This window comes from Hesperophylax consimilis, chromosome 14 (assembly GCF_061612785.1).
Source record: "Hesperophylax consimilis isolate HC1 chromosome 14, BYU_Hcon_1.0, whole genome shotgun sequence".
NCBI classification, from domain to species: Eukaryota; Metazoa; Arthropoda; class Insecta; order Trichoptera; family Limnephilidae; genus Hesperophylax; species Hesperophylax consimilis.
Genome location: NC_142849.1, coordinates 36,118,218 through 36,684,978, shown reverse-complemented (window position 1 = coordinate 36,684,978; position 566,761 = coordinate 36,118,218). Strand labels below are relative to the sequence as shown.

Here is a 566,761-nt window from a genome sequence, read left to right as displayed (position 1 = left end):
AACAAAAAGCTGGCTGCCTGCCCGCATGGCAGCAGAGCATTCTGGTCCCTTGCGGGCTAAATAGGTCGGAATTTTTGCAAACCCAGTTTGCCACCTCTTACCAGACCTGACGGCTCATTAGCAAACACCGCCACCGAAAAGGCTAACTTATTAGGGAAAATGTTTGCGGAAAACTCGACCCTCGATGACGGAGGTGCTGTTCCGCCGTCGGTTCCTCACTGCGGCTTCTATATGAAAAAGCTGAGGATCCGGCATCGGGATGTACTCCACGTTATATGGGGGCTCGATGTTAACAAAGCTAGTGGACCTGATGGAATACCTGCCCTGGTATTGCAGAGGTGTGCTGCGGAAATAGTTACAGTTTTGACAAAGCTCTTCAAAATGTCCCTGAAGTGTGGCACTGTGCCCTCTGGTTGGAAAAAAGCGGTCATTCACCCTATTCCCAAGAAAGGTGACCGCTCCAACCCGGCCAACTACCGCCCCATAGCGATCACATCAGTTCTGTCCAAAGTGATGGATCGTGTGATCAACGACAAACTGCTCACATACCTCGAGAAGAACAAAATTATCAACGACCGTCAATACGTTCAACCAAAAAACTCCAGCCATATAAACGCCTCATCTACTACCAGAACGTCAGGGTCATCAGAACAAAATTAAAGGAGTTCAGAGTAAATGCTCCATCTTTCTCAAATGATGTCATCATACTCACTGAAACATGGCTAACATCATCAATCTTCTCAGCGGAGCTAGGACTACATAGGCACCATGTCCACCGAGCAGACCGGAGTCAGAATACCAGCTCCAATACAAGAGGAGGTGGTGTCCTGATAGCGGTCCGCAAAAATATTACTTCGAAAGCACTCAAAATCAAAAATACTGATGTGGAACAATTGTTCGTATTGTTAAGTGGTGATTTCAAGAAAACTATTATTGGAACTGTTTATATTCCTCCTAATGCCAACATATCAATCTATAAAAAACACTGTGAAGATGTTGAGTTAGTAAAAACAAAATATCCAAATCATCAAATAATTATTTGCGGTGATTATAATTTACCTAATTGCAATTTCAACGTTTTAGACAGTAATTTTAATTCAATACCAGCAATCGCCTGCGAACGAGTAATTCTAGATATGTCTTTACTTTTTAATTTAACCCAATATAACCATGTACGTAATATTAATAATCGTGTTCTTGATCTAGTTTTGTCAAATGAAAACAACGTTATTATAAATGAATCATTAGAGTCTATTCTTCCGATAGACAACCACCATCCCCCACTAGCAATACTTATCTCTTGTACTAAAGAAGGCAATCAAAATAATTCAATTCCTACGTATAACTTTAAAAATGCGAATTATCGGGACATAAATGATCGTCTCCACAAGGAAGATTGGTCATTTCTTAAGGAAGGCGATATTAATCAAAATATTGAATCTTTTTATTACTTGCTGGATAAAATTATTACAGATCTCATCCCACTCATTCATTTTAAAGAATCAAAATATCCGAGATGGTTCAACAAAGAACTTGTTCAATTAACTGCCCTTAAAAAAGTTTTACATAAGAAATATAAAGAAGACAGGTCTTTATCAAATTATATTGAATTTAAAAACGTTAGAAAAGATTGTAAAATCTTATCAAAAATGTGCTACAATTCTTTTATTAATAATGTTGAAACTTCAATAAATCATAATGTAAAGTATTTTTGGAACTATGCAAAATCAATGAAAAATAACAACTTTGGTATACCCGCCAACTTGGAATATGCAGGTAAAAAGGCCAAAGACTCTAAAAGTATCGCTGACCTTTTTGCTGATTTTTTTAAAAGCGTTTATGAATGTGAGACACCAGTTTCTGCTAGTACAGTATCAAATTTTACTACTGATCATAATCTTAATTTATCTTTTATCCACATAGAATATAATGATATATTGACTGAACTAAAATTACTAGATCAAAGCAAAAGTGGTGGACCAGATAAAATACCTCCTGTATTTTTGAATAATTGTGCTACCAATCTGGCGTATCCTTTATATTTGCTGTTTAATCAGTCTTTACGAACAGGATGTTTTCCTACTAAATGGAAATTCAGCTTTCTTACGCCTATTTTTAAAAAAGGCGATAAACACGAGGTGGTTAATTACAGACTGGTGTGCCTTTTATCAACAATTCCTAAAGTTTTTGAAAAAATTCTTCTTAAAAAAGTTATTTTCCGATTAAACCACGTCATTTCTCCTAAGCAACATGGTTTCTCTACTGGAAAATCTACCCTTACTAACTTGTTAACCTATCAAAACTATATATCTGATTCCATGTCTAGTAAATGTCAAGTTGACTCTATTTATACCGATTTTAGCAAGGCGTTCGATAAAGTCAATCATGAGTTATTGCTGAATAAACTCCATAAATTCGGTATAGGTGGTTCACTATATAAGTGGTTTAATAGTTACTTGACCGACAGATTACTGGCTGTTAAAATTGATGGCACATTTTCATACAAATTCACTGCTACGAGTGGTGTTCCCCAGGGATCACACTTAGGACCAATCCTGTTTTTATTATTTGTCAATGATGTATTGTATATTTTCAATGATGTTCAAGTGTTAATGTTTGCAGACGACCTGAAATTATTCAAAGCAATCAGAAACATTAACGATTGCCATATATTGTCAAATAACTTGTCAAGATTAATTATATGGTGTCGTGATAACCGCTTGAAACTTAACATAAGCAAATGTCAAATTATGAGGTTTCATCGAATAAAGTATCCAATATTTTTTGATTATTCCATTAACAACATGTCGTTAGTATCTGTCTCGGAAATTAATGACTTAGGTATTTGGTTTGACACGAAACTTAACTTTATCAAGCATATTGAAATAATAACCAATAAAGCTTTGAAAATGTTGGGATTTATTTTAAGGGTATCTAGTGATTTCAATAATGTAAATACTGTAAAAACATTATATATGTCACTAGTAAGGAGTCATGTAGAATACAATTCCACGGTTTGGTCCCCAAATTATGAGGTTCATTCACATGCGATTGAAAGAATCCAAAATAAATTTTTAAGATATGTAAATTTCAAAATGGGCATTCCTAGAGAAAACCTAAATTACGATAACTTACTTTGTTCATTAAATTTAATAAAATTATCTGATCGCAGAATTATTTCCGATTTAACCTGTTTGTATAAAATCATTAATTCAATGTTTGATACCCCTGATTTATTATATGTAATCTCTTTTCATACTCCAAGCAGGTCGGTTTCAAGACAGTACCTACCATATTATTGTAGCAATTCTATGTCAACGTCCCAATATCATACTCCTATGCGACGGATTCAACAGCTAGGAAACAAATACTCAGATGTTGTTGATATATTTAGTACATCAATTTCAATATATAAGCATACCCTATTGAAGTTTTTTTTTCATCGAGTAGTGGAATATTTGAATAAAGGTATTTAATTTGATTTGACTAACATATAATAATTTTGTCAACTGAAATAGAAAAAAATATTTTGGATTTTTTATATGTTGTGCCTGCATTCTGTGTAGATCAAATCAAGTTGAGTGATATTTTGACTTTATATTTATTTTTCTGCAATTGTTTTAATAGTCGTTTCCTGCACTATTTTCATGTATAATTTCGTAAATATTTTTTATATATATGTATGTAAAAGCCTTAATAGGCGTGAAATAAATAAATAAATACGGATTCCGGCGGAACCGCTCGTGCGGTGATCTTCTCGCGTATGTGTCGCATGTTTGGGGGCGGTGCCTGGAACGTCACGGTGAGACCCAAACGGTCGCACTAGACATATCCAAGGCCTTTGATCGCGTCTGGCACCGAGGTCAACAAATTGCCTTCTTACGGACTTCCCGCATCCCTGTGTACGTGGATTGCTGACTTTTTAAGGGATAGGTCGATTCAGGCAGTTGCTGACAGTTTCACCTCATCCTCACACTCTATAAATGCTGGCGTCCCACAGGGATCGGTTCTGTCTCCGACTTTGTTTTTGTTGCACATCAATGACCTTTTGACATGTGCACCGATTCATTGTTACGCGGATGACAGTACAGTTCATGATAGCTTTTTGTTTGACAAGCCCCCAAAGGGCACACAAACTCCTACGGCTCGGAGGGCTTTGAAGCAGAGAATGGACGGTTATCTCGAGAGTATTTCCTCCTGGGGTAAAAATAATCTCGTCGAATTTAATGTTTCAAAGACCCAATCCTGTCTGATTACGTCTAAAAGGGATCCAAATGATAATCTAGTCTCCTTCAACGGAAGCAATCTTCCGAACAGGCCTTCCATTGATATGCTTGGTGTAACTATAAGTGACCAGCTCAAGTATGGGGGTTCCATCGAAGCCAGAGTAAAACTGGCCTCTCAGAAGCTGGGCGTACTGTACAGGGCCCGCAGATACTTTAATAGTACACAACTGCTGACCCAGTACAAATCACAAGTGCGCCCTACTGTCGAATTTGGCAGCCATCTCTGGTCCGGAGCCCCTAAATACCTGAAAAAAACCCTTGACTCTGTGCAAAAACGGGCGGTCCGTTTGATAGATTCCCCAATCTTAACAAACGAACTGCAATCTTTAGAGCACAGGCGTTGGGTAGGTATGCTGTCCTTATTCTATCGGTGTTACAATGGAAGATGCTCTGAGGAACTAGCGTCATTGATCCCTTCCGCACCGGTGCGTAGTCGGATACACGCCAAACGCGCGCCCAACATTTGTACACGGTTGACATTTGTCACATGAGAACGGGTCGCTTCTACGATTCGTTCTTGAGTTCAACAGCTCGGCTGTGGAACGAACTGCCGGCCTCTGTGTTTCCTCCCTCCCACAACATGGGACTCTTCAAGACCCATGTTCACTCCTTCCTCTCCACAAAAAGACCCTCCACACAGCATCCCCAAAGATGACATAGGCCCTGAGGGATATTATTTTCTTCAGGGCCTCCTGTGTGGAGTTAATACAAAAAAATAAATAAAAAAAACTGGAGGTGTTCCGTCCTTTCGTGGTAATTCTTGAATTCCTCAATATTGTGTTTTAACGGGCTATTTATAATTTCTACTACAAGCGTTCTTGTGACGCCAATATCATCAAAACCGCTTGTTTACCGTTCCACACGCATTTGTTTGTATGATTTGTCGTCAGCTTTGCAAAACAACATCTTTTTGTATTGCGCGCCAATAATATTTCACCTAGTTACAGCCTTTGTATTATGATTTAATTTTTGAAAATAGGGTCATCGAACTGTTTCATGTTCGATCCAGTTGATTTGCCGCCTGGTAACAGATTGATGCATTTTTCAACTGGTAAATATTATGATTTGGAAACAGGGGTCATTAAACTTGCAGGTGTGCAACTTTAGCCGCAATTGATATAAAATGCAATAAAATTATTTTTCATGTTCGGCACAATCTTGTATAGCTGCTTACTCTATAAAAAACTCAAGTACGCCCAACAATTGTATTTAGGCGCTACCTCTGGGCTGGAGCCACACAACTTTTGAGACACCTACTTGATTCTGTGCAAATGAAGGCGATAAGTCTAATTGATATTGGAGACTCACCACTTTCCCGTCCCGGTATAGGTGATTTATTGTCACTAATTGACAATCCATTGTTAAAAGACCATGCTGAATCTGTTCCTCAGGTATTTTAATGGAAACTGCTTTAAGGATCTAGTAGCATTGCTCCCAGGGTCAAGTCGGCTTGTGTTTGGAACGAGAGTTACCGGTATCTGTTTTTTCTCCTTCAGATAATTCGGGCCTTTTAAAGACCCGCATTAATAAATCCCTTCATACTGCCCCTACCTTAACCCGCTACCCAACCAAGTGGCAATAAAGCTTCCCTGCCTTTACACTATACAGGCAACGACGCCTGGTGAGGAGTCATATAGCAAAAATGTCCACGAAAACAAAGTAATAATCGCAAACATTTTGAAGACCATGTAAATACAAAAATATAAAAAGCACTACAGACCGCCTCAGAACAGGAAACCCTAGTGAAGATGACTGGGAAATTAATTTTAGATATTATGCCATAGAAACTGTACCGTAGTTACTTCAAAAAGTATGGATGAACTTTAAATTTGTGCAAGAGAAAGAATGAAAATGGCTGCCATGGTTGGTGCCGACGTCTCCTTTGCTTAGTGCGGGAGTTGAAAACAAGCCCTGAAAATTATACTGAGGACCACGTTATCATCATCACGCTAACATGTACGCAGATGGCCGAGAAAAGGTGAAGGTCGGAAACAGATTGCATCTTGATTCCCAGGCACGAGGGATGGTCCTCGTTACCTTCTGTCCAGAAGAAATCCAAAAAACACGCCATTGAGAGAATGCTACCTTCAACCAGCAGGACACACGTTTGTAAATTTCGTTCCTTTTCTCTTTCCTAGATCCTATTTTTATACTTTCACTAATCGAGGAGATGAAATCCTTGCCCCTCTGACTGATAACAGTATCGACTTGATCCACAAATCCTAAGTTTAATATGATTCATACTCTTGTTATATGTATCACACGTAAAAAGGTGAGTCAATTTTCCCGTATAAAAAAACAAACAAAAAAACTTGTATTAATCGAATATTCCCTCATGAAACACAGGCTTGGTATTTATTTACTCCTCTGTACAGGAATGCACGACGTATACCCGTTTCTATATATGTGCTAAAGCCTATCATACGTTTCAATCTCGGCGCACAAATTGCAGAAAAATCCTAACGATACACCACCCGAGGTACGAGCGTCGAGCGTCGAGCATCGAGCGTCGAGCGTCGGGCGTCGAGCGTCGAGCTCCAGTGGGGCAGACGCACATACTAAGTCCCAAGGACATAGTATTACGAGGGCTATTCTACTGCCATTCTTTTCTCTTGAACTTTTAAAACTGTTACATTTGTGGAAAGGATTTAATGTTTTTAAGTTTATGAGGGGAGTATCATATAAAAAAGCCATTTTTCGAAAAAAATTGCTTTAAACTTTTTAGATTTTTATAAAACTTTATACACGGTGTGACAGCATGTACACATCGATGTCTGAACATATATGAAGTGAAAATGTAGATGCTATTTTCCTGTCGGAATTGAAATAATGTGAAACGAGAAAAAGGAGCAGCCATTGATGTATTATATTTAAATGAGACATGAAGCGAAGAAACATGTTCCGCTTTTTTACCGCTAACTCCCCCAACGCTATTACTAAAACTACTGAACTCGGCCGACGAGATATAAGTACGCAGTAGCTCTTCTAATTGTAGCTCTAAGAAAGACAAACAATCGACTTACGAATAACCTGACAATATTTTAAAATCAACTAGTAAACAGTAATAATAATTATTTCATTGAAATTAATAAAATACTTAGTTTTTACCACTTTCGGTAAAAGATAAGCATTTAATTAATTTCAATTAAAATGGTGCCACAAAATAAGTTTGCTGTGTTAGAAGAAATTATTTCATTAGTCAGAAGTCAATTGGAGTATAATTCACCTATTTGGTCCCCTTTATATAAAGTTCGCTCCAATAATATAGAAAGAGTTCAGTAAAAATTTCTTAAGTATGTAAATTTTAAGCTCAGAATTCCTATTGATTACATTAATTATGTCAGTTTGATGAATCGATTGCATCTAATAACACTGTTTGAGAATTATTTTAGAACTGGTTGCATCGTAGCGTTGGTAAATTAGATTAAATGTTTTGTCTTATATGTAGTGGTGTTTCATTTCTTTTTTACGTTATGTTACTATTACGTTTTACTAATATTGCTTCATATTTAGTTTTCTTAATATTTTCTCACTATACTTGTAATCACAATTTTACATTGTGTATTTTGTACCTACTTTACAATGGATTACATCTATTTACTGTCAGTATCTCCTGTATAATACAAATATTCTCCTATGTACACTGCACCATGTATCACTTTTATGTAAAAGCCTTTTTAGGCGTATATATATAAAAAAATAAATAAATAGAATGTTTCTTGTGTTGTGATGAAGGTCTTAGCCAGCCGAGGAATTGAACACACTACTCCTGGGTGGGACCCAAACGCAATGTCAACTCTATCAACCGCTGGCATTTAGTCGTGTTCGTCCACTTTTTAGACGACGACAAGACAGTCAAAGAGGATTTGTTGATTTCGCAAGATCTGGAAACGACATCATGAACATTATATTGGAATATTTTGAGAAACGTAACATTAGGGTTTTTTTCATTTGTGAGAAAATTTCGCCGGTTTCATTGGGACGCTATTGAATTGACGCGTTGAATTAGAAAAAGGTTGGGAACCAATGAATATACATATATTTTTTATTCAATTTCTTAATTAACTGGGCATGAAAATATATGTTTTTGTTTTCTCTAAGGTTTGTTAAAAAATAAAAAGTCGGCATGTCTTAGAAAACAATTTACACATAATAATTCAAAATCTCCTTTTTATTATTACCTGTATAAACAAAAATCAAACGGGCCTTCCCTTTGTACAATATCAGAATACCCCCTTCTGTATCAGGGTGGCTGTATAATCTATACGAAATTGATTTTGGTGCGATGCTTCAGGAATGCGGAATGAGGGAAGGGGTGGGGCTAATTAGGGTGGCTAAGCTACGGATATAACACTCCCCTCCCCAACCACCAACCGCCAACCGCCAACACGTCCAGGAACTTTTGTAATGTTCTCATATTAGCGATACAATCGCATTCAATGGGTTAAGTTTTTTATATCACATTCGCGAAGAAAAGAAAATAAGTATTAATTTTATGAGATTTAACCAATGCTTTTATGTTTCCAGGAGCGGTACTCTATATTATATCAGTATTGCCCTGTTGATCTTTCACCATTCGAATCAAAACTTGCAGTCGTTTGAAAAGGTTTTAGCGTTGTTTTGGTGATCATATCATGCCCGAGGTTGCGGATTCAAATACCGGCGAACGCAAGTAAATTTTATTTGAATCATTTGTATTATTTCTCAATTTATTCATTAAAAATAATATTAACGGCACGTTCCAGAGTGGAAGAGACTCTCAGTATCACCCTGGTGTAAGACAACCGTTCAGAATTGAAACGTTGCTTGAAATGGTTTTGGTCGTTTTTGGTGAACAGGTCTGAGCAGCTAGGTACTTCCCCACCTTTATCTCCCCCATCTCCATTCCTTCTCGCTTCCTTCCAGCCTCACAACATACCCCTTTTGTGCGGTATTCACGTTAAAAGAGAGAAATCTTTACTTTATGAGATACGGCGCCTCACTGCTTGAGAGATTTGCTGCTTCAGTAAACATATTTTCTGCTAACGGTTAAACTTATAATGTGTTTATTTTGATATTTCTATTAAATATTTAATATTGGCATGGAGAATTTGCTGATATAACGATATAACGACAAACTTCATGGTTGCTTTTATTAAAGTATGTGTGTTACCACTGGCAACAGTCTATTGTTTAATTCAAACACAGCGCTTTTCAATCCAGGCAAGCTTTATTCCTACTTCCTTATGTCCACAGTCAACTTCATTCATATGCCAAGCTGAATACTACTTTTTGCTAGCTTTAGGTGGCGGGTGTGGGTACCGCCATTCCGGGAACCATTAATCGGATAAGTAATACCTCAGCCATAGGTCACACTCAGTGGTTCACTACGTTTGGTGACTTAACAGGGGTAAAAGGGAGAAGTTTGTCCAGATCTTGGCGGCGGATGCGTCTGCCGACCAACTGCTTGTCGGGCCAGATTGTACGAAACGAAAATAATAATAAAAACTAAATCTAAATGTTTCATGCTTTCCATACCAAAACAAATAGATTTTAATTCATAAGACTATCGAATATCTATCGCAAATATTAAAATGATTGAAATAATAACGAATCACTAATCTGAATATTTTTAAATATGAAGATTTTTACGGCCAAAAGTATTTTTGTTATTTGTTTTTGGAGTGTATTGCGCTAAATCCTTCTTTAGCCAACGTTTCGGACAGCACTGCAGTGTCCATCATCAGGGAAAATGTGTTATGAGTTAGCGCAACACGGCATAACACCCCAAAAACAAATAACTGAATATTTTTGGTAAATAATTACTTTTACTAAATATTGTAAAGTTGACAAAATTACAAATTTAAAGGAAGATATGAAAACGAAAATTTATCACATGATCAGCAAGAACATACAAAAAACAAGAATAAATTAAATAATAAGTACCTTAGAATCTACTGTAATTCAAATAGCCTCCGGAAATTCAAGTAGACTCCAGTCATTTTTCAAGTAAACTCCAGTAGTTCAAGTAGACTTCATAGTTCAAGTAAACTGCAGTAATTTATGTAGACTCCGGTAATTTATATAGACTCCAGTAATTAAAGTAGACTCCATTAGTTCAAGTAAACTCCAGTAATTTATATAGACTCCAATAATTTATGAAGACTCCAGAAATTCAAGCAGACTTCAATAGTTCAAGTAGACTCCAGTAATTCAAGTATACTCTAGAAATTCAAGTAGACTCCAGTAGTTCATGTAGACTTCAGAAAACCTAGTGGACTCCAGTAATTTAAGTAGAATCCAGTAATTTAAGTAGAATCCAGACATTTAAGGAGACACCAGTAATAGAAGTATGTATAATAATTACAACGAAAAATACTCAGTGTTGTCGGCAAATGGAATGTCAGAAAAGTTTTGTTTTTTTCTGAAGCGACACTATTTATGGTATACTCTGTCATAGAGAATCCCCAGTAATAATGTTACCGGTGACAATGTTCCCTGTCAAAATGTTCCCAGTAAAAATATCTACTACTTGAAAGGTCCCCTACCAAAATATCGGCCAATACTCGTTAATAGTCGCACAGTCAGATAGGTTGGATTAGGTTATGACATGCCGAGTTTGCTGACTGACTGTGCAATATAGCGGAATTTTTACCTGTTTCTAATTGGGAACATTTTGGCAAGAAACATTATTAGTGGGGACATTTTTACCGGAAATATCTTAGCTGGGGACTAACATGGAACTATCATAGGGAAAACGATGCCATCTTATAGTAATGATTTTTTCGGGGTTTTAGGCGCAACATGGCGTTTCCTCCTCCTTTGGCCAACTTTTCATTGCCATCGTTTGCAAACACAAAAGTCTGTATTTGGCGAGTTATAAGTATTTATTTTTATTTTTATAGTGAATACCTCACAAGAGTCCTAACTGCTCCCGTCTGGAGCCAGTGAGACTATGGCACCCCCAATTGGGGGATGTTGTGAGACTGAAGGTAAGTGGGGAAGGGAAAGAGGAAGGTGGGGAAGACAACAAGTATAGAAGAATTAGATTGCTCAGTTATGGGTTGAAAGCCGATCACAACCTTTTCTGCAGTTAACACGTTTTACGCTATTGATCGGCCGTGGTCGAAAAGCGAACTCCTTCTAAATCTGAAAAGGTTCAGAGTATAAAAATACTGTTCTAGTTCAAACATCTTTCCAGCTTCCTGTAGTTAGTAGGCCAATGTAATGAATTTACATAGCATCCAATACATATCCGAAAATCCACGGAAATATTTTCAGACAAGCTTCTTGTTTTCTAACAAGACTTGATGTTCCATTAACGAAATGTCTAGGATGAAAATAACATTGAAAAATTATAATGATAACCAATGTATCAGTGAAATATGTCAAAGAATCCCGTATTTTAAATATCTGGCTGTACATGTCTAGTTAGCCAAATAATGATGATAACAATATAACGACTGTATATGTCTAGTTAGCCAAATAATTATGAATACAACAATACTTTTTTGACAGTACAAACATATTTTGATCTACTCCTGATTAAACATTTAAACTATTTACAGTGAATTATTACACATAAATATTATCGAATATTAACAAGCAGCACTTATTTACTAACAAAGCAGTATTAAACATTGGAAGTGCTTGTGTACTGTGTCAACAAAAGCAATAACAAATCATCGACTCCCAACAGTGATAAGCAGTGAATAGTGAATTTTTAAACGTTTCAATTGTGATTCATCAATTGGGATGTGCAAAATTTCATCTCCAAACCAGAAATAGCTGTCAATGCCTTAAATAAGGTACTTTTTGATCCGGCCAACAAATTTAATAAAGATCAAATCTCTAAAATTTCCCCAATTGCATGTGAAATTTTAAGTGCCATAAGTACCATGTCTTCAGCTGTAGCATCCAAAACTGCTAATTTAGAAGGTGAACTGCGTGCATACAAGGATATTAGAGCAAATCTTTCTCAAAATAACTTTAGTATTTGCGAGGTTATTTCGGAAATGAATGAACAACAAGTGTGATCTAGAAATATTAGTATTTGCAATGTGCCCGAAAGCATTAAGACGACAGAAGCTGGCAGGATCTTGGATGACCAGGCAGCTATCACCAGTATAATCGGTGTAATCGACAATTCAGCAAATGAAAATATTTCTAAATTTTATAGGGTTGTAAAATTATTAAATGACAAGCCTAGATCAATAAAAATTGAAATAAAAAATTCAATACAATCGAGAAGTATTCTAAGCAAACGAAGTCTTCTCAAGAACAATGTTAGAATTTACCCCGACTCAACACCGGCGCAACAAAAATTTCTAAGCGATCTGATGGTTCAGCTGGAGAAAAGGAAAGAAAATGGTGAAGATGTCACCATAAAATACATTAACCCCACCCCCCGAATCGTGCCAAATCGACCAAAAAACTAGGAAGTTACAAAAATATTCAAGCAATCCCACCTAACCGAACCTGAGTTATAAAAATATATTATCAAAACATCCGCGGACTGCGATCAAAACTCGATGACCTACTAGCTACTAGCTCTACCTTCTCATCATCATGACATCATTATTCTTACGGAAACCTGGCTAAACTCGGAAATTAAATCGACTGAACTCGGTCTTACTAACTATAAAGTATTTCGTTGCGACAGAAACGTCAGATCAATTTCCAAGTCAAGAGGTGGAGGAGTTTTAATTGCAATAAAACAGAAGTTGTCAGCAAGAAAATTAACCACGAAACACAATAACATCGAACGTCTTTTTGTGCAAATAACAACTCCTCTCGAGAAAATTATATTTGGAACCGCCTATCTACCATCACTTTCTGACCCTCAGTCATATAGAAACCACTGTGAAGACATCAAAACAATTTCATCAAAATATCCTCACTCGAAATTTGTTATTCTTGGGGATTTAAACTTTTTGTTATTTCAAAATATGTGTATTGCATTGCATTACAGCTGCATACATTCTAGAATAAACTGTTATTATTATCATTGTTAGGTATATATTATGCTTTATTTTTTAATCTCTTTCATTTATGTTTTACTGTTGTTTTCAATTGGATTTACAATCTTACTGTAAAAGTCCTATAGGGCGTCAATAAATTAATAAATTATTGAATAATAATAATATTAGACTAGCGCAGACCTGTGAAAAATCACGGGATATTGCAATTGTAGGATTTGTGATGCCGAAAATATTTATAAAAGATATGAAACATTATTAATTTGGGAGACGGTGTTGGGTACCAACACTCCGTGAAACATTTATTGGATAACCAACACCTCTGACATAGTTTACGCTGAATGGTTCGCTACGTTTGGTGATTAAACAGGGGTGCCCGGGTACGTCGGGCAGGTGTGCTTAAAATGCGCCTGCCCACCAGCTGCGTGGCGTGCCAGATCGAGACAAGATGGTTTGGGGAGACCCTTTGACCTCTCCAACTGGTCTCCCGAATCATTGCCTTGCACCACTGTGGTAGAGATATATTCATATGTCCCTCATTTCTGGATACACTTATCCCAAGGTTCCTACCCAACCCTAATACATTTTACCTTCCAAGATCTTCCCCTTTGTGGGGTTAGTGTAAAAAAGAAATAGTATGATTTGTCAAAAATTTATATATAATACCGCTCAACAGATGTTAAAGTATGTATTTTTTTTTGTATTAGGCAATTCACCCTAAAGAGAGTGCTATGTGCCGTTAAAGTTAAGGGAGATGGTTATAATTTTATGGGAAATCTATACGGGAATAGGAAATCTCAAATATTTAAGTCATTCAAGTCTATGAACTTGTATAGTACTGAGAAAATGCGAGAATTGTTAAGAGAAAGTAAAAAAGGAATACTAAGGGGAGATTGGTGGGTGATTTTTATAAGTAAACGATAAATGCCTTTGAAAGATGAATGATTTTTACAATTAAAGAAAACATGATCAAGAGTCTCATTTTCCATGCCGCACTAGCAGAGTGGACTATCTAGGACCCGGATTTTAAACAAATGGGATGCAATGGAGCAATGACCAATTCTCATTCTCGAGATACAGGATATAAATATTTTGGATTTTTTCTTGCCGTGGAACCAAGGTTTACTTGGAATATGATTTTGTATTCCAGCATAAAAAGCACCAGTTCGGGTTTTCGTATGAGTCCAATTTTCTTCCCAGGAGCGAATCATGTTGGATTTAAGAATTGGGATGACGTCAGAGATAGGAATTCTAAAATCTAAAGGATGAGAGCCAGAAATCGTTCCAAGTTTAGCTAGGGAATCGGCTTTCTCGTTACCCTCAATTCCTAAATGGCCAGGGACCCAAACCAATATTGTCTCGAAATTAAATTCATTTAAAGATTTAAGGGTGTTTCTGATATTATAAATAATATAGTCTTCTGGTTTATGGATATTTGAGGAAATTTTCAACACTGCGCTTAGTGAGTCAGTGCACAGTAAGGCTCGTCGAATATTGAAAAGCTGGATTTGACTCAAAGCTTGTTCAATTGCGAAGCATTCTGCAGTAAATATAGAAATTTCTTTAGGCAATTTATAAGACAAATCTAAATCGAATTCGGGGAATCTAAATGTGTACCGCAGCTCCACAATCTTTGTTATCAGACTTAGAACCATCTGTGTAATGAGTGAAAATTATAGAAACTTAGAAGATGTAATGTTTTTAAATTTTTCCTCAACATTTTGATTAGATGAGGTTAAAATATCAGTTCGGAAGTCTGAAGTTATAATTTTGGGGATATAATTGATAGAATCAAATGGGATGGTGAAAACAGGAAGGATAGGATCTTTTTGTTGATTTTGGAGGGAAGAAGACAGAGATTTGAATGAAAGAAAACTTTTTAGAAGGAGAGGAAGTTGATTTTTATCTGTCGATCTTTTTTCGTTGTTTAAGTTATTGAACAAATAATCAAGGCTTTGTTCTAAAGGGTGACGCGATATAGAAAAAGATTTAAAAATATATTTATCAGCCAGGAATTGTCTCCTTAAAATTAAGGGGGGATCAACACATTCTACCTGGAGAGAATTAATTGGAGAAGATATCATAAAATAAGACATCTGCCCTGATGATGGACACTGCAATGCTGTCCGAAACGTTGGCTAAAGAAGGAGTTAGCGCAACACGGCATAATACCCCAAAAACAAATAACAAAAATACTTTTGGCCGTGAAAATCTTAAATCAAGATATCATCGCTCCAATAATTATTCTGAGCGCTTTGGACTGAATTCTTTCAAGTTTTTTGTCCAAATATTTAGGAAGAGGATCAAAAAGAAATGTTCCATAATCCAAATGGCTTCGCACAAGAGCACCATACATTAATTTAAGAGTAGTAGGATGAGATCCCCACCACACTCTGGAAACAGCTCGCATAATATTTAGCCCCTTTTCACACTTAGCCGAAATGTTCTGAATATGCGGGAGCCAGGAAAGTTTATGATCCAAAAGTAGTCCAAGAAATTTAATTTGCTTAACGATTTGAAGAGGGATATTATCAAAGCAGACAGAAAAGGGGGTATTTTTCTTTTGCGCGTAAAAGCCACTACTTTGGTTTTAGACGTAGCTAAATTCATCCCATTTGTCAACAACCAAACTTTAATATTATGTAAAGCCAAATTCAATTCCTTCGCAGCGCGCGATAGATTTTTGTGTGATAAATATATAAGGACATCATCAGCAAAATAAAGTCGCTTGATAGATTAAGGAATTACACTGTCTAAATCACTTATATATATATTAAATAATAATGGACTGATTACGGACCCCTGAGGTAACCCCTTCCATAGTTTGCGATTTATCGTTTTTGAGGAAAAGTGGATAATAATGGATCTGTCTGTTAGTAAATTAATAATAAATTGAACTATTTTTAAGGGAATTTTTATTTTAATTAATTTTTCTTTCAAAATGTTAATTAAAACATCGTCGTAAGCTGACGAAAGATCAAGAAATGTAGCCAGAATGCAAGAATCAAGGGACTTCGATATACGGATGTCTGTTGTTAACACACTTAAATTATCTATGGTTGATTTCTTTTTCCGGAAAATGTAAATTCAAGTTATTGATATTTAGTTTTAAGATATCTTCATAGGTAGCAGTAGTAACGCCACATGACAGGGTCAACACGTCGGCCATACCCAAATGATTACTAGTTCAGACAATGCTAGCCGACCTTCAGGCGAACAGCTCAGTGGGAGTTCCCTCCCTTAACATAATAACTTATGGCTTCCTATTGAACGGCTCTCCATATTCATTGCAAATATCCCACAATAATAAACTAATAATAATAAATAATACCTGGATGACTTTTATAGCGCCGTTTTTGTGCAAAAACACCTCAAGGGCGCTGCAAACTAACTAACTAATGATCTCAGACGAACCGTGCAAAGTGTTATTATAAACTCACATCATCTCAATTGTGTTGCTATTATAAGAAGAGAATTAACAATTCATTACATAATATGGATATTATTAAAATGTATTATTTTAATATATTGGGTAAATGTTATACTAATAGCTTCTAACTTGCCCTTTTCTGGAAATACGTCAGTACCTTGTTGAAGCAATTAAATCAAAACCAGGCGGTAAGCAACAAAAAAAAATTAGAATTATTAAACATACGCCTTTGCTCCCACATTTTTATTGTATTAGCAATGTATCATCCATGATGTAAGTATTCGTTGTGGTATATGTTATTAAAAAATCACAATTAACTGCTCTAATGTCGTACGATTTCCGAGAAATGCGTATTTGTCCGCGTGTGTGTACATGATTGCCACCAAAAGTAGATAGAATGCATTGATATCGACAACGAGTCTATCTGTCGAGTTTCAGCTAGATCGGATTTTTCGGAAGTGGGTTATTTTCATTTTTCAAGATTTGCATTCATTCATTTCCGAAAACAAAGAGTGTAATTGAAATATACAACGGAATTTGGCAATGTGACTTTTTTAAACTTAACATAATATTTTTACAGACGATGTTAATAAAACGTATCCTTATTTATGTCGGTCTTATTTATCTTGGTACAATATCAAACATGCCACGGAATACCCAACTTTGCAAGTTTTACCAAGCAAATAGAAATCTCAGAAGAAACTTTCAAGTTTTCAAGGAGTGTACTTGCAACAATTGGAACCAACAAAGGGTGCACGTCTTTTTATTTAAGGAATCCACGTATTTGCGCAGTTGGTTGAAAGAAAAAAAATACTAAATGAATAATTTCTTGATTTCGTGATTCTTTTTCTTTTGCCTTTTCCTATCGGATGTTGGCCATCTTAAAGTCGATCTTAAATAACTGCCCTCACTAAGAGATTGTAGCATTTTACTTTTGCCCCACTACGGTTCAAGAATACTTCACGAAACTCTATTCAAAGACCGCCTTCATCTATGGCACTCTTGGTCTATGGTTGGTCGAGAAGGATCACGGCTGACGTTTTCCAGGGCGCCAGTACCAATCGGACAGCATTGGAGCGAGGACGAGTCAATAGGAGGGATTAGAGCAACTACTCCAGACGACAAAATTTACGGGAGATGCTGATGGCGGATTTAGCTAGTTTGAAGTAATCACTGGTCATCACTTCTATTTTAACAAATTTTACAGTCCTTTCCTAAGAGCTGTATGGTGCCCATTTCAGTGAATCAGGTCGGACATTAATCTATGTACACAATGTCACATATTTAAATGTTTATTTCTACCATTTAAATTCCTTCCGTGCGTGCAATCTTCGACTGCCGCTCACCCTTTGAGAATATATTAATCATGTCTATTTGAGAGTCTCTCGTTCTATTTGATTTGAATAAATGTTATTAATCATCGTCTTTATTTTTATTCAATGTTAAAGCAATCTTTTCTGTCACTAAACCTCTAGCGTTACAATGGCGCCCTAGCGTGGTTTGATTTGAATATGATTTTACCTGATTGTATTACAATTGGCGCCAAAGTAGTGGTTGGACATTTGTAAAATAATTTATGTTACAATGGCATGCATCCCTTCATAAAGAAAACAACCTCCGCTAAGTATCATAGTGAGTGAAAATTCATTTAAATTTATCATTAAAAACAATTTTTTCTAGTAAATGTGATTTGTTTCAATTCACAAAAATTCTCTACTGAATAAAATATATTTAGATTACTCTCTTTTTTTTTAAATAATTATATTTGTTTTTTTTTTCAGGGTGTTTTGCCGTGTTGTGCTAACTCCTTCTTTAGCCAACGTTTCGGAAAACGTTTAAGTGTCCATCATCAGGACAGATGTGTAATTGATATTGGTGAAATGTGTGTTTAAGTACGTCTGTGCGAAAGTGTTTTTTCAGAACACTTTCGAGCATGTAAACTAGGCCATACTGACAAATCGGCAATTGCCGAGCATTTGATTGAAACTGGCCATAGTGGCCATTACCTTGGATTTGTTCTTGAACTTCTGGGAAGACCCAAAACTCACAAAGCTCGCCTAGTTACGGAAGCAATCGAAATTCACAAAAATCCCAATAATATTAATAGAAACGACGGAGCTAAGCTCAATAGTTCTTGGTATCCGATAATTGACTGCTACACCAAAGCTAAACGAAGAAAACCATTTTAAATTCTACTGTAAAACCAGCTCGTAGAGTAGTGAGCTGGCAACACGGTATCCCACAAACGTACTTTAACAGACATTTCGCCATTATAAATTACACATCTGTCCTGATGATGGGCACTGTAATGTTTTCAGAAACGTTGGCTAAATAAGGAGTTCATTTAAACAAGGGCCTGCCGCTCGTAGAAGTGGCAGAGATCGCGGCGGGCCTGGAGTCGCAATAATTTCCGGCTGTCAAGGTGGTCAAGATGACCGCCTCCGTAGAATATCCCATATACTTGGTTCGCTTCAACGAGGAAATGAACATGGGAAAGCTGCGCGCGGCTGTATTCAGCAGCGACCCGACAGAAGGGTCCATCGTCCGCCGGCAGAATAGAACTCCAGCAGGCCACCTCCTACCTATGCCGAGGACGGATGGACGCTCATGAGCCGACGCAACCGGAGGTTCCGCCCCCGGCCAACAGCAGCCCGAGCCCGAGCCGCCCCTACAGCCCCGCCTACAGCAGGATCCCGTGCGCGCGTCTATCTCTACCGAGGACGACATCATGGCCCTGCTCCAAGGTCTTCTGAGGATGCGATCCCAGCTTGTCAGCTGCACATCAAAGGTTGAGAAGCTCGTCGTCCTGATGGAGCTTCTAACGACCACTCTCGATGTTTAATTCCGAGATGGTGAGAGTCCTCGTATGGAACGCCAACAGCGTCCGCTACAAGACAGACGAACTGCACGCCTTAACGCCAAACGGCAAATGGCAAATGACACAAACATCACCATTATACTCTTATCAGAATCCCACTAGAATCCAAGCGTACCGTTAAGGGTGCCAGGCTTCGAGATTCATCGAGACGACCAACAGGAAAGATTATGCGGAGGAACCACGATATTCGTTCGTCAATCTATCACATCCACAAGAATCCCCACTCCAAAGTTGAAGCACACCGAAGCCACAATTATCGAAGTCACCATAGAGGATAGAGCGCATACCATTATCGCCGTCTACTGCAATACCGGAAAACTAGTGAAATCGACGCAGCTACAAGCACTCTTACGATACTTCAAACAGCTCAAGACACACACATACCTCTCGAAGAAGTACATTCATACACGATCAAGCTTCCCGAATACGTCTTATCGCTCATCAACTCATGTACCACCGCACGCGCGACGAATATTTCAAGACAGCCTACAACTGCCTGCAAAGGGAAATCAAGACCGAAATCGTAGATCTCAAGCGCGAACTTTGGAACAAAAAGTCGCGTCGCTCACACCGAAGGACAATTCCCTGTGGAAAATGGCAAGCGCGCTGAGACACAAAGATTTCACGATCTCCCCTCTAGCGAAATTGAACGGCTCAAAGACGGCGCTGTCGCTACAAGAGAAAGCGGACACACTCGCTGACGGGTTTGAGAGAGCCTACGCCGCTACAGACGGCCTTTCCGACCCGGTTACGGACCGGATCTTAGCCGTTTCTCTACAAGACCTGAGCCAATCAGAGCAGACGACCGCTGTCAACATTCATTTTCCTACGCCGAGCGAGATTGCAGTCACAACCAAGCGATTGAGAACGAATAAAGTGCCGGAAAGCGATCAAATACACAATATTCTACTCAAACATCTCCCTCAAAAAGCCATCATTTACACAACAAAACTGTTCAATGCCTGCCTCATGACCGGGCATTTTCCCCAGATTTGGGAATCGGCGACCGTGCTGCCCTTCGCAAAGCCGAATAAAGACAGAACACAGCCGACAAGTTACCGGCCGATTAGCCTATTATATACGCTGAGCAAGGTATTTGAACAGATTATACTCAACAGGCTTGTCCCACACCACGACGATCCAATGAATCGAAGTCTTTGATATGTTTTATTAGAAATTTCGGTGTCCTCAAGCCTTTATTTGTTGTGTGTGATTTACAAAATTTAAATGGATGTCAATAACGCCAAGATTCCTAATTTCATTAACTTTTATGTAAATATATAAAAATAAAACTATCAATTTTGACTAATTTTTTTGGAATAACTTAATGAGTAAAACCTCAAATAGTAATATTTAAATAGCTGCCATTAAAAATGTGCGGTGAGAAAAAATGAAGACAATATTGGTAGTTCTTATTAGAAGTATGATACAGTTTAATATGACTGAAGGAGGGTCCCATTAGCTCAGTTGGTAGAGTGGTGCCCTGGCAGGGTAAGGGTCCTTGGTTCGAGTCCTACATGTGACCTTATCTTTTTCTGATTTTTCTGATTCAAATATTCGTTAAGGATATATTAGGAATATTGTCTTCAATTATCAATTTTACATTTAGTGTGCTGCGATAGTGCTGGATAGTGATTGGTGATTGGTGAAATTTTTAAAATAAAATTTATGCTAATTGAGCTATAAAACCCACGTATAAATTATTGTGCCGTTATTAAGATTGCCATGAATGATATTAATATGATTACATGAGAAAGGAACTATGATTAAGTCTTTGGTTACCCACGTACACATATATTGTGAAATATTTTGCCGTCTTGGAAGTTAATTAATTTTGTGCAAAGTTTGATGATGGTCGTATCAAAAAGGAATATTTAACAGTCTGAGTGAAATGAAGCCCCCTTCCTTAGAGATTCTAATTATCGCCCTCGCGTAAGGATAAGGTTTCATAGAAATTATTTTAGCTTAGAGCGAAAATAAAAAATATATATTTTGTCAGTAGCTTCATCCGGACTCATCACACAACGCACGTGATCGGTTCCCAACTAGCAAATTAATAATTAAATATTCAAACGGGTGTAAAATAAATAACCAAGCAGTCAAAGAAAGTGTATTAAATCATTTGTTGAAAAATAATATAATACTGTTAAATCTAAACAAAACATATGAAACGGAACAAGAAACAGAAAAATAAAAGGGTTACGGTCTCAACTGGGAATCCAGAATCCAATCCAAGCCCAGGATCTTTGTCTTAACGGGACAACGCCTCTAACCACTCGGCCATTGGGACCTAACGATCTATTTCAGAATTATCGACTTCATGACAAACGTAATGTGCCAGAAACCACTTCTGATTGCTCTTACCGAAACTTGGCTAACTTCAAGCACCTTTTCGTCGGAGCTATTCGAAAACCTATACCACGTCTACAGGAAAGATAGAGGCAGTCGCGGAGGAGGGACTCTCCTAGCCCTCCGAGCTGACAGCCACTCACACGCGGAAAGAATGGAGTGCATAGAAACCCAAGGTGAAGACTTGTGGGTGAAAGTATCGCATAGAAATGTCATCATTTATATATGTGTTGTATATTTTCCTCTAAATACAACATCTGAACAGTATCAATTATTTTACGACAAAACTATAAGTGAAAGTGTAAAGTTACAATCAAAAAATATTATTATTTTCGGTGATTTTAACTTTCCCTCAGGGAAAAACCCAATTGACGTTTTCGATTACTTTTGTTCTTTTTATAATTTAACACAATTCAACACTGTTTATAACATAAATGCACACATGTTAGACCTAGTATTAAGTAATGTAAATTCTAAAAATGCTGTTATCTGCCGCCATGACTCCCCATTAGTCAGAGAGGATATTCATCACCCTTCACTTTCATTCACATTCGATTACACAACTCAATCACATATACAAACAGACACATTGCCTCCAGACATAAACATGGGTTGGATTTTCCACGAAAGCTCAGATAACACACTTAAGAATGCCTTAGAACAACATCACTGGAATCATTACGATTGCCTTGACGTAAATCTAGCTGTCGAAATGTTTTATGAACAGCTCAATAATATTTTCAACATTTTTTTTAAGAAAAGATCTACACGTATGCTCAAAGATGTTAGACAATATCCGAAATGGTTTAGTGGGGAAATCATTCACCTCATTCGAGAAAAAAATAAAATGCACTATCTTTGGAAAAAAACAAAATCCGAACATGCCTTAGCTAACTTTAAAACTTTGCGAAAATCAATCAAACGGTTAATTGGTCAGGCCTACACTGACTTTACACGTGAGGCCGAGAACAGTATAATAACAGACCCAACTCGATTTTGGTCTTACACTAACGATAAACGCCGCGGCTGTGACAAACTTAACCACATGGACTACAAAGACAATAAATATGATGGATCGTCTGAGATCGCTGCAGGTTTCGCACACTATTTTCAATCAGTATTTAGCGACAATATCCCCAAACTTGACATATCCTCTATAGCTTCATCGTCATTTAACTCTTTACCTTTACAAATTCATGAAATTAACCATGACGATATTATTACAGCTTTCCATAAGCTAAAACCTAAATACTCCGTTGGCCCAGATTGTATTCCACCTATAATCCTCAAAAGATATGCAAGTTATTTTGTTCAACCTCTAAAACATATTTTTAACCTATCACTTCGCAAAAATATCTTTCCGGAAATGTGGAAACTAACGAAAGTAACGCCTATACATAAAAAAGGAAAAAAGTCAGAAATAGATAATTACAGACCTGTAGCTGTGTTGTCAGCACCCGCAAAACTTTTAGAAACCATAATTTATTCACAGATATTTAACCAAACAAAACACGCACTCACCGAAAATCAGCACGGATTTCGTCCCACACTGTCACCTTCAACGAATCTTATGAATCTCATTACCTATATTAATAATTCATTTGAAAATTTTGTACCTGTTGATGTGATTTATACAGACTTCGAGAAAGCATTTGATAAAGTCGACCATGATATTTTATTAAAAAAATTAAGTGACATCGGATTCTCTCAGAATTTCCTCGCTTTTGTGGCTAGCTACTTACGCAATCGTCGTCAGTATGTCAGTTACGGACACCATATCTCTCACGAATACAAAACTAATTCCGGGATTCCCCAGGGATCGAATCTAGGACCCCTTCTCTTTCTCTTATTCATCAATGACATTGGCAACACTATAAACCACTCAAAATATCTCCTTTTTGCTGACGATATAAAACTTTTCAAAGCAATCAAAAGTTACATCGATTCCATTCTTCTGCAGAACGATCTTGATTCTCTTGTCAAATGGTCGGAACTGAACAACTTACCCTTCAGTATTCAGAAATGCAGTGTCGTTACATTTACAAGGTCCACAGATACATTCCTGTTCCCCTACCACATTAATAAACATGAATTAACACGTAAAAATGAGATTCGAGACCTTGGCGTAATTTTTGAAGCAAATCTCTCATTCAAATCCCATATATCTGATATTGTCTCCCGTGCCAATAACATGCTTGGATTTGTTCTTCGTAATTCAAGATCATTTACCAACGGAATCGCAATCCGAAGAACGTATGAAGCACTTGTTCGCAGTATCTTGGAATATAGCTCCATTATTTGGGCCCCTTCTGAGCAAAACCATATTCTCGAAATAGAAAAAGTACAAAAGAGATTCATGCGTTACCTATATATGAGGGAATATATGTACTACCCTTTCCTGTATCCATCCTTATTCTTAGCAGGAATGCTCGATCTTAATACATTAGAAGCCCGCCGAAAAATATTTTTAGGAAAACATTTTTTTAAGATAATCTCTGGAACTATACATTTTTTTTTTTTATTTTTTTTTTTTATTGTTTAACTTATAACATTGTTACATTGTACATAAAATAAGTATACATAATCCACCTATTTTGAAAGAGATTAACTTATATGTCCCAGACAAGTATACTCGTGGAAGGTCCCATCCCCTTTTTTATGCTCCAAAAGCGAGGACTTCTGCCTATCAGAACGCCCCAGTCAACAGAGCGACTGAACTGCTCAACGAGTCTGCATTGACCATCGACATTTTTAACGTAACCTACAGGCAGTTTAACAATTATCTTTTGACGTATGTCACAAAGTAGTGAAACTGACCTTTTTATGTGTTTTGATATACTTTTTGTCTAATTTGTAATCTTCTCCATAATGTATTGGTGAATAACCGTTTTACGGAGAACATGAAAAAAAAAAAAAAAAAAAATAAATTACCAACATTTCTTTCAACTAATTTTTCCCATATTTTTGGCTGCCATCCTTTTGAAGTTCCAAAATTTTGAGACCGTTAGCTTTTTATTTTTCTGTACCTCGGTCTGTTTTATCTCTCATTTGGATTTATTAGTATTATTTATGTGTTCTATGATATATTATAGTGATAGGTATAACCTTCAAAAGTTATTAAAAAGAAAAGTAATACCAATAAACACTGAAAACATTTGTGACTGTAATGATGTATTTGGGCTATTAACTTACTACTAGTACTTATTAACTTACTTGCTAGTTGAAAACGGCTCACGTGCGTTGTGTGGAGTACGTTGGCAAAGCTATTCACATTTATCAAATAATTTATATAATTATAAGCCCATATACACAATAAAATTTTAATGCTCTTAAACTGCAATTAAAATTTCACCCCGAAAAATTTTTTGGAATCACTTTACTTACAAGGCGTCATATAAATTTCTGGAATCACTTACTTACAAGGCGTCATTTAATTTTCTAGAATCACTTACTTTCAAGGCGTCTTATAAATTCACAGTAGACGATGTATTTTTAGAATATGAACGACATCTCTAGAGGAAAATAGATCACAAATCATTTTAAATAAAAATACTATAAATCAGACATGATTTAAAAGTTTTTTTAAAAAAAAAAAGGAAGTAGATTGAATAACTACATGGTGGAATTTAAAAACTTATTTAAACCCTCAGGCCTCTGGCATATTCTGTAGTAAGGTCGGAGTATTTCCACTTTGCAATACAATCCAAATAATTTAATATTTCTGAAGGTTTCCGAAAACGAAAAAAATGTAGATTGAACACGCGTTCAAATTTTATTATTAGAAATAAATACATAATTTTTGACGTATAGAAAATTTTAATTGCAAACATAAAAAAGCTTAAAAAATGACTCACCTCACATTTTTGAAGTAAAACTTCTTTACGCGCGTTATGCATTTTCGAGGACCGGAGTAAAACCGACTCATGATCGTCACGAAAAACGGGGATCATTTCGCTATAGGAGCCTAGCCAATATTATAAACCTAGTTTAGGTCACTCTCCAAACTCAGCTTCGCGGTCTAGAGGCAGAGCGCCCGATTGTCGTCGTGAAGAACCGAGGTTCGATCCCCGCTTTAACTATTTTTTTTTCTTTTTGTGATTTTTTTAATACGAGGAAAAGTGATAAAATGCTCTCGTGCTGCGACTTTATCAGGCATACATATAAGAAAATATATACTTTTTTAAAAATAAAATTTTAAAAAATTACATAAATTTGTTAATTTTAACCGATAGTCTCCCGAAATGTCTAAATCCATTTAGTGAGACTCTAGACCGGCAGGTGTTTACTCGAGTATTTGGCTAAAATTAAAGGTCGGTACCTATATGATATTTTTGTCGAAATATAGCTTACAAATCGAGCCGGTAGAGTCGCTCGGTATTTTGATTAATTATTTTTAGTTTGAATCATTAAAATTACTAATCAAGGCCGATAACGCGACTAATTATTCTCGCAGACGTGCGTGACAAGTTTTTTTAGTAAAAAACACACCCATCATTAATTAATATACGGACAAATATACGGAAATATTTTTAAAAACGACAGATATGACTTCACACTGCCGATATATCTTCTATTCGACCCTATATAAAGCGTTAACGAGACGTTATGTGATTTTATTCATTTGCCGTGTTTGAAAACGAAAATTTGACAAGTCAATTGAGGAGTACACTTTGTATACGCGGTTCTCGTCGCGCGAGATACCTCTCCTCGTGGTCTAGAGGCAGAGCGTTCGACACTCGTTATGCAGCACCCGGGTTCGAATCCCATGTTTTTATAACTTTTAATTTTGTTTTATAAATTTATCTCGAATCGCGATCGGAACATTTGGTTTCATACGTTTGGTGTACATTTTCATTTTTCGTCGGCTAACTTCTAGATTTGAATATAAAGTTATGTTTTTAAAATAATATAATTTTTTTTTTGTGTTCACATATAATAATGAAAATAAGACAATTACTTTGTTTGTAATCACGAAATTTAATTTGATATCACTGACCGGTTTTGCTTATCATAAGCATCTTCAGGGTACAAAAAAGTTAACCCTGAAGATGCTTGTGCTAAGCGGAACCGGTCGGTCATAACAAATTTAATTAATAAATAAAATTTCGTGGTAACAAAAGAAGTAATTTTTATTTTTCTTAAATTGTGTGCTGTCTCTTTCTGTCACCGTTTAAATCATATTTCTAACCATGTCAGTGAGGGAGATACAACGATTTCCAAGATACAATATCAGCTGCTCCCAAAAACAAACAAAATTGTCTGAGGGGTTAACAATAAAAATAACACGTAGTAAAAAACACGAAATTACACAAATATGATGTTTTTAAACTCATAAAAAATCAATTACATAAAAACCACGAACAGACCCAAAATTTTGGTAAGAGCTTTTCGTGTTTGAAAATAATAATCGCACCCTTATCAAACTGCTGTAATATCTGAAAACCTTAACCGCATTAATTATACAAACCACTGGACATATATTACCTAGAAGTGTGATGCATATCGATAGAAAACCGATGTCACCAATTACATTAGATCAGGAGGTCTAGCACGGATCGATAAAGCCTTATGTCAATTCGATATTGACTAAATTCGTGATCTATGGTCAGTTAGCACCATTCCGTATCACGGTCAACGATTGATAAGAAATTCCGACAAAGAAAGCCCGCCAAATCTCCTTGGCCGTCAGTTCAATTTGGGTGACTGTTGATAGAGGCTACTTTTTTAGTAATATCGTTTTTTATGCAAAATTACTGGTTTATTAATGAATGAAGGCAAATTAACGAAGCTACTTGGAAAGAAAGATGTCATTTATGCGATCAATTAAATCCATTCGAACTTGGAGAGACTAAATTTATACTCCTGCTTTGTATATTTCGTATTATGGCTAAAGATTTCATTGACCAATTCTAAGTTGTGAATAAAGACTTTATAATTAACTAATAGATGTTTAGAACAATAAACTCTCTTTTTAATGCCAAATAAATACGGACTGCCAATGCAAATGTAGGTTAGTATTTCAATTAAAAATTCTCATTTTATTAATATTTTTACGTAAAGATATGAAGTTTGATGATTTGAAATGTCAAATTACTTTAGTGTTGCCAGTATATATCAATAACTTTATAATATCGGATCTATAGACGGAACTACCGATGAATTTGTAGCGATTTAATGCAAATCCATAAACGCTAGCAATACTGGTAGCTGGGAAATTAATTCACGTCAGACGGCTATGCAAACGTAAAAAATATATGTACTCTTTAACTCTAAAAAGGGAATTCATTATTTCATGAGGTCATTTCAAGATAGAATGGAATGAATTGATCGTGTCTTGGAATAATTAGGTCTATGGATAGTGTTTACGATTTCTTTCAATTCTAAGAGCTTAGTTAGTTCACCTCCATTCATTGATAAGCCAGATATTTTACATAAAAAAGCAGCAGCTCTTGTCTGCCGATTGTCGGAATCATATAAGCCTCCGTCGTCGAGAGGTAAGGCTCTCGACTAGCCAGTATTTTTTTGGATTAATTTCTGTATTTCACACTTTACTTACATGAAATAAAATGTATTAAAAATATATTTTTAAATTTATTAATAAAAGTATTTAATATTTAATCACTGGAAGATACTCTCATTATCGCCCTGTTGTGGGATCATCGTTTAGAATTGAAACGTTGCTTGAAATGACTGTGGCGGTGTTTGGGGACTAAATTTGAATAGCCAGGTACGTCCCCACCTTCCTCTTTCCACCTCTTTCCCTTCCCAACTGCTTTAAGCATCTCAATATACCCTAATTGGGGATGCCATAGTCTCACTGGCTCAAGACGGATGGGAGCAGTCCTTTTTTTTTTAAATTTTATGTGGAACCGCACAACAATGCCAACTGATCCTAACTGTCTGGAGCCAGTCAGACTATGGCATCCCCAATTGGGGTATGTTGTAAGGCTGAAGGTTGGGGAGGGGAAGGAGATGAGGGAGAGGAAGGAGGAGCAGTACTTGGCTATTCAGATCTGTCCATCAAACACGACAAAAGCCATTTCAAGCAAATTTTCAATTCTCAATGGTAATATATTGCAATATCGTATTGCTATTGGGTTACCGTGATACATACCCAGTCGAATCCATACAATCTTAAAAAAATAAATGCTTAATCAATTCAGTGGAATTAAGAGCGAGAGTGAGTAGTAAGGAAAATTTGTGCTTAATTCGGGCACAACACGCTTTAACGGTCTATCTGATCTCTTCGGTAGCATGAACAAACTTTGACCACCATGATATTCAATACGCTCCGCAGTTTGCGATATTGCTGGAAGCCGTACCAAAATCTGCTAATAATTTATCCTTTACTTTACTTTACATGCATCTCTCTTTAACATATATATTCCTGTATTCCTCCACCCAATTTCCTCTTACCCAATCACCTGTCCCTGTCTGATAGTGTAGAGTACTTAAACCAGTGACATTGCAACAATTTAAAATACATGATTAGTCTGTTAAGAAAACCGGTGCAGTGCACGTGTTACTTCAGTGCATTTAATTCGAATTTATTGCGGAAACTCGTGCAGTGGTAACTAGCAGTAGGCCATAATGTTGATCGAAAAGACTAAGGGTACATCACAATATATTTTCAATTCTAACTCTTAATCAAAGCTCCCCAATAGTTCTGTCAAATGTTGATTACACTCCACAATAAAACCATTGACTTATTCGCATACAATATTTGCGACTCCAATTGCTAAATAAGAAATAACTCATTACACGAGTTTGTGTAAGTTGTTGAAAAATAGGTTCATTGAACTTTTTGGCGGTACATACTAAAACATATTTTGGACAAAGACACTATTTGTATCAGGCTAGACTTATTTGCTTACGGTCCGTTTGTTAAAAACAAAGAGTTATGTCTGTTGTTTTTATGTTTACTTTGTTTCTTCTTGGGAATAATGATTCATTCATGGTTCAGATATTGTAACAATGCATTCTCAAAATACCCAACTGACTACTCATATAACATGTTTTTTTCTTTCTCCTTGTAATATTTAGTATTTAAGCATGTAGTTATTTTTTTATATGATAAGCTAATGTTTACAAGGCAAGGTTTTTTATGCATAGCACAAAGGATAACAAATTATTATAAGCAATAATTTGTTATACAAGTAGTGATTTCCTTTGTGTTCCTTCTCTCAAATGTATAAATTATTGACCTCGATACAGGCTTAGACCTCGGCAGGTTGATTATTAAATGAAAAATAATGCTTTGTGTTCTGTGAGAAGCAATAAATAAATAGATGCCTTGTGTGTGACTTTTCATTTCTAATAACTGGTGGTATAAAGATCACCAGTATCGATTTACAAGTATCAATAAAATAATTTACTCAGTGGGTTGAACCTTTTGGGAACGATGTAAGAGAATGGTCATTAGGCAAATGCTGTTTTCGTTGGAGGAATTATGCATTTATGCATGGTGTAATGACTTGATGAGTAGGTAATGGGCGTAAATGTTTTATTCAATACTCGACACTAGCACAAAACCGTGAAAAATTACCGGATATTATAGTTATTATTGACAGAATTAAAAGCGAAAAGTAAACCTGTTATAAGACTTCCCCTTATCAACATCAGAAAACCCATTACTGTATTGATCGATGAAAATCTTCCAACAAATACCCAGCAATACAAATAAGGAAAATGTACGAGTATTTAAATATAAAAAGTGCCGAAATACGTGATATTACTTGTGATGTTCCCACTGATTGTATCTATCTAAAATCTCTTAGCAACAAAATGCATTTTTTACCAATGGACTATTTGGTCATTCAGGTTGTGTGATCGGTCAGTGGCTGAGTTGGCATCGCGTTTGGGTCCCACTCAGCTGTCGTGAGTTCAATTTCTCTGCTGGCTAAGTCCTCCATCACAACAGAAGCATCATTTTCCGAAAACTATGTTTAAATGTAAATTAAAGTTTATTATTCCAAACCGTTTTTGAAGAAAATATTAACAATGAAGTGCCAATCTTTAATGAATTTGGAGATATTTATAAAAATAACATTATATTATTAACTATTTATGTTTAGATATTTAGAATTTTAAAATTGGTGTAGTTTTTATGGTTAAAGTTTATATTGTAATTGTCCTTTTACGTCATTTTAATAATAATAATTAGGATGATTTGTATGGCTCCGTTTTTGTGCAAAATCACCTCAAAGGCGCTGTACAAATATATAATACATTTCTATATATTTATGATTTTGTATTTTTTTATTTATTTATTTTTCTCTGTGTTTATGATTTTATTATGTCTGTGATTGTCCTTATCTGTATATATTATTTAAAAAGTATTTTGGTAAAAGATTATTTATTATTTTATTCATATATCATTGCGTTCAATGTCAGCATCTATTTCACTTTTTTCACCCAATTAGCTCCTTTAACATTTAAGTTAATTTTGAAAATCTATTAGCCAAACAAAAGTGTTATTTTCAGAGCTCTATTTTGTTAAAACGAAGAAATTTAGCTAATCATCTAAAAAACATATTACTTCAAATTAACTCAAATGGGCGTGGCTAGGTCAGTATTGTGAGTGTTTTATTTATGCCACATTTGCGGGAGCAGACTGTTTCTTTATAAACTATGAAATGTAGTATGAAATTTTATATAAACCATACAAAAAATAAAACTAAAGATGGAATTAATTTTCACTTGAAAGTATTCTCACTGTTGATTTTTATTATAAATCTCTCGTTTCCGCAACAAGTATCTGTTTCACGTTTTGTGGGAGCCAACTCCTTTGCAGTACATAGTGAAACAATGTTATTCATGTTAAATAAAATAAAATAAACATTAAAAAACCTTTCTGCAATCTGATGTATGTCGCCTGGCTTGAAAATTATTATTATTTATTTTTATTTTGGAATGACTTAATGAGTAAATCCTCAAACTGTAATATTTCATTATTGCAGACAATATTAACTTAATAACTAAACGAAAATTTGAAACAGAAAAAGATTCGGTCACATCCGGGACATGAACCCAAAACCCCTGCCTTGCCGGGGCACTGCTCTACCAACTGAACTAATGGGACCTCTCGCACATATTTAACTGATTATATTTGGAATAAGAGCTACCAACATTGTCTTCATTTTCTCACAGCATCTTTATGTATGATCGCAAGATTCAACCCGAACTAAATGCAATCTAGATAGTGTCTTAGGTAAATAATACATCTTATTGTGGACTTATTATGGACTTTTTCTAGATGTGACCGTATCTTTGTCTGTTTCAAATGTTCGTTAAAGAATCGCTAATATTGTCTTCAATAATTAAATGTTAACATTTAGATGAAATCGTGTTTATTTATTTTGTTGCATGTCACATAAAGGTTTATTCAAAAGTTGAGATTTTGTTTCTGCCATTTATTCATACGTCTATCCACCTATCTAATAGTTGGCTTAATGTTTCGACAGTGTGCCACTAAATGAATGGGCTTGTCAATTTTAAATACGTCCCAAAGGCCCCCGCACTTCATGAAAGTATTTTTACTGTAGATTTTCATAATAAATCGCTCGTTTCCGCAACGAGCTTCTGTTTCACGTTCTGTACTTTGGAGTACATGGTACAAGCTGGCGACAAGTTCCTAAAAGTCTTGTGGGAAATGTTCACTAGACCACCTTCTCTCCCTTGTTTCCTTCATGGTTTTGCTATACACATTTCAGAGGAATTGACTTACCTTACAGTTAAGGCTGCTTTTCTTAAGATTAGTGTATAGCATTCTCTAGAGTGGATCTCGGGTATAGGTGCCAGAGAACACCTCATACGTACTAATGGTCAACTAATCATACGTACCAATAACGGACTAACGCGAGGCCTCCAGTACAGACTCTTGATTCTTTCCAGGTGCAAGAACTAACTTATCAAGTGTGATTTCCCTGGTAAGACTCACTAGGTTATTTATCAACTCAGGAAATGTGGATATTTTCTACATGTCCTAAGCACTCAAACCCGAAGTATTATTTACTCTGTAACTGTGTGTATCCGGTTCCATGATAACTCAACACAGTGAAAATTCAACACAATTTTAAAAAGTGATATAAAGTCATTAGAAACGATGAAAAAAAAAAAAACCTAACCTAACCTACTTAACCCAGTTAATAATGTCTTTGTTTCATCACTTTTCTTTTTATATAACTTTTTAAAGATGTGATGAATTATCATTGTGATGATTTATCCGGTCAACGTGTATCCACGTGTAACCTATTTTCCCACATCTATTTTATATGTTTATTATGTATGATATTTATTTTTATAATTTACTTTATCGTTTTCTCAATGTATTGATTTGTATACTGTTAAATTTGAAAATATTAAATTATCCAGTAGCTTTACTAAATTAATTTGGATCATAATTTCATCTATCCTTTCTTCGATTTGTGTTATCAATAACAAATGGCACTAAATTACTGTGGATCATAATGTCATCTATCCTTTCTTTGATCTATGTTTTCAATAACTAATGGCACTAAATTACTTTGGATCATAATGTCATCTATCCTTTCTTTGATCTATGTTATCAATAACAAATGGCACTAAATTACTTTGGATCATAATGTCATCTATCCTTTCTTTGATCTATGTTATCAATAACAAATGGCACTAAATTAACATCATGAAATTCACCAATCAAATTCCGTGATTAATCTGCTGTTATTACCTCATGCTGAATTCACAATCAGACCTATGGATATCTTATCGGAATTTCCGACATCTGTACGTCCTGCTTGCAACAATAATACACACAGGATTGCTCCCCCCTCCTCATGTATCTCACAGCAAGGCCTGACTCGGAAGATTTATGACGTCGATAAATAGAAATTTAATGGCCTGGAAACGGAAACAAAGCATCAATATCCGACGTCTAGCAATACGAATATGTCAAGAAACGGAATGGTGCCTCCATTTTTTGCAGGGTCCACCGAATACCCATTTGTTAAAAAAAACGTTTGATTTGCTTTAGATGTTTTTCTTATTATAACTATTTATTAAGTTTTTAATAATGCCCATCTAATCATACACATTATAAAACAGATATCGTTAAAAAGGCTTCTAAGGTTGCTATGACAGCACTTCTTAATCATTCACACTTTAACCGAAATTCTTTCTCACGAAAAATCCACGAAGTAAAAATATCGAAAATAAATAATTTTCAATTGTATTTTTGATTTGGCGGTTGTTAATATGCCATCAATGTTGCCACATTTCGTTAAAATTAATAATTATTAACAATATCTTTGATAAAATATGAATATAAAAAAATTTAAATGTTTTATAAATTTTACACAAATGTTGGATAAATGGTTGTATCGGTTGTGTAAAATTTAAAACATGTTGACTAGTATGGGATTAGTGTACAGAGCACACCCTTGCGAACTATTAAATTTAATTTCCTAGAAATTTATTGCGTGGTAATGGGCACCTACCTATCCAGAGAAGTGATTTTTTAATGGATTTCAATAGATTTAAGAGAGAAAATATCACCTCTTTGTTAAAATTACGTTTTTAAACCTGCTCATGTATAAATATCCTCTTACGTAAAATTACGTTTTTTAACCCCCTCTTGTTTAAAACTTCTGTAACATAAAAATACGTTTTTAAACTCCCTCTTGTATTAACATTCTCTTAAATAATATTGCATTTTAAACCTCCTCTTGTGTAAACATCCTCTCACGTAAAATTACTCTTTTAAACCCTCTCTTGTACGAATATGCTATTTTATAAAATTTACCAATTTAAGCTCATACTAGGCTAATTACTTTTATTTTAGGGTCTTTTAGATCAGATTAGTATATCAACCGAATAGTGACCTCAAACAATTTAAGTTCTCCACTTTAATACTATAGACATATTTAATGTACATTACTTTATTGGCCTAAATGAGGTGTAGATAATTAAAAGGGTAAACACAAGTAGGGTAGTTTAAATAACCCAGAGAGTTAACATATTAACACCCTGCTAATAAATTCATCTCCTCCGGAATACTCATTAACCCTGGAGGATTCGTTTTCAGGAGGTTTTCAGTTATTTATTAATCCGACATCCGATGGGCCGTTGTTTAGCGGGTTGGACCCCGGACTCCAGAGACTAAAGCCCTGCTTAACTTCTAGCTTCAGAGACGAACTTAAAAAAATTAAATGTAATAAAAACAAGATGAGACCGCAAAGGTTAGACACAATGCGAGGTCAAACAACAAATAGCTATATTATTCTATTATCTATTATTCTTACCACAGCCAAGTTGTTTCGTACTGCATGTACAGCGAAAAGGGCAGAACGCCGAGTAAAGTAGTTTGGCTGAAATAGTGCCACGAATACCGTCCGTTGACCGACAACCTCGTAGCGCTGGACTGCCGCAACGGTCCTCGCAAGCAGCGCGTGGCACTACAGCTCTTCAGGCATTCAGCTACATATTACCTCTAGCAACCGACGTACACGATGCACAATTTCCATCCAGCACTAGTAACGTTTAATTTTTTGCTACAGCAGGTCTCAAAGACGAACTTCGATAGAATGGCAACCTCACTTTATTTTTCATGTTATTTTGTAATGAATAGTGAAATACGTATAATAACTAAACCAATAAAAGGTTTTCACTGATGTATTTTAATTTAGTGAATATTATAGAAACAATAGTTAAACTGGTCTAAGTTGGATGGTCGGAGGGAGGAGATGGGGATGGATCATTACTTTGGATTTGTTCCTGAAATTCTGGGAAGACCTAAAACGCATAGAGCACGCTTTATTACGGAGGCAATTGACATTAACACAAATCCCATAAATATCGATAAAGACGTCGGGGCTAAGCTCAATTATTCTTCATATCTAATACGGCTACACCAAAACTAAACGCAAAAAAACATCTTAAATATAATGTGTTACCAGCTCTAAGAGGATTGGAACTGGTGATACGGTATCACATGCGCATACATAAGCACACAAGTTTTACACATATGGCCTGATGATGAACACTGTAATGTTGTCCGAACTTTGGCTTAAGAGGGAGGAAGCGCAAAACGGTATAATACGATAAAATAAATCAGAATAATTTATCACATTAGTTCAAATAAATCAATTGTATATGGTGTTCCTCAGGGTAGTGTTCCAGGTCCAATTTTATTTTTATTATATATTAATCAACTTTGTAAACTGCCGATTTCTGGCAATTCATTTGAGTTTGCAGATCACACTTTTTTGTTTTTGCTAGTGATACATGGGATGAAAAATATGCTATGTGCTAGGTGGGATTAGCGGGAGTACTAAAAATTGGCTTGATCTAAACCTATTAACCTTAAACATGACCAAATCTCAATATATTTCCTCTAAATCAGACATCTTTGTGTGTAATTATTAACCTTTGGAAAGCGTAGATAATATCAAATTCTTGGCCAAATAATTGACAGAAATCTGAAATGGTACAATCATATTACACTATCAAAGAAAGTTAGCCTTCAAGACTGAAATATATTGGACATAGTTATACTAAAAACTGTATATTATGCGCTTGTTCAATCAAATCTTTCATGTAATGTTGTATGTTGGGGTTCTTGTCGTAAGCCTTTAAATGTTGAACAAAAAATTATTTAAGAAATAATGTAAAAGATTTTTTTTTGTATTCGCCACAGTTATTTTATAGTGAAAGTAAAATTGAGGCAGTTATACATGATAAAGGCTCTTTGTAAATCTTTCAAAAACAAAACTGCCAAAAGATCACTGTAACTGCGCAACACTAGAATGGGTTCTCCTTTAATGTTTCAGTCCGTGAATACTAGAACATCCTTTGGCCAAAGGAGTCTTTCTTATAAAGCTCCGTTGGTTTATAACATGCTTAGTGCATATATAAAAACTAAAGTTTCGTAATATCTATTCAAGAAAATTCTATATTAGCTGAAAGTGGTGATTTTGGATTACGCGTATCGTCGATTTTGTCATAAATCAGCGTAGAAACCACATATTCGATATTATCCATATCTATGTACGTATTATGTACTTAAATTATTTCATAGCGAGATGAGCGGCTGAGTATTCTTTTGTAATGTACCATTTTATTAATTTATAAATAAATAAATTATTTGAGGTTTCATGCAAGAGACGAGGGAGAAATGCCACTGGCCGAATATACCCTACTCGTCTACCCGAATTTGAGGTGATCGATAGCCATTTGGAAAGCGCTGCAGGCAGTCGAATGGATAGAATAATTAAATACGCCAGAGTATTTGAACTTTTGGTATATCTGGAATTGCGTTATTTTTAAAACAACCTTTATTCGGTCAGTAACTATTTTTTTGTCTTTTTTTTAAATACACAAATACTCGTATAATATATGTATTATGGGTCCGCGCTAGTTAAACATACTAATTTCAAATATGTTGAGAGGCTGAAGGTAGTGGGAAGGAGAAGAAGAAAGGAAAGAGGAAGGTGGGGAAGAACCTGGCTATTTAGATCTGGTCATCAAACACTTCCAAAGCAATTACCTGACACCTGACAGTATTACGTACGTACCGCAAATGTACGATATATTATTTTAAATTAATAATAATTAAAATTTGGGATTTGAACCCACGACCTCCGACTTGCTAGTCGACAGCATTACTCCTCGACCACGGAGGCTGTCACTGCGCCGACTATTCTAAAGCAGAGGTTCATACACTTGATTCAAATTATCAACATCAGCATAATATTTCCCAACATTTCAACTACCATAAAACCACTGAAACCGATCACATATGAAATCTGGTTTGCGTTAAAAATGGTTTAAAACCAATTTTTCATTTGATTTAGTATGTCAATGCGAAGTGTTCAATTTCCATTAAAATATATTCAGCCCAGCAATATTTTTTCTGTATTTATAAAATAGTGATTTTATATTTTCAAAGAGACCCTCGTAATTTCAGTTTCAGTCCTAATTTGACAGGTGTGTGGAATGTCTTTTTTCATTGAACCATATTTTTGGTGAACATTGTCAATCACAATACGTTGTCAATTTAAGTGTCAGAAAATAATGAATTATAAGCTAGACAGCGTATAAATAATAAAAATGTTTTGTTCGTTAAGAAATCCAGTATAAAAGAAACTTGTTAGGATGTTAAGTATTAAATTATTATACTCTTCATCGAGTATAATTTCTTAAATATACGTCAACTCCGTCTGTACGGTGACGCGTTAGCTCGCGCCACGTATCGGGTAAGATGAAAGGATCTAATCCTATCTCTGCCTAATGAAAACTTGTATACCAATATATACAAAGTACTGCACTTTTGTATTCGCCAGCTTTGCTTATCTCGATGATGTAGATTGAAGTCGGGCTCGCACTTCGATAATGTTAGACAGATCGATAGAAAGATAGATTGAATCTGAAGTCACGAAATCACTAGTCACGGTAAAACACTAATCACTGCACATGCACAGAGCTCATCACTTGCAATGATGTAACTTGTTACTCTTTGTGCAGGATTAGGCGAATGGAGTGGACAATTACATAATCCCTAGATTTAAATAAAACGTGTTACTTTATTTAACAGAATACATGTGAGTAATATTTATACTGTTCGTGAGAGTGCGATTCGTGACTGACTAATTCACATTGATGCACGAGCATCGCCGAGGATTGCCGAATTGCGCTCGACTTTTACACCTGTGCACTGTGCAGTAGCCCAAAGAACCGCGTACATAGTTATAATTACTGATATAGAACTTTTGATGTGTAAAAATGTAACACTTTACCTGCGATACTTCGTTGATTTCCGACGTTGTTAAAAAGCTGAAGCCCTTAACTGACTCATTGCCGCAAGCAGCGATTCGTACAATAAGGCATAGACCTAAGCTATAGGTTGGGTCTTAGCTCTGTAATCGGCGGGGAGCAGAACGAAGCTAGCGAAAACCGATGGCGTTACAAAACACCATATAAAATTTATTTCACAAAACACATTTATCGTACAAATATTACTAAAAAAACACTATTACAACATAAGCTTAATACCAGAACTACATATAACCAACCGACGCTACAATGTACCTAAAATTCAAACTATATCAGCATAAACACAATTCATCTACCTAGCTCCTAAAATCTTCAACCTTATATAACGAAACTATACATTTCAATCGTAGCACCCGTACATTCTTAACTCTAACCACCTAATCTCTCTTCACACATCTCTCACATTCTTTATCCAACTTTCTTAATTAAATTATCATATGAAATATTTTCCACTAAATCTGAATTGTATAATTTAATGACAATTATTAATAGCATATTATGAAAAATTCACCTGCCATAACCCAGAGGAATCCCTAGCATGGGAGGTGAAATAAAAACATTATGTACTGTACATTTTTTTTTGCATGAAATTAGTAAATATAAAAAATGTTAAATAATATTTTTGTTGAAACCGTTTCATTGTGTAATTAATAATTTCTTGGTTGCAGCGGTCATACACACTTGCGCTTAAATTCATGGAAAAGTAGTGCACAATTTATGATTCAACCAAAGATTAAGATAACATTGGAGGGGACCCACCCTTTCCCGACGGCTGTGTGAGGAAACTGATTGTTTAACCTCCTTAGCCGCACTCGTCAGGACTCTAATTTTTTTGTAAAAAGAAGCTAAATTTATTTTAAAACGATTCTAGACCCTCCAATGTCCCTGCATGCATGATTGTTAGTAACATAAAAATATACAAGCCGCGTATCGAGGGCAGTTTACCCCACTATCACGGGGCAGTCCCGGCAAGAATGAGCGTGGCAAGCGGCCTGGCCACAACGATCCCAAGCACCCGCGTCCCTTAGCCAGTTTTCCGATTGTACCCTCGAAGAAATGTAAATGGGGGGAGGGGGGGGGGGAGATACTCCCAAAGACCCTAGGGAATGAAGTGAGCCTCAGGTCACCGGAGGCAGGACGGAAGGGGACCGGGCTCGCGCAAACACTCCCCAGGCCCGCTCATGATGCCGGGGGAAGCACCCGTGGTTCGTGGGATAGCCGCACCGGATTAATGTCACCTTACTGGATGCAGGAACAGGGTTTATCCGCCCCCATGGTGGGGAAATGAACAACACAGTACGATAGAGTTCAGTTCGATAACCTATTCATAAACCAATTTGTTAGTAACAAATAAGAAGGCAAATAACAAACGTAGAAAATAAGTTGTGATGAACAACAAATTGACCGTTCATAATAGAAAAAAAAGAAGGGAAAAAAAGATTAACATAATATGAAAGAGCTAAAACATAAAAAGAAACAGTATTATCATTATCAACGCGTGTTACGTATATAATCGTAACAAAGTAAGAACTTCTCCTTCCCCACATAAAAAGAACTGTGTGGGATGCGCCTGGCAACACTTTTCTTCAAGGTGGCAAGATTGGAATCGGAAGGAAGGAAGCGGTCATTCTTTATCTTTTGGTTCAACGGCTTGGAGCACCGTGGAATCATAAAAACGACGGATCACAGCCTAATCGCCATTTTCAACTTACAAAAGGCAGATGGATTAAAATGGCAATCTAAATATCCCGGCAAGGATAACTCTAATAAGACCAATGGATTGGCAATACAAAGCCACACTTCAAATCCTCAAGTAAGATGTAAATTTGCCTACCCTCCGCTAATTCTGGAACCTCAGATAATATTCATAATTGCTACCTGCTTACCGATGAAATGGATTCACAAGGAGAATCCATTTGAAGCCATCGCTCGCCCGAGCGGTATAATTATGTTGACAAGATGACATCGTACCTGGAAGGCGCAGTTCGCAATAATTACAAGACTTGAAATGCCCGAGTAACGTATTAACTTCTTGCCCAAAGCTAGATTAGGATGTATAACACTTCTCTGTACTTTGTGCGACTCATATCTTTAAATTATATCTATCTAATTTACACTCATAAATTTATCTTCTTATTACAATAACCTAACCTATGAATGCCAGCACTCGTTGTCCACTTAAACCCTGAAATTCCATCAATGGTTTCCTGTTTCCCTTACTCAAACAAAAAAAACAGGTGGCGCTCAAGATAAATTCACGCCAAATGTTAACTTCGGCGTTAACAATGGCGCACCAACGTGTTCTGGTTCGGATCGGCATTCATGGATTGGGTTTATTTTGTCTTGTTGTGTTTGGCGATCTGCGATCTGTAGCAATCCATCGATCCATCAAACATTTATTAACATGTAATTTTGTTTGCGATAATTGCGGTAATTCTAAAATGTGCGAATAACATTCCTCATATGCTAAGTGTTAATTTTGCGATTATTGTGACATTCGTATTCGAAGGTAGAAGTTTGCTTTTATGTTGGTAACAATGTGATATGAAATCTTGAATCATACTGGTCTGTTGAAACGGATTATTAAGTTGACACTTTGGAACTTGCGAATAATATTTTGCAGTTTCTGTTCGATAGAGTGGCAACATTAGGAAGTGAAAGTGCAGTTTTCTATGGTGATTTAGTTTGACAGATGTAAAAGAACTAGTTTTGCTTGCGTAATTTGTTAAAGTAGAAAAAAAATGGAGTTTAAAACGATTAAAAAGATTAATACGCATACGAAAGTGCAATTAGCTGGAAAATTAACGGACCGAAACATTGTGCCTTTACTGACTTTATCTGGAATGCGTGAACAGGCAATAATGTTCAATAAATCGGTGAGGGAAAAACGTGATGCTAAACAATGTTACGATCAATCTTCAGAAGACCCTGCGTTGTCTGATAAATGTAGTGATCCAGGTACTTCTGCGACTAAAGTATTTCGTGTAAATTGTAACGCTTCACGTGAATTCTCAAAATGTAAAGGCCTGATTAATTGGGATCTAAAATTTGACGGGAAAACTGATGTGAAAGTGTTTATTGACAGAGTCGAAGAACTTAGTAGAATACGTTTGATATCAAATGAGGATCTGATACGATGTTTTCCGGATATTCTAGACGGAACAGCTTTGTTATGGTTTCGTACAATTTACACGGAAACTCTTTCGTGGCCAAAATTGAAGTGTGCATTAATTAGTAGATATCAACCTCGCGATGCATAGTTACAAACGCGTAAATTTATTTACTCCGTGAAGCAAAAAAATAATCAATTGGTCTCCGACTTCTTTTTAGATCTCAAAATAGCAAATTTGAAGTTATATAATCCTATACCGCAGGATGAATTGTTAGAGATTGCAAAGGAAGCTATTTTAACGGAATATGCTAAACTTTTAGTGACAGTTCATGTGGGTGATATTGATGAACTGGAACGTTTTTGTACTGACTTTGAGAGACTGTCAGTCAAGGATGAAAGTAACATACATAAATCGATCAAATCACGGGATATCAATGATTCAAGTTCATTATGTAAATCGACATTTGTACCGAAATGTAATAATTGTAACAAACCTGGTCATTATTATAAATTTTGTCCGGAAAGAGTTGTGCGTAGTAATGAGAAAAACTTATTTAACAAGAATTTTAATTCAAATAATAATAATAATCAAAACACCACAACCACAGTATCTTGTTCTGTTTGTAACAAACCAGGGCACAGTTCTGAGAGATGCTGGAAACGTAAATTTAATGAAAGAAATTCTTCTGCTTCATCGAATGAAGGTAATAAAAATAATTCCAATAATAAAAATAATTTTTTTATAAACTCGAACAAGTCAAAAAACTAAGAAGCAGTCGATCTGCGCAGCGTCTTCCGTCTGATCAGCGGAATGATGTCTGTTCTGGTTGGCTGCCCTTGGTGAATTCTTCTGAAGTTGTTCCTGACTTCGAAGGTAATGGCCTGCCTCGAAAGTTGGAACAACCAAAGGATAATCGTCCTTATGCCAGTTTTACTGTATTAAATAAGGAGTTTTGCGGTTTGTTAGACTCGGGTGCTTCCTTAAGTTGTATAGGTGATACTATGTATAAAAACTTTGTTAAGTTAGGTATTAAATTTAAAGAATCCAAAACATTCGTTACGATGGCTGACGGTAAGCGTCAGACGGTCCTGGGTACCATGTTGCTTCCCGTTGTGTATCAGGGAACATCAAAATTAGTTTTATTTTATATAATTCCAGCGTTTACGCAAAAGTTTATACTGGGAATTAATTTCTGGAAACAATTCAAAATTGCTCCAGAATTGTTTACATCAATTAATTCCGATACTTTGTCTAATACAGTAGTTTATAGTGAAATAGGTGATGTACGTTCTATAACGCCTGCTTCTAAGTTATCGTCAAAAGAAAATTCTAGATTAATTCATATTATTGATAAATTTCGTAGTATTTCGTTTGAAGAAAAAGGTTTAGGCCTAACGCATCTGGTCCAACATAAGATTGAGACCAATTGTAATCCAATTAAACAAAGATATTATCCTCTTTCACCGGCACGGCAAAGACAGCTTGAAGCTGAGTTGGATGAAATGTTAAAATTAGGAGTTGTCAGACCGTCCCGGTCGCCGTGGTCAAACCCGGTTGTAATTGTTACTAAAAAGGATGGTTCGGGGAGATTATGTTTAGACAGTCGCGCTTTAAATAAGAATACATTACCTTTCGCTTATCCCTTACCTTATATATCACGCATTCTGGATAAATTAAGGGGAGCAAGGTTCATCTCTTCAATTGACCTCTCACGCGCGTTTTGGCAGATACCTTTAGATAGGGATTCTTGTGAAAAGACGGCCTTCGTAGTCCCGGGTCGTGGTCTATTTGAGTTTGTACGTATGCCTTTTGGTATAAAAAACGCAGCTAGTGAAATGCAGCGCCTGGCAGATATTTTATTCGGTCCGGAATTTGACGAGAATGTGTTCTGTTACCTAGACGATCTAATCTTAATTTCTGAAGATTTAAACTCTCACTTTAACCTGTTAGAAAAGGTATTTCTTAGATTAAAAGAAGCTGGTTTAACAGTAAATCTAAAGAAATGCGAGTTTTGTAAGCATGAACTTAAGTACTTAGGTTATATTGTGGACTCGAAAGGCTTGAGAACTGATCCTTCAAAAATCGAGTGTATTAAGAATTATCCGGTGCCAAAAAATTCTAAACAACTCAAATCTTTTCTGGGTCTGAGTGGATACTACAGAAGATTTATAAAAGATTTTTCTACTATAGCAGCTCCGCTTACAAAACTTTCTGGATCAAAGAACGGTATAAGTAAATTTATTTGGTCGCCGGAAGCAGAGAATGCGTTTAACTTGCTAAAAAATGCGTTGATATCTGCTCCTGTTTTATCTTGTCCAGATTTTAAATTGCCATTTGCAATACATTGTGATGCCTCTGGGGTGGCAATTGGAAGTGTTTTAACGCAGGTGTTCGGCGAAGAGGAACATCCTATAGCATATTTTTCACGTAGTCTTAATGTACATGAACGTAATTATGGAATCACAGAAAGAGAACTGTTAGCGGTTTTAGATTCAGTTACGCATTTTCGTTCATATATTGAAGGTTCACATTTTAAAATAGTCACAGATCATTCAAGTCTACAATGGTTAACTACTCTGAGTAATCCGAGTGGGAGACTTGCGAGATGGTCGACACGGTTATCCCAATATTCATTTGACGTTGTCCATAAGAAGGGATCTTTAAATACGGTTCCCGATGTTCTATCACGTGTAGAGGTGGCTTTAGTTAATGATACGTTAGTACCCATTAGTAAAGATAAATGGTACATAGACTTATGGTCCGGTTGTAAAAAATTCCCTCAGCGCTATTTAAATTTTCAAATACGTGAAAATGAGTTGTACAGACATAGTAAAACACGTTATAGCTTATGTGAGGACACGGCGTGGAAACTTGTTGTTCCAGAGGAGAAACGTAAGGAAATTTTAGTAAATCAACATGAATCTGATTTAGCCTGTCATCCTGGTGTATTTAGAACGTACAAAAAAGTACAACTGCGTAATTATTGGCCAAATTTATATCAAAACGTTAAGTCCTTCGTAAATAACTGCTCCGTTTGCAAGGCACATAAAATTAGTACGTCTCCCCCATTAGGTTTATCAACTAATCATAAAGTGGTTACAAAACCAATGCAGATGCTATCGGTTGACTTGGTAGGTCCGTTACCTCGTTCATATTCTGGTCATAATTATATTTTGAGTTGCGTTGATGTGTTTTCTAAATACTGTTGGCTGTTTCCACTGAGGAACGGTACCGCTCCTAGTATTGTTAAAAATATTGAAGAAAACATTTTCTTGGTGCACGGAGTTCCGCATTCTTTAGTGTGCGATAACGGAAAAGTATTTGTTAGCAAAAACTTTAAAAACTTACTTGCTGAATACAATGTACCAGCTCCTTTTTATAACACTTTGTATACGCCACAAAATAATGTCGTGGAGCGTTACAACCAGACAATAGGTACCGCTCTCTCAATTCTGGTAGAAGATGATCATCGTAAATGGGCGAAAGTTTTACCACGGGTACAAACAGCTTTAAATAATTGCGTAAATTTTTCTACAAACTTTACGCCATATTTTCTCATGCATGGTAGAGAACAAATCATAGATGGTAACTTACACAAACTTATAGAGTCTTCTAATACTGCGGCGCAGGATACAAGACAAACGTATGGAAAAAAAATTAGAAGAACTAATCCCAATATATGAACAAGTTACTGATTCTCTATTTAAAGCATATAAAAAAGGTGCCAATCACTACAATCTGCGTAGGAAGTCTGTAGTTTATGCAGAGGGCGATATAGTTTGGAGACGAAATTTCGTACAGTCTAGCGCGATTAATTATTTTGCGCAGAAGCTCGCGCCTCGATTCGTATGTAACGTTGTTGTAAAGAAAATTTCTGATTTAGTATATAAACTAGCAGATTTGAACGGGAAAATCGTTGGTGATTTCCATGTAAAAGACATAGTTAAGTCAAATTAAATGGAAGACATCTAACCTAGCACGTAGAGAAGTAGCTATCCTCTATATGTGGGGTATAGATGACTCTCGGTTTATTTATTGTTTTGGTCGTGGGTTCTTTTATATCAATAATAATATAAGTATGTTAATTGTAATATAAGTATGTTAATTTGTTTATAAAAAAAAAAAAAAATTTTTTTTCAAGATGGTTTGCTGCAATACCATTTCGGGTATGTTTTGGGACTTCCGGAATCCTAGAGGATATCGAGATGGTGTTGGACAAATCTATCTTTCGCTGTGCGAGAAAATTTGTAAATATTACGGTTTGTTATATAAATTCTTTTCTAAATTTTCCTTAATCAAATAATTGCATGAATAATTTTTTTTGTCAATTAAGATGCAATACCAATTGTTAGCATAGTAATTATGATGTAAAAAAAAATAAAATAAAATAAAATAAAATAAAAAACAGAGTTTTGGTTAAAAATTTGGTTTGAGTCTTGGCTAATTTTGAGTAAATATTAGCATAAGTAGTTGCCTTTGAGACTATAAAAAGTTAATTAACAGTAGGGTTTGTATGGTTAATAAAAATAAAATAAAATGGTAATAATTTATACTGTTACTACAAGATTTATTGATATTTAAGAAATATTTGTTAGAAATAAAACAAGAAAATACATTGTAATAATTTATGTTTCTATATCAGCTTAGATTAGTTTTTTTCTCTGGGCAGAGTTTTCAAGTTGTCAAGAAAATTTGTGGGCAAATTTTCTTCAGCGGCGAGCGGGGAAATGTTACGTATATAATCGTAACAAAGTAAGAACTTCTCCTTCCCCACATAAAAGGAACTGTGTGGGATGCGCCTGGCAACACTTTTCTTCAAGGTGGCAAGATTGGAATCGGAAGGAAGGAAGCGGTCATTCTTTATCTTTTGGTTCAACGGCTTGGAGCACCGTGGAATCATAAAAACGACGGATCACAGCCTGATCGCCATTTTCAACTTACAAAAGGCAGATGGATTAAAATGGCAATCTAAATATCCCGGCGAGGATAACTCTAATAAGACCAATGGATTGGCAATACAAAGCCACACTTCAAATCCTCAAGTAAGATGTAAATTTGCCTACCCTCCGCTAATTCTGGAACCTCAGATAATATTCATAATTGCTACCTGCTTACCGATGAAATGGATTCACAAGGAGAATCCATTTGAAGCCATCGCTCGCCCGAGCGGTATAATTATTTTGACAAGATGACATCGTACCTGGAAGGCGCAGTTCGCAATAATTACAAGACTTGAAATGCCCGAGTAACGTATTAACTTCTTGCCCAAAGCTAGATTAGGATGTATGACACTTCTCTGTACTTTGTGCGACTCATATCTTTAAATTATATCTATCTAATTTACACTCATAAATTTATCTTCTTATTACAATAACCTAACCTATGAATGCCAGCACTCGTTGTCCACTTAAACCCTGAAATTCCATCAATGGTTTCCTGTTTCCCTTACTCAAACAAAAAAACAGGTGGCGCTCAAGATAAATTCACGCGAAATGTTAACTTCGGCGTTAACACGCGTTCCTAATAAATAAATAAGGCCCAAATTCAAAAGTAAAAGGAAGAATGAGCATAAAAAAACAGTGTAAAGAACGGGCAAAAACGGTGTAAAAATCCAATATACACAATAAATGAACAAGAAAAAATAAAACAAACAAATAAGATAATAAATGCATTGCGATCATGCCATAAAACATAGAAAGTATAACCAATGAGTATATAACAATAAAAATAAAACACAAAGCAATCACGCATAAACAATATTAAAGTTGTTATAGAGGAGTAACCGTAGAGTGACAGGAACAATACGCTTGGCACCTGAAACAAAGATGATTTTAATCTAAATCAGCAACTCTAAGCACAGGCCATCTCTCTACCCAGGACTTTACAAACTTTTTGAAGCATTCAAAATTCTCTCTGTTCAACACGAGATCGGCATTTCATGCCGGTATTGTAATCCCTCTCAAGCCATCCAACATTTCCTCTCGGGCATCCTTCATCAACTCGCAGTGCCACAGAATGTGCTCGGCTGTCTGGTTAGTGTCACCACATGAACAGTTCGGATGAGGAGACAAGGCGAGACTATGTAGCCGCCCCCTGAGCTCCCCATGACCGGACAACAATTGCGTCATATAGTGATCCAGTTTTATGTGCGCCCCTTTTATTCTGATTTTAACTGAAGGGAAGAAAGAGAAAGTCAATCTACCCTTCGTCGACCTATCCCATCGCTCTTGCCATACACTCAGCGTTCTCGCATCTCGCATGGCTTTCAATAAGCCAGGAAGGGACACCGATCCACCGGGTGTCAGTTCGACTCCCAGGTGGACAGCGGCCTTACCTCTTATCAATGCCTTTTTTGTCAAAACTTCCCTAATTTCCAAGTCAATCGGTAGTGTACCAGCCAGAACCGGTAATGCATCATTAGCCACAGTCCTATATGCGCCCGAAAGCGCCAACAGGGGAGTCCGTTGGCCCCGCTTGAGGGCCAAGTGGATCAATGCATTATCCAGCCGGTGCTCCCACACAGAAGCGGCATACGAGACATGCGTCACGTAAACACCCCTATATATGAGGCGAAGTGCCGGAGTCCGCAATTCCCACTCAGCCGTTGAGAGCCTTCTCAATTTCAAGAATAGGGCCTGGGCCCTGCTAGAAACGCTCTTGACGTGCGCTAGGAACGAAGAAGATCTATCTAAAGTGACGCCTAAATACCTGGTGCTTTCAACGAAACGGATAGTGGAGCCTCCCATTCTGATTTATTTTTATTTTTTTATTTATTTATTAAATTTAATATAATTACTTTTAATACAATATAAGATATGGGTAGTCCCACAAAGCTGTGACAATCAGCTTGTCTGTAGGTTCTACCATTTAATGTTATAACATAATACACATTAGCTTAAGTTTAAATATGGTAGGGTTTCTGGCACGACTGAGCATACCCTTCATCAAGAGTCCCACGGTCTTATGGGGAGCGAAGTTCAGTCTGTTTCTCTTACCCCATTCAAGAATTTCACGCAGACCCTCTTCTGCTTTACTCTCCACTTCCTTTCTGCTGACCCCTGAGACCAAAAGAAACTTATCATCTGCGTAGTCGACCGATATGCATCCTTCAGGCAAGGGTAACCTAGAGGAGTCGTCAAAAAGGATGTTCCACAGGTCAGGCCCGAGGACTGACCCTTGTGGACAGCCCATGTTAACGTCACGTATGATGACAAAATCACCATACATTACAATAACCTTTCTGTTACGTAAATAATCACTAATAATATTGAACAGTAAAGGCGGGCAATTACGACTTTTCAACTTAGTTAAAATCATCGGCCACCACGCATGATTGAAGGCACCCGAGATGTCCAAAAATATTCCAATTACATACTTCTTGGTACAAACCCTCACCCATTCAAGCGCATACTTAATGGCGTGCTCAGTGGACTTACCGGGGACGAACCCAAATTGGCGGTCGCAGGGCGGAGACAGGGTGAGACGGAGCCTATGTTTGATGATTTTTTCCAGTATTTTACCTAAGATTGGAAGTAAAGTGATGGGTCTGTAGGCTCCGATATCTGTTCTCGACTTGTTGTTCCCCTTTGGTATAATCCGGAGCACGCCTTTCTTCCATTCTGTAGGGAATACTCCTCTATGCAAGCACGTTTCCAACACTTGATAAAGCTCCACTTTAGCGTGGATCCAAACATTCTTCGCTATTATGCCGTTCAATCTGTCAAATCCCGGTGCCTTCTTCGGACCCAAACCCTTAATTATGATTTCAACCTCTGCTCGACTTAATGGTGGTACGCCGTCCCCCTGGGCGAGGTCTCTAGGTGGAAGCCGTGACAGGTTTCTTACCTGTTGATGGTGAACACTTTCCCCATTAACTGAGTCTAGAGGAACTAACTTGCCCAGAAGTGTCTCAAGATTGGAGACTATGTCAACACTCTCTGCGTTCCCTTCGCTATTACCGAGCACAACGCTCGATAAGTATCGTTTTGATCCTTTTCCCGAGTTTTCAACAGCGCTGTGGATTTCCCACGGGTTGGCGTTACCCACTTCATCTACCCAACTATGCCATGCAGCTCGTTTTGCTGAGAGGACGCCCGAACTATAGGCACCACGGGAAGCCCTAAAACGGGCCTGAAGTGCAGCCGCTTCTTCAGGCGAGCATAATTCAAGTTTCATCATTGCCCAGTTGTTTCGCACAACTGAAATGGAACCTTTACTGAAGTTTGATGTGAAACAACCCGTCCTTAATTTGTGGATTTATACGTGGTTTTCGGGGCTACTAATTTTATAAATTATTAAAATTTCAATGTTAAATTGAAGTTTTTAGGTTAAAAAGATGAACTGTTTGTACTGGAAAATAAATATTCTTCAATGGATAAATATGTTTGTACTTAAAATAAACATTGGAATTTTGATAAAAGTTATAAATCTTTTTTTTATTTCTACCATCATGTAGAATAACTTCCCGAAGTTAGCGCACTTTACCCCCGGACACCCTGCAGTTTAATTCTTTGATTGATAGCTTAATTCTTTTATTTGTGCTTAAATCATCGATGCATTGCTTGATTCTTCGATTTATAACTTATACTATCGATTAATTGCTCGATTCTTCGATGTACTCGTATATTGTAATTATAGCTTAATTCATCAATTTGTAATTTCATTCATAGATTTATTGGTCGATTCTTCGATTTTTTATTCGATTCTACGAGAAGTTGCATAGTTTATCGATTTGTTGCTTAATCTATCGATTTGTAATTTAATTCAAAGATCTATCTCAATTCTTCGATGTATTGCTGAATTCTTTGAAACCAATAGCTTAATTTTTCGAATTGTTAATACAATCTTCGATTTTATCATATAAAAGTTTTTACTTACTTAAGTTGAAGTAGTATGGACTGCGCTATATATATGCTATGTTATTATTATTTATTTGCAGAACTCCATTTTAATTTTAAATTTTTCTTTTATGTATTGAATAATAATATTACTCAATTAATTATCATTAAAAATATTAAATCATAAATAAACTGTTATTTAATAAAAGAAAAACTTGAAAAAAGCAATCAAATTATGCAGTTAAAATTGTATTTTAAACAAATCATAATGGCGACACGCGGGGAATAGTGAAATATGGGAATATCATAGTTCTTAATTCAATGATGTTCAGAAATACAGATCAGTTCGTCTCATAAAACTGGGTAACATTAGGGGAACAGAATGCTCGAGGCGCGGCCAAGTAATACTAGAGACGATCGTTTAGGAGAACATTTAAGATATGTGAAAATAAATGAAGGGGTGGAAATATCGGGATATTTTATTATCCGTCGACCCTATTAAATATCCCATACGTTGTGATGGATGAGAGAAATTTTTATTTTATTTATTCAAATATTAATTTCTATTTATTTATTCAAATATTTAAACAACTTAATAACCATCATGCTGTTTCTCCGCAGGGAACAGAACCCAAACAACTCGGTATTGGCACACACTCCTTGCCTCATTAACATTCATACACCTTTTCATACATGCTCTTCCGATATTCTGACTGTTTGCACGGCCCAACTCAAGTATTTAGTTCACATGATCGTGCCTTGTCATCCTCGGGCGTCCCCGACTTCCTACAGCAATCTTCTTTACGTTGCATTTTCTCCATACACTCCTTTCTTATACTCCTACAAGCCAAAACAATCTAAGCGTCCCCTTTTTAATCTTGCTCATTGCTCCCAAGTTTGCAACTCCAAACAAACTCCAGCTCCAAGTATTCATCATTCATAACTTTATTGCCGCCTTTTTTCGTTCTCTCTCTTTCAAACACTATGAATTTATACTGAAATTAATTATATTCATCTTTTGTTCATTCTTCATGCATATTTATTGAAATAAACACATAAATAAATGCTTTAAAAATGAAAACACACGTGAAAAATGATTACAAGGAATAATTTGTTGAAATTTTCAACAAAATTAAAAGAATTTGATTACAAATGTTTCTCATTGGGAACAATCATTTAGTGCCTTACCCCCTCCAGCGTTTTAGGGTCATATATGACCAGACGTCCATATTTTATAATATATTTTTTTCTTTTTTTCTACATGCGGAAATACATAATTTTTTAGAAAGAGAAATAATAATTCTTTCCAGTCTGTCTTTATAAACAAATATTTTTTACTAGATTCCATAAATAAAATCCTAAAAATAGCCAAAATAAATCTTTCATATTTTGTAACAATCTGTTTAATTTAATATATATATATATATTTTTTATATGAACGCGATAAAAGTTTTTTCATTTTTCTTACAAATTTCCCAAACAAAATGAATGTGTTTTCGAAATATCGAAATCTCTTAATTTTTCTATGATTTGAGTAAAAATATGGTTGGCGTTTTTAACAAAATTCTTCATCGTTGATATTTGGGTGATGTTTATTTTGAATGTATCCACCGGAAAGATAATTTAATCTAGTTTCTAAAACAGTATTTGTTATTATGGAAAATTAAAAAAAATAAGACGTATACAGCGCATTTGAAATACACAGAAAACATTGCAAACTGAACAAATGTGATGAAAGTGCTGAAGGGTTAATAAACAAGTTTATAGTTTTACGCAACTAATAAATAACCATTAATGTATCAAACCATTAATAACCACTGTGTAAAATTTGAAACACGTAAGGGTTGGTAAATATGTTTATCAAATACAAGCTAAAAGCAAGAAAATAGCCGAAAAGTCACGCCGCTTTCATCGCAATAATCTTGTCACAAATAATTTCCCCAAAAAGTAAAAATATAAGTAAGTATATTATGATAATACCACAAAAGGAAAGCAATCAATCTGCTTTTATACGCTTGCCAGGAACGTGACAATGGCGGGTATGCGCCTTCGGAAATAATAATAATAATTGAAGCAATTACGTGAGGTTATACGCGTATCTGGCTCCACATCAAAACAATGGGTAATTTTGCAGATAATTATAATTTCCGCCAATGGGTACCGGGCCTGAAGGGGTGGCTGCATAATTAAAAACCACTTAACGGTGTTGTTCTTTTCACCGACTGAAGGTTCTGGGGGTGTTAAAGTCTAACTAGTCTGACAGTGGTTTGGGATAGTGATAATAATTCAACCATTATTCAATTCCGTTTAATCGTCCCATCCCGACACAATAACTGATAAAATGTTGTCCTTCTGATAGTGCATGAAATTATTTTAGTTATCAATAAATCATTTAACTTCAATGGAAGAAAAATTATCTATCGATCCCAAACAGTTTTGGAAGTACATTAAGGATCTAAAAAAATCCAACAACTCATTTAAGTCTATGATTCTTGACGGAGAGGAATTGACTACTGATGATAAAATCGCAAATAGTTTTGCGACCTTTTTTTCATCTGTTTACAAAAATGTCCAACCAACTCTCAATATTGACTCTACCCTTCACACTGTACAGATTGGGCCCTCATTCGACCTGGTCAGTATTTCAGAAAAAGATGTTAAGGACGCACTCTCAAATTTAAAGAAACCTCACTCCATCGGTCCTGACAATATTCCAACATTTATACTAAAGGGTTGTTCCGACCTTTTAATACCACCATTATGTCATCTCTTCAATGTTTGCCTAAAAAACGGGATTCTCCCAGACATCTGGAGATTAACTAAAATAACCCCTATCTACAAGAAGGGAGATAAACGCGATATCCGGAATTATCGACCAGTTGCCGTTCTATGTTCCATCATGAAAATATTCGAGAAAATTCTACATAAATATATACTTAATCACGTTAATCCAATTCTTGATGACCGTCAATATGGTTTTAGACCCCAGATGTCAGTAACATCAAACCTCTTATGCATCTCAGATTTCTTATCACAAACTCTCGACAATCGGGGACAGGTGGATGTTGCTTATTTCGACCTGGAAAAAGCACTCGACAAGGTTGACATCGACATTCTTCTAAATAAGCTAGCTTCATTTGGTCTTTCCAAAAGACTACTCTGTTTTTTTGCTTCATATTTTCGAAATCGTAGACAGTTTGTTTATTATAAGGGTTCCAGTTCTTTGGAATTCACAGTTTTTTCTGGAGTTCCTCAGGGGTCTATCCTTGGACCACTTCTGTTTCTGATTTTTATCAACGATATTGGTTCAGTCATCACACATTCGCTGTATTTACTATTTGCAGATGACTTGAAACTATATCGTTCAATAAAAAACCATCTTGACTGTATTCTCCTTCAACGTGATATCGACTGCGTCTCAAACTGGGCCAAAATAAATGGCTTAAACTTCAGTACACCCAAGTGCAATATCGTCTCGTATACAAGATCAAAGAAACCGCATGTATTTGAATATACAATCAATGAAATTATTCTCCAACACCTAAATCAAATCAAAGATCTGGGAGTTATTTACGACAGCAAACTAACCTTTCACCAACACATCGATGATTTAATAAGCAGAGGATACAGGCTTCTCGGCTTCGTAATTAGAAACTCATATCCGTTTCGTAACACAAAAACACTGACGTTATTATATAACACACTAGTCCTAAGTGTACTTGAATCAAACTCGATCATCTGGGCTCCACATGAATTAACATACACTTTACGCATTGAAAGAGTCCATAAAATTTTTTTAAGGTTTTTATTCTCGCGGCTCTATGGACGTTACCCTTGGCTTTACCCATCGATTTATATATTAGGCATGACCAATTACCACTCCCTAGAGACACGTAGAGGTATTGCTTTGCTTAAATATTTTTTCCAACTAATAAACGGTCACTTATCTAATAATGAGATACTGGCCCAATTAAATTTTTTTGTACCAGAATCTCACTCTCGAGGACGTCATCACAATCTTCTATATAGTAGAGCAAGCCGCACTAATTTATTAATGAACTCACCTGTGGGAAGAGCTACGTGCTTTTTGAATGCGGTAGATAAGAAATTAGATTTATTTTTTGTGTCCTATAGCGCATTTGCGAGATTTTTGGCATTGCATATACACTGCATAAATGGTACAATTATAACGTCTTAGGATTTATTACCTGTAATTGTTATAAATAAATGTACAAATTATATATAAATAAAAAAAAAAAAATAAAAAAAAAAAAAAAAAATGAAATTGGGTATGTTTATCCGAGACTCTATCTAGGTTTCAAACCAATTCATCAGAAATTTGCGATCATTCAAAAAGGTAGCTGACAAAAATATGGGAAAAAATTAGTTGCAAGGTAATATTAATTCTGAATTTGAAATATGAGATCGAAAAATATGACTTATAGTGATTTATTTTTGGAGTGTTATGCCGTGCTGCGCTACCTCTTTCTTCAGTCAACGTTTCGGACTGCATTACAGTGTCCATCGTCAGGGCAGATATAGTAATATAATCTAATATAATGATATAATTAGGCAAAATAATCAATCTCAAATCATATCTGAGAAATATTAGGTTTAATAAATGATCAGGTCCCAATGGTCAAGTGGTTAAAGACGCTGTCCTGGTAAGACAGAGATCTTGGGTTCAATTGGAACGCTTGTATTAATAAAAAAATGAAAATAAAAATTTAAAACCACAAAGTGATTTCTATATTAGAAAACACAGACACTATCACACTGTTCTAACTAAAGAAATAAGAACATTTCAAACTAATTTTTGAACAATTAAGTAAAATTATACACATTTTTAAAGACTGCGTAGAATATGTCAATAAAATGAATTTGTTTTTATTTATTTAGAAAACGCAAGCAAATTATATTTAATTTAATCACAATTAAGAATCTGTTTCATTTCATTTATTCCAAAATTAGAATTTTCTCCATCGGTGTTAAAAAATATTTATCGAATATTATTATCTATAACTTTCAGAGTTTATCGGCAATACTACATGTTTTTGAGGCGATCAGTAGGGTGGAACACTTTTGTATGAAAAAATTATTTTTTTCGAAATTCCAATTGGAATACCAGGGAAAAGTTGCTTTACGTAATTCTAAATAACAGTTCTCAATTTGGAACTTCTAGCTCGACATCTTGAGGTCCCGCCAGAGACTTGAAATTTTATTTTTTAAGTTTTTATAGACGTTTTGTACTAAACACCCTATAAACAAAATAATAAGTAAATATAATATGTTATGCATGAAATTATAAAATGAAAGTAGATTTTAATTAATAAAAACATTTTTTTCAAAATTAAACTCAGATTAAGAAAGTTATGTTGGTATGAATAAAATCATTTTTTATAGCAAAAAACCATTTTTAGGTTCAAACTTTGGCATGAGTTTTCGAGATGCTAATTTAGATTTTATGAATCCCTCTCGTCTAATCTTGTCGAATGCACCTAGAACTGCTTCTGTCACAACTTTTACAAATCTTTCCACAGCCTGGGTATGGCAAGTCAGTCTCATAAACTTCAACAATGTATCTTCTCCATTTTCAATAAGATCTTGTAACTGACCATCGGAAATATTCATCAGTATTGAGGGTTCGTATATATTTTGTTGCCAGTCAATCATGTCTATGTAAGAACATGCATTTAAGTTCACTTTTGGCACCTCAAAAATGCACGAAACAGATTTTTTATTAACTTGACGAGCCTTTAAAATGCGTCTTGCAGCGAGTTCTCTAATGTGCTTACATGAATCTGTTATCATACTCAACAACAAGTTTTCTGGATGAGCGAAGTAACTGTTATAAATTATAACAGGGTCCACTATCACTAACAACTCGTTAAACAAATATCTAGTGCTGTTAATGAGCTTCCATAAATGATTTGAACCATCTTTGCAGGATGAATGTGTTTTGATAGTAAACCAGACAGGAGAGTATGATTATACGACAAACGTTGCTAAAGTCACAAGATTTTGTTGTGGATTTTCTGTAGAAATATACAAATGCATTATTCGATTAGCTCTTGTCAACCAGCGGGCATGGGGTAGTTTACCTGGGCTTCTCTTTAATAAATCCAGGAGACCAGGATCCATTTATGACAGCAGTAGTAATTTCTTGTAAATATTTCTGGTCTGTACTGAGATCTGTGGATATTTGTGGAGGTAGTTCACCTTCTATCTTCTCAAAGTTAGCCAACGGCAGCGTCTCGCATATCTCTAATGCTTTACCAATTTGACCTGCAAATGATTTAGGTCCTGCAGTAGGGCCATCCAAATAGGTAAACAAATGCCTCAATGGTAACTCATTGGAGTGTAAGAGACAAATTATCCATTGCAATGGTCGAGATAGTCTGTTTTCCCTGTATTTGTGTTTTTTCCATCACAGCCAACAGCCATTAAACCATCTAGTGATATCTTTTCAGTCGTTAAAAATCTGTGGATAGCTCTTTCAATATTTCTTGCACTGCCCGATGTTGGAACCCCGTACCCAACATAAACAGTACCTGGTTCTTTTATAATCGAAATATGTTCCTCTTGTACAATCAATCTAAGCCTTTTCGATCTTTTTAAAACAGTTTTAGCCGTCTTATCTTTCCTTCCATCGAAATATAATGAAGGAATTTCTGTTACTCTTTCTTCGGTTAAAATTTGCTCGCGTCTCATTCTGCCTTATTGTTTTTAGTTTCATCCTATCTATTATGCCTCATTTCTTGTTTGAGAGTACGTAATCTTCTATTCAGCATTTTTTTACTATGGATAAGATCAGTTCTTCCTAAAGCCATTAGTCAGTTAGTGCGTTGGTCTTCTTAAAACATTTGTTCCTCTTTTGGAACTTTTTTTTCTCTCAAACAAGTACAGCTTACAAATTCTTGACATTTACTTGCAGCTATGTCAAAAATCTTTCTACTTTGTACTCTGAACTCTTCTAACTTTTCTTCCTTAAGTTTCTTCAAAGAATTTTTCAAATTATAACACTTCGAGTGATAACTTTTTAGTAACTGTAAGATTATTTTGTGTGTGACAATTGGAATCGAAGATTTTATCCACAATTCTTCAATTTTCGTTCAAACTACTACGGCAATTTCCAAATACGTAGGTTTTTTTGTTGTGTTATTCCTTACTTATAAGTCTTGTCTAACCCATTCGTAGAATTTCATCACATTTTCATACGTAGGTAGGATATTCTCTTTCAACTCTGCACTTACACCAAATATCGGACATTTTAAATTTTGTCTTCTAGAAATCAGTTTAATTCACTTAAAAAACGTTTATCAATAAGTACTCGTGAATATAATTGACGCGCGACCTTTCACCTGAGACAATTATCGACAGTAGTTTAAACAAAACACTGCATTTCGTAGATTGTCAGGTGCCGCTCTCCGCTTCGTCCCGCACTTTGCACCTCTGTTACAGCGCCAAAGTATATTAAAATAAAGAAATATTTGATTGCAATAGCTAGTTAACTATATATGAATATGTTTTTAAATAAAATAAACCTATTTTAATAAATTCTGTACTATTTTCTAGGCCGCGCAAATATCCCCTAAACTGTCGTTTTTGTAAATGTTCGATGTCTTGGCGGGGGCTCTTACCGTTGTCTGATATTTTTTATATTTTTAATTGAGGTAATTGATGGCAATTGGCAACTTAATACAACTATTCCAAATCAGAATTAGAAAAAAAATAATTTCGTTCCGCCCTAGCGATCAGTACCATTTTCTGCCATATGTCAAAATGTCGAGCTTCTCAAAAAGATTTCAATTATATCAAAATAAAATAAAATATCTTCGAATAATGGAATCGACCCTGATGTCAGTTTTGTTCAAATCGACAAATAGCGGACATTGGTACTGGACGCCTCACGTACTTGACTACTTATTGTTGGATGGTTTGTGGGATTACTTCAACAGCCTACCCGAAAATATCAGAAAAATCCAAAAATAAAAATACCAAAATGATGAAACTATCTTTTTGATTAAATAAAATTTTTAATTTATTTGTTTACATATTTTTTTTAATATTCATATTTTGTTAAATCATAACTACAAACATTAAATATTCATCCTCTTGATGCTCACCACTCTTCTTGACACAAGCGCCAGCTTCTATAGAAGAGAAACATTAAAAAATCAAAAGCAGTGTAAATTAATGATTATACTCTAAATAAAAATAATTGATTAATTATTGAATAAAATTGAATTAAAAAATAGGAATGAAGGAGAGAGGAATTCGGTAAATATAGCAAAATTACAAGAAGAGGTTATGTGAATATTTCCCATAATAATAACATGGGTTCTAGGAACCTGCCTGAAACCAGTGAAACTATGGCATTCCTAATCGGAGGAATGCTGCGAGGCTAATAGAATAGGGTTGGAAAGGGGATGGATGAAGGTGGTCAAAAACCATGTACCAAGTACCTGGCTTTTCAGGCGAGGTTTTAAATGAAGCCATAGCTATTTCAATCATGTTTCTATTCCGAATAGTCGAACATTCTCGTTGAAGTATGTTCCTTTATAAATATGGTACAAGGTTCCAATACTGCTAATATTAGTACCACCTTGTAATTAATTTTATTTCTCTAAATATTAAGAAATAAACTTTAATGATTCTTTAATGATTTTGCCACTACGGCATGGAACCCAACTAAAACTGTCTGCACAGCGGATTAATTAACGGCACAAGTGCCATTTACACATATGATGGTTAGTGACAGTTACAGTTCAACGTAGAAAGAAGAAATAAATGAAACACAAGTTTATGTAAGTAAGCAAGACAAAAGAATGTACATTAATACAAGAAATATAACGAAAGAAATGAAGAAGGAACATAAATCTTTTCGTTTTTTTTTTGAACGAAGCAAATATTTTGTGGTGTGACATTATATACCTATAAATAAATGAAAAATGAGATAAATAATAAAAGTATAAATAGTGAAATAAATATTAAAAAAAATTGATTGAAAAGTCAAAATAGGAGGTAAAATAAACGAACTAAAGAACTAACTAGGGGATTTTGAAGGAGAGAGCTAGATATAATGCCAGTAGCCGAAATAACAAATGGTAATATTTTTATAGTATGAGAGAGCTATGTATAATGCCAGTAGCCGAAATAACAAATGGTAATATTTTTACAGTATGAGAATGCCAAATTCTTTTAATTTGCATTCTCATACCATAAAAAAATTTTGAATGAGAGAGCTAGGTATAATGCCAGTAGCCGAAATAACAAAAATAAGATAAATTTCCTCGGCCCTATGTCATCTTTGAGGATGCTGAGAATATTTCTTGATTTCCCATGATCACCGATAGCTACCTCCAAACAGGTTGCACAACGCACGTGACCCGCTCCCAACTAGCAAATAACTGGGAAAATTAAAGTGTATGAAATCAATTATTTTAATGTTAACTTCACGCAGGAGGCCCTGAGGAAAATTATTTCATTAGGTTCCTATGTTATCCTTGGAGATTTATTTATTTATTGGTAAAGGTAAGAGAGACATACAGCTTATACATAAAATATAAATATATACATGTTAAATACAGTCAAGCCAAAAAAGTCTCCTATATTAAAATTGATTGGAGATGGAGTTTTATTGCATAAAAAAAAATATGTATTTTAGGTGAGGAGGGGAGGAATAGGAATTTAGGATGAGGATAGGAGATGCTCTGGATACATTCCATACTATTGTATTAATTTTCGATCGTACGTGTTACTTCTAATCGATATTTGTGAAGTGTATTGCTAAAAATGTCTATGTTTTGAAATTTAGTATTATTATTATTTAATTTTTTTATTATTTTTTATTTTTAATAATATGTTTACATGGTACATAATTCATTTTACATCTTGGGTCTTTTTACTACTCTTCCATTGAAAGCATTTGCTTGTGTATGGAAGGGAAGTGTACATAAATGTTGTTGTTAGTTAGTACTTAAAATAATTCATTGTACATAAATGTATGTTTGCTGTAGTATTTTTTTTGATAGTAGTGAATGATAATATTTTAATATAATAAATTTAAAAAAAGAAAGGAAGTTATGGAAAACTAAGGATATTTGTGAGATTGATTAAGTGACAGTAGTTTTTTTTTTTTTTTTCAGAATATTTTTTAAGTGTCTCTTGACAGAGAGCAGTATCCGGGTTTTATCATTAATGCTTCTGATTTCTTCTGGTAGACGATTGAAAAAAGTTTTTCCCTGGTAAGTATAATGATGTTGTGCAAAAGAAGTATTTAGTTTTGGGCATAGAAAACATGTCTAAGTCGCGTTCTGTTTTCATTTAAAAATTGATATTTATCTTTTTCTTTTATAATTTGGATTAATGAGTTTTTAATATATAGGTCTTTAAATGTAGATACTTGAAATTCTTCAAACAGGCGTTCTGTTGGGTAGTCAAAGGATGTTTTTAATATAATTTTAATAATTGTTCTTTGTATAATTTCAATTGGAAGAAGGTTACATTTATACGCGGATCCCCAACTAATAATAGCGTATTGTAAAGTGGATTGAACTAAGGCATAGTAAATTAAATATAGATTTTTTATCGACAGAAAGTTTCGAATTCTTAAAAATATAAATATTAATTTTATAATTTTTTTTACTACTTGACATATTTTTTCCTTCCATTTCAGATTTTTATCAATAATTACTCCTAGATATTTAATTTTATTTGTTGTTTTTAGTACTGTACCGTTTGATTTGCAATAGTTTTGGCTGTGAATTTTAGTATTATTATGTATGACAATGTTAAATTTTTAGGAGTATCATTTGTATGGATTGCAAATGGAATTACAAATGTCTTTTCATTATTAAGTGACAGTAAATTAGTGTCGAAAAAATTCTTGAGCGTGTTGATGTCTTATATTGGGCACATATACGTGGAATCGGTGAATTTTTTCTAAAGTTAGTTCTATATGTAGGTAAATGAAACAAATGGGATTGCCGTGTTGATCTTGTTGTAATATGAATATTTATTACATTGGTTAGCTCTGGTGAGTCGAGGCCATTGTTAAGAATTTTAAATAATAAGATTTGGTCAAAAATCGAACGTCGTGTATGAAGGGAGTTGAAGTTGTGGTAATTAATAGAATCGGTGTAATTTTAGAAATGTAAGTTTTATTTATAATTTTTTTATTTTTATTTAATATTTGAAAAAAATATACTTTTTTTACATAGATAAATACAGGATATTAACAAGATATAAAACAATAGAATAATAATTAGTGTGTTTAAATTTTTTTTTTTGAATTCTTTCGATTCTTTCAATATGAGCTTGGTAAAAAGGAGTCCAGATCGGTGTGCAGTGTTCTAGGTGGGGACGGATGAACGCTGTGTAAAGGGAATATAGAGTCTTAAGGTTGCGGAAAGGTTTCGTTAAACGTATTATAAACCCTAGCATTTTGTTGGCTTTGTTGATGATTGCATCAGTGTGTTGATTGAAGTTTAATTTCACATCCAGTATTACCCCAAGGGCTCTGATAGATTCTACTTCTTTGATATGTGTCCCGTTTAATATATCATTCTGATGCTGTGCGGAGGATTTTTTAAAGCGAAAGAAAGAGAAAATTATTGTAGAAAGCAATCACTTTGTGGTTTGACATATTTAATAAAATAAAATACTTTTTTGTTTTAAAACCACGATATTTATTAATTTAAGAACCGACCGGTTTCGCTTTACTTAAGCATCATCAGGGTACAAATTAATACTAAACAAGAAGTACATAATGTGTGTATATATATAACAAAATATAGAGGGAGACAACATGATACAAATATAAGCAACACAAAGACGGTCATAAAATACATTAACATAAGTGCACAAGTAATGGAAAAACCGCTAGATAATTATGTAGACTAATGGGTTTTATCAATAAATCGGGAGAAACAAAGCATCAACTGGCATGGTGGTAAGGAGGTAAGGAGAACTGGGATTTTTTTATGGGTTTATTGGAAACAGACCTAATATTGGACTACTTGATATGTCTAATTGATTATTAAGTATCTGACTTTTGGTTTTTACAGCTTTTTTAATTTCTAGTGCCTCTAAGTTGTTTAGTCTGTTACCATGCCCGTTTTTATGTAAGATGTTAGCACCGGTGCTATGACAGAATGTATGATCTTTATCGATCAAATGATTTGCGAATTCGGAAAACCCGTTATTATTGAGGCAACGAAGATGCTCCTTTATCCTAATATTAACATTACGTGATGTCTTACCGATATAGAAAGCCGAACAATTATTGCAATTTAATTTATAAATCCCCGAATGACTTAATTTATCGTCCTTATCTTTAGAATTAATTAGAAATTTACCTATATTGTTATTAGTATAAAAGGCCGGTTTGACTTCAGAAGGAAGGTTTTTTACACTTAAGGTAGAAAAGTGATTAATAAATAAAATTCGCCGCCATTGATAATTAATATTATTATCATTGATTTGAGGACAAGGACTAGCAAAGAGGAAGCGATTAATGGCTATTTGTTTTAGCTTTTTATTTAAGATTAAATCTATAAAATTTGATTCATAGCCATTATTTACTGCTATGTTTTTAATTAGTTTTAGTTCACTATCAAAATTACTATCGGACATTGGAATTGTGACTAAACGATGGACCATTGAATGGAATGCGGAGTGCTTATGTGAAATAGGGTGATTGGAGGTGCTGTGTATGACAACGTCAGTATAGGAGGGTTTACGAAAAATGTTAAAATTAATTCTGTTATTAACGATCGATAAGGTAAGGTCTAAAAAATTTAAGGTTGAATTTATGCCTATTTCTAATGTGAATTTAATCTTATTATGAAAAGAGTTTATAAGTTTGAGGAAGGAATCCAGTTGACGCTTAGTCCCTGTCCATATACACAAAACATCATCAACGTATCTTTTCCAGTACAAGACATTTTTAATAAGATGTGAGGTACTAGATAAAATTTTATTTTCTAAGTTATCCATGAATATATCAGCAATCAGAGGACTGGTAGGGCTCCCCATAGCTAGGCCGTCACGTTGCTGATATATAACATTATTAAATTGAAAATAATTTTGATTCAGGCATATATTAAACAAGGAAGTTAAATCTTTTATAAAATCTATAGAGAGATCGGAACTATTTAATAAATCAGAAATTAAACATTTACTCTCTTCTATGGGAACATTGGGGAACAAATTTACAACGTCAAAAGAAATTAGTGTAGAATTACTAGGGAGAATCATATCTTTCAATTCTTCTACTAATGAAAAAGAGTTTATAAGGGTATGTTTAGGTGAAAAAACATTGGTATTTTGAAACACATTAGTAATAACGGATGATATTTTAAAATTTGGGGCGTTACAACATGAAACTACTGGCCTGACGGGGCAATTATTCTTGTGTATTTTAAGGAACCCATATAATTTAGGAGTTTTGGGATTTTTAGTTAAAAATTTAACTTTGTGATATGATTCATCTTTGAATATTTTAGTTTTACATGCTTGAAGTGTTTGTTTCACATTTTCTTGGAACTTATTGGTTGGGTCTTTCGCAAGTATTGCGAAATTGTCACTGTCAATGAAGTCAATGAATTTTGTTATATATATACACACATTATGTACTTCTTGTTTAGTATTAATTTGTACCCTGATGATGCTTAAGTAAAGCGAAACCGGTCGGTTCTTAAATTAATAAATATCGTGGTTTTAAAACAAAAAAATATTTTATTTTATTAAATATGTCAAACCACAAAGTGATTGCTTTCTACAATAATATTAAATTGGCGAGTACGGCCGAAAAAGCAAAAATGTATAAAAACTTTTCAATCAAGTATAAAGTGATGTGTATTAATATATACTTTTTCAAACAGTGCATAAAAATGAAAGTGTTTCCTAACTATTTAAATGCGCAGTTCAAAAGCGCCAAAAATCAATCATTAATTCCTCAATCTTCCATGTATAAAGCTAAATTGGCGTGGTTGAAAGAGGATCTAAAATGTGAATACAAACGACGTAATAATATCAAACTTAATTTAAAACTATTACATACTGAACTAGTGTATGAGTTGCACCCAGTCGAATGGGACTTATTTGACGACAAAGTGAGATACCTAGTGTCAGTTAAATCTTTTAATAAACTTAATACAGTAAATAAAAAACTCAAGAACTTGTGCCGTATAAATAATCCAGATATTAATATTAGTAACCCGGAGTCGGTCCATACATTTTTTGACCGTGTACAGAACCTGTCTTCTGTACATTTTCTTCCTGAGGAGATATCCCTATTGGCAAAGGGATTAAAATATAACCTTAAATACTCGAATAATAATTTTAATGCGGCAATAGAAGAGGTAGCAGTGGATATAGACACAGCTCTATGTGGTAAACCGAAAAAATTCTGTTACAAAAGTGCTGAAACTTTACAAAAAATAATACCTAAATTTAAACCTAACCCAAATCCTGAGTTGACTATAGTGAAGAATATTCGTGCCAAACTAACAGATGAAGATTTGATCCTCACGAAAGCGGACAAGGGGAATACAGTGATCATACTCCCTCGAAATGAATATAATTCTAAAGTGGCGGACTTCATTGACAGTGACAATTTCGCAATACTTGCGAAAGACCCAACCAATAAGTTCCAAGAAAATGTGAAACAAACACTTCAAGCATGTAAAACTAAAATATTCAAAGATGAATCATATCACAAAGTTAAATTTTTAACTAAAAATCCCAAAACTCCTAAATTATATGGGTTCCTTAAAATACACAAGAATAATTGCCCCGTCAGGCCAGTAGTTTCATGTTGTAACGCCCCAAATTTTAAAATATCATCCGTTATTACTAATGTGTTTCAAAATACCAATGTTTTTTCACCTAAACATACCCTTATAAACTCTTTTTCATTAGTAGAAGAATTGAAAGATATGATTCTCCCTAGTAATTCTACACTAATTTCTTTTGACGTTGTAAATTTGTTCCCCAATGTTCCCATAGAAGAGAGTAAATGTTTAATTTCTGATTTATTAAATAGTTCCGATCTCTCTATAGATTTTATAAAAGATTTAACTTCCTTGTTTAATATATGCCTGAATCAAAATTATTTTCAATTTAATAATGTTATATATCAGCAACGTGACGGCCTAGCTATGGGGAGCCCTACCAGTCCTCTGATTGCTGATATATTCATGGATAACTTAGAAAATAAAATTTTATCTAGTACCTCACATCTTATTAAAAATGTCTTGTACTGGAAAAGATACGTTGATGATGTTTTGTGTATATGGACAGGGACTAAGCGTCAACTGGATTCCTTCCTCAAACTTATAAACTCTTTTCATAATAAGATTAAATTCACATTAGAAATAGGCATAAATTCAACCTTAAATTTTTTAGACCTTACCTTATCGATCGTTAATAACAGAATTAATTTTAACATTTTTCGTAAACCCTCCTATACTGACGTTGTCATACACAGCACCTCCAATCACCCTATTTCACATAAGCACTCCGCATTCCATTCAATGGTCCATCGTTTAGTCACAATTCCAATGTCCGATAGTAATTTTGATAGTGAACTAAAACTAATTAAAAACATAGCAGTAAATAATGGCTATGAATCAAATTTTATAGATTTAATCTTAAATAAAAAGCTAAAACAAATAGCCATTAATCGCTTCCTCTTTGCTAGTCCTTGTCCTCAAATCAATGATAATAATATTAATTATCAATGGCGGCGAATTTTATTTATTAATCACTTTTCTACCTTAAGTGTAAAAAACCTTCCTTCTGAAGTCAAACCGGCCTTTTATACTAATAACAATATAGGTAAATTTCTAATTAATTCTAAAGATAAGGACGATAAATTAAGTCATTCGGGGATTTATAAATTAAATTGCAATAATTGTTCGGCTTTCTATATCGGTAAGACATCACGTAATGTTAATATTAGGATAAAGGAGCATCTTCGTTGCCTCAATAATAACGGGTTTTCCGAATTCGCAAATCATTTGATCGATAAAGATCATACATTCTGTCATAGCACCGGTGCTAACATCTTACATAAAAACGGGCATGGTAACAGACTAAACAACTTAGAGGCACTAGAAATTAAAAAAGCTGTAAAAACCAAAAGTCAGATACTTAATAATCAATTAGACATATCAAGTAGTCCAATATTAGGTCTGTTTCCAATAAACCCATAAAAAAATCCCAGTTCTCCTTACCTCCTTACCACCATGCCAGTTGATGCTTTGTTTCTCCCGATTTATTGATAAAACCCATTAGTCTACATAATTATCTAGCGGTTTTTCCATTACTTGTGCACTTATGTTAATGTATTTTATGACCGTCTTTGTGTTGCTTATATTTGTATCATGTTGTCTCCCTCTATATTTTGTTATATATATACACACATTATGTACTTCTTGTTTAGTATTAATTTGTACCCTGATGATGCTTAAGTAAAGCGAAACCGGTCGGTTCTTAAATTAATAAATATCGTGGTTTTAAAACAAAAAAGTATTTTATTTTATGAAAGAGAAAATGTTCTGGGAAGGAAAAGGTATGACGGGTGGGTAGGAATCTGGGGATAGTTTGTCCAGTCGAGATGTAGGAATCAATCTACCACTGCGACGCAAGGCGTTGTGATCGAGAATCCGGCTGGAGGGGTCAAGGGGTCACCTCAATGTGGCCTCTGATGCAGCACACCATGCAATTGGTGGGCAGACGCATCCGCCACCAAAACGTGGACAACCCTTACCCCATGAACCCGGGCACCCCTGCTAAGTCACCAGAAGTGACTATAATAGAGTACTCTTGCCTTCCCATCAATGTTTAAATATTTATTAACTTACTTGATAGTTGGGAGAAGCCCGCGTGCATTGTGCGGCCTTTTTGCAGGCAACTATTGACGTACTTCTGGAAAAGTAACAGAAAACACTGTCGAAATGAAATAATCTTCTTCAGAAGAAGTTAACTTAAGACGAAGAATTTTAAAGTGGGTCTCGAAGGTTCCATTAAAACCGGCGAGTAATTGGAAGTTTTTAATGATCAATTAAACATCCTCAAGTTTGGAAACAAATGAAGCAAGGGAAAAGAAAGTCGAAAGAAGCCACGGGGAGGACTCGAAAACACTAATTGAAAAATTAAAGAAAGTTATTTTGTAATAATTACACTCTATCGCCCTTCCGAATATTATTTTACGCAACTACGCAAATGTTTATTTGAATATTATTTTACGCAATGGGGAGTGAAATACGCAAATATTTATTTGAATATTATTTTAGGCAACGGGAAGCGAAATATGCAAATGATTATTTGAATATTATTCTAAAGCTTAACTATTACTTCTAATTAAAATAAATACTTCCCAATGGTTCATTCTTCATTCTTCCGTGCCCCGCTTCTTTAAGCCTAACAACATATACCCCAATAAGGGGGTTCCATAGTCCCACTGGCTCCGCACATTCAGAAGCAGTTGGGTCTCATAAAAAACAATTATATTTTTTTCATGTTTACCAGATTACTAGACGGAAAAACACTCGAATTTTATGTAAAATACACAATTTTCAGTAATATTCTTAGTTAGTGGGAGTTTTTTACTTAGTAGAAGTTAGTTTTCATTCGTCCAGTGAATTTAAAATTAACGGAGATATACGAAATACATATATTACGTATGCATTCATTCAAATGGTTTTTATTTGGATAGAAAAATGAAAAGGTGACCAATGTGATTAGTAAATTATTTCTCCTAATTATTTGCCCTAAGAAAGGGCCAAAATTCCACTCTCATGGAATTTTACTAAATAAGGAGGTAAGTAAAATTATTACTAAAATTCACCTGTGAGTCCTAGCTAGCAGTGTCAATTAATAATGTCAATCAGTGTAGTATAGTAAGTAATTGCACGGGCCGGGCGGGAGGAAAAAGGGAGGGGATCATTTAGATTTTCTACTCAGTAAGTGTATTTGAATTTGAAATGAATTATTGATTTTAAATCAGATATTTTCTCTATATTTTCTCCCAGGTCCTCAAGTCTGCCCCCAGGTAACTTTTTTTTTGCCAGAACAGCATCTCCAAAGATCACATAGGCCCTGAGGGCAAATATTTTCCTGAAGGCCTTTTGTATGGAGCTAACGTATTTTTATGTTTTATTTAATTACTAGTTGAAAAGACATATTATTAAATATTGTGTAAGTACTCCACTAACAATGTCAAACATATTGAAACTCGGTGCTTAAAACAACAAAATTGCTTTAATATATCATTCAACAAACTTTGTCCACAAATTTTCCCCAATTATTAAGACAAAAAATATAATAAATCAACAGACATGCAAATTATTCCACACATGCCACGGAATCGGTTAAAAATTCAGTGAAAATTCAAGGAACTAGCCAGTAACCAAGCAAGAAAACGCTGATAAATATCATATATTTATGTACAGTAGGTACTGTCATAAAATAAATAACGAACCAAAAATTAAATTTAAAGCATGTTTTAAGCAATGTAATTTCATAAACTGGCTAACAAAACAATGAAGGCACCCTTCAAGTTATTTTTCCCAAGAGAGCGATGCTTTAGAAAAATTCCATATATTTTTTATTACTGTTAAGAGTGTGCAAATAGTACACAGAAGTACGCAAGGATATTGACACACCAAATAATTATGTCTTAGTTTAAACTCCTTGCTGCAATAACGTTAACATTATATTGTCTTGTGGGTATTGCTCCGCTGTGGATGCTGCTGAAGTGAAGTTGGTAGAGAGATTAATAAACGGTATTAATGAATCGAACGAGTATTTATTCAATGTTACACAAGTTACAAAAGTTATACAAATTACTTAAGTTAAACAAATATCAGATCGTTTAATCACTGAGTTTGTACTTGTAAGAGGAGTCGCGCCGTACTGTCCACGATCTGTATTGCAGATTGCAGACGCAGGGTTTATATAGGCACTCCAGCGGTGTGGTGTTTTGGAGAATTTTCCCGAAAAGTCTTCAGGCTCTCAAATGTCTAGAGCATTCCAATCGGCGTAATCCGATGCTATCGTATTTTCTCGTAGGTAGTCGGCCGTATTAAAAATGTAATTAAATGACATTATGAGATTATTCTGTGTATTTGGTGACAACCTGTTAGGTACTTCAAGGGACTACAGATTGTATCCAAATTAATGATTGTTACACTGCTCGCTTACCGCCGTATAACCTGCACACGTATTGAACACCTGCGATCGAATATTAAATCGGTTATTACTTTTAAAATGTCATCATCTAAGGGGCCACAGATAGACATATCTTCCGGCACAAGAAAGTCTTCGAGTTCTACAGTTTCTATATGAACGGCACGCCCCAGCAATCTAAAAAGTTTTTAAATAATATCGATATATTTTCCAACTACCAGTAGCGAATATTTTTTTATAAAATGTCACATCCACCTTTATAAAAAATCGAAAATGAATATTCAAACACGTGAAAAGCGCTATCATTAATTTTTCACAAAATTGTGCATACCAAAAATATTTATTTAAAAAAACCTCCCAAAAATGGAACTAGAGTACACATCTTTAACTATTTTCTCTTTATATATTTTATTTGTTTTTGAAAGCATTATTTTTATTATAATGTACCATCCTTTTTATTTGTGTTTTCTTACATGTCGATTGATTTAGAGTTAAAACATTGTATCTCCATCAATCATTATATTGAGAAAACTGACATTCAAAGTTTTAAAACCTAAAAATGTTTGTTTAGTTCTATATTATCTCTTATGTATGTATCTGATCAAATACAATATTTTGGAATTTACTTTCGTTTGGCATAAAGATAAATCATTTCGTCAATGATTCACCACGCAGTTACAGGGTTGCCGCAAAACTGCGAGCCTGTAGCAGGGCTGCCCTAGTCTTAAGCATTTGTCTGCTGTTATATGTCTGTTGACATGATCCCACTAAAATATTTGATTCGCGTGGTTGTTGTTTGTTATCTTGGGGCATCCCCGACTTCTTCTTCGCCATTAACTTGCGCGTCATACATTTCGCCTGCCCACTAGCTGCGTGTGCCAGATCAGGTTGGGGAGACCCTTTGACCTCTCCACCCATCGCCTTGCGCTGCAGTGGGAGGGCTGTATTCACTGATCCCTAGATTCCTACCCAATACTCATACCTTTAACGTTCCCAGAACTTCCTCTCATTTCTTTCATATGGGTTGTGTTGCATTGCACTACTCCTGCATACATTCTCGAATAAACTCTTTTTTATTATTATTAATTACTGCGCAAAACTACGTTAGCCGTGTAATTTTTATATTCGCTAAATTTGTTTCATATTTACTCCACACTTACATAAGTGCCATCCACATCTAAGTGCGATTATATATGTGACCAAAAATACATTAACTTTATGAATAATTTATTTTAAAAGACTTAGATAAAAATATAATTAAAATAAATACAAGCCTATATGTTTCCTCCCTCCAATAACATGAGTCTCTTTAAGACCCACAGCTGATCTTTTATTTCTTAAAGTCCTCTCAAAAAGTCCCCCCGCACTGAATTATTAAATATGACATAGACCCATTTATTCTTTGCAGAGATTATATTTTAAAAAGGCATTTTTCTCATTAATTTAATCACAAAAACAGCATACATATTTGAAGTCATTTATCCAAGTAATTTAAACTAAAATGCAAATATTCCAAGTAATAAGTAACTCAAAGTAAGTCAGTAAAATTGACACTTAACATGATTAACCAAATAGTCCAGTTAATTAAGCAAATAGCGAATAACTAACTAACTAACTAAGTTAGTTAGTTATTCGCTATTTGCTTAATTAACTGGACTATTTGGTTAATCATGTTAAGTGTCAATTTTACTGACTTACTTTGAGTTACTTATTACTTGGAATATTTGCATGATTGATTAACCAAATAGTCCAGTTAATTAAGCAAATAGCGAATAAACCAACCGAAAATCCTGATAAGTACTATTTTGCTTATCAGCATTTTCGATATGCAGGCGCAGACCACCAAACAAATTTGCCGAAATCTAAAATCCAGAATCTGCCTTTCAAATACTCATCAGGGCGGCAGACTGCGGGCGGATTGAAGTTTTACCGTGTCATTAGCCGCCCAAGCGGAGACAAGGCCGAGAAGCAATGAACTCGTTACGACTGATAAATGAAACATTAACTGGTTTGCTCCAATCTACAGATGAACTCATTAAAGCGCTCGTTTCGGCCCATTATACATTCAAATGTTTTCTTACTTCCACGAACCATGGTGTTTTAGGATTGTGTCCTTTAAGCTTCGGTCACGCTCGGTCAGCGATTTCTTCGCTGCTATTTGAATCGACCAAATTAGCTTTGCGTGACATTTATTGTGATATTTAGAAAAAAACTGAAAACTAGAAGTGCTTTCAAAAATTTTTTCAATGAAAATAAATGTTCCATTTAGCTCAAAAGCCCTTTTTACATATGACGGGTCGTTTCGGAGGATTTGAATAATTCATCAAATTTCAACGTTCATTTTCAGGTTATGTGAGAGTCCTATTCAAGTTCTGTTATTATATCATTATAGGCTAGTTACTTGATAGTAATAAAAAAAAAGAAAAATCTTTCTTAGAACTTGAAAATTAACTCTGAATATTGAAGAATTGTTCTAATTCTCCGAAACAACCCGTCCTTAAACTAGCCTGACCGTAGATCTCCATCCCGTTTGAATTTCGTACAACACAAACAGAATTTTTTATTGGAAATTTAAGTCTCGATTAACAAAATAAAATATTTATGGTAAATATTTGAATCACGAATCACGCCCACAAGGCAATTCTTGACTTTTTATTAATTCCATGGCTGCTAGTAACATAACGGTTCAGCGATTTGACTAGAACATGTTCAATTTTGATCGATTGCATGTCACGGAACTCTCACTTACTGTCGCCTAGTCTGACGTCTCAAGTCATAAGTTGCTAGTTTTTGAAAATGTTGAATACATTTGATTTGTTTCACGTATTTTTCGACGTGTGTACCATTTCACTCACCACTATTTTCACAGTTTTAGTAGCGCTATGTGACTGTCCAATAGCGATGCAGTGAGTGGCTATCACTCGCCGCGGTTACGTAGTAGAGACGAAATCTGTTCGTGTGTGACCAAAGATAATATATTAGAAGAACGAGATATGCTATGTTGGCCGCCGGACCGTAGTCGGAGTACTACCTAATTAGGGTACTTTGAATACTATCGGGACGTGTACGCACAGAAATCTGTTCTATGTATTAGTGCGGATACCTTAGCGTAAGCGAAGGTGTGCAGTAGTATTGGTGAACAAAACCGGCGACACTGAGCAAAACAATTCCGCACAGTATGAACTGCTCATAGCACATCTCGTTCTTTTAATATCTTTGTGTGTGACTGAGTCCTTAGGGGTGGTAAAATTTTAATTTATTTTAATTAGGTTGATAAAATTAATAATGATAACGTGCACATCAGAATTTGTTATATTTTTACGCGCACTTTATATCATACTAATATATTTTGTTAATTTAAGCAAAACCAAAACAGTAGTTTTATTATTATTATATAAAAGGTAGAGCAAAAGTCATTACTCCATCGGAAAATTCAACATTTTTAAGTTAGTAGTTACCCGGCTTTATGACAAAGATGAACACAAATTAAAGTTTATTTATTTTTCGGAATAACTTTATTAAGTAAAACTCAAATTGTAATATTTAATTTTTTTATTGAAGACAAAGATAGTTGTATAATTGTATAATTATTGAAGATAAAGTTAGTTGCCAATAAAAATGTGCGGTGAAAAAATGAAGACAATGTTGGTAGTTCTTATTCGAAGTATGATACAGTTAAAAGTGACCGAGGGGGATAGGGTCCCATTAGCTCAGTGGTAGAGCGGTGTCCCGGAAAGACAAGGGTCCTGGGTTCGAGTCCTAGATGTGACCGTATCCTTTTCTGATTTTTCTGTTTCAGATTTTCGTTTAGAAATCGCTTATATTGTCTTCAATAATTACAAATTTAAGTGTTACTTTCAAAATTGAATCTGATTATTCAGACAAGTAATAAAATACAAGGTATCTAAATATAATTATTTTTATGAGCGGCACAGTAGGTACTAAAATAATATAATTAATGAACATGATTATTTATTTTCAATGTGTTATTCGTTAAAATGTTTAACAGATGTGTACAGTTATAGTAGTAAATCCTAAAGGTAATTTTTTTTGAAAGGTAATGGTTCTGAAGCAAATATATATTTTTGAAATACTTTCAACTTTACAAATTTTAAGCGGAATTGCGTGCTTCATTTAGCCATGACAATCAAAGATAAGTAACTGAGGATATTTTCATCCAAATTTCTATTGATTATAGCCGTTTACCGCAAAGATTTTATAAAACAACCCAATGGCACTTAACATACAGATCTGCTTTTGAATCAGGTACCTGTTGTGGTTTGTTTGATTTAAATCGTTTTCATGTAAATTTTGGTGTTTTATTTAAAATTTCATCATGTTTGAATAACATACACAAACATGGGACTGACAGAAAAAAGAGAAACAATTTTAAATGCGGCAAAATGCAATTTACGCCAGGAGCATTTTTGCGTTGTTTTTAATTAAAGATAATTTATTTCACAAATAGCGATTTAATATGTGGTGTGATTTTATATTTTGTTAGATTACTTCACTACTATAATGGTAGTAACCAATAATAATAATAATAAGCCTTTTATTCAGAACTTCTGTTAGGTATATTAATATTAGAAATGTTTCGTTTATTATAATATATCCCGAAGCTCAGTTTGCCTCTTGGCATAGGCCTCCTCTAACAATTTCCATTGGGACCTGTCACGCGCTACTCTTCTCCATTGATGTCAGTAATAATAATAATACCAGTAATAAGTGGTTATAAATTATTAACTTACAAAAGTAACAAGTATGTAATTAACTAGTAAGTAGAAACTAGTCACCATTAGTAACAGTAACTAGTACTAATTATTTAGTAGAGATTGATTAGAATTACTTAATCAAAACATAGAAAACTCCGACGGTAAGCACAAGCTTAAGACAAAAACACCACAAATACCTGGCAATAAACGCATTCAACAATCTTTCACTAGATACGAAAAATTAGGGAAACAAAACACATTTCAAATACAAAATTAAAAGATGGATTAAAAAACAAAAAAGGCAATATAAAAAAAAACATATCTTAAAAGAATGACTTTTTGCCGATTTCAAAAAATATATTATGTATATTACCGCCTTTATTATTGCATTTTATTTGATTTTTTCTCAGCTTTATTATTTTATATCAACTTTTTATTGAATTGAAAAATAGAAGAATTAGCACGGAAAGCACCCAGTGAGGCCCATATAATAATATTTTAAAATATGTAAATTTATTGCATCAAATACAAAAAAAATCACGTATTTATGAAATATAGCTTCAAGCGTAGCTGGTTCAAATAAACAAAACCATTTCACTTTTGAAAACAAACCTCGATAAATTTGTGGAATTCTGCTGCATACTGCAGACTTTAAAAAAACAACACTTGATTTGAAGTTGTGTATCTAATTTTTACAAGTATTTATGTCGGGGGTTTAAGTCGTACTAAATAGCTTTTTAGGGTTTAATTTGGGTTATTTCAATAATTTGTGCGTATTTCATAACCTTCAAATCTGATTGAGAACAAAATGGAACTTTAATGCATCTTTTACCATCTCCCACCGTATAAATAGTTATTTCTTGTAGTTTTTTTTTATTTTTTTTTTTATATTTACTCCACACAGGAGGCCCTGAAGAAAATAATTTCCCTCGGGGCCTATGTCATCATTGGGGATGCTGTGTGGAGGGTCTTTTTTTGGAGAGGAAGGAGTGAACATGGGTCTTGAAGAGTCCCATGTTGTAGGAGGGAGGAAACACAGAGGCCGGCAGTTCGTTCCACAGCCGAGCTGTTGAACTTAAGAACGAATCGTAGAAGCGACCCGTTCTCATGTGACAAGTGTCAACTGTGTACAAATGTTGGGCGCGCGTTTGGCGTGTATCCCGACTACGCACCGGTGCCGAAGGGATCAATGACGCTAGTTCCTCAGAGCATCTTCCATTGTAATACCGATAGAACAAGGACAGCATACCTACCTGACGCCTGTGCTCTAAAGATTGCAGTCCGTTTGTTAAGATTGGGGAATCTATCAAACGGACCGCCCGTTTCTGCACAGAGTCAAGGGTTTTTTTCAGGTATTTTGGGGCTCCAGACCAGAGATGGCTGCCAAATTCGACAGTAGGGCGCACTTGCGATTTGTACAGGGTGAGCAGTTGTGTACTATTAAAGTATCTGCGGGCCCTGTACAGTACGCCCAGCTTCTGAGAGGCCAACTTTACTCTGGCTTCGATGGAGCCCCCGTACCTGAGCTGGTCACTTATAGTTACACCAAGCATATCAATGGAAGGCCTGTTCGGAAGATTGCTTCCGTTGAAGGAGACTAGATTATCATTTGGATCCCTTTTAGACGTAATCAGACAGGATTGGGTCTTTGAAACATTAAATTCGACGAGATTATTTTTACCCCAGGAGGAAATACTCTCGAGATAACCGTCCATTCTCTGCTTCAAAGCCCTCCGAGCCGTTGGAGTTTGTGTGCCCTTTGGGGGCTTGTCAAACAAAAAGCTATCATGAACTGTACTGTCATCCGCGTAACAATGAATCGGTGCACATGTCAAAAGGTCATTGATGTGCAACAAAAACAAAGTCGGAGACAGAACCGATCCCTGTGGGACGCCAGCATTTATGGAGTGCGAGGAAGAGGTGAAACCGTCAGCAACCGCCTGAATCGACCTATCCCTTAAAAAGTCAGCAATCCACGTACACAGGGATGCGGGAAGTCCGTAAGAATGCAATTTGTTGACAAGTCCTCGGTGCCAGACCCGGTCAAAGGCCTTGGATATGTCTAGTGCGACCGTTTGGGTCTCACCGTGACGTTCCAGGCACCGCCCCCAAACATGCGTCACATACGCGAGAAGATCACCGCACGAGCGGTTCCGCCGGAATCCGTATTGACGGTCGTTGATAATTTTGTTCTTCTCGAGGTATGTGAGCAGTTTGTCGTTGATCACACGTTCCATCACTTTGGACAGAACTGATGTGATCGCTATGGGGCGGTAGTTGGCCGGGTTGGAGCGGTCACCTTTCTTGGGAATAGGGTGAATTACCGCTTTTTTCCAACCAGAGGGCACAGTGCCACACTTCAGGGACATTTTGAAGAGCTTTGTCAAAACTGGAACTATTTCCGCAGCACACCTCTGCAATACCAGGGCAGGTATTCCATCAGGTCCGCTAGCTTTGTTAACATCGAGCCCCCGTATGACGTGGAGTACATCCCGATGCCGGATCCTCAGCTTTTTCATATAGAAGCCGCAGTGAGGAACCGACGGCGGAACAGCACCCCCGTCGTCGAGGGTCGAGTTTTCCGCAAACATTTTCCCTAATAAGTTAGCCTTTTCGGTGGCGGTGTTTGCTAGTGAGCCGTCAGGTCTGGTAAGAGGTGGCAAACTGGGTTTGCAAAAATTTCGACCTATTGAGCCCGCAAGCGACCAGAATGCTCTGCTGCCATGCGGGCAGGCAGCCAGCTTTTTGCCGATCTGCAGGTCGTGTTCGAATTTTGACCTATTGATGATTCTCTTGCATTCCTTTGCCGATTTGTTGTATGCTGATCTGCTTTCGGGCGTTCGAGATGTGTTGTAGGCTCGGTAAGCCGCGTTTTTTCGTCGGACTGCTTTGGAGCATTGTCGACTGAACCACGGCTTTGAGCCCACACCAGTTTCTTTAGTAGTCGATTGTATGAAGCCATCCATCGCCGATTTTATGACTTCACCAATCTCCTGGGCACATCTTGAAGGGTCCGAAGTCCGAAAACAAACAGCTGACCACGGAAAAGCGTTGAAATGGGCCCGCATACCAAACCAATCTGCTGACCTATAGTGCCACACTTTTCTCCTCAGCCTCTCATTGGTTGGTCTGAGGCTAACGGGGACTGATGTCGTCACTAGGCAGTGGTCAGATGATCCCAGAGGCGCTGTGGCGTCAATCTTATAACCATGTGGCACAGTAGTTAAGAATAAGTCTAACAGATTGGAGCGGTGAGTCTGGACATCAGGAACCCTTGTAGGCTCCTGAACCAATTGCTCTAATCCGTAGCAAATGGCAAAGGATTCCGCCTGTCGGCCAGCCGAGTCCGTTGGGCCTGAGAACTTCAACCATGGTTCGTTATAAACGTTGAAGTCCCCCAGAACAACAAACTCGGCCGAAGGGTAGCGGGGCAAGAGATCATCAATAGTATCGCTCAAATGTTTGAAGAGCTCGGAAGTGTCTGATTCGCTATGGTTCGGTGAGCGGTATAGACATGCGTAGAATCTTGCCGTACTGGCAAGATTGACGCGCACCCACATTACGTCGAATCTGGAGTTTTCCAGACTCAATAGTCGCACACAGTTGACGTCAGCTCGACTATAGAGGCAGACTCCTCCTTTCGGTCGGAATTTGCTTGCGAGGGTAAAGCCCGGGCAGTCCAGATAGGAGGAGTCTGGCGGCTCGGCTATCTGAGTTTCGGATAGGAAAAGAAGGTTGGGACGTTGGGACAAAAGATGGTGATGGACGGAATTTAAATTTGTGTGCAGGCCGCGAATGTTGGCAAAATTTACCAACAGTTTTGGCCCGCACCGGGGACGCCTGCTACTCGCCGCTGTAACGATGTTAAAATTGTTGTGTTGTATGTTCATGAATTTTTTTTTTTTATATAATAAGGGTAGGAGGTGAAAGGAAAGGTCTGGAAAGGAAAGGTATGAGGGGTGGGTAGGAATCTGGGGTTCAGGCTGTCCAGGAGTGATGAGCGTTTGGTTCCACCCCACCCACTGCGGTGCTAGGCGATAAGCTGGGAGAGTCCGGCTGGAGAGGGCATCCAATGCGCCCCAAACGCCGCTGCTGGGTCCCCTCCGGTCACGAACCGGCACAACAGCAGTGGCGGTGTTTTTTCACTCGCTGATGGGGCAGCCCACCCTTAGTCGTGAGCCTGAGGGTCGGGCCCCTGTACTATCGAGCGGCCCGGACAGCGGTAACCGGTTGTAAAGGGTCTCCCTCAACCAGCATCTCCCAACCGGCCCGCCACGCAGAAGGTAATTAAGTTGAAACCAAGTGCGCATTTAGCGTACTAAAAATCTTTACTGAACCATTAAATCAAAAATTATACAGATTGAAGAAATACTATAACATAGCCGGTCTGGTCAATCCCGTCAAGATGGTAGTCGAGTTTGATAGCACCTTTTGAATTCTGCCTGAGCGCATAAGTATTGCTAGCTCAAGTCGGAATAATCAATGGTTTAATTTATTTTCATTGGAGTAGAAAATATTCTCAGAATCAAAGACATAAAAACGGCAATACTTCCATTTACTCTCATATTTGCTTTTTCTCCTGACCTCAACCTAGCAACATTTCCCCAATTGGGGATTCCATAGTTCCACTGGTTCTGGACAATTGAGACTGTTGTGCATTACCACATTTAACAAAACATCAAAGACGAGGAAAAAAATATATAAAAATATAAAAAATATATTTAAAAAATATCAAAGGGAGTCATAAAGATCAGAATGTACTATAATATTAATAAAATTTTTTGTTAAAAATTGACCCGAATTTTGTATAAAAGTTATGGTGTTTTTACTATAAATCATTTTCAGTTTGTCGTTATCAAAAAAAAATTGTTAAAGAACAATTTAAAAGTTCACGCTATAACTCATACGACAATATTCCATATTATAGGTCGATAACGATCTAATAACCATCGACCTGAAATTATTCAAAAAAAGTTAAAAGATTAATTTATTTATTTTTTAAATTTATTTATTAAGTTAAAAGAAATTTACATTTCACTTTCTTAACTTAAATATATAACATTGAAAAAATAGTATTCTAATATTGTTCTAATAACTTAAGATTAAAAAGTTTTTTTTTAAATACATTTATACTCTCCGTTTAAGTTTATCTGGAAGGAGATTGTATATTTGTACACCCTCGTGGCCAATGCCTCTTTTGCCACTTTCAGTCCTTACAGCATGTGTGCAAAATTTGTTATGTTGCCTAGTATAATGTTCGTGTACTTGTGACGTTTGTTTAAATGTTGTGTTTGTGTGTATAAGTCCATTTTGGATTTTGTAGATTAGGAGGCATATGTTGTATTCGTACAATTTTCTTATTTTCAAAAGTTTCATTTCCTGATACAGTTTTTTTGTGGGAGTGTCCGGGTTATAATTGAAGAGTTTTTTAATAACTTTGTTCTGTATTGTTTGTAAATCATTTAGGTATGTAATGTATGTGTTTCCCCATATTTCTATTAAATAATTTAGATGCGGCTGGATTAAACTAAAATATAAGCCCCTCTTTACCACCGTTGGTAGGAGATGGGCAATTCTACCAAATACACCAATTAATGGGATGATTTTTGCTTTTAATTTTTCTACGTGTTGTTTAAATGTCAGATGTTTATCAATATGTAAGCCAAGGTATTTTTCGCTGTCTAGAATAAGCAAGTCCCTTTCTTCTATTTGTAGAGGTTTATGCGACGGTATTATTATTTTAGGTGAGCTTAGGATCATGTAGCCGATTTTATTAATATTTATTGTTAATATATTTTTTATTAGCCAACTGTTTAGAATATTAAGATCCTCTTGAGATTGTTCTAATAGAGTTTCTAAGTTTTTTCCGAAGTAAAATATTGCAGTGTCATCTGCGTATAGAAATATTTCACCATGTAGTTTCAACTGGCAGATGTCATTTATATATATTTGGAATAGGAGGGGCCCCAGTATAGATCCTTGCGGAACTCCATAGTTTATACTCTCTAACTGACTGTTATTATCTTCTATGCTAACATATTGTTTTCTGTTTGATAGATATGATTTAATTAATTTGATAGCTGGACCAGTTGCTCCTGTTTTTTCTATTTTTTTAATCAGTATTTCATGACTTACGGTGTCAAAGGCTTTTTGAAGGTCTACAAGAATTGCTATGACATAGTTTCTATTATCTATGCTAGCTCTAAGTTTATTTATAAGATCATTAGTTGCAGAAAGCGTGTTAGACTTTTTTCTGAAACCGTATTGTTTGGCATATAGAAATGATTTTTTTTTCAGAAAGTTGTTTAGCCTATCGTATATTACTCTTTCGTATATTTTTGATAGAATTGGTAGGACAGAAATAGGCCTGTAGTTTGATGTTTGAGTTTTCGAGCTCCCTTTATATATTGGGATAACCCTTGCGATTTTACAACTGTTCGGAAATTGACCTTCTTTTAGGCTCAGGTTAATCAGTTTAGTTAGTATAGGTGTTAATAGCGGGGCAAGTTTTTGTACTGTTACACATTTTAATTGGTCATGACCAGCACTCGCATTTGATTTTAGGGATTTTATAATGGCTAGTATTTCGGGTTCAGTTGCGGGTTGTAGGTATATTGACTCCGTACTTTCATACTTTAGATTGCTTTTGGTGACAATTTTCTGAGACTCCAAAAGAGAGAAGTGTCCGAAGATAGAAAAATCTCTCATCTACTGAAACCTAAATTTCCAACACATCTCGAGTCAGTACATATATTTGAGTATACAGTATTGGATATTTTTATCTATGCCACACGCCACGAATTATTATGATAGAAGAAGTTGAAACCAAGATATTACTACGATTTTTTTTTGATTATTAATTAACTTTTATATAATGGCATTAAAAAACTTAAATGTCACAAACTTTTAACAATGTTATCTGATAGGAGTAAAAAATCTGTTACGTAAGTCTGTAATTTATGGTTTTGTTCTGAAACTTCACCAAACTTAGGGCGTTCATATTAAATTACTTTCTAATTTCAAAGTGGAATCTCAGCACAAATTTCAGTCAACAGTTTTAGGTTCCAATTTCAAAGAGTCCGTAGACTTCCCCAACACGCCGATAGGTGGTCGGTCGGCGGGGTATATTTGGGATCATTCTGCTACCCCAGTGGAGCTTTGAGCTTCGTACAGAGAGGTTGTATTCGCGTTCGGTGCTTTCAACATTTACTGTGGAAAAGCTCACGTGAATTTTACGCTGGAAATAATCTCGCTACGTAATATTGCCGTGCTAAATTTTGAAGTAACTATACCAGATTAAAGGATGTATTAAATTTTTATGTTGATTGTGACTTTAATGAAGTTCAAGATTTTTAGTGATTATGTTAGAAGGATTTTGAGAAGAGGAACATTTTGTGCTGGTGTGAAATTTTAGGTAAGTTTAAATACATTTATTTTACTAACAAGTTTATTGTTTAAGACTTTTCTCAACCTTTCTCTGGATATTTATAATATTTAATTTATTAACCTGTTGATGTAAGATATGTTGAAAATATTCAAATTATTTATAAATTTTGTTTACGAATTATGTCAAATTACAACCCATTATATTTTATACGAAGTCAATATAAGAATAAATTATACAACAGGTATATTTTTACAAAATACAGCTTTGACAAAAATAGGGCATAGAAAACTACGAAGATAATACCGAAACAAGTTTTGATAGATTTGAATTCTGTCACATTAATACAAATGATTACTTGAGGCAATGAGCAAAAAATTCATAGCCCTGACTTGAGTTGTCATGTCTGACCATTCTGGACATAGGTGAATTGAATTCATAATTTATGGAGTGTTGATTGAGGAAAAGCAATGGAATGTTTATATATAGGAAGATTTATGAGTTTTTTAAAGAAACTCTTCAACATAATAATAAAATAACGGCTTTCAAAGGAGTATAAAGAGCAAATAATATCTTTTTAGAAATGTGAAATTAATAAAGGTTACAAATATATAAATAAAAATATCTTCCCAGATGACTCCCTCTGATCTCTGGGGGATTTCTGGAAAAAGCACAAAGTATTATAGAATAAATTTATAAAATTATGCGACCCCCATAGCTGGATTTCAAGGAAAAAGATTGATTTCATAACCTTGCAAGGATTAAAACTCGTATAAACGAGAGTCAATTTTGTGTGGCTTACGTATTTCTGAAAATATTAGATAAAAATGGCTCAAGGATATAAGTATTTTTTATTATTGTAGAAAGAAGATTACTTTGTAGTTTGTCTTATTTAAGGCTCAGTAGTAAGCATTCAAAGATGGATTGAAAGGGAGATATGTAAATACGAATGTTAGAGAGGGAGCGTGCTAATATTAAAAAAAATATAATAATTAAGAGAAAATATTTAATAAAACACGACACGTTTGAAAAAGAGCAATAATCTCTCAAATATACATTGTGATTTTATTCATTTTCATAATATATTAAATAACTGAAGAAAACGCGTTTTAAATAATTTTCATAGCTTATTTTTTCGATTTTTTTCTATTGAGTGAATTTCATGTAATTAACGTTTCGGCATAACAAAAATTATAAATATTTAACTTAAAAACTTAAAGATTTAACGAGAAACTTGTTATAAATCGGTAGAAATTGAGTATGCGGGGACGTAATAAAAATGTAAGCATTTATTTGTACCCTGATTATTTTTAAGCAAAGCGAAACCGGTCGGTAAATAGATAATAATTTAAAATTCGTGGTTTTAATGTTATTAAAATAAGTACGATATTGACTTTGTTTACTAATTTTTTAATTAAAAAATGTGGTTCACACAAAGAAATAAAATGTGTTTCAATAAAGAAATAATTGTAATGGTAATAAATTAAATTAACTCAGTAATATTAGTTCAGTGTCTAGATGAAAAAACGTAAGTTGAGCTTTCATGATTGATTTAAAAATTTTATATTTAAAAAAATAATAATAAAATTAAAAGTCGTATTTCACCTTTCAATAACCGTTACTAGCATTCGGATACGTTCTGAAATATTCCAATTACACCCGAACATTACAATTATTCGAAATACACCCAAATTCTCCGTATTTCAGAGGGCAACTAAAGAAATATAACGGTTGATATGCCAGAGGCCTGAAGGGTTAGAAATGTGAAATCTCAAATTAAAACAAATATAATATGTTACCTAATAAAAATGTGTACTTTGTTATGTTTGAGCGTACAGTACAAGTACAGTATATCATTTAATAATAGACAAAAATTGATGGCGCAGCAAGATGGTTCATGGGAAAATGTATGCTGGTAAGTCTTAAAAATCACATTGGTCCAAGTGCATATTTTTTACTTGAATCAAACGTTCGACATTCTTTTTAGTATTATGATTCTAAATCAATTCAGCTTTCAAACTTAAAAAAAATATTTAACGCCTTGCAACGCAGATCATATCATGGAATAGGGATTTATTAGATGATATATTTTTTAAAATTAAATAATATCAACATTATAAATTTTAAAAAAACTTTACAAAAATGAGTTTTTTTGTTTTACATTATTTGTTTAAAACGAAATATCAGACTCGAAAGTGAAAAAAAAATCTAAGACAAATTGAATAACTTATATTTGCCAGAGTAATGAAAACTTTGAGAACCTACCTAATGAAAAAAAGTTTAATTTTTATGCCACGCAAAAATTATTTTGCGTTGGTTTTTAAATTCTTTTGTAGTCTTTTATAAAAATCGCAAAATTGCGCAATATAAATTATCCAAGTGTTTTCATTATTATTATTCAGTGAAATAACAATCGCCAGCACACTGGGTAGACGCTCTGGAGAGAGCCAACCATTTACGATTAAATCGTTGTATGAACTGGTTTTAGCTGTGTTTTGTGACTGAATCTGAACAGCCGCAGAGTTTTACAATTTTTCTTGACTATCTCTTTCCCCTCTTCTTTAAGCTTAAACACTTTGAGGATGTTTAGTCCCACTTGCTCCTGTCACTCTTGCGCAGAAATCACATAAAATAATATCCAAGAATTATCAGAATATTTTGGAATATCATTATTTATTAGAATATTATATTATATATTATTCCATCAGGGCCTATATCATCTTTAATGTTGCTTCGTGGAAGGTATTCTTAAGGAAAGGAAGGAGAAGAAGTTCTGAGAAGGAAAAGGGTGTGATGGGTGGGTAGAAAACTGGGGGTCAGTGTGTGCAGGAGTGACGGGCGTATGAATCCTTTCAACTGCGATGCAAGACGATGGGTCCGGCCCGCCACGCAGCAGGTAGGCAGCATCCGCCGCCCAGATTTAGACAAACCTTTCCCAATGAACCCGGATACCTCTGATAAGTCACCAAACTTGGCGAACCACTTGGTTTAACAAATTGTGAAAAAATATAAAATTAATATTTATAAATTATTACACTTTGCAATATAATAAAACATTTCTCAATTATAATTTAATATTTACATTTTTCTCTTCATATTTTCTTTTCCTTTATATTGTTTTGATTAATTATTAAAAAGATTTTTTTTTCTGTTATTTGACATGTTACGGGTATGAAAATCACAGTGCAATTTAAATTCAGCTTGGGCATATGTTGAGAGATTTTTGATTTATTTTCAGTCATTTTGAGTCATGTTTTATTAAATACTAGCTAAACACGCGTTGCTGCGGCTCTATATAAAACTTTCAAGAGTGTTATCGAACTTTTCGGAACCTTTTAGACCCACCGACATACTTAGCCACCCAGTTTGCAAATTTATAGTACCTTCATGAACCTTCTGAAACCTTCCAGATTAGCCAAAACAGTAGGCGGGCCCATTCTTAAACAATCTGAAGCATTCGAAGCCTTCCATAACAAAGCACATTTTCGTCACCCACTCCCACTCACGCTCAAACATCCCCACCAAACTCTCTTACTTTCGATGTGACACCAAGGGCTATCTACCAACATAGCCCCGGTGGGTCGAAGTGGCTGGTAGTGAATAAAATTAAGCGGGTAGGGAAAAACGGGGTTCTTTTTATAATACCCTTTCCTTCTTCTTTTTGAAAGCTTACTACGTAGCCTTAAAACGTTATGTACATCGGTACGTTCTCCGCTTTTTTAACACAAGCATTAGCTTTTAAAAAAGGTGTAACACGATTATTATTACGTAAAAAGTACGTTGTATATTTTATGTGTACCACAAATAAGTTTAAAAAATGTGTATGTAATGTATTGGTTCATTTTTATCTCTCAGATTTACAACCTTTCATACCTTTGCCTTCTCTTATATCAAGGAATAATGACAATACTTTTATATACATTTAATGTTACATAATAATATACCCACATTTAACGTATGTCGCATTATTAGACTAATATAATAATTATTGCGTATAATAACAAAATAACTTATATATTTTTTGGAATAACTTAGTGAGTAAAACCTCAAATTATAATATTTAATTATTGAAGACAGTATTTTCGATTCTTAACGGAAAATCTGAAACAGAAAAATCAGAAAAAGATACGGTCACATCTAGGAATCGAACCCAGGAACCTTGCCTTGTCGGGGCTTCGCTCTACCGGCAGCTCCACCACTCTACCGGTGCTCTAAAAAGCGGTGCTCCGGCAAGGAAAGGGTCCTGGGTTCAAGTCCTAGGTGTAACCGTATCTTTTTCTGATTTTTCTCTTTCAGATTTTCCTTTAGGAATCGCTAATATTTTCTTCAATAATTAAATAAAATATCTATTGATATGAGTCACAATTAATCCAAAACTTCTGGAGCCAGTGAAACTTTGTCATCCTCAGTTAACATACGTCACAAGACTGAAGTTAGTGGGAAGGGTGAGGATGTGGTCAATAAACATGAGTAAAGCCTTTTCAAGTAACAATCAACTTATCCACCACTCAAAACAAATGTTAAATGTCACCCTTGTCATGTAAAATAAACTGAGTTAAGTGGAGGTAATACGGCCGTAATTACAACAACAAACAAATAAGGTTGCATTAGCCATTTGGCTAACTCAACTTATCAGATTAACTCAGATATCTGGATATTTATTCCTAAGGAAGATCAAATAATCCAATAAAAAGATTTTTTTAAATATTTCTTAGTAAAGGCAAACCTTTCTAATGGGTTCAAGTTGTAACACAAGTTATGCAAATTAAATTTGAGCATATTGTATCAACGTCACGCAAATAACCCACGGATAACGTCGCTCCAGCTTTTCCAACCACTTAACAAAGTAGATTAAGGGGAACGATTGCCTTTTTTATACAAAATTTCAATTTGGTTTTGGGGCCAAAATACTTAACCGAACTGAAAAATTAATTTTTTAAGCAAAGGTTGTAGCAAAAATCTAGCAACGATATGTGCTATTTTATTTTTTTTGTGTTTTAAATTATAAAAAATGAGCAATTGAAGAAATCGATTTTTCACGATTGTTGAGGAAAGTTGTATGGCAATTATATGTGATTTAAAAGTCATTACTAAAATAATAATTTTACGTTCTGCTATGCAAATAAAATAAAACATAAACAAAAAATTTCAATTAATAAAAAAAAACGATTTTATGGTTTAAATTAACTTTCAAACCACCGATTTAATTAGGAACACAAATTTTAAAATAGACTCAAAAATCGCTTTTTCACAATTTTTATTTTTTTAAATTTATATTTACATAGTGGATTATGAAATTTTTTTTTTAATAATTATCACAAAAAATGTCAAAGTGGCCTCTAAAATCATAATAAAACTGATTTCTTTTATGGCCTATACTGTCTAATTTAAATATTGTCTACCACAAATAAATAAAACAGCAGATATTTCTATGCCCTTTGATAACAAAAATAATTCTTCAGTATGGTCAAGTATTTTGGCCGCAAATCCGAATTTTAGTTTTGTATGAAGAAGGCCGCGCAGCCTTCCCTCTTAAGAGATATCTGGTCGTAATTAAAATCTCAGGATAATTAAAGTTTTAATATTTCATTCGGGGCTCTCCCGAAAACTGACATTTTAGCTAAATTCAACACGTGGAAGGGTAACTTGGCAGGTTCGCGACCTATGTATGATGGGGTTGATAATTGAATTAATTCTTCTTTGTTTGCAGACTATTGGCTTATCACAGCCGGAGGCTTTCAAATGCGGAAGAGCTCAAACTGAATTATGCATGATTAAGGTAGCAGTAGGTTTCAGTATTTCAGGCGTAGTATTAACTCTCATTGTTTTCGCCTGAAAAGGAATCTTTTTATAACACGCCTGTTATACAGATGTTTAATCTTTTCAGGGAGCGGTACGGAGTCTTTTGTTCGGGGGATTTAACATATTATGTTGGGGAAAAATGCCCGGCGAAATTGAATAGATACGCTAAACAAAGTTAAAAAATAAAATATTTACATCACAATGCAAAAGCAAACAACAGAAGACAGATACATTTCAGCTGGTAAAATAATAATTCAGCTTTTCGATTGGTTTGTGGCCAAGTCGACAAAAGCGACGAGTTTGAATTTAGGTGTAGCGGGTTCAATCCTCTGTGTCATTGCACAGTAACTACAGATTTTAATAATGACGGTAAGGGAAATCGAAATAGTATTTATATCTTCTTCTAACACAGCAAACTTATTTTGTGGCACCATTTTAATTGAAATTAATAAAATACTTCGTTTTTACCACTTTTATTGTTTATTACCAACATGTTTCATGCGTTGCTCATGAAACATGTTGGTAATAAACAATAAAAGTGATAAAAACGAAGTATTTTATTAATTTCAAATATTTATTTATTTAAAATATTTTTTTCGTAGACTTGTCTTAATGAAATCATCAAAAAACGGTTAGATCCTGAATTCTCGTGATTTTTATTGGGACATCTAACTAAATTTTCTGAAAAATACTTGTGTTTGAGTTTTAATGCTTTAAAATGCATTTAAAAACTGTAAATTAAAACAATGCAAGCTAAAAGGCGATATATCTGTGAATTCTATAAGGTAAAATTCAAACGATTTATCTGAGAATTATATACGGTAAAACTCAAATAATTTATCTATGAAATCTATATGGTAAAATTCAAACGATTTATCTGTGAAGTCCATACGGAAAATTCTAACGATTTGTCTGAAAATTCTATACTGAAAAAAATTATAAGCGCCGTTGACAAAAATCTACAAACTGTAATCTTTTTAATTCTGTGAAAAATAAATACAAAAATGTCTGTTAAATGTGCAGTTTGAAAAGCATTAAGTATGTGTCAAACATTTTACCAATAACATGTATCTTTCAGTCTTAACATTTTCTTTATAGTATAGTATTTACAGAAATCATTCTTAGTATTTCTAGCGTTAACAGACTACATAGTGTATTTTTGAGTGCTGACCGTTAATGAATAACTGTTCAAACTGAAAGTAAACACATAAATACAAAACGAAACAAAACGGTCTGTTTTTCTTGTTTATGTCAGTTGTTGTTGTTCCAAAAAGTTGGGTAGTTTCCCGAGATAAATATTTCCCCCTGGCGGCGTTTCCGTTAATTAATTTCCCATCTGATTAGTTCTGATCTCCGCTAAGCCTCGGAAAGTTCTTGCTATTGGGATACGTGATTTGAATTTAGTGAAACGGGCACGAGGCGCGCTCTACCGAGAATAACTGAAACAATTATATGCTTAGAGAATATTGGTTTTTCTGTTTGTAAATGTCTGATATTGCTTGAATGTCATTTCCTACAATGAAGTAGGCAGAGTGGATATACCGCGCAATGTCTGATTTATACACCTTCGTGTATATTTTTCATCTTCTTTTGGGACCGTCTGCTATCAGAGTTTGGCATTTATCAGCGAAAACTAACAGGAATTTTTCTAGTATAAGGTCTAGTATTATCTCTATGGTAACGAAGGTTTCCAAATGAAGATGTATAGAAAATTACTCAATTCTAAAAAATGCAACATTTTACATCAAAATTTTGATAAACAAATAACCAGTTCAAAATAATACATTAGTTTTTAGAAATCATAAACATTGACGTTTTTATCGTCTCCTGTAAAATTTCCATTTTGTAGCTGGAAGGGTTTCACTAAACCCCAGTCAAAATATTATTACAATTTTTCAAGCGATTCGCTTTTAGTAAGTTTATTTTGACCATCGTTTAGATAGCTTTCCTTAAGATGATGAAATTTATTTTTGATTTACCAACTATTTATTTATTTATAAATTTAATTTTTAGTTACTCAAACCTTTCAAAAGGGGCTAACTTCGGATTTCATAACTTTTGCGAGTATTGATCTATTTATTTATTACTATACGTTATCTTATCATGGATAAGCTAGCAAGGAAGGGGATGGTGAAATGTCCCCTCAACATGCTAAATCATATGTCTAATTATGTAGATGTTTTTAAACTATCAGCACCAACTCCCAAGAATACAGGACCAAGTCCTAACTGCTCCAAACCATCTGGAGACAGTGGGACTATGGCATCCTCAATTAGGGTATGTGAGGCTGAAGTTAGTGGGAAGATGAAGGAAGGAAATTACCTGGCTATTCAGATCTAGTCACAAAATATGGCTAAAACCATTTTAAGCAACGTTCCAATTTTAAATGGTGGTCATACACCAGGGCGATACTGAGAGTATCTTCCACTGTGAAGCTACTCCTTTACTATGTTGGAAGATATCTATTGCGAAGTGAGTTAGCTAAGAGCTTTACATATGCACTCATAGAGAGCAGTGCAAAGAGCTTGCTTGCAAGTCCTCAAGATGGCACCTGGTAGTTAGTAGGCGCTAGGGCCAGTTAGGCTGCTTCCAGACGAACATAGTGCTTGCAGATCTCATTTATCCAGCTCTTAGTTAGTTCGAACTTCGATGTTACTCTTGTAATACGCGAAGTATTGAATAAATCCCTGATTTAATATAAAGAACTTATTTTCTAAAATCTCCTTCCACGACGAGTTGGAGAATTGTTGTGGGAACACAACAATATCTAATATATAGGATTTTCCAATAAGAGGTGTTATTTTATTTTTTATTTTATTTAATTTATTTATTTAACGCCCAGAGGGCTTTTACATGGTTGGTAGTATAATTTTAATTTGACAAATACTTTGAAACATAAAAAATAAAAATAAAATTACATTTGATAAAAGCTATGCAACAAGTCATACAAACACAAGAAACAAAAACAGAAAACTACAGCTATTTGTAGGTTTACATGGTGTTTAGGAGTATTGTTGAAATAAATGTTTTAAATTATCCACAAAACTTGCCAAGTTGGTATTGAATATGTCAACATCACCCAAGTAATGATTTCCCACGGTGTGAAGTCGTTGTATCGGAGAGTGGGCAATGTAGTTACGCTTATGTGTGCTGCTGTAGAATATTGTATTTTGTCGTGTTGTTACTGTGGGTGTATGTATGTTTATAAGTTGCAGGAGTTCACAATTAGTTATTTTGATATTCAATCGTAAAAGATCAATGGTTTCGTTGCTTTTGTGTTAGGTAGCGCCGTTTTGTTAAAAGTAAACGTTGTCCAGATCAGTACCATCCAATTCAGGCCATAAAAAATCATTAATTATCTCTCGATAGCGCAATCCATTCACCGTAACTGTTGCTCCAGCCTCATTTTAGAAAAAGTAAGGTGCAATGACTCCGCCGGACCACAAACCTCACCAAACAGTCACACGTTGAGGATAAAGAGGCTTTTCAACAATAATTCTTGGGTTTTACGAGCCCCAGATGTGACAATTTTGCTTGTTGACGAAGCCACCGAGGTGGAAATGGGCCTCATTACTCAAGATGATTTGCATTTGATTCACTCAAGTGAATTTTAATAATTTCAATGCGTGGTTGAAGCATGTATAGTTCCATTTTTATTAATGGTTTAGTTTTTATTTGTCAAATGTTAAAAAATAACAGCTTCAAAAGTAACATATACTGAAATAACGGGCTATTTAAAATAACACCTCTTATTGGAAAATCCTGTATTATGAAAGATAATTGCAAAAAAAACCTTTTTATATTAAAGCACAACTTTATCGATAAAAATGACATTATTTAACGAAGTACACACTTAAAGTAAATGCGCACTGCTGTTGAAAATCCCATTCGATTTAACTTCCTATTGAAGATAGTTGAAAGCGTCCCATAGAGCTTATATGACGGTATGTATTAAGTATCTAATAAATAATAAGCTTTTTTATAAGGCACACCCGTAACAACAAGTTCTAAGTCTCTGAATAACTCATAACTCCCTTATAACCCAATATAATCGTTGTAATTTCTAACTTATCCCCAAAGGAAAGATACGGGATGTATCTTTACAGTTTTGTAAATATTGCTTGACGTTTTATGGTCGTATTCGATGGCAAAACCCCACGAGTATTCTATCACATTGCGTGTATCGCTTCACTCTAAAATGACAGTTACTCCAAGTATCGATCCTTTATTGCGTAAAAAAATCCACTAACAATTTAAAAAGACATAACGTTTATAGGTAGGTTTGCGCACCTACACAGCTGTGTCTAGAGGTGACTTTTTTCCTTGAGTGTTATGATTATAATAAAGCTCTTAGGTATTCATATTGACGTTGATTCTGATACTTTGGGAGATTTAGAAGAAGGCTCAGGGGGTCTAGCACAGTGAAATCGATCATTTTACAATTCGGATCGATAGGCGTAACTATCGACGATTTTATAGCAATTTCTAGAGTACGGTCGCGCTGTTGATAGCCAAACCGATATTGACAATGTGACGTGTCGAAAATAAATATATGCTGGCAACATTGGCACATCTCTCATGAATTGACATTCTTAAACGTCAGACGTCTACGTAACATTTAATAGTAATATTGATTTTAATATGCATTGGCAGTCACTAAAGGCGGAGTTAATTAGTTCATGAAGTCATTAGTCATATTTAACACTTTTTGTTTCTTGAAGCTGGAACGGAATCAATAAATCGCGTCTTAAATGAATTAATTAAGTCTATGGATCGTGTACATGATTTCTTTCAGTTCTGAGAGGTTAGTTAGTTATCCAAAAAGTTGAGCATATTTACAGCTTATCTGACACCTTGTGGGCCGCGCTAAAAGCAGCGGCTTTTGTCTACCGACTGTCGGAATCATATTCTGTCCGTGCTTGCAAATATCGATAACTGGACTTAGATGACAGATTTCATCAATATCGTATTGGTATAGAGTTTTATCAATCTACAGCGCTAGATACCTGGTACTGGTAAACCAAATTACACAAATAAATAAAAAAATAAACATTTAAATGAATTACCTTTAGCAACACACCAGTTTGTGGATTTTGAAAATCAATAGTTAATTCACCCTGTATATTTTGTTACTATTATACTCGTAAGCACTCGATAAACGTGTAAGCTTTTATGGCAGCAACTTTCTCTTTTAGCCGTGAACTTCGTGCACATCAAAAAATTATTACTTTATTGATAAAGCTCTTATTGGCGAGAGCAAGAGTATCGTAAAACGACATATTTCCATTTGGAACTTTTTAGAAAGGTAACAAAATTTCCGATTTAATACATTTTAAATATTCCATTTTATGACCGGAGGGGTAAAAGCCATCTAGGGAGAACTTTATTTCACATTTGTTTGTCATTAAATAATAATTTTCGGAAAGTTTTGTGTACATTCGATAGAAACATAGTGTAGATATAGAGTAAACGTAACCCAAATCTCAATAAATCGATTCTACTGTATAAGTACAAAAAACCTTCTTGTTAAAAGTAAGAAAAACACAATGATATTATCATATATGTATTTTTAAAATAATAAATAAAACTTTTTTCATAAGCTCAATGGGGTACAGCTTGAAACATTTTCTCTTACAACTGACATTAGTTGAAGAATGCTGTCCATATCTGTGGGCGACCTCTGTTTCTGTTTCCCATCAAAGGTGTATAATATAGATATTTACAATTTCCTGTAGTCCCACTTTTGTGCCTAGATCATTATGGTAACCTCGGCAAGCTACTTATACTTAGAGATGGCAAAATTTCGTTTTAACTAAAAACGCGAAAAACGTGATTTTGTCCGTATTTCAGCTTAATTATTCTATTTAGCGAAATAGGCGCAAATTTTCCGAAAATACCGGGTATTAAAATAATATGTGACAATTTCAAAAAATCGATATTTATCAGCGGAAATAAGTGATTAAAAATCATCTCTAACTTCAGCTCGCGCTCCCCCGACTGTGTGCGTAAACGCTTTCCGAGAATATAGCGTATTTCAGAAGTCAAAGAACCATACAAATTGGAGAAGCTGATACAGTAATATTTAGTCCAGTACAACTAAAGAAGAATTGAGAAAAATGCATAAGGAAGGTAGTTTCATGTGAATGTGCAGGGAAAAGTATTATGTCTATTTTATTTCATTTTTGGAAGCCTTTCCTACGATTTTTTTATAATTTTGTTACTATTTTATGTGTAAATATTTAATATTTTTGTACTGTAGGCTAAAATTGCTTTTTGACATTACACAAATTGTGCGAAATAAATTACGCCTATTGATGTTAATCGCAATCTGCATTTGTTGTGTTTGTGTTCGACCCGTACTTAGAGTTTCCTTCCTTATTAATTTAATATTAAAATTAATTATTTATAATCTTTCACATGGAAATACTTGCAAATGAAGGTGAAACATATATTTTACCAAAAATACTTAAAAACATTCAGGAAATACATTTTTTTTCTATTTTGCTACAAAACGCTAAATTATGCTTCAAAATGCTATAAAACGCTAAATTTCCAATTATTAATGCTAAAAAATCTGAAAATTAATGCTAAATTTTGCCATCTCTACTTATACTATTACATTATATCAAGGCGACACAAGACTCTAATAACGGGGGTTTGTTCGACGCTCACATTTTAATTATTTTTAATGAGCGTATTACATAAATCTCAAATATGTCTAGAAGGATCCCCAGGGATGTAAATTAATTTTATTTAAGATTAATAAAAACAGAACCTTATAATTAAAATATTTTATGTAAAACGGTTTGAAAAATTAACGGTAAGCACCAGATTTTATTTTTCTAGACGATTAATTAGTTTCTCGAAGGATTCTTCAAGAAAAAAATGATATTTTGGTAATACGTTTATCAGAAATATAAAAATAAAACCCACATAAAGATTTATAGGCCTGCTAGAGCAAATTCAACCGCAGGTCTCTCCAATACACTAGGGCCGCGCTTCGCATATTTTTGTGCACGGCTTCACTTACGTCGTTCTGGCTTTATTTCAGGGTATTGTCTCGTCTCAAAGATTAAAGCTCATTAGTTTTGGTAAAACGACTCCTAATAAAGGTGTTATTATTTGTATTAATTGATAACCGTATAAGTACAGACATTACCGTACAAGATTGGTGTTATTATTATTCAAGTAAAATTGTAGGAATATGTTCATGGAGACTGTTATGTAGCAACCATAGACATATGAATATTAGTAAACCTGCCCTAAGTGATTAAAAGCGTATTATCCCCACTCCCCATACCGGTTCCATTGGAGCCGGCTGTGCTCGCGTATGGCCTCAAGTGAAATTTGAAAACGTGACGTCATCATTCTTGTGCGAACTATGGTCGAGGCATCATCGGTTCATTTTACGAAATAACACTGCAAAATGTTGACTTGTACTATGAAAACTTGTAAAAATAGATGTGAAAAAGAGAATAAACCCAATTGTCGTATTACATTCCATATATAAGCATTATTTTACTTTATTTTAAGCATATTCACATCGTATAATATGAATCAGTTGTTACTATCACATCGAGAAACGTCTGGACGCGAAACACAAAGCTGGTTGGTTGCTGGGAAGTAAATTATGAAGATTTATAAAAGTGTCTTAACTAAATACTCAAACGAAATATTCGACTCTGAAAATAGAACCGAATTTTTTTGCCGAATTCGGACTTCGCAAATTTGTTCATAACGTGGCGAGTAATTTGCGCTCCCATGTAAAAATGTCTATTCATTCAAAAGCAGATTTTACTTTTAAGAAGTAAATGGTGATATTATAATGCGAGATGCTTATTTACTGTCAGATTGATTTAATGACGAATCACAGTCAGCTTCACTCCCTTCGTTCTTCAACAGTTGATTTTACCCCTCGCCATTATCTTCTCGTCTATTAATTCCTATGTCTGTGGTAGCGACGGATCCAATATTGCCGACGCTTTAAACAAAACAGAACTAATAAAAAAAATATATTTTATATTATTATATTATACTATTCTCATAACTGCTTTTCATTGAAAATATAATTTAGCGCGAATCTATTTCGTATTATGTTAAGTAGTTACCACAAACATATGTTACAGTAGCAAAAAAAATTATATCAAAAAGTAACCCAAAATAGTTTGATATGTTAAACTTGTCTAACTCCTAACCATACTGCCAAAGACGAGCACAATATATGAAGCAAAGTTTTGAGAACATTCTCAACTATTCACAACTGATGTAGGTCTTTGTTTCTAAAATTCACAGCATCCCTTAGAAGAAACTCTCAACGTTTTTCTTTAAAAAACCTTATTACTCTATCAAGCATAAATCTCGAGGTCTTCCGTGAAATATCCCTAACCAAGAACTATGTTATTGCTGAAAGTTTTCAGCGGAGATAAGTTGGATTTTTCAGTTACCATTTTTTACCTTTTTTTCTTAGTGGAAAATGTGTTTTGTTTTTTGGCATAACATTTCTTTACACAGAAAAAGCGGTAATGGATTCATAGTGGAGATAGGTTGCTATTTTGAGGCTTTGATTCACTTTAAGTTATAAAAAGTGATTTACAAGCAACAAAGTTTTATAAGTTTTTTTCAAATAATAAGTTCTTTGTTTACTGTTTTAATATTAAATAATCAAACAAATCCGATTTTTTCCAAATTAATTTACAAAACAACACCTTTATAATCCCTTGAGTCGATTCAAGGAAATATGATATTGCTTTAATAGTGTTGTAACTGCGGGTTTGTTTATCAAATCCCTGCGCCATATATGGGTAACCTCATAAACTAATATCTAGGATAAAACAATATTATAAGCAATAATTATTGTACTCAAACACAAGCTTTAATTGTAAAAATCTTCCGGAAAAAATAAATGCCGCTGAGTTTGTCGGCTGCCGGTAAGGTGCACGGAAGCACTGTGCTACGTCGGCTTATTTTTAACCGCCAAATAATTCAATAGATACTAGTATTTCATTAAAAAATTATTGCTTTTTAGATGTTTTTTCACCTGAAAACAACCAACTTTATGTTTGTAGGAATGGTATTGTAAAATACTTAATTTCTAACAAAACCTTTAATAAATATTAATTACATATCACAAAAATGTATATAAAATCTTAAAAGAATGCATATAATACCCAGCACATTGAATCGTTAATTTCCTGTTAAGGGACCATGTTAGTGAGTATTGAGTTACATATAGTGAAAAAAGACACTTTTTTGGTTGGTAAATAACTCTTCTTTTTGCTTTATTTAAAATTAACGTGTATGGAAAATATATGACTATAAACTATATGTTATGAATTCATTGAACGTTTATGGTAATTAACTAAGAAGTTGTTCATAATTTCGAAGTTATCGACCGAAGACGAAAACATTTCTCACGCAATTTTACGATGCTGTTAAGAATAATGTACAACTATTATACTATCTCAATATGCAATGAATAACACTGCCAAAGACTTACAAATAATACCAATTTACTATAGTTGAAGGGTAAGACAGGTACGAATAAATTTGTTTTCTCAACCGTTAATCGGAGAAGAAATTTTTCTCTGAGCTCTATATTTTTCCAGGCGGAAATGGAATATTTCAGAAACTGAGTGAGAGGACGATTTGTTTATCTCTTATATTGTGTAAATGAAATCTCTAGCACCTACGCAATAAACGTGTGACAAAGACAAAGTATAACATAATAGCGGTTTATTTTGCAGAACCTATTTTAGATACCCATCTATGAATTGTGTTTGTTTGTTTGTTTTTTCCCTATAGACTTTAGAACTACTGAACTGATTTTACTGAAAATTTCAAAGTTTGTTCTTATTTGTATCGGGAGTGTTAAGAGAGTAGTTTGAGTGATTAAGTTGGGTACGCACGTGGAAGACTTAGCACATTATCTATGAGTCGAATAAAGGAGACGGGTAAGAGGAAGGTGTGGAAGTAACTGGATATTCAGATCTGGTCACTAAACACGAAATACTGAGAGTATCTTCCAGCCTGAAACGTGTCGCCTAAACTAATTATAGTGTAAATTATTTTTGATGAATTAATTGTGAAATAACCAAATTTAATCTAGTAAAATTTACTTACACACGCCGGGATTTAAAGCCGTGACCTCCGGATTGCTAGTCGAAAGTTTTACCACTCGACCATGGAGGCGATCTATTAAGACAAGTGCGCACGTCAGCCTGGTAACGTAGTAATGCACGAAGAAGGTTTAAATTATTTTAAAAATTACACATTACGTATTGACTATCGAAATTCATTTAGGCTTACATCAAAAAATTCAATGCTTTGACTTGACGATGAGTTGACTTGAAGTCTCGAAATTCTGGACAAAGGAGAATGGTAACCATAATTAGTCGAATGTTGATTGAGGAACATCAATTCATTGTTTCGGAGTCTACGGGAAGGGATGTTGAGCTGGATGAGTTGCAACAAAGCAGGTGTGTCAGCAATACTGGTGATAAGTTTGAATATGCAAGAAGAAATGTTTAAAATTTGGTCAATTTCATCATATGAGTACTTGCTTCTTTCAAGTCCTAACCTCCAAGCAATTCCTCATAGGAAGCGTTGTTGTACGGATTCTATGTGACAAATTATTAAATTAACTTATTGAATATCCATTGTTTAGTGGTGATTTTTAATAGATCCATTTTTTTACTTCTTTTGATTCGTCTTTGTTAACAAAATATGTTCATATAAAAGGTTTCCGGATATATTTAATGAAATGATGGGTATATATATTCTTAATATTACGTAGAAATATAACACGTAAGCAATAAATTTAAAAGTTTTCACACAAACTAATCGTTAATAATTACGATAAAAGTTTATAATAAAATGTTCGATATCGTTGAAAGCAGATCACATGATGATTGTAAAATGTACGATATCGTTGAAAGCAGATCACATGATGATGATAAAATGTACGATATCGTTGAAATCAGATCACATGATGATGGTAAAATGTACGATATCGTTGAAATCAGATCACATGACGATGGTAAAATGTACGATATCGTTGAAATCACATCACATGATGATGATAAAATGTACGATATCGTTGAAATCAGATCACATGATGATGGTAAAATGTACGATATCGTTGAAATCAGATCACATGACGATGGTAAAATGTACGATATCGTTGAAATCAGATCACATGACGATGGTAAAATGTACGATATCGTTGGAATCAGATCACATGATGATGGTAAAATGTACGATATCGTTGAAATCAGATCACATGATGATTTTAAAATGTACGATATCGTTGAAATCAGATCAAATGATGATGGTAAAATGTACGATATCGTTGAAATCAGATCACATGACGATGGTAAAATGTACGATATCGTTGAAATCACATCACATGATGATGATAAAATGTGCGATATCGTTGAAATCAGATCACATGATGATGGTAAAATGTACGATATCGTTGAAATCAGATCACATGACGATGGTAAAATGTACGATATCGTTGAAATCAGATCACATGACGATGGTAAAATGTACGATATCGTTGGAATCAGATCACATGATGATGGTAAAATGTACGATATCGTTGAAATCAGATCACATGATGATGGTAAAATGTACGATATCATTGGAATCAGATCACATGATGATGGTAAAATGTATGATATCGTTGAAATCGCATCACACGATGATGGTAATATAATGTCGATAATGTAGGTCAAACATGTTGAAACATTATTGTTATGGCAGCAAAATATTTCTGTATTATATACATGTGTTTTGTATTAGTGATGGACCATCAATCATTTTATAAAGAGCGGGAGTCACGGTACCTGCTCAAAATTTGTGTACGTCCAAGGAGTCAACTCAATTGAACAGGAGCCGTGAAATCAGAGCTTGTGAACAATGAGGATTTATTTTTACATAAACCCCACACAGGAGGCATGAGGAAAATAATTTCCCTCAGGGCCTATGCCACCTTTGCGGATGCTGTGTGGAGAGTCTTTTTAAGGAAAGGAAAGAGAGGAAGAACTGGGGAAAATTTATGAGGGTTGGGTAGGAATCTAGGGATAATTATGTCCAGGAATGACGGACAAATGATCTATCCTTCCCGCTGCGGTGCAAGATGATGGGTCAAAAGTGCCCCCAAACCAGCCTCTCCCGATACAGCACGCCGCGCATCCTGAACACTCCCGATGAACTCAGACACCCTTGCAAAACCACCAAACGTAGCGAACCACTTCGGGTGACCTATGGCAGAGGTGTTGGTTATCCAATAAATGGTTCCAGGGGCGGCGGTACCCAAACCCGCCTCCCAAATTGAGCATATTGTTCTCGCTCAATACGACTCGTCCGATACGGCTCCCCTGATACAACTCCCCAATACGGCTCCAAGCTCCGCAGCGTAAGGGTATGAATGATCCTACGACTCCTGATACCGGTACACCGCCTCGTTCGACGAGAAAAATAATACTTGTTACTAAGTAGATGTCGGTACATACGTCGGACTGTGAGACGCCGACGCCGTTCAAGTCTCTGAGTGTGTAATAACAATTAATACTTGGATAATTTTGATGGCGCTATTTTTATTAAATATCTCGGGAAAAAAAAGTTGTCATTCAATTGAGCCGTGGTACGGTTTACGAATATGACTCATCAAAAAGAGCTATCTCAATTGTGCGGTTCGTTCATTCCAATTATCAGATACACTCACTGACCAATAGGATGCATGATCTGTGCAACAAGTAGGGGGGTGTTATTGATTTATGTATTGATTCCATTTATAGAATTAAGCATAATATATACCAACACTTTATCGAATCCTACAAATTAGAGTAGCGTTGGTAAATTAGTTTTAATGATTTGCTTAATTTTTACTCTTACGTTTTACTTATATTGCTACATATTTAGTTTTTTTTTTAATAATTTCTTAATATTTTCTTATTATAATTGTAATAAAAATTTTACAACTGTGTATTTTGTACTTACTTAACAGTGGATTACATCTATTTACTGTCAGTTTCTCTAGTATAATACAGGTATTCTCGTATGTACACTGCATCATGAATCACTTTTAAGTAAAAGCCTTTTTAGGCGTATATATTTATAAATCAATATATAAAGGGCTGCGCAATGTCATTATGGGGCGACCTTAGCCTAGCCGAAGCCAGTAATTTGTATTTAATGAATAACCTAGATCAAGTTTGACCTCCTCCCAGGTCGAGCTAATTTTATTGGCGGCCATCTTTATGCATGACTAATATTATCTTCAATAATTAAATATTATATCATAATTAAATATGATATCCTCAATTAAATCTCCAGTGCTGAGGATTTAAGAATAGACAAATAATACATCATTGTATGTTTATATCCTTGAGTAACAGTAGCTCGTGAGAGGCTGTCATAATGCAACAAAAAGACAAAGACCGATGTTGCCAATGATAATAATAATAAGTTGAACACATTTCAGTGTGAACTGTTTGCATGACACCGTAAAATACTGTTTGATGAACGTTCATTACTCACTGTGCCCACATATGTGTTGTGTACACAGATCACAGTGCGTAGTAAGGAACACATATTTCGAGAACTAACGGCTTTGCGGTGGCTACACGGCGTGGCAGTGCGAATCTCCGAGGAGCCATTAAGGGTTCGTGTTTGTCATTTAGCGAACACAAGCGCCCTCAAGGGTTTGGTAATTTACCAGCCTTCAGATCAAATTTTCTCTGGAGGGTATTTATCAAGACGGAAACGCCGGCCGACGACACTAAATTTAATCATTTTAAAGGAAGTAATGAAGGGTGCGTAAGGTTGTAATGATGCGATTTAAATACTCGTCAAGAGTGTGAAGGGATGTTTGGGGGGTGTATGAATGGAAACATGATATTGTAATATTGTGCTTTGAAGTGTAATTTCGTGGCGTTGTGGATTTTCAAGGAAATTTTGTTGACCTATTACGTTAGTGCTTTTATAATGGTTTTGCATTGTTTTAATGAATGGGTTAGTTTAATTAATTAAATGTATGAAAAATATGCTTATTTTTCTCGATTTTATGATTTTAAAATTTATGGTCAAATTATGACATTTTCGCTATCATATTTTCTTTCCTTTATCCTAATCGGGTCAGGGACCATTGGAGAGGGCCCACCAACGATAGTATAAGAAACTGATTTTTCACCTCCCACTCAAGACTGTGTTTTTTTTAATAAAACGAAGCTTCACTTAATTATTTTGAACGACTCTAGACCCTGCAGTGTCCCTGCACATAACGTTTGCTAGTACACATACATATTTACCATCAATAACAAAAAATATACAGTACCAACGTAAAAACTAAAAAAAAATTCTCCTCGTTATTGCCGGATTTAAAGAGAAACAAAAGTAAAAAGTTTCTAATTAAATTTATAAGAGTAGTTTTACTCAATATCGCAAAGCTGTCCCATCATGAATATGTGTTATAATTAGTATGGCAGAACTCAACACCTAAAACCAGTTCATGGAGAGTTTAAATGAAGAAATCTGAATTTAAAAAGATTGGGAGAAACTCCTGAAGAGTCTAAGAGAAATTTATTGGTTGTCGATTAACTAGAAGAGGGTCATATAAGACTAGTTCTAGCATTCCTCATGCACGCTCATAACGTTGGAGGAGGCGCCAATGGGTTATGAGATGACTGCTCCATGACTGATTTTCTTGGCCCGACTGATTGAAGGGTCAGGTTCTATGCATTTTCCTGACAGTGAGAATCATAAATAACTGTCGGGGACCAGTTGCTTTGACTTTATTATATTGCTTACTTCATTTGCCATCCTTTTTGAGCACTTTCGGAATATTTAAAAACAATCTTCTTTAGAAAGGCAGTTTTGTGAACGAAAGGAAAATGTAACTGCTCGTCTACAGGTGAAATATATTTTTATGAATAACAAAGACCAACATTTGTACACTATCCTCTTTTGGACTCGTTCTTGTGTTATTATTTGCTGCCTGTGAGTTTCCTTGCTCCTATAACATTGGTCTCTTCAAATCCAAGTTCATTAGTTCCTTTCCCAAAAAGACCTCCACAGATCCCCAAAGATCTCAGAGTTCGAGGAAAATTATTATCCTGAAGTCCCCTGCATGAAGTATATCAATGGAAAATAAAACGATTTATAAATATTAGCACATTCGAGCCAAACAATAAAAACAGATCAATTCAATAGAGTACCTACCTCTACTGAATTGATTCTTTTACCGTTCACAACATTTTTTCAAGTTAATTTGTAATGAAATTTAAAAAAAAAAAATCACTTGTGCACTATTAATAGGTAGTTAGTTAAAAAAAACTTTCGGCAAATACTGAAATTTTGTATACGGCATAGAGCTTTGGCAATATATATATTTTTATTACGGTTATTTCGATATAAAATATATAATTAATCCTTGAGGGGGTGGAGATCAATTAAGAACTGTTGCGTAAATAACATGTATTTGAAATGTTAGATGCTTTGGAAAAGTGAACACAAACCAAAATTGTATGACGCAAGAGACTTATTAAAATTGGGCTTAGTTGGGCTGCCAACTTAGTTTCAAGTGACTAATAATTTAACATGTTACACTTGGAATTTGATGTGGGTTTATTGATACAATATATCTGTTTTTGAATCTGGAATATCGAGGGAATTACATCGTGATTATTAATATGCTAAGAATTCCCTATTTCACTTTCTGTCAATCCATCATTCTACATGGTATAATAAGATGGGATGGAACCATTGATGTAGTATTTAGTCAATGGGTGGCACTTATAAAACTTTCAACACAATCTCTTAAGTAATAATTGAAATTATTTTTATACCCATTTATGTACTTATTTAAAATATTTGCGATCAGAAAATTAGATACTTTGTTCTTATACCACTCAACTTTACAAGTGTGTAAATAATATTTTAAATACAGTCGCACGATTCAGAAACAACAATTACTTTTTGACTAAAAGGTCTCCTAAACTATGGTACTACAAAATCCCACTTTCAACAATAATATTAACTCATAACAATATTATAACGTTTAAATATCAAATAAAAAGCTGGATTCAAAAATAGAGAGATCACAAATAGAAAATACACTGACATCAAACAGAATGAAACCGAAACGATTCAACTACACTAAAATAGAGAGATCACAAATAGAAAATACACTGACATAAAACAGAATGAAACCGAAACGATTCAACTACACTAAAATAGAGAGATCACAAATAGAAAATACACTGACCTCAAACAGAATGAAACCGAAACGATTCAACTACACTAAAATAGAGAGATCACAAATAGAAAATACACTGACATCAAACAGAATGAAACCGAAAGGATTCAACTACACTAAAATAGAGAAATCACAAATAGAAAATACACTGACATCAAACAGAATGAAACCGAAACGATTCAACTACACTAAAATAGAGAGATCACAAATAGAAAATACACTGACATCAAACAGAATGAAACCGAAACGATTCAACTACACTAAAAAACAGCATGTAATATATTTATTTAAAAAAAAAACACTACGTAATGTATTTATAATTAATACATTTTTATCATACTAGTGAATTTTAGTAAAATGTAAAAGAAATACCCAGCACGGGAGATCCTAGTGATGATATCATTATATCTATTTGTTATAAAAAAATTATTGTTTATATTGTTGTTTATAGTATTTTTAAATCTTCAGTATATATATATATATTTTTTTTATGTGACACCTCACAAGAGTGTCCTCGCCCGTGTAGTGTACAGACAGGGGAACTATGTCACCACCCGGTTGGGTGGCGTTGTGAGGCGGAATAAGGTAGGGGCTGTAGGAAGGGATTTGTTAATGCGGGCCTTGAAGAGGCTCGGATTATAAGAGGGAGGAAAAACAGATGCCGGTAGCTCGTTCCACATACGAGCCGACTTACACAAAAACGAGTCGTAAAAACGGCCCGTTCTCATGAAGCCAATGTCAACGGTGAACGGGTGTTCAGTTCGTGTCCATCGAGTTCGTGTCCATCGCGCACGTGCACCGGTGCATCAGGAATCAATGCTGCTAGCTCCTTGGAGCAGGCTCCATTGAAATACCTGTAGAACAGACACAGCATGCCTACATTGCGTCTATGCATTAGAGAAGGCAATCGGTCTGTTAACATCGGATTGTCAATCAGATGGATCGCTCTCTTTTGCACAGATTCAAGCAGGTTTATTAAGTATTTTGGGGCACCAGCCCAAAGGTGGCTCCCAAATTCAATAGTTGGGCGGACTTGAGACTTGTACAGGGTCAGCAGCTGGTCACTGTTGAAGAATCTCCTGTACAAGACGCCCAACTTTTTGGAGGCCTGATTTACTCGGGCTTCTATGGATCCCCGATACTTGAGCCGGTATATACATATATATAGTATATACATATTATATCTACTATTTGTTATTGCCACTTCACGTTTTAATGTATATATTGTACTTTTTATCATTTCTCATTTTTATACCCATAAAATAAAGAAAGAAGAAGAACTAATGGCGTTTATATCATGATTTAAATAATAAATTCTTTGTTTACTTCGGTATTTGGGCCTGAAATAAAAATTTAAGTTTTGAACGAAAAAAGCTGCGCAGTCGTTCCCCTTATCGAATACTGTGAATGCATAGAAAAATGACAAGCAGGCCAGTAATAAGGAAAAAATAAATATTAAAACGAAAGGAAAGAAAAAATGTAAACGAGATGAAAGCAAAGTATTATGTTTATGATAGCAGAAAGGACTCCTTGAATTTTGACCTGAAGGTTAGGCTCGATAGGCCATTCCTTATTTTAATAATCCCATTTAATCAATGAAAACTTGACTTCATCTTTTTGCTTTCCTTTGATCGCCATGTAAATTTACCCCCAGTGAACGTTAAGCCCCTTTGCCCTTTGGCTTTCAAACGAACCAAAGATTTTTTATGCAGCAATCGAGGCGAATATCATTGAAGGGGTTATTCAGGATACTAGTGGTAATTTAAACTAGATAGGTAGATACCTAACTGGTCTCACTAGGCAAACTGTGTTGATCTGTAAAACCCTCAAAATGAAAAAAAAATGTTTGAGGAATATTTGACATTTGCCAAAAAGTAATGGGAGAGTAAATTTAAATCATTTATTAGGAGTTATTTTCGATTATTTTTATAGCTCGTAAGAATTATTATTATAAATCATAATAAAAGAGGTTTTGAAAGAAAAGAGCGCCTACTCATATTACATAAAATTACTCATTTAGGAGACGCTAAAAAAATGATTAAACTTTGATTAAATTAATGATATAAATCGAACATTTTGTATCAGGTTAAAATATGCACGTATGAATAATATTAGTAACATGTCGGTGGGTAACCTTAGTGTAATATAAATATTAAAGAATCTAACAAGGCGCCATGTCAATTTCATACGTAATGACAATAGTGAAGACCCCGTATACCCAATTTCTACCGATTTATAACAAGTTTCTCGTTAACTTTCCTTTTTAAGATCTAAAAAAATGTTTTAAAGATATAGTCAATACATTTTAATGCCAAAATGTTAATTATAGAATATTCCCTCGATAGAAAAAAATCGCAAAGTAAGCTAAAAAAAATTATTATAAACACGTTTTGTATTGTTATTTAATATGTTATAGGCATGAAAAAATCACAGTGTATCTTGTTTTATTTTTTTTAGTACTTATTTAAGTACTTAGACAGAAAAAAAAATAATAGCGTTGATAATATTATGTTAAATTTTATTTTTTATATTCCAAAAGGCTATTTTATACTTATGAGAGATAAGGATCTAAAGTCACTTTTTATTTCAAGTTTAAAAATGGTTATTTTTTGTTCCTAATACTTAAATAATAATAATAATACTTGGATGACTTGTATAGCGCCGTTTTTGTGCAAAAACACCTCAAGGGCGCTGTACAAACTTATAATACATTTCTACAGTGATCTATGTTATTACTTAACTATTTATGGAGAAAATATACAGTACAATACTAACCTGGTAGGTCACTTGAGATTAACACTTAAAGTTAAACGCAACGCTCGTTGTATTCCACGTGTTCACAGATGGCGTCAATTTATTAATTCTGTTTAAATACGCTTTTGCAAGGCATTGCTTTACAGTATTAAGACAAATTATTTGTTTGCGCCCTCATATACGCAATATGAATATGAATAAATAGTTTTGTCCATATAAAAACTCAATTCTATCGAGATCTTCATCTTCTTCATTGTTGTCTTCTTCACTTGATCTTCATTGTTGTTATTATTTAAATTTACGAATCTGTATAGTACGATTACTGTATAATACGGAATGTCATACGGCATATATTCTGGTCTAGTAATGTGTAATTTTTATCACCTAAGAAATTCTAAAAAAAAGTACTTTAGGATTCATATGTCTTATAATGATTTATAAATGTGGAAATTTCTAACTATACAATTGTAAATGTTCTCCAAAACGCCCTGGAAAAAATCTCAGACTTGTGATGTCCCGAAAGAAAACAATCATCTATTCCGAATGCAATTACTAATGTTATCCAAATTGACCCTGGTAATAAATTACATCTTTGCGATTCTTTCAAGGATAAAGAAACCATCCTGTCACTTCGAATGCAATCAACAATGTTCTCAAAATTTATTTTGAGAGTATCGCCATTCCATTGTAAGAATATTATGTACTAAATACTCAATTTGGCTGTCCTGAAACGGGAATCCTTCCCAGTTGGACAGAAAAAGGTTCATTTTGTTATTTATTGTTTGTAATTTATATATATAAAATAAAAAAATAAAATCCTTAAATTCAACTCAATAATTTGTCAAGTGATTTTTGCTCTTCAAACTAGTCATGTTTTATCAAATAATTTCAACTTTTTCGCTTAATTATTGTCGTTTTATAATATTAACGCGCTCCCTCTAACATTCGTATTATTCCCTTTCAAACCATCTTTGAACGCTTACTACGGGGCCTTAAGGATTAAGCAAAAATTAAACCATTAGAAAGTTTTAAAAAAAGGTTCCGCTGTGATAGACGCTGACAGCTGTAAAATCGATATATTATTGAATATCGACATTGTAGGGAATACCGGGGTTCTATTTTTAAAGCGTTACAACCTTATCTATAGGATAACGTATATTTTCGGTAAATTTATTTATAAAGTCCGAATTTTCTATCTATTGTGGAATTTATTTGTTTATTTATTAATTCACGTTATGAATTCAGTGGCGGCTCGTGACTTTTGGGTGTTCTAGAATGCTAATTTTAAAAAATGGCATTATTGATCTTGTTGTAGCTGAAAACAATTGTTGTTTTTTTTAGAAAATTCGATTTTTTCGATGAAAATTTTCATAAAATCCGTACGGCTAAACTGAAATTTCCTGAAAATCTTTATACAAAAAATCTGAATTTTCGAAAAAAAAACCTTTTTTAGCTACGACAACATCAATAATGTCATTGTTTGTGATATTAGAACTCTAGAACAGCAAAAAGTCAAGAGCCGCCACTGGTTATCATATCGTTAGCTATCAAGGCTATGGTGCAATACCCCATTATTATAATATTGGACTCTTAATTCTCTCGTTTTTAGGTGAATTAGTCAACTCCCACCCTAACCCTAGCTGACTTTTTTACACTTACTGATTTTTAATGTTTTTAGGCGAAAAAAAAAACTCACTGGACACCACAATAATAATAATAAATTCTTTATTCCAGGATGTGGGGAAGTTAGTGCAATCCCACACATCCCATAGAGGGTATAAGTACAGATAATATTTACATATAGGATAATAAATAAATAAAATAGATTAAAAATTAAAAATAAAATTATAAATGAAATTAAAGCAGAGAAGCACGGGAATCCATCGGATCTAAGATTGTGGGAGCAAGTATCTTTCTCCAATGGTCTTCAATGCTCGATCCTGAAGTCAGGCGGGATTCTATGATAAGAATATTTCTGGAATGGTTTATCCTTTCCCTCAGTCCTGCAATCCTGGTTCTTAACAGAGCTGTAAATTCTAGAACTCGCCCTTCTGTAAACAGTGAGGAGGCACTGCAGTGCCTGGGGAGTCCGAACATCAATCGGTAAGCATTATTATATTGCACCCGAAGCCTTTGCCATTGTTCTTTTTTTGAAATTAGCCCAGAGCTCGCATGTGTACAGGGTGGTGCAAAAGGCTATGAAGAGCGTCCTTTTCACTCGTGAACTACAGAGCCGAAATCTTCTACTTAGCATGTTAAATTTTACACTCATTACAGGCCTCTGCCTGTCAATATTTTTATCATCCCTTAACTTATTGTTGATGACATGTCCTAGATATTTTATGGTTTCTACTGTTTTCAGAAGCTCACCATTCAAAAATAAAGGGAGAATGTTTTTTGGGCTTACATATATCATCTACATTTGTTACTCCCAATAATATAATGATAATAATTTTCAATTTCAATTTTCAATAATATCGAGGTGTTGATTGAGGGGTAAGGCTCTCGACTAGCAAGCTGGAGGTCGCAGGTTCAAATCCCTGCGTGCGCAAGTTAATTTTGTTTGATTAATTTGTGTTCTTTCACTATACAAATACTTTCACTATACTAATTACAAATAATATATAGTATGCTTGCGGCACGTAAAAAGTGGAAGATTCTCTTAGTATCGCCCTGGTGTAAGACTACCATTCGGAATTGAATCCTTGCTTGAAATGGCTTTAGCCGTGTTTGGTGACCAGATCTGAATAGCCAGGTACTTCCTCACCCTCCTTTTTCCCATCTACTCCCCCTTTCCACTACCTTCAACCTCACAACATGTCCCAATCGGGGATGCTATAGTCTCACTGGCTTTAGACGGTTGTGAGCAGTTGGGACTCTTATCGTATTCAATTAAAAAACGTACGAATCACTGGTTTGAGTCAGGTGCGTTTCTCAACAACCTGTATACTTTCAGTCTTTCTAAAAATAATGTACCACCCTTTATTATTTCAGTTTCGTGCTATGGAGAAACCATTTTTCAAAATTATAACGTGTTTTGCAGTGATTGTAGGTGGCCGGTATTCGGATATTTATTTTTTCGTTAATTTTATTTGCAGCTCTGACACATTTGACGTTCTCGGAAATTCTCTTCGGTAGTCAGCCCGTCTTTCCTGTGGGAGACTCCTGTATCTCTTTCAAAAACATGGCTACCAAGAAAACAAGAGCTTTCATGTGCTGTGTGCAGACGAACTACATGTCCACTAGACTCACTTTATTATGCAGACCGTGAAGGTGTTGTTGACTAAATAATCTAACTTAATTAATTATAATTACGACGGAATTTTCCAAACCTGCCACTTTCTTTCTTTTTCAATTCTCCCTGCCACTGAAAGCTTGGAAAAGTTCGCTTACATGGAAATTAATCTAGATTACAGGGGATTGATAGGCGTAACTACCGATGATTTTATACCGATTTCCGGAACACGGTCCCGCAATTGCTGTCCAGACTGATATTGATCACCGGCAACACTTGCGCATCTGCTTGTGCGTATGAATTGACATTCCTACACCCCAAAAATACATAAAAAATCATATTTGCTGATAATGTCAAATTAAAATAATATACATTGGCAGTTCGCATGTACTTGTTGACACTTAATAGGAAGTTAATTTTTTTTTTGTATTAGTCAATTCACCCTAAAAAGAGTGCTATGTGCCGTTAAAGTTAAGGGAGATGGTTATAATTTTATGGGAAATCTAAACGGGAATAGGAAATCTCAAATATTGAAGTCATTCAAGTCTATGGACTTATATAGAACTGAGAAAATGCGAGAATTGTTGAGAGAAAGTAAATAAGGAATACTAAGGGGAGATTGGTGGGTGATTTTTATAAGTAAACGATAAATGCCTTTGAAAGATGAATGATTTTTACAATAAAAGAAATCATGATCAAGAGTCTCATTTTCCATGCCGCACTGGCAGAGTGGACTATCTAGGACCCGGATTTTAAACAAATGGGATGCAATAAGTACATGTGCATAATAATAATGTACTACCTACGTGTATGTTAGCGAGTCGCTAATAGCTACGAGCAACGCCTCGAGGTGGGCAAATGACATTTTTTTCTGATACCTGCACAAAAATCTCGTCATAAAATTTATTTAAGGTGAGCAGTAATTTCGCGAACTACAGTACTTGCTTCAGATACATAGCTTCGTGATTTTCTTCGTTGCGGACGTGTTTTAACCGCTCCGGTTTGTTTAATCCTTTCAGAAGGTTTCCCTTGTTAAGAGATCGCTGAAAAATGTTCAGCATCCGTGTTTTATATAGTGCTTACCTTCTTATTTCACGAAATGCGCGTAACTTCTACCGTTTAGCCGGAATTTGCAATTATTATAGCATTTTAAACCGATTAAATTTTGAAAGCGAAGCTAGAACAAAGATTTCTCAATGCAGTCGAAGATTTTATACCTGACTCAAGTGTCAAGTGGTGTTGGGATTTACGGGACCTTTTCAACCGAGGATGTCTGCATGGAGGACAGATAAGCCATATTTTGTTTAAAGTTTTTGTCTTTGTTTTTATTTTCTGTTTTTGTTTATGTATTTTGTTACAGATGACACTCATAAACTTCACTTTGACTTTGGTTCAAGATTTTGCTTATGATAGCCTGCGATAAGCGAGCCCTAAGGGTCTGAGACAGAGGTGTGAAATCGTCGGATCACGACAATAGAAAGAATGTATTGGAGCCAGGAAGGAGTCTGAAAGGGTCGAGAGGATGCACTAGGTGGCATGAAAGGCTGGGAGGTGACTGGAGAGACTAAGGTAAACTAGGATGAGGTGATTTTGCACAGCGGTGCTGCCAAGGTCTGTTATCTATGTGAGGATATTGTGTCGGCGCTCTTTATTGGCAGCAGACACATGTCAGCGCTATATTAGCGGCGGACACATGCCTGAACGGATGACGAGCCTCGTGCTGGCACAGTTGGTGGACGGGGTAGTCTCTCTCCCTGCAGCAGCTGGTACAGTTCCTTCGCTACCTAGGACTCTTGCAGCAGAGTCTCCATCTTCTGTCTTCGTCGAGCGTCACAGCGGTGCTGCCAAGGTTTGTTGTCTATGTGAGGATGTTGTGTCAGCGCTCTTTATTGGCAGCAGACACATGTCAGCGCTATATTGGCGGCAGACACATGCCTGAACGGATGACGAACCTCGTGCTGGCACAGTTGGTCTAAATAACAAATGTAGATCCTAGGAAATAAATTGTACAGCGCCCTTGAGGTGATTTTTCACAAAAACGGCGCTATACAAATTATCCAATTTTTTTAAACTTCCGATTTAGTTGTCCGGGTTAAATCTTCCCCAAAGGAAAAACTTAACCCTTCCACTCACTTTTCCACAAATGATCATCTAGTCAATCAACATTATGTAAGTGCATTATATAAGCAAAATAAATACAAAACAATACAAGAACAACAACACGTCAACTCATCAGAGATCAAATGGGAAAAAAAAATTCACCGTCTCCAGATATTTTCATATCAGAGGGTTCGGCTCGGTAGTACTTCTAACAGGGCCTATAAATCCTACTGATCCCTCAACATAAATATTTAAAAAATCTTTCGTTATCCTACATGTATTCAAAATGACCGACTTTTGCATCTTTATATATAAATTTTTTGATAGATCTAATACGCCTAAATTTTTAATGAGAGAGCTAGGTATAATGCCAGTAGCCGAAATAACGAATGGTAATATTTTTATAGTCTGAGAATGCCAAATTCTTTTTATTTCGTTTCCTAAATCTGTGTATTTTCTAATTTTTTCATTAACAGATTTTTGAATGTTACAGGAATTTGGAATAGCGACATCAATGATATAAGTTATTTTTTTAATTTTGTCATGTAAAACTATATCGGGTCTATTATGACTAATCGCTCGGTCTGTTAGTATAGTTTTATCATAATATATTTTATAAAATTCGTTTTCTAAAAATGAATTTGGTTCGTATTCATAGTATGGTACTATATTACGGCAGTCAATCAAGTTATGTTTAATTACCAAATTTTGGTGAATTATTTTTAAAACTTGATTGTGCCTAAATGTATACTCGGACGGTGCTAATATAGAACATCCAGATATAATATGTTCTATAGTTTCCGGAAAAGCCAAACATTTTCTACACAAATCATCAATTTGATTTGTATCTTTGATTATATGCTTTCTATAATTTTTAGTATTAATGACTCTATCCTGAATGGCAAGCATAAATCCTTCTATTTCTGCGCTCAACTCTCCAATACTCAACCATTTGTTTGACGAAATTTTGTCAACATACGTTTGGTTGAGATAATTGAAGTGTTTTGCGTGTAAAATTTTATTTGACCAGGAATCTAATAATTCCTGGTTGGGATTTATAAAAATGTTGGCATTCTCATCGTATAAATTTAAAGGTGTAATATTTCTATCTGCCTTGCAAATTATTTTGTGCATTTCTGAGCTATGAGCTTTCCTATGGAAAAAAGTTCTTAGCATTTCTACCTGATTATGTTTCAAAGAAGTTATTTTGACTATACCTCTACCTCCTAAATTTCTAGGTAAATTAACTCGTTCTATAGCTGAATTTGGATGATGGCAATTAAACTTTGTTAGCGTAGTTCTAATTAATCTTTCTAAGTTATCTAAATCTGTATCAGACCATTTAATTATGCCAAATGAGTACGTTAATAGAGGTATTGCCCAAGTATTTATTGCTTTTACTAAATTTTTAGCAGATAGATTGCATTTAAAAATTTTCCTGATCCTATTGTGAAATTTAATCCTAATATCATTTTTAATACTACTATGGTCTAATCTATTTGATTGTGGGTATCCTAAATACTTATAAACCTCATCCCTTTTCATACTAGTAATTTTGAAATTTCTAAATATACTCTCGTCCCCATCTACAATTTTGCCTTTCTCTATATGGATCGTTCTACATTTATCTAAACCAAAAGTCATTTTGATATCATCTGAAAAGTTTTTAACTACCTCGATCATTTTCTCTAAATTTTGTTCAGAATTCGAAAATAATTTTATGTCATCCATATATAATAAATGCGAAATTGTACTACTCTCCCTTGTATTACCCTTAACTTTTATTCCAAACTTGCTTTTAATTAACATTTTAGATAGAGGATTCAATGCTAAACAAAACCAAAGAGGACTCAATGAGTCTCCTTGAAAAATTCCTCTTTTAATTGAAATGCCCGGTATTACTATTTTCTTACCTTTTAAATTGATAAGTAAATTGGTATTCCAAAAGGACATAATATTTTCCAAAAAGCTAATAATAATGGGGTTAATTTTATATATATTTAATACTTTGATCAGCCACGAGTGCGGGACACTATCGAAAGCCTTTTGGTAGTCTATATAGCAAGTATGTAAATTACGTTTTCGAGTTTGAATCTGTTTTAGAATTACAGAATCAATAACTAATTGTTCTTTACATCCCATATGTTTTCTGCGACAACCTTTTTGTTGTTCAGATAAAATATTTTTTTCATCTAAATGAGTATATATTAAATCTGTTAAACAAGAGGTCAAAATTTTGTATATTGTCGGTAAACATGTAATGGGTCTGTACTGAGAGGGATTATTAATATTTTCGCTTTTGGGTAACATATAAGTAATGCCCTTAGTTAGAAAATTTGGAAAATTTTGTGGTTGACTGACAAATTTTGAAAGATTTTTTGCCAAAAGAGGATGTAAAGTAGTCAGACGTTTGTACCAAAAATTATGTATCCAATCGCAACCCGTGGCTTTCCAATTATGAGTATTTTTTAATAATTTTGGTTAACAATTCAACCGATATATTAGAAAAACTCATTTGTTCAATGCCTGAAAAATTGAGTTCTTCATTTTCTATCCAGGGAGTTGACTCGTTATGTTTTATATCTTTACTCCAAATTTTAGTCCAAAAATCGCGCATATCTGATTCAGATGGCAATGGAATATTATTATTCGAAATAATATTTTGTTTATCGTCAAGTTTGGAATAAAATATTTTTTCATTTTTCTGGAATAATCTATTATTATTTTTTTTATTATACGTATAATTATATCTTTTTAATCTACTAGCTTTTACCCCTAATTTTTGTTTTAATAAATCCAATAAATCATTGATTATATTTTCATTATTATGACTATCAATGTTATAACCAAATTTTCTACCAATTTCATCTACATGTTTCAAAATTTTCCTACTTCTATTTCCATTTTTATATTCTATTACTCTAGCTATGTTACTTCTTAAAAATACTACATCATTTTCTAATCTGATCTGCCATTCTGGTTTACTATAACTATATGATCTATCGTCAGAGGATGATAATTTAATTCCTAACTTATTACAAACAGTAATCGCACTAGCGTATACTATTGTATGAAGATCTAAAAAACTAATTTCGTCAAATATGATTTTTGGTAAAATTATGTTATTTAATTCAAAAATGAATTTAGATAATTTCTTTGACGTATGCAATTTCGGTAATTTTGGTCTAACTGTTGGCTCTACATCTATACATCTGTTTATATTATTATTAAGTAAGTTAGCTAATTCTACTATATTTTCATCAACAAAGTTTAAATTTGCAATGTTGATTTCCCTAAGATTATAAATAACGTCTAAGTTATTTGAATCTACTGTAATATCATTGGACATTTCGACTAGAATATTATCCAAACTATCTACATTCAATGCATCTGATATGACATTACTTGTGTTAATTTGTTCTAAATTATTTCCTCTTTGCAATCTATCTGCTACTTCTCTTTTAATCTGTTCTAATGTGACTACAGAAATTAAATTATTTTTGAAAATAGCTCGCTTTTGGTCTGCTAATCTTTGTTCGCTTACTTGGGCAATCGGATAATTTTGTGAGAAAAGTAAATGTAATTTTTTCCTGTATAACAACATATCTGTTTCTACTTTGGTTACATAAAAATATGAACGAACAATGAACATATTGACATCGTTCGTCCATTTCATACGCTGTCTAGGAATACCTGCTTTTGTTTTTTGGGGTCTTAGACTATCCATGTTCATCTGTACAGATGACATAATAATCCCCTGTTCATCTACGTTGGTTGCAAATGACATTGTCATTTTGCAAAACAACTAGGAGATGATTGTATCTTTACTACTACATTCCAGTAACCAAATCAATAAATAATTTTCAATGTGACTAAATTAAATATTCTAATCAAACTACCTTTCGACATAACAAATCTATAATTTCCAATTCAACTACCTTTCAACATTACGAATCTATGATATATTATGTTCATATATTATATTATTATTATTATTATTATTAATGGAACAATGACCAATTCTCATTCTCGAGATACAGGATATAAATCTTTTGGATTTTTTCTTGCCGTGGAACCAATGTTTACTTGGAAAGTTAATTAGTTGATAAGCTAATAAGTCATAAGTGACAACTTTTGTTTCTCGATAAAGTAATCAATTGATAAATTGTATAAGATGAATTAATTACGTCGATGGATCGTGTAAACGATTTATTTCAGTTCAAATAGCTTAGTTACTTCACCCCCATTCATTAATAAGCCACTTATTTTGCATAAAGAATGATATTATCCAACTTTGTATATTGATAGCTTATCCGACACCTTGAAGACCGCGCTAAAAGCAGTGACATTTGTCTACTGATTGTCGGAATCATATTTTGACCCTGCTTGTGAATATAAATGACGGATATAGTCAATATAGTATTGACATGGGGCTTCATCGATCGTTCGTGCTAGACTTTCAGACTATTTAAATGTGTAACTTTGATAGATCAAGACTTATTTGCTTTCATGATTCATCTACATTAACGAGTTAATCTTTCCATCCTTATTTTCTCCAGATGTGCCAGGTGTTCAAATTCGTGGTTTAGTCATAAACTAAAACATATTTGTTTATGACAAAAGTTTATATAGCAAGTCCCACTGGGAAATCTACCCTGCGATGTGAAACTGATATAGACTTTCAGATCAGTGCGAGCTTTCATTACAGCCTGTAAAGTTTTAATGCGATAAAAGCCTAGAGGAATATCGTAAATTTTCAAAAAAGTTTTGATTAAGATAAAGGACGGGATACCCATAATTCTCGTACTTTGTCAGTTCTCATATGAGACTGTAGGTGGTTTAGGAAGGTAGCTATTTTTTTATGGTTGTTTGTGACCAAAATAATGTTAATACCTGTCAGCTATAAAGGTCAGGGCTTAACCGCTTGTGCGACGAAGTTGCCGATGGGCACGATAAAAAAATCATTTCTCCGTTTCTCTCTATTCTGGAGAAACTACTTATGGTGGATTTATAAACCAGATAATAATGACCGGTCAGTGGTTGAGTGGGCATAACGCTTAGGTCTCACCCGAGCGTCGCGTGTTCGATTCCTCGGCTGGCTAAGTCCTCCATCACAACACAAGCAACATTTTCGGCTTTCTGTGGTGGTAGTAGGAGATTTTCAAACATTGTTGGGTTATTCGTAGCCTGGGAATGTTTGTCTTTCTTTTAAAAAAAAAAACTGTTTAATAACAATACAATATACAAAAACATCATTTTTAAAACATAGTAAAGCAATTTAAAACTTTATTCATCTTTTATTTCGTAGACCGTAGAAGCTAAAAGCCTTGTTGCTTTTCGTGGGTTATGCCTAAAAGCTATAAAGGATAAGTTTCAGATGTAGTGTAAAGTGTGCTTAAATGTCATAGAATTAAGTTGTTAGTTGTGAGTAAAGGTTTATACTAGATATAAAAATGTATTTTTTTATAACTAAATAAAAACATACATAAAAGACCGGATCGGCTTCATCCTGTTACGGTCATCATTAGAATGTTGTGTTATATTGATTATGTTTGTAAAGCTAAAAAATTAGACGCGCTATTGTGTATTTATATCTTGTCAAACCGTGTTCCACTATAAAAAATGATAAGCGGTGCGCGTAGCAGGATTTGGTAATTTTAGTTAATCCGCAAGGAGCGTTGGAGTTCAGTTGGAGCTAAAAAAGTGGAAATTATTTTTTCACGTCATTAATACATCAATGATAACGATGGAATTCCACCTAGTATTATCAGTTTAAAAAATATTTACATACATAATATATTCTTCATTCAGAATTTATTTCATTAGAATTATTATTACAGATCTGTTTTTCACATAACCCTATAGTAATAACAAAGTGTAATATACTACCGCAGGCCCGTGAAAATCACGGGATATTATTTTTGAAGAATTTATAACAAAATTTTCAAACCGTCAAACATTAAAAAAAAGAAACACACACGTCAAATAAAAAGAAAATTATGATTATACCTACTTCATAGCTTGTCTAATATGATTTATACATTAAAGTTAAAATTTTGAAAATTAATTGAACTTAAATAATTTTACGTACTAGACAACCGAAATGTATTTAAAAATTTTTCCTCTCACTCCGAAGTGGTAAAAGGTCTAAAAAGACCAAAATTGATTGAATTTTTTACTATTGTAAATGACCAGATCTGAATCGCAAGGTTGTTTTCGGCATTCTTCTTCCCCAACTTCTCCCCCTCCCCACAACCTTCAGCTTCACAACATCCCCCAAATCTCACAGGGATATCATTATCCTAATGACTGCAGACTGGTGCCATTGCTGGTTATTGTCAATTAATCCAAATAAATTCGTACCTTGATGCATAATAGTCTTTTACATAAAATTAATTAAAAAATATATCTGGTTACTTTGAAGACATGCGTGAATAGATTAAACAAACGCCATTTTTCAAAAAGATTTACAATGAATATTTTAAATGCAAATGAAATCTTTGGGAACCCTTGAACTCACAGAGGAGAGATAAAGTAAACAAAAGGGAATGGTCTTCACAAACTTTTCCTATCGATAAGTTTAAGTGAATAAAAAGAAATTATATATTTAATCAAAATTGATTATACTGGAAGACAATTGCGAATGAACGGTTTCTAATAAATATTTTAGTAATGTTCTATATATGTGTTGAAGATTGTAGGAAAAAAAATCATGTTTTTTTTATTATAATAATAATAAGTGTTTTATTATCTTTTTTTGTGTAACAAATAGATATAATGATATCCTCACTGGGATCTCCCGTGCTGAGGATTTCATTTACATATTATGTATAATTTAATTATAAGAAAATATATATTACATCAAAGTTACAAATGAATTTAATTATGAACATATATAATGCAATAAAATTTTTTTTTTTAATAATTTTAAAATAAGTAAGATGTTTTTTGATATATATATTTATAAAAGTGTTTTTTGGTATATTTAGGAAGTAATTAGGAAATTAGTTGGTATTTGATCTCAGTAAATTTTCTATTTCAGATCTCCCTATGTTAAGTATCCAGCTTTTTATTTCAGATTTAAATGTTAAAGTGTTAAGGTTTTTGAGTGAGAGTGGTATTTTGTTGTAGAGTTAAATACTATGATATAAGAAGCTTTTTTGCCCAAAAGTTGTATTAGTAATTATTTGTTGGATAAGTTTTTGACCATGAGATCTAGTCTTTCTATTGTACGTGTTTGTTGTTATTTCTTGGGTTTTGTACTTATGAATGTAAATGAGTATAGTTTTAGAATATAGTTGTTTAATTGACATGATGTTAAGATTGGTGAAGATTTCGTTAGTGCTAGTTCTTACAGGAACTTTCAGTATAATTTTCATTATGGCTTTTTGAGATATATGATGGTTGGATAGTAATCTAGGGTCCGAGAGTGACGCACATATGAATATATCCTAACCAACGCGGGTCAAGGCGATGAGTTGAGAGACTATTTTACTAAAACGATTTAAAAATCGAATCCACTATTTTTAAACGTTATCTGGTACAATTATCAAGGGTGGTAAATTATGATTCAATTTAAATTATGTTAATTCGTGTTGATACATCAGATAATTGACAGATCTGGTCACCAAACACGACTAAAGCTATTTCAAGAAAGGCTTCAATTCTGAATGGTGGTCTAACACAAAGGCGATACTAGGAGTATCTCCCATTCCAACAAATAATAAACTTTTTGTAAACATCCTGTTTTTCTTCAATTACTGACAAAAATACAATTTTTGATAACAATAAGTACCTGATACATATTAAATACATTAACCTCTAAATAAATTAATTGCTTGTCTAAATATCAGTGTTTAGTTTTAAACAAAATTTGAAAAACATTTAAAAAAAAAGACTTTAGACGCATTGGTATTAAAAAAATGGGAAGCTTTTGTTTTCCTATAATATTTAGTAAAACTTACATAGCCGGTCTTGCACATATTTGGTTTTAAAACTATCAAGTATGGTCTACACTGTGTTTTTTTTTTATCAAAATGATTTTTGAATGCATTAATAATAATGAAATAATACAACATAAATATATCGATAAAACCACTGTCAATGGTCTATAACTATTTGAAATTCAGTTGTACAACATATGTTGTATTCAGGCCTAGCAACTAAGACGGGACAACCAAACAGTAAACTCATAATAAATTCAGAATTCACTAACTTCAAGTCTCCCACATTACCTACTATAATGTGAAAAACATCGTTAAATAGATCAACCTTTGGATTTCTCCGTTTTACTTTCTATATATGAAATAACAATCGAGAGTGTGAAAATACGTTGCCATTATCTCCTGAGGCTACGTATTATTACTTCTTCCACATCCCATCAGTTTCCCCGAGATAAAAGGTCAATGGGGGGGAGGCGAATGATGCGAGGCTATGCTAGGAAGGGTAGTTGGGGAGGATGGATTTCATATAAGGGTAGATCGTTCAATGAACCCGGATTGTAAAAAATAAAACATTGAAAAGAATTTGAAAAACTCCTACTACCATCATTATAAGCGGAAGATGCACGGCTAAAAATGATTATTGTTTATTCATTAAAAATCTCTTCAAATTATTTGTATTTAATGTATTATATTTTATTCGCGATTGCAGGCCGTTTCCTGATAAACTTTTAGTACATTCCTATAGTATCGGAACACGTGTTCATGCACTTGCATTTGCCTTGATAATATATCTTGATAATATACCTCTTCATGCTCCCGCATTTGCTTTGATAATATATCGGAACACGTGTTCATGCACAAAGCTGAAAATATTAGAATTTTTATGAACACGTCTTTTGACATCGCGATAATACATTCGTATTTTACTACAAGGTTGTCAGGAAACCTATTAATTCATTAGTTAATTGCCTGCGATCCCGTTTTTAATTTGAAGAGATTCTTAATAAATTTGCGATAGTCATTTTTCTCTGTGTGTTGCTTGTACATAGATGGAAGACAAAGATAGCAATAGCGGAACTCACGATGCCTGGGTGGGAAATATGTTTGGAAATATGATGTGTTTGATTCACTCACTAACCATCAAATGAGAATGTATTTTCAAAAATGAGACCCTGTTTTGGTTGTCGACATAAAATCTTTATTAGACCCTCATTAGAATATTATACCAATTCAAAGGTTCGCTTCTGTAGAAGAGAAACATACATAATAATAAAAATAAAATAAATTTTTTAATTAAAAATTAATAAAATTAATTTTTTAAGTTATTGTAAATATTTATAATTGTAACTACTGTAAATTAAAATAATATATAGTATATTTGCGGCACGTTCCAGAGTGGAAGATACTACCAGTATCGCCCTGGTGTAAGACCACCATTCAGAATTGAAACGTTGCTCCAAATGGCTTTAGCCGTGTTTAGTGACTAGATCTGAATAGCCAGGTACTTCCCCACCTTCCTCTTTCCCTTCCCCACTTACCTTCAGCCTCACAACATCCCCCAATTGGGGATGCCATAGTCTCACTAGCTCCAGACGGGAGCAGTTGGGACTCTTATGAGGTATTCACTACAAAAAAAAAAAAAAAACCGATCAATCGAAATATAAAAATAAAAAAAAAGTTTTCTGAAAAATGATCTAACATTATAGCTAGCAACTAAGTATGACCTGCATTATCTAGCATTGTAGCTAGCAACTGAGTCTGACTAGCATCATCTATCATTATAGCTAGCAACTTAGTATAACTGCATTATCTAGCATTGTATCTAGCAACTGATTATGACTAACATTATCTAGCATTTAGCTAGCAACTAAGTATGACTAGCATTATCTAGCATTATAGCTAGCAACTAAGTATGACTAGCATCATCTATCATTAAAGCTAGCAACTAAGTATAACTGCATTATCAAAGCATTGTATCTAGCAACTGATTATGACTAACATTATCTAGCATTATAGCTAGCAACTAAGTATGACCTGCATTATTTAGCATTGTAGCCAGCAACTGAGTATGACTAGCATCATCTAGCATTATAGCTAGCAATTAAGTATGACTAGCATTATCTAGCATTATAGCTAGCAACTAAGTATGACTAGCATTATCTAGCATTATAGCTAGCAACTAAGTATGGCCGGCATTATCTAGCATCGTAACTAGCAATTGAGTATGACCAGAAGTGTCCATCATTGCAGCTAGCAACTAAGTATGACCTGCATTATCTAGCATGGTAGCTAGCAACTGAGTCTGACTAGCATCATCTATCATTATAGCTAGCAAGTAAGTATAACTGCATTATCTAGCATTGTATCTAGCAACTGATTATGACTAACATTATCTAGCATTATAGCTAGCAACTAAGTATGACCTGCATTATTTAGCATTGTAGCCAGCAACTGAGTATGACTAGCATCATCTAGCATTATAGCTAGCAACTAAGTATGACTAGCATTATCTAGCATTATAGCTAGCAACTAAGTATGACTAGCATTATCTAGCATTATAGCTAGCAACTAAGTATGGCCGGCATTATCTAGCATTGTAACTAGCAATTGAGTATGACCAGAAGTGTCCATCATTGCAGCTAGCAACTAAGTATGACCTGCATTATCTAGCATGGTAGCTAGCAACTGAGTATAACTAGCATCATCTATCATTATAGCTAGCAAGTAATTATGACCGGCATTATCTACATTGTAGCTAGCAACTGAGTATGACTAGCGTCATCTATCATTATAGCTAGTAACTAAGTATAACTAGCATTATAGCTAGCAACTAAGTATAACTAGCATTATCTAGCATGGTAGCTAGCAACTGAGTATGACTAGCATTATCTAGTATTGTAGCTAGAAAATGAGTATGACTTGCATTATCGAGAAATAAAAATGACTGGAGTTATTTCAGTTTGCACGATCTAGATTATTCTGATGATAGCAAACCTCCGATAAGAAAACCGAGAAGAAATCTATAAATAAAACGTTGTGTTTTCTCCTCATTTTCACAGCAATTTTATCGGTAAATTTCCCCATGAAAATGAGAATATTATACCTATATTTAGAGCGCGACTTAAAATTAGCAATGCTACGCGGAAAACGACGATATCAGTGGTATGGTACGACTGTTATGAGAGGCATTACCAATGGCAGATTAGTTCTGCGTCTCCGAATACTGAAATAGGTATCCGTGCTCCGTGTTCCGTGCTCTCGTAAAATTATCACGGACGTAAAAGTAAAAAATAAAATCTAAATTGATAATGTCGCTGTTCAACAGGTATTGGACTATTATTAGCAAAAGCTGTTTTCCGCCCGATGATAATTTTATCAATACCCAGCCTTCCAGAAAGAAGAGCAGATGATTTTTTTTCAAAATTTTGTAAATGTTGCACGACAGCTTTTAACGCTATTTTGGAAGAGCCTAGTGGATGTATATTAGACCGATAAGCTTAAATTCCGACGATTTTATGTCGATATCTAGAGCACGGTTGTGCTATCGATCGCCAAACCGATATTGATTCAAAATAAATAAGAAACCGTTTTACGATGGCAACTTGGTTGACATTCATAAACGTCAAACGGCTACGTAATAATATGAATAAAAGGAGGCAAGGCGCTGATAATACCTATCACACCTAATACAGAATCCCTCAGGTTTTTACTAGCGCCTGGCACCGTTTGGCTCACGGCCTGCCCTATATACATTGGCAGTCCGCATGTACTTTTTCACACTGAAAGGAAGTAATTAGTTAATGAGGTCTTTAGCCATAACTTGCAATTTTTTAAAAACTTTTGTTTCTCTAATCTCGAACGGATTCAGTTAACCGCGTATACAACTTATTTCAATTCTAAGAGCTTCCTTTACTTACCTCCGTTCATTAATAAGTCAGTAATTTTGTATAACAATCGACATTATTGAAAAAAGTAAGTAAAAAATTGACGCGTGTTAACATGAAACTAAGAAACTTGAACAAAATAAAAACCAAAAAGTAGCAAGTACTTCACGCAGAATGGGAAAATGAATATTGTGGAGTTTACAACATCATCCGGCATTCGAAACGGCATTTTTGACAATCGACAACGGTTAAAGAAATTGTTGTCATTCAATGTTTGGCTGTCGCCGCCTGTGTAACTCTTATTTTCTCTCTTTACTATGAATATTATCATTAATATCTTTATCTTCACTATCCATATTAATTTGATAATATAATTGGCAAATGATATTTTGCAGTCATTTTTCACTCTGTTGACACTTTTTACAACTAACAATTTTACTGAGCCAGATATTAATCCAGCTATTTGGATTCTTGATAGGAGAGTTGCATTGAGAAGATTGTAATTGTGCATTTGAGGAATATTGAGCCAAAATTTTGGCTCAACAGTCGATCAGTAGGATTGGGAACAACGGCCGTTGGAGTATCTTTAAATTTAAAGTGAAAATACATTATGCATATTTTTTTCTTTTTAACAGCCATCCTGGTCGAGGGGTAACGCTCTCGATTAGCAATCAGAATGATTTTGTGTTAATTTCACAATTTATTCATTTAAAATAATATATAGTATACTTGCGGCACGTTTCAGAGTGAAAGATACTCTTAGTATCACCCTGGTGAAAAACCACCATACAGTATTGAAACGTTGCTTGAAATGTTTGTAACCAAGTTTGGTTACCAGATCTGAAGACCGCATATTCTTCCTCCCCGTCTTCTTCCCCCCACCACCTTCAGCCACACAACATCCCTCAATAGGGAATGCTATAATAGTCTCTAGGTAAGATAGAGGGTCGCAGAGGGCCTGGTAGGAGACAAATGTCTTGGCTGCGAAATATACGAGAGTGGACCGGCATTAGAAGTGTGGAGGAGCTATTCCGGGCAGCGCAAGACAAAGAGACATTTTCTAGAGTGATCGCCAACATCGGGGGGACCTGATACGGCACATAAAGAAGAATAATAGTCTCACTGGCTCCAGACGATTGAGGGCAGTTGGGACTTTTGTGCGGTATTAACATTAAAAAGTATTTTTTCACTACCAGGTTTTGAAACTGCAACATATCAGTCCATGGTCAGAGAGCTTACCGCTCTACCTTGGAGGCCGTGAAATTGCGTTTACCATTACGCCATGGAGGCTGACATTAGCCAGATTCAATAAAAAATGGGTAAAGGTTGACACTTAAATCTCGTAGTAACACCACAATATTTATTCGGGAATCGTAGGAATTTAAAATGATATTCTTTGAATCCAAAACATCTGATTTCCAGACATGCTAAAACGATTACATTTGCGAATTTTAATAAAAAACAATCTTCTCAAAAACTAGCAACGTCCTCAAAAAAATCTTAAAATAATGTTCGATAAGTTTATTCAAAACCATTTGAATTTAAAATTCCCCATCTGCTCTTAGAACCTAATTCGAAAATTCCATTTCTTTACCTAAGCACCTCCAAAATTCCGTTGCAAGCACTGAACAGAAATTCAACAGAAGTGTGGTCTAGACCGGTTTGATGTAAAACGAATGTCGCTAATTTATATCTTCACTAGCTGACGTGTACCAGGCGTTGTTTGGGGACCTATTTTTTCACTTGATCGTGTCTTGTCTTCCTCGGACATCTTCGACCTGTTCAACCATTAATTTCCGAGTCATACATTCTCCCTTTTCTTAGTTTATCACTTGTGTAATTTTACCTCAAGTAATTATTCGATCCATATTTTTATATATCATTCACTTCGTGTAGTATCACGAAATCCTTAATTGTTAGTATTAAAAAACTACTGCGCGATAATGCGTAAAGTCTTCTACAATGCATTGATATAGGCAATTCATATAGCCTCGTGCATACGAACACGCCCAAAATACCCTTGTACCTGTTTATGTATTCAGTATTCTACATGTTAATATTATACTTTAAGTCCGTACCTGCAATGGTGCTTTTACCATTTCATTCATCAAAAATAAAATAAGGTTATCAATTCAGCCCTATTGGGGGTCCAGCACAGTGAATTCAATAACTTTACAATATCGGGTCCCGCTATTGATATCTAAACCGATATTGATAATACAAATCGACATGTGCGGGCAACTCTGGCGCATCTATCTATGAATTGACATTACCAAACGTCAGATGGCTACGTTCTATTTAAAATTTCTAATTTACTGATAATGTCGAATTTATAACTTTAATAAAGATTCGCAGAACTTTTTAAAACTGAAAGGGAGTTAATTAGTTAATGAGCTCATTAGTCAATTTTTTTTTGTTTCTTCAGGCTGGAACTTAAAATAATTTTTTTTATTTTTTATTTATTTTTTTTTTATTTACAAAATAATTGATACATATACAATTCAGGTACATACATAGTAATATAGAATGAAAGAGTAACAAAAAAATCCCACAAAGGCGAAGCCTGAGCGTGGGTATTATAGTGTAAGGATAAAACAGTGGTGTTTAAAATATATTTTTGATCGCATCATTGAATTAATTAAGTCTATGGATCGTGTATACGATTTTTTTCAATTCTAAGAGCTTAGTTAGTTCACCTCAATTCATCAATAAGTCTGTTATTTTAGATAAAGAACGACATAAAAAGTAGCGGCTTTTGTCAACCGAAGGTCAAAATCTCGCAAATAATCGAAAATATCGCTAACTAACCATAGATGTCGGATTACGTTAATCGTGCCAGACCTCCTGAAAATTGTGTTGTATCTTTTCTTACTTCGGGACCACGGCCGCGCCCGCAATACATATCTACTGGTTAATCTCTTTAGTGGCTGCATACATATAATATATTTGTGAATTCTTTCATTTCTTGAACAATTTGGCTTTTTTCCTGGCTATTTCTTTCTAAACCCGTATAACCTTATAGCTTATAGCCATCTACCGGTGAAGCCAGCCCTCTGAAGCAATTTCGCGAATAAATTAATTAGCTAATTGGGCCTGGATCATGAAGGTGACGAAGCATAAAACTCTCTCAAAGGAGTTTTTTAAATCATTTATTTAAAGAAAGGTTTTTCTCCTTTTTTACCTTAAAAATACACTTCACCGGGCAGAAAGAAACAGGATCACCATTGGAGCAAAATAAATAAAATGGCCTTTGCGACACCGAAGATAACGCCGGATAGAATTAGACATCTTTAGGCACAAAAAACTGGTCAGAGAAAACAAGAGGCAGGAGTGAAGTAGTTTCCAAGATGTAACCAACACTCCACACCAGATGATGAATGTTTGGTATTCAATTTCTTTTGAAGAAGGTGTTAATTGGTGTGAACCAATTTGGTTCAGAAAATATCTAAAAAGCAGTTTTTTTTGGCATGATACTTTATTTTTTCTGGGCTTAAATGAAAACCAAAAACACATGATTTTATACTGCTACGTAGTGCTTTGTCTAACTAGTTCAATGAAATAATCATCATAATAGTGTACCGAGAAATGATTTAGTATCCGACGAATGAGATGTTTTCACAAACTATGAATATCATTTGTTTGGTTTTAAGGTCAATTCAATAAAAAACACTCCAGGATTTAAAAATATTCTTTTTACTTTATTTATTCTGTTTCGATGGTTCCATGATAACTCAACACAGTGACAATTCAACACACCTTTAAAAAGTAATATAAAGTCATTACAAACGATGAAAAAAAATTAAACCTAACCTAACCTACTTGACCTAGTTAATAAAGTTTTTATTTCATCACTTTTTATGACTTTATATAACTTTTTAAAGATGTGATGAATTAACATTTTGATGATTTATGCGGTCACCGTTTCGATTTACGTGATGACTCTGCAATTTTTAATTTCTACCCAGTTAAAGGACGACTAAGTCCCCAGATAGTTCTGTGGAGAACTGTTACATTACGCGTAACAAATACAAGAAGTAATTCTTTAGGTTAAATGCGACGTACGTTATAATCTACTCATTTATAGGTGGCATTAATTTAATTATTTGATTTAAATACGCTTTTGCTTATGCTTTCAAATATTTAGACGAATTATTTGTTTTGGCTTGTACACACACAGTATGAATATGAATAAATAGTTTTGTCCTAAAAAAAATCAATTCTTTCCAGAAAGGCTTCCAAATACAAAATTGGATTGAATCATCGATACAATATTATATGACAAGTATGGCTTGAAAAAACCGTGTTTAGTAAAATAATTAAATTAACGCCATCTACGAACGTCGCGTTTAATCTTAAAGAAGCTATTTATTATATACTATAAAGAATATTTATAATTTTTTTTAAAATAACACAGTAACAAAGAATTAATATTGCCTTTGTTTAGTTACCTTTTATGTTAAAGTTAAGTTTTAAAAGTCCTACTTTTTCAATAGAGAAAAACTGTTTTATCAGTAAAGAAAACTGCCTTATCATATAATCAGTGAAGTCTAAATAAGGCGTCAGCGGGTTCAGCCTAGCTTCAAACGTAATTGTAACATAAAGGACAGTATTAGTTACTTTTTAGGCATGATTAATTGCTATTTTTTATACCGTTACAAAATTTTTGTAAGATTTAAAATTAAATTTTCTGATTATGATTATTGTACTAAAAATGTGAAATGTAAATATTTTCACTCATAATTATTCATTTGAAAAACTATCTAAACCCGCGCAAAACGGTTCCAACTGGCTTGAACGTCATAAAAAATGCCAATGTCTGGTAAGACTGCTGTCACCAACGTTGACTGGCGTGACGTTAATACTACCAAATTCATGAATAAAACGAACACGGCGTTTTGGCAGCAAATCGAAAATTGTACATTTTAGATCGTTATGGAAAATTTATTCGTTAAATTATAAAAATTAAATAAAAATGCCTTTTTTCAAAAATTTTTTTGGAGACTTGAAAACACAGTGATGACATATTACCCTATTGCCTAATTATAATCACGTATCTAAATTATGAATATTGCGTGAGCGTGGGCAGGAATCGACAGCAAAATGAAAATAAACGAGAAGCGTTTTCACCTTGATATTGTTTCCATAGTTACCTTCATCTCAAGGCTGCATCGCAGAAAGTTCAAAGGCTATAAGCAATTATCTCACCCTCTTTACGTTGTGCCTATATAGAACGTCTTATAAGAAATAAAACTTTTACGTTCGGTTACTATTTAAGAGGAACGGTTACAGAACCGTTTTTCGTACAAAATTTAACGTTGGAATTATATCTGCTATTATCGTAAGGTATAGCAAATCTCTTGTAGTGATATGTGCTATTATCGTAAGGTATAGAAAATCTCTGGTAGTTAATATGTGCTATTATCGTAAGGTATAGCAAAGCTCTGGTAGTGATATGTGCTACTATCGTAAGGTATTGCAAATCTCTTGTAGAGATATGTGCTACTATCGTAAGGTATTGCAAAGCTCTTGTTGTGATGTGTTATTATCGTAAAGTATAGCAAATCTCTTGTAGTGATATGTACTTCTACCCCATGCTTCTAAATCTCAATTAAATAGACTACAAACATTCCAAAGTAAAGCCATTCGCACAGTCCTGGGAGCTCCCAAGTGGATGAGGGTCTCCCAGCTCCACCGTTACTCCGAAGTTCCCCTCTTTAAAAACCCCATCATAAGTCTCGCGGAATCCTTTTATTTGGGCATTCCGACCCATACTAACCCGTCCATTAATTGTCTCACCCAGTACGACGCAAATCCCAAAACTCAATTTATAAACCAAAACAAATCTTACGTAAATTACCCCCCTGATTGCAGCCATGTATCCATTGCAAAAAATTTTTCACAAAAAAAAAACCCGACGACCAATTTAAACTCACGATGAAAGAGAAAGGGTCATTTTTGGCCCAGAGCTCTGTTTGCCACTGAAATGACAAAATGTGCTACTATCGTAAGGTATAGCAGTCTCTTGTAGTGATGTGTGCTTTTATCGTAAGATATAACAAATCTCTTGTAGTGAAATGTGATATTTTTACTTGTGTTTTAAATTATGATATACAGGTCATTAAAGATTTCAAATTTTAATTTTGGAAGTCATCTTTGATACTTTTTGTGAGTTAATTGCAATCATTAAACTAATAATCTTGGCTCAATTTAAAATATTACACGACGTAGTGCATTGCCTTAAGATAGAAGAAGGAGAGAGAACATCAAATTTGGTGAGGGGGAGGGGGGATGTGAAGGTACGTGGAGGGGAGGGGATCACTTTTAAAATGAGGATATCTAACAAGTCTTATATGTTATCATTAACTCAATTAAATTAATTAAATATGAATTCTTTAATGATCTTAATTTTATAATTAAAAATTCTACATAAATAAATAAGCACATATCCGTACTAGATACTTGATTAAGGAAGTAATTATTCATTTAGTTGGGTATATTTGGCCTCACAACCAAATTAATGTTTTGTATGAAAAAACCGCGCAAAGTAGAACTTCTTTTAATAAATCAACATAATAAGATGAAAAGCACACGGATTAGGCAATATTAAATACTCAAAATATCCTTTTCTCAGTGGAATTATTGTATTGGAAAGCTCGGAAGCCAAACTTACAAATTTGTAATCAATATGATAAATAATACATTTATTATGGTATAAGGAATAGGATAAAATAACCATTTATAGAGAAAATTATTTGTAATACCGAAGTATAATAGTATCTACACGGAAAATTCAATTCAAAGAGATACATAATCGTAATCGCTTCTCAGAATGAGAGTATAATTAAAGACTGGCTTAACCTAACTGAGATTGAAACATTTCATCACAATGGATTTGAGAATCGGGATAAATTAATTCAATTTAGTTAATTTCGTATGTAGAATTGTTCCATATTAAATTGTTCACAGAATAGTGTCTTCGAAACAGTTTGGGATAATAAAATACCTGTTTGATAATAACAAAATATATTGACGATATCATTCCAATTTAAGCTGAGATCCCACCAGATCTATTAATAATAATAATAATAATAATATTATACCATTTATATAGCGCAGTTTAGTGTCATTTCACTTCACTTGCGCATTACTATAACAAACATAAAAACGGTAATTTTAGCATTAGTGGTCATGTTCTTAAAATTATTCCTACAGTTTTGTGCCTTACCCAATTCAGATAATAATAATATAACACCAAATGTACAGTTTATATTATACAAAGCGATGACAAAACAAAGAATAACAATAACAGCAGGACAGGACAAAACTAGAACATTAAAACTAAAACATAACATAAAACAGGAGGCAGTTTAAGAATAACGATAACAGCATGACATGATAAAACAAGAACATTAAAACTAAAAAATTAAATATTCTATGATCTATTTCGTAGAATCTATAAAATGGATCAGTGAAGACACGATGGTTCACTAGTAAGTTACATTATAAACTCACAAGTAATTCTGTGCACAGTTAAGTAAAGCTTGCATCCAAAAAATATTTTTCAAATTTTCTCTTATATAATACATCCTAATCAAAATATAAGTAAGTAATTAAAATCGTACCCACTTAATAATTATGAACCATAAATATAATAAGGAATTAAACAATTGTTAAAATAGATGTCTCTATCTAAATAATTTTTTTTTAAAATTATTGAAGATAATATTACCGATTCCTAAACGAAAATTTGAAACAGAAAAAGATACGGTCACATCTAAGACTCGAACCCAGGACCCTTTACTTGCCGGGCACCGCTCTACCAACTGAGCTAATGGGACCCTATCTCCATCGGTCGTATTTAATTGTATCATACTTCGAATAAGAACTGTCAACATTGTCTTAATTTGTTCTTACCACACATTTTTACTGGCAGATATCTTTATTTATTTATTTATTTACACATATACGGCACAACACGTGCCATTAACATAATTGACATACTCATAATAGTACAACAACATGAAGAATAACAGTATAAATGTTAGTAAAATTTAAGAAAATAGGTAAAAAGTAAGGTAATAAGTAGTGTATAAAAACTATAATGTATAAAAGTAAATTGTAAAGTGAATAGTTTAAAATATAAAGTATTAAAGTACAAACCATAATGTATTAGGAAAAAGTAAAAATAAAAATAAAAATTTAAAGATTGAAATAAAACAATAAAATGTACCAATAAGATACCTATCTCAAGGTACCGACAATGATTTAAATATAAAAAGTAATAAATCCTGGATTATGTTAACCGATATGATAAATTTTACAAGTACTTATGATTTCAAGTGCATTAATAGTTTTAGAAGTACTGGTAGGCATATTATGTTTACATGATGTATTTACGTGGTACTAGCAAACAAATTTAGTTTAACGCATCTTTTGTATGAAGACAGATTACCGGCAGCGTGATCAATATTAGCATATTCATTGCCTAAAATATGCAAGCGATTTATGGTTGAGTTTTGTTCTGCGTTCGTCATAGTATTGTCACAGTGGAAAGGTGTTTTGAGTCGAGTCGGTCTACTAGGTACATGGTAATTTATTAATGTATGATTGCAAGATTCAACCCGAACTAAATGCAATCTAGACAGTGTCTAAAGATAAATATATCTTATTTTAATTTTAATGTGCGACATCTATTGACTTTTCAGCAAGTCTAGAAGTCTTTTTTTTCTTCCCTTTTTTCTATCTTTTTTCAGGCCGGTAGGTCCAATAATATTATTCCGAATTATGCGAACTCCGACAGGATACAAATATAGTATCCAACGAGGCCACCATCTTGAACCGGAAGTGGAATTTAACAAACAAATTTATAGATGAAATGCCAAATGGTCGAGTTAAAACAGGACTTCGTTACGCTCGGTCAACTAACCAACCGTCTTAGTTGGTTCACCCACTTCTCTCTAAGCAGTAAATAGCGTTGCTTTGTCTATAGTACCTAGATGTAGAAAAGATACCATATTGGTTGGTTAAACTTGCACCAGATTACCCTTCTTTTAGGGTGTTAAAAAATCCCTTTAACTCTGGTGTTGTGTACCAGTACATATTTACAGCCTTACTAAAAACCATGGTGTAAAAATTAAACCTCGTTTAAGGTTAGAACAGTAAAAAACTTGACTTATTTATCATGGCGTTTGTTTACCACGGTCTTAAACCAGACTCATGGATGGATTTACCACACCAACGTTCAACGGGCGTGTAAAAATCAGTCCCGACTATTTTGAGTCTATGGGAGTGTGACTAAAGATTCATTTTAAAGTTCGAAATCTTTTTTAGTAGGCATTTACTTTTTAAGTATTTTTGTTGGTATATTTCATATCAGTGTCAATGTTAAATGATGTGATAGAACTGTATTTTTATAAAATACTGCAGAAGAGAGAGAAAAGTGTTTAGAGTATATAGAAGTGGGACAATCTTAATTTCGGAAATTTTTTTGAGATTGAAGTCAGTGAAAAGGTGATGGAGATGGAGAAGACGAAGTTGTGTAGCTTTTCGGATCTAGTCACTAAACAAGGCCAAACCCATTTAAAGGCCTCCGTGGTCGAGTTGTAAGGCTCTCGACTAGCAAGCCAAAGGTTTGATTCCCGGCTTGCGCGTGTTAATTCACAAATAACTCATTCAAAAATAATACATATTTGCGGCAAGTTCCAGTGTACTCTTAGTATAGCCATGGTATAAGACCACCATTCAAAATTGAAACCTTGTTTGAAATGTCTTTGGACGTGTTTGATGACCAGATCTGAATAGCCAAGTACCTCCCCGACGTCCTCTTCCCCATTTCTTTCCCCTCCTAACTACTATCAGCCTCATAACATACCCCAAATGGGGATGCCATAGTCTCACTGACACCAGATGGTTGGAAGCAGTCACCAGCACGAATATCTGAGAATATCCAAAAATAATTCATCAATTTTAAATAAATAGGGCCGAATAGTTTTCAGATACTCGAGCGTATACCGACCACTAACATAAGTCCAAAAGTCAAGTTCTTTAGTATCTCTCTCAAACAATGTCCCATGTTCGGTAAAGTGGAGTGAGTGTGTTGTGTAGATCTACGTGTCCGACCAACACCGAGTCACTTTACGACATGATGTTTCGGGTTTGCTTGTCTGCTTGTGAATAATACAATTGAAAATCTCAAAGGGAGGATAAAACTGGATTGAAATATGTGAGGAATTGATCGAGGAATAAAACAGAGAGCAATTGAAAGACTCGGAAATATTTTAAGTTGTTGTGTCAAAGTTGAAAGAACGAAAATGAAATTTCCATTTTCGATCTCAGAAATACATTTTACACCTGAACAAAAGAAAAGCAAACAAAATAAGAACTGACGAATGAACAAACTCTTTCGAAAATCTAATGATATTTTCATATCCAAACCTATATAAATTGGAAAAATCTTTCTAGAAAAAATACATGCCACCGACGGGACAAGAACCCACAGCCTTCTGATTGTCGGTCTGGTCCTCTACCAATTGCGCTACGTTGACTTATTTAAAACCCGCCAAATTATTTAATATGTACGGGTATTTTTCATTAAAAAATTATTGTTTATTAGATTTTTCACTAGAAAACGACCAACTTTATTTTTGTAGCAAAAGCATCGATAATGCTAAATCTCCTACTAGACGGCGTCTAGATATATATTGCTTAATTTCCTACTAGATGGCGTCGAGACATATAATGCTAAATCTCCTACTAGACGGCGTCGAGACATATAATGCTAAATCTTCTACTAGACGGCGTCGAGACGTACGATGCTAAATCTCCTACTAGACGGCGTCGAGACATATGATGCTAAATTTCCTACTAAACGGCGTCGAGACATACGATGCTAAATCTCCTACTAGACGGCGTCGAGACATATGATGCTAAATCTCCTACAAGACGGCGTCAAGACATATGAAGCTAAATCTCCTACTAGACGGCGTCGAGACATATGATGCTAAATCTCCTACTAGACGGCGTCGAGGGTGCTAAATCTCCCACTAGACGGCGTCGAGACATATGATGCTAAATCTCCTACAAAACGGCGTCGAGACATATGAAGCTAAATCTCCTACTAGACGGCGTCGAGACATATGATGCTAAATCTCCTACTAGACGGCGTCGAGGGTGCTAAATCTCCCACTAGACGGCGTCGAGACATATGATGCTTAATCTCTTACTAGACGACGTCAACATATTATATCTTCATTTATTGGTGAAATATTTTGACTTAAAAAATAAATAAAAAAAGATACATCTTTTTTTCTTTGCTTTTGATGTGTCAAAGTCTAATAGGTAATGACGTAAAATAAAATATTGTCTGAAAATACCTGCATTGACTTAAAACAAAAGCTCGTGACATAATGGTAAAAAAATTGCCTTATTGTTGGAAAGTATTTTCTGCGTTAGATAAACATATGTACGATTGCCTGTGTCACACAATAAGCGAGAAAAGTAAAAGAAAACGTGTAAAAATCGTTGCTGAAAATAAAGAATTCCTACTATTGTTCCAATTAATTTATTCCATATCCAGAGCTGTCACCAAGTCTGGGTGACTGGGGTAGGCTGGCCTCATGCATTTTACATTATCTGCTTGGCGGTGGGCGGGGGCGGGCGGTGGTAGGGCGGAATAACTACGTGGAAGGTGTTATTACTGTGGGAACAAGGGTGGATATGAACAAACTATTAAAAAACAGGTTACGTTACAATAATACATATATTAGCTTGTTGCAAAAGAATGACCCGAAATGTTTATATAGCAGTTCATTCAAATTGAAAATAATTAATTTTATTAGATATAACTACGTGGTTATCAAATTATACACCCGTTACTTAACGTCAATATTTACGACTGATCATAAAAATAATAGCTGAATTATTATTGTATTGCTACGTATCACATTTTCGAATAATTTAACCTAACCTAACCTAACCACATAGATCGTCTTTATGAACCACACATTACTGATTCTCATAAACATAAACGGCCTTACTAAAAACGTGGTGAAAATTTTATTCAATATAATTCAATTCGACTGTGTATGTGAAAACCTTACTAATTGAAACGTAAAATAGAAATTTACATAAAATAGATAATGAAAAGATACGTAAGATGAATACATTGCTTATCAAGTCAAAAGGGGTTGTTTATAATATTTCGTGTGAACTTGAAATAATATCTCATCGAATTTCGGAATTTTTTGGAGGTATTTCAAATGTTTTAAAGATTTTATCATTTTAAAGATGTTGTAAAAACAAATACTTTTCAAAACTATTTTTTGTTTTTGTTTTTAAAATAAACAAAGTGCAATATTTTAATTTTAAACCAATAGTTGAAAAAAAAGTATACCACAATAATTTTTGATAAAAAAATCTAACAAATTTCACAAAATTTTCCGGTAATATGAAACTATATTCAAAATTTGACATTATTAATGGATTAAAACTGAAAAAAATTAACAAAAATAATAGTAAATATATTAAATTATACTGATATAGTAGCGAATTGGTCATAAATATTAATTATTAACGAAAACATGTTTTAAACCACTCATAACAAATTAAAGCTATTGTTTTCACTTAAGAAACATTCTTATGGCTCTTCAAGTGCATGCGTGGTTCTGCCAAAGGGCAATGTTGTCAGGTCTTACGCAGCCAGTTAAAGACATTTTTTTAGTTATAATTTGAATAATAAATTGTACTATCTTTGCACAATGCGTAACTTCTTCTTCTTCTTTCGTGTGGTGGGGTGGTCAGAGGGGGACATCTAGGTCTGCGAGCCAGTCTAGGGACTCAGGCGTCGCCATGTGGTCCTCATCAATCCCGCCGGGGAATGAAAGTAGCGGGCATTTGTTGACCACATGTTCGGTGGTCTGCACCGCACCAAATTCACACATCGCCGACTATTTAAGGCCCCATCTGTGCATCATGTGGGCACAGCGGCTGTTATTACAACGTGATGGCGGACCAGGTATTGCGAGGCAATGCGAACCCAGGCTGTCTCTCGGTGGGGTCCTGTATGAGATGGGCATTTCCCATGTTGGCTGTTTGCCACTCAAGTTTCCACCAATCTTCTGGGGTGAGAGGTAATCGGAGGAGCCTCTCTCTATCCGCACAGAAAGGTTTTTGGGACTTTTAGCGGCATGCCGGGTGGGAGACGACATCTTCGTTCAAAGGTATTGCGCTTTTTTGCAGCGCCTTCTTGTATTCCCTCAGTGTTGCACAATGTGTAACGAAAACACCGTTTAACTGATGCGACGTGATTTTTTATTAGTAAAGCTGAAAGTAACTGGCTGACTTGTACACGATATTACTCGGGGATACGAATGGTTTGGAATAAAGTTTCGAGGATGTGATTTCTAGTGTGCCTAAAAGCTGGGTGTGTTTTTAAGATGGAAAAATATTTTTGTAAAGAATTGAAAATATTTAGTTTTTTAGATATTTGTTTCACTTGATCGTGCCATGTCTTTCTTGGGCATCCCCGATTTCTTCTACCATTCACTTCCACGCCATACATTCTCCCTACACTTAATTCCTTGTTCATCCCACACATGCCTTATTTTACTATACATAAGTTTTTGTTTTATTTGATCTTGTTCATGTCTTCCTCGGGGGTCACAGAGTTTTTCTACCATTCTCTTTCACCTCATTCATTCTCCTCAGAACTTCTAACTCATTTGATAAGTGCCTTTCTCGGGCGTCACGGCGTTTCATGAAATCCATATTCCTATTTTCCTAATTGGACTGCGTATTTCATTCGAGTGCAGTAAAAAAAACAGCAAAAAGTCTTCATCGGGCATCCCCGTCTTGTTAATATTAAAAAATCTATATTATATCGACGTTAAGGCGATGCCATACGTAGTAATGCAAAATCATGTGTTTTTGGTTTGAAAATTTGGTCGCTTAGAAATGTTTCAGATGCTTTAATTAAATACTGCGAGTAGAATACATCTTGGCCTTTGAAATAATCGAGTATTTTTTAGATAAGTCTTTTTATAAGTCCAGAAAAAAATTATGTAAAGGCCTATGAAAACTGCTTTAAAGTTCAAAATCTCCTAATTACGAACCCATTTTCGGTTATGATTTTACTGTATAATGTGGAAAATTAAGTTATTTATAAAATGATCGGAAAAAAATTAAATATTTATGCCTGAACATCCACAAAATAAAATAAAAGGCACTTTTTGGCCATGGTTTTTTCTTGCATAAATCAAAACAGGCGGATGGTGTTAAGCGGGAATTTAAACCTTATCGCCATCTACGTAAGGGTTTTTATTGATAGCGGCTCAATTTAAAATATTACACGACGTAGTGCATCGCCTTAATTACACTTCGTATCTCATTTCAGTTCTTAGGTAATGCCTTTAGTCTTCCTCGGGCATCCTCAACTTCTTCTATCATTTAACACACTCTCTAACCCCTAATGGCACGTGTGAATTAATCACAATTTTCCGCGAAATAGATCCCTTATTTTTTGAGTCTATAAAGTACACACACACGGAAATTGTCTTTTATATATAATATATGTGTGGGTAAAGGTAAGCAGAAACAAATAAACGAAGAAATGATGGATCACAGTGTCTTTATTTTGCAAACAGTGTAGTTGTGTCTGTGTGCATCACGATGGGATGCATGCAGGTCACATCACGGCGGGATGTGGATCTATGCTCGACGCGCGACGGGAGGAGACTTTTGATTAGAATGGTCAGCTGGTGGGGTAGATCACGGACCTTCCCGGTCCTTCAATGAGATGCTCGACACAGTGGCGGTGGAGATAAAGGGCGGCAAATCCTCCAGGCCGATGCTCAAAACCGTTGATAAACGATGGTCGAGTGCTGTCGTGGCGAAGCAGTCGGTTCTCGACGCCATGCAGGCGGAGACTGGGTGATTTTAATTGCTGGTGGTGAAGACCTCGAGAAAGTTTGTGATGTTGCACGTAGACCGCGCGCTTCCGTCGCAAGACATGAAATTTCTAGACTATACTGCGCGGCCCGTACTGCAAGTCTCGAATATTTTTGATTGCCCTGCGAATAGCTCGTATTCTTCTATTAGTGCATCGCTACAGATGTTAGATGTTAATCGGACTTCCAAAGAAAAAATGTTTATGCTAATTGTTTTGGAAAATAGCAAACATTACAAAAAGCAACCCGACACTGATACAGTCCCATAAATATAAGCAACCTTGCTCTCTGAACCTATTTCGGAATCCATACGGTCACCCTACAATTATGTTGACAGTCTGCTGGAAGATTTCCGCACACCTAGTATAGTAAAGCATCAGCGGTGAAGCCATGAAATTCTAAAAAAAGAAGTCTTTTCACTCAATCATTTACCGCCCGTTGGCCTCAAGCGGAGGCAGAGATCAACTGGTACGAGTACCTGAATATATAAGCGGGCTTTACACGTACGCTTTGGAACGAGCATTCCGCAAGCGCACCGCCGCTCCAGTCCCTGTGTAGAAAAGTTCCACGATTGGCTATGCTGCAAGTCGTTACCATAGTGGTCCCCATTAAGACCGCGCGATTAGGTTCCACGCAAAAACTGTCAGTGCATGTGCAGATCCTATGCAATTTGCATGGCGCGGTCGATCGGGTTGGATATCGGACTGCGCCAAAATCCATGCAAGCGCGACACCGCGCAACCACTCCACGCCTACAGTTAAAGTGAATATCGCCAGCCGCAACAACTGGCGATGTTGGATGTGTCCATCATTTATTTCGATTTACTTTTACTTATTTCATTTTGTGATATTGATAATACAATACTCAAAAAAGTCAATCAAATTCGAGACCTCGGTGTACTGATTGACGACAAACTTTCATTCAAGGCACATGTGGATAAGATTGTCAAGAAATCATTGAGCATGTTAGGATTTTTATTCCGTATTGGAAAGGAATTCAACAATATCCATACTCTCAAAATTTTGTATTACTCCTACGTCCGTAGTCATCTTGAGTACGCTTCTGCCATATGGAATCCTGTTTATAACATTCACACAAAACGCATTGAAGCTGTTCAAAGAAAGTTTGTACATCACTTGAACTTCAGGAGACAATTACGTTATTACGACATGGAAAGCTCTATCAAGCACTACGGACTTAAAACATTAAAAAGCAGGAGAGACACTGCGGACATGATTTACTTACACAAAGTCTTGAGTGGTCATATTGACTGTCCAGCCCTTTTGTCATCAATCCATATTAGAGTCCCGAGTAAGAAAACTAGAGACAAATCATTGTTTCATATCGAAATTGCTTCAACGAGTCTCAGGCAAAATTCTTTCTTACTAAGAACTTGCAATAATTATAATAAAACTAATTTTGATGCTGATATCCTGTCGTGTACCTTAGGAGCTTTTAAAAAAATTGTTAACAGAGTATTGTAATAATTAACCCTTTACTAAATTTAATACATTACATTCATCATAAATTCATTATCACTCTTACATATTATTTGTATTTAATATCAAATGTACGTGTGTGTATGTATGTATGTATGCATGTATGTATGCGTATGTATGTATGCAACTATGTATATGTATGTGTGTACGTATATATTTATATGTGTATATGCATGTGTATGTATATATATGTATGTATGTGTTTATACGTGTATATATATATATATATATATATATATATATATATATACATTTTCTCTTATTATTTCCTTGTTTTTAACATTTCTTTGTTTTTAACCTTTCTTTGTTTTCTTTGTTTGTTTATTGCTTTTTAACCTTCTTTATCTTTATTGCATGATGTGAACATTGGTTATTGGGTTGTAACCTAATTCTTTTACTTATTTTTTCTCTCTCTCTATGCATGTTATGTTATAAACCTGTTAATGTTCCTAATAAAAAAAAATTTAAAAAAAATATAAAGCTATGTAAACGAACAAAAAAATAAATTCAACATTGTTTGGTTTTATTGTCATTCAAACCTGCTGACTAACAAAATTATCCAAATCAGTTCAATTTTTTTGAAATATATATAGATATTTTTAATAGGAGTTACTAGATTTAATGCATCTTAGTCCATTCTTAAATAATTTCGCCTTTCTAATGATTCTAGGGTTAAATCGTTAAGTCGATTTATGTGGAAAAATTGGCTTCGTTTTTGTAACCAGAAATTTATTTTTTTATTAAAAAAATAGCATTAAAATAATCATAAGACGCTCATCTCATTAGGAAATTCATGTGTCAAGATGTACAGCTTTGCTAACTTATTAACCAACTAACCACCACGCAGTTTTACTGCAGGGGTAGGCAGATAGGACGGACCGCCAAACAACTCGGTTTTGGCACCCACTTCTACAATTCTTACAATTATAGAAAATAATAATTTTAAAAAACTAACATGTGAACGTAACTCTTGTGTTTTTTTTTCATAATGTAAATACGGACAGCTGCTGCTGCGAGTAAACATTCTTGTTCTGAACATTCTTGGTCGTCAATGGCGAGCTAGCGAATTTAGCGGCTGTAGGAGCGGGCGCAAGGAACGTTCATTCCGAAACTTATGTGTGAGAGAGCCTATTCTAGTTTCATACTCGCGGAGATCATTGTAAAAACATTTTAGGTGTCAACTACTCAATTCAGCACCAAACACTTAGGACGGGTTGTGTCGGAGAATTTGAACAATTCATCAAATTTCAACGTTCATTTTCAGGTTCTGTGAAAGATTTTTTCAAGTTCTGTTTTTATTTCAGTCTTGTCAAGCAACTAGCCTATAATGATATAATAACAGAATTTGAATAGAACTTTCATAGAACCCGTAAATGAACGTTGAAATTTGATGAATTGTTCAAATTCTCCGAAACAACCCGTCCTAAAAGTTGGAATAATCGAAAGACTGAAGTTTAACCAGTAATTTATACAAAAACTTAAGTGGTTCCTACTCAAAAGATTGAATAAATTTAAGTAATAATTATTTACAAAGTAATACAAAATTGAAACAAATGCTTGTTAAATATGTAAAAGTTGGCCTAGTTGTTTCAAATAGCCACTCATCGCCATTTTTCAATTGAAAGGTTCCCGTTAACTCCCGATTTTAAGTCAATTTCAGCTTTTGAACAATTGTGATTAGAAGAAGAGGACAACTATCGTGTTGTTAAACTTGTCAGCTTATTCTGATGAATCGGCGTTCAACGGGGACCTTTCAAATGTCAAACAAAATGGCCCGGACTGGCCAATTGATAAAACAATGTTACATTTGAATTTCTGCGAAACTATTGGGCCTAAATGTTATATTACATTTATATTTCAATACATAGGTTATAACATTTGTTCAACGTTCGGTTAATTTGTTCTCATCATAATTAAAGGATTTTGTAATGACGCTATAGACATATTTGTTCTAGTCTTAGTACTGTGTACTGTGTTGTACTGGAAAAACAATAAATTAACGCCTGGATATAACATGCTTGTTTTATCACTGAAGGTTTTTTATAGTCAAACATTCCCAAGTTACGAACAATTCGACTATACTATCTATTTGAATTTTTCGAACTACTGTCATAACAAGCAAATAAATATGTATTTAGAATTACCGTCACAAGTGCCATTTACACACATGATTAGTGCTGTATAGAAAGAAAATAAAACTATTATATAAGTGAAGAAGACAAAATAATATACTTACGTACACGTTTTGCTAAAATTTTACATACTTCAATAGACGCATATTAACTCTTGACAGGCCAAGATGCCAAACAAAACGTCTGCAACCAAGTGGGTCTTCCGACGACCCCATGCATTTTTTGTCTTATGTGCTTTTAAACCATAGAAATCCCAATATAATATAAGAAGGATAGTAATTTTGGGTACTACCTACTCCTCCACTTAGCTTCGGGATAGTTAAAAACATCAGCTAACATATCATCAAATATAACATATCATAATAGCATCAAAGTAACCAATGGTGTGTAATCTATTATTAACATAATTTTTTCCTGTAACCGTAGCATAATTGTCATAATACTACATACTACAGAACAATGATCTTGAATCTATTTCTAGACTTCAGAAAAGCTTTTGATACGGTAAATCAAACTCTACTTTTGAAAAAAAATGAATCAAATAGGTTTCTTAATTGATACACTAAAAAATTCTTACTAGTTATCTCAAAGACAGAAAAAAAAAATAGAGAATTTTAAAGTACTGAAACAGGAATAAAAAATGGAGTACCACAGGGAACTGTGCTTGGCCCAATTCTTTTTCGAATATACATAAACGATTTATGTGATGTTATGATCTCTGGTAAAATTGTATCTTACGCTGATGATACAGCAATAATAGTGAATGGAAAATCTTGGCCTGAAACTTTTTTGAAGGCAACAAAATGTATTATATATGTCTCATCATGGCTAAAAAGTAATTTTTCACTCTTAACTATAGTAAAACATTTTAGCTAACCTTTTATAAAATAAGTAAAAATAAACCCCCCAATAACCTTAAAATTAGAATACATTATGCTAAAATCTTGAACCATGAAATGTAAAATTAAAGAGGTCTTGGCTAGCATAGGATTCAACTACTTAGAAGATGGATGTGGGGATGTCCAAGTGATCACGCTCATTTTTTAGCGGCATTAATATTTATTTTTGTTAAAATCGATACAGAACACCTTTCTAGGGATTATCTGGTCAGTGGATGCCTATTTGTATAATAGAACAACGGGTTTGTTATATATTTATTTAATTATTTTATGTCCTTAGCAATGAACATTGAATAGATAAGTATCACTTATCTTTATTAACAAGGTTGAACGAAATGGCAGATATTATTATAGTTTTAGTATACTCTGTGGAAATAAAGCATATATTTGTTAATATTCGTAATTAAATTTAGACTGAATATCTATTATCATCATAAACATAATTATTTTCAGTGTACACATCTGTTGTTATATTATCATTGTTGTATTATCACGTTCTCAGTAGTAAATACAGAGAATTGTTTTAAAATTAATAACAGGGGTTTGAAACTAAATTTGGTAATGCAAATGATTCATTATTAAATTTCCTCTATTTGTTATTTGTTATGGAAGCCATTAAATTTAACCAACTATTTACGATAAAACTAAGCTTCCGAAATGATAGCTTATAGATCGACTGTCATAGTATAAACAAATCGTTAGTTTTTTTTACATTAATCTCAGGAAGGAGGCCTGAGGACAATTATTTCCCTGAGGGCTTATGTTACCTTTGGGAATGGTGTGTGAAGGGTATTTTTAAGAAAAGAAATGATAGGAAGTTCTGGGAAAGAAATCGGATTGAATCTGGGGATCAGTATGTGCATGAGTGACATACGAATCCATCCCTCTCACTGCAACGCAAGGCGATAGGTCGAGGGAATTCTAAAAGTGCCCCACTTGTCACGCAGTTGGTGGGCAGATGCATCCGCCGTCAAGATCTGGACAAACCTCACCCCGTGAACCCGGCAACCCTGCTAAGACACTAAACGTAGCGAACCGCTTTAAGTGACCTATGGCAGAGTTGTTTGTTATCTAATAAATGGTTCCCGTTGCAGCGGTACCCATACCAGCCTCCCAAATGGTACGTAGTTTAATCTGTAGATAATTTCGTCTTTCCAATCTTTCCATCCCTATTTCCTTTCACTCTTGCTCTTCTTTTTTTCCACTCCATGTTTCCTTTCCTCGCCATTTCCTTTCCTCCTTGTTTCCTTCCCTCCCATTCCCTTTCATGTCCTTCCACTCCCCTTAACCCTTTCCTTTCCTTCCCTATTATTTTCCACCTAACCCCATTTTCTTCCCTCCCCATTTATATCCACTCCCCATTTATATCCACTCCCCCTCCCTTTTCCTTCCCTTTTCTGTTTCTTTCTCTTCCTTTTATCAATTCTTCCACATTTCCTTCCACTCCACTCTTCCTTTCATTCTCCTTCCTGTGTCCTTTCCTCCGTATTACCTTTTATCTCACTACCTCTTCCTGTTTCATAATTTTCTTTCACTCCTACTCTCTTTTTCCATCTAATTGTCCTCCCCTTTCCTTCCCCTCCCTCTTTTCTTCCGATTCCATATCTTTCAGTCACACAACGTACCTCGATTGGGGATACCATAGCCTACTGACTGACACAATTAAAATTCACGTGACTGGAACGAACAAAGCTTTGCCCAGTCATTCCAAGTGGCTGAGCACAGGGTATCAATAGCACGGATGATATTCAACATCTTATACGAGAGGTAACCAAAAGCATAGAGACTGGTTTCAAGCACTAAGTACCTTTACGACAAGAAAGCATTCTGTTACTGAAGAATTTTTCATCACGCGAAAATAAAACTCCATACCTTCGCCTTTCAAGTCCTTACAACGTGCCTCCATTATAATTTAACCAAACACAGCCCGAGGTATACACGTACACCATACGAGAAGAGACCGTGCAGCTAACAAATACGCGTATATTATTATTCCTCTGGGATACGTAACTCATTAAATATTCAGGGGAAATTATCAAACCACATTACGTTAAAAATACATACGTGGTTAATTGACGAAAGAGAACATCATACAGGAGACATTTTTGTTGCATCGTTACTCTAAAAATTAGAAAGATTGACAAAACAAAACTTAATTTGAGTAAGTCATTCGAAAAATAACTACGATAACACATAAATTCACGTAGAAAAATTCAAATTTGTATTTTAAATGAATAAAAACTCTGGATATGTAGTAGAGAAACTGTTCTGTTGGGTAATGATTAATAACAAGGTATTTTGGATAGCATTAATTATAATTAATAACAGCGAATCGAAAACAATATGAACAATGCGCCAAACATTTAGTAGGAAACCATAAGCTTCGCTACAAGACAATTGTATTTTCGAAGGGTTGGTCGGAAATAATTATTGTATGTTCCACAGCGGCCGCGGCGGTGGCAGTTTGCTGTATTGTATTTTTCTTGGAAAGTTTCTTGTTGTTGTCTGCCCCCTCGTATCACTGTCTCGTGCAGAAATCTCAAATTGGGTAATTGGAAATGTTACACAGGTTCAACAACTGTTAACTTTCTCCGATAATTCCCTATTTGTGCCGAATTTGTTACATTCCTTTCGCAATAGCAGGGCTGTTTCAACGCAACAGCCGTTTTAAGGGTGTTCTAATATGTGTGGTGCCCAACAATTATTATGTAGTTCAAATCGATAATAGAAATTTACATTTATTTGCATTAGATTCTTCTAAGACTTGATCAGTGATAAGTCTAAGGTGTCACCGAGGTGTCATCCAGATGTCAACGAGGTGTCACTCAGGTGTTACTCACACACTTGTCACATTTAGACACAAGTGAGACCTACTGTCATTTCAAGACACACGTGTAACTGGTTTCCTTTCACTGCCCAGGATATCTCAAGTTTGTTTAATAACAGAACAGATTTCCTGAACATAGCGACGGTCATTTAGAAAAGTTTTCCGAAGCCTGGAGGCCGTATTTCCTCGGTGAGCCAATTATTTTTGTTTTTATACCCTTCTTTATTGGAGTTGTTTGCTCTCCTGATGTGCCCGCAGCCCAAATGAAACTTTATTATTATAGGCTATTGAAAAACTTCACACTTTATCCTTTTATTGCTAACGTAATAAAAATAATAATTGGTTTTATTACCTCCTTTAGCTGAGAATATGACACAAGTAATAAGATTTCAGATTCATAGCAACAGTGGAAAAGCAGAATGGAAATAAATGGCACAATTTCAAAAAGCACAACATCATTTCTTCTCAACTTTGCGTTTTATTACTTCCTGCATTGCAAAAAAACGTTAACAGCGAGAAAAAGTAAATTAAATATGCAAATGTATGTATTATAATAATTTCACAGCCGTCAAAAGTTCATTGACTCCGGAACAAGAGGTTGTGAGATAGAATCTAAATGACTAAATGTACAAAAATTAAAATTCAACAAAGTTTCAAACTTTGTTTGAACCACTGTATTTATTTGTATATACGCTGACCGATTTTAGAACAACCGTTACTTCCTCAGGGAAAAATATACTAACTCGATATTACAAAAAAGTGTTGAAGTAAGGTTGAAAGCGTGATTAAGAATTAATGACGAGTGGGGGAGGAAGTAGAGAGGACGGTGAAAGGGAAAACGTCTTAAATGGAAGTGTAAGATAAAAAAATATATTTTGTTTATTGTTGTTAATAAAGGAATTTATTTATTATATGTTGTCAAATCGTTGTCATTCGTTAGTAAAATGAAGAATATTTATCCCTCTATTTTTTTGAAAACTTTGGTTATTTACATCTGAACTTTATGGCAATTCACCCTAAATCCTCATTTGGGCAAAGACATTATTTGTACTAGACTCCAATTCTATTTAATAGCAGGACAGAACACATTAAGTCTTCAAATTCCTTGAGTACATTTAAAAATAATTATAAATTAATTGTGCTATCCGAGGATTTCCAACATATCCTTTCATCTTCGTCCTATTAAATTGTGACATAATATGTTGCATATGTATATTTTTTCATCCTTTTCCTTTTATAGTGTAATTATTTTTTTCTCTCTTTCTTCTTCTATCCTTTTTAAAATATTAATTTATTATATTTTTATTGCAATTAAATATCAATGTATATCAGGGTCACCCTACATGTTTACTACATTATACTGTAACGAATTGGCTGGAATTAGATTAACATGTAGGAACTTACCATGTAGGAACCCAATTCTAAGAAACGTTAATGTAACAATATTGTTCTCTTAATATATAATCTTTGTGTAATTCTTATTTTTATTTTATTTTGTAAAATTATTAACCTCAACACAGGCTTGTCCTAGTGAGGTTAAAAATTCTAACGTAAAAAAAGATACACTAAAAAGAAACAATAAACAACATTGCAATTAATCATTGTTTTGAAAAAAAGAGACAACCATTCAAAACGGCAACGTTGCCTGAAATAGTTTCAACTTTGTTTTTTCTTTAGTGACTAAATCTTAATAGCTGTTTTCTTTCCCCATTACTTCAGCTTCCCGATTTAAATACGAAATTGAACTGGATTCGGGCAATTGGGACTAATAGCGTGGTCTCAGTCTTTTTCAGGATTTTTGTGGTTTAAGTTCACTGTTCAAATATCATCCTAGTCAGTATTATTGTTTTATACGCAAGATCTCTTCCTGACTTGAAAGTTCTCTGACCACTGAGCTAATTCAAATCAATTTACGTAATTTATCATACTTCAACTGAAGCTACCAAAATTATCTTCATTTTCTTAACGAACTTTTAGACTTATAGAAACGTCAGTAGATGTCACGTATAAAAATAAATATTTTTATATTTATCCAAGACTCTAAATTGCATTTGGTTCGGGTAGAATATTGTAATCATACTTATAGATAGCAGGAAAAATATCAGTGTTAGAAAATTAAGATAATATTAGTAGCTCTCAGTCGAAGTATTGTACAGTTAAAAATGATATAAATTGATATAGTAGAATTCGCTCAGTGGTCAGAGCACTTTCTAGGTCCAGGTTCAATTCTTAGATACGAAAAAAAATATCTGTCTGTTCTGTGTTTGAGAGTCGTTAATATTGTCTTCAATGTTTAAATTTTAGAATTTGCTCAGTAAATTGTTCCACTATAAAAATATTATTTTATTGTGGTAAGAGTATAAAGTAACATCAACAGATCTGATATAAGTGGTCTCAGGCCCGCCGCAAGTAGACGCGTAGGGCGTGCATCGCACGCGGGCGGCAGGCTCAGGGGGAAGCACATACTCTCCTAATAAATAATCTCGTAATGCTCAAACTCACTATCATTAATCGGTACAGCATTAAGCGGCTAGTATTACCAACTCAGCTACTTTAAAAATAGATTTAATTACAAATCGAGGTCATCGTCTTAAAAAAAAAGTTTAGCTTCCGTGGCCCTTTTTCAGATGTTTTAGCTCTTTTTTATACTTAACCCATTGATGAAAAATGATAATATTGTTGTTGAAATCTTGGTTTGTTCTGGATTTTAGGATTTCTCTATCCACACCTCCAGCAAACAAAAAGTTAAATCCTCCCCTCCCACCTAAATGGGGGTAGCACAGTCAGAACTCCTACAGACTATGTTTTTAAGTCACTGAATTTGAAAAAATATATACTCCAAAGATATATTATATTTTAAGTATTCAAAAACCAGGATAAATTTGCACGTTTAAACTCGGGTCGATTCACGAGATCCTCAAAACTAAAACGACTTTTGGACCAAGAAATGTGCAATATTTCTCTATACATCTATTTATTATCCTCCCTTTTGAAATAAAAAAAACCATTAAAAAATAACCAGCTTCTACAGAAGTATTCAGATATGGATTTTGGATATGGAAAGGAAGAATATAGCCACAATATCGCTACATAAAAAGATTAATGTTTATGTTATGTTTTTCATCTAAATACTGCTTTAAAATTTTCCTCTTGTGGTATTCATACTTAGAAAAATTAACAAAAGTACTTACACAAAAATTCACCCCAATAAGGTCAAATTCTTTTCGACATTTGTAAAAGAACATCAAATAAACAAATAAAATAGTTGGTTTTGAAAGTAGGCATTCGGGGACTTGCGGCGGGTCTGAGCGATGTCAATATACATTGTAAAATGGCTACTAAAAACGTATTTTTTCGTAACCCTTTTTGTTTCCATAAATGTAATTTATCTGGATAACCCACTCACATACTTTTAGTATGATCTTTTTGGTAGTAATAAACCTGAAAAGTGGTAGTAAAAATAAAATTAGATTATTTTTATAGGAATTTTGCAATTCTTATAACAATACAGACTTCTGGTGTGTGTTACGGTGTGTTTTATATTTTGGATATTTGTGGTGTACGACATAAATTTCTAAATGGGTGGAATTTAATTTAATGAAATCGATAATTAATTTCACTCACTTTTAATTTGCTTTTCACTCATCCATGAACATTTCCATTATGGAAGTGTTCGATTCGTTTTTGGAAATCAAACACCAAAACCGTTACCGATATCAGCGATTTTTTCGCTTCTAGTTATCCTGTAATTAAGTAAAACGACATAATGAATTTCATACAAAATTTGGGGGGTAAAACCGATTCTTTCATAGCAAGTGTGGCAAGACGGGACGACGCTCTTGTACGGTACGGCGATTCTCTCGGCCAACATTAACTCATCGGCTGTTTAACAGATTTGTAGATATCTTTGACATTACCTAGATCCTAGGAGTTGAAAGGTCACCAATGAATTGACTTAAAACTGAAACAAAATGTATTACCCCTTACGCAAAGATCTTTTTTCAATTATTGAATGTTATTTTGTTGTGATCCTATTTTGCGAATGAGCAATTTGTTTCGAGTCATGTTTACTACACAATGACGGGGATGATGTTAAAAACAAACACTCTTTCACAGCCGTTTTTATAATTCTTGCTTGACTTCCGTCTCGAGCATTTAATTAATTTATTTGTGGAGTTTTTTCTTTAGAGCTCCTTGCATCCTTATTACCTTTGATTGTTTTATTTTATGTACGCTTTAAATAATTGCAACAGGCCACAGTGCAAAACAAACAACTTAATTGCTAAATTCCATATCCGTGTTATTATTTCGTATTTATACTCCATTACCTTCCATTACATTTCTATACCTAAAATATTGCCATAAATAAGTCTATTTGCACCATTATAAACTACCTTTCTATGTTATTTCTTCCTTTTATTACACTCCATTACATTTCAATACCTAAAATATTGCCATAACTAAGTCTATTTGCACTATTGTAAACTACATTTCCATGTTACTTATTCCTTTTATAATACTCCATTACATTTCAATACCTAAAATATTGCCATAACTGAGTCTATTTGCACCATTGTAAAGTACATTCCCGTGTTATTTTTTTCTTTTATTATACTATCAACGTGAAGCGCCCTTTGTGGCAGCTGGACGCGTCATGCCGTCTCCAACCGCTTTGTGTTTTATTAGTATTTTCAAGGGAAACGAGGCAACATCCCTTTGAAGTTATTTTATAAATCAGTGAATCAACATTTTAAATTAACTTACCAATTAGTAATCAGAACTTAATAATAATGTGACTAGAGTGCAGTGTTTCAAAAATGAATAATCGAAAATTGTGCTAAAAATATTCTAAATTCGCTTAAGTTGAACTTGGGACGAGAATCGGTAACTGTAGGTACGCCAGATGTTTTCATGTTATTTTTGAAAACTCTGAAAGCCCTAACAAGTGCCCAAGGTGATTTATTATCCCGTCCGCCGCCTTTTATTTCGGAACAATGCACCACTAACATAATCACCAGAAACAAGTGTACAAGGAGATGGACTTTCCGAACGTCACAGTGGTGCTGCCAAGGTTTGTTATCTATGTGAGGATACTGTGACAGCGCTTAATTAGCAGCAGACACATACCTGGACGGATGACGAACCTCGTGCTGGCACTGTTGGTGGCGCGGTGCGCTCTTTCGCTGCAGTAGCTGGTCCAGTTTCCTCACCACCTGGGATTCTTGCTGCAGTCTCCATCCTCTACCTTCGTCGAATGACACAGCGGTGCTGCCAAGGTCTGGAATCCATGAGAGGACATTGTGTCAGCGCTCTATTAGCAGCAGACACATACCTGGAAGGATGACGAACCTCGTGCTGGCACTGTTGGTGGACGCGGTGGACTCTCTCGCTGCAGCAGCTGGTCCAGTTTTCTCACCACCTAGGATTCTTGCAGCAGATTCTCCATCTCCGTGTCACCTATTTCTGTACTTCATTTTATTTAACTTAATTTCAATTTCAATTTGTAATATTTATATATTTTTTTTGTAATATCTGCATTAACTGTACAGCGCCCCTGAGGTGATATTTCGCAAAAGCGGCGCTATAAAAATCATCCAATAAATAAATAAAAATACTCCATTACATTTCAATACCTAAAATATTTTCATAAGTAGGTCTATTTGCACCATTGTAAACTAAATTTTCATGTTATTTCTTCCTTTTATTAGACTCCATTACATTTCAATACCTAAAATATTGCCATAACTAAGTCTATTTGCACCATTGTAAACTACATTTCCATGTTACTTCTTCCTTTTATTATACTCCATTACATTTCAATACCTAAAATATTGCTATAACTGAGTCTATTTGCACCATTGTAAACTACATTTCCATGTTATTTCTTTCTTTGTTTTATACTCCATTACCTAAATTTGTCCTATAGAACAGTGCTCCGCAACCGGTGTGCCGCGGCACACTGGTGTGCCGTGAGCCGGACACAGGTGTGCCGCGGGCAAATTCAATGTATTTGACATTTTAAAATATTTCATTATGTATTTAATACACAATGAGAAAATATTTTTCATAATATTGTCTATTTTTCATTGTCTGCAGATACTGTTAAAAGACGTATTCACAATATATTAGAAACACTGATTAGAAAACTGTTATTGGCTGCACTTCAGATCAACGAAACAACCGATATTAAAAATAAAGCACAGTTGACAGCTATTGTACTTTTCATTGACGAGTTGATTAGTTTGACTTTATTAAAGAACATTATTTATTTTGTAAGGAGGTTCCAGAGCGAACTACCAGTGAAGAATTTTTTCAAGTAACCGATGATTTCTTCAAAATATATAATATTAAATGGAGCAATTGTATTGCTGTTTGCACGGATGGCGCTGCGGCAATGACGGGTAGTAAAAAGGGTTTTGTCTCTTGTGTAAAACAAAAAAAAAATCCAACGTTACAATTTACACACTGCTGCATACGTTGAGAAGCATTGATGGTCAAAAATTTACCGGAGGAACTTTTAAACACGATGAATGAATGCATTAAAATTGTAAACATAATTAAATCAAGAGCCCTAAACTCGCGAATCTTCTGGAATAATGTGCAGAAATGTATCCCGAGGCAAAGTTTTGGCTAGATTGTTTGAGCTTCGTCACGAGGTGTGTGAGTTTCTTTTAACTCAAAATATTCCCAAACTATATCAGCACCTCGATGATAATTACTGGATAGCCAAACTTGCATACGTGGCTGATATATTCGAGCATTTGAATGAACTTAATAACGAACTTTGGCAGAAAGAGTTGCAAAAAGGATGTTTGGAAATGTACCAAAGGATCAATCATAGTACAATTGAAAACAAACAATCAACTGTGGATCTGGCCCAACAACATTGTATGCTTCAGCAGAAATTTGGTCAATATTTTTATTCCATTAATACGGAACAATACTATTGGATTCGAAAACCTTTTGCAACCAATGCAATAAATTCTACGGTAGCACTCTGCCTCTGCAAATTCGAGTGGAATTTACAGATTTAAATAATGACATGACATTAATACTTCACTTCTCCGAAGATCAATTAGATGTTTTCTGGATTTACGTTAAAAAGAATATCCTCACATTTCCGTGAAAGCATTCTTAACACTACTTCCATTTTCAACGACATATTTATGTGAGCAAAGTTTTTCAACGCTTGTATTAATTAAAAATGATAGGCGGTCATGCTTAAAAGGTCTTGACCAAGAACTTCGGGTGGGGCTGTCAAAAATCGAGCCGAATATAAAACTTGTGTTCATTGAAACAAGCGCAGGATAATTTAACAATTAATCGCTCATTATTTTATTATTATTTTTTAATAATTATTAAGATTGCATAAAAATAAATATGTTATATTTATATGTATGTATGTATACTTTTCAAATAAAAAACAAGAAATTATTGTAAAATTTGTGTATCAATTAAATATCTATATATTTTAGCTTTTGGTGTGCCGCGGAATTCTAGGAAGAAATTTGGTGTGTCGTAGGTGAGAAAAGGTTGCGGAGCACTGCTATAGAATATTAAAAAAATTCACTCCTTTTAATAATTTACCGTAATGTTTTAATAAATTCCGTATGTTTATAAGGAGATGTTTGTAAGGAGTAGGTAGTAGGAATAAATCCTTTTTTTTATGACTTGCATCTCGCTAAATTGACCCAAATACAGTACGTTGCCGTTGTTTCAAAAGACTTGCAGTACATATAATATTAAAAAGGATAATACACATACGGACAAATTTTTTTTAGTTAAAAATGTTTCTTTTTTTACTGTCCCTGCCAGAAAACGTTAGCTTAAAAGGAAAATTTGTCAGTTTTCTTTGAGTGAATTTTCAGAGAACCGATGGTGAAAGAACAAATGATGGTATGTTACTACTATTTTAGTTATCAGCTTTTCCCAAATTGTATGTTGTGAATCTAGTTAGTGGGGAAGGGAAGTAACATAGGAAACTGGCTATTCAGATATGGTTACAAAACACGGCTAAAACATTTCAATTCTGAATGGTGGTCTTACACCAGGGCGATACTGAAAATATCTTCCAATCTTTAGCCATGCGACCATTGGGACCTAATTATTGTCATTTTTTTGTCGATCACATATTTCAAATTCAGAATTAACAATATTATATTGAAACTATTTTTTTTCCCATATTTTTGGCAGATATCTTTTTAAATGATCAAAAATTTATAAAGAATTGTTTTGTAACCTAGATTGTGTCTCGGATAAAGATTCCGATTTTCAGACTATACCGCTCACCGAACCATAGCGAATCAGACACTTCCGAGCTCTTCAAACATTTGAGCGATACTATTGATGATCTCTTGCCCCGCTACCCTTCGGCCGAGTTTGTTGTTCTGGGGGACTTCAATGTTCATAACGAACCATGGTTGAAGTTCTCAGGCCCAACGGACTCGGCTGGCCGACAGGCGGAATCCTTTGCCATTTGCTACGGATTAGAGCAATTAGTTCAGGAGCCTACAAGGGTTCCTGATGTCCAGACTCACCGCTCCAATCTGTTAGACCTATTCTTAACTACTGTGCCACACGGTTATAAGATTGACGTCACAGCGCCTCTGGGATCATCTGACCATTGCCTAGTGACGACATCAATCCCCGTTAGCCTCAGACCAACCAATGAGAGACTGAGGAAAAAAGTGTGGCACTATAGGTCAGCAGATTGGTTCGGTATGCGGGCCCATTTCAAAGCTTTTCCGTGGTCAGCTGTTTGTTTTCGGACTTCGGACCCTTCAAGATGTGCCCAGGAGATTGGTGAAGTCATCAAATCGGCGATGGATGGCTTCATACAATCGACTACTAAAGAAACTGGTGTGGGCTCAAAGCCGTGGTTCAGTCGACAATGCTCCGAAGCAGTTCGACGAAAAAACGCGGCTTACCGAGCCTACAACACATCTCGAACGCCCGAAAGCAGATCAGCATACAAAAAATCGGCAAAGGAATGCAAGAGAATCATTAACAGGTCAAAATTCGAACACGACCTGCAGATCAGCAAAAAGCTGGCTGCCTGCCCGCATGGCAGCAGAGCATTCTGGTCGCTTGCGGGCTCAATAGGTCGAAATTTTTGCAAACCCAGTTTGCCACCTCTTACCAGACCTGACGGCTCACTAGCAAACACCGCCACCGAAAAGGATAACCTATTAGGGAAAATTTTTGCGGAAAACTCGACCCTCGACGACGGGGGTGCTGTTCCGCCGTCAGTTCCTCACTGCGGCTTCTATATGAAAAAGCTGAGGATCCGGCATCGGGATGTACTCCACGTCATACGGGGGCTCGATGTTAACAAAGCTAGTGGACCTGATGGAATACCTGCCCTGGTATTGCAGAGGTGTGCTGCGGAAATAGTTCCAGTTTTGACAAAGCTCTTCAAAGTGTCCCTGAAGTGTGGCACTGTGCCCTCTGGTTGGAAAAAAGCGGTAATTCACCCTATTCCCAAGAAAGGTGACCGCTCCAACCCGGCCAACTACCGCCCCATAGCGATCACATCAGTTCTGTCCAAAGTGATGGAACGTGTGATCAACGACAAACTGCTCACATACCTCGAGAATAACAAAATTATCAACGACCGTCAATACGGATTCCGGCGGAGCCGCTCGTGCGGTGATCTTCTCGCGTATGTGACGCATGTTTGGGGGCGGTGCCTGGAACGTCACAGTGAGACCCAAACGGTCGCACTAGACATATCCAAGGCCTTTGACCGGGTCTGGCACCGAGGACTTGTCAACAAATTGCATTCTTACGGACTTCCCGCATCCCTGTGTACGTGGATTGCTGACTTTTTAAGGGATAGGTCGATTCAGGCGGTTGCTGACGGTTTCACCTTTTCCTCACACTCCATAAATGCTGGCGTCCCACAGGGATCGGTTCTGTCTCCGACTTTGTTTTTGTTGCACATCAATGACCTTTTGACATGTGCACCGATTCATTGTTACGCGGATGACAGTACAGTTCATGATAGCTTTTTGTTTGATAGGCCCCCAAAGGGCACACAAACTCCAACGGCTCGGAGGGCTTTGAAGCAGAGAATGGACGGTTATCTCGAGAGTATTTCCTCCTGGGGTAAAAATAATATCGTCGAATTTAATGTTTCAAAGACCCAATCCTGTCTGATTACGTCTAAAAGGGATCCAAATGATAATCTAGTCTCCTTCAACGGAAGCAATCTTCCGAACAGGCCTTCCATTGATATGCTTGGTGTAACTATAAGTGACCAGCTCAGGTACGGGGGCTCCATCGAAGCCAGAGTAAAGTTGGCCTCTCAGAAGCTGGGCGTACTGTACAGGGCCCGCAGATACTTTAATAGTACACAACTGCTCACCCTGTACAAATCGCAAGTGCGCCCTCTTGTCGAATTTGGCAGCCATCTCTGGTCTGGAGCCCCAAAATATCTGAAAAAAACCCTTGGCTCTGTGCAGAAACGGGCGGTCCGTTTGATAGATTCCCCAATCTTAACAAACGGACTGCAATCTTTAGAGCACAGGCGTCAGGTAGGTATGCTGTCCTTGTTCTATCGGTATTACAATGGAAGATGCTCTGAGGAACTAGCGTCATTGATCCCTTCGGCACCGGTGCGTAGTCGGGATACACGCCAAACGCGCGCCCAACATTTGTACACAGTTGACACTTGTCACATGAGAACGGGTCGCTTCTACGATTCGTTCTTAAGTTCAACAGCTCGGCTGTGGAACGAACTGCCGGCCTCTGTGTTTCCTCCCTCCTACAACATGGGACTCTTCAAGACCCATGTTCACTCCTTCCTCTCCACAAAAAGATCCTCCACACAGCATCCCCAAAGATGACATAGGTTCTGAGGGAAATTATTTTCTTCAGGGCCTCCTGTGTGGAGTAAATATAAAAAAAGACTAAATAAACATAGGATTTTCAATTGGAACAACATAAGAATCCATTAATTTAATATATCATTGAAAGATATGATAATACTAATAAATCTAATCGAAACATGAAACAGAACAAGAGAGTCCGTTATATTTTAATTTTTCTGTGTCTGGTTCAGTTTCATCTTTAGTTTAGATTTATTAGTACCATCTTGTTTTTCAATGATATATTACTTTGATGGGTGTATAACCTTAAAAAATATACGAAATTGTATGACAATATTATATAATTTCGTAGATTTCTTTTTCCAAATATATCATGTTAATATTTCCTTAGATAATAAATTAAATTATTATCTTTGCGAAAGTTCATTAAAAATAATTGATAAATAGTACATTATTTTTATTAGTAAGTTTAATACATTAACATTAACTTATTTACATTAATAGTACGTTTTCACCGCACTGCCAACACGTATACAGACCTTTTTTATATTTTCAAAACCTCACCGTCTTGCATCAAGGCAATAATACTTGGTTGTGAATGTAACTGATATGTTTGTGAAATGTTAAATGTCTGTTTGTAATGCATCATACTGACATGTTCTTCTTTATGTGTAACATATGTATGGTGTTTATACATATACATTCCACATATATACATATATGTGAAATGTATATGTATAGCATCTATATAAACTTCTTGCTTCAGCTGTCTTATGGTGTTTGGCTAACGGATGTATTATTTTAATGAAAAATGTTATTTTTAATTGTCAAGTCTCTGAGACCCATGAATTGTTGAAGCTACTTTGCCATACCCGCCGGCCATAGTGGCCAAGTGGAGATAAATTTGATTGTAACAATAAACTCACTACTATTTGCGCTATTATAATATTTTGCTAGATTATATCTGTTGGCAAATCACCTTTTCTGTATATTTTATCCTGTTTAAATAAAGTGCTTTCTATTATTGTAGCATTCTATGCCTTAAGAAAATTTCAGCTGTATCACATTCAATGTCGTTTTGTATACATATTGTTGTGTTCTTAAATGTAATACTAATATTAGCCTATATACCACTGTGTACTTATAATCTCATGTATCACATTATTGTAAAAGCCTTTTATGGCGTATAGTAAATAAATAAATCTTTGTTTTGTTTATTTTTAACTTTCCCCTTCTTTTGACACATAAACTCACTCTTCGCAGTTCGAGTGTACAGAATCAAAAAATAATAGGATTAACCAAGAATTTCGTAGTTATTCTGCGTCCACCCACACTGAATAAATCTGCCAACGTAATTCTGGTTTAACTCATGTAACAGGTGAATCACGTCCCACTAAAAGTTGGCCGTTTTTGGCCCACCGAACTTCCGGCTAATTTAGGAAACAATGTTTATTGATGAGAATTTCACAAATGCATTAAAACTTTCTTAATGGAGTTCTTTGTTTAATCTCATTGCCTTGTGATTGGTTTTGAAATACAAATTAATTAAGTAATTATTCAAAGGCAGAAATGAACAATGTGGTATTTTGTATGATTTTTATTTTTTATTTTAGGTGAAGCCGCACAAGAGTCCAAATTGCACATAGTGAGACTAAAGCATCCCCAATTGGGGTAGGTTGTGAGGTTGAATGTAGTGGGGGGGGGAAGAGTAAGGTTGGGAAGTACCTGGGTATTCAGATCTGATCACCACACACGGCCAAAGTCATTTCAAGCAACGTTTCAATTCTGAATGTTGGTGTTACTTAATCTACCCACCGTTATCGTACACGTCATTTGTAATTTTGACATTATCGGGAATTTTGAACACTTCATTTGTAATTTTGACATTTATGTCAAGAATAGTATTAATCTACCCATCGGAGTTATTGAACACCTAATTTGTAATTTTGACATTTACGTCAGGAATTACATCAATTTACCCACCGGGTGGGGTTATCGAACACCTCGTTTGTTATTTTAACATTTATGACTATTCATATTTGACATTTTTGATTATATAATAAACCCACCGGGTTATTGAACACCTCGTTTGTAATTTTGACATTTACTTCAGGAATAACATTAATTTACCCACCGGGTGGGGTTAACGAACACCTCGTTTGTTATTTTAACATTTATGACTATTAATATTTGACATTTATGACTATATAATCAACCCACCGGGTTATTTAACACCTTATTTGTAATTTTGACATTTACTTCAGGAATAACATTAATTTACCCACCGGGTGGGGTTATCGAACACCTCGTTTGTTATTTTCATTTATGACTATTAATATTTGACATTTATGACCATATAATCAACCCAACGGGTTATTGAACACCTCATTTGTAATTTTGACATTTATGTTAGGAATAGCATTAATCTACCCACCGGTGCTATCGAACACCTCATTTGTAATTATATTCTATTTCAAATTCGGTTGTATCTCTCCTCGTTTGATTGTGACGATACACCATCACGTCAATTATAATTTGACGTACCAGCTTCAAGAAATAAAGTGAATCATTATTATTTAAATGCAAACCTGTCTCATTTCAAATTTCGGGTTGTCTAAGGCAGTGTTCCGCAAAGTGTGCTCCGCGGCACACTGGTGTGCCGTGGCCATTTGTAAGTGTGCCGCGAGTCCCGCGTCACTTCTCACAAAGTGCTCTGTAAATCGGTCTTTACTTTTCTGTGCGGCGCGGCGGCCGGAGGTGGCGTGGGTGGGACTCGATCGCTGCGAAGTGGCCGTGTGCTACGCCGCTACGCTACATTATCACGTGTGCTACACTACATAAGTGGGGTGCTATTGCTACATTACCACGTGATTGCGCACGAGCTATCGGGGTGCATGCGCGTGACAATATAACATTAAAAAAGATTTTAAAAGATTTCAACATAAAATTTAAAAAAGAAGAATGGGTAGCAAAACTTGCATATCTGGCGGACATATTCGCTCAATTAAATGAGCTGAACAAAAAAATGCAAGGAAGAAATTGTAACATTTTAACGTCTTCGGACAAGATTGAAAGCTTTCGCGCTAAATTGGTGCTATGGATCAGCCACGCTACCAATGGTAGTAAAGAAATGTTTCCAAATGTCATGGCTGCCGATTCAGAAAAAAAAGTGCAGGCTTTGATAGTGAAACACTTGGAGCTGTTAGCAGAAAAAATGAACTCATATTTTCAAGTTATTTTAAGTGTGACCTGCAACCTATGGACTGGGTAAGAAATCCATTTTCGGAAAGCACTTCCCTTGGACATTTACCAATAAACGAGCAGGAAGAATTCATGGAGCTTAAAACTGATCGGACACTAAAATTAAAATTTTCTGAAACAGAGTTAGCACATTTTTGGCTCCACGTAAAAAAATGAGTATCCACTGCTGTCAAAGCGAGCTATTGCAATTCTATTACCATTTCCCACGACCTATTTATGCGAATTGGGGTTTTCAACTCTCACAACGATAAAGTCAAAAAAAAAGAGAACGCCTGAGGACGATCGACGAAGAGATGCGAGCAGCGTTATCAACGATTGTTCCAAATTTTGATCGTCTGTGTTCAGTTAAACAGGCTCACATTTCGCATTAAACATCTTTTCATGTTATATTGATTTTAATAATAAATATTAATACAATATTGTTTTTGGTAAATTTTTGTTCGGAGTGGCCACGCTTATTACGAATACTTTTTAGAAAAAAACTTTAGATATGCCGTAATTACTATAAAAGGAAACTTTTTGGCTCGGTGTCGGCGGAAAAATATGCATTTTAATTATCAATTTCGTAAAATTAAAATTCACTTCTCGAACCGATTCGGTGACAGTTCGCGGTCATTCTGTCACTGTTATGTGATAAATATCAATCATAATTACACAAACCCGGCTAGACAAACCCTGCTTTGCCAAACAAACCATTCAAAACCTTAGATGTTTTTTTTAAATTATGCAGCTTTCGTAGTTTAACCTCAAAGTTCGCCGTTATTCGTAATAAGCCTAGCCAATCCTATCCAAAATTTACCTTGTTTTTTTTTCTTTGGTGTAGGTACCGTAAAAATTTCTTGATTAGTTAGGTGTACCGTGAACATAAAAAGTTTGCGGAACACTGGTCTAAGGGATTCTGAACCAGTAATGTTATTTCTCGCCGGCTAGGGAAGCTCGTTTGCTCCGGCGGGTGCAAATATAGAAGAAATGTTAATATGAGACAGATGGGCCCTTCTTATTTATTTTTATATGTAAAAAAGGTTTCTCCGTGACTACAGAAGAACTGCAAATGATACCGTGTAATGATATATACGGTACAATTAAAAAAAAATGTTTCTACGGAAATTGAAACTTTATTTACTAATTTTGTATGCATTTTAATTGAACTGTGTTTATACAATATCTAAAAAAAACAAACCAAAACTTAGGGTTTTATTTTATACTAGTTGACGTGTACCCAGGGTTGCTCGGGGACTTATGAATGTTCCGGGGTAAAGTTTTATACTAGTTGACGTGTACCCAGTGTTGCTCGGGGACTTATGAATGGTCCGGGGTAAAGTTTTATACTAGTTGACGTGTAGCCAGTGTTGCTCGGGGACTTATGAATGGTCCGGGGTAAAGTTTTGAGGTTGTGAATTCTAGGGTACCTGGCAACTGGATGCATTTGAGTTGGAAATAATATTATTGTGTAATAAGTATTTGTTTCACTTGATTACTATCATTGTTTTGTATTTTGTTTCACTTGATCGTGCCTTGTCTTCCTCGGACGTCATCGACCTCTTCAATCATTCACTTCCAAGTCATACATTCTCCTTACACCTCTTTCTACAGTTGTCGTTTAGATCTCATTATACCACAAATAATTTTATGACTTATGTCTTCCTCGGGTATCCCAGACTTTTTTTATCATTCACTTCATAAAGTATCATGAAATACGTTTAAAATTTACTATTTCAGCGATGGACTTATTTCTATCCTTACAACGTCTTTATAACTTTGTATTTCTTATTTCTTCCAACCCTTACGACGTCTTTATAAGTTTGTATTTATTATTTTCATCTAATCTTTACAACTTCATTATAACTGTGTATTTATAATTTATTATAATCCTTATAACGTCTTTATAACTTTGAATTTCTAATTTCTTCTAACCCTTACAACGTCTTTATAACTTTGTATTTCTAATTTCTTACTATCTTTGCAACGTCTTTATGACTTTGTATTTCTTTTCTGTTGTCAAACCGGATATTTTGCTTTAATCCGAACATGTTTTCGTTAAAAAAACCATACTTGATTATTTGCTCTACGTTGGAGCAAAGCTCCGGTATCTTTGTCCTCTATTACTATTATATATCATTTCTTTCCGAGGCTTCCACTATGTTCTATAACATTTCTTTATATTGGTCTAGAATACTAAAACATTTGCTTATGTTGGTAGCAGGGGCAAACGCCAGACTCAACCATCTTCCAGTAATTTAAATGCAAATGGTAAACACGCTCAAGATGCCTGCCTGCAGTCTGGCTTGATTTGGTTGGCTGCCTAATATGACCCGCCATTTTATAAAGCGCGGGAAAAGACGTTATGGATCCAAGTTTTTTGCAAAAGATGCTCCTCGCGTTTCCCGGCGAAAAGACTCCGCAGTCGGAATACTCTCTTTATATGTAGTTAGGAACTTTACTACGGATCTGCTTTTTCCAAAACGCAGAAAAATGCTATGCACCGGTATGTCATCTTTATTGCAAAGGACACCTGTGTTTTTGACCTGTAGTAAGGGAGATTGAATTTTTGGGTTGAACAATAGTGCATTAATGAAAAAAATTATATGAATTTGTACTCGTACTAAAAAAATGATTATTAGATCATTATGATAGATTCAATTTGGGAGGGGTTATTGGTACCGCCGTCCCGGGAATCATATATTGGATTATCAACACCTCTACCGTAGACCCCAAGCTGCTCGCTACGTTTGATGACTTAGCAGGGGTGCCCGGATTGATGAAGTAAGGTTTGTCCGAGCTAGGTGAAAGTTGTACAAACTGTCCATTGTTGTAGTATATTATTTGACCATTGAATGCTGAAGTATTATTTTTAAGTTTGTTATAGTAAAGCGCACTTGAAGTGAAATAACACAAAACTGCGCTTTATAAATTTTATATTTTTATTATAAGTAAATTGAATGAATAAACTTGGTTTTAGGTATTTTCTTTGATAAATTTTATTGTCTACAGGTTTCATTACCTCCGTACCGTAATCAGGACAGATATAAAAAAAAATGATTCTTTTAAAAAATTATTATTATAAGTATTATGCATCTGCCCACCAACTGCGTGGCAGGCTGGATCGGGAGGGACTGGTTGAGGTAGATCAGAAGGACTCTCTCTGCACATCGCCTTGCACCGCAGTGGGAGGAATAGATTCATATGTCCGTCACTCCTAGACATACTGACTCCCAGATTCCTACCCACCCCTAATAAGTTTTGCCTACCCATAACTACCTCCATTTCCTTACCAAAAAGACCATCCACCGCAGCATCCCCAAAAATGACACAAGCCCTAAGGAAAATTATTATAATCTAGGAGCTAATATATAAAAAAAAATCAAATACAATCGGAGTAAATTGTTTCTGCAATCATGGGGGACAAGGAGTGGTAAACTAACGCACTTGTCCACTAACCAATGTTTTTATGGATTTATGTTGACAATCGGTTTAGAATGTAATAAAAAACTGATTTACTGACGACGAGGTAAAACATTTATATTACAAACACTATTGTTGCTTTATGTTTTTTTAAGATACCAATTTTGTATCAAAAACCAAAGGATATTGTCGTAAATAAATTCTGAATGATGTAAGATAAAGATGGTTCACATTCAGATGTGGGATATTATTTTAACTGTCTTGATAGCTCAAAAATACTGATTTTAGAAGACCAGAATGTTCAGTTTTTCAAACAAATAAAACATTGCTTAACCGTTGTTCCAAAGTTAAATAAGAAATACGGTAAAGATGTCGACGCTCTTTTCAGCCAAGGCGTCTTTTTCCAGTGTCGTTTTTACTCGAAAGACGTCACGGAAAGTTCGAGGCATTCCAAACAAATATTCAGGAGTTTTATTGCAGTTGTGAAATTAACTTGATGAGCTTAGATCGGGGTTTGCTGCGTGAATACCAATTCTGTTTTTCAATAAAATTATGATGAACACGAATTAAGCGATTGAATAAAAAAAGTAACCATTCAGACGAAACAATATTAAGGACGGGTTTTTTCCTAGAATAATGATGTTCAAGTTCTGTGAAAGTTCTAAGTCCAACGGCTCCCTACTGTCTGGAGCCAGTAATACTACGGCATCCCCAATTGGGGTATGTTGTGATGCTGAAGATAATGGGAAGGAAAAGGAGAAGGAGATGGGAAGATGAAGGTGTGGAAGTACCTGACTATTCAAATATGGTCACCTAACATGGCTAAAGCCATTTCAAGCAACGTTTCAATTTTGAATGATGGTCCTCTTCATCAAAATTTCAAAGTTCAAATTCAAGTTCTGTGAAAGTTCTATTTAAGTTCTGAAACTACACATCATTGACCGGTTGTTTCACAGTACTTGTGTAAAAACAGAAATTTAATAGTTTAAACCTAAAAGGTGAAACATTCTTATACTCAAATGATACTGCTATATTTTTTCGGCAAAAACTTATTAGAAATCGGATCACAAACAACTGGATCTTAACATATTAAACAACTGGCTAATTAAAAATATATCAACAATTAACAAAACAAGTTAAATGATCTTAAGCTCAAAAAAAAGAACAAAGCCTTCTCATAAACCATTGCAAAGAGAAGGAAAAAAACATACAAACTTCAGTTGGGGAAAAATATTTGGGACGACATATCGATAAACACACATTATTTTTAGCAGCACATTCAAAAACTTAAAGAACAAAAATATCCCACTAATTGGGGTATTTGGTAAAATAAATAGCTCATCTTCTATGAACAGAAGTAAAGGGGAGATTATACTTTAGTTTAATACAATCCCATCTAAATTAATTAATTGAAATATGGGAAAACACGTATATTGCAATTTTAAATGAATTTAAAAACATCACATATACATGAACACTACACAAGACAACATATTAAACTGTACACACATTCAGCAAATACTGAAAGTGGTAAAAGAAACATAGGCCACGAGGGTGTACACTTACAATCTCCTCCAATAGAATGAATATATCAGTCGAGAGCCTTACCTTAAAATAAAGCAATGTTAATAGTATCCATCCCCAATATACACACACGGATAACAAATATGTTAAATTAGGTCAATTTTAAGACGGTGAAGCAAACTATTTATTTGAACGTACTTATTTTGATACATAAAATTAACATATGGATGATGTTAAAAAACTGAAAATTAGATTTGCAATAAGGAAGAAAGCAAGCACCCAGAACTCTATTACGTAGCTGGCCGTCCAACTGTATAATTAGATCCCAAAAAATTACCGCGATTGAAAATATGTTTAGTTTAAAAAATGAAATAAGGAAGCGTGTCTACCACAATCCATGACGTTGATTTAGTGATTGAATACACTTACGTTTTCAAATCATTCGAAAACAGTTTGTCAAATAGTGTAATTTTTTATATATTTATGTTTGTAAAATTATTAGCACATTAAAATGATGTGACCAAGATTAATATATAGATATGTTTATGCATGTCTAATTATTTTAAAAGAATGACTAATGCTTAACTAAGTGGAATAAATAATAAAACATTTAATTTACTGTTACTGATTAAGGTAGAACTCTCGGTATTGCCTTAGTGTAAAAAACATCATCCAGAATCAATACATCGAAATGTGTCAGTGCTATTTCGTGTTAGACCTAAATTTAATATTTCAAAACCTGAGTGGGGGTACAGGTATCTTGCTTTCAATCATTTACGTCGAATGAATACCACAGATCTCTCAGAAATAGGTTAATCGCCTAGTGAATATCGAAAATGCACTGTCACCATAATTTCAGAATGCAGCTCGTTCTATGGGAAACGAACGAATTTCCTAACAAATGGCACATATTGTATTTATTTTAATACATGTTTAATACAATCCCATCTAAATGAATTAATTGAAATATAGGAAAACACGTATATTGCAATTTTAAATGAATTTAAAAACATCACATATATTATTATTTTTCGGAATAACTTATTGAGTAAAACCTCAAATTATAATATTTAACTATTGAAGACAATAATAATGAATTTTAAACGCAAATCTGAAACAGAAAAATCAGAAAAGGAAACGGTCACATCTGGGACTCGAACCCAGGATTTTTTTTTCTGATTTTTCTGTTTCAGATTTGCGTTTAAAAATCACTAATATTGTCTTCAATATTTAAACATCACATATACATGAACACTACACAAGACAACATATTAAACTGTACACACATTCAGCAAATACTGAAAGTGGTAAAAAAAACATATATTTATGTTTGTAAATGCAATGGAAATGATTATATTTATTTAAAACACTTTATATGTTACATTCATTTCATAGCACAGTTGTATAAAGTTATTTTTTTTTTTTTTACAGTATTACCGCACAAGAGTCCCAACTGCTCCCGTCTGGAGCCAGTGAGACTATGGCATCCCCAATTGGGGTATGTTGTGAGGCTGAGGGTATTGGGGAGGGGAGGGAGATGGGAAAGAGGAAGGTGGGGAAGTACCTGGCTATTCAGATCTGGTCACCAAACACGGCTAAAGCCATTTCAAGCAACGTTTCAATTCTGAATGGTGGTCTTACACCAGGGCGATACTGAGAGTATCTTCCACTCTGGAACGTGCCGCAAATATACTATATATTATTTTAATTAATTAATTGTGAAATAACACAAATTAATCAAATAAAATTTATTTGCGCACGCCGGGTTCGAACCCGCGACCTTCGGATCTGTAGTCAAAAGCGTATACCACTAGACCACGCCGGCCGTCAAACCAACATATAAATCCTCTGTCTCAAGCATAATAAAGGCAAACATACAAACGGCCTTGTTCATGAATCAAAAATAAGCGAATTTTATGACAAGAAAATATTGTCTAAATATTGTAATTCTGTCTTACTGTTTTATTTAAACTGAGCTAACGCGCCATATCATTTTACACACATAATTCGTAGAAATGTTTGAATTATTCGTTATCACTAATGCTCCTTCAACCCAGCGTGTTCTATTTTCAATTATGCGACCATTTTGTTCATCCTTGTTAGTGATATCGAATTTTTTTGTTTGAATAAAACCAATCACCCAGTTTTCCAGTTTGCGAAAGCTCCTGTCGCTCGCGTTAATATATTTTTCCACGAAGATTGAAAATACAATACTGTTTGATAAGATCGAATAAAGTAGCTTATAAAAAAGAAGAAAATCCTAAATTACCTATTGAATGCATCTTTAAAAAAATAGGGTGTGAAGATTTACTAAATAATAATTCCATAATAAACATTTACACCAACTCACTAAAGAAATGTATAACAATAAAGATGGCTACAAAAGAATTGAAAGACAGGATCCTTTCCCAAAAAAAGAAAGCGGGATATTTCTCCGCCAAAGATATAAATCACTCCACCTCGATAAACCCTATCTACATAAATGAAAAGCTGACGCCACAAAACAAGCAATTACTCTGGCTAGCGAGAGCAACAAAGGCGATGGGTTACCAATACGCGTGGACGAAGAACGGGAACGTCCTTCTCCGCAAAAATAAGGATACTCCAATTATATACATCAGAGACGCGAGCGACATACCCCTTCAATAACCTGGACTCCCTCCTGTACCTTCAAAGATGACCTCCGGACTCAACTAAAAATGGCCCCTTCAGAAGAAAACAGCATCCCTGAAACTCTTGAATGTGACAATTTTGAAGATGTAAACACACTTTTCTACGACACATCTTTCAACATACTAAACATGAACATCAGAAGCATTCGAAAAAATTTTGATGATTTCTGTATCCTTTTAAATTCGTTAACCTTCCAAATTGATTTTATTGCACTCACTGAAACACAAATGCGTGAATGTACCCCTTTCAACTTACCAAACTACACTACTTTTTCAATTCCGTCTAGACACACCTCTCACGATGGCATAACCATATTTTACAATATACACACCATATCCAACATTAGCATAGACAACACTCATTTCAAATATGCAAATGCCGTCCATGCAACCTTCTCCTCCAAAGGAAAAAAATACTCAATTTTAACAGCATACCGCTCCCCTTCTTTATCCCCAATTTTGTTTACACAAGAAATCAAAACTTTTATCAACAATAACAGCTCTAATCAATTCGATTTTGCATTTTTTATGGGTGATATTAACATAAATATACAAAACGCTGTATTAAATCCGACCGCAAACGAATATCTAAATGTTCTATACTCCACAGGATACCTATCATATATAAACAACACTACCAGACCTAATCATCCAAACGATACATGTCTTGACCATATATTTCTAAAAACACACAAAAATTTCCAACATAAATCCGCTACATTAAAAATCGACATAACTGACCACTATCCCACCTTTTACGGCCATCATACACCAAATTTATCCATCTCTGTTGAACCGAAAAACAAAGCAATGATTAAAATCAACTATTCAACTTTAAATAACTTACTGAACGAAGAATCGTGGATCGCTGTCCTATCTAATGACAACCCAAATTTGGCTTTAAATACCTTCTATGAAATACTTCAAAATTATATTAAAAAAAGTCAAGAAACAATAGCACCGCCAAAAAGTAAGCACAAACACATAAAACCGTGGATTACGCGCGGACTAATAATCTCAATACAACACAGAAACAAACTTTTTAAGATCTATAAAAATCACGAAAAATATTGCACATCCAAAAACGAAGCACAGAACCACACCAAACGGAACGAATACATTTTATTTAGAAACTACCTAAACTCAATCATAAAAAAACAAAAACAACAATACTACTCTACACAACTACATAATGCTCATAACGACTCCAAAAAAACATGGCACGTCATAAACGAAATCTCAAACAGGAACCAAAAAGTTCATAAAATTCCTCAAAAAATCATTACTGACAATAACACAACCATCGAAGACGCTGAGAGCATTGCAAACAATTTCAATCACTTCTTTACAAACATCGCCTCAACCCTCATAGATGATAATCCCAGTCTTAGCATTCACTCGAATCAAATTCCTCCCGGCCTTTCAGATTCTAATGTCACTACATATGAACTATCTACATTCAACGAAATAACAGAACTTGAAATCTCAAATCAAATTGACAACCTTAAAGAGAAGTCTGCAAATGGCCCAGATAACATTAGCAATACCACAATTAAATCAATTAAAAAGCATATAATCATTCCAATACATCATATTTTCAACAACTGCATCAGGCATAGCATTTACCCCAATGACTTCAAACTCTCTCACATCATTCCAATACATAAATCCGGATCTCAATTCAAAACAGACAACTACAGACCTATAACTTTAACTTCTCAATTATCCAAAATCTTCGAAAAGTGTTTAAAACGACAAATTATGAACTTTCTAGAATCTAATGATATCCTCTCAGCTAATCAATACGGCTTTAGAACCAAACTGTGCACCGATGACGCTATCTTTAGCTTAACCAAAAGCATATACTCTAACCTTGACTCTAACACTAAAACGCTAACCATTTTCTTGGATTTAAAGAAAGCGTTTGACACAGTCAACCACAAAATTTTATTAAAAAAAATCTCTAAAGTCGGTATTAAAAACAAAAGTTTCATGTTATTAAAAAGCTATATATTGAATCGCCAACAACGCACAAAAATAGGAACAAGCTTAAGTACCTATGACTTGACAAAACATGGTATTCCTCAAGGAACTGTCTTAGGGCCACTACTCTTTCTAATCTACATCAATGACCTATGCAATATTGCAATACCAGGTAAAATTCTCTCTTTTGCCGATGATACTGCAATAACAGTACAAGGTAAAACGTGGGAAGAAACAACCAGGAAAGCCAACAAATGTATTGCAACAGTCAAAGATTGGCTTGATAGAAATCTCCTCAGTCTTAATTTGAATAAAACTATCTTTATTCCCTTTTACAATTCCCAAAAGTCATCCCCTAAAAATAATCTTAATCTGAAGTTCCACAACCCTAATTGTAACTTTGCGACATGCTTAAACTGCGAAGACGTGAAATTCGGACAATATATCAAGTATTTAGGAGTTACTATAGACTGCCAACTCAAATGGACTTACCATATAGAAAAGACGGTCAATAAACTGAGATACCTAAGTTACATTTTCAAACGAATGAGCAACATTGTCAATATAAGAACCATGAAACTTGTTTATGACGCGTTAGTGCTTTCATCTATTTCCTATGGAATAATTGCCTGGGGAGGAACTTACAATAATCACGTAAAACCCTTAGAAATCGCTCAGAAATCCATCATTAAAATAATGTACCAAAGGACCAAGACATATCCCACCAACCAGTTATTTCAAGAAACAGAAATCATGGAACTAAGACGGATCTATTGTATTCAATGTCTCAAATTTATATTTACGCGTCCTATCAATTTCACCAAAAACACAAATCGCTCGAGCCAGAGACATACCACATGCGTGTTCACAGTCCCTCACTGCAAAACTAGGCTGGGCCAAAGGCACATCAACTATATTGCCCCAAAATTGTTCAATTCTTTACCCAATTCCATCAACATGTCTCAAAACCTGAACTTATATAAGAAAAATGTTAAAAGTTGGATAAGAAATAATTTCGAAGCGAGTAACTTTTTTCTATAACTTAAGCCATCTGTTTCTAAATAACTAAACTACCACATGTCTCTCTGTAAATTAAAGATTAATTTCTTTAAATCAAAGAAATATATACATGCATCTATGTTTTATGTGTGTGTGTGGGTGTGTGTGTGTGTGCGTGAGTGTGTGTGCGTGTGTCTGTGTGTGCGTGTGTCTGTGTGTGCGTGTGTCTGTGTGTGCGTGTATCTGTGTGTGTATGTGTGTGTGTGTGTGTGTGTGTGTGTGTGTGTGTGTATATGTTTGTAAATTTAAAAAAAAAAAAGAAAAAATAGAAACTTCTATAAAAAAAAAAACCAATCACATTGATCTCTATAGATACATTTAACAAGTTTAAAAAAAACTATATTTTAAACACCACTGTTTTATCCTTACACTATAATACCCACGCTCAGGCTTCGCCTTTGTGGGATTTTTTTGTTACTCTTTCATTCTATATTACTATGTATGTACCTGAATTGTATATGTATCAAAAATTTTGTTAATAAAAAAAAAAAAAAAAAAAAAAAAAAGCTTCCAGATAGAATAAACACGTGTCATGATAAATAATCTCTTTCAACTCCCAATTGAACGCAGAGACAAAATATTTATTTTTCATTTGACGGAGTACGCAAAAGTAACTTCTCTCACAACGTTTCGGCAGAAATCCATTTCGCTCTTTCTGAAATAATCTCGAATCTTGTTCGCAAATATTTAACTTTTAAATTCCATCAACGATTCCTCATGCGTATTTACTCAAGATATCTCCAAGTAGGCTGTCGTATTTCTTTCTAAAATTTACAGAGGAAGAAATCTGATAAATAAAACATTTTTTGATTTAAGGAATACGCAGATAACGGAGCTTCCTATTGGTACCTGTTTCTGCATTCATTGTGTTTTATGCTATATCTTATTTTTATTTGTTAGTTTTCGGGAAATCGACAGCTTACATTTATTTCAGTTTGTACATAAGTATTATATAGCCAAAATAAAACCAATTATGGATTTCCTCCTTGTGACTTTACCTCTATTGGGACAGCATAGTAAGGAATAAGTAAATTAAATTTGTAAAAAAGAAATGTAAATTCATAAATTTATACAAAACGAAAGATTATTAACGAAAAATTTACAAAACAAAACATTTATAGCCATGGAGAGAGGTTGTAGATATAAATCAAATCACTATATAAATATAAACAATACAGACATAACATTATTCACAAACCATCAGAAAAATATACTTTTATGGACCTCTTGTATTTGATAAGTTCGCAACTGAAAATATCCACCTTGGATAATTCGCTATTGTAATTATTGCATAGTCTGTTATTAGCAGTTTCTGCAATGCAAAGTTGAGAATCAATTTTAAGCCGTTTCTTTTAGTTTTCATTCCAGAAACAATTTTCTTTTAAGAAGCTTTTATGGTAAACTCCTGCTATGATGAGCTACAACTAATGAAATCACTAAAGGAGCCAACATAACTAATTACGGGACACTGTCAGCTGAGTGGGAACATGCTGCTATTGGAAGTGAAGAGCACACATACTCGTATTGGAGGAAATTTGAAGAGAGAAGAAAAACAGATTTATCTACAGTGCTAATTATCCCGCTTTGGCGGAAAGATGGCTCAGTTACCTGAACCATATTGTGGCATCAGGAAACATAGTAAAACACCCACTGGTAAACCTGGGGACCTTTATTACAGAGGTTGGACTATAATTGAAGGGAATAGAGTGAAACATCAGAAATGCATAGGAGGACTTTAATGTATCTATGGCCTAAGTTGAGGCAGAATTCTAGTCGACATGCCAATTTAAACTAAACAGAAATAAAGTATTTTAGATCAAAAAATTCTACTAATCTCACAATCACACTAATCTTAGAAAGTTGTTTTATTTTTGGGGTATTATGCCTTGTTGAGCTACCTCCTTCTTTAGCTAACGGTTCGGACAGCATTACAGTGTCCATAATCAGGGAAGATGTGTAAAGGATGATGGACATTGTATTACTGTCCGAAATGTTAACTTAAGAAGGGGATAGCGCAACATGGCATAGTACCCTAAAAATGAAGCCCCATAATACTTAAAATCACATCACGCAAAACTGTTTGATATAAATTATTATATCAAACCACGAGGTTTCTTTTTTTGAAAATGGGATAGAATTTTTTTCTATCATTGTATTATTATTAAGATAAATATCTATGTAAACAATAAACAGAGATATTGAGTTTTAAATAAATAAATAAATTCGTAGAGCTTTCTACGTACATCAGATTTGTTCTACAATTAGTAAATTGTGTAAGAACATGTCTGGAATGAAACAAGTAATTTCTTGGTCGTGATCAATTCATTTGTATTCCTTCCCACGTTCCCTGGATATTCCCTGGATTTCTCTGCGTTCCGACCATTAAAAGTGGCTCCGAGCTTGCTAATCGATTATTCACCTTTATCAATTAGATTTGATTGAAAAATACAATTATCATTATTATAAGGTTTCCAAGTTTAGGTTAACGATTTTCTTGCAATTAAAGTTTATTATTTCTCAATAAACAATATTTGTTTTGGGAAATCAACAGTTGTTTTGCATTGATACACTTTGAATAGAATAAAAGAGCGTGTGGAGCGGGCAGGTACATCAAATTAAATCTTACTTAGCAACTCCGGGTGTTTGATACCCAATGGTGTTGAAAATGGACTGTATTTAAATGAAAAGAAATGATCAAACGGTCGTGTAATAAGTACAAGGAAATACGAGAGGAGGAAATAGTAGAGAGGAAAAGAATCCTCTACCTGGTGATAATGTTGTTTTTTAGTACTGTACTTATAGTTAGGTGCACACCTTATGCAATCACCATTAATTATAGATTTTCACAACAAGAAATCTGTTTACATTCACCACACGACAATATTGAACTTATTGATACTTGCAGCGAACTAACATGAACTCTCAACAACAACGAAAATCATTAAACAAATGACATGTGTGTTAATAAAAAATAACTATTTTCGAATTAAAAAAATAAATAAAATAATAAATAATAAATTTATTTTTATTAAATTAATCAATTTACAGTGTATAATCAATAATATTAACAAAGTTAATTCATACAATTAGTACAATTAGTTTTCACTGCTCTTGATTTTTTTAATGTTCCTCTTCTATAGAAGCTGGCGCTTGTGTCTGGAAGAGTGGTGAGCAACATACAACAACAGTGGTAATAATACTCGCGTTGGTCTTCTTTCTTGGGTTCTTGTTTCTTCCAAGGTATGACTTTTAGGAAAGGAACAAAAGGAAAATACAAATTTGATAGGACATTGGGATGTGGAAATATTACAAAACTATTCCAATATTTAACACCGGGAATTAAATATTGTTATAGAAATAAATAATGCATCCACATGATGTGTTTGTAGACTCAATATATCGATTATAAAGTATGAAGCTGCCCCTGCAAAGTTATCAAAACCTTAGGTACAAATGTACCCTTACAAAGAAAATTTAAGAATTTGTTTTGAATTGCTTCAATTTTGTAAATGTGCAAAATAATTTCTTTTTGCGTACGTACGAGTGACATTTTTTAAGTTGCAACTGACGTTCATAATTGGTATTGTTGTAAAGAACTGATGTACGAAATTGGAACTGAAGTGATGAAGTACCTACCTAGGAAACATAATATATTGCAGGTACCTAGCAAATATCAAATAGGTACATATTTTGTTTATTTTATTTTATTTTTGTTTATTGCAGAAACAAAGAGTACATAATTACATAGATGTTAATTGGTACCAATGACATGTCGCTGACATATATGCATATGAGGTATATTATACATTTTACGGTTAAGTTACATTTTTAAGTTAAGTTAAATTAGTGTGCTGGGGAAGGAGAGAGGTGTGTGTGAGTGTTTGTGTGTGAGTACGTGTGTATGTGTGTCTGTGTATGGTTGTATGTGTTATGTGGGCGAATTCAGTGTGCTAAAAAAGTTTTTCTTAAATAGAGGGAGAGAATCAAAAAATATATCGGTATTTGTGCTTGTTTGAATTGAGTTGAATGTTTGAAGGATGCGAGAAATAGGGGAATTGGCTGCAGCGTTTGTATTATTACTAGTTGTGTAAAAAAGGTTGGTGTGTCGAGTTCTTTTAGATGGGGTGTTAACATTTATTTGGGATAGAAGTTCTGAGCAGTCTATTTCGTTGTGTATTATTTTATGGAGAAATGTCATGTCAGCTACCGTTCGCCTGGATTTTAGGGATTGGAGAGTGCAGATATAATTATTGTTGTATTTATAACCTAGGTACTTAATGAATTTATTTTGTATGCGCTCTATATTATTGACATAGTAAGTGTATTTGGGATTCCAGACAGGCGATGCATATTCCAGTGTACTTCTGACTAGTGAGGAATAAAGCATTACTAGCGTACGTGGATTTTTAAATAATTTACTCAGACGCAGTACGAAACCTAACATTTTGTAAGATCTGGTTTTGATTGAAGAAATGTGCGTATTAAATATAAGTTTACTGTCTACGTAGACTCCAAGGTCCTAACATTCGCTTTTTGAGATCACGGGTTCATCGCGGAGTGAATAGGGAAAGTTAATTATATGCTTGTTTCTGGTGAAGGACATGGTGTGGCATTTTGAAACATTGAGGTCCAAATAATTAGCTGTGCAATAGTTGCAGAGCCTGTCTAAGTCACTTTGTAGCTCTCTACAGTCCGATAGAGAGATGACCGTTTTATAAATTTTCATATCATCTGCAAAAATTAAAAATTTTGAGTGTTGGAAACATGAGCCTATGTCGTTTAAGTATATGTTAAAGAAAAGCGGACCAAGGTGAGAACCCTGAGGAACGCCCGAGGTTGCGTTGATTATTTTGGATAAGACACCATTTATTGAGATAACTTGACTAAGATTACTAATGTATGACTTAATCCATCTAAATAAGTCACCGTGTATTCCAAGACGAGTAAGTTTATTTAAAAGAATTGAGTGAATAACGCGGTCGAAGGCCTTTGAAAAATCGGTGTACATAGTAATAATAATAATAATCTTATTCTGTACCTATTTGATATTTGCGTCTACTTGCTTACTTTAGCAGACCATTTTTATTAATACAGTTACTGCAGGAGTCAGACTGTGGCTGTGACTCCGTATTATGCCTGACTACTACTTCCGCCCTTCCGATGTGTAGACAAATGGCGATTGTCCATTACGTGGACTGTATTAAATTAATTAATTAAAGCAACTATTTTTTGTAAGAATGAGTTAAACTTCAAATGATAAAATTTAATTATTAAATATATTATTTTCAATTACTAAACGAAAATTTGAAACGGAAAAATTGGAAAGAGAATAATAAAAATTTGTCCAAATTTTTCGAATTTAGGCCAAGTGAGAAGAGTCAGAATAACAGAAGAACAATCTATGCATGTGAATGAGGACAGCATGTGCCAAGACCAATTTTTTGGCAGTCTGCCCTCTCTGCCTGCCCTGCAGAGAAACGCTGTGATGGTTATTCAATTCGTCTTCTGTCTAACTCGACCGCTTTATCAGGGGTCTTTGGAAATTCCTCCATCCTGATGATGCAACCGCCGGTCGTCAACCAGTGTATTCTATTTATCAAAATATTTTGGATAATGGCTTCTTGGGTTCGATTAATTCGGTACAACTTCTCACAAATGCACCAATACTTATTTAGCATTTTAATGATATAATAAGTAATATAATAATAATAGTATAAAATATAAAAACCAGCAACATTTATTGTTTTCATTTTCATCAAGTCTATTGGCATCCCGCGACTTTTCACGGGTAGTAACAAGAATATCCACCAACTCTACAAAATACCACGAATTTATGCATCATCTCATCACTACGGTGTAATATCCCTGTAAATTTAATAACTACTGCATATTAAAATATGTTATTAATTTGTTCACATCATGTTAAAAACTAATATTATGGCCTGCAATGAAGAGGTTTGTTACCAACACTCGCGTTAATTTTTAATTAAATATATACCATGAAACGCCATGTCACTATGATGAAATCCGCTAGAAAATTCCCCCTCGAAAATGATCACTTTTGATCCTTTTTTGTATGCTGTACAGGGACTATCGAATTCCCCAGAGCCAACAGGATTGTAGAATTACCACTTTGGAGAATGTTGCGACAGGAATCTTGGAACGTTCTCAATGTAGTGGTTTCGAATGTAATGGTTTCCGGAAACCATAAAAATTAAGATTTAAAGTTCAGTTAAACAAATTTTTTTTTTAAATTTTACTCAGAGGTGGTGAGTTCAATTCCCAAATGCGAACGAATTTTTTTCTGTTTCACGAAATAATCCTTCAAGGGATTAACTGTCCGAGGGAACTACTGGCAGAGGGATCAACTGGCAGAGGGATCAACTGTCCTGGTATCACTGTCCGAAGGGGATCAACTGGCAGAGGGATCAAATGTCCGGAAATCACTGTCCGGGGGCATCAACTATCCGGGGGATCACTTTCGGCTGGCTAACTGTCGGGGGATCAACTGTAAGGTCATCATTTCTAGGACATCCCCGGCTTTTTAATATATTCAAGGCAGTGGTCCTGGGTTCGATTCCCAAATACGAACGAAAACTTTTAAGTTTCACATTTTTAAAGTGGTTAAGCTCATCTGTAATGATACCTAATTTGAGATTTTATTATTTCTGCCAGTTAAGAAATCAAGATTAAATTTGCTACCGGAGGGCATCACACTGGTTTCATATATAAAAATATATATATATAAAATAAAAAAATAAAAAAATATATATATATTTTTTTTTTCTTTTTTCATCAGAAAATACTGTATTTTAAAAATCTGTAAGTACATTATATAGGTCACTTTAGTAGTAATCCTGGAATTTGTATGCCAATGATAATGTCATATCAAGTTAATGAGCAAAGCGGTCCAACCAAATTGCGCCCATTTCCTTAAAATTTTAAATAGGATCCAATGAAAACTAGGAAAAGCAATTTTATGCTAATGTTTATGTGGTACATTAAATAGATTGCCTCCGCATATTAAATTAATCGCATGGGTAAATTACAAAGTAGCATTGCGGGTTTTATACAAAATTATATTAAGAGAAGATGGAGAGTTTCTCATTTTTGAGCGTAACTATTTAAAAAAAATACTTCGTGAAGTATGAACTCCCTCAAAGCTTGCTTATACTCCTTACTTTATTCATATTCGTTCATCGTCCCATAAGCGCTCTTTGGTTGTACCTCTGGAAATTATCAGACTTAAGTGTGTGATTGATTATCGCTGCATTAATTTAGCTATGTTCTGTAAAACACCCAGTCTGGCGTACAAAAGGTTTGCGAAATACAAACACGCTTTGCAATAAACTGTTCATGTTTATTAATATCAACAACTGTACAATGTACATTGCTCTGTAACTACGTTCATAGTACCTTAAGTACCTATTTTGTACTCTTGGTACTCGTATATACAATTATTGAACTCCTTTCAACAACATAACTTTTTATGATAACTTGTATTTTACATGTTTATTTTGATCATACTCAGCTTGTTGGCTGAATTAAACCTGCCGAGTTCTCGGCCGAGACAGTGCATTCGTCCGAGTGCTCCGCTGATGTGATCAGTATAGTCAGTACACAGTATTACAGAGGACGAGTGATTAAGGCGAGACAGTGTATAGAAACAAGGCTCAGTGACTTGGTCGAGTAAGTACAGTTCCATCTGCATACTGAACTCGGCGTTTCGCTTCTCTCTTATCGGTCAACGCGATTAGACGAGTCAGTCAGTGAAAGAAAAAAACCTTTAACATTTAAAATTTTTAGGAGGTTTTGACGTTTGTTTACAGAATTTCACTATTTTAGCTACTTGTTGAAACCATGACAACAGATAAACTATTCTCAACGAACTGACTCGCTCACTGTCTCTTTTACATGTGATCACCTATACTCCCCAATAAGTTGCTAAGCCAAGTAACAAAGAGAATGACTCGGCCGAGCACTCGTCAGTTGTAATTCAGCCTTAAGTTATGTACTATCCATTTATAATTGTACTCCTGAACAAATTACCCATAATATTATGTATATGTAAAAGCCTTCGAGGCGGGAATAAATAAATAAATTACTTGATAGCAAAGATACCTTAGCCAGATTTGAACCCGTATCTGAACATAAAGATAGCCTTATTATATCAATCACAATACCCGATCATGTTAACTATTTATCTACCTTCAAACATATATTTTTATAAGCTACCATTCACACTAATATAATGCTTAAAACTCAAACACATATATTTATAAGGGATATTTTCCCCTTTGTGTTCTCTTACAATACCGCTTTATCAGTACTCTCTAAAGCGGTCCATTATTATATACTTTTACCTACCCTACACGGGAAAAGGCTTCGCAGGAGTTGAGTTTGCAAAGGTGCCGCGGGTAAGGGCTGAATGGGTAACGCGTTACGCTGCAGCCTTATTTTTGAAAATGGACCCTAAAATATTGGCCACATTAGTCAAACAGTAGCCCGAGTCACGAAAAAAGAATTTTACGAAATGGTGTTTGATAAAAATGGGTGATTCGAAAAAGTGTTTTGTAAGAGAAATCAATTTTGGAGCATGAATTAAATATCTCTAAAAAAAAGGTTTCGATTTATATCGCACACAATCTAAAATTATGTTAAGATCGCACAATTAGAGATGAGAAGACCAACACATATTAGGGTTGCGTAGTGATATCCTGGTGAGACGTCGCTAAAACAAAAACGTCACGCTTTTTTAAGTAGAAGAATGCCAACTGCTCCCAACCATCTGGAGCCAATGAGATAATGACATCTCCAATCGGGGTGTGTTGTAAAGCTGAAGATAGTTTACTTGTGCATGCCGGGATTTGAACCCACGACCTTCAGCTTGCTAAACTCTAAGCCTTACCCTTCGACCACGGAGGCCGGCTTAAGCCTTCTTATTGTTTATTGTGAAAAATGGACAACGAGTGTGTGTAACGATATATTTGTTGTTCGATGTTGAATATTAAAGAATTTTAATGTTGTTAATAAAGTTTTAATGTGTGATTTTTTTAATAATTTACCGAATTTTTTTCTGATGTCGCATAACACGTTATAAACGTGTTGTATATAAGCAATGCAGTTGTGCAAGTACTGTGTTATTATCAACAGTCGCTAAGATGGTACTATTTTAGGCTCACGCCCTCAACATGCTCATGTCGGATTATCTATTTTTCAATACACATTTGTGAATAAAACGGAAAAAAACATGCACCAACTTAACCATAATCTTATCAAAAGCATGGTCTGTATTGATTAGAAATTCGGAATATTTTTCGACAAATATAAATATACACAAAATACTACAAATGATACATTTGTAAAATCTGTATGGATCTCCAAATGTTTCACATAAATATTTGGGGGAGAGGAATAAAAGAGATTGTGAGGTCACAGCGTTTATTGAGTCAGTGCAGTTGTGAGAGATAACTTTGGACCGATGCTCCTGCAGGGTGATGTGTTTGACGGTGAATTCCCCGGGCCGAAGATCGATACCGCGTCGGTGGATGTAGTCAGCTTCAGTTCAAAGATCAACACTAGATGTAAGCGGAGAAGATTGTGATGGAGTGGTTGAGGCGATGAAGTCGGTGGCTCGTCACTGCGTTGGTTGAGACCGGACTTGTAGATGGTGTTTAGTACCGTAGAATACGTTGAGTCTTTCTCGTACTCCAGTGTGAAGTAAGAGAGCCGAAGGTAGGGTTGACCTGGTCTTCTTTGTGAGCGCGGATGAGCTCGCTGCACGGGAGATGCAGGCCGACAAAGATGACTCAGGGCCAAGGCGCAGATCAGCAAAGATGTCGCAAAGCTAAGTCGTTCGAAATGGTTGATAATTCGTAGCCTCTCCTTAAGTTCGTGCAACGCCGGGCGTAGTAGGTCCATGGCCGGCGCAGGGGCGTCGAATGGAACCGCGCGCTCAGTTGGCGGCTGGCACTTGCAACGGGTACTTACTTGCCTCGGCTAATTACTGACTGACTGACTATTGACGGTACCTTGACGTGGCCGCTTTATAAAAGTGCAAATGCGTTCGAGAACAAACCAGCAAATTGCGAGTAGGTAGATGCGCTGTACCTTCGATTTTTCGCTGGTAGATTCTAAGGCGATGCGGGTTGCAACTATGAACGTTCCCAAATCTTCTATTTATTACCGTTCCAAATATATATGCAAAATATAAAAACGCGAGAAATAAAAACACATCATTAAAAGAACACATCAGATATTTTACAGTAAAGTACAGTTTTTATCAAATTTGCCAAAGATCTCACACAGACCATACATTTGATAACAATATAGGGGTGCGAGTATAACAATAACTTAAACAATAAGTAAACGTAAATAATATTGGTTTATTTTAAATAAACAAAAATAATTATCCAAAAGTCCAATTTTAAAGCTGTTCCCTGTCTCCCCATGTAACCTATCCCCCTCGCACCACTCTACCTAAAACGCTTATTCGTTCTGTTCACCTATACTTTTTTCTCTGTCTTCTTATTGTTAACTCTTTTCATAGATATTTATTTCTATATTTTTTTGTCTCAGCGACGTCTCGCAAGAATATCACTGCGCAATCTTTATAGGTGTTGGTCTTCTCATCTCTAATTGTGCAATCTAAACATCACTTTAAATTGTGTACGATATAAATCTGAAACCTTTTTTTAAAGAGATATTCAATCCATGCTCCAAAATTGATTTCTCTTACAAAACACTTTTTCGAATCACCCATTTTTATCAAACACTATTGTGTGTATTAAAATAGTGTAGTGGCTCGAAACGAAGTATTTTATTTATTTTTAAAAATATTCGCTTAACCAACTTTCTAATATTATCATGAGCCGAGAAAGTAAAGGTTGAATCACACACCCTTGTGATAAGAAGGGGAGTTTTTTCCGGACACCCTTTTCGATTCATCTTTATTTTTTATAACTATTTATAGATAAAAGAGTCACAAAATTTTACAACATACTCAGATAAAGTTTTATTTTTTATTCATCGTTGGAACTATATAAATGGATTACATTTTATGTACATTCACACAGTTGAAATAAATACTTTTTTTCTATTATTTTAAGAAATGAAGGATTAAGAATTGTAAGTAAAAAATGTAATACTCGACATACCTTACAATACAATTAAGAGAATTATAGTTAATATAATTAAGATGAATCTTGCAATAATACATGATTGATGATGATGTTAGTAGGTCTTATTCGAAGTATGATACAGTTAAATATAACCAAAGGAATCAGGGTCTCATTAGCTCAATTGGTAGAGTAGCGCCTTGGGAACACGAGGGTCTTGGGTTCAAGTCCTAGATGCGACCTTAACTTTTCTGTTTCAAATTTTTCTTTAAAAAATCGCTAATAATATCTTCAATAATTAAACATTACAGTTTGAGGTTTACACTCTTTAAGTTATTTAAAAAAGGTTATATTATGTTTTTAAGTTCGATTTGATGGAATATTAATTTGAAACATTCCCTTTGATAATTCAATATTTTTAAAAAAAGTGAGTTAAAAAAGATTGCGCTATTGCGAATATGAATGTATTTTTAAATGCGCACGGAATTTTTTGTAATCTACTGCCAAAACGATGGATGCATTTAAAATACCGTAAATACCAAGAGTCATAAACCACGCAGCAATGCAGCACTCTTGAAGTCATTATGACTAAAATGCGCAGGAAACTCGAATGCTTCAGCGTGGTTTTTTATAGTAGCAAGTTGTTATGACTAAAAACCTTAATAGCGTAGTTGCACTTTATTCATTTATAGTCGTTTAATAGGTTTCTCATAGATAGTAGACACTTGATAGTAGTTTAAGAGGCTGTCCATAGATACCACATAGTGATCGATAATGCAGGAGTTGAGACTATAATAAATACCATTGCAAACGGAAGGTCAAGGCCCAGAATAATTCCTACCCCCTGTTAAATAAGCCACCAAGCTCATTGTTATCTATCACAAATAATTTCAAAGTATTTTTTTGACCACGGAGTTAATACAGTTGTATTGTGTTTATTTTAATTAATTTAATATTTCCAAGTGTTAATGTAAAGTTAATTCTTATTTTTCGGAATAACTTATTGAGTAAAACCTCAAATTATAATATTTAAATATTGAAGACAATATTAGTGATTCTTAAACGCAAATCTGAAACAGAAAAATCAGAAAAGGAAACGGTCACAGATGTGACCGTTTCCTTTTCTGATTTTTCTGTTTCAGATTTGCGTTTAAGAATCACTAATATTGTCTTCAATATTTAAAGTTAATTCTGTTTAAGATTTTATAGGTTAGCGCCAAATTCCGAAATAATGAAATATTTGATCAGAATTCAGATGAGAACTACGACCCCCTTTAAAGTTCCGCTCTGTCGCAAATTAGGAATTTGTTAATTTTCGGGAAACGAATTAGATTTCGTGAGTAGAGAAAAACATATTTCGCGGGATAATAAAAACAGTTGTGCAATTGAAATCACCTTTACTTCCTTTAAACGTGTCAAGTCGCTATTTGTTTTATTATTATTTTTTATTTACATACTTAATAGTCCATCTCCTCGCCGACAATGTTTGTGCTTTACCCTATTCAAACTTTTCAAATCCATTTACTCTATTTATATCTTTGTGAAAATACGTCTGTTTTTAGTGGCATGTTCCGAAACAATGTAAATTTACATAAACCTTCATCAAAATGGTACAGGTGTTCCATTAAGAATTTTCGAAAAAGGGGAAATTAAAATAAATAGAAAGGTTTCCGTAGTTGAGGGGTGATGCTGTCGACTAAGAAAGTGGAGGTCGCGGGTTCAAATCCAGGCGTGCTCAAATAAATATGATTAAATGATACCCACAGTAGACAAAATGTATAAAAAATATTCAATAATTCAAATTTACAAAGAAATACAGTCAAATACTCATAACTTGCAATTCAATACATTAGCAAGATACCAGAAAACATTAAAATCCCAAAATTTAACACTAAGCTCATTCAAAATACCTATCTTTATCTAGGCATAATTTATTTTAATAACCTTCCATTAAATTTAAAAAATATCGAAAATATTCAGGAATTTCACCTTAAATTAAAAAATTACCTTAAACTATTATAAGTCCAAAATACGTTCACTACTTACATCTAAAAGTAATATTGTTTAAATCTTGTGTTGTTTCTTATTAATTTATTTACCTTAATACTAACATTTTTATTTTTTTTGTATTTCTTTTTATTTAGGAAGCAAACAGTCGTACAGTAAAAAATTATAACAATAAACATTTATATGTTCTAGACCAATTAAGTTCCATTGAGTTAAATGTTGATTTAGTATTTTTTACCTACACAACATATTAAATGGGATAAAAATAAACATAATAAACAAATACACAAAATTAAAAACAAATAGAAAAAATACAACTTTTCGCATAGCTATACTATTCACTACGGGTGATAATAATGTAATTTTCGGAACAAAAAAAATCGAATAAAATAAAAGTATTTTAATTTATTAATTTATTAAGCAGAATTTTACATGATATCAAGTTATGGCTGAAAATGTCTACATCTCGTAAGGCATTGTGAGTTTCACAGATACGTACTATTACAGAGTTTTGCGCGTATTTGGATTTAAAATGTGGTATTCTAAATAAATCGTTCGATCTGGTGTTTTGCTTGGGGCAACGAAATGTAATCCTTTCTAACAGATATGATGAATCAACAAGGCAGTTCACGATTTTGTGTTAGAATAATGCATCAGAGATTTTTCTACGTTTATATAAAGTGACAGGGACAAATCGATGGTCACTAAAACGATACGATAGGTGTTTCATAAATTTAATATATATATAATTGAACTAGAATTCCCTCACCAAACACAAGAGCATTGTCTCTTTATGGTGGGGAAAGGCTACTTTAATTTCTATTGTTTTATATCTTGTTTATATCCTGTATACTTATCTATGTAAAAAAATATATTTTTTTTAATATTAAATAAAAAAAAAATAAAAAAAAAATAAAAAATAGTGTTAATTTACAATTTACTAATTTAACAAAATATTGAGTATATTTGCGGCACGTTCCAGAGTGGAAGATACATTCAGTATCGGCCTGGAATAAGAAATGAAAGATTGCTTGAAACTTGGCCGTTTTTAGTGACCAGATCTGCCAGGTACTTCAACACCTTCCTGCTCACCATCTCCTTTTCCTACCCACTACCTTCAACCTCACAACATACCCCAATTGGGGATGCCATAGTCTCACTGGCTCCTGATTGTTTGGGATTCTTGTGCAGTTTCACATTTAAAAAAAAAATTAGCTATCGAAAGATAAAATCTTTATACGCCTATTTATTATTTTTAGTGGTATGGCAAATATGCGTTGATAAATAAATATGCTGTATCAAAGATTTGTCTATTTTCTACGAAAATATAATACCCAAGAGAAAATAATAATAAATGAATACAATGTTACGTCACGACTCGCGATACGACAGGATCTTATTATTTGACGTGAGATCTAATTTCTTGACGGATTGATGATGAGCCCGCGGCGTAACGAAGGGTGACTGTTTCCGTGATACGCCATCATTTTTATCACGAACATACTTGTAATATGATGAGACATATCACGAAGTTAATCTTGAAACAAATTTGATACGCGGTGATGTTGATTCTGAACAATAATTTGATATAAGGCGTTGATTTGATGTGACTTATTAACGCAGCTTTAGTCAATTGAGTCAAGTGTTTGTTATTCATACATTTTTTTAAAATTATATTTATCGATACACGGAGAAAAATGACAATTAGTTATTATTGCTAATTTATTAACAATCTCTTCAAATTATTCATAATCTGATTAAAGACGGGACTGCAGGCCCTTACTGAATAAATTAACAAAGTTCCTAACAAAGTATCAGTCAAAGCGAACATTTTATGAAAACGGCGGAAAACGTGTTCATAAAAAATATTTAAATTGATATTGACATACCTGGTTGATCAACACATTCTGATTGATCGACTGATTCCATCATGATATGTATTAAGATCACGTGTTCTCGACATATTCTGAATGACTAATATTTTATCAGGAAATTAGCGTGCATCACATTTTTAACACGATCATTTTTCTTCGTGTACAAACTTGATACTGAGAGTGGACACATTCGATTGTAGAACTAGGTGCAATCAAATTACGTATGTTTTTGTACCCATTGCCAAGTATCTCGCCGTTTTACTAAGGAAGTTGCATTATTTCAGAATTATGCAACGTTCTGTAATAATAACTGTTGAAATTAAATTAACATACAAGCTGGATATATCTCTTGCATCCTCCAGGTAGGTAATTCAGTTTTTAATATAATGGTATTCGTAACAAAAATACTAGCAGTTTTTATTAAAGTGTAAAACCTTCCTGTTCTTTATTCATGTTGGTATTTGTCTATTAAAATAGTGGCTCCCATTCACGTAAAATTCGTTTTATTTTTAAAACGAGTTGTTATTTTAGTTTACGACACAATAGTATTTAATGAACTGTGGATAAAATAGAAACAATAATATTTTTTAACGAAAACTATTTCCAGCATTTATTTTCAAATCTGATTAATATGTATGTAATTTGGGTGTTTGTTTTAACACAGCAGCGCTCCTGTACTCGGTATTTCGAATACAAGCGCATTGTATCGCCGAACTTTTATTGTATTGAAGTTCACGTTTTCTCGTGCATTGCACTGAATATTTTTGGTTTATTAGTTTTGATTTATGAATTGCGTTCCAGTTGTGAATTTCACTGGGGAATTTAGTTCGCCCTTAATTGGGAAAATGAATGGTTTGTTTTATGGGATTTCAGTATTTAATAACCAAATGGGAGTACTGCAATATTCTCGAAAATTCTTAGGTTACCAAATTTTTTAAAATTAATATTAACATTTTGACTAAACTTCGGTATTTATGATTTTATGATCCTTTTTATATAGAAAAAAAGACATTCTCTAATTAGTCCTGGTGAGAAACAACAAACTAAGTATTCAGAATGAATGTTACTTTAACTAAGAGCTTTAGGTCTAGCAGATTCTTCAATAGTAACCAGCTGCTACAACAATTGAATTTGGGAGCCACCTCTGGGCTAGAGCCCTACAATACTTGATAAACCAACTTGATTCTTTGCAAAGGAGGGCGGTCCGTCTGATTGACAATCATTTATTTACAGACCGATTGCTATCTGTATGCATATACGCAGTGTGTCTGTTCTTCAGGTGTTTGAATGAAGCCTGCTCTAAAGAGCTAGCGGCATTGATCCCCGTTGCACTGGTGCACATGCGTGAAACTCAACGCACCCGTTCACTGTTGATTTTGGCTTCATGAGAACGGGCCGCTTTTTCGACTCATTTTTGTGTAGGACGGATCGTATTTGGAACGAGTAACCAGTATCTGTTTTTCTTCTAAATTAAAACTCAAAATAAATATTTGGTAACCTTAATATATGACTAGCCAGATGCTTTACAATCTTTTTTCTTTTCTTCATCTGGTAGATGTAAATATGGGTCAGCCTCTATGGTTGACTAGTTACGATCCTTGGCTACGGATCCGGAGGTCGCGAGTTCAATACTCAGCGTATTCTTGTAGTTTTTAATTGTTAATCAGTGTTATTTTACAATGTATTTCATAATAATAATATATAGAGAAATTTTGCGGTACATTTCAGAGTGATAGATAGTAAATTCGGAATAGCCCAGTTGAAATTATAACATTTATATCGGAATAGTCAGGCACTTCCCCACATTCCTCTTCACCACATTTCTTTACCCCACATTCCTCTTCCAGCATTCCTCTTCCCCAAATTCCTCTTCCTCACATTTCTTTTCCCCAAATCCCTCTTCCCCACATTCCTCTTCCTCACATTTCTCTTCCCCAAATTCCTCTTACTCACATTCCTCTTCCCCACATTCCTCTTCCTCACATTCCTCTTCTCCACATTCCCCTTCCTCACATTCCTCTTCCCTACATTCCTCTTCCCCGCATTCCTCTTCCCCGCATTCCTCTACCCCACATTCCTCTTCCCCGCATTCTTCTTCACCAAATTCGTCTTACCCACATTCCTCTTTTCCATATTCCTCTTCAAAAATAATGTATCCCCTACTGAATTTTGGCCATGTGTTTTGGCATATATCTGATGTACGATTATACTCTTCCCACTTTACAGTAGATAAAATATAACTTATATAAATCGGCAACTATACGTACAAAAGCGCAGTGGTAAATAGCCGGTTGTTGATTTTACAGTCTCTAAAGTTTGCGAACGAAACTTCACAAATTTGCTTAAGCCGCTCGGACGATTTACTTTCCTAATGCTGTGTCTGATACTTGCTTCTATTTGGATTTATTCGTATTAATTCTATGCTCTGGCAATATTTTCCGTAGTGTTACAGCGCAAAGCATTTGCACAAAATTTCTCTCGCTGCATTTCACGATGGTCAACCAATTAATTAGCTGTTTTCACGATATTAAATCTAACATAATAATATGTATTTTACATTTCTTCGTACAATTTTTTTTTTGAAAACACACAAGGGTCCTTATTGCTCCCTACCGTGTGAAGCAGTGATACTTTGGCATCCCCTAAAGGGTTATTTTATGAGGCAGAAGGTAGTGTGGTAGGGAAAAAGATGTTGAAGATTAGCGTTATTAATTACCTGACTATTCAGACAAGTTAAAAAACACGGCTAAAGCCAATTCAAGCAATATGTCCATTCTGAATGGTGGTCTTTAACCGAAAGCATCTGCAATCTCATTTAAATTGAATTTAACACAACCAGTAATCCGCACAATGCAAAAAAAATTTCCCAAGCAAAACTTTAGAGTGCGTTCACTAAGGATGATTCAGTTTTATTTAATACCCACCTATTTAATTACCTACTCCCTCCAGTTAAAGTCATTATTTGTATGCACATATGCGTAATTCTAATTTAGCAGTAAAGGTATTCACAAAATAACTATGTCTTCGTTAATTGCACGCACAATAAATTATAAACTCCGAGATGATAAGTATATTATATTTAAAGTACAACTGGTACGACTGTCCAAATGGAAGAGAGTAACTGATTCTAACAAATATTCCATAGTCTACGTTCATTTTTCTTTGTATTTTAAAACGATTCAAAATATATAGACAAATTACTCCGTATGATAAAGAACAACTTAATTAGTATTAAAAATATAGAAGCAAAGGTAATTAAATTAAATACAAGTATTAAAGATATAGAACTAAAGAGTAGCTTAGGAGATATATCACAAACGAAAATTTAAAAAAAGAAAATAATAAACCAAAAGCTACATGAAAAGTATTAAAAGAAAAATATAACATACAAACAGAAAAATAATATCAAACAACTGAATATTGACCCATAAAATATATGCTTATTCAAATACAGAAATAGCAGCAAAATATATAAATAACTTATTTGCAAATATGGGAAAATTTTTGCGAACTGTAAAACACTAACACAAACAAATAGACAAAATATCAATACACAAACGACACAACAAAGACTTACAAAAAAAACCACTACAGAAGAAGAAATTGCCAAAATAGTTAATACTTTGAAAAACAACGTAGCACCGGGAATAGATAAAATAACAATAGATTGCATTAAAACAATAAAACATGAAATATTAAAACCAATAACACACTTAACCAACGTTAGTATTACATAAAGCTGCTTTCCTAGTATTTTTTAACAAGTATTTGTGATCCCTATTTATGAATAAAGACCGAGACAAAATGAAAATAACTAACTATAGACCATCAACATTATTAAACTCACTATCAAAGATCTTTGAAAGAGTATTAAAAAACCAAATCGTAAAATAACTGAAAGATAACAAAGTAATCTCGGATAAACCGTATGAATTTAGAGAAAGAAGAGGCACAACAGAAGCATTAGCATATGTTAGATTATGTATATGTATAGCAACCTAGATCAAAGACATAACCGCACATCTATATTATTTAGATTTAGCTAAAGAATTTGATTCGATCTTCCACAAAATCCTCTTTAAAAAAATAGAAAAAAATTATATCAAAGGCAAGGGACTCCAACTGACGAAAAGTTATATTAGTAACAGAATAAAACTAGTCAGAGTTAATCACCATACCAGCAATATTTACCATTTACACAAGGTTTATGTAGGATGAAAATAGAAGGAGAATTAGTTAGGTATGCTGATAATGCCGTTTTACTATTCAAATCTAAAGATTGGACTAAGGTGTACAATATAGCGGAAGTAGGAATCTAAAAGTGAAAACGTGGTTAAACACAAATTTACTATTCGAAAAAAAATTCACAACGTACAGTATAAATACAAGAGGTTGGCAAAAAAATAAGAAAAACACCATAAGAACACATGAATTCGTAGACACCAACATCTGCGATTGCTCTACTCTAGAAATACTGACCAAATAAAATATCTAGGAATCGTAATAGACCCTAACCCTCAGATGGACACATCATATCAAACACATCACAAATAATTTTCTCAAAACAATACATATGTTCCTGAACAGAAGAAACATATTTAAACTAAAAAAATGAAAGCAATGTATTATGCACTTTGCCAATCCATTATAGAATACGGCATAATTGCTTGGGGAGGAGCAACAGACTCAGCTATTGGTTACGTACTAGACATACGCCAAATATATATAGAAATACTACCAAAGTACATTTTTGACCAATAAACAAAATTTCAACAAACACAAACTAAAAACAATAGACAAATTAAAGGAGCATAAATACAATACTAAAAATTCCGTCGATAAACACAAACTTCGAACAAAGAAACCACAAATACCAGGCAATAAAAGCATTCAACAATCTTGCAGATAATTCGTGATAAAAAGTGATATAAAGTCATTAGAAACGATGAAAAAAATTTAAAAATTTAACCTAACTAAACCTCACCTACTTAACCCAGTTAATAAAGTTTTTGTTTCATCACTTTCCATGATTTTATATAACTTTTTAAAGATGTGATGAATTATCATTGTGATGATTTATCCGGTCACCGAACGGAATCGCTAGAGAATCTACGTGTGTGAATTAACAATTACGGTATAAAAAAGGAAATGAATGACGGATTTATGGAAATGAGGGTCTGAAAAAGTGAGTTTTTAATATAATTTGGATACAGTGCATTTTCATTTACCTACATAATTTGTCGACGTTAGGAAAATAATTTTAAAAAAAATTCCTGTGTATAATAACATATAGTTTTTATTATATTACCCCAGACAATTTCATATATATTACTTATGCGAGTGGGTTATGCATATATTCAGATAACAAATCAATGATCAATCTCACGTGTTATATCTTAAATAGAACAGCTGACCGAGTTCGCAGAAATAATAATTATAAATGTATGTTTTCACAAACACTTTTCAAACTACACAAAAATTAATAACAAATTTAAATTCATTATATATTTGAGCACCAATGGAAAAAATGTAAACATTTTTGCTAAGTTTTTCATGAATAATCAATCACCCTCGAAGTTTCGTGGTATTTGCATGGAACACAGTGTAGATTTATTCAGGTACTATAAGATAAGAATTGAATCAAATTTAGATAAGAAAGATACCTACCTAGTTATGACATAATTTTAATTGTATGTTTTATTTATTTGTAAGTTACGTAACGTATCGTGTCCTATTTTCAAACAGGAGAAACAAAGTTATTGTATTTTTAAAAATAAAAGTAAATAATTATCTCGCAGCGAAGACAAGTTGCTAAGCGAGCTTAAATTTATGTTGATCTGAAGAACAAGCCTGGTAGTTTCAACTTTAAAACAAATTTCAATATTCCAGTAACTAGTTTATAGAAAAGCTTTAATATATTTTATCGTTTTTTTTTCAGGAGATTACTCGAAAAGCAGAAGGGTTCTTGTCACATTTTTCCGATTCACCGCAAAGCAAGTACCTACAGGAAGCTGAACCTCCTCCAAGGAAAGTGAAAGTGAAGTAAGTTAAAATGTTAAATATATTACGTAAAATGTATTCGGCGTCATTCAGACTGAAAAAAATCATAAAAGTTCCAGCATTTCGTGATCTTTTGTATGTATTTTCTTTAGGAGGATTTCGTTTTTTCTTGGATAATTCAACCATCTGGAGTCATAGCCATTCTTAGGATACTGCTGTGGATAAACCAATAAGTTGTGATTGTTCCGTATTTTTGGTTTAGCCGCGCTGAACCTGCGTAGTTTAGGTACTTCAGCGTTTTGTCTTTACGATATCTTATGGAGTACGCACGCGCTCTTTGCAATTTCTTTTCGTAAACTTAATTTTATCATTTAAAAATAGACGATAATCATTCAAAAAACCTCAGCAAAAGCTCATACTTGTAAATTTCTATTAATGCCAAAATTATAGACATTGAAAAATATGTGGCGAGATTTTTGGTGACATTGATATTTTGGATTTAGGGTGAAATAGTCTGTCGTTATTAAATTACGGAATAGTAATAATAAAAATAAAAAATCAGGAAATTTACAAAAACTTGTCAAAAAACCAATTCACTTAAATTAGTTGAAAACTTATTTATTTATGCTATTTTAAATAAGGCCATAGTTATCTAGGTCCTAAAACAATCCTAACAGATGCATTAAAAAAAGTTTTTTCAGAATAAAACAATCACATTCTTTCGCAATTTAAGTTTAAATTTGTTGATGTTTTCTTTGGTAATTTTTAAATATCTTCAGTGTTTCGTACATCAACGATTTTTGACAGTTTTTTTTTTCTGAAGGGGAGTCTTATTTCATTTTGTTCTACAGATTTTCAATTTTTCTTAGAAAATAAATTGACGGGCCAATAATTATTTTGTAAATTAAACATAAGTATTTACGTAAATGATTAAAGTTTAAATTACAAGGTATTTAACTACTTCAATATTTCATTGATTTTCGTATATCTATTTTTCTTCAATACAATATTGTATATATTGTACCACCATGCTAATTACTGTAGCAGCATTCTATTTTTAGCCGACTATGGATTAAAAAAATGACAATTATGCATGCAGAGCTATGAGAATTGTAGTGAAGAAAAATAGATAAACATAATTATGTATATATACATAGATACAAAAATAAAAATTGAAAAGTTAAGTATTTTGTCATTTAAACCAATTATTTACGTAAATTTAAATGAGTGTTTATATTTTTTTCATGTAAAATTAGGTCACTGTAGTTAATTATGCTATAAATGAAATGTGTACACTCACATACTAAATTTCGCGTGTTGAAATTAAATATATTTAAAACATTAGAAAAAAAACACTTTTTCTTTTATTAGTTTCGCTCTTGGCCACAATTAAAATTCAAAATTGCAACATTTTCCTTAAATACTAATTGGGAACCGAAAGAATTTCTTGGTGTTTACTTTCCCTGGGCCTTTGAGGATAGCGTCATTTTTCACCGCTATCTGCCCGTTTTGTATTATAATTTTCACACGAGTTGTATGTTATAAGCTGTATGCGTAATCTGTGACATGTTGAGATTGTGTAATTGTGTATGTCCCCGAATGATGTAAGTGCCAGTAAACACCACTGTTTGCCTGGGAATGTTATCAAATCGCTTGGCATTATTTAGAAAACGGATAAGGCGAAAAGGCGTTACTTCGTACAACACAACATATCGTCCATTAATTGTAAGCGGACGTGAAAAGGAGCGTGGATGACCACAAAAGCACAATCATAATCCTTGAATTACTTTTAATTAGTTGAACTCATTGCCAATATTTCTAATCATATAATTCTGACAAAATACTCATTTATTTTTGAAAAACCAGTAGACTTTAATCAGTTCCAATATTGAAGCCTGTCGCCCGTTGGAGAGAATTTATGAAAATATTGGTAAGGGGAAATTCTTAGTTTGTTGACCGATTTTATATAGAAGATTAATTAACGCATTATTAATTATACGTTGATTGACATATCTTTAACTATGGTTATCTTGGTAATATTAGAACTGATTAAAGTCTGCTGGTGTCTTTAATCAGTTCCAATATTAAAGATACCATCCTTGCAATGGTGTCTTTAATATTGGTTTTCATTATATTAAAGACACCGTCAGATATGAGTTATAAGTAATTAAGGAAAATGTTCCAATTTTGAACATTTTCCATAATTACTTATGTTCAAAATTGGAACATTTGGGGAGTTCAATGTTCCAATTTTAATATTGGTTTTCACTATATCAATAAAAATTTATTGATTTTCACCATATTTTTATTGATATAGCGGTGAAAATCAATGAAAATGAATTTTTTTGTTGTTTTTTGCACTTGTGAGACTACGGCTAAAAAGCATTTATTTGAAGTCACCGCATATAGGACCAAAACACACGTATCTGTTATCTGATATACAATATATAGATGGACAACCTACAGACGTAGTGTATGCGGATTTTGGCAAGTTTTTGATGAAGTTGATAGTGATATTTACTACGCAAAATTAACTATTTAAATGTTCACACTTGGCTTCCACCAACAAACACTTATCTTCTTCGCCTCCTATTTGAAACACAGAAGCCAATATGTGTTAATAAGTTAATACGAATCTAAAGAAATCCCAGGGTTGTCAGGTATTCTCCATGGATCAAACCAAGGTCTTCTGTTATCCTTCATACATATAGATGACATCCAGGTCTGTGTAAAATATGTCAGATGTTTTCTATTTGTGGTTGACCTCAAACTTCTAATTGTAATATTCTCTTTCGAAGACTGCTTACAAATGCAATCGGACCATTATACGGTAGCAGAATAGTTAGAAAAAAACAAGTTACAGAAGCCCATAGTTTTGGAGTACAGCATTAAAGGCAAACGTTATTCCGAGTCAATAGCGTTAAAGAACTCGGCATCGTTTTTGATCCCAAACTAATAGGCGTATGGCCTATATGGCCTGAAAAGTACAACCGTAGTAGTCGCCATGACTTGTTCGAGATACCACATGGCAGAAAATATTTTCTAGCAGAGCATAGTAAGACACGAGGAATGTTGCTTTCGAATGAAATCTCTTAAACATTTGATGTATTTAATTCTTCTTTATTTTTAGCCTTAAGACTTTTTATATAGTTATCTTCCCAAATTTTAAAAGTGCCGGAATTAGAATACTATACTGTTATTGGATAAATAACCTCTCATTCAATAAATAAACGAAAAAACTTTCAATGTTTTACCAGCAATCTCCATGATACCAATCCGCCTTCCCCATTAAGCCTAAGCAAGAAACAGTAATTGTCAAATTTATCAAGGATTTATTTTGCAAATTGTTTTTGTAATATATATTTAGGTTGTATTGTTTTCCATAATTCATTACGGCGATAGTCTCTACGAGTATTCTCCACCTGGTTGGTGGGATAAGCTAGATTGATGGTGCACCATGAAGAAATTTAATTTTTTCACAATGTTTTACCAAGCCTACGTTTGGTATACATAGTATAATTATTGCTATCATTTACTTTTAAACACAGGTACGGGTCTACTATCTTTACAAGTAATTCCATGATAAAACTGAAATGGAGAAAGAAATGAAAAAATATACTGCGTAGGTGTTTAAAATTTTAATACTGTGATGTTTTGAACATCCACATAAATAAACGATAAATAATAAACGAACGTGCTCTAAAATTTTTTTGTTTGGGCTAACAGATGGGATTTGTTGACAGACGGGCTAGAAGTGCCATGTTCCCACGGGAAAGGAGCAGAGATCGATGAAACAGTCGAGTCTTGAATTCGGATACGTTGACAGCCCCGGGAGATGAATACAAACCAGAAGTGATGTGTGAGATTACAATTAATAATAATGAATTCAGATGATGTTAGAAAGCTTTGTTGGTTTCTGAATTAAAGTGAAATATTGTTGAACCGGTTTTTGTGTGAAGTGAAAGTGGTTGGACTCAGTGAGAAACAATTAATAATAATGACAATAATAATAATTGGATAATTTGTAGAGCGCCGTTTTGTAAAAACCCACCTCAGGGGCGCCAGGTGTTGTGCAATCGCGATTGTGTTATAAAGTTGTGTTGATTTAAATGTGTAGTTCAAACTAAATTACTTGTCTTAAAAACATGAAAATAATAATAATAATTTATTTATTTATTTATTTCACGCCTATTAAGGCTTTTACATACATATATATAAAAAATATTTACGAAATTATACATGAAAATAGTGCAGGAAACGACTATTAAAACAATTGCAGAAAGATAAATATAAAGTCAAAATATCACTCAACTTGATTTGATCTACACAGAATGCAGGCACAACATATAAAAAATCCAAAATATTTTTTTCTATTTCAGTTGACAAAATTATTATATGTTAGTCAAATCAAATTAAATACCTTTATTCAAATATTCCACTACTCGATGAAAAAAAAAACTTCAATAGGGTATGCTTATATATTGAAATTGATGTACTAAATATATCAACAACATCTGAGTATTTGTTTCCTAGCTGTTGAATCCGTCGCATAGGAGTATGATATTGGGACGTTGACATAGAATTGCTACAATAATATGGTAGGTACTGTCTTGAAACCGACCTGCTTGGAGTATGAAAAGAGATTACATATAATAAATAAATCAGGGGTATCAAACATTGAATTAATGATTTTATACAAACAGGTTAAATCGGAAATAATTCTGCGATCAGATAATTTTATTAAATTTAATGAACAAAGTAAGTTATCGTAATTTAGGTTTTCTCTAGGAATGCCCATTTTGAAATTTACATATCTTAAAAATTTATTTTGGATTCTTTCAATCGCATGTGAATGAACCTCATAATTTGGGGACCAAACCGTGGAATTGTATTCTACATGACTCCTTACTAGTGACATATATAATGTTTTTACAGTATTTACATTATTGAAATCACTAGATACCCTTAAAATAAATCCCAACATTTTCAAAGCTTTATTGGTTATTATTTCAATATGCTTGATAAAGTTAAGTTTCGTGTCAAACCAAATACCTAAGTCATTAATTTCCGAGACAGATACTAACGACATGTTTTTAATGGAATAATCAAAAAATATTGGATACTTTATTCGATGAAACCTCATAATTTGACATTTGCTTATGTTAAGTTGCAAGCGGTTATCACGACACCATATAATTAATCTTGACAAGTTATTTGACAATATATGGCAATCGTTAATGTTTCTGATTGCTTTGAATATTTTCAGGTCGTCTGCAAACATTAACACTTGAACATCATTGAAAATATACAATACATCATTGACAAATAATAAAAACAGGATTGGTCCTAAGTGTGATCCCTGGGGAACACCACTCGTAGCAGTGAATTTGTATGAAAATGTGCCATCAATTTTAACAGCCAGTAATCTGTCGGTCAAGTAACTATTAAACCACTTATATAGTGAACCACCTATACCGAATTTATGGAGTTTATTCAGCAATAACTCATGATTGACTTTATCGAACGCCTTGCTAAAATCGGTATAAATAGAGTCAACTTGACATTTACTAGACATGGAATCAGATATATAGTTTTGATAGGTTAACAAGTTAGTAAGGGTAGATTTTCCAGTAGAGAAACCATGTTGCTTAGGAGAAATGACGTGGTTTAATCGGAAAATAACTTTTTTAAGAAGAATTTTTTCAAAAACTTTAGGAATTGTTGATAAAAGGCACACCGGTCTGTAATTAATCACCTCGTGTTTATCGCCTTTTTTAAAAATAGGCGTAAGAAAGCTGAATTTCCATTTAGTAGGAAAACATCCTGTTCGTAAAGACTGATTAAACAGCAAATATAAAGGATACGCCAGATTGGTAGCACAATTATTCAAAAATACAGGAGGTATTTTATCTGGTCCACCACTTTTGCTAAGATCTAGTAATTTTAGTTCAGTCAATATATCATTATATTCTATGTGGATAAAAGATAAATTAAGATTATGATCAGTAGTAAAATTTGATACTGTACTAGCAGAAACTGGTGTCTCACATTCATAAACGCTTTTAAAAAAATCAGCAAAAAGGTCAGCGATACTTTTAGTGTCTTTGGCCTTTTTACCTGCATATTCCAAGTTGGCGGGTATACCAAAGTTGTTATTTTTCATTGATTTTGCATAGTTCCAAAAATACTTTACATTATGATTTATTGAAGTTTCAACATTATTAATAAAAGAATTGTAGCACATTTTTGATAAGATTTTACAATCTTTTCTAACGTTTTTAAATTCAATATAATTTGATAAAGACCTGTCTTCTTTATATTTCTTATGTAAAACTTTTTTAAGGGCAGTTAATTGAACAAGTTCTTTGTTGAACCATCTCGGATATTTTGATTCTTTAAAATGAATGAGTGGGATGAGATCTGTAATAATTTTATCCAGCAAGTAATAAAAAGATTCAATATTTTGATTAATATCGCCTTCCTTAAGAAATGACCAATCTTCCTTGTGGAGACGATCATTTATGTCCCGATAATTCGCATTTTTAAAGTTATACGTAGGAATTGAATTATTTTGATTGCCTTCTTTAGTACAAGAGATAAGTATTGCTAGTGGGGGATGGTGGTTGTCTATCGGAAGAATAGACTCTAATGATTCATTTATATTAACGTTGCTTTCATTTGACAAAACTAGATCAAGAACACGATTATTAATATTACGTACATGGTTATATTGGGTTAAATTAAAAAGTAAAGACATATCTAGAATTACTCGTTCGCAGGCGGTTGCTGGTATTGAATTAAAATTACTGTCTAAAACGTTGAAATTGCAATTAGGTAAATTATAATCACCGCAAATAATTATTTGATGATTTGGATATTTTGTTTTTACTAACTCAACATCTTCACAGTGTTTTTTATAGATTGATATGTTGGCATTAGGAAGAATATAAACAGTTCCAATAATAGTTTTCTTGAAATCACCACTTAACAATACGAACAATTGTTCCACATCAGTATTTTTGATTTTGAGTGCTTTCGAAGTAATATTTTTGCGGACCGCTATCAGGACACCACCTCCTCTTGTATTGGAGCTGGTATTCTGACTCCGGTCTGCTCGGTGGACATGGTGCCTATGTAGTCCTAGCTCCGCTGAGAAGATTGATGATGTTAGCCATGTTTCAGTGAGTATGATGACATCATTTGAGAAAGATGGAGCATTTACTCTGAACTCCTTTAATTTTGTTCTGATGCCCCTGACGTTCTGGTAGTAGATGAGGCGTTTATATGGCTGGAGTTTTTTGGTTGAACATTGATAATTTTAGGTGAGTTGTTAATATATTTTATGGTTAAATTATTTTCTCCCTTATTTTTCCGGTTTTCTAACTCCTTCCATACATTTTGAATTTCTTGGCGCTGAACCCATGTTAAGTCTTTTTTGGTTTTAATACTGAAATTTTTGTAGTCTATAGCCTTTTTTTGAAGAACCAGTTTCACTTGATGTTGATCTGACAGTTCAATCTTGATCGGACGTATTTTATCCATTTCTTTTTTACCTAAACGGAACATTTTTATTTCAGAGGTATCAACATTTTCAACTTTGCTTAGAATACTCAAAACTTTGTTCTTATCCTCCCTCATGCAGTCAGTTTGAGTACCAGTTGAGCACTCAGGTACATTAAACATTATAATATTCTTAGAACGTAATTTTCTCTCCTCCATTTCTGCTAGTGTTTCGCAAATTCCAGGTAGGTCTTGGATGGTGTTAGGTAGAGGTTGGACCTGAGGTGGCTTCTGTTGTGAGATGTTTGTATAGGCCTTCAGCTCTCCTTCCAGGAAGCCCACTTTCGCACCAACAACACTAATATTCCCCAAAAGTTCCGAAAGTTTAGGAGTTAATTTAGCCATTTGCTCTTTGGTAAATTTATTCGATGGATCCATAATGGTACTGTTCATAGAGTTTATTATATTACTTGCCATCGTAATAAAATGGTAGGGATCACACGAATCCATAATTAGTAGATCGAAGCAGAAATATAAAATATGAAAAAGTTTAGCTGCCCTGATCACGTACTCGGGATAGTATGCGTAAATGTGAAGGTAACTTTACTTACACACACACTAGAAGCAAGTGCGAACTAACGAATCGACAGTTCGATTGACAGATTTATAATTATTTTGTTTTTGATATATCTTTTAACTGCGAGATTGGAATCACTTGGAATTCTATCACTACACTAAAACTCGATTTGCACTTGTAATTTAGTACTTCCTATACGCACAGGTATAAAATTAAGTATTCTTATTTATATTTTAAACTGGAGCAGAAACAAAACCGTGCACTGTTTACATGTAGTATTATTGTTGTTGATAATGATTTTGTTTTAAAAACAGAGTGACCGTATATAAAGGCAGCAAGTTTTTAATCGGGCTAGGTTATTGATTTGGCGAGATGGCATTCTATCCACGGAGACCGAAAACCAGAGAATCAAATAGATTATTAACTGTGGGTTCGAATCCTGACAGATTAGGGAGGTACAATTTTATTTACAGGAATACTTAATTACCCTTTTATAAGCGTAGGGAGGAGGTCGAAAATTAAAGTGATTTAGCTATATAGTGTAACCAGGTAAGCTTCACGCTGAGAATGAGAGGTGACTAACTGGGTGAGTTTTTTTAATATTATTTATTAAATTCCAGAGGACCCCTTTTAAAAGACGGATACAACCGAGGTACAGGAACTAAGTTTACGACACCTGCCGCCCAAATAATGTTATCATTAAAAGGGATGTGCTAGGCGAAATGTCAATCAGCCGTGAGCGAGAGACGAGCCAATGACCTTTTCATATATAGGCCGAGAGGCGCGGTGTACAGTCGGTCAAAGGGGAAGTTTTGCTAGCGTATGCCGTCCCGAATTGAAAGCGATCGGATGCAACCAGACGGAACAAAATGAAAACTTTTCTTCTGTTATTTGACTTTCTAATTTAATACTTTTCATCTATTGTTTGACTTTCTAAGTTACGAATAGGGATGCACAAAAACAAATCTAAAGTCAAAAGAGGGAGATGGTAATCTCCGAAATAAAACTACCAACCGAACAACTTTTCTCAACAGGTACTTTTCGAGAGGTAGGCAGCCTCTTTTAAAAAAAATGCAAAAATCAAACCAATTATCCGTTTATACCTACCTGAGAGGATAGGTATTCAGTAGAAGTTACCCATACCTAATACACGAGGATGCTAGTAACCTCATAAAATAATTACTAGAACCAAATATTAAAATACAGACATTCCTCATCCTAAATTTGGCATCTCGAGTAGACCTTACATATATCTCACATGATAATTGGCTGAATGGGTAGGCACACAACCTATCGCTAAAAAGCAGGCTAAATGTCGACAAGATTGTCGTGTGTTATCTATGTTATTGACCTAGAAAGGGATGTAAATCCCCGACGGCGTGGGAGTTACAATGTTTTCTAGAGGTGGCTCGTAACTTAGGACCTTACGTGTCACATTTTCGCGACTAGATTCGTGACAAGGGATGTCATGGCTTTCCCCTTCTACACTCAGTAAAGTAGGTTATCCTGGAGGTGTATGAGATTGGGGCAATTCTGAAATTGGTGATGAGACCTGGTTTTCTTTATTCTGGCGTGACGGTTGCCGATTTGGAACAAGGGGAGACCCGGCCGGTTGTGATATCCAGACACGCAGATATCGATCGCCTTGCTCAAATTATCATCCATCAGTTTTGTTTGGTAAGAGGAGGAGTCAATCTTAGCTTGAAAAAAATTCATTTCCTTTCCTCTCCTTCCCCTCCTAAAATATATACATGGATGGCGCCGACAACTAACACCATAAATTTATCGTATGTATATCACATATATAAAATCTAACACTTTATTATATTCACATTACCCTACGATAGGTAGAATCGAGTAGCTAGTGGGGGGGGGGGGGGGGAGTAGGCGACTTAGAAGATAAGGTTTATAAAATGGTTTTAAAACACAGCGGTAATGGATTCAACTCACTCTATCTCAAAAGAACCAAGGGATACCACACATACATAGATAACTAGGTTTCTAAACCGAGAAACAAAAAACCAACACAACGTTCGGTGAAGCCTTTTTATACTGAACCGTCACGTGAAATGAGTACGTTCAAGGTCGTACGTCACGTAGACAAACTAGGATGTACACTCTTGAAGGGGTGTGTAATAAAGAAAAGACGGCAGGGAGGACCTTCCCTCCCCGGATATATATATAACCAAAGCCTTATGGAAAAGTTACTTACGGGACTTAAGGAAAATTTATCGTAGAAAGAAGAGAAGGAAAAATTTGAAGTAGAAAGGGCAGATCATTACAATACTATTCGATAAATAGAAAAGATTTCACCGCAGATTGATTCCTATTATGTAACGATTATTTTCGAGTCGATTTTTTATAAGTATTCAAATATTACCCATCGAGATATGATTTTAGATTTTCACAGCCAAAAGTATTATGGTGATTTGTTTTTAGGGTATTATGCCGTATGGCGCTACCTCCTTCTTTAGCCAACGTTTCGGACAGCATTGCAGTGTCCATCATCAGGGCAGATGTGTAATCTATGATAACACATGCGCTTAAATGCTGTACGAAACATTGGTTAAAGAAGGACGTAGTGCAACACGGCATAATATCCCAAAAACAAATCACTATAATTACCGATGAAAGTTAATAGATTTCAATTATTTTACTTAAATGAGATTTTTTGTGAAAATGTCCAATATCTCAATTTATTTAAAAAAAAAAACAAATCCTTGTAATGAACGTAGGTCGGAGACTATGGAATAATAGTGAACGTATATCCTTTACGAATGTACGACGCAAACGGAGGTATAAAATGCCGGTACGCGTTTTCGTCTCCCATTCGTCTACCAGCTAACACAGACATTTCAATTATATATTATCATAACTTAAAATTAAAAATGGGCAGCATTTTTCCTAATTTTTGCATAAACCTTATCCTCTTATACACTCAATTTATCAGTAGGTACTGAAAAATTTTCTGGAAAATTACAATCTAAGCAATTAAATAAATATATATGCGTGGCATATTGCAACACAGACTGAAGTTCATACCACGAAATGCATATTAGGATCTCTGTTCGTGTATATTATATTGGAACTAAGGCTTTTCAAAATGACTCGTAAATTATATCAGATTCTGAAATGTTTCTCCTCCTCTGCATTAAATACCAATCAGTTTGGAAAGGATACTCGAAGGCAAATTGGCTCTGTCGAGTAAGCTGATCTCAGGAGCCAGATAATATATCCTTCAAATTCCTCCTTGTTACCCTCTCCAACTACCACTCAATGACACTCCTATAATAATGGCTTTGGAATTTCAAACTATAAATCCCGTGTACGAATAAGAATAATAATAAAAATTTATTGAATAAATTTAATTAGTTTTGTTTAAATATATCTATTTCAATTTCACTTTTCTTTCCAGGAAAGAATGAATTCAAATGTTATGAGCGGAAATTCACTTCCTGACATTGGAACGAGCTTAAAGTCTTCAGATAGATTCGTTGTCGATGACAATGTATTCTACCAAGTTGGCAATTCTGGTGGTAATCGCGTATAAGCACGCGAAAGCATCTCCGAAATGAAAAACGGATGACCTTACCGCAGTTAATATACTAAATAAATAATCGGTTCATCTGATCGGCATTTGGCGAGAGTCGAACCATTTTTTAGTAAGTTTTAAACGGCATTTTAAATTACACGTATGTAGTAGAATCGCTACATTTTTTAAATATATAAATACCGACCGGATTCGGAACAACCGATCCTTCCTGAAGGGAAAATATAATATTCGAATACCATGTTTTAAAATAATACATGAACATTTTGTTGAAGTATTTTGGTTTCTTATTTTATTAATTTCTACTGCAAAGTTTGTACAGGATGTAAGTACGAGTATAGAGCATAATAAAATAATAACTTCAAAGTTTTCACGGTCCTCCCCGCAGGGGTTTCCTCTTCTGTGGCAGCCTGTAGCTTTTTGTTGTTTTTAAATATTTTTGTATTTAGACTCTTTTTTACATTGTTTTAATTATCTTGACAAGTTGATATCACTCTAAATCGTGCTTTTATTTAAAACATATTCTTTTCTACCTACAACCTACTTGATTCTGTGCAAAGAAGGGCGGTCCGTTTGATTAAAAATCTAATGTTAACAGACCGATTGCCAACTCTAATGCACAGGCGCAATGTAGGTATGTTGAGTCTGTACTACGGGTATTTTAATGGAGGCTGCTCTAAGGATCCAGCAGCATTGATCTCCGGTGCAGCCGTTCACAGTTGATGTTGGCTTTATGAGAACGGGCTGCTTTTTTACATCGTTTTTTTGATCGAGCGTTCGCATCTGTTTTTCCTCATTCCTTTAATCCGGGCCTCTTCAAGACCCGCATTAATAAATCCGCTCCTACAGCTCCTGTCTTAACCCGCCTCACAACGCTGCCCAACCGGGTAACGATATAGCTCCCCTGCCCTTACACTGTATAGACAGTGGCACTCATGCGAGGTGTAACATATATTTTTTAGAACTCTTGCGTATTTTTTGTTTGATTTGGCAAAACATTATTTAGTATCTTAGCATTAAATTTAATGTTTCTGTGTTCAAAACTGAAAGTTTTAAAACTGATAAAAAAATATTTTGGCTTATTTACCCGGTGGAATATTTATGTTGGGCAGTGGAATATTCAGATATGGTTTTTGAAAATTTAAATACAATTTTTTTTCGATATAGCTTTTGCACATTGAAAAGTTGAAAGTTTAAAAGTTTTATAAGTTTTCGTCTGTCTGTGGTTCTAACCGGAACTTTCAGACTAAAGTAGGTAATTATTATCTAAAATGCCTTGTTCTTGTTGTTTTTTTTAAATATATTTGCACTTATTTATTGCATTAAAATGTCGCAACAATTCCAACTGCATTCAACCGTCTGGAGCCAGTTAGTGAGAATGGCATCCTCGTTTGTTGTGAGACTTCTTACTACGAGGAAGGTGAAGTAGATGAGGAAAAGAGGAAGGTGGGGAAGTACCTGACTATTCAGATTTAGTCACCAAATACGGCCAAAGTCATTTCAAGCAACGTTTCGATTCTGAATGGTAGTCTTGCACCAGAGCGATACTGAAAGTAAGACTTTTTTGGACTTTCACAAGTATATTTTATCAGAAAACCGTTCTTCTATTCTATGTTCATGATAGCCGGGCCATCTGTGTACCCTAACCTAACATTTATTCGGAAACTTTTAATTCGAACTATTAAAACGAACCATTTTCCCGAGCCACAAACCAAACAGAAAGGCTGAATAACGAAATTATACGATAACAGTCATGCTCAATTATGATTGAGCGTTTGCAAAAAAAACTACATAAAATCATTTTGCTTTTATGGTAAATTTTCACCAAAGATAAATATCTTTCTAATGTCTACGTATGGATAGAATGAGTAATGGTAATTTATTACAAATCTTCTCAAATTATTAGTAATCCGGTTATAAAACCGGATTGCATGCCATTTCCTTTAAGAAATATTACGAAAATTCCCAATATCTCGGAACTTGTGTTCATGCACTTTCATTTGCCTTGATAATGTACAATAACGAAATTCGGAAATATTACATTCGCATTTTACTAAAAGTTAATTAGGGAACCTATTAAGGGCCTGCAATCCCGTTTTTAGCCAGATTACGAATAATGTGAAGATAGTCTTAATTAATTAGCAAAATTCAATATCAGTTTTTTTTCTACCAAAGAAACATTATTTACATTACAACTTTTTTTTTTCCATTATTTCTGGCTTTCACCCTTCAAGGGTGTTCTTGGCCATCATTTAAAATTATTGAGAAAGGTGTATTGAAAGGTGAATTTAAATATTAATTTTATTTAAATAGGCAAATTTCAAAATTATAATGAAAATTGGAGTCGAGTTCAGACTTAAAAGAGATGAAATGTTGAATGGAGGGGAGGCAATTTTAGTTAAGGCTTGATAGAAGAGAGGATATTTGTTTAGAGAGGGACAACCAAAAAATATGTGATCTAAAGTTCCCACTTCTAGACCACAGAATGTACAATCTGGGGAGTCAAGGACGTGAATTTTAAAAAGATGGGAAGGAACGGAACAATGACCGATCCTCATTCGAATGAGTGAAGAAATTTATTTTTTGGAAAAATGAGGGAATTGCTGAAACCACGGTTTTGATGGTATAGTCCTTTGTATTGAGGCATAGCAGGCTCCCTTGGATTGACTAGCAATGTGCCAATACTCTGACCAAACATTGCGGGATCTTTCTTTGATGATGGAAAAAATGTCAGATAAGGGAATGTGGTTTACGAGGGTAACAACAGGGTTGGACGCTCCTTGTTTTGCCAAGGCATCCGCAATATCATTACCCATGATACCAACATGTCCAGGAATCCAAATCAGAGTTACAGATTTACCAGAGCTTTGAATGGATGCTATCATCACTCGAATAAGGCATACAAAATGATCATCAGGATGAAGAAGAGGACTGGATTTAAGTTTTTGGAGGGAACTGAGAGAGTCAGAGAGAACGAGGGAATGTTCAAAATTATTTTTGATTATATATTTGAGAGATTCTATTATTGCAATGCACTCAGCTGAAAATATTGAAAATTGATTTGAAATTGAATGAAATATTCTATCATTAGAATTATTGTGGTAAACGTTAATACCTATACCACAGTTAGGAGAGTCGGGAGATTTGGATCCATCAGTAAATAAAAAAGAAAAGTTGGGCCATTTAGATAAAATAATGTCATTGAACATATTATTGACAGTTCGGGCCGGGAGATTGGAATGACTTTTAAAGATTCCGATCCCTTCTAATATTGTTGGGGATAGGGTGACGTGACTATATTTTAGTTTGTATAAGGGAAGTAGATCATTTTGGATGATGTGAAGCTCTGAGAGAGACTTAAAATTTTTACAGATGTCAGGAATAGGTTTAGTTGAAGCTCTGATTGTAGATGAATGGTTTGAGTCAATGAACAACGAGACGCTGGGGATAACCTGATGACATTTAGAATTTAAACATTTAAGAACAAATTTGTCAGCAAATAGTTGACGCCTTAAATAAAGAGGAGGATCAGAACATTCTACTTGAAGGGAATTGATGGGTGACGATTGCATCGCTCCAGTTATTATTCGCAAAGATTTAGATTGAATTTTGTCTAATTTATTAAGTACATTTTTTGAGGCAGTACTAAAAAGTGGGCAGGCATAGTCGAGATGGCTTCGAATAAGTGCATTGTAAAGCAACTTAATGCAAGTAGGGTGAGCTCCCCACCAAACGCCAGATAATGATCTGATGATATTTAAATTTTTTTTCGCATTTAGTAACTAAATTATTAATATGGGAAGACCATTTAAGTTTCCTATCAAATGTTACTCCCAAAAATTTTACTTCAGAAGCGTTGGAGATTGGAGAATTTTTAAATAAAATTTGAACGGGGGGGTTTTTATGGCGGTTTGAGAAGGTGACACACTGAGTCTTTTGGATTGAAAGTTCAAGACCATGTAACGTGAGCCATGTGCAAAGGGCATTCATGGCTTCGTTAAGATATTTGACGGCAAGAGGGATGATTTTGGATGATAAGAAGAAAGCTATGTCATCTGCGAACTCGATAATTTTTATTTGTGGGGGAATAGTGACATGCATATCATATGTGTATATATTATACAGTAAGGGGGACAATACATCGCCTTGTGGTAAACCCTTCCAAATAGACCTACTTTGAGGAGAAATATCTGGAAGTTCAATGAAAATTTTTCTATCTAGAAATAGATTAATAATTGATTGGACAAACATGGGGGGAAGGCCAAGGCCTAGAAGTTTTTTTTTCAGGATTGGGATGGAAACATTGTCAAAGGCGCCTTCTATATCTATAAAGACGGCAAGACAAACTTCCTGTTTAGAAATTGATAAATTAATATCAGTGCTGATGATGGCAAGGTTATCCTGAGTGGATTTTTTTTCCTAAATCCAAATTGAGATGGAGAGAGAAGCTGTTTACTCTCGACAAAAAATTCTAATCGGTTTTTAATTAATTTTTCATAAAGTTTACTGAGGGTGGATGAAAGAGCGATTGGCCTGTAGTTGGATCCAAAATTTGGAGATTTGTTTGTTTTTAAAATAGGGATGATTATTTGAGAACTCCAGTCATCAGGCATTATACCAGTCTGGAAGATTTTATTTAAGATGCTTAAGAAGTGGTTTAGAACATTATCATTACTATTTTTGATTATGCTGTAAGGTATACCATCTCTGCCTGGAGATGAGTCCTTGACTGTTGATAAACCATTTTTTAGCTCAATTAAGGTGAATGGAGAGTCTAGCCAATGATTAGACATGGGAGTATTATAGATGGGCGTTATTTCATCTAAGTTAGGAACAGAAGGGGGGGCAATTTTGTCCAAGAATTCATCTATCCATTTAGAATGGGACGCTCGAGGAGATGGTGAACTGAAGGAGGATCGAAATCTTCGGATCATAGACCAAACTTCCGAAATTGGAGTGTTCGGAGATACTGAACTGCAAAAGTTGTACCACCCGGATCTTTTTTTTGACCTCAATACCCTTTTGGCATTGGATTCAGCGTTTTTGTATATAAGATAGTTCTCCATAGTCATATTGTAACGATAGGAAAGAGATTTAGCTTTCCGAATTCTTACTACTTTGGAACATTCCTCATCCCACCAGGGAGTTGGAGGGAGTTTTTTGAGAGATTTAGTTTTAGGGGGAGGATTTGATTTATTTATTGCAGTTATGAGCATTGATTTGAAGTTATTATATGAGAGTTAAATTCATCCCATTTGGTGTGTTTCGTTTTAATCTTTGTCGAAATATGAGACTTGTCCGATTGGAAAGAAGTTTGATAAGTAATGATGATCGGGAAATGATCACTGGAGCAAGGGTCGGGGGACACCACCCACGAGGAGAGAGAAGCCAGACTAGTAGAACATATCGAGAGATCCACTGCACTGGGGTTTGTGCTGGGGCGTGAGATCCTAGTAGGAGATCCGTCATTCAAAAGGAAAAGGTTGGATTGATCTAGGAAATCCATCACACTTCGACCATCTCGGTCGGAGAAAGCAGAACCCCAGACGGGGGAATGGGCATTAAAATCGCCTAATATAAAGAAAGGAGGGCTTAGTTGACTTACAATTTGCAACCAAGTTTGTTTATTGAAGTGGGCTGTTGGGGGAAGATAGACTGAAATAAAGGATGTGTCCTTTATTTTAGCTGCAACCATTTGGAAGTCAGCATTGGGGGGTTTGATATTATTTATTGGGGAAAATGATATGGATTTTTTAATAAAAAGGGCAGCACCGCTGCCCGAACCTTCCGGGCGATCGTCGCGGAGACAGGAATACCCTCCCACATTAAAGTGGGTGGATGGAGTAAACCAAGTCTCCGAGATAGCAGCCAAAGAAATAAAGTTGGAATTTAATAGGTTAAGGAGATCAGATTTGTTAGAAATAGCACTTCGGCTATTCCACTGAAGTATTCTGACATCCTGAAGAGCCATTTTGAATAAATGATTTTAATGTGGAAATAATAGTAGCAGCGTTGGACGGTAGATTAGTTTGAGAAGAAATAAGGTCAATTAGAAGAATAATAAGAGTTTGGATAAATGAAGAATTGTCTTGGGAGAGTTTTTCAGAAAGTTTAAGAGAGTTCATTGAGGACGGATTATAATTATTTGCACACCCATTTGTGGCATTTGAAAGAGGTGAACCATTGGGATTTAAGAGCAGTGAGTTGTGTTGTTGCTGATCGTATCCAGGAGCCGGTTTAGAGATAGCGTTTTTGTATGTGAATTTAGTTGAACGAGAAGAAGTTGTTGTAGTGGAGGGAAGAGGGTTGGATGAGGAGTTGCTGGATAAAGCCTCAGCAAATGATTTTTTGACAGGCGGGAATAATTTAGAAGCCTGCAGAAAAGACAAGTTCTGAGAGGCCATAGAAATTTTAATATTTTTTTGGCGAGATTGTTCTGGGCAAGATGTGTTGATAGCTGTATGTGAGCCTGAGCAGTTAAAACATTTAGGTGAGGAGGAAGAAGGACATTGGTCAGCTGCGTGGTTTTCTCCACATTTAAAACATCTGGGTTGAGATCTGCATGCAGCTTTGGTATGACCAAAACGGCAGCAATTGAAACATTGAGTGGTGGGATATGTATACATTTCAACTGGTAATGAGTTGAAGAATAAATATATATGGGAGGGAAGAGATTGACCTTCAAAGGTGATAACAACAGATTGGGAGGGCTTCCAGGTAATTATACCCTCAGAGGAGTCCTTGTAATTTAGCCTCCTGGCTTTTATGGGATTGCCAATGTGTTGGGGGGTTGAAAGTGAAGACAGAATTTCTTCGATGGACAGATCGGTCGAGATACCTCTGACCAGGCCCATGCGAGTGACATTGAAAGTAGGGATATATGCCTTGAACTTTGAATTAGATGAAATGAAGATATTTTTGATGAAACTGTTGGCAGCTGGCCCTGAGAGGAATTCGACGGAGATTCGGAAGCGACCCTCGGCTTTTACACCTCCAGGTTTGATTGAAAGATTCTTGCTATTTGATAGGAATTTGCCAAATTCAAGAGGGTGGATGGTTTTTCCTTGCTCAGTTTTTTGGGCGTATGCTATGAATGGGCCACGGGAATGAGGAGAATAAAAGTTTGTTGGAGGAAGTTGAGAAAGTGCTGGTGGGGACAGTGAAGTCGAAGGCGAGTCAAGTTTTATTGGGGAAGAAGGAGTAAATTTCCTTTTTTTGGTAGAAGTCAAGATGACAGAATCACTGTCAGAAATTTCTACATTTTCCCCGTCTGGGGGGTCTGGAGAGGGATCTGGGGGCTTTGTAGGGGGTCCAGGAGGGAAATCTTCCTCCATTATTCACAACAGTAAACAACTACAATAATAGTATGAAAAATGACAGAAGTAAAAAAGTTTATAAATATCTGGAAATCAGCAGCGAAAAGTGACTCCTGGAAGATCAGGAGGGAGAAGAAACCTCAAGGCACAACACACTACACTTTTTTTTTTGCCAGAAAACAAAAAAGAATGGTAAAAAATTAATTTTAGATAGAGCAAAACAAAACAACTGATGACAGCCAAATGTTATTGTTGCAATCTCTACATTACAACTTAAACAACCTATTTTTTGTTGAATAAAACAATTACTAAAATACAGGTTTTTCCAATAAGAAGTGTTATTGTGAAACTACGCCATTAATAAAAATGGAACAATACACGCTTCAACACCGCATTGAAATTATTAAAATTCACTTGAATGAATCAAATGCAAATCATCTTGAGTGATGAGGCCCATTTCCACCCCGGTGGCTTCGTCAACAAGCAAAATTGTTGCATCTGGGGCTCGGAAAACCCAAAAATTATTGTTGAAAAGCCTTTCTATCCTAAACGTGTGACTTTTTGGTGCGGTTTATGGTCCGGCGGAGTCATTGGACCTTACTTTTTCGAAAATGAGGCTGGAGCAACAGTTACGGTGAATGGATTGCGCTATCGAGAGATGATTAATTATTGTTTATGGCCGAAATTGGATGGTATTGATCTGGACAACGTTTATTTTCAACAAAACGGCGCTACAAGCAATATATTTTATCTAATTTATATATAGTCGATTGTCTGTTTATGGAGGGCGGTGTGGATTTGATTTGTACACGAATCTACAGTTTTATTTAGAGGGTAATGAAATTTTGCGCATTTGATCTTCAGATCGGGAAAAGATTGATGCATATTTGAAATTAATAAATATTCTCACCCATTCAACAGATTTTCTTGATGTTCCTAGAAATTTTGTACACTTTCAAAATTTTCATGGCGAGGATTATTATTCGGAGGATATAACAATATTACAAAACTTGATTTTAAAAATTTATTATAAGTTTACAAAATAATTCATCAATAATTTTAAATAGAGTCGTTATGAAAAAAATGCCAATTATTCGTGTCATTATTTAAAAGACGAACAGCCTTTTAAAAATGCTGTTAAATAGCATCATAAATCTATATAGATGAAAACACAAATATCGTCAATCAATTGAAAGGCCATACCAAAATATCGACAGTGTCGGCGATACACATATAAATCATAAGCATTCCGCCGCTCCGGGAACCATTTTAACCTTTTCCTCTATAAAAAGCCCCTTCACACAGCATCCTCGAAGATGACATAGGCCCAGAGGGATTTTTTTCCTCGTGGCCTCCGAGCTAATGTAAAAAACTATTTAGGGTTGGAACTAAGACACAAACGTTTTTGACCATAAATTATTTATCAATTATTATTTTATAAAATGTTCATATTTTTCCAAAGCCTACTGTATCTACCTAAAAGTTACATTTATTCCATGATTGGTGTTAACCCATTGGGGACCTGTGCACAGATTTGATATGTGACACTTCGGTACTAAGAGCCGAATTACGTCACATAAACCATTCGGTCGAACGAGCCATCAGGGAGGGGGGCCTGGGCTCATGGGTCGCAGTTGTCACAACAGGAGTCGAATTACTGCTTGGGGAGGACGGGATACACGATATGTGGTGGGACATACCTTTGTGTGACATTAATATCAAACACATAAAGAACAAACGTACACTTTGCGGGTTGTATTTTAGACTACATTTTATGTTTATACTTGTGTAATGTTAAACAAGCAAATATTAGATAATAACAAAATGACAGATCATTACTTATGTTTTTTTAGCTATACTTTTGGTATTTATTTCATTTTTAAATGTGAAACTGTCCAAGAGTCCCAACTGCTCCCAACCGTCTAAAGCTAGTTAGACAATGGAATCCCCAATTGGAGTATGTTGGAAGGCTAAAATTAGTGGAGAGGGGAAGGAGACGGGAAAAAAGAAGGTGAATACGTACCAGGCTTTTCAGATCTGGTCACCAAACATGGATATAGTCATTTGAAGCATCGTTTCAATTCTGAATGATGGTGTTACACCAGGGCGATACTGAGAGTATCTTCCACTCTGGAACGTGCCGCAAGTATTCTATACATTATTTTAAATGAGCAAATTGTGAAATAATTCAAATTCATCAATGAAAGTTACTAACGCACGACTAGTGAAAAAAATTAACTTTACCAATTTGAAGCAAAAAAATCAACAAACAGAAAAAAAATCAAATCTTACAACTCAGATCGTTGTGTTTACAAAAGATTTTTTTTTTTTTAATTTTATTTTATTTATTTATTTTTTTTTGTTTTAAAGAAATTTAATAGTCCTGAAAAGCTATCACATGACAGCTAGTTTGCAAGATCATCGAACACTGGTATGATCTACTTTTGCGGAAATTTTTCATTTTATCAAAGTAAATCAATGCAAAATAAACTGTTATTTTTTTTTTGCTTTAACCTGAAAAAATATTTTTTTTATTATTTTTGTTCTGAGTGGGATTTAAAAAAAAAATCTATTTTGAACTTTATTACTATATCCTGCTTTATTTTTATAATATGATGTCTTATATGATTTAAAATTTTCACGGCCAAAAGCATTTTTGTTATTTGTTTTTGGGGTATTATGCCGTGTTGCGCTAACTCCTTCTTTAGCCAACGTTTCGGACAGTATTGCAGTGTCCATCATCAGGGCAGATGTGTTATTTTGAAATAATAACACATCTGCCCTGATGATGGACACTTCAATGCTGTCCGAAACGTTGGCTAAAGAAGGAGTTAGCGCAACACGGCATAATACCCCAAAAACAAATAACAAAAATATGATGTCTTGTCTAAATATGACTGTACGGTGACACGTTAGGTCACGCCACGTATGGAGTCAGAAAAAAATGGTATATCCTTTCTCTGCCTAGTGAAACTTGTGATCCCGATAAGATCGCGCTGCCCCAAACCAAACGCAGAGTAACACACAATATTATACTTACCAACAAGATTGTTTATCTTGAGGTATGTGGATGTAATTGAGGCCCGCACTTTAATAATGTTAGATAAACGGATCACTAGTCACTAATCACAATACACGTTAAAACACTAATAAATACACAAGCACGGTGATCATCACTTGCAACTAGGGAATGCAATCCCGGTATACCGGGATCCCGAAATACCGAGATCCCGCAGACATTTAGCGGGACTAATCTCGGTCGAAAATTTTGCGGGATCCCGCTGGACTGGCGGGATTACAGAGAATTACCTTCAATTCACTTACAATGCGCTAATGACTATTGTGCCAACCAGTGTGGAGGCTGAACGAGCTTTTTCAGCCGCTGGCTACCTTGTGTCCAATATCAGAAGCCGTTTATCAGATGACACAATTGATACTTTAACTTTTTTACGAAGCTACATATTTCCAAAATAATGTTTAATTAAACTTATGATGCTCATTGTGCAAGAATATTGTTTATCGTGTGAACGTTATTATTTAAATTTAAGTTTCAGTTTCAGTGCCGGCAATCCGGACGTTTATTTTATTTTCATTTGTGTACATAGATTTCTTTTACCCACCTCACTAGACAAAGTCTGTTCCGAGGCGGGTATGTTATGTAAATTTATGTCTTATCTTATTCATTGCCAATTTATGACTTAAACTTTACCTATGTCTAACTAAAGGTATACCTATTAATAAATCATTTAAAATGTCCTAAAGAACTTGTTTTATTATAGGTATCAATTTAAAACTCTAAAAACAAGGTTGGTAGATCGAGGTATCAGGTCTTTATTATACTATTGATTAGATATCTAAGTCTACTCTGCTGGATCCCGCAAATACCCGGATCCAGCGGGATTAAGATTGTTCAGTCCCGCAAATACCTGGATTGACATTTTCTTGCGGGATTGCATTCCCTACTTGCAACAATTAGGTTTTCCACAGCGGGTTCATTTGTCTAGTTACTGATCTGGAACTTTCAATACGTAATATTGGCTGACATATTACAAACTTCACGCCTATGGCGTTTTTCGTGCAATCATGCGCGGATTCAAATACATGTTTGAATCTTGGCTCTGTCATTGACACGGAAGCAAAACGAAGCTAACATCATCAATGGCTTGACGAAATAATGACATCTTCAATTGCCACCAAAATCACCTATGTTTTTTTTTGTTGTCATGACTGATTTTTTGCTTCCTGTAATTTTCTTGAAAATGTAATTATTTTTATATTGTCTATTAGAGGTAGTCACACGGTGGAAATACATAATTAATTTAATATATTTTCCATTACTTGGGGTTATAGCTGTTTTAATATTTATGGCAATTTTCAAATTGTGGTCATGGTTGACTTATAATTCAATTTAGGTACCCCTAACCTTTTGTAATGGGTAAATTAGAGTTTTCGGTGAAACTGATTTGTAATAACATTATGACTCGTATTTATTATCTCTCTCTTATTAAAAACATTTTCTTTGTAGAACTTAACGTTATGATACATTACTTTTATTTTTCAACTTATTTTTAAAAATACTTTCGGCTCTGAAACGTGAAACACTTTTTTACTAATGTTCTTCTTTTCCATAAAAATAATGTAAGAAAAATGTTTACTTTGCCCAAATTAAGTGACATTCCTTTTGCAAGTAAGTTTTCCAAGATCATACTATTTATTCAGACATTATGTAAAAACCTTTACGAGTTATATGTTTTCGCTTAGTAATTGTTGTTTGTGATAACTTCAAATTAGTATTTATGATAATTAATTTGCACTTCTAATAAATTATTGTTAAAACTTTATATCTTATCGTTTACAGTATTTTTTATGTGATGGTTTATCTATTGAGGTAGATATTCTGGAATAACTTAACACAAACACACCGTATTAAACCGATATTATTATTATCTACATGGCATTTAGTTAGGAAAATAATTATGCAAACATTTATTAAGATAGCAGGCAATTATAAAATGCGTTAAGAAAATAAAAATTGTAGATTTTTTTTTAGTTGTAGATCTAGGCCGAATTGGTAGGGTCAGATTAGCTCAGTGGTACAGCAAAGTCACGGCAAAGCTAAGGTCCTGGGCTCAATTCCTAGACGAAACCGAAACTTTTTTCTGATTTTTCTGTTTATTATTTCCTTTTGATAGTCGCTAATATAGTCTTCAATGTTTGTAATTTAATAATATTCTTACTAGAATACTTTAAACCTTTAAAAAACGATAAAATATATTATGTATTTCCTACTAACTTTCATAAAGACAATGTGTATTTACCCAGTAAAAGATATTAATCTCATAACTTAGTAGTAATACATAATATTATTTGCCGCCAGCCATTTTCCGTACACGTGTAAACAATCTTCAAGAAATTAAACTGTTATAATTTGATGGTACTGTTCGCTTATTAATTACAACGAATAAAATTACTTAAGGCGACATAAGACTCTAATAACGGAGGTTTTCTCGAGGCTCACAATTTAATTACTTCTGATTAACGTATTACTAAGATTTCAAAGGTTTCTCGAGGGATCCCTACGTATGTGAGTTATTTATATTTTAATATTAATAAAAACAGGACCTTGAAATTAAAATATTTTATGAAATACGGTTTGAAAATTTTATAAAAACTTTTAACGACTAAAAAATTAGCGGTAAGCACCAGTTTATATTTTTTTAGGCGGTGAATTAGTAACTTTCCGAAGATTCCTCTAGAAACATTTGAAATTTTAGCAATACGTTCATCAGAAATAATTATTGATTATTAATTCATCGAAGCACGATCAAGTGAATCAGATACTCGAGTCGGGCCATGTCAAGAGTCAGAATATTAGAAGAGTATGTATGAGACGATGTATGAATGTGAATGAGGCAAGAAGTGTGTGCCAAGACCGAGTTGCTTGGCGGTCTGTCCTCTCTGCCTACCTCTGCGGGGAAACGGTGTGATGATTAGTTAGTTAGTTAGCATAGAAATAATTAAATAAATGGTTTTTTTAATATTTGTTAAATCGACCAAAACCAACTGTTCCTAGACGTCTGGAGTCAGTGCGACTATGGCATCCCCAATTGGGGTATGTTGTGAGGTTGAAGCCAGTGGGGAGGAGAAAGAGATGGAGAGGAGGAAGGTGGGGATGCGTTAGAACAAAATATATAAAAATAATTTATATTTCGAATGACATTGATACCTCACTACAGTGCCTATCATTTTAAAATTTTCATGCAAATAAACTGTTATCTTAGACACGTTTTTCTAGTGAACTTTCAAGTTCACTCTAGTTTTTTCTGTCCTCCGTGAAGTTTTTGTTTCATCACTAACAAGGTATAGTTTCTTGAGCCTATATGTAGGCTTTTTCAAAACAACGTAGTCAATAGAACCTGAAAAATAATTGCACACTTGCTCTGTGCAAATAATACAGGGTTTTCCAATAAGAGGTGTTATTTTAAATAGCCCGCTATTTCGGTAGATGTTACTTTTGAAGCTGTCATTTTTAGACATTTGACAAGAAAAAACTACGTCATTTATAAAAATGGAACTATACACGCTTCAAAAATGCATTGAAATTATTAAAATTCACTTGAGTGAATCAAATGCAAATCATCTTGAGTGATGAGGCCCATTTCCACCTCGTTGGCTTCGTCAACAAGCATAATTGTCGCATCTGGGGCTCGGAAAGAGTTATTGTTGAAAAGCTTCTTTACCCTCAACGTGTGACTGTTTGGTGCAGTTTATGGTCTGGCGGAGTCATTGGACCTTACTTTTTCCAAATTGAGGCTGGAGCAACAGTTACGGTGAATGGATTGCGCTATCGAGAGATGATTAATGATTTTTTATGGCCGGAATTGGATGGTATTGATTTGGACAACGTTTACTTTCAACAAAACGGCGCTACGTGCCACACAAGCAACGAAACCATTGATCTTTTACGATTAAATATCAAAATAACACATCTTATTGGAAAACCCTGTATTAAAAAATAAATAACTACCCACAACTATAGGAACTATATCATCCCAAAATGGTTTATGTTGCGAAGTTGAAAGGGTGAGAAGGGAAACATGATGAGATTGAAAAGTTCCTGGCTACTCTGATCTAGTCATCGAACACAGCTAAAAACATTTCAAGCAACTGAAAGTATTCACCACTCTAGTTAATGTAATTAAACTTCATTCTTATTGAATTCAATAAATAGCTTTGTGCACAACAATTGTGTTTTAGCAAAATAATCGACGTGTTTCGAATCCAATGTTTTTCGTCAGAATAATGAAAATTAACAAAAATAAGAATTGAAAAACAAGTCTAGGTATTACCTACCGACAAAAATATTACAAGGAGCGGTGATTCATTTGTAATTAAATATTCTATAACATTTATTGAGATTTAATTGAATATTAATTTTACAGAAAATGACGGAGAGTCTCACGGTTGCTTTCCTTTTATTCAATTTCTTGCCGTACTAGATAATTCTTGTCGAACCACTGCGTCATATGTATCACCTCGTAAAAGGCTCCTAGTTCAAATTATCTCATTACAACAACATTGTAAACATAGAATAAAGAAGACATCTGGAAGTGCCTAACATATAAGTTTGAATGGAAACAAATGTGCTTAGTACCTTTTGGTTCTATACCATTTAACACGAGGTCCGACACTCTTTCAAACTTGTCTGAAATTGTATACTGCCATCCCATTTTGTAAAATAAATAAGTAGTATGGTTGATTCTGTTATTGATATCTATAGTTAATTTATTAAAGAAAAATTATCAAATTATTGGCATTCCTGTTCAAAACGGGACTGCAGGCCTTTAACGAATCAATTGAAAAATGTCCCAGTAAACTATCAATAAAACACAGATTAAACGGAGCTGCATGAACTGATGTGAAAATTTTCCGATACATTATGAAAGTACTAATAGTTTATTGTGAAATGTTTTTTTTTATAAATCGGCAATACTCATTTTTCTCCGTGTGGTGAGACATAGTTTTGGAAATAGAGGCCCAAGTTGGGCTTATGTTTTATCACGAAACACGTCCACAAGGAATTTCTTGTGTTATTATTTATTCCATGATTAGATCGAACTCCTGATACAAATTGAATTGAAGATTAAATAACTTTTATATTTCCTTTCTTCGACGTGTAATTGACGGTTGTAGAGGAAACACTCCTTTACTTTTCCACATCGCGTTCTCCTTCAAGGGAATTACATTACCGACAAATACGTGTCTCGCGTACTTGAAATAAACAGAACATGAATAATCATTTACATTATGTTACTATTATTCTTACTGTGAATACATTGATGCACAGTTGACGGAGCAGCCAGTGAAAATGTTAATTTACTTTTTATATCGTTTAGTGAGCAGCGGATATCTATAGAATAAATAAAAACACTCAAACACGAAGTACTTTGTGGTCATGTTTCGTCATCCAAATATAAGCCCAATCGGGGCTCAAATTTCCATACAAAAATGTGTATTCGAAATTCAAATGGGATGGAGATCTACAATGTCAGGCGAACATTCCATGTGAGACGGAACGCTGGGCGATTGGGTTAAATGGAACATTAATAATAAAAAAATTATACTATATTGATGATTTTTATAGCGCCGTTTTACAAACACCTCAAGGGCGATGTGTTATATTCCTCATTCGATGTGGATAACAAAATACTTTTGGCAACAAAAATCCCCAAAAATTTTAACGACTGTATTTTTTTTTGTACTAGCTTTCATAACTATCGATGACTATCACGGGATATTATAATTGTAGAATTTTTCAAGCTGAAAGTATTTATAAAAAAATGCCTTTCAATAAAATTATTTGAAAGATGATCAGGAATTTACCTTTCGAATGAACACCGTAAGTAAACTTTATAATTCATTTGTTATTCAAATTTAGTTCTGTTTTTTTTGACATCTGCCAAAAAAAAATAACAAAAGTAACACAAATTTTAAAAATAGAATTATTATTTTAAAAATTTTGGTCTAATTTATCGCTTGTTTCCCACAATCAGTTCAAATCTTGAAAATAGAAAGTTAGTAATTTCATGAATTACATTATATATGACATATTTCACGAACATAATCACAGACAACCGAAATTAGTATTTTTATATGCAATTTCGAATGCCTCGTGAATTTTCAAAATAATTAAAAAAAAGTCTCCAGTAATTTTAAATAATCAGGTAAAAATGAAAATCTTGGAGTAATACAAGCACACAAGTAATTAACCAACCAATCGATCTACAATCCAGCACAAGATTAATGAAAACGCAATAAAAAAAATAAGTATGATAATATTGTTTTAACAAGGTGAGCTATGAGTTGTGCAAAAATAAAAAAGAATACGTATGTACCTTTACTCAAACAAAGACTGACAGTGATATAAAATGAAAGCTATTTATTTAAACATTCTCAAACCATCAAAAGGCAAGTAGTTTGACTTTAACCTCCTTCTTCTAGAACACCTAGTAAACTACGTGTCTGTGAAACTGAACATGATTCCATTATTCCCCTGAACCAAATGACGTGTAATTGACATCACGTTTGCAAGTGGGAACGAACCTTAACCTTTTCGCAAGTACAGGGAGTCTGAAATAAATTGAACATGATTACGACAGGAATGTGTCCGTACCGTGTCCGTGTCGAGGTACCGGGTGACGCAGAACTGTTTTCCTCTGCTCCCAGCTGTCAGTTAATGTCGCATAAAAATGATGTGGGTCCATCAGGGCGTCGAATCCATCTTCATTCCATACGAACCCTATGTATGTAAGTATACAGGGTGTTTCAAAAGTATAATAATATTTTCAAAACAAAAAACAAATTCATGTTTTATATAAGGGAAACTAGTCCAAATTTATGTACAGAAGAGTTGTTGAAGAATTCGTATTTATAAAAAAAGAGCTTGAATTTAATTTTTTTATTTTATTTTATAGAAAAAAACATCTAAACAAATATGGTATCCCTAATTGGGGTATGTTGTGAGGCTGAAAGTAGTAAGGAGGGAAAGGAAAGGAAGAGGAAGGTGGGGGAATACCTGACTAATCAGATCTGGTCACCAAACACAGCTTAATTCTGAAAGATGTTCTTACACCAGGACGATATTGAGAGTATCTTCCACTCTGGAACGTGCCGCAAGTATAATACGCATTATTTTAAATGAATAGATTATGAAATAACACAAATTTGTCACATAAAAAATTACTTGCGCACGCCGGGCATCGGCTTGCTAGTTTAATTGTTTCCTTCAATTAGCTAAAATGGAAGACGCCTGTTTCGATAGCAACATTGGATGGAATACGAGGAGTTTTGCAAGAAAAAAGTGCAAGTGATTTTTCTATGGGAATAAGTAGCTTTTGCAACACCGTATTGCAAAAAATATAGTGCTGAAATGTGAAAAATATTGCGATCTCAATTTTACCGTTAGGGTGTGCTCTAGCGGTAAAATTGAATTTAACTAATTGACAGTTAATAGCTACGCTACCCTATTGTACCAGGGTACCCGATTTTGGACATGTCTCCTCTATTCTTATTTAAATTGTCTGAATAACTCATTCTTTTATAATTTTGAATGTTTTTTGTCCTGCCACAGAATTCTGAGTGAATTTATGCTGACCTGCTGGAAATATGCGTGTGCAAACTGTGAACTTAAGTGGTGCCATCTCGGCGCGACACATAATAACCTTTTTTTTTGTTAAATACACCATTTATGAAAAAAGAGAGAGAGAGAGAGAGGTTGCAGCGAAACAATCAGCGATTTGTCTTTATAAGTTGAAAAGTACCTACCTATCTCTAAGAGTATTTTAACTTCTATAATTTTGTATTTTATTTAAATTGATTAAGCACGGTTTCTCAACCTGTTTCAGTTTTTGACCAAATTGTGATTTACTGACAACATAACAGCATCACCGTCATACAACAGTCTGTTTTATTGCCCAAAAATTTTATTGAAATGTCTTAGAAAGTATACTCATTTTAGAATTATACTTTTTAGTGATGAAAATTTAAATTAACAACTTGAAATATAATATAATTAACTTTAATTTTCGGAATGTAAATTGTTCAATGTTTGAATTGAATCGAAAAAGCTTAATTTTGTTTTAATTAAAATATATTTGTAGTTCAAAGGAGGTTTTTTCTCCTTCGTTTACACATAATATTCTACTTTGAAGTCGAAATTTATGTGCTTACCTATTTCATTCTGTTTACCCTGTAAAATAATTTAATCAACTGTTTAATTTAGAAATACGTTATTTATTTATTAATCACAAAATTATATAACATTTTAAAATATAACGGTATGAAATACTTTTTTTTTCTTCTATTTATTGTACATCTACATAAGGTGAGCTCCAGAAGTTTGTGCACGTACAAACGTAATTAAAATAGTGGATAAAAGGCGATGTGTAAACAATATTCAGACTTTTTAAATATTTAAAAACGCAATTCAACATACAAATCAACAAAATTCAATATTCATATTGATGTATGATTTTATTTAAAATTTTACTCTAGGTAATTCGTTAAATTATTCAAAATCATTATGTTTTAATTTTAAAAATTAGAACTCACAAGTATAAATTTTGTTTATCAGACGAGCGTTCAAATAGGTACAAAAATAATTTTATTAATTAATTATGCTTAGTGATCAAAACCTCAAATCGCAATATTTACTCAAAAAAAATATCCTAGACTTCATAGTTTGCAAAAAAGTCAATAGATGTCACACATTAAAATAAAATTGGAATTTTTTTGCAAGAAACTATCTAAATTGCATTTATCTCGGGAAGATCATACATAAAGCTGCTATTAAAAATAAACGTTAAGACAATTAAGATACATTAGTAGTTCTTATTCCAATTATGATACAGTTAAATATGATAGAAGGAAATAGGGTCGGATAAGTTCAGTGGCAGGGCAGCGCCCACGAAATGCTAAGGTCCTGGGTTCAAGATACGGTCGCACCGTATCTTTTTCAGATTTTTCTTTTGCGTATTTTCAATTGAGAATCGCTTATTTTGTGTTCAGTGTAGTTGATTATGCTTTATTTGAAACGTGTATTTCTTTTGTTTAATTTTTTGAAAGATTCTTAGAAAAATTAATAGAGTGAAGATACGTTACTGAGATAACTAAAACGGAACTCGGTCCAGTGGAGTACTTTAGCGGGATGTTAATATATCTATATCTTATTCAGAAGCGGCCAATTTTTTTGTTCGATTAGTACGAATATAACGTGTTGTATTTTTTATAATTTTACTATCCAGATGTTTTAATTTTTTATGTTAACTAACATTCGAAAGGTAATTTTCTGCTTTGATGATGATACAATGATCCTGAGGCACATATTTTTTACAAATAATTCCAGTTCCACAAGTCCCATAATGATAATATCCCGTGATTTTAAACGGATATGCGCTAATTAATAATTATTATTATTTTCTGAATCAAAATATTCCTAATTTTGAATCATATTGATTTAATACAGCTAAAAGTAGTTAACTGTAAGCTGTGGCATCTTGAAATTATACTCACTAACTGTAAACTGTGGCATCTTGAAGTTATACTTGCTAACTGTAAACTGTGGCATCTTGAAGTTATACTTGCTAACTGTAAACTGTGGCATATTGAAGTTATACTTGCCAACTGTAAACTGTGGCATCTTGAAGTTATACTCACTAACTGTTAACTGTGGCATCTTGAAGTTATACTGGCTAACTGTAAACTGTGGCATCTTGAAGTTATACTCACTAACTGTAAACTGTGGCATCTTGAAGTCATACTCGCTAACTGTAAACTGTGGCATCTTGAAGTTATACTTGCCAACTGTAAACTGTGGCATCTTGAAGTTATACTCACTAACTGTAAACTGTGGCATCTTGAAGTTATACTCGTTAACTGTAAACTGTGGCATCTTGAAGTTATACTCACTAACTGTTAACTGTGGCATCTTGAAGTTATACTCGCTAACTGTAAACTGTGGCATCTTGAAGTTATACTCGCGTCATGTAAACTGTGGCATCTTGAAGTTAAGCTCGCGAACTGTGAATTATGGAATTTCGAAATTTATACCGTTGTATATAAAAAGCTTTGTGGTTATAAATAATCAGCTTTGAAAAAGAAATGATATTTTTAATTTCTTAATTATTTTTCGATGGGAAAAGTTTCAGAAAAAAAAGAGTTTAAGGCGATGCACTACGTAGTAATGCAAAATCATGTGTTTTTGGTTTGAAAACTGTGATGAAAGGCTTTAAATCACAGTGAAAAAACAGATAAACCATAGCTGCAAAAAATATTCAAATTATTTATGAAAACGGACATGCTTACGACATCTGGCGGAGAAAGAATTGATTCAGCTTGCTTGCAGTAGACACCTGTAATAGGTGAAATTAAATCAAGGTTCCGGGACGAAAGAAGAGAGGTCGTAAAATCGTCTAGCACGAGAAAGAAAAACCCCTTTCTAGGCCTAAAAATAAATATTGAATTTTGTCAACCAATAGATCTGAACAAAGAGCTATAAAATTTTGAGTAACCAATCAGTGAACGGAGGGGCGTGGGTCTACGAAAGACAAAGGAATGAACTATGGACCCGAGATTAAAATAGATAATTAACGACATTTCGATTCCCACAGAAATTAGAGGTGAACGCACTTTAGGGTAAGCATCGACTTTCAAGGTGACAAACTCCTGGGAATGTTTACAATAACTGAGACATTTGTGGGGTATCGAACCATTGAAATCGAGGGCTTTGGAAATTTACAAGTTGTAAAGCGCACACACAAAAATGCAATGAAAAAATTATAAACGTGATAGTATAAAAAAGGACGGGAAAAGCGAAGGAAAGTTACTGGCGGAATTTTCAACTGTAGTGCAATTATTTATGATAGAAGTAGGGTGTCGAGTTCGAAAAAATCGTACTAAAGAGAGGTGAGAGTTTTGGAAACAATGGAAATTAATCGTTATCAATTTAAGATGAAACGGACATATTGGTAAATCAATTTTGAATGAAAATCTCGCAAAAAAATAGACATTTTAGAAAAGTGCGGCGACCGAATGGAAGGATAATACAGAGATTTTGAACTGCTACAAAGGTCCTAGGGACATGAAAATTGAGTATCAGAAGAAGACAGTAAAACTAAACATATAGCGATAGATTAGATTCAGGAAAAGTAGACATTTTACATAATTATTAGGTTAGATAGATATTAGAGCTACACAAGATTACAGAGGGATCGAAACAAGATAAAAGGTTGACGGTCTCATGTGTATTTTGGAATATAAACAATCGAAATCCGAACATGATTTTTATTTACGTTAAGGTAATAAACGATTGGAGAGACGATTAATTTTAACGTGGACCTTATGGAATGTTTATTTAAAGCAAAAGAGATAAAAACTAATGGCTCTAAAATTAAACTAAATTTACGGCCGTAGTACATAAAATCTGAGACGTAAACATATGTCCAGATGTATAATTTATGTGAAATCTTGTAAGTGAGGGATGGAGAATGGGCGGAGATTGGGTCAGACAATAAAAGTGACAGATATCCCAGAGTCTAATTAGGTATATCTCCCATAGAAGTGTGGAAAATTATATATTAATTAATAATAAATGAAGTATGAAATTTTCCTGGAGACCACACACATCGGGAAAAGTGAGAGAAAGATAAAAGAAAGGGTAAAGAACGGAGATAAAGAATAATCCAAGTGGAGAAAAGTGATACAATTCAAATTTATCCGTGAAATAAATAAATACGACTTGGAGAATAAGTAGCTGTAGAGTTATGAGAAATAACATAAGAATAAAGAAGAAATTTGTGGAAGAAAACGTCGCGAGTAATATAAAATTCGAAGAAAAAGGGAAAATTCGAATCTGCGACATAAAGATAGAAAGTACGGGTGGAAATGGAAAAGCTCATATAAGTGACAATAAAATTAAGTAGAATTTAGACAAATCGAAATTCAAAAATGCGTAGTAAAGATTTCAGCATGGATTTAAACAATTTTCGCACGAGATGCATAAAATTGAGATCTATATATATGTTATTGAGGATGGACCTATCGCGAATTGAGAAAAAAAAGGAACGCAAAATCATGAGATTTTAACTACATTTTGTATGAACGGAGGACAAAGGAAGCTTGGGCGACTAACGCGGACTTACCCGATTCGGACCCTATCGATTTAGAGTTGTGAGATAAAAATTAACCACCGCCCAGAGCCGGAAAGCAGAACATCTTATGGAAGCACAATCGATATTAATGGCAGGGATGTTCGGATTTGCGAGTTGGTAAAAGACAGAATTGATTATCAAAGAAAATTCAGATACGTCTTTTGGAACCTGAGAAGGGTATAAAATGGCGGTGCAGACCAGTTTTCGGGGAGTCAGTCGAGATTTTGAAAACGGAGTTTACGTCGCAGTACTACGTCTATTGGTAAAATTCTAGTGAAATAATCTAAGTGTTAAATTTTGAAAAGTCTAAGTTTAAATTCTGAACAAGTCCCTGGACTTTTGAAATGTTAGAAAGGAAGTTTTGTGAAAAGTTAGAAATTTTAAATTCAGTTTAAATTCCTTTGAAAATCCCATCAGTGAAGTTTTGTTGAGTCAGTTTAATTTGGTTAAACAGTGAAAATAAATATAATTTAAACTCAGTGCTTAAAAGTGTTAAGTGAAGTGCAGAAAGTGATTACGGAATTAAGAATTTAATTAAAATTTAAAAATAATTATTTCATTCAAAGTGAAAACATTCAAATTAAATTTAAGAGTTTGTTATCGTTAAACTAAAGTGAACGTGATCGCGGATTGATATTTAAAAATAGATTATAATTTTGTTTAAAATTATTAATAGCAAATACTTCATCTTAGGTTAAAAGAAACACAAAAAACAAAAAAAAGGATTGGATAATAATAAACGTTTAAACCTTTGTTCTAAAATTAACAGTTAGAAAAAATTTAATTTATTAAGAATCGAGTTAATTAAAAGTCTGCGCAATTCGGAAAAAATTTTCTTATAAAAAATAAATAAAAAGAAATTTAGAATCAAAAAAATTGATCAATTAAAATCCATCGTGCGTATAGCGACAGTGTTAAAAGTGTTTGTCGTTTTAACCGGAATTCTAAACATCAATCTACCATTTCGAAAAAAGTATTTGAAACAGCTATCATTCAAAAGCCTAAACTAGAAAGGTGTTATTAAATCAACGGGTTTTCTGGATTAGGATTTCGTTCGGAAGAAAAATTAATTATCAGCAAATTTATATGATTCAAGCAAGAATAAAATATTATATAGGAATAAATAGTCGAAAAGATTTATTTTGAAATTAGTTGAAAAATACAATTAATTAGGTAGGATTTCTTCATCAAGGTTGTTGTGTACTACCCGACCGGAAATACCTTGACGGGGGTAAGTTTTCCTTTTATAAATAATTTTCAGGTCCCAGGAGACACAGAAGGGCTGTGAAGTGGAAGTATATCAATTGAATATTAAAGTGAAACAACAAAAAGGAATTACACACTAATATATGTAATATATGTATTTATCCATAAAAAAAATAAAGAAAAATTACAATAGGAAAGTTAGCTCATTCAGGGAATTCATTTAAGTCTAGGTTTGCAATGGAAAGACCAATTAAATTGTGAAACTCGACGCCTCGATCAGAACCAAGGGGGTTACCACAAAAATGAAGGTAATTAAAATCCTATATCATAAATCAAAAAAAATACACAACGTTTGATGGAATTTAATTACAATATAAATACGGAAATATTTGCGTTCAAGTTCGTAAATAACGTATTAATTAGTTAAGTACATATGTCTATAAAGATATATAGTACAAGAGAGCTTTAAGTAGCTTTCTGTAGATATCAAAGAAAAGGGTCCAATTTTCATGGAGGCTTATGTGTTGTAGGGGAGGAATTTTCCATCCCTGCGAACACATATACAAAGCCTTAGAGAAAAATTTAAATATCGGTCATAGCCAAGAGAGAAGAAAATTTTATATTGTTTTAAACAAAGTAAAAGAAAAGAATGGCGAGAAAAGGCGAAATATTACAACATTTGGTCGCCTAGAAATGTTTCAGATGCTTTAATTAAATACTGAGAGTAGAATATATCCTGGCCTTTAAAATTATCGAAAATTTTTTAGATAAGTCTTTTTATAAGCCAAGAAAAAAAATAATGTATAAGCCCTATGAAAACTGCTTTAAAGTTCAAAATCTCTTACTTACAAACCCATTTTCGGTTATAGTTTTATTGTATAATATGAAAAATTAAGTTATTTATAAAATGATCGAAAAACATTTAAATAATTGTGCCGGAACATCCACAAAATAAAATAAAAGGCACTTTTTGGCCATGTTTTTTCCTTGCATAAATCAAAACAGGTGGATGGTGTTAAGCGGGAATTTATGCCTTATCGCCATCTACGTAAGGTGTGTTATTGATAGCGGCTGGATTCAAAATATTACACGACGTAGTGCATCGCCTTAAATTATCTAACAGAAATAAGTTACAGTGTTTACACCTGGGCAGTAAGACAAATATTTATAGAATGAAACGTAGCTTTTTAAAATGGTTCATTTTGAATATTTTGTGTACACACTGTATTCTAGACTGTATTACGTCCGGTTGACACGGATTAAAACTGTCATACGAAAAATGCTCCATAGCGCTTTGTCTCCCCTAAGCTACCTGCCAAAAAAATTCACCCAGGAAAATAAAGAGCCATTGCAAAAAAACCTATTGTTTGATGTTGGCATTTCTACTTAGTTTATTTCCTTCGGAGCCTTTTTTTGATTGATGAGAACCATGAGACAATAGAATGGGGATTTATTCCTTTTCTGAAAAACTAAAAAAAGCACGTGAAAATGTTTTAAGTGCTAATATTCATATGACAAAAATATTGGATGACGCTATTTTTAAAAGACGTTAGGTGACAAGTATTTAAAAAAATGGATAAATTCTTCGGGGCCATTTTTCGAAAAAAATCACTACAAGGTAGCAAAAATCATGCAGCTAAGATTTTTTTATTTAATATAGACATAAATGGGTATATTGATGTATATTTTGAACATATTGGTAAAAAATATATTTATAATCGTAATCTCACCAAAGAAGAAACTGGTTCTTGTGCTTGGTGAGCGAGTTACATTAATTATTAGGAAAAAAGAATAACATTATGCAATAGGTTCCTTATATGTAAAAGTGTACATAGGAACCTATACATATAACCTGTATATATATATTGTTGTATGTATAGGTGTACTAGATATTGTGCATTTAAGAGAGTAATTAGAAACATCTAAATAAAGTAGAGGTGAATATAGACTAATAATATATATATAAAGACAGGGAAAAATAGGCAATTATTTAGTTAATTATTCCTGACTAGTATATCAGTTTGAGTTTAATTTTTTGATATCTTTTAATTTATATATAGATAGAGCTAAAAGTTCTTTGGCCCTGTTAACGTAAATCGCTAGTTCCGGCAAAGGATATTAAAACTTTAATCCAAATAATTATTTGTAAATTGAATAATAACCTACGACAGAGTTAAAATAATTTTATCGCGTTATCCTTATCTAGTGCTCAGATATTAAATTTGGCGGATACCTCTTTAAAAACTGTACTCATAAATGGGCAATGGGAATGTAAACGGTATTTCCACAGAAAGTACTTTAAATAATCAACTTCATTGAAACTATCACATCGACGCACAGCCAGTTATGTAAAACGCCTGCTCAATATTCTTACCCAAGAACGGGTCGTTTTTAATTAGCCACTAAAAAATAGCATGATACCCTTCCTACAAAATTAAATAGATCTCTTTAAGACCATAAGGAACCTACGCAAACAGTGGCGGCTTGATCCACAAAATGGGTGGTGCCCTAAAACTATTGCTATCCCCTTCGCCTGGTAAATAATAAAAACAATGTTATGCTCACCTGCTGGAATTATGCGTATGCAAACTGTGAACTAAAGTGGTGCCATCTCGGCGCGACCCATAACTAGCCGCCACTGAATAAAAAGCATCTCAAAAGGTCCTGATATTTATTTCTGAAGCTCCCATGCAGCTTCCATAATATATACGTATTAAGTTGTAACTTCGATCATCCATCAGTTTTCTTTGTTCCCAGTACAAAATGCCTTTGTCGTCACATCAACGTTGACTGCCTTCATTCTAGTTGAATTTCTTTGACAAAATGGAGTTCGTAATCCGATAAACTATTTTCCATTACTTATGGATGGTAAAAAGCCTGTTTTTTATTCGTCTGGTCTCGGTTCGAGGCTCTCTGAATTTTTCAATAAGGCTTCAGTGCTCTCACAAAATAGTCTCATAGTTGAACTTTTTATTTGAATTAGGTTTTTGATGACTCAATAACTCAGATTAAATTTTATAAATTGTTTTTAATCATGTTCTCCGTAGAGCAGTTGCTCACAAATATATTTGAAGAGAAGATTACAAATTTAGAACACATAAAGGTACAGTAAATGAGAAATGGCAAGAAAGAAAAATACACACACGCACACCTACACATAAACATTTATTGGATAACCAACACATTGTGAGGTATTCACTATAAAAAAAAAAAAAAAAATAAGCCAAGTGGTTCGCCGCTTTTGATATTTAAGCAGGGGTGCCCGAGTTCATCGGGTGAGCTGGGTTCAGGATGCGCCTGCCAATTAGCTGCGTGGCAGGCCAGATCGGGACATGCTGGTTTGGGGAGACTCTCTAAACCCTCTCCAACTTCTCTATCGCCTCGCACCGCAGCGCGAGGGATAGATCATATGTCCGTCCTGGACACACTCATCCCAGAATCCTACCAATATCTCATACCTTTTTCTTTTCTACAACTTCCTCTACTTCCTTTCCTTAAAAAGACCCTCAGCATCCTCAGAGATGGCGTTCTCCTGTGTAGAGTTAATGTATAAAAATAGTATAAGTAAGCAAATAACATGTGTAAATTGAAGATTTGAAAAACGCTTAAGACGACAATATTAAATGAATATGCAAAATGGGAAATTATTGTTGTATGTTACGTTGGTACAAATAGGAGAGGTTGATAGAAAATAGAGCAAAGTAGATTTTTTTTTTTTTTTTTAATTACTTTATTTATTTTCATTTCTTTACACATATTATACATATTTATAGATAGTATATAATAACACAATATATAATACCAAATAGTATACACAAGAAATGAAAACCCACTAAGGCACTGCCTGAGTGTGGGTAATATAAAACGATTACTATATTTCAAGTACCTAAAGTATAATATACATTAGTAGAAAAGTTTTTTTTGTTTATAGTTATTATAAAAAGTAAAGAGAAAACATTATGTACAATAGTTTATAAAGTTTCAGCAAGTGAGTTGTAGAAAGGATCAATAAATTTATAGTAAAAGCGTTTCAATATCTGCCTCATTTAGCCATAATTTTACCTCTTTAATATATTCTATCTTTTTATTTATCATTTGAGTTTGTAGTGGTAGAAGCGACTACTTAAACATTGTACATATTAAATATGATGTTAAATATATGTATAGTAAATTGAATTTCTTAGTGGTCACTAGGATACCCTGTGCAGAGGCGGACTAAAGTTATTCAGTTCTGTTTTATTAGTTTTCTACGTCGTTTTTAATGTTTTTTTTAGAATTTTTTCATTAATCTCTTTCAGCCATATTATTATTCTTGATTTGTAATCACTCAAATTTTCTATTCGCTGTATTCAGGGAGGATGTTGTGGAGTTTCGTCGCAAAATAAATAGAATTTCTTTGTCCGAATGTGGTTTTATGACCTGGAATATTTTTTATCTATTGTGATTTGACCTTGTTTTGCTGAATACGCGGTATTGTAGAGGATTCAGTATTTTTGAATAGTTTCAATAGAATATTTTTAGCGTATATTTGTTGTGACAATACCCTGTAACAAACCTATTTGTCAAAAGTGATTTTCAGTATATAACGTTGAAAAAAAATGTACCTTTTATAAGATAATTATTTTTCTCTAGTAATTCCTTGTATACCTAAAAACTCACTGGTATTAGAATTTTATAGTACATAGATACTGCATTTTCATAAATTCAGCATTTAAAATCAAGCCACTGTTTTTGGAATGTTCTTTAAGAAATAAATCGTAACCCACAAAACTATTTAAGAAATTAATTCATATCGCTACATTTATTTCAAGAGTGGACAGTAAATCTATGGCAAAGGGGTAAGACTCTTGACTACAAATCTAAAAGTCACGGGTTTAAAGTCAGATGTGCCCTAGAAAATTTTATTTATCATTAAGTGAAAAAACAAACTTCGTAATATACCACTTTTTATTGTTGCTTAATAACTGACAACCAACCAGGTTTTGCTTATCTCGAGCTTCATCAGGGCTCTCGTATTACGAGTTAATATAATAGCCCTGATGAAGTTTGAGATAAGCAAAACCTGATGATGACAGCCAACCAGGTTATGTTTATCTCGAGTTTCATCAGGGCTCTTATATTACGAGTTAATATAATAGCCCTGATGAAGCTTGAGATAAGCAAAACCTGATTCGCTGGCAGTTATTAATTCAATAAAAGAAGTGGCGAATTGTAATTCGCACTTTCTAAAGTGTGTTTTTTTATTTAATATATAATGTCACACTCCAAAGTAATTGATTTCTTCGAATAAACTATATTTGATTAATTTGTGTTGTTACACAGGAAAATCATTAAAAATAATATATGGAACGTTTCAGCATGAAAGATACTCTCAAAATCACTCTGGTAAAATATCGCTATTGAGAACGTTGCTTGAAATGATTTTAGCCATGTTCTGTGACCAGATCTAAAGAGCCAAGTGCTCCCCCACCTACCTATTCTCCATATCGTTATCCTCCCCACCACTTTCAGCTCCACAACACACCCCTATATTGCCATTGTCGCCCTTGCTCCAGACGATCGGGATCAGATTATGTTAAGTAGAATAAATTAAAATCAATTCAATGTACTCATCACCAGAAAGTGATTTAATTTACAGCCAAGCAATATGCAGAATTTTTTTCCACGTGTATAAACTTATGTGAGTTTGATTGGATCCTTAATATTCGCATTGAAGTAAAATAAAAACAAATCAACAATTTTAAATACGGTTTTAGAATACGTACATATATTCACTTTCAAACGAATTCTTTTCTCAAATTACAATTACATAGAATATTGTTCCTCTTACATTGACATGTAATTTTCTTTTGTTCTTGAAGTTTTTTAAAACGTTAAAAAAGCATTAAAAAGTCAAGGACGAAACATTATAATGTTCCTAAAATTAAAAAAATACTACAGTTTTTAAAACAAAGTGTATTATTCGGAAAAAAACATAAAACGCAATAAATGAAGCAATGTAGATTATTTCGCCGAACGAAATTTTAATTATTTTTTATGCTAGTACCGCGCTAGAATCCCAATTGTTCTTAACCATCTGGAGCCAGTGTGACTATGGTATTCCCAATTGGGGTATTATTGTGAGGCCGTAGGTATTGGGGAGGGGAAGGAGATGAGGAAGGTCAAGGTTTCAAATCTGGTCACCAGATAGGGCTTCGATTCTGAATTGTGATCTGTGTACTGACAGTATCTACCGCTCTGGATCGTGCCGCATATATATAATACATTATTTTATGTTTGTTATTACGAATCGTTATCTGACAGCTTTGTTGCCCGAAACTCGAAACAATTTTATTTCGACACTTTATTTTGAAAGTTTTCGAGTTAATCATGAGGTAAACTTTACGTGATATAAATTTGAGACTCGTCGCGTTGTTGTATTGGTTTCATGTCAATTATTCCACTTTGCGAGTGCGTATCAAGGAATAACTTTCTGTGGTTTACTTTGCCGATTATTTCCTGCCACAATTGAGTTACGGTTTCTCATGATTGTCAATAAATTTGCCTTATACAAATGAGGCGGGAATTCAAATTTACAAATTTGTTTTTTTTTTAAATATCTTGTTTCGATCGAGAAATACTGTTTTGATTATTGATCGGTAAGCGTATTTACAACCTTCGATATTTAACAACCTGACCCCTTGGGTCGAGCGGTTAATAGAATAATGATTATATTGAATACATTTCATTTCTCCGTAAATGTGCTTGTTGCGTTTCGGTTCCGGTTCAAGATGGTGGCATTGTTGGATACTATATTTATATCGCTGGAGTTTGCATGATCGTGGTTCCTACTACGAGCCCTCAAATCGGTAAAAATAATTTTTATCGTACCTACCGGCCTGGTGAAAGTTTGAAAAAAGAAAAAAAATGGCTTTAAAATGGTGAATAATCTATAATGATGCTGTCTAAGATAGTCATCAGGAACATAGGGACTCACGCGTTCAATAGTAGCTCTCTATAATAATGCATCGCAGCAGTAAGAATAAGTAGGTAGCGTCATATTTCTTCCTTCTGGGTTCAAACCACGGCGGATATTATATATTATATTCGTTTATTCTGTTATCAAATTACTTTTTTTTCACAATTGATCATTTTAAATAATGAGAAAATTGTACAATATATTTGCAACGCCGAAAGACTACCATCCACAGTCAAATATTGCTCAAAATATGCTTGCTGCAGAAATAATGCTTTTATGATGCAAAAGACTTTGAGTATTTAGTCGAGGTACGGTAAAAAGGCTCGGTTCTGAAACATTCACCTTGCATAAATTCGCAATTAAGTAAATCGTGAAAATTAATTAAAATTCTGTGAAATACTGACGAGAGTGGAAGCTTTAGAGCATTACATGTTTGTGTGGGCGTTTCTTCTTAGATCTTTGGGCATAATTTCGCAAAAACTTATTCCACGTGATGTTAAAATGAAAACCTATGTTACAAATTTCAAAGTTTATTACATATCTAGGGTGCCCGGCTGTAATGTGCTCAAACTTCGGGAAGTGATTCTACATGATATTATAATTTCAATAATTTTATGATACAAAAGTTGAATTTGTAAAGGGAAAATAATATTATTTTATGGAAAAATATTTTTGTGTAAGAAAAAAAACAATAGAATTTTGTTTTTTTACTTCTGCCACCATGTGGAATCACCTCCCAAAGTTTGTGCACCTTACCCCCCGACATCTTGTATTTAATGTAACATGATAATTCAATGTAGGCTTCTTTTGAAAAACCAATTGATAAACACTATTTAATCGCTGCGAATGGTTTCCTTTAGTTACCTGCTAAGTAACATTTCTGAATTATTATATTGGTAACATCTATATTTTCCCTGCACAGTTGGTTAGGATGACCAACTGTGGAGAGGGGTTCAGAAAGGCAAGATGTTCTGGGGTTATCATTCTTCGACGAGCCACGGGTGACTGCGTCCATCGTCTCAGTGGATGGTTGACGAATCACTACGCCATCGTAATTATTTTCTTCACCATGTAAGGGTTGAAAACCGCGTCCATCAATACAACTATCGGCTGAAGAATATTTTTCCTGACATAAAAATCCAAGAAAAGCTTCTTTGTGAGATATATGATTCTGCAATTCCACTGTCTGCAGCCGCAGATAGCTGGTGCCTCTGTACCATATAGAGACCATCCACCTTAACCGCAGTTGATGTAGTCAGCTGTCTGATACTGAACTGCCGCTCCATTAAAGAATGCCTAATAAATTCACTAGTCTAGCCATCATAATATTGCTTCAGATTTGAGGTCTATATTATTATTTGTTAAATAGTGTGATGATCTGCACTTTTCAAACTTTTCTTTCTGCGATGAATTTTCTTTAAGTTCCATAGGTAACTTTTCCATAAGGCTTTGATTATGTATATATCCGGGGTAGGAATACCCTCCCTTCCGTCTGTACAAGCCTTTGCTTCTCTCTCTTTATTACACACCCCTTCAAGTGTGTGCATTCTAGTCTGTCTACGTGTGTTACAACCTTGAACGTAATTATTTCACGTGACGGTTCAGTATAAAAAGGTCTCACCAAACGTTGTGTTGGTTTTTTGTTTCTCGGTATAGAAACCTGATTATCTATGTATGTATGTTGTATCCCTCGGTTATTTTGAGATAGAGTGAGTTGAATCCATTACCGCTGTGTTTTAAAGCCATTTAATAAACCTTATTTTCTGTCTCGCCTGCTCCCCAACTAGCTACGTGATTCCACCTGTCGTAGGGTAATGTGGGTATGGTAAAGTGTTAGATTTTATATAATGTGATATAAATACGATAAATTTATGGTGTTAGTTGTCGGCGCCATCTATATGTATATTTTGGAAGGGAAGGAGAAACGGAAATGAATTTGTTCAAGCTAAGTTGGCTCCTTCGCTTACCAAACAAATCTGATGGATGATAATTAGAACAAGGCAATCGATCTCTACGTGTATGGATATCCGAAACGGCCGGGTCTCCCATTGTTCAAATTGGCAACTCTCACGCCAGAATAAAGAAAACCAGGTCTTCTTACCAATTTCAGAAATGCCCCAACCTCATTACACCTCCAGGAAAATCTACTTTACTGAATGTAGAAGGGGAAAACCATGACATCCTTTGTCACGAATCTAGTCGCGAAAATGTGACACGTAAGGTCTCAAGTTACATGCCACCTCCAGAAAACGCTGTAAATTCCACGTCGTCGGGAACTTACATCCCTTTCTAGGTCAATCACACAGATAACACACGAAGATCTTGTCGACATTATGTCTGCTTCTATGGATAAGTTGTGTGCTTACCCATTCAGCCAATTATCATGTGAGATTTATGTAAGGTTTACTCGAAATGTCAAATTTAGGATGAGGACTGTCTGTATTTAAATATTTAGTTCCAGTAATTATTTTATGAGGATACTAGTTCCCTCGTGTATTAGGTATGGGTATCTTATTGAATACCTATCCTCTCAGGTAGGTATAAACGGATAATTGGTTTGATTTTGGCATTTAATTTTATGAGGCTGCCTACCTCACGAACGGGGACCTGTTGAGAAAAGTTGTTCGGTTGGTAGTTTTATTTCGGAGATTACCATCTCCCCTTTTTGACTCTAGATTTGTTCTTTTGTATCCCGATTTGTAAATTAGAAAGTCAAATAACAGATGATAAGTATTCATTTTTGTTCTGTCTGGTTGCATCCGATCGCTTTCTATTCGGGCGGTCATACGCTAGCAAAATTCTATCCCATTCTACTGAATGTACTCTGCGCCTATCCTAAAGGCCTTTATTCCTCATAGTTTTCGCTGTTTCAATTGTACGCCAGTGTTGTGGTAGGTTCTCTGTAGATAGGTATTTTTATACTGCGAATTTATATTGGGTGGCCTAATTTGTAATAGGTATTTAATGTCTCGTCGGCGATTCAATACCTATCGCAGGGACAACGTCATGATTTGATTCGTAATGTTTTAAAAGAAAAACAGATCGGCAGGTAGGTAACTTTCTTATATGACCCCCGGACCGAGGCATTCCCCTAAATCAAGTTATTGGCCTACATATGAAAAGGTCACTGGCCCGTCTCCCTCTTACAGCTGATAGATAATCTCGTCTGGCGCATTCCTGCGATGAAAACATTATTTGGATGGCAGGTGTTGTAAACCTAGTATTGAACACTGTGACTGGACTCCTGTTCCTCGGTTGCATCCGTCCTTTAAAAGATCTTCTGAAATTTAATAATTAATATAAAAACTCACCCTGACAGCCATTTCCCAATCCCAGTATGAAGCTTACTTGGTTCCACCCTACATAGCTAAATCAGTTTAATTTAACTTCTCTCTCGGCATTCCTTCCTCTTTTTAGCAAAGTTCTTGCATTTTGCTCAGTTTTATGGTCTCCTCCCTAAGTCTATAGAAGAGTGATTAAATAATTCTGTAAATAAAATTGTACCTCCCTAAAACCTCTGTCAGGATTCGAACCCGCAGTATTATGATTTATTTCAGAGCTACCTAACCTCTTATTTAATGAATTGTTTGATTCTTTGGTTTACGGTCTCTGTGGATAAGACGCCATCTCTCTAATTATTAATTCCCCCCTACCTCGATTAACCGATATGGTAAACACTTCCTGCTGCTAAATATGTTCACTTTGCTTTAAGACACAATTATTATTATTTCTATGTTTTTAAGATAAGTAATTCATTTTGAACTGTTTACGAAATCACGTTTAAATTAACAAATTTTATAATATAATTGCGATCGCACAACACTTTATCGTATCCTCACTGAGTCCAATCATTTTCACTTCACCGGTTCAATAATATTTCACTTTAATTTAATATTTAACAATAATTTTTAACACCATCTGGATTCACTAACTAAGCTTAATTTCACACATCACCACTGATTTTAATTGATTTCTCGGAGCTCTCCCCATATCCAAGTTCAAACCCAGACTGTCCGTATTTTCAAACACGCTGCAAGGTCTACAATTCCGTGGTAAAGAACTCATAACTCTGTTTGAAGGGCCTGCCTGACGTATTTTATGTTGTTAATCTAAAAAAATTTTTTTTTTGGAAAACGTTCGTCTCGTTTATATTATGTAAGTGTTCAAACCATCACAATAAACATAACGTCTCAGTGTTAAAGCACATTCTTATTGATTCTTATATTTCGGTTAAACAATTTCTTCGTTTTTTTTTCACATCAGTTTTATTTTTATAAAATATGAACGCAAATATTACTATATATATCAGCTGCAGCTGAAATTTACTGGAAATTATTATAATAAGTGTCTAATTTACCCTAATCAGTAGTGGAATTCCACTACCTACCACTTCTGACAGGCTGCTCGTGCTTGACTGACTCTTGATACTCGGGGTATCTGCTCTTCTAAATTAAAACTAAAACGAAACATATTAAAAGAGTTGACCTTACTATGGCTATTTTCCCACGCCTTGGTTGGCTATGGAATACATTTTGCTTAGCCTAACAATAATTTCAAAGGGACGTGGCATGAACAATATAAATATATTTACAGTATCTTTGGAATGCATTTTGCAATTTGGAATCTCTTATTTTATTATTGGTTTACAATAGTAGCTTTGCTTTGGTCAGAGACATCCTTGCAATTATTACACCCCAGTGGGCAATGATTTTAGCTGCCTACAGAGGTTCACTCCTGCGATATAATTTAAATGCCTGATTATTCATTAAATAATTTCAATTGTCTCATGCACTACACAGATAAATCCAACCTCATGTTCCTATCCCCAAATACATACGCTGCTGCCTATCCCAAAACATATTAAAATCATTTAACAGCTTATGAGTCTCGAAAAATTATGTACTGTATTAATTTTGCCTAAAGGTATGAATTTTATATCGTGGACTCCATAGAGTTATATTCTAAACCAATTTTTTGAACCATCTACCACGTCATACCTACCACGCAATGCTATAATTCCATTCCCAATAGCCACTTTGCGAACTTTGACGACTTTGCCACTACGAGAACGCGTCATTTCGATGATCTGCGTAAGACTTTTCGCTAAATAAATAACAGTGGTGTTACTAACTCAAAAGCACCTACATTTTTTATTTCCATTCTCACTGTTTTTCACCATTGAAGTAATAATCATGTATTGTTTCATAGTGCTTTCATACAAATGAAGTATTGAATTCCGTAATTTTAAACTTAAACTTTAGGGGGCACAGTTTACACCCGCGCTATGCAAGCGGGTTCCCTACAGAGCATCGGACCTTCCCATTATTTGCTTTACTTTCTATTAACATATTACAGATTAGCTTATACAAGGAATAAATATTTTTTTGAAAATATTAAAAGATTTTTTTTAAATGTCGCGATTTTTACATAAAATTATGAAAGAAATTATAAAGCTCTGAGAAAAAAGTCAAGATTTTGTTTTTTGGCATCAAAGGAATTACACGCGCCGATTTAATTTACAGTTCAAATGGGTGGCTTTGATGTACGGATATAATTATACAGGGAAATATTAAATATATACTAAGATAAAAATAAAACAAAATTTTAGTTTTAATTCAATTTTTTAAATTGAAATTTTGATTGAAACACACTATTAATTATTCCTTTGAATATAATTACGATTTCTGTTATTTGCTCACATGGAAATGAACATCGTTTGACGAAACCGCGTAAACTAAATGAGATTTGAACGATTCTGAGAATCTAAGTATAATTTTAATACTGACTAAGGTCTAAAAAAATTGTTTTATGTAACACCTCGCAATAGCTTCACTGTCTGTAGAGTGTAAAGAAAGGGGACCTATTTCGCCGCCCGGTTGGACATTGTTGTGAAGCGGAGTTGGGATTGTAAGAAGGGATATATTAATGCGGGTCCCAAAGAGGCCCAAATTACACAAGAAAGAAGAGTATATCGCACTAGCCGACTTACACAAAAATGAGTCAAAGAAACGACCCGTTTTCATGAACATCAACTGTGAACCGGTGTTCCGATTGTATCCGTCAATTTTCACGCACGTTCACCGGTGCACCGGTGATCATTACTGCTACCTCATTAAAGCAGGCTCCAATAAAATACTTGTAGAACCGACTCAGCATGCCCACATTGCGTATATGGTGAAAAGGTAACCTACCTCGGAACAGGTAACACCTAGTGAGGTAGATAATGTAAAGTGTACTATTAAATTAAATAGAAAATTAATTACGGTACCTACTGATATTGTTGTTTTTTTGGACGAAACAGTAAAATTCATATTTTAATAAATGCTGAATTATCGGCACTGCATTGAACTTAACTTAATGTCAAGAGCCAAAATAAGACAATGGTATGTACGAGGCGATACATGAATGTGAATAAAGTATGGAGTGTGTGGTAGTCGAGTCGCAATTGCTTCCAACTGTCTGGACCAGTGAGACTATGACATCCCCATTTACGGTATGTTGTGAGGCTGAAAGTAGTGAGGAGGAGAAGGAGATGGGCAAGATTAAGGTGGGACGAGAACCTGTTTTTTACAAATTTGAAATTTTATTGTATATTAATAAATTGTGAAATTTAACAAATTAACCAAATTCAATTTACTTGCGCACGCCGGATTTGAACCCGCGACCTTCAGCTTGCTAGTCGAAAGCCTTACCCCTCGACCACGGAACGCGTTTAATACCCCTGAGGAATGGAGTAATGACTAGAGAGTTGTTTTTTTTTAATAATACATTTTCGGTTTTTTCATGCGTTAGGCATTGCAAGTTTTCCTTGAGTTTTTCCGTAATTAAATAAAAATCTTACCTTAGAAATAACAGACAATGAGAAAAATGTTCAGAATTCACCTATTCGAAAACTATATAATACCTACGTATTTTTATTTTTACGTAGCGCATTTCGCCAGTCCGTCATAAAAGCTGAGGTCCTTGTTAGGTTCTTTCCGAAAAAAAGCTCGTAAACTTTCCGAACATTTCTTTATGGTTGACGACTCTTGTGTACGTTTGAGAAATCGACTTCTAGAAGTATTCGGCTCTAGAAATTCATCATTCGTGAAATCACCCTGACACAGGGATGCCAGGTTTACCGAAATTTAACCGACAAAGGTTATTCTACATTTAATAAAATTAGTTTTTTTTAACCACTCACAAGCATATTTGAAATCCTTTTTCATTTAAAAAATAACCACATTGTGTCCGAATATTGTTAACGGACTATGCACATAATTAAAGTTTAAAAAAAATGCCAAAAAGAAACCATACTAGAGTTCTAACATCCCTAAACGAATGGTACTCTGGTATTCCCATTTAGAAAATGCTTTAAGAAGGAGGAAGTGGAGGGAAAAGATGCAAAAGTAGAAGGGAAAGGTTGTCAAATATCAGACTATTCACATCTCATCTCTAAATGTAGCTAAAGTAATTTCGAATGACGCGATTTTAAATGGCTGTTACTAACCATGGCAATACTGAAAGTGCTTTCCACTACTTAAAGTTCTCAAAACAACTTTTTAAAATGTCACGGTAAATGAACTTTTACAGCCGACCCCTAATATACTTACCGATGTTAGCTTTACATCTAAATTTTTCTCGCACAAAATTGGCGTTTATGAAAAAATGTCACTGTTTTATATTAAGCTTGAAGGTACTTGAAATTTGTGTCGAGTATTTCAACTGTAACTGAATTCTGACGACATATTCAGATTCCCGTACAATTTTTACAATAAGAGTATGATTGATGTCAGATATTTTTTTGTCTTTATGGTATCTGTAGAATATCTCCATGAAATGACTTATATACGAGTATATATATTTATAGTACAACATTGACAGATATAACATTAATCACAAGTGTTTACAGTTTCACAGTCCGAAGCTGGCATACGAGTGATTTTAGATTGTCTTCCTGAACCGTTATTGATGGCAGTGGAAAATGCTTGATTTTTTAACATTTTGTTCATGTTGAGTAGCACCAACTGCGTTGCAGGCCGGATTGGGAGAAATTGGATGAGGGAGACCTTATGACCTCGCCAGCAGGACTCTCAGAATATCGCTTTACACAGCAATGGGAGGGATGGATTCACACATCTCTAATTCCTGGACACACTTATGTACCCCAGATTCATAAACAACCCTCATACCTGTTTCCTTCCCAGAACTTTTTTCTTTTAAGTTGACCTAGGCTCTGACGGGAATTGAATCGGGAATTCTTATTAATTATTTTGGAGCTAATGTAAAAAGAAGTTAAGAGAGCATTTTTTTTAATTTAGTCATGTCACGTTTCGAAACTACTCCGAGTTTTTGGCAGTTACTTCGGCCACGGTTTCACATCCATTATTTAGTTTTCATGCCATCGCAGTGTCTTGGATTCATAACATTACAGCCAATAAACAACAATTTTTCCCTTTGACCCCTCTAACTGGACACTTGACCCATCGCCTTGCGCCGCAGTGGGTGGGATATATTCATGTGTCCGTCAATCCTGGTATGAATATATCCCACCTTCACACAACTTCCCGTACTTCTTTTCCTTAAAAAAGACCCTCCACACAGCATCCCGAAAGATGAAATAGGCTCTGAGATAAATTATTTTCTTCACGGCCTCCTGTGTGGGGTTATTGTAAAACAAAAACCTCCACACAACCTATTGTTGTATCCGTATTATTATACGGATACAACAATCAAGTATAAATAATATTTTTTTGTCTTCCGAGGTACTGCAGCGCTTCGATGATATTTGTTTATTGCGATATTTATAAATTTATCTCAATTGATACACCGGATAGCTAGTATCAATGAAAAACTATGGTAAATAGACAATAAAGCAGACAACAACAACTTCATGGTACAAGCATCTTTCAGCTTGAAAGGTTTTGTTTCAGCCTGTACTTAGAAATTCAAGATACAACTTACTATAGAAGTTAAAGCCGTCACAAACCTGCATTATTATCAATTTCTTGGCGATAAAAAATACTCTTATGTGATCACTAGCTCATTAGCGAAGGCAATTATGCCAATCATTACACCACCAGCAAGAAGAGAGCAAGACAAAAAAAAGAGAGGTCAAAAGGCTCAACTTGTCTCTCCCAATCCGGCGGGCAAAGCATACGCCGCCAAGACCCAGATAAACCTTACCTCATGAACCTAGACTTAGCCAATTACTATAGGTGAACTATGGCAGGGGTGTTGATTATCCAATTAATGGCTTTTGGAGCGGCGCGGTGGTATCCATACCCGCCTCCTAAATTGTAAATTTATCAACTGAAAATAAAATAATCATATATTTCTGAATGATGTGTAGTTGTAAGCCACTACTCGAGTCGGACGGTGTCAGGTACTACTAAGTACACAGTGCCAAGCGCTAAGGTACCTAGGCCGCCATAGAAACTACTGGACACTTCGGCCGTTGCCTAGAGGTCAAGCCGGACGGTACCTGAAACTACCGCGCTATTCCTAAAGCCATTGGAGCGACCGCTAGAATTTTCAGCGTTATGGGCGGCAACATATTGTAGCGATAGTAACTAGAATATTCGGGAACGTTCTTAGGTGCAATTTTAATCGCATTGAAATTTATTAGCGAATACCGCACTTCCAATCTACCTACCCGCTGGATGATTCTCGATGCATTCGCACCTTATATAAGCAACAACGGGAAGGTACTCAGGCAGTATACTTTAACACGCTAATCAAAACAACTTACTCCTTTCGCGCCGCGATTACTTACATAATCCTTGCTGTGTTTGTGATTAGTTACTTGTGTGATACATTTTGACAATGTATTCACGACTGTTTTTATCCCGGCAACAGAATCAATCTGTTGTAAAATATCACATGGTTTAATTTTAACACCGAACACTTCTTCAACCTTCGCAAGAGATGTATTTAAGAATTTTAGAATGTCACATACACTCAACCTAAATTATACTATTTATAATCCTTTCCTTTAAACGCACAGATTGCGTTGTTTTAACAAAAACATTATAAAATTCTTAATATTATATCTCTCACATACTTCGTCAGTATTGTTAATCAATTTCACTGAATATTGTGCCTAAAACAAAAGTAATTGTGGTTTTCTAACTTTGTCTTACCGCAAGTCAGTAAAGCGTCATGCCCACCGGTTTATCGATCAGCTTTAGGTGAAAAGGCGGAAAACAACATCCTTGCCTCCTAAATAATATTATTCTGAAGCCATGGAAGTTGCTTTGTGGTTAAACCCTGTACCTTAACCCTTTGGGCTTTCTGCGCAACCCCGTGAAAACACGGAGCTCTTCTTGGGAAATTTTCAATAATCAGGTTAAATTGGCTGGGAGGAATGCTAGCTTTGCACCATCCTTTTTTTCAAACCGATCACCATATCGGGACCCTTGATCATTATTTTCATACCTACGATTACCAACAAATAAGAAATAATATTTTGGGACGGTACTAAATCGTCAAAAAATTGCAACACTTGAAAATAACCATACATCACAGTCATGAAAATATCTGTCACCGTCATATGCGAGCTGTTTCACGTGCTTGGTTGTTACCCAATCTATGTTTTGTGTATCCGTTTGTCGATTGAATCTTTATCATTTTTGTATACCTTGGTGAAATTGCCTGCCTAATTACAGTGATTTGATCGATACGACATTCGTACAGCAAACTAATTGAAATCACCAAGATTTACCAAGAAGACAGCAGCGCAGATGCCTAAGCAATAGCTTTCACAGCCCTGTCTTTATTCTTTAATTAATAAAATTATATGTTAAAATATGAAGTTAACACTCGTAGATATTCTTTTTTCTACTATTTAACAGTTCGTATATAAAGTTCTGGTATATTATTTCCTCAAACCAAAATGTCAAATCATCGAACATACACGCGTAATTCAAAAAAACATTAATACATTTTCACAATTCGTAATAATACATATTGTATATAATATTTTATTAAAATTTAAAATATAAAACCTAATTAACATGCAACGGCTTCCAGTAATATGTAGGAAGAGTTACGTAAAACAATGAGAGATGACAGATGTCAAATAAAATCCGAAATCAATCCTTACGAAAATCGGTATCAACATATATTTACCATTCACAGTTTGAACTATCAAAAAAGAACACGCTATTTTTCCGAATGGCTAGGAATAGACAAACTGAATTTAAAAAAGCAGGTGTAAAGCAAGTATAAGGAGAGGTCGGGCTTATTGATTGACCCAATAGAGTCAGAGTCTATCGGACCATCGGCAGATGGGCAATCTCTCTAGTTAATTATTTTTCACGTTGGTTGAAAGATTCAAGGTTTCGGAAAGTTGGGTAATGTAAAGTAAAATGTTTTGGATTTGTACGGCAGGATCCAGTTTGAATCCAACCATTTATAAATTGCTCAATACTTTGGAGTGAAACTTAAAATATTATGAAGCTTACAATAAACAAAATTGATAATGGAGTAAATATTTTTTATCGAAGGTATTTTGTAGAATCCATATAAATTCAACAGAACAATCCATTTATGGAAGTAGGATGTTCTCCGTTTTTTTTAAAATATATTTTAATAATTTTTTTTGCGAAAAGTATTAACCTTTTAGAGGTCAAGAGTTGTTTAAATATTTACAAAGCAAACCGTTTTTTTATTATTAATGCCTCGTTAAAAAATTGGTTTTTATAAAAATATTAATTATTTTATTGGTAGTGTGAACTATAGTTTAAAGTCATTTGGTCGCTAATATAGAGAAGGGCTGTTAGAAGAAAATATGGAAAAAGTTATATATATTTGTGCTGCGTTGGATATTGAATCCTCAACCCTTTGGATCAAATGCGTAGGCCATTACGTTGTTGGGGCGTCAATATAATTAAAGTTATTACATTTTTGGCGTAAATTTCGCCGAAGCCTCGCTCAGGCTGCGCGTCACTTAAACTTTGAATTCCCGCCATCAATTCCGTCGGAGCTTTCGGAATAATTCTCCAGAAATATAAACCTGTGGCGATGGAAATATTTTATGCCCGACATAAAAGTACAGCAGATGCCAGGAATGAGCACTGTACTCCACCAAACAGCAGAATTGCCCGAGCAGCGTTTTCGGAACGATCCCCACCCTATCCCAACTGTAGATGCTGTCGGTAGAGGCTGGGGTAGGACTGTAGGCCGGCTACGGTGTAGAGCAGAAGTTCCCAACCTTATCTGGCTTACCGCTCTAGAATATTTTCTTCAACACCCCCCCCCCCCAAATCTCTCAATTAAACAAACAATATGACCTGTATTGACCGGTCAGTGACTGAGTTGACATCGCGTTTGGGTCCCACACAGGCGTAGTGTGTTCAATTCCTTGGCTGTTCATCCATTACAAAACAAGCAACATTTTCCGCTTACTGTGGTGGTAGTAAGCAATTTTCAAATATTGTCAGGTTATTTGCAACCCGGGAATGTTTGTCTTTCTTTTAAAAAAATTAAAACATAATCATTTCCGGAAAAGCGCCAAAGAATATAGTTTAAAAATTTTTGAATCTACATATTCCGGCTTGCGTGGTCGAGACTAGCACGCATGATTCAAATCCGGTACAAATCCCGGCGTGCGCAAGTAAATTTTATTTAATTATTTTTTGTTATTTGATTTGTGTGGAAGATACTCTCAGTATCGGTGCAAGACCACCATTCAGAATTGAAACGTAGCTTGAAATGGCTTTAGCCGTGCTTTGTGACCAGATCTGAATATCCAGGTACTACCTTAAATTCTTCCTCTTCACCTCCTTCGCATCCCCACTGTTATAGTTTCACTATCTCCAGATGGTTAGAAGCAGTTGGTTGTCTTGTGCGGTATTCACATAAAAAAATTTAAAAATGTTTAAAAATATATCGAATAACCGTGGTTTTTGTTTCCCACTCCGGCGTTGCGTGTTCAATGCTATACTAGTTCCATCATTGCAGAAGCCATATTTTTCACTTATTATTATGATATAATTGGGTGAATTTTCAACATTCGAGTTTATTTGTAATTTGGAAATGTTGCTATCTAAAGTGAAATAGGTTTTTTTGACAATATTAGCAAAATGATAAAAATACTAATAATCCATCAATAATACTTAATCAAAAATTGAATAGTCCAAATGCTAGATAACTTCAATGGTGTACCTACCACTAAAAACCACTTATTTGACTCATTATATAAACTTTTTTTCTTTGACCGCCATTTCAGCTTATCACCGCCCCCTTGTAGCATTTCATCGTCCCCAATTCGCCCTTGATTCCACCACCGCTCCCTACTGGATCTTACTAATCGACCCGTTGAGAATCACTGATATAAAGGATGATGGCTCTACGGCAGGGATGCTCACATTTATTTTAACGAAGATCCACCATAAATAGTCGTATGTGTAGTGAAATAATAAATGACCGTGTTGCGATTATGTGATGTTATTTTAAACACTAATAAACATTCTATATTTAAAAAAAACACACACACATACTAACAATTAACCAAAACTGTTAATTAACGGTCAAATAGACGTGTTGTCGTTATGTCTTCTCTAAATTCGTTACGATTATACGACTTAAATATTCTCTATAAATATACAAAAAACCATTCGTCGTAATAGTCAATCAACGGACAATAGTCGACGACCATATTATATATGTTTGCCATTTTGAATTCATCGAGACGATGATGCGTCAGCCGGGCGATGGCCGCTGACTCAACACATCCTGCACACCAAAGATTCGGAAAAACTGCAAGGCTGGTGCGAGCATAATGATAACGAAGGGGAAGCTTAGATGGTTTTCAAATGATAAGTGGATGGGCAAAAGGGATGTCGAAGAATATATTATATGACGCGAACGTAAATGGAAGAAGTCGGGAACTTCCGAGGAAGACAATAACGCGTACAGGGAGTGAAATAGTTAAATCAGGCAATATTAACCTGATTCACATTTAAAATGGACTGTATGTAAATAAAAACCGAAGCTGTCGATCGTGTTATTATCACAAAGAAATACGAGAAGGGAGGATAAGAAGCCTTACCTGGTGATGATGTTTTCTTCTGAGTCCTGCTGCCTTCTTGAAAATTCCATGGATCACTCATAGTTAATAGGTGTACCTTGTACAATCACCACTAATATAATATTTTCTCAACACGACTCTGTTTAAATTTACCAGATGACAATATTGAACCAGAGGAGGAAATTCGCACCATATGGACTCTTGAGTCGGTTTGACTATATGTAATTTGTTCCTACACAGAGCTGTATGGCGGTCCATTCTTTCTGCTTACCCATACTGAGAAACTCTTAAAAAACTTAACTATGTAATATTGTTCAAAACATTCCTCTGCATGGTGTGAAGGTTAGTTAGTTTGTTTAATATTTCTGCCTAATTTGACCGCAATCGACCCGTTGACCACCCCTGGTTCTCCCCATATTATATTATTTGCTCTATGGTCTATAATTTATATTATATAGTCTATGGTAGACTGTGGCTTTTATTGTTTGTTCTAGCCAAAAACTCTTTCACTTTTACATAACGTACGTGTCGTGTAATAATGTATTATATTATATTTGTGGGTTATTTAGGTTTAGTTTTGGTGGAATCATTGTTTTTTTTTTATTTTTTAGATAAATGCCAACGTTTGGGGTGTTTCGGAGCGGAAAGAAAATAGATAGATGAAATGGGGAAACCGAGCTTGGGGAATGCCCGGTTATTCAGATGCATTTTGCGTGCTTAATTTTTTAAGCGAATGTTCTATAAGCGTCCCAACTGTTTTTGTACGGGCCAGTGGGACTATCGCATCCCAAATTGGATTTTGTTGAGAGGCTGAAGGGGTGGGAAGTAGCGATAAGTCATGACTCAATTTATTAAGAGCGGGAGAAACGGCACCAGTATATGAAGGCCTCAGCACAGGCCCAGTGAGGCCAATATTACTGGATTTTACTATGAAATATTATTACAAAGCATTACGAAGAAATTATATTAGAAAATATTGCTGATATTTTGTGTATTAAGTTTACACAGTGACTGTTCATTTAAGTTTCTAATCACTACCTTTAAACGAAGGTATATATTTAAAAAATTATGTTTTTAATAATTATCATAATCATGATCCATGAGGCTGGACGTTGCACGTTAGATTACCGGAGAAGAGAACATATGACGTATTACATTTTGTGTAAATGTTTCTGACAAGATCTTAATAGCCAGATACCTACCAGCCTGCATGCACTCATTCTTCCGCTTCTCCTTAACAAGTCCCAAACTTCAGTTGCCATAGACACTTGTCTTATTTATTCAAATTAAAAAAAATTAAACGATTGCGAATAATTCATGTGTATACATAGACATCTTCTACGCTACCAATAAATCATTTTTCATAAATCTGAAACGAACAGTACACTTTGAAAATTATTCACTTAAACGAAAAAGCGACTAACAAAATTAGGTAATATGTGTATAAATGCGGGGTTTTGACTGGTCAGTGGCTGCGTTGGCATCGCGTGTGGTTTTCCTCCGTCACGATACAAGCAACATTTTTAACTCACTGTAGGGGTGATAGAAGATTTTCAAATATTGTCAGGTTATTCGTAAATCGGGAATGTTTGTATTTCTTATAAAAAAATCTCCGAAGAACGCCTGATATTTAAAAACTTAGGTACCTATCAATTACAACAGAATAAGTTTGACTTGTAAGTTTTGTTTGATTAACCAATCGGTTACTTAAATGTAATTTAATTGAGTTAAAAAAAATGAAAGACGAAACGTATTACATTATTTTATATTAGTTCCACACAGGAGGCCATGAGGAAAATAATTTCACTCAGCGTCTATGTCATTTTTGGGGATGATGTGTGAGGGGTTTTTTTTAAATGAAAGTAGGGAGAACTAGACCTGAGAAAGAAAAAGGTAGGAGCTGTACCCCTGCTAAGTCACCAAACGCAGCGAACCACTTGGAGTGACCTACGGAAAAGGTGTTAGTTATCCAATGAATGGTTCACAAGGCGGCGGTACCCATACCCGCCTCCCAACTTACAAATGTTGTCAACAAAACCTGGGTTATTCTGTTCTACATCATTGATGCAGTTATATATACGCGCCTACGTAATTTAAAACAATAAGAAATTATTCCGATACAAAAGAAAATTGGATATAATTTATTTATACACTTCGTACAAAAACAGCGAGGAACCCGAATTATTAATCCACAAAAACATAAAATTCAATGGTCCCGTGTAATTATTATTCCAGGGCGTTCTTTTTAATTTGAATATTGTCGAGTGGGAACGAATTCGCTAAACGCGCACTCAGGCGGCCGAGGGAGAGTATCAAATCTCTCACTTGTATTTTGAAAAGTTTTACTTTATGCTAATTTCCTCTCCGGGCAGAAATAATAATAATTTCTCTCAGAACTACCGCGGGAACAGAGCAGTTGCTTTAATGGAATGGTTTTAGGCGTTCACTGTCTGAATCAATTGTGAAAAACATCGATGTTTTGTATATTCAAACTAAGTGATATTTTTTTTTGTCCGCCAAAAAAATATTATTTATGCTTGATTTTTGTATCCGTATTATTGGTTGTGTGGAGGTTTTTGTTTTACAATAACCCAATACAGGAGGCGCTGAGAAAAGTGATTTTTCACAGGGCCTATGTCATCTTTATGGATGCTGTGTAGAGGTTTTTTTTTAAGAAAAGGATGGAAATGAATTTCTGAGAAGGTAAAAGGAGGGACGGACATATGAATATATCCCTCTCACTGCGGCGCAAGGCGATGGGTCGAGAGACCAGTTGGAGGGGTCAAAGGGTCTTCAAAAACCAGCCATTCCCGATCTGGTACGCAAAGCAGCTAATGGGCAGGTGCATTCTGAACACACCTCACCCGATGAACCCGGGCACCCCTACTACATAACCAATCGTGGCAAACCCCTTAGGGTGACCTATGGCTGAAGTGTTGGTTATCGAATACATGGTTCCCGGGGCGGCGGTACCCAATCCGTCTCTCAAATTGAAATGATTCCGTCGATTTTTTAATTAACATCAACCTTTTATTTATGGGAATATATCGTTATGGGAAGCGGGTATGAGTACCTCCCCCCGGGAACCATTAATTGGATAACCAACATCTCCATCATTCATAGGATAAATATCACCTCTAATAAGTGGTTCGCTACATTTGGTAACTTAGCAGGGATCCTGGATGAGGTTTGTCTCGGTCTTGGCGGTGGACGCGAATACGACTGCCCACCTACTGCATTGAGGCCCGGATTGCCAGAGACTGGTTGAGGGAGACCTTTTGACCTCTCCAGCAGGACTCTCTTGACCAATCGCCTTGCACCACAGTGGGAAGGATAGATTCATACGGCCGTCATTCCTAGACACACCGACCCTCAGATTCCTACTCACTCCTCATAGCTTTTCCCTTCCCAAATCTTATTTTCATTCCTTTCCTTAAAAATACCCTCTACAAATTATCCCTGACGATGAAATAAGCCCTTAGGGAAATTATTTCCCTCTTGGCCTGCTGCGTTATGCTAACATAAAGTTAAAATAAATTAAAACACTGACAAATGTACAGTTATACCGAAAGTCGTTATAACTACAATATATATATATTTTTTTTATTTATTTAAGGAGAAAACACAGATACAGACAGTAATTAAAAGATAATTTTGTAAAACAATAACTTGAGAATTCGCCTGCATCCTAACTATTTCTCACTGATTGACTGGTAGATAACAATTTTAAATATTTTTTTACATGTAAATAAGGTAAAAATTTTGTATATAGATAATGCTCAGTATCAAATAAAAATGTACACATATTTTGTAAACAAGTTTAGAGATAGATCATAAAAAGTACTTAAAGAGTATAGTGAATGAAGTAAGTACACATTTTCTTTTTTTTATAGTAAAACAGACTTAAATTTCCTGCGAAAAGTACTATATGTATCAAAAAATATGTCGGAATCCTTCAGGTTTTGGTTTTTATTATACAATTCGCACATTCTTCTGATTGGATCTCTGACACCAGCATATTATTAAAATCTAATAATTTTATTCATGTACGATAAAGCAATCTTTTTTTTAGTCTGTTCTAATATAGATTTGAATAAGTCGTATGGTCTATGATTAATTTTTAAAAATTACGTTCAAATATAGTCACATTAACACTAAAAAATGTTTAAAATATCGTAACGATAAAATACCGACCACTGAAAAATCTAAATGTTGGAATTATGACAAAACTTTGTTATTTGATTTTGAAGAAATAATTAGATCGGCATGATCCAAACATCGTAAGCGTCTGCAGTTTTTATCGTAATTTTAGATGTTTTATTTGTAGTTGTTGGTACCCCTGATTGAAGACTTGTTAGGCAACTCATATTTAAATTCAAGATGTTTCTAAATTATTTCCGGGAAGCGATTTTCGGCACAACAAAATATAGAAGTCGGGGACATTAAACAAGCAAAATGTTGGGAGGTAAAATACATGCTTCTCGCTCATACAGTTTCTCATCTCAAAGTCGCTGTATTTCGAAAGAAAATAGTATAAAAAGAAAGTTAATTTTTTTTTAGATTATGAACCAAGAGTAAAGATGAAGTTCTAGTAAGCAAAAGGTTGGGAGGGTAGGAATCTTGGAATCAGTGTGAATCTCTCGATGGGTTAAGAGACACCAGTTGGGTAGGTCAGTGAGTATCCCCAACGACCAAATATTAGTATTGAGAATTGGAAAATTGGATTGAAAGAAGTAAGAAGGAATATCCGAATATTATAAAATTAGTCATTAAAAATCCTTCTTCCTAAACTTTAAACACAATACCCGAGCCAAAAATAAAGAACTTCTCCAAACTCCGTTTGCTCGAACCACCTTTGGGCAAAAACATTTTAAATACACAGCTTGCAAACTATACAATACACTATCAGCCATGATTAGACAAACAGAGTCAATAACCAAATTCAAACATGAAATAAAGAAATGGATAACAAGTATTGGGCGTCCCACTATCGCAAACATCTGTAAACCAAATTACACGTAAACAATAACAACAATTCAAATACAAAATAAAATATTAGAATCAATAATTTTATAAAAACCCCTTTGTAATTACGTCCTCCAACTAAATGCATTTATTTTGCATATATATTTACCATATTGTCGTACCTGTACCTACTCTTTCTATTATCTATCTATTGACTCCATAGTTAAAAATGTATACAACTTTGTAATTTGTATTTTGATTTAGTTATGCATGTAAAAATTCTTTAAGTATCTGAATACGTCTGTCTCGACACAGGTGTACCCTAGTGAGACAGATGTCGATAAATACACGTAAAAAACTTTATATTGATAGATAAATAAATAAATAAAAATAAAACAATGCACAGCTTAAGATCCGGACATAACGTTTTCGAATCCCGGCAATGCAAATATATTTTAATTTAACTGGAACCTACATGTACGCATTACTTCTCATGTAAACATCCCGTAACGAATCTCTCCTTAAAAATAAGCTATAATTTTTTAAGGAAGACAAAAATTCCCGGATTACGGATAACCTGACAATATTTGAAAATCTCCTACTACAATTTGCTTGTGTTGTGATGGCGGACTTAGCAAACCGAGGAATTGAACATACTGCGTTGTCAACTCAGTCTCCAACCGGTCTATTATGCTGACGCTATTTCGAATGTCACTTTTCAATATCATTTTTTTTTATTTTTATATTTGGTACATTATTTTGTTACAATTTATGTTTTCCAGTAATGTAGGCCTCACTGGGTGGCTTGCCCGTGCTGAGGCCTTCATTTTATAATATGAAAATCTAATCTACATATTACATTTAAAGAGAAGATAATAAATTTGAAAAGAAAATAATACATTAAAAATTAAAAATACGAAATACATAATAATACATTTAAAATTAAAAAATAATACAATGAAAATAATCTTGTGTGTTTGTGAGTGATTTGTGTTTATGTTGGTTTTGTGTGTTACGTGTAGGTTTTATTTTTATTTTATGCTATGACCTTTTGGTAATATTGTCTTTTTTGTTCTTTAATCCATTTTGAATTTATTTTTATTTTCCTCAATTTTAATTTCAAGTTTTAAACTGTTGAAAGCTTTTATAGCATGGTATTGGTAGTGTCTTTGTCCAAAGCTTGAATTTACTGTCGGAGTTTTTATGTTTTCTTTGTACGCAAAAACTAAAAATACTAAAATACTTTGACACCAAATTATATTTTTTCAATATGTTAAATATGGCGTCTCGTCCATTCTTTAAATTTTTATTTTTATTTTATTTTATTTTTTTTATTATCAATATAAAGTTTCTTTTACAGGTTTTTTTTTCGATGTCTGTCTCACTAGGATAAACCTGTGTCGAGACAGACGTATTTGATACATTAAAAATGTTTACATATTTTTTGATACATTAAATATTTCACTACATTAAATGACATTGTGAAAAAGATAGAAAATAATAATAAATAATAATAAATGATACATTTGTTAATCAGCATCTAGTTGGAGTACATACTTATGTAGGGATTTTTATAAAAAAATTTATCATGGATCTGTCTTAGCTGATGATCCAAGATTTGATGTCTGTTTTATATTTCAGAAAAAAATCGTTCAGTCTAATGGCTAGTGGGAGAGCATTATATAGCCTTGTTGCAAAATATCTAAAGTTTCTCTGGCCAAAAGTTGTTTTAGCGAAAGGGATTTGTAAGAAATTATGTCCTTTTGTCCTAGTATCACGAGCAGTTTGGATATTGTCAAAAGTAGTTTTGTGTTTGAAGAGGTATGTTAGTATGTTTTTGGCATAAAGTTGCCTAATGTCCATAACACAGATTTTCCTAAAGATTTCATCCGAACTGCTTGTGATTGGTAGTTTGAGGATAATCTTTATTATAAGTTTCTGAGCTTTAGATAATGGATCAATGGCGGTAGCGTTTGCTCCTCACCATGCTATGATACCATACTCTATTAAAGATTGACAAAGTTTATAGTAGATTGTTTTGAGCTGGCTTAGGTTGAGAAAGTTGCGAGTTTGTCTAAAAAAATAAATGAATTTTCTAAGTTTGTTTGCTGTAGAGGTTATATGTTCTTTCCACTTTAAATTGCTATCAAAAATAATACCTAAGTATTTAATTTTAGTTACCTGTTCTAAATAAGGGCAATCACATATTATCGGATTTGTCAGGTTGCAAGCACAAATTTTAATTTGATTTTCTGGGTTTCTTAAGGAAGGATTAATACTAAATTCAATGTATTTAGTTTTGGTCACATTCATTGTTAGTGTATTATTGTTTAACCATCTTTTAACCACAGTTATGCCCCTGTTAGCTTTTATGTATACATCATTCCAATTGCTTGATTTGAAGAGGAGAATCGTATCATCAGCGAAACTTACAATTTTGGCATCTATTTGAAGATTACATAATTCATTTATGTATATTAAGAACAGGGTAGGACCTAAAACACTTCCTTGAGGCACGCCGTAGCTAATTGGTAATTGATTGCTATTGCAGTTGTTGATTTTCACACTTTGCTTTCGGTTTGACAGGTAATCGCTAATAATAGTAAGTTCATCACCATTTATACCAATATTAGATAGTTTTTGTAAAAGTTTAGAGTGAGAGATAGTATCGAATGCTTTGCACAGGTCTAAGAATATTGATATGCATTTTGATCCCTTGTCTAAGTTTTCATTTAGAAAATCGGTAACTGTTGCCAGGGCTTCGGAGGTGCCTTTATTTTTCCTGAATCCAAACTGGTTGAGTGATAGTATGTTATTTTGTTCAAAGTATTCAATTAGTTGATTATTAATAGTTTTTTCAAAGACTTTAGATAGTGAATTTAGTAATGTAATTGGACGATAGTTCGTTATGTCCGCTCTAGAGCCTCCTTTATGTATTGGGATTATGATTCCGTGTTTTAGATTGTCGGGGAATCGGCCTTTTAGGATGCTTAGGTTAATAAGATTTGTTAAGGGAGTGGTTATTTCTGATACAAGTTTTTTTAATGCAATATTTGATATATCGTCCAAGCCAGTTGAAGACGAGTTTTTTAATGAGTTTATGATCAATCTAGTATCTTCATTTGAAATTTGTTTTAGACTAAAATGCAAGTTGTTGGGCAAATTTGTATTACAGCTTAGTGAACTGGAGTTGGTATGGTTTACATCGATATTTTTTGCGAGTTGTTCACCTATTTTTGAGAAGTATTTATTTGCATGATTAACAATAATATCGGGATTACTAGAAAAACTAAATATTTTATCATTTACTTTTAGTTGTTTTAAGTCATTCGTAGGATTAGGTTGAGAGTGGGTGGCTTCTTTAAGTGTTTTCCAAAGTTTTTTAGGATCATTATTACAGTTTTCTATTTTCTGTTTGTAATATATCTCTTTAGCCTTTCTTATTATTTGGGTACAAATGTTTCTATATCTTTTATAAAAGTTTCGAAGTTTTATATCATAAGGATTGTTAATAACGTTTTTGTGGAGTTTGTTACGTTTACGGATAGATTTAATAATAGTGTGGTTAATCCATGGCTTAATTGGTAAAATATAATTTGGTATATGTTTTATAATTATGTTTGTATGTTCGTTAATGGAAGTCTGTAAGTAATTGATAAAGTACGTCCAGGCGTCTTCTGGATTTATAATGTTAAGTAATTCTGACCATGATTTACTCATCAGAGATTGACGAACACAATCATAATTGATTTGAATGATTTTTTTCTTATTTGTTGTGTTTTTATGTTTGTCTTTTCTGTTGCATGTTTGTATGGAAAGAATAGTGGTGTAGTGGTCGGTAAGTGTAGATTCATATACAATAGATATTACTGGGCAGTTGGATTTGACCATGATGTGGTCGATGCATGAAATGGAGTCTAATGTAGCACGTGTGGGAGTGTTTATGGTGCTTTGGAATCCATGGTAAGTGAGCGTATTTAAGTATTCTTGGCACTGAGGATGTTCGTTTGTAGGCAGAATATTTATGTTGAGGTCACCAGCAATAATACAATTTTAATATTACATAATTCAGTTAAATAGTTATTAATTGATTTTAGGAATGGTGAAATATTATAAGAGGATGGAGAACGGTATATTGCTAAGATACATGTGTCATTTTTGAGAGTTATTTGCAAACAGTTTGCACCGCTGACTTGGATTTCCTTGACAGATAAACCAATCAGGTCAGTTCTGGTATAGACAACAACTCCATCATTTTGTTTAGTATGTATTGAAGTGCTGTAGTGATCATACCCTTTCAAAATTTTAGGAGCATAATTTTTTGGTATCCAGCATTCAGTAAGAATAATTATATGAAAAGAGGTTCCAATATTATCAAGTTGTAGCAAGAATTCGTCAAAATTCTTGGAAATTGATCTAATATTTTGCTGTAAGATTTGAAGAGAGGATGAGTGTGTTTGTAGTACATTTTTACAGAATTTAGGATTTGACGTCCTATAATTGGTAATACATTCCATTTTTAATAATATCCATTACAGTAAGGGTTTTCTCTAGAATTAAAAATCTACAATACCATTTTTTTAATGTCACTTTCATGTTTGACTTGAATGATTTTTTCCCCCGGACCCTTACGAACGAGTAATTTATTGGCTTTAAACCACACAAATTCGAATTTTGTTTCTTTAGCCTTTTGTTTTGCTTTCCACAGCAATTCCTTATAGTAAGGCGTAAGCACTTCACTAATATAAATAGGTGATTTTGGGTTAAGTATTTTGGCTGTATTTTTGAAAGATAAGACCATATCTCTCGTTTTCTGGTTGTAGAAATTTACTTGCAGTTTATCGGGGGCGTTAGTTCTGCGGTCCTGGGTCCTGGTCACAAGGCGTAGATCCTGCTGCAACAATGGCATACCAAGGGAATTGGCTACCCGAAGAACGGCTTCAGCTGGTTGTTCTCCCGGCCGCAATTCAACACCCGCCATTTCCACACAGTCGCAGAGATTATTTTGTTCCATAGTGGCTAGTCTGGTTTCCAGGCTTGAAATTCTGAAGTCATTCTTTATATTTATTTCACGTATTATCAAATAATTAAATAACATTTAATTATTATATATATTTGACGGCATCCGTGGTTGAGGTGTGATGCCCTGAACTAGCAATCGGAAGGTCGCGGGTTGAAATCCCGGAGTGTGATTTTTTTTTAATATAATTTTTTTTATATTCGTCCCAACTAGCTAGTGAGACTATGGCACCTCTATTTTTTGGGGTATGTTGTGAGACTGAAGGTAGTGGAGAGGGGATATAGATCAGTAAGAGGAAGGTTTTTTTTAATGGAAATGCACTGCTGGAAATTACAGTCACGGGCCGCCTGTGGTGGGGAGGGGAAGGAAATGTTGAAGAACCTGGCCATTCAGACCTGGTCACCAAACACGGCTAAAGCCATTTCAAGCAACTTTTTAATTCTGAATGGTGGTTTTACACCAGGGAGATGCTGAGAGTATCCTCCACACTATTGTAAATATTATTTTAAATGAATAAATAGTGAAATAACACAAATTAATATCAGTATGGCTCTGGTGTACCACCATTCAGAATTGAAACGCTGCTTGAAATGGCCATGTTTGGTGACCAGATTTGAATAGCCAGGTTCTTCAAAATTTCCTTCCCTTCCTCACCAGAGGCGGCCCGTGAGTAAAATTTAAAAAATCTTGTATGTAATTGAAGTGGAGCAAATTAATAAATGGGGGTACCAACTGCAATTTATTCGATCTACTAGGTTATATATCTAAATAATTGATTAATTAATAATTATTTCAAGAGTAAAGGACACGCAATTCAGGGTTGAAAATATAACGAAACCGTTTGAATTTACCGCGTACAAGTTCCAATGTGTGAATGTCGTAGCGCTAATATTGTACATTAGCATTTTTAAGCAAATACATTTCAGATGCGTTGGATTACGCATGCTCAAAATGTTTCGAAATTCACTAGCCGTCAAGGCGCTTCGATGAGTTACATATCTGCCCTGCTATAGCAAGTGACTTGACGTTGATAGTGTAATATGTCTCGCTCGTGTCACCATTTTGGCTAGGTCGGGCCTGGGTTTCAGTAGTATGGTAAACATGGTTCTGTGCATATCGGGAAATACATTCTTGTAATAGAAGATAGCTCAAATAGTGACCTGGCGTTAATTACATGGTTCTGTGCATATCAGGGTATGCACGACCCGCTTACTCTTGGGTGGGATTCATTGAGCTATCTTCTATCTTCTATTAAGAAGGTAGCTCAAATAATGACCTGACGGGAATTTAAAATGGAGCGTACTTTCGTACATCGATGACTGGGGCACAGATATCGTTGTAAGTTGTTGTCTGAAGACTAAAGACAAACAGTCAGCAAATGCACTTCAGCCTCACAACGTACCCCAATTGGGGATGTCATAGTCTCCAGATGATTGGGAGCAGTCAGGACACTTGTGCGGTATTCACATACAAAAAAATACATTGATAATCCAGACTGTAAAAAAAATTCACAACGTCAGAAATCAAATTTATGATAATATACTGGTTTTTCCAATTGAAAAAACTAGTTCGCAACAAAATATAGACTATTCAAGGAACTTTTGAAAAATTAGAAGTGAAATGAATTTGGCAGTTAGTTCGTGAAAAGTTATGAAATAGCGCACAAGACGTGTCAGAGAAACATATGTAAAAATGTGAAAGGGTGAATCCTATAGTGAATAAATTGACTTCAAACGGAGACCTTTGGAAATGCTTAAGTTAATTTTCATTTTATTTTGGTAACTTTAAAATTGAAATATTACTTTTATGATCACTAACCACCAGTTCCATTTGGCACAATAGAAAGTGTGCTTAAAATAATTTCGGTGTGTTGAATTCAACATAACTAATGATGTGAAAAATGTTTATGGATCTTCTTGTCCGACAGAGTGCTCACAACAGTATATAAAGGTAAAAAAGACATTCCGATGGTTTTTTCCACTCGATGCCCGCACTACGCGCTGAGCCGTTTCCAATTAGCAAGTAAAATTAGTTAACTAAGGAATACCCCTTAACTATACTTTGCCCCTTTGCCAGTTGGGAGAGACTTAGTGCAACGTTAGAGATAATATAGATATGACTTTTTTTTACATGAGCCCTACGGTGGAGGCCCTGAGGAAAATAATTTCCCTCAGGGCCTATGTATCTTATGGGATGGTCCGCTAAAGATTTTTTTCAAGGACTGGAAGGAGAAGAAGTTCTGGGAAGGTTAAAGGTATGAGAGTTGGATAGGAATCTAAGGATCAGTGTGTCCAGGAGTGACGGATATATGAATATATTTCTCTCACTGCGGCGCAAGGCGATGGTTCGAGACACCAGTCGGAAAGGTTAAAGAGTCTCCCCAACCAGCCTCTCTCGATCTGGCACGCCACGCAGCTGGTGGGCATGTGTATCCTAAACATACCTCACCCGATGAACCGGAATACCCCTGCTAAATAACCAAACGTAGCGAACCACTGGGGGTGACGTATGGCAGAGGTGTTGGTAATCCTACGAATGGTTCCCGGGAAGGATATACCCAAAACCTCCTCCCAAATTGAAAAGACTAAAATGAATTAAAAACTAATATTCAGCATCCGACTTTTCCCGAGTAAAAGTGTGAACAAATAAAATGGTATTTAGATTAAGAATTAAAATTTTATTAAAAATCAAAATTTCATGCTGTAAAGCTGGAAAAATAATTCCGACTGAAATTATCTGAGCTGACCCAGAAATTTCATACAAAGTTAGAATAGGTCTTATTCTATTCTTATATTATTTGTGTGGTTTGACCAGTTGAAGTTACCTATTTAATAAAATGTGTACATATATTGTATATTAGCCTACTTTTCTACGTATGACGTATAATACTATGCTATTTTTTTCATATTGTTTAAGACAAAGTGAATTTGCCGACAAGCAACCATATTGGCAGCACTCTTTGCATTGTTTTAAATATAATAAAACAATGAACTTTCATGATGCCAGTGCTCACAATTAGAAAGTTTTGCTCTTTCAGAGCAAGCGTACAAAATATTTTCTACTTTTTTTATTTTTTATATTAACTCACCAACTCCACCCAGGAGGCCCTGAAGAAAATAATTTCCCTCAGGGCCTATGTCATCTTTGGGGATGCTGTGTGGAGGGTCTTTTGGTGAAGAGGAAGGAGTGAACATGGGTCTTGAAGAGTCCCATGTTGTAGGAGGGAGGAAACACAGAGGCCTTAATTTAGAAAATAAATAAATAAAATAATTTAGAAAATAAATAAAACTTAATTTAGAAAAAAATAAAAAAAATCTATTACAACAGAATCCAGGAGGCAAGTCATATGTATGTATTTTTTGAAATAACTTAATGAGAAGAACCTCAAATGTAATATTTAATTATTGAAAACAATATTGGCGATTCTTGAACAAAAATTTGACACAAAAAAAATCAGAAAACGATACGGTCGCATCTAGGAATTGAACCATAACCTTCGCCTTTCCAGAGCGCTCTACCAACTATGAACAAAGGGAAAAGGATCCCATTAGCTCAGTTGGTATAGCAGCACCTTAGCTAGGCGAAGGTTCTTTATTTAAGTCCTCGATGCAATCATATCTTTTTCTGTTTAAATTTTCTCTTCAAAATCACGAATATTGTCTTCAATAATCAAAAATTTGCTATAAATAAATATTTGTTTGAATAGCTTATCTAACCAAAACGATAGATTTTGTGAAATTTTCACTTGAGTTTGAATATTATTGGTATTTGGGTTTCCCTAATAATATATTGTATTTGGCAGGAATAATGCTCTGGGTTCTAGTAAAACAATGAATAATAAATTCACGGTAGGATGCTCCATTAGATATGGTAGTTGAGTTATAAAATTTGTTATTTGAACGGAAAATAAACTCCCACCACTCCAACTAATAATGTTAAACCCACTAGAAAATAAAACGTCATGTTAACTCTATAACCTGACAACTAATTTTATTTTATTTTGTCAATAATAACTTATAGTTTTTACTCATAAGCTTAACAGGAAATTACTTGCATATATAGTCTGTATTATGGACAATATCCTAAAATAAAGTCAGAATCTTAGCAACGTAAATAAAGAAGTCGTGCACAAAATATGACCCGCAGTTGAGTTTGTCCTATCACTGTTACAACTAATCATTTTTTGTTTTTTTTTTCAAAATTTTTCAGATAAAACAATAATAATCTTTCACATGTTGTCACTGGTCATTCAGCAAAGTAACCGCCTAAACTTCACATGGACCTGTCCAATTCCTACTGATTTTCAATGTTTAAGTTAAGTAAATGTTCCGTATATATGGCATTTACACAGAACATTACTGAATTTTTATTTTTCTTTCAGATATTTATAACTCTACCATTATTTTTATTTTTTTTATTTAGGAAAACCAACAGATTTTTTACATTATTAAATAATCAACTTATAAAAAATACAAATAATATCTAATGATAGGTTTTCACTTAAAAATTTAATTATAATAACAAACTAAGGGTCCAGTACCCATGGGCAAAAATATTTACAGAAAATACTAAATAAAGTAAAAATAACATCGGATATAAGAACACAAGTAAATTACAATATTTAAATTTTATCCTCGCACTACACCAATAATCACCAATATATGTATATACCTACAACCAAACTGAACAGATGTTTATAAAATGAATCACTAATTTGTAACTGGACAGGGTTCATATCAACAACATGATAACTTGCAGTATGTTATTAATTATTATTTAATAATAGCTAAGGTATCTTTTTTAAATGTTCCTAAACTACACGAAAATATGTCAATATAATTAAAAAATTTATTGTATAGGGTACAAGCTCTGAATATAAAAGCGTTTTGTCTGAGATTAGTAGAATATTTTTGAAGATGAAAAAGTGATTTATCTCTAGTTCTAAAGCTCGGGACTCTAAAATTAATCTCAGACAAAAGGGGCGAACAATCAATAAGGCCATTGATAATTAAGATATATTATATCTGCGGAGTCTCTTCTAGTTTTTAATGGCTTTAGTCCATAATATTCCATCGAGCTGTTAATCCCGTGGTTACCAATATTCATCTTAAAATTTAAATGATTGACAATTTTTTTTGGATGGCTTCAATGCGCTTTACATAAATATTATATTGAGGATTCCATATGGGAGAAGCAAATTCAAGATGACTGCGAACATAAGAAAAATACAATATTTTAAGTGTTTGAATATTATTGAATTTTTTTCCAATACGGAATAAGAATCCTAACATTCTAAGGGCTTTCTTCACAATCATATCAACATGCGCCTCGAATGTAAGTTTACTGTCAAGCAGAACACCTAGGTCACGAATTTGTGTAACCTTTTTAAGTACTTTACTGGCTATGTGGTAGTTATGTTTAAATTTTATTTTGTTTATAGTGAAGGTAATAACATAACATTTTGAGGTGTTCATGTTGAGATGATTGATAATGCAGTAGTCATCAAGTACTACGGGTCCGGCTTTGAGCCAAGCTTGGTGCGCTGTGCTAAGTGTTAGGTATTATCAGCGCATTGGCTCATTGGCGCCTTGGCAAGTCAGCGCCCGGAGCAGACTGCTCCAATTTCGCCCGCACAGGGCCGGCCCTGTAGCTTATATCTAATACAAGAACATCTACTTTATTTATTAATCTACTGGTTTGTAATCATGTGTGTATAATATTTTAAGCACGATGGTATTTAGATAAGAACTGCAACTAGTACACAGCATGTCAAAATTTTTCTTACGATTACAACTGCCATAGGTTATTCCAAGTAGTTTGCTTAGTTTTATGACTGTCCCACGAACAGGGATGCCCAGGTGAGGAGTGAGGTGAGATTTTTCTTGGTCTTTGCGGTGGATACGTCTATTTATTAGCTGCGTGGGCGGAGTCGGGATAGACCGCTCGAGGGAGACCTTTGATCTCTCCAGCCGGATTCTCTCGACCCGTCGCCTTGTACCGTGGTACAAGAAATTGATCAATACGATCACTCCTGGACGCACTGACCCCCAGATTCCTACCTAACTTTCCTACCTTTTCCTTCCGAGAACTTCCTCTCCTTCGTATTAATTAACGGAGTTCTACAAATATAACTAAATAAACAAAAATAAAAATTTGTCTCTATCCTTTCCTGAAAAATTCACTACACGGCACCCTCAAATATGACATAGGCACAGAGGGAAATTATTTTCATCAAATTTTTAAATGAACAACTAACGTAGGTATACTTTCCTCATACAATTCTTACTTAAAGGACATTGAATTAATTCTTATAATTTAAACCGCATTTTGTAAGCGTACTGGACACCTATGCGAGTGAAATTGACTGTAAAATGCCGGTTTCCACTCGGGGGTACCTTGGAGAAAGATTTGCAATGAAATACAACTTCACGAAAGTCGTCTGACAACTGACTGATTGGGCCAGCTGTTTTCGTATTGATTGGGTTAAAATTCAACAGTTTTTACACGTCTAAATGCGGAGCAATTATTCTTCTAGCGCCGAGAATTAATTACTAAGGTCCCATAGTTTTGTCGTGTAATGGTGATATGACACGTGTACGGTAATTTAAAATCTTATCAAGATGACTCATCGTGTGAAATAAGCCTCAAAGGATTTGGCATTGTAAAATGTGTGATAACGGATAAATATTCATTTCCTTACTTATTTAGGTACATCCATTTGCTGTCCTTTACAATATGCTTCACAAATTTCTTTCAACAAGAATGTTATTTCTTTTCATCATTGACGAATAGAATATCAACAATTCACAATGAAAACATGAAACGTCAAATAAAATGTTGATATGCACCAATGACCAAATATAACAATGATATTTATAAGCTTCAATGAGTTATTCCCAGTTTCTAAGAACAAACTTACGATAGCATGAAGTGCATTTTGCGGGTACAGTATTTTTCATGCAGAAAAGCGTTTCACTTTATCTTCTGGAAATGAAATATGGCAAACTTGCTTTATTTACGTAACATAACCTGAAATAAACTTAAACCAACTTTCCTCTTGCATAAAGTTTATTCACAAAAGAACTGTAGCACAAGTGGCAATGGAAGTACGTTGCATTTGTGTCACCTACGTTCTGTCACGTAATACGCACGCTGGTCTACGCCAGTGACACCATTTCTTGGAAATTAAACCAGCCTCGTTCTCATAGAGTCCAATCACATAAAGTAATTATTATATTTTAATGAGGTATTCCCCAGGAACTACTATTTTCGTTATGTGCATGGGAAATGAAACCTTATTCTTCTTACATTTGAAAGTGAAATAGGTTTAGCATGTATATTCTCAATTTAAATGCAAACTGAGCAGTTTTTGATTTCGTTTCATTAAATTTAATGATCTACTCATTATTTTTAATAAGTGAATACTTGCCGGTGACAACTGACCGAAACCAGCGGGATTATGGAATCCCAAATTAGGGTATATTATGAAGCTGAAAGAAGATTGCAAGATGAAGGTTTGAAAGTACCTGACTTTTCAGATCTGGTCAAGCAACGTACCGATTCTGATTGATGGTCTTTCAAAAGAACCATACTGAAAGTATATACCGATGTGGAATGTGCCGTACATTGGTTACAGTGATGAAAGTACTTATCGATATTAAATATTTCAAGGTGGGTACAAATGATATGTTTCCTTTAAATGTCTATGTGGTATGTATGTATTGGGTGACGTGTATATTGTATAGTATATGTATATATATGGGCATTGAACGGTTTATAATATTATTGACATGATGCTACTTTTAAATTTGGGCAGTGAATCCGAAAAAAACGTCGATGTTAGATTATGATATTTTGAATGAATAAATTGTGAATTAACACATATTATCGAAATAAAATAAAGTAGCGCGCGTCGGGAGTTAAACCCGGGACCTCCATGTGTATGCTTAGCCAAGGACCGTAACCGCTAAAACACGAAGGCCGTAGTCTAATTAAGGCGTGTTTGAAGAAATATTGCTTAAATGTGGCTGGGGCGCATATTTCACGTAAATAATTAGTTTCTCTTGGTTTCGTGGTTTCATGTAGTGTAGTTATTTGTATGTCGACTACTGAAGTAATAACTTGCCTAGTAATAAATGGTTGATTTCGTATTCGGTGCTTTAACGACTTTTTCATCTGATGTAGACTGTCATCAGGGCGATTTCACCCTGCAGACTGCAGCCTGGCATACTTTTCGAGTATTCATTCGAACCAGTCACGCAATTTTATCTTCCTTAAAATTTTCTGTTTAGTAATCTTTAATTCACTCCGTATGATGTAACCACAATTTTAAGACTTTATATGAGCTAGATTAACAATATTTACTTCCAAATTCACGTAATTAATTGTAAATTAGATAATAAAAAATGAAAAACGTTTAATTTATTTCCCACGCTGACATTCATGTAGGGAGGCGTGTATGGGTACCGCCGCCCCGGAAACCATTCCACAGATAAACAACACTTAAATCTGACATAGGTCACCCTAAGTGTTTCGCTACTTTTGGTGATTTAACAAGGTGCCCGGGTTTATGGGATGAGGTTTATCCAGGTTTTGGCGGTGGATGCGTTTGCCCACCAGCTGCGTAGCGGGCCTGATCGGGAGAAACCTAGGTACCCTACGACTTCTCCTGTCGGACTCTTTTGATCCATCAACTTGCACCGCAGTGCGAGGTATGGGTTCATACATTCGTGACTCCTCGACATACTGACCCCCAAATACCCACCGATCTCTCATACATTTTTATCTTATTTTCATTCCTTTCCCTAAAAAGACCCTGCACACAGTACCACGTAGATGAAATAGGCCCTCAAGGCCTGTGTGGAGTAAATGTAAAATAAAAATCTAAATTTCTATGAGAATTGAGTAGTCGACTTGCAAAAAAAGCTACGAAATTTTTCGGAAATCTCTGAATGACACGAAAAAATGTTTGAAACTCTTGAAAAAAAAAAACAAACAATTGTGACCTTTACAACATAATTATACATCATTCTTTTGATATTCAACAAAAAATGTGAATAATGTATTTTTTCAATTAATTTTAAGCATTTTTGTGAACGTATCAGAAGCAGCAAAAATTTCCAGAGCTGATTTGCACGACTCAAGTATTAATATCTACGATTATTTATTTCAATGAAGCAAATAATAAACCAAAAACTTTCGAAAGTTTTGCCCATCAATGTTTTATTTAATCTTGAAGAAAAAAAATAAAACTAAATAAGCTTAATAAAACATGAAATAGATCAAGACAGTGAAAATAAAAAAAGGTAACGGTCGCAACTGGGAGTCGAACCAAGGATCTCTATTTGATGCTTCATTTTAAACTACCATCATAAACTATCCAACATAAATACTCAACCAGAGCAATAAGCCAAAATATAATGGTAACTCCCAGTTTGAACACATCTTTTGGATAGAGAAATATTAAATTCGATGCTATGAAATTATACAATGCTCTACAAAATCAAACAAAATATAACAGAAATAAATATATTTAAAACAAAAGTAAAAACATGGCTGAGAGAAAAAAGTGATATTCAACTTACAAACATTATTTTATTTTATATTTTTATTTTAAATACATAAACGGCTATACTGCCTTTTAAAAATAAACATATAATAGAGTACAAAGTAAGAAAAATAATATCATTACATTACAGTAGTTTTAAACTTAAAAATAACATACAATTATTTTGTGTATCACAACCAAAAATAACAAAAAAAGAACAATGAGAAATATCATCATTTCATTTCAACATGTCCATATTACGTATATAAAGTTACATTTTGGAAAAATAATTTTTGAGTGCATGTTTATATTGCGCTAATTTTAAGAAATAAATGTCGCCGATGTTGGCATGTTCATTTCCCAAAATGTGTAATTGACTGATTGGTGAGTAATAATGTGATAATGTATGTGTGTTATTATAGTAGAACGGTAGAGTCAGTCTATTGTTAGCGCGACCAGGGCAATGAAATCGTATAAGTTCTATTAAATCAGGGGTATCCATTACCGAGTTAATTATTTTATATAATATTAATAGATCACAGATTTTTCTGCGATCTGATAAATTTACGAGATTATTCCAGTTCAATAACAAATTATAGTCCACGGATTCTCTTGGAATACCTAATTTAAAATTAATATACCTAAGGAATTTATGCTGGACTTTTTCAATCGCTTGAATATGGATATTGTAATGTGGAGCCCAAATCGTAGAGTTATATTCCAAAATGCTTCTCACTAGCGTTATGTATAAAATGCGAATAGTATCAATGTTACAAAATTGTTTGGTTATTATGAAAACGATGTACAGACACCTTGAAACTAAATACAAAAGTTTAAAAACTACAGGCCCCCTCAGAACAGGAAACCCCTAGTGAGGAGAACTGTGATTTTTTTTTAAATTTGTACTTATATTATTCTTTATACCTACATTATGTACAAACTTTGCAATTATTAATAAGAAAAAAAAACTTTTCCGATTATGTTAAAGCTGAAATTTTTTTGCTTCTATTTCTAAAACCAACTTTGATGTTTTTTTTTTTACTTTGAGTATATTAAATCCATTACATTATTACACTTTAGCATATACGAGCAAAAGAAAGATTTGAGTATGGTGATTAGCTCATTAGACCTTTCTGTGTGCGAGCTTCCAAACTTTGATGCTGCTTTTTTACCCTCTGATGTTCATGAAAGTTTTTCAAAATTTCGACGCCTCTTCTTTGAATATTTTGTACAATTATTGCCCTTTCACCATCCGCTATATTTAAAAAATATATTTTCCCGAAGAAATTAGTTTCTGCAAATAAAATAAAATATGCTTAATCTTTAGAAAACATTAAAAGTTTTATTTTTCGTACTCTATTTTAAAATTTTAATTATCATTAAAAAAATTACGAACGTCTTTTTTCATGTATCTTATCGAGGCTTCTGACTCACATAATGTCGTCAATTTTCGACTTATCTGTTCTTAAAATTTTAATATTAATTATCTTCAAATTTTTTTCTTCTGGTAATTTGAAATTTTTTCTAGTAAACAAATATTGACTTCGAGTTTTTTTTAAGGGAATCTTATTAGTTTAATAACTAAATTAATTAACTTATTTAATTATGCAATAAATATAAAAGTTTATTCTTCGACAAGCTTTTGAGTCAAAATTCAATCTCACAACGGGTACTGGCTCTCTTCAAAGAACTTGTTCGAAATCCTTTGTCATCTTAAATCTAAAGACAAAATTAATACAGCTTCTTCAAAAAGAATGAAATATTCCGAGAAAAATTAATCGTTAGATTTATGACATATGGAATTCATCAGGATATTTTATAGATTTTGTTATCTTAGCTAAGGATAAATTAGTTCCTGCCTCAACAAAATGCTATATTTATTGTCAAACTTCAGCACAAAACCAAACATCGTTCAATCAAAATAAATGATTTTACATCACAACAAAAATCTGAAAGTCAATGTTTCGCGTAAATTATTTTTCGTTTCTGAATTACATTACTGGTGATTTATCTTCTCACATAAACCTGTCCAAACCCACCCAAATTTATCATAAGTAATTTTTAAGGGTAGAAACAACCCTGGGGATGCCCGAGCTGACAAAAAGTTTATATTATACACAAAATACTTGGCGAATATAAAATGAGTAAGATCACAAGTGAAATTTTCTCGAGTTTTAGAAACTTCTTAAAATTTCAGATATTTGATGAACCCCTTTTTGCTTTTTCGGGTAAATAAAAAATTCTTCTTATATTAAATATTTATTCAAATCATTTCTCAGAAAAAAACGATTTTATTCTAACAGAAAACTTGCGTAACCCCAGAAAAAATCTCACGATTTTTTTTTTAATTGTGTGTTGTTTTTTGTTATTGTAAACTCCACTAAAATAACAAGTAAACATTCTATTTTACAATCCTTTACATAATATTGAAATACACAAGTACGCGGAGTAACTGGAATTAGATGTGAGACGTGGCAAGAGTCATGCACTATAGCCTATAGGGAACAAATTGTTAAGCAAATAAGTTATTGGAATCATTAAAAAGGATTTCGAACAAAGCGACGCACGACACGTAAGAAACGAAAAATAGGACTTTGTGGAAGGAACCAAGAAGAAGAGAGATATCTTAGGTCCAGCTAACCAATCGTTGCTTCCTTCATTTAAATAGGTGAAACATTAAGGTAGGTAAGTAGGTACAGAACAGAACAGACGGTAAGAACGGAAACGATTATCGCTTGATTTTTTAAACACAACCATTATCATTAGACTTCAGCTTTGTTTGTAGGTGGGTACTTGCTTAACATAACGCTCTACAATATACTATTTTTAATGCTTTAGCAATTGACAGTCACCATATACAAAAGGCCTGTGAGTGTAATCAATTCAATTTGTAACGAGAAATTTATAAAAAAATACCACTTAATTGTACATTATTTGAATGTTGAAAAAGGACATTGAACTTTATTTATTTTATTTTATTTATTTATGTCTATTCTTGAATACACATTTTACAAATGATTACAGTGGTTTATGTTGTAGTACAGAGAAAAAAGTACAGAAAAAAGGTATAAAAAATAAAGAACATAGGTTGATATAGGTAAAACTGTGTGTGGGTGATATTGTTATGTTACGTGAACACCTCACTAGGAGAACCTGTGCTGAGGTGTTAACGTGTTTGTGATTAAGTGTGACAGGTATTTATGTGTTGTAAGAAAGTTTTTTTTTTTTTTTTTTTTTTCACAGACATATATTGAAACATGAAAACACACATTTATATGTGTGTGTATGTATTTTTGGGTAATTCTTGAAGAACGTGTATAATATTTAATTTTATTTATCATATTTTGGTTATGTTTGGTTTGGAATTATAATCTTTTGAATAAAGTGAATATCTTGATTTTTTATCCAGGCTACGATATGTTTTTTGAGATAGTTTGTAGATGTATTTGTAGTCATTAGTTGTTTCAAAGTAATGGGCATACTGTTAAAAAGTTTGGTTGCGTAGTATTGAAAGTGTCTTTGTCCGTGTGTGGTGTGTGTTATCGGAATGTTCAGTGTTTTATTTGTTGATGACCTGGTTTTAATTATGGCTTTTGGTTGATTTGTAATATGAAGATTATTATGGATGAGATGTAGGAGAGCAGTTTTGGCGTAAAGTTGTCTTATTGACATGACGTCTAGAGTTTTGAAGATTTTGTTTGAGTCTGTGTAGAATGGTACTTGCAGTATGAGTTTTATTATTGCCTTTTGAACTTTTTGGATTGGGTCAATTGTTGTGTTTGTAGCGCTTCCCCAAGCTAATATACCATAAGTGGCAATGGATTGACACAGTGCAAAATATATTGATCTGAGTATTTTTAGTGGAAAAATGTTTTTGATGGATTTTATTAGGTGCAAGACTCGTTTTAGTTTATTAGTGATAAAATTAATGTGTTCAGTCCATTGTAAGTGTGAATCAATAATAACTCCTAGGTATTTTATTTGTTTTACCCTTTCGATGTGTTCGCATTGGCAATAGGATGATGTTTGTTTACAGTCATGCAAAAACAAGTTCAAGATAGAAGGAGGTTGACCTCTTTGTGTAATACTATGTGTGATGTATTTTGTTTTGACTGTGTTAACGGTAAGAGTATTTCTGTTTAGCCATTTTATGACAATTGACAAACTTTTTTCAGCTGTTGTGAATAAATCTTTCCATGTGGCTGCTTGACACAGAAGGACTGTATCGTCAGCGAAGGTCACGATTTTACCATCAATTTCAATGTCACATAATTCGTTTATGTATATGAGGAATATTAGTGGGCCAAGTACACTCCCTTGTGGGACTCCGTACGTGATTAAAAGTGGTTCACTTGTCTTTTTGTCAATTTTAACTTGTTGTGTTCTGTGAGACATGAAACTTTTCATTAATTCCAATTCTACTCCATTAATGCCAATGTTTTTTAGCTTCTTGAAAAGTTGTTTGTGCGAAATTGTATCGAAGGCTTTAGATAAGTCCAAATAGATTGAAATTACTTTTTTTTTGGCATCTAAATTATGTGTAATAAACTCGGTTACAGTGGTAATTGCGTTTTCTGTATTCCTATTTTTTCTAAAGCCGTGTTGGTTAACTGAGAGTATTTGCATGTTTTCCAGATAATGTTGCAGCTGTTCTTTTATTGCTTTTTCAAGAATTTTTGACAACGTGTTTAATAGTGTGATGGGTCTGAAGTTGTTTACATTATTTTTAGGTCCTGATTTATGAATAGGAATAACCAGACCCTTTTTTAGGATGCTCGGAAAAATTCCTTCTTTCAGGCTAAGATTAATAACGTATGTTAGTGGAGTAATTAGTTGTTGGCTTAGTGTAATTATTGTTTTAGAGTCTATTCCGTCAGGACCTGATGTTGTGTTATTCTTTAGAGAATGTATTAATTTTTTAGTGTCTTCCAGAGTTACTCTATGTAATTTGAAAAGACTGTCACTATTATTGTGTGTGCACTGAGTCGGAATTTTTTGAGGTTCTTGATTATCGTTATTAGACGACTTTTGTTTTATATTTTCGGCTAGGCTTGCTCCGATATTTGTGTAATGTCTGTTTATGTAATTAAGGATAAGTGTAGGATTTTTGTGGAAGTCGACTTCTTCGTCGTTGATAAGTACTTTTTTTATTTCATCATCTTTGTTTATTTGTGTATTTGTACTTTCCCTCAGAATAGACCAAACGCTTTTCGGGTCAAAGTTAGCAGTCATCAGTTTGTTTCTGTAATATAGTTCTTTGGCTTTTCGTATAATTAGAGAACAAGTATTTCTGTACCTTTTATAGAAAGAGTTCAGAAAAGTATCATTTGGGTTGCGTGTTACTTGTTTGTGCAGTTTATCCCGTTTTTTAATGCAATTGATTATTCTTTGAGTAATCCATTTTTTTAGTCTTATTTTGCGGTGCGTGAAAGATTTGAATGTTTTTGTGGTGTTTTGAGTGATGAGCGTTTGTAGGTATGTTATAAAGTAATTCCAGGCTTCTTCAGTGTTGTTAATTGTTTTAAGGTGTTCCCACGTTTGTTTTTCTAGGCAATTTTTTAGGTTCACGTAGTCAGTTTCAAATTTTGTGATATTGTTTTGAATTGTTGGGTTCAATGTCTGTGTGGTCAGTCCTATCATTGTTGTGTAGTGGTCTGTGATTGTGGATTCGAATACTACGCTACAGAATTTGTTTTTGGATTTGATCATTATGTGGTCTAAACATGATTCCGAGTCTCTGGTAACTCTGGTTGGAGTGTTGATGGCGCTTATTATGCCATGTTCCAGGAGCATCAGTTGGTATTCGATATTCTGGGGATGGCCTTGTGGAAGTATATTTATGTTAAGGTCACCAGTTACGATGATGTTTTTGAAGTGGGTAATTTTTTTTATATGAGTATCGAGAGCTGTTAGAAAGGGCGTAATGTTGTGTGATGAAGGTGATCTGTAAATAGCGAGTATGCACGTATCTGGGTCAGCGATTATTTGTAAACAATTTGAGTTTTCTAGGGTGAATTCTGAGACAGAGACGTTAAGATAATTTTTTATGTAAACGACAACTCCATCATTTTGGTTTTGGTATTTTGTTGTGAAATATGAGGAGTAGTTATTTTTGTGTTTTACAGTAAAAGCGGTTGGGATCCAGCATTCTGTTAGTATAATAATATTGAAGTCTATTTTAAAGGAGGACAAGAGTATTTCTAGTTCGTCGTAGTTTTTGTTAAGCGATCTTATGTTTTGGTTTAATAGAGTAAGGGTGCCTGGGGTGCTAAATATTGAATCGCATATTTTTGTATTATTGGTTGAATAATGTGAGTGAGTGCTAGTTGAGTGGATAGTATTTAGTAATTCGGCCATATTAAATTATTAGCAATGTATATAATTTACTTTAGATGGATTAGTCGTCTAAGTTTGTTTCCCCATTTTTTTTAGGTCATTTTCGTGTTTTATTTGGAAGATTTTATCTCCAGTTGCTTTGCGGACAAGCAATTTATTTGATTTAAACTGTAATTACTACTGTAATTGATTACGACAAATTAGTTGTTGATGTTATTTTAACTTGTATTTTCCAGGTAATTCAAACATTGGTTTCGCCGAAGGAAAATCAAAATTAAAAATGATAAATTATTTAATAATGAGGCAAGAAGTGTATAGAGTCACCGAGTTGTTTGGCGGTCCGTCCTCTCTCCATACCCCTGCGGGGAAACGGCGTGATGATAAGTTACTTAGTTACATGCATACAATCAATAGATGCTAATGTATTCATACATTAGACCGGTCGGTGGCTGAGTTGACATCGCGTTTGGATCCCACCCGGGCGTAGTGTGTTCAATTCCTCGGATGGCTAAGTCCTCCATCACAACAGTAAGAGATTTCCAAATATTGTCAGGTTATTCGTAACCCGGGAATGTTTGTCTTTCTTTAAAAAAAAACAAATTATCAATATAGTAAATATTGATCTATTAACGTTTTCTACGTTCTTTTTTTGAGTTCAGTCGTGCTATTTGGTTTGTTTTTTTTACATCCATTAGCATCTTATTATATAAAGAAGATACAAGATAAGTGAATGTTCGTTGTCTGTATATGTTATTATATTTTTGAATGGACATACACTCATTTGGACTAAATTTTATATTGTGTGTATGTGATCTACTTTTTCTTTATATATGGAATCCGACAGAAGGTTTTGGCATACAAATTGAAACAATAATATCCCTAGAATAGGTAATATATTTACTGACTCATATAATAATTTTATATCTCTTCTTTGTGGATAAATACTTTTGCTTAAAATGCAGTTTTGGATTGTTAAAATGTAACCTACGTGTCTTGCACGAATTTCTCCAAGACGTTATTCCGTATTTGATTCCACTTGTGACAAATAGATTATATTTAAGGTACTTAAATACTTATTTAAAGACAATAAATATTCTAAATGGTAGTGTCTGAACAGAGTGATACTGAGGGAACTTGTTAATCTATATTCACAATGCCGGAAATGTCTCTGTTGAATTATTATTTTTTCTGATAAGAAGCAACGACGTACAATATTTCAGGAAAACTTTTCCAATTAAAAATTTCCGATATAAAATTAATTATTTAATTACATTAGCAGTGAACAGATCTGATTGTTTTCAATGTCAACATAAAAAGGAACATCAAACGACGCATACTGGGAATTATATTATATTTGCAACAACCGAGAAATTTCAGAAGAAACTAGAAATAAAAATTCGCTAGAGAGAGTTCCGTTCAAAAGATTTCATTTCAATTTTCGCTGTGTTTAAACATAAATTTATAATTTGAAAAAAACGTTAAGAAAAATGATAGAAGTCCCTTGTTTCATTTAGTGGAACTATCATAATTCTTAAGCCTATTATAAATTTAAATATTTATACAAAAAGTGGCGTGGACTTATTTTTGTACTAATCCACAGTTTAATTCAGGGATTGATGAAAAAATGCACACGTGACCTTCGAAACAAGAATTTACTTTATATAAACAAGATTTTCTGTAGCGAGCGGGGGGCGTGGATTCAATTGTTATTTGAATCTATAGTTTTATTACTAGATTGATGATATTTTGCACACTTTACCTTCTACACGTGAGAAATATCACTGTCTGTATGAGATTTGGAAAAAACCACTTCCATCTCATATTCCTACCCCTATTTTTTGGTGGAATTATTCACACTTGATGTTCACAATAAGAGGAAAATCATTTAAGATTTTCACGGTCAAAAGTATTTTTGTTATTTGTTTTTGGGGTGTTTTTATTCCGTGTTGCGCTAACTCCTTCTTTAGCCAACGTTTCGGATAGCATTGCAGCGTCCATCATCAGGGCAGATGTGTTATTTGAGGTTGTGTTAAAATGTGAGCTTATCTAATAGGTTGTGATACCGTGTTGCCAGCTCCAACCCCCTCCAAGAAAAGTTGAAAACATGACTTAAAATGATACGTTAATGTTAGCTCCGAAACGTAGGCTAAAGAAGGAGTTAGCGCAACACGGCATAACACCCCAAAAACAAATTACAAAAAAAGGAAAATCATTGTCTACAACTAATTTCTAAAAACTCTGTGTAAAGCCAGGGGAATGCCGGAGACTTCAGCACGTAATAGTACAAAACCTTTTATTTTCTTTTCACAATATAAATAACGTAAGCACTACACTCCACAACAAAAGTTGTAGATGTCTTACAATATTTTTGTTACATTTACATACCATCACTTAGTTTTGTCTAGACAACCTGAAAAGAATTTTTATTTTCAAACTCAAACAAACAATTTTTTCTTTCTTTAAGAATGTATATTCAGTTATTTTAAGTACATATTTTATTTCACACATATTTACAAAACTCAGCAATCAGATCATAAGAAATATCTCATTTTTCTAATTTATTTGCTTACAATTTATTTTAATACTTTACATATTACTTAAAACTAAATATTATTATACTCGATTTATTATTATAATTTATAATTTAATTTTATAATACTTAATTTAATGTTATAATATTTACCAAATATTATGATAAATAACCCAATATTTATTTTTATAAGCAATAATTATTAGCCTGAAACACTCATCCACATTGAAAAATCTCCTGATAAAAGATACATGACGCTAACGGGACTTGAACCCGTGTCCTTTCAATTTCCGGTCGGCAGCTCTGACCACTGAGCTATGGCGGCTTATCTCTTACCCGCGAAATGATTCAATATATACTAGTGTTTCATTCAACAATTACTGCTTATTACATTTTTTCACCTGAAAACACCCAACTTTATTTTACATGAGAAAGGCATTGTAAATGCTGACTCTCTCACTAGATGGCGTCGAGAAAAATTGTCTACATTTTTGGTGAAAATTACTAGAACTTGTCAAATATTAATTATTATTTTTTTTGATGAAAATAATTGTTACCCTTTGTGCTATGCATAAATAATCTTGTCTTAAACATTCGTTTACCAAAAAAATAATAATTAACCCAATATTATAATATAAGATGGAGGTATTTTAGGAGGTATACAGGTAAGAATTACAAGCCACAGGAAATATTTATTTATAAAGTAAAGTAGATATTTTTTCATGTTCCACGTAGGAAGAATGGCCTTTCTTTTGTTTTTAATTTTTGAGGTCTCTTTCTCAATGTCTTCAGATAATATATTTCGTTAATTTAATGCCTCTTTGTTTTATCTCCGTATAAATTTTGAAATTTATTTATAATAAAAATTCGTGCTTCTCTATGGCAAGTAGTGTTGGGTTGTGGTTGAGGGTTATTTTTAAATTTTTTGTTACAGAATTGGTATTCAACCCTACTGTGTATAGGAAACACATTACGTTTATTCAATTTTAATTTAGACCTCCGTGGTCGAGGGATAAGGGGCCAAGGTATTAAGTTGGAGGTTGTGGGTTTAAATCTCGGCGTGCGCAAGTAAATTCTTCTTCTTCAATGGCGCTACAGCCCATTTCGAGCCTTGGCCTCCTTTAACATGAGCCTCCACCGCTCTCTGTCCTCGGCCGTCGTCTTCCAATCTGCAACATGGAGTAGTCCTCTGGCATATTTCCTGACATCGTCCTCCCATCTCAGCCTAGGTCTGCCCGCCTTTCGTTTGCTTCCCGGGTGTCCCGTTAGAACCTTCTTTGGTATACGTGTGCTTGGCATTCGGTGCACATGTCTGGCCCATCTTAGTCTTTGGAGCCGTAAATGAGTAGAGAGTCTGGGAGCTTGGTAGATGTCATATAGCTCCTTATTGTGGCGGATTCTCCATGCCTCTCCCTCTCGCACCGCTCTTAAGATTCTTCGAAGTACCTTTCTTTGCGCAAGTAAATTATATTTAATTAATTTGTGTATTTCACAATTTACTCACACAAATGAATACATTGTATATTTGCGGCACGTTTCAGAGTGGAAGCTTCTCTCAGTATCGCCCTGGTGTAAGACAACTATTCAGAATAGAAACGTTGCTAGAAATGGCTTTGGTAGTATTTAGTAACCAGATCTGAATAGCCAGGTAGTTCCTCACCTTTCTCTTTCTCATCTCCTTCCCCTCCCACTACCTTCAGCTTCACAACGTACCCCAATCGGGGATGCTATATGTCACTGGCTCCAGACGGATGGGAGCAGTTGGAACTGCGTTATTTATACTGTAAAAATTATTTTTTAGCAAGATTTTTAATAAAATTATCCTAATATGGATCTTAATCTATTATATATATTTTCAATGTGGTTTGACCAGTCAAAATTGACGTCTACCGTAAAGCCAAGGTATTTATATTTTTTATTTTTTATTTATAAAATAAATAAATAAAAAATAATACAACTGGGAAGGATTCCCGTTTCAGGACAGCGAAATTGTGTATTTAGTACATAATATTCTTAAAATGGAATGGCGATACTGTCAAAACAAATTTTGAGAACATTGTTGATTGCATTCGAAGTGACAGGATGGTTTCTTTATCCTCGAAAGAATCGCAAAGATGTAATTTATTATCAGGGTCAATTTGGATAACATTAGTAATTGCATTCAGAACCGATAAATGGTTTCTTTCGGGACATCACAAGTCTGAGATTCTTTCCAGGGCATTTTGGAGAACATTTACAATTGTACAGTTAGAATTTCAACATTTATAAATCAGTATAAAACATATGAATTATATAGTCCTATATAATTCATTTTTAGAATTTCTTAGGTGATAGAAATTACACATTACTAGACCAGAATATATGCCGTATGACATATGAATTTCCAATTTGAAAATTTCGAATCTTTATTTATTAAACGGCTAGTCATTATTATACATTAATCGAAATAAAACCACGCAAAAGATTCGCAAATTTAAATTTAAAAAGACTTTAGATCCTTATCTCTCTTAAGTATAAAATAGCCTTTTGGAAGATAAAATTTAACACAATACAGGTACACATTTTCTATGTTTGGGTATTAACATTGCAGAAATTGGTATTTTGTATTTCAAAAAATACAAAATACATATAATTTTGTACAAATTTTAGTACACATTTTTTTATTCTGACAAGTTGTCAGAATAAAAGCATGTGGTGAATAAAAGAGCATTTATTTAGTTTTTTTTGGCATTCGTAATGATACCGTTATTGTGATAAAAATAAATGATAAAGCTATTTCGGTTCTGGCTCCGAGAAATAATTCAAAACCGTTTATATCTATCGTCCTTTAACAATGGCCTATTCTGTTTTCCTAAAATCTTCGATAATTGTAAAATATTGTACAGAGTTATGTAAAACCATTGTAAAATAAATAATGAGATCACAGAGGCGCATGCGTGGTAAAACCATGAATGATGACCACGAGTATGCAATGAAAGCAAATCATGCATTGATCATATTTTTAGTAAAACTGATAAATTAACGCAAACCATTATTTACTTTTTTTAAAATACTAAAATAAATATTTAAAATACTTTTGGCCGTGAAAATCTTAAATCATATTTGAGTATGTATGAGACGATGTTTGAATATAAATTCTAAAACCGAGTTGTTTGGCGGTTCGTCCTGTCTGCCTACCCCTTTGAGGAAACGGTGTGATGGTTGATACCAACCATCTGGAGCCAACGAGACAATGGCATGCCCAATTGGGGTATGTTGTAGGGCTGAAGGTGCGGAAGTAGTTAGTTTTGTAAAATTAAAATTGAGATTTTTCGATTGCGAGATTATCGTATTGCTTGACTTTCTTTATTTGTTTTCGCTAACCGTTTGATATGACGTGTGACCACATGATATGTGTTTTATTTACGGCCGCACAACGCGCTGGACCGCGGAACTAGCAAGTAAGTTAATAAGTACAAACATCGATGGGAATGTCCACAGACTGTATTTTGCTCTTTTGCTAGTTGGGATTGGCTCAGCGCGTTGTGCGGGCTTCGTGTGAACGATAGAACGATTGGTGAAAGTCGTGGAGTTCAAATCTCTGTAAATGCAATAAACTTTACACCTGCTCACACCGTTGGTTATTTTCGTTATTTGACGGATAATAACATTTATTTTACTGTGCACTATAAAAAATACTTTAACAATGTTTTCTGTAAAATATCAAAAGTGATTTTATCAAAAAATAAAGAAATATGGTTTGAAAGGCCTATGCCTTCAACTTTTCATAAAATTTGATTCTAGGAACAATTCTTATTTTTTAAGTGCTTTAGGTTCATATAAAATAAAGGTTTATTAGACGTGAGTTTCTACGCGAGAAGTTATTTAGAATTTATATATTTTTAGAAAAGGTCTCAATTTGTTCGCGTCATCAAAAATTCGGTAGGTACCTTTTACGTGACTTTCTCGAGCTTTTTTTAATGGAGGTAAATGACAGGGTCAAGAGCTTAACGCGTACAGGATTCAATTTATAGTATTTTAATATAAAAGCATGTTACAATAAGATTAAAGCTTGAAGATTATTTTTTCGTAGTAAAGATAAAAGGTTAAATTGCAAAAAAAGCTAAATGTGCAGAAAACATCAAGAGTTAGAGATTTTTTATGTGTTTATTAAACGGTGTAGAAAAGGCCGACGATTTTATAACATACTAACATACATATAACATAGCTAAAGTCCCCGGCGTTGCCCTCGCTTTACAGAGAGTTTTATAAATCGAACTTAGACAGTAATTTTAATCTTATAAAAAAAACTCTAAGGAATAGGAAATAAAGATGGGGGTGATTTTTCAAAACCTCATGTAGACAGTAACCTTGGTTTTTTTAAGGTAAAATGCACAGCCTACCGACCCACTATATGATACGGTCATTGCGCTACGGAGGTTGTCTATGCAATCATCTGATAACCATCCTGATAGTCCTCTATCATAACACAACCAATATTTTCATTATTTTCCTTTCTCTAAAAAAGTCTCATGATTATTTTCTATTAATACTAACTTCACTAAAACACATAAATTACATAGCATTTCCCTTTAATTTAGCAATGTCGTAGTACTTTGAAAATATCGATTGGTCTGAATTTTTTTACGTCATTAAAAAGCTGAGGTATCGAGCTTTTTAAGCGAGTTCTTGGTCTTGCATAAGCACAAAATAAGGATTTATTTCCACCTGAGCTTTTTGCTTGCGAGCAAATGAAATTCACCATTAGTAATTCAACCGACACCGAAAACCACTCAGATTCCAATTGATCTAATAAGTTCTAAAAAGATTTATAGCGGAACTCGGTTTTAACATTTCAAGTTCTCTTGTTTGTTTAGCGAGAAAAATCTTGAATCAAAGAGCCACGGAAAAGAGATCACTAAAAATCTACCAACAACACATTATAAATAAAATAAACTGTATGATGTTAGTTAAGCTTTTAATTTTATAAAAATACGCTTTAACAACGACATGAATTTTGAATATGAACGTTTCCAAACTATGGGAAAACATCGTAGAATATTGTTCTCTCCGCCACAAGTTTCCCAAATATTTTTTTATATGAATACCGCACAATAGTCCCAACTGCTCTCAACCGTCTGGAGCCAGTGATACTATGGCATCCCCAATCAGGATATGATGTGAGGCTGAAGGTTGTGGAAGGAGATTTTGAAGAGGAAATTTCAATCCAAGTTTCAACTCTGGACGGTGGTCTTAAGCCAGGGCGTTAATAAGAGTATCTTCCACTCTGGAACGAGCCGCGAATGTTTCCCGGGGCGGCGGTACCCATACCTTAGCTTGTGAACGAAACAATTTTTTTATAATAGGTATGTACTAGGTACAGTATTATGAGATGTATTGAAGAACTTAAAAGATGATCATAGGTCGTCAAAAACAGACAAAAGCGGTTTAACTGGAAACATTTGAGGGAAGTCTTCATCAAAAGCTAGACGCCGTAAGTCTTATGAAGAATTATTAGAATTTGAAGTAGCAACTCATGTTTCTTCTGTAGGAATGCGTAAATGCTTGGTAGATTTATGAGTGTATGAAATTTCTACGCGGATATTAATATAAAGTTAGAGTACGCGAAACTTTTTGAACTGGAAGCTTGTAAATACAGGAAAACATTTGACTTACTAAATTAGCAAATGTATAATATACCGAGCTTTTTGTTCGCTTTTCAAATACCTGACGAAAATCTGTTCATAGAAAAAAAACAAATACACTGTGGAAAATGGGTTCAACTACTGACTTAATATCATAAGATACCTTCATTCACATTCGACAAGTTGAACGTTTAGTTACCATATCTAAATGTCCAGTACCTATCTGGACAGTATTACAGCGGATATATCCAGTACTTGGATATTCATACCTGTCTATATAACCAGCTTCATCCATCTATTATACCGAGTATCAGCGGGTTGTTCACATGGTGTTACAATCCATTTATAAAAACTTAGTGTAAAAGACACATAATTTAACTAAAGCATCGATGAAACGGAGCTAGTTTACGAGCTGCTAGTCGACGAGTCTATAAGCTAGTGAGTAAGCGAGTTAGCGAGTGTCGATGACACACAAAACTTTCCACTCGCTCAGTAGCGAACTAGCTAGCGAGTTGGAATCACGTGTTATTTTGCGTGACGTGTTGTTTGCGTTCTATCGATTATTTTTTTAAGCTGAAAAATGAAGTGGAACACGCGTGATATATTTTCTATCTTCCCATAAGTATATATTAACATAAAAACAGATACACACACACCACAAAATGCAGGACATCATATACCGATGTTACTGAAGGCCGCATATGTATCAATTTGACTATCGGCCGCTCCTTCCTGGTTAAGGTTTTCTGCGGTTTCCCTTACTCCATCAGGCAAATGCGGAAGGATTCCCACAAAAGGACGCAGCCGAATTTTCCCCCCGATCCCAACACAACACAAACAGACACGTTTGTAGTATATGGCCGCCGTTTGTCTCTAGTGATGTTGATGCTGGACAATACATGCAATTTTAGTAGGGTTTTTTGGTAAAAAAAAATTTCCCTACCGAGAAAATACACGGCCTCTAAGTCTATAAAAGCCAGGTAATATTTGAATAAACCCATATGAGGTAAAAATTGTGAGGCGCATATGACGCCGTTCTATTTGTATTAAGAACATTAACTTTAAATTCAGTAAATTTAAATGATTCACCACTTCATGGAATATAAGAATCTAGAAAATAAAAGATAGATGACTGCCAAAACGCAAAGATACTCGCAACTAGTTCCTAGCAGCGATGATGACACACGGCTAGTTAACTAGCTTATAAGCCAACACACCAGCAAATGGCGAGTAAATTGGCCCGTCTTTTTATTTTACTCGCTGCTTTTTTACAATCGAATATTCAACTAGCAGATTGTAAAAAAGCCGATGACACGGGGCCAGTTTACAAGCTGCTAGCGAACTCGCTGGCTTGTAGCTTGTAAACTAGCCCCGTGTCATTGATGCTTAAGACACATAAGTAGGTAATAAGATTGATGCTTGATGCTCGATGTCAAAGGACGCGGGTTTAGGCTTTCTGATTAGTCGGCGCGTAGGCCGCCGACTGGCGCAGGCGCACCGACGAGAAAGTTTATATATGTAAACGTATGAGACCACACGGTGAAGGCAGGTCCAGATTTTTCAACGTGCGTAGCTGCGCCGATAAGCTTTGCCGGAATTAATTCTTAATTCCTACTCGCCGGTGACGCCGGTTAGTGACGCTTATTTTGTTGAGCGGGAAGGTAGTGTAAAAATGAGCGACCTGTTAATTTCCGCTGTTTTCAAAAAGTTGCCAGTCTGAGATAAATGAAACATTACACACTGCACACTTGTTTTATTTCTTAATTTCAAGAAAGGATTTTTCAAAAGTAAAACAAATGTTCTCTGACGATCTCGATATTTTGTTAAAACTGACAGCTGCTGTCGGAAAATCGCGCAGGCGGCGCAGATTTTACCCGCGTTCTACTTGTCCACAACTCGGCGCCAACTGCCGCTGACGAACCAATAATCTGAAAGCCGAAACCTGTTTGTACCCAACAACATGATAATATTTATAAGCGATACAGTAAAGGAAAAAAAATAGATGAAAGCAAATATCAGAAGAGATTCCAAGCAAAAAAGGATATAAGTTTTTCGAAGGCAGCAAATTCTTAGGGGTGTGATATTACACAAATGAAAAAACACACTTTTTATTGAATTAATAACTGACACTTTCTGTCACCGATAAGTTGTCTCTTTCTCTCATTGTGTGTTTTTATTTATATAATATGTGTCTGTGTGTAATTATAATTAGTAAATATAAAAGCCCTGATGAGCTTGAGATAAGCAACGTTCGCTTTTTATTGAATTAATAACTGATAGCCAACAAGGTTTGGCTTATCTCAAGCATTTAAAATACTTTTTTTACATTAAATTAAGACTCTCAGATCGAAGAATTATATCCGACTTAATACTCATGTTCAAAATTGTAAATGGTAGTGTAGACAGCCTTGATTTAATTAACCTCATTGAATTTAATGTACCCATAAGAGCTACTCGGTCTAAAACCCTCTTTAATTTTAATAATTCTAAGACTGAACATTTCAAACACTCGCTTGTACCTAGATTACATGAAATTAGTAATAGGTACGCAAATGTAGCGGATCTGTTTAACTGCACAGAAGCTAGGTACAAAAAATTTTTAATATCATATCTTTTAAATGGCCAATAAAATGTAAGTCTACTCATACTTACGTAAAAAGTCAAATAAATATGTATATAAAATGAACTGCCTGGCCTGGGGCAACTGAGGAAACTTGGGGCAATAAAAATAGTCAATAAGGTGAACCAACAGCTTGATTGGCACTTAACTACTTTCAATCAAATCCTGAATATAAATGCGTACATTTTAGCTATTTTAATATATTATATCATGTATCTATACTATCATATATTTCAATCAATACTAATCTAACCTAATCTACCTATAACTTTTGCGTGTACTTGTATCTCTAACTTTTTATATCCATCTATAGTTTATGTTAATTGTTTATTTTCTGATGTCACTGTTTATAATTTACTATTATATATGGTATATTTTATACCGTTGATATTAAAATAAATAAATAAATAAGTAATGACTTAAAATTTACTCATTGTTAGCGGAGGAAAAAAAATTAAGTTTATACCCTCCAATATATTTTTTAATAATCGAAGAAGAAGATAAAATGAATAAATGTAAGCCGAACATGAAAGAGAAAAATACAAAATGACGTTAAATAATCAGGTACCAATGGCCAAGTGGTTAAAGGCATTCTCACGGTAGGATAGAGATCCTGGGTTCGATTCTCAGTTCCGACCGATACCTTTGTTTATTTTGGGTCCTGTTTTGTATCACTGAAGGGTCAAGAGTACTTAAAAATATAGTTTCTTCAAATATAAAAAAAATAAAATAGAGTTTTGATGTGTGCCTGAAAGTCTGAAGAATTAACATATTTATAAAAAAATATTGTGTTTACTGCAAAAATTTAATTTAATTAATAAAGAAATGTAACTATGTTCATATTAGTTTATATACATAAATTTTATATGATGTAACTCAACATACACTAAAAATATATATAAATTAAATTATTAATTAATTTAGTTTATCAGCAGTGTAAGAAGTAAATAGCTTAACCCCTCCAGCATTTGAAATTCATTTATAACCGGAATCCATATTTTAAAAAAATATTTTTATGAACGGGCATCCATATTTAAAAAAAATATTTTTATGACCGGGCACCATATTTTTTAAAAATATTTTTATGACCGGGCATCCATATTTTTTTTAAATAATTTTATGACCGGGCATCCATATTTTTTAAAAATAATTTTATGACCGGGCATCCATATTTAAAAAAAATATTTTTATGACCGGGCATCCATATTTTTTAAAAATATTTTAATTTTTTTTCTGTCATGCGGAAATAATATTTTTTTCCAGTTTGCCTCAAATATTTATACTAAAATACACTATTAAAATCCTAAAAATAGTCAAAATGAATAATTCATATTTCACATCGCTATCGTAATAATCGGATTGACTATAAAAATTATTTTTTATTATATACACCAGATAAAATAAATCGAACGTGTTTTCGAAATATCGAGTTTTCTTATTTTTTCCATGATTTAAATAAAAATGTGGTTAGCGTTTTAGACAATATTTTTCACGTTTGATATTAAAGTTTTAATAATTATAAGTAGTAATATTTATTTTATATCATCACATTCACAGTTTGCATATTTGGAGACGAAAGGCTAAAAAGCAATATTATTTTTTTAATGTGTTATCATAAACTTCTTTCCATCTCACAATATTTTCCCTCAAACTTCTCATTGTTTTCACATTGCTTGCCAATCACTCATCATACTTCTTTCAACATCGGAATGAAAAAAGCTACAACAAATCTCGTAATATTTTTCTGATGACATTGGTTTTCGCCGCGTGGTGTGATTGTTTACCTTGATTTTCTCAAAGATGTTCACCTTGCGGAATAATATCAAATTTCCCAACTTATTTCGATAATGGCACACTCAATGTCTAGAGTCAGTGATACAGCACACATTAGGCGGGGCTATTAGCTTCAATTCGATTCGCTAACAATGATAATAGGAATGTCGATTTTCCCTAGCGTTACAAAAGGCGTGTCCATCAAGTCAAACACGCTTAATGGGCACTCATAGCTGAATATCATAGGGTTGGGTAGTTTTATACAGACTTAACTTATTACCGCATAATGCCAGAAAGCACTTTCGCGGTGGATAAAGAAAGTTAGCTTTAATCTAACTCGTATTTATTAATACGATTTTTTTAAAATCTGGGCATGGTCTAACACATGTGCGGGGTAAAGCAATGATTTGTAATAATTGAGAGTTGGGCAATAATTATGTATGATCATCGATGTATACTGATGATGATATTTGAGCGTACCATTCAGAACTAACTATTTTCCAAGCACAAAAATTACATTTACGAAAAATAAACGTTATAGATTTTTTGCATTTTGAAGCCGAAATTATTTTAAAAAACCTATTGTTTTTAAGCATTAATTATTAGCTTGAAACATCTATATTGAAAAAAATCTTCCGAGAAAAAATACATGCCGCCGAGGGGAATTGAATCCGCGGTCTTATGATCACCGGTCAGGTGCTCTACCGATTGCGCTACGTCAGCGTCGGCTTATTCAAAATCAGCCAAATTATTCAAAATGTACTTGTATTTTTTATTAGATTTTCTTTTCATAAAAAAATTATTAGGTTCTAAAAATAACATGTAATCCTTTGTGCTATGCATAAATACCTTGTCCGTATAGTTAAAATATTTTTAAAAAACCCACTACAAAAGTCAAATGTGTATTTTTTTCATATACATCTCATTACCTATCCGCTTTACTTGAAAATATTTTACGTCCAGAAAACCATATAGTATAATATTGTTTAAATTTCTGACAATTTTAGTACGCAAAACTTCCGTCACGGTACGATTGACAGACACTTTTAAAGCCAGTATCGTCCGCTTCTTCGAAAACATAACTTTACACAATATAGAAACCTCCTTCTACAGATACATACATGGTCCAAAACCTGTTTTCTCATTAGCCACGCTTTATTTAACAAAATCGGTCAAAGTAAGTCAAACAAATGACAGGTTGTGTCGAACCTGAACCTTCGTTATCCTGATGGGGGTAGGACAGGCCGGGCAAGTGGAAAGTATTCCTCGTGACACGGGGGCTCGAGAGAGGTGGAAAGGGACTGTGGAGGGGGAGGGGAGGGCATAACCTTCCTGTGTTTAATTACAGCCTATCCATAATATAGATTGGATTGGACGGGGTAAATAATTAACTGGAGGAAAGTTTAATTGGTCACCGGAGATATTTCGGTGAATGATAAATTTGTGGGGCTTTGTTATAACTTGCTAGCTTTACTAGAAGTGTTGGATACACCTTGTCTTATTGAGAAATTGAATATATTATGTAACTTAAAGTATGGTCTTACTATGATTGTCAAATCGATATTTCAAGGTACTAGTAGCAAAAAAAATTAACTTTATTAAAAATAACAAATAATTTATTTATTTTATGTCTATTCTTGAATACACATTTTACAATTTTTTACAGTGGTTTATATTGTAGTACAGAGAAAAAAGTACAGAAAAATAGGTTTAAAAAATAAAGAACATAGGTTGATGTAGGTAAAACTGTGTGTGGGTGATATTGAATGTTACGTGAAGATAATTATATTATGTAGACATAATAACTAAGAGGCGGGTAACTACAAGAGTTTATTTTTAATTTATTTAAATATGAACTGCACAAAACGTGTCATTAATTTAAATATAAAGTACAAAGTGTATAAAATATAAGTATAAATTCAAAGGGTAAAATATTTATTTATTAATACCTACATATCTATTATTAATAATATTACAAAGTAATAATCTGTAATGATATGATAAAGTTAATATTGCCTGATTCTAAAATGGTCCATAAAAGCATCAACATCAACACAACCAGACGCGGCCCGTGACTGTAATTACCAGCAGTGCATTTCACTTTTTAAATGTACCTAGTCTGTAATTTAGGTGGAGCAAATTAATGAATGGGAACACCTACTGCAATTCATTCTATCTTCTAAGTTATATTTGTAAAATAACTGATTAACCCTAGATTCATAACCATTCGTCCCACAGACCCTCTCAAAACGTAAATTTGTTTCTAGTGTCTCGAGTGAAAGAGATAGAATGATGACCTCTCAAGTACCTTCCTAGATCGCTTGTTCATTAGTAATGGGGGTGCGTTTGCAGTGCAGTGAAATTTCGTGGACAAGTTATAGACCTTTGAACGTCTGAGAGATGAATGTTTATGAATAGTGTAACTTTTGACGAGACTGAAAGTTATTTTGAAAACATTGTTTTTGATGAGTTCTGGATATACAGAGTAAAAGTAAGTATATGATATTATTCTATGTGAGTTATTATTTATAATTACATCTCATTTTATCATTCAAAATGTATTATTGTGTCTATTTTACATCAAATCTTTATTTTATTTTAGAATGGATGATCGGCAAATTGATGACCATTTGAATCGTTTATCTGATTCTGGTGATGATGATTTTACCAGTCAGCAAAAGGACGTAAAAATCAGTGATGTCGAAGACCATGTTGAATTAGATGAAATGGTACCGACAGATTCCGACAGTGATAACGACATGGTTACGTAAAAGACACGAAATGCTTATTTTGAAGAGATGCCTAAAAAGGAAAATGGCCGAAGTTTTAGATGAAATGCCTACCATTGCCACAACTGGTCCAAGTGGTACTCAAAAAAAGGTTTGTGGTTATTGTGATTATAAAAAACGACATATGACAAGGTTCCAATGCAAGCAATGCAAAAAGTATATGTGCATGGACCATCGCGGCCTCATGTGTGTGGAATGTATCGATGAAATTTAATTTTAACTCGTTTATAATTTTTTTGTTACCTAATTAAACATATTAAAGAGTGCCATACTTAATTTATTTATTTTATTTACAAGAACCCCAAAACTCGTCACTTAAATTTAGTCGTCTGCGAGACGAATGTTTATGAATAATGTTCCTCTTAGATAAGGTTATGAATCTAGGGTTAAATAATACAAAATTATCTCGAAAATAAAGGACACTCAATTCATCGTTGAAAATATAGCGAAACCGTTTGATTTCACCGCGAACGAGTTCCAATATGTTAATGTTGTTGTGTTAACATTGAACATTAGTATTTCTAAGCGAATCCATTCCAAACGCATTGGATTACATGATCAAAGTGATGCAAAATTCACTCGCCGTCAAAGCACTTCGATAATGCACGGATGGATTATGTATCTGCACTGCTCTAACACGTAATTTGACGTCAAGAGTGTAATCTGTCTCGCTCATGTCACCGTTTCGGCTACTTCGGGCTGTCTCGATACCGCCCGATGCTGTTTTAGTACTATGGTAAAAGTTGGTTCTGTGCATATCGGGGTATGCACGACCGCTGGCTATTGCGCGGGATTTTTTTACTAGAAGATAGCTCAAATAATGACCTGACGGGAATTACGAATTTCTTACATCGATCACTGGGGCACAGATGTCGTTGTAATTTGTTATGTGGAGATTGAAGACAAGCAGTGCAATGCACAAATGCACGTACCAAGGAACCGCCTCTGAACACAACATCAAAAACCATCAACAGAAATGTTAGATGGGTTCAACGTGCAGAGCAAAATATCTGAAGATGTGTATAATCAGAAATTATGATAATCAAAATGAAAGGGGAAGTCGGGTGCGCCCAAGGAAGATATGGTAAAACAAAGTAGGTCGGTACTCTCTGGCTATCCCTGCGGGGAAAACCGTGTGAGCCATTTGATTTATGTTAAAAGACACTTCTAAAAGTATGCTTAGATCAGTATAAAATTATGCTTGGATTAGTATAAAATTATGCTTGGATCAGTATAAAATTATGCTTGGATCAGTAAAAAAAAATGTGCTTGGATCTTTGGGAATACTGTATGTAGGGTCTTTTTGAAGAGAAGAAGGAATGAACATGTAGGAGGAAGGAAACACAGAAGCCGGCGAATCGTTCTAAAGCCGAATGTAGAACTCAAGAACGAGTTGTAATAACGACTCCTTCTCATGTGAATGTCAACTGTTTAGCGTGCGTTTGGCGTGTTTCCCGACTATGCACCGGTGCCGAAGAGATCTATGACGTTAGGTTTCTGGAGCATATTCCATTGAAATATTAGTAAATCGAGGTCAGCGATTCTACCTACTGCCTGTGCTATAAAGATTGCAATCCGTTTGTTAATAGGGAAATCTATCAAATTGACCGTCCAATTCTGCCCATAGTTAAGAGTTTTTCAAGAACTTTGGGGCTCTAGATAAAACTAGCTCTAGCTGCTCTAGCTCTCTGCTCTAGCTCTGGCTACCAAATTCAACGGTGGGGCGCACAGGGTTAGCATTTGTGTAATATCTGCAGTATCTGCGGGCCCTGTACAGTAGGTACGCCCAGCTTCCATTGAGCCGTTTAAGAGATAAAGTCTTATTTCAAGTAAACTAAAAATTAATTTGAAAACAACACAAATAACCTTAGCAACCAAGCTATCAATCATTCTCATACATCACTTCGCACACTAATCTTTAACACATTTAATGAACTTAATATCCACCCTAAAACACTTCACAAATAAGCCCCACACTCCTTTAACGTTTTAGAAAATTATTATTCAAAACTCCATTCACTCTAATCGTATGTAATTCATACGGCCTCATTCTGAAAGCTCAGTTCCGCAATGGAGGCGTTTGAACAATACGAAACGCTGACAGAATTCTTTAATTACGCTTTGCTGACAAACAATTTCCAGCTAAGTCTAATGAGAAAATTGAAGTATAGCCACAACTTCATTAAATTTAATGGCAAACAATTCCAGCACCGAGAGGCAAAAGATGAAATGACGAATAATTATTTATAGATGTGTACATTTTTTCTGTTTGTAGTAAAGTTTTAGTAATTACAATTTTTTCTTTACGCATATTGTGAGAAATCAGAATTTATACAGATTTCTACAACGAATACAACGAAGTGTAGTTACAATTAGTTAAAATCGACGTCAACTACATCTGTGAATGGCCGTTACGAATAAATTTCTCGTTTGCGCTCTGATTTGATTTGATTTTTTATATCCACTGTCATTAAGTGTAATGAATCCCCTGTCAAAAATGTGTGTGCAATTTAATTGAATGCGCTCACAAACTCAAGAGGAAAAAATGAAATCAATTAATATGTCATATTTGGGAAAGGTGTGTGGGAGATCTTTTTAGGGAAAGGAAGGAGAGATATTCTGGGAAGGAAAAGGGTATAACGGGTGGGTAAGAATCGGGGGGTCGATGTGTTTAGGAGCGATGTATGTTTGAATTCATCCCTCCCACTGTGCAAGGCGAAGAGTCCTGCTGGAGAAGTAGAAATATCTCTCTCAACCAGCCTCTCCAAATCCGGCCCGCCACACAAAATAAGTGAGCAGACGCATCTTCCGCCAAGTCCTAGAAAAACATCACCCCCTCCCCATGAACCCAGGCATCTCTGATAAGTCACCAAACGTAGCGAACCACTTGCAGTGACCGATGGCAGAGCTGTGGATTATCCAATGAATGGTTCCCGGAGTTGCAATACCCATATTCGCCTTAAAATTTAGAATAAAAAAAACGTTTGAATACAAGTTGTTCATTTTTTAATGCACTATCCAAATCCAACATTCTACCTAAATTCCAATATGATTTTAAGAAGCGTGTCCCGGGTAGCCCATATCTTAGTTCCGGCTTGACTTAGGTTTAAAGCCTTCACTAAAGAATTCTTTGTGTAGCCTTCAGGTTTTTTTTAAGTCAATGCCAGTTTGTTTTTCCTAGGAATACGGCTGGCATGAGTTGTCTATTCCCCCAGTGTGTTTACATGTAGAATTTAGATTGTGTGGTTTTGTTCCACTACAGTTTCGCGCTGTCACATAATTTATTTGGATTTTATGTTGTCAAATTTTACGTTGGAGGCTGTCTAAAGTTCACGGTCAAACGGGACGTGCTCAAGTACGACACGTAATATTTACACTTACAAAATGTAGCATTTCCCACTGTGTAAATAGACTTACTTTGAATTTCCTTAGGAAAAATATATCTTAACCGCCACGCGTCCTTCAAATTTCTGTATGGATTATTACGAATTAATTTTTTTTAAATATCAACCCCACACAAGTGGCCCTGAGGGAAATTATTATATGTCATCTTTTGGGATGCTTTGTGTAGGGTCTTTTTTAATGAAAGGAAGTTCTGGGAAATTAAAAGGAATGAGAGTTGTATAGAAATCGATAGATGAATATATCTCTCCCACTCGATGCAAGGCGATGGGTCGAAAGAACACTTGGAGAGGTCAACGGGTCTCTCAAACCAGCCTCTCTCGATCTGGCACGCCACGCAGCCAAAGCGAACACACCTTATCCAATGAACCCGGGCACTCTTGCTTAATCACCAAATGTAGGTAACCACTTGGGGTGACCAATATCCAATAATTGTTTCCGGGCGGCGCGGCTGTACTCAAAACCACCTCTCAGATTGATCGATGATTCAATCGAAGATATTGTATAATCGTATAAATCGAATCAAAATCGGTTATGAAGTCTATTTCAGCACCACCATATTGGAAGAACAGCGGAATAAATTTATTATATGTTCTTAGAATATAAGAATTATAGAATACTGTGCTCATCATATGTGAAATTATATAAGTTAAATTTTAATTAAGATTCGGTAATGAACTTTTCATGAAATGTAGAGTCGACTGAAATAAATCTAAACTTTTATAATAAACAGAGAAAATGAGTATTGCTAATTTATAAAGAATCACTTCAAATTATTTGTTTATCTGCTTAAAACAGGACTGCGGGCCCTTAACGAATGAATTGATAGGTTTCCTGATAAACTTTTAGTAAAATGCGAATTGAAACATGTTCATAAATATCCTAATATTTTTGCATATATTCATTATATATTACCAAGGCAAATAGAGATTCATGAACACGTGTTCCGATATATTAGGAATTTACTAAGAATTGACCAGGAAACGGCTTGCAGTCCCGTTTTTAACCCGATTAACTATAATTCAAAGAGATTTTTAATAAATTAGCGATACTCATTTTTCTGCATGTAGTTGTTCGCTTTAATGATTCGGTCCATATGACGCCCACGCAACGCGTTGAGCTGCTCGATGGAAAGTTCCGTACATTTTATTTTGAGATAAGGTCTCCTGTGCACAGGATTACTGTGATTTAAAACTTATTTTTTTACGTTAAATGGCATGATTAACATGGTACTACGAAATGTCTTCTTTATTCGTAAGGATCGTTGTTTCAAGCCTTAGAAATAGGCCTCCCTCAAATATGATCAGTTTTGCCGATTCTTTGCAGCTCTTATCAATTCAAAAAGCTCTCTTTAGGTTAGGTTAGATTACAAATCTCATCTATGAGAGTCTTCTGCTTCCCTTTCCCAATCAAGTACGCTTTTCGAAGCTATTAAAGTCTAATGATAATATTCCGTCAACCGAGCTCAACAGATGCTCAACAATTGATCTTGGGTGCAACCAACCGAAAAAATACCAATGATTAGTATAATTATTGTATTTTTTCATCATCGTTTAGCTGTATCCCATTCAGCATTACACTCCGCACTATATTGAACGAAATGCTACGTGGTAAACTTTTGTCATTTGCTTGGGAACGTGAGAGATAATTTCATATTTAATGCGGGAAGATAGGAATTATTGCAAAACGGAAAACGAACAGCTAACGACAATATGCGACCAGATACAAATGGTACATTACTTGGTTTAGCTCCATTTATGCCTTATACAAGCTACAGAGCTACATACAAATATACCAGCATGTCCACATCGATAACTAAGAAAATCGATACTACAAACTAAGATCTTGACTGCAGTTTATCAAAATATGCTAAAACACCCGGGGTGCTAATTACAAATTTAATAATGTCTTGGACGTTTGCGGTGGTCCTAGACCTCTTACAATATTCCTAAAGATCATAATGCCAAAAGCCTCCACACCAACAAGCAACCTTTATTTGTAGGAGTTCTAACATCTCTCCCTCTTGCAGGCTTATAATATCAAGAACCCTCTTTAGAAATCAAATATTTTACAATCTTGCTACATGTCCTACCAACAACTTCGACTCAAATTCTAAACTATAGTAGTTATTTATAATTCTTCAAATATTTGATTGATTCGAGAACAGTTCGTAGATATACACTAAACCCCAGACACTATGCATCTTAAAAGCTTTCTCTCAAATTGTCCAATGCTCCTTTGCTATTATTTGCTAGGGGCTTACAATTTAAGCCGTTGCTTTACAGTGGCCTTGTGTGTTTTATAGAAATTGGATTTGGGCCTTCGCGGGGAGAGTCTTGCCTTGAACTGTTAGAGGCCATAGTATTTTCTTGGCCAAGGAGATTCAACAAAATAATACATTTTTTGTTTTTCTAGATGCTGAATTAGTAAATTCCCGAGGGATCTCTCTAGAAACATTTGAAATTTTATTAAAACCTTCATCATAAATAATTAGAATAAACCCCACGGAAAGATCGATTTTCTAGTCCTGCTAGGGCAAAGTCGACCGAATATTGTTTTTACATTACTACTTCCTTATGTCGTTAAGATTCCCAGTTTATTTTAGATATTTGATAGGGAAAGTTCAACCACAAGTCTGTAAAATACACAGGGGTTGCGCGTCGGATATTTTTGTGCACGGCTACTTCACTTACGTCGTTACGATTCTGGCTTTAGTTTAGGGTATTGTCTCGTATTAAGTTTTCCACGAGCGTCTACAACATTCTACTATTTAAACCACTCACTAAACACTCTTGCCACTAAAAAGAACAAACTTTGAAATTTTCATCGCAATCGGATGAATGGTATAGGAAGGCGTACGGGACAAACAAAAAAAGCATTTCTATATGTATATAGGCGCTCTCGAAAATCTGTCCTCATTCCATGTTTTCCACATATACAGGGTTTTCCAATAAAAGGTGTTATTTTGAATAGTCCGCTATTTCAGTAGATGTTACTTTTGAAGCTATCATTTTTTGACATTTGACAAGTAGAAACTACGTTATTAATAAAAATGGAACGATACACGCTTCAACAACGCATTGAAATTATTAAAATTCACTTGAGTGAATCAAATGCAAATCATCTTGAGTGATGAGGCCCATTTCCACCTCGGTGGCTTCGTCAACAAGCAAAATTGTCGTATCTGGGGCTTGTAAAACCCAAGAATTATTGTTGAAAAGCCTCTCTATTTTCAACGTGTGACTGTTTGGTGCGGTTTATGGTCCGGCGGAGTCATTGGACCTTACTTTTTCCAAAATGAGGCTGCAGCAACAGTTACGGTGAATATATCGCTATCGAGAGATGATTAATGATTTTTTATGGCCGGAATTGGATGGTATTGATCTAGACAACGTTTGTTTTCAACGAGACGGCGCTACGTGCCTCACAAGCAACGAAACCATTAATCTTTTACGATTGAATATCAAAATAACACCTCTTATTGGAAAATCCTGTATATGTCCGAAAGTCAGTGTGCCCATAAACACGCGACACATCGGGTACTCCAGTCCGCCGCTGAACAATTCTTTAACTCAGAGACTGGATGGTGTTTTATAAGCTTTATCCTCAATAAACCCGAGCCATCCTGTTTCCTCCGTTGAATAATTCACATGGTTCAATACATGCATTATGTAACACGCGAATGTTTCCAATAACTTTACATATTCGATGAAGTACTAGCCACAGGACAGTGGACATTGGCCGAAAGAAACTGAAATACAAAAAATATAAAACTTAATGTATTATCCTTATTGATATTGTATTATGATTCCCAAAGAAAAAAGCTGGCGGTAAAAGATATTCTTGTCACATGTTGGGTTTTATTTTCTTTTGAAGAATGTGTTGCTTATTTGAAAATAATCCTAAGAGGACGGCTGGCGGCCTTTTTCATACAAAACTTTAATTTGGACTCGAGGCCAAAATATTTAACCGAACTAAATAGCGATAGTATAAAAAAATATCTGGTCCAGATATGTTAGAATTTTATTTTTTAATTAAAAAATACAAATGTTAAAATCTGTAACGCCTTCAAAATTAACGTTTTAAAAGTTCTTCAAATAGGGCATAATTATTTTGTGTTACCACAAAATTTAAAAGATAAAATATGGCAAATATTTGTTTTCAAAATATAGCGGAATCGGAATCCGATTGGGGTTTCTTGTGAAGGTGAAAAAAATGGGAAAGAGAAAGAGACGGGAAAGGAAATGTGTAAAATTAGGGAATTATATAAATATTTTTCAAGAAAAGTTTAGTTCTTCAAGTAAATTGTATAAATATGCCAAGAATCCGGAAGAAGAGAAAATTGTAAAAGTTCACACCTAAACATTGCATCCCAAAAAATAAGAAAAAATGATTTTTTTTTTACTTTCACCCTACACAGGAGGTCCTTAAGTAAGCCATTTCCTTCGAGGCTCATTTCATCTTTGGGGATGCTGTGTGAGGATCTTTTTAAGGAAAGGAAGGAGAGAAAATTCTGGTAAGGACAAGGCTATGAAGGGTTGATAAGAATCTAGGATCAGCGTGTCCAGGAATGACGGATGAATGAATTTATCCCTTCCACTGCGGCTCAAGGCGATGAGTCGAGATACCAGTTGGAGAGGCCAAAGGGTCTCCCTAAACCAGCCTCTATCGATCTGGCACACCACGCAGCTGGTGGGTAGGTACATTTTGAACACACCTCACCCGAGGAACCCGGAAACCCCTGCTAAATCACCAAACGTAGGTAAGCACTTGGAGTGACCTATGGCAGAGGTGTTGGATATTCAATAAATGGTTCTCCGCCTACCAAATTGAAATCATGCGGGTATAGTAATCAATTAAAATCAGTTTTTAGCTCTTTATCTGGTAGAGAGTTGTTTCACCGGCTGTAGGCAACATAAACACCTTTTGCTAAACATTTTTTTAGTGGAATAACACTTATTGAGTAAAACCTCAAATGGAATATTTAGAAGATAATATGAACAACTCTGAAACAAAAAATGTGAAACTAAATCATTTTCTGTTTCACACTTTCATAGAAATCGCAAATTTTTTGACCTGATTGTCAGATTATATCCGTATTTAATTGCAATCTAAATAGTGTCTGGGATGAATACATTCATTTACATATTTAGTCATAAATAATTAATAAATTTAGTATGTAAATGAAGATGGTGTCGGAAGTTCTTAGTCGAGGTGTGGTACAGTTAAATATGACAGATTAAGGAGATAGGGTTGGATTAGCTCAGTGGTGTAGGAGAGTCCCGGTAAGGGAGTTTTAGACTGGTTAATAAAAGATTTATTAGATATCTGTAAATTAAGAAAACTATCATTGGTTTGACTTCTTGCTAAAATGTAAATAATTAGCAAAAAAACTGTAACTAAAAATTTTAAATCACATCGATTTTTTCTACAGCGTTTTGAAATTTTTTATGTAAAAAAGAGAAAATTTACTTTAATCCCATAATTCATTAATATTCATCTCTATTGTAGTTGGTTCACATGATTGAAAAGCCTTATAAATCATTTAGAAAACTAACGTGTCCCTTGTTTGTTTCGTTTTAGTCCGACACAATAAGGGTAGTAGCAGCCCTTAGTGCAAATATGTATTGTTCCCTCCCACCCCCGGGCAATGCAGTTCGGAAAGTCAATTGTTTCGCCGTGGATGATAAGCAACTTTTCATTTATGCATGATTTTCAGGAAATACTGAAACTTCTTTGTTATTCTCGGCCTCAGTGCATATTAAAGTAAGGTGAGGTCTGTTGTAAAACTAAGAATAATAATAATAGACGTTATAGGAATAAAACGTTTTTCAAAGTTGCTTGGAAAATATCAAAAATGTTTTATTGATAATTATTTGATCTATCAGTTTCTGAGTTAGCACCGTGTTTGGGTCATGGTTATTTGTAACCCGGAAATGTTTGTCATTCTTTAAAAAAATAAGTTTGTTGAATTATCTTTTGACATGATTTTGTGTAAGTAAGACTGTAAAAATAATATGTGTTTTGGTTGGATTAGCAAAATACATAATGTGATTATTGGATAGGCAATATTAATAACATGATAATTGGTTTCATCCTTAAAATAAATTAATACGATTGGATTTTCAGAATAGCGCAATTATTGGTTGGCTTATCCAAATTAATCTTAATAACATGATTTTTGTAAGATTATCAAAATATGCGCAGTTATTGAATAAATTATCTTTATCTATATTACATGATTTTTGTAAGATTATTAAATTTGCGTCATTAATGATTACATTATCTTAATCTAAATAATATAAATTTTGTAAGATTATGAAAGTTGCTCTATTATTGATTAGATTATCTTAATCTAAAGAACATGTTGTTTGTAAGATTATCAAAGTTGAGGTAATATTGATAAGATTATCTTAATCTACATAAAACGGTTTTTATAATATTATTACATTTGCGTTATTATTGATTAGATTATCTTAATCTCAATAACATGATGTTTGTAAGATTAAAAAAATAACGTTATTATTGACTAGATTTTCTCCAAGTAACATTATGTTTGTAATATTTTCAAAATAGCGTGATTATTGATAAGATAATTTACAAAAAATAAAATGATGCAATTTTTGTAAGATTATCAAAATAGCTTGATTGCAGTTCAGATTATTTCAATAACATGATTTTGTTTAGATTATCAAAGTAAGAAAACAAGTTTTAACAAATTTAAAAAAATAGGTTACATCGAAGTAGTAAGATTATTTATTGCATAGTAATAATTATGATCGTACGATGTTTAATGTTTTTTATCGTACCTATGCGTATGTGATCCTTTGATTTTGTTATGAATTGCGAATGAGATTACTGCAGAAAAAAAGGAATAAATTAATTTTGCTTCACATTTAGGTATGTAAATTCTATTCGTAAACCTCTCTTCAAAATTTAACTTTCTCCTAAGTCATAAAAATTCGTAACCAAATTGTCAGCATTTATATAAAAATTTCAATAGAAGTATGCGTATGAAGCTGGAAAAAGAAATATAGCAAACAAAAAAGTTTTCCGGAAATTTCATATAATCTTTTCTTTACTTTATACTAAATTGTTAGTTACTTTCATATTATGGGCTGAAAAGAAGCAAAGGAAATTATGGGATTATTCTGAAAAGTATCGTGATTATACCAGCGGTATCAAACCTTTTAATAAATAACTTTAAATAATCATAAATAAATAAAACTTCCGTCACCAAAATATTTCCTCTGTCATGGCACACTTAAGATTGTAACCTTTGTAACCTTTTTCTTTCTATTTTTCATAAACGACGCATATAACAGAAAAAAAAATTACAACAGATCACTCAGTGGCAGGACGACACAGTGAACAGACACTACGCATGTGACATCTAATCTTACAACCAAATAATTAAAAATAGTACAAACGGACAAACTGTTATGCTTGATAGTTTTCTAGTTTAATCAAAAGACAAGTTTAGCGAATCTGAAAAAAAAATAATACAGATAAATCAAAAAACGATGCGGTCGCATGTAGGAATTGAACCCAGAAAAAACTTGCCGGGGCGCTGTTCTACCACTGAGCTAATCCGATCCTATTTCCTTCGGTCATATTTCACTGTACCTATCGTATTTTCACTAAAAACTGCCAACATTGTCTTCATTTTCTTAACGAAAATTTTGATTGTCTTCATATATGAACGCAAATTTTTTCCCGAACTAAATGCAGTCTAGATAGTGTCTTGAATGTGCGACACGTATTCACTTTTCTACAAGTGTGGGATGAATATCTTTATTTTTTGAATAACTGAATGAGTAAACCTCAAATTGTAACATTTGATCACTGAAGTCCAGGGTTCAATTCCTAAATGCGACCGTATATTTTTCTGATTTATCTTTTTCAAATTTTTGTTTGAGAATCATTAGTATTGTCTTATTACATTTTGAGGTTTTACCATTGATGTATTATACTAGATTAGCCCTGTCAAGTTAAATTCATTTTAAAAATAACCCCACGTAGCGTTCGTCACAAATATGGAGATGAACTTAACAACCCAACTCTGTTTAAACTACTTGTACAAGCGTTCAAACTCGTAAGCGAAACCACGGAGAATTTGTTGTCAGGGGTGTTGTAATATGGACATAATTCAAATGTAAATATTTGAATAAATATTTGAAAAAATGAACCTGCCCAGCATAGCTGAGAAGCAAAATAGCTTACTCTAGACCAGTCATACTCAACCTGCGGCCCGCCGAGCTATTCTGTGCGGCCCTCAATACATTTAATATCAGGAACATGATTTACAAAATTTGGCATTCTATATCACGTTAATTTGAGATTAATTGCGACTTTGACGTACAGACATTGAAACCCGAAGAAGAAAGTATATGTATAATATAGGTACTATCTATATAATATAATATGGTATAAGAGTGTTGCTACTCCACACCATAACTGCACACGCTAGATCTATCTCTAAAAAACAAAGATTTGACAGACAAATATGCGCACAAATAATTTTACTCGTGGCAACACATAAATTTTTGACAGTTCCAAAGTTAAATGGTTACCAGTGTTACTACCAACGAAGGCGATATATCGCCATTTAGGCTACTAAACATAACAAAAACCTCTTGAACTTATCTTTATATATCTATTTGATATAATATTTTTTGCGGCCGGAAATTTTCGAAAATGGAATTCCGTAGCTATTTTGATTTTTTTTGTGGGGAATTATTATGTTTTACAGAAATTCTCTAACCCCCCCTCCATGGATTTCAAATATTTTGTGGGGAGCACTCATTTTGAATTTTTTTGTGGGGAATTATTGTTTTACAGAAATTCTCTAACAACCCCCCCCCCCCTATGGATTTCGAAATTTCGAATAATAAAAGGGGGAATCAAGCTCACACCGTTGGCAACTCTGACCAGTATAGTGTTGCGGCCCGCGTAGCTTTACAAACATATGAATGTGGCCCGCAGAAGAAAAAGGTTGAGTATCACTGCTCTAGACCAACAAAAGGTAAAACGCAATACATAGTGCCCATTTCGCATTGCGACACAGTGCGCGGGCCTTTTTATAAATGTGCACGTGAACCAAACCAAAATTGTGTTGTGGTTATTTTTAAATGAATATGCCGTGTCTAGTCTAATTTAGTCTATGGGTTTTACTCATTAAGTTATTCCAAAATAAAATTAGTTGTCAAGTTTTTGCAGAAGTTATCCATCGTCTCTCGCATACCACTGGTTGTTAACCACCTTAAATTATATAAATAATAATATCATTTTTGCTTTTAAGGTAAGGTCCACTACGTAACGTTAAGGCTAATATTTATCTTTTAATGCATACAAATTGTTTCCTAAATATTTATATAAATTAATAATGCTCTTACTACCTAACCTAACCTAACCAGAAAGGATGAATCGTAAATAAGACGAAATATAAAAGCATTTTGAAATAAAAATGAATTAATCGTTCCGCAGTGCTTTTATAATAAACAATGTGTTAATACTGAATTAGCAATAACCTGTGCAAGGTTGAAACCTCACATGGATGAAATGTGTATTGGTAATTTATTAAAAAACTCTCACACTATTGGTAATCCATTTAACGACGAGATTGCAGGTCAGAAAATTCCTAATACACCGGAACACGTGCTCATGCAACTGAATTTGACTTGATAATGTACTTTGACGGATTGCGAATTGTTGCATTCCGTCATATTATGTATATTGATAATGCTTTGTTACTTTCTCGTAATTCGTTGCTCGGCTTGCAGAAATTTGGTCCTGTTTATACGCACGCTTAGAATTTTTACGAACACGTGTTCCGCATCGTGATCTAAACGTTTATTAGGAAACCTATCAATACATTCGTTAAGTGCCTGCAATATTTTTACTCTATCAAATTATGTTCAACGTTCCTAGAATTGGTTCCCGACTTATACATTATATTCCGTTACATATTAATAAATATAAACCTAAGCTGGGGTATGACTCACCTTTACCGAGAATGTGCCGTTATTTTAACGAGACATATAAAAGTCATCCCATTGATTTGTCAATGTCATCATTGGCCACCTTCAAATCAAACGTAAACAAGACTTAAAGCTACCTATCGTGTTGATCTCAAAAATAATTACTGTTGCTGTTATGAAATGTATATGTAAGTGTATGTATGTGTGTATACATGTATGCATGTAGGTGCATACATGTACATTATTCTTTACTTACAGTGTTGTGTTCATCAATGTTGTGTTTGTCGGTAATTAGTGATAGTATCAACCAAGTTTAATTAATGTAATTGTGTTTCGAGAGCTTTGATATGAATCACTGTTGACAAACCTAAGAGAAAAAAAAAGAAAAAAATAAAAAAAAAATAAATAAAAAAATATTGTTGCTAACCGGATTGCAATAAATTTGAAGAGATTCTTAATAAATTAGCAATATTCAATTAGTCATTTTTCTCCATGTAGATGCTTAGATTACGCATTTGCAAATAGCTGAAATGTACTCAAGTTTCCCAAAGAAGTAATTATCAATTCCTGGGTGTTCTCTTTTAATTTAAGAAGATAAAAAGTCTAAACGAAGCATGAAATGGAAAAAGCCACAGAAAATAAAACAATGTAACTAACTTTTTTTTTGTTATTTGTTTTCGGGGTATTATGCCGTGTTGCGCTAACTCAAATAATAACACATCTGCCCTGATGATGGACACTGCAATGCTATCCGAAACGTTGGCTAAAGAAGGAGTTAGCGCAACACGGCATAATACCCCAAAAACAAATAACAAAAATACTTTTGGCCGTGAAAATCTTAAATCATATAATGTAACTAACGGTCGCAACTGGGAATCGAACCCACGATCTCTGTCTTATCGGGTAATCGCAGTTACCACTCGATCATTACGTTTATACTCTGATTATTTATTTTCTGTGTCTTGTTCAGTTTAATGTTTTTTTTTTAATATTTATTAGTATTATCTTCTTCGGTGATTAAATATGACTTTGATGGCTATAACCAATGAGGAATAATATGTGGAACCTTCAAAATCACTCAAGAAAGTTATTCAAAGAAAAAAAAAATGTCACACGTACCATAATATAATAGATATTAATATAAACCTATATTTAGTCTGAAAATTAATGATGTAAGCGGGAAACTGGTGAATCTGCATTACATTTAAGTAGTTCTTTTTAAATTTGAGATTTTGTTTTCAGTAAATCGAGTCCGAAAGCGGAATTCTTAGGTCAAATTTGAAGAAATATTATTTTTTTGGGTTCTCTAAATGAAGTAAATTCTTGCTTGTACCACTAGTTACACCGTGAACATTTCAAAAAACTAACATATGGGAAAACATTTTAATCTTAGGTCCAGTATTTTCGAAATGGTTGTTTTGAGAGTTCTAAATACAATCGTTTACATGTTATGTTAGCATACAAATATTTAAGGTTAGGTTAGGTAATGTTTTATAATAGTTGTTTTTTTTCGCAATTTAATCCAACCATTTTTGTGAATCTTAGAATTGACCAAAGAAAATTGTATTGTTATTAACATTTAAGTAATAATGTGTAAACATAATTTATAATATTTAGTTTAATTATCATCATGCTTTTTATGACATTGTGTATAATCTAATATGAATGCTACGGACGCATTAGTCAAAGGACGGATTGTTTCAGAGAATTTTTCAACATTTCTTCAAATTTTAAAGTTAATTTTAGTTCTGTTATTATTTCAGTTCTGTCAAGTAACTGAAATATAATGATATAATAACAGAACTTGGATAGGACTTTCGCAGAACCCGAAAATAAACGTTGAAATTTGATTAATTGTTCAAATTCTATGAACCCACCCATTCTAAGAAATTTTGTATTAATTTTGAACTATTTTTGAAATATGAGCATATTTCTCAAATATTTCTTGTTTCTGTCTCTAAGAAATGAATAAATTAAAAGCGCTGCTTCGTGACGATTTTTTCCAGCATATAACATTTCAATACTAAAAAAATAGCTAATTACATTACGTAATAAAATAACGTAACCTAGTAAAATTTCTGTATTAATCAGTGAATTAATTTTCAGATATTTACGAATACACAATAGGAAAATCTGAAGGCGGATTCATTTGACATCTCTTTTGAGCGTGTTATCAAAAAGGCTTACTCTGGCAAAACGAAAACAATTACGGTAACGACAAAGCACAATCTTTATTACATTCACAAAAAACGGTACACAAAATATTTAATTGTAAAGTTACTTTGAAAGTCAAAATGAAATTTGTTTGTCTCCAATAGCAACCTTTGCGACAAAGATTTTAATAAATTTTACAATAGAATGGTTTATTTTCCTATCTAATACAAAGACTTTTGCGCTTCAGATAGCTCAAAGCTGCCCTAATTTTATCACTAATAATATGCCGCAATATAAATACAATGTGGGCACATACACAGAAATGGATTTATACACACGAAATCGACTTGTACATACTACATGGACATATACACACAAAATGGTCTTATACCATAGACATATGAATATTAGTAGACCTGCCCTAAGTGATTAAAAGCGTATTATTCCCCACTCCCCATACCGGTTCCATTGGAGCCGGCTGGGCTCGCGTATGGCTTCCCGTGAATCTTGAGAATGTGACGTCATCATTCTTGTTCGAACTAGCGTCGAGCTATGGTCGAGGCATTTTACGAAATAACACGCCAAAATGGTGGCTTAGCTATGAAAACTTGTAAAAATAGATGTGAAAAAGAGAATAAACCCAATCGTCGTATTACATTCCATATGTAAGCATTATTTTAAGCGTAATTACATCGTATAATATGGATCAGTTTGTAGAAACATATACTATCGCATCGAGATATATCTGTACGCATCGTTGGTTACTGGGAACTAAATTATGAACACTTATAAAAGTGTCTTAACTAAATACGTAAACAAAATATTCGACTCAGAAAAAAGAAGAAATTTTTTTTTGCCGAATTTGGACTTCGCAAATTTGTTCATAACGTGGCGAGTAATTTGCGCTCCCATGTAAAAATGTCTATTCATTAAAAAGCAGATTTTACTTTTAAGAACTAAATGGTGATATTATAATGCGAGATGCCTATATACTGTCAGATTGATTTATTGACGAATCACAGTCAGCTTTATCCCCTTCGTTCTTAAACAGTTGATTTTACCCCTCACCTTTAATTTCTAGTCTTTATATTCATATGTCTGTGTCTTATACACAAGAAATTTACTTATACACACGAATGGTCTTATGTACTTGAAATTGACTCATACACACGAAATGGACTTACAGATTTATAAAAAAACGTCGAAAGCACATGAACACTATAAAAGACAACATAATAAATTGTACACTTATTCTGTAGACTGAAAATGGTAAAAGAAGCTCAGGCCATGAGGGTAATCACATTTATAATCTTCTTCTCTATGGCCTCAAAACAGAGAACCATTTAAATAAATAAAAAAATAATTTAAATATTGAAGACAATATTAGTGATTTCTAAACGAAAATCTGAAACTGGTAACCAGTAAAAAATGTGCGGTGAAAAAATGAAGACAATATTGGTAGCTCCTATTCGAAGTATGATACAGTTAAAAGTGACCGAGGGGGATAGGGTCCCATTAGCTCAGTTGGTAGAGCAGTGTCCCGGAAAGACAAGGGTCCTGGGTTCGAGTCCTAGATGTGACCGTATCCTTTTCTGATTTTTCTGTTACAGATTTTCGTTTAAAAATCACTAATATTGTCTTCAATATTTAAATATTACAATTTGAGGTTTTACTCAATAAAGTTATTCCGAAAAATAAATAATAAATAATTGTTCAATAAAGATGAATAAACAAAATTATAATGTAAAATAATTTAAAGATAAGATATTATTAAGATTAAGAATGGGATGGATTGAGATGGATTGGGCGTGTAAAGCAAAAGTTAGAGAAAGGAGTTTAATATAATACGGAAATGTGAATAGTCGAAAAAGTCTGGGACGACCGAGAAAGATATGGCACGTCAGTGACAGTGAATCAGATACTTGAACTTATACAAGATTCAGGATAATAGAAGAGTATATACATATGAATGTGAATGAGGCAAGGAGTGTGTGCCAGGACCGAGTTGTGTAGCAGTCCGTCCTCTCTTCAGAAAGATCGTTCAGTTCCATGAAGTATCAATAATATTTTATTTTCTGTTGGAGTTCTGTAGTACAAATAAAAAGGGAATAATAATTCTATACCAGATAGCTTTTTTCTCAATATTAGTTTAGTCAGAATCAAATAGACGAGTAGAAATTAACTTCGAGGAAGAATATTATATAATAATTGGTGAACTTATCGCAGAGATCGTGTTCATATTATTTTCATTTCCAAGAATCAACAAAAATTATATTCTATACCCTTTGAATGGTAACCTTCAGGTTTTGAAATATTTTCAGTTCCAAAGTATAAAATTGTGAATAAAATGAAGGTTTCTAAAATGAACATATTTCTTATTTTTAAAGTTGTTGTAAAAAGAAATACCATTTTAGATGAAATTATCTTTAAATTTTTTGTATTTAAAATAAACGTTGAAATTTATAAAAAAATAAAATTTAAATATCAAACATGAAAATGTGAAGAATATAATTTACCGATATTTAGAAAACAAATTTCTTATGTGTAAGTAATTAGTAAGAAAGATATCACTTTACATTTTATGCCGATTATGGAATTAAATAATTTATTTTCAAACTTTCAAGTCTCACTGAAAAAATCTCGTCAATTACAATAATAGGCATACAAATGTTATCTATGTGGTTCGCTACGTTTGGTGATTTAGCAGGGGTGCCCGGGTTTGTTCAGGATGCACCTGCCCATCAACTGCGTAGCGTGCCAGATCGGGAGAGGCTGGTTTGGTAGTTCCAACGGGTCTCTCGGCCCATCGACTTGAACCTACATTCATATTTCCGTCACCCCTGGACACATTGATCCGCAGATTCTTACCCAAACCTCATACCCTTTATCTTCCCAGAACTTTCTCTCCTTTCTTTCCTTAAAAAATACCCTCTACCCAGCATCCTAAAATATGGGATGTGTGGGGTTAATGTAAAAATAAATCTAATCAAAAGCTAAGAACCATTTCTTTGTTTCAGGTGCTGATTCGGTTTTCATAAAAAAAAATCATTGAATAATTTGTGCTCCATAACTTGATTCCCAAGAGTTTTATTAAAACTAGTGATTTTCAATATCTAACACAGTGATTTAATTTCCTTTCATGTGATTATGAAGGTGTACCTTAGTCGTTTTTCCAAGTTCAGCATGTTTTGGTTGGGCGGAAGTGGTAGTGGGGGGTTCCTGAGAAGACTGGCGCTGTTGCTGTTTGTGGTGCTACTGGTTCTCTGCCTACCCCCGCTAGCGCAGGGCTGGGACTGTGTGTGCAATCCGAGGGAGTGCGAGGCTCTGGAGCCAAGTGGTTGCCCGGGGCTGGGAGTTATAGTCTGGGACCCTTGCAGGTAAGAATATTTTTTTCATTCTCTCGACTTATGAATTTGAAATGCTTTGTGAAATCCGGCTCGATGAAGTAAATTTTTTTTGTATCGGTAATTCAACGTGAAGAGTTAATGATGAGTTATTAAGAATAAATTTTTGACAGTAAGTGGAGTTCCATAGGGTTCAAACCTTGGCCCAATCTTATTTATCTTGTTTATAAATGATCTTGCAAAAATATTTCATGATGTATATGTCTTACTTTTTGTTGATGACCTCAAAATTTATAGAACTATTCAAAATATTTACCATTGCAAAATTCTTCAAGAAAATATAAACATAGTATTAATTTGGTGTAATTAAAAGTAGACTTTACTTAAATATCTCAAAATGTCAAATAGTTAGATTTTATCTAATAAAAAATCCAGTGATTTTAGATTACAACATTGATAACAATGCTCTTGAGACATTAACACTAGAAAGACCGAAGCGGTCATTTTGACCGTTTCTCGATGTAATATGACGATATTTTGCTTAATATTTATGGTAATGATCTGATTTTTTTTTACTTTTCATGATTTATGATTTAACGACCATGGTGAAAAAAAACATGTACGTACCTTATTTATTTATTGAAATATAATGATTTATACCTACAAAGACCGCCGCGGTCAATGTGACCGTTAGGGCCATTTTAAGCTGAGTTTGTTTAGGATCTTCTTTATCCAAGTTTAAATATACCCATTCCAACTTATACATGTTACTACTAATTTCCCTCTCTATTTCTTTCGGTATAATTCTTACTAGATCTGCACTGTGGGTGCAAGTTGTTAGTATTATACCGCATATTCTGTGCGTAAGTATTTCAAGTCATCAAAAATTTCGTTTTATTTTTGTAGATTGTGTTCTAATTATTTTTGCTTTAGTTTTATTGAAACTTTGGAACATAATATCATATCGATATAAGAACTCATAGAAATCTTACCGAGTCGGATATAATGGAAGAACTAGCAAGACTTCAAATCATTGCAGAGGATCAGTCAGATGAAGAATGTTGTGCCAGTAAAATTTATGACACCGTTTTTTTTTTGAGCCCAATATTTCTTCATCAGAAGCTACAGAATTAGATGAAGATCTTCAGATGACATCGACATCTTTTCTTAGAAATCCGATTTCAAATCTTCGTGGTCGAGGGGTTAGAATTAGAGGCAGCCGTGGAAGAGATATACACAACTTGGAGGATGTTTTTCTGCAAGAGTAACAGAACTTCCGGAAATCGGAGATATTCAGTTTGGAGATTTCAATTCATTACCAGAATATGTAATAATAATGAAACTATTACAACCGTATCTCAAAAAGGGACGAAACATCACAACTGACAATTTTTTTACTTCGATGAAGCTGGCAGAAAAATTACGAGCTGAACAAATTATTATCGGAACGATGAAAAGGGCCAGGAGAGAAATACCAGCAGTTTGCAAAACCATTTGTACTCCACGTTATGAATCATTTATTTTGAAAGCTAACAATGGTACTACACTAACTGTTTATCAAGGAAAACCGTAGAAAAATGTAATGATATTGAGTACAGTACATCCAGATGTTCAATTTGTCGACGGAACAAAGAAAATTCCCGAAACGATTGAATTTTACAATTCTACAAAATATGGTTTCGATATAATCGACCAAATGCATCGAAAAAATTCCGTAAGAGCTGGAAGTAGAAGGTGGCCTGTTCACGTTTTCTACAACATACTTGATCTAGCCGCTATAAATGCATGGATAATTTATAAAAGGTAGCAAAAAAATTATTATCTCGTCACAATTTTACTATACCTACAGCTTGTTGGAGAACTAAGGTCAGCATATACAAATACCAGAGCTGGTCCATTTGTGTTTGCTCCTGAAGAATTGACAGAAAAGGGAACCGGAAAATAAAACTTCTAAAAGACGACAGTGCCGAATTAATAAAAAATGTAAACAAAATAAAACATCTGACACATGTGATAATTGTAAGAAATCTGTTTGCGGAAAGTGCCTCGGAAATTATAAAAAAACAACGGTTTGTACTAAATGTGCACCTAATTGATTAAAGTAAATCATTTCAAAACATAATTATTGTTTTAGTTATTTAATATTATGACAAATATTACACAATTACAATAATAATAAACTCGCATGTTATCAGCGGTCAAAATGACCGTTGTGGTCTTTATAGGTATGGAGCAGTACCCGGTCTTTCTAGTGTTAACACAAATTGAAGACTTAGGCATCACTTTTCAATCAAAGCTTTCATTTATTAACCACATAACAGAAATCTCTAATAAGGGCTGAAAAATGTTGGGATTTATAACTAGGCTAACCAGAAATGTTAATAATATAAAGTGTAATAAATTGTTATATTTTGTCTATGTTATAAATCAACTTGAGTACAATTCTCCTGTCTGGAACCCATATTATAATATACATGTACAAGCTGTTGAAAGAATACAAAACAAATTCTCACCTTTTATGAATTTTAAAATATGCACTCCAACAATTATGTTTAACTACAACATTCTGTTAAATTATATGAATATGCTCAAATTGTCAGACAGAAGAATTTTCACTGACTTGGTATTTATATATAAAATTCTAAATGATTTAGTTAATAGTCTGGTCTTGCTAGAATTGATAAGCTTTCGGATTCCACAGTTGAATACTAGAAGTCAGGATTTATTTCAGTGCAGAAATTCTGGGACTAACTACAATATGTATTCCTCTTTGCCCAGAAAATTAATGGAGGGAATTATACTAAGTCATTGGACATCTTCAATTTATCTTTAAACAAATATAAAATGTTGTTAATGAAGCAATATACACCACCTGGTTGGGCAGCGTTGGGAGATGGAATAAGACAGAGGCTGTGTGAAGGGATTTATTAATGCGGATCCAGCAGAGGTCAGGGTTATATGAATGAGAAAAAACAGATGCCGGTACTCGTAGCTCATTCCACACAAGACCTGTCTTACACGAAAACGAGTCGAAGAAGCGACCCGTTCTCATGAAGCCAACATCAACTGCAAACGGATGTTCGTGTATCGGTGCACCAGAAATCAATCATAATATCAGGCTATATTATAATACCCGTAGAACAGACATAGCATACTCACATTGCAACTGCGCATTGGAACTTGCAATTGGTCTGTTAACAACGGATTGTCAATCAGACGAACCGCCCTTCTTTGCACAGAATCAAGAAGGTTTATCAAATATTGTGAGGTTACATCCTAGAGGTGACTCCTAAATTCAATTGTTGGACGTTATGACGTAAGCCGCAACTTGATACTTTCACGTATAATTTTTATAATGCACACATTTTGTTATTATGTATGTAGACATATTTGAGGTTTCCGTATTGATTGAAAAAAACAACCACGAGCAAAAATAAAATTCTGGAAATTATTCTGAAAAATCACCAGTATGTTAAAAATTTCATTTGAATTGGTGCAACCACCACGAGAATCCCCTGGGCATAAACAATTTAGAGTATTTTTTTAAACGTTTACCTCCGGTCGGTTAAAAAATATGTGTTCAATTTTTTCGACAGCAGAATTTTTTATATTTTAGTCAGATACTATTTAATATTTTTTTATCAGATAATGGATAAGTTTTCAGCGTCGTTTTGCGAATGCTGTGAAGGTTGAGGGTGTGTGCAGCCTTGTTTAAATAAAAAAAGATGTAATCTTTTATAAAGGTTTATTTTTTTGACGGGGATACGCCAGCCATGACTAACGTTTAAACAACCCAAGTAATTCACTGTTAAGCAATGAAAATTATAAAATGATCGCGACGCGAAAGAATTATATGGTAAATTGTATTGAATCATCTCTGAACACTGGTAAACAAAATTCCGGAAAACACTGGTCTGAGGCAGTCAACTCTTAGATCAGCAACATCATCAGCTGTAGGCAGACTGATGGAACCTAAGCGCAAGCTAAATATTAAGTTTGATGATCGCGCTTTCGGAGTATCTGGGCCGAAGGCTTGGAATAAACTCCATTCAAAACTAAAATCCATAACAAATCCAACAGAATTCAGGTCTAAACTAAAAACTTACTTTTTAAGCTGTCATGCCCTTTAATTAACTTTACCGCTCCTCAGAGAAAGTCCAATTTTATCCAATTTTCTAATTATGTCCTAAATCCTGTATCTAAATTTCGTTAATAAACATGTCCAAGTTAATTAAGTGTTAATATCAAGTGACCTACCAGGTAAGTATGGTAGTGTATATTAGCTCCCTATATAGTTAGTAATAACATAGATCATTGAAGAAGTGTATTATATATTTGTACAGTGCCCTTGAGGTGATTTTGCAGAAAAACGGCGCTATTCAAATCATCCAAATATTATTATTATTTTTAATATCCCGTTGAAGTTTTCGTTAAGTTCTACCCGTGACGCGTTCGTTGCTGCTTAATATAATCGCGTTACATCGCGAATCCGGCCGAGGTACCTCCATGAACCGCGTGGTACTTTTTTGCACCGTCTGGCTCGTCCAATAGCATAAATAAACCACCCATTTCCACTAGGTTCTTGGCCGGCCGAAGTACTGGAATACCTTAGCGCTTGGTACGAGTACTTTCTGGCAAGGTCCGGCTCGAGCAGTGGCGGCGGCATATTTTGAGCACTATGGGCAACACCAGTGGCGGGTACTGATTGGGCGTTTGCATGTAGCCCTGTGTATTGTTAGTAGCATATCACTACACGAATAATAAATTGGTGAAAAGAGAGCTTTTCTTTAGAAGCCAAACAATGTCAAATTTAATTTGTTTCTTTTATTTATTTGTTTTACTTCTTCAAGGAGAAAGAAAATCAAATATAAATTTACTTTAACTGATCCAAATTACTACCTTCAAGATTTATTAGCATTAATATCCCACTATTGTTCTCTCTCATGCTGCGTATAGATTTGTTAACCGAAAAGCGAGCCTCGAACGATGGGAAAGGAATAAACATTGTGATGTTTTGAATATCCACAAAAATAAACGATAAATAATAAACGAACGTGCTCTAAAAATTTTTTTTTTGTCTAGACTAGCAACATGGGATAGATTATAGGCCTTGAGTAAACAGATTCCCACGGGAAAGGGGAGATCGGAGGGCAGTCGAGTCTTGAACTTGGGTACGTCGACAGCTCCGAGAATTCAATACAAATCAGAAGTGTTGTGTGAGATTACAGTTAATTAGTGAATTCAGATGGTGTTAGAAAGCTTTGTTGGTTTTTGAATTAAAGTGAAAGATTATTGAACCGGTGTTTGTGTGAAGTGAAAGTGGTTCGACTCAGTGAGAATACAATTAATAATAATGACAATAATAATAATTGGATAATTTGTAGAGCGCCGTTTTGTGAAAAATCACCCCAGGGGCGCTAAGGGTTGGGCGATCGCGATTATAATATAAAATGTGTTAAATTAAACGTGATATGTAGTTCAAACTAAGTGACTTGTCTTAAAAACATGGAAATGATAAAAATAATGATTGCGTTTTTAAAACAGAGTGAACATATAAAGGCAGGAAGTGTTTAATCGGGCTAGGTTATTGATTTGGCGAGATGGCATTCTATCCACGGAGACCGAAAACCAGAGAATCAAATAGATTATTAACTGTGGGTTCGAATCCTGACAGATTAGGGAGGTACAATTTTATTTACAGGAATATTTAATTACCCTTTTATAAGCGTAGGGAGGAGGTCGAAAATTAAATTGATTTAGCTATATAGTGTAACCAGGTAAGCTTCACGCTGAGAATGAGAGGTGACTAACTGGGTGAGTTTTTTATATTATTTTTTAAATTCCAGAGGACCCCTTTTAAAAGACGGATACAACCGAGGTACAGGAACTAAGTTTACGACACCTGCCGCCCAAATAATGTTATCATTAAAAGGAATACCCTAGACGGATTGTCAATCAGCTGTGAGTGAGAGACAGGCCAATGACCTTTTCATATATAGGCTGAGAGGCGCGGTGTACAGTCAGTCAAAGGGGAAGTTTTGCTAGCGTATGACCTCCCGAATTGAAAGCGATCGGATGCAACCAGACGGAACAAAATGAAAACTTTTCTTCTGTTATTTGACTTTCTAATTTAATACTTTTCATCTATTGTTTGACTTTCTAAGTTACGAATTGGGATGCACAAAAACATATCTAGAGACAAAAGAGGGAGATGGAAATCTCCGAAATAAAGCTACCAACCGAACAACTTTTCTCAACAGGTACCTTTCGAGAGGTAGGCAGCCTCTTTAAATTAAATGCAAAAATCAAACCAATTATCCGTTTATACCTACCTGAGAGGATAGGTATCCAGTAGAAGTTACCCATACCTAATACACGAGGATGCTAGTAACCTCATAAAATAATTACTAGAACCAAATATTAAAATACAGACAGTCCTCATCCTAAATTTGGCATCTCGAGTAGACCTTACATATATCTCACATGATAATTGGCTGAATGGGTAGGCACACAACCTATCGCTAAAAAGCAGGCTAAATGTCGACAAGATTGTCGTGTGTTATCTATGTTATTGACCTAGAAAGGGATGTAAATCCCCGACGACGAGGGAGTTACAACGTTTTCTAGAGGTGGCACGTAACTTAGGACCTTACGTGTCACATTTTCGCGACTAGATTCGTGATAAGGGATGTCATGGCTTTCCCTTTCTACACTCAGTAAAGTAGATTTCCTGGAGATGTTTGAGGTTGGGGCAATTCTGAAATTGGTGATGAGACCTGGTTTTCTTTATTCTGGCGTGACGGTTGCCGATTTGGAACAAGGGGAGACCCGGCCGGTTGTGATATCCAGACACGCAGATATCGATCGCCTTGCTCAAATTATCATCCATTGGTTTTGTTTGGTAAAGAGGAGGAGCCAATCTTAGCTTGAAAAAAAAAATCATTCCCTTTCCTCTCCTTCCCCTCCCAAAATATATACATGGATGGCGCCGACAACTAACACCATAAATTTATCGTATGTATATCACATATATAAAATCTAACACTTTATTATACTCACATAATCCTATGACAGGTAGACTCACGTAGCTAGTTTGAAGAGCAGGCGACTCAGAAAAATCAGGTTTATGAGATGGCTTTAAAACACAGCGGTAATGAATTCAACTCACTCTATCTCAAAAGAACCAAGGGATACCACACATACATAAATAACTAGGTTTCTAAACCGAGAAACAAAAAACCAACACAACGTTCGGTGAAGCCTTTTTATACTGATCCGTCACGTGAAATGAGTACGTTCAAGGTCGTACGTCACGTAGACAAACTAGGATGTACACACTTGAAGGGGTGTGTAATAAAGAGAGAGGCAAGGGATTGAAAGACGGCAGGGAGGACCTTCCTACCCCGGATATATACATAACCAAAGCCTTATGGAAAAGTTACCTATGGGACTTAAAGAAAATTTATTGTAGAAAGAAGAGAAGAAAAAGTTGAAGTAAGAAAGGGCAGATCATTACAACATTTGCTGTTGCTTTGTTCCTTTCTCATACTTCGAGCATTACAAATTACACAGCAAATAATGTAGATTTTAACACTTTTTTATAAATTCAGTAAAATATTATTTTTGGTCAAATGATTAATTTGTATGCTTAAAATGAAATTGAGATCAAAAATAGTTAAATTTCCTCAAAACATTGAAAAGTTCTGATAAATTCAAATGAACGCTTTCTAGTTGACATGATCAAATAATGCTTTTTAGTTGATATGATCAAATGAATACTTTTTAGTTGATATGATGAAACGAACGCTTTCTAGTTGATATGATCAAATAATGCTTTTTAGTTGATATGATCAAATGAATACTTTTCAGTTGATATGATCAAATGAATACTTTTCAGTTGATATGATCAAATGAATACTTTTTAGTTGATTTGATCATATGAATACTATTTAGTTGATATGATCAAATGAATACTTTTTAGTTGATTTGATCAAATGAATACTATTTAGTTGATATGATCAAATGAATCCTTTTTAGTTGATATGATAAAATGAATACTTTTTGGTTGATATGATCAAATGAATACTTTGTAGTTGATATGATAAAATGAATACTTTTTGGTTGATATGATCAAATGAATACTTTGTAGTTGATATGATAAAATGAATACTTTTTGGTTGATATGATCAAATGAATACTTTGTAGTTGATATGATCAAATGAATACTTTTTAGTTGATATGATCAAATGAATCCTTTTTAGTTGATATTGATAAAATGAATACTTTTTGGTTGATATGATCAAATGAATACTTTGTAGTTGATATGATCTATTGAATAATTTTTAGTTGATATGATCAAATGAATACTTTGTAGTTGATATGATCAAATGAATCATTTTTAGTTGATATTGATAAAATGAATACTTTTTGGTTGATATGATAAAATGAATACTTTTTGGTTGATATGATCAAATGAATACTTTTTAGTTGATATGATCAAATGAATACTTTGTATTTGATATGATCAATGTAATGCTTTGCAGTTTCTATGATCAAATTATTGCTTTACTTTAATATGGTCAAATTAATGTTGTAAAGTTAATATGATTAAATTAATGTCTTATCGTTAATTTTGATGTGATAATATTGAATAAACAATTTAAGTAACGTGATATTCCACTTTTATATTTTAAAATAGTAACAAAATTTAAATACACGCCCAAAAATATACTTTAAAGCTCTTTAAATGGAATTTTGGTCTGCATCTCTGAAATGATATCAATATGAAGATAATATTAATAACGTATCATAATAAACCTCTGTTCTACGTTGTATAAGGTTCAGCTTTAATAAGAAACCTTCGCTAATAATAATAGGGTAGATAAAATAAAGGCATACCAATTTCAGCAACGTTAAGCATATTTTATTTCCAAAAAGGTTGCCAAAAGTTTTGCTTGTAAAATATTTAGAAAGAGAATGTGAGTGCGTCATTAATATATTTATAAATTTTATATAATGTGTACTTTCGCCTTTATGTTAATAATAACATCCCTTTGAAAAAAACAAATACAAATCAAAAGAAATACATCTTTGAATAATTGTACCTACATTCTGGCTAATTTATTTCTATAACAGTTGAAAAACAAAATATGTTACTATCAATGAAATTACCAATAGTAAGCTAAAAAACTTGCGAAATTGAGATAATTTTTACGATTTTTTGCGACAAATAGAATTTGCACATTTTTGTTTGGTGAAAGTGACAACAGACTGAACGTAAAACACCAAATTATCAATTTATACAAAGAGAGAGGCAAGTACGGGTTCTTTAAAAAGCTCAGTTCTGCGTGACGCCTACTGCTTAAAAGTAAACAAGTAAGTCAAAAGAGAGATACGCCATTAAGCTCTAATAAAAGTCCCCTTGTTTACACACTGCGAGAAACTTTCAGCCGCTTCAACCTGCAAACTTTAATAATGAATAAACTCCCTACGGGAGTGTTTTAATAATATTATGTTTGTCTAAAAATAGGGGTGTGTTTACGTTATCAAAACTTCAAGCAAGGTAAGGCGTAGTAACGTTGCATAAAATCTGATACTACTGGTTTACCGTCACAACTCTGATTGTAGATTGTAATAGTTTTAATGTAACTAAATACTGTAGGATCTTTGCAAATAATTTATTAACGTTTACTGTTCTAAATGTAATCAGTCATTACCAAACACTATTGTATTAAGCTATGTTATGAACCGAATTGAAAGAAAATTGATATCGTCGATTATTATTTACATAAGACATTTTTTTAAATCTAGACCCCACCCAAACTACGGTGAAATTGTTTTTCTGTTTTTTATTTATTTTATTTTAAGTTAAATGAAATACAGATACTTCACTTTCTTGAACTTGAAAATACACTCATATCTAAATTTATTAGTTATTTATTTTAAAATAAGTTAAAATGTAATTTTCTTGTATCTAGAATAAAATCTTTAAAAAATATATATTTAAATGCTTCTAGGACATAATGCAGGATCAAGATGACCGTAAATTATTTTATGTAAATGGAACAAACAATCTCAATTTAATACCAGAAATATAAGCGAGTGAGTAATTAATGAAATATAAATAAACATTAAGCTGCTTGAATTTTTGTAAGCATGAATTGGATAGTACATCAAAATATTAAAGTTCCTGACATTTAATTAATAAATAATATAATAAAAACGACACCTTTCTCTTAGCAATTTTGTCCGTTTAAGTTTCCTGTATTCAATTTATGAATCGGAGTGCTCACAGAACATAAGGCTTTTTATTATGACGTTAGGAACTTTTATATGATTTCTAAGATAGTGGAAAAAATGATGGCTGGAAATTTTAGGATGAGTTCTAATCATTTGAGAAATTTATAATCTAGTTCAATCTACTAAGTAGTAAATATTTCAAAATTAGTAAAAAAAATCCCCATAGTTACTAAGAACTTACTTCTTAATTTATAATACATTTCTTACGTGGATTGCAGACTTTTTGGGGGAGAGGTCAATTCAAACTGTTGCTGATAGTTTTACCTCTTTTGCACATTAAATGAACGCTGGCATCCCTCAGGGATCGGTTTCGTCTTCGACTTTGTTTTTGTTGCACATCAATGATCTTTTATCGTACGCAGCGCTTCATTGTTACGTGGATGACAGTATAGTTTATAATAATTTTTGTTTGACAAGCCGCTAAGGGATCCATATAATTCAATAAGCTTGGATGGTTTTTAAACAGAGAATGGACGATTACCTTGAGAGGTTTTTCTCTTGGGGTAAGACCAACCTAGTCGAATTTAATGTCTCCAATACTTAATCATGACTAATTACGTCTAAAAGGGATTTAAATGACAATCTAGTCTGGGGATTATACGGAAGCAATCTTCCTAACACGCTTTCCAATGATATGCTTGGTGTAATTCTAATTGACCAGCTCAGACACGGGGCCTTCATCGAAGCCAGAATTAAGTTAGACTCTCAGGTGCAGGCTGTTCTGTACAGAGCCCTCAGAACTTAGCACACAGCTACTGACCTTGTACTCAATTTACTTGTGGAGTTAATGTTTAAAAAAGCTTTATCTCTTCAGAAGTGTCCGGTTTGCTTTAAAAAAACCCATACGACTATAACACAAAAATAAATGTTGATGAAAACACCGTTAAAAATTCTATAAGGTAACTATTTTTTTTGATATTTGAACGATAATATAATAACGGAGATTAAGATCCAAAACCGATGATTTCCTACAAAGTGTAATAATACAGAACAACGATCTTATATTACTATCAGAGACATGGCTTAACGACAGCATTTACAATAGTCAACTCTTCGATCAACGGTATGACGTGTTCAGAAAGGACAGAACCTCGGGACATTCAAGGGGAGGAGGAGTACTGCTAGCCGCGAGACGTGACCGTGCAACTCAAACCCAGAGACTTACCTATCTGGAAAGTAAAGACGAGAATATGTGGATAAAGACATGCCTAAATGATTTTGGTGTTATTTACATATGTGTTGTGTACATTCCACCGGCATCGCCAAATAAAACATATACCGATTTTTTTGATAAGGTTACTGAGAATTTTAATTTTTTAATCAATAAAAAGATTATTATAATAGGCGACTTCAATCTAAAATCTAGTAACAAAGGCACCGAAATGGATCTCATATATTTTATGAATCTTTTCCAAATGGAACAAAGCAACTCTATTACAAATGTGAAGGGAAGCATGCTGGACATTGTTATCAGCAACATTGATTTAAAAGTATATAAATCCTTATACTCACTAGTTAAAGAAGACGCTTTTCATCCATCGTTGTGTATAGAGATTTCGCCGAACAAAAACACAACCAATTGTCAAACACGAAACTTGTGGAATAATATTGATAATAGTGTTAGGCGAGGATGGAACTTCGAACATGGCGATTTTAAAGCTCTTTATTGCCATTTACAATCTCATGACTGGCAACCTTTGAAGGACATAAATGATGTTAATTTAGCGACACACTTTTTCTATTCCATAATTTATAAATATTTTGATATGTGTTTCAAAATTAAGCGCACTCCGAGGAATGGTAGAAAATATCCTAAATGGTTTTCTAGTGAGATTGTAAGCGACATAAAACTCAAATTCAAACATTACAAAAAATGGAAGAAAACTGGAATGGTGAGTGACCGGGAAATGTTTTGTCTACTTAGAACAAAAATAAAACGCAGTATTCGATTAGCACATGTGCAATATATTAATTCTATTGAAAAAAATATCAAATGCGATCCCAAATCTTTCTGGAAGTATATCTCGTCCAGAAGAAGTGATGGCGGGTTTGTTGACCATGTTACTTGGAATAATCAGTCTTTCTCAGGAGCAGATATTCCAGAAGCATTTGCAGACTATTTTAAATCAACTTATAGTAAGGAAGCTGCGGACTTGAAATCTTTTATACCTGGAAAAAATACGCCAACAAAAGCACAGAATGTTGATATTCAAAATATTACAAACACTGACATCACCGCTGCTGTTAAAAAATTAAAATCCAAAACTTCTTTTGGACCGGATCTTATTCCGTCATTCGTGTTAAAGGGATGCTTTGAGCCCTTATTAACACCTCTCGCGTATATTTATAATCTCTCACTTAACTCCGGAATATTCCCAGACCTGTGGAAAATCTCTAAAGTTACACCGTTACATAAAACTGGTGATAAGGCTTCAGTCTCTAATTATAGACCAGTGGCGATCCTATCCTCTCCAGCCAAGTTGTTTGAACTAATAATTCATAAATGCATTTATACCCAAGTTGAACCTTTTATAATTGACCAGCAACACGGTTTTAGGTCTGGCAGATCTACTGTGTCTAATCTAATGGTTTTTACGGAGTACATATCTCAAGCTCTTGATAGTAACAATCAAGTAGATGTATCATACAATGACTTCGCAAAAGCCTTTGACTCAGTAGATCCGCTTATTCTCCTAAATAAACTCGACCAATTTGGATTTTCAGCGAAACTTCTATGTCTATTTGTAAGTTATTTCTCAAATAGACAACAATACGTAACTTATGGTATTTTCCACTCTTCCAACTTCATCACAAACTCTGGAGTTCCACAGGGGTCGAATCTTGGACCCTTACTTTTCTCGATATTTATCAATGACATTTACCATTGCATAAAATTTTCCAAGTTTCTCTTATTCGCGGATGACATGAAACTATTCCTTTTAATAAAATCTATGGAAAATTGCTTGCAGCTACAAAGTGATATAAATTCTATCGTCGAATGGAGTCATACCAATAAATTAGGGTTTAATATTAAGAAATGCTCCATTATGTGCTACACCAAGGCAAACAAAACGATTTACTATAACTACAAAATGTCTTATTCATCTCTTCAGCACATTGTTATTTCAAGAGATTTGGGAATCGCATTTGATACGCACTTAACATTTCACGTCCACATAGAAACGATATGCAACAAAGCTTTAAGAATGCTAGGATTTGTGCTAAGCAACTCCAGCCATTTTTGCAGCTCGGCCGCGATTCGTGTGCTATACTATAGTTTAGTACGTAGCATTTTGGAAAGTGGTTCTGTAATATGGGGACCAATGGATTTAACTTACTCTCAAATGATAGAGAAAGTACAAAAGAAGTTTCTGAGATATTTATATCTTAGAGACTTCGGATATTATCCCTGGTTATATCCATCAGCCTTTTTGTCCGGCATGCTGGGTATTAATAGCCTCACCGATAGAAGGAAAACTGCTTTGCTAATAACAGCATATAAACTTCTAAATGGTAACGTCTGTATTCCCGATATTATAGAAAAATTTGAGTTTTATGTCCCCGACAAATATACAAGAGCGCGCAGGCACAGAACCTTTGTCGTTCCAAAAAGCAGAACCAACTTACCATTAGTAATGCCGCTCGGAAAAATGATTATGTTACTAAATTACCTGTCCCCTGACATAGATATTTTCCAACTTAATATTCACCAGTTCAAAAACGCTATTATTACTTAATAAATTAAAATAAAATGTATGTTTATTATTGGTTATGTATAACTGTAAATGTGCATTTAAAATAAAATAAAAATAAAATAAAAATAATAATAATTGGATACGGATCACAAACAAATCTCCTCAACCACGTGACCATCATTACCTATTTCCAAGAGTGACGGCTAGTTTTCTCTCTGAAAGCCCTTTTAAGCACCTATTCAGCCTTCATCAAATAATTCACTTTCTACAGTAAATTTTCCACGGCTATATTTGCCAATTCACGCAGTGCGTCATTCGCAGTAATAAATGGTCAAAATATCGGAAATTATTTCCCCGCACAGTGAGCATTGGATAATGAACACGGACATTGGACAATGGAAATGGACAATAGACGGGGATGTTGGACATGCAGTCTATAAAATAAGTGCCGCGATAGTGGAACTGTGATTTCCGTAAATTTTCACTTACGGAAAACTCTTCACTTGCTCAATGACCCATGAAGTGTTTTGTTTTTTTTTTGTTAAAACCAATAGTCCTGCAAATAAAGTTTTATTTGTTTGACAACGGTTAAAAATAATTGTAAAAATGAAGATTTTGCTTTGCCAGTGCGAAAGTAATAATTGATTTAATTTTAAAACTGAAAAAGCTGAAGCTCTGAGATTATTAGTTTTTATATCATTAGTAATGGAACAATCCGAATCACAGATAAACAGACTTAAACATTATAGAGATTTGTTTTTGGGGTGTTATGCCGTGCTGCGCTACCTCCTTCTTTAGCCAACTTTTTAGACAGCATTGTAGTGTCCATCATCAAGGCAGATGTGTAATTAGCGTAGCGCAACACGGCATAATACCCCAAAAACAAATCACTGTAATACTTTTGGCCGTAAAAATCTCAAATCAAGATTTAAAAAGTCAATGACTTGTATTTCGCACCAATATTTAAACCCGAAGTTTAACAGTAAAGATTTTCTTGAAATATTACAGATATAGAACGTATTTACTTAGAAAATACAAGAAATTTTATTATAAGATAAGCAAAACAAATGATACAAAATTCCAATTATTGTTTAGGTGATATAAGACTTTAATAACGGGGGTTTGCTCGGCGCTCGCACTTTAATTATTTACTAAACTTTCAAATGTTTTAAAAAGGATCCCTATGGATTAAGTTATTTATATTCACGATAAATAAAAACAGGATCTTAACATTCAATTATTTTATGGAAAACAGTTTAAAATTTTCTTATCCATTTTTTCAACTATAAAATTTACAGTAAGCACCAGTTTTATTTTTCTAGAATGAATTAGTAACTTCCCGGGGAATCTTTCTAGAAAAATTTGAGATTTAAGTAAAACCTTCATCAGAAATAATTAAAATAAAGCCCCGGAAAGATCGATTTTCTGGGCGTGCTACGGCAAAGTCGACCGTAGGTCTGTTCATTACGCCGGATCGCTCGCCGAATATTGTTTTTACACGACTTCTCTCTGTCCTCCTCTATGCTTTTCTCTCTCTTTATTTCAACCTTATTAAATCATGTAAATGTGTGAAATTGAAAAATATAATAGATTGGTTTAATCTAATTTAATACAATCTTGAAGAAGGCTATTGATGTAATTAAATAACTTTTAGTTTAATTATTATTTAATAAGTTACAATATATTACAAATAGTGTACCGCGATTTACACGGAAAAGAATAATTCAATTTCTAACAAATGTATTGTTTTCGTTAAAACATATAATCATCATTTGGCATTGATACAGGCAATTTTTACGTAAATTATTTGAAGTACAATAATGTAGAATTGTTTGTTTCCTGGAATTTACCAGGGCTTAAAATTTGTACGGCAATACAATGTACAACGACGGTATGTTAAACAGATTTTTAAAATTTAATTATCGCGGGTATTTTTAACGAATACCCAAATGGCCATGTCAATTGTTACGAATACAATGTTTAACTCAGCCATAAAATGGAATAAATTTTAGAATCATTTTAAAATTTCAGTATTTTCACAACTTTGGTTTAAAACCTTAGCATCGAAGAATGTAAAAATGTGTAAAAATGATTATTCTACACAATTTTACTAAACATTCTATGTAATAAATTACACTCTGATACCCCAGAGAAATTAACTCCGTAAGTTATACATATTAAATTTTTACATACTAACAGTCTTTGCCCCAAGGCAATGTTGAAGCAGAAGGCCTCTCTATCAAGATCTGACACGGGTTTAACTCCCTTCAGATACAGTATAAATAATAATGTTTATCTCTGTCACTGTTATCTTGAAAAATTATTCAGGAAAATTTTGGCTGTGTAGAGTATCTTGAATCTCTAATAGAAAGTCAACGGGGATTTCAAAAATATATTATTGTTATGTTGTATCAATTGACAACGCTTATAAAGTTACTTAAAAGTAAATTTGCAATCAGTAATAATTAAATATTGATATTTTAACAAAAAAGTGGAAAGCGAACACGGGAGCACTTCACGAGCTGTCGTAATCTCAGCAATCAGGAACGGAATAAATCGGTTCCGGCTATCTCGGCCCGTTTAAGTGCAGGAGACAAACGCTTATGGACGAGCCGTCAATAGACGGTAATATACGGTAATAAGGTTTCTGCTATATTCGCTTCCCACATACTGATTTCAAAAAGCCCAATGGTTCATCTCTGTCGCTTAATACACCCTTGCTAGTATATATTATACTAATACCGACATCTTTTTATAATTCACTTTGACTTTTGGTAGATGTAAAAAATTATTTCTTCTGTTTTTACACAACTATGTGAAGGGTGTTAAGGTTTTTAAAACTCCGATTGTCCTGAAAGTAAAAACAAATATTAGGAACTTCTTTAGTAATGGCCTCCATGGTTGAGGGGTAAGGCTATTGATTGGCAATCCGGAGGTTGCGGGTTTAAATCCTGGCATGCACAAGTAAATAAAATTTTATAAATTTTGTGATTTTTCACAATAAATTCAATTAAAGTAAAATAACAAAGTGACATACTCTCAGTATCCCCCTGGTGAAACACCACCATTCAGAACATAATAAAACTTTATTTGAAATGACTTTGATGCCATAATCCCACTGGCTGATAAAATATAAAAATTTTCTGCAATACATACACGAGAACTATCAGACACACTCACTGACCGGGCAACAATTATGGATATATGTATTGACTCCATTTATACAATAAAGCGTAATCTATACCAGCACTTTGTTGAATTCTACAAATTGGAGTAGCGTTGGTAATGTAGTTTTAGTGATTTGTCTTATATGTAGTATTGTTCTAGTCTCTACAATATTTTATGTTAGTGTTACATGTTTTACCAATATTATTTTATATTCATTAGATTTATTTTTTTTGTAAAAGTCATAAGCATGTTAAAGTCCGGCTGGGCGTAAAACCTAATAAAATAACAAAACAAATTGTCAGTACTTTTTCTTAACAGGAATATTATATAAACGAACAACCGATCCTAATACAAATTTTATCATTAAAATAATTCCATGTTCGATATCATAGAAATATGTAGTACTTTTTATTACCATAGCTTGTCAAATCCACACAATATCACACTAACGACGACCGCGATATCTGTCATAAAACCACCTTTCAACGATATTTTTGCTGGATTCGAGTTTGGGACCACCACCCTAAAACCACCCCAACTATCTTTCCGTTTGAATCGCTTTTGATTGTGGGGTTGAAAGGTCCGCGTGACTTCCGAGGTCCATTGTTGGCCACCCCTGCGTCCAGATATCAGTAATCTTTTCCAAGGCTTTCTTTCTGTCTGTAGACAAGTATAGAAATCGATTCATCCCCCTGAATTGAAAGCCTTCAATGGAAATTGGATTAATGTTCTTTGATTCTGATAAAGTCCCCATCTCAAGGGATGATCTTGAAAACAAGACGTATTGGAGAGGAACACTTGGATATTCTTTTTACCACACATGAATAAGTTTCTATTTATATTCCTTCACGGAATTCTTTGTACCTTATATCGTTTTGATGTCAATAAGAATCCCTAATTAAATAATACTTTTCTATCTCATTTTGATTACATCTTTTCGCTACACCCACATCAATGTATAATTGATTTAAGGGGAACTGTTGCGCGGCCATTTTCATACAAAACTTAAATTTGGTATTGAGGCCAAAATAACCTAACCTAACCAGACTGAGAAATTGTTTTTTTTATTCGATTGGTATCGTGAATATCTAGTACCATTATATGCTACTTTATTTATTTGTGTTTCAAATTATAAAAAATGGGCAATTAAAGAAATTGATTTCATGAGATTTTAGACTCAAGCCTGGCAATTGTTTGTTACTAAATGGTAATTACTAAAAAAAATAACTTTACTTTTCCTACTATTGAAATATAAAATATGAATACTTAAAAAAAAGTATTTTGATGGTCTTAAATTTAATTTTCAAGCGACCGATTTTCGTTGGAACACAAATTTGTCGCAAATAAATTTTAAAATCAAGCACCAAAAACGTCGTATTTAAAAACGATTTATTTTAAATTTAATTTTTTTTTCATAGAAGAGAATTTATTTTTCACTATTATTATTTGTTTTCTTAATAAAATTATCAACGTTACTTCTAAAATCATAACAAAATTGAATTCTTGATTTGCCAATATTTTATCATTTAGAACGCTATTAAATAAAGCAGCACAAATCCGTTCTAGATATTTGTAATACCTTTTGATTAAAAAAATATTATTCAGTTTGGTGGAATATTTTGGCCTCAAATTCTAATTTAAGTTTTGTATGAAGAAGGCCGCACTGCCGTTTATCTTAAATAAATAACTAGCTTTGAGTCTAAACACGCTTTGCAGTACAAATTAAATTGATATAATTATATTTGCTCAGCTTTATATAGCGCCGTTCAGTATTGACATTACCCTAAGGGCGTTTTTTGCGATGTTTATAAAGCATGTTTATATTGTTTAGCAAGCTTTTGAAGAAAAGTGTTTTTCAGTGACTTTAACAATGAGGATAGATACAGTCCGGCTTGGCGTTCGAAGTATCGGCCAAGCATATCGGATCATTGTCCGATGTGAGATATCTCGGGCATCGGTCGATTACAAGCGCTCGCCATGCACAGCTCTCCGGCGATAACTTCAAAATGCCGAAATGCACGCTGAAATATTGTTCAAGTCGTGGTGGAAAATATAGCAAAAGCAAATGTATAACTTTTCATCGGTAATCAGTAGTCGTGTAAATCGTGGAGCATTTGAGGGGCAATCCTTCGCTATCGGAAGGATTCGGGCGACGCGACAGCCGCCACACCCCCTTCGTACTTCCCGCACGGGGCAATATTTCACAAAGATATTGCAAAGAATTTAGACTTTATTTACATATTACTCAATGGACTTTAAAGGCGTTCAAGGCCAGTTATTGACATCAGACAGGTCATTCTACTTGAAATATAACTTCTAGTTTCTGAACTTATATTATGTAATAGACACTAATAAAACAATAAGTAAAAATAATTAGTGACAGCCAATCCAGCTTTTTTGTGGCATCCAACAAATTTTATCTGGGCTTTATAGTTGCCCTGGCATCCAACAAATCTTATCTGGGCATTATAGTTGACCTGGCATCCAACAAATCTTATCTGGGCATCATAGTTACCCTGGAATCCAAAAATTCTTATCTGGGCAATATAGTTGCCCTGGCATCCAACAAATCTTATCTGGGCATTATGATTGCCCTGGCATTCAACAAATCTTATCTGGAAATTATAGTTGCCCTGGCATCAAACAAATCTTATCTGGGCATTATAGTGCCCTGGCATCCAAAAACTCTTATCTGGGCATTATAGTTACCCTGGAATCCATCAATTCTTATCTGGGCATTGTAGTTGCCCTGGCATCCAACAAATTTTATCTGGACATTAACCCTTAACTATGGACGTGAAAAAAAAATCACACTCCCATGGACGTCGGGTCACACAGACCCCTTCATAAAATTCTTATAATTTTCAAACCTGGACCAATCTGACTTTAGCAAGGAGTTTATATGTATAAAGTATTTATAAATAAAAGATCGAGTAATAAAAATAATCAACTTTTATTCATATTTTAATAATTATCTCCAAATTTAACAAACCTAGTCAGTTTTCAGTCTTAATTGACTTGAGATCATATTAAGGCTCCTTAATTATAGTAGGTATTACAAAAATCAAAACCAATAATTTTTCCTAGCTAATAAAAGAAACAGTAACAAAAATTCATAAAAAAAACTTCTGAAAGAAATAAAATAAAAATTCTCACAAGGATCAAACTTATGTAAAATTACTGGCACTCAGAACATAGAGGCTTGGAACACTGAAGACAAACTGGCTTCTTGCATGTCATTTACAAACATTACTTTACGCCTGCAATGTTCATTTGTTGGTTGGGCACCACGTTTCACAGCTGATGTAGTTGGCTCACTACTGTCCGCCATTTTGTTTTTAAATCTAGAATAAATTAAAAAAGATTATAATACTAAAATGTAAGAAAATTATAGTAGACGGGTCACATAGGCCCGAGTATATTTGTATGGAAATTATAGTCAACGGGTCTCCCAGGCCCTGATCAAATTTTAAATGATTATTACTCACGTAATAAGTGCCGGATGACGCGACCTTCTCCCTCCTTGGTCATAACACAACTAAAACTGAAGCTACTGAGACGCGCGGGGATGGCACGCGCGGGGAAGGTGTTTATTCCGAGAAATTGAAGAAGGGGTTGGGCCTCTGAGACCCGACGTCCATAGTTAAAGGTTAAGTTGCCCTGGCATCCAACAAATCTTATCTGGACAGTATAGTTGCTCGGCATCTACTAGAAATCTAGAAATCTTCTTCACTAACAAAAATATAAATCTCCGTGGATACTCAAAAAAAATTCTCAAACACCTTTTGCATCCGATCCTAGAAAAGATTTCCTTGCAAATAGAGTAGTGGATGGAAAGAATAAACTTCCACAACATCTCATCAATTTTACTAATATAAACCAATGAAAGGCTCTAAAAATTGGATTTTTATTTGGGGAGAAGAAAGGATTAAATTATTTTTAATAAAAAAACTCAATTACTCATAAGGTTATTGTAAAATCAAATATGAGAATGCTACTTGCTCATTAAATAATAATAATAATAAAAAGTTTGTTTCCAAATTTCTGATATTTAACAAATCAAAAGTAATATTTCCTTTGAAATCCTTAGATTTTCACGTTTGTGGGTGCTTAAATTTCTTCCTACCTACTTAATTATAAAACATTCCATATATTTTTAATTTCAAATAAGGAATTATGCCATAAATTCATCTCAATGACCATATTATTTTTTAACTTTTTTCAGGCAGGTAGGTACCATAATATTGATATAATGCAAATTAGAAAGTTCAATCAAAATTTGACAGAAAAAATAATCTTTATTGAACCATTGTTTTCAGTTTTATTTCGTATTATCTTATTTTGTGGATTTTATAAAATTGTAAAACAGGGGCCTCATAACGGAAAAAGTACCCAGTGAGGCCAACATTACCATGTAATGTTTTAAAATACATAATATCAGTAAATAAAATTAAAGTTATATCAAATTTATCCACCTAAAAAGTTATCCATGTAGCCAAAGTAAGGCTTGCTTGAATAAAAAAGTGGTTGCAGAAGATTTTTGAAAACGATAACGGAACACACAAAAAAATTTAAAAACAGATGAAATGCCAAACGGTCGAGTTAAAAAGTGCCCAAACGGCGCTTTTGGGATGATTTTTCAGAAATATTTTTATTAGCTTCGTGTCATTATGGAGGTCAACTCTTGGCCCTTCACACTAAAAGCTGGTCGTTATTCTGTGTTTAAATCTGTTAGTTATTTGTCCGTTTGACAATAATTAAGGTAAATATAACTTGAGCACACACGATTCTTACGATTTTATCTGAAATTTCCAAACAGATAAGCGCCGTGATTACAACTTTCGAATGTGTCACCTTTCAATCGTCAATATTTACATAACATAGCGTTGAAATCTAGCAAAAAAAATGTTGAAAAAGCGAGATCTTTTAAATTACCGTAAACGTCAAAACCAACATACTTAAACGGTAAACAGGTTTATATAATATATCATTTTGTGTTATGCTTTATAATTTTCCTCTTGAAATATTTTATAATTCACACACGAAGCCATGTACAATGTAACCTTAGAATGGGTACATTCTTTTCGATTTTTGTGAAAAATTACATGTATGTACGTAAATCCAAAAAAACTAATGAATGTATATACATACAAAAAGCACATAAACTAAATTTAAGCTGTGGCACACGGTGTTCAGAAAGATGTAGTATTTACCAAATTCAACTATTTGCATATTTGTAATAAGCATTTACTTTTGTGGCTAGTCATAATTTACAATAATTTTTTTATGTTTTAGAACACTTTAATTTAAATTATACTATACTCTGCGAAGGAAGGGTGCTTCCGAAACCGGTAGAGTGTAATTAAAATTAAAGTGGTTTAATTTTTTTTTATATATTTTTATTGTAAACTAATTGTGTTACATTGAAAAGTAAATAACTGTTTAACATTGTTAAATTTAAAATGCACTTCTAATTATAATAACTTTAAACGAGATATATTTGTATATCTAAATTATACACCGAAAATGCTTATAACAGATTGTTTAAATTAAACAAACTCTTAATAAATATTTATTTATATTTTCAGGAAATTGACAGTTTATATTTTATCAGTTTGTACGTGTCTAGTATAGCCAAAATAAACCAGTTATGGATTTACTCCTTGTGACTGTATTTCTAATAAGACAACATAATTAAAAAATTAAAGTTAAAATTGACGGAATTTTCAGTGATGAAATGTTAACAGACACTGGAGTAGCAACAGGGTCGATATCGGGACCTACGTGTTATATAATGCAAGTAAACAGTTTACCTAACGTAATGAAACGTTGTAAATGTTATATGTTTGCAGATGATACTTGCATCATATGTGCTGACAGAAATCTACAGAAAATTAAGGAATTTTTACAAACAGACCTAAATAATATAATTAAATGGTCCCACGACAATGGAATTATCATTAACGCAAAAAAAAACAAAATATATGCTTATACACTCTCCATATGCAAGTTGTCAGGATAAAGAACTGCATATAAAAAGTCATTCATACGATTGTTTTCACACAAAAAATCCAATCTCTGCCATGTAAATGCCCAAACATAGAAAAAGTTTACCAATATACATACCTTGGTCTTACAATAGATGTCAATTTTAACTGGTCAAATCACATTGAAAATGTATGTAATAGATTAAGATCCATATTAGGGAAATTTTATCACCTAAAAAACTTTGTTAATAAAAATATATTATACTGTATATATAATGCATTAGCGGAATCAATTATAGGATACGGAGTAAATAGTTACGGATTAACGTATAAAACGTACTTAAATAAAATAAAATAGACTGCCGGCATAGTCCAGTGGTAACGCATTGGACTGCCATCCCGAAGGTCGCGGGTTCGAACCCGGCGTGCGCAAATAAATTTTATTTGATTGATTTGTGTTATTTCACAATTAATCAATTAAAATAATATATGTATAATATATTTGCGGCACGTTCCAGAGTGGAAAATACTACCAGTATCGCCCTGGTGTAAGACCACCATTCAGAATTGAAACGTTGCTCCAAATGGCTTTAGCCGTGTTTAGTGACTAGATCTGAATAGCCAGGTACTTCCCCACCTTCCTCTTTCCCTTCCCCACTTACTTTCAGCCTCACAACATCCCCCAATTGGGGATGCCATAGTCTCACTGACTCCAGACGGGAGCAGTTGGGACTCTTGTGAGGTATTCACTATAAAAAAAAAGAACAATTACAAATCCGTTTTCTAAAATTGATATCAGGCAAAAAAAAATACAATTATGTGAAGGCGATTATAAAAAAATGTTTTCTTTGTGTAATGTGCTCTCTATACATAGTAGGATAGATTACCAACTAACGCTAGATGAATTCTGGAATACAGAATTCAAAAAACCTGTAAACCATAACTACCCTACTAGGCATAGAGAAGCACAAATGTTTATTATTAAAATATCGCAAAATGTATACGGAGATAGAACAAAAAGACATAAAATTCCGGAATTGTTTAACTCATTACCAGAAGATATTAAAAATGAGACATGTCATTCAAAAATAAAAACGAAAATTAGATCGTTCTACCTCCGTCAAACATAAAAACAATTAATATGGTGGTACCAAGATATCAAGTTGAAATCAAATATATTATTATAAGCTAATAAATAGAAAAAAGTGAGAGATTTCTTACAATTAAACTGATTGATCAGTTTTGTAAGATCTAATTAAGAGAAAATAATGTACAAATAAAAAAAGAAAACTGAATAAACACATATAAAAAAAAAATATAAAAAAAAATTGTATATAAAATTATTCTTATAAAATTATATAAAAACAAAATTCCTCGTGAAAATAAGTACACGACGATCTCCGTGGTCGAAGGGTAAAGCTCTCAACTAGCAATCCGGAGGTCGCGGGTTCATATCCCGGCGTGCTCAACTAAATTTTATTTCATTTTTTTATTTTTTTTATTTGGTACATGGTACATTTGGTAATATTTTTTTACATTTCAAAGTTTTCCAGTAATGTTGGCCTCACTGGGTGGCTTGCCCGTGCTGAGGCCTTCATTTTATAATATGAAAATATAATCTGCATAATACATTTAAAGAGAAAAATTATACATTTAAAATTAAAAATACATAATAATATATTTAAAATTAAAAAATAAAACATTGAAAATAATCTTGTGTGTTTATATTTGTTTTGTGCGTTACGTGTAGGTTTTATTTTTATTTTATGCTATGACATTTTAGTAATATTGTCTTTTTTTCTTTAATCCATTTTGTAATTTTGTGTGTGAATTTTTTTTTATTTTCCTCAATTTTAATTTCAATTTTTAGACTGTTGAAAGCTTTTATAGCATGGTATTGGTAGTGTCTTTGTCCAAAGCTTGAATTTATTGTCGGAGTTTTTATGTTTTCTTTGTACACTTGTCTAACTGGTCTGTCATTGTTATTTTGTGTATGTTGAAATATATTTTTTTTTGTCAAAAATGTAGTTTAGTAGTGTTTTAACGTATAATTGGCGTATATCTAGTACGTCACAGCTGTTGAATATTTGGTCTGTATCAGTCATTAATTTGTGTTATTTCACGTTTTATTCATTCAAAATAATGTATAGTTTACGTGCGGCACTTTCCAGTCGGAAGTACTCTCAGTATCGCTCTGGTGTAAGAAAACCATTCATAATTGAAACGTTGCTTGATTTGTCTTTAACCGTGTTTGGTGACCAGATCTGAATTGCTAGGTACTCCCTCGCCTTTCTCTTCGACATTTCCTTGCCCTCCCCGCTATTTTCAGCCCCATAACATAACCCCATTAGGGATGCCATAGCCTCACTGGCTCCAGACGGTTGGGAGCAGTTAGGACTCTTGTGCAATACTTACACATAAAAAAAGAAAACCACTTTTTTATGGAGCTTATTCTGGTGTCATATTAAGACAAGATACAATCTATCTATCTATCAATATAAATGAAAATGTAACTCTCCGTTTATTTTAAAATTCTAAATCTCTGAACGTTTTTCACCGATTGCTTTGAATTTTTGAAAAAAATTGTCACCTACGATAGGTATTAAAATGTTTTTTGAAACAGCGCCATCTGTTGGACGTAGAAGCAACACGAACTATTGTTTCTCTATATGCACGGACAAATTGAACACAGCATCGCGTAGTGGGGTACAGCTAGTATTAAAATAAATATATACATAATATTATAATTTAAATAATTTAAAACCAAAGTGTATTTTTTAAATCACTATTATTTAACGATGGAAAAGGGAGAGTATTGGATGTCTGTGGTCCCAAACTGTTTCGTTTTATGTTTATATTTCATTTTACTGAACTTTCAGTGAATGAAAATTTTCAGTATTTTCATGGGTTCGAGTTGATTATAAATAAATTTGCAGCAAGTTTTACACTAACAGTGGACCGCTTTGATGAGAAACGTGTATTTGAAATTTTAGGTTTTAAATTGAATTAATATGCCAGTAACGTTTCCTTTGACACGACACAATGTGAATTTAACGAGTTATTATTTCACGTTGTTTTCCAACTCGTTATAGGAAAGTACCGATTTTATAGCTCTCAAATGTTACTCCATAGGTTTTCAATGTGCGATTGCTTCTGTAAAAATGCCAATGATTTTTTATTTACGAGCGAGGAATTTTTTACACTTTCAAACAAGGTTATACTAGTAATGATGTCACGTAGAATGGGGTAATTGATCGGAAAAGGTGTATAAATCTATAAAACAATTTTATTTTTAGTATTAAATAAATTATTGTATTTAATAATGAGACGTTTGTTCTGCAATCTTAATTCAAAGTTTCAGACGGTCTCGGAGCGTTCATCGTCAAATACGTGACATCAAAAACATGTAAAAATGATTGGAAAAGGTATATAAGTCAATTAAAAATTATTAATTTTATAGTAGTATTATTATTTTTTTTTCATGATAAACTAATGTTTATAAGACAAGGTTTTACGCATAGCATAAAGGATAACAAATAATAATAAGCAATAATAATTCGCTTAGTTATTGCTTATAATTATTTGTTATCCTTTATGCTATGCATAAAACCTTGTCTTATAAACATTAGTTTATAATTAAAACTAAATAGTTATATTGGAAAAAAAATATTTATTTATATTTTTGACAAAGTCAAAAATATTTCACCAACAAATGAAGATATATATGTATCGACGCCATCTAGTGAGAAATTTAGTGCTAACAAAACCTTTCGAAAGTAACCGATGCGACTCCAGACTGGTAATGGAATGCAGGACTATCCTTATAGAACTGGCGACCATCAATAAAGTAACCCTGCTCTGGGTACCAGGACATAAAGGTATTGAGGGCAACGAGCGGGCTGACGAACTAGCAAGGAAAGGGGCGAAAGCACCACTTGCGGGATCCGAGCTGGCCGTAGGAGTAGCAGCTTGCCACACCAAACTACATATCAGGAGGTGGGTAAAATCCCAACACTGGAAGGAATGGAAGAAGGCACCCGGAATGAGGCAATCTAAAGTACTCATAAACGGACCGGACCCTAACCGAACCAGGCAACTACTCGATATGGACAGAAACTCACTGAGGGAACTGGTAGGACTATTAACGGGACACTGCCATCTCAGGAGACACATGCAACTGTTGGGAGTGGAAAACACCAACATCTGTAGGAAATGTGAAGAGGAGGAAGAGACTCCAATTCACCTATGGTGCCAATGTCCCGCTCTGCTGGAAATTAGGCTCAGATACCTGGGAAGACACAGTGTGGAACCAGAAGACATCGCCACATATCCAATGACAGCCCTGGTGAACTTCATAAAAGGGACCGGGTTACTGGCAAGGGAATGAGGTAAAATGGGAGATAGTACAATGGGCCTATGGCCTAAGTGCTCGCGGGGAACGTAAGTAAACCGCCTCTGACTTAAAAAAAAAACCTTTCCTACAAAATAAAAGTTAAGATAATAAGCTGTAATTGTTGATTGAGGTACTAGTACATATTGAATTATTTGGCGGGTTAGAAATAAGCCGACATAGTTCAGTAGCTTCAGAGCATCTGACTGGACATCAGAAGGCACGGGTTCAATTACCGCTGGCGGCATTTATTTTTACTCGAGAGATATTTTTAATTTGTATTGATATTTCAGGCAACTAATTATTGCTTAAACTAATTTGTTATAATAGTATTATTTTGACGGTATCCGTGGTCAGGGGGTGAGGCTTTCAAGTAGCAAGCTAAAGGTCGCGGGTGCTTGAAATGGCTTTGGCCGTGTTTGATGACCAGATCTGAATTGCCATTACTTCCCCACCTTTGATGAATTGCCGGCCTTTCTGTTTCATCCCTCCTATAACAGTTTACTCCTTCCTCTTCCACAAGACACTCTACAGAGTATCCCCAAAGATTACATGAAGAGAAAATTCATATGAAGAGCAGATCAAAAAACCACCTGCAATTGTAATAAAGATAGACAAATACAGTCGATACGTCAAATAGATTATCTGATGAATTAAGACTAGAAAAAACAAGACGTTTGTTTGGCATGCTAAAAAACCAAGTGTATTTAAAAGAGTTTGTAAATAAAAGCATTGACATAATTTCCAAAGGATACTTAACGACCTCGTAAAGGAGTTCAGAGCAGACAGAACAATTACTTTCCAGGACAAAGGGCATTAAAAGTAGTGAAAACATTCACCCACAAAAAAGCCTCTATAAAAAACTCGAAACGGCCCTCGATAGTTAACTATCCATTCAAAAAAGAACTATAAACTTTTTATGGCCGAATTCAAAAACACTGTTAAATTACATCAAATTTTGCTGTTTTTTATCGAACATTAGCATTTTTTTAAGTATCGGATGACAATGGCAATTGCAAATGATGAGTGAAAATTAACATCTCGTAAAATTTTATTTTTCGCGCGGGTCATATTTTTCGCCTCTTATGTACTTAACTCAATTTTATAGGCAGATCTATTTTGCAAAGCATTTGTAAAGCTGAGCAAAATTTGTTGTAAACAGCAAGTGGTGTATTATGGTAACTGTATAAAAGGTTTTTTCGTTCTAAATAGGTTCGGTAAATCACGCAAACAATGTACCAGAAATTGCCGAGCGTTGATTTCCTTTACTTTACACTGTTAGGTCGTGGGTTCGAATTTCCGCGATGGATTTTAATGTTGATAGTAATGATGATTTTAATGTTTAATGTACAAGTAAGGTGTTATGTAGCACTTGACAACATTTTTTCTTGGAAGAACCGTTGCATGCAATGACACATACCGTGTTTAATGATCACATCTGAATAGTCTAATACTTCCCAACCTCATCCCTTCTCATCTCCTTCCTTTCTTTACTTCTTTTACCCTCACAAAATTGTGACTCTTCTCAGGTAAAACCTTTGTTTTCCTTTCCTTTTATTACCAATACACTTATTCTGAGATTACGGGTCTGTTGATTATTGTGTCGTATTGAGCCCAGTTAGGTTAGTTAGGTATTCATTGTATTTACAATGAATATCTAACTGGACCCACTTCAGTTCAACGGGAAGTTATTCTGAAGTAGGAGAATCGCTCACTGAAGATGCTCGCCTTCATTATGGTAGATCGGCTAACATCGGCTATCTTCGTAACCATTCGGGTATTAGACAGTGCGTCCGACAGTTATCTATCATGTGATAATACTACTGACATCTATGGAGACACCTTAAAACTACATAAACCTAAAAATATCTGTTGAGTGATTTTAGTATATATTTCTTTACATTTACACACTGCAGGCAAAATCTAATTAATAATTGGCTAGGGATCTAGCCGATTTAACCTATCCGTGCCATTTTCAGGGCATGTATATTTTAACCTTAATATAGCAAATATTACTAAGTCATGAATAATAAATTATTATATCAATCACCTGTACTTATGTATGCAAAAAAACATATTTATGTTTCAAGTAAGTGTCATCCAATTTAACATATTTTAATCATTCCTTTGTTTTTAATGGTTACCCGGTTACAAAATATCACTACAAAATATTTATGAGCTTCTAAATAGAAATGTGATTAAAAGTTTCCCGGGTTAAAGGATGTGAAATAAATACAAAATTGTCAAACTCCGTTATTGTATTCCAATGTGGTTTGAAAGTAAAGAAAGTTGTGTTATAATATCCCATTAAAATATACCACCCAAGGACCAACACATTTAAATCCTACAGAATTAAATTCTGAATGGCAGGCCTAAATCACTGAAACAATCCGCACAGAATAATTCAATACATATTATAATCAAATATGCAGGAATTGCTCGCCTACTTAATTTTTAGATTCTGGCAACACCGGTATTTTCTATTTAAAACAAATTGTTGAAAAGAAACGAAGCAACGTTTCTAGGGAATCGCAATCATTTCAGCACCCATCTTTTGTCGCATGTCCCAACATGGTAAAACTGTCATCCATGACCAATTTATAATATTCTCCGTAACATGGTGTATAATCGTTTTACGGAGAACATGACTAAAATAAATAAAAAGTACCCTTGAGGTGATTTTGAAATCATCAATATTATTTTTTTTATCTTTTCCGATTTTATGTCCGGGTTAAATCGTCCCCACAGGAAAAACTAAACCCTTCCAAACAATTTTCCACAAATGATCATCTAGTCAATCAAAATTATGCAAGTGCATTATATAAGCAAAATAAATACAAAACAATACAAGAACAACACGTCAACTCACCAGAGATCAAATGGGAAAACAATTCACCGACTCCAGATATTTTCATATCAGAGGGTTCGGCTCGGTAGAACTCCTAAAAGGGCCTATAAATCCTACTGATCCTTCAACGTAAATATTTTAAAAATCTTTCGTATATATATCTTAAAATTATTATTATTAAATACATTTCAAAATAGAGCGACTGTTTTGAATTTGGGATTAAATGATGGATGAAGAATTAATGTTAGCAACTCGTTTCATATGGAACATTTAACAAAGTTCGTAAGATGTTTTACAACAAAATCGGAAAACGTTTTTTGCTAAAGATTTATGTACGAGAAAAATCATTGAGTCTGATTACGGAGAAAGATCGGAGATGTTTTATTTGGTATTTTTATTGTTGGAATCTAATTTAGAATCAAAACTTTACTCGAAATATCTAGAGCTATGATCATTAACCATAATAATAAAAAATGGAAAACCACCAAAAGGGCGCTGTAAACCAAATCTGATACTTAGAACCCTATATCTCTTCATCCACTAATACAAGCTTACTACATTCCCCGAAATTTTTTGACTTTAGGCAAGTGATTTTTTTGTATCAGCATGACAGAACAAGATTGATTAATACAGAAAACTTATTATTTCTTGAAAGGTTCAGGATCAGGATCAAGTCATCCTAGTTGGACCTTAAAAGGTTCAGGATCAGATCAAGTCATCCTAGTTGGAGCTTAAAAGCGTAATTTCAATGTTTTTCTGTATAACGTAAACGAAAAATATCCTATAGCCCAGTTTTGATGATTGTGTATCAACTGTAAAGTAGTATTGTCTGCCAATTTTATTTCAAATCAGATATGTGAGGGCATTATGGATTGGGTTTACAGAACATTGAGATCGACTAAACGTTTGGATATAAAAATCATACTTATAATTTGGGAGGCGGCTATGGGCACCGCTGCCTCGGGAAACATTTATTGGATAACCAAGGACTCTGCCATCGGTTACTCCAAGTGTTTCGCAGCACTTGGGTGTCCGGATTCACGGAGTGAGGATTGTCAAGTTCGTGGCGGCGGATGGTCTCACCAATGCGTGTGGCGAGCAGGATAAACTGATTGTGATTGAGGAAGATCTTTTTACCTCTCCAGCAGGGCTCTTTCGACCTTGCACCGCAGTGGGAGGAATGAATTCAAATATTCAACTTACTTCTCCTTCCTTTCCTTACTTTCCTTAAAAAAACCCTCCACGCGGTATCCCCAAAGATTTCATAGGCACCGAAGAAAATTATTTTTTTCGTGGTCTCCTGTGGGTAATGAAACAGAACATATATCATGTAAACTTATGAAAAAAAAACATATTATCTTAACATTATATCTTGAAGATGGAAACATATCAAAACATTGCCTACTTACATTCTGTGTATTATATCTTACTGGCACGTTCCTTTCTTTAACCATCGTTCATCCTAAATTCAAAATAGAAGTAACCCTCGATCGTCCATTTCTACATTTCATGAATAAAATATTTATAGATCAGAAAAAATCTGAAAAAGGTCTTTTGGAGATGAAAAAATCAGGCATAAAGATCTTCCTCTCAGGATGCGGGGAGGAAGTCACATTGAGAAAACGGAAGCCATCCCTTCCTCCTTCCTTATCTCACAATGGACCCAACAGACCTCCAAACTGCCTACAATGAACCAAGACTTGTCAATTCATGCGTACATAGTAGCAAAGAGGAGAGGATTTTGTATACCCACGCAGAATTTTGCATACCCTAAACTAACCTTTAGCGATGTTTGCAATATAATGACAGTTCAGTATTCACAATGCATGACGTAAAACGTTAAATTTATGGAATTATTATTGACATAATTTTTCATATCATTTTTTTATTATCTGGTTACCCTTTTTTGACGCATTTATGTTTTAGGGTCTTATTGAGTATTGACGCTTTTGATCTCACTAATTCTCTGAAAGGCATAACTATAGGAGTTTATCAGAAATTATTCTCTCAGTTGAAGGGGTTGATTGCTTGGAACAGTATACGAGTACATCACATTATTTACGTTGGGGTCAGCCTGAGGTTTTTTTTTAATATGAACCCCACTGAGGCCCTGAGGAAAATAATTGAGAGCCTATATCATCTTTTGGGATGCTGCTTGGAGGTTCCTTTTTAAGAAAAGGAAGGGAGGTAGTTCTAGGAAGGTAAAATATATGAGGGTAGGGTAGGAATCTAGGGATCGGTGTTTCCAGAAGTGATGTTGAATATATCCCTCTCACTGAAGGTCAAAATGTCTCACCAAACCAAACCTCCGAAGACCTAACTTGTGTGTTCATATTTCTCAAGTACTTCAATCAATTACATAAGTCAATAGTAATAAATCTTAGATGTAAGTTAGTAGTCTCCACATGTGAAATAATTTATTGTTACTTACGGTTTTTTAAGGAGTTAAAATGGTGAAATATGTTTGTTTTTTGCTATTGAATCTTTATTTAGATGTACGCAAATGTTTTCATATATCTAGTAGGAAAATATAAAAATTACAAAAAATAACATTTACAATTACATTTTAAGAGAAAAAGATAAATACACAAAATTACATTATGTAAGATATCTAGGTGACTAAAATAATGTTGGTGAGTATGTTCAACAATCAAAAATTATTTTTTACATATAAAGCACATGTCCTACGAAAAGTGCTTGGGGCTTCTTTTACGACATTTTGTAGGTTATTATAAAGTTTTTTCCTTTTATAAAATGCGCTGTTTTGTGTGCATGAAAGTTTTGTTTTGGGAAGCCTAAAATCTCTGCTTCTTCTCGTAGGATTTTTTAATTTTTTTTTAGTTATTTAAATTATAACATTTTTACAGTAATTAACATAATATATGGTAAAAAAAATAGTGAAATACATTTACACGGATTCTACGCCAATTAAGAGAGCTACATAGCTCTTGAGCTTGGTGAACAATGATACTATAAAATAGTGTACAGTAAATATAATCTTAAATACTAGAATGTGGCATGAAATGAAGTGATTGGTGATGTTACGGTTGTTTATTTTTTTTAAATATAATTTTACTTTTTTTTTTAATGATACCAAATCTGTTATTTTTTTATTTCTTCGGGAAGACTATTGAAATATTTTATGCCTTTGTAAAAATAAATACTGTGCATTTAATAATTGTGAACATTTTCATGGTACATAATATTTCTTTGCAGATAATTTAGGAGCATATTATTTTGAAGCTTATACATCATTGTTAACGTATTATATATTATATGTTGTTTGGTTGTCATCATATTTGAATTTTGTAACATGATTTTAACTCTAGTAAAAATGTTGCATTTTAAAATCATTCTCATCCCCCTATTTTGTAAAACCTGTAGTTTATTATTTTGGGCTTCGTTACATAAGAATAAAACACTAAATACACTAATAAAATACAAATTATAATCCGCTCTATGAAAAATACACAACACAACTGCAATAACCGAAATAAAATACCAAGGAATTTTAGTAGAGCAATGCCTAAAATAGTTCACTCTAATAGACATACTCAAAGACAGAGAGAGGAAACTCACAAACATCTTTAGATGTACAAGACATATACTAAATAAAGATTTACTCAGAATGACATACTTTGCTTTCTGCTTATTACAGTATGGCCGTATATGAAGGGGTGGAACTTATATAAAAAACACACAACCGCTTTATATATCACAAAAAAATAATATTAAAAGCAATGCTATTTAAACCATGTACATATTCATCATGTAATGATCTGCACTTTTCAAATTTTTCTTTCTGCGATGAATTTTCTTTAAGTCCCATAGGTAAATTTTCCATAAGGCTTTGATTATGTATATATCCGGGGTAGGAATATCCTCCCTGCCGTCTGTACAAGCCTTTGCTCCTCTCTTTATTACACACCCCTTCAAGTGTGTGCATCCTAGTTTGTCTACGTGTTTTACGACCTTGAACGTAATTATTTCACGTGACGGTTCAGTATAAAAAAGGTCTCACCGAACGTTGTGTTGGTTTTTTGTTTCTCGGTATAGAAACCTGATTATATATGTATGTATGTGGTATCCCTCGGTTCTTTTGAGATAGAGTGAGTTGAATCCATTACCGCTGTGTTTTAAAGCCATTTCATACACCTTATTTTCTGTCTCGCCTGCTTTCCAACTAGCTACGTGATTCTACCTGTCGTAGGGTAATGTGAGTATGATAAAGTGTTAGATTTTATATATGTGATATACATACGATAAATTTATGGTGTTAGTTGTCGGCGCCATCCATATGTATATTTTGGGAGGGAAAGGAGAGGAACGGAAATGAATTTGTTCAAGCTAAGTTGGCTCCTCCGCTTACCAAACAAATCTGATGGTTGATAATTAGAACAAGGCAATCGATCTCTACGTTTCTGGATATACGAATCGGCCGGGTCTTCCCTTGTTCCATTTGGAAACTCTCACGCCAGAATAAAGAAAACCAGGTCTTCTTACCAATTTCAGAAATGCCCCAACCTCATTACACCTCCAGGAAAATCTACTTTACTGAATGTAGAAGGGGAAAACCATGACGTCCCTTGTCACGAATCTAGTCGCGAAAATGTGACACGTAAGGTCTCAAGTTACATGCCACCTCCAGAAAACGCTGTAAATTTCACGTCGTCGGGAACTTACATCCCTTTCTAGGTCAATAACACAGATAACACACGACGATCTTGTCGACATTATGTCTTCTTCTATGGATAAGTTGTGTGCTTACCCAGTCAGCCAATTATCATGTAATATATATGTAAGGTTTACTCGAAATGTCAAATTTAGGATGAGGACTGTCTGTATTTTAATATTTAGTTCCAGTAATTATTTTATGAGGTTACTAGTTCCTTCGTGTATTAGGTATGGGTATCTTCTATTGAATACCTTTCCTCTAAGGTAGGTATGAACGGATAATTGGTTTGATTTTGGCATTTAATTTTATGAGGCTGCCTACCTCTCGAAAGGGACCTGTTGAGAAAAGTTGTTCGGTTAGTCTTTTATTTCGGAGATTACCATCTCCCCTTTTTGACTATAGATTTGTTCTTGTGTATCCCAATTTGTATATTAGAAAGTCAAATAACATATAAGAAGTATTCATTTTTGTTCTGTCTGGTTGCATCCGATCGCTTTCTATTCGGGCGGTCATACGCTAGCAAAAATCCCTCCCATTCGACTGACTATACTCTGCCTCTTGTCCCGGCTGGTAGTGTTCACTGTTTCAATTGTACGCCAGTGTTGTGATAGGTTCTCTGTAGATAGGTATTTTTATACTGCGAATTTATATTGGTTGGCCTAATTTGTAATAGTTATTTAATGTTTTCGTCGGCGATTCAATACCTATCGCAAGGACAACGCCACGATTTTATTCCTCATTTTTTTTTAAAGAATAACAGATAGGCAGATAGGTAAATTTTTAATATGACTTCCGGACCGAGGCATTCCCTAACTCAAATGTTATCGGCCTACATATGAAAGGTCATTGGCCCGTCTCTTTCTCACAGCTGATAGATAATCTTGTCTGGCGCATTCCTTTAATGAAAACATTATTTGGATGGTAGGTGTTGTAAACCTGGTTCCTGTTCTTCGGTTGCATCCGTCTTTTAAAGGGTCTTCTGGAATTTAATAAATAATATAAAAAACTCACCCTGTTAGCCATCTCCCAATCCCAGTATTAAGCTAACTTGGTTCCACCCTACATAGCTAAATCAGTTTAGTTTAACTTCTCTCTCTTTCGGCATTCCTTCCTCCTTTTAGCGAATTCCTTGCGATTTGTTCAGTTTTTTGGTCTCCTCCCTATGTCTATAGAAGAGTAATTAAATAATTCTGTAAATAAAATTGTACCTCCCTAAAACCTCTGTCAGGATTCGAACCCGCAGTCTTATGATCTATCCCAGAGTTACATAACTTCCTATTTAATGTTTTGTCTGATTCTTTGGTTTACGGTCTCTGAAGATAGGACGCCATCTCGCTAATTATTAATTCCTCCCTAGCTCGATTAACCGACATGGTAAACACTTCCTGCCGCTAAATACGTTCAGTCTGTTTTTAAAACGCAATTATTATTATTATTATTTCCATGTTTTTAAGACAAGTAATTTAGTTTGAACTGTTTACGAAATCACGTTTAAATTAACACATTTTATAATATAATCGCGATAGCACAACACTTAGCGCCCTTGAGGTGATTTTTCACAAAAACGGCGCTTTACAAATTATTCAATTATTATTATTATTATTTATTGTATCCTCACTGAGTCCAACCACTTTCACTTGACCCAAACACCGGTTCAATAATATTTCACTTTAATTTAATATTTAACAATAATTTTTAACACCATCTGAATTCACTAACTAGGCGTTATTTCATACACCACCACGGATTTTAATTGATTCCTCGGAGCTATCCCCATATCCAAGTTCAAACCCAAACTGTATCTCTATCGAAGTTTAAATACTGACTGTCCGTATTTTCAAACACGCTGCAAGGTCTACAATTCCGTGGTAAAGAACTCATAACTCTCTTTGAAGGGCCTGCCTGTTGTATTTTATGTTGTTAATCTAAACAAAAAATTTTTTGGAGTACGTTCGTCTCGTTTATATTATGTAAGTGTTCAAACCATCACAATCACAACTTATGTTTAAAGACTTTAAAGTAAGAAAATCAATACATTATAGTGTTATCATGCAACATTACAAATTTGCAAAGATAATATTGTAATAAATAAAAATCCCCCTTCTAAAATCAACATATTACTCAGACAAACGTCAATACTCACAAACAACTCCAAAATGTAAGAAAACAATGTGGCAATTCAACCATAAATATTTTAGAGTAAAAATTTTAATTCATTTCCACAAAGTATCTGAAATTTAAATAACAAAGATATAAATATATTTTTATACGAGAAATTTCTTATAATCAAACTGAATACTACTCAGTTTTGTAAGACACTATGCAATACAATTGTAAAAATAACTGAATAAATAAATCATATAAAAAAAACACACTGAAAATATAAACCGAATACTTTGGCATTTACATAAAAAATAACCAACAAAATGACACATCCAAAAACACACAAGCCTAGCTTTATTATGGTGTTATGTATAAAATTAGAATTATAAACTTTTACAACGACAAAAGTAGTAATGTTTTTAGTGGCTTTCGTTAGCTCCAGCTAAATTTTACTACCAATCTAAACAGGGCTTAAAAGCAATATCGCTTTACCATGGAGGTTACGAAAATTGATTTCAAGCAAAATGGAATGTTATTTCAAGGTTTTTTTTTTTTACTCGAGGTTTTCAAACAGCGATAAGATTTGAAGAATATTTTACAAAATAACCTTTCAAATGAAATTTTTTAAGCTGAAACTGTGAGAATAAAAAGAAATGAAAAAACTTTAAAAATGTAAGGTTCACTTAAATCAAACGAATGATTTATATCAAAGAGTAAGCAAGTGATTTATAAGCTTACTTTAAGACTTATGTATGTATTTATTCTGTACACCAAGGCCACAGTAAACAGTTGTTTTTAAGCACGCACGGTCACGGTTACTCACTATTTATGGGAAATTGCGGTTGCTCTAAATAGGCCTTTTCTGTTGGCATCGTGTAGCGCAAAACTCATTGACCATAATATTTCTAATTTATTGGGCCGTTCTAAACAACCAATAGTTGAGAATTTTCTAATGTGCGGTTTCCGGAAACTGGTATTATAAGCAGGATACTGAACTATATCACTTTCGGAATCGATTTTGGGGTATAACTTTTTTGATTTGAGTAAATCTACTCCGATGTTGGAATTTTAAATAGAATATTAAAAAATAAACCCTCGGTACCTCGGTGATTGAGAACGGCTGTTTTTTTAAGGTCTCAAAAGTTTTTTTAACCACTAAATTCTCAAAAAACAATATAAAAAAGCTAAAAGCAGTTTTTTGGGTTACTCTCTGTGATGGAGACAGTTTTCCGTTTTTACTACGAGTCACCACTTCACATAATCGAGGTTTCAGACCCATACACGCCACAAATTGATATATTTCACGAAATTTAAATAGAATTGTCAATCAGGAAAACAGTTCAATTCCAATATCTACAAAGCGCTCATTAGACCGATGAGTGCAGCTGCAATCTATGGCGGAGAGTTTTTGAGATTTGTGAAGAAAAACAAAAGGAGATTGGACACTTTTGAGAGGAAGACCTTATGAAGATTTTTGTAATCAAATAAGCATTTGCCTGTGGCGTACTACACAAATATTCGACTCATCGATAACAAGATTTATAAAACAAAACCTGCTCTGATGAGCACAAATTGTTGCAGGGATGGAAGATAGAGTCAGTCGGATTGTTGAGCAACAAATTGGAGGGAAACAGTAAGTGTAGGTCGACAGAAGTCTGTACTTTTAACCACTTCGAGAATTATATGTGGGTACCACTGAAGGAGTTCGATATTGGGAAAGGGGTTTCGACCCTTTGTAATAAGGGTATAACTTTAAAAGAAGAAGACAACAAAATCCAAAAAACTCACACAATCTCACTGATTATCATATTACACAAATTCTTGCGTCAATTATTTCTATGAGTACCTAATTTGTATTTTTCTCGACCATTTGGCATTTCATCTATATGTATATTTGTTTATTACGCTCTGGTTCCGGTTCAATATGGCGAATTTGTTGGAAACTACTTTTTTATACCTTTAAAATTTGTCCAATGGTTCCTACTACGAGCTGTGAGGTCGGAATAATAAATATTATGGTGCCTGTAGAAAATTTGAAAAAAATAATTATTGCCATTGGATGGTGTTATTTGATTTTTTTTTAATCTAAAATTTTTACCACTTATCATTAAGTCGGTAGGTGTGTACTTACTTACAAATCGTTTGATGTCAGATGAAGTTTTGGTTTTCATTTATTAAATAAGATAAAATTAGAAATATATTCTTGGACGCAAGGTCTACTGTTCACAAAACTACCAGTTATTGTTCTAATGAATAGTGATATAAATAAAACATAATAGCGTTATTTTAAATACGAAAGGCATTTTTTCGTCGAAACTTGTGACGTATTTTATTTAAAAAATGAGTTGCACTTGTTTATTCGAGTGTCAAAAATTCGCATAGCGTGTTATTCTCTCGTTCGAATTCCTGTATTTTACTTGGAAAAACAGATTACAGTCAACTCAATAATCCGATACAGCACGGAAACTTACTGATATAAATACTATTATTTTATTAAAAATCTGATCAAATTATTCGCTTTCCTGTTAAAAATGGGACTGCCGGCTTTTAACGAATGAATTGACAGAGTTCCTTACAAAGTATCAGTTATAACTCAATATTTTATGAGGACGGCAGAAAACGTATTACAAATATTGATATTGATTTTTAATAGGAAAAGAACACGTTTTCTCGATATATTCTGAATGACTAATGTTTTATCAGGAAGTTGATCTTGATCAATAAAAGTCCGGCTTCAAAAAAACACCGAGGACGGGTTGTTTCACAGAATTTGACTGTTCGTCAAAATGTAATTTTAGTTCTCAAGTTCTGTAAAAGTCCTATTCAAGTTCTGTTATTATTTTATTATAGGTGATCTGCTTAACAGAACTGAAATAATAATATAAATTTCACAGCACTTGAAAAATAACGTTGAAATTTTGATAAATTGTTCAAATTCTATGAAACAATACATCCTAAGACTTTTATTATGATACATTGTCAATGACAATGACTGTGATATCTTAATTAGCAGGCGGTTGGAATCCCGCACTTATTTATTATGCCAGTATTCTCAACAGTTAACGCCATCTATGGGTAACCTAATAGAATGTTCTAGTACTATCTATGAATGAGTTCATAAACTAATATCAAGGATATTACAATTATAAGTACCAATATTTCGAAATTAAACTCTCATTTTTCTCCTAGGCAATTTTGAGAGAATCTTCCTCTCTACTATTAGGTTAAAAAATTATTCCATTCTTAATCGGTGGGTCGGAATCTCGACTAGCAGAAAATATTAAGTTTTGCTAGCAGTCGGTCAGATCGACTGACTTACTTTTAACAAAAGTTTTAGGTACCTAATTCGTGAATTGGTGTGTACTATAAAACCTCATATTAACGGTACCTTTTTGGGACAATTTTTTGAAAAAAATCCCAAATAATACATTTTTTATGCTCTGCTCGTGATTATATACCCAACCTGCAGTAAGCCAAGGAGCTTTTTGCTCTTCAGACTGATAAAATGACTGACAAATACGCTAAAAACCGTATGTATATTCGTAGTCACTTCCGCAATTCAAATTATTTTATATTTAAAAATGTATTTTTAGGCCATCCTGGTAATCTTCAAAATAACAATCTTAAAGGCCTCCGTGGCCTAGGGGAAAGGCTCTCTATTAGCAAGCTGGGGGTCGCGGGTTCATATCCTGGCGCGCGCAAGTAAAATATATTTGGTGAATTTGCGTTATTTCAAAATTTACTCACATGAATATATAGGATATTTTTCACGTTCTGATCGGAAAACACTCTCAATATCGTCCTGGTGTAAGACCACAATTCAGAATTGCAACGTTGCGTGGCATTGCTTTGGCCGTGTTTGGTGACCAGATCTGAATAGCCAGGTACTTACCCACCTTCCTCTTCCTCCATCTCTTTCTCTTCTCCACTATTTTCAGCCTCACAACGTCCTTCAGTTGGGGATGCCATAGTCTCACTAACTCTAGAGGGATGGGAGTAGTTAGTGCGGTTTAAAAAAAAATAGGACATACATAAGCGTCTGAAAGTGATTTACAATACAGTTTGTTGGATATTTGTACTCGTATATGTAAATGAAAAACTGCTTTGAATATTTAATAAAAAGAAAGTGGCCCATGAGGGGATCGAACCCGCGACCTTCGCGTTATTAGCACGACGCTCTAACCAACTGAGCTAATGGGCCAGTGGAAATCAGTGTCAAAATAACCCAAAAAGACTGCTTATGATTATTTTTTTCCATGGCATCTATTTTTTTTAAAGTGTTCTTGGAACGATTTTTTTTTGTAAAACAGGTGTTTCGTCTTTCTAATCAAAGGACAAATCAATGTACTCGGAGAGTTTATTTTTAAACTATTTTAGATGTAATTTTTTCGCTGTGCGTTTTAAAAAGCTCTTCGTTGGAACTCCGACAGAAACATTCATTTTCAATTTCTAAGTGTGAAATTTTTATAAAAAATATATAAAGATCAATAATTAAAATGGATTGATAAAAGAGACATTCATAATTAACTAACTAACGAACTATCACGTCGTTTCCCCGTGTAGGTAGGCAGAGAGACAGACTGCCAAACAACTCGGTATTAGCGTACACTCGTTACTTCATTCTAATTCACACATCGCCTAGTATTCTGACTATAGCATGGTCCGTCTAAAGCATCTGGTTCACTTGATACTTCCATGTCTTCCAAGAACATCCCTGAAACTTTCAGCCATTCACAATCGCGTCATATATTCTCCTTAAACTCCTTTCTCTGTTCATTCACTCAACATGCCCAAACCATCTAAGCCTCCTTTTCTTAATCTTACTCATTACGCTTACATCAGCCTTGCATTCTTTGAGAATCTCCGCATTTCTCACACGATCATACATGATTTGAGCACACATATGATGTAATTTCTACACCATTCAAAACATTAATTATACCAAATATATTCGCAATGTGACAAAACGTATTCTTTACACATTTTTTGTATTAAAAAATTGAATTTAAAAAACCTTGCAAAAATTTTTGCAAACTATTTTAAAGCTTGTGTTGATCGTGACACAAAATAACAAACACAAACAAATAGTTTTTATTCTCATGACCTTGGATTTAAATTTAGAAAAAATGTTTTATTTTAAAGTAATAAAATTCAAAATGTGTCTATACAAGTTGGTGTTAAATTTATTATATTTATTATTTGTACTACAGATTTTGGTAAAAATAAATGCTCCTACAAAAAATATAAAAATGAAATAAAAAGTCTTGGATAAATACCATTGATACAAACATTTACTTGCTGTAACATCTGAACTGATGTATCTTAACATTTTCTTTTCTTTTTTTATATTTTTCTAATCTTCTTAATGTATGTAGGTATGTGAGTAAAATTTTTAACTTTAACAAATGGTTGGTTTTTTTTTGTTTTTTTGTTTTTTTGGTTATTTTGTTAAATAAGTTTTACTTTACTTTTTAACTGTTTGATGAATCATGTTGAGTCTTGGATAAATACCATTGATACAAACATTTACTTGCCGTAACATCCGAACTGCTGTAACATCTGACCTGATGTAACTTAAATTTTTTAATTTAATTTTTTTAAATATTTTTCAATCATGTCTTTTGAATTGTAATTCAGTAAACACTGTTTTTATTTTTTTCAATTTTATTTTCTGATCTTTTACAAAGATAATGTATGTATGTGAGTAAAATTTTAACTGTTAAAAAAACACAAGTATACCCAACTGTACTGGCGATGCCTATGTGGGATTTTTTGGTTAATCTGCTAAATGTATTATTCTTTACTTTTTAACTGTTTATATAAAAAAGTGTTTCCTTTATTGTAAAATTATACCAATGTATGAACCAGAAAATTTTTTGAATAAAAAAATAAATAACGTCCAAAACCTCAATTTATTACTGTGATGGACTCGCCCTGGGATAAATTTTTGTTATTGTTGATTTATTATGGTTAGAAAGAATTTTTCAGTTGATTTCACGAAGTAGGAGTTTACCAGATGTTGGCCTTAAAGCTGCTTTAGAAACAAGTGTTTAGATTTATTAGGGTAGAGAAAAAAAAAAATAGGAACATGACTGTATCGTCAGAGACCTCCGTGATGGTGGTTAATAATAGTAAGCCGAGCTAAAATGCTGGTGGGCCAACACGCCACTGGACTGGGGGTAGTCAAGTTTCATCCTTTGAACAAAGAGTTAGACATTTCACTGGAGGAGTAACAATTTATTGGTTTTGAGACGATTTAAAATTAATGTGACAGGTTCTAGGGCCATAATTGATGTGTTCCTTTAGTGCATTTCTGTCTTTTGAAAACAAAAAGCATTCAGAATTCAAAAGAACATAAATTAAAAATCGCATATGGTGATTTGGGGGGTTGGTTTGAGAAGGGGGAGTCTGGATTTGAAAGCGCGGGGAGACGGTCAAGACAGTCAGCGTTGAAGGTCGGAAGAAGCAAGTCGATAGTCGTGGTTAAGGAGCGCGGGCGGGTAGTCAGTTTTTGATAGTCTGGATTTGAAAGCGCGGGGAGACGGTCGGGACAGTTAGCGTTGAAGATCGGAAGGAGGAAGTCGATAGTCGTGGTTAGAAAAAGCGGTTCAAGACAGTCAGCGTTGAAGGTCGGAAGAAGCAAGTCGATAGTCGTGGTTAAGGAGCGCGGGCGGGTAGTCAGTTTTTGGGAGTCTGGATTTGAAAGCGCGGGGAGACGGTCGGGACAGTTAGCGTTGAAGAACGGAAGAAGGAAGTCGATAGTCGGTGGTTAGAAAAAGCGGTTCAAGATAGTCAGTTTGAAAACGTTGGGAGGCGGGAAATACAGTCAAGGGGGTCAGAGTTTCAAGGTCTGGGAGACGGTCAGGAATAATCAGGATCGGTCAGCGTTTTAAGATAGTCGAGTTAGTAAAAACTAGGAAGCGCGTCAACAAGAATTAATCGTCGGGACGCGAACACGGCTAAAATCATTTAGTGTAGAAGGTGCGGTTTTCTAACAGCATGAGTTTTCTGCATGTGACTGTGTTTGTTTTTTTATAATTATTTGGATTGTTGACACTAAGATGTATCGGTAAGTCTATTATAATCTAATTATTAACACTTATTTCCTTAATGTAAACCAAATAATCCAATTGTATTTTGAAGTAAGGGTATTCAACTTGAGCACTATAGGTACCCGTTAGCGAAGGAGGTCATAAATTACGAGACCTGGCCATTAAAAAAAAGGGACGAAGAACGGTTACCCTGAAACCGCTTTAGATCATCCAACAATAGACATTGTTTATGAGTTTAAAATGATTTAATAATTCTCTAGTAGTTATATTTAGCGCCAAAATTTAAAGAACACAAACCATTGTATTTATGCAGTGTTTTTATAGTAACGGATAGAACGGTAAATTAAATGCTTCAATGCCTGTTATTTGAAAATGAGTTGTCGTATCCTCCTTGGGAATTCAACTTATTCTATACGGAATTCATAAAATATATTTAATTAAATATAATTTATTCAAACATCGCTCTTTTAATTCATTTTTGAATCGGAATAACGCAGCGGATCGAGGCTAGTCGCCGAGAGAGTGCATCTGTCTGGCATTCCTATTCTATCAAGCGAGATTTTAATTTTTCATGGGTTTGACGGGGACGAAGTATACGAATTTTCCGTAGGCTGTCCTATCTTACCAAAGCGACAAAAGCGAAGGGAACGAAATTTGTAATTTGGCTTGCCTAATAGGGACTCTTGTGTTAGCAAAGTCGATAACCCTGGATAAGCCGAGAATAAGGGGGGACGGGAAAACATTACAGTGATGCCGTTGGACCAGGAGGTGGGGTTTTAAAATGTTTTACATTCTGTTTGGTTCAAGACAATGAAAAAAAATATATAAAAAAGCCAGGGCTAACAGTTCAGTATTTTAAATACAAAACTGCGGAAAGTAGTGAATTTCTACAATAATAGTTGAGCTATACGTGAATTTATCAGTAGGGTAAAAATCAGTTTATTTAAATTCCAAATAAAAATATACGAACGAAATTTTATGATGCTATCCAACCTCCGATAGGACATAGTGAGTAAAGGTGTTACATTGTGGAGGGAGAAAATAGTTTCTTCAAGTAGTAGACCTAACACCAGCGCATTAGTTTATTTATTTGCTTTAAATGCTAAATATCCGTAATAAAAATATCCGTGAATTTATCAGCAGGGAATAAATTAGATTATTTAAATTTTAAATAAAATTGTCAAAGAAAAAAATTTTGTATTGTCATCCAACCTCCGATAAGACATATTTATTAAAGGTATTACATTGTGGAGGGAGAAAATAGTTTCTTCAGGTAGTAGACACAAACCCAGTTCATTCAAGAGGCTGATGTCCAACCTCCGATAAGGACTGAATTAACAGATAAAACTTTTTTTATGTTTCCTTATTCATTGAAATTATTTAGTACATGCATTTAGGATTTTTTTTCGACCACCATGCCAGGCACATGCCCGTGTTACTTTGGGGGTAGAAAACCAGGGACAACAAAAAAAAAAAATCACTTATGATAACAGTTTTTTTTGAAGTTCAACTTTGAAATGAGACGGAAGGGAGAGTGCAATTTAAACAAAACATTTTAAAGTCAATAATAGAAGTACGGTGAGAAAGTTAAGACGGTTCTAAAATCTAAACAAAGATGTATTGTACTACTAGACCGGAGCCTCTTCCCGGGGGGGACAAAACCAAATAATAGCTTATTACGTAACTTATTATGAACTTGACCATTTATAAGTGGTCGACGGAACAGATTTATATTATCTTGAAATGTTAGAAAAAATTCAGTGAACAATAAAAGTGTGCACTGGTAGAGTATTTATGTTTCGTTACCTAACGGGTATTCTTCCGTGAGAAGAAGGCCGTGTCCTTGTGCAGTGAATATCTACAATAAATTGATTCAATTTTGATATAACCTAACTTGCTAATTGAATAAAGTGATGATGAGGACATTACGGCGTGAATCAGTGATTAAGTTTTGTGATTAAAACAATTAAATTCTTTTCAAATTAAACAAAAAATATGTACTACAATAATAAACGGAGGGATCAACATAATTTAATAATAAAAAAATAATCTAACTCATCTTAAGCACAGTTCGAATGTAAAATCGATCGGGGCCTTCAATTCAAAACGGTTGAATAATAATAGGATTCCTGAAACGTAATAGAAACACGAGTGTTAAGATTTTAATAAAAGTTGCGTATTGAAATAAAGGGTTCGATAAAAAAAAAATATGTATACATATAAACATATTTATACCTAGGGTTTCCCTGATAATTTTCAGACTCCCCATCGAATCAACATTAATTACCTCGGTAGTGTCATCAACATTACTAAACCTTTCCCTGTCCCGATTTTCGACCAACGATTAAACTTCATAATTGGAGAATTAGATAGTTTCGCTGTAATAATATCACACAAATATTAGCAAGCCGAAATGGGTTTTTTTTCCTGCGCTATCGCGTGGACGAAGACGCCAGCGTGAACTGAGCGGATCAGCGCGGCATACTGAAGGCTTCACTCTTTCGCGGTTTTATGCAATGAAAAGGGGAATGACAGACAGGGTGAGAAGACATGAGTGACTCTGGGATGAAAAGAGCGTAATTCGCTGTTGAAGGCGTCTAGCTGAAGGTAACCTGCGAGGTTCCTGCAAGGTTATGTGGAAGAGATGTTCGCGCGATATTCCGTAGGAATAAACCCGTTAAAGTTCTATCAAATACTCCAATGGCGTCGACCTGGAACCTGATGTAAGCCAACGCAATCTTGGCTTAATTACAACAGATTCTAAGAGGTGAAGTGTAGGTCTGACAGCACGTGGAAGGAGGGCTTCATCAGACGAAACTTACATGACACATTTTCGCGTCAGCATCGTGATATGTGATGCAATTACTTTCCCCATTTAGAGACAGTAAAGTAGGTTCACAGAAGTGAATACGCTGGAACGGTATCTGGAAGTGTTGGGAAGTCTCAATTCGTTTTCCTTCAGGCGTGGTGGGTTCTGGTAGGTCACGGTACCTTTGAGAAGTGGGTCGCCAGCTATTAGAGTATAGCCTAAGACACGCTGAGGTCAATGTTTGAGTTCTGATCACCATTCACCGTTATTGTTTGGCTAATGTAAGACAGCGTAGTTTGAAAGAGATTTCATTTGTATAGTTTACCCCTTTTTCCTTCCCCTCCCCCTCCACACTTCTTTTTCCTATAATACGACATAGTTGTTCAACAAAACTCTTATCAAAATATTAGTAGCTACTACAATATTAGGTTCCTTGAGTTAGCTTTTCACGAAAACGGCGCTATATAAATTATTCAATAATAATAATTATTATTATCAGGCGTCCTGTAAGGAGGAATAGGAAATTAGACACACGGTTCTACGAGAAATAATTTATCAATTAAATTGGTAAAGAGATTATCCACTCTAATTAGACGGAACTGAATTACCGCAAAACATATAGGTACACTAATAGATTGATCATATAGAAGGAGTCCTATTCACATGAATTAAAAAAATCTAAACAAATTACCCAACGCTTAAAAATGCGAAATAACTCTCAAGATCTCGGTTACTGTATGCTCAGTCATAAAACAATTAACAACGGCAGGAACACACAAAAAGTTAACAAAAGGGCCCCATAACGGACAAACCAGAGGTTTAACTGATAGCGTTCGGCCTAGGGAGAAAGATAAGATATAACGTCAAGTGAGACAGGGGCGGATTGGGAAATCTTTCGTAGAAAAAAAATAAATATATATAAAAATAAAATAACATAAAAGGTAAAAGGGATTAGGAGTTTTTAACAATTTTAACAACAAGAACAGAGCAGTGGGGAGCAAGTGAAACCTAGGAAGGTTTGAAAAAAAAAAAAGTATTATTGGCGAGTTCAAACGTGTTCTGCTGCTAAGGGTGATGGAACAATAATAGCTGACAATAGCTTATCTCTGTATCTACTCCCACTATTATTTTTCCAGAAGGGAGCTGTGATGGACTCGCCCTGGGATAAATTTTTGTTATTGTTGATTTATTATGGTTAGAAAGAATTTTTCAGTTGATTTCACGAAGTAGGAGTTTACCAGATGTTGGCCTTAAAGCTGCTTTAGAAACAAGTGTTTAGATTTATTAGGGTAGAGAAAAAAAAAAATAGGAACATGACTGTATCGTCAGAGACCTCCGTGATGGTGGTTAATAATAGTAAGCCGAGCTAAAATGCTGGTGGGCCAACACGCCACTGGACTGGGGGTAGTCAAGTTTCATCCTTTGAACAAAGAGTTAGACATTTCACTGGAGGAGTAACAATTTATTGGTTTTGAGACGATTTAAAATTAATGTGACAGGTTCTAGGGCCATAATTGATGTGTTCCTTTAGTGCATTTCTGTCTTTTGAAAACAAAAAGCATTCAGAATTCAAAAGAACATAAATTAGAAATCGCATATGGTGATTTGGGGGGTTGGTTTGAGAAGGGGGAGTCTGGATTTGAAAGCGCGGGGAGACGGTCAAGACAGTCAGCGTTGAAGGTCGGAAGAAGCAAGTCGATAGTCGTGGTTAAGGAGCGCGGGCGGGTAGTCAGTTTTTGATAGTCTGGATTTGAAAGCGCGGGGAGACGGTCGGGACAGTTAGCGTTGAAGATCGGAAGGAGGAAGTCGATAGTCGTGGTTAGAAAAAGCGGTTCAAGACAGTCAGCGTTGAAGGTCGGAAGAAGCAAGTCGATAGTCGTGGTTAAGGAGCGCGGGTGGGTAGTCAGTTTTTGGGAGTCTGGATTTGAAAGCGCGGGGAGACGGTCGGGACAGTTAGCGTTGAAGAACGGAAGAAGGAAGTCGATAGTCGGTGGTTAGAAAAAGCGGTTCAAGATAGTCAGTTTGAAAACGTTGGGAGGCGGGAAATACAGTCAAGGGGGTCAGAGTTTCAAGGTCTGGGAGACGGTCAGGAATAATCAGGATCGGTCAGCGTTTTAAGATAGTCGAGTTAGTAAAAACTAGGAAGCGCGTCAACAAGAATTAATCGTCGGGACGCGAACACGGCTAAAATCATTTAGTGTAGAAGGTGCGGTTTTCTAACAGCATGAGTTTTCTGCATGTGACTGTGTTTGTTTTTTTATAATTATTTGGATTGTTGACACTAAGATGTATCGGTAAGTCTATTATAATCTAATTATTAACACTTATTTCCTTAATGTAAACCAAATAATCCAATTGTATTTTGAAGTAAGGGTATTCAACTTGAGCACTATAGGTACCCGTTAGCGAAGGAGGTCATAAATTACGAGACCTGGCCATTAAAAAAAAGGGACGAAGAACGGTTACCCTGAAACCGCTTTAGATCATCCAACAATAGACATTGTTTATGAGTTTAAAATGATTTAATAATTCTCTAGTAGTTATATTTAGCGCCAAAATTTAAAGAACACAAACCATTGTATTTATGCAGTGTTTTTATAGTAACGGATAGAACGGTAAATTAAATATTTATTTATTTATTTATTTTTATTTAAGTACATGCTTAAATAAAAATAAATAAATGCTTCAATGCCTGTTATTTGAAAATGAGTTGTCGTATCCTCCTTGGGAATTCAACTTATTCTATACGGAATTCATAAAATATATTTAATTAAATATAATTTATTCAAACATCGCTCTTTTAATTCATTTTTGAATCGGAATAACGCAGCGGATCGAGGCTAGTCGCCGAGAGAGTGCATCTGTCTGGCATTCCTATTCTATCAAGCGAGATTTTAATTTTTCATGGGTTTGACGGGGACGAAGTATACGAATTTTCCGTAGGCTGTCCTATCTTACCAAAGCGACAAAAGCGAAGGGAACGAAATTTGTAATTTGGCTTGCCTAATAGGGACTCTTGTGTTAGCAAAGTCGATAACCCTGGATAAGCCGAGAATAAGGGGGGACGGGAAAACATTACAGTGATGCCGTTGGACCAGGAGGTGGGGTTTTAAAATGTTTTACATTCTGTTTGGTTCAAGACAATGAAAAAAAATATATAAAAAAGCCAGGGCTAACAGTTCAGTATTTTAAATACAAAACTGCGGAAAGTAGTGAATTTCTACAATAATAGTTGAGCTATACGTGAATTTATCAGTAGGGTAAAAATCAGTTTATTTAAATTCCAAATAAAAATATACGAACGAAATTTTATGATGCTATCCAACCTCCGATAGGACATAGTGAGTAAAGGTGTTACATTGTGGAGGGAGAAAATAGTTTCTTCAAGTAGTAGACCTAACACCAGCGCATTAGTTTATTTATTTGCTTTAAATGCTAAATATCCGTAATAAAAATATCCGTGAATTTATCAGCAGGGAATAAATTAGATTATTTAAATTTTAAATAAAATTGTCAAAGAAAAAAATTTTGTATTGTCATCCAACCTCCGATAAGACATATTTATTAAAGGTATTACATTGTGGAGGGAGAAAATAGTTTCTTCAGGTAGTAGACACAAACCCAGTTCATTCAAGAGGCTGATGTCCAACCTCCGATAAGGACTGAATTAACAGATAAAACTTTTTTTATGTTTCCTTATTCATTGAAATTATTTAGTACATGCATTTAGGATTTTTTTTCGACCACCATGCCAGGCACATGCCCGTGTTACTTTGGGGGTAGAAAACCAGGGACAACAAAAAAAAAAAATCACTTATGATAACAGTTTTTTTTGAAGTTCAACTTTGAAATGAGACGGAAGGGAGAGTGCAATTTAAACAAAACATTTTAAAGTCAATAATAGAAGTACGGTGAGAAAGTTAAGACGGTTCTAAAATCTAAACAAAGATGTATTGTACTACTAGACCGGAGCCTCTTCCCGGGGGGGACAAAACCAAATAATAGCTTATTACGTAACTTATTATGAACTTGACCATTTATAAGTGGTCGACGGAACAGATTTATATTATCTTGAAATGTTAGAAAAAATTCAGTGAACAATAAAAGTGTGCACTGGTAGAGTATTTATGTTTCGTTACCTAACGGGTATTCTTCCGTGAGAAGAAGGCCGTGTCCTTGTGCAGTGAATATCTACAATAAATTGATTCAATTTTGATATAACCTAACTTGCTAATTGAATAAAGTGATGATGAGGACATTACGGCGTGAATCAGTGATTAAGTTTTGTGATTAAAACAATTAAATTCTTTTCAAATTAAACAAAAAATATGTACTACAATAATAAACGGAGGGATCAACATAATTTAATAATAAAAAAATAATCTAACTCATCTTAAGCACAGTTCGAATGTAAAATCGATCGGGGCCTTCAATTCAAAACGGTTGAATAATAATAGGATTCCTGAAACGTAATAGAAACACGAGTGTTAAGATTTTAATAAAAGTTGCGTATTGAAATAAAGGGTTCGATAAAAAAAAAATATGTATACATATAAACATATTTATACCTAGGGTTTCCCTGATAATTTTCAGACTCCCCATCGAATCAACATTAATTACCTCGGTAGTGTCATCAACATTACTAAACCTTTCCCTGTCCCGATTTTCGACCAACGATTAAACTTCATAATTGGAGAATTAGATAGTTTCGCTGTAATAATATCACACAAATATTAGCAAGCCGAAATGGGTTTTTTTTCCTGCGCTATCGCGTGGACGAAGACGCCAGCGTGAACTGAGCGGATCAGCGCGGCATACTGAAGGCTTCACTCTTTCGCGGTTTTATGCAATGAAAAGGGGAATGACAGACAGGGTGAGAAGACATGAGTGACTCTGGGATGAAAAGAGCGTAATTCGCTGTTGAAGGCGTCTAGCTGAAGGTAACCTGCGAGGTTCCTGCAAGGTTATGTGGAAGAGATGTTCGCGCGATATTCCGTAGGAATAAACCCGTTAAAGTTCTATCAAATACTCCAATGGCGTCGACCTGGAACCTGATGTAAGCCAACGCAATCTTGGCTTAATTACAACAGATTCTAAGAGGTGAAGTGTAGGTCTGACAGCACGTGGAAGGAGGGCTTCATCAGACGAAACTTACATGACACATTTTCGCGTCAGCATCGTGATATGTGATGCAATTACTTTCCCCATTTAGAGACAGTAAAGTAGGTTCACAGAAGTGAATACGCTGGAACGGTATCTGAAAGTGTTGGGAAGTCTCAATTCGTTTTCCTTCAGGCGTGGTGGGTTCTGGTAGGTCACGGTACCTTTGAGAAGTGGGTCGCCAGCTATTAGAGTATAGCCTAAGACACGCTGAGGTCAATGTTTGAGTTCTGATCACCATTCACCGTTATTGTTTGGCTAATGTAAGACAGCGTAGTTTGAAAGAGATTTCATTTGTATAGTTTACCCCTTTTTCCTTCCCCTCCCCCTCCACACTTCTTTTTCCTATAATACGACATAGTTGTTCAACAAAACTCTTATCAAAATATTAGTAGCTACTACAATATTAGGTTCCTTGAGTTAGCTTTTCACGAAAACGGCGCTATATAAATTATTCAATAATAATTATTATTATTATCAGGCGTCCTGTAAGGAGGAATAGGAAATTAGACACACGGTTCTACGAGAAATAATTTATCAATTAAATTGGTAAAGAGATTATCCACTCTAATTAGACGGAACTGAATTACCGCAAAACATATAGGTACACTAATAGATTGATCATATAGAAGGAGTCCTATTCACATGAATTAAAAAAATCTAAACAAATTACCCAACGCTTAAAAATGCGAAATAACTCTCAAGATCTCGGTTACTGTATGCTCAGTCATAAAACAATTAACAACGGCAGGAACACACAAAAAGTTAACAAAAGGGCCCCATAACGGACAAACCAGAGGTTTAACTGATAGCGTTCGGCCTAGGGAGAAAGATAAGATATAACGTCAAGTGAGACAGGGGCGGATTGGGAAATCTTTCGTAGAAAAAAAAAATATATATATAAAAAAAAAATAACATAAAAGGTAAAAGGGATTAGGAGTTTTTAACAATTTTAACAACAAGAACAGAGCAGTGGGGAGCAAGTGAAACCTAGGAAGGTTTGAAAAAAAAAATGTATTATTGGCGAGTTCAAACGTGTTCTGCTGCTAAGGGTGATGGAACAATAATAGCTGACAATAGCTTATCTCTGTATCTACTCCCACTATTATTTTTCCAGAAGGGAGCTGTGATGGACTCGCCCTGGGATAAATTTTTGTTATTGTTGATTTATTATGGTTAGAAAGAATTTTTCAGTTGATTTCACGAAGTAGGAGTTTACCAGATGTTGGCCTTAAAGCTGCTTTAGAAACAAGTGTTTAGATTTATTAGGGTAGAGAAAAAAAAAAATAGGAACATGACTGTATCGTCAGAGACCTCCGTGATGGTGGTTAATAATAGTAAGCCGAGCTAAAATGCTGGTGGGCCAACACGCCACTGGACTGGGGGTAGTCAAGTTTCATCCTTTGAACAAAGAGTTAGACATTTCACTGGAGGAGTAACAATTTATTGGTTTTGAGACGATTTAAAATTAATGTGACAGGTTCTAGGGCCATAATTGATGTGTTCCTTTAGTGCATTTCTGTCTTTTGAAAACAAAAAGCATTCAGAATTCAAAAGAACATAAATTAGAAATCGCATATGGTGATTTGGGGGGTTGGTTTGAGAAGGGGGAGTCTGGATTTGAAAGCGCGGGGAGACGGTCAAGACAGTCAGCGTTGAAGGTCGGAAGAAGCAAGTCGATAGTCGTGGTTAAGGAGCGCGGGCGGGTAGTCAGTTTTTGATAGTCTGGATTTGAAAGCGCGGGGAGACGGTCGGGACAGTTAGCGTTGAAGATCGGAAGGAGGAAGTCGATAGTCGTGGTTAGAAAAAGCGGTTCAAGACAGTCAGCGTTGAAGGTCGGAAGAAGCAAGTCGATAATCGTGGTTAAGGAGCGCGGGCGGGTAGTCAGTTTTTGGGAGTCTGGATTTGAAAGCGCGGGGAGACGGTCGGGACAGTTAGCGTTGAAGAACGGAAGAAGGAAGTCGATAGTCGGTGGTTAGAAAAAGCGGTTCAAGATAGTCAGTTTGAAAACGTTGGGAGGCGGGAAATACAGTCAAGGGGGTCAGAGTTTCAAGGTCTGGGAGACGGTCAGGAATAATCAGGATCGGTCAGCGTTTTAAGATAGTCGAGTTAGTAAAAACTAGGAAGCGCGTCAACAAGAATTAATCGTCGGGACGCGAACACGGCTAAAATCATTTAGTGTAGAAGGTGCGGTTTTCTAACAGCATGAGTTTTCTGCATGTGACTGTGTTTGTTTTTTTATAATTATTTGGATTGTTGACACTAAGATGTATCGGTAAGTCTATTATAATCTAATTATTAACACTTATTTCCTTAATGTAAACCAAATAATCCAATTGTATTTTGAAGTAAGGGTATTCAACTTGAGCACTATAGGTACCCGTTAGCGAAGGAGGTCATAAATTACGAGACCTGGCCATTAAAAAAAGGGACGAAGAACGGTTACCCTGAAACCGCTTTAGATCATCCAACAATAGACATTGTTTATGAGTTTAAAATGATTTAATAATTCTCTAGTAGTTATATTTAGCGCCAAAATTTAAAGAACACAAACCATTGTATTTATGCAGTGTTTTTATAGTAACGGATAGAACGGTAAATTAAATGCTTCAATGCCTGTTATTTGAAAATGAGTTGTCGTATCCTCCTTGGGAATTCAACTTATTCTATACGGAATTCATAAAATATATTTAATTAAATATAATTTATTCAAACATCGCTCTTTTAATTCATTTTTGAATCGGAATAACGCAGCGGATCGAGGCTAGTCGCCGAGAGAGTGCATCTGTCTGGCATTCCTATTCTATCAAGCGAGATTTTAATTTTTCATGGGTTTGACGGGGACGAAGTATACGAATTTTCCGTAGGCTGTCCTATCTTACCAAAGCGACAAAAGCGAAGGGAACGAAATTTGTAATTTGGCTTGCCTAATAGGGACTCTTGTGTTAGCAAAGTCGATAACCCTGGATACCGATATAACGTCTATTTTAGTATAGCAGCGCCGGCTTTTTCCCCTGCTATTGGTGTGGTTGAGTTATTCCCGTAAAAGCACCGGTTTCTGTCGAAGGTGTTGGCGGACCAGCCTTAGATAGTCACCCGGAATAGACCTCTGTTTCGAGTATTTTCAGCTGGTGAGAGGACGCTTTCACTGAGTTCAGATCGAAGGGAACAAAAATTGCTAATGGGCTTTCCTACTTGAGTTAGCTGGTAGACGAAGGAACAAAGCGGATAAGGGCTATGCTATTCTTGGCTGGCGTGTGAGGAGGATTTTCTCGCTGACAGAACGAAGGGATCGTGACGAATATGAAGTTGTTTCGGCGCTTTCTGACGTCCTTCCTGTTAAATTCAATAAGTACTTACCCCACTATAGGAGGAGAAGTCATCCAGAATTAGGTTGGAAATTGACTCCGACTGAAACCGTTTGAGCTGACGGAGATCGGATGATTTCAGATTCACGACCTGATGATTCCAGTATCCCTGATCCTTAGCGCCGGAAGTCGAGGATATCAATTTCTACCATTCTTTGATATTTGAAGCGAACGGAGGGTAACAAACGATAGAGCGAATGACCATGACTTTGAAGTGGGGTAAAATCTCCCGTCTAGGAAACATTCGTTATGTCGGATGGACGCCCTCATCCAAATTAAATATTGACATGACTATTTTGAGTGTGGACGAAAGACTTGAAGTATGTTCTGTATTGTACATATGATAAATATGTGTCATTACCTCTACTGGAACGAGAAGCTGTATAGACTGGAGCCAGGAGCTATTTGGAGTAGCGTGACTGCAGAGGCGAAGTCGAACAAACTGAAGCTGAATTCATCATTATCCTTACGAGCGTAAACCAGAGGGGTGTTCACGGGACTCCCGAACTCCTGACGTTGCTGATGCAAACCACTTCAGTATATGTTTATGTTTGAGGTTAGTAGAGTGGACTCCTAATTTTCGGCATGCTGGCGAAGCTCAACTCATCATCAATTTGGGGGAGATTGACGCGACCTAAACCTCGCGCTACCCACGTGGCCCAAATGGTTCCTGACACCAGGCTATCATGCCACCGGACCAGAGCAGCTCCTTGTACCTAACGGTATAAGATGAATCTTCATCATTCATCATCAACATCAACATCAACAGCTACCACCAAGGACCCACATCCCACCTTCATCACCCTCCGGCAGGAGGCAAAACATGTCATTATCTCATCTGTCGCTGAGCGATATTCAATTCATTTCTGGAGGTGTTGGGATTGGACCATCAACTTGGCTGCTCTCGAGCTGGTCACGTTGATGGGTGGGATTTGGACGGAGACCAATCGAAAGCAACACATGTTTTGTCTCTAGCTATTCCCGAAAATACCTACTCATAGAAATAACTCACAAAACTAACAATCCATAGTCAAATCATTAACTTAGAATCTTGTGCATCTTGAATTGAATTGTCTATAGTGAATTTTATGTACTTAATTTGTAATTAATTGTCTCATTATATTAGCACATTATCAACTGCAGCAACCGGAAACGTTTGGGCGAGCAAACAAGGTAGGAAAAGGTAGTTAAAATCAGGGTAGTCGGTCATTGTCTTATTTTCAAACCATACAGAATGTAACACGCCTCATCTAAAAAGAACCAAAGTTACCACAACCAATTAACAGGATCCTTCAATGAATTAATCCCTGTCGAAACAAAAAATTGACACAACGTGACATATTAATTCGTTAAGATTGAAGGGTTGATAAACCGCGGGAAGTTGTAAATCAAACGAGCAAAATATTAATCCGTTAACGAGAACGTTGAGGGAGGGTAAAACATTACAATTACTATTTCACTACCTCTCTTGCGATTTCTTTGGGTACCGTATATTAAATGTATTAAATATTTATTTTTTTCAAATTTCTTAAAGGTTTTTTTAACTAAATCATTAAATTCAAGTTGTATGTTTTATTTCGAGTGAACAAAGATAATATTTGACTGTACTTTTCAATTGAATGATATAAAATTAAATTCGACTAATTAATAATATCATTAAAAAAAAACATTAATATTGTTCAAATAAAAGTTTATAAGGTTTTGTGAAGGTTCACTTACTTACACTATACTTTAAAAAACGGAATATAATGGGAAATCAAGGCTACTGATTAATTTTATTTATTTCTAGAGCTTCTAAATTATTCAGACACAGACCTATCCCATTCGATATATCTATAACAGAAGGTCTCTGGAAAGAGTGGTCTTTATTATTTAAACGTTCTTAAAACGTACGTTAAAAAATTCTGAAAAAAACGTACACAATTTAGGCACCTCATGTGCACCATTCAACCATCCTGTTCTTTAGTAAACGAAGAAAAATGAGTATTGCTGATTTATTTAAAATCTCTTCAAATTGTTGGTTATCCGGATAAAAAACAGGACTGCAGGCCACTTCGGGGTAAACTTATAAAAATATAAACCTATAAAAATAACGGAACACGTGCTCTGCCCTTTGTCTTAATTATATATATACGGTCTGACGGCCGGCATAGTCCAGTGGTAACGCATTGGACTGCCATTCCGAAGGTCGCGGGTTCGAACCCGGCGTGCGCAAATAAATTTTATTTGATTAATTTGTGTTATTTCACAATTAATTAATTAAAATAATATATAGTATATTTGCGGCACGTTCCAGAGTGGAAGATACTACCAGTATCGCCCTGGTGTAAGACCACCATTCAGAATTGAAACGTTGCTCCAAATGGCTTTAGTCGTGTTTAGTGACTAGATCTGAATAGCCAGGTACTTCCCCACCTTCCTCTTTCCCTTCCCCACTTACCTTCAGCCTCACAACATCCCCCAATTGGGGATGCCATAGTCTCACTGGCTCCAGACGGGAGCAGTTGGGACTCTTGTGAGGTATTCACTATAAAAAAAAAAAAAAAAAAAAATATATATATATATATATATATATATATATATATATTATGCGAAAATGTTAGAATTTATGAACATGTGTTCGACATCGTGACGATGCATTATTATTTTACTAAAAGTTTATCACGAAACCTATTAATTAATTCGTTAAAGGCGTGCAATCCCGTTTTTAACCGGATAACGGATTAATTAATTTAACGGACAAATTATAATTTGAAGAGATTCTTAATAAATTAGCAAATTTTTTTCATCGGTAATTCTTGAAAAACATTAAAAAAAGCCTCTAAAGTCACAACCACTGGGCCCCTGCAAAAATTCTCGTAAACATACATAAAAAACAACGAATTGGAAAAAGTCTTCACGGTAAATCGGCTTTATTAGAAAATAATAAAAATGCCATTTATCTTCTGGCGGTCGGTGAAAGCGGCACGAGAGAATTTCGATAAAATTATTCATTCTGGAAAATATTTTCTATACCATTGTTCAAATGAAAGGGAATAATTAATATGCAGAAACATGGCCGTTGATTGAATAATTGGTTTTATTGGTATTCAATACCCTTTTCATAAGTTTTCCCCTTGTTATTTTGGAATCCCGGATTTAAGGACTTATATTTTATACAGCCTCAAAAAGGCAATAATTTCCAATTCATTTGAAAACTTTCCCACCTTACTTTATGACTGTAAGCCATGAAGCTACCCTTATTCAATGTGCGTTTAATTTATTGGGGTGCATTGTGGGGATGACGTGATTAATCTTTTACCTTTCACGGTGGCTTTATTAATTGCAAATAAATCTGTATTTAAAGTTACCTGGTTAATCAACAAAATTTCCGGAAAAACAATTTTTGCATAATTAAGATAAATTTGTTCCGTGTAAGACGATGAAAACAGAATCACTGTTAAAATAACTTTATGACATTCGGAAATAGGGAGAAGTGAAATCAAAACTCTATTAAACCCAAATAAAAGCCTTTCATAAAAGCCTTAATTTTTTTATTAAAATTATATGTTTACCTGTTTTTTCTTGTGAATATACAACCATATACAACCATATTGTACATATGTGAACCGTATTGAACCATATTGGTACAATATGGTTCACATATTGGTACAATGCATTCTCAAAATACCCAACTGTCCACTCAAGTAACAAGTTTTTTTGTCTTCTTTCTTCTTGTAAACTTTTCTGTTTATGTGTGTAGTGATAGTGATTACTTAATATTGCTTCACTGAGTAAATTGTCAAGCTCGATAAGCATTATATTTTAAGTGCTTTTGAAATCAGTAAACAGAGTATAACAAAACCACATAATTTCAAGTGATTTCAAGGTTATTATTAAAAAAGAAAATACAACCAAATCTAGAAAAATCGGAACGAAACAACTGAAAGATTTACAATGGCTTAAAAATAATGGAAATACAAAAAACCTTTTTACCAAAGTGTTCTGAGAATAAATCATGAACAACTTTATATGTAAGTATTCTTTTTACTCTCAAGTCATCGCGTCCTTTTATAAATCTCTTTTTTTTTGTTTCATTTTAATCAACGATTCAGTTTGAACGAGCACTTAAAAAACAATGTTTTTGTTCTGAGTACAATACAAATTATTGATTCTCTAGAAAAATAAAAAGATTTCCCTTGCAAAAATCTTTTTTGGAGTTTACCAAGCATTTTTATTTAGCATTTTTTTATTAACATGGCGGGCGTTTCTAGGGAATCGAATATGATCTCAACTCCTCAAATATTGGCATATCCTTGAAGATATATTCAGGGTTCAATACAAAATACCTTATCTTACTCAGTCAATCTTTATTCCTAAGTACTCCTGAAAGCCAACAAAATTAAAATAACACCGGGAGCTTTAAATGAGCCCATTTGAAAAATGGTCTCAGAATTCAATACGCATTTTTCCACGTCTCGTTTCAATAAGTTGAAATTGTAGAAGTTTTTGGGTTTTATAGATCTGATCATACCCATAAGAAGAGCGAAAGCCACATTTTATCATATTTAAAAAAGGAACATAGAAAATTGTTTTGTAATATTTGTCTCCCTAACTTTTCTCGATAAGGCGATACACTACGTCGTGTAATATTTTGAATCGAGCCGCCATCAATAACACTCCTTACTTAGATGGCGATAAGGCTTAAATTCCCGCTTAACACCATCCAGCTGTTTTGATTTAGGCAAGAAAAAAAACATGGCCAAAAAGTGCCTTTTATTTTATTATGTGGATGTTCAGGCATAAATATTTAAATTTTTTCCGATCATTTTATTAATAACTTAATTAGCCACATTAAACAATAAACCATAACCGAAAATGGGTTCGTAAGTAGGAAATTTTGAACTTTAAAGCAGTTTTCATCGGCCTTATAAATTTTTTTTTGAGCTTATAAAAAAACTTATGTAAAAAACACTCCATTATTTCAAAGGCCAAGATGTATTATACTCGCGGTATTTGTTTAAAGAATATGAAACATATCTAGGCGACCAAATTTTCAAACCAAAAATACATGATTTTGCATTACTACGTAGTGCATCGCGTTAAGAGCAATTAAATTTCATAATAACTAACCTTCAAAAATATCAATTTATGGATTATCAATTCCGTTCCGGTCCCAGCAACATGATGTTGATGTTGGTCACATCATAACAATCAATGTCAGATCACAACAAGTTCGCGTGAATACCAGAACATTCTTTGGACAAAGGAATTTTTCTAATAAAGCTCCGTTGCTTTATAATATGCTCGGTCTAAATAAAAAACTACAGGTTTGTTGAATCTATTAAATAAAATGGTAAAAAATTCTATAATGGCTGAGAGTGGTGATTTAGGATTGCAGATGCCGTGGCTTCTGTCGTGAATCATCTTAGGATCTCAATATTCGATGTGATCCATATGTGTTATGTGATTTACTTATTTGATTGGATATAATTGTAAAAATGCTCATCTCGACGCAGGAATTCATTAACGAGGCATACGACACTTCTATATGTAAAATGCAACAACACTAACAGCGAATAACTGGCTTTACTCGGGCGGATCAAAACATAGTATAAAATTATTATCACAATATAATACCCACTACGAAAAAAAATTCTCGTTATTCCTCAATAACACACAAAACTTATTTTTGCGTGATAAGAATTATTTTAAAACTACTTCAACTTTTTCATTCTTTTTCATTGAACTTTTATTAACATTCAATTTCAATTCGTGAGCATATATTTTTATTTATTTGTCTTTCCACACACTTTCCTTCTTATAGAATTACTGCTCATATTATTCATTAGTTGTTAATATTACGAACCGTTCACATCCAAGTCGAAATTACTGATGGTACGTTTACATTTGAGAATAGAGCCCGAAAGGAACGAAGCAACTGCAAGCGACGTTTCGCGCCATTTGCGGTTGGTTCATTCCCTTCCCATAAGTTGAGGTTCAGCTCGGCAATTCGGCTCGCGTATATATACGTAGAAAAAGATATTGTACGGACATACGTAATATGTACTGTAACCATGCATAATTTAAAATACCTTATCACTGGTGTGTCGAAATAATATACTGAAATGTGTATTTTCTTGTTTAAATTTTTGACAGATGTCGTAATTTTTCAAGCTGTGTTACTAACGATGTTCATTCTAAAAGCAATGATTATAAGGCAAATATTTTTTATAAATGATTTAAGGTTCACAAATCTTACGATAGTTTTAATGTGTAAGTAATTAAAATATATAGTATTTAACACGTGAAAATCACGGATCTGCGCAAGTCTACAAATAAAATCAATACAAAAAGTAATCAAAGTTTGAAAAATGTATGTAGAAGTTCGTGGTATTAATGTTGGTACATACTAGGGCTAAAGGGTGACAAGAAACCCAAATCAACCACGCGGTCAACTGGACACGCAGAAGGCAATCCCGCTGACACGTGCCCGGGTGATGGATGCTGTACCGGACCATCTCCACCGAATAATATGTTTTCCCTCGCAGCTTAGGATGAATCCCAGATAGTTAGGGTTAGTTTCACCCATAGAGGTACAAAACAATAGACTGCCCATAAGGCAACCTAAGTTGCGCCGAGCGGTGAGGTAGAGCAAAACCTCCTAGATCACAGTGATCACAGAAGGTTTTGGGTAGCGTGACCGTTGTCAATAAATCATCTCGCTTTATCTTGTCAGTATCCTGTTAAGTCTTTCTTTTTTACAATAGTGCGCACATTGCTGGCTGCACATAAACCTTAACTGTACATCTAAAATAAGGTTAAAAAAAAGTTCGGGCTTATCACAGTATTTAGGAAACTTTCACAAATGTGTTATAATTTACTGACCTTACTCATTTGTGCGTCGCTACCCAACCCGGTTTGTAGAAGGTTCGATTAAAAATGAACATTCAGATCCTGCACAGAAAAGTCCCACAATAGAATGGGAATTGCTTTTCAATGTGCGTTTTTTGGCGATCAACGTACGACTGACATCATTATTCAAAGCATTCTTGAATCCTCCTGACGCCAAAAAAATGATAACGTTGTTTGCCTTAACCTCGTTGAAATGATACCCAGATTTTACATTAGGGCCTGTCTATACTTTCTTAATACTTATGGTTCCACCCTTATAATCCCCGCTCTATGAAGTCCCATTGTCTACTCCCAGTATCCGAGTTGTCAGTGGATTTATCAGGGGATTACGCTGGTGGTGATTGAAGATGAACACTGGACATTAATTTAACAACATTTTAATATTTGTTTTGAAAGTTTATTAACAAATGTCGATTTATCAATCAACGTCAATTCCACGTCCAAAGAATTATGCAGTGTTGGTTTTGATTTTGAATAATTTAAGTTCAAACTAAACTATTTGCATACTGTCTTAGTTAGTGTACTTGAAATGTAAATAAAGCTTTACTTTTAGTTTGGTTGCGGACACGATTTTAACGGAGTAGGTATATAAAATAAAGTTTTTTGTGGTAATGAATTTTTACATTACAACAATATTACAACAATGGATTGTAATGAATGTTGGGAATATCGTTATAATCGATTTTATAACCCACAGTTCACAGAGCCCTGATCACTTCGTTGTCTTCATGTGCCTCCTTATTCCCAAGAATCTGATATTTTCTTTACAGTCCAGTTTAAGTCCATCCATGTATGAAGCAAACTGCGTATTTGAATGTACTTATTTTTATACATAAAATTAACTTAGGGATGATGTCTAAGGAACTGAAAAGAAAAATAAATTACAATAACGAGATACACGGACACGGGACGAGAAATTCTAAGCAAATTAGATTGCCAACAAGAAAAAAAACAAGCACCCAAAAATCTCTGATGTACCAGGCCGTTCAACTCTATAACAAAATCCCGAAGGAAATTGCTGTGATAGAAAATATTAATAAGTTCAAAAATGAATTAAGAAAATATGTCTATCTCAATTATTAATGTTTATTTTTTTGTGACTTTATTGAAATATTTAAAGAAAGATTATGTTTGCCATACAATGTACATGTTTATATGTTTATAAAACTATTAGCACACACGAAGATGTGAGCTAACTTAAGATAAATAAATAAATAAAATAAATAGCTCCTCTTTTCTGATAAGGTACACATGACCACATATGAACCTTAATATTATATTTTGCAAAATATGTATGTATTAATGTAACCCATATGATGTATATTAAAATAATAAAAAAAATAAAAAAAAATAAAAAAAAAAATAAATAAAAAATAAAAAATAATAAATGTATGGGTTAAATTCATCTTTCGATTTTAATGAAAACATTTACGTCTATATTTTGATTGTCGCTTCGAATGGATGATATTATTTTTTTTTTAAATTAACTCCACTTAGGAGGCCCTGAGAAAAATAATTTTCCTTAGTGCTTATGACAACTCTGGGGATGCAGTGTGGAGGGTTTTTTGAGAAGAGAAAATAGTGAACTAGGGTCTTCAAGAGACCCATTTTCTAGGAGGGAGAAAACACAGAAGCCGGCAAATCGTTCCACAGTCGAGCTGTTGAACTCAAGAAATGTAGAGTTTTAGCGTTTGGTGTGTTTCCTGGTTTTGCACCGGTGCCGAAGGGATCAATGACGCTAGTTCCTCGATCTTCCATTGCATACCGATAGAACAAAGACAAAGTACCTACCTGACGCCTGTGCTTTAAAGATTGCAATCCACCTGTTAAGAAAGGGGAATCTTTCAAATGGACCACCCGTTTTCGCACAGCATCAAGGGTTTTTTCAGGTATGTTGGGGCTCCGGACCAGAGGTGGCTGTCAAACTCAACAGTGGACAAATTTATACTGGTTCAGTAGTTGTATCCTATTAAAGTATCTGCGGTCCCTGTTCAGTTCACCCAGTTTATTGTTTCTGATTTTACTGTCATTTGGTAGGTACTATATATTTTGAGTTGAATGAATATAAAATCTTTTTAGCGGTCGTAAAATATGTTAACAGACATATAATCAATGCTGAAGTAGGTATCCTTTTATTACTTCAATAATAATATTGTCGAATATATCAAAAACTAACCTAAATAACCCTCATTATTTTTATGCGAGAAAACCTCTCTGTAAGAACAAAGACTTGGTTCAATTTTTGAAGAAGTTGGGAGTTCAGGAGTATATCGCTCCCCGCAAACCTGAATCCTGACAAGGGTAAATTGGATAGTGATTGATGATGGCATCGTGTAATATAATATTGCATAATATAACACAAACACAAGCCTTATGAATACAATATATTATCTACAAAAGCCTTGGTTATGTCTTAAGAACAAATCAAAATAATCAAATGCGTTGTAGCAACTACCATTAACTTTATTATTCTTAATTTATTGCGAAAATGAGACATATCAAAAATTTTATTGTGATTTATTTTTGGGGTATTGTGCTGGAGTATCGCGCTACCTTATTATGTAGCCAACGTTTTGGAAAGCGATACAATGTCCATCATCAAGGTAAATGTGAGATGATGACTATAGCTACGTACGTTCTTTATCGCTTGTCTTCAAATAATCATTAGGTATAATTTTAAAAATTTCAAGTCATATTTGAGTACGTAATATTTAAATCACAGAGAATCAAAAGGAGTACGTTTTTAAATCTATTTGGCAACTAGCCGGTTGAAAGTCTACAATGTACTGAAAAAAATCCCCACACTACCGTTAATGATGTTTTTGTTACACATTGTATAAAGACTGTAAAAGTTTAGATTCGTGTACGTACTAATGAAAAAAAAATTCACTCAATTTTTTAAAGTCCGGTAATAGCGCATTTCACAGCTGACAACAAAATCATGCATGCGAATTCATTTTATTTTTTCCGCTTTTATTGATTTGCATTCGAGGGTATCAGTTTTCTTAATGCCTTCTCAGCGCCCTTGACGTGATTTTTCACAAAAACGGCGCTCTACAAATTATCCAATTATTATTATTATTATTTTTATTCTGTAATATATTCATAAGTCGGGTTTTTGTTCATAAAATGGTGAATTTACTATTATATTCAGATAATTCAATATATTTACACTTATTTTTCGTCAGTTTTAGTCAAGTAATTTAAAAATAATTTCATGCTATAAAACGTACTGTTATTTTATGTCAAAAGGTGGGGTTTAGCGGTTATATCAACATTCAAATTAAATTTTATAGGAACATTATAATGTTTTTTTTTGTTTATATCATAAATTCCCAATACACGTGTTAATAAACATGCATTGAAGAAATAAACGTCATAAAATCTGAAACCTTCGAAATTTTAGTTTATTTGTTATTGTTTTCTGGGAATTAAAAATACTTAATGTTTTTTATTGTATGAACGAAGTAAAAAGAGAAATGGCAGTTATTTTGCAAATTCCTTAAATAAAAGTACTCTGTTTTTCAATTTTTAAAACTATGTGATTTTTAAACATTTTAATTAAAAATGTTTGTGGCCTTTTTCTAACTTTTATCATGTTACAAATTGAAATATTGCAATGTATATTTCAAATAAAAAAATCTAAAAGCGATTTTTATCTAGTTTATAAAATAGTATTCTTTACGACGTTTTCAAAATGAAGAATAGAACATTTAAAATACCTTGGGAAAATTTCGAAATTTGATGATTTTTTTTTTCTTATTTCAGTATGAAATTTGATTAAAAAATAGCAAAACAACCCCTTTTGGCTGTATGCAGTCCGAAACGTTGGCTAAAGAAGGAGGTAGCACAACATGGCATAATACCTCAATAATAAATCACTACTATGTACGAGTTTATATCTTATATATCTTTCCTTGAACTACTTCATCTCAGTTTCTATTTCACGTTTCAATTAGTAAGGTTTTAACACACGGGCGTTTACCAATTGAATAATTTTTTTCACCACGTTTTTTTAGTAAGGTTATAAATCTTTTTACGCTTGTAGTTGCATTTATTTTTACAAAAATAATCATTTGTTCTGCACCAACACCAAACCGCAAAGTGTTGCCAATAGCATTCACATTATTTAACACTAATAATTTGATTGCTGCTTCATTAGCCATAAACTTCCACCTCGCGGAACTCCGAAAGTAGAAATTTCCGATTCAGTTGACAATTGCCCCGTAATCTTTGGTTCCAGCGATATTATTAAATAGCTGGTCGTTATAACGATAGAAATGAAATGACGGGAACAGTTCGGCAATAAATAACAGACTATGGGGACATGAAGGGGGTAATTGATGCTCTTTACAAAGCTTTTTATAAGCTCGCTTGCTTCTAATTAAAGATAAATTGTCGTTTGAGTCTTTCAGTGAGATGACTTGATATATAAATAAATCATTTGTAAAATATAAGTTTTCCTTTAACAATATAAGGACATCTACGAAAAACACTTTTTTTTTAATTTGAATGTCGTAACGAAGTAGAACTTTGTCACACTTTCGTATTTGGAATTTTTTTGAGGCTAAATAAAGTGGAGACGAGATGGAGATGGGAAAAAGAAGGTTTTGAAATATCTTTATTTTAGATCTGTTTACTAAACACTTCCCACCTTCCTTTTCCCATCTCCTTCCCCTCCCTACTACCTTCAACCTCACAACATACCCCAATTGGGGACGCCATAGTCTCACTGGCTCCAGACGGTTGGTAAAAGTTGGGACTCTTCTATTTTACTCTTAACTCTAATATCATGCAACGCGCAAAGTTAAGAGTGTACGAGAAAATTGTGCTCCCTCAACAATGCAAGATAATCTAAAATAACATCTTTATAAAAAAGTTTTCTTTTTTGTCCACCAAGTTTCATGTAAGGGACCAATGTTGCTAGTTAACTCTTAGAACAACATTAACCAAACTCATACAAACGTTCATGCGAAACGCTCATATTTGGACAACATCAAGAAGGTTAATTAAGAATTTTCTGATATTCAGGACAGTCCACCATTTCTTCTTTCTACCTCTGTTATTTTTCAATGGGCATTGCTTTCGTTTCCTATTATTTGAAATCTTCCGAGTCTCACCACTATGGTTTCGTGTTCATTTTAAATCTTTAGTTTAAAACTTTAAAATTTAATCTTTCTGTTCGGCACAATTTGTCTCAAAGACTGGTCTAGTCGAATTGGTCGAACTAAAGACTGTTCTTTTTTCGCTTTGATTTTTTCATGATTTCATGAAAAGTTTGATTTAATTTTATTAATGTTATCTTCAATTCACAACATAGAAAAAATTTCATTATCTTGCGATTATGTGTATTCTGTTGGAAACCTTTATTCTAATCAATTATTTCTTTACTCCTAAGTTTTCAACTGTCTAAACTGCAACTTCTACCCTAACCAAGTTTTCAGCCAAAAGTTGGTTCGGTGTTCCGATAAATTATTCACAATTCACTTATTCCAACCGTGGTAAGTCACCCATTAGTGGATGCGCATAGGAGGTGGTGTACCTACCCCTGCCGCATTTATAAACTGTTTCGGGTCTGTAAAATCTAGTAAAATTTTTTTAATGATTTTTTACTTCATATCTTACGAATTTCACCACCGGTAATAATACTAATTGAACAACTGATGTAGCACCGCTTATGAATACGATACTTATTCTGTGTAAGAATGCAATACATTGTATAAAGGTTTATTTGTCATCAGAGAGGTTGGAATATGACCTCGCGAAGCATCTTTAAATAAAAGTGATGTAAACAAAGCTATTTGTATTTTTAATAAATAAATAATGACATCACAAAGTCATAAGCTTAATGAAGATATTTTCTTCTAAAAAAATTAATATAATATAATTTGTTTATTTTTCAAAGTAATGAGTCTGATTCTCACAGTGTCTATCATCGCCTTGGCGAGAGACCACCATGTGGAAAAAAACATTGCTTTAAATGGCTGAACTTCGTTTAGCGACCATATCTAAAAACTTAGGTAGGAATTTTACAATTCTCTTTTCCCTATTTGCCTCACCTCCCTACTTACATAATAATTAATTGAATATCCCAAATCCAGGATTTTAACCTGAATTCAACAGATTTCTGTTCTAAAGACGATTCTGAGAGAAAAACGAAAAAAAAAAACAAAAATACTTATTTCATGTGAACTGTGCAAAATAGTTTTGTCCACTTCTCAACCAAAACAAACAATTGTTTTTTTTTATTTTTTTATTTTTTTTTTTTTATTTATTTATTTATTTATCAAAAGAAAGTACATATTACATATTGGATGCTTTGCCTGTCCAACTAGGAAAGTTTCCCGTTCTAGGACAGACAAATTGACATGTTTAGTTCATATTATTACTGAAATGTACATAATTACATAACAAAAACCAAAAAAAAAGTTTCATTTTTCTCTGAAATTAAGTTGTGTAATAAAGAAAATGTATATAATAAATATAAGTACACATACATTGTTTTGTGAGAAGTAGAAAAAATTAATCTGGTAGCATATATTATAATCGGATTTACCGAATTAACCTGGTAACATAAAATATTAAAATTTACAGAGTATGAGGTAAGCGTTGTAACTAGAATGTGTAATAAATTATGTGCATGATTGTTTTCACTGAATTAAAACATGAATTCAGAACAAATTATATTATACGGCAATACGAATATATACCGCGCTCATTTCTTGAACTACTGCTAAAATGTAAAAACAATAACTATATATATAGATAGAAATATAAACTATGAAACATAAACTATTAATATAAATACATAGTACCTGATTTAGTGCTACTTTGGTGAAATTGGTGCATTACTTCGTACGCCATATTGTGTTATGTATTTATTATAAATCATTACCGTAGTAGGTACCAAGTTTCACACAGAGTTAGTGTGCGACGTACAAATGTGATACGCTTTACAGTAGTGATGTACCTAATAAGCAGACAGGCTTCAGGGGCGCATAACCATAAATCTTAGGTTGAAAAACATCAGAAGTTTGGTGATTTTGTTTAACAGTTGATTTGGTGATTTTGTTTAACAGTTATAACAGCATACGTTCACTTTCGACTCTCCCTAAGTTTAGAATCCAATCATTGACTAATTTACGCAGGACGCTTCCACTTTTCAATTTCCAAGAACCGGGTATAAGGTTGAAAATTTTTGGACCTAGGTAAGAATATTGTCTTTGAGCAAGGGATGTCATAGTAGCAAGTGGAACTATTGGATTCCTCCCTGCATGTCGGGTGTTGTGATAATGTTCTACGGAGGGGAAGAGGTGACGATATTTTTGTGTGTATAATATAACTTTTCTTATAAATAGTTGCCTCACATCCAGAACTCCTATCTCTTTGAATAAATCATTACTGGGGTATCTAAATGGTTTTTTAAGTATGACCCTTAGTAGTGATTTCTGTGCTTTGGCTAAGGGGTCCAGAATTGATTTGGTACATCCTCCCCATCCTAAAGATGCATATTCAAGTAAAGAGTTGCACATGGCATAGTACATTAGTTTTAGATCTTTTGCGCATAGAATATTTCTAATCGCCATGAAAAGATGCGTGAGTTTTCTGACCTTTGTGGAGATTGAATAGATATGTTCATTCCATCTCAGATTCTTGTCTACAATAATTCCTAGATATTTTATGCTATCCACATACTCTAAGGTATTGCAATTGCAAGTGTTTGGGTCATTGCAATGGTGTATAATAATTCTTTGAGTTTCTCTTGGTTGTCCCGCTTGAGTTGCACTGAAGCAAATGAATTTAGTTTTGTCAGTATTGAGAGTGAGAAGATTATTATCTAGCCATTGTTTTACCTTGTTAATACCAATTTCTGCATTACTATGAACTTCATTCCAATTTTTGCCTTCAAATAATAATACTGTGTCATCGGCAAAGGTGATAATATGATCGGCAAATGAACTGTTACATAATTCATTTATATAGATATTGAATAAAAGTGGTCCTAGAGTGCTTCCTTGAGGTACACCAAAGCTTATATCAGCCGGATCGCTTAGAGTATCGTTAATATTCGCTCTTTGGCTCCTATTTTCTATATAACTACCTAACCACTTAAGTAGCTGACCCTGAATGCCGATGCGCTGTAGTTTTTTCAAGAGAATTTTGTGTGAGATAGTATCGAACGCTTTGGCTAGATCCAAGAAGAGCGCAATGCATTTTCTTCCTCTATCTATATTGTTGGAGATGATTTTCGTCAGGTTTGTAATGGCAGTTTCAGTGCTCAATCCTGGTCTGAAGCCATACTGTCTATTGGAAAGGATATTGTTTTTTTCAAGGTAATGACTTAGACGATTCTTTACAATTTTCTCAATAATTTTCGAGATTGAATTGAGCAAAGAAATTGGCCGGTAATTGTGTATCTGCGATTTATCTCCATTTTTGCGAAGCAGTATAACAATAGAGTGTTTTAAATGATTTGGAAATTTTCCTGAATTGAAGCTTAGATTGGAAATATACGCGATTGGAGTTGCTATGAAGGATTTAGTAATTTTTAGCAGAATTGATGAAACGTTGTCAGGACCACAAGCATTCGATGACTTGAGTTCGGCAATTATATTTATGACTTCGTTTGAAGTTGTTTGGATGTTGTCTAATTTATGACCGAAATTAGAGATTTTTAACTTAGCGAGATCGGATTCTGTTGTATTAAGATTGTTGAGAATTTTTTTCGCAAGTGTGACTCCCACTGACGTGAAATAATTATTGGCTAAATTCGCAATGGTTTTTGGGTCTGAGGTGTTCGCGTTATTGATGTTCAGTGATTTAATATCGGAAGATTTATTTATTTTTGTTTTAGTTATATTGCGAAATGCTTCCCATAAACGTTTTGGGGTACAGTTATTTTCGTAAATTATTTTTTTATAATAATTTTCTTTGGCCGATTTTATTAGTTTTTTGCAAAAGTTCCTATAATTTTTGTAATGAGCTTGTACTAAAATATTTTCAGGGCACCTATTTGCCTTTTTATGAAGTTGGTTCCTAATGTTAATCGATTTGATAAGGCCAGGGGTGATCCATGGCGTAAGTTTTATTTGTTTATGTGGTATGAGTTTATTGCTTGTATGTTTTGAAATATATGAATGTAATTTAGTGATAAATTCATTCATCGATGAGTCGGCATCAGTTTGGTCTAGAACATTTTGCCAGTTTTCTGAGCTCAAGTCTTCAATTAAGTTATTATAGTTTATTCTTGCAACATGTTTAATTTTAGCAGGATTAGGAGGTTTGTTTTTAAGGCAGAGTGCTGTTGTATAGTGATCTGAGATTGTAGAGTGAATGACAAATGAGTCAACATGGTTAATTTTTTTGACGTTGATGTGGTCAAGACAAGATTTACTCATGCCCTGCTCACGAGTAGGGCTAATAATTGTCTGAATGAACCCATTTTCAGTTAGCAAACATAGGTAATCGTTGGATTGGCGGTGGTATTCGGTAATTGTATTGATGTTGAGGTCGCCTATAATTATTTGCCGTTCTATATTTTTTGAGCTGTTGATAATTGATTGGAGTGAATTCAGAAAAGTGTCAATATTTTGAAAAGAGGGTGATCTGTATATTGCAAAAATACATAGATTATTATTCAATACAATTTTCAGGCAGTTGGCTTGTGATAAGAAAATTTCATCAACTTGAGATTGAAGTCCGTCTCTGATGTATACAACGATCCCGCTTGACTTATTAAGATATATGTTTGTGTGGTGTTCAGAGTAATTGTGAATAACTTTTGAGGTGTAATCTTTACTAAGCCAGCATTCCGATAAAATAATAACGTCGAATTGGTAATTGAATTGATCCAGAAAAATTAAAAAATCGTCAATATTAGAAATGCTTCTTATGTTTTGGTGTATAATTTTAACGCCGTAAGCACACCATTTATAGTTATTTAGATTGTTCATATCATCAATGACATTCATGTTAAGATCTATGCCGGAATCATTTCCGGTATCATAATTTAATTGAATCATAAGTATGTGTTGGTTGTGTGTTGTATAGAAGTTGGTTCCCGAGTAATATATAATTAAATGTGATTCCAAATGTAGTTAAAATGGTAAATGTGCTTAATACAAATAATATAGTACAAATGTTGTAGTTAGATGTAGTACTATTAATGAGATAGCAAGAAGTAAAAACAAAATGGTAGCAAGAATTGCTTGATATCAAATGAATTAGAAAACGGTAGTAAATTATACAAATATGAGTAATATATAATAATATAGTATAAATAATGTAATTAGATATAGTACTATGAAAGAAATAGCAAGAAGACAAAACAATAATAATAATAAAAATAAGGTAGCAGGAACTGCATAACATACATAACAAATGAATTCCAGAAGGGTAGGAAATGAAACAAATATGGAGAAATATAGAGCGAGACATAAATGCACGGGTCAAGACATACCTCGAAAGAATAGCCATTAATTCAAAATTATCAAAGCGCAGCCAATTTGCTTTCGTCTGAGATAACAATGGCATTAGTTCCCTCGTTTTTACGAAGATAAATTTGCCCCCGTTTAATCCAAAAAAAGCGATATTGTTTCTCCTTCGCCGCTGTTCGTGTCTTGTACCACAGCTGTTTACCGCGAAATGTTAGTTGTTCTGAAATGAAGATCGGCGAGCAGGAACCAGCTATACCGATGTTTGAGGTGTTCAATTTGTCTTCTGGATTCTGTTTGTTTTTGTTGAAAGTTTTTACGTCTGTTAACAGGTTTTCTCTTGCTATGTTCGTTTTGAATTTAACAATGATTTCTCTCTGATGACTCTTGTTGTTTTTTTTTGCTGCGCGATGAATGGCATCAATGTCCTTTGTATCAGTGGAGGACTTTGTTGTTTTGCAGATATTGAAAAAAACGTCTTGCAGATTTTCTCCTTTGATTTCTGGGATGCCTCTTATTTCTATGTTGTTCGCTTTGAGTTCCCTTTCCTGCATGTCCACACATTTTTCCAAGACATAAATCCTAGCTTCCAGGGTTGAGTTCTTTTTAGTGAGTTCGTCATTTTTTAGTTCGATGTCACGGATTCTAGCCATGAAATCCTCATATTGAGAACTCATAAATTGAATACTTTCAAGTATTTTGTTATTCTGATCTAGAATATCATTTTGTGTTTTTTCCAGATTGGACGTCTTGTTCATGACTAGATCTTGAATATCTTTAAGATTTGTCGGTGTCTGAGCGGCGAGCGCTGAACTAATATCCGTAACTTTTTTAATCTGCTCCAAAGGTTCAGTATCACTGATTGTCTGCAACGGGCTAGCAGCGCCGGGCTTGGCTGAATTGCAATGCTTGCAAACTTGTTGAGATCGCCGTTCTTGATTAAGTCGACGATATGTGTTCTCAATAATACCTCCGCAAGCCAAATGAAATGCGCCTTTGCATGCGGCACACGTGAATTTTAACTCGTCAGTACGTAGAGTTTCTGAGCACACTCGGCAATGCATCTTGAATTAATGTTTTTTTCGTACTACCCGCGTAAAAGCAAATTGTATTGTTTATAGTTTTGCTGATTTAATTCGGAAGGAACTTTAAATAACTCGGATATTATAAAAAAATATTTTAGAACTTTGTAGTACGAACACGTAACACTCCGAGTAACTTTTAATTTGAGCGTTATAGTTTTTAAAATACACTTTACTACGGAGCAAGTTAATATGAACTATTCACAGGTATTGAATATTTTTCCGTCAGCATTTTAAATTGGTTGATATTCAACTTTTTCAATTGAATACAAAACACACATTTTGAATGGAAATCTTCCCCGCTAACTATGTAAATGAACGTAATTTTTCATTTCTGATTCCTTTCTCTTCCGTAATATTTTTACGAAAACGCTTTGTCCTTAATGTTATACCCCAAAATGTTTTAGAACAATTATCTGGAGTACGAATCCTGAAAAAACATATTTTCAACCGTCATTGACAACTCTGGTAATTTAGAATGCTTTTTTATGTTAATATATTACATATGATTATTGAAACCTTCTATCTATATAAATAAAAAAAATAAGTGTTGGTTGGTTCAAAATCTTAATTCTCCGATAGTCCTTAACCGATTTTTTTGAAATTTTAATACCTATATAAATATATGTCATCTGTGACAGGTAAAAACATGCTTTTGAAGAAAAGCGCCATCTGTTGGACGTAAAGCAACACGCGCCATTGTTTTTCTATCTGCACAGAGAAACTGTACCACAACAACGCATGGCGGGGTACAGCTAGTTTATAATAACGTAGGTGTCATTTTACTTGGGTGGTTTTGATCGCAAAATGTAATAATTTGTTTTTGGGATATAATGCCATGTTGCGCTACGTTTAGCCAACGTTTCGGACAGCATTGCAGTGTCCATAATTAGGGCAGATGTGTTACCGATAACACATCTGCCCCCATGATGGACACTGCAATGCTGTCCAAAACGTTGGCTAAAGAAGGATGTAGCTCAACACGGCATAATACTCGTACCTCAAAAACAAATCACTATAATACTTCTGGCCGTGAAAATCTCAAATTATACTTAACAGTACATATTTTACATAACAATTGTTTTGTTTCGAGTCATTGAACACAAAATCCTTAAAATATTTTGTTCATTAATACATTCAGTTGAAAATTGTAAGACCTCAATTCTCACATTGATTTAAAACCTGTAAACAGCAAACAATATCAAAACAGTAAAGAAATAATAGTATCAATCACAACAGCAATGTTTATTGTAATATCAATGTTCATCACAAAAACAATGCTTACTGCAACAACAATCAATGTTCATGCCAACAGAGACTTTTGCGTCAACAATGTATTTTACAACAACAATGTTTACTGTAATATCAATGTTCATCACAAAAACAATGCTTACTGCAACAACATTGTTCATGTCAACAGAGACTTTTGCGTCAACAATGTATATTACAACAACAATGTTTATTGTAATATTAATGTTCATCACAAAAACAATGCTTACTGCAACAATAATGTTCATGTCAACAGAGACTTTTGCGTCAACAATGTATATTACAACAACAGTGTTTACTGTAATATCAATGTTCATCACAAAAACAATGCTTACTGCAACAATAATGTTCACGTCAACAGAGACTTTTGCGTCAACAATGTATATTACAACAACAATGTTTATTGTAATATCAATGTTCATCACAAAAACAATGCTTACTGCAACAACAATGTTCATGTCTGGTTTATCATAATTATGGATAATGCGGGAGAAAATGCGTACAAAAAGCCATTGGTGCATAGTCACAAAACAAGATTTACTGAAAAAAAAAGCCTAAAAATTCCACTAATATCAAATAAGTATGGTAGCAGAACACTTGACTATTTGATACCTGTGATTTATAACAAATTTAACGAAAACTTTAACTTGAAAAATAATGAGGAACCCTGCCCTAAACTGACAAAAAAGTGGTTAATAAATGAACAAAACGTTTATCTATCGTAAACATTATATTTGGTATTAATATTTAAACTTAAGCTAATGTGCATTATGTTATAACATTGAATGGTAGAACCTGCAGACAAGCTGATTGTCACAGCTTTGTGGGACTACCCATATCTTATATTGTATTAAATGTAATTATATTAAATTTAATAAAAAAAATAATAAAAAAAATAAAAAATGTCAACAGAGAATTTTGCGTCAACAATGTACAAGAACAATATTCATCACACAATCGATGCTTACTGCAAAAACAATGTTTATTTAATTAGAGTATATTGCGTCAAAAGTAACAACGTTTATTGTAAAATCAACGTTCATCACAACAACGATGCTTACTCCAACAACAATGCTTATTTCAACAACAAAGTTTACTGAAATAAGAAAGTTCGTAACGCCAAAAATGTAATTTTTTATATTATCTCCACGCAGGAGGACCGTAGGAAAATAATTTTCCTCTAGAGCTTCATCTTTGGGGATGCTATGAGGGAATTTTTGGGGAGGGGAAAGAGTGAATGTAGATCTTGAAAAGAATGAGGAAATACAGAGGCTCAAGAACGAGTCGTAGAAAGGGCCCGTTGTGACAATAAATTGTCAACCGTGTACAAATGTTGGTGGCGCGTTTGGTGTGTATTCCGACTATGGACTGGTAATCAAATAAACCACCTGCTTCTGCACATAGTGCAAAAAAAATCAAGTATTTTGGGGCTCCAGACCAGAGGTGGCTACGAAATTCAAAGGTGGGGCGCGCTAGCGTTTTGTACAGGATCAATAATAATAATAATAACATTAATCATTTATATAGCGCAGTTTAGTGTAATTTCACTTCTAGTGCGCTAAATCAACAACAATGCGACAGGCGTAAACTATATGACTTATTCCAAAATCACCGTAAATTTTCTGGTTATGAAATGAATTCCATTGAACTAAAAGAAATCCAAAAAAACAGAACATTAAATTATTCTAAACTCAACATTTAATTATTTTGAATGCGTAAAATAAAATAAATAAATAACTGATATTCTCAGACAGGCAATCAACGAAAATGAACCATTTCCAGCTTAGGTAAAATTTCAAACTGTTTCTTGCTAAATTCTTTAAAACTATTCTGGAAATTAGTAATCTCTTAAAGTTTTCATTATTCTAAACTCACGTAGGCACGTACTGTACAATAATAAAGGTATTAAATAACTGGAGGGTTTTAAGCTTCACGGAATTATTGAAGCTTTATATCTTAAGGGCTTCCAAATTCTTACCAACGTGATTAAGAAAAGGGCTTAAATCGTTTCAAATTCATGCTTGCTAATTTCGATAACAAGTACCTGAAGTATCTGGTATTTTATACTTAATATTTAATGAAGGATACTAAAGCAATTAAGTGAAATTACGCAGCAAAATTAGATGCGAACACAGAGCAAGCAGATGCGTTGCATGCATACATCACTTCAGAAAAGTGTTTAGAGATATTGAAAACATTTCACATCAAACAAACATTTCAATTAAGTTTTTTATTTTGTCTTTTGAAATCTGGTTCAATGAACTAAAATTTGCATTGAATTTTCAAAATTGTAATTGATTGTGATTGTTTCAGACAAGTGACATAATAGAAACATATATTTTAATTCTCGAATTCTCGTCTGCCCCAGTGTTGTAATATTTATCTACACGTAACGTAAGAAGACCGGTCGGTGGCTGAGTTGACATCGCGTTTGGGTCCCATCCAGTCGTAGTGTGTTCAATTGCTCGGCTGGCTAAGTCCTGCATTACAAAACAAATGGTGGTGGTGGTAGTAGCAGATTTTCAAATATTGTTAGGTGATTCGTAACCCGGGAACATTTAAATTTATTTGAAAAAAACAGTACAAATAATAATTAGTATGTAACCCTTTCACATCAGAGCATTACAGACAAATGCTTTAATTAAATAAAAGTACATTTTACTGAGTCAATTTATTGAAATCACACAATATTGTAGTGTTTGTAAATTCTCGTATATATGGATTCAATACTTACTCTTTCCATATCTTACTCTTATAATTATTTCCTTCAAATCTTGAAACTGTATTATTGATAAATCTTGCCTATTTCTTACTTATCCCTTTGGTTTTGCAAATTTATTATTTACTTACTTACATGATTTCATTTAATTGAGCTAGGATTCACTCACCAAACACAAGAGCCTCGTCTCTTTATGGTGAGGAAAAGCTATTATTATTTACCTTTATAACACTGTATAATATGTATAAATTGTATATTTATTGTAAAAAACATACAAATATTAAATAAAAAAGATTAAAATACTGCTCAACAGAAGTCGTTAGAGTATGTAGTTTAAAGTTAGGATAAAGAGTTTATTTAGTTGTAAGGTGTGTCCATAGGTGTCAATAGTAGTACCACACGATTGAGACTAAATGTCGCACGTTTGGGTCTAATACCCGAATGGTTACGAAAATAGTCGATGTTAGCCGATCTATAGGCGAGCATCTTCATTAAACAATCTGCCGCTTCACAATATCTTAGAGCATTCTATAGAACGGAAGTGAGTCCAGTTAGATATTCATTGTAGTCCTGTAATAAACAAAGGTACTCGTAATCTCAGACGAACCGATTTATTATAAAAATCTCCAGATCATCTCAAGTAAATTTCTAATAAGAAGGGAATTGACAGTACACCATAATATTACAATGTCACCTACAAATAAAAAAATAAATTGAAAGTACCATCACAGAAATGCAAGTACTTAAGGCTCCGAAATAAGTCCAAAAAGACGAAGTAGATAATTTAAAGGTTGAACCTCAATGTGAATATTAGGGGGAGTGTCCTAATATAAAAAAATCGATCTGATAGTATTATCATCTTAACAACTGCACAGTTAAGGATTGTTGCAAACAGAAGTGGCGCCCTCTGTTATTTTAAAAAATAACCCTTGAAGTTTTCAAACCGCGGCAGCGGGTTTTTATCTTCCAGTTATGATTAATAGAAGTAAGCGAAAACATTAAATAAAGCATTACCATTATCATTTAAAAAAATGTTTTGCCAATTCCATGAGAAGTAAAGAAAATTATTGAACTTACTTCAGACACATTGATATGACCAACACATTAAATTAGTTGGCATCGGTAAGTGTAAATATCACGTAGATTTGTTTAGAACAAAACGATAGATGTTAATGTTGTGTTGCTCCCCTTACGGCTATGTGACCTTAACTTAACCCGGCCTTTATCGCGGTTAGAGCCCATTGTTGTATTCTAAATTACGCCAAGTAATTACCATATATAATTTATGTAAGCCATTATGTCTTATAGCTGTGAGTGGGTACCTTAAATGGGATTCCTGGAATCCTTGGCCCATTTTATTTTTATTTTTAGTCATACACGGTAAATTAACAATTAATTATTTTTGTAGATAAATATGATTTTTCATTGAAGAAAAATATTTTTTTTAACTCTTTACAAAACATGAAACAGAATAAGACACAAAAAAAAGATAGCGATAACAACTAGAATCTTAATAGTCTTAACAGGACAGCGTTTTAACCACTCAACCATAGGAAATAAGTTATTAAACGTCATATTTTTCTAATTTTATTAATCTAATTTTTCCCATATTTTAGCAGCTCTCTCTATCTCTTTGAATCATAACGGATTTCTAAAGAATTATTTTTTTTAACGTAGATAGAGTCTCCGATAAACTTTTCCGATATTTTAAAAATCGGATACCTGTTTGTTTTTTCTAAGCGTCTAAATGAATATTAATTTTGTTACTGGAACAACTTTTCTTTAATATTTTTTAGGGTATTAACCTTCAAAGTTATTAAAGAATAATTGTTAAAATAAAAAAATAGTTATTTGAAAATGATTTTTTTTGCACTCCACTTTTAACTAATAATAATCTTTAATTAGTTAAAAATTAGTAATAATTAAACCATTGGCTTTGAAATATGTAGATTATTATTAATGAAAAGTGGTTTATAGAAACTATTTCATTTTGATATAATTAAAATGACGCCACAAAGTAATTTTGCAACTACTGAAGAAGTAATATTGTTTAATTTACAGGGTCTTTGTAATTATAAAGTATGCCCATATAATATCTAATGTTGTCTGCAATAAGGAGGCTTTACTAATATTAACTATAAGCTTTACGAATATAACTTAAGTAATGAAGATAAGATACATTGTTATTTTATATATATATATATATATATATATATATATATTCATAAATAAATCGAACACATGATACCATAAGCAAGAATAATAAGAGTTATTTAAATTACCCATTTGTTGCTAAGCTCATTGAAGAATTTGATATTGAAGCACATTAGTTAAAAGAGGGTTTGATAAATGTCAAAATTCGTACATCTTTGAAAATGTGGTCATAAATTCATCTTGGGAGTAATATCGAAGGTCTGCAAAACAGTGGTTGAACACCCCCATACAGTAAGGGGCAGAAGGTGGGGGGGGAGGATTTAATTGTCAAAATTCGTACTTCCTTGAAAATTTGGTCATACTCGTACATTCATCTTGGCATTATAAATGAAGATCTGCAAAGTGCACCCAAAAAACAACCCTTCAATGAGGTTAACCCTTGCCATTTTCACGTTTTTTTACTAAAAAAACTATCATATCTTACTAATTCTTTATACTATCTATTTGAAAGTGATCTCATTTGATTCAACAAAAATGAACCTTGTTTGTGAACAGGTATTTTTTTAAATCCCCCCTCCCTGCCATTGTATGGGGGTGTTTTGGCGGACTCTGCAGACCTTCATTATTACTGCCAAGATGAATGTATGACCCAAGTTTCATGTATGTACGAATTTTGACATGTATTTAAATACTATTTTGCCTTTACTATTATCTTAATATAATAAAAAAGAAACGTTTTTATTTGGCATTTCAGTTACGAGAGGATGACAATTCATCTCCTCGGTATTAAGAGTTCCTCTTTGAAAATTACGTATTATCGCTTTTGTGAAAACTCAATATCAATTTAATAACTTGAAATTATATACTTGTCTTTACTTATTGAATTGACGACAAATATTTATGAAAATTTCAGATATGACTTATATACATTCTTGGTGAAAATCTTTTCGCAAACAATAAAAAATAAACAGAAAATCCGTAACGTATCAAATTAGTAGATAATATAACGTCCTCGTCTGAAACCTGAACATTAAACAATGCCGTTTTGACGTTAATGATGATTGAAACGCGAAGCCGACAATTTCTTTCAGAATCTTTCAGCCAACAGACTATTTTCCCTGAAAACCTCCAGAATACAGTGGCGTGCGTTGCTCTATGGCCAAAGGTAGCAATTGTGGTTTATCGTTAAGAACGGGTTCGAATTCAGCATTAAATATCTAAAAATGACAATTTATCATTTCGTAGTCAACTAATATGCATCTAAATAGACATAAAAAGAACTATATAAGCGCGGACACGTTCCTTACCTGTGTTAATTACAATAAACGTACATTTTATGATACGCACAGACAAATTTAAATACAAAGTTGGATAACCAACAACTCTGCCATAGGTCATCCCAAATGGTTCGCTACGTTTGGTGATTCAGCAGGAGTTCCCGGGTTCATCGGTGAAGTATGTTCAGGATGCGACTGTCAGAACGAGAAAGGCTGGGGCGAGAGAGGTTTCGGGAGACCTTTTAACCTATCTTACTGGTATCTTGACCCATCGCCTGGCACTGCAGTGGGAGGGATATATTCAGACATCCGTCACTCCTGGTCACAATGATCCCTAGATTCTTATTCAACCTTCACCATTTACTTTCCTAGAAGTTCATCTCGATCATCTCGACGTTCATCTCGAAGAGATCTCAAAAGATTCAATGCTAAATCAGTCACCTGATTGGCTATGCCCATATTTATGTCATAAAATACCTCCACATGAGAAAGTCAGTTTATTAACTATGGCTGTTTCCAACAACATTTGTCTTGGGAATGCTGGGTATATGCAGCCTTGGCTCTAGGAGGGATGTCGCATTAAAATTTTCCCAAATGCAGATCGTTTCCTGTTACAGTAATTAAAGTGAATCAAATGGGTTTATTTAAAAAAAAATCGTGTTAAGCGTGACAATTCTTTTATATTTTAAATGTTTTTTGTATTACTTAGATAAATAAAGAAATTAAAAAATAAATAGTTTGTAAATTTACATTATGTTATATGGTGACCGAATAAATCATCACGATGATGATTCATCACTTCCTTAAAAAGTTGTATAAAGTCATGAAAAGTGATGAAACAAAAACTTTATTAACTGGGTTAAGTAGGTTAGGTTATGTTAGGTTAGGTAAAAAAAAATTCATCGTTTCTAATGACTTAATATCACTTTTTAGAAGTGTGTTGAATTTTCACTGTGTTGAGTTATCATGGAACCATGTTATATAAATACAGGCACATTATTATTGTATTTTTTTTACATGTGACGCCATTATAGTCCAGTCAGTGGGGGATAAAAAAGGGCTCCACCTTGCAAAAGGTTAGGTAGTAGCGATTTTCACATATGTTGTTAAGATTGGGACTCTAAAGAAAAAAAAAAGTTTTCGACCTTGGGAGGGTCGAGCTCGATCCGCCATCTTGGATTGAAGGTGCCAAAATTTGTTTTTTTCAAAATAATTGTGAAGTGGTCGTTTTTACAACCAAATTGTTGAGGGCAAACTTACAGACAACTAAATTACCTACATTTTTTGTAGAAAGTTTTTTTTTGTAAGTCTAATAGGTAACGAGTTACAGCGGTTGAAAGAAGAAAATTTTGACAAAAAATTGTAAAACTCCAGTTTTCTTGATAAATTTTGTACGAACATATTACACAATATCATTTTGACGTATTTCTACGTTACAATATACTTATATAGCATCATCCGTGTGCTCGATGACGTTGATTTGTTATAGTGGGATCCTAGTCTACAGCTGACTTGGCAACACTGATTGAGTCGGGGTGGTTACAGGACGTTGCCTGGATGCTCGGTCACTCAGTGTGCTCGTGCGCAAAGGTACGAAATCATCATTTTATGGTGTTTTCGAACAACTTCCAGAAGGCGTGCAACTTGAAGGTAGCAAAATTAATGTTGTAGATGGAGGATATCTTTTACATAAAGTTGTATGGAATCGGAATGATTATTTTGGGTCAATTTGCGAGAAGTACGTTCACTATGTAAGAAATCACTATGGATCATATGCAGTCATTGTTTTCGATGGATATCCGCTTGATGATGGTGAAAAAAATACGAAAACCGCAGAAAGACTTCGCCGATCGAAAAACCACTTGTCTGCAGATGTTCTTTTCGATGAAACAATGCCAGTTCAAGTTTCACAAGAACGATTTTTAGCCAATGAAAATAACAAAGTCCGTCTGATTTCGATGCTTACAAAGCAATTTATACAGGATGATTTTACAGTTAAGCAGGCTGAAGAAGATGCTGATGAGTTGATTGTCAATACTGCGATTTCCTTGTGATCATCATATGAGGCTGTTTTCATTATTGGCGAAGACGTTGATCTCCTAGTTCTGCTGACAGCATGACAGCATTAGCACCACAAAAAAATAGTATATATCTTCGCAAACCCGGTAGAGGCAAAACTTTTGAAAGATTGTATTCCGCGAATAGTGTGAAATACAAAGAGGCGGCTGAGAATATTCTGTTTCTTCATGCCTTAAGCGGCTGCGATACAACATCGTCCTTCTTCAACCAAGGAAAAAATAAATTTTGTTCGCTTGTGCAAAACGACACAAGACTCAATGCCATAATAAGAATCTTCAAACAACATGATGCAACACCAAAAGACATAGCAGTTGCAGGAACACGCTTTCTTGTTGCTTTATACGGGGGTGACATGGATAAGGAAACCTTGGAAGAAGTCCTCTACAAACGTTTCGCAAAGTCGACAACAAAAAGCAAATTCAATCTTGCCTCTTTGCCACTAACGAACGACGCTACACGGTACCATGCATTTAGAACGTACCATCAAGTCCAAAAATGGTATGGAATCCAAAAAAATCTAGTAAACTGGGCCTGGAAACGTGACATCAACGGGCTTGTTCCAGTAAGAATGACAAAGAAACCAGCACCCGAGACTTTATTAAAATTTATTTCATGCAATTGTAAAAAAGGATGCGGCGTTGCATGTGGCTGCAGGAAAGCTGGATTGAAGTGTTCTATTGTATGTGGGTGCTGTAATGGTCAAACATGCCGAAATTCGCCAGAGGTTCACATCGATGTTGAGGACGAAGAAGAAGAGATTTTGTCAATGGAAGCCCAAATATCACAGGCAATGAGTTAGATGATGACATTGATGACGAAGACTGTTATTAAGTAACATAATTTATAGTAACATAATTCACAGTAATGTAACATAATTTACTGTAGCATAACGCTAGTATATCTGTGGAGTTGACCTACTGGGGATACCACAATAAAAAAAATGCGCAATGTTCTCTACCTCATGGTGGTGTGGAAATGAGTTAACAAAATTAATATAATTATGTAATGAATAACCCGCAAAAATTACAAAGTTGGGAATTTCATCACTTTTTTGAAAAATATTCACATTTCCGCCACTGTAACTCGTTACCTATTAGACTTACAAAAAAAAATTTTCTACAAAAAATGTAGGTAATTTAGTTGTCTTTAAGTTTGCGTTGAGCAATTTGGTTGTAAAAACGACCACTTCACAATTATTTAAAAAAAAACAAATTTTGGCACCTTCAATCCAAGATGGCGGATCGAGCTCGACCCTCCCAAGGTCGAAAACTTTTTTTTTTCTTTAGAGTCCCAATCTTAACAACATATATCAAAATCGCTACTACCTAACCTTTTGCAAGGTAAAACTCCCCACTGACTGGACTATTAACAAAATGAAAGCTTCTTATGGTGGTGCGATGACGTTTGCACCACCTAGGTAGCAACATTTTTTTACATTAGCTCCACACAGAAGGACCTAAGGAAAACATTTCTCACGGCTTATGAAATCTTTAGGGATACTGCGGGGAAAGGAAGGAGAGGAATTTCTGGAAAGGAAAAAAATATGACCTTAGTGCGGTAGGTAAAAATAATTTTAGAGAAAAATTAATCTATTTTGTTTATTATTTTTAAATTTACTTTTTTGATTAATTTTTCTTATGGCAAGCACAGTTTTTTCACGCCACTGCCAGGGATATTGTAAATAACCTCCATCATGTCAATACCTGTAATGAAGAAAGACGGCTGAGGATTTACGAGATAAGATCAAGATTAAATGTGAAAACTGTTCACCATTTTTACAAGACGTGGTATAAGGCGATTTGCGCCAGAAATCGGGACGAAACAAAGGAGAAGAAGTTTGATTTAATGCGAAGAATAATAAATATAAATTTTACATTTGATTCAACGTGAGACGTTTTGATGTATGGAAGTGACGCGTGAAATTGACAGATGGACGGAAATAGGCAATATTTAAAGGTTTTGCACGCAGAGGTGAACTTTATAAAAAACTTTATTTATTTGTTTATTATCTAAATTGTTTTAGGTAGAGAATTTTTTAAGCCCGAAAGTTTGTATCGTGTTGAGGCGCTTTCTGATCACATACATGAAATAAGAAAATGAAATTATAAAGAATACTTCATAAAAAGAAATTAATGCTTTTAACCTTGTAAGGGATCAACATTCAATATTGAAACTTTGGCGTTGCTTGAAATGGTATTAGGTGGAAACCATATCCAAAGTGAGATACTCTCCCTCCTTCTTATAATTTCTTTATTTTAAAACAAAATATATATATTTATTTACCTACATATTATAGACATTTATTTTTTGGGTATTTTGATTGTGATCGAGTGGAAGCTCGAACAGATGCTTTGTCAATAACAATGCATTCTGTCAACTTTTGGTGGAACACACGGATATTTGCATTTTTTTCTGAAATTGGATGACATCAATTACAGTAAATACACAAATTAATGTCGTTTCTATCCAATCGGGATTTGGCTCAGTTTTTAGCGAGGTTGACTTCAATCCTATCGAAGGTTCAATCAGCCAAATCAATTTTTTTAAAGTTTAAAAAGACATTTAAGAGTTTAGAGCCTGTGCAGGAAGAGTTCCTGGGGAGGAACTCTAACTGACCAAACGAAAAAAAAGTATTAATATATTTTTAAATGCGTAATATTATTTTTTTATTGTACGTAAAAAATGCCAAAGTTGCCTCCAAAAACATTATTGACTTCTTTAATGGCCTATATACCATAGCTTAAAACACAAATATATAAAATATCACATCCATATTATATATTTGCTATACCTTTTGATTAAAAAAATATTATTCAATTTGTGTGGCTTTTTTGGCCTTTAATCTAAATTTTAGTTTTGTAGGGTTAAAAGGGCCGTGCAGCCTTTCCTTTAAATGGACCGCCCGTTTCTGTACAGAGTCACGTGGTTTTTCAGTTGGTACTTCATACCAGAGGTGGATGCCGAATTCAACCGTGAGGCGCACTTGCTATTTGTACAAGGTTAGCGGTTGTGTACTATTAAAGTACCTATGGGTCCTGTACACTGTACAGTGTGTCTACCGGCTAAGGGGCACGGAAACCGTGTATAGCTTGCGGTCCGGCTGACCGGTGAGTTCGTTTTCAATGGGACTGCCCGGCGAAAGCTGTCGTAGGTATGCGCTGATGCAAGTTTATAACTTTCTTTACTTACATATTTGATTTAAGATAACTTTATTTGTATTTTACATTATCTCTCATTGCTCTTCTATTTTCAGATTGTGGTGTTTGTAATATTAAATTAAATATGTAAGTACTTGCTTACTGCTTGCTAATCCCGTATGCAGGGGCACTGCAGGGTCTAGAGTTAAAAATAAAATAATATTCTTGACGTGTGTGGTGAAGGAGGAAACCATATGTTTCCTTATAACGCTGTTGGGATAGTGGTAGGCTCCCCTCCAATTTCCAGTATGTCAAGATTCTGAGAGTAAACTTAACTCTGTCTTCGATGGAGTCCCGTGCCTGAGTTGGTCACATAGAGTTACCAAGCAAATCAATGGAAGGATTTTTTTTTTTTTTTTTTAATTATTTTAATATAGATCATAGTTACATTAATACATACATATTTTGCAAAATATAATATTTAGGTACATAATTGGTCATGTATACCTTATCAGAAAAGAGGAGCTCTTGTGCCTGATAAGGGAGCCACGATTCTTACTTAGATTCAATGTTATGTGTAAAATATAAATATAATATATATAATATATACATTTTTTTTTAATATAAGTTTTTTTGGAAAAAAAGTTTGATTTTATTTATTTGTTCTTGTTGGTTCGTAATACAGCGCAATTCGGAAGGGAGATTATTGTAGTTTTTTATGGCTTGGTAAATATAATGGTTTTGCATTTGAGTTGTTTTAAAGATTGGCGTAATAAATTGATTTCCATTTCTCTTCAGTTTGTAAAATTCTTGTTATTCTGTGTTATTTTTTTCTTTACACATTTTTATAATTGAAGTTTGCTTAAATATATCATCAATATTTGGTACTGTATATGACTGAAATGTTTTTTTTTTATTCATAAAATATATTGGAATACAGTTATTTACATGCTTTTCGACTACCACACTAAACACATCTCTGTATTATAGTAGTCGAATGTAAATCAGAACAATCCTATTATTCACCAGTCTTTGAAAAAATGGTGCAAAAAATTGCTTATTTGTATATAAAACGCCTTCTTTGTAAACAAATGCTAATGAAATTGAAATGTTATATTTCATTTGAACGAAGTGTGAACTACCTTTTGAATTGTAAAATGAATTGAACGAAGTGTGAACTTCTTTTTGCATTGTGAAATGAAATTTTACTATATGTTCTGAAAAAATCGGCTACAACCTTGGAAATAAAATAAAGAAATAAACACTCAGATGGTTTGGGTATGAACAGTACCTATGTGGATCGAGAAAGAATAGACAGGATCAAGATGCGTAAGTAGATGGAATGTGTCGGGTTCGTCCCCTGGGCACATGACACGATGTAAAATAGGTCATTGAGACGGTCATGTTAACTATCGGAATAAAAGATAAGGATCTATGATTGTGAATAAATCAATTCGTCTACTATTTCAAAGCAGAAATGTGTTCGGAATTTTTCAACTTATCGGCTTACCGCATTTTTAAGTTTTTTTGTTATAAGTAAGATAACACAAAAAAAGTATTAATGTTTAAAACCCGGTGGAACTGTTAACAATGTCATTTGTTAAATACACACAAATAGAGATATTTGGCAAACATCGTAACCTTTTTTTTAGTACATCTATTTGATTATCACTTTTAGCTTAGGTAATTAATGATCGCTCAAATAGGTCGAGCATTGAAAATAGATGTAATGTAGTAAAAAAAGATTTTTTTTTTTGTGAATTTCAACCGCTTCAAGATAACCGGAATCACTGGACAATGACATCCACAAATGGGGTATTTTGGAAGACCGAAGGAAAAACACACTTAAAATATAAACATAAAAAAAAGAAATGACGATCATAATAACCCATCCCCCATACACACAAGCCTGTATTATGGTGGTACATCTTATATATAACATTATCTGATATGATTTCTATGTTAATTGCAATATGTTTTCTATAAATGTAATCATTTTTTTAATGAACACAAAAAATCAATTTAAAAAATGTAGGTGAAAATATTTGTTTGCCTCTGGAAAGACTGTAAAATTAAACAATTGAGGAAAAAACTTAATATTGCGAATTGTTCTCTTATTTTTCTTTATATAATTTCTATTCAAATAGATATTTTGTGACCTACTTCAACGTGAGTTCTTAAAAATTATATAATTTTGGAATATCACGTTTCCCCTTTCGGAATAGAAAACAATATTTTAAATTTATTTTGTAAAATTTCATTTATTTTTGGCGTGGGTTAACTTGTATTTTGCTGAAATCGAGCTGCTTATTAAGTTCAAAGATTTTATTTCGTCAGAGAAAAGAATCACTTAAAAAATATATATTTTTAAATTCGAAAGATGGAGGGTCATTGGGTGTGTTTCCGTTTCTTCTATTTCGTAACTGTAACGCCTGTGCGACTGACGACTAGATAGTATGAAAGAGACAGCATTATAGATCGAGATGAAAGAGCTTTTTTTTATAGTGAATACCTCACAAGAGTCCCAACTGCTCCCGTCTGGAGCCAGTGAGACTATGGCATCCCCAATTGGGGGATGTTGTGAGGCTGAAGGTAAGTGGGGAAGGGAAAGAGGAAGGTGGGGAAGTACCTGGCTATTCAGATCTAGTCACTAAACACGGCTAAAGCCATTTGGAGCAACGTTTCAATTCTGAATGGTGGTCTTACACCAGGGCGATACTGGTAGTATCTTCCACTCTGGAACGTGCCGCAAATATACTATATATTATTTTAATTAATTAATTGTGAAATAACACAAATTAATCAAATAAAATTTATTTGCGAACCCGCGACCTTCGGAATGGCAGTCCAATGCGTTACCACTGGACTATGCCGGCTATAAAAGATTGCAATCATTTAAAAATAATTCTACTCAAGCCATATACATATTCATAAGAATATAAATGTTGTAAATGTTTACTAAATACTAACATGCTTAACAATACACCACAATAACCACACACAATAACCACACACGGACAAAGACACTTCCAGTATAACGCTACAAAACTTTTTAATTGTATGCCCACCACTCTGAAACTACTACTAATGGGAAATACATACACAAACATTCACAAAAAACTGATCACAGCCTGGATCAAAAACCAAGATATCCACTTTATACAAAACATTATAACACCAAACCAAACATAATCATGGATGAATGTGAATGTATGTATGTATACATGTGCTTATTTATATGTGTATTTATGTATGTATGTGTATACATGGGTGTATGCATATATGTGCATAAAGTTTTTTTTTTCCCTTTTCTTTAAATAACAATGTACAATAAACATTAAAAAAAATTAAAATCCAAACTTACACTTATATAAGAAAATTTAACCAGTACACACAAATACATGTACCATTTAAACATAACCACGTAAACACCTTAGCACAGGTTCTCCCAGTGAGGTGTTCACGAAACATATAACATTACCCACACAGTTTCACCTTCTCAAACCTACCTCACACCCAGCATAAAAAAAATAAATAAAAAACACCATATTAACAACAGTTCTAAATTTATGTATTATATACAAATGTAAATATTTGGTAGACACTGTAATGTATGTATAGAAATAAATAAATAAAAAATAATAAACATTTCATATTTATTTGACTAACATCAAAATTTGTATTATTTATTGTTCCGCTACTACTTTCATAGTACCTTAAGTACATATCTTGTACTCTTATTATTATTTATTGAACAACTATGACTTGAATGTACAACACTCTCAATGATAACTTGTATTGTATCTGCTTATATTGTCCGTTCTCGGCTTATTATGCTATGTAATATACACTCATTGTAGTATTTCTCATCAGCTTACCTAAAACATTGAATACATGTAAAAGCCTACATGTATTCTAATAAAAATAAAAAAGTGTTAAAATAAAAAAATTTAAAAAAAGTGTTCGAGTGCAAACAGGATAGTGGAACGTTCCTTCAAATGGCTTTATCCGCTTTATCTGAATAGCCAGGTACTTTGCTCAATTTTCCTTTTCTCCATCGCATTTCTTCATTACTTCATACAGCCTTACAACATACCCCAAATTGGGAATGTCTTGCACTCACTTGCTCCAATAGCGAGAACTCTTGTGCGGTATTGACATTAAATAGAAAATTAAAGCACTGATCTATTAAATAACATCCCTTTGTCAAAGTTTTTACAGATGTAATAAAATTATTTTTATGTACGTAGAGAAAATTCTGTAAAATATTGTCAGAACGATAACGTTTTGATTCCACGCGTCAATCTATCAAATAACTATTATAATACATCCAACTCTTAAAACTTTTTTTAACACAAAAAAGCACTTTCCCCCTTTGGTCACAGATTTATAACTGCCATCAACTAAAGCTGCAAAAAATGACATTATATATATTCCTACTTCTCAAATGTGATTTAGTGATGATTCATTGTTGGTGTTTTCTTTCATAAATATCTATGCCCCTTTTACTAATGTTCGATTTAAAATTTTACACAACCGATAAACGATCAATATTATATAATATAGTAAACTGTTTGTCAGTTGTGTAAAATTGAAAACACATTTATTAATAAGGTCCTGTGAGTGTTTATAAATTTTTTCTTAAATTTTGAAAATTTAATCTTGAACTCAGAGCAGGATTTTGTGAGTTACATAAATAGAGTTGACGCGTTAAACAAAATCTTGTGTTGATGTATATTTGTTCACTTTCAACAGTGGTTTCCTTGCGAAACATCACTGAAAAACAAACATTAATCTTGCTTACGCCAACTTATTATTATTAGCGAAAAGGGGACACCATGTGTATGCATTTGAAATAGTATTTGTACATCTTTTGAATATTTGAAAAGTTCGAACAGTGTGCTATTTTTTTCTCAGTTAAAAAAAAAACTGACTCACTATAACTTAATTGAGGTACCAGTACATATTGAATCATTTGGCGGGTTGGAAATAAGCCGACATAGCTCAGTGGATTCAGAGCACCTGAACGGATATCAGAAGGCACGGGTTCAATTCCCGTTGGCGGCATTTATTTTTACTCCGGAGATATTTTCAATTTGTATTGATATTTCAGGCGACTAAGTATTGCTTGTAATTATTTACAAAAAATATAGCTCTGGAGAAAACTGTTCTGAGGAAAATTTTAATTAAAACCAAATCATAGTAATTATTATCATTCTGCACTGCTTTCGACCTTTCTTTCCTGGTGCTGAACTGTATCTCCGGGATCAAAAAGGAATTTTATGTAAATAATTCATTGTATTTTCTTGGAAGGCAAACCTACAAGTCTTTTATTTTAGGTAGTGAAAAACTTTAATACTACGCTGATGTATTCGTAAAGTTAAGATTTTTATTGGATTGACGCACTTTTAAAAAGTGTATTCTTATTTTTTTATTAAATTATCATGATTTACTTGTATCTTGAAAGTAAAGGACCGGTCAGTGGATGAGTTGGCATCGCGTCTGGGTCCCTCCCCCTAAGCGTGGTGAGTTGAATTCCTCGGCGGTTTAACTCCTACATCACGGCATATTCTGCTTTTTGTGTGGTAATAGGAGAATTTCAAATTATCGTCATGTTATTCGTAACCCGGGAATATGTTTCATTCATTTTTCATTAAAAAACAAGAAACACCTAAAGAAATAAACATAATTATCCACTCTGTGAAAATAACAGAAAACCACAAATGCAATATGTTATGCACAAACATAGAAAGCAAGACCGATATTAAGTACCTAGGCATAACAATAGACCAGCGTTTAAAATGGTCCCCACATACAAATATTCTGAACAACAGAATAAGGAAACTAACATATATATTTAGATGTTTAAGAGATATTTTAAACGAAAAATTACTTAGAACCACATACTTCGCTTTCTGTCAATCAATTATACAATACGGCATTATAGGCTGGGGCGGTACATATAAAAATCAAACTCAAACAATTTACATATCACAAAAACTAATAATAAAAACCATATTAAAAAAAACCCTATTCATATTCGTCCGAACTTTTATTCAAACAATTTAAGGTCAGAAAATTAAGTGCATTATACTTCTACCATGCAACATTACAAATTTATAAAAACTATATTCAAAATAAAATTGCACCCTTTAAAAATAACAGAAATCTTAGACAAACGTCAATACTTCCTACTCCTAAATGTAAAAAAACAATAGGACAGTTCAACCATGAATATCTCGGAGTTAAATTTTTTAACTCATTACCAGAAAAAATTAGAAACATGAATGCAAATATAAACTAATTCAAAAGCCACCTTAAAAAGTATTCCGAACAGTTGAACTGAATCATATCAAATATAAACCAATATAACAACACCCCCCATACACACAAGCCCTGCTTATTTATGGGGGTACATCAAATACTAATATTATGTAATTAATAACGGTACTTTATTGTGTAATTATATTATGTAATTCGTGTATCTTTTTTTTACTAATAAAAAAAAAATTATTGTGTCTTTGTTTTAAAAAATAATTTCAATTTATTTTCAACATTTATCTTTCCCCTCTCCTACAATTCAACGACTAACGTAAGCCTCGCAGTTTCATTGGAACTCTTGTCATAAATCACCCAGCTCTCCTTAAAAGCGGAATTCTGAAAAAACTTTGCATATTCTAATTGAAGATCTAAGCTATAGGTAAATATATATATTGTAATGTGATATATATCATTATATTTCTTCATATGAAGCGGTTACTTTGTGATGTGAAAATTAAACAATAACTTTGTAAACATCACTTATAGGTAAATACTTAATGCCGACAGGGTTTCGCTACAACCGTAGCTTCATCAGGGCAGTATAATACTAAACATCTAAAATATAAATTAAGATTTGTTGATATCACGGTAAGTGGACAGTCTGAGCTACAGTGGAAGAGGTAGGGATAGGTGGGAGATTGAGAGAATGTCAAACGTAAAATAAAATACAAAAATACTGGCGTCAGTCTATTACATAAAAACGGAATAGGTCTTAGGTTGGATAACTTAGAGGCGCTAGAGTTAAGGAAAGCCAAAAACGTCAGTAGCAAAGTCCTATACTCAGATTGTTCCCTATTGACAAAGAGCACTCGCCTCTCAATCTCCCACCTATCCCTACCTCTTCCACTGTAGCTCAGACTGTCCACTTACCGTGATATCAACACATGTTAATTTATATTTTAGATGTTTAGTATTATACTGCCCTGATGAAGCTACGGTTGTAGCGAAACCCGATCGGCATTAAGTATTTACCTATAAGTGATGTTTACAAAGTTATTGTTTAATTTTTAATTAAAAAAATATCATTATATTCTTGTATAAAAAAAACCCTTATATCAAATTTACAAACACTTCAATACTAAAATTTACCTCACAGACACCACAAGCAATATATTCAAAACAAATGGTGTAATAGCTTTCGCAATGCTGAGAACGACCACGGCTAAGCACTACCATATATTTAGTTGCTATAATATATTATTATCCAAAAAAAAAAATTAATGTAATCGAAACACTGAAATACAGATCAATTCAAAAACCAAATTTTTAAGATGAATAGCCGCCCTTTATTGATTTATTTCATAAGTTAATATAATTTATTGATTTATTTCATACGATTTGAAAGGTATTTACCTTGCACGTAATATTGGTTAATCTTAAAAGCAAACGTCTGCTACGAGTAGCTTACACGGTAAAATCATTTTCTGTTATTATTTGAAAATATTTAGTCGTTTTTTTAATAAAACCATGTACTTACTAGAATCTTTCTTCCTTATAACCGCAAAACAAGCAGGGTATTACAGACTACCAAGAAGGTATAGGGTTTTTTTAGTATAGACATTAAAATCATCATGTGATTTTTCCATGTAAAATAAAAATGTGAATTGATCACAGTATTTGTTTTAAGAGACCTATAAAATTTAACACAAATTAACTCATTGAATTTGGATAATGATATAGTGTGCCCGTGTATGCTTAATCAATACCACGTAGCGTAAAAAAACCACTTTGGTTATTATTATTGTTTTTTCGAAAATTATGTTTGTTAAATTACGTTTGCAATTATTTAATAAGTGTTTTAAAGTAGTTATTATATATATTAAGTGTTATTTTCTATTAACTTTGGAAATACCCCTCCCAAAACCAAATGGAGCTCAATTTATGGAGAGAGGAAAAATAAGCATTTTAAAAATAAATTTCAACAGGTGACCGAATAAATCATCAAAATGATAATTCATCACATCTTTAAAAAGTTATATAAAGTCATGGAAAGTGATGAAACATTTTTTTTAACTGGGTTATGTAGGTTAGGTTAGGTTAAGTTAGGTTTAAATTATTTTTTTCATCGTTTCTAATGACTTTATATTTTTTTAAGGTGTGTTGAATTGTTACTGTGTTGAGTTATCATGGAACCCAATATTTAAGCTATTTTTTAAGATTTTTCTGAAAATAATTGTGTAATTATAATATGTTTGAGTTACTCGGCAAACATTAATGTAAATGCCAAGAAATAACATTTAATTTGTAAAAACTGGCAAATTACTCATTTTTTCAATTATTATATATAATACAGCTTTATGAAGTCCGAAGATTTTATGCGTCATGGAGAAAATGCACGGCCAACTAGAGTAGAGGTCTGGGTGCGAGACATTCAAATTACGAAGTCAGTGCTATCGCCAACTAAACTTTACTGTTTTAAATATCATAAATACTCTATTTATATGATAGAGGTAAAAAAATTTCAAATCAGCAGTAACGACGAGTGTTATCACAATAACTGGCATTGCTCTATTATTGCACTGCACTGACTTTATCACTTGAAACTCACCTCAAAATCTATCAGGCGCCCAGTTTTGTGATTCTAATCGGTAGTATTCAACGCAACTTTTGAACACAAAAATGACGCCCGGTCATATGGTTTAGAAATTCTAAGAATTATAAACATAATCTTTAACATACACGAAAAACGTTTCAATTGAATTTACTGGAAACATATGAATTTTTCTTTTTAGCCACATTTTATCTTAAGTTTTGTGAAAAAAAATTGTATTGTAACGTCAATGATTTGAGGCCTTTGTCCCTCAGGCTACAGCAGTAATCAATTAAATTCACCGATCACTGTTTCAGCAAGGTTTTAAATGGTGAAAATGTCTGTATTTTATCGGTCAGGTACTTGTAGTAGATAAAGGTGAATTGGCTTCTCCAATATATTGTTCGCTCTGTTTTAATAAATTTCACTACGAAATAACTCCGAAATTTTGCAATTTAATTAATGCGGCTTATAGATATAACTAAATAGGGTGTGGAAGTGGAAGGACGGGGAGGGGACCAAGGAACCATTAATAGCAAAATCTCGATTCCAGATAAACAAAATCAATTCGCTTTTATTGGCACAAACAATCAATATAATTACCAATTTTGTCAATTATAAAACAAATTGAAAGTGCTTTCAATGACAAAGTTTTTCAATACACTCAACAAAGCCTGCTCCTTGAAATAACAAATAATAATGCAATCTCCAAACATAATAATTCACGTTAAATTCCAATTTGCAATCAATTTCCAAGCACATGAACTTGGCAGTACGGATTCCAGAAGGTACTTCAGATTTCCAATTAAATCGCACTTGATCTAAGGCAGTTTCTTAATTAATAAAAGGTTTGTTCAGAAATATTCCCTCTAAACCATTTGTGTTCGTTTGAAGCTGTTATAAAGACTTTGAAGACGTATGTTACTTTTTCTGCCGATGTATCTATACTATAACTATCGATGTATATTATAACTACAATATATGTGGCTATATATATGTATATATATATTTATTTATTTATTTTATTTTTTTACTAATAAAACGTTTGTAAATTAGATAATAATTGCGGTTTTACAATTGGTTAATTTTTATTTTTTGATTTATACTGCTCTTTAATTAGTAGCATTTACATGTGGATGAAAAACGAGTTGCTATAAATCCAAATATCATCAAATCATCCAAATATTATCATTATTGGAAATATATAGTTATTTATTTATTTATATATAAACGCCTAAAAAGGCTTTTACATATAAGTGATACATGATGCAGTGTACATAGGAGAATATGTATTATACAGGAGATATTGACAGTAAATAGATGTAATCCATTTTAAAGAAGGTATAAAATACACACTTGTAAAATTGTGATTACAAGTATAAAGATAAAATATTAAGAAAATATGAAGCAATAAAACGTAAGAGTAACATAAAGTAAAAAAGAAATTACAACAACACTACATATAAGACAAATCATTAAAACTAATTTACCAACGCTACTCTAATTTGTAGGATTAAACAAAGTGTTGGTGTAGATTAGGCTTAATTCTATATATGAAGTCAATAAATAAATCAATAGCACCCCCTTACTTGTTGCCCAGATCATACATCCTATTGGTCAGTGAGTGTGTCTGATAGTTGGTCGAGTATGTATTACAGAAGAATGTTATATTTTGTTTTATATTCCTAGTCGGCACATGTAGTTTAATAGTGGCAAGGATGGCAGGACTAGTTATGGTAATATTGTTATCAATCTGAAATTAAAAGATATACATGTTTATGTATTTAGAATAAAAAATGAAAAAAACATGGAGGAAAAATAGAATAATATTATATAGAATTATTTGTATGGTTTTAGGTGAAAATTTTCTCCAAAATATTTTTGTTCATTAAATTAATTCAATATTTGTGTTTTATCATTCATTAATTCATCTGATTTTGTCAGCTAATTTATTAAAAAAAAACACTTTTATCATAATAACATATTTTTATTATTTTCTGCAAAAACTAGGACGTCCACTGTATGTTGTGTTATGGCGGAATATTAAATACACAGGCCATAATTTTACAGACAAGTTGTACCTATAAAATTTAAAACACGTTTATAAGTCCCATAATATATACATGCAATCAAAAATAAACTTGCAAGTGTATGCGTGGCTGTAATCACAAAGATAATGGGCTATTGAAGGACCACTATTCAGAATCTAAGAGTTTGGTGACGTTTCCTGACATTCCTATTCCTCATCTCCGACCCTTGGCAACTCATTTTAGCCTAACAACATACACCAATTGGGGATGTCATGGTCGCACTGGTTTTTATCAAATTTTACCAATGTAAAAAAGTTCTACAATGTCAAAACAGAATATTCGTAAACGTATTTTTCCATATTTTAATCTTTCTTACTTTATAGAATGTCAATTTAAGTACTTCATATCATCTTTCATCTGACCACCTGTTTGCCTAAGTTACTTCAGTACCATTAATCTTCAACAAACACGATTTTGAAAACGATTTTTGACGCACGCCGAGAAGTTTCGCAAGATAAATTATTATAGGCAAACTGGAATATCTTCTCGTTCGTCCGTTACGCATTTTGAATTCCTACGGAATAGCAATGTTTTTGAAATAACTGAAAATTTTAATATTTTTTAATAAATTTAAACAAGAATTCTAATTCTCGAGAAGAAAAAAACCTTGTGTTTTTACATTGCTTCATAGTACAGGACGGGTTGTTTCGGAGAATTTGAACAATTCATCAAATTTCAAAGTTCATTTTCAAGTTCTGTGAATGATTTTTTCAAGTTGTGTTTTTATTTCTGTTTTGTCAAAGAACTAGCCTAGAATGATATAATAACAGAACTTGAATAGGACTTTCACAGAACCCGAAAATGATGGTTGAAATTTGATGAATTGTTCAAATTCTTCGAAACAACCCGTCCTAAATGTTTCTCCAGAGATGCGAGTGTCTCTGATCGTAAGTCGCGGTAAGATTGACTGACTGTATTTGTGTACTAGACTAGAGTGCTTGGCGTGGCAGACACGCCGTTTTTACAGGCGCTCGTCTAAATACTATGGTCGACCGTTCTAGAAACGGTGGGAAAGCCGGCGCGTTCTCGTCGCAAATCGCGATGTTTATAGACGTGTGGACTTTTTTTACATTAATCCTAATCAGGCGGCCCTGAAGAAAATTATTTCATCTCTTGGGATGCTACGTGGAGGGTCTTTTTTAAGGAAAGGAAGGAAAGGAAGTTCTGGGAAGGTAAAATGTATGAGATTGATTTTGATTTTGTTGAGTTGATTGATATTAAATATTCATACTGATTCCTAGATTTCTATCTAATCACACCACGCAGCCGGTGGGAAGGTGCATTCTGAACACACCTGATGAACCTGGGCATCCCCTGCCAAATCACCAAACATGGCGAACGACTTTGGGTGACATATGGCAAAGGTGTTGGTTATCCAATAAATGGTTTCCGGGGCGACTGTAACCAAACCCTCCTACCAAATGATAGACTTTACTGCAATAACTGAACTGTATCTGTACAAGAAGTGGCGTGTCGCTACGAGTATTAAGTTTTTAAAGTACTTACTTGGTTTTACAACGACGTTGAAAAGGCAAAATGATTATTTTCCAAACAAATATAATCTCTCTAATCTATGAATTTTCACAACATTCCCAATAAAACACGTATTTTAATAAACGCGGGGTATTAATTTAAAAAGTTAAAGTTTGAGAACGTGCTAACTATTGCCTCAGCCGGTTATCCCGCCATCGCCGCACGTAGGTCATTAGACTAACTACGGCAACTATTTTTCTCAGCCGCAGCGCGCAGCCGGGAAATTAAAATTGAATTGATGTATATCATCGTTCACGGTACCGCATTACAGCCCCCGTTGATCCAATTTTTGCCATATACATTATAAAGTTTATGCTTTGAACCCATGTTTTTACGCAGAAAAAGTCAGTGACAATAAACAAATAACTTATACACGGTGTGCAGAGAGTCGAGTGCACGTGAAAAACTGGTGAATCTACATCACCCCTAATTATTCAGAGTCGATTTTGTGTTATAACTTTTTCATTTGTACATTCGTTTTAGAGTAAATCGAGTTGGAACTATTTAGGTGGAATTCGATAGAAATCGCTCGTTAGAGATTTAATACCAGCTGTTTAATATATTTCGGTGGACTTATCTGGTAAAGTTAAAAAAAATGATATGCTGAGATCGATACAATATATCAGGAATCGATAATATGAGAAAAGAGATACAAATAGTAAAGAGGGAGATAACTTATTGGTGACAGAAATAGATTCAACTAGAAAAGAGGGAAAAAAGTTAAAACGTAGGGGTAGGTAAGGGGATAAGGAAAACCGTTTCAGCGGAGGTTACCGGAATGAATTAAATATAGGACTCGAGGACGAAGCTTGAGATAAACGAATCCAGGTTGGCTGTCATGTATCGATTCATTAAAAGCGGTGTACCTATTACGAATCGTGATTATCTTTTAATGTGATATTTCAAATCTACCAAATATTTGCTTCCTTAGAAATTTTACCGTCTTAGAAATTTTAAAACCAGAATAACTTGATAATTACTAAGTATCAAATTATAAAATGATTTAAAGATAAACGGTTAAATTAGTCTAGTGTCTATGAGATACTAAAAACAATAAACAATGTGGAAAACTTATCATCATAATGTAATTAACGTCGCGCAAGATAAAAGACTATGTTATTAGCTTATCAGTAATATTTACCTACATTATTAGGGTAATAAAGTGGAATAATTATCTTTATCACTTTTAATTATCGTTTACTACTTCAGAAATGTAAGGAAGAGTATTGGACGAAATTTAAACAATTATTGAAATGACATCTTCTCAATATACCAAAGGCCAAAACACGTAATATTATAGTGACCTAACAAACAGTTTCAGAGAAAGGCCATACAATGAAGGAAGTAAATAGTGGAGTATACTGGATAAGCTGTTTGCGCATCCAATCAAGGAAGTGGATAGTGGAGTACATAGGAGAAGCTGGTTGGTCCTCCAATGAAAGAAGTGGATAGTGGAGTACATAGGAGAAGCTGGTTGGTCCTCCAATGAAAAAAGTGGATAGTGGAGTACATAGGAGAAGCTGGTTGGTCCTCCAATGAAAGAAGTGGATAGTGGAGTACATAGGAGAAGCTGTTTGCGCCTCCAATGAATAAAATGGATAGTGGAGTACACTGTATAAGCTGTTTGGTCCTCCAATGAATAAAATGGATAGTGGAGTACACTGTATAAGCTGTTTGGTCCTCCAATGAATAAAATGGATAGTGGAGTACACTGTATAAGCTGTTTGGTCCTCCAATGAATAAAATGGATAGTGGAGTACACTGTATAAGCTGTTTGGTCCTCCAATGAAAGAAGTGGATAGTGTAGTACATAGGAGAAGCTGTTTGGTCCTCCAATGAATAAAATGGATAGTGGAGTACACTGTATAAGCTGTTTGGTCCTCCAATGAATAAAATGGATAGTGGAGTACACTGTATAAGCTGTTTGGTCCTCCAATGAAAGAAGTGGATAGTGTAGTACATAGGAGAAGCAGTTTGGTCCTCCAATGAATAAAATGGATAGTGGAGTACACTGTATAAGCTGTTTGGTCCTCCAATGAATAAAATGGATAGTGGAGTACACTGTATAAGCTGTTTGAATCTCCAATGAAAGAAGTGGATAGTGTAGTACATAGGAGAAGCTGTTTGGTCCTCCAATGAATAAAATGGATAGTGGAGTACACTGGATAAGCTGTTTGGTTCTCCAATGAATAAAATGGATAGTGGAGTACACTGGATAAGCTGTTTGGTCCTCCAATAAATAAAATGGATAGTGGAGTACACTGTATAAGCTGTTTGGTCCTCCAATGAATATAATGGATAGTGGAGTACACTGGATAAGCTGTTTGGTCCTCCAATGAATAAAATAGATAGTGGAGTACACTGGATATTTACCTCATCACACATTACGTGATCAAAATTAGGAATTCGAATATGTCTGCATGTGTGTGCGTAATATCCTTCAGAATGCATTGTCATCGATAACGAGTCTATTCGCCAAGTTTCAGCTCGATCGGATGTCGTGAAGTTGATAATTTCCGCTTCTAAGATTTACCTTCTGAAATTCATTCAATTCAATTCAATTCATTAAAAATGCTGCATCCGTATTCACGAATGAACACACAAACAACAAAAATATAAGTAGGTTATATATAAACTTCAGAGAGAAAATGTATTTTAACTGTGTGAACATAATTTGTATCTCCATAAAAACGTCTCCACTACATGAACATTTTACACGACGACGCGAAACACAAGTACATTTTAATAACATAATCTGAGATACACAGCGTTGGCTAGAGGGAGTTTTTATATTGCGTTCAGAGGGTAGGTAAAGCATATTTAAAATGAATGAAACTATCAAAAAATTACTGAATAAAATAACCATTACCATTACGTATATTTTAATATGGTACCGTGCTATGGTGTTTGTGATTGCAGTACCTGGCTATTAAGATCTGATTTGCTGTTCCGAATTCTGGTCTCTCTTCATAAAGACAGTAATAGTTGCTTTATATCTGGAACGAGGTGAGCAATATTATTTCAGTGAAATGGTGGGAAAGGATCTAGTTCAAATCTTACAACTGGGGATCTAGCACAGCAACATCGATAACTTTACAATACCTGATCGATAAGCGTAACTACCGACGATTTTATATCGATTTAAATTACCGAGTTGATTGATATCTAGACCGACTTTGGTAATGCAATAAATCAGAAACGATATTCACTGGCAATATTGACGCATCTCTCTATGAATTGACATTCCTAAACGTCAGAGATAAAAAAGAGTAAGACGCTAAAGTTAAAATTACTAATAATTTGGAATATTATCTTCAACATACATTGGCACTCCGCATGTTTTGTTTCACACTAAAAAGGGAGTTAATTAGTTTATATGGACATTGGCTGGAACGGAATCAATTGATAGCGTCTTAAGTAAATTAATTACGTGTAAGCAACTTTTTTTCAGTTTTAAGAGCTTAGTTAGTTAACTGTGTTCATTAATTAGCCAGCCATTTTGCATAACATTTTTGGAAACATATTCTGTCCGTGCTCGCAAATACCGCTAACTAACAATAGATGATGTATTTTGTTAATATTGTATTGACATTTGACATACCGACTTTTCCCTTTTTGAGTCGAGTTTTATTCAGTGAAGAGCTAAGAGCTTTACATTAGGATTATTTATTCTAATCATCCAAACTCAGAACCAAGGAGTTTTCCACTCTGCAGCGATGACCTTAATAATTTATGTTGATCATCCGAACTCAGAACCAAGGAGTTTTCCACTCTGCAGCGATGACCTTAATAATTTATGTTGATCATCCGAACTCAGAACCAAGGAGTTTTTTCACTCTGCAGCAAAGACCTTAATAATTTATTCTAATCATGTGAACTCAGAAGAAAGGTGTTTTCCACTGGCAAAATTCCCTGATTCCGCGAATAAATATTTTGATAAGAGTCTTATATTTTATCTTAAAACTAGCCAATATAAATGTTAAATAAATGAAATGAAAATAATTGGTTTTAGATCACTTAATCGATAAATTTTATTGCCTTCCGGTTTCGGTACCTCCGTAAAATCATAAGGAAAGTTAAAAAAAATATGATTTTAAATACAGACGTACACATATAAATACAAATATTATCAAAAAAGAAAGAGAGTGTATACTAGAGTGGGACAGTGCTTCAGTTGTGGGAAAGAGGTGGGGAAGGGGAACTTAGGATAAGTGAAGTAATGGGGAATATACTGGGCTGACAGTTAAATTTAATTGGTTATTAATAATTTCAATGGGTCTAAATTGTTGAATCTTAAACTTATTCCATTTTTATGTAGGACTTTAATTCCTGTATCACAGTTAAAAGCATGGTCTTTATAAATTAAATGCTCCGCGAACTCTGAAAAACCTGAACTATTTAAGCATCTTAAGTGTTCTTTTGTTCTAGTTTCTACATTGCGTAATTTTTGTCCAATATAGAAGGCTGGAAAATCATTACAACTAATTTTATAAATGCCGGAGTGGCTTAAAATATCCTCTTTCTCTGCTTACTTATCCCAAGTTCCTCTCTCCCACCTCTCTCCCACAACTGACGCACTGTCCCACTCTAGTATACACTCTCTTTCTTTTTAGATAATATATACATATATGCGTACTTCTGTATTTGAAGGCATATTTTGTATAACTATCCTGATGATGGTACGGAGGTACTGAAACCGGTGGACAATAAAATTTATCAATAAAGTGACCTAAAACCAAGTATTTTCATTTCATTTATTTAAAATGTCGAGTCACAGTGTGCTCGACACACTGTGTTTTTTATTCCATCATTTATTTTTTATATACTCTTTTCTATTTTTGTTTTGAATCTTTTAAATTCAATTATTCATTTGAGAATTCTTATTTTCGGTTAAAATTATTTCATATGTGTTTTGATTTATGTTTTTGTTGCAACTTACTTTTTTTCATTATATTTTGTAATTATTTTGTAAGCTTGTAAATTATTATATGTAAACCCACTTGGGGCTTGCAATAAATGAAATAATCTTAATATACCTTAACCATCCCGCAGCATAGGTCATCAAGGTCCACTGCAACAAAAAAAATACAGTGTGTGGCAAGCCTACGCACGACGGAAGTGAAACTTTTAGTATTCTTCTCTCTCTCTTTTCATTTAATTCTCTCTTTTTTTCTGTCTAATGACATATTTATAAGTAGCATGTGATAAAAAAAATTAAAAGTTATAAAAATATGGGATTCAAACCCGGGTCCTGCATAACGAGTGTCGAATGCTCTGCCTCTAGACCGCGAGGAGAGGTATATTGTGATGAGATAGGTTTCCTCCAAAAGAAAATGTATTTAATGAAAGCTAAACCTCAATTACGAAGAAATCATCACACTAGAGACACCTAGCGAATTTTATCGAAATAAATGCAGGAGACTGTAATTGGAAAAAAGGGGCGTTCTAGTAGGATGTGTCTACCCAAATTTATTACTAAAATTAGCCAATCACAGTGGGCTTTTGACAGGACAAAGAAGAAATCTACATTATTTATTAATCTGGGAACGAAGACATTGAGTCGGAGGGTAATGTACTATAAAGTAAACATGTTCTCACGGGGGAAACATTGGTTATAAACTTTCGGTGTAAGAAACGAAGAGAGATTGATACAAATGAAAAAAAAGGATTGATTGTCATTCGAAATCAAGTAAAGTATGATAGACTGCTATCTGGAAAGGACAAGAAACTTCTAATAAGTCAAATTAACGCGTGAGGGTAGAGTAGACTCAGGAGAACCTGAAGAAAACTGTGTAGAGAGGTGAAAACAAAACAAAACTAAGTGATTTAATTATAGTTTGGAATGATGGAGGGAAACTACATCTACAGATCAACAAGAAAAACGCGTAATCGATATGCAAATTTGAGAGGATCATACTAGGAAACTACCGGCCGAGGAACCAATGGTTTTGGATCGGTGAGATTAAATACAATGGCCTGATTCATAAATTTATGTGTTTATATTGAGATAAACAATACAAGATCCACGATCATTAGAAGGACAATTAAGATGGAATTGGTCATAAAATTTAACATGGGACATATGGGACTATTTATTTAAAACCAAATGCATTAGATTGACAGGCAGACACATTAGCTACAATTGATGGCTGAGGTACAAAGATTTTATAATAATTACTCCATATAAATCAAAAATTAATGACTATTTTTGAGGGAACAAGATGCAATACGGGTAACGCCTTAATATTTAATTACTTTACAGTGGCGAAACGGTGAAAAGGGGCGAAAATAATGTTCATTTCTGGTCAAATGACATTAAGGTGAATAAAAAATTGAGATGGTTAGAAGTACTACCCTGTACGTTTAAACTGAGATAATGCATAAAGATATAAATGAAAGCATTTGAACTCTGTTTTCCAAGCGACATTTGAATAGGAAGTTTGGCCTTGGGAGAAAGGACGCCTACAGACCGACAGATTGGCAAGAACTGGAATATACACGAAAATAGCAGCATTATGAAGTTGATTTCGGCATCATAGGAGCGTGGAGACGAATTTAAAGTGCCATAATAACCAGAAGAAGGATGAAATAAAGGTAAGCACTAATAAACATGATTGGATTGAGGGAACCCAGTGCGAACATGAACTTGCCTGCTAAGACAGGAACAATAGTTACTGAATTATGAAGCGCAATCCCGAAAAGAACAAAAATTAGAGGGAAAATTCTTTATAAAATAAAGAATTAGATAAGGAACGTTGAATGTGAAGTGTGCGTAGGGAGTACGGTAATGGACTGATTATATTCCCAGAAAAATAAACGAAATTAAGCACAGCTAGAAAAACACATCTAACCTTACGACGAACTCTATGAAAACAATTAAAGGATGCTGATCCAGCCCTGCAACTGCAGAGGACAAAGACGGTAAATTTGAAGGCGTAGCCGAGAGATGACTATGTCGTATGAATAAGTGACCAGATTTAAATAACCAAAATTAGTGACACATATGTTCCAATTTACGAGTTGATTGATGATCTAATTGCCTGAAGGGTGAAATCGACTTAAGTCATTTTGGTATTGAAGACAGTATAAAAACGAGCGCATGAGAGGATTCGGGACAGTTTTCGGGGATTTTGGTGGAGCTTGAAAGGACGGGAAGTACGAATTACGCGTGTGTGTACGTCGAGAAAGGTAATTAATAAGTCCCTGGACTTAGGAGATTTTCAATAAAAGTATTAAATTCAGTTTAAGTCTCTTTGAAAAAAAATCCAATCAGTGAAATTTGAACAAGTCAGTTTTAATTAATTAAACAGTGTTAATAAAATAGGGTTATATTCAGTGACTTTCAATAAAAGTTAAATTCAGTTTTCTAAATCCTCTTTGGAAATCCCATCAGTGAAATCTCATAATAAAATAGAGTCTAAACTCAGTGTTTAGGAGTGTTAATGTGAAAAGTGCAAAAAGGTGTTTAGTGAATATTTGAATTCTAAACTAATTATTTCATTCAAAGTGAAAATCATTTAAATTCAATTTAAGTGTTTTATCGGACATCTAAAGTGAACGTGATCGCGTATTGATATTTAAAAATAGATTATAATTTAGTATCAATTTTGAAAAAAAAAATATTAATAGTAGATACGTACATCTTAGCTTAAAAAGAAACACAATTTAGACAGTTCGAAAAGTAATATCAATGATTAGATTTGATTAAATTTAATCCCTTTGTGATTTTATTGTTCAGTTAAAATAAGTACGTAGAGAACTCGGAAGGAAAAAAAAAAGTGAAAATGATAAAAATAAATATTGTCTCTTTGTTTAAAAAGTAATAATGAAATAAATTTGAAAATAAAGGATTCATCGGATACTTTAAAGTTAAGTTTAAAATTAAAATAAACGTTACCTCTTTGTCTTAAAATAGTGGTTCGGGAAAAATAACAATAATCACTCTCCTTTGTTTCAAGATAAAAGTAATAATAATAATATGACTAATTTTAGATTTTGTTACCGAGCGATTAGTCATAATAGACCCGATATAGTTTTACATGACAAAATTAAAAAAATAACTTATGTCATTGATGTTGCTATTCCAAATTCCTGTAATATTCAAAAATCTGTTAGTGAAAAAATAAGAAAATACACAGATTTAGGAAATGAAATAAAAAGAATTTGGCATTCTCAGACTATAAAAATATTACCATTCGTTATTTCGGCTACTGGCATTATACCTAGCTCTCTAATTAAAAATTTAGGCGTATTAGATCTATCAAAAAATTTATATATAAAGATGCAAAAGTCGGTCATTTTGAATACATGTAGGATAACAAAAGATTTTTTAAATATTTATGTTGAGGGATCAGTAGGATTTATAGGCCCTGTTAGAAGTTCTACCGAGCCGAACCCTCTGATATGAAAATATCTGGAGACGGTGAATTTTTTTTTCCCATTTGATATCTGGTGATTTGACGTGTTGTTGTTCTTGTATTGTTTTGTATTTATTTTACTTATATAATGCACTTACATAGTGTTGATTGACTAGCTGATCATTTGTGGAAAAGTGAGTGGAAGGGTTAAGTTTTTCCTTTGGGGAAGACTTAACCCGGACAACTAAATCGGAAGTTTAAAAAAATAATATTAAATATCTTATCATTGTTTGCGATATATTTTGGAAAATATTAACCTCAGTCCTTACATCAATCAACACTTACGAAAGCTAAATCAATACCTTAAAGCCGCGGTCAAATGGAGAAAAAATGGTAGTCGCGAATCAATTTAATTAAGACTACATTCTAAACAGCAAGTAGGTAATATTTTGGAACCTTGATCGCAAATTTCGTGTAAACCCGAATTGATATATTTGCATGATCGATCAAGGTGGGTGAGTCAAAAGAAATCAAAATATAAAATAAAAAGTTCAGAAATCAAAAGACAACGTTCCTGAGAGCCGAGAGGGGAGAGAAAATCATTGGCGGCAACGTTCCTGAAAGCCGAGAAATCAAAAAAATGAAATCTTATAATATTTTATATTTTATATATACAGGTTATAATTCGGTCCAGCCTCTGGTTGCGATATTTCAGCAACTAGATCTATCCCAAGAATTAGGTACATATGATACCTATAATATGGTATAACTTTGCACCATTTCACATATAAAGATGTATATATCACGAATACCTATTATCACACTTGTGTCATGCACAAATGTCTACTTCAAATAACTATTACCATATTCGTGTCAAAAACAAATACCTACTTCTAAATATCCTTTCATAATTAGGTACACCTTATTTACCAACATGTACTATGAAAATCCAAAAACGATAATGTACGATTGGCCTTCTAAACTATCAGCTGATGTAGATAATACGTAACTAATATCAGATACAAATATAACCCACAAAGAATTCATAAGACCTTAAAATAGGTCAAAGTCCTCTTAATTACACGAACTGCATTCCAGTCGAACTCTAAAATAAATAAAACATCGTGTCTGGTAAGGGCAGGTTTCTCAAAGCTAGTCCTTCATACCAAATCACAGCAAGCATATTCATGTGTGTTTTATACACTGGCTAGAAGTCAAAATAATATCAATAAGAAAACATCCTAAATACCTAACTACGTACGTCAGAGATGAATAGCTCACTCAAGATACCTATTCGGTTAATTATGGTTCAATTAAGTCGCACATACTAGTTATGTGATCATATCCTAAGTGACCAAATCTAAGCGTCATAATAATTTTGTACGTATGAGTACAACCTATTTCCACCCAATGTTAAATAACTCAGTCAAATTCAATCAAAAGAGGGGGTGGTCACTCCTTATAAAATCCATCAACGAAAACAAAAAAAAAAAATGTGGTTGTCAGACCGCGATACCAAAACTGTCAAACAAACAAACAAGTATATTACTTAGTATATCGTATTTATTCGTATTTCCTATTAGTATTTATGTATCGAGATATCGGACTCAGGACTCACAACCCTGGGATTTGAGATTCTTGGTTCCCAATGTTTCATGTGAGAAAATGTTACATTGTGAATCATAAAAAAAACGTATGTATACATATATGTATTTGAATGTATAATCCACTGGGTGATGTGAACCCGCCTACAGCTGGCGTTTTAGGCCTAAGAATGGTCATGTCACATCGCTTCTTGGAGTGGTGGCAAGCCTAGGAAACTTGTCATTACAACAACCGTGAGTATATGATTGTTCAGAAGACGAAACCGGTTCGCTTCAGTAGTCGTAAATCCGGAGGTGATGGAATTTGGAGTGTACTGGACCCAGGGGAGGTTCGATCGTAGCGCTAGAGGGTTGTGGATCTGGAGGTGTGGGAAAGCCTCGCAAGTACCTACCACTAGAGGCACCTGACGACGGTGTGAAAGTCTTATTCGACCTTGGTTCACCCGGTTACATTGCAGGAGGAGGCGCCAAATTATTAACAGCAATATTGCTTTCCGAGTTCGTCTTCGTACAAAATCATAAACACTAACCATACTTACAAGAATTTAATCTACATGTATGTACCCCACAGGTCGTCGCAGAACTGGAGAGAATTTTGGAGAGCATATGATTCATAACTAATATTGTACTAACCTATATTCGATTGATTTAACTATACATGTATGCTATGACACTAAATTAAATGTTATGTATTTTCCACAGGCTTTACGGTTTCTAAAGGAATTAGAATTAGGAGATAGGGATTATCAGAAAAATTTTAGTTAGGTTAAGTGTTACCAGCGTCCGCAATATCTCGACGTAATCCAATCTCCTTACCCAATCACTAACCTGAAAAGAACCAAGGTTACCACAAAATGAAAGTAATTAAAATCCTATATCATAAATCAAAAAAATTACACAACGTTTGATGGAATTTAATTACAATATAAATACGAAAATATTTGCGTTCAAGGCCGTAAATAACGTATTAATTAGTTAAGTACATATTTCTATAAAGATATATAGAACAAGAGAGCTTTAAGTGGCTTTCTGTAGTTATCAAAGAAATTAAGGGTCCAATTTTCACGGAGGCTTATGTGTTGTAGGGGAAGAATTTTCCAACCCTACGAACACATGTGTAAAGCCTTAATATCGATCACAGCCAAGAGAGAAGAAAATTCTATATTGTTTTAAACAAAAAAAAGGAATTATATAAATATAAACACCCCCGAAAAGGTGAAACATTACAATATCGCGCGACGAAAACCGCGTATACAACGTGTACTCCTCAATTGACTTGTCCCGTGCAAATTTTCGTTTTCAAACACGGCAAATGAATAATATCATATAACATTTAATGTTTCAAAGACCCAATCCTGTCTGATTACGTCTAAAAGGGATCCAAATGATAATCTAGTCTCCTTTAACGGAAGCAATCTTCCGAACAGGCCTTCCATTGATATGCTTGGTGTAACTATAAGTGACCAGCTCAAGTACGGGGGGCTCCATCGAAGCCAGAGTAAAGTTGGCCTCTCAGAAGCTGGGCGTACTGTACAGGGCCCGCAGATACTTTAATAGTACACAACTACTCACCCTGTACAAATCGCAAGTGCGCCCTACTGTCGAATTTGGCAGCCATCTCTGGTCTGGAGCCCCAAAATACCTGAAAAAAACCCTTGACTCTGTGCAGAAACGGGCGGTCCGTTTGATAGATTCCCCAATCTTAACAAACGGACTGCAATCTTTAGAGCACAGGCGTCAGGTAGGTATGCTGTCCTTGTTCTATCGGTATTACAATGGACGATGCTCTGAGGAACTAGCGTCATTGATCCCTTCGGCACCGGTGCGTAGTCGGGATACACGCCAAACGCGCGCCCAACATTTGTACACAGTTGACACTTGTCACATGAGAACGGGTCGCTTCTACGATTCGTTCTTAAGTTCAACAGCTCGGCTGTGGAACGAACTGCCGGCCTCTGTGTTTCCTCCCTCCTACAACATGGGACTCTTCAAGACCCATGTTCACTCCTTCCTCTCAACAAAAAGACCCTCCACACAGCATCCCCAAAGATGACATAGGCCCTGAGGGAAATTATTTTCTTCAGGGCCTCCTGTATGGAGTAAATATAAAAAAAAAAAAAATTTAAAAAAAATAACGTCTCGTTAACGCTTTATAAAGGGTCGAATCGAAGATATATCGGCAGTGTGAAGTCATATCTGTCGTTTTTCAAAATATTTCCGTATATTTTTCCGTTTTGGAAAAGATCTATCGTGTTTTAACAGTCTCATACCGGTATGGAGTCTGAATTTGAAAAACATTTATAAATTTTGAAAAACTCACTTACGGCTGTGTTTTTTACTAAAAAAACTTGTCACGCACGTCTGCGAGGGTAATTAGTCGCGTTATCGGCCTTGATTAGTAATTTTAATGATTCAAAACAAAAATAATTAATCAAAATACCGAGCGACTCTACCGGCTCGATTTGTAAGCTTTATTTCGACCAAAATATCATATAGTCTAAATTTCTAAAAGTCGCCGCACGAGAGCATTTTATCACTTTTCCTCGTATTAAAAAAAATCACAAATAGAAAATAAAATAGATAAAACGGGGATCGAACCTCGGTTCTTCACGACGACAGTCGGGCTCTCTGCCTCTAGACCTCGAAGCTGAGTTTGGAGAGTGACCTAAACTAGGTATATATTCTTAGCTAGGCTCCTATAGCGAAATGATCACGGTTTTTCGTGAAGGTCATGAGTCGGTTTTACTCCGGTCCTCGAAAATGCATAACGCGGGTAAAGAAGTTTCACTTAAAAATCTTTATTCAAATCACAGATATACATTTCACGTGAATTTCTCAAAAAGCTAAACGCAGGAAATGGTTGTAAAATAAGGCGCCGCCACCTGACCCCGATAAATTCGCCGCAGCGCTTTCCCCATGAAGGAAATCTCCCCGGTGCGGTAATATTCAGAATGCGGTAAGTTTCATTAGTCATCGTCCTCCTGCCGCGGGGAGATGCGGTAAACAAGGGACGACCTCGTGAGCTGGGCGCTGATTAAAAAATATCTAATTAAATCTTGTAATTGTTGCCCCGGGAAAGAGAATCGACAACTTTGCATCATTTTTTCACTATTTTTTTCCAGACAAAAGTACAAGTTTTATCTAGTGGGATCATAGCATCCCGATAATATGGTAATTGGTAGGAGACAAAAATTCGTTAGGGGAGGGAGGGGTGGGGGCTTATGAAAAGTACAAGGGGAAGGTAAGTAAATTTGAAAGAAATTTAAATAAAACATTTTAATAAACTTAGATTAATAAACTTAGATTAAGAAAATTGTAAGAACTTTAATGAAATGTTAATTTAAACCAGCTTGCTAGTCGACAGTCTTAACCCTCGACCACGATGGCAGTCAATAAAATTGCCCCTTCATAAAATAACGACGGGTAAAAGTGCAAATTTCACCCTCCACCGGGACATTTTTTATTCTTTCGATGAAAATCTTTCGCGAAAGTTATTATGAATATAATATTACTTATGGAAATATCCCTGTTTCTAGTAGACTGATCAATGACTTTGATATTTTTACAATAAAATTTATTACCTGGAATGAAGGTAGATAATAGAGTTTTACGTCGTAAGTTCGAGTCGGTGAATGGTTTTGAGAATAACATACTTATTTTATACAACAACAACAACAAAAAACAAACTTAAGCAAGGGCATTGCTGAAATTGTAATATTAAAAAAATGTATGGTAAACGGTGAATTATTCAAAATTATTTTCAAGGCTTTTAATGTATTATATGGATTTCTTTGTGTAGGGAAAAACGATAATATAGTAGCGTCGAACGTTACTATTGGAAATTGGTTGTTTTTAAAGTGATCAGTCGTGAATCACTGTCAGAGGTTGTCTTTAAAGTGATCAGTCGTGAATCACTGTCAGAGGTTGTCTTTAAAGTGATCAGTCGTGAATCACTTTCAGAGGTTGTCTTTAAACGTTTTGTCCAATACCGGAGGCAGGTTTGGGTACCGCCGCCCCGGAAACCAATAATTAGATAAGCCCATATATCTGCCACGGGTCACCCCAAGTGGTTCGTTACGTTTGGTGATTTAGCAGTGTCCAAGATGCTCCTGCCCACCAGCTGCGTGGCGTACTGGATTGGGAGTGGCTGGTTCGGAGAGACACTTGGCCCTCTCCGACTGGTCTCGTCTCTCTTAACCCATCGTAATGCGCCACAGTAGGAGGGAAATATTATTCGTCTGTCACTCCTGGATACACTGATCCCCTGCCTTCTGAACTTTCCTTCTCTCCTTAAAACGACCCTCCACACAGCATCCCCAAATATGACATGAGCCCCTGGGGAAATTATTTTCTTCATGACCTCTTATGCGGGATAGTGAAAAAATTATTTCACTAAAAAAATACATTTAAAAAAATCTTAAATATGTGTATATGTATATAAAACTAGTAATAATATATAATGTATATTTAAATGTATTTCTCTTTTATTTTTCGGAATAACTTTATTGAGTAAAACCTCAAATTGTAATATTTAAATATTGAAGAAAATATTAGTGATTTCTAAACGAAAATCTGAAACAGAAAAATCAGAAAAGGAAACGGTCACATCCTTTTCCTTTCCTTTTCTGATTTTTCTGTTTCAGATTTTCGTTTAGAAATTACTAATATTGTCTTCAATATTTAAGTATTTCTCTTTACTGAGATAATATAAAGTATTAAAATTTTGATTGAATTGATAAACCAAATCTATTAAAAATATGTAATAAGTCTGTATTTAAATTTTCTGATATTTAAAAAAGATCTGTTGACAATAATATATGAAAACCTTACAGAGGTTGTCTTTAAAGTGAACAGTCGTGAATCTCTCTCATAGGTTGTTTTTAAAGTGATCAGTCGTGAATCACTTTCAGAGGTTGTCTTTAAAGTGATCAGTCGTAAATCATTTTCAGAGGTTGTCTTTAAAGTGAACAGTTGTGAATCTCTTTCAGAGGTTGTTTTTAAAGTGATCAGTCGTGAATCACTTTCAGAGGTTGTCGTTAAGTGAACAGTCGTGAATCACTCTTGGATTTTGTAATAGTTCTTTAATTCAATAATCTATTTATTTTATTTTGTATTACAAGTTATAAACATTATTTTATAAATTCATATATGACGATGTAGTTTGTCATTGAATAGTAAAATAATTACATTTAAAATTTGAAAACCAAAGATAAAAAAAGATAAGAACATTTATCAATCATACTAATTTAGGTTATTCGTAATGTGTCTATTAATATTCCCGCATATAATTTGGTTCAATGGGCTCAAATTTGTTTTAAAATTAAGTAAAATTTTCAAAATTGGAACCAATCATTTGAAGAACTCAGATAATGGATAACGTAGGTAACTATACATATAAAGAAGATAAATAAGTTTCGTGATTTTTTAAGTTTACTAACGACGTTTATTCGAAAGATTGATTTAGGAACGGTGATGTTTGTTCAACAATATTCGAATACCTATTAATTCTATACCGATAAGTTATTAATTAATCTGTCTTTAATTTAGACCTTGTTCTGTGTTCATATCGTATCTAGTCGACAGAAGCGTTTTAACCCCATAAAATATATACCTACCTACTCTGTAAACGATCGGAGTACAAACACGCATTGTACGATTATATTAAAAACATTAATCCATTTTCCGTTGAACAGCGCTTTTATCATCCGTTATTATCTCCGTATTTTCTGACCCACCCTCCCCTATCGCTGTTCAATCACTGGACATTTAATCACCCTGCCCGTTTTTCCAACCACACACCCTTATCCTGCGAGTTGTACACAAAGCGCATAGCGTGAATACGGCACACCCACATCCGAGGAAATTGCTTTCACTCTTGTCCTTTGAAAATACAAGAGAAATAATACTGATGATATTGCAAATGGAAAAATGCGATGTCCAGAACTTCAATATTATGAATCCTATTTTAGAACAGATTCCACAGAGGTCGATTTTCCACATAGAGTTTGAATTACATACTATTTTAACACCAACGTTTAGCGCGCTTTATTTACGAACTATCATTATTTTACCTTTTATATGGAAACCTTGGGTATTTATTTTGGAACACATGTATATTATTATTAAAACTGCAATAGGTAGACTTACCTGTGTTTATTCTGATTGTGAATGTGTGTTAACATTGTGAATTTCGAATAGTTTTGTGACATTTTAAATTTTTAAAAGAAAGACAAACATTCCCGGGTTACGAATAACCGTGACAATATTTGAAAACTAGCAGTTGAAAACCAGCTCCGCGGGTTTTTGCTGCTAGGCCCTGCGGGCGGCACTTTTTGCACGGCACTGATATTAACTGTTATGGTACCTAATATAATTTGCTCATAGGAGACTTGCAGTGCTTAAATATGTGTTACAACCGTCAATGTCTATAAGTTGAATCAATATCGTTATAGTTTGTCACAACAATTAAAGATAGTTATAACAAAGTTGACTGAAATAATAGATTATTACATATTGATTAATTGTACCCGTGTTTATGGATAAAAGGAGGGTAATTGTGCGATGAGATTAACAGTCGGTTTAATTAAAAGGTGTAAATTTTACTCCAACTGGTGGTAATTCTTTACCTAAAACTGTTACTGTATCTAATGAATCATATAATATCTTATAAAAGGCAGTATAGCCGTTTATGTATTTAAAAAAAAAAAAAATAATAAATAAAAGAATGCAGGTTTCAGTCGAAAAAAAAAAAAAAAAGTTAGAATATATATGCACCTTCATCAGGAGAGTAAAAATCTATATATAAAGGTAGATTATTACAATATAGCGCCCCTGAGGTGATATCTCACAAAAGCGACGCTATGCAAATTGTCCAATTAATAAATAAATATAATGTTTACATTTTATTATGTACGTATGCATTGATATACAATGGAAATAGATAAAATAATGTTATCCTATTAAACTTTATTTTATTAAAAAACAAATAACTTTTCTAACATCACTTTATTATATACAACCAATACATGTTTCATGAACGAAGTATACACCGAAGTCAAAAATTAAATATAGATTTCAATTGGAAAAAAGAAGTGGAAGGAGGGGGGAGGGAGAGTAGGCTGGGTTTAAAAGAATTAGGAATTACAATATGAAAGACCAGTTAAGTGGGAAAATATTTAAAAGAGAGTTTATAAAAAAAAATCTTGTTAATTATATCTACTTTTGTAAACATGTTCTCTTATTTCTAAAATTTCGAAATTATTTATTTGTGATGCTTTATATCCTGTGTGAAGTATTTTAAGACCTGAAAAAAAAATGCATAAAACCATAAAACAATATATTCATAAGACAAATAACATTTAATAACGGTTATTCTAATAAATTGAAAGTTGAAATACAAAATAAAAAAATTAAACATATTCTCTTCAAACGGTATTTTTACCCTATTAGGCCAGTGCAATTAGCGCCAAAAAGGGGGTCGCGATCGAAGTAATTCCGGTAGTCCCAATTTTATTATATGTTATATAAACTGATCCCTTGATGTAAAATCTGAGTTTCCGACCTTGGCGCACCTGTGCTCGCGCCGCCATTTTGAAAAAACTGGCCGAAATCGGGCCAAAATCTAGTTTTTCCCAAATATCTCATTTCCAATGCAAATTTCGGCTAAAGTAATTAACAAGTATAATAGAAAATAAAATAACCTACAACTTTTGTGAAAACAAATTTCTTCTATCTCTAATAGGTACCGAGGTAGAAAGTCGTAAAGCTGCGTATATTTTTGAAAAAACAAGTTTTTTGCGCGACTAGGTTTGGTTTTTTATAAATACCTCGTTTCCAGTGGAATTTCATGAAAATTTTATTGATACCAATTATGTAGAACATAAAATTTCAAAAAAACTGTGCTGTTTTTATGTTTATATAGTTTTTTTACCGATATAAAGAATAAACAAATCTAGGTAGGTACGCACAGAAAATCTATAACGGTTTATTATCACGTTATTAGATTTTTGTTTGCATTTTTAAATACATACATCTATAAATTTACTAGAGGGCACTTCGGATGGGGGGGGCTACCCCCCACCCTTCTAGTCCTCCCCTCCGGTTCCCTTCACAGACAGTTCCATCCTTCGTTGGACTGCTGGATTCGTTTATCTGCATAACATTTGTGAGGGTATCGAGTCATTCTGTGGGATTGAATCAGGAACGTCAGAGCAACATGTAGAGATGAGTCCTACAAGAATTAAGAGGGATGATCGAGACGTTCAAACTCTCATTGATTGGTTTGCTTGTCATGAACAATTTCCTAAAACAAACGTGATTATGTCTATCAGCAGTGGCACAATCGGGGATAGCAAAGTCACTTGTCACATGGCTGAAAAGATGGGGAAATTAGCTATGTCTAAAGTTATCAACCAGAACTTTGGAAACCTACACTTAAAACGTAATGATGCGATAGTTTCTCTTCTGGCGGTGACCAGCAGTGTCAAAAATCAGGGTGTGACTATGGCAATAGATCCATTAATGCTATTCAATATGAACTCTCTTCTGTACCATTGTCTCTTTTCTCAGAGGAAGACATGCGCAAAGGAACGAAGTCTATATTTTATTCATCATTCAACCCTCTACCAAATAATACAGAACTGGGAAGCAGTAAAATACACGTAATTGATGCAGGATATTTACTGCACAAAGTTGTATGGGGTCGTGCTCAACCTTTTTCAGTAATTTTCCAGCAATATGTCAGGTATGTACAAAATCATTATGGATCCAATGCAGTAGTGGTACTCGATGGATACCCAGATTCTATGGAAAAGAAAAGCACTAAATGGGTGGAAAGAGCACGGCGTGCCAGAGTTACAACTTCTGCTGAAGTTTTGTTTTTTGAAAGCATGCACCCACAAGTGCCACAGGAAAAGTTTCTGGGAAATGAGAAGAACAAGTCTCTTTTTGTTTCCCTAATCAGAACCACATTTGCACGATCCCACATAACGACAGTAAAAGCTGAAGAGGATGCTGCCGTTCTCATAGTGAACACACCAAATTCGTTGTCATCTCAACATGATGTAGTTATAATCGTTGGTCAGGATATTGATTTGCTGGTACTCCTCACAGCTCTCTCACCTCCCAACGTATATTACCAAAAAGTTGGAAAAGGTAAATCACCTAACGCTTTGTACTCGAACAAATGTTTTAAACACATTGAAATAGTTGAAAACATTTTATTCCTTCATGCCATAAGTGGTTGCGATACAACTGGAGCTCCGTTCGGTCAAGGCAAACACAAATTTTATAATATTCTTCTCAAGAACCACTCAGTGAATGAACTTGAGCGTGTATTTCGAGACCCAAAAGCAAAGACAGAAACAATCACTTTGGCTACCGAACAACTATTTGCACTTTTGTATGGCGGCAACGAGAAATCAAATTTGGAAAATTTAAGGTACATCATTTTTGTCAAAGGAGTAAAAAAGAACAAATTCAATTTATCCAGGCTACCACCCACCAAATATGCAGTCCAGCAACACGCTTCAAGAACATACTTGCAAGTGCAGACTTGGCTTGGTCACGATAAAGATCCGACTGAATGGGGGTGGAAAAAGAATGCTGTTGGGTTTCTTACTCCAGTAACAATGTTGAAGGAAGCTGCACCTCAGGCCTTGCTGAACTTCATATCATGTCAATGCAAAAAAGGTTGCGCTGGAAAGTGCACCTGCAGAAAGTAGGGTTTGAAATGTTCCCTACTCTGCATTCATTGCAATGGCAACTCCTGCGAGAATGCTGTAGAAGCCTTAGTTGATGACGATGACGAGGAATATGAAGACCCAGTCGCCACAAATTTGGGTGATGAGACAGATGAAGAAGCTATTCAGGGCCAGAAGTAAGAAACTATAGTCAAGGGCTCGTACTTCTGTCTAAAATGATCTACCATTCATTTTATTTTTTGTTATGCTGACAACTTAACTAATAAAGAAAAGAATATCAATAAATGTTAATTTTACGAAAATACCATTTTTTATCTTTTTTATGTACCTTATCATCTTAATTGTATTAATAATCTTAAATGTATGTTGTGATTACATTGATAGGCATGTCAGACCAAGCTGCGAGCACAAAGGTAGTGACTTGGCCAATTTTAGTGGTCTTCCCATTGGGAATGTATGGCGACCAATATGCTGAAATAGTCAATCTACTATATTTATAGCTAGGTCTGACACAGGCATGACGATTGTTGTCAAAGTATATGTTCTTAGAACAATAATTGTTAAAGAAAAATAAAATCAAGGAATGCCAAGTTTAAAACACCTAACCTCTGTTTCAATTTTTGGCCTGGTTTTGGTGGATTAGAGTTTGGATACGTAATAGAGATAAAAAATATAAATTTTATACCTATTTCTTTAATGAAATTTTATTTTCTACAAAATTATTGTCCATAAATTTTTCACAAAATTGTACTGGAAACGAGGTATTTATAAAAAACCAAACCTAGTCGCGCAAAAAACTTGTTTTTTCAATAATATACGCACCTTTACGACTTTCTTCCTCGGTACCTATTAGAGATAGAAGAAATTAGTTTTCACAAAAGTTGTAGGTTATTTTATGTTCTATTATACTTGTTAAGATACTTTAGCCGAAATTTGCATTGGAAATGAGATATTTGGGAAAAACTAGATTTTGGCCCGATTTCGGCAAGTTTTTTCAAAATGGCGGCGCGAGCACAGGTGTGCCAAGGTCGGAAACTCAGATTTTACATCAGGGGATCAGTTTATATAACATATAAAAAAATTGGGACTACCGGAATTACTTCGATCGCGAATCGCTAATTGCACTGGCCTATATTTCTTAAGATATAAATAAACAATCAGGATTAAAGCATCGCAAATAAATCATTTTTAAATTTTAGAAATTATAAAACATGTCAATATAAAATCAGATATAATTAATAAGCAAAAAAAATTATAAATAATAATGAAAAATGTCATTGCAAAGTTTCAATAAACTTCCAGAAGAAATCTTCTTATGAAACGCTTAATGGTCAAGTAATTTTGCATATTTAAATATTCGCGCCAGTTATTTGGTTAGTTTTTACACCGCCAGAGGTGCGCTCTGTGTCGGCCAGCTATTGCCGGCCATATTGAATGAACGCGTGCTTTTTTCGTCAAACGTCAAACGTAATCACGTAATTGTGGATAATTTTCACTGTAATTTAATTAATCCAATGGATTATAAACTTTCTAAAACATATTTTCTTCGATATTATCCAAAAATTATATGAGAAGAAACGATATTTTTGAAGAAATATCGTATTACATTTGGCGATTCTTTTTCAGTATGAAATCGTGTCTTAATTTTTAATGTCTTATTTTTTGTATCCAGTCGCCTGCAAACCGAAATGAACCTTACGGTTGCTTAAAATTGAGGGGCAGATTGGTATTTTTTGCCTGCAGACCCCCAATGCAGAATTTATCCGAATCACATAATATGAATTTGACCAATCAGAGGGCCTACATCGTCCAGACGCTGGGACAATAATACTATCAGATTTCCTACTACCACAACAGAAAGCTGAAAATGTAGCTTGTTTTGTGATGGAGGACTTAGTCAGCCGAGGGATTGAACACACTACGCCTGGGTGGGACCCAAACGCGATGTTGACTCGGCCACCGACCGGTCGTCGGACATATACATATGTATTTTTTAACTCTGCTGCTATGATAATTAAAATATTATTTATTATTTAATGGCAACTTTAACTGTATGTTTGTATCTGTGAAATCGTTCCATAATATGGATCCCTGTTAAAAATTAATATTAATTTTGATATTATATTTTGTACCCTCAAAACGTATAACAGCAAAACCTGCTAGATCACAAGGCCGGGTCACTCTTTCAAAAAAAAAATTATTCTTATTTATTAAAAATACCACCATATTAATTAATACCACCATACTACTAATAACACCAATTAATACCACCATACTACTAAAAGCTAAGCTTTTTTAACATCAAATTTTACTTCTGTCATGGTACGAATTAAAATGTAAATATACTAGATGTAGGCTAACACAAATCGTATACCTACTGTGATTTAATCCGAAAACTTGCAGACCAGTCGATGGTCATAGTTTGACCTCGATCGCGTGTTTAGCTCTTGAAAAACCATCGATAGACGTTGGAAAATGTTTGAATGCGCTGTAAAGTTGTGTAAAAGCAATTTAATGAATACTGCGAAAAAGAAAGGCAAACTCGCGTTTCTTGAAAGCTTTTAAACATCACTGAAAGAGCATTTAAAACAGCTATCGAAGTTTTGTAAGTTGTAAACGATAATATGAATTAGTCAACATCATTTGCATTAACAGCATTAAATATTTATTTTTCTTTCAAAAGTAAAATTTTTATTCTAGGTACATACATAAATGTAAGCGTATCAGACATCTAACATAGGTACTTGATAAAGGTCGCGCAAATAAAAATTACTCAAAAACATGTTGGCATTTTATCACGACAATGATGTCCTTGCCAAATGTCACTGGGAAGCATTATTTTATCTTTAGTAAGCCTGCTTAATATTTTGAGCGAGTAAAATCGAAACTTTTGAAAATTTTTCCAGTGTATTCTTGTCACAGGAATTTTGTGAGATCGAATCACAAGTTTGAAGCACAATGTATGCAAGCAATGCATTCATACTTCCAACAAAATTGAAACAGTATATTAAATAGAAAGTAATTTTATTCAAAAATGTACAAATAATTTCACGGAATTCAAATCAAGTACCGACATTTTGAGAATAACTTATGGTTTATTTTTTGGAAATAATGAAGAAAATGCATGGTTTTTATAAGCTCTATGTGAGTGCCAGTTTGACGATTGCTACTTTTGGGGATGGTTTGGTTTCAATAATTGCTTTAGCTTCAACAATAAGGGATGGCTTAGTTTCAACTACTCCAGCTTACTGTCCGTAAGTTTCCTTCAGGTAACCGAGAAGCTCTGCCCAGTTTGTTGGTGTCGCGGCGGCTGGCTTAGTTTCAATGCTTGGGACTGGCTTGGTTTCAATCACAACTGGTTCAACAATTGGAAGTGGCCTGGTCTCAATAATTGGGAGTGGCTTGGTTTCAATCACAACTGGTGCTTCAACAATTGGAAGTGGCTTGGTTTCAATGATGGGGAGTGGCTTGGTTTCAATCACAACTGGTGCTTCAACAATTGGAAGTGGCTTGGTTTCAATGATGGGGAGTGGCTTGGTTTCAATCACAACTGGTGCTTCAACAATTGGAAGTGGCTTGGTTTCAATGATGGGGAGTGGCTTGGTCTCAATCACAACTGGTGCTTCAACGATTGGCAGTGGTCTGATGTTGAAATCGGGGAATTCAATTGGCAGAGGAGAAATGACGAGTGGTGGAAGAACTGGAGCCACTTCTTCTACGGAATTCTTCAGCAAGTTGACGATGATTTGCACCAGGGGGGTTCCAGTCTCGATCTCGGAAGTCGACACATGCTGCACCACTGGTCTGGTCAGAGGGTTGCAGTTAGCACCCACCAAGAACACCAGGAAGATAATTGCTTGCTTCATCTTGAATCTTGAACGAAAAAAAGTATTATTTTTAAATACATCTATTTGATTTTTTATTGAAACAATTTTTCTTTAACATTCCCATCAAAACACAATTTTAATTCAAAATTAAATTTTAGGGGAGTTTTGTTTTAAGTTTTAAAAGACATTTATTCCCATTGTGTGAACTGCGGTGAAGCAGTTTAAGAGCGGATCCGTGGGGAGGTTCAATCCTTAGTTAACCTTTTTATATTCTTAAAATTGACTTCTAGCCGGGTCAAGAGTTGGCGCAACTAGGTCGAAAATTAAAAATATATGTATTTTAGTAACAAAACTTGTTTTTTTTTCGCTTGATTTTTAACAAATTCAGATGATCAATGTTATGACTAAAACGTTTGTAAAAGAACGACTTACTCGTTGTTGGCTGTAGGCTACCACGATAATTTAAAAAAAAAGTTTCTTTCTTATATAGTACATCTTGGCAATATCTTATTATCGGTTATAAAGATAACATCATTGATTAACCGTGTTATTGCATATTTAATAATCTACCACATTTCTTGGAAATAACGTTAAGGCGATACCAGTTATTTATATTTAAGATTAATAAAAACAGTACTTAACCATTAAAATGTTTTTATTTTATTATTTTAGCGGTAAACACCAGATTTAATTTTTGTAGACAGTCAATTAGTTACTTCCCGGGGAATTCCTCTAGAAATCTATAGAGATTTTAATAATATGTTTATCACACATAATTAAAATAAACCCCATGGAAAGATAAATTTTCTAGTCTTTTAGGGCAAAGTAGGGTAAAAATAGGACTGAATTTATTTTTATAATTTTTTTAAATTGTAAACTTCTTATATTCTTCTTAGCTCTATACTCTTTATTTTCTTTTAAATTATGTACTTATATATTTATTTTAATTTTTTCTTGTTTCATAATACTTGATATATTATTTAAATGTACTGTATATATAATCACCCACCACAACACGGGCATGTGCCTAGCTTGGTGGTCTAAACATTCCTAATAACTATTTCATTGAAGAAGAAAAAAAAAAAAAATTACGGTGGGTTTTTACACGACTTCGTCACTAATTTCATTTCGATTCCTACTTTATTTTGGAGATATGTAGTGCAAATTAAACTGTGGGTAAGTCCAATACATCTGGACCACGCGTCTCATATTTCTATGCATGGCTTCTTCACTTACGTTGTTTTGATTTTGATGTTATTTTAGGGTATGGTCTCGTCTTAAGTAAGTATATTGTTAATGGTGCTATATATTTCATTGGGGTCCGCATCAGTTAATTAGGTTTTTTGTGAGATGACATATTACAAAGCAGACACTCGTTTACGCGACGTCGTTAGATACGGATGACGTCAGTTTATTGGGGCAATACAATCAGAGGTGGTTACTGCTTTGGACCTGCTGGGTTTTCTTATATCAGATGCTATAAAACGTCGATATGCTTAAATTAAGAATGTTTTATGGTGATTTATTGTTGGGGTATTATGCAGTGTTGCGTTATCTCTTTTTTAAGTCAACTTTTTGGACAGTATTATAGATGTGCAAGCTGCCCCGATGATGGATACTGTAATGCTTTCCGAAACGTTGGCTAAAGAAGGAGGTAGTGCAGCACGGCATAGTAACCAAAAAATAAACCACTTTATTACTGTTGACCGTGAAAATCTCCAATCAGATCTAAGAATTTTTTGATTGTATGGTAATTGATGATTTTTTTATGTAATGTTTGACAATTGCGTTGTCTAAAAATACTATTTTATGAATGTCAAACAAAAGTGGCTGAGTTGATATCACGATTGGCCCCACCCAAGTCCTTCATCACAGCACGAGCTATATTTTCCGCTTACCGTTGTGATAGTAGAACAATTTAAAATATTATCAGGTTATTCATAGCCCGAGAATGTTTGTCTGTCTTATAAAAATCAAAAACATCAAATGGTTTTTGTTACCAAAATTACAAACATGGTGTGCTTCACATATGACAATTTTGGGTACCAAATTGTTGCATAACTTATTCTGAAAGAGAATTGTAATGGAAAGTATAAAGGGAAGAATAAGTACCTCTTTTTGAGATTCAAACACCTATTCCTATTTTGACTACTAGGCGAGGGTTTACTGTCGACCATCTCAGGGTGGAAGCAAAACCACCTAAATAACAAGGCTGAGATACTGAATAAAATCGACCTCTCAGCTTATATGACAACCTAAAAATGTTTTTTTAAATGGATTATTGATTTTTTCTTTTGTTTTCGTGAATAAATGCAAATCTTGAAAGTGGAAATTAACCCCTTCCCGACATCAGATCAAGCTGAATCTTGGCAATGTATTATACTCATTTTTTTCGATGGCAATCACGTTTACACACGCTGAATATACGCATTTCTCTGGAATCGGATGACATTACAGCAATTAAAATACGAAATAAATTTCGGTCCTATCCGATCGGCATTTGGCGAGATTGGTAGAATTGATGACTCCAGTTACTTACTGGGTAGGAAGATTCAGTCCTGGTTTAAACCATTTTTTTAATGTTTTTAATGACATTTAAAAATTGATGTTTCCCTTTGTTTTTCAAGGATTGATTTTTTTTTCACTAGCTGAAACTTAACTTTTAAACTTAATTATTGAGGATGACGTACAAGTCAAGAGGCAGATTTTATTTAGTGTCCCGGCCTTGTGATCAATGTGGTTTGGTGGAAATCGCAGCAAACCTCGCCTTTAAATTGCATATCGTGCACTACGAAACTGAAATCCAATTGAAAATTAAATTCTAGAGTAGACCTCATTCTAATTGCGCCACTCTCAGATAGGTAACATGGTCTTCTTCAAACAGACTCTCCCGATCTGACCAGCCACGCAGTATCAAGAAAGATCTCACCCCATGAACAGGAGTACCCCTGCTAAGTTACTAAACGTAGCGAACCACCAAGGGTGACAAATGGCAGAGGTGTTGGTTATCCAGTAAATGCTTCCCGGCGCGGCGGTACCAATCCCCTCCTCCCATGTTGAATGTTCTTTTTACAGAAAGTTTATTTTGTGAAGTCGATTTACAAGTTTAAAGCATACTGTATGTAAACAATGCATCTGTGTGAGTAATAAGTTCAAATCTTGCGATAAGTAGAATATTGTTTGTTTTTTTTACTATATTTACAAAATTTATTAAGAGACTTTTTGGTAAATGCTTGTTTGGACTAAGAATTTCATAAAATATTTGTAATGACATAATTAATTCGCCTTTAATTATTACCACCTTAAATATACAAGTATTCATAGTAGGAGTAAAGCCGTTTTAATATAATGCCGTGCTACTGCAGAATGTTTCACATTTTCGCCTTTGAACCATGTTCTGCACCAAGCATGAAAACACAAACTAAAATTCAGAAATTTATCTACTGAATTTTAAAGTCATTACAAAGTTATTGTTCGCTTAAATTGGGCCATAACTTGGAAAGTTATATCTGAATTCCACCGAAATAAATAATATTAATTGCTCTTGAATACAGAATGTTCCACTGCGCTGAGTCTAATAAGTCCAATCGTTTATTCATTGGAAACCTAACGAAATGGACTCAGATGAAGATTAAAACCATATTTCTTTAATATCTGATCTACATTACTTTGTGTAATGATGATTGGTTTTTGATTTCAATCGTACTTCCAACTAAATTGAAACAATATATCAAATGGAACGGAATTTATTTAAAAATGTACAAATATTTTGATAGATTGCAATCAAGTACAGACATTTGGGGATAATATTAAAATGAATGGCTTATTTTTGGAAATAAGGAAGAAAGCACATGGTATTTAGGAGTTCTGATTTTGGTTGAGAATATATCATTGGATTTATTCCAATGCTATTCATGTTTGCTCTTTTTGGAGTTGGTTTGGTTTCAACCACAGCAGCTTACTGTCCGTAGGTTTCCTTCAGGTAATCGAGAAGCTCTGCCCAGTTTGTTGGTGTCGCGGCGGCTGGCTTAGTTTCAATGCTTGGGACTGGCTTGGTTTCAATCACAACTGGTTCAACAATTGGAAGTGGCCTGGTCTCAATAATTGGGAGTGGCTTGGTTTCAATCACAACTGGTGCTTCAACAATTGGAAGTGGCTTGGTTTCAATGATGGGGAGTGGCTTGGTTTCAATCACAACTGGTGCTTCAACAATTGGAAGTGGCTTGGTTTCAATGATGGGGAGTGGCTTGGTCTCAATCACAACTGGTGCTTCAACGATTGGCAGTGGTCTGATGTTGAAATCGGGGAATTCAATTGGCAGGGGAGAAATGACGAGTGGTGGAAGAACTGGAGCCACCTCTTCTACGGAATTCTTCAGTAAGTTGACGATGATTTGCACCAGGGGGGTTCCAGTCTCGATCTCGGAAGTCGACACATGCTGCACCACTGGTCTGGTCAGAGGGTTGCAGTTAGCACCCACCAAGAACACTAGGAAAATGATTGCTTGCTTCATCTTGAACCTTGGAGAAAGAAAAATAATATTTATAACAAATTCAGAAAATAAATGTTTAATTGAAGCAAATGTTGGTAAAATAGCGACTTACTCGTTGTTTGCTGTAGGCTAACACGATATATTTTTTTTAAATTTTCCTTCTTATATACATTTTCACAATATCATAATATCGGTCATAAAGATTAAACCATTGATTAACTGATGAATATCAAATAATCTACCACATTTCATACATTAAGCAAGTATATTGTTATTGCTGCCATATATTTAATTTGGTTCTGCATCAGTTAATTAGGTTTTTTATGAGCTGACACAAAGCAGACACTCGTTTACGCGACGTCGTAAGATATGGATGACGTCAGTTTATTGGGGTCGCATAACCAGCGGTCGTTACTGCTTTAGACCTGCTGGGTTTTTCTTATATCAGAAGCTATAAACCCTCTGATAATTTATATATCAGACCTCTTTATTCGGCGTAAATTAAGAATTTGTTGATTTCATTATGATGCTACTTTATATTTTAATGTTATTGAACATTTTTGACAATTGCTTTGTCTTTAAATATTATTGTCCAGATGTTAAACAACATCAAATATATCATTTTAAAATTTTGCTTAGCAATTTGTAGCAAAACTTATTGTGAAAGCGAATTTTAATCAAATTCCCTATAATACGTCCTACTTTAGTAAAATATTCTCAGTATCAACATCCTTGGTCGCTAGTGTGTTAGTATATCATATTGACGTTGAAATTACTTTTAATAGCGTCAATTAAGTTTATTTAGTACTCGGTGTTTTGCCCTTTCTAATTTGTAAATTTTTTTACATTGACCCCACACAGAAGGCTCTGAGGAAAATATTTTTCCTCAGGGCCTATGTCATCTTTTGGGAAGCATTGTGGGAGGTTTTTTTTTAGGTAAAGACGGGGAAGGAAGTTCTGAGAACGTAAAATGTATGGGGGTTAGGTAGGAATCTAGGGATGGGTGTGGAAGGCGATGGATCTCCCCAAACTAGCCTCTCTCGATCTGGCACGACACGCAGCTGGTGAGCTAAATCACTTAGGGTGACCTTTAGCAGAGGTATTGGTTATCCAATAAATGGTTCCCGGGCTACCCAAACCTGCCTCTTGAAACATGTATTTTGATCAATATTGATAAAAAATACATACAAAAATATACCAAAAATTAGGTTATGTGTATGCAGTTTACGGATGTAATAATTACAAATAACAAACTCACTCCGTTTTTCAGGAAGCAAACAAAACGTTGAGAGGTTAGTTATAATTTTGGGAATTTGAATAGGATTACTAATAAATAAATAAGACATATCTTTTAATAACAATAATTAGTCTTTATTAAAGCACACTCAAACAGAATTAATTATATTGCTGAAGTAGATATTTTTGTCGGTAATTTGTATGGATTAAAAAAAAATCTGCTATTGATAAATAATATGTTGCACTGATTATATTATGTACTACATGCGTCTCTTACTTTTCTGTAATATTTGAATTTCATATTTATTTATGAATTTTTATTTGTTTTTAAATTATAATCTTTATTTAGGTATATGAGGATTAATGTGCTATTGTATGTATATTTGTATTTTAACTGAGTTTTTATAACTAGATTGTTCTAACGTAAATGAGATCGTCTGTAAAAACCCAGGTTAAAAAAATAAATACATAATAAGCCAGTAACTTTTCTAAATAATTAAAGACGGAGTTAAAAGCTGTTTTAATGTTTTATGAATGATCAAAAAACGCAGTACAGTCATATGTAGGTAAAAAATTCTATTACTTTACTTTATTTAAGTATTATAAAATGAATATATTTTTTTTAATAATTGAAATGTATGAAAGAAAACACAGGCGCACAAATCATAGCGCTAGGAGGCGCTAGCGTAGCATGCTGCCATCATATCGTATGGGAAATGTCAGGAGTTGAAAGTATTATTAATAATATTGGGTATTTGGTATAAGTACTTCTTGTGAGATTCGAATACCATAGTTAACTCTAGGTGGAAGCTAAATCACCTACTTTATAAGTCCGGGACACTGAATTAAATCGGCTTCTTAAATTATTTGAAAGTTCCAAAAATATACTTTTTTGTATTTTTTTAGTGAACTAAGATATTTTAAAATATTTTAATAAATGGTACAAGTCGAGAGTTTTTATTCAGTGTTACGGCCTTGTGATCTAGGTGTTGTGGTCTAAGTCATTGTATTGCGTAGTAAAATTTTTAGGAATTGCAACTTAAATTACATATGCACTATAAAACCAAATTTTAATTCAAAACTAAATTCTAGTGTGAAGTTGAAATTATATCGTCCAGAATTCCATTGACTATTTATATGTTGTCATAAAGTTTAAATAATTATGAATATCCAAAAAATTCTCGACATTCATGATAACCATTCATTCCCCCCTCAATTTATTACATACCTAAGGTACTCCTCAATTTAAAGTAGGTACCGGAAAGCAACTCAAACCTTTCACTTGTGCAATATTCCATTAAAAATAACAATTCAATAACATAGTACGTGTTTCAAAACAAATTTCTTAAATGATTTATTTTTAGCGTGATCTTTTTTTTTTGCTTTTTCTAGGCGGAATTATTTCGACTCGATTATCGTTATTACACTGCGAATCTATGATCAAAATTACAAAGCCGCATCGTTCGCTGTTCGCAAAGTTCCTCTCTAAAAAAAACAAAAAGTTTCGTTCCCTTTCCGCTTAATCCCCTTGTACGTAGGCACCACAAAGCCGCATCCAAAAAAGTATAACAACAGATTAAAAATGCAATTTCCCCAATGCCCACCCCGCAGCTTCGTGAGCCGATCCCCGGGTTTTGCTTGCTTTTGCCATTATGCAAACATTTGAAAACGATGTTTTTTTCGTGCGCAATCGTTTTCATTTGCACAATTTGATGGGGGATGTTTGTTTTAATGATGCTTCAAATTAAACACAAGTTCTCGACTTGTAATGAGATTTTCAAAAATGAAAAATATTCTGCCTTTTTTAAATCTCTGATGTTAGTTTTTTATACACATTATTGGACAAGGATTGTTAATAGAACAGACTTAACATAATATAATTTAGGCTTCATCCTAGCTAGAGTCAAGTTCTCTCAGAAGCTGGGCGTACTGTACAGCGCCCACAGATACTTTATGGATAGTACACAATTGTTGATACTGTACAAACCACTGTTAAAAAAACCCTTGACTATGCGTAGAAACGGGGAGTTCATTTGATAGATTCCAATCTTTAGAGCATAGACGTCAGGTAGGTGTGCTATCCTTAATATGCCCCCATGGCCCAATCAAGACCCAATAAAAACCCTCCACATGGCAACCCCAAAGATTGCATAGGCCCTCAAGAAAATGATTTTCCTAGGGGCCTCTCGTGTGGAGTTAATGAAAAAATAGATCGTAACATGTTGCATCTTTGCAACACGTTCTAGAATGCTACTCGTAGATTCTCTCGGTGTCTTCGGTTTCACCCTGATAAAAGACAACCATTTAGAATCGGAACGTTGCTTAAAATGTTTTAAGACGCGTTAAGTGACTAGATCTGAATAAAAAATACATCCCAAATATTCCTTTCCCTTCAGCATTTAAACATGACCTATTCAGGGGTGCCATTGTCCCAAATTGGAACTCTTGTGCGGTTTTCAAACGAATTAAAAAAACTCTACGTTTAAATTATTTCATTAAATTAATAGAGGAGTGATACTATTTTTAATTAACAGTCGGAATGGTAAAGCCGTTTACAAAATAACGAATCGCTCTCATGCTACTGACATCGAGTGTGAATAGACGTTGTGATGTGAATTTTTACATCATAAAACCAAATTATGAGATTAATAACAATGCAACCAAATTAAGCAATAAACACAATTTCTTTTACACACTTATTTTATCTTCCGAAAAAATGTCATAAATCTTTATCTAATACTTGTCAAAAGTTTCACTGTGTGAGTACAAAAGATAAAGTTCTAGTAAAAATTATAACTTTATTGTAAATCATTTTTTCGTACAAAAGAAATAAATATTAAAACAAGTTTATTGAAATTGTTTATTGATAAAATAAGTTTATTGAATAAGATAATACTAACAAATCTAAGCCAAATATGAAACAGAACAAGTCCGCCCAACTGTTGAATTTGGAAGCCACCTTTGGGCTGGTGCACCAAAATACTTAATAAACCTGCTTGAATCTGTGCAAAGGAGAGCGATCCGTCTGATTGACAATCCGTTGTTAACAGACCGATTGCCTTCTCTAATGCATAGACGCAATGTAGGCATGCTGTGTCTGTTCTACAGGTATTTCAGTGGAGCCTGCTCCAAGGAGCTAGCAGCATTGATTCCTGATGCACCGGTGCACGTGCGCGAAACTCGACGGACACGAGCTGAACACCCGTTCACGGTTGACGTTGGCTTCATGAGAACGGGCCGTTTTTACGACTCGTTTTTGTGTAAGTCGGCTCGTATGTGGAACGAGCTACCGGCATCTGTTTTTCCTCCCTCCTATAATCCGAGCCTCTTCAAGGCCATCCCTTCCTACAGCCCCTACCTTATTCCGCCTCACAACGCCGCCCAACCGGGTGGTGACATAGTTCCCCTGTCTGTACACTGCACAGGCAGGGACGCTCTTGTGAGGTGTCACATAAAAAATAAAAGAACAAGACGCATAAAATAAAAATATGAAAGTTTCAACTAGGAATCCAACCTAGGTCGAATATTTGAAAAATTAGTTTGCAAGATGAAGTATCGCCCTGGTGTAAGACCAATATGCAGAATTGAAGCGTTGCTTGCAATGAATTTGGCCATGTTTGGTGACCAAATCTGAATAGCCGGGTACTTCCCCACCTTCCTCCCCCCCCTTCTCCCTCCCCATCGCACTACCTTCAGCCTCACAACTTACCCTGATTGGGGTTGCCATAGTCTCACTGGCTCCAGATGGTTGGGAACAGTTGGGACTCTTGTGCGGTTTCAGATAAAAAATAAAAAATGTACAATATTATTAATTATTAATTTTAAATATGCAATCGGCCCCTATTTTATCAGTTGTCTGATACGATTTATTATTGAAAATTAAAAGTTCATTGAATTTGAATTTGTTCATTGAATTTAACGCATCACGCAGGAATATAATTTCAAATCACGCACCCATTCACCGACTATCGAAATTTGTATGATTAATTAATTTTATATATTGAAGAAGGTAGGTATCCATACAAGAGCACTTTACGTTTAATCATGGCTCAAACTACATAGCGATTTTCATAAAATATAATGTTGTGAAAAGGAGAAAATTATTAATTTTGTGTTTTTCTCCTGCTCCAAATATAATTTTCACTTCGAAACGTTTTTAACATTAACCGTAATCCAGGATTATGTCGAAAATACCATCAATTTACACTATTCCAGCTTAGAAAGGTTTAATACAATCAATTTACACTATTCCAGCTTTGAAAGGTTTAATACAATCAATTTACACTATTGCAGCTTTGAAAGGTTTAATACAATCAATTTACACTATTCCAGCTTTAAAAGGTTTAATACAATCAATTTATTTACACTATTCCAGCTTTGAAAGGTTTAATACAATCAGTTTACACTATTCCAGCTTAGAAATGTGTAATATAATCAATTAAAATTATTCCTTCTTAGAAAGGTTTAATACAATCAATTTACACTATTCCAGCTTTAAAAGGTTTAATACAATCAGTTTACACTATTCCAGCTTAGAAATGTGTAATACAATCAATTAACATTATTCCTGCTTAGAAAGGTTTAAATGATAAATATCTTCAAAATCTTGGAAATAAGACATGATTTGTGATTTATTTTTGGGGTATTATGTCGTGTTTCGTTACCTCCTTCTTCAGTGAACGTTTTGGAAATCATTACACATTTGCCCTGATGTGATTCCCAACTAATGTGTTTGGAATCATAAAAAACGCTTCCAAATTGGTAAATTGAAACTAAATTATTTTATTTTTAACCAATCACGGTTTCAGTATATTATAGCCATTTTCAGACTGGAACAATTATTCCCTAAACCATTGTAGAAATACACAACATTTGGGTGAGGGTGTTTACAGGGTTAGGCTTAAGAAGTTTTTATTAATTCTTTGTTGGCTTTGAAAATGTTTGTATTGATTCTTTGTTAACTTTCAAAATGTTTGTATTCATTCTTTGTTAACTTTCAAAATGTTTTTATTCATTCTTTGTTGACACAAAATGTTTTTTTATAGCCTTTGATACTTTAATTCTTTAATTCATTCTTGAACTTTATTTACTTTCAAATTATTTTTTATACAGTCTTTGTAAACTTTCAACAAACAAACATTTTTTATTCATTCCGTGTTAACTTTCAGAATGTTTTTATTCATTTTTGATAACTTTCAAAATGTTTTTAATACAGGCTTTGTTAATTTTCAAGATGTTTTATTCTAATTCGTAATTTTTTTTAAATATTCTTATTCATTCTTTGTTAGCTATCAAAATGTTTTTGTTCATACGTTGTTAATATTTATTCATTGTACCCCTGAAAGACTCCGAACGAAGCGAACCACTTGGTGCGACCTAAAGCAGAGGTGTTGGCTATTCAGTTAATGGTTTCCGGGGTTTCGGTACCCATACCCGTCTCCCAAATTGGATATGTATGGTTTCTTAAATCATTTTAAATTAGATCGTTAAGTAAATGGCGGTGAGTAAATACATTATGCTGTCTCAATTCTCTTTGTATTTTCTTTTTTATTCAACCATTTTTCTTCTTGTTCCACTAAGTGGTAGGGAAATGATGAAATATTTGTAAAATAATTGGTCAAATCGGTCGATAAAATTATTATTATTTTTTTTTTTTTCTTATAATTTTTTTTTTTTTAATAATATGTTTACATGATACATAATTCATTTTACATCTTGGGTCTTTTTACTACTCTTCCATTGAAAGCATTTGCTTGTGTATAGAAGGGGAGTGTACAATATTAATTTAATAAATTTTTAAAAAGAAAGGAAGTTATGGAAAACTGAGGATATTTGTGAGATTAATTAAGTGACAGTAGTTTTTTTTTTTTTTTTGAATATTTTTAAAGTGTCTCTTGACAGAGAGCAGTATTCGGGTTTTATCATTAATGCTTCTGATTTCTTCTGGTAGACGATTGAAAAAAGTTCTTCCCTGGTAAGTATAATGATGTTGTGCAAAAGACGTATTTAGTTTTGGGCATAGAAAAACATGTCTAAGTCGCGTTCTGTTTTCATTTAAAAATTGATATTTATCTTTTTCTTTTATAATTTGGATTAATGAGTTTTTAATATATAGGTCTTTAAATGTAGGTACTTGAAATTCTTCAAACAGGCGTTCTGTTGGGTAGTCAAAGGATTTTTTTAATATAATTTTAATAATTGTTCTTTTATTTATTTCATTATGCTTTAAATTGATATTTTTTAATAATATTTATAGATTGAAATCCGACTACAATCCGACTACAATCCGACTAAATACGACCTATCATGATCGTAAAAAAAAATTATTTCAGGTTAATAATTTGTTATCCTTAAAAACCTTGTCTTATAAAGATAGTTTATCATTTAAAAAAAAATAATATTTGATAAGACAACATTTTTGATCAATAAATGTAGACATAATTAATAACCAATCGTCAATCTGCGTTTAGGAGGTTCCACTCAACAGAAACCAGATTATTTCTTGTTCTCAGATATAACCTTTGCCATAAAGTCAAAGTAAGTAAGTTAGCACTTATTTCACTATTGGATATGAGCGCTGCATTTGGTACCATTGACCACGACTTTCTCATCAAGAGATTAGTAGTAAAGTTTGGTTTACATTCTAACATTAACGATTCCTATCTATACAATCGCTCACAAGCAGTGAAGGTTGGAAATAAACAGTCCAACTTCACAAAACTCTCTTCAGGGGTACCCCAGGGATCCGTTTTGGGTCCATTTCTCTTCATTCTCTTTACAAATCACGTCGCAAAAATTATCGAGTTTTTTGGTCTTTTATCCCACTGGTATGCTGACGATCAGCAAGTATACTTTTATTGCTCACGAAATGAGATTTACGGCCTTAACATTCGCACAGCTGAGTGTCTAGAAGCAATCAATCTCTGGATGTCCTCAAATAAACTTAAGCTAAATCCTTCAAAAACGGAGTTTTTCTGGGCAGCCATACATAGACGCCAACATTTAATAGAAAACTCACCAATTGCTGTTTAACTAACTACTAAAAAAACCGTCAAACTTCTGGGAGTTTATCTAGATTCAGACTTTTCTTTAAAAAGTCAGGTAAATAAGACCGTTAGCACAGGGTTCTTCTACCTAAGACAACTTAAGTCATTTCGTAGGAACCTTTGCTTGTAAAATTAGATTGTTGGTGTTAATATAAGTTATAAGTTTCCATGTAAATATATATTTTGTATTAAGTAGTTATAGGCTTTAGTCGTAAGTCTCTAGATATAAGTCTCAGACGTAAGTCACTAGTTTTAAGTCAGTAGTTCTATTATTAACTATTTATGAAATATATTTGTACAGCTCCCTTGAGGTGATTTCTAATTATTATTATAGTAAATATCTCGACAAATGCCTTTCCAAGAAAAGTAACACTGATTATTTTCAGGTGAACAAATGAAATAATCAATAATTGTTGGATGAAAAATACCAGTGTATATTGAATTATTTGGTGGGTTAGCTCGTCGTAATAAGCCGACGTAGATAGTTAGATCAGCTCACCGGCCAACAGAAGGCAGCGGGTTCAATTCCCGTGGGCGGCATTTATACTCGGAAGGTATTCTTAAGGAAAGAGCGGCCGATTCAGAAAGACTCTTTGACCTCTCCAGCCGGACTCTCTCGACCCATCGTTTTGGGGTGAGGGATGGATTCGTGCGTCCGTAACTCCTGAACACTAAACCCCAGATTCCTACCCGTTCCTCGTATCTTTTTTTCTATCCCAGAATTTCATCTCCTTCCTTTCCTTAAAAATATCTTCCCCACAGCATCCCAAATTTTTTGAATCATGTTTACGATATTTAATCCTTTGACATTGGTTAAATCCATATTTCACATATGAAGAGCAGTTACTTATGTGAACAACTTAAATTTACGACACTAAGAAAAAAAAACTTTTTTGGAGGAAATTTATTTCAAACTTTCATACTTTTGCTTAGTACATAACCATTCTTAAATCTAAGAAATGGGAGGTTTTTTATTTGCTTTCCTTTCATGCGGTTGAGCCAACGTGTTCAGCATTTTGACGAGAATTTACTTCCAAAAAGAACTTGAAAATTATGAACTGTGGGTTTGAAAAAGTTGGCTCGTCTCGGCCAGCAATTTACCACCCAATGAATTTAATTACGAAAAAAAACTGACGGCAAGTTTTTCAAAATATATATCTAATAATATCATTTTTTTTGGTGCGTTTTTAGATTTATTAGTATTATCTTTTTCTTCAATGATGTATGTACATTGATGGGTAAAACCTTTAAACCTCAATTTAATCATAGTAAAAAATGAAAAATCGTTTCAAACAAATAAGAACTTGACATTATTTGATGCGATTGAAAGCTTACTTGGATTGTTCGGTAGATTGGAAACATTCATCAAGGTTTCCTCATTTTGGGTAGATAGAATTTAAAGCAAGTATTAAATCCAACTGTCTCCGTAGTGAAATATTATTACAGTCAACATTGATGTATTTATATTTATATGAGACGTAAACCAAAAAAAAACCTTTACCTCCAACTCTCCCAACGCTCTAACTAAATCCGATATACGCGCACCGCTTATTGCGTTCTAATATAGGGTTTTCCAATAAGAGATGTTATTTTGAATAGCCCGCAGTAAATGTTACTTTAGAAGCTGTTATTTTTTTAAATTTGACAAGTAAAAACTACGCCATTAATAAAAATGGAACGATACACGCTTCAACAACGCATTAAAATTATTAAAATTTACTTGAGTGAATCAAATGCAAATCATTTTGAGTGATGAGGCCCATTTCCACCTCGGCGGCTTCGTCAACAAGCAAAATTGTCGTATCTGGGGCTCGGAAAACCCAACAATTATTGTTTAAAAGCCTTTCTATCTTCAACGTGTGACTGTTTGGTGCGGTTTATGGTCCGGCGGAGTCATTGGACCTTACTTTTTCGAAATTGAGGCAGGAGCAATAGTAACGGTGAATGGATTGCGCTATCGAGAGATAATTAATGATTTTTTATGGCCGGAATTGGATGGTATTGATCTGGACAACGTTTATTTTCAACAAGACAGCGCTACGTGCCACACAAGCAACGAAACCATTGAACTTTTATTGATTGTTTACCAAAATAACACGTCTTATTGGAAAACCCTGTAGTAGAACAAGTTTCGACGAGATATCAGTACTCAGTAGCGCCTCTACTTGTAGCTCTATGACAGTTAGTGACAAATATTCAAAGATTATTGGGTCGTTTTTTTTGTTTGAAATAAAACACACAGATACTGTGAGTTTAACTGTCATGGTTTTGATGTTTTTTTAGAATGAAAAAATACGGATAAAATATTGAAACAATATTTGTGATTTTATCATCCTTTCGTGTATAAATGGTGTTATTATGTATTTAGTGACATTGTTTCAAGATTTGCGCGATGGAGACCCCATTTTTATTTATTGCTTGCAAGGTGGTTTTATCACGAAATTCTTTCTTCTTTTTTGTTGTGTCCATCGTTATTGCCCCTCTTTCAAGAAATGTATTTCAAATAAATAAATAAATGTTTGATGTTAAAATGATCACTCAGTAAGCAGTGATTATTAAATAAAATTAGAACTGCTAAACGTATTCTTTTTATTTACAACAGCTTAAGATGAAAGCCTTTCCAATAAGGAAAGTAAAGGATCAGATTATTGAAACAATTTTGAAATTTTGGGTGCGCGGCTTATAGTTTTTGATTGAATCTTCAGAAGATGACTCCCTGTGGGTAAAGGTGTAGGTTATCAATGTTCTCAGCTGGGGTGTATTCTGGGTGTCCGTAGAGGTCTTCAGTCTGGGGAAGCTCTGGAATGGGAGCTGGAAGGGCCACTGGACCTTCCCAGAGGTCTTCAGTCTGGGGCACTTCCTCAATTGGCAATGGTGCTGGCAGAGCCACTGGACCTTCCCAGAGGTCTTCAGTCTGGGGCACTTCCTCAATTGGCAATGGTGCTGGCAGAGCCACTGGACCTTCCCAGAGGTCTTCGGTCTGGGGCAATTCCTCAATTGGCAATGGTGCTGGCAGAGCCACTGGACCTTCCCAGAGGTCTTCAGTCTGAGGCTGTTCTGGCAGGGAGATGATGGGCAGCTGTGGCATGGGCACTGGGACAGATGGAAGAGATGGAAGGGTCTCTGGAACAAACTGTGGCAGCTCAACGGAGGAAGTCTTGTCGTCAATGTTGACTACAATCTGCACCAGGGGGAGACCCAGAGGACTGGCAGCCACAAAAGCGGCGAAAGCCACTACGAGGAAGAATGTCTTCATCTTGAATTTCTGGAAATTGAAAAAAATTAAGTTATACTAAAAATCTTTTAATGTAAATTAATTGAAGGCAAATAAATTTTAATTGTTGTCGTCTAATGAATAGAAATATTTCTTTATTTTCCTCAAATCTCATCTTAATCTAGCCAACAGAATTCTGTTAATACTTACTAATTATTGATTCCACAACAACAAATACAATATGATCTTCTAGAAGAATTGTCCGGGTATTTATACGAATTTAAAAACGTAAAAGGGTCGTAAAAAGTAATAATTAGTTTATGCCCCATAAATTATTCTATTAAAATTATCCTGTTAGGGCTGTTATCGAAGATACTAATAAAACTGGGGAAATTTGCTTTGATAAAAAATAGATGCATTAAATGATTTTTCAAACTGGTATGAGAATACAATGACCGAAGAGATTAAATAATGTAAAAAAACGATATTTTGACCTCAAATTAACAACATTCATTATTACAAGCGCTTTTAATTTTGCGGTATTTTTGCTAATGCAAACGTAAAAAGATAAGATTTTTTATTGAGACATGAGTGATTCGATGGTAATGAAGATCTTTTATGGGTAGACAGTTATTTATATCATGAAAATATAATATATTAATGACAGCGTTCTTTTGAAATTCAAAGCGAAATGATTTTTTTTTAGATGTGGCCTTTTTGGCGTCCAGTTTTGGACATAAACCAATCTCAATGTTAGTAATTGAACCGATTCCTGACGGATTCCACAGTTCCTATTAAATGGTCACTCATTATCATAAATGTGGACTACCTCTGATATTCTTTGATGTTATTGGAATTCTGTTTGAATGTTCCCAACTGTCCAAATCTAGCGGTACCATTGAATCCCTTTAGGAAAGAGAATGATGAAAAATAAATATGAAAACAAGATCTGTACTTTATCAGAGACGATTTTTATAGTTTTTATTTGAAGGGGTTTAGTGTAGTGGATGTAAATACAAAAAAAATATTTCAATTTTATTTACGTGAAGAAAACAGCGAGCAAAGTGGCCGGGCGTTCCAAGGTAGAGAAGTTAGAGAAATGTTTGTTCGGTTGGTAGCACTTGGTGTGGACATCAATGGGTGTGATCCAACTTCTGTGAGTTTTTTAATGAATCAATCCTTCAGTATACAAGTAACTTAAATTTTAATTTCACCATTTGGTTCCCGAAAATAAAAACTGCTTACGAATTGTTAGTCCCCTTATCTAAAATGGCCTCATCTCTTTTATGTCTGAATTCGACTCCAATATTCCATAATTTAAAAATTTTCAAATTTCCCCATTTAAAAAAGAAATGATGTATAAATTCACCTTCCCTCTCTTCATGATTTGAAAAGATGGCCAAGAGCACCCTTGAAGTTGAAAAGCCAGAAACAATTGAAAAATAAAATATTATTTTGACAATGGCGCGCAAAGTGCTGACTGTGTAAACAACTACATATCCCACATAGGATAAACAAAAGTTCCGACTTGTTTCCAAAATTCAATATTTTGGTACACTGAATAGTTAGTCACTTTTGCAAATGTGTTATAATTTGGCCACCTCACTCAACTTTGGCATCATCTTTAAAGCCAGGCGATTCATTTAAGAAAGAACATTTAGATCCTGCGCAGAAAAGACCCACAATGGACTACAAACCTTTACCCTACTTTTTCGAACTTTTATTCTCTGCGCATGGCCTGGTTATTTTAAAATGCACTTTTCGATGATCAATGTACAACTGATGTAAAAAAATATGGTCATGACGTTTGCTTCCAACTTGTCGAAATGAAACCCAGATTTCATGTTGGGCAAGTCTATCAATTGGTGTCTATTGATCATTTCAAATCATTTCAAAGAAAAATGAAAATAGCATAATGGGTATTTATATTGTGTCTCTCTCATAGACATATGAATATTAGTAGACCTGCCCTAAGTGATTAAAAGCGTATTATCCCCACTCCCCATACCGGTTCCATTGGAGCCGGCTGTGCTCGCGTATGGCCTCAAGTGAAATTTGAAAACGTGACGTCATCATTCTTGTGCGAACTATGGTCGAGGCATCATCGGTTCATTTTACGAAATAACACGGCAAAATGTTGACTTGTACTATGAAAACTTGTAAAAATAGATGTGAAAAAGAGAATAAACCCAATTTTCGTATTACATTCCATATATAAGCATTATTTTACTTTATTTTAAGCATATTCACATCGTATAATAAAGATCAGTTTTAGAAACATATACTATCACATCGAGAAACGTCTGGACGCGAAACACAAAGCTGGTTGGTTGCTGGGAAGTAAATTATGAACATTTATAAAAGTGTCTTAACTAAATACTTAAACGAAATATTTGACTCTGAAAATAGAACCGAATTTTTTTGCCGAATTTGGACTTCGCAAATTTGTTCATAACGTGGCGAGTAATTTGCGCTCCCATGTAAAAATGTCTATTCATTCAAAAGCAGATTTTACTTTTAAGAAGTAAATGGTGATATTATAATGCGAGATGCCTATTTACTGTCAGATTGATTTATTGACGAATCACAGTCAGCCTTACGCCCTTCGTTCTTCAACAGTTGATTTTACCCCTCGCCATTATCTTCTCGTCTATTAATTCCTATGTCTGTGGTCTCTCTACTCAGTTTCAACATATACTACTTTTACTTTTGAATATATGTGTATAGCTTTATATGAAAGTGGGTTAAACCTCTGATAAGGATTTGCATCATTATTATTTACCAATAACTTCATTATTGAAATTGACGTGCACGTTTATCTACCTTAGTTTATTGCACCCTGATAATTAAACTAATCTTTTATAAATTCATTTCAATTAACATAACATCGTAAATCATTATACAATGGTTATTATGCATCATTAAAACAGATTATCTCTTGAGTCGTATAATACGGAATGTATTTGTAGTAATATTATTATTTTAAAAAATGTTTATCAATATTTTTTAAATTTTATTTGGTATCTGAGACTAACATAAAGTTATTGGTGATAGCGTTCAAAAAGAGGAAGAAAATTCTTTGAAAGGTAGATATAATGTACACACGGCCTCCGTGGTCGAAGGGTAAGGCTCTCGACTCGTAATCTGGAGGTCGCGGGTTCAAATCCTGTTATTTCACAATTTACTCATATAAAATAATACGAGTATAAAGTATATTTGCGACACGTTCCAGAGTGGAAGATATTCTCAGTATCGCTCTGGCGTAAGACCAACATACAGAAACGAAACTTTGATCGAAATGGCTTTAGCTAGTTTGATGACCAGATACCCATAACATAAACAAATTGGGAATGCCATAGTCTCACTGTCTCCAGAAGATTGGAAGCAATTGGGGCTGTTGTGCGGTATTACATAAAAAAGAGTAATCGCTCTAACAATAAAAAAGCCATTCTAAATTATAGGCGTAAAAGGAAATATTTAATAACTATTGTCTTATTTGAAGTGAATCAAAAATCTCTCGACAAATGTCTTAAGTAGCATTTAAAAAAACACTGTACATAAGTTACCTATCATAATTGACTGAAAAATTTTATAGTTTAGAAGTCCATAAAACAGATAAATGCATGGGGTCGTCGGAAAACCCACTTGGTTACAGACGTTTTGTTTGGCATCTTGGCCGGTCAAGGGCTATTTTTTTTTTTTTATTATTTTAGTGAAATAAGCATTAATAAAATATAAAAATAAAATAATTGAAAAGTTGAAATAGGAGGTAAAATCAACGAACTTGTGAAAAATCAACGATATTGATAGATTTATCTATAATGGGCACCTACCGATTAAAAATAAAAACAGTGGGAAAAACGGCTATTTTATGTTTCATGGAAGTGTGATATTAAATTCCCTTTAATCTGTTAATAGATCACTCTATAAAAATGTGCCAAAATTAATCGTTAGATGTCGTTGCTGTGATCGTTTTCGAATACTAGGATTTCAAAATCATAACACAGGGCCGGGTCACGTTGCTAAAAAAAATTAATATTAGTGAAAAACGTGTGAGACATTTTACTTTGATCGTACGAATACTCTAACGTCCTTCATAAGGACCGTAGATACTAATGAAAATACCATGTCGCTGGCTAGTGCAGATACATTTTTATATATTTTAAACAATTCACGGAATTACATATAAGAACTGTACTTTCCTTAAATTTAAAATTTTTGACCGTCTTTCCTTCAGCAGAGTCATCAACTATCAGAAGGTTGAAGATACAAAAGGCCTCACCAGATACCTGCTAAGTTCGGAGAGGGTGCTATCGAAGTGTCTAGACCTATGGCCTGGAAAACTGTCACGCGATTAAAGAGAATAATTAAAGACCAGGCAGAATTTAGAGTGAAGCTTATAGCTCATTTCGTCAAAAAATCATCAACGAATGGCACAGTTGCATAGCTAAGTTTATACATAGTCATTGACAGAATAATATATTATTTCATGCAGCAGTGCGCACGTGCGTCAATCTACCTAAATGCTACACATGATTGTAGTAATATGTAATAATTACAAATTATTATAAGCAATAATTAGCCTCCTGAAATATGAATACAAATTGAAAATATCAAATGAAATATAAAAAAATGAATAATGAATACGAAAATAAATAAAAATTAATACAATATGAAAATAAATGCCGCCGACGGGAATTGAACCCGAACCTTCTGTTGTCCGGTCAGGTGCTCTGGACCACTAAGCTACGTCGTCTTATTTCCAACATGCCAAATAATTCAATATGTACTAGTACTTCAATCAACAATTACTGCTTATTATATTTTTTCAATCAACTTTATTTTTTTAGGAAAGTATTTGTTTGTGCTAGATTTCCCACTAGATGGTGGTGAACTATTTTAACTTGTCAAATATTATTATTTTTTTAATGATAAACTTATGTTTATAAGACAAGTTTTTTAATGCATAACACAAAGATTAACAAACTATTATAAGCAATAATTAGTTATTATATATGTGCTATGCATAAAAATCCTTGTCTTATTAACATTAGTTTATCATTAAAAAAATAATATAATAATCAAGTTATGTTAAGTATGTTTCTGTATCTGTTTTTACATATAAGATAAATCCTAGCAACTTATCTTTGCACAGCTCCCTTTCAGTGAGTTTGTACAAGAACGGCAACTTACGAATTATCCAACTACTTGTATTATTATTCTCCAACAGAAACGAGTTTCACAAACACGCCAACCAACATACCAACTGAATTTAAAAATATTAAAAAAAAACTACAGGCCGCCTCAGAACAGGAAACACTAGAGAGGAGAACTGTCAATTTATGCCATTGAAACTAATAGAAAATATTTTTTTTAAAACATGTCGAAACCAATAATTGGCATGTTAACAAAATGACGGTGTGCACGGAGAAAACTTACTGATGAGGAAATATTGCTCATTTATTAAGAATCTCTTCAAATTATTCGAAATATAATTAAAAACTGGATTGCAGGTCTTTGACAAATGAATTTACAGGTTACCTAAAAAAATTCAGTCAAACTTGAATGTGCTATCGCGACGTCGGAACACGTGTTCATAAAAATTCTAATATTTTCGCATTTCGTCACTATACATTATCAGTACTAATATGCAGATGAATCAATCGATAAAACGTATTCCGACATATTATGAATGTATTAAAAGTAAGAGAGTAAACGGCCTGCAGACCCGTTTTTAACACGATTTAGATAAATCCTAAATATTCATTATTCTTTTTGTGCCTTTATTTTCGCAAAATCAAATGAGGACGAATTTATAATGACAATGACATTAATTATTAGACTGGTTGTCCCGCTGTAGTTTCAATGTTTATGAAAATAACATTGACAATGTAGATTCTTAAACAATGCAACCAAAAATGAATCGTAATTTTTTCAATCTATCAGTAAATCCGACACTGCTTATAAACGGAGAAGATAAGATAGTACGTTTACACACCACAGTCAATAAAAAAATATTATATTTCTACTGTAGTTTTGAGTGACTACACATCAGGTATATTGTAACACCGGCATGTTGATAAATTCGCATTGCGGCTGTTTGTTGCGACATACCAGGGGGTCTAGCACAGTGAAATCGATAATTTTACAACGTCCTATCGATAGGCGTAACTACCGATGATTTTATACCGATCTGTAAAACCCTACATCATTACGATATTGACGAAATCCGACATCTATGGTCAGTTTGCGATGTTCGCGAGCACGATCGAAATACGACTTCGACAGTAGATAGACAAAATCTGGTGCTTTTAACGAGGCCTCCAAGGTGTTGGACAAGCTGTCGGATAATGTCGTTCGTTATGCAAAATAACTAGAACTAAATAAATAGTTACAACTTGAAGGAAAAAAAGTTGTTAGTCATCTATAAATAGTAAAAAATAAAGACGCCATCCGTGTAGGTCTGTTTGTGTGCTTAGTTCTTCTAAACTACTCAACGGATTTTGATAGGGTTTTCATTATCATTTAGAAAATTTCTTCCGGAAGGTTTATGTATTTATTACATGCATATAATATTTATAGAAATTATAGTTATTAAAAGTCCAAAAAATATATTTTAAGGTGCTTACATTGCTGACGCTAGCTAAACCTTATGAGTTCCAACAGCGCAAATCCTTTGATAACGGTGTGAGGAATGGAAGGAGATTGGGAAGAAGGTTGGAAATTACCTGACTATTCAGATTCAGTCACACATTAGGCCTTGAGTAGAAAAATCCCTCAGGGCCTATATCTTTGGGGATGATGTGTGCAGGGTTTTTTTTAGGGAAAGGAAGGAGAGTTCTTGGAAGGATAAAGGGAATGAGGGGTGGGTAGTAATCTTGGGGTCAATGTGTCCAGGAGTGAAGGAAGTTTGAATCCATCCATCCCCACTGCTATGCAAGGCCAGCTAAAGCCATTTCTTGTTCATTAAAGTTTGTACCGACTCTTTCATTCGTGTGATTATGTGTAATATTTTTTTAAAGAAAGATTAACATTCCCGGGTTACGAATAACCTGACAATATTTGAAAATCTCCATCGAAAAATGTTTCTTGTGTCGTGTTGGAGGAATGGCCAGCTGAAAACGCACAACGCTTGGACACTGACCGGTCATAAATATCAAAATGTAAATAATATGTTATGCTCAGGGTGTCTAGCACGGTCGATCGATAAACTTGTCGTCGTTTCCGAGCACGACTTACTTATTACCATTCCCGTGGTAAAAAGTAAAGTTTTTCAATGTTCCGAGATTACGCGATGTGTTATACAGGGTTTTCCAATAAGAGGTGTTATTTTGAATAGCCCGCTATTTCGGTAGATATTACTTTTGAAGCTGTTATTTTTTGACATTTGACAAGTAAAAACTACGCCATTAATAAAAATGGAACGATACAGGATTCAAAAACGCATTCAAATTATTAAAATTCACATGAGTGAATCAAATGCAAATCATCTTGAGTGATGAGGCCCATTTCCACATCGGTGGCTTCGTCAACAAACAAAATTGTCGCATCTGGGGCTCGGAAAACCCAAGAGTTATTGTTGAAAAGCCTCTCTATCTTCAACGTGTGACTGTTTGGTGCGGTTTATGGTCCGTCGGAGTCATTGGACCTCTTTTTCGAAAATGAGGCTGGAGCAACAGTTACGGTGAATGGATTGCGCTATCGAGAGATAATTAATGATTTTTTATGGTCGGAATTGGATGGTATTGATCTGGACAACGTTAAATTTTAACAAGACGGCGTTACGTGCCACACAAGCAACGAAACCATTGATATTATACGATTGAATATCAAAATAACACCTCTTATTGGAAAACCTTGTATTTATCACGCGTTTATAAGTAAGCGATTTTGCGACAGTAATGGACAAGGCCTCGCCAACAAATGTAAACGCGGTCCAAGTTGCGACGAGTACTTCCATACTCTTACTTCTGTTTGTTTTTAAATCTGAAAATTAATTTATTCTCTAAGACCTTGCAAATTTATTCAAGTGCTATAATTCTGTTGATGTTGAAGTAATAAGTCTTTGTTAAGACAGGGCTTAGTATTGAAGGTGCAAATCTTGGAGAAACTAAACAGAGTACACTATAAACTTGCATTTAGCCCCTAAGCAATTAGTATACGAGTAGACACATTTGAGTATGTTTACTGAATTACTGATTGTAATAAAAAATCAATGCGCCCTCTTCTTTTATTCCAAGTCTTATCACATCACGAATCAATTTTTAATTTAATTGATTGATGTCTTATTGGGAGGTCACCGACGTATTTTTCCATTTCCTCATTATTTAATTTGATTCATTACATTACGTTGGCGATGTGCTGTGCCTGTGGGAAATTTTGTGTTGAGAGCTACAGTGATAGAGTTTGTAATATAAGCAGTTTACAAAAAAAATAACAATTTAAAATAAAATAAATCAGCATTGTACTATTGGAAATATATATACTTTAAAACAGGTTTTAATAAATGTCGATGTTTGATTTGTCTTAGCTGATGATCCAATCATTTGGAATAATTTTTGTTATGTGTAACCACTTGAGTGATTTTCGGCATACTAAGCCAAGTTTGCTAAAACATTTTGAGCGATCGCTTGTGCAATATTGTGCCAAATTTATCGAACTTGAAAATGTGGAAGAATGTTGAAATCTGAGTGGATTCGTTTGCTTTAAGCCGCAGTAAGCAGTTTCATTTGTTTTCATATTAATATTAGAAGGAATGGTACTAATTAAATAATGTGATAAAAGTATATATATATGACGCCAATCGCTGGAGTTGTGGCCAGTGGAAGGGCATTGTAAAGCTTTGTTGCAGAGTGCATAAAAAAATTTTCTGGTCAAAAGATACCAATGAGCTCTGTATTTGAGAGATATGCTAACATGTTTTTGGCGTAAAGTTTCCTAATGTCCAACACATAGATTCTCCTAAAAATTTCGTTCGAACTGCTTGTGATCGGGAGTTTTAGAATAATCTTTATAATTATTTTCTGACCCTTAAAGTCTTTAACTTTTGTGTTCCATAAATATAGTTGTGTTTAATAATGTTTTGGCGATGTTACATCCAATTAAACACCTAAATAATTAGTGTATTACGAACTGAATAATTTTTGATAATTCACACTAAGTCGATTGTATCCTTCGGTGGAAGTTTTGATGCATTGTTTTACAGATTTTTTAAAAACTTTTCTTTGTTTTTACTTCAATCAGTCAATTTTTCATAATTTATTTTACGTTTTTATTATTGTGGTGAACGTATGTCTGTCGGTATGAAAGAGACAGTCATATCTGAGTGAGACAGCATGACCGAGAAGTATAAAAAGGCGCGTGTGTTGTAACTCGTCCTCTTTTTCATAAACAAACTCTAATACTGTCTATTGTATCAATACGTATAGTTACCTGAATAAAACCAAATAGTACGGAGTACACGCATGCATTTTATTAATAAGTAATCTGGGTGATCGGCACGGAAGATCACTACAATTATGTTAATTTGTTTCACGTGAACATAATACATTTATAATAATGATCTTTAGATTTTTCGATATCTTTCAATAGTAATTATTGGAATGACTGAAGTAATCAACCAATGACCGGAGGTGAACTTTTAATACAGCATTTCAACATTTCTGGTGAAATATTATCACGATTATAATTGAATGTATTTTCTTTTATGAAAGTAAACGATATCGAATTCAAAAAAGACGACATTGCAATGGAATTCAAAGAAGCAATAACATTATTGATAGCCAAAATACGTAAAGTCATGTGCAACGTATAAAACTCTCTTTTAAAGACATCTATCTGAATTTCACTTCTATTTTTGGGAATGAATGAAAAAAATCTTGGAATCGGAAATTAACCTACTTCTCGACATCCAATCGAGCTGAAATTTGACAAATGGACACTTCGTTGGTGACAATGCATTTTTTCAATTATTTGGTGTCAATCACGTGCACACACGCGAACATATATGCATTTATCTGGAATCTGAAATTGAACCTTGCTACCTAAAATCTGTCGACGACTCTAGCAACCTCACGAAATTCCGATAGAGTAGGATTGACATTTATATCGTATATTAACTGCTGTAATGTTCAATCAGAGGCCGGTCGTGTTGTATGACATTTATTTTATATATTTATCCCGTTCGATTACAGAGAAATACGTGATCGACACCAAAAGTAAAATTAATGTATTGTCATCGACAACGAGTCTATCTGTCGAGTTTCAGCTCAATCGGATGTCGGGAAGTTTATTTCGGCTTCTAAGATTCGCATTCATTCATTTATTCATTCCCGAAAACAAATGTGAAATTGAAAGCAAACAAATTAAACTTTTACCAATTAAAACCAGTTCACCGAGGGTTTTCATGAAAAAATCTGAATTGTAGAAGGGTAAGAACACCCAAAAACCCCAAGGAATATAGTGATTATCAGTTTACTAGAATTTGGTATCAAATTTGTGCTAAAATTCTTCATGCAATTATTGTACAACACATAAATTACTGTAGCAGCATTCTATTCTTATCCAACGACGGTTTAATGAAACAAATGACAATTCTACAAAATAGAGAAATGAGAACCATATTGTAGAAAAATAGATACACGAAAATTAAGAACATGTTGAAGGAGTTAAATATCTTGTCATTTAAACAAATTATTTACTTTAATACCATATTTTTAATCTACAAGATAATCAATGGCCATACGTCTAGTGAATTCCTAAGAAAAATTGATAAACTACAGAACAAACACACACATGAGACAAGGAAAAGAAATCAATTGAGACTCCCCTTCAGGAAAAAAACACAAAGTCAAAAGTCATTGATGTACGGAGCGTTGAAGATATTTGGAGAGCTACCAGAAGAAATAAAATCAGAAGAAAACATAAAAGCATTTAAAATTAAATTAAGAAAATATGTGTTTGATTCATTTTAAATGTGTTACCATAATTATATGTATATGTATATAAGGATTGTATTAGGACATATAATAGATAACTATGTACCTACTTAAAATACCACAATAAACAATAAACAATGCACGCTCGTAACTCCATTCAACACCAGCTTCTATCGTATAAGGTGTGTTTCCATATTATATCCTATCTATGCAGTTAGAACATGGAAGTAAAGGCGAAGTACGCGCTAGGAAGAAATTACTCAACCAATTAAATCAAATATATGATACTGGTGGTACAGATCAGTGGTAGCTGTTCGACATAAAATATGACGTTTCTTAATGTCAATTTATAGATAAAACCTCCAGTGTTGCCAGAGTATATTGATTTCTTATTTATTAACGTAAAGTGTCGGGAAAATAGAAATATGTTTGTTGTATAAGACCCGCTGATTGCAATGCTGATTGATGGGCAAAGTTAGATGATAAAATACATGTTATTATTGTTGAACATGTGTCACCAATAATGGAATGCATGGCAATATTATATTTGATAACCTAACCTAACCCAACCCAAGTCGAATGATGGATTGTTGTTCTCAGATGATAATAGGACGTAACGAATTACTGATTGGATAAAGTGATAAATTGGTCAGAATCTTAAAACACTCAAAAGGTGGCTCCTAATATTATCCCTTTTTCTTGACTTATCCTTTTTCTTTTTTCTTAACTTATCCTTTTTCTTTTTTCTAAACTTATACTTTTTCTATTTTCTTAACTTATCCTTTTTCTTTTTTCTTAACTTATCCTTTTTCTTTTTTCTTAACTTATTTTACTTACTAATGCACTCGTGTGATTGAACATTTAAAAAATTTGAATTACGTTCAAGAATCCGCTCCTAACCGTCTGGAACCAGAGAGACTATGGCATCCCCAATTGGGGTATGTTGTGGGGATGAATGCAGTAGGGAGGAGAACGAGATAAGGAAGAAAAAGCTAGGGGATATACATATCTGGTCACCAAACACGGCTAAAGCCATTGCAGGCCACGTTTCAATTCGGAATGGTGGCCTTACACCAGGGTGATAATGAGAGTATCTTCTATATGCTTTATATTATTTTATTTTATTTAAAGAAACAAACAGTACATGATTTACAGAGATGAAACAATATACAGGAATAAGATACTTCATGTTGGGTACCTATGATATGTTTCCTTGTAATGTCTGCTAAGTGGTATGTTTATTCCTTAATTACCAGATGACTTGTGTAGTTTATATGTGTATGTGTGACGTGTGTAATGTATGTGTGACGTGTGTAATGTAAGGGTGTGTTTGTATGTGTGAGGGTGTGTGTGTGTGTGTTTGTGTGTTTGTATGTATGCGAATTGAATACTTTAAATTATTGACATGATGCCAAGTTTGAATTTGGGCAGTGAATCCGAAAAAATGTCAATGTTAGAGTTAAGACAAATATTATTTAGAGTGTGAAGAGCTCGGTTAATTGTAAAATTGGATGCTGCATTTGTTTTATAATTATCGCGTGGAATAGTTATAATTTATAATTATTAATTTATGAAATAACGCCAATTCATAAAATTAAATGTAATTGCGCCACGTCGGGATTTGAACCCGCGACTTTCGGAATAAAGACAATTATTAAATTAGATTTATCGTTATAAAACTCAGATTTTTACATACAATTTATTGTTGAAATATTCTTTTTCAAAATATGTTGTTTTTTATTTTTTAAATATTTGTAAATATTTTAACTAATAATATAAAAAAGTAACGAAACTAAGTGAACTGTGGCAGAGGCGTTGGTTATCCATTAAATGGTTCCCGGGGCGGTGGTACCCAAACCCTTCTTCCAAACTGTAAAATAAATACCCTAAATATTCCTAAAAAGTTTTTTACTAGATCTAGGGAAACTTCCCTAGACATACCATCATTGTATTATGAGATGCTCGCCGCTCGAATGCCCGAATATCCGGATGTTCACGTTTGTGTTGCCGTCGACGGATTTGCTCGGCTCAGATCCTAGCAGATCCTTATGTAAATTCTACGCACAAGTCAATAAAGCTCGAGGTAGACATGGTACGATCGTGTGAATCAAATTCTTGAGTCGTACCATGTCGTCAGAATAACTAGTATATCAAGTGTGCCAAGACAAAGTTGCACTACATCCTCCCTGTCTGCCCTTTCGAAGTAACGGCAAGATGATTAGTTCGTTAATCTAGTTTATAATATCGCCTCGAAGTTAAAATTGTAAACAGCGACTACGTAGGGACATGTTGATAAATTGTATATTTTATTACAATAATCACCTAAATAAACGTAAAATCAATAGAGATTATATATATGACAACCAAAATAATTGGTGTCGCGATGAAAAACAAATAACTTAGTCACGAACAACCTTATACACTTATGTACGTCCAACATACAGCACGTAACGACAAATAAACTAATTAAGGATAAACTAATGTTTAAGAGACAAGAAAATTAGACTTATCAACAAGTTCTAAATGATTTATTATCATTTTACACCTATCAACAACACTTTGAGAACCATAAAACACAATGCTATTTTTATCTGAAGCCAACAGGTACTCAGTACCTTAATTCATTTAGTTCAATCTATACAACGTGAGAGACCAAAGCATCTTCCGTCAACGTTAAAGCATCACAGACTCTTTGCAAGTTAAACAATATTATTTATAAATCTTTCACCATGCAGACCGTGGGATTTTTGGAATACTTCTTGCAACAGTTTAGCAGAATCTTCTATGGCAGTTCAAGACAAATGATTGAAGAAAATGGACAAGAAAAAAATTTGCATATCACCAACAGCGATTCTTACTATTTGTTGGAAGTTCTTGCTCCGGATCCAATTATGTTCTGTGTATCTGGACTTCCGTGCATGGAATTCTCTCATTGAGAAGTTGAATTCTAAAGAAGACAAAGAAGATAAAAAGAATCGGAAATATATTATTTTAATGTGCCAACAGCGTATCTACGTGAAATGTGACATCGACTGATGAAATAATTAAGAATTTTTTGTCGTTCTTACGTCATTCAAGCCATGTTCAATGAATTTAGGTAACACTCTAAATTTTATGTAACCATAGAACTTGGGATGGGACAAGTGATTTTGGAACCAAATAAGAAGAAAAATAAATTAAATTGTGATTTTTTATTTTGTATTGTGGTGTCAAAATTCAAATTAAATCGGGCAGTCATACAGTGTGCATAAATGTTTTATTATTAGCGAGCTCTCTGAGGCCAGATTTAGCCAAATTTATAGTTAGTTATTTAACTCCGTTCACAAATAAACCAATTTTGAAGTCCGTTTTGACCTTTTAAATAACTAGTAATGGTTAAAAATTTCTAACTGTTGTATATAGAATTATTTTTTTGTAGATTTAATTCAAAGTGTGGAAACATTGTATTAAAATATGAAGTCTTGGCTCGCGCTTTATGTCCACTATGGAGACATTGTATTAAAATGAACAAAAACTGAGCTATCTGTGATAAGGAAGTTTACTTCTTCAATACTGCAAAATTATTCTGTGGCATCATTTTCATGTGATTAATACCATGTTTACGTTTTGTTACTCTGATAATACCTGTATTTATATTGGTGTGAAATAATGTTGAAATGTATAAGTGATTAATAAAACAATTATAAAAGTTTTTTGTTTCTGTTATTTTCATAGTAAACAAACGTTAAAAATAATTAATTTGGTCACATCAGGAAATGCTTTAACTTCTGACAGAGAAGTTGTGTAACTACAAAGTAAAAAAGATAAAAACAAAGACTTGTTAAAAGTAAACTCCCAGTGCTTTATTTAGAACACTTTTATATCACATACTTAAAATTTGAACAATGATAATCATATAAATACAAACTATTTCAATTTTAGACGTTGTCATCTTCATAATCACTTCAAATATTACTGAAAGTGTTAATAAAGGTTGGAAGCCAAATAAATATACTTTCCATTTAAAAATAAAATCTTATTTACAAAATATGTTATTAAACTATACACATTGAATTATGAAATGAAAAAAGTGCCACGAAACAGTATACTAGGTACACATTGTAGCATAAAATTGTAAAAAATGTCCTTTAAAACAATTCTAGGTACACGTTGAATTATGAAACAGTTAAAATATGTTATGAAGCAGTACTAGGAAAACATTGTATTATGAAACGGTGAAAAAGTGTTGCGATACAGTAATAGGAACACATTGTATCATGAAACGGCGAAAAGGTGTTACGAAACATCACTAGTACAGGAACACATTGTATTACGAAACGGCGAAAAGGTGTTACGAAACAGTACAGGAACACATTGTATTACGAAACGGCGAAAAGGTGTTACGAAACAGTACTAGGAACACATTGTATTATGAAACGGTTAAAATGTGTTCGGAAAGCACGTACATAGCAACAGTAATTTGTTCATTGTTTGTGACGACGTTATCTGTGAAGAAAATAACATTAGTAGGTAATAAAGATAAAGAAGAACATTAAGTTTAATATTTTAGATAAACATTGCGATAGATAAGATACTTAGTGATTAGTAAGTGACAATAAATTGTATTTTTATTTATTATCTTCATGGTACGTTAAATTATCACCTGTTCTTTGTTTGATTCGGTTACTACCCGGCTTTACCCGATTTTCTCTGTCTCTTTAAAATATTTACAAAATAATTCGGAGAATTACATTCCGAATCTACAAATTCATCCAGAAAAAAGTTGCGGAAATTTCATAAACCCAGAGTTTGCGAGTTATTCTCCGCTACAGAAAACTGCTTTCTTCATTGTATTTTGAGCCCCGTTCGAAAGTTTTTAGTGAAACAATTTTTTTTTCTTTTTAGATAAAGTTTAAAAAAGTATGTTAATTTAAGGGGTTCTTTTTTGTAAAACATGTTTTTAACAGTATCGTCTGTGTAATACGATGTATACAAGCGTGTTAATATAGAAGATGTTTCGTAGGGTCCGATTGTGTTAAAACATCTATAAATTCGACTCTTCAATAAAAAAACACCAAAATTTTATCTCAATGTGCCCCGACATTACGGATTTCTGTAGTAGGACAAAAAATTGTCATTCTCCGTGCACTAGAGCAAATGACTTCCTCAAATGGCCCTAACTTGAAATATGCCCGGGAGATACTGCGCCTCAGACAGGGCCGCATTTGCATACATTTACGACTGTATATTAGAGAAAATCTCGCTGCAGGATATTGAGAATCCTGTGGAAACATAATAAATTAACAATGTGAATTTATAGTGCTTTATTTTTGGGGTATTAACTAACGTTTCGGACAGCACTACAGTGTCCATCATCGGGGCAGATTTGTAAACAAGGATTGTGGTGATTTTTTTATTTATATTCGAGATTATTATTTGCCATGAAGCGGTGAATCATTCAAATTACCTGAATTGAAAGTTGCTGTTCTAAGAACGGCGTTATTGTTCCTCGCCATTTTTACCTCATATGGGCGTTTAAAATTAAAGAATTTTATTTAAAATTTAAACGACCTTAAAGGCAAAAATTTTGAGGTGCTATGACGCCGTTCTTCGAAGAGTAACTTTAAATTCAGTTAATTTAAATGATTCACCACTTCATGGCAAATAAAAATCCAGAATATCAAAAAAATAAAAAATACTATAATCCTCGTTTACAATTCTGTTCTGGTGATGGACACTGTAGTGCTGTCCGAAACGTTGGCTAAAGAAGTATGTAGCTTAATACGGCAAAATAGAAAAATCTTCTTACAAAATTCGATTCTTAGAAAAAAAAAATGTTTTAAGCTACAACAACATCAATAATGCAAATTTTTAATATAAGCACTCTAGTAACCCAAAAGTCACGAGCCGCTGCACGTAATATAATTATAATAAATCCGTAAAATAACAAACATAAAATTCAACCTCATTATTGTAGAAAAAAATCTGTTTTTTTTTTTAAATCACGGCTCGGCCTTAGTACACCCCTGATAATTCTGCTACCCCCAGCACAAAAACTTTATTATACATGAGTTGATATCTGAAATTATTCCGGCCGCATCCTCGCCGTAAAGTGTCCGACAGTTTAGAACACTTGGGGCGGGAAGTGGGGAGTCGCTACACTTGCTACTTGCTACTGACTACTTGCTCCACATGCTATAATGGCGCCACCCTGTCCGCACAAGTGTATTTACTACACGTAGTATGGCAGTATTGGGAACATACCATCTTGCTTTTCTATGGTACCTTCATAACTAAACATCTAGGTTTATTTTCCTACATAATTTGCGTAATACACATGCACTTTCGTAACTTCACACATATGGGTGTTACAACCTTTTAGCTTAGCGTTAATACTATTAAAAAATATGTATGAGTGTTCGGACAACTATCTCTTTTTTTTTGGTATCTCCATAATTTCTAAAATGGGTATAATTTACTTTGCGTAACGAAGACCGTCATTTCATACATACATTTAATTTATCTATAATTTTATTTATATATTCCGTTTCCATTTTAATGGTTTAGTAAAGATTATTTTTTCAAATGTGAAAGCAGCGTGTTTATTTGAAATTTTTTATTAGCGTTTTTTTCAATATAGACATCCAAGTGCCTGAATAAAGTTGAAGTGGCGATAACCTTTATGAGACGTTTGTATAGTAAAATTTGTTTTTTTTTGTATAAAGTGTTTTTTTATAGATCGAAAAAATCGGTAAGTGATAAAACAATTGTATTATCAAAATTTCATTTAATTTCATATTATTGGTTGCATAATGATATCTGTTTGTAATATCTCTAAATAGTTCAAAATAACGTAATTGTAAAAAGCATTCACTTTTTGGCTGATCATAATTTACAATAAAAACACATAAATTTGTTTTTGACCACTATTGTTTTATTTTCACTCTACCGGTTTCGGAAGAACCCTTCCTTCGTCAGGAGAATTGGGAAAATTACTTAAAAATACTAAAGATAAAGATCACAAATTTAGCCACTCAGGCATTTACCAACTATGTTGCAATGATTGTCCATCGTTCTACATAGGTAAGAAAACTAGAAATATAAATATTAGAATCACGGAACATTTAAGATGTTTAAATAACAATAATTTTTCAGAGTTTGCCAATCATCTCATTTCCACCGATCATACTTTTAGTAAAGACACAGGGGTTAAAATTCTTCACCGTAGTAATAAAGGTAAAAAAATTAGATAATTTAGAAGCACTTGAAATCAGAAAATCCCTCAATAATAACTCCAGTATAATAAATAACCAAATTAATCTCTCTTATAGTCCTATTCTAGACATATTTCCAGTTAACCGCTCTGTTCTTCGTGGAATTCCCGTAATTACCCCTTACACTTTGTCCACCCCTCCCTCAAACACTTAACATTTTTGTATAAATATGTCAATATTTTGTGTAGTAGATCAGTTTTTAATATTCTCCTGATGAAGGAAGGGTTCTTCCGAAACCGGTAGAGTGAAAATAAAACAATAGTGGTCAAAAACAAATTTATGTGTTTTTATTGTAGTTCAAAATAAACTCGACAACCGTGTCTCTCTGTTTGTGCGCTTAATTCTTCTAAATACACAACGGATATAGATCTATCATTTAGAGAATTTCTTCCGCAAGGCTTACATTTATACTACATGCATTTTATATTTATAAAAAGTAGAGAAAAGTCGATGTTTAATAATCAAGTCGTAAAAATATATTTTCGAGAACAAAATTGCTAACGCTGGCTAAACCTTATGAAATACATCAAAATTAAACTACGGAATTGTATATCTTAAAAAGGCCTACATAAAAGTCCGTGATGGTGTATATATATCTGCTTAGGATAACCCATAGCAATTTTTATTGGCAACTTTTATCATATCTTTTATCATTTGGGAAGCCCGCTGCACATCCGACTGGAGACAAGGACTCCTGCCCGGCCTACAAGGCTGCCCTTGCCAAGGACTTTGCAACTATTGATTATGGCGTCTAATTACATTGAAGAAGATGACGAGGTAGATTACGAAAATACTCATAATTTCTGTGATTGGCTAAAGTTTCATAGCAACTACAATATGGAAAATATTAATATTGTTCAGTTGAATGTTAGATCGATTTATAAATACTGGGATACTTTGAATGTCTACTTAAATACTTGTTGGAAGCATATTCATGTGTTAATGTTATGTGAAACGGCTATAACACCGAATCTTGTCTGTCTGTATAATATTCCTGGATTTAATTGTTACAACTATTGCCGAACTAAAAAATCTGGAGGAGGTATATTGCTATATGTTCGAAATGAATTCACATTTCAACAGAAAACAATAGAAACAAATCATTTTGAATGTGTGCTTGGCTCTATGACACTTCCAAACAAGAGTATTTTAAACATCATAGCAATATACCGCCCCCCCAACTCTAGCCAACCACAATTTCTTAATGAAATATCTGCCATTCTGCATACTATAAGCCCCAAAGAAAATGTTTTACTTATAGGAGATATTAATCTAGACTTGTTAAATTGTCAAAACCCTATTATTATGGCATATGAAAATATAATGTCGGATAATTATTTAATCAAATGTATTTGTGACGTAACTAGAGAAGCAGTTTTAGCAGGAAAAGTTACTCGTACTTGTTTAGACCACATATTTGTCCGATTTAACAGTGGATGTAAACAAAGCGATTCTCTTTCCTCGTGTGTATGTAATAATATTACTATAGCGGATCACTTTTTAACTGCAGTTAATATTAAATATAGTGCAAGGAAAGAAGCCCCAGAACACGGGGAAAGAATTTCGTTTTTATCGCAAAACAAAATCGACAAAAACATTCATAATTTTAAGTGGCACTCCTTGCTTGAGGAACAAGATTGCAATATACTATATAGTAAAATTAAAAACAACTTTAAGAATTTGTATGAACAGAGTAAAATCGTTATGAATTATAAACCCAAAAAAAGACCTCTGTCAATAAAACCTTGGATAACTTCTAATATCTTAGAAAACATTAAAAAAAAAGATTCATTGTACAGAAGGTGGAAGAATTTTCCTAGCAATCAATTCTTTGAATTGGAATATAAAACTTTCAGAAATAAGGTGACAAAAGAAATTATTAAATGTAAGTCTACCTTTTTTAACAATAAATTCAAAAATTATTTTGGAAATACAAAAAAACTTGGGATGAAATAAATAAATTATTAGGACGCAAGTCCAAAAGTAGTTGTGACGAAATAATCTCGAAATATATGTTAAATACGAATAATGAAGAAACCGTAGCAGATAAGTTTGTTGAATATTTTACAAATAGTGTTAACTCTATGATACATAAATGTGATTATTTAGCATCGACCGTCAGGCCGAATGAAGTGCAACATAGTATGTACCTACCCAGAGCTACCTGCCAAGAAATCAATATTATTGTTAGCAAATTAAACAATTCAAAGTCACCAGGGATTGACAACATTCGAATGTTTGACATTAAGACACATATTAATATTTTAGGGCCTGTTATAACACACTTTATCAATTTAATTTTATCGCAAGCAGTAATACCAGATGAACTAAAAAGTAGCATCATTAGGCCAATTTACAAAGGGGGCAAACATACAGATATTCAAAATTATAGGCCAATAAGCATATTGCCAGCCCTAGAAAAAATACTTGAAAAATACATTTCCATAAAACTTAATAAATATCTAGAATCTTTCTCTTTGTTGGATCCCAACCAATATGGATTTCAAAAGAAAAAAAGTACGGAAATGCTGCTTCAGGAATTTTCAAATCACATAAATTATGAATTAAATCTAAAAAAACAAGTTTTGGTTTTATTCATAGATAACTCTAAGGCATTTGATACCATTGATACAAATAAACTATTAGAAACACTGGAGGCAATAGGAATTAGAGGAAAGCTGCTAGTTTTATTAAAAAATTTACTAACTGATCGACAAATAAGAGTAAAAATTCTTAAAAAATTTAGCAAAAGAAAATATATCTCAACAGGTGTTGCACAGGGGTCAATTCTAGGGCCAACCCTTTATATTATTTATGTCTCAATTATGAGAAAATTGTTTTCATTTGTTAAACATTTTGTATATGCAGACGATACGGCGCTCGTAATATCGCACGAAGATCTGGTTACTGCAATGAACCTTATGCAACATGATTTTATTGCCCTACTGAAATGGTCGCATGATGCAGGCCTCTTTATAAACGCCAAAAAAACTAAAATTATGCACATCAGATCTCCACACGCCAGATGTAATGTAATTCCTTCATTATATACACACACATTTGACTGCATACATAAAAATGTTGCACAGCCCTGTTCATGTGAAACCATTGATTTTGTCAAAAGTTATGTATATTTGGGTGTTACTATTGACTGCTACATGAAATGGGATGTACAAATTGCTAATGTTTGTAAACGTCTACGAGCTATTGTGGGTAGGATTTATAAAATAAAATATTTCGTGCCTATAAGTAATTTAAAGTTAATCTACTTATCTCTGGCTGAATCCACTATACGTTATGGAATTACTTCTTGGGGACATTCTTGTAAAACTAATATAAGCTATATACAAACATTACAAAACTCCATTATAAAATTGTTAATCCATAAATATGACAATCAACACAGAAGTAACATTAAATTAATATACAAGTCTCTGAATATTTTACCTGTCAGAGGATTATTGTTTTATAATATTGTAAGTCAACATGTTATATTGTCTGATTCATTGTATAGGGAAAGAGTTTGCCATAAACATAACACAAGATTCACTCAAAATGAAGGACTGGTAGTTCCGAAATGTACTAATAAATATGGTGAAAGAACTTTAAACTATATAGTACCCAAAATGTTTAACTTATTACCAATGACAATTAAAAATAATAACATGTATACTGCTAATGTTAAATATAATCTAAGGAAATGGTTATTGGATAATAATGATCTATACTGATGCCCCTGAAATGGAATTCATATTCTTAGAAAATGGAAAAACAATTATTTTGTAATACCTGACTACCTACCTCTATTTATGAAACTATTGATGTACTTGTTGATAATACTAATTTGTTCATACATTTATTTTTACTTGCTTATTTTATAAGGCTTTTATGTTTTATGTTGATAATACTAATTTGTTCATACATTTATTTTTACTTGCTTATTATATAAGGCTTTTATGCTGCTATTTAAACTTTTCTGCAATGTAACCAATTTATGTAATTATGTACCGTTCAAATTGTATCTTATGAGTGTATAAATGTTGTCTCTATGTCCCTGCTGACAAACTACACAAGTAGTTTAGCGGGTTTAAATGTGAATAAATAAAAAAAAAATAAAAAATACATAAAGATAGTTGCCAATAAAAATGTGCGGTGAAAAAATGAAGACAACGTTGGTAGTTCTTATTCGAAGTATGATACAGTTAAAAGTGACCGATGAGGATAGGGTCCCATTAGCGCAGTTGGTAGAGCATTGTCCCGGAAAGACAAGGGTCCTGGGTTCGAGTCCCAGATGTGACCGTTTCCTTTTCTGATTTTTCTGTTTCAGATTTGCGTTTAAAAATCACTAATATTGTCTTCAATATTTAAATATTATAATTTTAGGTTTTACTCAATAAGTTATTCCGAAAAATAATAAAACTATTATTGTTTACTATTAAAACATACACAAAGTAATATACTACAAATAATTGAATAGCCATTATTTAGAAAAGATTTATTGCTAATTTCAGGTAAAATAGAAACAAATATACTGCACAGAGTTTTGGTGGCAGGGCCGAAAGAGCCGACGAATCACGAGGCTAGCGAATGAAGCGTCATCCCGTTTCCGTGCAAGGGCGTCGTCCCGTCTTGCCAAGCCTGCTACGCAAGAGTCGGTGCGCCAAAAAATGTTTCACATTTAGAACTAGTCCATGCACCCGAAAACCATCAATTTTGGGATTTTTTTTAGCATTTCTCATGTGCAAGACTTCACCAAGAATATTCAGAATCGAAACATTACCTAAAATGTCTTAAGCTGTGTTTGGTGATCAGATCTGATCAAATACAAGTACTTCCCAACCTCCTTCTCCCCCATCTCTTTCCCTTCCCCAATCCGTTCATCCTCACAATCTATATCGACAGGAAATGTTACACTCTTACTGGTTCTCTACAGTCCGTATAAGTTTTTACTCTTGTGCGGTATTCACATGTTTTTAAAATACACTTTAATAAAAATAATAATAATAATATTTGGATGATTTGTTAAACGCCGTTTTTGTACAAAATCACCTCATAGGCGCTGTACAAATATACAATGCATTTCTACAATGTTATTACTAACTATATATGTAAATAATATGCCGTATCATACTTACCTGGCAGGTCACTTAAGATTAACACTTAATTAACATCAACTTATTGTTTATTAGCGAAATTTAGATACAGGATTTAGGACATAATTGTAAAATTGGGAACAATTTGACTTTCTCTCAGGAATGGTATATTTAATTTAAGGTTATGACAGATTAAAACGATAAGTTCTTAGTTTAGACCTGAATTCTGCTGGACTTGTTATGGATCTTAGTTCCAGAGGAAGTTTATTCCTCCTTCCTATTCTTCCTTCGTCCCAGATTCTCCGAAAGCGCGATCACCAAACTTAGTATTTGGCTTGCGCTTAGGTTCCATCAGCTACAGCTGATGATGTCGCTGATCTAAGAGTTGACTGCCTCAGACCAGTGTTTTCCGGGACGCATGTTAAGAGAAGTAGAGTGGGGCCATTTCATTGATGGATTTAAACACCATCCAGCACAATTTGTACTGGATTCTTTTAGGGCACTTGAGTCAATGAAGGTTACGAAGGTGTTTTGAAATGTGCAAATATTTAGAAACCTCGGTTACGAGCCGCGCCATTGCATTAAACACTGATTGAAGTTTGTGAATTTGATATATTGGAAGACTGACATAAATGCCATTGCAGTAATAATAAAAAATTACAAATTTTCCTAATCACTCAGTTCGTTTTGTCGTATTTTTATTGTCCACTAGCTGTACCCCGCCACGATTACCCACGTTACTGTGGCTCAGTCTGTATATGCAGATAGAGAAACAATAGCGCGTTTTGCTGTTTAACATATGGCACTGTTTAAAAAAAACATTTTTTTACCAGTCACAGATGACATCAATATTATATATATGAAAATACACGATTTAAAAGCAATCGCAGAAGAACTTTCGAAGATTTAAGAATTCGAACAAACGAACAAATACATTTGAATTTATATAGAAGATTTCAAATAGTTAATTAATAATTGGTTTTCCACAAATATGTCCTAGACATTAAAAAATGTGATTTCTAAAAATATCCCTCCAATATAATATGAAAATATTTATCGTACTGTTTTATATTGTTCTACATCAGCGGAATCTCGAGAATCCGATAAACAGTTGTTGTAAAATACGTACGACATTATTATTTATTTTATCTTCTAGGCATTTGAAAATAAGCCTGCGAAACGAAATATCTTCTTGCTTAATATAATCTACTTTATAGGAGCGAATTCAATACGCTCGGCTTGGTTATGTTCTATACCCATGCCCACATACATTAGTATGAAAGTAATCTTATAGAAATTCGGAAAAATCTTTCAATATACAGATTATTCACATTTTATGAAGACGAGTTCGTCACATAATTAATTTCAGAGAATAAATCTTCAGAATTTGGAATGTCAGATACAGTACAGGCTTATATATCTAAAGTTTTTCAGTGGCTTAAATATAAAACTCCAGGGCCTCGAAAAAGTGTAAGAATATTGTGGATCTTATTCGATCCGCGTCTTTTCGTACTTTCCCAACTACTGGTTGAGGAGAGGTGTGGGGAGAGTGATTTTTAACCTCCTTTATTGGGTATGCAATATTTATTAGGCACGCGCACGTCAGGATTTTTTTTATGACGAGTAGACCCTTTAGTGTCGCTGCATGCATGTTTGTTTGTAAAAAAGCAACATGTATGCATACTTACGTTTATAGTAACTCAAAATAAAGACATCAGATTTGTGTTTGCCTAATAACTCAGCATCTAAAGAGAAATAATAAATAAATAAAAACAATATTTACAGGTGTTAGTATGATAAAAACCAAATAAAATATACAAGCTGCGTATCGAGGGCAGTTTGTCTCACTATCATGGAGCAGTCGCGGTGAGAATGAGCGTGGTGAGTGAACTAACTGCAACAAGCGCAAGCATCTGCGTCTCAGACGGTACCCTCGAAGAAATTTATCTGGGGGGAGTTATTACTAAAGACCCTGAGAATAAAGTGACCCTCGGATCACAGGAGGCAGGACGGAAGGGAACAGGGTTTGCGCAACATTCCTCAGGCACGTTCATGATGCCGGGAGAGGCACCTGTTGTTTGTGGGATGACCGCACCGTATTACTGTCACCTGACTGAATGCAGAAACCGGGACTATCCGCCCCCGTGACGGGGAGATTGACAATATAGCACTAGAAGTTTACGTCTCACTTGATCACAATTCAAAACAATTTTTTCAACAATAAGTTTCCAATGGAGGAATAATTGTTTTACTTTGTATTTTCTTTCAATGCAGGAAATTATTTTACATTGTATTTGTGAAATATTTTATTTCACTACGACATGGCTTATTTTTAAAGTACGTTCCGGAGTGGTAGATACGCTTAGTATCGCACTGTTGAAAGATCACCATTCAGAATCGAAAACCCTCCCCCAGTGCCCCGCGCATCTTGCAGGCGTACTCAAGCATCAAGCTGTAGGACCTACTACGTCTACCCGGCGTTCGAGCCCTTCATCAGCCAACCATGACCACCGGACCTTTGGCTTACTTCACACTGGAGTACCAAGAAGACCCATGGTCTTTACTTGTGATGAACACCACCAGCAAATCTGGTCTCCACCAACGCGATGTCGAGACACCGACTTCATCGCCATGGATTCACATCCCACCGTAATGTGACCTACATTAATCCCATCGTGATGCACATTAACCATGACGATATCGTCATTCATCGTCAGCAACAACTGTTACTACTCTGGCAACTAAATTTGGACTATGTGAATCGACTGCTAGGATACAACACACATCTTTCATTCGTCTACTTACCACATCCGCAAAACCGTTTTGCATTTCGTCTGTCTGTAATTTTTTTTAAATATTTTACGTTTTCGGTTGAAGATGGTGGCCCTTTTAATGATTCTGTTAACAGTTTTTTCTTCAAATTTGAAATCGTCTTGTCTATTTAAACTTTCTAACTGGATTTTTTCAATATTATTAGAATTGTCACTAAGAAAGTGGTCAAATTGCATGATTCATTATTTTAAATTTTAAAAAAACGTTACCTATAATATTGTTTATGATTTATCATTAAGTAGGTAGGTATTTAAGTACTTACTCACAAATATTATGATTTTATAGGAAAAATCAGAATTGATTTATTAAAAATTAAGAGAAAATTAGAAACGTACTCTTTTGAACACAAGGTTCACTGTTCACAGAACTAATAGTTTAGTTTTTGACATAAAATTTATGCTCTGTTGACCATTGGACGCTAGACAATGTCTTGTTGCCCGAGCTCCCTTAAGGCCCGGCCTGTAAAGCTGCTCAGAAATTTGTTACGACACTGTATCGTGAGATACTGTCTTTTCAATGTTCGTTTCTTTGTGGAAAAATGTCCTTCATTTTGACATTACGAGACATTTAATATGAATTCCACCTGAATCATATTTAGAAAACTCCGTCACATTTTATTGTTGTTTTGCTATAACTTTTAGGGTAGAATTATGTTTTGCTTTGACTTTTAGAGTGGAATTTTATGTTGTAGGTATCCAACGTCGTATATACAAAACATCTGTAGGTACAAATTATATGTGAAAATGTGACGGTTTTAGGAATGTTGTTTTTGTCAGATTAGAAAATGAACAATATAATATGAAGATATTATTGAAAAGAGAATTAATTACCTTTTTAATAATTGTTCTTTAAAAAATGTAAACCAAAACTATGTAAATGGATCAGAAGTATATGCAAAGTCGATGTAATCGAAACGAAAGGGACTCATAGATATTTTGGAAGAGTTAAGATGTGCCAATTTGATTTTATTTTTTATTTGAAACCTCACAAGAGCGCCCCTGTCCGTACAGTATAAAGACAGAGGAACTATAATATTGCCACCCGGTTTGGAAGCGTTGCGAGGCGGGTTAAGGTAAAGGCTGTAGGAAGGGATTTATTGTTATGAGTCTTGAATATTCCAGGATATGCCAGTAAGAAAACAGTTTTCGGTATGGTATCCCCAATTGGGTTATATCGTGAGGTAACTAGACAGCGTTACGCGGCGGGTTAAGGTAAGGGCTGTAATGCGGGTCTTGAATGGGCCTGGATTATAATATAAAGGAAGAAAAATAGTTGCCGGTATGGCATACCCAATGGGGGTATATCGTGAGGATGAAAAAAAGGGTAGGTTTGGAAATACCTGGCTATTAAGATGTGGTCACTTAGCACGGTTATTGCTATTTAAAGAATTTTTTAATTTTTTTGAATATCCCAAACTAGTCAAATGCCTATATTATGGTGGTAACATAATACAAATTAGAAAAATAATATAATATATGTATACATAAATAATAATACAAATCAAAAAATAATCATTATTAGGCATCCCCGTTCCATTATTTGGGCAACTGTATTTGGATGCCTCGGCGTCGGTAGGCAAATCCAGAGACGTCATGTTGGATAACAGCATACTTTGAGAAATCTGCTTCTCCAGTCCTCAAGTACAGTTCTGTCCAGTGCAGTTCTCATGTCTACTCCTCTTCGTATACTTATCCTTCACTTCTCAATGTCAATGTTAATATTGATCGGTAATATGCATAAGGAGAATGTTTCAATTCTAAATGGTGGTCATTCACCTGGGTGATATTGCATTACTACCACTCGCATACACTTCTCAGTAACGTGTTAAAATTTATTCTGATTTTCTTCATTGCTGTTTACAAAGCAAAAGTGCTTAGGAATCTCATAAACAGGAGCGCTCTCCATGGTAAGTTTTACGGCTTAAGCACGCTGAGTAAGGCAACAGAGTTATGTGAGTGCAGAAAAGGGAAATTTACAAAATTCAAAACATAAAAGGCGATAAAAATTACACATGTTTATCTAGATAAAACTAGTTTTACCAAAGTTTATTTAAAAAAACATTTCTTTTAATATGAATACCACACACGAGTCCTTAGTGCTCCCTATCGTCTGAATCCAGTGAGACTATGGCATTCGGGGTGATGTTGTGATGCTGCAGGTAGCGGATAGGTCAAGGAAATGGGAAATACGAAGACTAGGAAGTGCCTGGTTATTCAAATCTAATCACCACTACAACCAACGTCTTGTTGAAAGATCACTTTTGAATTCTGATTGATTTTCTTTCACCATGACGATACTGAGAGTTTATTCTACTCTGAAACTGTGAAATAGCACACGTGTGTTTGTTTTATGCTACGTATACATCCGCGAACCGAACTGCCTCAACTTATGGGAAAGCGCGATATAGCAAATGGCGCGTTCGTTCGATTCGTTCCTTTCCCGTAATTCATTGTACCGTTCGCGTTTCGGTTCGCAAATATATACCTACATACCCTTATTATGTATGATTTTATAAAAAATATTAACAGATAAGGTTTATTTAGCTGCCTTGAGAAAAAGAAAAAATATTTTGGCAGCTATAAGCATATGCAGGTAATATGAAGGTAAAGGTCCGGGGGTAAAGTGTACAATCTTCGGTAGGTGATTCTAGATGACGGTAGAAGTAGAAAAGATAAATGCCTTTTTGCTAAATTTATATGGTTTCAGGTAAATTAGTTGATTCAGTAAATTTATCATTTTAATAAAAAAAATTCCATTCACGTACATACATTTTACATATGATTACAGTTTAAATGGATAATAGGTTCAAGTAATACGAAAAAATGTTGTGGTGTTCTGTAAACTCACTAGGAGAATCTGTGCTGAGGTGTTCGCATGTTTTAGATGTGTTATTCAGAGAAGAATAATTGTTATTGAGATATTTTGTGTATGCGATCAAAAAGTTATTTTTTTCTGATAAAGATAAGTTTTCTGTGATTTTATTGAGCTATCTATATATTTGTTGTTTTTAACAGAAAAAGATTTAAGATAAGAATGGACAATCACCTCGTGATAACATTCCATATTTTTCCTCTTTAAAAAAATAACGCGAGAAGCCATGATTGTGCTCGCATTTTAGGTGCGTTAAAAACGGCCCATATTTTTTTACTTCCTCGAAGCAATGAGCTCAGACGCATAAAAACACCCTAAATTTCAAGACGTAAGTAGGTAGGTATTATTTTTTTATACGGCACATTCATCTGTGTAACCAAGGGTGGAAGATGAAGGTAGAAATGTGCAAAGATCGCAGAAATGTAGAGGATGAAATTCCTCAAAAAAATGTTTCAGGTTAAAAACTCTTTCTGCTTAAAATAAATAATTATTTTGGGTTCCATGACAAAACAAAACCATACCAATTCATTAAAGAAAAGTTAAGGAAACAGAATTAAATAATAAGAAACTACACCTAACCTAACCTACTCTATACTATAGTAGTTCTGTGAACAGTTAGTAAACCTCGCGTCCAAAAAAGCATTTTTCTAATTTTCTCTTTTTTTAATAAACAAATCGTAAAAATTCTTCTAAAATAATAGGATTTGTAAGTGTGCCAGTCGTTACAGACCCAAGAAGCTGCACTTTACAGTATCACTTACTATATCATCTTAAAAGTCTTCAAATACATGCACATGTTTCCAGTTTAAATTTTGATTGCCTACACTAGTTATCTCGCATTATATTTTACTATAAAAATGTTTCGCATTCAACATCATTATGGCATAACATCAAAATTCCAATTAAACTCATTAATTATGCCCTGCCGTCGTCGCCACTATTAAATTTTATGAACCAACTAGGAACACGAGACAAAATCTAACATTCTTCTGCAATACATAGACACACTCACAACCGATGCTTGATGTGGGCAACAAGTTTGGGGGTACTATTGACATATTTACTACCCAATTTATTCCAGATCTTTGCTGAAACATTCAAATTATAGGAAATTAAAATTATATTCTAAGATATTCTTTATAATTAGAACTATATTCTATATTATTAAGACTAGATTCTAAGATATTATATATTATTACTAGCCTAGTGAGGCGGTATTTGAGAAACCACAACTGTACTTTTATTTTCTTTTTACCTTCACAATATTATGTTTGTATTAATAGTTCTTCATTTTTGTTAATTTTATAAATTTAAATATAAAAGTTACAAATCAATGTACACCATAATATGTATGTATAGTTGTAATGTGTAAACTTTCCTAAATAAAGATATCATTATTCTTATTATTATTATTATTTGGCATTAACATACATGATAGTTATTGACAGACACAGTACAATATAGAAAGAAGAAAAAAAAGAAAAACTATAACAAATTATTTTTCAGGAATAATTATTAGTCTGAATACCAAATTGAAATTAAAAAAAAATTCAGAGAAAAAATAAATGCCGCCGACGGGAATTGAACCCGCGTCTTCTGATTGCCAGTCAGGTGCACGGAACCACTGTGTTTCGTCAGCTTATTTTTAACCCCCCAAAAATTAATACATACTCACGGAATAACTAAAATTATAGTTCTAATCTATATTAGAAATATAGTTTTAATGATTTTTCTTACATGTAGTATTGTTTTAGTTTCTATTTTATTTTATGTTACTGTTACATGTTTTCGTAATATTGTTTCATATTTAGTTTATCATTATTTCATGCTTTATAACGTTTTGCATAATTTTATTTTAATTTAATTTTACTAGATATATCCTATTCTTATAATCTATTTAAAAGTTTAAATATTTTTTTTTTATATGGATGCTCCAATCACAACTAAACAACACGTTATGTTTTAACTTGCATTCTCTAATTCATCATTAATAATCTCAAATCATTCATGATTACAAAATACGTTACGAATATTCTAAAGCGTAATTATTTAAAGTGAAGCAAAAACAATCTATGTTTCCAAAACTCTTATTTTTTAAACGATTTTTCGCAATCCCACTGGATGAAAATACAAAAAAAGTGTTTTACTAAACTTTTTACTGGTTGAAAAAATAAATAAAAAATCAGAATCGAGATAAATACGATAGAATAATTTGTAAACTATAACGATTTCTATATATTCTAGACAAGGCACAAACGAATAAAATGGCATTCATAAATCACTTTTACAAAAAATGGACATTATGTCAAAACGGCGAGGAACTTTATCAGGCACGACGAATAAAATTTTAAAACATTTTGATTGATGATGCTTCAAACGACAGGTGACTTAATATGTTATTATAAAAACACGCCTCCATAGTTCTTGCAGCGTATCTACGTACGCGATAACGGTGATGTTCTGTACTATGTTTACTGTAACCGTGCTGTTTTATACTACATTTGCAGGGTACATCCGATATAACCGCGCAGTTCTGTACTATGTTTGCAGTTTAGGTACGCTATAACCATGCTGTATAGCGAACGTAGTACCTACGGCTGTAACGAAACGTGCCACGGTGCGATAAGGTTAGAGCGCATTTCTACATCAAGGGGCGGCGCATTACGGCGGCGTCGTGCGATGGGATGCGGTGTTTCGGGGAAGCAGGATCGGATGCCGTAATATAAATAAGTGAAATGCGAACGGACTTTATTCTAACGGAATTTGATTTGATTGAGAGATTTTTTAAAATTTCTTTATTGGTTTAAATAGGTACAGTTATAATGTATACATATTATAAAGTTTTTTGTTTTAAATATCAGAAAGAATAAAGTAACACACCTTTTCTTTGAGCAAACGCTCGTGTTAAAAAGTTGAGGAAACGTAATTAATTACTATTTTAACAATGTTATTATTTTAAATAAAGAAAAATAAAATACAGTTTACAAACAATTATTGTAAAAAAAATAATAGAAAAAAGGAGGAGAGAAAAAAAGAAGAAACCAGAAAAAAGGATATCTAATATTATTTTAGAGTATTATGATATTATTTTAAAAGTGTAAAAATTAAAAAAAATACTGCTGAATTATATTTTTAATTGTGTTTTTGAATTTCAACAATAATTTTTGTAATCTTTCATCTAGAGGTAATTCGTAAAACCATTTCACTCCACTATATTTATAAAATGATTGGGCTGTGGTGGTTTTGCAGCACGGGGAGGTTATAGAACCTTGCACATTTGGTATGATGCTGTTTAAAAAAGTATTTGGTTTTCGTTGTTGAAAGAATCTTTATGACATTGTAAGAGTGATGGTTTTTTAAATGATTAACAGAGAAGGGACTTTAAATTCTATAAATAATCTGATGGTGGGGTAATCATATGTCTTATTTAAAATTAATTTTATTAATATTCTCTGGATGATAGGTAAAGAATCTTTTTTGGGACTGTAAAATTGCATACACCATTTAATTAGAGGTTTAGGTCCTATGGTGATACTGGTCAGAATATGACACTATATCAAGATAAGGAATACAGATCTTAGATTATAAGATAATAAATACAGGTTATATACTTTATGAGTGTTTAAACGCACTTTCTCGGATTTAAAAAATATCTTACACAGCGAGTACGCCGTAGCTCGTAATTTTGAACGGAAAGACAAAGCTGTACGAATTTCATAAACCCAGAACACCCCATTTGAGAAATACAAAGACAAAGAAAAATTATTAAACTTAAAACATTAACTTTACATATGATATGTCCTTAATCTAATAGAATACGTTTCTTTTTTGTCCCGAACGCATTTCTAATCATTCATCCCATTTCGAAAAAAAGTTTTTTTGTTTAAACTATATCAGTGCGCCCTACTGTCGAATTTGGCAGCCATCTCTGCTCCGGAGCCCCTAAATACCTGAAAAAAACCCTTGACTCTGCGCAAAAACGGGCGGTCCGTTTGATAGATTCCCCAATCTTAACAAACGGACTGCAATCTTTAGAGCACAGGCGTCAGGTAGGTATGCTGTGCTTGTTCTATCGATATTACAATGGAAGATGTTCTGAGGAACTTTGATTGATTGATCCCTTGAAGAACTGACTCAAATAATTAATTGTGGAGACGTAAGAGATAAACGAAGAAAGAGGTGTAATTAGAATGAATGACTTAGAAGTGAATGGTTGAAGGGGTTGCGGACGCCCGAGGAAGGCACGGCACGATTAAGTGAAATAAATACCTATTACAACCAGTGGCGGCTCGTGACTTTTGGGTGTACTAGAATGCTAATATTTTTGTATCTTAAATATTTTTTTATAAAAAAATCGCTTTTTTTGATGAAGATTTTCAGGAAATCCGTTCGGCGAAACCGAAACTTCCTGAAAATTTTCATACAAATAATTTAATTTTCGAAAAAAAAAAACTTTTTGGACTAAACCATATATAATAATGTCGAATTTTTTAAACTTTCGCAATCTATCTCACTCAAAAGTCACGAGCCGCCGCTGATTACAATATAATAATATTTAAAGTAGAAATCAATATTTCTACTTTATTTAATATTACTATTTTTTACTGCCTAAATTTTATATTTCAATGTTAAGTATTTGTATTGAAAAATTATGCTTTTACGTATTTTTGAGAAGAAGAAAAAAGTAATTTTTGTGAAATACAGTAAACCAATAATGATGGCTTTAAGTCAGCATTATTCGTATGACGACAGCCTTTTACTTTTTCACAATTCAAGTGACATTTATTCCACGAAGTACCGACATAAACTACCGAGTGAAATATAAACCGACACATAATGAGAAAAACTTTACCAAAGCACTCGGTGGAGCAAAAAATGTCACCGGAGTGCTTCAGGAAAGTATCTTTGTCACTGGTGTACATTGTACGTGTCAAATCCACTGAGCAGACTGTCTCATCTGCGTAGGCCTTTATTCCACAAATTTTCCATTCTTTTTCGCTTTCTCCGGTGATTGATCAACGTGTCTAGATTCGGCTACAACCCTGGCCGGTTGACAGTAAGGCTCTGGAGGAATTTACTTATGAAGAGGTGAAACAGGCAAGGTATGCCGTTTCCGTAGCGAAAATAACTATTTTTCAATGTGTCTAAATCATCTTGGTTAAGAATGTTAGATTATTTGTTTTTATCTTGTATAAAAATAAATAATCATTAATAATTAATAATTTTCCAATAATAGGTGTTATTTTGTTATTCAATCGTAAACGATCAATGGTTTCGTTGCTTGTGTGGCACGTAGCGCCGTCTTCTTGAAAATAAACGTTGTTCAGATCAATATCATCCAATTTCGGCCATAAAAATCATTAAACATCTCTCGATAGTGATCCATTAACCGTAACTGTTGCTCCAGCCTCATTTTCAAAAAAGTAAGGTCCAACGACTCCGCCGGACCATACACCGCACCAAACAGTCACACGTTGAGGAAAGAGAGGGTTTTCAACAATAACTCTTGGGTTTTCCGAGCCTTGTTGACGAAGCCACCGAGGTGGAAATGGGCCTCATCACTCAAGCTGATTTGCATTTGATTCACTCAAGTGAATTTCAATGCGTTGTTGAAGCGTTTATCGTTCCATTTTTATTAATGGCGTAATTTCTTCTTGTCAAATGTCAAAAAAATGACAGCTTTAAAAGTAACATCTACCGAAATAGCGGGCTATTCAAAATAACACTTCTTATTGGAAAACCCTGTATTATTAAAGTAATCTTGGTGTGTACGTTTACCCGAAATTAGCTTAATTTTTCTTTGCTTCTTGTTAAACTAATCAAAAAATTATTACGGCTTTTGACGGCCATCATGATCGAGGATTCGAAGGCTCTAGACTATCAATTCCAAAGTCACTGGTTAGAACCGTTCGAATCGGTGATTAATTTGTATTTCACAATTTAATAATTTAAAACAATAAATATTATACTTGTGGCACGTTTCATAGCAAACAAACACTCTTTAGTATTGCTTAAATTGGCTTTAGCGGTGTTTGGTGACCAGATCTGAAGAGCAAGATACTCCCCCACATTCCTCTTCCCCATCTAATTCCCCTCCCCACAACTTTCAGCCTTACAATATACCTCAATTGGGGATGCCAAAGTTGCACTGGCTCCAGACGGTTGGGGGCAGTTGGGACTCTTGTGAGGAAAAAATTGCAGAATTTTTTTTCAATTGAATTTTAAACACTGGGTGCCTTGCTTGCCTTCATAATTCAATATTTCATATGAAGCCAATAATTTTGGATTTATGTACCTACTTTGTGATGAATTTAAGTTTTTTTTTTATTTTTTTTTTTTTTTATTTGGTACAATATTTTTTACATTATAATTTTTCCAGTAATGTAGGCCTCACTGGGTGGCTTGCCCGTGCTGAGGCCTTCATTTTATAATATGAAAATATAATCTACATAATACATTTAAAGAGAAAATAATACATTTGAAATTAAAAATACGTAATACATAATAATAAATTAAAAATTAAAAATAATAACATTGAAAAAAATCATCTGTGTTTGTGAGTGATGTGTGTTTATATTGGTTTTGTGTGTTACGTGTAGGTTTTATTTTTATTTTATGCTATGACATTTTGGTAATATTGTCTTTTTTCTTTTTTAATCCATTTTGTAATTTTGTATGTGAATTTATTTTTATTTTCCTCAATTTTAATTTCAAGTTTTACACTGTTGAAAGCTTTTATAGCATGGTATTGGTAGTGTATTTGTTCAAAGCTTGAATTTATTGTCGGAGTTTTTAAGTTTTCTTTATACGCTTGTCTAACTGGTTAAATTAATTAAAACAAATAAATAAAAATAAAAATTTATTAATTAAAACAATAACTTCGTTTACATCTCATAAATTATTTTCACACTTTTTTTTTGTTATGTGACCTCGACAAGAGCGCCCCTGTGTGTGCCGTGTAAATACGGGGGAACTATATCGCCACCGGTCGGGCAACTTTAAGGTAGTGGCTGTAGGTAGAGATTATATGAATGAGGAAAAACAGAAACTACTTATTGAAGACCAAGTTTCGCTACTACCGAAGATTCTTTAAGGCAGTATAATAATGATAGAACGAATTGTACGAGGAAGTGTCATAGTGGTGACTACATGGCTCGAGTGTCTTACAAAGTGATCAATTTTCGCAAAGGATTATTTTGTTGCTAGCGGTTAGTTAATCTAGTGAACTCTAATCCATTGTTCCAGGTGGTTTAGCTTTATCTCCGGCTGTTCCTTCTGTAATGCCTCTAGTCGGGAATTGTGGTGTGAGAAGAGGAAGCAGATCGAGAACTTAGCTCCCGTTATACTGGCTCAGTGGGATACTGTAGGATGAAAAGTATTACAAGAAAGTAAGTTTAGGAAAGTACTTTGGCTGATAAGCATTCTAGAATAAAAAATAAATATAAGTACCAGATAAAAATTTTTGTACCTTTTAATTGTAATTTAGTGTTACGATTATAAGTCACTATCGTAACATTATGACTATATTTAATTCTTGTAATACGAAATTTATTTTATGATTTTCATACAAGCTAGAACAAAATTCTCTTCGAAAACGCACGGAGCTAATGAAAAAATGAAATAAATCTTCATTTTGGAAAACAATCTATAACTGTGTTTTCTGAAACGGTTCCAACTGGCTAAAACGTTTGACAGCTGGCAAACGCAACTGACTGGTGAGATGGATATCACCGATGAATGTTGAAACGAACAAAAGCAAACATATCGCCTGGGCAACATATGAAAAACGTCCCATTTTTAAACATTATTATAAAAAAATTAAAAGTGCCTTCATTATCGTATTTTTTTCTAAATTTTTCAAGCATAAAAAAACATTGAAATACCCTACTACGGATACTATTATTATTATTTTTTGCTAGAGCAATCCCGATGAGTTAGAAAACTGGTTGTAGCACGAGAGGAACTCAGAATATATTTTTTGCTAGAGCAATCCCGATGAGTTAGAAAACTGGTTGTAGCACGAGAGGAACTCAGAATATATAGGTGGGAGTTAATAGTTACAATTTCACATTGGTATTTTGATATCAAATTTATAAGTTGCACATACAAAACAGTACACAAATAGAAAAAGGGAGGTTAAGAAGAACAAACAAGAAGAAAAAAAGGAAACAGACGGGGATATACACATGAACACAAAGCCAAGTAGAAATTTAGAAGAAGGTACTTACCCACTAATGCATTGGTAAAAATAGATTATGCTCGATTACGAATACAGGCGATAGAAAATGAGAGGGAAAGAAACAAAACATACTACAAAACGACAAGAATTACGTATTTTCATTTTTATATATATATATATTTATATTTATTTATTTTTTTCATTTATTTTTTCCCAATTTTTTCATCAATTACATACAATATTATATAAATCAATACGAATAATGGGAACCCACTAAGGCGCAGCCTGTGCGTGGGTAATATTATATAAGTTATCTCCATAAATAGTTAGTAATAACATAGATCACTGTAGAAATGTATTATAAATTTGTACAGCGCCCTTGAAGTGATTTTGCACAAAAACGGCGCTATACAAGTCTTCCAATTATTATTATTTTACCTAGAAATAAACAAACAACGGGCATATATAACAAAAACAAGATTAAATTCTGTCTCTAAGCGGTTTGTATATAAAGTGTTTACAATACTGTGTAGTGAAGTTATAAGTGTTTAGTGTAATGTATGGTGAATATTTTATGAGAAATATAAATTGATACAAATTAAATAAAAAAAAGTTTTAACTGCTGTATCCAAAAGCCAGAATTTTCACTCTTTTAAATATTGAGGAAGTTTAGGAATCACTTGAATATTTTTGTTAAAAGATACGAAGTACCTACTTACTTTCAATTTTCAGTGTCAATTTTCAATTTCGGCATTTGATCGTAAAATGACGAGAGAAAGTATAAAATGAAACTCTAGAAGGATATTAAAGTAGTAGATACATACAAAATATAACATACAAGTATAAGTAGACTTTGTTAAAATTAATATTGTTTGAAAAGATATGATAGTATAGCGTTCTTATGCCGACCTTCCATACAGTTGAATAAATCAGCCCCATCTGCGTATATATTACAAACTTCGTGTAATTTAGGTATAAGCGAGTGTTTGAAACGCTACGTGGTATCGTTACATTTGAAGAGGATTTTGGATCAATATATCCATTATACGAGAGTATATATTGTTCCAAAATATGGAAATAATATATTTTATATTACTTTAGGTACACATTATTATGCATAATTATTGCGCCGGTTTGGCACCTACGTTTGTATTAATTTGTTTGATTTGACTATAAAACCCCCACCACCAAAGACAACCCTCAGTGTGTGTTCTTGTTGTTGAACGCAACGCAAGGATTCGAATGTTCGTCGAATAAATTTTACGCCCCGCAGGAAATTTGCTTATCGTAATCAACCTGCGTATCATTATGTTTTGTGTATTTAAAAGATTTATGTGCGTGCCGTAACAACCCGAAAAGACATTGAGAAGCAAGCAGCGGACCAAGGTAAGTCTGTGGCATCCCCTATCCATCCTAATCCCTGCTTTACTAGGCAACTCAATATCATTATTTTCAATGCATCCGCAATGAACGGAAAGAATCGAACCAGCGCAACTTCAAAAGGTTTTCGATAGAGATATTTTTATGAAATAAAGAGGAATTTAATAATACTTATCATAAATCCTAGAAAATTTCATCCTTGATGGTTTTAATCCTAGAATCAAAGGAAATGATTTGAGTAGTAGATTCCAATAATATTGAAAGATGACTGGGCCTTTGATTAAATCTTTTGTGGTAATTGTGGGACAGCCTAGTATGAATTATCTCCGCTTAGGAGTCCTGTTTTCAGTGTATATCTGAATCTAGTTGGCAATTAATTCGCAATTTTGCGGAACTATCGATTGAAGGATTAAATAAAATATAATATTATTGGAAAAGAGCAATGTGGTAGTTTGATTTAAAAGGAAATTTCATTAAGTTTTGACCGCTTAAAGTTATGTTTGTACTACTAGTCGTTTTTATGCGAATACCTCACAAGAGTTCCAACTGCTCCCAACCGTCTAGATACAGTGAGACTATGGCATCCACAATAGGGGTATGTTTGCGGCTGAAAGTAGTGGAGAGGAAAAAGAGTAATGAAGAAAAAGATGAGTACCTGGCTATTCAGATCTGGTCAGCAAACACGACTAAAGCCATTTCAAACAACGTTTCAATTCTGAATACCATTACCAGGGCGATACTGAGAGTATCTTCCACTCTGGAACGTGCCGCAAGTGTACTATAAATTATTTTTAATTAATAAATTGTAAAGTAACACCTTGAAAATCAATGAAATAAAATTTACTTGCGCACACCGGGATTCGGCTTGCTAGTCGAGAGCCTTATATTTGATCATCATTTATATTATTTCAGCAAAAATCGTGTCTTCTCCAATCTCTTGACACATCTTATATTATGTGAAATGGTGTGCTAAAGAATATAAAAGATTATCATTTATCTACAGATAATATTATGAATCAGGCAAATTACACATTATAATGACCATATCAACTCCATTGCATCTGCATTGCATCAGTTTCATGTGGTTATTAAATAGGTAATATGTTTTCAATTATTTTAATAAGGTACAGAATAAAATTTAACTAAGTTTTATTTACATGAAGAAAACCTACCGATATAAAAAAATATTAATTTACTAAACATCTGGTCAAATTATTCGTTTTCCTGTTAAAAACGGGACTTCAGGACTTTATCGAATGAATTAACAGAGTTTTTAACAAAGTGTCAGTTAAAAGCGAATGTTTTATGAGGACGGCGGAACACATGTTCATACTAATATTGAATTTGCATACTGATATTTTCGCATTTCGTCATGATATTTATTAGGAAAAGAACAGGTGTTCTCAATATATTCTGAATGATTATTTTTCTCCGGGTGGGCTTGTTGACAAAGGTTTCGAATTTCATTAATTTTTACTCGAATCAAGGAAAGGTGTCCATATTAATGGGATTTCAAATTATCAAGCTGGGGGGCAGGTATGGGTACCACCACCCCGGGAACCATTCATTGGATAACCAAAACCTCTGACATAGTTCAAGTGGTTAGCTACGTTTGGTAACTTAGCAGGGGTGCCCTGGTTGAGGTGAGAATTGTCCAGGTCTTGGCGGTTGATGCATCTGCCTACCTACTATGTGGCGGGTAGGATTTGAAAAGACTGGTTGAGGGATATCTTTTAATCTCTTCAGCAAGACTCCCTCGACTCATAGCCTTTCCCCGCAGTATGAGGGACGAATTCAATCGTTCGTCACTTCTGGATAGAATTCTTCTGGACCTCCAGTTTTCTACCCACCCATCAAGCCTTTTTCCTTTCCTGATCTTCCTCTCCCTCCTTTCCTTAAAAAAAGCACCCCACAGCATCCCCAAAGATGACATAGGCCCTGAGGGAAATTATTTTTTTCAGGGTCTCTGGTGTGGAGATATTGTAAAAAAAGTAGACATGCATCCTTACAATACACTTGCCGTAATACAATCCATAAATATTACACGGTTTTGAAAACTAATATTTTTTATTCGTTTCATGTTTCCATTGTTGGCTTTGAGGATGATTATTGTGAAATTTATGTTAATAAACTTTCTGAAATTGTGAAATAAGTTAACGATAATGTTATCAATTTTAGAAAAATAGTATATTAAAGTATAAGTGGATAAACAGGTCTTTAAAACACGCGCGATTTTAAATAATGATAAAGCAAGTGTTAAAGACCAGTTATCCACGAATACTTTACGTTATTTTTTTATTGGTACACTTTGAAAACATAAATATTGATATTATTATTAAAAATTTGGAAATAAGAAGTATTAATGAATTCGTGATGTGACATCACAATATCTTGTTGTCATGGAAATGAAAAACACAAACATTAATTTGCAATCTGTCACATAAGATTAATAGTTGACATCACAGTTTTTACTAGTTATTGTGTGTTATAAAATGAGTTCGAACATTTATAATTTAAATACCAAAGCAGAATCGTGGTTAATACCTGAAAAATCCAAAGACGTTTATAAAAAAGAATATGAAAGGTTCATAACATGGATGGAGGAGCAAAACGTAGTAGATGTAGATGAACGAGTTGTGCTTGCTTACCTTCAGAAAATGTCGGAACAGTACAAAGCATCGACTATGTGGGCCATACATTCGAAATAAAAATTTTGAAACATTTGTAATGTTTTATTTGACGTTTAAAATATTCCTGTCAGATTTATAGTTAAAAGTTGACATTTAGACTTCACATTTTGTTGATTTGTTGATGTTGCCATGGTAACTTTAAAAAACGCGCGTTCCATAAAGTGCGATTTAAACACGCTAGAGCGTACTTTAAATGAATAAAAAAGGGCACCAATAAAAAAAAATATATTTTGATGGCCTTTATAATCTTTTTTCGTCCAATACTAATTCCGGTATTATAAAATGAGAATGATATATCAATTGATTACCTTTGATTCGTATTACACCTTACCCTTTTTTATTTTCCATAAATGAAGTATAGTGAAATTTTTAATTTGGTTTTTATTAAATCTTAACATAAACCTCAACCTGCTGCCACTGCCTATCAATGCTAATAATGCCTTCAAATCTGTGGAATTACTGACCCCGCAAAACTAACTTCCTTTCATCGTTTTGCGGTGACTACTAACAAAGATAATATTATAAAGGTATTATTATGGTTCTACCGGTAGGTAATTATAATAAATTTCTTAAGTCCCAACGTCGCCATCGAAGACTTAAAACAAATAAAATAAATTATCGGTAATCCAGGCCGAAGAATATTCAAATTTCTTATTTATGAGGCAGACTGTAGATTTATAAAATATTAAGAGCCAATTTAAGGTTTGCTTTATGTACTTTCAAATATATTTTATGAAAGTCAAAGGAAATAGTTATGATTTGTAAATACCGCAGAGTTAATGTAAAGTTAATGGAGCCAGTCGATCTGTGCTTCCGTTATTTATAGGTGAATGTAATTAGACGGAACCTTTCGGAATACTGAAAACGGGCAAGGGATTGTAAGAGAGTTCTAAATAGAGCTAAGAGCGATCACGACCAGAGAATTGCGAAAAAGCTGGCTGACTGCCCCACTGGTAGCCGTGCTTTCTGGTCACTCGCTAGCTCGATCGGAAGAAATTTCTGCAGAACCACTTTCCCACCTCTGACCAAGCCTGATGGTCGGCTGGCTAACTCGGCCCGCGAGAAAGCTGAATTATTAGGCAAAATTTTCGCAGAAAACTCAACTCTTCAAGATAACGGAGAGACTCCCCCTTCCATTCCGCACTGCGGTTTTCAAATGCAGGAACCGAAGATCCGGAACAGAGAGGTTCTCCGAGTCTTGAACGAGCTGAAAGTCGACAAAGCCAGTGGGCCGGACGGAATACCTGCCTTGGTCCTCAAGAGGTGTTCTGCAGAAATGACTCCAGTGCTCGCGAAATTATTTAGGCTCTCTCTCAAAGGTGGAAAGGTGCCAGATCTTTGGAAAAAGGCAATCGTCCACCCAATCCCAAAAAAAGGGGACCGTTCCGACCCTTCTAACTACCGCCCCATAGCCATCACTTCCATACTCTCGAAGGTATTAGAAAGGGTGGTTAACAACAAATTGCTCACATATCTCGAGAATAACAATATCCTAAGCGATCGGCAATATGGATTTCGTCGAAACCGATCGTGTGGCGATCTACTCGGATATGTAACGCATATTTGGGGGCGGTACATGGAACGTTTTGGTGAAACCCAAACCGTTGGGTTGGATATCTCCAAAGCCTTTGACAGAGTCTGGCACCGGGCGCTTATCGGGAAATTACCATCGTATGGGATCCACCCAACCCTGCATAGTTGGATTGCGGACTTTCTGAGGGGAAGAACAATTCAAACCGTGGTTGACGGCTCTTCTTCCTCACCGCACCAAATCAATGCGGGGGTGCCACAAGGATCTGTGCTGTCTCCGACGCTGTTTTTATTGCACATCAACGATCTCGTTGAATGTGCACCAATTCACTGCTACGCTGATGACAGCACCGTTCACGAGGGTTATCTTTTTGACAGGCCCCCTTCCACCTATGATGTCCGAACAGCTCGGGAAGTTTTGAAGCGAAAAATTGACCACCACCTAGAGATGGTTCGTGCCTGGGGTAAGGCCAACTTGGTCAGTTTCAACGTCTCAAAAACCCAAGCGTGTCTGATTTCGGCAAAGAAGGAGATCAATGACTGTCTGGTGCAATTTGATGGGAGCACTCTCCCCAATAAAGACTCCATTGAAATGCTTGGAGTTACTATATCAGACCAGCTCAAGTATCGGGGATCCATAGAAGCCCGAGTAAATCAGGCCTCCAAAAAGTTGGGCGTCTTGTACAGGGCTAGGAGATTCTTCAACAGTGACCAGCTGCTGACCCTGTACAAGTCTCAAGTCCGCCCAACTATTGAATTTGGGAGCCACCTTTGGGCTGGTGCCCCAAAATACTTGATAAACCTGCTTGAGTCTGTGCAAAGGAGAGCGATCTGTCTGATTGACAATCCGTTGTTAACAGACCGATTGCCTTCTCTGATGCATAGACGCAATGTAGGCATGCTGTGTCTGTTCTACAGGTATTTCAATGGAGCCTGCTCCAAGGAGCTAGCAGCATTGATTCCTGATGCACCGGTGCACGTGCGCGAAACTCGACGGACACGAACTGAACACCCGTTCACGGTTGACGTTGGCTTCATGAGAACGGGCCGTTTTTACGACTCGTTTTTGTGTAAGTCGGCTCGTATGTGGAACGAGCTACCGGCATCTGTTTTTCCTCCCTCCTATAATCCGAGCCTCTTCAAGGCCCGCATTAACAAATCCCTTCCTTCAGCCCCTACCTTACTCCGCCTCACAACGCCGCCCAACCGGGTGGTGACATAGTTCCCCTGTCTGTGCACTGCACAGGCAGGAACACTCTTGTGAGGTGTCACATAAAAAAAAAAAAATAAAAAAAAAGACGAAAGGAAATTGGAGAACTGGAGGATAAGATGAAGAAAAAGTCAGTGGCTGAGTTGAATTCGCGTTTTGGTCCAAGCCAGGCGTGTTCAATTCCTCGGCTGGCTAAGTCCTCCATCACGACACAAGCAACATTTTCCACTTACTATAGAAGTAGTAGGAGATTTTCAAATATTTTCCGGTTATTCGTAACCCAGGAATGTTTTAAAAAAAAAAAAAAATACTTAAAAAAAAAAAGAAAGTATTTTGAGAATTTGAAATGTATATATATATATAACTTCATATATTATATTATTAACTTCACAAATATATATGTACAGGGTGTAAAAATACGTGGCCGAAGTATTTTAATCAGCATATTTGGAGTAACAAACGTAGATATAACTTTTTACTTGAAATATGATCAGAAATCGCTAGTTAAAATCCTTCGGGTACAAGTTGTTACACCCTGTATATACATATTTATAGGTTAAGAAAAAAATGTAAAAATTGAAATAAACAAAAAACATGTACAATGACTTTATTTACACTTTGCTAATAAAGAAACTTCAAAGATATATTTTATTAAGTTTCTGTTTTAAAAATGTGACGAATAATCAGGAACCAGGAATGGTTAAAACTTATGAGAAATGGAATCCAATTTATAACACCTAATTTAAAAATAATCCCAAATTCAAAAGAATTATAATAAAATAAAATTTACAACAATCTCCCTACTGATTTGCACTATAATATTGACCAATCAGATAAAATAAATAAAATAAAATAATTAAATTACAAAATATTTATAAATAAAAGAAAAAAAAACTATTTTCGAACAATAGTAAGAATCGTAGCTCCCTTGTCAAGCACAAGGACTCCTCATTTCTGATAAGGTATACATGACATATGACCAGTAATGCTCTTAAATATAAGATTTTGTAAAATATATTTTCACCATCCTCTTGATAGCTTATCCGTAGGATAACGAGATTTAAGGATACGTAATACGTTGATTTTATATTTATTTATTTATAAAGTCTCACTTAACTATTCGGTACTGGAACAAAATCGGCTTCAAACATATGTTTTCTACGCATTCCGACAGTTATTTTTTTATTTAAAAGTGAGTTTCTGTACCACGCCACTGTGGCTGTGGCACGGTCTGTCTGTGTAGATAGAGAAACAATAGCGCGTTTGGCTTTTACGTCCAACAGATGGCGCTGTTTAAAAAAATGTTTTTTTCCTCTCACAGGTGACATCTATATAATATAAAACAACACACGCCTATTCGAATGCAAAGTTGTGTCAAAATTTCAAAGCAATCAGTGAAGAACTTTCACTGACTTAAGATTTTGAACAAACGAACATTTACATTTTAATTTATATAGATGTACGTTATTCTATTTATAAACTATTAAGACGGAGTTGAAATACCCCCAAGCTCATGAACAACTTTTGAAAACTTTATGAATATTCAATATTTTACCTATCTACATTTGAAATACGTAAGCTTCTTTTCCAAGCAAAATATATATATATACTCGTATCAAGTAATAGTATCTACACATTATAAATTATAAAAACTCAACTTATCTGTCTTCATAGTTCTTGTAAAGTCCAGTTTTTGACATAGGTTTTTAGTCAAATTTTGACTTAGACTTAATATTTCAAGTTTCACTTTTTTGTTGGTTCTCATAATGCATTCATGCAAAATCATCGGTCCATCTTATTCTTCATTAAACGATTTGCACATTTCTAATATGACTTTAATGCCTACGATAACATAATTAGATTAGAATACTTACAAAATATAAACAATCCATTAAATATATTTAGTTACGAGTGCAATAAAGTAAATGTATACAACTATACTACCAGCGTTAAGAAAAAGATAACTGAATATTATACTTCAGAATATAGTGACGTAAATACTGCCCCACACAATTTTCTTCACGATATATTAAATAATATTCGTTCCGGCATTTTTATTCCTGACCTAATGAGATATTCTGTCAACACATTTTCCCTAGGGGTAGAAATTAGCCAGCCGGGGTAGTTTACCAACCCCCTCGACTGAATGAGGGTGTTTTTCTGGAGACGAAAGAAAACTCCATAATTAGCTCTGTCAGCTGAAAGTGATTGATGCCGCCTTTGAATCGAAAGAAAAAATAAGGTTCTACGATGGCCACCCCTCATAATAAACCTATTCCTCGAAAAAGAAATGAGAATTTCGACCAGAAGTTGACATAATTATTATTAAATTGATATGGAGCTTTTTTGTGGGTGAATCAATCAACATCAACATCGTCAATGTATTTACAATTGAACAAAGTATTTTTTCCATAAGATGTTCACATTTCAACAACTTTAAATTGAATAAATAAAAAAATGTATACCATTTAAAATTCTGAAGTAAGACCGGTAGTTTAGATCAATTATAATTTTGGTAAATTTCTAATAATTTCACTTATTAACATACATTACCGCCATACAGCACTATTCTACATACTTCATTATTATAAAATGAAGCTGCAACGTGCTCTGCATACCTTTAATAATATTAGCCTAAAATCTTACACCGACGTTTTTTCGGATCCACATTTAAAACGAGCGTCATGTCCGTAATATAAACTGTTCAACGCGCATTTGTACAGTTCCACTTACACCACTGCTCACAACTACATTCACACATGCAAACACACTTATGCACTACACACGTTACCCAGTAATTACCGTCACAAATAAGACATTACAAGGATACATGCTATATGATAGGTACCACTAGAAAATACATAGAACGTGTAATATTGTTCGATCACTAAAACGAATGAATTGTTTTTTTTTCTGTAATATGAATATAATTTAAATAACGAAACCATTCATTAAATCACTCGTGCATTTAAAAATTTAATGGTTATATCTGTTAGGCTTTTTTATCGGTAAAACAGAACGAAATATCTAAAAATCTCTAAGGTTTAGTCGTTTTTCGTTATTCACGAAAAAACCGAATAAGACCTTTTTTTTTTTTTTTTTTTAATTTAATTAAAATATTTTATATAACACATTTAAATAAATTAATAGCTGTTGCATCATTATTAAACAATTACGATAGAATTTATGTGGGGAAAACAGACTTCGAAATACCCCCACAGAATAAGAAATCTATTGTCACAAATATTTTAGCAGTAAATCGGTTTAGCCGGTAATAAATCACTTTAAATTGGAAGGTAGTAGAATAGAATCATATAAATAAGTCGTCTAAACGTAGCTAAAACCACAGTTTGAAAATGGCCTTGAAAGCCGAAACAGCTGTAACAATAACAAAAACCAAAAAATACTTGCAGAAATATTACTTAATAGTTATATTAAACTTAATAGTTATATTGTTAAATTTGATTTTAATTAAATAAAAAAAAATTAAATGGAGTTCTACGAATTAAACACAAAAAGATAAATTAATAAAACAATAAATTGAAAAATACAATTTATTAATCTACAGGTGGTAATATTCTCCTAGTACTAGTACCAACAATAGCAGTGGTAGCAAACTGGTAGAAGAAAGTTGAAGGTAGACTGATTGCTGTAGAAATGATATCGTTATGGCGTAAAACTATGTGGTAATATTCTCCTAGTACTAGTACCAACAATAGCAGTGGTAGCAAACTGGTAGAAGAAAGTTGAAGGTGGGTATTTTGGGTATTTTACAGAATGTGCACATGAAAAAAATATATAGATCTATTACAAATATTACAATAGACTGAATTTTAGTTCGGACGCTGAGTGTGACGGTAAACATCGATTTAACTATGCTTGTTACCAAGTCCGAATTAACAAATTTTCTTACACATAAAATATACGCAAAATAAAGTTTTGATCAAACAAACGCCATAGTATTAAGTCAAGTTTTTCACTGTTCTGACCTTACGCGCCGCGTAATATTTGCTCACCGTTTTTTAGTAAGGCTATGTAGATTTATTTTAATAATAATTATAAGTGTTCCGATGAGCTAAACTTCATCGTTATTCAAAATAAAATTAGTAGTTGAAAACAATGTTATTATTTCATTTCATATAAATAAATCGGACTTATAAATGCAGAAATTATTTACCAATAAGTTTTCACGATAATGAATCCGGTTGATGTGAAGTGAAATATAAATGTAAAAAACTGAAATTTGCTTTGATTTTTTCAAAATTAGAGATGAAAATTATGTGAATTTGGACACGCGATAAAGTTCCTACCTTTCAATTGTTTAATTTTTACCAAATAATAATTCTCTGTTAGAAATGATATTTTTTTTTAATTTGACAGATATATCAAAAATTATCAAATATAAATTGAATCTCTAATGATTTTTTAAAGTTAACTAACGGTGAATCGAGATTTTCACAGCCAAAAGTATTATTTATTACTAGCAGTTAAAAACCCGCTCCGCGGGTTTTTTTCTTTTATGATTTTTCTTTAATGATTTTTTAAAGTTAACTAACGGTGAATCGAGATTTTCACAGCCAAAAGTATTATTTATTACTAGCAGTTAAAAACCCGCTCCGCGGGTTTTTTTCTGCTAGGCCCTGCGGGCGGCACTTGCTTGGTATTCGCCCATTTTAAGTGATATTAACAACAGTTACATAATAGATAGATATCAGGTCATTCACAGAGAGAGGGTCAGTATATATAGTTAAAACACGGAACAGGAAGGAGTTACTGTATAATAGTTACGTATTACGTATTTGTGATGGATTATTTCAAATGAAACACTATTATTGACTACTATTATTGCCTACAACTGATATTAACTGTTACCGTACATAATATAATCAGCTCATAGGAGACTTGCAGTGATTAAATATGTGTTACAACCGTCAATGTCTATAAGTTGAATCAATATCGTATAGTTTGTGACAATTAAATATAGTTATAACAAAGTTGACTTAAATAATAGATTATTACATATTGATTAATTGTACCCGTGTTTATGAATAAAAAGAGGGTAATTGTGCGATGAGATTAGCAGTCGGTTTAGTTAAAAGGTGTGAATTTTACTCCAACTGGTGGTAATTCTTTACCTGAAACTGTTACTGTATCTAATAAAGTTTACAGTTAGATTATATATACACCTTCATCAGGAGAGTAAAAATCTATATATAAAGGTAGATTATTACAATATAGCGCCCCTGAGGTGATATCTCACAAAAGCGGCGCTATGCTAATTGTCCAATTAATAAATAAATATAATGTTTACATTTTATTATGTACGTATGCATTGATATACAACGGAAATAGATAAAATAATGTTATCCGATTAAACTTTATTTTATTAAAAAACAAATAACTTTTTAAATCACTTTATTATATACAACCAATACATGTTTCATGAACGAAGTATACACCAAAGTCAAAAATTAAATATAGATTACAATTGGAAAAAAGAAGTGGAAGGAGGGGGAGGGGGGTAAGAGTAGGCTGGGTTTATAAGAATTAGGAATTACAATATGAAAGACCAGTTAAGTGGGAAAATATTTAAAAGATAGTTTATAAAAAAAATTCTTGTTAAATATATCTGCTTTTATAAACATGTTCTCTTATTTCTAAAATTTCTAAATTATTTATTTGCGATGCTTTATATCCTGTGTGAAGTATTTTAAGACCTGAAAAAAAATAACATGTAACCATAAAACAATATATTCATAAGACAAATAACATTTAATAACGGTTATTCTAATAAATTGATAGTTGAAATACTAAATAAAAAAATTAAACATATTTTCTTCAAACGGTATTTTTACCCTATTCCTTAAGATATAAATAAACAATCAGGATTAAAGCATCGCAAATAAATAAGTTTTAAATTTTAGAAATTAGAAAACATGTCAATATAAAATCAGATATAATTAATAAGCAAAAAAACTATAAATAATAATGAAAATGCCATTGCAAAGTTTAAATAAACTTCCAGAAGAAATCTTCTTATGAAACGCTTAATGGTCAAGTAATTTTGCATATTTAAATATTCGCGCCAGTTATTTGGTTCGTTTTTACACCGCCAGAGGTGGGCTCGCCAGCCATTGCCGCGGTGCGTATCGGCCATTTTGAATGAACGCGTGCTTTTTTCGTCAAACGTCAAACGTAATCACGTAATTTTGGATAATTTTCACTGTAATGTAATAAATCCAATGGATTATGAACTTTCTAAAACATATTTTCTTCGATATTATCCAAAAATTGTATGAGCAGAAACGATATTTTTGAAGAAATATCGTATTACATGTGCGATTCATTTTCAGTGTGAAATCGTGTCTTAATTTTTAATGTCTTATTTTTTTTTGTATCCAGTCGCCTGCAAACCGAAATGAACCTTACGGTTGCTTAAAATTGAGGGGCAGATTGGTATTTTTTGCCTGCAGACCCCCTATGCAGAATTTATCAGAATCACACAATTTTAATTTGACCAATCAGAGGGCAACATCGTCCAGACGCTGGGACAATAATTATTTATTATTATTTATTTTTCCATCATCAATGCAAATGCGTCCCAGATGTGTAACTGTGCCTTGATAATGCACATTGAAATGCTATCCGAAATTGTTGGCTAAATAATGAAGGAGCGCAACACGGCACAATACCTCAAAAGTAAATCACTATAATTTATTAACGGTGTTCGTTCAAATGGTAAATTTCTGATCATCTCCCCTATAATAATCTTCAGATGACAACAACAAAAAAATATAAGTAAATATTTCATAAAAGCTTTGAGTTTCACAAATCCTACAATTTTAATATCCCGTGATTTTTCACTTGTCTGCACTAGTTTAATATAATTGCCTGAGTACGAATTACTCACAGAAAATTAGCTAATATAATAATGTTGTGATTTTAATTATTCGCCACTTAATTGGTTGAAACGCCCGAACCCAATATTGTTCCTCGCTTAATTTATAATTTTTGGGTAAATATTGGTCCGTGTCAATTATACCGCGTTTGATTGATGTTAAATTTAATCAAAATGTAAATGACAGTTTCTGTCAAATATTGATTGTTACAAAGAGCTTTGACGAATAAATTAAATATGTTCCGCCAATATTAACTTTGTATTATGGTCACCCTATTATCGGAAATTTTAAGTAGGCCTTAAGACTGGATTTCTACCGATTTATAACATATTTTCCTCGAACATTTTAAGATCTTACGCTCTTAAATAATTAACATTTTTGATGATAATATTTTCATACATTTGCCGAGTTGAAAAAACAATAACATGAATTTCCTTCGATATAAATCGCACAGCATGCTCCAAAAATTATAAAAAATACTCATCGATTAAGCAGGTTATGAGCATAAAAAAATATGCTTCCTGATGTCGAGAGATATTTTTTTCCTTTGTTTTGAATAATTCATGCTCTGCTAAATATTTAAGCATTTGTATTTACATATCTCCCTTTCAAACCATCTTCCTCTTCTTTTTGGACGCTTACTACGGACTCTACAGGGCCTCAAGAGTGCCAAAGATCGAAGTTGATGTAGAAACCTTAATTCATTTTTTAAGAAAAACAAAAATTTCCTGAATTACATACAGACAGACAATAATTAAACTCCTACTGCCATAATGATGGAAAGTTGGTGAGCGTAGCGAAATCCTGTCTCAACTCGACCTTTTAGCAATTTGTCTGTCTGTAAATTTGCTTTTACGTTCCGTTTCCGTTAAAAGACGGTGGCTGTTTTGACGGTTCAGTAATTCAACAATTTAAGAGGTGTGTATGAGTACCGCCACCCCGGGAGACATTTTTTGGATAACCAACACCTCTGCCGTAGATCATAACAAATAGTTCGATACGTTTGGTGATTTAGCAGGGGTGTCCGGTATCATGGAGTAAGATAAGTAATAGACCTTTCACAGCCTCTCCAAAGATGACGAAGGGCATGAGGGAATTAGCATTGCTTTACTTAGGGCCTCCTGGGGTTAATTTAAAAAATAACATTAGCGTCTTCCATTTTAATTGACTTAGCGAAGCGAAGTCCTGTTTTAACTCGAACCTTTGGCAATCCGTCTGTAAATTTGTTAATACGTTCCGTTTCCGTTTTAAGACGAGGCGATTTTAATTGTTCAGTAAAGAATCTTTTTCAAATATGAAATCGTCCTGTTAATATGAACTTTTTTATTCCCTTTACGACAACATTTTGGTATCTACGTTCCTGTCTTTGTGGTAATTACGTTTCTTTGCACAAATTACATATTCCCTTATTTGACGAATAAAAACGTTGCATAAAAAATGTTAAAAATGGTTAATTAAGTAGGTACGTATTTAAGGACCATCCTACAAATCTCATGATTTCTAAGGAAATTTAGGATAAATCAATTAAAGAAAATTAGATATATACTTTTAGTGAATGCGTGGTCGTCTGTTCACAGAACTACGAGTATTCCTTTTGAACATCATTCTGTTGTGTAAACTTGCATTAATCGCCAGTCGCAATGTTTATATCTACTTTAATAATTATTCTTATAAGAACAGTATTGAACATTGTATATATCACTTAAGTTAAATCAAATTTTGCTTAGAAAACTAGAACAAATTAGTATGAAATATAGAAACATTCACAACAAAAAAATCAAGCATTCATAATTTATATCATCGCAGAAATTCTGGGACTAACTATCATATGTATTCCTCTTTGTCCAGAATACTAATGGAGGGAAACAATTATATCAAGGCAGTGGACATCTTCAATTTATCTTTAAACAAATATAAAAAGCAATTAAATTACGTACAATAAATAATGTATATTCCTTAATATTCATATGTAAAAACCCCGATAAAAGGCGTTAATCAATAAATAAATATACTGTTTCAATAAAAGGTGTTTTAATAAAAAATTCCTCTTTAACTTCCCATACGTCATGTATACTATGTAAGAAGGTCGGATTATTTCCGCTTGGCAATAAAACCCAAATAAATGGAATATTTCTGAACGTATCCGAAAACTATAACCTGTTTTTAAAAGGTGGTGAAATACATTTAAAATTTATCATGAAAAAAAATGATATGTTTCCCGAAATATTACATTTTTAATAATAAATACAAACGGTTCACTTAACGTTTTTGTAACTAAAATTACTGATAGCAAAAATGATGTAAAAAGAAACGCATTTTATTAGACAATTGTTTTAAAACGTTATTATCACGTGACTTTTGACGTTTTATATAAAATAATATCGAAGATTTTTGTTTGGTTTATAATTGTTAAATAGCTGTTAGACTGTTATTTACAGACTTGGTGGGAACACAATAATAGAACGCGTGTTCCAATATAATAATTTATTAACAATTAAGTGTGGATTGTCTACGTCTTATCTCTGAGCTGTCGGTTTGGTAAAGAGCGCGAGCAGATGCATCCGTCATCTTTTATACCCCTATCAGTCATCTCGCTCTTACGCATTCAACAAGCAGGCGTACCACCAAAAACCTTTCTTACATCCTCCCCTACTAAAATTGAATGCCCCTATCTATATATATCATACTCTATTACTACATATTTCATTTACAATTTTATTTTATATATTTCATTTACTAAACAATTAACACAACATATTTTTTTTTATAAAATTAACTATCATATGCCGCGTTTCTTTCTGCTTCCCTTCTCTTGTCTCGTCGCCCGTCCACTCCTCCTCCTGGACTGCGAGGTCCTCATCTTGGCCGAAGTCTTCCCTGCCATGGGTTAGACCTGAAACATGGAGAAACAGTATTAGAGTCACTTCTATTACGTAACATACCTGAGAGATTAACTTCATCCGTCGACAGTTCCCTAGTGTCAGACGTACCGACTTCCGGCTTATCTCCCTCCTGCCATGAAACATGTAATTTTTTTTATCTGGTCTAAATGTCTTTTCCACACCATATTAGACTTGTTAATTTTTATGACATATATTTTTCTACCTTTTTTTTCAACAATAACCCCAGGGACCCATAACCTATTACCCTGAGCTCTGAACTCTCTAGTCATCACTTTCTGACCTATATTCAAATCTGACTTATTTCTACCCTTATATTGTCTTTTCTGATTGACTTGACTCTGAATAACCTTTCTTATTACTTTTTGTTGACGAGTAGAACTTGAAGTACCTATTCGTTCTTTCCTCAACCTTCCTAGGAATCAGAGAGTCAAATACTGTTCTAATTTTTCTTCCCATTAATAATACAGATGGTTCACACCCTGTTGTTGCATGAACGGTATTTCTATAGTCAGTTAAAAAGTTACCTAACTTTTCTTTATAATCTGAAGGAAATGAATTATTTTTACAAATTTTTTTAAGAAAATTTTTACAGGTTTTAACAGCATTCTCAGCTTGCCCATTGCTACTCGGGTGGTTAACTGGACTAGTAATATGTTTCATACCATTTTTCTTACAAAAATTTTCAAAATCCTCAGAACAAAAACACGTACCATTATCACTAACTAAAGTTGCTGGAAAACCAAATTGTGAAAATAATCTATGAAGTACTTCAACATTTTCTTTTGAAGACAGACTGTTCACTTCCAGACACTCGATCCACTTCGAAGAAGAGTCTATCACAATTAAAAAGTTTTTATTATGCAAGCTACCATGATCAATATGCACCCTGAACCATACTTCAGGTTCATAAGGCCATACTGCTAATGAACTCCTCAATTTATTTAAATCACTAGGCGCTGACGCGTTTAAAATGGCTTCTTTATTCCGCTGACACGGTTGAATCCCTTGCTCACTTATTTTATAACCTAAAAATTCAATAACTTTTAAATTGAATTCACACTTTTCACTATTCACCGTTAAATTACAACTTTTTAACCTATCTAAAACGAGACACACGTTTTTTTCTAAGTCGACTTCATCTTTTCCTATAACAATAATATCATCCAAGTAGAACGTCATGTTCCGTAATCCTGATAAACAATTTGCCATTGCTTTAGCAAAAACTGCTGGCGCTGGTGCTAACCCAAACACTAAACGTTTATATTGAAACAATCCCAAGTGGGTATTTATTGTTGTGAAACGTCTACACTCCTTTTTCAAAACAAACTGATTATATGCGGATTTTAAATCAATTTTAGCAAAAACCTTGCCTCCCTTCACTTTGGTTAATAATTCCTCAATTCTAGGTAACGGATACTTGTCAATTAATAACTGATTATTCACTGTAGATTTATAATCACCACATAATCTAATGCTACCATCTTTCTTAATCACAGGTACGATTGGACTCGCGAAATCACTATACTGAACTTGTTCTATAATACCGTTAGAAAGTAAATTATTTAATTCTTTTTCAACTTTATCCTTCAAAGCAAACGGCATTATTCTGTGATTACGAAATATCGGTACAGCACAATCTTTTAAGGTTAAATTCACTTCGTACTTGTTAAACTTTCCTATTTTATCCGTAAAAACTTCTGGAAATTTTTTTACTAACCGCTCTTTTAATGTATTCTGTTTTACATAATTAACGATCCCCGTTATTTCCACGTTAAAGAGATTCATGAAATCACGTCCTAAAATCGAAAGTGACGAACTACGCACGACAATAATTTTTAGTCGGTGTTGTAGACCATTATACTCTAGTATCGGTGTGAAAGTACCTACCACACCAATGAGCGTATTGTCAAAACTCCGTAAGCTCACGTTTTCGTGCAATAACTCAATACTGCTGAATTTATTGAGATAACATTCTTCCGGAATTACGCTACAAGATGCTCCAGAATCTACCATAAATTTATTATTTATTCCGTCGAGTGAAACTTCTATATAATATGGCTCAATACTTAGTACATCACCAACCATTCCATCCGATAACAAAATATTCACGTTTTTACGTGTTGTCACCTGTTTACACCGTTTTGCTAAATGACCTTTAGTACCACAAATTTTACATACATAATTTTTGAATCTACATTCTACCGCCGTGTGATTATTATAACCACAAACCGTACAATTACGCTTTGTAACATGATGAAACGGCGAACGAGCCCGATTACAGCTACTGCTTCGCTTGAAACTATATTCATCTCTCTTTTTCACATGCGTATTAGGTGAGACACGACCTCCGCCGACTGTTAAATTAGCTAAAACTCTGTTATCAGCTGATTGAGACCGCTCTGAGACCTGGCAACACCGATCCTTGACTCTGGTGCTGCTGATGGCTGCCCCCAGACCACTCTTGTGGCCCGGACCCCTCCGATCCTTTGACCTTTGGAGATGCTGCCGCTTGACGCCCTGGACCTTCCGTGCTTCCCCCTTCCGAGAAGCTGTCTGGCTCCAGTGGCTTCTTCTTCTTCTTCACTCCTTTCAGTGAAGAAAACAATATTTTCGGTCCGGCCTTTTTTTACCGACCCGAACAATATGTTGCAATCCGAACTTTTTGAAAATATCGCGTATTTTTTTGAGCGAAATCTCGCGCGTTGATTCTTTTAATCACTGTTTTAATGATTTCCGTAGGCTGCGCCACTGTTAAATAACTGTTAGACTGTTATTTACAGACTTGGTGGGAACACAATAATAGAACGCGTGTTCCAATATAATAATTTATTAACAATTAAGTGTGGATTGTCTACGTCTTATCTCTGAGCTGTCGGTTTGGTAAAGAGCGCGAGCAGATGCATCCGTCATCTTTTATACCCCTATCAGTCATCTCGCTCTTACGCATTCAACAAGCAGGCGTACCACCAAAAACCTTTCTTACAATAATTATGTTGATAATTCTTCTGTAGTTAATTTTTAGATTTAAATTTAAATAAAAAGCGCTGTATTTTTTTATATTCCTCGCCATGACAGTAAAGGAGATACCACGATTTATTTTTTCTAGATTATGAGTTGTTCCCAAAAGTGCACAAATTAGCCTGAAGGAATCCATATATATGTACCCATGTATCTAATAATAATACTCTCCGATCTATATATATTATGTACTCATGTATCTAAAAATAATACTCTCCGATCTAAATATACATATGTACTCATGTATCTAATAATAATACTCTCCGATCTCTACATATTATGTACTCATGTATCTAAAAATAATACTCTCCGATCTAAATATACATATTTACCAATGTATCTAATAATAATACTCTCCGATCTATATATATTATGTACACATGTATCTAAAAATAATAATCTCCGATCTATATATACATATTTACCCATGTATCTAATAATAATACTCACCGATCTATATATATTATGTACACATGTATCTAAAAATAATAATCTCCGATCTATATATACATATTTACCCATGTATCTAAAAATGATTGCGGCAAGCTATTCTTAACTACATATTTAGAATGTGTAGAAAATCCTTTTTTTGGAGAATGAAATATTTACATTAGCTCCACACAGGAGGGCCCTGAGAACAAATTATTTTCCGCAGGGCCTATATCATATTTGAGGATGCTGTGTGGAGTGTCTTTTTAGGAAAAGGAAGCAGAGGAAGTTATTATCCCTAAGATATTCCTATAAATATTGTTATATCATAGTATTGACATCGTGTTTGTATATATTGTTAGATTTGAATACTACTCTTCCATGGAAGCGTTAGCTCGTTTTTGGAAGAGGATTGTAAAATACATTATTGTAGTTATTTACAAGTAATTTTATTAATATGGTTTTAACATGTATTTTGAGATACAAATGTAGGTTGTAAAAATGTTATAAAAATAAAAATATTATATATTCGTTACATTAGATGTAATGTAGGTTGCTAAAACGTATCTAAAATAATGTAAATAATAATAAAGACATCACATTATTTGTATATTTGAAGAAGAAATTTCACTTATGGGAAATGAATGAAATTTAGGTTTTTTTCATGTTTTGAAATCTTGCAATAATAGAAAATATCATAATATTATTACAAATTATTGACGTTCGACAGAATGTAAAAATTTCTTATCAGCACGCGATTGGTTTCCTTTCAATATCTGGCCGCGTTGCCAAATGAGAGCCCGAAATATTATGTTTTGATATTTTTACTTGGAAAAATAATAACATGTAATTTCCTCTGCGCAAACACAATGTACGGCGCAACGAAACCTTCAATAAACATCCTCCTGTACATCTGCTGCCCTGGTTGCTGGGAATGGTTTTAGGATATTATTATTCTAGATACAAAATGAAAACTGCGAAAGGAGGAGCGGACTCTCTCTCTATCGTCTTATTCTTCTGGTGACCTCTCCTATCGGAGGTTGGTTATCATTAGGGAACTTTTAACTCTGGGCAGACTGCAACCCGTAACAATCAGCAGAACTGGAATTGTCTAAAAGATATCGAAGTCATATTGTTTAGAGACAATATTAAATAATAATTCGACAATTATTGCTGAATGGTAAAAATTCAAAATTCAAAAAAATATTCATTGAACAAAAAAGTACAAATGTATAGCTTATAGGTTACATCCTATTTCTTCCAGCTAACCCAACAAATACACATTATATTATATAACCCAACAATTACATGTTAACAAATGTATGTAAATAAAAATAAAACAAAAAGTGGGTGTGTCAAGCCTACGCAAGACAGAAGTGAAACTTCTAGTTTCAGCTGATGCTTGGCGTGGCGCAGTTCGCTGGTGTCTGAGAGAGAGGAAAGAAGAGAAGAGAGAGAACGTTCGTGAGCGGCTCCCCCACCTCAACAAGGTTTCACTTCAAAAATGCCACAGCCGAGAATCGAACCTCGCTTAACTGATTGAAAGCCAACCACGCTGAGCACCAACTGTAAGCAAAGCCGCATAAATTGATTATATTATGTAGGTTCTGAAAATATGAGAGCTTGTTATGTTTTATAATGTTACCTACATCACACCCAAAATATAATATATTTTTAAAAATAATGTACAATGTACAGAAATAGAATCCCACACAAGATCGCGTAGTGCGCTCTAGCGAACGGATATTTTATCAGAGGGAGATAGTTTTAATTTTTTTTTCTGTAAATTATTACATATTATCAAAATAAATAAATTAATTAAATAAATGTAATACAATTATCATAATATACGGATTAGATAATAATTTTAATCCAACACAATAACGCAAAGCGCGCTCTAGCGGAGTAATGTTTTATCACAGTGAGATAAGTGTTTTTATTATTTTGCAATATTATTTTCTTTTAAAAAATGTTCTGACCTACTAAAAAATAAGATATTGAATGAAAAAGGCGTTAAAAACAAAAAAATAATGTGCGATGGCCGAGAATCGAACTCGGATCAACTGCTTGGAAGGCAACTATGCTGACCATTACACCACCAAAGCCAGTTGTCGGGATGAGCTAAGAAGCATTTATATGTTACTTCAAAACTTTGACTAGATCAAATGAACTTTAATCGGTGGTGGGGGTACCCGCATTTTCGTTTCGGTCATGAGTCGGTTTTACTCCGGTCCTCGAAATTGCATGACGCGCGTAAAGAAGTTTCACTTCAAAACAGATAAATAAATTCTTGTCTCCGGTACCAGAGGTAGGTACCAATCCCGAGACGACAAATAATTAGTTTAGTTTTTTTACGTCCCAACCGTCTGGAGCCAGTGAGACTGGCATCACCAATTGGGATGTGTTGCGAGGCTAAAGGTAGTGGTAAGGAAAGGAGACGGGGAAGAGGAAGATGGGAAAGTATCTGGCTATTCAGATATAGTCACCAAACACGGCCAAAACCATTACAAGCAAAATTTCAGTTCTAAATGGTGGTCTTATACCAGGGCAAAACTGAGATTATCTTCCACTCTGGAATGTACCGCAAATATACTTTATATTATTTTTAATTAAATTACATGCTAATTATTGTATGCTGCCATACAATAATCAGCGTTTATAAAACGTCTCTAGCAAATATTTATGGTTAAAAATTAAGGGGAGAATTTGCAAGTTATTACTTCTAATGTGATTTTCACAGAATAATAAGTAAGAATGAAATAATAAACATTATTAGCTGAATAGTATCGCTGCATCTTACACCATAGTACATTATTTAGTGGGATACAAAAACAACATTGAAATATAAAAACACATAAATATTGACACACAGCGCTGTTCCGCGCTTAAATACAAAACAAATTCCGATTCTAATTCAACAATTAACCGTGCTCTTCATACATACAATAATATTTGCATAAATTCAGACATCGACTTATTTCCGGATTCACTGCCTAAATTTAAAAGTAGAATAGGGTCAATAATATTATAAACTGTTCAATGCGCACACGTCGCCCGATAAATACTGAATATACATAGGTACTACATATGAGACATAACAAGAAAATATATCATACGTACCATTTTGAAATATTTAATATCTCTCAATTGTTTCATCACTGTAACCAATATACTGTTTGTTTCTGTAAAATAAAAGAAATAAATAAATATTTGTTTTATTATTGAAAATACTCCCCTGAACCGAGATTCTGAGTATATGATATTATTTTAAGCTTTTCCAGAAAAGCACGATGCTTTATTTTCGATTTTGTCTTATTCGGAAAAAGGAGATTTTTTCTGGAAACACGTTTTTGTTTATTATTGAATATGCGTTGGGAAAAAGCAGAAAATAACTGTATTCTTATGAATAGGCATTTATGAGTATTCCCATAAAATCATATTGCATTATAGAGTTTTTTTGAGAGTATTTCTTTAGCTTTTGATAAGTTACTTGAGGGGCGTAATAGAAATAAGTTAATCACTGGAAATGAGGTCCCTGAGGCGTATGTGGGGTAGAACCAAGTATGATCGTGTGAAAAATGTGGAGATTTGCAAAGAATGCATGGCTGATGTAAGCGTAATTAGTAAGATTAAGAATTAATTGGAGGATATTGTGAGGCTATAGGTAGTTAGGAGGGAAAGGAGATGGGGAAAAGGAAGGCGGGGGTGTACCTGGCTGTTCAGATCTGGTCACCCAACACGGCTAAAGCCTGCCTGCCTAAATATTATCTGCCTACATAAAATATAAATAAATAATAATAATAACATCAATTCTAGCATCACGTTCATCAATCAAAAGCATTGTATATATAGCTTTGGATTAGTGATCGACGAACCGGTGGTTGCCCCCGAGGTGATTTTGCATACAAACGGCGCTACAAAAATCAACCCAATATTATTATTATTATTATTTAAGCCATTTCAAGCAATAAGGTGTTTATACACTAGGGTGATACTGAGATTATCTTCCACTCTGGAATGTGCCGCAAAATAATTCAAAATAATATATACTAAATTGTAAAATAACACAAATTAGTCAAATAACATTTTCTTGCGCACGCCGGGATTTGAACCCGCAACCTTCGCCTTGCTAGTCAAGAGCCTTACCCCTCGACCACGGAGGCCGTCAAATAGTACGAATTAACGAAGAATCGGGTGTAAGGAGAATATATGATGCGATTGTGAATTCTAGAAGAAGTCGGTGACGTCCTTGGAAGACATTGCACGATCCAGCGATCCAAATACTTGAATCGGGCCACGTGAGGAGTCAGAATAACAGAAGAGTATTTTTAGACGATGGATGAATGTGAAAGAAGCAAGAAGTGTGTGCAAAAACCGAGTTATTTGGCGGTCTGTCCTCTCTGCCCACCCCTCGGGACTTGATGGTTACTAGGTTAGTTAGTTACCTACATACTTCCCAAATGTATGTAGTTACTGTATTAGTTATTCATGAGATAATGCAAAACAACCATGACTGAACACTATCAAACAATTATGCTACGAATTATTGATGTATTGATAAATACTATGTTATGTCCTAGATACACATATTAATTCGCTTCGAGTGATCGGTATAAACATAACATCGGATTTAAAAACACTCAAATATTCAAATATTAGTGCGCCCTACTGACGAATTTGGCAGCCATCTCTGGTCCGGAGCCCCTAAATACCTGAAAAAAACCCTTGAGTCTGTGCAAAAACGGGCGGTCCGTTTGGTAGATTTCCCAATCTTAACAAACGGACTGCAATCTTTAGAGCACAGTCGTCAGGTAGGTATGCTCTTGTTCTATCGGTATTACAATGGAAGATGCTCTGAGGAACTAGCGTCATTGATCCCTTCGGCACCGGTGCGTAGTCGGGACACACGTCAAACGCGCGCCCAACATTTGCACACAGTTGACATTTGTCACATGAGAACGGGTCGCTTCTACGATTCGTTCTTAAGTTCAACAGCTCGGCTATGGAACGAACTGCCGGCCTCTGTGTTTCCTCCCTCCTACAATATGGGACTCTTCAAGACCCATGTTCACTCCTTCCTCTCCACAAAAAGACCCTCCACACAGTATCCCCAAAGATGACATAGGCCCTGAGGGAAATTATTTTCTTCAGGGCCTCCTGTGTGGAGTTAATATAAAAAAATGATGTTTCGAATTAATTATGAACATTAATTTACTGATGGCGATGAGTATGCATTCTAAATGAACTATTAAGTATTTATTAATTGTTTATTTTGCTACAAGCAGTCGATTATGGACTGTCGTGTTATTTTGCTACAAGCAGTCGATTATCGACTGTCGTGTTATTTTGCTACAAGCAGTCAATTATGGACTGTCGTGTTATTTTGCTACAAGCAGTCGATTGTGGACTATGGTGTTATTTTGTAGTGCTTTTTTCTATGAGACGCAGTCGACATTAGCTGCTTGTAGGAGTCCGTTTATTTTCTGGCATTAGAAGAAGAAGTATGATGTGATGATTTAAAAAAACTTACATACTTTTTTAAAACAATATAAAATGTTCTTGACAAAAAAAACTAAATAAAATCTACATGGCCATATGTCAATCTTTATTAGAATATGGAATAATTAGATGGGCAAGTGCAAATAACGCCACGTTAAATCCCCTAATTATAACGCAAAAAGCCAGCTAGAAAATACTACTCAAAGTACCAATCAGAACTTGCTCTGACCATACTTTTAATAATCTAAAGATCATGTCACTTCAAACAACTCTATGCTAAAACCATACTTATTTATGCTCACAAAAATACACTTGATCTACTAACGAACATTCCTGACAAATTCACTAGATCCATCAATCAAAAATACTGAAAATGTAAAATGTAAAAAAATAAGAAACAAAATTATGTTAAAAAAAAAATAATAAATAAAAAAGAGATGTGATTTACGTCTCGAATTAATTGCCAATGCAATCGTGTGCGGAATACTGAAATATATTTATAAAATTTCACACACGTGTATTGCGGATGCTTCATATTACCTTATTCATGTCTTCGTTTTTTTCGTCTTCGTTTATTATGTATTTGTATCAAAAGCAAATGCATATATTATGTATCATGGTCCTTTTCTAAAGTACGCATTTCTTTGTTCCAGGTGTTGCAAAGTCTGCGCTCGAACCCTCGGCGAAAACTGCGGTGGATTTAGTGGAACCTGCGAACCTGCCCTCAAATGCGTTGACTCCACCTGCATTGCATCATAATCTATGGAACTCATCACCTATCAACGACTAGCATAAGCAAATGAGGGAACACAGTGTACAAAGACATAGAACATAGATCAGACTAGAGTAGCCGACGAAAAAACGGAGATCATTGAATGACTAAAAATATAATCAATTTTTAACTATCTTTTGATAAACTGAGTGGTTAAGATAAAATAAATCTTCTATCTATAGTAAATATATCTAAACTTATAATAAATATTTGGTGTCTGTTATTTAAAATGATAATAAAAAAAAAACGATTGATTTTTTATTTATCAATTTTGTGAAAAGCGCTACTTGAAGGTAAATATATTCGTTAATAAATAAGATAATTATAGAAGTATAATATTAACAAAATAACTCTCAATAATTTGACACTAACCGGATTTAGAACATGCTGGAAAATTCATATCAAACGTGTTATAATGTATTTAAAAAATATTTGTTGTGTAAAACTAATTGTAATATAAATAATTAAGCAAAATAAAATAATCAATGTAAATAAAAATGATTTTCGGTTTAACTCTCTTGTACGTGATACATACTTTGATTTTGAAATATTTCCATTAAGTTATTACCTAAAGCACACAACCCAAAATCTGAAAAAAAAGAAGAAAGTAATGGTTTTTTAAACAAATAACAATATATAATATCAGTGCTAAATTGCGTAGAATCTCTTTTAATTGTGTTCTTCTTATAATCATGTGTTATATAATCATTATGTTGTGCTTAAATTATTATGAGAACTTTACCAGAGTGCAATAGAATTATTTAATTATAACTGCATTGTGCTGTAATCCAACCTCTACACAACAAAAAAACTGTAAAAAATAATGCACAACCCGTTTACCTAAATTTAATTCCAGTGTTAAATTGCGCAGAATCTTTTGAATGAATCTGTGGTTGAGTTTTGATAATTTGTGCTTAAATTGTCATGAAAACGTCATTAGAGTGCAATTTAGTGCGATTGAGTGTCATACTTATAGCAGCATTGTGTCCCTCTGCAAGCTGCAGCTAACAATGGTGACGGTCCATTACTGCAGCGGTGCATATAGCGCGGTGATAAATGCACTCTGGAGGCTGCCGTTGACATCCGATGACAGATGTCAAGTAGCAGGATGGTTGGCGGTTAAAAGGTAAGCCTTAAATGAAATTGGAGAATTATATTACGGACGTTTTGACTGCTAACAGGCGGTTGGTCGGTATATATTATTATTGAGTATATTTTGTGGAGTGAAAACGCATTTCTGCCTTGTAAAATACCATTTCGCAGTTAAGTTGTTAATTTATTTTTTTCATTAACTTAGCCTTTACGAGGAAATTGACACTTTATTACAGTATTTAAGTATAAAAGGATATATTAAAGACCTTGGTGCTTTTTTTACGACGTAGCTTCTTAGAAATTGTGTGGCATGAAGTAGAATAAGCCGCCAATACAAATTTTAAGAGCCTTTTCCTTCATGAGATTTCTCAGGATTTATCGAGGGTGTTTTTGTGGAGAGGAAGGAGTGAACATTTGAACATCCTCTCCACGAAGAGACCCATGTTGTAGAAGGGAGGAAACATAGAGGCCGGCAAATAGTTACACAACTGAGCTGTTGAACTCAAGAACGAGTGGTTGAAGCGACCCGTTCTCGTGTGACGGTTCCATGATAACTCAACACAGTGACAATTCAACACACTTTAAAAAAAGTGATATAAAGTCATTAGCAACGATGAAAAAAAAAATTTTTTAACCTAACCTACATAATCCAGTTAATAAAGTTTTTGTTTCATCACTTTTCATGACTTTATATAACTTTTTAAACATGTGATGATTTATCCGGTTACCTCATGTGACATATGCTGGGCGCGCGTTTGATAGTAGCTGCAATCTTCCCGTAAACGTCACAATTACAATAAAGCAGTAGGTAGCGTGATAATAAATTAACTCTTAATTAGAAATAAAATTAATATCCATAATCAGTTTGGACAATGTTAAACAATTCTCAAACGAAAAAATCAGAGAGCTCTAAGAAAAAGAAAGATAATGTTGGTAGTTCTTAATCGTATGATACAGTTAAATGGTGTCGGAATAGCTCAGTGGTAGAGCAGAGCCCCTGCAAGGTTGGGTTTAATTCCTAGATGTTTTTTCTATATTATCGTATTGATTTTCTCAGAATATTTTTTTAAATTTGTATATTTCAGGCTATTATTAATTAAGGCATTATTAAATATTAGTGGTTTAAGACGTCTGTCCTTATAATACAAGAAATCCTGGGTTGGATTCCTAGTTTTGACTGTTATTTGTGTTTGTCTTTTTCTGTTTCACGTTTCGTTTAGGTTTAGTAGTAATATCTTATTCAATTATAATTTGTTACCTTTGTGCTATGCATAAAAAACTTTTGAGAATCTCTAATATTGTCTTCAATGATTTAAAAAAATAGGTCTTACTCTAAGGACGGGTTGTTTCGGAGAATTTGAACAATTCATCAAATTTCAACGTTCATTTCCGGGTTCTGTGAAAGTCCTGTTCAAGTTCTGTCATTATATCATTATAGGCTAGTTGCTTTACAAAACTTAAATTTAAATGAAGCTTTACTTTAAGTTATTCCAGGAATAAAAACGATAATGTTTTTTTTTAAATCCTTGAAAACGAAAATCCTAAAAAAAATTCCCTGCAAAATATCGCGAGTAACTTCAGTAATATTATATTAACCACTCAAACATTGTATAAAATAGTATTTAAACCAGTAATTTCTTCATAAAATAGCTGTATGATTCACTCACTTACAAGTTAGTTAATTAATTTTTTAACATAATAATTTTCCTAAAGATATTAAATAATACGGTCGCATAATTCCAACTCATTTTCTCATTGTACAAATATCGTGTTCCAGCATCAAAAACAGAAATCTTGTTTAAAAATTTTATTTAGCGCGGTCATTAAATACTGCATTTACATTTTTCACTGCAATTACATCCCTCACCGCAAAGTGCATTTGTTCGTGCAACCTCTAGCCACCCCTAAGCTGTGGGTGAGTTTTCAGGAAAGGATTAACACTGTACTACTGAAGGATCAAAAATTTATGGAACGAATTTCACCGAGGCCACTGAAAAGATATATGATAAAAATCTCTCTTTCAAAGACGTGATTTTATTTTCTCTTTCACAATAACATTTTATTATCACGATACTTTAATAAAATTATGTTCTGATTTTAGTTTATCTAGCTCCTTACCTTAATAATTAAAATATTCGTGTGTGTGTTAAATAAATATAATTGTGGCATATAGTGACACAAGAAAAAAATTGTTTTTTCTGTCAAAATACTTTCTAGTAAACATCGTCCAAATGGTAACGTCTTTTTATTAATATTGATTTTTTTAAACTAGTTTATTTATTTATACCATACATATATATAAACCATATTTTATTTTATTTATTTTGCCTTTCACCTACTATGGGGATTTTGGTCATACACAATTAACATTTTTTCTTATTAACAAATTCAGCACATGACAGAATATAAATATACAGATGATTATACAACATAAACATAACATAACGGAACATAAATTTTTATTTTTTATTTTTCAATTTAATTACTTTTTCATTAAAGCGGCTATTTAAACCTCGTACATACACAAGATGATATTGAATATAAGTAAATTTTATTTCTTAGTCCTCCTCACTAGGGTGACCTGTGCTGAGTGGAACTAAAGTTATTAATTTCTGTTTTATTAGTTTTCTATGTGGTTTTTGATGTTTTCAGTGTTTTCATGAATCTCTTTCAGTCAGATTTTTTTATTGATTTGTAATCATTCAAATTTTCTATTCGGTTGATATCAGGGGGAAGGACCTTGTGGAGTTTCATCGCAAAATAAATATAATTTCTTTATCCGAATGTTGTTTTATGACGTGGAATATTTTTTATGTCATTGTGATTTGACCTTGTTTGATGAATACGCGGTATTGTAGAAGATTCGATATTTTTTAATAGTTTCAATAGTATATTTTTAGCATATATTTGTTGTACATTTGGTACATCAAAACTATTGAAAATTTCGATGAAAGGCGTTCTTATTGGTGCTTTCAGTGTGGTCTTTACGATTCCTTTTTGAATTGTATTTAGGTTATTTATATACTTAGATACATTTTTTTAAATAAATTTAAAATTAATCAAATTTAATAATGTTATAATAATTATTAAGTTCTGCAAGTATTTCTGTTATTTTTACAGTTTTTAATGTGACAGCTGTTTCGGCTTTTGAGGCCATTATCAAACTGTGGATATTTCCACACGGCGACGACTTACACGGACGGACATATCCACAGTTTGATAATGGCCTCAAAAGCCGAAACAGCTGTCACATTAAAAACTGTAAAAATAAAAGAAATACTTGCAGAACTTAATAATTATTATAACATTATTAAATTTGATTTATTTTAAATTTATTTTAAAAAATGAAATGGAGTTCTGCGAATTAAACACCAAAACAATAAATATACTTAGATACAGCATATCCCCATTCTATAATACCATATTCAATACGAGAATGAAATAATGCGTAGCATGTCCTTATTATTTACCACATTACTTAGATTTTTAAAGAAATACATAAGTTTTGTAAGTTTTTATAAGTTTTGTAAGATATGTAGGTCCCTTCTAAGATTTTCATTAATTATTATCCGTGATTTTTCTATAATTGGGTATTGACATTAAACATTATTTCTATGGGAAACGTGTAATTTTAGTATGAGTTTTAAATAAACCTAAAATTAACATAACATAGCATACTTAACATAAACTGTACAGAGTTGGTAACAGTACTTAATAAAAAAAAATTAATTATTATTTATTAACATTTTAATAATATCAATATAAAGACAGGTCTGTTGGCAGTTGGCAATTATTTCTCCCGACCAACATCTTAAATGAGTATTGCTGATTTATAAAAATCCTGTTAAAACGGAATTGCACCCCGTTTCATAGTTAACTTTTTACACTATGATATATCGGAACACGTGTACATGCACCTGCTTTTTTCCTGATAATATAAAATGACAAAATGCAAATAACCCATATTACGAATTACACACGAACCCCGTTTTTAACCATATTACGAATAATTTGAAGAGATTCTTAATAAATTAGCAATATTTTATAGCAGTAAGTTGGACAATAAAGATTTTATAATACAAAATTTGTAGGATAATAAGAACAAATGAGTGGAATTTTAATAGCCGCAAACAGACCCTTCCGTAATCTTTTACGCTAACAACAAATATTCAGGCTTTAAATAATGTTCAATAATTACATTTTATTGACGTCCATTACAAATAATATTAAAAATAAGTGTAATATTTCCTACACTGTCTATTTTTTTAGTCTTTGGGGTTGATCGTTAACTTCGTGTGTAAATTGTTCATTTCACGTGACAATTGTCGTTTTGTGCATTCCAACACTTGTTCAGGAATTTTTTTCTGTTTCTACGGTCTTTTTGCAGCTTGCGCCGACATTATGCGATGTCTTCCTGTTCGCTGAGTTTTTATTTGACATGGAAACACCAACTTGAATTACACAGTTTCATAAAAAACTGCTTTAAAGATCTTTACTTTTTATCGCTGTGCAACTTTTGCTGTCATAACTTACACAATGTTTATCAAAAAGTATGTTTAATATTTATTTATTATTATATCTTATGAATAGGACTTTTTAGAAGAGGGTTGAAAAATTGCCAAAAAAACGAATATACTGCGAGCAGGGGAAGATTCTCTCCATGCTTCAATTTATTTTTTATGTGAAACCTCACAAGAGCCCCAACTGCCACCCGTCTAGAGCCAGTGAATCTACGGCATCCAGTACGTTGTGAGGCTGAAGGTAATGGGAGGACGAGGTGGGAAAGAGTAAACATGGCCAAAGCTATTTCAAGCAACTTTTTAGTTATAATTTTTATTTTATTTAATATATTATTTTTAATTAGTAAAATGGCGATGTAACACAAATTAAATACATAAAATTTACTTGCAATCCTCTGGATTTGAATCCTTGACTTCCAGCTTGCTAGTCGAGAGCCTTGCCTTGCGACCACTGAGGTCAACTTCACATGTTTTGTCTTTTATACTGACACTTATCAGACCAAATTGTAAGATTTTTCTAAGGCAAATATTGCCTTTTTCATAATATCGACAATATTTGAAGGCCAACAACTCATCCCATCAATAAGAGTGAATGATTTTGGTTGCGTAATGGTGAAGTCCTGAATATTTCCGAAAGATTTGCATGCGATAGAACCCTCGACGCCTTAGAGGGAAACTGACGAGTTTGTCCATTAGCTACCAACCTGTCCGATCTAAAAAAAAGAGAATACCTTGTCTTCTTCGGACGTACTCAAATCTTGAGATCCATTTGTTAGTCATCTGCTTAAATTTACATCAGAAAACTCAATCACGGTTCTAATCCCAGCGTGCGCAAAAAATATTAATTTGTATTATTTCCTAATTTAGTAATAATAATCTATGGGATATTTACGGCATGTTGCAGAGTGGAAGATACTTTCAGTATCGCCCTGGTGTAAGACCTCTATTCAGAATTGAAACGTTGCTTGAAATGGTTTTAATTGTGTTTGGTGACCAGATCTAGAATAACCGGATACATCCCCACCTTCTTATTCCCTATATCCTTACCATCCCAATTATCTTCAGCCGGAGAAAAATGAGTATGGCTTTTTATGAAGATACAGTTAAAAATGTAACTGCTTGACCATTTCCTAATAAAATATGAGTCATTCAAAATATATCTGAACACATGTGCAACGTAATAAATCAATATATCGCCTTGTCCGAATAAATTATTTTTACTGATGGTCTGTTATGAAAATTGTCAATTCATTCGTTATAGGCCTCTAGTCCCGTTTTTAACAGAAAAAAGAATAATTTGACCAGGTTTTCAATAAATTAATAATATCAGTGAATTTTCTACGTCTAGTCTCACTGGCTGCTTGCGGTTGGAAGCAGTTGGGACTCCTCTGCGGTATTTACGATAAAAAAAATATTTATTCGAATATTATGCGGTTATACATGAGGCTTTATTGTATTATAACAAACTTTAATTAAATTACGATATTGGCAAACCCCAAACAACGGTTCAGATAAATACTGCTTTTCCAATAATCAAGCAATTCGATAATAGCACCAATAGGATTCTTTTCTCTCCGGGACATGTATTAAAGGATTTATCCAGAATTACGCAAACCCCAGTAATGGGGTTTTGCCGTAGGAATTCTGCCGTACATACAGTAGTTGTATGAAGGTTCCGCTACAATGTACACAGAGACCAAAATGTGTCTCGAGTATATTGATAAAGATGTTTACAAAGGTATTATACATTATCTATCTTCTATCGATATCGAAATGGATAAAAATAACCTGTCACTATATTCGTACACGCTAATCTCCGAAACCGCCCAGCCGATTTCAATTAAATTTTGTAAATGTTTCGCGATAAGTTTTGTTTTAAAATTTTATCAACGAATTTCTATTTATTTTTGTTCAGCTTTATAATCCATAAATTAATACAACAACAAACGTTAACTTCCCCACCCTCAATATTTTGAATGCGATTTTAAGGAGTTGTGTAAGCTTTATGTATTCATATTGGCAAATGACGGATGGACAAAAAAATATTGTTTAGCAAATTACACTACATTAAATTAAAATTCATTGCTATAATTTAAAACAACAACATTGTTTAGACTTAACAATCAATCTTTATTTACCTCATTTATAATATTTATTTATTATTGAATATGAGATAAATAAAAAAAAAATAAAAAATTGTAAATCGAAAGCGTTTTCTTTGATCGTATTCGTACGGCAATCTGTTAAACTGTGAAAGACATACTTCAAGGCAGTTTTAAGAGTATATAAAACTGTACTGGTGGCATTTTACTTATTTTTTATCGTACCGAACAATAATCACAATCTGCTGAAATGATCGTTATCAAATGAAGCGCAAAAACAATAATATGATGTGACTTGCGCATATATTCTATGTTTATCAAATTCATACAATATCCAATAACAGCGACAACAGATAAAAGGCAGACTACATAAATTGAGGTCTATATTTTATAAAATGCGGTCTACGTAGAAGGCGGTCTGTTCCAGGACAACGTCTGCCTGGGCCCACTAGTATTTATACAAAAATGAATGTTTCTTTGTTAATAAGACTCAAAAACTACTGGACCGATTTATCTGAAAATTAAGTTTGTTAGTTTCAGGAGTATTAGAGAGTGTTTAGGATGGTAAAAGAACTCGGGGACGCCCGAAGAAGACTTTTTCATACATCTAGTAGGAAAATATTATAGAGCAAATTTTTTCATACATCTAGTAGGAAAATATAAAAAATACAAAAAATAACAGTTACATTTTAAGAGAAAAAGATAAATACACAAAATTACATTATATAAGATATATAGGTGACTAAAATAATATTGGTGAGTATGTTCAATAATCAAAAAATATTTTTTACATATAAAGCACATGTTCTACGAAAAGTGCTAAGGCTTGGGGCTTCCCTTATGACATTTGGTGGGTTATTATAAAGTTTTTGCTCTTTATAAAACACGCTGTTTTGTGTGCATGAAAGTTAAGTTTTGGGAAGCCTAAAATCTCTGCGTCTTCTCGTAGGATAATTGTGAACATTTGGGAACTCTGCAATGGAATGAGATACAGAGACAAATCAAAGTTAACATAATGTAGTTTTTTCACAGTTGTTGCATCTAAATTACACCTTCACATGAATTGTGAACTCTAAATGAGTTAAAAGGATACGAAATTAAATGGTGTTTATTGAAATTCGGTAATAGTATGTGTAATAATTGACACAAGGAGCTGAAATAAGGAAAATAGGCTGACCAATCACTTACACACAATACAATATAGTGAGTACAACCACAACACAATCACGATTTAATTTATAAGAGTTAACTACAGCCACACCAAAACGAAGAAGTACTAAAATGATATTAAGCACTTCCAATATAGTCCTTCATTTCAAAGATTATGAACAATACAACCATCAAGAGCTTGCTTCCAGTGCTGCAATTCTTCTTATCTTTTTTCCAATCAAACGTTTCGCAATGTTCTCATTTGGAACTGCATATTTCATCACCATCGATCATTTGTTCATTGATCGTCACTATCATTCAATTATATCAAATCAACATCGAAAGAACAAAAACGAAATAAAAAAATTTAAAATATTTTCATCGGTTCAGAACATGTCAACAGAAGATTCAATGTTGTGAGGCTGAAGGTAAGTGGGGAAGGGAAAGAGGAAGGTGGGGAAGTACCTGGCTATTCAGATCTAGTCACTAAACACGGCTAAAGCCATTTGGAGCAACGTTTCAATTCTGAATGGTGGTCTTACACCAGGGCGATACTGGTAGTATCTTCCACTCTGGAACGTGCCGCAAATATACTATATATTATTTTAATTAATTAATTGTGAAATAACACAAATTAATCAAATAAAATTTGTTTGTTGATCTATATGAATATATTTTTAAGTCATAATATTTTTCAGTGGATTTCCTTATTGCCAACTGCACTAAGATGGGAGGTAAAGTATACAAAGCATCTTATTTTCATAATAAGAAAAAGTCAATTACTGCAGCAAAGATATTGGTGCTTAGTATATCTAGAATCTGATAGTATTAATACTCCAACGTCTGGACGGTGTAGGCCCTCTGATTGGTCAAATTTAAATTGTCTGTTTCGGTTAAATTCCGCTAACTTGAAAATTAACACGTTTTGAAAATTATGACACGATTTGAATATTAAGACACGACGCTCATATAATTTTTGGATAATATCGAAGAAAATATGTTTTAGAAAGTTCACAATCCATTGGATTAATTACATTACAGTAAAAATTATCCACAATTACGTATTGAAATTTGACGTTTATCATTATTCACGCGAAAGACACATTGTTCAGTGCTGCCAGCGTATATCGATTTCCAATCAATGCAAAAAGCCTTTATAGCCAGTTAGTGTCAAGCAATGTACAATGTCAGTGTAATTTTTTAAAGTTAGATATATATATACACAAATATATAATTATAAATATAATATATTTAAATCCACCATTAAAAAGCCGGCTGCTAAAATAACCAGTTCCACTCGATACATACGTAATTAATTATTTTTTGATATTACAACACCGACCCCATGCGTCACCATGCGCTGTCAATGTTTGATATGTGTCATATGTGATAATTATAGAATTATTGACGTGATAACCAAGAAATTTGTTTACAAACTACCTGTGAATCGCTAAAAAGAAATATTTTGTTTTCAGATTATTATTTCAATTTAATTACTATGGCTAAAAGGAATGTGGACAATATTTTACCAGAATTGTTCGAATTTCGGAATGTTCGAATGAGAGGGAAATTTACCAAGCGAAGCGATAGTAGTGTATTCTTGAAGTGTGCTCAATAATCCTAATTATGTGCTTCTAGAACAGAATTATTTCGGCGTCATATCAAAAGAGTGTCATATAAAAAGGTAAACTGTTACATTCTTGCTGTCATACTGGAAAAATAATACCACAAATTTTAGCTTATTATCCAGCACCGAATTATTGACAGGAGATTGTAGTCAATCTAAAAACTTTAGGAATTTTATTTGTCAATACAAGAGTGCTAAAAAAAAAAAAAAAAAAAAAAAAAAAAAAAAAAAAAAAAAAAAAAAAAAAAAAAAAAAAGTGCTAATAGATTTGCCTCATTTGAAGCGCAAATAGCTAATATCCCAGGTAATGGTCCATATTGTTTAAAAATTTCTGGTTAGGTTTATCATCTCACTTCCAGAAGTATACAAGTTGCAGGTGAAATACCTTCCTATGCTCAGCTTTATCTATACGATCCTGATGAGGCTGTTAGAGTGCGTATGAGTCATCCATCTAATGCCGATTGCTATAAAAATATAATGCAAATAATTGATAGTGAAATACGCCAAATAAGCCCTCATCAGTATAAGAAACTAAAAGAATCTGTCGAGGAAGAAGAAATACGCATTGCGGCTGAGGGTGGGCAGGTGAGAGATATACGTCTATTATTTACACGTTCATCAGAGGTAAAATGCTCCAACCAGTTCTCACGATATCGCCATGGTATACGTAGCAGACAGACGGGAATTTGCCATCGGGTATAGATATCGCTGTTTAACCTAAAAATGTTAAGGACTTCAAAGGATGGCAACTTTATCAAAGCATTTAGATCCTATGGTTTTCCCACTACTATTTCCATCAGGTGAATGTGGTTGGACCCCCGGCTTTAAGCATCATGCTGATTTCTGTACTGCTCAATGTCATACTGTAACTGCTATGTAGTTTTATGCAAGTAAATTAGCAGTGGGAAGAAACATATTTAATCCAATCCATTATGCGGGTAAACTTTTTCAACAGTATTTAATTCATGCTTACATTATTTATCTATTATCATTATTTATGAATCTGGTCGCCTAGATTACATTAGGAAAAACCAACGACACCTCAGAGTGGAATGCTATCAAGGTTTGCAAAACCATGTAAGAAATTTAGCCACTGATAGATGAGTATGTGCAGGTAATACAGTCATTCTTCCATCTTCATTTACTGGTGAACCACGCCATGTGAATAAACTTTATCAAGTTTCAATGGCTATGGTACGTAAATTTGGTCGTCCTGTCGTCGTCATAACTTTTACATGCAATCCCAAATGGCCAGAAATACCAACCGAATCGGAACATTATCAATCGGCCGCGGACAGGCCTGATATAGTAGCCCAGGTTTTCCATCTAAAAGTCAAGGAATTTATTCATGATATGACTGAGAAACATGTTTTTGGAAAGGTAATTTGTTGGGTGTATACAATTGAACAGCAAAAAAGAGGACTACCTCATCTACATGGTGTGTTTACACTTTGCAGCGAAGATAAGTTGTATACAGCTTCTGATATTGATAATGCCGTATCTGCAAAACTACCCCATCCGAAGAATTCGGCTTTGACCCGTATTATTTAAAAAAATAACATTCATGGACCATGTGGCGTACTTAATTGAAGGTCAGTCTGCATGTTAGACGGTAAGTGCTCTAAAAAATTCCCCAAATCATTTAAAGATGCTACTGATAATAATTCCGCAGGCTACCCAGATTACAGGAGACGTGATAATTTTTCTGAATATCACGTTATTCGGGATATACGTATCGACAATCGATTTGTTGTTCCATATAATGCATTCCTTAGCAAAAAATATGATGCTCATATTAATGTTAAAATTTGTTCCTCTTTGGATAGTATTTATTTATCTATACATGATCAATCTCACTCAATTTTACTTCTGGCTTTACATTTACCCGACAGCCAATCTGTTTATTTTGTCTCTACAAAATAAACCTGTTCCTCCCTCCCCTCTGGGCGGGAGGAACAGGCTCTCAGGGAAGCATCTACAAGGAACACCTCTTTAACAGCGTGGTTCCAATTTAATCTTCAAGATATTGAGGGACGCTCTATTCTCTATCAAGATGTACCAAATAACTATGTCTTTACAGCTGGTAAAAATTGGACGAGGCGACAGCGGGGAGGCGGAAACATCATTGGATGAATACCTTCAATTTCTCCTAGAAATATAGAACTGTATCATTTACGGCTGATTCTTATAAAGGTGGCTGGAGCTACATCCTTTGAATCTTTGCGAACTGTTGATGGCAATTTACTATGTAGCTACTTTTCATGATGCGGCGCGTGAACTGAAGCTCATTGATGACATACGAGAATGGTCGCAGTATGACGGAGGCTTCATTGTATTTGACGCCTAAAATTCTTAGACATCTATTTGTTTTAATTTTAATACAATGTATCCCTTCGATCTTCGGCTGAAGATTTTTTTCATCATGGTGTTGCTGAAGAAACAGCTATTAATCTTTGTCTTTTAAACATAAAGGATATTCTCATGAAGGAGAATTCATCTTGCAGAATGCAGGGCTTACCTGAACCTGATGAAAGTTGCAGTTTTGGACAAGTATCTGATTTTAATGTAATTTCTGAAAACACTTTAGGTGAATTGATGGCTACCAAACTCAATGACGTACAACTTCAAGCATATAATTCTATTTTGAATAAGTTTTTTTCACATGAAAATGATGACAATAAATTTTTCTTCATTGATGGCCCAGGCGAAACAGGGAAAACATACCTTTACTAAACTTTAATTCACACTCTAAGACGAAAAGGTAAAAGAGTTTTATCAGTCGCTTGGACAGGCATTGCAGCACTCTTGCTTCCAGGTGGGGTAACGTGTCATACTGCTTTTAATTTACCCCTCAATTTACAGGACAATACAACATGTAAGGTCACATCAAAGAATCGGAAAATTATAACGGAAGCAGATATTATAATATGGGATGAAGCACCGATGGCAGGTGTAGCTTTAGAAGTAATTGAGCGTACTATACGTGATATCATGGGAAGTGATTCTGTCTTTGGTAACAAAGTTATTGTTTTGGGCGGAGACTTTCGTCAGATCCTTCCAGTGTGTCGACGTGCTTCACGAGGACAATTAATTGCCGCTTGCATAAAAGCAGCACACTTTGGTACCATTTCAAAACTTTTCAATTAAAAACAAATGTCAGAGCTTTAGAAAGTGAAAATATATTTTCTAAATGGCTTTTGGACTTGGAAGATGGCAAACTTCCTTTTGTAGAAGGAACATTAGAGTCATCTGTGCTTATTCCCAATGTAAATATTTGTCAAGATTCACTATATATACGGTGAGACACATACAACTGCTGATGCCTTAGGGTTGAGTCAACGTACCATATTGTGCCCTAAAAATAGTCATGTTTATGCAATCAATGAGGATGTACTTCAACGGAAAGCGCCCCTGAGGTGATATCTCACAAAAGCGGTGCTATAAAAATTTCAGCTGTAACTTAATTCAAGCCAAAATCATTACAGGGAACAGAAAAGGTACAGTACATTTCATTCCTAGAATTTAAAACACTTTGTCGGATGTTACAATATAATTCAATATGTGCAGGAAACACTTTCCAGTCAAATTAAATTAAATAAATCTCAAGGACAAACTTTTGAACGGGGTGGACTGTTACTTCCTGAACCAGTATTTTCTTATGGACAGTTTGAGCGCAGTCATCGTTATTTATACAAATTCTGACTGATTGGTATACGGATAATATTGTTTATGAAGAGATTTTTTCCTAATGAAAGTGTATAATATTATGTTGTAGATTGTAAAAAATAAAAGTATAATAAATTGTACTTGCTTAAAAAGTTTTGTTTTTTGTGTCCCTTGAAATGAAAATGACTCAATTTATCCCACCTGTAAGGTTTTCGCGAATTAAGAGAGTTTTGGTGTATTTACTTTGACAATCGTTAGGTAAGAGCGTAATATTATTTCACCCAAATATGTAGATTTTTAGGACTTATCCCAATAAAATAATTCTTAATATATTTAAAAAAAATGTAATTACTTTGACAGTCTTTTGGTAAGAGTATATTATTTACCAAAGTTATATGTAATATTGTAATATGTTGAAATTTTTTTATTTTCGAATTACATATAAATATTTTGCAATTTAATTTCGATTTAAAAATTAAATCATTTCGGTGGTATGGAAGAGGAAACATTTTTCTCATTGACGAGATTTATGTTGGGGTGAGGGGTGTTTAATGGTGCGGAATGTCTTTCTATTATTTATCTACCCAATGATCTAATATCTACCTATTAAATGTAACTGTTAGTATCACATAAACTGGGCGAAGCCCAACCAAGTGCCGCCCGCAGGGCCTAGCAGCAAAAACCCGCGGAGCGGGTTTTTAACTGCTAGTCCATATTATTACCGCAGAAATACTTCAGTTAGGTTTCAAAACACACATAATTAAACATTATAAATTACTTCCTAAACTGCTTTATGGGTATATCCCGATCGAAGATATATTTAAGCAAGTTTTTTTTAATGTGCAAATAAAAAAAGGAATACCATTAACTTGAGAAATGGAAACGAATTTATAACACCTAACTTAAAACAACCCTAATGCAAAACCCATATATATATTCATAACGAAATGAAAATTAAAATAATCTTCCAAATATATTGCGCTGTATTATTTAACAATCTGAGTAAATAAATAAAAATGCATAATTTTTTAAAAATTTTACACGATACGTAACACAGACATAGGAATTAATAGACGAGAAGATAATGGCGAGGGGTAAAATCAACTGTTGAAGAACGAAAGGGGTGAAGCTGACTGTGATTCGTCAGTAAATCAATCTGACAGTAAATAGGCATCTCGCATTATAATATCACCATTTACTTCTTAAAAGTAAAATCTGCTTTTGAATGAATAGACATTTTTACATGGGAGCGCAAATTACTCGCCACGTTATGAACAAATTTGCGAAGTCCAAATTCGGCAAAAAAATTCGGTTCTATTTTCAGAGTCGAATATTTCGTTTAAGTATTTAGTTAAGACACTTTTATAAATGTTCATAATTTACTTCCCAGCAACCAACCAGCTTTGTGTTTCGCGTCCAGACGTTTCTCGATGTGATAGTATATTATGTTTCTACAACTGATCCATATTATACGATGTGAATATGCTTAAAATAAAGTAAAAAATGCTTATATATGGAATGTAATACGACAATTGGGTTTATTCTCTTTTTCACATCTATTTTTACAAGTTTTCATAGCACAAGTCAACATTTTGCTGTGTTATTTCGTAAAATGAACCGATGATGCCTCGACCATAGTTCGCATAAGAATGATGACGTCACGTTTTCAAATTTCACTTGAGGCCATACGCGATCACAGCCGGCTCCAATGGAACCGGTATGGGGAGTGGGGATAATACGCTTTTAATCACTTAGGGCAGGTCTACTAATATTCATATGTCTATGATACGTAAGTATTTCATTTAACACATTTATAAGAATTCAATTCCATTTCAAGAGCACAAGAACTCATCTTTTCTGATAAGGTCTACACTACTAATTAAGCCCTTAAATATAGTATTTCTGAAAAATATTATGTACACTTACTCTTTTTTTATATAAAAATCTTAAATTTCCAAACTAGAAATCTTTTCCTTCATTGTACACTATCTCGTCTTCTGAGATATGGCTTCGTATTAACAAGTCTATTTATCAGAGTCCCTGCCTACCCGACAAATTAACGTCCCACATATCAAGCCAGTAGGCCTCGGGGTTACGGCCTTCCTTACCTTATTGGTGTTATTACGGGCCTAACAAGTTACAGCCTTTACACGGAAATAGAACATGACTCATCAGCAAAATGTATATGGCCGTGGAAGGGTTAAAAACTAGAAACTGACATAACTGATGGAGAAGGGGATCAATGAATGGGAAATATGACCCAGTGTCTCCGTTGTTGACGGTAGACCACCTTTGGACCTGTATTTTAAAAAAAGAACCCGGTTACGTCTATAATATTTTATCAAGTTCAAATTGGTAAATATCCATTTTGCCTTCGTCCATTCGGTTAATTATTTGGAAATATATTCATTTGGGATTTGTCCAATTTTTGTACGGCATTTGAATTCTTTTTTTCCATTTTAATTTCGTCCAATTGGATATTTACCAATTTGGAATTTGTTAAATTTCCATAAATACATCATTTTATTATTTATCTCACGTTTTATTCCAACTTTGAATCGTGACCAATTTTTCACTACAATCAGACAAACGAAGTAAAAAATGGATAATTTACTGACGCTTAAAACTTACCGAGCACGGAAATAAAGATGAGTGTGTACATTTATTTTCTCCATTTCGAATATTTCAATTCAGTAAATATCAATAAATGTTGAGGGCACATTGAAATGTTTATTTTCGTCCACCTTAGATGTCGTCCATTTGGATTATTATTAATAATTAATTGGTCCAATTAGGCTATTGCCATATATTAGACAATTCTCAGAAATAAATAATTATATTATTTATGGTTTACTTATATCTCGTATTGCTCCAGAATTGAATCGAGACGCTGAGTTTTTCAGACATAATAATTTTCGATATTACCAGTACCAACGTGAAATTTGTACTAGTGTAACTAAAATAAGGGATGATATTACTTAAATTCATTAATTTAATAAACGAATAAGTGTTTATTACTGCCAGATTTAGGAACAAGTTTACGATGCATAATTTCACTACCTTCCTGCGTATTCCACTTCACAATAGTCCAAGTGTTTGTCTAGCTCTTGGCTCTTGACAAATTGAAAAACATTAGTCAACCATAGCGGAGGGTACCGCCACGAGTTCTCGAATAAGGGTATGTAATTGGTGTGAAATTACATGATAAAGTATGTCGGGGTGTGTTTTCTTTCCCAGAAGGAAATACTAAACGTGAACCCCCTCAAATGTACATAAGGAAGCGAGTATGTTATACTTACACAAAACGTTAAGAAACTTGCCTTGAATATTTGATCTGTCATATTAATTCGTGCGTCTTAAGTTACATTAATTACACATAATATACAAATACGGGTAAATCATTTTAATGATACCCTTACTTGTGTACTTATGTGCTAGATGTGTAAAACAATAACGATAATTTTCCTTTTTAACGCTTGACGATAAGGAGCAAATTTAAATAAAGGTGGTTGATAATCTGGCGTGTAAATAGCACAGACCATCAGGGAATCTTCTAAAACCCTATGAAAAAAAATTGATTGATCAATGAATTCACTCTGCAGGGAGAAAATAACTTAAGCCAGCCACCAAAATACGTATGAACAGAAAAGACTCACCAGATAATCCCACGTGCAATAAGTTTTGCTCCTCGATCTTCAGCACAAAATATATTTGAGTTCGCACTAAGAGATTATAATGTCACCAGCCCTCAAGAGAGTAGAATTATTAAAGATGAATCAGCACATTGCAATAATACGCACTGCCGTGATTTGTGACATTTATTGTCAAAAAATATTTCAAAAATTTAAGTCTTCAATAGACCTCTTTTGACAAATGATACAAACTGGATGAATCCATCTGATTAATGCAAAAGGTGTCGGTAATCAGTTTTCACACCTGCAGAGTAAAATCCATCCAAAAATGACCAGAAATGTCTCTTTTGTCCATTATATATATTAAAAATAATTAATTAATTTATGTTTATATAATAAAAATTAATTCCTACTAATTATAAATTAAATTTTAAATCGACTGCTTCTCCAAAAGGGTATAACTTATGGTTATAACACATTATTTACAATTAATGCAATAAACAGTAAGTTAAAAATCTCAAAATTATTTTTTTTTGTATTTATAAAAAAACGATTATATTAATCAACTCGTGAATTATTCAACAAATTTAAAGTTTTAAAATTAAATAGAATCTCTCGAAAAATGCATTACTTCACCACAAAGCTAAATTATGTTAGTAATAGAAGTGTCATACAGCACCAGACCGAGAACTACCGGGTAAATAATAATCCCCAAACTCAATACAACAACATCACAACACCATTACACATTCTCAGCCATTTAATGTTTTAACAAACTCCCTAAAGAAATTGTGAAAAAAATTTACAGTTTTTAAGTTTTACAAACTTACAATAAACTTTACCTTAAACTAATTTGCTTATGTAGTATAATATTGTATGCATTTTAAAAGCACAAGTATACATGCATTTGTAATTTTTTGCTGTAATTAATCTATATGTGTAATTCTGTACATGTGTGTTCATCAATTTGAAAGTCCATAGTAAGGTAGTACTCCCGCAATTATTTAATGTAAACATTACTAATTTATAAATTACTTTTGAGAAAACTGACTGAAACTTTAATTTAATTACACAAAATATTGAATGGTGTTGTGTGTGAATAATATCTCGTCGGAGACATGTAAACAATGCTGATTTTAAATTAATGATGCAATTTCGTTATGATTAAATTATTCTGCTCCTTTTTCAAAGGAGAAACCACTTAAATCTTGCCTACTTTGAAAGTGAAAGCATATCATACCCCAAAAAATAGAAATAAATTGAAATACTGTTGGTTTTATATTTTGATTAAATTCAATATTTTAGAATCACTAGCAAGGCATGAAAATATTTTTTTTTTAAAGAAAGAAAAAAATTCCCGAGCTACGAATAACCTGACAATATTTGAAAATCTCCTACTACCACCACAGTAAGCGGAAAATGTTGCTTGTGTTGTGATGGAGGACTTGCTAGCTGAGGAATTGAACACACTACGCCCGGGTGGGATCCAAACGCGATGTTTGTATCCCACCCGTGTACTTCCTTAAAACTCTTATGTTTTCTGATTAAATTTTGATATGGATAAAAAATGAGAAAATTACAACATACTAATAACTATTCAGAGAATTAATAGTTAGCAAAGACACAATAATAATATAACATTATATTCAATCGTTTTTCCGAGCCATAAATAACATCCAACCCTAATCAGCCTCAGAACAGTAAACCCTGGTTTGGATGACTGACAGTAAACAAATCACTTAAAAAATACAACCCTCAAACAAAAAACAATTGATTGGTATAGACAAATCGAACTATTTATGATAGAAGTATTTTCCATCAAAGCAAATAAAATCTCAGATCTGCATCATCGGCACAAGAGCATTCAGCTTTTTACATGTGTTCTTAGAAAATATGTTGCCAAAAATACCACCTTTTTGTAGGTTTGCGATTTTGACTGTGTTCTCTATTCACCAAAATACCTCATGCCGTCTGGCACCACCGCTTCTGAATGTGACAGAATAATTTATAAACTTTACAGTCGGTAGTCAGCTCGTGGGCGGGATACATTACAACACCAGCTATCTTGTAATTTATACGGAACTATTTCTATGCTGTTACTGTACAGTAATATATTATGTTTTAGAGTATGTAACTGCTGTATCGTATAAACTGTGAAAGGGCAGAAGGGAATACTAAATTAATATACAAAGCTTTTTTTATTTTATTTCCTTTGTACATTTTAACGTGATTTAAAAAAATATATATTTAAAAAAATCTATAACAAATACTGTCAGCAAATCTTGTATTAGTTATGTACCTACTGACAAATGCCGTATAACTCCAGTGAAATAGTGGCAATATCAACAACTCATGGTGCAAGAGGCGCTAGTGTAGCATATTGACTTTGACATTCCTTTCAATGGTGGCATATTGAATTTATTTATTACTTGGTGGCGGTATTAATTATAATAATATTTTGCGCTTTCTAATTTGTAATTTGATCAATATTAATAAAAATATAAACATAAGAATGTCCCGAAAAGTATGTTCTGTATATGCATTTTACAGGCGTAATCATTACAAAGAACAAAACAACTTTTTCGTTTTCAGGATGCCATAAAACGTTGTTGAGTTAGTTGGTGAAATATATCATGAAATCATTAATCCTAGCAAATAAAATGTTCTTGATTGCATGAAAAGCGGATTATACCATGAAAAATATAATTATTAAAATATCAAGATCAATTCAGCAAAGCTGTGTTAGTTACTCGTAGCATTCTGTGTTCATGTTAAATTTATAAATCACAGTCAATGTTGATGTTCAAAACACATTTTTGTAAAATGTGTCGTATTAATAAATATTTTAAAGATTTTTTTTGTAAAATTTCTCACAATTTTATAAATATTTTACAAAAATTATTATATAATTAATTGCCCAAACCATCAAAGACAGTGTTAATAGCCACTTTATTATTTATGAGCAAAAAGGCATTTTGTTATTTTTTTTATTTTGATTTCAATAATTTATATTTAATTTAATAAAATCCATTAAAATGTACGAGAAAAAACCAAAGAGCCCAACTCATATCGCTAGGATGCGCTAATGTAGCATGTTGCCATCAGAATGTATGGAAAATTTTAGAAGTTGGAAACATTATTAATTTTATAAGGTATTGCTAAAAGTAATCTTTTTAAGAAAGAAGAAAAAAGATGAAAACAGTTTTTTTGATATTTTTCTGTGTCTCGTTTTGTTTTATAATTCATTTAGATATATTACCTTCTTTATCATATTCTTCTTCTCCATCTTATCATCTTCTCATCTTCTTCTTATCATCTTCTTCTCCAGTGATATATTTCATTGATGGATGTAACTTAAAGTTGTTAAAATCTGTTTTCCCATATTTTTGGCAGCTATCTTCTTGACTGATTACAAAGTTCTAAATACTTGGTTTGTAAACTGTCCGATTTGTCCGATTTTTATTATTATTTATATAAAATACCTGTTGACTTTTCTGAAATTCTAAATATAAATTCAATTTTTATTGGAAAAACTTTAACCTTTTCAAGTCTTTACCCATCTGTTATATCCTTGGTGTTTCGTGGATGCAATTATTAATAAATCAGGATCCGAATAGCTACATAAATATTTATCATTCATACATTAATACTTGCTAGAGTATAGACCCTCACGACCTGTCACACGTGTCACACCCAACCCACGAATAACAATGTGGTATATTATATATACTGCGATTATTTGTGGTATCTAGGATATACATATACTACACCATCACTATAATATATCATTGAAGAAGAAGATAATACTGACAAATCTAAACAAACATGAAACAGAATAAGACACAGAAAAATAAAAAGGTAACGGTCTGATAAGATATCTGTACGTTATAATAATGTAGAAGAAAAACTAGCAGTGCACAATGGAGTCCTGATTTATGAGGCATGGAATTGGAAGAGGAAGAAAGAACTAGAAATAAGAAATCCATTTATGACCGTGTGAGAATTGTTGAGTTTCGCAAATAATGCATGACTTAAGATTAAGAATGGGACGCTTAGATGGTTTGAAAAAGTTTTTGTTTAAAATTGTTTTATGTAATACCGCATAAGAGTCCCATATGCTCCCAACCGCCAGGAGCCAGTGAGACTATTGCATCCCCAATAGGAGTATGTCGCGAGGCTGATGGATGTGATGGAGATGGGGCAGAAGAAGTTGGGGGAGATACTGGCTATTCAGATCTAGTCACCAAACACGGCTAAAGCCATTTCAAGCAACGTTTCAATTCTGAATGATGGTCTTACACCAGGGCGATACTGAAAGTAACTACCACCCTGGAACGTGCCGCAAATATGGTCTATATTATTTTACATGAATCAATTGAGATATAATACAAATCAATGAAATTAAATGTATTTGCTCACGCCGGGATTTGATTAAAGATAGAGCGAATGAACTAAGAAGAGAATGTAGGAATAATATTATTATTATTAATAATTTCCATGTACCTAGTCGATCAGTTAGTTTCAAATTACCCTATCATTGCAATAATATAGGATCTAACGCTGAACTCAATTCCATAATGAATCGCCTCCGTGTACTTGGAAATAAATATGTTTTGGATGAACCTATAGACATTGCTAGTTTAACCTCATACAAACACTACTTAATTAAAACTGTCTGTCAGCGCTTCTCAGATTGACTATAATCAAATACAGTTTTAAAGTATTAATTTCTTAACACTCATTACATAATATCCGGGATTTATACTATGTTGTATTGTATTTATAATAACCTACTCATTGTACTTTTTATGTTGATACTACAATTTCCATTGTTCTCTTTTATGTATTTTATATTTATATATTTTTTTATCTATGTATATTCTGTATTAATATGAAAAATAGTTGTTATTCTTTTGTAAAAGCCACTATAATCGGCGTTAATAAATAAATAAATAAATATGTGACGCGAATTTAAATGGTAGAAGAATTTGGAGACGCCCTAGGAAGACATGACCAATTACTTGAGTCGGGCCAAGAGTCTTAGAATAGAATGTATCATTAGCTGTATGAATGTAAATTAGACAAATAGTGGATGCCAAGACCGAGTTTTTGCCTCTCTGCCTACCCTGTGTTTATTATTAGCTGATGGTTTAGTTACAGTACTGTCAATTATGTTAGTCAAGAGTTTTTTTGTCTGAATATCATAATTCCAAACCGAAGGGTTGTTTAACACGAAGCCATTATAAAACAAAGGATAATGATACTTGTTGAACAAAACCGAATATTGTATTTATGGCTTTTCGATCGATGTCCAATAAATTGCGACAATGGGCCTAATTAATAAAACGCTGTGGTGAATTAGAGTGAACCCTCCCTTCCCTACTACCCTATACCACCCTCGACTGATCGGGGGGTAGTTGCTACGCTCAATTACACCCCCTCGCCTGATTGGTCGATGCAACAGCCAATTGGCGCTCGTGGTTGGCGGTCGGACGCGGCGGGAATATTCAAATGACGGAACGCTTTTAATTTAGAATGCCGTCGAGCATAGATAATGGACTGCGTATGAATTCATAATAAATAAAAATTCTATTCCATTTACTGATTTATTTATTAATTAATATTTATTTTTCTGATTTATGAATTAATAAAGTAATTATCTGCGAAAAAGTCATGTAAGGAGTAATGCAAATAAAATGTTATTATTAGTTGAAGTAATTCACAGGTCAGTGGCTAAATTAGCATCGCGTCTGGGTCCCACCAACTTGAGTTCAATTCCTCTGGCTTGCTAAGTCCTCCATCACGAAACAAGCAATATTTTCAATATTTTGGAAGTAGGAGTTTTTCATATTATTGTCAGGTTATTCGCGGGATCGTTTGTTTTTCCTTTAAAAAAATAAATTATAAAAAAACTAAAATGTAATAATGACACAGTGAGACAAGCGCAAGGGTCATTTTTAAATTATTTGTGTATTTATTTGATAATTGAATGATTTCAAACACGTCCTTAATTTTTCTATTTTTTAACCTTTTTTTCTTAATTATAATTTTGTAAAAACGGAATTATTTGTTTTATAAACTGCACTAAACCAAATAAGTATACCCACGAACTGGCGATGCCTATGTGAGATTTTTTTTGGTATATATGCATACTATTCTATTATATTTTTTATTTAATTGTATCATTTTATTTTTCTTATCTTAAAGCTACCTTTTTTTATTTTTTATAGTACCTTCTTTACCTGTGAATGAAATACTTTTTGTAATACTATAATAATTTTAATAATGTAATACTTGTTTTTGTAATACTCGATTTATGTAATTATATTTTTATGCATGTAACAAAAGAAAATTATCAATAAAAAAAAAAAAAAAAAAAAAAACGTCATTGGAACAGTTAAATAAAATACAATGGAGTATGTTACAAAAACTCCCACTAAGACAAAGCCTGTGCGACTTTTTGAGAGTTTAAAAATAAAACTTAAAATTTAGGTGTATATTTTCATTGAAAAAAAACAATAAGTTAAAAGAATTATGAGATTCCGGACACCTATAAAATGATTTAACTTTAATATTTGTTAAGATTTCCTAAAAAAAATACCAAAATCACAAATTTTGTTTTGTGTCTGTAAATACGGTTCAATGAACTTTAGAACTGGGATTCCTTGGTTTGTGCTTAACTCTTGTTCAATAAACTCAATAATTTCTTTGTAGTTAAGTGTCATTTCAAAAGTGAAACTCTTTGTGCGAAGGATGTAGACAAGCGTCAAAGTAAGCGATATAGTACCTATTTATATATATTATTTTATAATATGGGTAGGTACCTACATACAAATATAATATTTTAACCCCTCAAACCTCTGACTTATTTACCGTTATATTTCTTAAAGAATCTTCTAGAAATAAATTTTGAGAATTTGTGTTTATTTCTGCTCCTTAATAAAATCTAAATAAATTGGAATTAACTGGACGTATCCAAAGACTAAAAGCAATTTTTGAAAGATGATAAAATACGCTTTTAAATTTTAGCATTAGAAATAAACAAATCATTCTTAAAATAAAAAATTTTTGAATGCAAACATAAAAAAAGGTTTTAAAAATGGCTCGCTTTCGTTTTTTCGTCTAAAAACTGAACTAAATCTACCAACCAAAAAAATACATATTTTAACATGAAAATGTATTTTAAACATAATGGCCACCTTGATTTCATGTCATTTTGTATTTAAAAATAATTATAATAAAAATAACAATTTTTTCTCATATTGCGGTTGGAACCTTTTGGTGTGATATATGTCTACATATGAATTAATCGGTAGTTTTTATTTTAACACCAATAAATTTATATTTTCAACTATAATGGTAAGAGAGACATAAAAATTTCTATGAAACAATATGAGATGTTAAAAAAAGCAAATAAATTGGCTCTACCGGTAATAGCTTTTTGTTCCCAAAACCGAACAAATTTGCCTGGGGAGTTAACAGAAAATTACTAAAATTGTCTTTTTCGAAATGCAAATTACAATATCCTGTGATTATAAAAGGATCTGCACTAGTATCCCATTACGTACAAAGTGTAAGCATTTACTCTCAATATTAGTTGCGATGAAGGTAATACGAGTTAGTAGTACTAATTTTTTATCGTATTTCAAAAAAACACAACATCGCCTGAATCCGACATATCCTAACTTCTGCACAACCGAGACCCATATTGTCCGTATTGAGTATGTCCTTGTTTAGTTCAACCAATCCGCGGTTGTTTCGCGAATACTGCCTTTACATTGTGTACGTTTCCCAGTCCCTCATTGTAATACGGACAGGCACTTCATGCAGAATAGATTCCCGTTTTAGATTTCATAATAGTCAATAGGTCAATACCATTTGCTTTGTGTGCAGCCATTCTACTCCGTGTTCCGTGCTTTAGCGCAGCCATAGAAAAGGACAATATTCCTCTTGGAAGGGGAGAGATGGGGAGGAGACCTCTTGCCTATAGTCGTATGGAACAATTGACGTGAAGCCATACACAGAGAATTTGAAATTGGATTTCTGCATTATTGAAAAGTAATATGATTCACGAGAAGAATTCATGGGTCGGTAAGCAATCGACATAAAGTGAATATTGCAAGATGCTGAATGTTGTTGACTTGTCACTTGGAGTGACCTATGGCAGGGATGTTGGTTATCCCATAAATAGTTCACGGGGCGATGGAACCCATACCCATAACATAATATGTTGTAAAAACACTGGAGTGTAATAACATATTTATATAATCATCATCAATTGTTTATAAGATAATAAAGAATGTACTATTCTCATCAAACAACTTTTCCATCTGATCTGTAAATTTGATCAATCTGAATCTGTATTAACATAAAAGCTTTCTGAATTCATTTGCTTAGTTTTACTTATATTTTTTTTAAATTAATTTTATTTTAGCCATTTGTACATTGAAGTTTACAAATGTCTCAATTGTTATTAATTACATACATTTAAGATTTTTATTTGTTAAATTAATATGGCTCCTACACTCCAGCTTGAATCCATGAATTGGTGCAGACTTAATGGTTTCCGCAGCCCATTCATTATAATATTGTATTCCTTTGTACCGTAAACTATTTTGCGTATTGTTTTTTTTTGGTAACCAGTTTTTGAGGAAAGGCTGGACAAAGTTATAGCATTCCAATTTTCTGATAACATATTAGTCTTTCAGAATATATCAAAACACGTGTTCACGCACCTAATAAATATCATGACGGAATGCAACAATATCAGGATTTGTATGAACACGTGTTCCGCCGTCCTCAAAAACATTCGGTTCTAATTGATACTTTGTTAGTAAATCTCTCAATTCATTATTTAAAGGCCTGCAGTCCCGTTTTAAACAGAAAAAATAATAATTAGCAGATTTTTAATATGATGTATTACTTGGTTTTCTCAGTGTGCGCGGCCTTTTTCATACAAATTATATATTTTATTTATTTTTTGCACTATTTGGTCAAATCGTTTTTTTAAACAATTTATCATTACTTACTCAAATCATGAAAAATTTAATAATCTATTTTAACTGTATCGTACTTTAAATTTAATAATCAATTTTAACTGTATCATATTTTGAATAAGAACTACCAACATTGTCTTCATTTTTTCACCGCACATTTTTATTGGCAACTATCTTTATATAAAAATGTGCGGTGAAAAAATGAAGACAATGTTGGTAGTTCTTTTTCTAAGTATGATACAGTTAAAAGTGACCGAAGGGGATAGGGTCCCATTAGCTCAGTTGGTAGAGCGGTGTCCCGGAAAGACAAGGGTCCTGGGTTCGAGTCCTTGATGTGACCGTATCTGATTTTTCTGTTTCAGATTTTCGTTTAGAAATCGCTAATATTGTCTTCAATAATTAAATATTACAATTTGAGGTTGTACTCAATAAAGTTATTCCGAAAAATAAAAATAATTTATTCTACTTGAACTGTTGTTTGTATGTTAACATTTAGCAGTTGTACTTGGGAACGATGACAAGTTAGTTATCGACACCATTGATAAATCCTTTTTCGATCAAGTGCTCTAAGTATCTTGGGCTTGTCAATTTGAGTGTTCTAAAACAGGAATCCTTGCTATTTGTACAGTCAAAAGTTCTCTTAAATTTTTGAGTCAAATCGTGTGTTCAAGGAATACATTAATAAATCAATCTGCCATCACGTTGTTCGTTTATTGTTCACGTTTGTGAATTAATGTTACTAAATATTCTTTGGAAACTACTAAAATGATTAAATCTTATATTAAGTATTTTCAAGAATAATATTATAATTTTAACAAACTTTTAACCGGTTTTTTCTGAATCTACCTAGAAGATATTTCTAAAATTTAATAAAAAAAAATTAAAAATCGTACTAATAAAATTTTGCCTTACAAATTTATGGTGGAAAAAAGATACAAATATCTCCAACGGTAGAAGCAGCAATACTAAACCATAAATAAATCATAGATTGACTTGCTCTCGAAACGATCTAAACTTGTAGTCCGGAGGACGCGGGTTCTAATATATAGTTTATTTGAAGTGAAATATATTCTCACTATCGCCCTGGTGTAAAACTACCGTATAGAATTGGAACGTTGCTTGAAATGGCTTTAGCCATGTTTAGTGACCAGATCTGAATAGCCTGGTACTCTTTCACCTTACTCTTCCCCATCACCTTCCGATCCCACTACCTTCACCTCACAACATTCCCCAATTGGGGATGCCATGGTATCACTGGCTCCAGATGGCTTGGAACAGTTGGAACTCTTGTGCAGTAATCACACTTTAAAAAAACTCTTAGTAGCTCCCATGGTGAGACACACAATCAATATTCAGAATCAAAGTAGTTCACGTTGTTTGAAATGACTGTTAACCGGCTCCGAATAGCCAGGTATTTTTACTACTCAGGAACTTACCAGCTTTACCTTTACTTTTTAACTACTCATTCCAGACTCACAATATTCCATCAGAGATGCCAGAGTACCTTATGATAGCCATGACACTTGCGTTATCACTTAAAACAAAATATTTTTCATTTTATCGAAAACCATGTCTCAATTATGATTATGATGAGACACGGGCGACTATTTGCATAGCGAAAAATAAATTTTGAAATTCCCAAGCTGGGCTCCAAAGTAGACATTTGTTTTTTCCCCAAGGATTAACGATGGAGCCTGTCACAAAATATTTTATTAAACATTAATCATTTTTCTCTTTCACGCTTTTTTTGGATTGCTACGCATCTTTTGAAATATCAACATATTTCACATCTGTCTGGCAATTTATTCAACATATTTGTTTGATTACTGATTCCGTTATTTCTAAAGTACCTATTATTAGTATGTTGTATTATTACGTAATCATTATATTCGTTATATGAAGCCTTTTTGAAGTGAAATAATTACAAAGAAACTGAATTTGACAGTAAATAACTCATTTATATTCAAAAGCTACAATAAGAATATCATGGCAAAGATATTATATAGAAAAATAAGTACATATAAGATTAATTAGATATTATTTAAAAAAAAAAACAAAAATTTAATGATTTTTTAATAAATAATTAAAATTATTAATTTTCACTATCCTGACAAAGAAGCCATTGACTTTGAAATTTGTAGATTATTTTGATTAAATGTGGTGTTTACAAAGTATTTCATTTTCATATAATCAAAATGACCCCACAAAGTAATTTTGCAATTATTGAAGAAGAAAAAAATCTTATAGTTTTATACGAAAGTGGTAAAGTATTTATTTTTCTAGATTTCGATGTAAATTATAGCATTTATATTCATCATGATGAGATATTTAAGGATTATGTAATTTTACCTACAGTTTTCTAGAAATAAGCTGTTAACCCACTGCTATTTGGATATTTATGATCAGGTGGTATGATCAGGTAGTCTTTCATGAAATATTCAGAGATAGATTATTGCGCTTATTATGAACTTAATACAAGGTTTCGTATACTACTCAACAGCTGAGATGTGAGAGGGAGATCTAGGCTTTTATATGTCTGTCCCACATAACCTAAACATCTGGTATCATAAATACACATTCCCAAAAAGCAGTCGATATTTATTAATTTATAAGTTTACTTTTATAGCATCAACATGGCTACCGTTGTTCCATCATGGCTCGCCACCAATATTGACTCGCCCATTCGACTTCGGTTCAATTACCAGAGACAATTGTTTAGAAATTGGGTCATCATCTGTGTATTATTTACTTGGGTACTTGGTTACTGGTCTCCATTGTAATGCAGCTTCATAGCTTTAGTTCTAAATGGACCAATGTAATTATTTTGTCAACGCAATTTAATATTATTCATCTCTAGAGCATCTGCAATTGGACGCGTGTTTTCACCAATCTGCAAATTAATTAATAATAACCCTTCGTCCATCTCCTGCTTTAGTATATCCTTTAACCTAAGCCTCATTAATTAACATATTTCATGATAATATTTTCTATGATCTAATTAAAAAAAAACTCCGTGGTAATAACTTTAAATGCACGTTTTTTTTCATTATTGTTATCAAGTTTCATCTCGACCTCTCCTACGTAAACTATCGTATCTTTACAATTCCTACTGTTGATGAGACCAGCTTAAAGTTTATTTATCAAGTTTCAATACGAATACGACAATTTACGTTGAAGTTCATGGAATGTATTTCATTGTAACCACAATATAGTGGGGTTTTGAATAAAAAAATTTGTACTTCATTTTAATTTAAAGTTTTTATTTTATTTAATAATATTTTTGTTTAATTTATGAAATAGTTCTACTAGGAATTTTTTACTAAGCTTTACAGCTGTTTCGCCTTCCGAAAGCAATACAAAACTGTGGAATATTTTTTTTATATTTTGAAGAAATACAAACATTACGAACCGGGTTACGAATAAAGTGACTATTTGAATATCTCCTACTACCACCACAGTAAGCATAAACTAGTGTTTGTGTCGTGATAAAGGATCTAGCCAACCGAGGAATTGAACTAACTTCACCTGGGTGGGACCCAGCCCCCTTCAAAATCTGTTTGACAATATACTTTGTTATTATTACCAATGCCCTTATTATTTTTTTATTAGATTTATTCCGGCTTATAACTTAAAAGATTCGTTATTAAAAATCTTTTTTGTTTTTTTTTATTATTATTAACTAGGCCATCGTACCAGGCGATCTACAGAATCATATCGCAGTCGCTCGGTCTTCTTATTAATTAGTGCGTTCTACCAGACGATCTACAAAATCCTACCGCAATCGCTTGGCCTTCTTATTAATTAGGGCGTCCTACCAGACGATCGACAGAATGATATCGCAATCGCTTGGCCTTCTTATTAATTAGGGCGTCCTACCAGACGATATACAGAATCCTATCGCAATCGCTTGGCCTTCTTATTTTGAATTATTCACTTAAACTGATGGCCCTGATATATTAATGTTGATTCGTTTTCACGTACGTATCATTAGATCAAGGTTCCCTAGTATGTTTTATTGTAACAACTATACAAGGTTATAGGTTACGATTCTGTTATAAATGGATTACACGCCATTGGAAACTCTTATTAGAATAAAGCTGTTCTAATTAAACCATTGAGCAGTGCTTATTTTAGCAGTTTTTTGTTTTTGTTTGATGGTCTTCGTTGTCGTAGCTGGAGGTCGTGTGTTCAAATGATCGCTAAACAAACTATCGCTCTGGTGTAAGACCACCATTCATAATTGAAACATTGCTTGAAATGGCTTTGATCGTGTTTGGAGACCAGATCTGAATAGCCAGGTACTTTCACATCTTCCTTCAACCCGTCTCCTTCCCCTCCCCACTGCCTTCAGCCTCACAAAATACCCCAATTGGGAATGCGATAGTCTCACTGGCTCCAGATGGTTGGGAACAGTTGGTACTCCTACGCGGTTTTACATAAAAAAAGTTTCTTCTTCATTTCATTATTCAACTTTGTACTAATGTATTTTATATTTTCTTTTCTCTTGTTTACTTGAATAATCTGATATTTTTTATCTTCTCTCTTCTTTCTACATTATGCCATAACTTTCAATTACTATCATTTATGTAAATTGCACTTATTCTCAATAAATAAAAATATTTTTCTAAATAACATCAAATCAAGAAATTTGCGAAATTTTACTTACTAGCAGGTTCCTTTGTGGTGTATATATTGAACGAAAGCTAGTAAAACTGTCTGCCCGAATATCAAAGAACATGATACAAATATCCTTAAAGCATACACAATATAGGAACAACGTAAATATTTGAGAAAGGATTTGAGTTGGTTGAGGGATGTTGAAAAAAGAAAGCCTTTCAGACGCTCTAATATAAAAGTGTTGTCCTATTTTGTTCAAAATGAACTGTACCATACAATACCTTTCTCAGATGTTATTTTATAATGTTGTAGGTTTAAATACGGTGGGCCAAAAAACGTTATAAAACTGTTGTAGCGTGTTCTATAACACTTTGAGTGAACTGTAAAAAAAACGATAACTAAAGCTCATTCAATTGGTTTGTAAATAGCACGGGAATAATTGGAAGAAGGAAAACAGCCTACCTGAACTCCCATGAATCCGGGCAAAAATACGGGTTCTCGATGCACTTTGCACTGGTGAATTTTCCTCCACAAACGAGACGAACAACAAACGAATTTATTTCGGTATTTACACATATGATACGACGACGAAATTTTAGGTGGCACCTTCTTGATGTACGACACGAGCTCGACTGGTATTTGCGACAATTAGTGCAACAATGTTCATAAGGTCCAATGTGGGTAGGACTGTTTATAGGGAAGGAGATGGATAGTAGGAAAAATGGTAGGTAATTCAAAAAAGCTGTTTCAACACTAAACAACTGTTTTGCTTAAAGCAAGCTTTGTCAGGACATAATAATAACATAGTTAGATAATTACACATAAAGCGAAACCGGTCGAAGTATAAGATGATAAAGTTTGTAATTAAATACTAACTGTCTAACTAATTAGATTCTTACATGCTCGTTTAAAATTAATGTGGTAAAGCCGGCCTTGATCCTGGTTTAAGACCGCTTTAACCCATTTACGCCCAAGACTAAAGTAATCGTAGAAAAAAGAATAAATTCATTTTATGTAGTAGGAAATAGAGTTTTTTAACAAAAATAAAAAAAAAATAAAATCAATTTTTTTTATTTACTAGAAAAAAAAGTGCCGTGCTCAAATGGGGACACTGGGCACATTCAGTATGGTATTTCTCGAAGGATGATTTTTCAATACACAAAGTTTTTTTGCATTTTTTGCACTCCTACCGTGCCTTACTATGGCAAATAGTGCATTGCAACTGTTTTGTCAACTTCTCCGGAAAGTGGCCAAAATCATCAAACTGTAAATTGAGCACTAAAGAGGCTGATGGGTGAAATTGTAGCTGGTCCATCTTCACGTCGTTACTAAGTATGTGTAGATCGAACATGTATGTAAATAACACCCACCACCACTTCTTGCCTCGTATTGAAGTTCGATACGTTGAAATCGACTGATCAGCTTGATCGACACCGCCCATGCCTCTGTTGTAATTCACAAATACTTGAGGAATATTTTCATCGATTTTCTTCTTTTCGATTGAGCTCGGAAGAAAATTATCGTAGTTTGTTCCCATTGTACAAACGCTGTTATCCAGCCAGCGAACAAACAATATTTTATTGACCGTGTTGAACCGGTAGTCAAAGTCAGCACGACTTTTCTTTTTCATCTCCTTGACGGGTGTGAGAGGAAATTTGCAGGTCCTACCCTCACGTACAGTTCCTGTAGCCAGATTCCCATAAATCCCGCAGCAATGCATAGCTAGTGAAAAAATTATCGAAGAACACAACATGGTCTCTAGGATCTGTGTTTAGCTTGTTCAACAGGTTTTTCACAACTCGTGTACTCAACGGCTCATTGGTAGGTATTTGCGACTTGCCGCAATAAATATCAAAATTGTAGCACTAGCCATCAGCACTAGCGAGCATCCAATTTTTATAACCGAAGCGTACAGGCTTACCTCGAATAAATTGTTTCGATGGATGACGTCCAAAATATTTCACCATGGATTCATCTATTGACAGATTTGTGTGAAACACTCCCCATTGCATAAATTTCTTCATGAGAACCTCAGCAAGGGTTCGCATCTTGAACATTTTATCTGATGTTTCAGCAGCTACAGTATTATCACAAAAATGTTTGTACTTTTTGATATCTAAAAATCTGTTTCTCGTCATTGCCTTAGAAACAACAGGTACATTACAGTCCTCTTCTAAAGACCAAAATAGACGTACGCGAGGCAAAGTGTGATAACCAGATAGAGATAGAATGCCCAAAAATGTTTTCAACTCACCAACGGTAATATTGATATCATGTTTATTGTTTTGGGATGCATACAAATCAGAATATATATATAATTAGGTTTTTGCATCGTTGTTGTACATTATTCTCATCAAAAGGCATGTGATCGTAGCTAGACTCGCATTTACGCCAACGGGGCCCAACATTGCATCGTTGCCTTCTAGTGGAATTCGACAAAGGCTCTTCATCAGAACTGTCCCAATCTTCTTCGTTTCTGTTTACAAAAACTTCGATATTTCCAGGAATATCTCTTGGCATGTCATTGGTAATAATATTGTCTTCATCGCCTTCTTCTTCGTCAGTGAGGATACTTGTTTCTGGGGGAAGAGCAACGATATCAAATTCAACATCTGAGTCCTCTTCTGCCATAATAGCATCAAGGGCCTCCTGGAGTCCATGATAGTTATCGCTTACTTCAAATTGCCGTTTTGACATATTTATGTGCAGTCAAAACTCTGTAAAAAAAAGAATATTTTACTCTTTATGTGCCCACTGTCCCCATTTGGGGACACCAACAAAAAAAAGTAGTTCACAGTTCAGTAAATTATATATTTTACCTTATCAAATTTTTATTCCAAAGAAAACAAAGTGTTCAATAAGATTATGTAGAAAAATTAAAAATGTACGAACGTAGACATATAAAAAAAAATACTTACATTTGGTAATCACCGCGACTCTGAGATTCACTTTATTTATGACACTAAAATACTTTTTATAAATGGTGTTATCCAAAATGTTTTATATAAAATGTAAGACACATCAATTAACTCGACAATAATGCACTGTTAGCAAAACTTACCACATAATAACAAAATGGTGGGTAGATTTGAAGGCGTCCTCGTTTGGGCACGGCAGGCGTAAATGGGTTAATCAAACAAACGTCAAGGTAATAAGTTAATAAGTCAAGTTTTTCACTGTTCTGACCTGATGCATAAATAAATAATAATACATTTTTACACCAGGTTAATTAAGTGTTGATAATATATTTTAATAATGTATAAAATTCCTTCAAATAATTTGTTATTAATAAGCATTAATATATATTTGTATATTGTATAAATATACCTACAAATTTAATAATAATTACCTTATAGCTAAATAATTTTTTTTTTTAAATAATAAATGACATGAATTCGTAAAACTAAAACTAGTCGAATAACCACATAAAGACCGTTTAGACAAAAAAATGAATTAGGACGGTTGGAAAAACGATAATTTTCTTATTTTTTTTTATTTTTTTTAATTTAATATATATAAGTGGGTACAGGATGTTATATACATATGGTTACAAAATATATTTATGTTCGCAATCTCACCAATTAAGAAACTGGTTCTTGTGCTTGGTGAGCACATATATGATATCTACTGCTGATGGACCTATTGGTGCTTTTAACACTAGAAAGACCGCAGCCGTCATTTTGACGGCTGCCATACGAAATTTGACGATATTTTAAGGTTTGTTCTATTTTACTTTTCATTATTCTTGATTTAACGACTGTGGTGAAAAAACAGGTACATATATCACTATTAAAAAAATATATAATGCCACAAAACTGAGTTTGTTTACAACGTTTTCCTTCCATATTTACAACATACCCATTCCACTTCGCAAAATGATAAAACTAATCTGTCAGTCTCTTTCTTTCGTTATCGCATATCATTCTAACTCGATCTGTACGTTGATTTGTCACTGTATTTTGATGTCAGTTGTATCATTTTGTGTTTTTTTAGATTATATTCTACCAAATGTGTACCTGTAAAACTGTAAATAAAGTAAGCAATTTCATTAATTAAAGTTTTATTCATTTTATATTATGACACTCACATGTGATCAGCCGTCAATATGTACACATTTGGTAGATATTTTTTTTTATTTTTTTTTTATTATTTATTACATTTATTATATAAGTACATTTTTGTTTGTTTGTTACAATATAAGATAAAATATTTCAGGACCCCTCTTCCATAGAAGCATTAGCTTGTGGCTGGAAGAGGAGTGTACATTGTTTTATTGCAATAAGTAAGTAATTAAAAATTAAATGATTTTAAACTTATTTAAATGAAGTGAGTTATTTTTCATGAAGTGAGTTATTCTAAAGATTAATTCAATTGGAAACATTTTTATTTTTTTGTGAGTTTGTCTTTAAAATATTTTTTACAGTGTTTATTATTTTGATGTTATCATTAATGTTTCTAATTTCTTCAGGTAGTCGATTGAAAAAAATTCTTGCCCGGTAAGTGTAATAATTTTGTGTAAATCTACAAAAAAAAATTATATAGAATACTAACAACTGACATAAAAATAAAGTGACAAATCAACGTACAGATCGAGTTAGAATTCTATATCAGTTGTTAGTATTCTATATCATATTGTGTTTTTGTAGATTAAATTCTACCAAAAATGAAGTAAGCAATTTCATTAATTATACTTTTATATTAATAAAACTTTATAGATAAAACAAAATTATATTATAAACCTTTGTAATTTTTTTACAGGACTTCATTTAACAAATTTCATTTAAACTTGAATATTACGGAATTTTTTCCAGTGCAAGAATAGTTTTGTTCAAATCACATCTTTTCTTTAAAAAGTGTGTGAAATATTTTCTCACACTGTATTCCATCTACACTCTTAGTGCTCATGAAACTGGATTGAAAGCAGCGTATCCCAGATTTTCAATACAGAAAAGAATTTTCCATTTTCCGGTAACAACCAGGAAAATTGTCGTTGCTACCAGCCGCCTTGCAGAATGGAGGGCCATTGGTTCAGACAAGTGGGGAGAGCTTGAGGTAAAAACAAAAATGAATTTCCCGCGAGGTGGTGTCGGAGGTTTATCGTTTTATTTATTGCTGCACTCGGTACTCTTGCAGCATTTTTAGCCATTTATTATCTTGAAACTGGTTCATAAGATATTATGGAAATGTCGTACATATTGTGATTAAACGGTGCGGAAGCCTCATATTATTCGCTAGAGTGTGTGCACAATACCACACGAATGCATTTGTACATACATAACATACTCATTCCAAATTTTTGTTGCAACCACATCAGTTTTTGAAAATGCTTCACAAGGGTCGCAACTATTTGGATCCAGTGGGACTGAGGCATCTCTAAAAACGGTGTTTTATGAGGGAGTGGGAAAGGGAAGGGGATAGATATATCATAGAGACCTTAGAGTTTTTCAAGTCAACAATGAATGTTTATTTGTTATTAAAAAAAAGGATTCCAAATAAAATCTAGTATTTATTAATAATTCTCTTCAATTGAGCCTGTTAACCTGAAGCCAACGTGATTATGGTCTTTATGAACAACTTTTTGTTTTTAACTTATTTTGAAGGTTATACGTATCAATTGTTTAGTATTAGCGCGCTCCCTCTAACATTCGTATTTAAATAAATCCATTTCAAACCATCTTGGAACGTTTACTATGTGGCGCCTGACGCCTATCCTGGGTTCAATTCCAAGTTGTAACCGCTATCTTTTTTATTTTTATTTGCTTTGTTCTGTTTCATGTTTCGTTTAGATTTATTAGCATTATCTTCTTCTTCAAAGCTAAAATATGGTCTATTCAAAATATCCAATTTTTTCCCATAATTTTTGAGGCTAAAATAATAAAGAGAGTTTGACAACAGGTAAAATAATGTATCTCTCTAGATCTAGTAAATAACCATAGATTATAGTCACTTAAAGAAACCTTTTGAACATACCTAAATTGTGGTCTCTCAACTACTTAATGTTTAGGAGCCACGTCTGGAAGTCCAAAAGTGTAAAAAGCCTTTCCTCTCCTTCAAAAACTTTCACTATCACCCTTAAAGTTCTCCGCCTTGGTAATGTTGTTATCACTACCACACTGTATGTTCAGTACGGTGCGCCCGATAAAGTTTCGGCAATGCGCTATTTTACTAAACAGGTGATAAATATTCAAAGACATGATGAATCGGCGTTTCGCAATGGGATTAAAAGTGTTCAAAGAAAGAAGTCTACCCCTTTATCTAAAGCTAAGTAGAGAAACACCTCTGAGGTGACCTCCTCTAACAACATAATTCTCATTCCATCCCTTCTAATTCTCCTTTCCCTAATCGTTCTACAAATCAAATCCAAAACCACCGAAACACTCTTAAACAATCAGAGTATTTCAGCTTTGCAATTAAATCCAAATAATGGAATATTTTTAAACATATCTGAAAACTAAAAACTGTTTTTGAAAGGTGATAAAATGTTCTCTCATATTTTATTATTAAAATTAAACACATTTATTTTTTGAAGCACTAAATTTTTTTTTAAATTATCATTTCACGTTTTTTTGTAACTAAAATTACTGATAATGAAACAAATATATAAAAACACACATATTTTGTGAGACAGGTGTATTGGACACTTTACAGTCACGTCACTTTGTTGTGGTTTTATATAAAAATAATTAATGAATATTTTACAAAATTTATACACATAAATTTTTCATTATGTTGTAAACTTCTAAATTCGAATACAAAGCATGGTGTTTTTCTCTTTCTAACAACGTTCAGATAATTTTTCTCACCACAACAGTAAGGAGGCCACAAAGATTTCTGAACGCAAACAAATGACATAATAGTATAATGTAAACATCGTTAAAATAAATCTTATGAACGTACGACGTATCGACCTTTGTATTGCTAGCCGAAAGCCTTAATCCTCGACTATGGAGGCCTTAGAGTACCTAGCAAATATTTGTGAAAATTCTCATAACTCATCGTTTTAAAATAACACGAAACTGGGCTGAACAAAATTATTATTATAACTATTGATTTCTTGTAATCACATCGAACGGCTGGCTGCACGTGTAAAGCGATGGATCTGAGTTGGTATCTATGAATTGTATTCATATCCATAGTGATTTGTTTTATTGAAACACTTGTATGGTTATTCCAACAATCCGGTTCCTACCTAAATTGCCCTCTCCCTTGTTTTATTCCATTTTCCCAAAGGTCAAAAAGAAGCAAGAAAATTTGAAAAATAGAAGGCCAAAACAATTGTCTTTTTTTCATTGAGGTTATTTTCGTCGTTTTTGCATATAGTTGCGTGATTGTCGCCCCCTCGTAATAATTATCGGAAAAAATCATAAATTATTATCCCCAATGAATGACTACTGTGTATTATAGGGAGTTAACAAAAAACCGTTCATGTTGTAAAACTATAAATATTTGTGATAATAAATGTTCATCTATAAACTATATTGCCCATAGAATATTCAAGACCAACATCAGAACTTCCAATTGAAGCAACAACATTCACAAGGTAAAGACCTCCTTTCCCACTCCTATTTTTCCTTGTGGTAAACACGATTGTTTAATAGTATTTTCTTGATAAAAATTATTCGATTCGGTACGCAATAAATATTTTATCAGAATCAAAAATCATTTCATGCAATCTTTTGACCTGTTTACCACAAACAAATTTAACTATTTTAAAATATATAATACGAATGTGCTGAAAGCGGGCCCGATGATTGTATACTTTGACCGCTTTTACACACGAGTATGTCTTATTCTAATGTAAGCCGGGTGTACCTACCTATATTGCATGATGTGTTACTCAGCTACCAGCTTCACTCACGCCAACATCAATGAGATGAAAAATAAAAAAAATTGCCTATGTAATAACTTGATTATTAAAAGTGATGTAACAATGTATTATGTATTTGCGCAAATCTCATTTTCAGTATTATTTTTCAGCGCTTAGATAAATAAAATAGAATCAGTAGTTTTCGAGTGGGGCATGCAAATAGATTTTATGAGAATTGTTCCTTCTATTTCCCTTAACATTTTTTTTACATATTTGCCACACCTGTTTTATTTGTTATTTTTAGAAATTTTTTATTTGAATGCCAGATGCTATCAAACTAGTTTTCTTTCCCTACAGTTATTAATGCTGGCTTCATGATAATGGTAAATTCATCTCACATAATAATAGTGTATTATGAATTTCTCCTTGTAAACGACTATTCAATAGTAAAATAGAAAATACAGAAATCTCAACAGAATTTTTTGTAATATTGTACAATGGTTTTGTTTGTTCGGTAAAGCATTCATAACAACAAAACGCACGGAGATCTATTCTCGTTAATCCTACCGCTTATTTATATTCTTTATCCAGATCACAGGTCTTTCAATTGGCAGTGTGCATTGAATCGATCCCACGACGAAATAACATAGGCGTGATTTTCACGTACCAATATAAATTACACTGCCAGAATGTACAAACGGAATTACTAATCCAAAAAATTACACTCGAAGAGAATATCTATTAGAATTACACACGTCAAAAAAACCCAACCTAACTTAACATATTTTTTTTTAAATACGAAATTTATTTAGCAAGCTCTGATTTGCACTCTAAAATTTTAACCTATTTAATCCTGAGGTCTTTTAAGCTTTAGAAATATTCCCGTTTAACGTTAATTTTCAAATAGATTTGTCGTTTTTGAGCATACTTTAAAATTAAATACTTTTTTGCCAACATTGAAAACACTCTTCAATATTATAATATTAAATGGACATTTGCATTAAAAAAAAAAACTAAAAAAAAAAAAATTTACAAACAAAGGATTTGTTTACAATTGTTCTGTCGCTTATCGATGGAAAATGTGAAACATCGAAATTGATTTTCATTGAAAGTGAAAATGATGGTAAACTAGTATTTATATTTTAATAAAAAGAACAATTCTTTTATTTTTATTAAAATACAAAATTAAAAATATATATCTAATTAATAATTAATCATAATTTTGAATAGATCCATTGCCAATTTTAGTTAGAATATAAGCTAGAAGAATAGAAGAAGAAGACTAAAAGTTAGTTAGAAATTAAAAATGAAAGTGCAACGCTTGCCACGCGAGTGTCGGTTTTACCTCTCCAGGCGTGCCAAAATATTTCAAAATGTTTCGTCAAAAAAAACTCACAAACTTTTACAAATCTTTCGCAACATGAAAGCAATGACGGTCGATGACTTTTGAATTTTATTATAATTATTTGGAGATGTCTGTGGTTAACTTTTAACTGCAAATACAAAGCGCAATGTTGCCATTTTGGAACGCTGCTAAATTATATACAAATACACAATAATACAAAAGGAAATAGAAAGACGAAAGAGTCTGTGTCAGCTTGTGTACCATAAAGTACACATGAATACTCTACTGCTGTCCGTGTTCAGTGTACAAAAGGATGCAAAAATACCGAAGTGGTTAATAAATAGCTTATTAGACGTGTGTAATTCCTGTAGGTGTAAATTTGAGTTCCTGGATGTAATTCCTTCAGTTTAATGTTGGTTCGTTAAATTCACGCCCGTGCAATTTCGTCCTGACACCAATAGAACTAAGGGTGGAACAAAAGGCTGGCGGGTAGCTATCTCTTTCGGGAACATTAAACTCTCTTGAGTAGAATTATGCGAGAGTTATTAAGGGTTGGGGATGCAAACACAGGTATTTAGAACAATGCAGTCCTCTCAGTTTCCGGGCTTAAACAATGTCTCTAGACTAAATGAATTTGCAGTCTAATTTACACCCGCTCGGAGGATTAATGAATATCTTTCATATTGCAAACAGTTTATCACGGTAGGTAACGTTTCAACCATTCTAGGGTAATCGCGGGTGCTTTAGCCGGAATTCTGGCATTTCTAGTAGTTAATTTAACCCCTGCTTTAACGGTAGTTGTTTCTTGAAATAGCCTTCCAGTGCAGTGGCCCTTAATGTGTGGTTTGCAATTCATTGGTACCTGTGTTATCTGATATATTTATGCGCATAGTGAAATTCAGTTAAAATTTTGAAAAAGTATTTTCTTTTTGACTTCTAAATAATTATGAGCTTTTTGACCGAAGTTTTAAGCAAATCAAATCTTTAGAATGGTACGCACAATAAAGGCATTGTTTTTTTGACCACATAACGAACTAAAGAGGCTAAAATGAAAAGAAGAGAATAAGTTAGAGAATCCCGCAAAAGCATGACGCTTTTTCAATATTACGATTTCATTGCAAATAATACAGTCTGTAATAGTATAAAACAAAGTTGCTATCCTCGTCTATCTGTTTGTGCGCTTAGTTCTTCTAAATAAACAACGGATTTTTATAGGGTTTTCCAAATCATTTTAAGGTTTGTATATATTATACTAGCACATTATATTTATAGAAAGTTGAGAGAATTCGATGTTTTTCAAGTCGTAAAAAAATATTTTCGAGCGCTTACACTAAGCCTACACTAACCTAATGGTACGTATACTTTTGGGAACCTGAACGCGACCCGAGCCATGAATTACGGAAAAGGAACGAAGCAACTGCAAGCGGGGTTTGAGGTTGCCTTGTTCCTTTCCCATAAGTTGAGGTTCAGTTCCGCAGTTCGGCTCGCGTATGTATACGTAGCATTACACTAACCTTACCTAACGCTGGCTAATCCTTTTGAGATTCAAAAAAATAATGAACTACGGAATTATATATCTTAAAAAGGCATATACAGAAAAGTTCGCGATGGAGTAGATGGTATCTCCTAAGGATAACCCCCAGCAACGATGGGTACACGTCAGCAAGTATAATGATATAATTAAGTAATGTAAAATAATATTTTTGGTTTGAAAATTTTAACGCTTACAAATATTTAAGATTTTTTTATTAAATACTTGCGATTAGAACACATCTTGGCCTTTGAAATAATCAAGTTAGTACTTATTTAAAGAATACTCTTTAAATAATAAGTCCATAAAAAATAAAGTATGAGGCCAAAAATCTTATTTTTTTTATTTTTTATATTTACTCCACACAGGAGGCCCTGAAGAAAATAATTTCCCTCAGGGCCTATTTCATCTTTGGGGATGCTGTGTGGAGGGTCTTTTTGTGGAGAGGAAGGAGTGAACATGGGTCTTGAAGAGTCCCATGTTGTAGGAGGGAGGAAGGAAGGGAGGAAGTCTTCTACTTATAAAACCTAGATTTTCGATTATGGTTTTTTTTCTTGCATATATCAAAACAGGCGGGAATTTGAACCATATCGCCATCTACACTCAGATACTCAGACACTCATTTCCATAAATCTGTCATTCTATCCAAATATTTCTTTTTTTTCATTTTTTTATACTGTAATTGTTTCATTATCTAGCGATTCCGTTCATTCAATTTTTCTATTGACTTGCCTACCAATGGACAATGGACAATATCAGCGGGAACATAACAAGTCAATTGGTTTAATTGTTGGCAGATGAATCATCTAAATGCGTTTAAGATTGACGATTGATTTTATTCATTAATTTAATTCATTTAACATATATATCCATCTAACAATAAAAACACCCTAATATAATAGAACTTCCTTCTTCTTCTGGCGTTAGTAAGATTAGATTGTTAATATTAATTTTAGTTGTAAGTTGCTAAATATGTAAATACTCGTGTATATGTCGTTAAGATAGTAGTTATAGGCCTTAGTCGTAAGTCACTAGATATAAGTCTTAGAGATAAGTCAGTAGTTCTAGTATTAACTATTTAAGAAATATATTTGTACAGCGCCCTTGAGGTGATTTCTCACGAAAACGGCGCTATATAAATTAGCCAAATATTATTATTATTACATAAGGAGTGTTATTGTTAGCGTACCGATTCCAACTGTTACACACGACATGATACATCTCTTTAATTTTGTTGTTGAAGACCAAACCGGTTTCATTTTAGTACTGTGGACATTTTCATTTTTAGATTTTTTGCCCGCTGCGCTAAATCATTCTCTACACCTAAAGTTATAACATTTTGTTACTGAGGCACTTTTCGTAGGTATATTCCGTACAAATAAAACTATTTTCTAATTGTTTTGGTTTTTATTATCAAAACGTCGCGTCATAAAGATATTATCTCTAGAAATAGCTCATCTTTCCTAGATATTTTAAACTGCAGCTCAATGGGTTGCTAAATTTAATTATTCTAAAGTAGGTATGGTTCACGGTACGTCAATGTTTGAGAACCACTAATCTAAGGTACTTCAGAAGAGAATTAGTATGATTATCGTATTTTATTGGCAATTAATAATCTAGAAAATGAAAAAAAAAATCTATGAATATATGCCCAGATGATGGACACTGTAATTCTGTCCGAAACCTTGGCTAAAGAAGGAGGTAGCGTAACAAAGCATAATACCCCAAAAATTTATCTAAAAATATCTCCTGAAACATCGCTCCCTCGAGTAGTTAAAAACACGATCTTTTCACTGTCTGTTATTTGAAAACTTTAATTTTCATTCAATTTTTTGTGAAATATCAAATAAAATATTATGCATATTTAAAATTCGTTTCTCAACTTCAAATGTTAAAGAAACGGGATACCTAACATAACTTAATATCAGGAGACGTATCCGAGGGTTTCCCTTATCGCTTTAGGTTTTACCCTATCCTCATAAAAGCGATGTCGCAAACCAACATTTTGGGGTGTTTTTTTGATATAACAGCTTGTACTTCAATGGCGGTTACGATGTGCCTATAAAGGCAAACATTTTGCTTCATGCGATACCCACTTCACAACTGATGGCATGTTACATTATTGTGGTGAGGGATACCCACTAGGGTGGACCGTCAAAGCTTTTTTCTAGGTTGAATAGTTCAAGGATCTCAAAAGTTGTTTAATCGGACACTTATAAAGTTTTAATAATACTTTAACAGATACAATTTTCTCTTCATCATTTGTTTTTGTTTTTGGAGTTACAAGCAATCCGCTGTAATTACTCCAGGTGGCCTAGCATAGTGACATCAATAACTTTACAATATTGGTTGATAAGCGTAACTACCGTTGATTTTATACCAACTTCCCGAGCATGGTTGCACTATTGATATCCAGACCAATCTTGACAAAGCAAATCGATGTACGCGGGAAACACTAGTGCATTTTTCAATTAATTAACATTTCTAAAACTTCAGACTGATATGTCAAAATCAAAACTACTAATAAATTAACAATTTCGAATTGAAATAATAACTTCAATATATTTTAGCATTCCGCGTGTACTTTAGGACACTGAAAAGCGAGTTAATTAGTTTTGTCATAACAAACAACTTTCATTTATTCAGGTTGAAACGAAATCAACTGATCGCTTCTTAGATGAACTAATTAAGTCTATGGATCGTGCATACGATTTTTTTCAATTCTAAGAGCTTAGTTAGTTCACCTCCATTCATTAATAAGCCCGTTAATTTGCATTACGAACGACATTATCCAAGAGTTGGAGGTCGCGCTAAAAGTGACTTGTGTCTACCGAATGTCGGGATCATATTCTGATTTTGCTCGCAAATATCGATATCTGATCATTGATGACGGATTATGGATCGTCCGTCCTTGACCTCTTTTAGCAGTAAAAATCTACTGAATCGTAAGTATTTCCTTAAAATGTGTTATACAGGATTTTCCAATAAGAGGTGTTATTTTGAATAGCCCACTATTTCGGTAGATGTTACTTTTGAAGCTGTCATTTTTTGATTTTTGACAAGTAGAAACTACGCCATTAATAACAATGGAACGATACACGCTTCGACAACGCATTGAAATTATTAAAATTCACTTGAGTGTATCAAATGCAAATCATCTTGAGTGATGAGGCCCATTTCCACCTCGGTGGCTTCGTCAACAAGCAAAATTGTCGCATCTGGGGCTCGGAAAACCCAAGAATTATTGTTGATAATCCTCCTTATCCTCAACGTGTGACTGTTTGGTGCGGTTTATGGTCCGGCGGAGTCATTGGACCTTACTTTTTTGGAAATGAGGCTGGAGCAATAGTTACGACGAATGGATTGCGCTATCGAGAGATGATTTATGATTTTTCATGGCCGAAATTGGATGATATTGATTTGGACAACGTTTGCTTTCAACGAGACGGCGCTACATGCCACACAAGCAACGAAATCATTGATCTTTTACGATTTAATATCAAAATAACACCTCTTATTGGAAAACCTGTATTAATCGCAAATCTCTCTATTTCTTCTATATTCATGTTTTGGTACAAGGCCAAATGTATTCATAAATAAAATTATAGGAACCTTTTGAGACCCCTGAATAAAAAATCTTCCTTATGTTGGCGGACCATCCTAACACCAAACACCACAACCACTCCAACCCTTGCGGTTTTCAGGGGATGCTCTGTCAACAGATGTCTACAGCAGCTGCCAATTTTTTTACTATTTTCATGTACATAGCTAACTATTTGGCCAGGAAACACGAAACCTTTTGGGAACTTCACAAGAGAGTATCGATTTTGTATGATGACATGGTTTAACTTGTGGGTATGTATTATATTTGAAAGAACGCAGTTAAGATATTACTGTATTTCAACTAAGAATAAAAAACTTTTGATTCGTTGAGAATAGCGATAAGTCATATAGTCATTTTGACATGAATATTAGTATTCATCATGATTTCCTTAGAAAGTAAATACATAATTATTATTTTCATAAGTTTGTTTGACAAAACGCAGTTAAATTTACGTTATAATCTATTAAATTATTTTATGGGCTCATTTCCCTTTTGGTTCTTTTATATATAAAATATGTTGAACCACATAACAAAAAATAAAAATAAAAAACAAAAACTTAAAGTTTTGGTTTTTTTATGTCAAATTTTCTAATTTTTTCCACAAAATTTGTATACAGGACTATAATTTGAAATTCGACAACCGGTTACTAATTTATGTTTAAATCCTTGGTAGTTAGTATGGTAAACAAACATCAACTAACTTTATGTTTTAATTTTTTATTCCTTAAAATGACAATTCAACACACCGTCAAAAAGTGCTATAAAGTTATGAAAAGTTATGAAACAAAAACTTGGTTTAAGGCGAAGCTAATTAATGCATTTTTATTAATCTTTTTGACGAATTCTTGTACATTACGAATACCAAAAAATATGCCTTAGATAAATTAAAGGTGTTCCTATCGTTTTGCTCGAAAAAATATAAATGTAAACTACTTTACACTAACATAACTTTGCAATAATAACTGACAGTTCACAAACAAACCATTCCGCTCTATACTTTTACTAGGTACATGCTTTGTGGTCATATAACCATACATTCATAACAGACATTTCACAAATAAACCATTCCGACCTATACTTTTACTAGGTAAAAGGTTTGTGGTCATATAACTTTACATTCATAACTGACAGTTCACAAATAAACCATTCCGACCTATAATTTTACTAGGTAAAAGGTTTGTGGTCATATAACTTTACATTACTAACTAGCACTTGACAAAAATACATTATCTTATAATGGTATTTTGGAATCGTGACATTTTTGTTCTTAAGTCGTAAATTTTAGCTAATGTACGTTGCTTGAGTCGGGCCATGTCAAGAAGGAAGGTTCGCGGAAAAAAATAAGCATGGCTTTTCTTATCAATATACTATCACAAATGTCATTGCATGACTATTTTCTATTAAAATATTAGTAATTCAGTATATATCGGAACACGTGTTCCGAAATAAATATCCGAATAAATATAATAGTTTGTTATGAAGTTTTTCAATTTATTCGTTATGGGCCTCCAGTCCCATTTTTAACAATTTTTTTTTTAATTACATTTTTAATAAATTAACAATATTTCATATCGGTAAGTTTTCTCCGTGTGTGCCAAGACCGAGTTGTTTGCTACTCCTTCAGCTTAACGGCGTGATGGTTAGTTAGTTATTCCAGTCTTATAACATACCACAATTGGGGATGCCATAGCCTCACTGGCTCCGGAAGGGTCTAAAAACAAAACAAAAAAATATGCGCCTGTATACAAAGAGCATTATTTTTTCTTATCATGTTTGTAAATATTTAATATTTCAAACTTAACTTCGCCTGAATATAGTTTTTTTTCAAAATGTTTTCTACATCCGTTTTTTTTTTATTTTAAATTTAAATGAAGTTCGTGTTGATATTGAAATTCACATTCCCGTGGGGACTACAAACTACACTAGAACACTCCAGGCTTCTAGACAATACAAACATAGCCTTCAGGCTTGTCACATTGCGGTTACCGACTCACTCCCTTCGCAATAATACAACGGACTCGTTACAGTAATTACCCCCCATAAATTCAGAACATCAACAACTCTAAGAGAGTAATTGTTTTTACCGACAAAACGCTTCTGCGTATTCCGCAAACAAAGCAGCGGCCTACTAAATAATACAACATCATCATTTCTGCGGAGTTACACAGTTATGTCGGAGTTAATAGTTTAGTGACATAATGGCTAATATACAAAATGTAGTTCAACTAAATACGTTACAATACATCTAGATTTGCTATTGTCTCACAAACTGAAGATAAAATGTGACAATAAGAAAGGATGTTATGTTTCCAGTAAATGCTTAATTCGATAGATTTTTATGCTACAAAGATACACATTCAAAGAATATTTGAATATAAACGAAATAAACGATAGCGGGCAGCTTTTTCGTATTTATGTCGATTTATGCATTGCACATCATGGACGCGACTAAGGCTGGCCGCATACATACGTTTTCCGTATTCGATTTCCGAATTCGTTTTCCGTATTCGGACATCCGAATGCACGGAATCAATAGAAAATACATTAACTGCCGCACACGTTCGTTTTAGTTCCGAACGGAACAAATTCCTTACGCACGTTCGGAATGCGAGCCGGCGCGTTCCGAGAAACCGAATGGAAAAAACCTAATGACGTCATGTGGAACGCAGCTATTGCATACAGTTTGTTTGTGCCGACGCAAACGAACGGAAATTTCCGTTCAGTAATTCAGTGTTGCCAACGGATCTTGACCTAATATCGCCGTTTCTCATACATAAGGTAGCGTAAAGTAGCCGAATTTGCTGTTAGGTGGGACATTGGGACATGTTTAAAATTGATGTTTTTACGTGAAAATACAAATTTCGTGGGGGGGGTGGGGTGGCTAGAGAATTTCAAGTCCCCAGAAAATAAAAAAAATTCATGGGGGGGATGGCTAGAGAATTTAAATAAAATATAAAATTTGTCCCCAGAAAAATAAATTTCATGGGGGGGGGGGGGCATATTTATGAAAATTGACAACGATTTACATGATAATTTGAATTTTTTTATCTGATTTCATTGATGACTTCATTCAACTTATTATTTGTGTAAACCAGAGGTTCCCAAAGTGGTCTATATGGACCCCCAGGGGTAGATATCGGATTGCTGGGGGTCTATGTCAGCGAAAAAAAAAATTGGGGGTCCACGAGATTCAAATGGGGGTAAATACGAGCGGACCCCCATTTACCTCAACTCAATATTTAGGAGTTCCGTAAATGACACAATACACCTAACACAAATAACACAGTTTACGTAATACTAATACTACTTCACACTGTGGAAATGGAATGTCAAAGAATCGGATATCATATGACAAGAAGAACTGATCGGAAGAAGCGCTAACAAAGAACCTAAGGGGCAGTTCTGTAGGGCCAGCTACAGAAAGAAATTCCCTTTGCTTTTCCTGCTCCATTTTCATTTGGTGTAATATCTCACATGGGCGCCCCTGTCTACACAATGCAAAAATAGAGGAACTATATCGCCACCCAATTGTAGAGCAGGCAAGGAAGGGAATCTTTTTACGAAAAAATAAATGATTATCACATGGGACGTTAATAGTTTTAGGAAAATTCAATATTCGGCAGGCAGGGGGTCTACGGAAAAAAAATATTTGGCAAGTGGTCTACGGGGCAAAAAAGTTTGGGAACCTCTGGTGTAAACGATAACTTGCTCATCATTTTGTTATTTTTGATTTCGTATGAAAAATTAGGTTGTTAGTTTTGTTTCCAAACGTGGGTTTCAACATTAATTTAATAGGAGGTTATTAATATGAATAAAGCATTACTAAAGGTCTAGACAAGTCTTCTTCAGTGTATGAACTTCAAATAATATTTTCTTAATTTTTAAATACCCGTTGCTAAACAGTGTGAACCGATAATCAGAACGGCTGCGCTGTTTTTTTTAATACAAAACTTAAATTTGGTCGAAATTCCCATTGTCACTTATGCTCAAAAATATGATGCTCCCAAAATAAATGTTTAAGAATGTAAATTTTCATTTCGAAATTCATAGCTGCCCCACGAAAAACTGTGGAAATATTAGACTTCCGAATTTTATAAATTTTATTTTTGAAGTTTGTCATGAAATTTGTCGAATCATTCGTTTTTAACAGTAAAACGAATAATTAGACAAAAATTTTAATAAACCAACAATATTTCATATCAGTAAGTATTATCCGTGTACCTAACGAGCATTTAAATAATTTTAAAATATATTTTGAAGATCAAATTATCTGTTCTAAAACATAAAGCACAGTAAATCAATAAACAGTGAATAAGCGCTTTAATTGTGTGTATGTGAAATAATTTTAAACCTTTGTATTATTGTATTATTTGTGGTGTATATACAAATATGCGTACTATTATATATTAGCATATACATTTGATGTATATACGCCAATTAAATATTTAAACACTACTAAACTACATTTTTGACCAAAAAAAAATTTCAACATACACAAAATATCACTAACACACCAGTTAGACAAGCGTACAAAGAAAAAATAAAAACGCCGACAATAAATACAAGCTTTGGATAAAGACACTATCAATACCATGCTATAAAAACTTTCAACAGTCTTACACTTGCAAATAAAATTGAGCAAAACAAAAATAAATTCAGACACCAAATTACAAAATAGATTAAAGAACAAAAAATACAATTATACCAAAATTTCCAAAGATAAAATAATAAAACCTACACGTAACACTTAAAATCAATATAAAACACACATCACTCACAAACACACAACATATAAAATAAATATACCGATTTTTTACTTTATTTCATTGTATTTAAATTTTATTTTTCTTTAATTTTAAATCTTTATTTTTAGTTTAAATTTATCTTAATCGCATGTTTTTTTTTCTTCACCAACATTATATACATATTTTTTAAATGTATTATGGATATTTTTTGTATTATAAAATGGAGGCCTCTTATGGAGGGTCTTATTTTAGCAAAGAAATTGAATTCGTGTTATAATATTATCTCGAGTGTCATTATCGTTAAAATATTAATTTCAGAGATTGAACGTATTAACATCTCTTCAAAAACATGTTTTCATAATAATCTCCAGTTCTTGAGATAATACGCCAATCAATTAAATACCAAGGTAACATTGATATGGAAATACATCGTGTTTTGTGCAAATTTAATATTAATCATTCATCAGTGGAGTGATTTATTTTTTGGGTATTGCGCCGTGTTGCGCTACTTCCTTCTTTAGCCAACATTTCGGATAGCATATACCTGTACATCATCAGGGCATCATCATCATCAGATGAGTAATGAAATTTTATACATCTGCACTGATAAGGGACACTGAAACGCTGTACGAAACGTTGGTTAGCCTTTTTAAAAATAAATAATAAATAAATAAAAATAAATCACTGTAATTCGGTGAAAATCTAAAATCGTTTCATTCAATCATTAATTTTAAATTTAATTATTCGCAGCAAAAAATATTTCTAGTGTATTGATGGACGACTTATCTAGTTAAGGAATTAAACCTACAACGCCTGGGTGGAAACCTGACGCATTTATCTACTCAGCCACTAACTGGTTTCACATAAGCTACGAGCTATTATTTCGTGAAAATTGAGCTTCAGGAAATATTTGCTCACTTTTCCTTATTTTTTTTGCTTTTAATATCTTGTAGCCAAATAAGATTAACTGATGGCCGAAGTAACTCATATTTGCTTTAGTTCTGGTGAAATAGATTAATAAATTTCTAATATCGATATTCTTCCTTGGGCAGTCAATCAATTTTTTGACTTGTCGAGAAGCGAAAAAATCTTAATCAAATTGGCAACCGTCGTTTTCTTTCAAATCGATGTAGACTAAATTTTTTAACTGTTCAATGCTGTATATAAATAGCTAATGCTCAAAAACAAATTCTGCTGTCTGAATAATAGCTGAATCAGATACGGATTAAATTAGTCAGACGATATTGAGTTACCAAGCGCTAAGTAAAATATATCTCTTTGTTATAAGGCATCGACCCTATCACTAAGGTCGTATAAAATTGGATTTTTGACAAAAACACTTCAAAGATAAGCTTATAGATACAGCCTTGTATACAACAAAACAAGCCTTGAAAAATTATTATTTTTTTGTGACATGACGTGTTTGATTGAGAGATTTGAATGCTTGAAGGGTTATTCATCATTATTGTTATCTATACTTTTTTTTTGGTATTTTTTGAGTAATATGACCTCATTTCTTGGTATTTTAGCTCGAATGGGTTGATAAGAAGAAACACTTGTCGATATGAATAATTTGTGCAATTACATTCATTACATTTCACGCAGATGCTTTCTTGTTTCAAGATAATAACTGCACTCTATAAGTGGGTTAACACAGATCTTACAATGCAGACAACGCGTCGTCTAATAACAATTATTATTATAAACTAATATACTGTTTATCTTCTCGTTATATATCCTTCCAACCCCCACTCCCTTCAGTCTAACAACATTCCCAGAGTGGCTTCAGCCTTGTTTGATGACCATATCTGAATAGCAAGGTATTTCCCAACCCTCCTCTACCTTTACACAGTCTTCTAACTCTTCCCCACTCCGCCAGCCTACAGTTGGGACACGTTGATTTGTGAGAATTTACCCCACAATATGGAGTATAAAACGTGGTAATAACTCAGATGTTAGTAAGTTATAACATAGATCTTAGATGTTGAATTATAAAAATATATCTTTTTAAGAAACGTAAAATATTTGTACTTGTTATTTTCAGGGTTAAAGAAACTACCAAAGAAAAGTTATGAAACAAATTGATCCATTGAACACCGACCTTGAAGTAAAATTGACTTGTTTTAATAAATTTATTTATTTATTTATACGCCCATTGGGCTTTTAGATACATAGTTCATAAAAAAATATATTCTGAAAATTTTAAGTTCACAATAGTAACAGTAATAATACATATTACGATATCCATTTGACATATTGTAACAGCAAGTAAATAGTAAATGCATACAATAATATTTGTAGGTATAAACCTGCTTAACAAAAATAAGAATATACCTACTCCTAAGGTATACAACTGTAAATTAGTTTAAAAGAAATGTAAAGTTTATATGTACATACTAGGTAGTGGCAGCATTAACATGATATCATACGACACATAGTGTATGAAGCCTTTGAATTAGAAAGTTAACGAAATAATTATTGGCGGTATTGTTAACAAAATAAAGAGCGTTTGATTGGTTATCGTGGCCTGTTAAATCGAGGGTCGGTCGGTCTGCCATTATTATTGCCAAATTAAAAAGATATCAAACAGAAGTAATTTTAAGTATCAACGATTTTTTAAAGTTCCCATAGAATTTGCTACGTTAAGATAATTATTATTTTTAAACAACCATTATTACCGGCTTAGGATCGTTAAATTTCACTGTGAAATTGATACTGTACTTCTTTCGTCGAGAATTATGTAATGAATAAAGAATAGATCGAAAAAAAAATTTCATGGACTTTTCATAAAATATTAAAATAATTTATCGAAGAAGCGTCTTAGGTAATGAGCTCTTAAATTTATCCAACGAGGAGTATTTTTTTGTCAATATTCACCTTCCTATTACCTTTTTTTTTGCACAAACGGTTTTCAATATCTAAACATGTTTATATTTATCATAATTTATTTTTGGGGTATTATGCCGTGTTGCGCTACCACCTTATTTAGTCAACATTTTGGACAGCGTTATGGTGTCCATCATAGGGGCAGATGTGTAAACGAATATTGTGTGTGAGTGTGTGATTATGTACAAAGATTTAAAACTTCAATATTTCAGTATAATCAGTTAATTTTTAAATGGTTTTTGGCATTTATTTTGATGTAGTCGTCAATTACCGACTCCAAAAACTAATAAGCTCAGCCCCGCTGGTTGCAATTGCCTTCTAATTTGGCGTGTTCGATGCGTTTTGGGTCTTCCCAGAACTTGAAAAACAAATCCTGAGTAATGGTCGATTTCAATTAAATGCTTGGCAATTGCCGACTTGTCAGGATAGCCGATTTTGCACGCTTGAAAGTGTTCTGCTATCTATTTGGAGATGGTTCTTGCTGAAGAGTTCATTTTTAGATTGAATTGGCGATTTAAAATAAAATTTCTGTCTATCGTTATTCATCGAATAAAAATTAATTTTCTCTGGAATAAGCAGATAAGGTTCCCAAATAAAGATTAAAAAAAATTTTTAGTAAGCGTCCAGCCAGGCTATAATCAAATCTCCTTTCCATTCAGAGTAGGCCGAATAAATTATGATTTATTTTTAGCGAATTTATGTAAAGGTCAAATCATTTTTATAAAGTTTTTCACAGGGTTGAAAACTTGACTTGATCTCTCAAGGAAGCGTTTCTGAGAATACTACAAAAAAACAATTTAAAATTATTTTATTTTTTGTTTTTTTATCTGTTTCGACCTGACCTACGATTACTGCTTACGATTTACAACGTGACCAAAATATATTACAAGTATGTTCCTTTTTTATTTATTTATTACTGTTTTGTACGATAGCCGTCATTTACGATTTTCCTACATTTTATGGTCTATAAAAAATAAGAATTAACACCCTTTTAAAACAAAATGGCAGCACAGTTTTCGATATATATTTATTAAATATGTCCATGGCTCTCGTCTATCAAATGTCAGTGGCTGAGTTGGCATCGCGTTTGGGTTCCACCCAGGAGTAGTATGTTCAATTCCTCGCTTGGCTGTGTTCTCCATGACAACACAAGCAACATGTTCCGCTTAATGTGGTGGTAGTAGGAGGTTTTCAAATATTTTCAGGTTATTCGTAACCCGGAAATGTATTTATATCTTTTAAAAACTATATTATGCATTTATTTTTTTACATTAGCTCCATACAGGAGGCCTTGAGGGAAATAATTCCCTTCAGGGCCTATGTCATTTGTGGATGCTGTGTGGAGGGTCTTTTAAGAAAATGAAGGGGAAGAAGTTCTGGGAAGGATAAAGGAATGAAGGGTGGGTAGAAATCTGGTTGTCAGTGTGTCCGGGAGTGACGGACGCATGAATCCATCCCTCCCACTGAGGTGCAAGGAGATGTTTCGAAAGAGTCCTGCTGGGGAAGTTCCCGTCTTTCTGGTGTCCTTCAACTAGTCTCTTCCGATCCGACCTGTTAGGCAGCTGGTAGACCCGGAATAACCCCAGAACCCAGGTATCCCTGCTAAGTCACCAAACTTAGCAAACCACTCGGGGTGACCCTATGACAGAGATATTATCTTCGGGCCTCCGTAATCCCGGGGTTATCCCGACGTGCGCAAGAAAATATAATTCAGAACTGAAACATTGCATACATTTGTTAGGTTATTTTTTAAAAAACTTAATGGCCTGTTTTAAATATTTGCTTTTGTATCATGTACATTCTTACGTATTTTTTATTTAAAATTTATTTTATTTGCCATTAATTATAATTAAATTATGTTATCTCGCGCTATCTAGTGCGACATGAAAAAAACCCTTGACTCTGTGCAAAAACGGGCGGACCGTTTGATAGATTCCCCAATCTTAACAAACGGACTGCAATCTTTAAAGCACAGGCGTCAGGTAGGAATTCTGTCCTTGTTCTATCGGTATTACAATGGAAGATGCTCTGAGGAACTAGCGTCATTGATCCCTTCGGCACCGGTGCGTAGTCGGGATACACGCCAAACGCGCGCCCAACATTTGTACACGGTTGATATTTGTCACATGAGAACGGGTCACTTCTACGATTCGTTCTTAAGTTCAACAGCTCGGCTCTGGAATGAACTGCCGACCTCTATGTTTCCTCCCTCCTACAACATGGGACTCTTCAAGACCCATGTTCACTCCTTCCTCTCCACTAAAAGACCCTCTACACAGCATCCCCAAAGATGACATAGGCCCTGAAGGAAATTATTTTCTTGAGGGCCTCCTGTGTGGAGTAAATATAAAAAAAAATCTCGATATTGGTATCATTTCAGCAATGAAACCCATAATGGTAACTCAACTTAACTTGCTTGAACATTATTAAAATTTAACTGCTCCCAAACTTCTGGAACCAGTGAGACTACAGCGTCCCCAATTGGGGTGTGATGTGAGGCTGAAGGTAGTGGGGAGAGGAAGGAGATGAGGAAAAGAAAAGTGGGGAGTACATGGTTTTTCAGAACTGGTCACCAAACGTTTCAATTCTAAATGGTGTCCTCCAGGGCGATACTGAGAGTATCTTCCACTCTGGAACGTTCTGTAAATACAGGGTTTTCCAATAAGAAGTGTTATTTTGATATTCAATCGTAAAATATCAATGGTTTCGTTGCTTGTGTGGCACGTAGCGCCGTATTGTTGAAAGTAAACGCTGTCCAGATCAATACCATCCAATTCCGGCCATAAAAAATCATTAATCATCTCTCGATAACGATCCATTCACCGTAACTATTGCTCCAACCTCACTTTCGAAAAAGTAAGGTCCAATGACTCCGCCGGACCATAAACCGCACCAAACAGTCACACGTTGAAGATAGAGAGACTTTTCAACAATAACTCTTGGGTTTTCCGAGCCCCAGATGCGACAATTTTGAAAGAGGCCATCTATTAAATTAAATAAATACCTTGTTTTTTCTCTTTCAGAAAGACGTGATC

General features: G+C 33.9%; 3 protein-coding genes and 1 non-coding gene across 4 annotated transcripts; 1 reads left to right on the top strand and 3 right to left on the bottom strand.

Annotated features, from left to right (window-relative positions):
* Positions 1 to 81,733: 81,733 nt before the first annotated feature.
* Positions 81,734 to 511,087, top strand: cmpy (crimpy). The gene is made up of 4 exons (XM_089639813.1): positions 81,734 to 81,982; positions 191,894 to 191,997; positions 308,037 to 308,396; positions 510,289 to 511,087. The coding sequence occupies exons 3-4, from the start codon at positions 308,167 to 308,169 to the stop codon at positions 510,392 to 510,394; spliced, it is 336 nt and encodes a 111-aa protein (XP_089495939.1). The 5' UTR covers positions 81,734 to 81,982; positions 191,894 to 191,997; positions 308,037 to 308,166; the 3' UTR covers positions 510,395 to 511,087.
* On the bottom strand, positions 349,656 to 349,729 carry TRNAI-AAU (transfer RNA isoleucine (anticodon AAU)). Its single transcript has one exon. It is a non-coding gene; the product is annotated as a tRNA-Ile (tRNA).
* Positions 434,848 to 435,539, bottom strand: LOC149418242 (uncharacterized). The gene is made up of 2 exons (XM_089639811.1): positions 435,529 to 435,539; positions 434,848 to 435,444 (listed from the first exon to the last, which is right to left on the bottom strand). Exon 2 carries the CDS (start codon positions 435,435 to 435,437, stop codon positions 434,883 to 434,885), a length of 555 nt encoding a protein of 184 aa, XP_089495937.1. The 5' UTR covers positions 435,438 to 435,444; positions 435,529 to 435,539; the 3' UTR covers positions 434,848 to 434,882.
* Positions 446,347 to 447,139, bottom strand: LOC149418241 (uncharacterized). The gene is made up of 2 exons (XM_089639812.1): positions 447,123 to 447,139; positions 446,347 to 446,963 (listed from the first exon to the last, which is right to left on the bottom strand). The coding sequence occupies exon 2, from the start codon at positions 446,952 to 446,954 to the stop codon at positions 446,400 to 446,402; it is 555 nt and encodes a 184-aa protein (XP_089495938.1). The 5' UTR covers positions 446,955 to 446,963; positions 447,123 to 447,139; the 3' UTR covers positions 446,347 to 446,399.
* Positions 511,088 to 566,761: the final 55,674 nt, after the last annotated feature.

What these genes read in the sequence shown, in the direction of transcription:
- cmpy (XM_089639813.1), top strand. Translation starts at nt 308,167, where the DNA reads ATGAAGGTGTACCTTAGTCGTTTTTCCAAGTTCAGCATGTTTTGGTTG. An exon ending in ATAGTCTGGGACCCTTGCAG is followed by an intron (nt 308,397 to 510,288) that starts GTAAGAATATTT and finishes TCTTTGTTCCAG; the next exon opens with GTGTTGCAAAGTCTGCGCTC.
- LOC149418242 (XM_089639811.1), bottom strand. Translation starts at nt 435,437, where the DNA reads ATGAAGCAAGCAATCATTTTCCTAGTGTTCTTGGTGGGTGCTAACTGC.
- LOC149418241 (XM_089639812.1), bottom strand. Translation starts at nt 446,954, where the DNA reads ATGAAGACATTCTTCCTCGTAGTGGCTTTCGCCGCTTTTGTGGCTGCC.